Source organism: Schistocerca piceifrons, chromosome 4, assembly GCF_021461385.2.
Source record: "Schistocerca piceifrons isolate TAMUIC-IGC-003096 chromosome 4, iqSchPice1.1, whole genome shotgun sequence".
NCBI lineage: Eukaryota > Metazoa > Arthropoda > Insecta > Orthoptera > Acrididae > Schistocerca > Schistocerca piceifrons.
In genome coordinates this window covers 693,801,639-694,378,354 of record NC_060141.1, presented here as the reverse complement: position 1 = coordinate 694,378,354, position 576,716 = coordinate 693,801,639, and the positions used below count along the sequence as shown (strand labels likewise).

Sequence of the window (576,716 nt, the reverse complement as noted above, 5' to 3'; positions counted from 1 at the left end):
ACCCATGAACTGGACTACGCCTTAGTGCTGTACATTATAAAATTTCAATTCTATACAATATAAGGAGAAATTTGCCAACAGTCTGCCTGTAAGTATAACAATTCTTAAGAAATGCGGCATCAGTCTGTCTCTGAGCATATCAATATTAGCATACATGCTAAATAGGTAAGACATAAAGATTTAAGCAAACAATGCAAGACAATATTATTGGTAATGTATAATCCTTCATAGTGACCTACAGTGACCTATATACCTATCACAATGCATATAGCAGTGGTTAGACGTGTTATAAAAATAGCGAGATGGTTACAAGCTCATTTTACATAGTAATCATTCTGACAAAATATTTAAGAAGGTAATAAGAAATACTCATGTTAAGGCTGCATGTGGCCATTATATAAAGTATACATATTAATGGAAGGTCATAGGTTGGGTACAAGTGGCCATTATAGAGTATATGTGAGTACATAGCTACCTAAAATTCTAGCGTAAATTTAAAGTTCCTGGCTCTCAATGGCCATTCGACATAAATGGTTACACAAACTCCTCATGAAATGTCATGAAAATTAGTATTCTGCCACTCAGTGACCTTGTTAATGCAATACTGTGACATAATGACTTAAGAAAACCTAACAGTAAAATTGAAAATTGAATGGCCCCCGGTGGCCTTTCTGTTTGGAATACATGCACATCTCAATAACTAAAACAACTTTAGATAAAATATCAATCAGAGGCTCCACGTAGCCTTCCTGCACTCATAAATGTTGGTCTTAATAGTTATAAAATGTTACAGACATCATATTTGTGGTTCAAAGTGGCCAAGTTTTACAAACAAATAATTGCTGACATTAATAACTAAAAAGTGAGAAAAATGTTCATTCAGGCTCAGAGTAGCCCTGTTCTTACATGAAATAATGCTGATCTTAATTACTAATGTGACAGAGTACACCTTTCTGGCTTAACGTGGCCTAGTTTTACATAGCACGAACATCAAAGCTGAGAAAGTATCGTAAAATATCATTTACCTATATCTTTATATGTCATTCTGAGGCCTGTGCATGATTCATAATGAAAATACATAACTGAATATACCTTTTACAAGAACAAAGTGCATAAATAGCAGTATTATAACTGTATTATGCTGCATCCATAGGCCAACACCTAAATTCTCACAGCTAGCCACTAGCTTAAAGTCTTACATCCTACCTTTAACAGAGTGCAACGGCATCTGCTACTGCGCTTTGCGGGCCCCTACTTACAATCGATTCTGCCACTCAGGCAACATCTTTGGTTCAGTGCTGTCAAAGATACAATCTCTTCTACATGTGATAACTATTTCATGTCATTTTTCTTGAAATATGTTATAAAATCGGGCTCCCCATACAAGTGGATCCCTCACAGTAATAAAACGCAAGAATGATCCTGTACTTGCTACTGTGATGTTAATCTTTGTGGCTGCTGGGTTTTCTTCCACTGCTGCTGATTTACTCAAGACTGTGTTCCTTCATATCTTTTTAGATCCACATTTGCTGTAAGATCATCATATCACATGTCATCAGCGTTGGTACTGGAAAATTCGCCTTTACAGCGTACTGAAAATATTTATACATATTCTCTTCACTTTTTATTTGTGGAGGAGTAATAATTCCCTGCCTGAACCATCATTACAAAGATACAAATTTACTTCTTTTACTATGAGGCAATGACTGTTTCACAATACATAATGGTTCTTGTTGTGGACTGGCAAGACAGCCAATCCACAGTGACGGGTAGCCGAAAGGCACGCGTTTAAGCTCACGCAGGCTGGCGTGAGGCCTGGAACTGGACAAGGTAATTAATATAGCCAATAACGTACGTAGCTGCTGGAATACTTAACTTTAATCCACAATTGGTGAACATCGGTCTGACGGTACATGCATCACAAGATAAATAGCAATTGATAATGGCGCCTTGCTAGGTCGTAGCAAATGACGTAGTTGAAGGCTATGCTAACTATCGTCTCGGCAAATGAGAGCGTAATTTGTCAGTGAACCATCGCTAGCAAAGTCGGCTGTACAACTGGGGCGAGTGCTAGGAAGTCTCTCTAGACCTGCCGTGTGGAGGCGCTCGGTCTGCAATCACTGACAGTGGCGACACGCGGGTCCGACGTATACTGACGAACCGCGGCCGATTTAAAGGCTACCACCTAGCAAGTGTGGTGTCTGGCGGTGACACCACAGTTCTCAAATTGTGAACAGTACACTTCCACACAATAAATAAGCACTTATCTAATATTGAATATCATATTTCATGTAGCTGTAATATAAGCATGGTCGTTTTGGGGTGAGCTTTAGTGAAAATGAAACTAAGTCAGTAACTAATGGCATTACAGCATCAGCATTACGATTAATCCACGTCACATGGCATAAAAAATGAAAAAAAAATTCAGCTGTCCTTTGAGATCCACAGAAGCGAAAAAAGAGCTATACTCAGTGTCGCTACATAGTTTATATTCTAAACAAATTCAAAGTATTTTAGGTTTTCTATGGTTTCCCCGAACCTTTTAAGGCAAATACGAGTATAATACTCTTGCTGAGGTTGGAAGCTCCTGATACTGTTCCCAAATTTCGTTCACTAGGAGTTCCCAACACTTTTACAACCGTGCACGTTTTCTTTCTCTTCTCTCAAGATCTCGCTGTTGGCGTAACTTTGATTCTGTAATCTAGGGATCTCTCTTCTTCTAGAGGAAAACTAAATGTGTAGTACACATTTCGTTTCTAGACTGTATTCAAAGCGTGATGATGATGTTCGGTTTGTGGGGCGCTCAACTGCGCGGTCTTCAGTACCCGTACAAAGTCTTAGTTTTTACACAGTCCAATTTGTACATAATCTGACCTAGCCACTGTCGCGAATGACGATGATGATGAAATGATGAGGACAGCACAAACATCCAGTCCCCGGGCAGAGAGTATTCAAATCTTGATAACACTGGTTAATTTTCTTCCTCTACATCGACATCCTTACTCAGCAAACTACTATGCAGTGCATGGCAGGTGGTACTTCTAATTGTGTCAGTTTTTAGGATTCCTTCCTATTCTATTCACGCATGGAAGAGTATTTACTTACACGCCTTAGTGCGCGCTGTGATTAATGTCATCTTGTACTCGCAATAGCTATGGAAGCGACAGATAAGAGATTGTAGCATATCCCTTGATTCATCACTTACAGCCGGTTCCTGAAACTTTTTTCGGAACAGTTTACTTCTGTTTTCAGGCATCTATCAGTTAGTTAACTTCGGCATATGCTTGACTCTCTCCTATAAGCCAAACGTCCTAACACACTTGTAAGTCAGCTGTTTGTGGCCTAAACGTCCACTTAACGGCAAGCACCGCGTTAAAGTACAAATATGAAGCTACAGGTACAGCTGTTTACCATTGTGTCATTGGAGAAGCGTAAGCTTGTAACAGTAGTCAAAATATGCCACGCTGAAAACTATTCAGTAATATGCCTGTCAGTACAAACACTACATCTTCTTTCCTTCTTTTACTGAACTGTCTTCAGGTATTATGCTTAAGACTATTCTTAAGGAACTGTATATTTCTGTAGTTATAATAAGGTAAAATATCAGAAGTGTGTGGAGGCGCCTACAAGCCGATGAAGGTAAGTGGAGGTTCTGTGTGAATGGAGTTGACAGCAGCATTGAGTGGGTATGAATTTCATCTGTTGAGAGAGCAAAGGTGGTAAGTTGTAAGTCTAGCTACTGCTTGGATTTAGTGGGAGAAATAAGAACATGTACTGACCTCAGCTGTATTACTTGATGGCCAAGGGCGATAACTGCATAGCCAATCGTTCTCCTTTCGTCGTTACCCTCAGGCAGTGTGCTGTAATTCAGAAGTGACTTACAGGGTGTAAAAAACCACGTATACTAAATTTTACAGTGTTAAGAGCAAGTAAAAAGAGACACTTTGTAAGTAGGCTGTTTAGGTTTTTATATTGGTAACGCCACGTAGCGCTCTGTATGAAAATCACTGGCTGTGCTGTGTTTGTCCCATTTGTTGTATTAATTGGTATTAATTGTAATAACAATGCACTGGCGTCTGAAACATGTTCCTCAGTGCTTTTCGGCAGTGAATTTGCACCGGCAACATTCACATTTTGACAAGCAGAAAATGTGTCTTGACTTACTTGAGAAAACGGTGAGGACCCAAAACCTGAATCTACAGTATTTGCAAGATTGTGTACTGTCATTTCGGATTCCTGAGGCGAGCTGTTGCCGACCGATCGATCGATAATGTTTCCCTGTTCACTAATTGTTTCACTGCCTACACCATTATTTGCAGCCCGCTCCATTTCCCTATGCACAATTACCAAATTACTACTTTGAACATTAGTTAATTCATTACTCGGCGGCGCTAACACACAGCTTTCGTCTTCACTGTAATTTCTCAGTTTACTTTGGAGCCTAGTATTACGTTTTTCACACACCATTATTGTCACAATATTTCACACGACAACACAGAAAAGCACAATTTGAAGAGCAAAATAAGAAAACACATTAACATAGCACTGAAAATAATATCTAGTTAATTGCAAGCGCAGCTGCGAAATACTTGGTGCAAATCTACATGCATGCCACAACAACAATGAAAGACTGCAACTACAAAGGAGATTCTCTCTACAATTACGCGCTAGCAATAAACAATAGCTACACTAATTACACAAACTACAAGAAAAAAATCAGAAGATTCCAGTGAGGTATACTCGGCTAAGGGTCGACATATGAAACGTCCCCTTAGAAAAATTATACACGACTGTGCTTAAACTGACACACAATATTTTTTTAGCGCAACGCAATCTGACTTTCAGTAATCCCTACAAGAGAATGGCCCTGACTAAATTAACCTATACGTTTCACAAATCACTTACCTCACAAAAATCTTCGTTACTCGAACTACTGCAGTACAGCGAGCGCCACTACTGCCACCTAAATAAAAGATTCAAACTACCGAAGGCACTAACTACTGATAGGCATAGTTAGCAAATGAAAGATTTTAATAGAGAACAAACAATGTGTTTACCTTAATAGTCATAATATATACAGCAGTTCATGACATCCAGTCTTACAAATTTCAAAACTCCGCCATTTCTCTCCCCACATCCACCACTGCTGGCGGCTCACCTCCAACTGCGCAACGCTACGCGCTGTTAACAGCCAGCTACCCAACACTACAATAGCCAACAACAATGCAAACCAGCCACAGACTGCACACAGCACAGTCAGTGATTTTCATACAGAGCGCTACGTGGCGTTACCAATATAAAAACCTAAACAGCCTACTTACAACTTCTATTATTGTAGTCGTCAGTCCAAAGACTGGTTTGATGGAGCTCTCCATGCTACTCTATCCTGTACTAACATCTTCGTCTCCGAGTAACCACTGCAACCTACATCGCTCTAAATCTGCTTAATGTATTCGTTTCTTGGTTTCGCTCTACGATTTTTAACCCCCCCCCTTCCCCCCAAGTACTAGATTGGTGATCCCTTGATGCCTCAGAATGTGTTATACCAAGCGATCCCTTCTTTTAGTCAGGTATGTAACTTTCTTTAAAGAATTTTTGTAAGTACATTGAATGAATGCCTAAACTGGGAATGCATACTAAACAAGAATTATCATTTAGCGTGTTGTAACTGCGGGTAGTGTGCTTACTCTGTTATTGTTAGAAAAAACTTTATACGAACTGATTGGGTAATGCAACTTCCAATACCAGTAAAGAAATACAGTCACTGCAAAATACATGCAGCGCTCCTTAGGTACTGCCTCATCTGGCCCTGTTCAAAGCAGATAACATTGGTTCCTGTGCACATAACAAATAAATAAAACTGTCTTACGTCTAACCGGCCGAAGTGGCTGAGCGGTTCTAGGCGCTACAGTCTGGAACGGCGCGATCGCTACGGTCGCAGGTTCGAATCCTGCCTCGGGCATGGATGTGTGTGATGTCCTTAGGTTAGTTAGGTTTAAGTAGTTCTAAGTTCTAGGGGACTGATGACCTCAATAGTTAAGTCCCATAGTGCTCAGAGCCATTTGAACCATTTTTTTGTCTTACGTCTAAAGCAGCAACGGTGGATCGCTTATGAAGAAGAATAAAATATACTAGCTACAGGCTCAGCGGTGTGCAATGCTGGTTGTAATACTTTGAAATATACGTGAAATTCTTTTGGCTGATAAATGAAAATTCCATGTCTTTGAAAAACTTACGACCTGGGCACGGAGGCGGTAGTGATTTGGGTGAATTACTAACACTGCCTTTTTCAATAGGGAAATTGTATTCGAAGTTAAGATTGGCTTTTCAAAACGTGTCACAATTGAAATTACATCACTCAGAAAAATTATGTCCTTTTTACTAATTGCGTGACAAACAATTAGAGTTATACAGCAAGTATTATCTAACCTCACAAAAAACATAAAAACAAATAATCAAATTACGTATACCTGTGTTAACAACTCTTACAAACAGTACAAAATGGAAATATCTTACTAGCCTATACATCAAATCTGTTTACGTACCGTACATTCTTGGGTTACTCAACATAGAACTCACTGTTATCAGTTATCAGCCAACTCATTTACATTAACCCGCTGGCAAACGAAAGTCACAAAAATTTAACTTCTTTACCTTGCTTGCGAGAAGACGTCTGTTTCCACATTTATAGTTCCAACAATACATTTACTCGAAATTCCTAGATTATGATCTAACACTTGGTGGCTTCACAAAGCACACCACAAAAACTGCCTGTTCCATCCTCTTTCGCTCAGAGACAGCTATCCACTGCAGTGCGCCAAGGGCTCTCTTACTCCAACACTACAATCTCATACCAGAAGCAGAATCTTTGACTCTGCGGTCGTGCATGGCGAGCGATCGCGTCTTATTGAGCCCATCAGACATACATCGTTTATAATATGATAGTTTCATTACAGTTTACACTAGTATCATTACAATATTCGGTTTCTACATATAAGTGTACCCCAGTAGACTCCTCTCGGGTTGTACCACAAATCCCTCTACTCCCCAATTCTATTCAGTACCCGTCATTAGTTATGTATGTATCGTTTAATCTTCAGTGTTCCTCTGTAGCACTTCATTTCAAAAGCTTCTATTTTCTTCTTGTCACTTCCATACATGGCTACACTCCCAGGGGCGCCGACTTATAAAAAATATTGGGGGGGGGGGCCAGGGTGGTGAGGGGGGCACACTGGGGGTATTGTCCCGGGAAATTTTCTACATGTTAGATGAAAATAGTGAGTTTTAAAGGTTTTTTGAGCATTTTAGAGTCATATGATGAACATTAGAACCCCGAAAACTGGACTCTCGACAACTCGACACTCTGGGAAACTCGACCAGCCCGACAAATTTTTGGCTTTGGAAAAAGAAACAAAACATAAACACGCACGGTATTTTCGTAAAAAACTAATTTAACGATAATAATCATGCTTATAGACTATTACAGAGCAGTGAATATATAGCTCTGAAAAGACTGAAATTATATTTAAATAAATCCTAAACTATCATTAAAAGAATAAAACATAAAATATTGTTGTCACACAGTAATAACGCTTTGATTAATAAGTGAAATAGCTAATTTAAGCTCAATAAGGCTCAGGATTCATTAAATAAAAACAATATCTCAAAATTAATGCTTTTATACACTTAATAAAGTTAATACAATATGCCTAATAATTTCAGTCAAAAAGTATGTAAATAACGGGTTTTAATTGGGTCTTACATCCTAAAAATATTTAAGTTCTTGAAAATAACTAATACAGTATTATAGTAACATGGTAATACAGTACTAAACTAGTACTAATATATTTTCGAAACTGAAAATTTAACATTATGTTTGTATTTAAGTCTCTATTTTATAAAGATTTTTAATATTGCTCTAAATGCCATTATTAGGGCTAGAGTGCCTTTAGAAAGGCGCAAATGTCAACCGCCTGACTGGATTACTGAATATGAAGTCAGTGATGACTGGTTAGATATTCAATTCATTCAAAACATCTCGGTGGGCATGAAGAACAGCCAAGTTGTACAACCGCTTCTGTGCTATTGTTGATCGGAGATGTAACTTCAGACGTCTAAGGGCGCTAAATGACCATTCTGCTGTTGCTGTCGTGCTTGGAACTACTTAGAGAAATTTAATGCACTTCACTACTTCACATAACATTTCTCCAACTGCAGGCTCTTGTGTAATGTACTTTCTTACACCACGTATGCTTTTTAACACCAGTTGTTTTTTATTATGAATATCGGCTAACATATTCAAGTGTAAGCGCAGTCTCTCAATGTCTATGTCATTTTTGAAAAACTCAGCTGATTTTTCCAAATTTGTTTCCAAATTTGTTCTGTTTACTAAAAGCAAGCACTCTTGTCCAACTGAAATGATCTGTGTGAGTCCAATTGAAGCAATCCGATCAGTAATGCAAGATTGCACCGTTTCACAAACTTCAATGTAAATAGCTTTGTAGTATTCCTTTGGGGTTTTGAAAGTGTGCGGTGAGCTGGCTTCGTTGTTTTCACACTTCTTTTGTGTACTTCGATTCCGAGGAAGCGAAGGATCATCAACTTGTGAAGGTTTTTCTTTCAAACACAATTCCCAAAAGTGTTCAAAACTATCACGCCTTCCATTCAATACACAAATCAAGCCCTCATATATTTTTCCAGATCAGCAACACTTAGATGAGGGCATTGAATTTTTTCATTGAGACCCTCTACTTGGTTCAGTAAATGCAATAAAGACGTAAAAAGAAATAAATCTTGAATATTAACATTGATCAAGGTATCCTGCACATTTGTAACCTGCCTCTGTTGTGGCCTCTGCAGAAAATGTTTCAAAAAATCTCTAGAATTCTTCAATATTCTCAAGATACTAGAAGCTCGCATAGTCCATCGAGTCGGGCAAAGGGGTTGTAGACCAGCTTGGTCACTGGCGCTCTCACAGCATATGTTTCTGAAAAGTCCCATCCTTCTGCCGTATTTCCTTACGGTTTTTATTAAGTCCTTGGCTAAAGGAATAATATTCCTCATAGACGTAACATGGTCGAGACTGTCTACAACTGCCAAGTCTAAACAGTGAGCAGTGCAGTGCACATAACGTGCTTTTGGTTGTATATCCAAACTAACTTTTTTAGTCCTTTGAACTTACCTCTCACATTCGAGGCACCATCATAGCCCTGTCCTCTTAAGTTATCCATTGACAAATCAAGACGAGCGAAAATGTCTTTTAAAATACCAAACAGAGTTTGTGATTCAGTGTTGGGAGTCTCGTATAAGCCAATAAAGTCTTCGTTGATGATTAAGGAATCATCGAGAGTACGAATACACAATGACACTTGTTCGTGAATCGAAGAATCACTTGTTTCGTCAACCATATTAGAAAAATCTTCAGTCTCAGCACAGACTTCCCTAGTAGATCAATGATCTCGTTTTGAATATCGTGGGACGTCCCCTTATACCCTGAACGCAGTAACCAATCTTTACGCTCAGGTATGTCATTTTTCGGAGTTCCAACAATTGAAAAAAATTTTAGTTTATATCTTCGCGCCCTCTAGTTGCTAGTCCTTGACGGCATAGAAATTGCACGGTAGTAAAAATTGTCTCAAGAGATAAACGGCCTTTCTTCATATCACTATCTAACTGTTCATTCAATGGGGAGGCCACACTTCGGTTAGTGATAGAATTTAGTTTCAGAAAACCTTCTTTGTGCGTAAACGTATTTTCATGAAGACGGAATTTTTCCAAAGACTTTTCCAGTTAGAATATCCAACAGAAGTAAATGCATCTTCTTTTTTTTCTTTTTTTTTTCTTTGTTTTTTTTTTTGGAGAAAATTGTAATAGATTTTTAGCATCTACCTTTTCGCAGGTTTTGCAAAAAACTTTTTCGGTAGATGCTTCATATTCAAGCCATGTATATTCGATCAACCAAGACTTCTGAAATGATCTTCCCTTTGTCCAGGTTTCGGCTGTAAACGGTTCTCGCCTGATGACGACGAAGCAATTGGCGACACAATAATTGTTGGAGGTTGACTTGCAGTATCATCAACTTCCAAGCGCGCCTTTTTGCTGACAAATTTATCCATTTCAAACGTAATTCACAGTGCAATAAGAGACTAAAGTAAACAAATAAAATATAGTCATATAAAATAGTCCACTAGACACTAAAGTCGGAGCACTAAACACGTCTGCAGCATGCACTGAACGAAACTATCCACACTGAATGAGTGCGACAGCAGGGTGGGCTTTATATAACCGCGGCGTCGTAATGTCTCGAAGCGTCAAGGCGATGCGAGGCGGAGGGTTCCAGACGCTTCTGCTCCAGTCCTTTTGACGTCGCCACGCCCCAGCGCTGGCTCGCCGGCGTCAGACTTTACCCGAAGGTCCGCGCACCGCGACAAATTCTGAGTGTGCCCACAGCACTGTAACACTGTCATGATTCGCACCACTCGTTTTCAGTTACCTGCTTACTACCATAATAATTATTTGTTTTAACTCATTACTGTATGTATTTTAAAAGACAACTATCGTCAAACACGGAAAATAAAAAATTCCAACATAATTTTGTGATTTTACAAAGCATATTATAACTAATAATTTTCTGAAATTATTTTTGAGGGGGCTCGGGCCCCCTCAGGCCCCATGGAGTCGGCGTCTGTGTACACTCCATACAAACAGTTTCAGAAAGGACTTCCTGTCACTTAAATCTATATTCCATGTTAATAAATTTCACTTCTTCAGAAACGCTTTTCTTGCCATTGCCAGTCCACACTTTATATCCTCCCTACTTCGACCATCATCAGTTATTTTGCTTCCCAAATAGCAAAACTCATCTAATACTTTCTTACAGCTGCTTCTCCTTTTTCCAAAGGACTCTTTAATTTTCCTGTAGGCAGTATCGATCTTACCCCCAGTGATATATGCTTCTAAATCCTCACATTTGTCCTCTAGCCATTACTGCTTAGCCGTTTAGCACTTCCCGTCAATCTCGTTTTTTAGACGTTTGTATTCCCTCTCGCCTGCTTCATTTATTGCATATTTGAATTTTCTCTTCTCCTCTTTTAAATTCAATATCTCTTGTGTTACCCAAGGATTTCTACTAGCCCTCGTCCTTTTACCTAATTGATCCTCTGCTGCCTCCACTATTTCATCTCTCAAAGCTACCCATTATTCTTCTATTCTATTCCTTTCCCCTGTTCTTGTTAATCGTTCCCTAATGCTCCCTCTGAAACCCTCTACAACCTCTGATTCTTTCAATTTATCCAGGTCCCATCTCCTTAAATTCCTGCCTTGTTTCAGTTTCTTCAGTTTTAATCTGCAGTTCATAACCAATAAATTGTGGTCAGAGTCCACATCTGTCCCTGGAAATGTCTTAAAATTTAAAATCTGGTTCTTAACTCTCTGTCTAGCCATTATAAAATCAATCTGAAACCTTCCGGTGTCTCCAGGTCTCTTCACCGTATACAACCTTCTCTCATGGTTCTCAAACCAAGTGTTAGCTACGTTTAAATTATGCTCTGTGCAAAATTCTACCAGGCGGCTTCCTATTGCATTCCTTTCCCCCAGTCCGTATTCCCCTACTACTTTTCCTTCTCTTCCTTGTCCTACTATTGAATTCCAGTCCCCCATAACAATTAAATTTTCGTCTCCCTTAACTATCTAAATAATTTCTTTTATCTCATCATACATTTCCTCAGTCTCCTCCTCATCTGCGGAACTAGTTAGCATATACACTTGTACTAATGTGATGGATGTGGGCTTTCTACATCTACATCTACATGATTACTCTGCAATTCACATTGAAGTGCTTGGCAGAGGGTTCATCGAACCACAATCATACTATCTCTCTACCATTTCACTCCCGAACAGCGCGCGGGAAAAACGAACACCTAAACCTTTCTGTTCGAGCTCTGATTTCTCTTATTTTATTTAGATGATCATTCCTACCTATGTAGGTTGGGCTCAACAAAATATTTTTGCATTCGGAAGAGAAAGTTGGTGACTGAAATTTCGTAAATAGATCTCGCCGCGACGAAAAACGTCTTTGCTTTAATTACTTTTATCCCAACTCGCGTATCATATCTGCCACACTCTCTCCCCTGTTTCGTGATAATACAAAAGGAGTTCCCTTTTTTGCACCCTTTCGATGTCCTCCGTCAATCCCACCTGGTAAGGATCCCACACCGCGCAGCAATATTCTAACAGAGGACGAACGAGTGTAGTGTAAGCTGTCTCTTTAGTGAACTTATTGCATCTTCTAAGTGTCCTGCCAATGAAACGCAACCTTTGGCTCGCCTTCCCCACATTATTATCTATGTGGTCTTTCCAACTGAAGTTGTTCGTAATTTTAACACCCATGTACTTAGTTGAATTGACAGCCTTGAGAATTTTACTATTTATCGAGTAATCGAATTCCAACGGATTTCTTTTGGAACTCATGTGGATCATCTCACACTTTTCGTTATTTAGCGTCAACTGCCACCTGTCACACCATACAGCAATCTTTTCTAAATCGCTTTGTAACTGATACTGGTCTTCGGATGACCTTACTATACGGTAAATTACAGCATCATCTGCGAACAACCTAAGAGAACTGCTCAGATTGTCACCCAGGTCATTTATATAGATCAGGAACAGCAGAGGTCCCAGGACGCTTCCCTGGGGAACACCTGATATCACTTCAGTTTTACTCGATGATTTGCCGTCTATTACAACGAACTGCGACCTTCCTGACAGGAAATCACGAATCCAGTCGCACAACTGAGACGATACCCCATAGGCCCCGCAGCTTGATTAGAAGTCGCTTGTGAGGAACGGTGTCAAAAGCTTTCCGGAAATCTAGAAATACGGAATCAACTTGAGATCCCCTGTCGATAGCGGCCATTACTTCGTGCGAATAGAGAGCTAGCTGCGTTGCACAAGAACGATGTTTTCTGAAACCATGCTGATTACGTATCAATAGATCGTTCCCTTCGAGGTGATTCACAATGTTTGAATACAGTATATGCTCCAAAACGCTACAGCAAACCGGCGTCAATGATATAGGTCTGTAGTTCGATGGATTACCCCTACTACCCTTCTTAAACACCGGTGCGACCTGCGCAGTTTTCCAATCTGTAGGTACAGATCGATCTGTGAGCGAGCGGTTGTATATGATTGCTAAGTAGGGAGCTATTGTATCAGCGTAATTTGAAAGGAACCTAATCCGTATACAATCTGGACCTGAAGACTTGCCCGTATCAAGCGATTTGAGTTGCTTCGTAACCCCTAAGTTATCTACTTCTAAGAAACTCATGCTAGCAGCTGTTCGTGTGGGAGCTTCAACGTTAGACGGGTGATGGAGCCCTTTAGGGAAATAGTGGAAAGGTCGGGGAAGAAGGCCAGTGTTCACTCTGTCTGCTTGCCGGGGGGTCTCATCCGAGATGTGGAGGAGGCCCTGCCGGCGGCGATAGAGAGCACTGGGTGCACCCGACCGCAAATTGTTGCTCATGTCGGCACCAATGACTCCTGCCGTCTGGGTTCAGAGGTCATCCTCAGTTCGTACAGGCGGTTGGCGGAATTGGTGAAGGCGGAAAGCCTCGCTCGCGGGGTGGAATCTGAGCTAACTATTTGTAGTATCGTTCCCAGAACCGATTGCGGTCCTCTGGTTTGGAGCCGAGTAGAAGGTTTAAACCAGAGGCTCAGACGATTCTGCGGAGATCTGGGGTGCAAATTTCGCGACCTCCGCTATCGGGGGGAGAAATGTAGGGTCCTCCTGAATAGGTCAGGGGTGCACTACACGCCGGAAGTGGCTACAAGGGTAGCGGAGTACGTGTGGAGTGCACATGTGGGTTTTTTAGGTTAGAGAATTCCCTCCCTGGGCCCGACAAGACGCCTCCTGAGACGCGGCAAGGTAAGAGTAGGCAAAATGCAACAGCGAATAACAATATTAATGTGCTAATGGTAAACTGCAGGAGCGTCTATAGAAAGGTCCCAGAACGGTCACAATGCCCATATAGTACTAGGGACAGAAAGTTGGCTGAAACCAGACGTAAACAGTAATGAAATCCTGAAGTCAGATTGGAATGTATACCGCAGAGACAGGCTGGACAGTGAAGGGGGAGGCGTGTTTATAGCGATAAGAAGTGCAATAGTATCGAAGGAAATTGACGGAGATCCGAAATGTGAAATAATTTGGGTGAAGGCCACGGTTAAAGCAGGCACAGACATGGTAATTGGATGTCTCTATAGGCCCCCTGGCTCAGCAGCTGCTGTGGCTCAGCACCTGAAGGATAATTTGGAAAATATATCGAGTAGATTTCTCCACCATGTTATAGTTCTGGGTGGAGATTTTAATTTGCCGGATATAGACAGGGAGACTCAAAAGTTCATAACGGGTGACAGGGACAAAGAATCCAGTGAAATTTTTTAAGTGCTTTATCTGAAAACTACCTTGAGCAGTTAAACAGAGAACAGACTCGTGGCCATAACATATTAGACCTCCTGGTGACAAACAGATCCGAACTATTTGAAACAGTTAACGCAGAACAGGGAATCAGCGATCATAAAGCGGTTACTGCATCGATGATTTCAGCCGTAAATAGAAATACTAAAAAAGGTAGGAAGATATTTCTGTTTAGCAAAAGTGACAAAAAGCAGATTTCAGAGTACCTGACGGCTCAACACAAAAGTTTTGTCTCAAGTACAAATAGTGTTGAGGATCAGTGGACAAAGTTCAAAACCATCGTACAATATGCATTAGATGAGTATGTGCCAAGCAAGATCGTAAGAGACGGAAAAGAGCCACCGTGGTACAACAAGCGAGTTAGAAAACTGCTGCGGAAGCAAAGGGAACTTCACAGCAAACATAAACATAGCCAAAGCCTTGCAGATAAACAAAAATTACGCGAAGCAAATTTAGTGTGATGAGGGCTATGCGAGAGGCGTTCAATGAATTCGAAAGTAAAGTTCTATGTACTGACTTGGCAGAAAATCCTAAGAAATTTTGGTCCTATGTCAAAGCGGTAGGTGGATCAAAACAAAATTTCCAGACACTCTGTGACCAAAATGGTACTAAAACAGAGGATGACAGACTAAAGGCCGAAATACTAAATGTATTTTTCCAAAGCTGTTTCACAGAGGAAGACTGCACTGTAGTTCCTTCTCTAGATTGTCGTACAGATGACAAAATGGTAGATATCGAAATAGACGACAGAGGGATAGAGAAACAATTAAAATTACTCAAAAGAGGAAAGGCCGCTGGACCTGATGGGATACCAGTTCGATTGTACACGGAGTACGCGAAGGAACTTGCCCCCCTTCTTGCAGCGGTGTTTCGTAGGTCTCTAGAAGAGCGTAGCGTTCCAAGGGATTGGAAAAGGGCACAGGTCATCCCCGTTTTCAAGAAGGGACGTTGAACAGATGTGCAGAACTATAGACCTATATCTCTAACGTCGATCAGTTGTAGAATTTTGGAACACGTATTATGTTCGAGTATAATGACTTTTCTGGAGACTAGAAGTCTACCCTGTAGCAATGAGCATGGGTTTCGAAAAAGACGGTCGTGTGAAACCCAGCTCGCGCTATTCGTCCACGAGACTCAGAGGGCCATAGACACGGGTTCACAGGTAGATGCCGTGTTTCTTGGCTTGCGCAAGGCGTTCGATACAGTTCCCCACAGTCGTTTAATGAACAAAGTAAGAGCATATAGACTATCAGACCAATTGTGTGATTGGATTGAAGAGTTCCTAGATAACAGAACGCAGCATGTCATTCTCAATGGAGAGAAGTCTTCCGAAGTAAGAGTGATTTCAGGTGTGCCGCAGGGGAGTGTCATAGGATCGTTGCTATTCACAATATACATAAATGACCTTGTGGATGACATTGGAAGTTCACTGAGGCTTTTTGCAGATGACGCTGTGGTGTATCGAGAGGTTGTAACAATGGAAAATTGTACTCAAATGCAGGAGGATCTGCAGCGAATTGACGCATGGTGCAGGGAATGGCAATTGAATCTCAATGTAGACAAGTGTAATGTGCTGCGAATACAAAGAAAGATAGACCCCTTATCATTTAGCTACAAAATAGCAGGTCAGCAACTGGAAGCAGTTAATTCCATAAATTATCTGGGAGTACGCATTAGGAGTGATTTAAAATGGAATGATCATATAAAGTTGATCGTTGGTAAAGCGGATGCCAGACTGAGATTCATTGGAAGAATCCTAAGGAAATACAATCCGAAAACATATGAAGTATGTTACAGTACGCTTGTTCGCCCACTGCTTGAATACTGCTCAGCAGTGTGGGATCCGTACCAGATAGGGTTGATAGAAGAGATAGAGAAGATCCAACGGAGAGCAGAGCGCTTCGTTACAGGATCATTTAGTAATCGCGAAAGCGTTACGGAGATGATAGATAAACTCCAGTGGAAGACTCTGCAGGAGAGACGCTCAGTAGCTCGGTACGGGCTTTTTTTGAAGTTTCGAGAACATACCTTCACCGAAGAGTCAAGCAGTATATTGCTCCCTCCTACGAATATCTCGAGAAGAGACCATGAGAATAAAATCAGAGAGATAAGAGCCCACACAGAAGCATACCGACAATCCTTCTTTCCACGAACAATACGAGACTGGAATAGAAGAGAGAACCGATAGAGGTACTCAAGGTACCCTCCGCCACACACCGTCAGGTGGCTTGCGGAGTATGGATGTAGATGTAGATGTAGATGCAGATGTAAATTCTGGAATATTCCATTCTGTTATATACTAGCCAGTAATGCCACCCGAGCCCGCTGCCAAAAGGTTGGCAGCATCAAAGTCCGGACGCCGTCCGCATAAGCAGCGCCAGCGAGACAGCAAATCGCCGCAAGTCTGCGCGCGCCACCGCTGGCTTCTGGTTCTTAAGCGCTGGAGTCGCGAGCGCTAGGACAGTTCTGTATTCGCCGCTCAGTTGTATACTCGCCACCGAATTGTGTACTTGCTAGTCAGTTGTGTGTTCATCGCGGCAGAGTTGTTGTTTGTCGTCAGCCGACGCTGACCTAGCCGCTCCGACTCGAACTAGACAGATCTCTGTAGACACGGAGTTCACTACTGTGTTTCTGTATCTTCATTAATAAAGATAAGTACCGACTTTTATTTAATCAGAGTGTTTGGGTTTTCATCTTTCTGTTCACTGTTCCAGCGGACCGGTCGGCCCGCTATTAAAAGTGTGGCGGTGACTTCGTAAGCTGTTTCTACAGCGAATTGTTTGTCGCTACGAACACCGCCACAAAACATTCGTCTTCCCTGGTGAAGGAATTTCGGAAAACTGCGTTCAATAACCCCGCTTTAGCGGCCAGTCGTCGGTAACAATATCATCGGCACTGCGCAGCGAAGGTATTGACCGCGTCTTGCCGCTTGTGTACTTTACATACGACCAGAATTTCTTCGGATTTTCTACCAAATTTCGAGACTATGTTTCGTTGTGGAACCTATTAAAGGCATCTCGCTTTGAAGTCCGTGCCAAATTTCGCGCGTCTGTAAATTTTAGCCAATCTTCGGGATTTCGCGTTCTTCTGAACTTCGCGTGCTTTTTCCGTTGCCTCTGCAACAGCGTTCGGACGTGTTTTGTGTACCGTGGGGGATCAGTTCCATCTCTTACCGATTTATGAGGTATGAATCTCTCAATTGCTATTGCTACTATATCTTTGAATTTGAGCCATGTCTCGTCTACATTTGCTAGTCAGTTCGGAAGGAATAGAGATTGTCTCTTAGGAAGGCTTCTAGTGACACTTTATCCGCTTTTTTAAATAAAATTGTTTTGAGTTTGTTTCTGGTGGATTTGGAAGAAACGGTATTGAGCCTAGCTACAACGACCTTGTGATCACTAATCCCTGTATCAGTCATGATGCTCTCTATTAGCTCTGGATTGTTTGTGGCTAAGAGGTCAAGTGTGTTTTCGCAACCATTTACAATTCGCGTGGGTTCGTTGACTAACTGCTCGAAATAATTTTCGGAGAAAGCATTTAGGACAATCTCGGAAGATGTTTTCTGCCTACCACCGGTTTTGAACAAGTATTTTTGCCAACATATCGAGGGAAGGTTGAAGTCCCCACCAACTATAACCGTTGTTGTTGTTGTGGTCTTCAGTCCTGAGACTGGTTTGATGCAGCTCTCCTTGCTAATCTATCCTGTGCAAGCTTCTTCATCTCCCAGTACCTACAGCAACCTACATCCTTTTGAATCTGCTTGGTGTATTCATATCTTGGTAACCCTCTACGATTTTTACCCTCCACGCTGTCCTCCAATGCTAAATTGGTGATCCCTTGATGCCTCAGAACATGTCTTACCAATCGATCCCTTCTTCTAGTCAAGTTATGCCACAAACTTCTCTTCTCGCCAATCCTATTTAATACCTCCTCATTAGTTATGTGATCTACCCATCTAATCTTCAGCAATCTTCTGTAGCACCACATTTCGAAAGCTTCTATTCTCGTTTTGTCCAAACTATTTAACGTCCTTGTTTCACTTCCATACATGGCTACACTACATTAAAATATCTTCAGGAATGACTTCCTGACACTTAAATCTATACTCGATGTTAACAAATTTCTCTTCTTCAGAAACGCTTTCCTTGCCATTGCCAGTCTACATTTTATATCCTCTCTACTTCGACCATCATCAGTTATTTTGCTCCCCAGATAGCAAAACTCCTTTACTACTTTAAGTGTCTCATTTCCTAATCTAATACCCTCAGCGTCTCCCTACTTAATTCTACTACATTCCATTATCCTCGTTTTGCTTTTGTTGATGTTCATCTTATATTCTCCCTTCAAGACGCTATCCATTCAGTTCAACTGCTCTTCCAAGTCCTTTGCTGTCTCTGACAGAATTACAATGTCATCGGCGAACCTCAAGGTTTTTATTTCTTCTCCATGGATTTTGATACCTACTCCGAATTTTTCTTTTGTTTCCTTTACTGCTTGCTCAATATACAGATTGAATGACATCGGGGAAAGGCTACAACGCTGTCTCACTTCTTTCCCAACCACTGCTTCCCTTTCATGCCCCTCAACTCTTATAACTGCTACCTGGTTTCTGTACAAATTGTAGATAGCCTTTCGTTCCGTGTATTTTACCCCTGCCACCTTCAGAATCTGAAAGAGAGTATTCCAGTCAACATTGTCAAAAGCTTTCTCTAAGTCTACAAATGCTAGAAACGTAGGTTTTCCTTTCCTTAATCTAGCTTCCAAGATAAGTCGTAGGGTCAGTATTGCCTCACGTGTTCCAACATTTCTACGGAATCCAAACTGATCTTCCCCGAGGTCGGCTTCTACTAGTTTTTCCATTCGTCTGTAAAGAATTCGCGTTAGTATTTTCAGCCGTGACTTATTAAACTGATAGTTCGGTAATTTTCACATCTGTCAACACCTGCTTTCTTTGGGATTGGAATTATTATATTCTTCTTGAAGTCTGAGGGTATTTCGCCTGTCTCATACATCTTGCTCACCAGATGGTAGAGTTTTGTCAGGACTGGCTCTCCCAATGCTGTAAGTAGTTCTGATGGAATGTTATCTACTCCCGGGGCCTTGTTTCGACTCAGGTCTTTCAGTGCTCTGTCAAACTGTTCACGCAGTGTAATATCTCTCATTTCATCTTCATCTACATCCTCTTCCATTTCCATAACATTGTCCTCAAATACATCGCCCTTGTATAGACCCTCTATATACTCCTTCCACCTTTCTGCTTTCCCTTAGAACTGAGTTTCCATCTGAGCTCTTGATATTCATGCAAGTGGTTCTCTTCTCTCCAAAGGTCTCTTTAATTTTCCTGTAGGCAGTATCTATCTTACCCCTAGTGAGATAAGCCTCTACATCCTTACCTTTTGTCCTTTAGCCATCCTTGCTTAGCCATTTTGCACTTCCTGTCGATCTCATTTTTGAGACAATTGTACTCCTTTTTGCTTTCTTCATTTACTACATCTTTATATTTTCTCCTTTCATCAATTAAATTCAATATTTCTTCTGTTTCCCAAGGATTTCTACTAGCCCTCGTCTTTTTATCTACTTGATCCCGGTCGCGGTGGTCTCGCGGTTCTAGGCGCGCAGTCCGGAACCGTGCGACTGCTACGGTCGCAGTTCGAATCCTGCCTCGGGCATGGATGTGTGTGATGTCCTTAGGTTAGTTAGGTTTAAGTAGTTCTAAGTTCTAGGGGACTGATAACCACAGCAGTTGAGTCCCATAGTGCTCAGAGCCATTTGAACCATTTTCTACTTGATCCTCTGCTGCCTTCACTACTTCATCTCTCAAAGCTACCCATTCTTCGTCTACTGTATTTCTTTCCCCCATTCCTGTCAATTGTTCCTTTATGCTCTCCCTGAAACTCTGTACAACCTCTGGTTTAGCCAGTTTATCCAGGTCCCATCTCCTTAAATTCCCACCTTTTTGCAGTTTCTTCAGCTTTAATCTATAGTTCATAACCAATAGATTGTGGTCAGAGTCCACATCTGCCCCTGGAAATGTCTTACAATTTAAAACCTGGTTCCTAAATCTCTGTCTTACCAATATATAATCTATCTGAAACCTGTCAGTATCTCCAGGCTTCTTCCATGTATACAACCTTCTTTTATGATTCTTGAACCAAGTGTTAGCTATGATTAAGTTGTGTTCTACGCAAAATTCTACCAGACGGCTTCCTCTTTCATTTCTTAGCCCCAACCCATATTCACCTACAACGTTTCCTTCTCTCCCTTTTCCTACTACCGAATTCCAATCACCCATGACTATTAAATTTTCGTCTCCCTTCACTATCTCAATAATTTCTTTTATTTCATCATGCATTTCTTCAATTTCTTCATCATCTGCAGAGCTAGTTGGCATATAAACTTGTATTACTGTAGTAGGCGTGAGCTTCGTGTCTATCTTGGCCACAATAATGCGTTCACTATGCTGTTTGTAGTAGCTTACCAGCATTCCTATTTTTTATTCATTATTAAACCTACTCCTGCGTTACCCCTATTTGACTTTGTATTTATAACCCTTTATTCACCTGACCTAGAGTCTTGTTCCTCCTGTCACCGAACTTCACTAATTCCCACTATATCTAACTTTAACCTATCAATTTCCCTTTTTAAATTTTCTAACCTACCTGCCTGATTAAGGGATCTGACATTCCACACTCCGATCCGTAGAATGCCAGTTTTCTTTCTCCTGATAACGACGTCCTCCTGAGTAGTCCCCGCCCGGAGAGCCGAATGGGGGACTCTTTTACCTCCGGAATATTTTACCCTAGAGGATGCCATCATCATTAAACCATACAGTAAAGATGCATGCCCTCGAGAAAAATTACAGCTGTAGTTTCCCCTTGCTTTCAGCCGTTCGCAGAACCAGCACAGCAAGGCCGTTTTGGTTAGTGTTACAAGGCCAAATCAGTCAATCATCCAGACTGTTGCCCCTGCAACTACTGAAAAGGCTGCTGCCCCTCTTCAGGAACCACACGTTTGTCTGGCCTCTCAACTGATACCCCTCCGTTGTGGTTGCACCTACGGTACAGCTATCTGTATCGCTGAGGCACGCAAGCCTCCCCACCAACGGCATCGTCCATAACCGGATGAGTGCGGTATTTATTTGTTACGAGACTCAAATTTTCTCTGAACTGTTCAGTAACTATATCATCGGACTCTGGGGGTCGGTAGAAGGAGCCAATTATTAACTTAGTTCGGGTGTTAAGTATAACCTCCACCCAAACCAATTCGCACGGAGTATCTACTTCAACTTCACTACAAGATAAACCACTACTGACAGACACAAACACTCCACCACCACTTCTGCCTAATCTATCTTTTCTGAACACCGTCTGAGACTTCGTAAAAAATTTCTGCAGAACTTATTTCAGGCTTTAGCCAGCTTTCTGTACCTATAACAATTCAGCTTCTGTGCTTTCTATTAGCGCTTGAAGCTCAGGACTTTCCCAGCACAACTACAACAATTTACAACTACAATTCCGACTGTTCCTTGATCCAAGCACGTCCTGTATTTGCCATGCACCCTTTGAGATTGCAGCCCATCCCGTACTTTCCCGAGGCCTTCTAACCTAAAAAACCGCCCAGTCCACGCCACACAGCCTCCGCTACCCGTGTAGCCGCCGGCTGAGTGTAGTGAACTCCTGACCTATTCAGCGGAACCCGAAACCCCACCACCCTATGGCGCAAGTCAAGGAATCTGCAGCCAACACGGTCGCAAAACCGTCTGAGCCTCTGATTCAGACCTTCCACCCTGCTTGTGTCTGTCTTGGCTACAATTATGTGTTCACTATGCTGTTCATAGTAGCTTATCCGCTTTCCTATTTTTTTACTCATTATTAAACTTACCCCTGTATTACCCCTATTTGATTTTGCATTTATAGCCCTATATTCACCTTGCCAGAAGTCCTGTTCTTCATGCCACCGAACTTCACTAATTCCCACTATATCTAACTTTAACCTATCCATTTCCCTTTTTAAATTTTCTATTTCACCTGCGCGATTAAGTGATCCGACATTCCACTCTCCGATCCATAGAAAGCTAGTTTTGTTTCTCCTGATAACGACGTCCTACTTGACGTGTCAAAAATGTCACAGGTACTCCCCGCTAGGAGTCTATGAACGTTTCGACGCTAGCAGTATTCTGAGACGATGTTCAAACTGCCGTCAGAGGAATGTTGTTTTGGAACTGTTGCTGGAAATATCGCCTGGTTATACAATATTAATACGGAACTGGCATCTAAGTGCTAATGATTATTTAACATGTTCAAAACAGCCAGGTGTTTTACGAATAATGACTGTAGCTCCAGGCGAGCGGGCGACCACCGCTCTTGGAGTTTCTGTCGGTGTGTCGAGCAACAACGCTTTATCTCCTCCCACAAAGAGAAATTCATAGTCCGCCATTCGGATCTCCGGGAGAGGACTGCCAAGGGGGAGGTTACCATGAGAAAAAGATTGAATAATCAACGAAAGGATAACGTTCTACGAGTCGGGGCGTGGAATGTCAGAAGCTTGAACGTGGTAGGGAAACTAGAAAATCTGAAAAGGGAAATGCAAAGGCTCAATCTAGATATAATAGGGGTCAGTGAAGTGAAGTGGAAGGAAGACAAGGATTTCTGGTCAGATGAGTATCGGGCAATATCAACAGCAGCAGAAAATGGTATAACAGGTGTAGGATTCGTTATGTATAGGAAGGTAGGGCAGAGGGTGTGTTACTGTGACAGTTCAGTGACCGGGTTGTTCTAATCAGAATCGACGGCAAACCAACACCGACAACAATAGTTCAGGTATACATGCCGACGTCGCAAGCTGAAGATGAACAGATAGAGAAAGTGTATGAGGATATTGAAAGGGTAATGCACTATGTAAAGGGGGACGAAAATCTAATAGTAATGGGCGACTGGAATGCAGTTGTAGGGGAAGGAGTAGAAGAAAAGGTTACAGGAGAATATGGGCTTGGGACAAGGAATGAAAGAGGAGAAAGACTAATTGAGTTCTGTAACAAGTTTCAGCTAGTAATAGCGAATACCCTGTTCAAGAATCACAAGAGGAGGAACTATACTTGGAAAAGGCCGGGAGATACGGGAAGATTTCAATTAGATTACATCATGGTCAGACAGAGATTCCGAAATCAGATACTGGACTGTAAGGCGTACCCAGGAGCAGATATAGACTCAGATCACAATATAGTAGTGATGAAGAGTAGGCTGAAGTTCAAGACATTAGTCAGGAAGAATCAATACGCAAAGAAGTGGGATACGAAAGTACTAAGGAATGACGAGATACGTTTGAAGTTCTCTAACGCTGTAGATACAGCAATAAGGAATAGCGCAGTAGGCAGTACAGTTGAAGAGGAATGGACATCTCTGAAAAGGGCCATCACAGAAGTTGGGAAGGAAAACATAGGTACAAAGAAGGTGGCTGCGAGGAAACCATGGGTAACAGAAGAAATACTTCAGTTGATTGATGAAAGGAGGAAGTACAAACATGTTCCGGGAAAATCAGGAATACAGAAATACAAGTCGCTGAGGAATGAAATAAATAGGAAGTACAGGGAAGCTAAGACGAAATGGCTGCATCAAAAATGTGAAGACATCGAAAAAGATATGATTGTCGGAAGGACAGACCCAGCATACAGGAAAGTCAAAACAACCTTTGGTGACATTAAAAGCAACGGTGGTAACATTAAGAGTACAACGGTATTTCCACTGTTAAATGCAGAGGAGAGAGCAGATAGGTGGAAAGAATACATTGAAAGCCTCTATGAGGGTGAAGATTTGTCTGATGTGATAGAAGAAGAAACAGGAGTCGATTTAGAAGAGATAGAGGATCCAGTATTAGAATCGGAATTTAAAAGAGCTTTGGAGGACTTACGGTCAAATAAGGCAGAAGGGATAGATAACATTCCATCAGAATTTCTAAAATCATTGGGGGAAGTGGCAACAAAACGACTATTCACGTTGGTGTGTAGAATATATGAGTCTGGCGACATACCATCTGACTTTCGGAAAAGCATCGTCCACACAATTCCGAAGACGGCAAGAGCTGACAAGTGCGAGAATTATCGCACAATCAGCTTAACAGCTCATGCAACGAAGCTGCTTATAAGAATAATATACAGAAGAATGGAAAAGAAAATTGAGAATGCGCTAGGTGACGATCAGTTTGGCTTTAGGGAAAGTAAAGGGACGAGAGAGGCAGTTCTGACGTTACGGCTAATAATGGAAGCAAGGCTAAAGAAAAATCAAGACCCTTTTATAGGATTTGTCGACCTGGAAAAAGCGTTCGACAATATAAAATGGTGCAAGCTGTTCGAGATTCTGAAAAAAGTGGGGGTAAGCTATAGGGAGTCACGGGTCATATACAATATGTACAATAACCAAGAGGGAATAATAAGAGTGGACGATCAAGAACGAAGTGCTCGTATTAAGAAGGGTGTAAGACAAGGCTGTAGCCTTTCGCCCCTACTCTTCAATCTGTACATCGAGGAAGCCGTGATGGAAATAAAAGAAAGGTTCAGGAGTGGAATTAAAATACAAGGTGAATGGATATCAATGATACGATTCGCTGATGACATTGCTATCCTGAGTGAAAGTGAAGAAGAATTAAATGATCTGCTGAACGGAATGAACAGTCTAATGAGTACACAGTATGGTTTAAGAGTAAATCGGAGAAAGACGAAGGTAATGAGAAGTAGTAGAAATGAGAACAGCGAGAAACTTAACATCAGGATTTATGGTCACGAAGTCAATGAAGTTAAGGAATTCTGCCACCTAGGCAGTAAAATAACCAATGACGGACGGAGCAAGGAGGACATCAAAAGCAGACTCGCTATGGCAAAAAGGCATTTCTGGCCAAGAGAAGTCTACTAATATCAAACACCGGCCTTAATTTGAGGAAGAAATTTCTGAGGATGTACGTCTGGAGTACAGCATTGTATGGTAGTGAAACATGGACTGTGGGAAAACCGGAACAGAAGAGAATCGAAGCATTTGAGATGTGGTGCTATAGACGAATGTTGAAAATTAGGTGGACTGATAAGGTAAGGAATGAGGAGGTTCTACGCAGAATCTGAGAGGAAAGGAATATGTGGAAAACACTGATAAGGAGAAGGGACAGGATGATAGGACATCTGCTAAGACATGAGGGAATGACTTCCATGGTACTAGAGGGAGCTGTACAGGGCAAAAACTGTAGAGGAAGACAGAGACTGGAATATGTCAAGCAAATAATTGAGGACGTAGGTTGCAAGTGCTACTCTGAAATGAAGAGGTTAGCACAGGAAAGGAATTCGTGGCGGGCTGCATCAAACCAGTCAGTAGACTGATGACCAAAAAAAAAAAAAAGGATTAAAGTCAAGAGAAATTGATGGTCGTGGTACTAGCCGACCTCTTCCAATCCAACAATTGGGGAGAACATTGCCAAATATTCTCTGACTTCAGCGACAAAGCGTTGTGGGATCCTGTCATGCTGGAACCATAATCACTGGCTGACTGCTGGCAGGGCATTCTCAACATATTCAGTAGTACTCCATGGAGAAAGATGTGGTAATTTCCTCCAGTGAGTTTGGCAGACAGAAGATACAGCCCAGTCAGATGGTCGTGAAACATACCAGCCCACACATTTGTGGTAAATCTCTGTTGCTGGCGGAGCAAAAGAGTTGCTTTAGGCTTTTCCAACTCTCAGACATGACTGCTGTGGCTGTGTGTGTGTGTGTGTGTGTGTGTGTGTGTCTGCCTAAGGGAAGTCCAATGTAAAACCCTTCAAGGATCTCTTGCGAGGAAACGGTGCACCTCTGACATTTGTGTCACAGAACAAAAGTCTTTATTTTTATCTATTCTAATAACTCTACACTTTGCATACTAGTCTTTTTGCATCCTGTATATAGATGCTGAAACGGACTCTGAATTTGAAAAAAATTTAGGAGGTAAGATTCTCAAGCATAATTTTGGTGAACACTACAAATAAACCGTATTAGGTATTATGAACTAAGTGCATGATGGGCTTCATTGACTCTCCGTCCGAACGGGCCTCGGAAGGTCCAAAGGTACCTACCGACCACCACGTCATCCTCAGCCGATAGGCGTCACTGTATACGGATATTTAGGGGCATGTGGTCAGCACACCACTCTTTCGGTTGTCGTTACTTTTCAGAACCGGAGCCGCTACTTCTCAATCAAATAATTGCTCAGTTGGCTTCACAAGGGCTGAGTGCATCCTGCTTGTCAACAGCACCCGGTAGACCTGGACCGCCACCCATCCAGCTGCTAGCCAAGCCCGACAACGCTTTACGCCGATGATCTGACAGGAACCGGTGTTACCACTGCGGCCACGAAAAGATAAAGTGTTGTTTACTGAAGTTCCTGCACACACTAATTCCACGTGTGGAGCAAAGATAAATCTATTGCGACTCCTGTGGCGAGTCTTCTTGTTCTGGCTTGGGTCATGAACAGTGCAGGAATTGAAATTATGAATCATAAAGACTCGATGAGTGAACACAAGTGCGTTCAACAAGTCAGAGACATTAAAAACAGTAAATGTCAGAGCAAGCGAGAAATAGTTGTCCCAGCACAGTAGTAGTTGGTAGTTATTAAGGCTACCAAAATGATTACTGACGTAGACTTGAAAACGGTTCTATAAGAATAAGTGAGAGGCATACACAGCATGTTCAGTGCAAACAGTTTTCAATCACAGAGAACAATCAAAGTGTTTTATATGTTGTCAATGAATAGAAAACTAGATTTTGAAGATTTATATCAGAGGTCCCTAGAAAAATACAGGGATAGGGCAATAACACCGCGGGAAATGCATGCTTGAACATAAATGCAGATGCTAGGCAAGCTTGCAGGTTGCGCTGTTGAATTCGACCACGAGCGGCACCTGTGCAATGCGCCGTAAGTACGTTGTCCTCAGTACGTAGTCAAAACCGTGCTCTGTGTAGTTGTGACTGCATCATGTCGGAGTTAAGTAAATTCGAGCGTGAGGAAATTGTTGGTGATCCTACGGTGGGTACTTGGTAATAAAGGGAGGCGAGATGTTTGGATTTTATACCGCATACAAGAAAAACGGGAAATCATAATCCATTAAGTCACAACGTGGACGCAAGTAAGTGTTGAGTGACCGTGACAGACGAAAAGTAAGAGGCCGACAGCTGCAAAAGTTAGATACTGCAGAACTGAATGTCGCATTCGCGAACGCCGAAACAACTAAAATGGAGCTCCATAAGCAGGAAATTGCAAGCCGAGCTGGAATTCCAAAACCACTCATCAGTGATGTAAATGCTCGTAAAAGAGAAACGTAATACCGAGGCCATACAACCTGCTCTTTGGAGCAATGGAAGAAAGTTATTTTGTCGGATCAGTCTGATTCACATTGTTTACAACTTCTGGCCGAGTCTACGTCCGCCGAGTGGAACATGGCGGGGGTTCGGTGATGATTTTGGCAGCAATATCGTGGTATTCAATTGGCCCCATGGTTACTCTTCAGGACTACGTTACTGCCAAAGATAATGCGGCCATTTTGGCTGATCATTTCTGTCCCATGGTACAGTATTTGTTCCCAGATGGTGGCGTTGGGCTCCAAGGAGACAAGATTGCTGTTCACTCAGCTCGCATTGGCCAGGACTGGTTATGCAAGCACGAAGATGAATCATCGCATTTACCTGGCGAAACAGTCACCAGGTCTCAATATTATTGAGCCTTCTTGATCTGCTTTGGAGAGAATGGTACGCATTCGCTGCCGACCTCCATCAATGTTATCTGAACTTGCCACTTTTTTGCAGGAAAAATAGTATTAAATTCCCATTGAAACCAAACAGGACTTGTATTTAACCATTTTGTGACGACTGGAATCTCTTTTGGTGCAACGGTTTTCCTATACCGAATTAGGCATGGTAATCTGATGTATTTTTGGTGCCGGCCGTAGTGACTCAGCGGTTCTAGGCGCTACAGTCTGGAACCGCGCGACCGCTACGGTCGAAGGTTCGAATCCTGCCTCGGGCATGGATGTGTGTGACGTCCTTAGGTTAGTTAGGTTTAAGTAGTTCTAAGTTCTAGGGGACTAATGACCTCAGAAGTTAAGTCCCATAGTGCTCAGAGCCATTTGAATTTTTGGTGTTTCCGTGTTTTTGTCCAATCTCTGTATGTATACAAAAGCTGAAGTATTCCGGGGTGAAGTTGATGCGTCTGGTGGTATCCCTGGTTCCACTTTGTGCACTGTAGAGGTTTCGCGAAGGTAGCTGTTGTGGCTCTTGTGATTGTGGAGATTGTTTGAAGTGGTCGTCATCAGACGGTGGTGGTTAACAAGACATCTTCTGCAAATACGCTTCTCGGGTTTGCCGCCGAATCGTATTGTGTAACTCGCACAATATTTCATCGATGCAATTGCTAGACATCATCAGGTGGTGGCAGCTACTGCTGTCACTGCTGCAGGGCGCGACTGATGACAATCGCAAGGCGGCGTCGAAATTTATCATGCCGGGAGCAGGCATACGCGTGCGCGGGAAGACGTTCGTAGTTGGAGGAAAGCGGCGCTCCTGGTGGCCCCTGCTGGGAGGCCCTTGCAACAGATCCGAAGGGAAAGCATCAACAGTCACAAGACATCTTCTGTCGCTTCCGCATCAGAGTAGCGTATTTTTCGGAGGAATTAAGTAAGACTGTTCTATGATGCTCTAGAGCTTTCACGAATATTCTCAATTTTTTTTAAAGTTCTAGCATATTCTAGGGTGTTCTTGAGTACAACTTAAAAACAGCACACATCGCATTAATTCACAGGCAAAATCGTCTTAAAACGGATCGAAAAAGTGTATGAACAAATAAAAAGAGACTACACAAACCAAGAATGGTTGTGGGAGCCAGCGTGTTTTAGCAACAGGCAACGCCACAGTTTAACAAATATATCAGCGAATTTAGAATACGATATAAAGCGAAGAGAAAAATTTAAATCCATTGACATGTTGATGACCAAGATGAAAGCATAATCTTTCGAAACCAATTCCTGAATTCGCTCAATGTTCCCGGTACGTCCTCGCAAAAAATAATCTAAACAACGTCATAGAAGTGGAAATGTTAACCAGAAAAGAACAAGTGAAGTCAGTATTATCATTGTGAATTCCATCATTTCAGCAAACTTACCACTCAGTTTTATAAAGGATCCAATTTCGGGTAAGATTAGCCCAATATTTCTATCAATAAAGTAGAGGAAACATTCCAGTATTGTGGAGTGAACGTAAATGATTCATGTTTCTCTACCTTGAGTGTTCGAGTGCTGGACAACCACAAAACTTGTCTTTGCAAGCGAAAGCAAAACAGCAACTGTTTTTTTAATAAGAATATACTTCCATTAACTATACAAATGAGGTAACATATTACACACTTTTCACCGTTCAAAAAACAAACACAAAAAGACCAAAGAAGTAAGTCCTTTCCATCTCGTTCGCTTATGAAATAAAGGACACTGTCATAAACTTCCAGCAGCTCAATTAATCAACTGAAATACAAGCAACTGTATAGGAGACTTTCACGGTCACACTCGTTTCGTAATACAGCGAACTCGTTTCTTTGCGTGAACTATGGTATCAACAAAATCCACGTTAACACTGTGCGCTTCATAAAAACAATTTGTCATTCTACAGCAGATACAAATACAAACAGCAAAAACCAATCAGTAACTTTTTCTCTGTCCAGCAACCCACTGTTAGCGAACTTTTATAAATCACAAGAGACCACTACGAAAAACATTTTCCCCTGTACGAACTAATTTGCAGTCGTTTCTATGTCAGTTCCTATGGCTACTATCAAGGAATTTGGCAACAGATATTTCCATAGTAGCTTCCAATTCAGTTTCAGACGCTCCTAATAAGTGCGAACTCTCATATGACGAGATATGGGAACATGTAATACATAAAGAAATACTCCTGAACAAATTCGTTTTAGTAGTCCAGGTGTTCTGGTGTGGAGGGGCATAATTTTGCACGGACGTCCTGACCTCTAGATCTTCGAACACGATACACTCACTGGCCATTGTAACTGTGACACTGTACTCCTTTACCACGAGCGTGTTTTCAGAAGTACATGCTGTCCTGACTTCATTTTTATTGATGACAGTGGCTGACCGCATCGAACTGCGCAGGTGGAGGAGCTATAGGAACGAGAGGATATTCGGCGAATTGACTGGCCTGCCCAGTTCCTCGACTAAAATCCCATCGATCACGTGAGGGATGCATGGGGGCCACGTATTACAGCACGTCCACATGTGCCAAAGACAATCCAGAAGTTGTGAGCCGCGCTGGTAAAGGAATGGAACGCACTGCCACTAGCACTCCTTATCATGCTTGTGACCAGCAAGGGAGCACATTGCAGAGCCTGCATCGCCATCCGTGGTGATTACACACATCTACATCTATATCTAAATGGTTACTCTGCAATTCACACTTAAGTGCCTGGCAGAGGGTTCATCGAACCATTTTCATACTATTTCTCTACCATTCCACTCTCGAATGGCGCGTGGGAAAAAGGAACACATGAGTCTTTCCGTTCGAGCTCCGATTTCACTGATTTTATTATGATGATCGTTTCTCCCTACGTAGGTGGGTGTCAACAAAATACACTCCTGGAAATGGAAAAAAGAACACATTGACAACGTTGGGCATAAGGTCTCCACAGTACATCGATGTTGTCGCCAGTGGTCGGCGGAAGGTGCACGTGCCCGTCGACCTGGGACCTGACCGCAGCGACGCACGGATGCACGCCAAGACCGTAGGATCCTACGCAGTGCCGTAGGGGACCGCACCGCCACTTCCCAGCAAATTAGGGACACTGTTGCTCCTGGGGTATCAGAGAGGACCATTCGCAACCGTCTGGGCTACGGTCCCGCACACCGTTAGGCCGTCTTCCGCTCACGCCCCAACATCGTCCAGCCCGCCTCCAGTGGTGACGCGACAGGCGTGAATGGATGGACGAATGGAGACGTGTCGTCTTCAGCGATGAGAGTCGCTTCTGCCTTGGTGCCAATGATGGTCGTATGCGTGTTTGGCGCCGTGCAGGTGAGCGCCACAATCAGGACTGCATACGACCGAGGCACACAGGGCCAACACCCGGCATCATGGTGTGGGGAGCGATCTCCTACACTGGCCGTACACCACTGGTGATCGTCGAGGGGACACTGAATAGTGCACGGTACATCCAAACCGTCATCGAACCCATCGTTCTACCATTCCTAGACCGGCAAGGGAACTTGCTGTTCCAACAGGACAATGCACGTCCGCATGTATCCCGTGCCACCCAACGTGCTCTAGAAGGTGTAAGTCAACTACCCTGGCCAGCAAGATCTCCGGATCTGTCCCCCATTGAGCATGTTTGGGACTGGATGAAGCGTCGTCTCACGCGGTCTGCACGTCCAGCACGAACGCTGGTCCAACTGAGGCGCCAGGTGGAAATGGCATGGCAAGCCGTTCCACAGGACTACATCCAGCATCTCTACGATCGTCTCCATGGGAGAATAGCAGCCTGCATTGCTGCGAAAGGTGGATATACACTGTACTAGTGCCGACATTGCGCATGCTCTGTTGCCTGTGTCTATGTGCCTGTGGTTCTGTCAGTGTGATCATGTGATGTATCTGACCCCAGGAATGTGTCAATAAAGTTTCCCCTTCCTGGGACAATGAATTCACGGTGTTCTTATTTCAATTTCCAGGAGTGTATTTTCGCATTCGGAAGAGAAAGTTTGTGATTGAAATTTCGTAAATAGATCTCGCCGCATAAAAAACCGCCTTTGTTTTAGTGACTGCCACCCCAACTCACGTATCATATCAGTGACACTCTCACCCCTATTGCGCGATAACACGAAACGAGCTGCCCTTCTTTGCACTTTTTCTATGTCCTCCGTCAATCCTACCTGGTAAAGATCCCACTGCACAGCAATATTCCAGCAGAGGACGGACAAGTGTAATGTAGGCTGTCTCTCTAGTGGGTTTGTCGCATCTTCTAAGTGTTCTGCCAACAAAGCACAGTCTTTGTTTCGCCTTCCCCACAATATTATCTATGTGGTCTTTCCAATTTAAGTTTCTCGTAACTGTAATTCCTAGGTATTTAGTCGAATTGATAGCCCTTAGATTTGTGCGATTTATCATATACCCAAAATTTATCGGATTTCTTTAAGTACCCATGAGAATGACTTCGCACTTTTCTTTGTTTAGTGCCAATTGCCACTTTTCGCACCATACAAAAATTCTCTCTAGATCATTTTGTAATTGGAATTGATCGTCTGATGATTTTACGAGACGGTAAATTACAGCGACATCTGCAAACAATCTAAGGCAGCTACTCAGATTATCACCTAGGTCATTTAAGTAAATCAGGAACAGCAGAGGGCCTATGACACTACCTTGCAGAACGCCAGATATCACTTCTGTTCTACTCGATGATTTACCGTCCGTCACTACGAACTGTGACCTCTTTGAGACTAAATCACAAATCTAGTCACATAACTGAGACGATACTCCATATGCACGCAATTAGATTAATAGTCGTTTGTGAGGAACGGTATCAAAAGCCTTCTGGAAATCTAGGAATATGGAATCGATCTGAGATCCCTTATCGACAGCACTCATTACTTCAAGGGAATAAAGAGCTAGCTGCGTTGTACAAGAACGATATTTTCTGAATCCGTGTTGGTTATGTATCAATAAGTCATTTTCTTCAAGGTGATTCATAATCTTCGAGTACAGTATATGCTCCAGACTCCTGCTGCAAATTGAGGCCAGTGATATGGGTCTGTAATTCAACGGGTTACTCCTATTTCCTTTCTTGAATGTTGGTGTGAGCTGTGCTACTTTCCAGTCCTTGGGAACGCTGTTAAGAACGATGTGCCGCCTTTTGCGATGCCCTAGGAATAAAAAAAAAAATCTTGCAGACTCCAGAAAAATCACTGTCTTTGAACAAAAGTGTCATTTCTCTTCCTCTCATTGAGTGTTTCTTTGAGTTACCTTCCACACCATACTGTAGCAGTTATTTCCATGAAAGAAGCATGATTCATTGAGTTATATTACTTGGTAGTGGCACAGCATACGAAAGTTACTTCCGTTTTTAAGTTTGCACACCAGTATATACACTGAAGTGCCAAAGAAACTGGTATAGGCACGCGTACTCAAATGCAGAGATAAGTAAAAAGGCAGAATACGGCACTGCGGTTAGCAACGCCTATATAACACAAGAAGTGTCTGGCGCAGTTGTGAGATCGGTTACTGCTGCTACAACGGCAGGTTATCAAGATTTAAGTGAATCTGAACGTGGTGTTACAGTCGGCGCACGAGCAATGAGACACAGCATCTCCGAGATATCGATGAAGCGGGGATTTTCCATTACGACCATTTCACGAATGTATCGTGAATATAAGAAATTCGGTAAAACATCAAATCTCCGACAACGCTACGGCTAGAAAAAGATCCTGCGAGAATGGAACCAATGACAACTCAAGAGAATCGTCCAACGTTGCAGAGGTGCAACCCTTGCGCAAATTGCTGCAGATTTCAGTGCTGGGCCATCAATAATTGTCAGTGTTCGAACCTTTCAACGAAACATCATTGGTGGGCTTTTGGAGCCGAAGGCCCACTCGTATACCCTTGATGACTGCACGACACAAGGCTTTACGCCTCGCTTGGGCCGGTCAACTCCGACTTTGGACTGTTGATGACTGGAAATATGTTGCCTGATCGGACGAGCCTCGTTTCAAATTGTATCGAGGGAATGGACGTGTACAAGTATGGAGACAACCTCATGAATCCATGGAGCCTGCTTGTCAGCAGGGGACTGTTCAAGCTGGTGGAGGCTCTCTATTGGTGTGGGGCGTGTGCTGTTAGAGTGATGTGGAACCCCTGATACGACTCTTAACAGGTGACAGGTACGTAAGCATCCTGTCTGATCCCCTGCACATTCTGGTGTCCATTGTGCATTCCGACGGACTTGGGCAATTCCAGCAGGACAACGCGACATCCCACACGTCCTGAACTGCTACAGAGTGGCTCCAAGAACACTCTTCCGAGGTTAAACACTTCCGCTGGCCACCAAACCCTCCAGACCTGAACATTATTGAGCACATATCTATATCTAGGATGCCTTTCGACGTGCTGTTCAGAAGAGATCTCCACCCCCACCACCGTACTCTTACGGATTTGTGGACAGCCGTGCAGGACCCATGGTGTGAGTTCCCTCCAGCACTATTTCAGACATTAGTATAGTTCGTGCCACACCGAGTTGCGGCAGTTCTGCGTGCTCACGGGGGCACTACACGATATGAGGTAGGTGCACCAGTTTCTTTGGCTCTTCAGTGTATTTTCATAACATGTGCGCTCAGAGAAATAAAGTGAGGCAAGATGTCGCATGATATTTTGCTTTGTGTTCCTTACTTAAGGCAATATCGTGGGGTTTCTGTAAGCATTCACGTTATTCTGGAAAATAAAGAAATGTAGCTACACAGAATAAATGAAGCCGTCAAGCACATTAACTAAGCCAATGAAACTGAATTGTTCAACGCTGTATTAATCATTCTTTTCCTACTCATGTTTTCTTTGACACTCGTTTAATCACAGAACTGCTCTATAATGAAACGATAATGTGTAGCTGAACTCATATCTTATACTCGAAATCCATTTTTCTGTGTCCGTAAGTCCTTTAAAGACTTCTGCTTTCCTGTTATTTATATGGCAATGGTTATAACCTCAAAACTCTTTCGTTACAGTGGTCATTATTTCTTGTACATTATTTGCTTGTACTTTATTTGCTCTGCAAATTCTTTTATCGTCCACTGCACAGCATTTCTTTTTCTCAAACCACTACAAAATTAACACGAAAGAGGTTATCATTGCCGCAACGCCACAGTTTATACACACACTGTAATTTTCTACTTTGCTGTATCAATTCCACAACTATCGTGCTATATACTTCTTCACGTCAAATAACAACGCTAACAGTCTTAGTAGTCAAAACTAACGTAAAGTTAACAGATGAACTTCGTTTACGTCTTTCTCGCAATTTCGTTACACCGTGTTGGGGCAGCTGGATGCGGACTACCCAGGAGATATTTTGAGGACAAATAAAACTATCGTTCCCAGTATCAATCGAGGTAGTGATATAAGCTCTAAGGATCTAACAGAGACGTGTACCGATCCTAGTCAGTTTAAGTTACCAGTAATGAATTTGGAAACTGGCCCTGCAGTAAGCAATCTGAGAGTTCTGGCCAAGGAGAATAAGTCTAGTACCGCAAAGATACTATCATGTCCCCCTCCCTCTTTCCCCCTCGATGTTCCAATCGCGTATGATAGGTGAGAAAAACAAGTGAAAGTCAGTCCTCCCAATGAAATCTAATTTTTACCATTTTCTCGTCGTGGTTGCCTCGCTCTTCATGGAACGTCAACGCTCCAGTAAACCTCTCCTGATGCACAACGCTTCTCTTGTAGCGTCTGTCGCTGGATTTTATTGAGCATCGCCGTTACGCTCTCTGCTTATCAACCGAACCCGTGACGAAACGCCTAGCATGTAGATGAACCTTCTCTATTTCTTCTATTGCTTAGGGATCCTCAAGAATCGGTCGAAACAGCGTTTTGTAAGTCACTTCTTTCGTGAATAATTACATTTCCTTAAGAATCTTCCAATGAATCTCAATCCGTCTTCTGCTTTTCCTGCATCTAGTTTCATGTGGTCGTTCCACTTTAAATCACTTTAAACTGTTACTCCTCGGTATTTTACGGTTGTTACTATTTCCAATTATCCATCCCCAAAACCGTAATCAAACAGTACTGTACCTCCTCGCTAATTTATGAGCGATACGTCACTTTTATTCACATCGGGACTCAGTAACCAGTGCCTGCGCCAAAAGGAATACGTCATCAACCTGGACGCTATCGTTTATGGGGATCTGGATTCATGGTTGAATAGAGCAAGCTGAGTTTCACAAGATTTCTGTTTGCGGAATCCATGTTGATTTTTGCGGAGGAGATTTTTGTTCTCTAAAATAGGTCATAATGGCTATGCCTAAAAAGTGTTCCATAATTCGACCACAGATACTCGTTCCGTGATGTAGGCACGTAATTAAGAGCGAATATTCGACGACTATTGTTAAAAAGTGGAATGACACTCTCGTTTTCCAATCACTTGGAACCCTTCGTTGCTCTAGCGACCTCTTACTATAAACTGCTGCTAGAAAGGGAGCAAATTCTTTCGCATACTCTGTATATAATCTTTCAGGTATCTCATCAGGTATGATGGTCTTACACTTTGGAGCAGTTTTAAGTGACTTTTTGCTCACTTTGGGTTCCTTTCACTTTCCATGCAGTTCCCGAATTGCCAAAAGCGCCTTACGTCTGATCTTCTATTCCGCTGCCACCATCTCCCGCGGGGCATGTCGCTAAATAATTGCACCAGCTTATCCTGTCGTCTGTCTACTATCTCCACATAAATATTGAATTAGTAATTGCTTATGTGCATCTGTCTGTCTCCCTCGTCAAAATTTATGCTAGAAAGTTGACTCGGTTTGCCCTTGTTCCAGCTGCGTACTTTATGCAATGCAAGGTGTATATTTAAATCGTAGATCAGTTACTTCGAAACAGGCTGATTGCTACAATCATCTGATTGTGTCCGTAGCTACGCTAGCCGGTACCTTTCCAGCTCCTCATAGCTGTCGTATGCAGCAACAGGTCTCCTTACCAAAACTCTAGCAACATGAGTGCGCCATTTCCCGAAGATCGATAGCAACAGCTTTGTTGGAGTTTCTTTCGGCGGAACAGCTTCTGGAATTAGTTGTTTTTATAACCTATTGTCTTTTGTTTTCTGCATTACAGTAATTGCCTATTATGCAGCCTTAATTTAAAAACCAACTTCACCAACCGTGACTTATTTTCTTTTGTCACATCTCATGCCAACTTTTGCAACGTCTGATACAATGCACCATACAGCAAACCACTTATAGCAAAAGCCGTAGTAACGTAACTGAACAAACATACAGCCACCTTTCGAAAAAAGAATAAAATCTGGAAATTCGGTCAAGTGCAGGTTCAAAATTGTGCTGTTCAAACGGAACAAGTGGCTACCTACTTACTACCCCTCAAACGGTACGGTAGTTTGAGACGAAATAGATGGAACGGTCGGGTCGTATCCTGAACACCCCGTTTTCGACAAGGTTTGCGCAGACATAAGCGTACCATAAGTATTGAATAATTATTATTGAATAATAAAGTTTATTGATTATATGCTACATGATAAAAATCCTTTTTGTGAAATGATATGTAACAATTAGCCCTTAGTGGTTATCAAAATCAGTCGTGAAGGAAGTGTCTGGTCAGCAGCACAAGGTCGACGATATAAAGTCAGATCGTAGTAAAAATGTTTCTGTACTACACAAATTGAAATAAGATTCCAGTCTTTTTTGACAAAACCCAAACTAATATAAGGGAAAAAATGAAATTATTCCATAAATAGAAGGGAGTATCATACATCTGTTTCTTCAATAGAATCATCATTCAAATAACGCACAATTCTGTTTTGTGCTCACCACATACGCATGAACTACATTTGGCACAAAATTTGTTTGCCTTTCTGTCTTTCGAAGGATCACACGAGCTACATTTTCTTCGCTTCATTCGGCAGTTTCTCATTCGCTGCGACAGTGAATCGTTCTCTCACCTCTTCTAGTTTTCATAAGACTTTGGCAACATTGTCAAACGAAGATACCTCGCAGTACGTGAGCTGTGCATTCTTTTTTCCATCGAGGGTTAGGCCAAACTTAAAGCGAGATTGTTTAAGAAAGTGGCCCAAGCACGTGCGGGGAAGGCATCTGGTTCGAACTGTGTTTGAATAAAACGAAACAGTTCAGAGTTGCGATGTCTAACATTTCGAAGTATGTCGGTAGCTACCTTTTGATTTTTCGTCTGGTAGTCCTTGTCTTTCCAAAGACTGTTCAACACGTTCACTCCAACTTTTGTTAGGTTATAAAATTCAATATATGTGGCTTTCTTGATCAATTGTTTATTGTTCTTTGTGATCCACTGATGACGTTTGGATAACCTTTTTATTCTTTTCAGGGATGAATGAAACTAACATTTTGTAGTCTCGATAGAAGAAATTTACAGTTCACGCAAGGCTACTAACAACATGGATAATGGTATTTCACTCTTATTTTTACTTAGTGTACCGACTAACGTAAGTTTTCTCTCACATATTTTCTGTGTCAGCTCTATGAAGTGATCCAGCTATTAGTTGTCACTTTTTGAAAGCTCCCTGTCACTGGTTCAGTAAGTTTGAAAACTTGCTGAGTCGATATGGATAAATCACCCTTCTTTTTTGTTTATTTTTTCCCAGTTTCGGACATGACCGAAAGAACAGATACCATCTTCATATATAGTTAAGGCTAACCGGCCATTGACCTTCTTCTTTTGTACGGATGCACACGTACTGCCCGAACTCTTACGGGACTCGGCAAGATTGTCTGCCGCGAGTAATGAGTGTAATGGCAGGGGCACTACGAATGTAGTGTGTGAGGGTAAGAACCACCTACCTATCAAACAATGATGGGGGAGGGATGGATGAAAAAGGAACGTAGTCTGCGACGCGTGAATTCGCTGACTTCGTTCATCCAGTATTTGAGAATAAGGGCACTTAGCGGCTTGCAACAGATTTAACACATAATTTCAAATCTTTACGAAATTTTTTCTCATTGATGACCCCAACAAAATGATGAAAACAATAATGTTTATCATTTACTATTTTTCCGCTGTCCATGTAGTAAAAGTACCGCATCAGACATGGCGTTTTAATTTATTGCTTCATCGTATTCGCGATATATTTTACAGGCAATATGCACGTACATCACTAAATGTAAGAGCAAAAGTCTCGTTTTACGACTCATGTGTCCGCGAATACGATGTCATAAACGAAGAGATGCGTGAAAAACAACAGCGTCGTGCATGACATTTAAATTTATTGCTTCTTTGCTACTAGTTCAGGTGCCATTAAAATTCGCAGACAGTGTCCACTTATGCCGCTGAATGCGCCAACAATATTACATCATCGTATGACACATAATTCAGAAAATATGATGTAGTAAACATTAAGCACAAGGTCAGACGTTGGGTGGCGAGGGCATGGATACACAAGTGTAAACAAATACCTGGGCGACGCCGGGTTTCCCCGCTAGTGACATACACTGAGGTGACAAACGTCTTGGGATGCCTCCTAATACCGTGTTGGGCCTCCTTTTGCCCAGCGCAGTGCAACATCTCGACGTGGCATGTACTGAACAAGGCTTTGGAATTGCCCTGAAGTTGCTGCTTCCATAGCCGTCCATAACTGCGCCAAAGTTCCCGATACAGGATTTTGTGCACTTACAGACCTCTCCATTACGTCCCCTAAATGTTCGATGGGATTCATATCGGACGATCTGAGTGGCCAGATAATGCGCTCGAAGTGTCCAGTTTGTGCTGCAAACCATTCGCAAACAGCTGTGGCCTGGTGACATGGCGCATCGTTGTTTGGGAACGTGAAGTCCACGAATGGCTGCAAACGGTCTTCAAGTAGCCGAACATAACCATTTCCTGTCAGTGATCGCTTCAGTTTGACCAGAGGATCCAGTGCATTCCTTGTAAACAAGGCCAACACCATTATGGAGCCACCACCAGCTTGCGCTGTGCCTTGTACACAATTTGGGTAGATTCGCTTAGTGGGATCTGCGCCACACCTGAGTCTTTCCATCAACTCTTACAAACTGAAATCTGGACTCATCTGACTAGTCTACGGTTTTCCTATCGTCTAGAGTCCAATCTATGTGGTCACGACAACAGAAGAGGCACTGCAAGCGATGTCGTGCTGTTACTAAAGGCACTCGCGTCGGTTTTCTGCTGCCATAGCTCATTAAAGCCAAATTTCGCTGCGCTGTTGTAAAGGAAAAACGTTCGTCGTTGGTCCCACATTGAGTTCTGTGGTTATTTCATGCGATGTTGCTTGTATGTTAGCAATGACGACTCTACGCAAACGCCGCTGCTCTCGGTCGTTAAGTGAGGACGGTCAAACACTGTCTGTGGTGTGAGGCAATGCCTAAAATTTGGTATTCTCGGTGAGACGCCCTGCTAACCCACAGGACAGGACAGGTAGTTTAAGTTGTGGAAAGGGGCAAAATAAGCGCCTGTCAGTTACACTCGAACATCCAAACTTTTATTTGATCAAACATTACAAGAGCCAAGAAAGATTAAAAAAACACAGCCTTAGTTTTGGAACTTAATTAGCGACTAAATGCGCCGTACAATCTCATGACTTAAGGGAAAGACCACTTTAATTTAAAGACGGCTGAAAGCCAATAACTTAAAGCCAACCAAAATCAGAAATTTAAAAGGCAAAGCCTTATCTTAAAACAGTTCCTTAATTAGGCTGAAGGCCCAAATACTCTGACACAATAAAGAGAAAACAACTTAAATTCAAAATCGGCTCAAGGCCCAACACTTAAGACTCAATAACATTAATTTTAAAAATGCCAAAGGCATTATGTGAAACAGTTCTTAAATTAGGATGAAAGCCCTAACCATCTGACACCTTAAGGGCAAAACGACATTAATCTAAAAATCTGCTAGAAGCCATACAAGTACAAGCAACAAGAACAAACAAGGAAAGGCAGTACACCCAAGGGAGCTCAGAAGCTCCGAGGGTCGGCCTGGAATTCAAACACTAATGCTCGCTTAGGTGGGACAGGCAGTCGGCCCAACCATTGTCGCTAAAATGACAACCCAACCAACAGACAGCCAACGGACCCACCGACAAGATGACCTCCGCTTCACCCGACCAGCACACAACTGTGAGTTCAATGGAACAACGTAGAAGGTATTGGCACCCACAACCAATTATACATTGAGCTGTCAAACTACACACTGTGCTGGACAGTGACAACATGATGAGGAAAATCACTACCTGAATTTACGTCAACGGCCAGGGCAGGTAACCGGAACATTAACGGCCACAAGGCAGAAGATGCGCTGGTGCACTGCAATTCAAGTAGCCAAGTACAGTTAAACTCCACCAGAGGGTGACTAAAATTTGCCAGCTGGAAAACACGCGTTGTTGTTCGTGGGAATATCCCAACAGCCGACAACGAACTCCAAAGGACACAGTGTGAACAGTCGTGACTTGCTGGTAGATTAAGTCAAACTCAAGTTTCATGTCCAGGATCGGTGAGCCACGAACCTCGTAGCAATGGGAACACCATCACACACTCCGACACCGCATATAGGCCGCCAGCTGACCCGGCCAAACTACGCACCGCGCTGATTTCCTCGCTGCTCCACACCAACCAACCAACTGCCCAGGCCCGGAAGTGGTGAGAGGTCCAAATACACGTCGCCGATGAGACGACCAACCGAACGACCAACCAACGGTCGTCCCGCTTGAATCTCCCTCCGTCTGACAGTTCATGTGTGTCGGCAGTGATCAGCGAGCAATGGCTGTCGGCGTCTCATCGACGCTACGTCCAGAACTTCACTGCAGCTGCGTGCCGACTGCACTGCTGGTCCGTCTCCAACTGACTGCCAGACACACGACGACCCAGAAAAACTATCAGTCGCTCCAGACATGGTACGACAGTGCACTTATCGATACGCGCTGCTGCTGCCGCTCACGGACAAGTAAGGCAGGAAGTTAGTGACGCCAGCAAATGGAATAAGAGAACGAGGTGGCAGTACGGTAATAGAAGACGACAAACAATAAATGGGATAAACGCGAGATGCGCACGGCACACTCAGCACACTCTTGACACTGCGGATCTCGGAATTTTAAATTCGCTAACGATTTCAGAAACGGAGTGTCTGTCGAGTCTAGCTCCAACTACCATTCCGCACTGAAAGTCTGTTAATTCCCGTCGTGCGGCCACAACCACTTTGGAAACCTTTTCAAGTGAATCACCTGAGTACAATCCGACAACTCGCCGCCCTTTTATTCCTTATGTACGTGATACTACAGTCGTCTGTATACGTATATGACTTTTGTTACCTTAGTGCATAAGGAAGGATCAAGAAGTTTCTGTTAGAAGGCCTTTCACTCCAGAATCGGTATGCCAATCACGCATAGTCGCCATAAGCTTTGAGGCAATCGTCCCACTGAGGCACCAGGTTGAAGATACCCGTTTCGTAAACACTGTCTCCCGCTGCGTGAAGAAGTCCGTGACTGCCTTCTAAACGTCCTCGTCCGACAGGCGTTGTCGACCCTTCCAGCCCTTTATTAAGTGACTGAAGGCCTGATAATCGCATGCGGATGGATCAGGACTATAGAGGGGGTACTCGAGTGTCTCCCATTGGCGTAACTTCTGCGTTTCCTCATTTGCGATATGAGGACTTGTTGTAACATCCCCTTTGAAAAATTATGAATGACTATGCTGGTAAACCTCTACGTTAGTTGATTTTCAAACAGCTGAGCAGAACTCAACGTACTCAAGACAGTTTTCTCTTTACTTATTCTGATCATCACTAATCAGACACACAATATTTTTATCGCCACGTAGTCTGACTTCCAAGAATCCCTACAAAAGAATGGCCCTGACTAACAATAACCTATACCTTTCATGAATCACTTACCTTACAAAAATCTTCATTACTCGAACTACTGCAATACAGCGAGCGCCAATACTGCCAGCTAAATAGATTCTATCTACTGAAGGCACTAACTACTGATAGGCATAGTTAGCAAATGAAAGATTTTGTTAGAGAACAAACAATGTATTTACCTTAATAATGTTCAGAGGTCATTATATATCTATCACTTCATGACAACAATCTTCATAAATTTCCTTTTCCTGGCGGACACACGTCCAGAACATCCCCAACACTACACAAGCGAATATTCCAACAATGAGTCCAACCAGCCACAGACTGCACACAGCACAGTCAGTGATTTTCATACAGAGCGCTACGTGGCGTTACCAACATAAAAACCTAAACGGCCTGCTTACAGTGTGTTATCATGAAGAAGTGGCACCCAGCACAGAACTTGGCGCACCATTCCACAGCGGTAATTTTCGATGGACATGGTGCCTCATACACATTCTTCATTCTTCGATGGTTGTCTACCGGTGTTTATCCTTCGGCAGTCAGAAAAGAATAACAGAACATTGGTCCTGTTTGCACGCATTTGGTAATTAGGTCGCCAGAGTGCATGTTTCCGCGATTACCGCAAGCACATCGGAAAGGCAAGAATGCTGTACTAAACTCTTGCCTACGTGACGATGCTTATATACCCACATCGGAGTCGCGCTGTGTTGCAAACATGCTGCAGCAACGCCCTCAAACGGAAAGTTTTTGCTCGCCCCATATACACTCCTGGAAATTGAAATAAGAACACCGTGAATTCATTGTCCCAGGAAGGGGAAACTTTATTGACACATTCCTGGGGTCAGATACATCACATGATCACGCTGACAGAACCTCAGGCACATAGACACAGGCAACAGAGCATGCACAATGTCGGCACTAGTACAGTGTATATCCACGTTTCGCAGCAATGCAGGCTGCTATTCTCCCATGCAGACGATCGTAGAGATGCTGGATGTAGTCCTGTGGAACGGCTTGCCATGCCATTTCCACCTGGCGCCTCTGTTGGACCAGCGTTCGCGCTGGACGTGCAGACCGCGTGAGACGACGCTTCATCCAGTCCCAAACATGCTCAATGGGGGACAGATCCGGAGATCTTGCTGGCCAGGGTAGTTGACTTACACCTTCTAGAGCACGTTGGGTGGCACGGGATACATGCGGACGTGCATTGTCCTGTTGGAACAGCAAGTTCCCTTGCCAGTCTAGGAATGGTAGAACGATGGGTTCGATGACGGTTTGGATGTACCGTGCACTATTCAGTGTCCCCTCGACGATCACCAGTGGTGTACGGCCAGTGTAGGAGATCGCTCCCCACACCATGATGCCGGGTGTTGACCCTGTGTGCCTCGGTCGTATGCATTCCTGATTGTGGCGCTCACCTGCACGGCGCCAAACACGCATACGACCATCATTGGCACCAAGGCAGAAGCGACTCTCATCGCTGAAGACGACACGTCTCCATTCGTCCCTCCATTCACGCCTGTCGCGACACCACTGGAGGCGGGCTGCACGATGTTGGGGCGTGAGCGGAAGACGGCCTAACGGTGTGCGGGACCGTAGCCCAGCTTCATGGAGACGGTTGCGAATGGTCCTCGCCGATACCCCAGGAGCAACAGTGTCCCTAATTTGCTGGGAAGTGGCGGTGCGGTCCCCTACGGCACTGCGTAGGATCCTACGGTCTTGGCGTGCATCCGTGCGTCGCTGCGGTCCGGTCCCAGGTCGACGGGCACGTGCACCTTCCGCCGACCACTGGCGACAACATCGATGTACTGTGGAGACCTCACGCCCCACGTGTTGAGCAATTCGGCGGTACGTCCACCCGGCCTCCCGCATGCCCACTATACGCCCTCGCTCAAAGTCCGTCAACTGCACATACGGTTCACGTCCACGCTGTCGCGGCATGCTACCAGTGTTAAAGACTGCGATGGAGCTCCGTATGCCACGGCAAACTGGCCGACACTGACGGCGGCGGTGCACAAATGCTGCGCAGCTAGCGCCATTCGACGGCCAACACCGCGGTTCCTGGTGTGTCCGCTGTGCCGTGCGTGTGATCATTGCTTGTACAGCCCTCTTGCAGTGTCCGGAGCAAGTATGGTGGGTCTGACACACCGGTGTCAATGTGTTCTTTTTTCCATTTCCAGGAGTGTAGAATGTTCTGACATCACTCAGCAGTACTATTTTTAGACCAAACGTATCCGATTTTGACGGTATAAACATTTTGAGGGTGCTCCTACAAGGAAACTGAGTAATGTTTCATTGAACGTTAAATGCTCCGACGGGCTACTATACTGCAAACAATGACTTACAATAGTAAGCCATATTTCCCAGAAAATAGCCAATTTGTCTTTAGCGTTTCTCGACTTCTTAGTACTTTTATCGTTCAGTTTCAAATTTTGTAGAAGCAAAGAAAATGTTTTCTGAGGCACAGCGCAACGAAAGATAGGTGGTCAGTAAAGCATGGAAGGCATATCATCTTGGCTAAGCCAGAATCTATCAATACGCCGCTCATGAACAAAAGACCAATGAAAGTTTTTTCCTCCGTCACCTCTGTCGAATGTAAAAATGAAGCTTTGAGCGCACTATTTCGTTAGTAGTATGTCGAATGATGTTTCCTATTACTTAATCAGCTATAAAAAATGAAAATAATTCTTGTTCGTCAGTAATCCCTCGTGTCTTTTCTTTAGGTCGAGGCAGGTGAAAGTCATATTTAAAGAAGAGGTTCGTGAATATGTAGAGCCTAAACTCCAGATTGTTTGCTAATTCATCCCTAATTCAAGATTTCTATCATGTGTCCCTTCTAAATCGCTGTTGCAGTCCTCACAATCATCACCACAGTCGAAAACATCTCCTATAGCACTATTCGTGAGACTCCCACTTCAAATTCGAAGACAGACTTTTACAGGTCAAGGTCGCCGTCCTCCGGTGAGAGTCATTCTCCTGTTGACGAAACTCTGCTAGAACTGCCTCAGATGTGCGTAACAGTTGTTTCCAAGCTATTTACGGATCAAAAGTGCGAAAAATATCCATAGTAAAATTAGAAACACTACTGGTGTAGTCGGGTCGGAGACGACCCGGAGTTTACTATCTCGCGAGAAAACTGAAGGCAGAAAGTCAACGTCACTTACGGGATAACCACAAGTCACCCTAAAGGCCGTCGCACGGCTGGTTGGTAAGGTACCTGGCCAACTCTAATCCCTGCTGTGAGAGGGAAGAGTAGGGTAGATGGAAAATGAACCAGTGGGTCGGATCAGAAACATAATGTACGGTTTAACTTGATGGTAGTATCAGCGCTATAATGCAGTCTATAAAAGATACGTGGAAGTCAGAGGTTGTGTGGTGACTACTTTCTTTATCTACGCGTTTCGATTTATACATCATAAGAGAATCTGAAAAAAAACGTAAAAAACCAAAACTAATACATAGTGCATAATAATAGTTACTGACCACTAAACATAAACAGGATGTATATCAAGGTACAATATTAAGACTTACAGGAGGTTTGGGTGATCACGTCAAACATATTATATAGTGTCTATGTTATCCATAATACAATATATTGAATCATTACGGCAGTTGTGGCGTTCAGAAAGACAACTAAGCCACTGGGCGGCAGTAGTGGTCAGCATTACTACTTAAGACCTGAACACAATTATTATAATCCGATGAAACTGAGAAAGATACGACTTAGAGGTCGTGTATAATCACAAAACAAATGCAGATCGTATAAAAAACCCTTAAGTAACAAGTCTATTAGACACAAATCAAAACTCATGTTGAAGGGGAGGGGACCCAATAGGGAAGCACCAAATAAAGACGGAGGGGACCAATGCATTGGGCGACATGACAAATAAATGTCTTATTACAAATAGCTATGATTCAAATAGTTACATTAAAACACATATAGATTAAATGAATTTTATCCATAGTGGATGCTGTCGAAATCCGTGACTGTTACTTTATGGGGTTGTAGAAAAATATCTGCTACCAGTCACAATAAAAGGTTGTTTATTCGTCACACGACCGGTTTCGGGCTTGCGCCTATCTTCAGGTGTTTATACATTCATGTACATGTTTGTACTGTTGGAGATCACTGTATAAATACAAAAAAAATTATTTGCTAATGACTACACAGATACAAGTGGGACAATTGTAAGTGGTAAGGCAGCATTTGACGAACATATATCTGCACTTACAAAAAGATGAAGCACCATTATTACAGTTATGCTACGGTGATAGTTTTGCCACTTAGTTACACACATATGGTCATTTTCACATCCATATATCAGTTTTACCAAGTATAGCTCCATATTATACTATCATGATATGCACTCGTGAAATACACTATGTTTACATACAAACATGTGAGCTGTGGTCAAAGAACTTAGATGTAGCATATGTACAGATGTTGCTCTCACAGAAACTTGTAGGTTCTGGCCAAAGAACTTAGCCACAGGAAGTGCAAAGGCGTTGCATATATAGAAATTTAAAAAGCTATTATAGACTGCGACATTCCTTGAAACACATTATGATTTTTTTTATTCACATTTTTGACAGAAAACTTAGATCTAGGAAGTACAATGTTGTTATATATATAAAATTACTCAAAGCTATTACAAATTTAAAAAATCACAGCTAGAACTGTTTTGAGCCACACTGTTGTCAGATAACTTAAATCTAGGAGGTACAATAATGTTACACATATGAAATTTTTGAAAGCTATTACACATTATAGAATGCCAGTTACAGCTTGTGTTTACAATATGACTATCACAAATTATGATAATGACCCTTGGATTGTTGTATGACTGCTACATCGAATTTCCATAGAATGTTACTTTGTTATTATATCAGAGGATAATTATTTTCTGTTTTTGAATATTTCATGAAATATGTGAAAATAGGGTTTGTTTGCAAGTTCCACTTGTTCGTTCAGAACAAGGTCTGGTGAGTTAGAGCTGTGGATATAAATTTCTAGCTCTTCAAGCAGATTCATTTTCTTTCCTTTGTTCACAGTGTGTATTATTTGTAGGTTTTCTGTAATGGCTGTGGCTGATGGACCATGGTCTTTTAGGTGCATTGCAAAGGTGGATTTATCAAAATTATTTAGCCAGAAGGCATCCATATGCTCACGGTATCTTATAATGAAACTCCTTCCAGCTTGGCCTATGTAGAACTGTGGGCCATTCTCACATAAAAGTTTGTAAATACCTGATCTGTGGTGGCACTGGTTGTTTGTCTTACTGTTGTGGATGATGTGCTGTTGTAGCTTGTTGTTAGTGCTGAAAGAAATTTGAATACCAGTTTTTAGGAATAGGTTGGCAATTTGGTATGGAATTTTACCTATAAATGGTATGCAGGCGAATGTGTTTTTTTCTTCTTATGAATCTGATTTAGTATGTTTGCATTGTTTCTTTTTGATTTTGTTGTTAAGTTTATCAATTACATCTGGGTTGCATCCGTTTCTCCGTGCAATTTCTTTTATAATGTTAATTTCTTTTTGTTCATCATGGAAGCTGAGTGAGATTTTATGTATACGATTAAGTGTGGATCTGCAGAATGCCATTTTATGTTGTGCTGGATGACATGAGGAGTTGTTAGTGACAACGTCACTAGTGGTAGGTTTTCTGTAAATCTGGAAGGCATGTTTGTTGTTTACATTAGATATTGTAAGGTCAAGAAAATTGATGCCTTTATCTACTTGATGTTCTACAGTGAATTTGATGTTGTTGTGCTTGCTGCTGAGGCCTTTAGCAAGTTGCTCAATCTCCTCAGTTGTACCAATGTACAAGATAATAGTATCATCCACATACCTTTTGTAGTATTTTATTTTTAAGTGAACTATCTGATCTGAAAAATTTATTTTCTATGTGGTTAATGTAAATATCTGCAAGTATTCGTGCCAAACTACTATCCATTGCAAGACCATCTGCCTGTTTATAAATTTTGTTATTAAAAGTAAAATAATTGTGTGATAGGACTAGTTCTAGCAAGTCAATGAGTTCACGTATCTCAGCCTTGGATAGCTTTTTGTGTTTTAATAGGCTGTTTCTAATTATCTGAATAGTCTCACGCACAGGAATGTTGGTGTAAAGGTTTACTATGTCCATTGAAGCAAATTTGGCTCCCTCTGGTATTGGTAAGTCTTTGATGTGCTCAATAAGTTCATGGCTATTCTTAACTGAAAAATTGTTTTTATAGGTATAAAAGTTACTAAGAATGTCTTTAAGTTTGTTGCTGATAAAATATGCTGGACTGTTTCTTGAGTTGACTATAGGTGGTATAGGGCAACTTTGCTTACGAATCTTTGGTTGCGAACGTAGTTTTGGTGCAGATGGGTTCATGGCAAGGCATTTTAGAACATCAGAGTCAGATAAAAGGAAGTCAGAAGGTTTCAGTAGTTTCTTAAGCTGGGCCTGAAATTTGGGTGTGGGGTGATTGTGTAGCGGATGTTTTTCTACAACCACATATAGATTAATCGCCTTTATACAACATCAGACACAAGAAATGTTTTTTATAGTTTTTTATTTTATTTTTTGTATGAGGTTAGGTATGTAACCTAAACTTACAAGCATCTAAGGAAATGGAAAACGTCAGAAATGAAATAAAACCTAAAGATAATAACGTATGTAGAGAAAATTCCAGAAACATGACAATAATTTCATGTTCAGAAAGTCGTGGCATGGAAACCATTAGGTTAAATAATTACATAAATATAGTAGAATGTAGGCTTAATGAGAACATTGATAATTAGTGTCAAATAACAACATTAAAATGAAAGGAATTATAGCTTACAATGGCAGTGGTATAAAATGAACATACAATCGTCCATTGGTCAAGGACCGTCCAGGTGAGGGAAGCTGAGACTGGCTGGTAAGGGGAGGTGTACAGCGGGACATATTGTAGACGTCTGTGGAATAAAACCCCAAATGTGATAACGCAGCTCATTCTGCGTGAAGCCACCGCAGTCTTAATCGAAAACTGAGCCACACGGATACTCCTTGACCCCCACATAGTTCACCAAAACTTTCTTAAAAAGCATATACCAAGAATTTTTTTGTGGTATAAATACACAGCTAAACTGTCTATAGATATAACGTAAACACAACAGTTTTAAAATGTAGGAGGAGGGATCAAAGGCTTACACTACATACCAAATATCCATTCAAAACCACAACAAAAAATGTGTACCATTTCGAAAGACATCTAACTGAAACACACCCTTAGTTACGTATTCATCACTTGATCGAACTGCCGTCTCTCCTTTTCAGTGGATATCTTACAACAATGACCTACATGTTTTGAGCACTTTCAAGGAAGCAGTGCTACCATCTGGTAGTTACGGGCAATTGCGACTTGGTTGCAGTTTGCTACAGTGGCAAGACATAGCCCTTTGTGGTTTGTTAAAAACTGCGCAGAAACGTGGATTACTCTAACTCGTTTATGAGGGAGACTGTGGTCGTGTCTTTCCAAAGTGATTTGTTTAAAGAACTCTGTAAAAGGAATGAAATCTGAAACCCGTATTTCCATAGTGACTGTCTTGTCATGTGAAGAGTAACGGTCCAACCAATGGAAGGATGAACCAAGGATGTAAATATCCTTAAGTTTGCTCTTCTTAACCAAAGCTAATAAGGTTGTTCAGCCTGAATAGAACGTTCACGAGGGCGTCCTGAAAAATATCTCCAAATTTTTTTCTGTTCTCAATATCAGTTGAGGTATTACATGCGACGCTTCGCTGACTTGGCGTGTAGCCTGGCGCTGTGTAACGTAACTGTGTCGATGCGTGAGAAGCGGGTTGCTGTAACTGACTTTCTACACTACTGGCCATTAAAATTGCTGCACTACGAAGATGACGTGCTACAGACGCGAAATTTAACCGACAGGAAGAAGATACTATGATATGCAAACAATTAGCTTTTCAGGACATTCACACAAGGTTGGCGCCGGTGGCGACGCCTACAACGTGCTGACATCAGGAAAGTTTCCAACCGATTTCTCATACACAAACAGCAGTTGACCGGCGTTGCCTGGTGAAACGTTGTTGTGATGCCTCGTGTAAGGAGGAGAAATGCGTACCATCACGTTTCCGACTTTGATAAAGGTCGGATTGTAGCCTATCACGATTGTGGTTTATCTTATCGCGTTGGTCGAGATCCAATGACTGTTAGTAGAATATCGAATCGGTGGGTTCAGGAGGGTAATACGGAACGCTGTGCTGGATCCCAACGGCCTCGTATCACTACAGTCGAGATGACAGACATCTTATCCGCATGGCTGTAACGGATCGTGCAGCCACGTGTCGATCCCTGAGTCAATAGATGGGGACGTTTGAAAGACAACAACCATCTGCACTAACAGTTCGACGACGTTTGCAGCAGCGTGGACTATCAGCTCGGAGACCGTGGCTGCGGTTACCCTTAACGCTGCATCATAGACAGGAGCGCCTGCGATTGCGTACTCAACGACGAACCTGGGTGCACGAATGGCAAAACGTCATTTTTTCGGATGAATCCAGGTTCTGTTTACAGCATCATGATGGTCGCATCCGTGTCTGGCGACATCGCGGTGAACGCACATTGGAAGTGTGTATTCGTCATCGCCATACTGGCTATCACCCGGCGTGATGGTATGGGGTGCCATTGGTTACACGTCTCGGTCACCTCTGGTTCGCATTGACGGCATTTTGAACAGTGGACGTTACATTACAGATGTGTTACTACCCGTGGCTCTACCCCTCATTCGATCCCTGCGAAACCCTACATTTCAGCAGGATAATGCACGACCGCATTATGCAGGTGTTGTACGGGCCTTTCTGGATACAGAAAATGTTCGACTGCTGCCATGGCGAGCACATTCTCCAGATCTCTCACCAATTGAACACGTCTGGACAATGGTGACCGAGCAGCTGGCTCGTCACAATACTCCAGTCACTACTCTTGATGAACTGGGGTATCGTGTTGAAGCTGCATGGGCAGCTGTACCTGTACACTCTATCCAAGCTCTGTTTGACTCAATGCCGAGGCGTATCAACACCGTTATTGCAGCCAGAGGTGGTTGTTCTGGGTACTGATTTCTCAGGATCTGTGCACCCAAATTGCGTGAAAATGTAATCACATGTCAGTTCTAGTATAATATATTTGACCAGTGAATACCTGTTTATTATCTGCATTTCTTCTTGGTGTAGCAATTTTAATGGCCAGTAGTGTAAGTGCAGAAAACTTGCTTCAAATTGAAATCCATGGGAGAATGAAAGCTACATACGGAGGTGATGGTACCGGTATCAGTAGTGTGCGCCGTTGGCTTGTTCGTGTTTGTAATGAAGGAAGCGGTGTTGTTAACATCAAACGTGTGTGACAGAGCTCGCAGTGGGCGAACGCGTACGGCAAGCGACGCGACTAATCCGAATCGCTCTGATGAACTCATCAGAGAAAATCGTCGGATAACACTGGCGCAGCTCTCAGCTCAGTGTGGTATATAAAGATAATGTGTACAGGTCACCATCGCAGAACTGCAGTACAGAAGAACTGTGTGCTTCGAATGCTCACCCCTCAAGCGAAACAGAGGAGATTGGACTTGTGTCGACAATTTCTTGTGCGTTTTGGGTGTGAGGGTTATGAATACCTTAACAACATTGTGACAACTGACGAAAGATGGCTTCACCATTTTGACCCCGAAAAAAAGACAGCATCCATAGAGTTCCGCCACAAAAGATCACTGACGCCAAAGAAGTTCAGCAACGTGGCATCAGTAGATGAAGTCAAACTCACAATGTTCTGGGATGTTAAAGATGGGGTACATTTGGAAATCATGCCTAAAGGCACCATGATAAACAGGTACTGGAGACGCTCGGAAAAGTGAAAGTACGAATTCGAAGAGTTCGTCGACACATGGAGCACCGTCTCCTTCAGCACATCAATGCCAGACGACACACGAAAGCTGCGACATCTGCAACAACCTGTCGCCCGGGTTCACTGTCGTCGATCATCCTCCATACAGTCCCGACTTGGATCCATATAATTTTTATCTGTTTCCAAAACTCAAAGAACACCTTCGAAGACTTCACTTTGGTAGTGGTGAAGCAGTACAAGCAGAGGTGAGGTTGTGGTTCCGTCAACAAAGCGAAACATTCTACGGTTTTGTTTTGTTGGAAAAGCTTTAAGAGTTTCACAAAGAAAATTCGGAGGCATTACTGTTTAGCATGTCTTTATCTAGATCCACATGGATACTTTGCAAATCACATTTAAGTGCCTGTATAGCGAGGGGGAAGAATGAACACCTGTATCTTTCCGTGCGAGCTCTGATTTCCCTTATTTTATCATGGTGATCGTTTCTTCTTATGTAGGTTGGCGTCAACAAAATATTTTCGCCTTCGGGGGAAAAAGTTGGTAATTGGAATTTCGTGAGAAGATTCCGTCGCAACGAAAAATGCCTTTGTTTTAATTATGTCCATCCCAAATCCTGTATCACTTCAGTGACACTCTCTCCCTCGTTTCGCGATAATACAAAGCGTGCTGCCCTTCTTCGAACTTTTTCTATGTACTCCGTCAATTCTATCTAGTAAGGATCCCACACCGCGCAGCAGTGTTCTAAAAGAGGACGGACAAGCGTAGTGTAGGCTGTCTCTTTAGTAGGTTTGTTACATTTTCTAAGTGTCCTTCCAATAAAATTCAGTCTTTGCTTAGCCTTTCCCACAACATTTTGCATGTGTTCCTTCCAATTTAAGATGTTCTTAATTGTAATTCCTAGGTATATAGCTGAATTTACGGTGTTTAGATTTGACTGATTTATCGTGTAACCGAAGTTTAACGGATTCCTTTTAGCACCCACGTGGATGACCTCACACTTCCTATTATTTAGGGTCAGTTGCCAACTTTCACACCATACAGGTATCTTTTCTAAATCATTTTGCAATTTGTTTTGATCTTCTGATGACTTTACCATTCGATAAACGACAGCGTCATCTGCAAACAACCTAAGACAGCTGCTCAGATCGTCTCCCAAATCGTTTATATAGGTAAGGTGGGTAAAAATCAATATGTAACATGTTTCTATGTACTTATCTGTATTTAGCCTGCCGCGGTGGTCTAGGCGCTACAGTCTGGAACCGCGCGACTGCTACGGTCGCAGGTTCGAATCCTGCCTCGGGAATGGGTATGTGTGTGATGTCCTTAGATTAGTTAGGTTAAAGTAGTTCTAAGTTCAAAGGGACTGATGACCACACAGTTAAGTCCCATAGTACCCAGAGCCATTTGAACCATTTTTTTTTTTGTAATAAAATCTAAACGCGTCTATATATTTTTCTTAAAAAAGGGAATACCTTGATATTATTAGAGACCCTTCAAGTTCTTGTTCTTCTTCTGATACTACTTCCTTCAAGTGTTAACTATTTAACTGTCACGTCCACTTGTCCAGTGTTTCTATAGTCTGCGGTTAGTTTCTCTGTGATCTCTCCACCTCTTTCTGGACCTACCTATTGGTCTCTTCCCTGCTGGTCGATAATTCGTTGGTATTTTATGCATTCTTTTTTATTTACTACATCTCTTCTCGTTCTTCTGCTCATTTGCGCTTCGTTGATTTCCAGCTGTTATTATCTAAGTTTCACAGCCATAAATCATAGTGGTATTGTCATGGTCTTGTAGAACTTTGTTAGGGTCTCTCTCCTCCCCTTGTTATTCAGCGTTCCTTATATGCTCCGTTTAATATAACTGAAGCATTCAATTTTTTCGTCATGTCTTTTTCGCTTGTGAAGGAAATGGCATTTCCCAGTAAGTTGAGTTCATTCACTCTCTCTGTTTTCTAGTCGTTTATTGCAATTTTATTTGGGGCAAGCTCTTCACCTTTGAAACCCGGGAATTGTTTTTTGGGTTGATATTGTTACGTTATTGCTCTTGACAGTGATCACCAAAAAGCGCAGTTTTTAGGCAATTTTGTTGGTTAAACAGTGATTATAGTGTACGTGAACTTCGAATTTCTTATTAATGCATCTTCTTTTCAACACTTATTTTTCCTCTTATGAGAGTCAAACTGAAACGTAATGAAATTAAAACTATTTATGAACCATAATATTAATATCACGGAAAAAAGTTGCTTCGACGATTACGAAATACGTAAGTCTACGGGAGTTTAATTGCTAATGAAAGCTGAATCCTTCGACATAAAGTGTAAGGAAAGTAATGTACCTCCGTGTAACAGGATCAGCTGAGGTGAGACTGGCCAACAGGGCCCAGCGCGATGAAATAAATTAAATAATGGTCTCCAGTACGGCAATATTGTGTACCATTTGAGAGGATTTAATAGCATTTATTATACTAATGACTTGCGGTGTAATATATTATTGTAAACTAACGATAAGCAATAATACTACCGATTTAACACTGTCTCTACAAAAGTCTGAATTTACAGATACCTCAGTTTTTACTGTTGGGAAGTTAAAACAACCGGCGAAGGTAGCGACGTATGTTTTCGTAAGCGGATGGAGGAAAAGCTATATTTGTTTATGATGTGTTCACATCCATATGTCTACTACGACAAGTGCCCGCAGTCATGCGTGAGCATGGATCTTCCGGTCCGAATGGAAATGACAAGCGATTTTCCAGACAATTGCTGGCGGAACTGATTGTCCTGGATGGCTGAGTGACGTCAAAGGGTAGCTCTGACTCAAGATAAAAGGCCGGCTGAAAAATCGATGAGGGAGGACAACTGAGGGTTTCCAATGGAGAAACCCAGTGGGAACCGGCAGAAGTTGCCATCCAAGGCGTGATTCGACGGCGTCAGAAGACGTCGAAGAACATGGCTGTCGCAGTATTTCTGGTTAGGCACAATGAGCAGTGCTCTTTTTCCCCCTCGAAGTATAGTTTTGCATTTGCAGAACCTAACTGCACCAGTAGCGATGAATATTAACGTCCGGTAGTAGCACTGAACGACACTCCTAACATTTACTACCTTACGCCCTCCAGGAAAAGTCGCAGTTCTTGCATGCACGTCAGTTGGCCCCGACGTTACAGCTCAAGTTACCTATTTGTATAGTTGCCCACTTACCTTGCGTGGGGTTCGCTGCCAGGGCTTCGCTACTCGTTTTGCGCATGAGCTGTGCTCACTTTCCTCCTGCCGTGCCTCTTTCTTTCCGACAGTGAAACCTCGTGGCGCGATCATAGTATTCCTTTATAATGAATACCTCATTTATAATGGTTCTCTCGTCCAGCACAAAGTCCCAAGCGACTCGAAAAAAGAGTAGGTGACTCCAATATATAAGAAAGGTAAAAGAGCGGACCGCAAAATTCAATACCCCTAACTTCTGTTTGCTGCAGAATCCTTGAACATATTTGCAGTTCTAATGTAATAAACTTTCTTGAGACTGAGAAGCATATGTCCACGAATCAGCTTCGCTCGTGCGAAACTCAGCTTGCCCTTTTCTCACATATGCTGACAAGGGATCCTCCCCATCGCACCCCCCTCAGATTTAGTTATAAGCTGGCACAGTGGATAGGCCTTGAAAAACTGGACACAGTTCAATCGGGAAAACAGGAAGAAGTTGTGTGGAACTATGAAAAAAATAAGCAAAATATACAAACTGAGTAGTCCATGCGTAAGATAGGCAACATTAAGGATAGTTTGCACTCAGGAGCGCCGTGGTCCAGTGGATGCCGGCACGGTAGCTCAGCGTGTTCGGTCAGAGGGTTTAGCTACTCTCTGTAATAAAAAACTGAGTGAACTGTTCAACGAACAACCTGAACGGGTGTCATGAGATGTCCGCCCCGATCATTTACAACGAACAAAATAGAACAAAATGAGATAAAAAAACAACAAAAAAGTGGTTAGCGTGAGCAGCGGCGGAACGAGACGTCCTTGGTTCAAGCCTTCTTTCGAGTGAAGAGTTTAATTTTTTTATTTACAGACAATTATTATCTGTCCGTCCGTCCGTCCGATGCGAAGCAACTGCGCCGTAGTATGGGGACGCTACACCTAAACAAACATCGAAACACACGGAAAAATTTGAAAACGTTAAAAACATATGTTTTGACAGAGCACAGGGAAAAGTGTGCGACAGTGAAACTGTTGCATTCATTTGTTGCAGTTTATGTGACAAACTCTTATGTTTTCATCACTTTTTTGGGAGTGATTATCACATCCACAAGAAAACCTAATTTGGGCAAGGTAGAAGAATCTTTTTACCCATTCGCCAAGTGTACAAGTTAGGTGGGCCGACAACATATTCCTGTCATGTGACGCACATGCCGTCACCAGTGTCGTATAAATGTATCAGACGTGTTTTCCTGTGAATGAATCGGTTGACCTATGGCCTTGACCTTGCGATCAAATGTTTTCGGTTCCCATTGGAGAGGCACGGCCTTTCGTCCACTAATGGCACGGTTTTGCGGTGCGCTCGCAAAACACAGGCACTAAACTTATTACAGTGAACAGAGACGTCAATGAACGAACAGACAGATAATAATTGTCTGAAAATAAAAGAGTTATACTTTTCACTCGAAAGAAGACTTGATCTAAGGACCTCTCGTTCCACCGCTGCTCACGCTAACCACGGGACCACGGCGCTCCTGAACTTAAACTCTCCTTAATGTTGCCTATGTTGCGCATGGACTACTCAGTTTGTATATTTTGCTTATTTTTTTCATAGTTCCACACAACTTCTTCCTGTTTTCTCCATTGATCTGTGTTCAGTTTTTCAAGGCCTATCCACTGTGCCAACTTATAACTAAATCTGAGGGGGGTGCGATGGGGAGGTTCCCTTGTGAGAACTATGGATGAAGGGCAGCAGGCACATTCCATATTTCTAGGTTTCCGGAATGCATTTGACGCGGTGCCCCACTGCAAGCTGTTAACGAAGGTAAGAGCATATGGAATAAGCTCACAGATACGTGAGTGGCTCATAGATTTCTTAAATAATAGCACCCAGTACTTTGTCCTCGACGGCGAGTATTCATCAGAGACAAGGGTATCGTCAGGAGTGCCCTAGGGAAGTATGATAGCACCGCTGTTGTTCTCTATACACACAAAGGATTTGGCTGACAGGGTGGGCAGCAATCTGCGTTTGTTGGCTGATGATGCCGTGGTGTACGGTAAGGTGTCGAAGTTGAGTAATTGTAGGAAGATACAGGACGACCTAGACGAAATTTCCAGTTGGTGTGATGAATGGCAGCTAGCCATAAATGTGGAAAAATGCAAGGTAAGCGGGTGAATGGGAAGATCAAACCTATAAAGTTCGGATGCAGTATTACTAGTGTCCTGCTTGACACAGTCAAGTCGTTTATTTCTGGGCACAACTCTGCGAAGCGGTGTGAGGTGGAACTAGCATGTGATGGCTGTGGTAGGGAAGGCGAATGGTCGACTTCGATTTAGTGGGAGAATTTTAGGAAAGAGTGGTTCACCTGTAAAGGACACCGCAACAGGACGCTGGTGTGACCTGTTCTTGAGTACTGCTCGAGTGTTTGGTTCAAAAAAATGGTTCAAATGGCTCAGAGCACTATGGGACTCAACATCTGAGGTCATCAGTCCCCTAGAACTTAGAACTACTTAAACCTAACTAACCTAAGGACAGCACACACATCCACGCCCGAGGCAGGATTCGAACCTGTGACCGTAGCGGTCGCACGGTTCCGGACTGAAGCGCCTAGAACCGCTCAGCCACAACGGCCGGCCCGAGTGTTTGGGATCCGATCCAGTTCGGATTGGAGGAAGACATCGAAGCAATTCAAAGGCGGACTGCTAGACTTGTTACCAGTAGCTTCGAACAACACGTAAGTGTAACGGAGGTGCTTGGGAGCGCAAATGAGAATCCCCAGAGGTAAGGCGACGTTCTTTTCGAGGAACACTGTTGAGTAAATTTACAGAACCGGCATCTGGAGCTGACTGCCGAAGACTCTACTGCCGCCAACATAAGGACAACGAAGACAAGATACGAGAAATAAGGGCTCATACGGAGGCATACAGGCAGTCGTTTCTCCCTCGCTCTATTTGCTAGTGGAACAGAAAAGGAAATGACATGTAGTGGTACAATATACGCTCCACCTCGCGCCGTACGGTGGCTTGAGGAGTATCGATGTAGATGTAGATAATGAGACCAGTGTATCATTAAAGCCGACAGTCGCTCTGACTCCAAGAATTTCTATACAGGGAAAGACTATGGCTGCAAGAATAACCTACACTAAGTCGTCACGGCCTAACTACTCAACCTGACTCGGACACGGCGCGCCAATTTCTTGATTGGGAAGGAAGTCGGCCGTGTCCTTTTCAAATTAACCATCTCGACAGTTACCTTAAGAGATTTCTTCCCGATACTAGTGTAATTTGCTGACCACTTCGCTTCGCCACCTCGCTCGATGATTATTGCATACAGATAGGTCTGTTTTATTTTGCATGTAACTGCATTACGGTAAGGCTAAGGTAGATTAACTGGGCGCACAATTCGCATTTATTTCAATTTAAAGGTTTATAACACACAGCGTGTCTAGAAACGTATGTCAGAAATTTTAGGGTTTATTTTTGACATCAAAATGTTACCAAATGAAAGAGGCTTTCCTAAGCACTTAATTGGGGCTGTTAGAAATCCTTGTAGAAACATTAGCCAATCCGGCAACACTTCGCAATTGCCAAATGTGTATGGGAATTGGATATTCATCTGACTCCTCCCCCTCCGCTCACATCTCCTTGTCCATCTACTCCCCCCCCCCCCCCTCGTCTCTCTTCGTCCATCTCTCTCTGCGCATCACCTCCACCCCTCTCTCTCTGTCCACCTTTCTCCTCCTCCCCCCTCTCACTCCATCGCCTCCACCCCCTGCTCTGTCGCCATCACCTCCGCCCCTCTCTCCCTGTATCATTTACTATCCCCCCTGCCTGCCATCTGGTCTTCCCCACTCTCTCCCTGGCACTGAGTCTTGTTTATTGTTACTGCAGACGAAACATTTTTGGAACTGAATGAATGGGTAAATCGGTTTGAATCATCGGTATCATCTCCACCTGTTGGATTTGTAAGGATGGTACCTTCAATGACACTATTTTACATAGTTTTAATCTGCGAATAGATAGGATTACAAAGTTTCGGACGGCTCAGAGTCCTTAGTAGTATTCCAATAATAAGCTGATAAGCCATAAATACAATTTTGCTGTTTTCTCTAAAACAAAACATGTTGTTGTGTATACAATGTTTGTTTAAAATTAGATACTGCATAAGGAGAAAGAATACATAGACGACAAAGCAGTACAGTGTGGACTCCATTACCCGGACCTCAGTTATAAGGATTCACGATTATTCGGATTGCCAGCCGCGAGCAGATGCCCTTGTACGTATAGTCCGTGGGTGTATGGACACGTCGCGCTGCCACTACAACCCGGTGCCCCGCGCCATCTCTGCCATGTGCCTTCCGTTATTTTTTGAGTTAAACAGTTGCTTGCCTCTGTGCCGTGTCGCTTGATTATTTAAAAATAAGTGTGTGCATTTGATTTATTTGTTATTGTAATTATGAAAATTTTTTTCAAATCTGTATTGGCCACTGCCCAAAACAATTTGTAAAATTTTTTGTGGGGAGCATGGGGGCTATGTAAGTAGGCTGTTTAGGTTTTTATATTGGTAACGCCACGTAGCGCTCTGTATGAAAATCGCTGCTGTGCTGTGTGCAGTCTGTGGTTGGTTTGCATTGCTGTTGGCCATTGTAGTGTTGGGCAGTTGGCTGTTAACAGCGCGTAGCGTTGCACAGTTGGAGGTGAGCCGCCAGCAGTGGTGGATGTGGGGAGTGAGATGGCGGAGTTTTGAAATTTGTAAGACTGGATGTCATGAACTGCTATGTATATTATGATTTTTCAACACTATTAAGGTAAATACATTGTTTGTTTTCTTTTAAAATCTTTCATTTGCTAACTATGCCTATCAGTAGTTAGTGGCTTCCGTAGTTTGAATCTTTTATTTAGCTGGCAGTAGTGGCGCTCGCTGTATTGCAGTAGTTCGAGTAACGAAGATTTTTGTGAGGTAAGTGATTTGTGAATGGTATAGGTTAATGTTAGTCAGGGCCATTCTTTTGTAGGGATTTTTGAAAGTCAGATTGCGTTGCGCTAAAAATGTTGTGTGTCAGTTTAAGCACAGTCATGTTTAATTTTTCTAAGGGGAAGTTTCAACGTGATTATTCTGCTATTCACAATAAAGTGCCTGGCAGAGAATTCAATGACCACCTTCAAGGTGTCTCTCTACCGTTCCACTCTCGAACGACGAGCGGGAAAAATGAGCACTTAAATTTTTCTGTGCAAGTCCTGATTTCTCTTATTTTATCGTGATGATCATTTCTCCCGATGTAGGTGGGTGCCAACAATTTCGCAATCGGAGGAGAAAACTTGTGATCGAATTTCATGAGAAGATCCCGTCACAACGAAAAACGCCTTTCTTTTAATTATTGCCACTCCAATTCACGTATCATGTCTGTGGTACTGTCTCACCTATTTCGCGATAATACAAAAGGAGCCGCCCTTCTTTGTACTTTTTCGATGTCATCCGTCAGTGCAACTTGATACGGATCCTACATCGCACAGCAATACTCCAGAACAGGGGGACAAGCGTGGTGTAAGCAGTTTCCTTAGTAGACCTGTTGCGCCTTCTAAGGGTTCTGCCAATGAATTGCACGTAGTCTGTGGTTTACTCTACCCACAACATTGTCTATGTGATCGTTCCAATTTAGGTTATTTGTAATAGTAATCCCTAAGTATTAAGGATAAAATAAACGTTACTGGACCATTAAATAAATGAGAAACTGCTCATAAATTAGTCGATAAGTGTGGCCTAAGTACTTCTGCGCTAAGCGATATTCAGAAGAATACCGATTCAGTTTTGATGTATACCTGCAAACTTGATAGTAGAGACGGGAATAAGCTTCGAAAAGCTATGAATAAACCATAAAATTCAGCAACCGAGACAGGTGCCTCTGTTTCGGAGGATATAAATCAGCTACTGACAAAGAGACAAACATGCCAGGAATGTGATGTTCGCTTGTGATATTGATGATCAAGGTTTTCAGATCATGTTGACTGACGAAACAGCGGCAAATGCAAGAAGATGGACAGAAGAAAATTTGGATGATGAAAATGATGCAGGACTGTCTCATGCGGAAGCATTTCGAGCCGTGGAAAGGGCTTTCAAATGGTTCGAAAAACGAAGTATAATGTATTTAAAATGAATTCGCGATGTAGCAGAAATGAAAAAAAATTGTTTACGTCAAATGACAATTATCAAATATTTTAAACAAAATTAAACTACAGTGACTGTCCTGTGACTTTCATTCGGCATTTCATGATGAAAACTGCAGTATTTTAGTATTTCAAAAAAAAAAAATCTACATACGTACGAAAATTTTCTTTTGGTTGATTTTAATAAGTTTAGTTTGTATTAACCCTAGAAAGATAACCGTATGACGATATACCTAAAAGATAGCCGTGCACGGGCGGCGTTATCTTTCTAGAGTTAATAACACAAAAATCGACTCTATTCATACACTCAGTTATCCGGATTTTCGATCATCCGAATGACTTACGACAGTAATTAGTGAGATCAATAACACAAAAATCGATTTTCTTCATGCATTCAATTATCTGGATTTTCCATCATCCAAATGACTTACGATAGTAATTAGTCTGGCTAATAGAATCTCCACTGTATGTCTAACGGTTTATACGCCCTACTTTCACACTTAAAACTGACTGCGAGAAAGAAAACGAAACGACACGTTTTCACAGCACAGCATTTTCTTTTTCGCGAGACAGTTCTAACAGGAAACCTGTAAATTGTTGTTTAAAAAAATATATATAGCCCCCTGTTTGGACGTTTATTAGTGCGTCGTGTAAGAACTTGAAGTATATCGGTCAAGGACTTTTTGAGATTTTTGTATATATATATATATATATATATATATATATATATATATATATATATATATATATATATATATATGCCTCTTCCCACTGCTTCGCATATGTATGTGTTTGACACATGCTCACATATTGAACACACCGCCTTGTCCTCCCCCTCTCTGTGTCCACTTCTTCCTCCCTCTGACCACCAATTCCTCCCACCTATAGCTGTTTATCTCCTCCCCCTCCTCTCTGTCCACTCCCTCCTCCCTCTCTGTCTGCCTCATCTTCCCAGCTATATGTTTATCTCCTCCTCCACACTTTCTCTATCTCTTCATCTTCTCCTCCCCTCTCTTTGTCACTTCCTCCACCTCCTCTCTCTGAGCATATTCTCCTCCCCCTCCCTATGACCACATCCTCGTCCCTCGTCCTTTACCACCTGAACACTAACCATCTACGCCTTCTACATCTACGTGACATCTACACCTTCCACCTGCCTCATGCATCACCCTGTACTCCTCTCTCTGTCCAGCTCCTCATCCCTCTCACACTGTCCATCTCCTCTTCTGTCCATCTCTACTTGTTCCCAGCCATGTTCTTCAGCATATGTAGGCCTGTAGTACAGTTCAATAAACCAGCCTGATACTCCTCCCTCAAAACACTTGTCATACAGGGCTGGCTACACATCAGAGGCTTGAAAATCGTTTATTTGTCCCTGATGTGCAGGCTGCCATACAAAGCACTTTGATAAAAACAGACCAATGTTACTCCAGCCCAGTACACCTGCCATCCAGGGCACACCCTGCGTGTTGGGGCCCAGAAAACCGTTTCTTGACTCTGACATGTAGGCTGCCCTGCAAATCAGGATCATTTCGCAGGCCGATACTGTTCCCACACAACATGCCTGTCATGCAGGGCAGCCTATACGCCACAAGCTGCAAAAAGAAACATGTTTTTGCCTTACCTTTGCTCCTATTGGAGCTAGGAAGTTATAAGCCCCCCACCCCTCACGTTGATACCTGTGAGGATTGTTGCTTCTGTGCCAAATTTAGTTGAAATCGATCCATGGGTTTGAGTGCAGATCCCTGATATACACACAAACACACTCTCTGCTTTATACTAGCTGACAAAGCTTGGCATTGACCGACTATTCATTTTGCCGTTTCTCTATTACAAATGAAAACAAGAACTGAATTGTGTTTGTAGTGATGTACCAAAATAATTCATTTCCATGTATTTGTGAAAAAGACCTTTGAAATTATGAAACACTCATACAAAGAAAACTGCATTGTGCACAAATGTATAAGTACAGCTGCATATCTAGCAAAGCATGATGAGTTTCATGGGCAGTGTGTGGGTGAGCATTATCCTCATGAAACAGTACGCCATTTTCCTGCTTCCCGTTGCAAGAACGGCAAAAGAATGGATCTAACAACATTCTGCTGGTACCAAGTGCTGATTAGCGTGACCTCCGGAAACACTGAAGGTGAACGATGGTTGTAGCTTGTCACATCCTGGGTCATAAGAGCTGGGGTGGGACAAGCATGTCTTGGAGAAATACACTTTATGAGACTGCGCTCATCAGGTCTACATTGTAAGCACAAACAATCATCACTTGCATGCAGGTAAAAATCTGCTTTCATCGATGAAGACCTTGGCACGCCATTCCAACTTCCAGGTGAACATCTGACAGCACCAGTCGAGCCGTGCATGTCAATGCTGTGGTTTAAATGGAGGGTGGACTACAGGTGTGCATGGTCACAGTCTTACTCCCACTGCTGTCCATACGGTACGACTATCCTGGTGAGAATGTTGTAGTTTTTAATGGAGCATTTGATAAAGTCAGTAGGGAGTACCACACAAAGCATTGCTCGTCTTAACATTTGTTAATGGCAGGAGACAGCACTACAGACAGCACAGCAATACTAGTGGGAGAAAAGCATATTTCTCAGTCCATGATGTTTGTCTTCACAATACTGTAAAATATGCATTCAAGGTTTGTTTGTCAAGGAGACCATTCCAGTTAAACTGTACGCAAAATTTCCAAGTCACATTATAAAGTAAGATCACTGTCAGATAACTATGTATCATGATGTTTCATACATAGAAGTAAAGGATGTAGGTGGTGCTTGTGGCGTAAGGGTTTGTCATTTACGAATGAAGCAGTGCCAAACCGTCCAAGTATGGATCATAGCCAGAAGCAAAGTGCCTGTTATACATCTTGTAAATGAAACTATAGCTAATATTTAGGTTTATCGACAACCACTTTTTTGTCTTTTGAAACTGAAACACGTACGTATTCAGTAGCAGCGATGGCGAGGCATGACAGAATCTCTGACCAGAGAGTTATTTATCGTTGCTAGTCTGCGCTTGACCGCGCGAGAGTTCAGTGCAGTTGCATGTAGGGAGTCGGCAGTTGCATGTAGGGAGTCGGCAGGAGCAGTTGCGGTCGAGTTGCGACAGAGTTCAGTTGTACGTAGCGAGTCGCGAGAGCATGTAGTAGCGCGCGAGAGACAGTCGGAGTTGTGTGTGAGGAGTCGGCGGGCGTCGACATGGCCCTCTGGTCAAGATTCAGGACGAGGTATATTTTTTAAATAAGGTAATGAAGCAGCATTGCGCTCATCTGATAATGTAATGCATCTTAAGTGTAATTAATTTGTTCAAGAATCGCCCCAATAATATTTTGTTTTCAAACCAAGCATTTTAACAAAACAAACACTGTATTGAAAGAAAGTTTCCCATGCATTTCCTTAAAGAAAAAATTTACTTAAGTTCAAAGAATTTTTGCGGTGCATTTCCTCCAAGCTATGGCGAAAAATAAGAGCAGATGCAATTTTACTGAGGTAAGAACAGGGCCTAAGATCGACATTTCGGTCTATTTGCGTTTTCATTGTCACTGAGATTTCATTATCATTGAATTGTCTTTCATTTTGTGGGGAGCTTACACATGGCTCTGGTTGCTATTTTTCATTTATTGTCATTGTCATTAAATTCCATTGCTGGAAGGTTACACTTAGCTCTATGTCCATTAGCATTTGAATAAGAATCTCTTTACAAATTTTGTGGGGAGGTTACACTTGGCGACATTCGGCCAGGATCGTATTTCTTTGGGAATCTTCTAAGAAACAGTCAGATATCTGCTCTTATTTGCTTAAATATAATTAGCATTTGGCGCAACGCTTTTACTAATTTTATGACTTTCTTTCCTCAGATCATAGGCAATTCGTTGCTCTGTTGTATTTGTGTGTTGTTTTTGCATTGTGCTTATTTCTTTTGTGAATAATTGTGACTATAGCAAAAATGCCGCGAAAGACTGTGAATAGTGTATCGCGAAGTATTATGGACGAAATTACCGACTTAAACAACGTGACCCATAGTAATTGTGAGACGCAGAGTAATGATGACAATCCTGCGTTCACTGACAATCAGTGCGTTCCAACCACTAATGATGATTTTTGTCTTAATAATGAACAAACGAACTCGATTATGTCCTCCGTTGATTTGACGACAATCGTTGGTGGACGATGCATTCTCAGATTTCCTGTATGTGACCAAACTGTCCTCTAAGGCATTGACTGCAAGTGTTCACGTATTGTTGGCCATTTTTTTCTATTGAGGGCTCTCCCCAGACCCTCGTCTTCGATAACGATTGGCAATTCGTGTCAAATGAATTTTCAGATTTTTACATTTGCAGTGGTATCCAGCATGTGACTTCCGCCCGGTTTCACCTTCTAACTGAGATGTGCAGTAATCTGTGCAAATGTTTAAAACCCAGATGAAGAAGTCCATGTCTGCATCATCTCACGACAGTGTGATATTAAGTTTTCTTGCCATATACCAAGCTATGCCCGTTAATGATGCAGTGTGGCAGAACATTTACGTGGGCATCAGCTGTGTGGTCTTTTGGATCCGTTGCACCTCATGTCACATGATTAGAATTATCATGATCCACCGTGCTTCTCTCACGGAGCTCCTGTCTGGGCCCGGTCTTTTGGCCAGCAGCAGGGGAGGCTACTGGGTGTTATGATGAGCTATAAAGGTCGGCATTTGTTTGTGGTAGATTTCGGTCAGAACCAGCTCTCCTGTCATTCCAGTCAGTAGCATCTGCAACTTGTTGGCCCTTAGGTATCACTGTCTCCAAGCCAGCTGGGCGATGGGATCAGTCACAGCTCTGTTTTGGTGGGAGGCACCCAATTGTATCAGTGTGCTCACCCTCTGCCACCTCCACCATGCTCTCTGCCATCTTGCCTTTGAACGCAAAATAGGACACAGCCAGGCATAGGTCCTGCGATTAGCAATGTGGAACCCATGGAATTTGAATTGGTGCCCTCCTTCCACCACTCGCCAGTGAATGAGACCTCTACCCCAGTGATGATGGCAGAGCACCAGTTACCCCAGCTTCCACAACTTTCCGCCACTCCAGCAGAGCCAGCTGTGTCAGCATTGTCTCCTTTGGTGGTTGATCTACTGGCAGGATATCTCCTGCCCTATCTGGTTTTGCGCCAGAGGTTGTGACACAAACCTGACCATATGTGGCCTTTTCAATGGATGTAGAGATGAATGCAGATGAGGTGGCATCGGTATCACAACGGAATAGTGCAGAAAACTGCCACCAAGAGCGTGGGCAGACCTACTGACCCAAGTGTTTACCTGCAAGTGGCAGTAATTCTGACCTGGCGGTTCTCATGAACAGGCAGCACCTGCCTTAGACCTGGCCTCTGCCTCATGCCATGCTCTGCTTTCTGTTTGCTTAGTTACTCAGTCGCCTAACTGGTTCCATTACGGTTTGCTCTGTGGTCGTGTCTATGCAGTAATATTTAATCGCAATAATGCAGATACAAAAGTTCTCCTCAGAGCCACCACACATGATACATTCGCCATAAATTGGGGTAGGGGGGGGGAGGGGGATGAGTCAAATACGATCACGTTCTGGTTAACTCCTAGCGAACTGACGAACTGGACGACCAATGTCTCTGCAGCAAGTATTGTCATCTTCTGAAGGAAGGGGTATGACTGTTCTGTTTGGAACTCAGAACAAAAGAAAAAGCTGTGTATGTACAGGTGTGAGTTTCCTGTGATGTTGCTGGCATGCAACCAGCCATGTTTGTTGTGATAAAATTGGCATTTACTAAGCAGTGTTTTAATTTCATTTGTACTTGAGTGTGGCATTTGCATAATAAATAAAGAGAATGCAAGTAGATGATAATAACATTTATGTTGACAAACAAAAGCTGTTTGTATCACTGATCAAACGTATTCAAGCACGTACTGGTTGACATTAATATGGAGTGTGTCCACCTTTCACTTTTTTAACAGCTTGAACTCTGCTGCTGGCCTTTCAATGACGCGTCTGAATGTCCGTGAAGGAGTGGCAGCACACTCTTTTAAGAGCCAAAATCACAGAAGGGAGTGACGTTGGACGCTGAGGTCTGGAGCGAAGGTGATGTTCTAACTTATCCCAAAGGCGTTCTGTTAGGTTCACGTCGGGACTCACTTCGCACTGTTATTGTCCGAAAACCATTACGTCACAGATGCTGCTTTATAAATGGTACATTTCCATGTTGATTCAAACAGCCGTCGTCTTCGCACTGTTCATCTACTGTACCCAGTACACAGCGCTATATATTACGTCTCCACCCCTGTCGTCAAATATGGGGTGCCTAGGAATCTTTTGTACTCGGTTCGCTAGACAATCAAACAAACAAGTCATGTTAATGAGTTTTATTACAAAAGGAAAAGAGACAATACTTAACTGTGAGAATTACACAGACGTGTCGCCAGCAAAGGGCGACATACGAAATAAGCAATATTCTTCAGTGCAAACAATCACAAGTCTGTGCCACATAAACAGTGCAAGCGAAGTAACGAGCATTGACGCTTCTATCCAAGTCGCTGGTCTCGAAGCAGCTATTCAACTGGGGCGTCGCGGCGCTTATGTCCTCTTCTCATAGGGGGCGCTCCTGTTCCTTTCAGAGTATGCAGACACAATAGCGCCTTTCTTAGCAATCATATACAACCCCTCACTTGACGAAAGGTCTGTTCCTAAAGACTGGAAAGTAGCACAGGTCACACCAATATTCAAAAAAGGAGATAGGAATAACCAATTGAATTACAGACCCATATCACTGACCTCAATTTGCAGTAGGATTTTGGAACATATACTCTACTCGAAGATTATGAATCACCTTGAAGAAAACGACTTATCGATACATACATAACCAACACGGATTCAGAAAATATCGTTCTTGTGCAACGCAGCTAGCTCTTTATTCCCTTGAAGTAATGAATACTGTCGACATGGGATATCAGATCGATTCCATACTTCTAGATTTCCAGAAGGCTTTTGATACCGTTTCTCACAAGCGACTATTAATCAAATTTCGTGCATATGGAGTATCATCTCAGTTGTGTGACTGGATTCGTGATTTCCTCTCAGAGAGGTCACAGTTCGTAGTGATAGACGGTAAATCATCGAGTAGAACAGAAGTGATATCTGGCGTTCCGCAAGGTAGCGTCGTAGGCCCTCTGCTGTTCCTGATTTACATAAATGCTCTAGGTGATAATCTGAGCAGCCCCCTTAGATTGTTTGCAGATGACGCTGTAATTTACCGTCTAGTAAAATCATCAGAAGATCAATTCCAATTACAAAATGAACTAGAGAGAATTTCTGTAAATCATTTTCTGCGAAAAGTGGCAATTGGCACTAAACAAAGAAAAGTGCGAGGTCATCCATTTGGATACTAAAAGAAATCCGATAAATTTTGGGTATACGATAAATCGCACAAACCTAAGGGCTGTCAATTCGACTAATTAACTTGGAATTACAATTACGAGCAACTTAAGTTGGAAAGACCACATAGATAATATTGTGGTCGAAGGCGAAACAAAGACTGCGCTTTGTTGGCAGAACACTTAGAAGATGCGACAAACCCACTAATCAGACAACCTACATTACACTTGTCCGTCCTCTGCTGGACTATTGCTGCGCGGTGTGGGATCCTTACCAGGTAGGATTGACGGAGGACATCGAAAAAGTGCAAAGAAGGGCAGCTCGTTTCGTGTTAAAGCGCAAAAGGGATGAGTGTGTCACTGATATCATACGCGAGTTGGGGTGGCAGTCACTGAAACAAAGGCGGTTTTCTTTGCGGCGAGATCTGTTTACGAAATTTCATTCACCAACTTTCTCTTCCGAATGCGAAAGTATTTTGTTGACACCCACCTACGTAGGGAGAAACGATCATCATAATAAAATCAGTGAAATCGGAGCTCGAACGGAAAGACTCATGTGTTCCTTTTTCCCACGCGCCATTCGAGAGTGGAATGGTAGGGAAGTAGTATGAAAATGATTTGATGAACACTCTGCCACGAACTTAAGTGTGAATTGCTGAGTAGCCATGTAGATGTAGATGTAGTTATCGTGTTGTTATCCTGGAAGGATGTCCGGTCAGCGCGCGATTGACTGACGTCTTCTCACAGCCACCTCGTCTCTATCGTTCCCGACTGGCTTGCCGGCGCTTGACTTTAGCCGTAACACTGTAAAATGTGTTCGTATCTTTCTTCACTTCGCATTTTCACAAAAGCGATAAGGGGACCTGACTTTAACCACGTAAAACACCCCCATACCATAACATCACCTCATCCATACTTGACTATTCGGACTACACGTGGTAACACGTAATGTTCTCCTGGCATTTGACAAACCCAAACCCTTGCATCGGATTTCCTCAGCGTACAGCATGATTCACCACTGTAAATCACTCGTTTTCAGTCATCCACTGCCCAGCGGCGTCGCTTAGGCCGGTATTACACTATCAAATTTCTTTGTCAAAGATGTGATCAAATATTCCGTCAAATATATTTGACAAAGATCTTTGACGTAGCGCTAGAAGGGGTATTACACTGTCATCATATTTTTCGTCAAAGTTCAAGATGGCTGACAACAACAACTTGTTATTAACCACAGCAGTTGCATGTACCACAATTGCACTGTATGCACATGCGGAAGAGAAGCGGGGGGAAAGAAGGAAACACACCTGGGTGAAGCCGTGGCTTTTACGACGACACGATAAAAGCATTCAACAAAACTTGTTACGTGAGCTTATAGTGGAGGACGTCAAGTCGTACATCAATTACTTACGAATGGATGAGCATACATTTCTGTATGTGCTCAATGGAGTGTATCCTCATATCACAAATAACAATATTCACTTAAGAACTGTTACATCTGCAGAAAACAGGCTCACTGTAACACTCTGATTCCTTGCTACAGGAGGGGGTTGGGTTGGGTTAGGTTAGGTCAGGTCTCCAATCTTCGTAATCTATTTTTGCATTCAGCGTGCCTCACGTTGTAAAGCGCCTCATCAGCTTCATACATCTCTATTAATTTTGTAGTTGTCGGCACACACCAATTGTATTTACCGGCAACGTTTATAAAAACACTACAGACGACAGAACGCAGCGATGCTAGCGCTCCATGTGGTAACAAGTCACATTGCAGTGAACAGAAGACAAGCGACTTCTTTGATCAAATCTACAGCGAGGCCCTAGATTTGATCAAATATTGGACGACATTTGACAAAGTTCCCTATTACACCATCAAATATCTTTGACAAAGATATTGGACAAAAATATTTGACAAAGAAATTTGATAGTGTAATACCGGCCTTAGACTGCCTCCACCGTCGCTTAGCACTGAGTACAGAAATGTGTGACTTATCAGGAGCTACTCGACCATTCTATCCCACTGATTTTAACTCCCTGCACACGGTCCTTGTGCTGGTTGAACTTTAGAACTCACAACTGATTCCTTGCACTGATTTCACGCAATATTTCACTACCACCCTTCACAATGATCAATGGTGCCTGTCTGCCAGCACATGAGGTACCAATTGTCTTGCTTTAGCTGTGGTTCTTCCTTCGAGTTTCCACTTCGCAATCACTTCACCAACAGTCCTTTCTGTCACCTTAAGAATGGTTGAAAAGTCCCTGATTGATTTCTTACTCAGGTGACATCTAGTGACGAGTGTGCGTTCGAACTTCCTGTTGTCTCCTTACTGATTCATTCTGGTACAACTGCTTTGTGGTATCGACAGCTACGATGCCACAACGTTAAGTGCGCTCTGCTAGGTTGGCACTACGACAGACACCGACGACAGCGCTCTCTAGCCGGAGCGGGAGAGCTCTGCGGGCTCCGCTCCAGATTCTGTCCATTTGATCAAGAACAGACGGTGGGGACACTTCGCTTGCTGTTGAGACCATTTACTACTCACCACGGGTGTATGGCTTCGCACCTCAGTGCAAAGTTATGTATTCAGTTAATATTCTGATACAGTAAAACCATTTCTAAGAGCAGTACCGAGAGATTTTCACCTTTTCCTGCTCCTACTCACTTCCTACATTCGGCCCACCCTTCAGTTTACAGGAGCAGACCCACGCGCCGCCTTCCAGGCGGGGTACAAAATGCTTCTCTACTAACGACGCAGTACTCTCCGCTTCCTTTCATACTAACGAGTCCACCTTTCGTGAAATCTAGTCGTCAGTTCTACGGCACATCGTTGCGTCCGAATACTATGGATCAGATAGTGCGCATACAATACTTAGAAACCACTACGCCAGCCTGCTCGCCGGCCTACTGCTAGAACTGTTTCCGTACATTGTGCAAAACTGCGCGTCGTACTATGCCACCAAGCAGAAGCAATTGCAGTCAAGAGGGCAGAGCAGGAGAGGCACCGGGGAGATTTTAATCTCCGCTGTCTGTAATTTTAAAAATAAATTCACAATACTTCGTCAGTATGAGCAGGAACAATTCAGGATTCACACTCATAGCAGTGGAAGTTCAAAAACAACAAATAATTTTTTTTACACGCGAAATTTCATCATTTTTTCACTTACTGTTGGCTGCATTTGTTGCTATAGATACACTTTCCTATAGAAGTAAGAGAGATTCTTAGATGAATTTTGCACAGCATGCAAACCATACCTACAGGTGTATGAAACTCTAGAATTTATTTAATTTATGAAAAAATGAATGATCTGTTACATTTTATACTTCATGTTTAGAAAAAATTCAAATTTTATAGTTAATTATCTCTATTTCTACCTCAGTTTTTAATACATTTGCAAAATTCTGGAGTTTTGGATTAAGGAGTTTGTGTTTAATAAGCATACTAAGTTTGAAAGTAATAGAATATTTATTTTGGATGTTGCATATACCTAAGTACAAAAAATTGTGTTTTGCGAAAAATGGCCGTTTGAAGTTTCTGCTTGTATTTGACATTCTTTTAAAACTGTCCAGCACCATAAGCAGTTTCTTTTTCATTATTTAAATCAGTTTTCTTCCTTTTCACATTCCTATGATGCACTCTTCTTGACTTTATCACCTCCAAAAATGATTTATCTCCTTTCACTATACGCTCTCTGTCTATCGCATACAAGGCTTAGATGGAGTTCACTTCGGAATTAATTCGCTTTTTCTCTAAAACATATTTCCTGCTTTACACACCATCATCAAAACATGAAACTCTATCATAAACACCAACAGGAAGTGTACTTCTTCATACAAAAATGGTTTTTGGCAATCTTTCCCATACACATTGGTTAAAACTATCATTTGGGTTTTGGGTACCGCCATGAAGACATTTCTTCATTAAGTTTCCATTTGCAAGGTTCCTGAATATAGGTTTTATGGCTTCCATTACAGCAGTTGGTATAGAATTCCTGTGAAAAACGTGACATGAAGAATACGTTGTGCGACGTAAACGAAACTTTGCGCTAGTCGTATAAGAGGGGCGCTAGTAGCGTCACTATGAATATTCAAATCAGTTTTGATTTAAATATACGCTACAGCATGAGCGTTAGTTACGTTTGAGATTGGACGTGGCCAGTTGATGTTAGTCAAGTATGCGTTTCAGGCGACAAAGACGCCTTTATCACACCACACTGAGTTTGAATGTGGTCGTGTAATAGGGATACGAAAAGCTAGATGTTCCTTCCGTGATACTGCAGAAAGACTTGGCAGGAGTGCAGTCACCTTCATGGTTACTGGCAGCGGTGGTCTCGAGAAGATACGCTCTCAAGAAGACCAGACTCCGGATGGCCTCATGGCACTACCAAGAGGGAAGACCATCGTGTTCGGCGTATGACTATGGCGCATCGTACTGCATCTGCAGCAGCAATTTGAGCAACAGTGGTGTCAAGAGAAAGCACACTGGAGGGCAGGGTGGAGGTCTGTTGTGTTTTCTGATGACAGCTGGTTCTGCCTCGGCACCAGTGATCGTCGTGTCACACTGGAGCTACACACGGTGTTATGGTCTGACGTCGAGTTTTTTTCTTACTCTTCTTTGCTATACCGTCTCTTTACTACACTACTGGCCATTAAAATTGCTACACCAAGAAGAAATGCAGATCATAAACGTGTATTCATTGGACAAATATGTTATGCTAGAAATGGCATGTGATTACATTTTCACGCAATTTGGGTGCATAGATCCTGAGAAATCAGTACCCAGAACAACCACCTCTGGCCCTAATAACGGTCTTGATACGCCTGGGCATTGAGTCAAACAGAGCTTGGATGGCGTGTACAGGTACAGCTGCCCATGCAGCTTCAACACGATACCACGGTTCATTAAGAGTAGTGACTGGCATATTGTGACAAGCCAGTCGCTCGGCCACCGTTGACCAGACGTTTTCAGTTGGTGAGAGATCTAGAGAATGTGCTGGCTAGGGCAGCAGTCGAACATTTTCTGCATCCAGAAAGGCCCGTACAGGACCTGCAACATGCGGTCGTGCATTATCCTGCTCAAATGTAGGGTTTTGCAGGGATCTAATGAAGGGTAGAGCCACGGGTCGTAACACATCTGAAATGTAACGCCCACTGTCAGTGCGAACAAGAGGTGACCGAGACGTGTAACCAATGGCACCCCATACCATCACGTCGGGTGATACGCCAGTATGGCGATGACGAATACACGCTTCCAACGTGCGTTCACCGCGATGTCGCCAAACACGGATGCGACCATCATGATGCTGTACACAGAACCTCGATTCATCCGAAAAAATGACGTTTTGCCATTCGTGCACCCAGGTTCGTCGTTGAGTACACCATCACAGGCGCTCCTGTCTGTGATGCAGCGTCAAGGGTAACCGCAGCCATGGTCTCCGAGCTGATAGTCCATGCTGCTGCAAACGTCGTCGAACTGTTCGTGCGGATGGTTGTTGTCTTGCAAACGTCCCCATCTATTGACTCAGGGATCGTCGCGTGGCTGCACGATCCATTACAGCCGTGTGGATAAGATGCCTGTCATCTCGACTGCTAGTGATACGAGGCCGTTGGGATCCAGTACGGCGTTCCGTATTACCCTCCTGAACCCACCGATTCGTTATTCTGCTAACAGTCATTGGATCTGTTGTGTCTAGACAAGACAGCCTAGACACAATGAGAGGAAGCCGAAAGGCACGCGCTAAGTTAAAGCTGGATGGCGTGAGGTCTGAAACAGGATACGTAATGAATGCTATAAAGAAAAGTACGTAGCTTCTGGAATACGTAACTTTAATCCATCCTTGGTACATCGCTATTGACGATATAAGTGAGACTCTTTAGATACATGCAATGTTACTAATGGCGCCTTGCTAGGTCGTAGCCATTGACTTAGTTGAAGGCTATTCTAACTATTGGCTCGGCTAATGAGCAATGCTTCGTCAGTATAGTCGCTAGCTACGTCGTCCGTACAACTGGGCGAGTGCTAGTCCGCATCTCAAGACCTGCCTTGTGGTGGCGCTCGGTCTGCGATCACACAGTGGCGACACGCGGGTCCGACATGTACTAATGGACCGCGGCCGATTTAAAGCTACCACCTTTATCAGAGTCGGAAACGTGATGGTACGCATTCTCCTCCTTACACGAGGCATCACAACTACGTTTCACCAGGCAACGCCAGTCAACTGCTGTTTGTGTATGAGAAATCGGTTGGAAACGTCCCTCATGTCAGCACGTTGTAGGTGTCGCCACCGGCGCCAACCTTGTGTGAATGCCCTGAAAAGCTAATCATTTGCATATCTCAGTATCTTCTTCCTGTCGGTTAAATTTCGCGTCTGTAGCACGTCATCTTCGTGGTGTAGCAGTTTTAATGGCCAGTAGCGTAAAATAAATCACTGGATGAAGTTTTAATTGTTTTACACACTTGCTGAGAATGTTTAACGCAAGCACTGCACAACATCACTAGTCAGTCTTCTTCATTAGAGACAATAAACATTAACCATGTTCGGTTTTTCTGCCAGAATGTTGAAAAGTTATTTCCTATCATACTGTCACTCTTTGATGATATGGGGTCGCCTTCGTCATGGCTTGAAACTTTATCTCTGTCTTCATTATAAGATAAATACTCCGCCTTCGAGACTGCTTAATCACTTCTAGGTACTTTACTTACGTTTTGCCGCGCCTTGTCACTTCACCGAAACTGATGATGGTGGATTAGTATAAACATTATCATTTTTAAAAAGTGCGAAATTGATCAACATTTTGTTGGGTTCACTATGTCCCTTTTCAGTGTTCGCTCCTCTGCTAAAGTACATAGATTGATAACAATCATTTACAATTACTAGTGCAAAGTTGCCGAAAAAATAAAACTCGACCGTCGTTCTGACTAACATTACCAGAGCAAATGGGATATTGCCAATCGATTGTCGCTGATATTTTAAAAATTATAATGACATTCCTCAAGTTCAATGCATTTTTATTTGTTGACTAATGAAAACATTAGTTTTCAAATGAAAACATGTTTATCTCGTTATAACTAAAGACTTTCCTGGAACATTTTAGAGTGTTTGTGTGGGGGGAGGAGGAATTCTTGGGATAAAATCATCGGTGCACGGGAAATCCCGCCAATCCTCCCCAGGATTTCGCACGCTGGATGGCATCAATACCCACAGAGCAGGGGTTCCCAACACTTTGAGAAGTCTCGCAGTTTGATGGAACACTTACGTTCATTTTCAAGTTTTAAAAAAGTTAAAAAAACTTTAAAAATGAAAAAACTTGTTTTATTCTGTGATTAGTTCAATTTCAAATCATAACTACTCACACAAAAACCGTAATAATTTTTTTTTTTTTAAATGGGACAATACTTCGAAAGAAACCGCCATGTTAGTAATAGTCTTTCGTGGAGCACTTATTCGCTTCCAGCCGAACGCCAGTGTTCCGCGGAACACAGGTTGGGAAACCCTGGTTTAGAGGACCGGCTCATTAGCCCTACCTGCAACAGGAAGCACACTGTTTGGGAACTGATTTAAAAGTGCGCCCTATAGTTAGTTCACATTGATGCACCAAAAGAAATGAACTATTTATGACATTTCAGCACTGTATTATTTAAAAACAAAATCTATTAATTACAAAAAAAGCACAAATCAAGACAAATACATGACAAAAAGTTGCTAGATGCCCAAAACAAAGTATAATTACAGCCTGCGGAGCGGCAAAAGCTCGTATAAGAAACGTCAGCGTGAACCAACTACAACGATAACGATATTGTCTTTTAATGAAGTGACATCGACAAGTAACAGGCGTGCGTTTGGATATAAGTGTACACACGTCTACAATGAACAAGAATCAAAACTAGATAGAATAAATAGGCTTGTTCAGATGTTTGTCTCAGAGCTACATTCATCGACAATTTGGTTGAGAGTGATCACTTTGTTTACTGGCGCTCTTCAGGAACACCCGGTGGAACTTTGCATCTCTCACAAGTCCAACAACTCGTTTGGGTGTGTGTTAACTTTAATTTGGAAGACCATTTCTTAGTCTTCGTCGGTACAAGTTGGAGGGAGCTGGCCGACAGTCATTCGTTTTTGGCCGCGTCAACGTTTTAACTTGCTGACAGTACTATGTTAGGTTGGCATTGTGGTCTACTGTGTTACTTCGTTGCAGTCTACTATATTTAGTACTGTTCCTTTCCTTGCGATAAACGGACGTAATTGCTGCAGTTAGAACGCGTACGACAATTTCAGTTTCGTTTGCGAATAGCATTTAAACGCTTTTTTTTACTTCGGTGCGTGACCTGCTTTCACGGGAACATGGAGCGCAGTTGTGGCAAAGCATGATGACTAGTTGACCCCCCCCCCCCCCCCTTTCTGCCCATGGACCGGGCTTGATTTCTCCGCTCCTCGCTGAGATCTGCCATCTTAACGGGTAATGCCCTTGTACACCATATTTTTCATATCAATGCCATGTACCGTATCGTATATTCCATGGCAAAAGCAAATGCCTTACATTTAAAGTTTGGAAATTATTGACTAATTAAGTTCATTATCAATGACAGTTGGACGACACAGCCCAAGATGTTCTCTTTTTCGAACCCTTTGTTAACATATACCGTCATAAGGAAATGTTCATATACCCGCTTTTGGCAACGCTTGCTGAATCCTAAGCGAATGTAATTCAACAATACTGTTCCATAATTGCCGATATTGTTTGAATTGTTGTCTTACTACTTCTGCTCAGTGGTGTTGCTTACCTGAGTTATTGATTATGAATTTACAAACAATAGTTCATGTTGCCCACATCTGATTTATGACTTCTCTTAGACCTCCGTTGTGTGAGACACTGCTGCAGCAATTTCAGGGGTTCCGAATATATTATGTGTTGTAAGAGTAGTAATAACTATTTTTCTCCTTCCCACAAGGACTTTATATGTTTCGCCTCACTGCTAAGTGATTATCGATCACGTGGCTGCATTTACCGGTGTTGCTGGCTACACAAGACAGAAGGTGTACAGTCAGTGAGAAAAAAAAACAAAAAAAACAATGAATTATATTACAGCTCCATGTTTAGTTGTCACACCTCAGGTGTCAGCGAGCGCAGAAGCTGAGAATGTCATAATTCTCAACGGTGTAACAACTAATTAATCGACCATAACATTCAGGTATCTATTAAATGCTAAATAAATTTAGTTCAAGCATAGAAAATTACAGAATTGTGAACGTGAAATGTCATCAGCCAATAATTGTTATTACTTGGTGAACTATGTACCGGGAGGGGACCCTTGACATGTGAAAATCTCTGACTCGGATGTAGTATTAGGACCAGCCTTCGCTAATGTGTATGAAGGTACCTGTTTTGACAGTACGGTTATATTAAACATATTTCTTTAGAGGTCCGTGTTAGTGGTGAAGTTGAAGCATTGGCTGTTTTCAGAGTAGTCGGTTTCCTCGTAATATGCGTATAGAAACTAAACTGGAAGTAATTTCTATGAATTATCATAGTTTGTTGGCAGTGTACTTCACAGACGTTGCCGGCACTAGCTGCGTATGCCTGTTCACCCTGAACTGTGGCGTTTATTAGACATAGTTGGCAAACGGAGTGAAGATTGCAATAATGTTACCGCATGAAAAGGTTGACTTGGTTTAAAATCACAAAAATAAAGAAATCTTGTTGCTCTCGTGTGACAGGAGTTCGTGAATAATTACTGTAACAAAGTACGCAATAAAAGAAGGTTAAAATATTTATTCCTGGACGAAGCTGTGGTTAGGGCGTAATTTTAAAATTCGGTTCATTTTCACAAATTGCCTTCGGTAGCAAAGGTGGTTTAAAAAATTGTAACAGCTATAAGTTTTTATTTATTAGTCGGTGTCATTGGAACGATAAAAGGAACTAGCGTGATACAAAATTATAAAATTGCGGGAAATATAAATACAAATATTTACAAATTTGTAATGAAGGTCGTTTCTCAAATTTTTTTCCAATTTTTGATAATTCTTCAACAAAATGTCTAGGTTTCACTATTAATAGTTTCGTATTCACCGTAAACTGGGCCAACTTTGATCCACATTTCCTGGTATGTCATGATTAAAGTTTATTACGTCCATCATTTTTGTCTTTTCCCCTAAGTGAACTAATGTTGCCCTATTTTAGGACAACGTTAACCCATTTGCAGTTTTATATTTTGCAAAATATTTTTTGATCAGTTGGTCAGTATTGTACATAATGTTTGAACTGGGCGCATGTATTCTCATTTTTATACTTGAAAAATCATAGGTCATTACATCTTCTTTCCCTTCTGCTGGCCGCTACCAGAACTTCGTAGTTTTTTGCGTGCACTTCATTCGTTGTTGGCTCCGTATTCTGTGACAAAACCAACAATTTTGCCTGGGCAGAGCTGTCTGTTATAACTGGCTGCAATATAGTTATTTTCTTTCACGTCTTCATTTTATGATTATTTATTCATAGGCCTCCCGTTAGTGTCACAGTCCTCCTGCCCACGCTCCAAGTCATCACTTGTAGAATTATCAACATGAAGTCAGACTCCTCACTAGAGGAGCTGATACACAAGTGATTTTTTCCTTGGTGTACCTACCTTCCTCTTCCTATTCACAGGTGAGTCAAGGATTTGCACTTCCAAGTCTGCAGAGATGATTCCTTTTCCAGGCTGCATATTAACTAGTTTCCTTTTTCTTCTCACAATGGATTTAGCCTTTGCTCTCTTACAGATTAAGCTTTGCTCACTTACTAGTTACTGTTTCAAGGAATGCTTCACTGACATGTTCAATATTCACAGACTTTTCAGCACTAGGCAGCCTTTTCAGAACAGCATGTGCCTCAAAATGTCAGATGCCACAATCTGAAAAACCTGAAACCATGTTTTCTTCTTTGCCATGAAGAGATTGTGTCACTCGCTTCACTGCATTCTTGGAAACACATACTTAAGGAGAGTCTTGAAGTTTTCTCCATTTGTAGTATTATGCGTGTATTTAATTGAAACTAGGGCAACTTTGCCCCAGGACAAAGTTGTCCTAGATAACCTATTATACAACACGAAGTGTGATTTCAAAATGTTGTAAGAAAGTGCGCAGAAATTAAGCTTTATGAAAGAGGTAATGTTATTTTATACTAAACAACATAAAGAAACTGGCACTTACTTGAATTTTAAGGGTGAAATTAAGATCCACAGACAAGAAAGCTGTTATCCCATTCTACCACATGAGCAAAGAGGGGAATCCCTTGAAACAATACTTCCAATATTAAAATAAAGTTGGAAACCAATGCGACCAACTCAGACTGAGACTTCATGTGCTAACATAGAGTATAGAATACCTGGATGTGCCCAGTTTATGGTACTTCTATTATCATACTGTTCAACATAAAAAAGAATCAGAAGGATCTTTGTTCCAATTAGTGATTTAAAACTATATTTTTGAATTTTATTACCTCCTAAAGTGTGATTGCCATATGGGTATTGTAAACTTCCTCTTTTGCCTACATTTTGTAATAGTACCAACAGTTCCATTACATAAGTCTTTGCCATGATTAGTGGCAAAAAAATTCCAGTCTGCTGTTATTCCTTGATCTTGCCTGTGATGGCACAAATTTACAAAGTTGTGCAGAACTGCCATCACTGAAGTATATGACGTGTTGAATGTGTGGTATATATTTCAGGACACAGGTAAGAAAAGTTTTCTGGAAAATGTAGAATGTGTTTGTATCATGCTGGAAACAATCACTTGTACAACTTAACAATATTGGCTTAATGCAGCACTCTGTTTTATAATACACAACAAAAGGATGAACTATAACTTTGATGTTCTACCTGTAGGCCTAAAGTCCTTCTGCAGTATGCTCAAGCAAATGTGTATAGTTTTCTATCAGGGAGTGTTTCCTTGTGTGATTGAACTCTTGAGATTTTGATATATAATAGTGTTGTGCTAAGTTTTGAAGTTTTTGGACAATATAACCAGTAAATTCAGCGACTGTATTCATTAACGTGTTGGTTGTTGGTCGATCAGTTTGGAGCCATTCCCTGAAAGTAACATTTTCAGGATCCTGTAAGGATTCCACTTCCATTAAAAATTTACAGGTCATTTCCATCAGTACATTGAAACACAGTGATGCAGCATTCACTCTTAATTTCCCAGATTGCAAACCATTTTCTGTAAAAGTTCAGCATTTGGTTCTTTTACATATGTAGCATGCCCTCCGCCACACACCATTGGGTGGCTTGCGGAGTATAAATGTAGATGTAGAATCAGTTTCACATTTTGGTGATAAATGCATACACATATAGTATTCATTTTACAACTTAATCTTGTGGGTGTTCACAGAACTTCGTAAAATTGGTAGGATATAATACTTTGAAAGGTGTCCTTACATATTGTATTTCCTACCTAATAGCTTCCTTTTGACAAAATGCTATTTTCTTTTTATAATACCCTTGATTGCTTTACCATGTATTCAGTAGTGTTAAAAAAATGTTCGATTTTTTCTGTACTCCATGACGTTCATACTAATATCGGAAAGTTCAGTTTTTATTTAACACGGCTTGTGTTAAATTTCTCTTGAATCTCCTAAATTTTTCTTGAAGTTTTTGCATTAAACTATTACAGTTTGTGCATTCAGCACTGCCATGTTCTTCTGACACATTTCCCACTGGAACATAGTGGCACTTCTGATGCAGTTTGCTGGAATTTTAATGCCAAGCATCAAGACTTGAATCGATGGCAGTCTTGTGTAGACAGAGAATTGACTTATGGCTTGTTATATACAAAACTTAACACTAGTATAAGCCCAGTACTTTCATATTTTCTGCTATGGTTAAAGATATGACTATGAAATATTGCTTAATAGACTTTTTACCATGATTCTTAAAAGGGTCACAGCTAATACTTTGTCTGTCTTCAGATGTTCCCAAATAGAGCCTTTAATGAGATGAACAAATACTGTCAATGTTCTCACAATATTAGCTTCAGTAATTCAATTTCAACTTGATTCATACTTGCCACATCTATTAAATCTATCTCCTTGTTTCCATTATTTTTCTTCTGGCACACCTCCAATACAGTCTATATAACGTTTATTTTCCATGATGGTTTCTAAATTGAATTGGTATGTTACCAGAAAGGACTGGATGATTTAAGACTTTTCTGACACAAAGGTGTATTACAAAGATTCTGTGAGGGGAAATAAGAAAGTGTTAATGACTGAATTTTTCACTGTTGTTTCATGTAGTGTTGTTAAGGCATTTGAAGAAGGAAAAACATCCTTCTGATTTTTCCATGTTGAAAGGTATTGTAATAATAGGCTTTTTGTAAAACAAAAATTATGATGGTGGAACTTGTAATTTTGGTGAAAAAAATTCCTGAAATTTGGGAAAACAAACCTTTAGAAGCAACTTTCATTACAGATTTGTAAGCATAATTCTAGAACTCTAATAATTTGCTATTGTGGTTGATTCTTTTGTCTTTCCAGTAACAGCAAATTTAATAAAATTAATTCATCATCATCATCATCATCATTTAAGACTGATTATGCCTTTCAGCGTTCAGTCTGGAGCATAGCCCCCCTTATAAAATTCCTCCATGATCCCCTATTCAGTGCTAACATTGGTGCCTCTTCTGATGTTAAACCTATTACTTCAAAATCATTCTTAACCGAATCCAGGTACCTTCTCCTTGGTCTGCCCCGACTCCTCCTACCCTCTACTGCTGAACCCATGAGTCTCTTGGGTAACCTTGCTTCTCCCATGCGTGTAACATGACCCCACCATCTAAGCCTGTTCGCCCTGACTGCTACATCTATAGAGTTCATTCCCAGTTTTTCTTTGATTTCCTCATTGTGGACACCCTCCTGCCATTGTTCCCATCTACTAGTACCTGCAATCATCCTAGCTACTTTCATATCCGTAACCTCAACCTTATTGATAAGGTAACCTGAATCCACCCAGCTTTCGCTCCCATACAACAAAGTTGGTCGAAAGATCGAATGGTGCACAGATAACTTAGTCTTGGTACTGACTTCCTTCTTGCAGAAAAGAGTAGATCGTAGCTGATTGCTCACTGCATTAGCCTTGCTACACCTCGCTTCCAGTTCTTTCACTATGTTGCCATCCTGTGAGAATATGCATCCTAAGTACTTGAAACCGTCCACCTGTTCTAACCTTGTTCCTCCTATTTGGCACTCAATCCGTTTATATTTTTTTCCCACTGACATTACTTTCGTTTTGGAGATGCTAATCTTCATACCATAGTCCTTACATTTCTGATCTAGCTCTGAAATATTACTCTGCAAACTTTCAATCGAATCTGCCATCACAACTAAGTCATCCGCATATGCAAGACTGCTTATTTTGTGTTCACATATCTTAATCTCACCCAGCCAGTCTATTGTTTTCAACATATGATCCATAAATAATATGAACAACAGTGGAGACAGGTTGCAGCCTTGTCTTACCCCTGAAACTACTCTGAACCATGAACTCAGTTTACCGTCAACTCTAACTGCTGCCTGACTATCCATGTAAAGACCTTTAATTGCTTGCAAAAGTTTGCCTCCTATTCCATAATCTCGTAGAACAGACAATAACTTCCTCCTAGGAACCCGGTCATATGCCTTTTCTAGATCTATAAAGCATAGATACAATTCCCTGTTCCACTCATAACACTTCTCCATTATTTGTCGTAAGCTAAAGATTTGCTCCTCAACTAATACTCGCACTTTCCTTTCAACAATACCTGAGAAGATTTTACCCACAACGCTGATTAAAGAGATACCTCTGTAGTTGTTACAATCTTTTCTGTTTCCATGTTTAAAGATTGGTGTGATTACTGCTTTTGTCCGGTCTGATGGGACCTGTCCCGACTCCCAGGCCATTTCAATTATCCTGTGTAGCCATTTAAGACCTGACATTCCACTGTACTTGATGAGTTCAGACTTAATTTCATCCACCCCAGCTGCTTTATTGCACTGCAATGTATTGACCATTTTCTCCACTTCCTCAAACGTGATCCTATTTCCATCACCATTCCTATCCCATTCTACCTCGAAATCTGAAACATTACTGATCGTATTTTCACCTACATTGAGCAACTCTTCAAAATATTCCCTCCATCTGCCCAAGGCATCCACAGGATTCACCAGCAGTTTTCCTGACCTGTCCAAAATACTTGTCATTTCCTTCTTACCTCCCTTTCGAAGACTGCTAATTACACTCCAGAATGGTTTTCCAGCAGCTTGACCCAATGTCTCCAACCTGTTTCCAAAGTCTTCCCAAGATTTCTTCTTGGATGCTGCAATTATTAATTTATAAATAAAAAAGTTATAGCAGTTACAAACTTACAGGCCATCTCATCCCTCAATGCCAGTTTGTGTCCCCCTGCGGGTCCAGGGATTAGAATAGGCCCGAGGTATTCCTGCCTGTCGTAAGAGGCGACTAAAAGGAGTCCCACCCCCTCAAGGGGGTCGTTAGCGCCTGCGTCCGGAGACGGACGGTTCCACGACCTCTATTTGCAGTCATTTTGCTTTTTCACTTCTCGTTTCTTCCTTCCTTTGGCTGGTTCCTTTCTTTGCTCTTCTCCACCTCACTGTCTTCCTTACTCTTTCCCTTGTCTTCTTCTCCTTGCCTTCTCATTGCCTTCTTCTCCTTGCCTTCTCATTGCCTTCTTCTCCTTGCCTTCTCTGGTCTCCGCCTCGGCGTTTGAGACAGTCTGTCCTCTCTCTCCCTCTCTCTCTTCTTTTTCCTCTTCTTCCTTCCTCCCTGTGCGTGCCTGAAGGCCGACCCAAGCATTCGCACGCGTAGCCGGTGACGGGGTAATGCGTAATTCCCCGCCCTGGGTAGACATGTAAGGCATGCACGTACCCCCTGGTAAAGGCCAGGCCCAGGGAGGGGTGATTGCCTGAGCTGATACCTTCTGACCATGCCGATTGGTCCCTCCGTCTGTTTCTCGGGAGGTGTGACCTGAGGTGTAAACATTCACCTAAGGCGGTAGTGCCCTCTGAGAGGGTCCCCACAAGGAAGGAGAGCGCCATCGGAGATGCTGGCAATCATGGGGGATTCCTCCGCAGTGGATTTCTCTCGACTTCTGCCAAAAAACGGAAACATGACCAGCCACCAGTGACAAAAGTACTACCGCCTGCCCCACAGTTCCTCGTAGTTTCTCGATCTGAGGACGGAAAGGATTTTTCCTCTGTCAACCCTTTCGTTATCCGGAAGGGCGTAGATGCCATAGCCGGATCTGTCAAATCTTGTACCAGGTTGCGTAACGGTACCTTATTACTAGAAACTGAGAGCGCCTTTCAGGCACAAAAACTGCTTCGGGCCACACTCCTGTACACGTTCCCTGTCCGGGTGGAGGCTCACCGAACTTTGAATTCGTCTCGTGGTGTAGTCTATACTAGCTCCCTCGACGGATTGACTGACGAGGAGATTCAATCTTTCCTCGCTGAGCAGGGCGTGACGGCTGTCCATAGGGTCATGAAAAAGGTCAACAATGACCTTGTACCGACCCGGACACTTTTCTTGACCTTCGATAGTGTTAAGCTGCCATCGCGCATCAAGGCGGGCTATGAGGTTATTTCTGTTCGCCCCTATGTCCCGACACCTACGAGCTGCTACCAGTGTCAGCGTTTCAATCACACTCGACAGTCTTGTTCCAGTGCGGCTAAATGTGTCACTTGTGGCAGGGATGCCCATGAGGGTGACTGTCCACCTCCGTCTCCTCATTGTGTGAACTGTCAGGGTAACCATGCCGCATCCTCCCGCGACTGTCCTGTCTGTAAGGAAGAACGCTGTATCCAAGAAATTTGGGTCAAAGAGAAAGTGTCCACCTCGGCTGCTCGCAAGCTATTGGCTAGTAGGAAGCCCACGCTGCTCCCAGCGGGGAAATACAGTACTGTCCTCGCCTCTCCTCAGACTACCAGGGAGGTGGCAACCCAGACATGCGATCTGACCTTCAGCACCACGGTCGTCCGTTCGGCCAGTGCTAAGATCGCGCGGTCAACGTCTCCTCTTCGTCCCATCACCCCACAGACACCAGCCCCTTCATCAGCTTCTACTAAGACGAAGACCCAGAAGTCTGATGCACGGGCCTTCAAGAAGGAACCGTCCCGTGCAGACTTCCTAAGTACCTCGACCTCCCAGCCTTCGACCGGTACTTCCACCAAACGACCTTCCAAGAAGGCCCATAGGAAGCACAGTTCTCCTTCTCCGCCATGGCGCATTTCTTCTCCTGCGCCACCCAGCGGTTGCCACCCCAGGCTGTCATCCATTTCGCCTGGCCGCACCGCTGGTAGCCGAACATCTGGCCGTTCACCGGCGGAGGAAGCTCCCCCTCCCGGCCATCTTCCCAAGATGGCTGATGAACCTATAGACCCAATGGACGATGACTGTCCGCCTACTGATAGCGGCGGCAGTGCTCGCTCGAAGCCAGGCCCTCAGCGGCCTTCGAGGTGACCCCTTCTTTCATCTTCCTTTTCTTCTTACGATGGCACTTATTCACTGGAATATTCGCAGCATTCGCTCCAACCGAGAGGACTTGAAGTTGCTGCTCCACTTGCACCGTCCGCTCGTCATAGCCCTCCAGGAAACGAAGCTACACCCATGCGATCAAATTGCCTTGGCACACTACACCTCTGTGCGTTTTGACCTACCCCCTGTGGTAGGTATCCCGGCTCATGGAGGGGTTATGTTGCTGGTCCGGGATGATATTTACTATGATCCCATCACGTTGCACACCGGCCTGCAGGCAGTTGCCATCCGCATTACTCTCCCCACTTTTACATTTTCCATTTGTACCGTTTACACTCCATCGTCATCTGCCGTTACCAGGGCAGACATGATGCAACTTATTGCTCAGCTACCCGCACCATTTTTGTTAACTGGCGACTTCAATGCCCACCATCCCCTTTGGGGCTCTCCAGCATCCTGCCCGAGGGGCTCCCTGTTAGCAGACCTTTTCAACCAGCTCAATCTTGTCTGCCTCAATACTGGCGCCCCTACTTTTCTTTCGGACACATCTCACACCTCTTCCCATTTATACCTCTCTATATGTACTCCCCAACTTGCACGCCGGTTTGAATGGTATGCACTTTCTGATACATATTCGAGCGACCACTTCCCGTGTGTTATCCATCTCCTGCAGCATACCCCCTCTCCGTGCTCATCTAGTTGGACCATCTCCAAAGCAGACTGGGGGCTCTTATCTTCCAGGGCAACCTTCCAGGATCAAACCTTCACAAGCTGCGATCGTCAGGTCGCACACCTCACGGAAGTCATTCTCGCTGCTGCTGAATATTCCATCCCTCACCCTACTTCTTCTCCACGTCGCGTACCAGTCCCCTGGTGGACCGCAGCATGTAGAGACGCTTTACGTGCTCGTCGACGTGCTTTACGCACCTTTAAACGCCACCCTACAGTGGCGAATTGTATCAATTATAAACGATTACGTGCACAGTGTCGTCGTATTATTAAAGAAAGCAAGAAAGCCAGCTGGGCTGCTTCCACAAGCACCTTCAACAGTCTTACTCCTTCTGTTGTCTGGGGTAGCCTGCGCCGGCTATCTGGCACTAAGGTCCACTCACCTGTTTCTGGCTTGACGGTCGCGAATGACGTCCTTGTGGCCCCTGAGGATGTCTCCAATGCCTTCGGCCACTTTTTCGCCGAGGTTTCGAGCTCCGCTCATTACCACCCTGCCTTCCTCCCCCGCAAACAGGCAGAGGAGGTTAGGCCACCTAACTTCCGCTCCTCGAATCGTGGAAGTTATAATGCCCCATTCACCATGCGGGAACTCGAAAACGCACTTGGCCGATCACGGTCCTCTGCTCCAGGGCCTGATTCTATTCATATTCAGATGCTGAAGAACCTTTCTCCTGCGGGTAAAGGTTTTCTTCTTCGTACTTACAATCGCATCTGGATTGAGGGACATGTTCCCGCATGCTGGCGCGAGTCTATTGTTGTCCCGATTCCTAAGCTGGGGAAGGACAAGCACTTGCCTTCCAGTTATCGACCCATCTCGCTTACCAGCTGTGTCTGTAAAGTGATGGAGCGAATGGTTAACTCTCGATTGGTTTGGCTGCTCGAGTCTCGACGCCTACTTACCAATGTACAATGTGGATTTCGTAGGCGCCACTCTGCTGTTGACCATCTGGTTACCTTGTCGACCTTCATTATGAATAACTTCTTGCGGAAGCGCCCGACCGCGGCTGTGTTCTTTGATTTGGAGAAGGCTTACGACACCTGTTGGAGGGCGGGCATTCTCCGCACCATGCATACATGGGGCCTTCGCGGTCGCCTCCCTCTTTTTATTCGTTCCTTTTTAATGGATCGACAGTTCAGGGTACGTGTGGGTTCTGTCCTGTCAGACACCTTTCGCCAGGAGAATGGGGTGCCACAGGGCTCAGTTTTGAGCGTCGCTCTCTTCGCCATCGCGATCAATCCAATAATGGATTGCCTCCCAGCTGATGTATCAGGCTCCCTTTTCGTGGACGATTTTACCATCTATTGCAGCGGGCAGTGTACACGTGTCCTGGAGCGCTGTCTTCAGTGTTCTCTTGACCGTCTTTACTCCTGGAGTGTCGCCAATGGCTTCCGTTTTTCTGCCGAGAAGACGGTCTGTATTAACTTCTGGCGCTACAAAGAGTTTCTCCCACTGTCCTTACGACTCGGTCCCGTTGCTCTCCCAATCGTGGAGACAACAAAATTTTTAGGTCTTACATCTGACAGGAAACTTAGCTGGTCTCCACATGTGTCATATTTGGCTGCCCGTTGTACCCGTTCTTTAAATGTCCTCCGTGTTCTCAGTGGTATGTCGTGGGGAGCGGATCGAACCGTCCTGCTTCGTCTATATTGGTCGATCGTCCGCTCCAAGCTGGATTATGGGAGCTTCGTATACTCCACTGCACGGCCATCCATCTTACGCTGCCTCAACTCCATACAACATCGGGGTTTACGACTTGCGATCGGAGCGTTTTATACTAGTACCGTAGAGAGTCTTCATGCTGACGCTGGCGAATTGCCACTCACCTACCGGCGCGATATACTGCTTTGTCGGTATGCCTGTCAGCTACTGTCAATGCCCGACCACCCGTCTTATCGTTCCTTTTTTGACGACTCTCTCGACCGTCAATAAGGGTTGTATGTCTCTGCCCTGCTACCCCCTGGAGTTCGCTTTCGTCGCCTCCTTCAACACCTTAATTTTTCACTCCCTGCAACCTTTCGAGTGGGCGAGAGCCACACGCCACCTTGGCTCCAGGCTCAGGTCTGCGTTCACCTTGACCTCCGCTCGCTCCCAAAAGAGGTTACCCCCAGTTCGCTCTACCACTCCCGTTTTGTTGAACTTCGTTCGAAGTTCATCAATATGGCCTTCATTTATACAGATGGCTCAAAGACCAATGACGGGGTCGGGTGTTCTTTTATTGTTGGGGCACAAAGTTTCAAATACCGGCTCCATGGCCATTGTTCGGTCTTCACAGCTGAGCTCTTTGCCCTCTACCAGGCTGTTCTTTACATCTGCCGCCACCGACATTCTGCTTATGTCATCTGCTCCGATTCCCTGAGCGCCATCCAGAGCCTCAGTGATCCATATCCAGTTCACCCTTTCGTGCACCGGATCCAACGCTCTCTTCAGCAGCTGGTGGACGTCGGTTCTCCGGTTAGCTTTATGTGGGTCCCTGGCCATGTCGGTATCCCTGGGAACGAAGCTGCAGATGCCGCGGCCAAGGCTGCGGTCCTCCAGCCTCGGACAGCTTCTTGTTGTGTCCCTTCGTCGGATTGTAGCAGGGTAATTTGTCGGCGCATTTTATCGCTGTGGCATGCCGATTGGGCTGCACTTACAGACAACAAGCTTCGGGCCTTGAAACCTCTTCCCGCGGCTTGGACGTCCTCCTCCCGCCCTTCTCGGTGGGAGGAGGTCGTTTTGGCCTGGTTACGCATTGGACACTGCCGGTTCAGCCATCGCCATCTGCTGACGGCTGCACCGGCGCCGTTCTGCCCATGTGGGCAATTGCTGACGGTCCGCCACATTTTAATGTCCTGTCCGGATTTTAACACACTGCGTCTAGATCTTAACCTGCCATGTACTCTAGATGCCATTTTAGCGGATGACCCACGAGCAGCTGCTCGCGTTCTACGTTTTATCAATTTGACAACCCTCTCTAAGGACATTTGATGATGCTGTTTTTTAATCCTATGCCTGTCAGTCTGTCTTTTATCATGTTTTCCCTTTTAGTTGTTGTTTTAAACTTGTGCCTCGCGGTGCATTCTTAACGTAGTCAGGGCGCTGTGCGCCCTAAAACCACAAAAAAAAAAAAAAAAAAAAAAAGAAAGCCAGTTTGTGAAAGTTGCCCATATTTCACATTGGCCTCGTAACTGTAGTTTTTTTTCAAAATATTTTGGAAAAATTATTTTAATATTCTTTCATTATATACTTCCTTATGCCAAATTTTCACAAACATCTGTGTTATGAGGGCAACGGCAACTGGGTGATATCGTGAGAAACACGCCAAAATGAATACAATATTGCAGTTTCAACAGTGATAGTAAAATGGATACTATAAAACATATTAGAATTAGAATTAAATTTCAGTGTAGGTGCTTTACAGTTACAACACACTTACAAAATCAGTACTAAAATATGGTGTAGATAAATAGCAAGATTTGCCCTTATTGTCATAGCATTGAGTTGCAACTCAGATAGGGATTGTTCTCTTATCAGAAAAGAATTGATAATTGTTATACAAATGTTGCTCTTTTACTGTACTTAAAATTTTGCCTCCAAATTACTCCAGTGATAATGACTGATTATCCTTAGGTAGTGTATTAGGCGTAATTAATTTTGTTACCACCATTGGGAAGGTATCACTTTTCAGCACACCGTCGTATGTAAGCTACCATACAACTGCATCTTATATTTGAACTGTACTTTGACTGCAGCAACGAACTGGCGAAAACTGCATGCACCACTTGATGCTGTGTTAGCCCCACAAACTTTTCTTCCTTCTTCAGGGTCAGGCCTTGGTATATCTGTAAAAAGATGGAGGGGCAAACAAAACAGTAGCAGGAAACATCCTGATGCAAAGACCTATGTTGCTGTACTCTGCTGTTATGTTTCGGAATTAGTGATACACTTGGACTATATGGAAAAGCCAAAATCAGGGAAGTCTACTGCTTTAATTTATTTTTGAATTCTTTATGTTGCATAGGAGCTGCTTGTAGACAATACTGCTTACAGATACTACTAATTTTGGGCATCTACTGTCTGTGTGGTAATAGTTCTTGTTCCTCAGGTTATTATCAAGTTTGCGAGATATTCTGGGAGATATTTTTGTAATGAATGGAATAGCTTCCTTTTGAAGCTTGGACAACCTAAGTCCACACACATTTGTTTCATCTATTTTTACATGTGATTAGAAGCCAGTCATTTTCATACTTGGAAACATAACACTTACATGGATGTCAAATGTGGGAAGTTAATTTAAAACACTATTTCAATCACCCATATGTAAATTAAACTCCTGCTACCATGAATTGTGAGAGGATTGTGCATTGTTGTTCCAGTCTGCCATGTAAAAATCATAACAAGACTTTAGCTACTTGATCTTATAGCACACGTACATAATAAATAAAATGAATAAATCTCTGAAATGAAAAGTGTCTGTACTTGGCCACTAAATAACATTGAATGTAGGACTTATGTTAACAATTGAAATGAAGAAGGCTGTCTCTAACTCCTTTAGTGCATGACAGGCAGTGCTTGTAAGGGGGATAAAATGTAAGGGAAAGAAAAAGACAGGCTGTGTCAGCATAATAATGATGCGAATACCATCTTAGTATACAGAAAACGTGCCATACAGTGAGTGAGACTGAAGGGCTGACTTTAGAAATTCTGTAAAAAAAGCAAATAGTTAACAATTAAAAAATTAAACTTCCTGGCAGATTAAAACTGCGTGCCGGACCGAGACTCGAACTCGGGACCTTTGCCTTTCACGGGCAAGTGCTCTACCAACTGATCTACCGAAGCACGACTCACGCACAGCCCTCACAGCTTTACTTCTGCCAATATCTCGTCTCCTACCTTTCAAACTTTACAGAAGCTCTCCTGTGAACCCTGCAGAACTAGCAATCCTGAAAGAAAGGATATTGTGGAGACATGGCTTAGCCACAGCCTGGGGGATCTTTCCAGAATAAGATTTTCACTCTGCAATGGAGTGTGCACTGATATGAAACTTCCTGGCAGATTAAAACTGTGTGCCGGACCGAGACTCGAACTTGGGACCTTCTTGGGAGCTTCTATAAAGCTGCTTACATGGCAGACACTCTATCCATCTGAGCGACCGAGGACACGGATGATAGTGCGACTGCAGGGATTTATCCCTTGCACGCTCCCCGTGAGACCCACATTCCCAACTTAATGTCCACATACTACATTCGTAGTGCCCCTGTCCATTACCCTCATTACTCGCGGGGAGCGTGCAAGGGATAAATCCCTGCAGTAGCACTATCCTCTGTGCCCTTGCTGGCTCAGATGGATAGAGCGTCTGCCATGTAAGCAGCTTTACAGAAGCTCTCCTGCGAACCTTTCAGAACTAGCACTCCTGAAAGAAAGGATACTGCGGAGACATGGCTTAGCCACAGCCTGGGGAATGTTTCCAGAATGAGATTTTCACTCTGCAGTTTGGAAGGTAGGAGATGAGATACTGGCAGAAGTAAAGCTGTGAGGGCTGGACGTGAGTCATGCTTGGGTAGCTCAGTTGGTAGAGCACTTGCCCATGAAAGGCAAAGGTCCCGAGTTCAAGTCTCGGTCCGGCACACAGTTTGAATCTGCCAGGAAGTTTCAAATCAGCACACACTCTGCTGCAGAGTGAAAATCTCATTCAATTAAAAAATTAACTTGTATGGCTGGATATACGGACATTCTTAAGACGATAAACAGCCATCTGAAATTACATAAAAATAAATTCACGGAATGTGAATAACTTGGCTTCAGTTGTGTAATGTACTATCTATTGGTGACACGTAAAAATTTGTGCCAGATAGGGGCTCAAAACTGGGTTTCCCACTTGTTGCGAGCAGTCGTCTTAACTAGTAGGCTATCTGTGCATGCCCCCCGGACCAACCCAAAGTAATTTCAGATGGCTGTTTACTGTCAAATACGTCTGTTAATCCAGACATGCAAGTAAATATTACACGCTGAGGCAGGCAAAAGACAGTAACATCATAGGTCTCAATTGTTCATAGTCACAATCTCACTGGTGCAGGAATACAGAGTATAGCTGCAAGCATTTAATGATGAATGTAGGAGCCTGTGGTATAGGGATAGTGTCATATAATGAAGTTTGGGACAGCATGGGAGGCATGCACAGATATCGTAATTGTTAAGGCAGCTGCTTGCGATAAGTAGGAAATCTTGTTTTGAGTCCCAGTCCGGCACAAATTTCCATACCAATTGATAATATATCTGTACCTAACACAGCTGAAGCCTAGTTATTCACATTCAGCGAATTTATTTTGAATGAATAAATTGATAATTTTTTTTTAATATTCTCTGTGTAGACTACTTAATTGCGTTGTTTTCTATATTGATGCTTGTGTTTTCATGCAGATGTTGGTTTCTGACTCTCTATTAATAAAACACGAGCTGAAAAGCTCAGTGAAATTTTTTGTTTAACAAAAACCTAAATGATCACCTGTTTGCACTAAAATGTCAGTCATTCATTTCATTATAGAAACTTAGTAGTGGATTATGGTGCGATAGTTCTTATGTATGATTTTTAAATTAGAAACACTACGCTTTCACGTATATCTGTATGTTGTCATCTTCAGCTGCAGCATTTGACACTGACTGCTGTGTAAAGTCTCCTGCAGATGTCTCCATGCTGTAAGGTTTTCTGTTGTATATGTCCATGTTCCCCCCATGAACCATGGACCTTGCCGTTGGTGGGGAGGCTTGCGTGCCTCAGCGATACAGATGGCCGTACCGTAGGTGCAACCACAACGGAGGGGTATCTGTTGAGAGGCCAGACAAATGTGTGGTTCCTGAAAAGGGGCAGAAGCCTTTTCAGTAGTTGCAGGGGCAACAGTCTGGATGATTGACTGAATCGGCCTTGTAAAATTAACCAAAACGGCCTTGCTGTGCTGGTACTGCGAATGGCTGAAAGCAAGGGGAAACTACAGCCGTAATTTTTCCCGAGGACATGCAGCTTTACTGTATGATTAAATGATGATGGCATCCTCTTGGGTAAAATATTCCGGAGGTAAAATAGTCCCCCATTCGGATCTCCAGGCGGGGACTACTCAAGAGGACATTGTTATCAGGAGAAAGAAAACTGGCGTTCTACGGATCGGAGCGTGGAATGTCAGATCCCTTAATCGGGCAGGTAGGTTAGAAAATTTAAAAAGGGAAATGGATAAGTTAAAGTTAGATATAGTGGGAATTAGTGAAGTTCGGTGGCAGGAGGACCAAGACTTTTGGTCAGGTGATTACAGGGTTATAAATACAAAATCAAATAGGGGTAATGCAGGAGTAGGTTTAATAATGAATAAAAAAATAGGAGTGCAGGTTAGCTACTACAAACGGCATAGTGAACGCATTATTGTGCACAAGATAGACACAAAGCCCATGCGTACTACAGTAATACAAGTTTATATGCCAACTAGCTCTGCAGATGATGAAGAAATAGATGAAATGATTGACGAGATAAAAGAAATTATTCAGGTAGTGAAGGGAGACGAAAATTTAATAGTCATGGGTGACTGGAATTCGTCAGTAGGAAAAGGGAGAGAAGGAAACATAGTAGGTGAATATGGATTGGGGGGAAGAAATGAAAGAGGAAGCTGCCTTGTAGAATTTTGCACAGAGCATAACTTAATCATAGCTAACACTTGGTTCAAGAATCATAAAAGAAGGTTGTATACCTGGAAGAATCCTGGAGATACTAAAAGGTATCAGGTAGATTATATAATGGTAAGACAGAGATTTAGGAACCAGGTTTTAAATTGTAAGACATTTCCAGGGGCAGATGTGGATTCTGACCACAATCTATTGGTTATGAACTGCAGATTGAAACTGAAGAAACTGCAAAAATGTGGGAATTTAAGGAGATGGGACCTGGATAAACTGACTAAACCAGAGGTTGTACAGAGTTTCATGGAGAGCATAAGGGAACAATTGACAGGAATGGGGGAAAGAAATACAGTAGAAGAAGAATTGGTAGCTCTGAGGGATGAAGTAGTGAAGGCAGCAGACGATCAAGTATGTAAAAAGACGAGGGCTAATAGAAATCCTTGGGTAACAGAAGAAATATTGAATTTAATTGATGAAAGGAGAAAATATAAAAATGCAGTAAATGAAGCAGGCAAAAAGGAATACAAACGTCTCAAAAATGAGATCGACAGGAAGTGCAAAATGGCTAAGCAGGGATGGCTAGAGGACAAATGTAAGGAGGTAGAGGCTTGTCTCACTTGGGGTAAGATAGATACTGCCTACAGGAAAATTAAAGAGACCTTTGGAGAGAAGAGAACCACTTGTATGAATATCAAGAGCTCAGATGTCAACCCAGTTCTAAGCAAAGAAGGGAAGGCAGAAATGTGGAAGGAGTATATAGAGGGTTTATACAAGGGCGATGTAGTTGAGGACAATATTATGGAAATGGAAGAGGATGTAGATGAAGACGAAATGGGAGATAAGATAATGCGTGAAGAGTTTGACAGAGCACTGAAAGACCTGAGTCGAAACAAGGCCCCGGGAGTAGACAACATTCCATTAGAACTACTGATGGCCTTGGGAGAGCCAGTCCTGACAAAACTCTACCATCTGGTGAGCAAGATGTATGAGACAGGCAAAATACCCTCAGACTTCAAGAAGAATATAATAATTCCAATCCCAAAGAAAGCAGGTGTTGACAAATGTGAAAATTACCGAACTATCAGTTTAATAAGTCACAGCTGCAAAATACTAACGCAAATTCTTTACAGACGAATGGAAAAACTGGTAGAAGCGGACCTCGGGGAAGATAAGTTTGGATTCCGTAGAAATGTTGAAACACGTGAGGCAATACTAACCTTACGACTTATCTTAGAAAAGAGATTAAGAAAAGGCAAACCTACGTTTCTAGCATTTGTAGACTTAGAGAAAGCTTTTGACAATGTTAACTGGAATACTCTCTTTCAAATTCTGAAGGTGGCAGGGGTAAGATACAGGGAGGGAAAGGCTATTTACAATTTGTACACAAACCAGATGGCAGTTATAAGAGTCGAGGGGCATGAAAGGGAAGCAGTGGTTGGGAAAGGAGTGAGACAGGGTTGTAGCCTCTCCCCGATGTTATTCAATCTGTATATTGAGCAAGCAGTAAAGGAAACAAAAGAAAAATTCGGAGTAGGTATTAAAATTGATGGAGAAGAAGTAAAAACTTTGAGGTTTGCCGATGACATTGTAATTCTGTCAGAGACAGCAAAGGACTTGGAAGAGCAGTTGAACGGAATGGACAGTGTCTTGAAAGGAGGATACAAGATGAACATCAACAAAAGCAAAACGAGGATAATGGAATGTAGTCAAATTAAATCGGGTGATGCTGAGGGAATTAGATTAGGAAATGAGACACTTAAAGTAGTAAAGGAGTTTTGCTATTTAGGGAGTAAAATAACTGATGATGGTCAAAGTAGAGAGGATATAAAATGTAGACTGGCAATGGCAAGAAAATCGTTTCTGAAGAAGAGAAATTTGTTAACATCGAGTATAGATTTAAGTGTCAGGAAGTCGTTTCTGAAAGTATTTGTGTGGAGTGAAACATGGACGATAAATAGTTTGGACAAGAAGAGAATAGAAGCTTTCGAAATGTGGTGCTACAGAAGAATGCTGAAGATTAGATGGGTAGATCACATAACTAATGAGGAGGTATTGAATAGGATTGGGGAGAAGAGAAGTTTGTGGCACAACTTGACTAGAAGAAGGGATCGGTTGGTAGGACATGTTTTGAGGCATCAAGGGATCACAAATTTAGCATTGGAGGGCAGCGTGGAGGGTAAAAATCGTAGAGGGAGACCAAGAGATGAATACACTAAGCAGATTCAGAAGGATGTAGGTTGCAGTAGGTACTGGGAGATGAAGAAGCTTGCACAGGATAGAGTAGCATGGAGAGCTGCATCAAACCAGTCTCAGGACTGAAGACCACAACAACAACAACATGTCCATGTTTATTCTGCATTTTTTCTAACATCATATACACATTATTTATCTAATTATCTCCTCAGTCATTTCAAATATTTTGATATCCAGTGAAATATTTCCTTGGTTCAGCTATCATCTGGTCATCTAACTGTATGTCCTGCCTTCCTCCATGTCATTTTTGTTAGTAATTTTGAAATCTTCGGTTCAAAATTGTTTACAGATCAGTTTATTTACTTCCCTCTCTATATTCTATTAAAACAGATTCCTTCCTTTGTTTTCCTCATTTAAGGACCTATAAACTTTCATTGGTGTTGCTGAGCACAGTTTTGCTGATAAGGAAGCCTGACTTCTCTTTCAATTCTGGATTTCCAAGTTCCTTCTGAAACGTAATAGAATCTGTGTACAGCCTTCACTATACTCGAACCAGTGCTTGGTTTCTCAAGTGTTGTTGGTATGAATTTTATTCAAATGAAGTTATAAGCTTTCACAAAATCTATAAATTCTAAGCTAAGTCCTAAATTAAAGTCATTGCATCGTACTATAATGTCATTTACAACTTGCAAATGGACCATTAACATTTTAGTTTACAATCTTAAGCAATATGTTATAATTTCATTTATATGACAGGCGTAATGCTGCGATACACAAAAGTTGTATGTGTGTGTTCTCATTTATGAAGTGTGTCAATTGAAATTTACATTTCATTTTACATTTACAGGTTCTCGCTGTCTTCTGCTGGCAAGATGTGTGACATATTCACAAGACAAGATGCAATGTCATTGTTGCAGGGAAATTACATACTCATGCTAGGGGACTCGAGTAAGTTTTGAAAATAGTTCTTTCCAGGAATCAGTACAGTGGAGCTGCAGTTTACTTAGATCTGTATGCCTACAGGAATTTTATCATGTGCATGGCTGTCACAGTCGTCTTCACTGCTGCCATGTGCAAAATTAGTTTATTCAAAAGAGTTGTCTTTATTGAATTACCTATAATTACTTCATTATTTTAGGTTCTCAGAACAGAAATTATTTTCATACTCCACTAGATCAGGCTTTACTGTTCTTCAGAAACTGGAGAATTCATTGTTCAAAACTCTGTGTATTTGATAGTTCTATTCAGACAGGAGAAGAGTTGTCTGTCAGATATATGTCATTTCTCCTTAGCAACTCCTGTAGCATAGAGAAATGCTTGAACAGAAGTAAGTTGTCAGCTAAAAAACTATCAGTAGTTAACATGCAATATTCTTTCTCATTTGGCATGTCCACATCATGACATCTATCATCATTGTGATCTACAGAACATGGAACTAACTTAAGCCTAACAACTCATTTAAGTGTTGTAGCAAACATAATTTACAGTGTCATTGTTACAGTTCTCCACTCACCTGCATTAAGCAGAAATAAGTGTAGACCATTCAGCTGACAGCCAGTCCTCAATAATTTGTGGGTTGTTTTAGCTAGTTATAGCTGGATGCTGCCATGGTTGCAAGATGTCTTATACCTCCAGGTTCATTAAATTTATACATTAAATTTATATCCAATAACAATTTATTTCTATTAGTGAACTAAAATGTAGGTCACACATGTAGTCTGTTGATGTCTCTGTCATCACCAGGAACTCTCTTGGATCACCAGGGAAAGCACTGAGGGCATTTTTTAATTACATGGCAAACAACCTGATTTTCAGTGCTGCAGTCACATCTTCGAGAAGTTATTTTCTTACACTCAATGCAGAGAATGGGCACACCTGCCAGGGTTCGTTCTTATTCAGTTAAGAACCAACCAGATCTTACGTGGCTATTCAAAACCAGGTAGCTTAGTCGATATTCATGGCATCTTAAGTTGCTCCATCACAGCATTAATCTGCCATGTGTTCCTCCAGCAGCCATTAGTATCAAAGCCATTCAGCAACTAGCTTCCTTGTGGTTTCCAGGGGTGCATGATGAGAGTGAAGTCTTCCTTTACTGATAGCTGAAGTATCGGTGTGGACGGGGAGATGAGGATTTTTCTGTAATTTTTTCCTTCTGTACAAGTGCACTTTCCTACCACAGAGATGGATGTTGTATGTGGCACAGTATGGGTTGCTAAAAAGTATGTGTCGGTCTCATTGTACCACTTAAATATGCATAGTGTGACTGAGCTGTGTGTCAACAAGCCATAATGCAACACAAAGTTTATGAAGACTGTTATTTCAAGCTTTGATTTTGGCAGATATTCTTAATAGATGTTGTCGCTAACTGAGGGTTGTGTCAAGTGTGACTCCTAGATACTTCAGGTTTCTGATATGTCAGAGTAGTCTTTCTTGGAAATGGACCATGAACTCTGTTGGGGCCAACTTCTGGCTTGGGCGAAACATCAAGATTTCTGTCTTAGTAACACTTTATTGCAACCAGGCAATCCTCAAGACATCCTCATAATTATTACATCGCACATCAGAATGTGAATGAGTTACTGGGAAGTGAAGGAGAATAATTAATTATGTAAAGTATACCAAATTTGAACCTTCACATTCTTACAAATAACATATTGTAGAGGCAAATTACACAACTAAAGAACAACCAGTAATAAAATGAAACATTTTTCTGAGGCTAGTGTTCGTGACTAAAGCAGGTGAGAGAAGTAGGATTCAAACCCTTGTGCATCTTTCCAGTTTACGTTTTGTGTCAGAAGGAAGATTACTCTCAGGAAGCTTTAAAATTATGATATTCAGTTGCTGGCACGTACTTTCTTTCAGGAGAAATAATATTAAGTACTGCTGACAGAAAAATATTTAAATGCACTAGTTTTTGGAACTATTTGTTCTGCATTGGGAAGGAGAAAGAGACAGGTTGTGAAAGCTTCAAAAGGAAGGGCAGGTCATTCAGACCCTAGGATAAAGGAACCCACCAGCTGTGAGGACAAGGGGAGACCAAGTTAGGTTTTATGCAAATTCTGTGAACAATACAGGTGAGTACTTCTCTAATAAAGAATATGACAGATTTCCTTCCTTATCCTTGCCCAGTCTGAGCTTATGAGGTATCTTAATACCCTTTGATGTTAACAGGATATTAAAAAAAACCTAATTTTTTTTCCTGTCCTAGGTTAGTTTCCTTCTCTTTGAACTTTATGATTGCTGCAAACCTCTTCATTCCTAAAACATGGGTTTTTCGTAACATACCAGTCTGCAAGTATTCACTAGGAAGAAAAAAATGCAATGCTTATACACCGATAAAATTTCTTTGTGACTGACATTTCAAGAAGTTGAGTGGTAGGAGCCATATTGTTGATACATGCAGTAACTCAGGAATTGTGGCTGAGTACGCACAGGCATCAGCACCCCCACCACTGCAATCTGTCAATCACAAAGTAATTTTAATTGTAATATGAATATGAATGTAAAAGTACTCATTACTTCATTAATTACTTTCTCTTGAAAACAGTTTCTAAAATTTTTGTTCATAAACATTAATAAAACAGCACTCCAACATAAAATTGTTGCCGGCCGTGGTGGCCACGCGGTTAAAGGCGCTACAGTCTGAAACCGCCCGACCGCTATGACCGCAGGTTCGAATCCTGCCTCGGACGTGGATGTGTGTGATGTCCTTAGGTTAGTTAGGTTTAAGTAGTTCTAAGTTCTAGGGGACTGATGACCATAGAAGTTAAGTCCCATAGTGTTCAGAGCCATTTGAACCATAAAATTGTTTCAGGAAATTGTTACAAACAAATATAATTTATGTTCTGTATAAGCCATCCAAATACCTTAGGAAAAACATAGTTTGTAGGGTGTAGTTAGACGAAATTTGGAGATGGTTTGAGTGACAATGGGACTGTTACTAAGCTGTATACCAACTGAGTTATAAGATACAGTAGTCTTTTCGTAGATATTGTATAGTGTGAACTCATCTGAAATGTAATTTATATTTGACTTCTGATCACTATGCCTCCCCTCTCATTGAGTCATCTGTCTTTAGACTAATTTAATGCCATTTTCCATTCTCTCCCTCTTGCAAATCTTTTCATGTCATCGTATCTCTTATAATGTACATCTTCCATAATCTCTTTTGCATATTTCAGTTTTTGTCTGCTCCTAAGTTTTTCCCTTTTACTGCTCCTTCCAGTGCAGGGCCAAGTCTTCCTATATGCCACAACAGGGGTGTTCCATTAATTATTTTGTTATTGCAGTAGGAGTTTCTATGAACATTTTTCTTTGATTATTTTTCTAGTATTTCTTCATTTTGTACATGATCTGTGCCCTGAATATTCTCCTGTAATACCACATTTCAAGTGATTTCATTTCCTTCTCTAGATTTCCTATTGCCTTTGTTTCAGTCCAGTACAATTCAGTGTTCACAGTACCCACTTTCAGCAACTTCTTCCTCAATTTCATATCATGGTGTGATATCACTAGATCTCATTTTTCCGAAGAAAGCTTTCTTTCTCGGCACCAATCTACTTTTAGCAGTTACCCCATTTTAGCTATTTTGACTAGTCAGGTTTTCGGTAGATGATCATTTGCTCACTTTTACTACTGCCTCTTCCAGGTTTTTTGTGTTTAGTCACCTCAGGGGCTCACAACTCTTTCGTGAGTATGTATGTGGTGAACATGAGGCCCTAAGCCATTGCAGCTCTTACTTCCTTTCCTGTGCTGCACTTTCTCATCTCTGACTATACTTCCTTCTCTGCTCTTTTTTTCATGGCAGCAGCCTGTGATGCTAACTTGGTTATTCCCTAGGTTCCGCCTTCATTGCTTGGAATATTCTTTCATTTACCACCTTTTGGCTAAAGTAATTTGTGGCCCTCGTCCGGGTTTAACATCCATTTTCCAAATTTTGCTGTTGTATGGACCAACTGGGTAGGAACACCTTAAATAGTGCATACTGTAATTTACATCTACATTTATACACATACTCCGCAAGCCACCGTATGGTGCATGGCAGAGGGTACTCTGTACCACTACTCTTCGTTGCCTTTCATGTTCCACCCACAGATACTGTGAAGGAAAAACAACTTTCTATTTGCTTCTATATGAGCCCTAAATCTCATAAATAATTACTATTAAAAACAGTCTTGATCACGATTTATTTAACAAGGTGAACGGTTTCGACCACTACTGTGGTCATCTTCAGACCATTGAGTAGGAACCTCTTTCTGTTGAAGAATCACTACTGATTGAGTAGTGATTCTTCAACAGAAAGAGGTTCCTACTCAATGGTCTGAAGATAACCACAGTAGTGGTCGAAACCGGTCACCTTGTTAAATAAATCGTGATCAAGACTGTTTTTAATAGTAATTGTTTATAAGACATTGATCACTGCTGTTCCCATAATGCATTCAAAAGTAATTCTAAATCTCATACTTCAACTTCATAGTCCTTATGCAAAATATATGCTGGAAACAGTAGGATCCTTCTGCAGTCACTTTCAAATGCTGGTTCTGTGAATTTTCTCAATAGTGTTCCTTGAAAAGAATGTCACCTTCTCTCCAGGGATTCCAATTTGAGTTCCTGAAGCATCCTCATAATACTTACATGTTGTTCGAATCTACTGGTAACAAATCTAGCAGCCTGCCTCTGAACTGCTTTGATGTCTTCCTTTAATCCAACCTGGAGCAGCATGCAGTGTTAAAAGATCATCTGCGGAGGCTCCTATTTGCACTTCAAAGCAAACACAGTATCTGATCTCACATGGTGGGATTGTTATGTACCCTTTCCATTGAGCCCCCTCACAACACAGGGATCACACTGCTGATGCCTGAGCTGCCAACTCCCCACCCAGGCCAAGGAATAGATGCCAGGGGCACCAGGACTCCTTGCATTAGCTACCTAATGGCATTTGCTATGGCTGGTTTACACCTCTGGGGAGAACCCTTGATTTACTTGAAAAAAGAGACAGCATTGGTCGTATATTTTTTACTATTGCAAAATCGATTTTCTGTCACTGAGTGACCATCTTCAGTGCTATATTGTATAACTTAAATTGGGATGCACTGTTGTCACTAAGCTTACGGTAATCACATAGATTGTGATATGTGATTGCCGTAAGCTTAGTGACAACAGTGCATCCCAATTTAAGTTATACAATATAGCACTGAAGATGGTCACTCAGTGACAGAAAATCGATTTTGCAATAGTAAAAAATATACGACCAATGCTGTCTCTTTTTTCAAGTATACCTGTTATCTGGTCGTAGTGCACAAGACAACATGGTGTCGCCAATCAATAGAACCCTTGATTGTTATAGGCAGCATCAGGGCAGATGTTTCACACATGAAATATATTAAGCCAGTCTGACTTAGCCATCTCTTCAGACAGGAATTGAAAATTCCCTGCAGACAGTACTGCTTTCCCTGCCCTGGCTATCCGAAGGGAAGAGGGACAAGACAGATGTCTAGGAGCAAGGCAATGTATCCAACACTTAGTATGTACTTGAACTGATGGGGTTGCTTTTACTACAACAAAGCCTTTTTTTGTGGAGCATATTAAGTGTAAATTTGGAGAAATTGAATCCTTGGGTAAAATGCACAATGGATCGCCATTGATTAAAGTGTCCTCTGTTGTCCAATCTATGGCTGTTGAGGCATGTTAATATACGAGTGACAAACCAGTGACTATTGCCCCACATAAAATTTTAAATTTGCTCTAAAGGATTGTGGTGTGCGTACTGTAAGACCTTTGGTACACACACCATCAGATTATTTGACTTGTCACTCTAACGAAGTAGGCAAGTGTCAGCAATATGTCTCGTGGTCTTATCGTGGCGTGTTTATCTTCTGCCGTTAGGTCAGATGATAGAAATGCCACTTGCACTCCTAGAGTAGCAGATTGACGGTGACCAACTTTAAACAGAACTTGATTAATTTTCACACACATTTATTAAAATAATAACAAGCATAAAAATAACTTAACTTGGTTCTGGATGCTATTTACAATTGACAATCTGAAGTTCCTTTGGTCTTGGATCGTTAATCTTATTCTCACATATCTCTGATACTTGACAAAGTGTCTATACATTTCTCTTCATGGCTATGTACTGGAATATGATAATCTTATTAGCCGCAGACTGAAACTTGCCTATTGACTGGTACAGGCTAATGTAGACTAATGCAGACTGATGCAGACTAATGCAGACTGACTGATCGGGGGTCTGTACACTCATTATAATACCTCGCGCGTTCAGGTATCACTGCGCGAGTGTGATCCGCAAGGAGAAAAGGTTCTACGTTAGCAGCAATCTCATTGGCTGCATTACATATTAATATGCGGATCGGCAGAAGCAGAATTTGATCTGTCTTTATGGCAGCGCCATCTCGTAGAGCAGAGACGGACGAGTGCTGCGCCTGCACTGTTGTGCTTAGCGGGGCGCGCTCTAGTGGGAAAGTTGTGTACGCACTGACTACACGGAACTATGTACACAACAGGGATCATCTTTCAAGAAGACCTCAAACTCCAAATATGTTAGGAAGTACAGGCTATCTTGAGCAGTGAGGCACACATTTTGCCTGATGCATCCAAGAAGGTCCAAAGGATAATAGGATAGACACAGGTGCTTTTATGTTAGCCTTTGAAGAGAATATCCTCCCGGAAAAATTTAGTCATGATTTACAGGTGTGATGTGGAACTGTATGTCCCACCACCCATCAGGTGCTTCCATTTCTTGTGCTTTTGTCACTTTTGAGGCCACTGATTGGGGGACTGAAAATATGATAGCTGTGGACGATCACTCCATGAAGGCAGTCCTTGTGAACAACCACTTTTTTGTGTCAGTTCCACAGTACACCATTCTCCATTTTCACTATTCTGCCCAATCATCAAGAAAGAAAAGAAAATACAGAAATATAAATCTATTGGCCATCTGTCACATACTGAAGCAAAAAATATGAATGCCCACATCCTTTTCATATTATGTCCAATTATGCCAAAATCACAGCCATTCCTCCCACTACCACAATTTTTTTGAAACCAGTTCTCCCAGTGCTGTTGTCTCTTGTGTTTCACATGGTACTATCTTCGGGAACCACTTGGCACACCTAGCCAGAGGTGCAGCATCCTTCTCCAGCATCTACCAGTGACAGGACTCCCTTTGGGGATCCCTTTCCTGGTAACCCACAGCCAGCAGCTGATGAAACTGTGACCTGTCGGTCACATGGCTACCCACTCTTCGCCTGTCCCCACATTTGTCCTGAATAGGCCCTTGCATGAGTCTTGGCCATCAGAGACCATGGAGGAGGAGGAGAAGAAGAACTAAAATCAGGACAAGGCTACTCTACTAATCCCAGACATGGCAGATCCATCCTCCCCCCTCCCCCCCTCCCGCCCATGCCATTGGATTCTGAAACAGTGCTCATTGATATAGTGACAGCAGTGTTACTGGGGCATGACCAGTCCTCGTGGCCACTTCACACCTAACCTGGACATCTGTAACATGATAATTCAGTGGAACTGTAATGGATATTACCATGACGTGTCAGAACTTCAACACCTTATTTCCTCTTCTTCTGCAATTTGTGTTACTCTACAGAAACGCAGGTCAGTGATGACCATTCCCCAACACTGGTTATTGTGCTTCCCATCGGAACCATGCTGACCCTAGTGCCGTATGTCACTTGCTGTAGGCCTATCTCACCTTTCAGCTGGGTCAACTAGAGGTTTAGTCTGAAAGATTCACTTGTTTGATCAGTCATGTGCAAGGTAAGCAGACAATGACCTCTGGTGTAAGGCATGGGATATATGGAGCTCTGGTGGCGGCATGGAGGTGGAAGGTTGTTGGGAGTATGCTTTGGTGGGTTGTGCTGTAGGCCACCTTAATTTTGCTGTCCTGGGTTTTCTGTTCCTTGAAGGGACTTCTTTGATGGTCATCTTGAGTGGCTTTGGACTTATGTTCAAATGTTAATGCTGTTTTAATTGTGGCAAGGATCAGCTGGGCAGTTACAGAATTCTCTTGGGTTGTTGCAGCTGTGATTAAATTTTCATGTAGTTTTAAGTGCTGCACAGTGCAGCTGGGCAGCCATTGTATTCTTCAGCTTTGTAGCTTAAATTTACTATAAGTTTTAGATGCAGCTCAGATCAGCTGGGTGCCTGTTGAATTTTGAGTAGTTGTAGTTGTTAACTAAATTTTCATGAGTTTTTAAGTGCTGCACAGATTAACCAGGTACTGTTGGCATGGGTGATGCTGCTGTAGGTTTTGCTTGTTATATATTAATTAAATTACTACACAGCTCAGTCTAGGAGCTATTGAGTTGATTAAAGAGGCTGCAGGTTGACATCGGTACTCCTCATGGCAGTCGGGAATTGAGAGGAACTACTGCCGGTATTTATCATTTCTGTTAAGGCCACAGTAGTAGGCGTTGGACTCCAAGGAGATCATACTTCAGCAATTATGAAATTGTCTGTTGTTAGTGGATTTAAATCTGTTTTATGTCAGAAGATGTGGATTTAGAATGCTGTGAAACAAGTATATCCTTCAGCCTTACATATCTCCAATTAGTGTGTACCCTGGTGGCCACAATGGGTTGTCAGTTCTGGCCACTCCTTGTATTGCTGAAAGGAGTGGTTGTTCAGGTACTGTAATTGAGATAATTCACCAGCCCTCCTCTCAAGAATTGCTCATAGCATCAAGCTCCAGTTACAAGTGTAGTGCAGCAGGGCATGGTTACTGAGTTACAGCATTATGCCTATTTGCTACAGTAAAGGTCAGCAGCGTTACTGGTGTAGCCAATTTGGTTGAAGTTTTGTGAAGCTATTTAAACTCACAAGGTGGAACCAAGGTTCATTCGAGACCCTACTTATCCGCGTATGGAGGAAATGATGTATGAAATTACAATTAGTGGGGTAAACCTCAGGGTACTGTCTCAGAGATGTTGGAGCAGGTGTAGAAGGTCAAGTCGAAACCACTGATAGCATTGCCCAAGGAGGATCAAGAGATAAAATCTGCATTTTTGGTAATTGAGAAGACACTGGAAGAAGTTGGTATTTGTCATGATCTGCTGGTGAATAGTGTTGCATCTGTAGGTCAGGTTCCGAAGCTGGGTGCGAAGCTGGATCAATAAAGAAACAAAATTAAAGATTTGTTGTTGGTGACCAAAATCACTTGTAAAAGATGACAGTTAATGGAACTGCAAGACAAGGGTTGCTTGTTGTATCTGTGGTAGGCTAGTTTAAGACTGGGGCCAAAATAAGAGGAGGGTTCAGTAGATAAAACAGTAGGGACTACTGGATTTAGTCACTTCAGCAGTCATAGAATCCGCTTCAAGGCTTTTGCAGAAGTTTTGAGTAAGTTCTATTCTACATCTACACTGTGAGGTGCGTAGCAGAGGGTTCGTGCTATTTTACCTGTTATTAGGCTTTCTTCCTGTTCCATTCACTTAGGGAATGCTGGAAGAATGTGTGCTTGAAATTTAAAGCCGATTCTTGAAACTTTGTCAATAGTCTTTCTCAGGATAGTTTATGTCTTTCTTCAAGAGTATGCAAGTTCAGTTCCTTCAGTATCTCTGTGAGACTCTCCCGTGAATTAAAGAAACCTGTGACTATTCGTGCTGCCCTTCTTTGTATATGTTCAGTATCCCCCATTAGTCCTATCTGGTTTGGGTGACACATGCTTGAGCAATGTTCTAGAACCAGTCGCACAGTTGATTTGTAAGCAATCTCTTTCATAGATTGATTGCACTCCCTCAGCATCTGCCAAGAAACTGAAGTCTACCACCTGCATTACCCATGACTGAACCTATGTGATCATTCTGTTCCATATCCCTACAAATTGTTACACCTAGGTATTTGTATGAGTTGGCCAATTCCACTATTGACTCATTGACATTATAGCCATAGGCTACTATGTTTTTTTTTTTCAATTTGTGAAGTGCAAAATTTTACATTTCTGAACATTTAGAGCAAGTTGCCAATCTCTGCAACATGTTGTAATCTTATCAGTTCTCGCTGAATATTTACACAGCTTCTATCAGATATTACTTCATTAGTAGATAACTGCATTGTCCGCAAGAAGTCTTATATTACTATTAATAACATGTGCAAGGTCATTAATATACAAAATGAACAGCAAGAATCCCAACACACTTCTTTGGGGCACACCCGAAGTTACTTGTACATATGATGATGACTCTCCATCCAAGATAATATGCTGTGTTCTCCCTACCAAAAAGTTCTCAATACAGTCACAAATTTCACTTGATACCCCAAGTGATCATACTTTTGACAATAACCACAGGAAGTTAAGTTTTTTGTATTTTTTTGAAGAGAATTGAAAGAGCAGGGTGGAAACTAAAATGTTAAACTGGAGGAATTGTTATGAACAGTAGCCTCGAAGGTTGAGGGGGACTTGTTGGTAATGGTGCAGAATGCCATAATCCAGTGTGAAACCTTGCATGACTTTCATGAGGGGACATGCAGGGGCAATGCAAGAGATCATTCATTTGCATTGTGGATGCAAGCAAGTTCTTCAGGAGCAGTTTACCTGCAATATAGGTGGAGTTAAGCAGAGTGCTAGAGTTTTGCACCTAGGATTTAGCCAGTCAAAAGCTGTATGACATATTCTTAAGAGTATGTGGCAGGAAGATCAACAGAGAGTGATGTTTTGTGAAAAGCCCTACAATTATGTTACCTTGAGTGATGTGGTTAGCCACATGCAAAGATTGCTTATGTCAATGAGCGAAGGAAAGAGAAAGTAACTACAGAAACCAAACTACAAGATAATACCAGATCTACAGCCGAAGGCAACTTAAGGTATTTTGCTTTTGGTGGTCCCAGCCACCTAGCCTGGCACTGTCTTCTAGGTTGAAGCAGGGGAACAGAACAATGACGGTTTTACCTCTCATCTTGTGTGACGACTATGGGAGAAGGGTAGGTTGGAGCATTTACAGCCATGAAGTTGAGATGGTCAAAACAGCTGCCATAAATATGTTATTATGTTAATAATGAGCCAGTCTATGGCTTAGTGGATTCAGGCAGTGTCGAGATGATGTTGAGCCTGGTGTGAGTCAGTATAAAAAGCAGTTGTAGAAAAATGGGGGAAACTGAACAGGAATGCATGCAAGTAGTGGCAGCTAACAATATACAGAGGGACATCTGTGTTTATCAGATTTAGAATACAAAGTTATACTTAAAAGGTTAAGGCTAGGATAATTGACAATTCGTCAACTTCATTGATTGTTGGCTCAGATGTGATAAGGAAGATCGAGGTGGTTGTCAACTGAGCAGGCAGTAGTTGTTATATCAGGTTTGCTCAAAATCTCAAGTTTCAGTTGTGTAAGCATGGTGGTAGGCAAACCGAGCTGATACAAGGATTGCTTGTGGGACTGAGCTCGGATTACATCCTGAGAGGGCATATGGAGGGGTCTGTACAATGGTTCTCACAGGTATGGTCTGTGAGTGAATCACCCTTCCAGCACTTTGGAAACGACAGTGATGCGAGTGCAAATGACCTTAGCAGTTACTATTTGCAATGTTATATACCTCCAGACAGGCCACTTACCTTGGAATGACCACCTCAGTCTGTGTCCTCAACAGTGGTACTCCTACCCACTTAAGTGCCACCCAGGGGCACCTTTCAAGTTCCTCATCGAATGATCTTTTCACCCCATCTTGTGGCTTCACAGCGTTGGTCACTACATGATGACCTTCACAAAAGTGACTAGTGATTCAGTCGCTTCCTTGCCATTGCCAGAGGGACCACATTGGATGCATTGTAGACCAAACTGTCAGTTGTATGCCTCTGCTGTTACCTTTGCTCTCTCTCTCTTGTCAGACTGCATCAGCAAGGTTGTGCGAGACATCTCTAGCACAATCACCCGCACCAGCAGAGTACCTATTCCCCATTCTACAAGTATCCTCCAACACCACAGACATTGTAATAGGTGTTTGGGATCACCTAAGAGCTCTGCACCATTCCAAGCGGCAACCTTCTCAGACCAATTTTATCACTTTTAAGTGACTTGGTGCTAAGGTTTGTGATCTAATTAAGCACAGCAAGAAGGAATTCTGGGAGTGCTACATTTCCTCCCTAGGCATGTATGCCTCTTCATTCTAGGTGTGGGCCAATGTCTATAGTCTTCAACAATCAACAGCTGTTCTGGGCCTTGTCCTTCAGTGTGGTTTTTGTACGGATGCATCGGTTCACACTGAACACCTTGCATCCCACTTAGTGACTGCATTGGCACCCTTTTCTTATCCAGTTACTTTTCTACTGCATAAACGACAAGATGAAGACATCTCCTGTGCTTCACCCTCCGCCCTTCGCCCCCTTCCCCTCCCCAACACCAAGCCAAATCGTATGTCGCACCTTTCATTGACTGGGAACTGTTTCAGGCTCTTGCCTCATGTCACAATGCAGCCATAATCAGATGATCCAATGTCTGAATGCTACTCAGAGGCTACATCTACTCAGGGTCTTCAGCCATATTTGACACAACGGTTCTTTCCTTCGCAGTGGCAATGTGGTTTCATCATCCCAACCCGTAAGCCAAGCAAACCTACGTCTCTCAACTGCTGACCAGTTAGCCTCATCAACTTGCTCTGATTGAAAGGATGATTGCCCACAGATTATACAGGGCTGTCGGGGCTTGAGGTCTTCTGTCCCCCTATCAGTGTGGTTTCCAGATGGGACAATCAATAACTGATTATGTGGTTCGGTTGGAAACAGCAATCCATCACATTTTTCCGTATGCTAACTCCTCACTACAGTCATTTTTTATCTGTATGAGGCATGTGACATTGCTTGGAAATGTGCTTCCCACATATTCTCGCATCCCTTCCTTTGTTGATGTTCAAGCTACCCTTCTTTGTTGGTGCCTAAGGCACGCATTAGGACCAATCTACTAGGTGCTACTATCTTTTACACTGATGTCTCTAAATCCATGAATCAGATGAGATATGATTTTACATCTCCTGCCAGTGAAGTTAACAGCCATTAACAGAGCCCTCCACTTTATTAAACGGGTCTTCCTTGACCATGTAGAGACTCCATGAGCAACCTTCAGGCCGTTACTCTTGGCACCCCGTGGTGTGAAAAGATTAAATAGCGGGGGCTCTTTAACGCCTTGAGTACACTGAAGCAGGTTTGAGATGGCTGTGGGTGGCGATTCCTGTTGCATGCAGAGCCTTGGGGTCACCCAACTGCTGCCTTCTCTATTTCTCACTTCTTGTTTATTAATATGATTATATTATTGTTATTGTTCTTTTTGTTGATGGTGCAATTGATGTCCATTACAGTTTTAACCTTCTCAGTTTTACTGTTCTGAATCTGGTGATTTGAAGACATTCTTTGCTCTGTAATTGTCTTGTCCCTTGATCAGTCTCGTAGAGGTTGGATGCAGTCTGGAGCTTTTCTCAAAAAATGGTTCAAATGGCTCTGAGCACTATGGGACTTAATTTCTGAGGTCATCAGTCCCCTAGAACTTGGAACTACTGAAACCTAACTAACCTAAGGACATCACATACATCCATGCCCGAGGCAGGATTTGAACCTGCGACCGTAGCGGTCACACGGTTCCAGATTGTAGCGCCTAGAACCACTCGGCCACCCTGGCCGGCGGCTTTTCTCACCATTGGATGGACCATCTGCTCTGACCTCCATACTAGCCCAATCCATACTTTTCTCAGTCAATTCTTTTACACCTCTGGCCACAATATTGCCCTCAGTGCCTCAATCTGACTGGTCCTGTGTTCTTTCATCACCTTGTCGATGTCACTCATTACAGATGAACTACACATGGATTGAGGGATTGATGATCATACTGTTTAGCCCCTTAACTGCCAGTCAAGCAACCAACCTTTTGTGTTTAGTGAGCTGATGTCCTCCTCAACTGATATTCAGTTGTTATTTATTTTATACAGTTTTTAAGTGTTGCCTATTTATGCTCATCAGTGCAGTATTTATACAACCCATGATTTCCGTAACTGTTTCTTTGCATTTTTATTCTTTTCCTCAAATTTTCCTTCATCAATTGTTCAAGACAGAAGTTGCAAAACAGTTTTGTTAAGCTCTAACCATGCTATACATCAGTCTTAAGACAAACGCGTCTTTTTGTGCTTTCACTTGTAAGACATTCTTATGTAGATTAATAATTGATCGTTATGCTTAATCCCTAGTTATCTCATAACTTTGTGTGTTTTAATTTAATTTAGTATTTTACCTATTTTGTGGATCATGTTAGCAAGACTTCTTATGGTGATGTGGAATGTTTCAGCTGGTTTTTTGTGAATTGCGGCTGCATGCCAGCCAGTTACATAATTGCATTTTTTTTTAAATCTTAATGTAGAAATTTATCAAACTCCTTATTTATCCTACATTGTCAACTGCTTCCCCTGTGCCAACAAGAATTGTTAAGCTTCCTTCATTTTACATTAGTCTTACTGGCAAAATGGGAATGGTTAGCTAAGGAATGCAAGGCTACAGAAGCATTCATGATTAGGGTGAAGATAGATGTCACCTATAAGAAAATTAAAGATACCATTGGTGAAAACAGAAGTAATTGTATGAATATCAAGAGCTCAGATGGCAATCCAGTACAGGGTTGCCACAGGTTCTGGAAATCAGGGAATTTCAAAGACGTAAGGGAACTCAGGGAAATATCTGGGAAATTTGAAGAAAAAAAAAAAAAACTGGAAAAACCTCATTTTTGTCTCGTAGATGATATGGTTTGTTTACTAAGGTGTCATGCATCGTCGCTGGCTGGGTGCAGCTGAGCACATGCGCCACTTCCCTACTCCCTCATTCCTACTGCTTCTCCCCTTGCTACCACTCCCCTCAGCTTAAAGCCATTGCTATCACCACTTCTTGCGACTAGCCTAGCAGCTGCCGACGAGAGGCGGAGAGACATGAGGAGTGGTTTGTTTGGATGTGATTCTGAGAGACTGTAAATGCAGCGGCAGGGGACGATAGTCATGCATGCATGAGTTGTATCAGAGAGAGTGTGTGAATGAGTGTGTGTTCTCATTTTCTGACAAAAGCTATGAGTGAAAATTTAGTTGTGAGACTGTGATTGTGGTTTCTGTGCGCCTGTCTGCGGCCCTGTAATCATACTTATGGTAAGTTGCTAGCTGTCCTCATTATTATTGATTCTCAGAGTATTTGAACAAGTTATATATTGCATTATTGATCACCATGGTCTCATTTCATCAACATGCTGTCTGGGGCTCATGAATAGTTAGCCATACCAGTGGATTTCTGTGATGGGCCAAAACCAGAGGCTGTCTTTGTGGGTATCTGTAATGGCTTGGGCCTGCCAATCTGAATCCATTCGGTTCCCGCTAATGTGCAGGCCCTGCATGTCAGATCTAGTCTCAGGCCAGGTCTGTTTGGGTGTGGCGTAATGCAGTGGATTTTCATGGTTTATCCATGAACCCAGGACTGTGGTGCTCCTCAGCAGGTCAGAGGCCACAAATGATGGATTTCAGGAATTGCAACTGTCTCACCGAAAATGTGTTGTACAGTGTGGTGTTTTATAGACATTTTATTTGTTCTAGTACGTTTTGGCACTTCAAAAGTAGTTTATATATTAGAAAGTATTGACGATGAGAACAAGAAAACTGTATCAGTCACTGGGATGTTTGTACACTATGTACGCATATATTTCTCCAAAAAAAAAAAAAAAAAAAAAAAAAAAAAAAAAAAAAAAAAAAAAAAAAAAAAACATACTATACCTGTAAAATAATAGATATAACAGGTGGCTAATAACCGACAATAACGAACATAGTAGAACCAACATTTTATTGGCGGTCACCTACAGTATTCGTTTACTCAATTCTTCCCCACCTTACACACTTCTTTCAAGAGGCCTACTTTTTTCTGAGTTTATTTGTGAAATCAATGAAGGTATTTTAAATCCATCGTGCAACTTCCAAGGAAATGAATATTTTTGTTACCACATGTGTTTTGTTGTATTGAAATAACATCAGTGGTCTTAATGAAACATATACAGGATGTACATGAAGTCTGGGAACACTTTCAATTATTTATTGCATAAGAACCTACCACTGTACAGTCATACATATGTCATTTTGAAGAGAAACCCTGAAGTTTTTTTTTTTTTCCATGTGTACCACCGCAGCATAGTTTGGTAATTTGATGATCGTTGCAAAAATGGCGAGTTCAGATGCGGAGTAAGCTTTCTGTGTGTTGGAGTTTGACAAAAACAAGTGTTCTTCAGCTGTTCAATGGATGCCTCAAATGCAATCGGACTCTCCGGTCATCTTTCAGCAGGATTGGTCTCCACCCCATTTTCATTGTGAAGTTTGTGGGTACCCTTGGTATCTCAAAATGTGTCAGGGAAAAATGCTAAAACTTGTCTGGAAATCAGAGAATTTCACTTGGGGAAACTTATGGCAACCATCAAGTACTAATCAAAGAGAGGAAAGCTGAAAGGTGGAAGGAATTTATAGCAGGACTATACAAGGGAATTCGATGGATCAGCCGTGCTACAGAAGGGGCTGCTGTTTCATGAAATGGCCTCCCTGATTACCAGAACTCACTCCGTGTGATTTTTTTCTGTGCAGGACACATTAAAGATCTGGTGTATATACGCCTCTACCACGTGATGTAGCAGAGTTCTGGAGAGAATACGGGAAGTGACTGCCACAGTCAGCAATGCCATGCTGGGACGGGTATGGCAAGAATTCAGTTACCATATTGACGTCTGCCAGGTCATTCATGGTTTGCATATAGAATGTTTGTAAAAGAACTTTCAGAGTTTCTCTTCAAAATGACATATGTACAATGTTTAGTTCTTATGCAATAAAAAATTGAAAGTGTTCCTGGACTTTATGTACACCTAGTATATCATTTGGCTTGCTTTCTCCATCTAAAAAAGTTGATTAGAAAAGATGTTGATGTTAGTACTTAAGATTTTTACTCACATTAGGGGATGCCATCTGCTTGCAAGATTTTTTTAGATTAACTGCAAAGACAAATTTTCAACTTATGTCGTAACTTACCCCTGGGATCTCAAAATTTGTCAGGGAAAAATGCTAAAACTCGTCTGGAAGTCAGGGAATTTCACTTGGGGAAACTTGTGGCAACCGTCCAGCATTAATCAAAGAGAGGAAAGCTGAAAGCTTGAAGGAATGTATAGAAGGACTATAGAAGGGAAAATAACTTCAGGGAAATATAGAGAGAGTGAAGAGGAGGTGGCTGAAAATAGAATGAGAAAGAAGAAGTTCATAGTTCAGCAAAAGACCAAAGTGGAAATGAGTCTCCTGGCACAGACAACATTCCCACTAAATTGTTAAGACCCTTGGGGAACAAAGCCATGATAAAATTATTCCACCTTGTGTGCAAAGTGTATGAGATGGCAAATTGTTCTCATATTTGTACATCAGGAATTCAGGAAGAAAGTAACAATTCCAATTCCAAAGAAGGCAGGTGCTGACAGGTGTCACAAATTATTTACAGAAGAATGCAAAATCTGTTAGAAGCTGACCTTGTGGAAAATCTGTTTGGTTCAAGAGAAATGTAGAAACACTCGAGGTAATACCAACCCTTCGACTTATCTTGAATGATAGGTTAAAGAAAGGCAAGCCAATATTTTTAGCATTGTAGATTTAGAGAAAACTTTACTTGTATTGACTGTAATACACTCTTTGAAATTCTGAAAGTAGCAGGGATAAAACAAAAGCAGTAAAAAGTTATTTAAAACTTGTACAGAACCCAGATGACAGTTATAAGAATCAAAAGACATGAAATGGAAGAAGCGATAGTTGAGGACAGAATGAGACGAGGTTGCACTCTATCCCTGATGAAGTTCAATCTCTACATTGAGAAAGCACTGAAGGAAACCGAGGAGACATTTCGAAAGGGCATCAGAGTTCAAGCAGCAGAAATAAAAATTTAGAATTTGCCAATTACATTGTAATTCTGTCAGAGATGGCAAATGGTTTAGAACATCAGTTGATTGGAATGGATTGGATTGAATGGAATGGATTGGAAAGAGATTATAATGTGAACACCTGTGAAGTAAAACATGGGTGACAGTGGGTAATCGAATTAAATCAAACAATGCTGAGGGAAGTGGATGAGGAAACGAGGCAAGGAAATAGTGAGTTTTTCGATTTGGGCAGCAAAATAAGTGGTGAGATGAGAAAAGATGATAAAAGTTGCTGACTGTCTCTAGCATTTCTGAAAAACAGGAATTTGTTAACATCTAATATAAATTTTAATGTTGGGCATTCTTTCCTGAAGGTGTTTGTCTGGAGTTCAGCTTTGTGTGGAAGTGAAATGTGGACAATATATAATTCAGATAAGAAGAGAATAGAAGCTTTTGAAATGTGGTGCTACAGAAGTGTTTAAAATTTAATAAGTAGATCAAGCAACTAATGAGGAGGTACTTAATCAAGTTGGAGGGGGGAGAAAAAAAGAAATTTATGGCACAACTGTACTAAAAGAAGAGATTGGTTAATAGCACACCTACTGAGACATCAAGGAATCATCAGTTTGGTAAAGGAGGGGAGAGCATGGGTGGTGGGTGCAAAAGCTGTAGGTCAAGGCTTTAATACAGTAAGAAGGTTCAAATGGATGTAGAGATCTGCACAGGATAGGCTGCTATGGAAGGCTGCATCAAATCAGTCTTTGAACTGAAGACTACAACAACATCAGCAACAACTTGCTTTTGCAAGCAAATGTAATGTCAGAATTGTGTCCTGTACTGCTTCAGAAGCCAGAATAAACTTTTTGCAGTTCAGTTTTTCTTCTTATTGTTTTGAATGTTGTTCTAGTTAGCAGTTTACAATCATGAGAAGCAAGGCTAATTAGTTTTCACATTTCTATGATCTTGTCTTCTTCAGTGTTGGTGGTGCAGTTCTTTTGTAATTAAATTGTGTGTCCTCTGTTTCATATGCTTCTGTTACCAGATCAAATAACCTGTTTTCCATGACTCCAAAGGTATATCACAGATTTGTGTTGATTCACTTGAGCCCTATCAATCTCGATTACTAAAGCACCTGTTTGTTCCAAATCAACTTCCTTTACTTAAATGAAAGATTTGCCTGCTGGTCCTTCTTCATTTTCAGAGATTCCATATTTTCATTTTATAAATTAAGGCATCTGTTTTCTATTTCTCTGTAATTCATTTAACTTTCACAAATGCTCTGTCAGTATGCTCTACGAACATCTGTTTCCCAGTTGTTTCACACATCTCAGCTCTGCTTGCTGCTCTGCTCTGCTTGATTTTTTCCTCTTTACAGTATTCTTAATTTATTTTGTAAGAAACCTGTACTTCTGATGTTTTGTGCCGCCTTCAGTATACTTTGATATGAAACTTGTATTTTCAGAGCTAACATTGGACTTTTCATATCCACTTCAATTGTAGCCTTATCTATGTCACGCTTGTCTACCTTACTTATTTCCTTTATGACATTCCCCTCCTCTTCTACTGGAACACACACAACACGTGCATTTAGAACGTAGGGAGATTTTCTGATTTGTTTTTAATATTTCTTAAATTTTTGTAATTCCACTCAGCTGTATATACCTTTATCTGAATTATTATTAATTTAAGCCTGCTGTTCAAAACTATTGGCTTCTTGTGTCCCTGGATGTGCTTTTCCGTCTAATATTTTACTTTTAACATTTGTTTAACAGAAATGTAGTCCAGCTGAAATCTTCATATGTCTTGTGGTTGTGTTGTGGGGTCTATACTGCATTAGACTGATCAACTTTCATCTGATTTGCTAGTGATGGGGAGTGGGAACCATGTGATGAGGAATGGCAGTGTGTGTTATATCTATTTTGGACATTAATTATTTTTTTTTTCAATTACAAACTAAATGTATTATCTGATTGTAACACTTATTTTTACATACATGGTGTTGTTAACAATATATTGCAAATATTTTACAGTATGCTACAATTACAGTGCAGAATTGTTTTTTACATTGTTTTTCATGTTAAATCCAAGTCAAATGAGTGATTTTTGGTAAGCCACTGCCTGAGTAGCTAAGCCACTGCCTGAGTAGCTTTTCAAAAGTATCCCCATCAATATCTTAATTTCATTTGGTGCAAATTATGATAAACAGCTCCTTCGATATAGGGACTTTTCACTGTCAGTGTTACTCTTCTGTTAACCGTGTGAAAGTCTTTTTTTGTTCTTTATGTCATGGTTGTGGATTTCCATGCACTTTTTAGTATCATATTTGAAAAGCATAATCAATGTTTTCCAGCATATTCATGGTATAAACTGTGAGAATACTGAATCTAATAAATAGGCTTTTTCAAGCTGTTCCTTGCTTCACTTTTGCTGTGATCCTCGTGGTAAACATCTGCATTATGAAAACCCTTCTCTTATGAGTGTAGCAAGTCCCACCCCACAGTACTATTACGTAAGACAAGAAAGCGCATACTAATCCAAAAGATACAGTCCTTACCATTTCAGAATTAAGGTGTAGTGATAATCTTCTTCATACATATAGACTGATTCTTTTTCTTTTTTCAGACATGGTCAACATGCTACTGCGGTGAAAGTTAGTCATCCATGTATGAACCCAAAAACTACATTTGAAAGAGGTTTTTGATAGAATTTCATCAGTCAAAATATTTTGCTTATTTGGACCACTTGGTTTAAAATGAATTATGTTTCCAGAATAAAATTTTCACTCTGCATTGGAGTGTGCACTGGTATGAAACTTCCTGCAGATTAAAACTGTATGCCGGACTAAGACTCGAACTCAGGACCTTTGCCTTTCGCAGGCAATTCCTCTACCAACTGAGCTACCCAAGTACGACTCACAACCCATACTAACAGCTTTACTTCCACCAGTACCTCACCTCCTACCTTCCAAACTAATCTGCCAGGAAGTTTCATACCAGCGCACACTCTGCTGCAGAGTGAAAATTTCATTCTGGAAACATCCCATAGGTTGTGGCCAAGGCCTGTCTCCGCAGTATCCTTTCTTCCAGGATTGCTAGTTCTGCAGGTTTCGCAGAAGAGTTTCTGTGAAGTTAGGAAGGTAGGAGACGAGGTGCTGGCGGAAGTATAGCTGTGAGGACAGGTTGTGAGACGTGCTTGAGTAGCTCATTTGGCAAAGCACTTGCCCACAAAAGGCAAAGATCGCGAGCTCAAGTCTCGGTCCGGCACACAGCTTTAATCTGCTAGGAAGTTTCATGAATAATATTTGTTTTTTTCTACGTTTACTTTTAAGTTGTCTTTTACAAAGTGAACTCTAGCCTTTTTAATAAAGTTTTTACTCTCTTCAGTTAGGCTAGGCTCACTGTCTGCACAACAGACACCAGTTGTGTCATTGGAATACATAGTGATAAAGTGCTTGTTTTTTGGAAAACTTGAGTAATCGTCTCACAATGTATAAATAGGAATGGACCTAAAATGGAGCCTTAGGAATACCAAATTGTATATTTCTTATTCTTGACTGTCTCCTCTATTATCTTGTATAATTTTTGTATACTGTTGTCTACCTTTTAAATATGTTTCCAGCAGTTGCAGGAATTTCTCCTCTCCAGTATTTCTCTATTATCATGTGTAATTTCTGTATACTGTTTCTACCTTTTAAATATGTTTCCAGCAACAACATGCAGGGCAATTTTTGGTAAGAGTGTGTCATGATGTATTCTGTTAAGAGCTTTTGAGAGGTGCAGGAATATTCCTGCTGCTTGGAACTTTTCATTTATTTTTTCGAGTTTATAATGGACAAATTGTACTGCTGCTGACATGGTATTTTGCCCTCTTCTGAAACCATGTCAACATTGTTATTATGTTTCAATATTCCTTTTAACATTATTTTCTTAATCAGTTTGCTAAATGTTGAGATTAGGGAAATTGGTCTGTAGTTCTGAACATGCTTTCTTGCCCCATTTTTGTTTGTTTGACTAAAGCCAGTTTCAACTTGCCAGGGAATACACCATCTTTGAGAAGACAGCTTATTAGATGAACTAATGATTTCACTAGTTAAAATTTGCATTCCTTCAATAGATATGGAAAAAAATTCATTGAATCCAGCAGATTTTTTTTCTGGGCCTGTCAATAAGCTGCAGAATGCCATCTGTGCTTACTGTAGTTAATGTACTGCAGTTCCACTAGGTAGTGGACTCAAGTGTGTGCTGTAAATCTGTTGTCCTGTAGACATTATTTTCAACAGTATCTACAAAGTAATTATTAAAAATATTGGTCACCGGATGGGGTCAGAAATGATATATTTATTGACAGTTAATTCTATATTATTAATTTTGGTTTCTGTTGTGTTGTTTTTTATTTTATTTAAAAATGACCAGCAGGTCTTTGAGACATTATCTGAGCTTCATATCTGTTGGTTATTCTTTCTGCTTTGAAACTCCTGACTTCTTTGTGGTGCTGATATTTGTACTGCTTGCAGAGTTCTTTATGTAACTTGGAGTTAGTCATATTACAGTAGTATTGTGTGTGTTTTCATTCATAATCTGAACATGTTTCCATTTTTTTTTCAGATCTTTTAGATCTTTTGTTTTAATATCTAAGGGCACATGTTTTGATTTTAAATGTGGATGTTTTTGAATGCTCATTTTTTTAAATTGGTTGGAACTATTTATGTGCCAGTCAGAAGCTCTAAGAGCATGTCCCATTTATTGTTGTCATCAGCAGTAGTAATAACTGATTCCCAATATTCCTGCCTTAAACCATGTTCTAGTTGAGCAGTGTTGTTTGCAGATAGGATTTCCTTGTGCTCATACAGTTGTCTTTGTTTGAGATTGATATTACATTTTAGCGCCAGTGTCTGGCCTAAATGATCGATGATATGACCATTTACAATGCCTGCTGAGGTGATGTGTTCAAAATATATTACATCTGCAGAAGAAAGCAATCAAAGTCATTACATGTTCCCAGCATAAAGTACATTGTAAGCCCTTGTTTGCTGAACTCAAAATAATGACTTTTACAAAACTGTACATATGCCAAGTTTTAATCTGTACAAAAAATAACCTACGTGAAGTAAAACGTAGAAATAATATCCATGGTCACAACACATGGAAAAACAAGTCCATATATACATTATACTGTAGACTAGCAAAGACAATCAATAGCTATGAGCTAGTGGGCCATAAACTATTTAATAAGCTTCCACAGACAGTACAAGATCTTCCAGAGTGTGAATTTAGGAAAACATTAAATAAGTGGCTTGTTGCCAACCCCTTTGTGAATTAAAAGAATTCTCTGACTGGGACACTGAATTGTAAGTCAATAATGTTTTATTATTCTGTTTATTAATGTAACAATTGTGCTGTACAAAAATTTGTCCATTGTGCAAAAATTTGTCTATTGCTGTAATGGCCTAACAATAATAAAATTATCTTATCTTATTTTATAATTTTTTACAGTATGATCTTTTGAACTGCTGTGTGTATGATCTATTTTAGTTGCCACTAGCCCAAGTTTATCTTTAGCCCCATAACACGGAATACAATTTTTAAAATGTTTGCTTTCTTGGCAGTCATTTAAAGTGTTGATGTTCAGATCTCAAAGCACCAATATGATGAAATTTAAACTTCTGTGACCTAATGTTACTTTATTCAAAACTTCCATCAACTGATTTCAGGAAAGCATCAAAATATCAGCAGATCTACGTATACCTTTCAAAAATAAAGTTACAGCGTGAAACGCAAATTTGGGAATTATGATTTCAAAATCTTTGTCAACACAGAACTTATTCACCCAAAGCACTTTTTCTTTGGAGTATATAAACTTACATTTTGTCAAGTAAATGGCAATACCACCACCTTTATTATGTGTTCTATAGTGTAATGTTGATAGTTTACAGTTTTCTAATTTGATATAATGTATGTTACATACTAATCTCTGGTGTTCTGTAAGAACAACAACATGTGGAACCAAACCTGTGATAAGTGATTCAGAAACAACTCGTTTGGTTCCTAAATCCTATACATTCTAATGCAAAAATGATAGCTTACTCACATGTGAATTTAAGTATGTGTGAGGCAAATACCAACGTGAATCACATACACTGGTGTTAATTTCCACCTGCGTACTCAATATTTGTTAATGTTAGCATGTAGGGTGACAGATTGTTTTCATAGTTGCTTTCACACATTATTTTGTTAACAGCTTTGTTTATTTCTGATGAGAGTCTCTTCTTACAAGATTGATTTAGATGTTGTCAATGTGTTATGAAACTGTTGATGTGAAGAATTCTCACATTGCTAAAACTTCAAATAGAAATTTGGCTTAAATTCCTGTCCTAACTGCATATACTGTATACGTCTTAAAGCCTCAGATTGGTGTGTGGTTAACAGGCAGCTCAATATGAAACAGGTGCTAAAATGAATGGAAATGCTCCTCATGCTGAACTGTAGCTAATAGTCAGCCCCATATTTATGTGTGGGCCACATGGGCCTGGGCCAAGGGCAGAAAATTCTTAGGGGTGGCAAAATCTTATGGTCGGCAAAGTTTTGAACATACAAATTTACATGTGCAGAAAAAAAAATGAAGCAATGGTTGCAGGAACTATTATTAGGTTCTTTCAAGTTAGGTCATTACTGTTTTGACCGCACTAATGTGTTTGAGTGTACCTTTTCCTCAGTTGCTGTGGTTTCTGACTGGCCATTTGCTGTTCGATTTGTGGCCAATGGATGGCCGAAACTGTCTCCCACTGATGAGAGGATTTTGTTGTGATGCTTGTGAAGCATTCAAAACCGTGCCCCAAAGAGATCATTGCACATGCGCATAGCATAGTTTTCTGAAGTGAGCAAAGGTGTCAGCTACCGCTATGGGTTAAAACTGTTATTAAATCAGAAGCAACAGAGGTATTGCAACAGCTGAACTCCAAAAATATTGAATTCATGACTATAATATGGGGGAGTATTTTGGAACATCAGTCAGAAGAAGTTGACATATCTGCAGTAGTGAAACTTTATAGTTCACTTAGATGAGATGACTAAGTCTTTTGAAGTGTACAAAAAGTTGGCAGAGAGAAGACTGGAGACCACGCAACAACTGCGAGTCAGTGAAACTCAAGAAAAAAGTGTGAAGAAATGAAAGAAGTTCTTTGATGATTCAGGCTCTGAGTCAAAAAATGAAACGGTGGTTTGCAAATCTGAAGGCAACATACTGAAAACCAATCATTTAATTATAATGAATAGACTCTCCGCAGAGCTCAATAAACATCTTAGTGTCTACAAAGAGTTTCTGAAAAGTACTCTTTCTTATCCAGTTTGATGGAAATTGACCCTGATGTCTATAATGCTGCAAAACAGCTGCAGCATATTTACTCAGGGAATATAGAAGATTCTTTTGGAACAGATTGTGTCCATTGAAAAAGCTTCCTTTTGAGTTCTGGATGTGAGAATGGTCCTTCTTTACCAGTCTTAAATAAAATGCTAAGAGATATATCTCTTTGATATTTATCCTAACACCAGAATCGTTCTGCAAATTTATTTGACCGCACCAGCAGCGAACTGCTCCGCTGAACGATCCTTCTGACTTCTTGAAAAGGTTAAGAACTACTTGCGTGCTTCGCTGACTCAAGATCATTTGTATCACTTGGCTGTAAAGCAATACAAAATGATTTGACTGTGAAACTGGACTTTGAAATTGTTATAAATGTGACTGCTGATTACAAGGCAAGAAGAAAGCCATTGAACTGATGAGATTCTTTGTTGATATGATATAATAATCAGTTACCACAATTCCATATGACATTATCCTTTTTGTAGACTTTTTAATTGGCTAAGTTTGTTGTTGTTGGAGGGAGGGGGGGGCAAAAAAACTTTTTGGGCCCATTAGCATAACATTATCTAAACACAGGCCTGCTTATAGTCATCACTTTTTGCAGTATAAACTGTAATGGCTCTTATAGCGCATTTAATCCAACTTAGACATTATTGATTTAACTAAGCAATAATTTCACTGACCTCACAGTTACTCTACATGTGAGAGTGAGAAGAGATCACACATTCCTCACACTTTCCAAGTTTGTAATCACCTGCGTGAAATTCATTTGTGTCAATAATTTATTTCTTATTAACCACTCACAGATCACAGTGTCATTATTCTGGGAGTATTTTATTTATTTAATTAGGGTGGAATGTACAATACTGTTTGTTCTCTGAGTTAAATTTTATTTATTTTTTTTGTTTTATTTATTTATTTATCCATTCATTCATCAAGTGATTGCCTGATTATCAAACAATGGAAAATCCAGGATGGAATAATGACAATATTATTAAAAGAATAGATTGTTACTCACCATATAGTGGTAAGGTTGAGTCGTAGACAGGAACAACAGAAAGACTGCTAAACAAGTAAGCTTTCTGCCACAGGCTTTTTTCTGAATTAGACAAAACAAATGCACACACACACACACACACACACACACACACACACACACACACACACACAATTCATACACACATTATCACTGTCTCTGGCTGCCGAGGCCAGACTTCAAGCAACAGAGTATGATTGGAGAAGCAACTTGGGTGATGGTGGTAAGGAGGAGGCTGAGGTGGGGAAGTGGATTGATAGCAGAACAAAGTTGCAGAACAGTAAAGTGCTGCTTGTGGGAGTATACAGGGATGCGGTGGGAAGAGGGTAGGGCAACTAAATGCAATTGGGAGGTTGATGGAGGGTGGGGAGGATGGGGAAAGGAGAGAAGTAAATAGACTATTGGTGTGTTGGTGGAATAGAAGGATGTGTGCCGCTGGAGTTGAAACAGGGATGGGGACAGGTGAATGAAGGACAATAACTAACAAAGGTTGAGGCCAGGAGGTTACACAAACATGGGACATATCGTAGGGAGAATTCCCACCTGTGCAGTTCAGAAAGGCTGGTGTTGGTAGGAAGGATCCAAATGCACAGACTGTGAAACAGTCACTGCAATGAATAATATTGTTTTGGGGAGCGTGCTCAGTAACTGAGTGGTCTAGCTGTGTCTTGGCCATAGTTTGTTGGGGCCGTTCATGCAGATAGACAGCTTGTTGATTGCCATGCCCACGTAGAATGTAGCACAGTGTTTGCAGCTTAGCTTGTAGATCACGTGACTGGTTTCACAGGTAGCCCTGCCTTTGATGGGATAGATTATGCTTGTTACTAGAATGGAGTAGGTGTGGTGGGAGGATGTATGAGACAGGGATATGAGACATGAGGTAAGAGTTGGGAGCAGCGGTAGAGCAGGGATAGACAAGGATATGGTATAGGTTCGGTGAGTGGCAGAATACCACTGCGGGAGGGGTGGGAAAGATGGTGGGTGGGACATTCCTCATTTGAGGGCATGATGAGAGGTAGTTGAAACCCTGGCAGAGAATGTGATTCAGTTTCTCCAGTCCTGGGTGGTAATGAGTCATGAGGAGAATGCTCCTCTGTGGGTGGACAGTGGGACTTTGGAAGATGGGGGACTGGAAAGATGAGGCACAGATCTGTTTCTGTATGAGATTGGGAGGATAATTATGGTCTATGAAAGTCTGAAGGAGACGCTTGGTTTATTTTGAGAGGGACCGCTTGTCACTACAAATGCAACAGCCATGGGTGGCTAGGCTGTATGAAAGGGATTTCTCGGCATGGTCTGGATGGCAGCTGTTAAAGTGGAGGTATTGCTGGTGGTTGGTAGGTCTGATACGGACAGAGGTAGCTGTCTTTGAGGTGTAGGTCAATATCAAGGAAGGTGGCTTTTTGGGTTGAGGAGGGCCAGGCGAAGGAAATGGGGAGAAGGTGCTGAGGTTCAAGAGGAATGTGGATAGGGTGTCCTCACCCTCAATCCATATCACAAAGATGTCGTCAGTGAATCTGAACCAGATGAGGGTCTCAACTGGATGGGGGATTTGGGATTCTGAGTGGTTAGGAAAGATTCCTGTATATGGCCCATGAATAGCTTGGCATAGGATGATACCATGCTGGTGCTCATTGTTGTACCCCAGATTTGTTTGTAGGTGATGCCTTCAAAGGAGAAGTAATTGTGGGTGAGAATAAATAGTTGGGCATGGTGACCAGGAAGGAGATTGTAGGTTTTGAGTCTGTTGGGCATTGGGAAAGGTAGTGTTCAGTGGTGACAAGGCGATAGGCATTAGGGATGTTAATGTAAAGGGAGGTGGCATCAGTAATGACAAGCAGGACACTGTGTGGTAAAGGGACAGGAATGGTGGATAGGCAGTGGAGTAAATGGTTCATGTCTTTTATATAGGAGGGTAGGTTGTGGGTAGTGGCCAAAGATGTTGGCTATGAGAGCAGAGATTCTTTTTTTTTGGGGGGGGGGGGGGGGGGTGAGCACTGTAACCAGCCACAATGGGGCATCCTAGATGGTTGAGTTCATGGGCTTTAGGAAGTATTTAGAAGGTAGGAGTGTGGGGAGTGATAGGGATGAGCAGAGAGATAGACTCCGAGAAAAGGTTCTGGGGTAGGCTTAGGGATTTGAGGAAAGACTGGAGACCCTGCTAGATTTCTGGAATAGGCTCACAGTGCCAGGGTTTGTAAGTGGACAAATCTGACAGCTGGCAGAGTCCTTCCATTAGGTAATCCTTGCATTTCAATACAACAGTGGTAGAGCCTTTGTCAGCAGGTAGGATTACTAGTTCAGGATCAGTTTCTAATGGTGGATTGTGGTTCTTTCTGCGGATATTAGGTTAGATTGCAAGTTGAGTGATTTGGGAAATGATGGTGAGTCAAGGTTTGAGTCTTTTGATTGCTCCTGCTTCCAACTCAACATTCCCACTATACGGTGAGTAGCAATCTCTGCTTTTCACAATATTGTGATTACCTGATCATGATATACAAGGGCTATTCAGTAAAGAATATTATAGTCATAATTTCTCATGCTTGAATTTGATCTTTTGATATTCTATTAGCTTAATATGTAACAAGCATGCCAGACTAATTTCATTGTTGGAACTCCTAATTCCTACCTACAAGAGTAAGGCAAACTCAAACATTTTCAGTAGCTGCTACCGCCACTATGGATATGACACCCAAGGAACAATATGCTGCTTTGAAATTCTGCTTTCATCCCAACATATCTTCAGATGTGAACTATGCAGTATTACAGAAAACCTATGGAGAGTGTATTCTTCCCGAGAGCATGGCTCAAAGATGGTTTAATTACTTAAAGAAGGGAGACAATCAATTTCAAAGAAAAATAGAATTGGCACTCCAGTTACTGTTCTTCTGAAAGAAAATGTCAACATCACTGCTGTCATTGTGAGACGATCAATGAATAATCTTACAAACACTTTTTGAAAAATTGAAAATTTCATTGGGAGCTATCCACGAGATGATGACAGAGAAGTTACACATTATACATGTTTGTGTGCATTAGGCTCCAAGACTGGTGGTTCTTGAACAAAAGAACATGCGCATGCAGTTCTGCATGTTATTGAAACTGCTTTTAGGAGAAGGTCGGGAGTTTCTTTCAAAGGTAATCACTGCTGATGAACCTTGGCTACATTACTTTGATCCTGAAAGAAACAGCAAAGTTCAATATTGAAGGAGTACTCAAGTGTTATACCGATTCCCCTAACCAATGAGTTCAAAGTGCTGTCTTTCACTGAAGCTGAAACTGAGCCAGTGGGACTCACTTCACCTGTTTTGTCTGATGTCAAGAGGACACAAACACAAAATGGTAGGTGCCTAGTAGTCGATGGCAGTTCAGACATACGGCAAATGATGGTACTTTTTATGGAAATGGCAGCAATGGTCAGGAAAGAACACCAGGTGCCCTCACTGTGTATGCCTGGGGGCTCATTGAACATGTTGAAGAGGAAGCTATCCTGGCAGCAATTGGGGGAACGGGGTGCAGCCAACTGAAGATTGTGGCACACATTGGAACAAATGATGCCTGTCATCTGGGCTCCGAAGTCACAGTTGGGTCATTTCAGTGAGTGGCAGAGAAGGTTGAGAAGGCAAGCCTTGTGTGCATGAGTTTCAGTGAAGCTCACAGTTTGCGGTGTTGTCCCCAGAACTGATCAGGGTTCCTTGGTTCTGAGCCAGGTGAAAGGACTGAGCCAGAGACTTGGAAGGTTCTGTGACAAGCTTGGTTGTGACTTCCTGGAGTTGTGCCTTAGGGTTAAGAGCTGTAAAGGCCCCCTAAATGGGTCAGGTATGAACTACACCTCAGAGGCTGCTACCCAGATAACGATAGATATAGGAAATCCAGAAGTATCAGTGTGAGATTGAAAGAAATGTTTCCCACAGGTGAGAGTATTAAAGTCTATTGGTTAACTGCTGAAGCATTCGAAATAAATTGCCAGAATTAGAAATGCTCATGCAAAGCAGCGAAACTCGCATGATAGGTACAGAAAGCTGGTTGAAATGTGAAATTGATAGCAGTGGGATTCTTTGGGGAAAATTTAAGTGTGTATCAAAAGGATAAACTAATGGGAAATGGAGGTGGTGTATTTGTTGCAGTAGATAAGAGACTCTCATCCACTGAGATAGACACTGAAGTTGCATGTGAGATTTTTTGGGAAAGACTCAGTATCAGTCATGGGCATAAAATGGTAAATGGGTCCTATTATCACCCACCCGACTCATCTTCCAGTGTAACTGAAAACTTTAGATGAAACTTCAGTTTGCTTGTACAAAAGTTCCCTAGTCACACTGTAATCATCAGTGGAGACTTTTATCATCCAACGGTCAATGGGGAAAATTACAGTTTTGTCAGTGGTGGTCACGATAAAACATCATGTGAAACATCAACAAATACCTTCTCTGAAAATTACCTTGAACGGATAGTTTAGAACCTCTCTCATAATGTATAAATATTCACTCCAATGGCAAGAAAAACACAGTTGTGGCAACAATGATTACCAAAGTACAAAGGATAACTAAAACAAGTGGAAAAATATGTATGTTCAGTGAACTAGATAAAAAAATCAGTAGTGTCATATCTCAATGAGGAAATGGAAATTTTCAGCACAGGAGAGGAACATTTAGAGAAACTATGGCTTAAGTTTAAAAGAATTGTTGACCATGCACTGGATAGATATGAACACAGTAGAACAATTCGTAATTTGGGGGGGGGGGGGGGGGGGCGTCCATCGTAGTATATTGCCACTGTAAAGGAACTCCTAAAGAAACAGAGACTTCTGCATATTAGGTGTAAAACAAACCATGGGATAGTAGGTAGAAAGATGCTGGATTAATACATTTGGCTACCAAGAGAGCAATGCATGAAACCTTCAGTGATTACTGTAGCAGAATATTGCCGTAATGATCTTTCACAAAATCCAAATAAATTCTGTTCGTATGTAAAGGCTTTTAGTGGCACCAAAGCTAGTGTCCAGTCTGTAATGAATGATACAGGAACTGAAATTGAGGGTAGTAAGCAAAAGCTGAAATGCTTAACTCTGTTTCCAAATGTTCCTTTACAAAGGAAAATTTAGGAGAAAGGCCCCAATTTAATCATTGTACCACTGAAAAGATGGTTGAAATAAGTTTTTGTGTCAGTGGTGTTGAGAAACAGCTGAAGTCATTAAAATTAAACAAATCTACAGGGCCTGATGGAATCACTGTCAGATTCTATACTGAAAATGTGGTTGATTTAACCCCTCTTATCTCTCTCTTCCATCTTCATGTTTATCTATTCTACTTCAGAGGTAGCAAACTTTGAAGAATGGAAATCTCGTTGCAGAGCACAACAAAATATGTGTGTGTGTTTGTGTGTGTGTGTGTGGGGGGGGGGGGGGGGGGGGGGGGGGCATGTCCTGAAAACTAATGCCTCTGAATTTTTTTCTGTGAAAACTCTTAGAGCTTTTTTAATAAAACAAACCTTATCAACCTTTGGCATCTTTAGTCTTCATACCTGCATATTTATTTCTCAACATAGTCCCTTTCATTAGGGAGACATTTATCTCATTGAGAGACTAATTTGTTGATACTGTCACTGTAGAATGTTCGACTTTGTTGACGGAGCCACAACCTCACTTCTACTTGTGCCATTTCATCACTATCAAAGTGAAGTCCTCAAAGGTGTTCTTTAAGTTTTGTAAACAGAAGGAAATTAGATGGGGCCAAGTCGGGACTGTATGGAGGACGATTGATGACAGTGAAAACATGGTGTTGGATTGTCGCAGATGTTGCAGCGCTCGTATGGTCTGGCATTGTCCTGCTGAAGGATAGGATGCTCCATGTGTGGACAAACTCTTTGAATTTCAAACTCGACTACAGCATGCTGTTTCTCATGGCCTGACGTAGTTATGTTACACACTGCCATGTTACATGCTACAATTCAGAGCCCTCTTGTGGCAGAAGGCTGTTACTTGTGTTAGTGAAGTGGGGAAGTTGACCAAGTAAAATGTATGAGGTGTGATACCTTAATCAATAGTGAGAAAAGAATGAAAAATTTGGAGGCCTTCCCCTTTCAATATGCCCTCATACGTTGCATTTTCCTCATTGGCAGTATTGCTTTACAGACACCGCTCTCTGCTGGTCTATGATGTTTATTGGAGCTTCCTTCCTCTTATCTGCTACAACAGGAAGCCATACATTATGTGAATCAGTTTGAGCAGGAGCAACAGTAACTACCACAGCTTGCTCATCACTGACACAAATGAATGAAAGCTGCGGTTTTAGCAAGTTACGTAACAACTCAGCTTATTGTAACATTTGTAATTTTAAATGAATTTTCATGCCTTCAGAAGCTATAATCCTAGATCTGATAACTACAATGAATAATATGTAAGTATAAGAATGGTAAAGCATGTAGAAGCTAGATGTGAAGTATGTTCTGGGTTGACAACAAGATGTGGGTTATAGTATGATTGATTCTTTTGTTGCTATGAAATGATTAAAAATGTTTTGGAGATTAATCTTTTGGAGTGCTACAATAAAAGTTTCATTTCAGATATGAGATCTTTGTACAAAGACTTAATTTGGCTGTTGGAAACCAACACACTGATTGAATCTCATCAACTTCGAACAAAGGTAATGCACAAAACTTCTCTAAATTGAATTATGAAGTAGACAACCTATTAAGATATCAGTTATATTTTCGTATGTAGTTGATCATGTAGACTCAATTAAATTATTTTTTTAAGTTAAAAGCTTTTAGCATTCCAATTTTGCTGACAGTATGTGAAAACTTATTTACAGTGGCAGCATGAGCTTAGTTTTATGATAAATGAAACTCGAAGTGTTACTGAATGTATGTGATAGTTATACAGAGTACATGCACGACTGCAATGTAACTCAAGCAAGACTTTTTTCGTCTATGATTCCCTGCCCATCCTGAGTAATTTAGCATGGTGTACAATTGTGTTGAAGTTGTAGAGGTCAGATTGGCAGGTTAAGCTGGCTCTGATGTCAGGATGCAGCGCAGTTCATCTCCCAGGACATGGCTGCAGTAGTGTGGTACAGATATTGGCTGGTGACGTGTGTTGGAAACATGGCTATTAGAATAAATCTGTTATCCGTTAGAAATCACAGTGGTGGGGTTGGATCTGTGGCAGCTATAGGCCACCAGGAATATGGTATGTGTACACAATAGCGGCTGTTGGCATGGCTGATGATGATGGCATGCCTGCACTGGATGATGGACAGCAACAGCATATACGTGCCCAGGGTGATAAGCAGAGACAGTGTGGCTATTTGGACAGTGGTGTCTGCATACCTAGATCGCCCAGACTTGAACTGTAAGGCTGTCAGCAGATAGTAGTCAGGTAGCAGGTGTTCCAACAGTGCGAAAGTGCCAAGTCAGTAGCACACAGACTTAGTTTAGGCAGTGGCCTGCAGCTGATGACGGCAGCTTGTTGGTTCACCTCAGACTGTGAGTGGACATGGACCTCTTCTCATGACTAGCAGCAGTAGTCCAGTCAACAAAAGAAAATTAGCAGAAAAAATTCAGGTAGTCACAAATTCTTACACAGTGATAGGGGAGAATGTCATTAACAACATAGTGAAAATCCACTCCTCTGAGGTGTGAGGGTTGTGGTGGGGGCTGTTTAAAGGTCACTTTTTACATTTTTCTTGAATAATTAAAAAACCACAGCTTTTATCAAAAATGTTTTCCAGTACAAAATTAAACTACATTAAATTTCCTACAAAAAAGTTCTATTCATGTTTTCTCTAGAATTAATAGTTTCTGCATTGCAGTGATGGAGAAACTGTAAATTATTAAAAACATTGTTTCAATGGTATAAAATTAATGTTAAACCTATCAAACTCAGAAATAACAGAAAATCTACTTTAGCTATTATAAAATAACATCATATCTTGAATGGGAACCGTTCAAAAATCGATAGTTGTATCATCATCATCATCAACATCATCATCTTGCAGATCAAGTAGCAGTGCACCATTTATACACATACAACTGCATGGATTGGAGCCACTTACCATATATCCATAGCATATTTGGTGATAATATGTCAGATGGAATGGGACTAATTATTTTCAAGCTAAGGGTAGTAATATGTTGTAATGCATTGTTTCTCTGATGTTCAAATAAATAAAGTTCCATAACACCCAGGCAGCTTATTTCTGTGACAGAAGGAACTGATTTAAGCTCCTGGATCTCTTCAGGTGTTGGCAGAGCTGAGGCTGGAGTTATGCATTTGATGGTTCCCCCCACCCTCCGCCCTCCCCACCACCACTACTACCACCACCACCACCACCACCACCACAAGTTGTGGGAAGTATTCCAGATGTCATTAGTACATACACTGAAATATCAACATTGTCAAATGCATATTGGCAAAATGTTCCACTTGAGGCAACCACTTTGGTGTTGTAGACAGCTGATAGCGCCAGCTGTCACACTTTGTAATATGTATCACTGAATTCCAGATCAGCAATTTGTCTGATGAAATTATTTGATCCAAACTTTGTGTGAATGAAGAGAGCAACATAACATTCTCATGACCTCACAACATGGTTTCAGAAAGGGTAAATCTACAGAATCAGCAATTGTCAGTCTAACAGAATACATTTTACAGTCCTTAGATGAGAAAAAGGTTGTCTCTGCAATGTTTCTGGATCTTTCAAAGGCATTTGACACCATTGACCATGAAATGCTGATACAAAAATTAAGCAACTATGGCATTCGGGGGCAACCAGGTGAATGGATAAAATCATACTTGTGCAACCGCAAGCAGTATGTATCATTAGGAAACTCATACCAATCAGAAACCCAATCCATCAAATATGGAGTGCCGCAGGGTTCGGTAATGGGGCCATTGTTATTTAATGTATTTGTTAATGATATAGGTGTTGAGGAGGAAGAAAAGAAAATATTGTATGCTGATGACATGACAATACTAAATAGTGACCAAAATATGGAACAGCTTGAGAGAAGAGCATACATATCTGCAAATGTCACAGCTCAATGGCTGTTGGAAAATGAACTGGTTATAAATCTAAAAAAGACTATGTATGCAGTGTTTAAAAACAAGGAAAAGGCTGTAGACATGGATTTAGAGGTTGACGGAACAAGGCTGGAAGAAGTAGAATCTGCTAGATTCTTAGGTATTCTTGTGGATAATGAACTGAAATGGAAAAAACATATTAATAATGTCTGTAAGAAACTGAGCTCTGTCATATTCTTAATGATGCAGCTATCACAGTATTCAGACAAGAACCTTCTGTGTACAGTGTATCATGGACTTTTCGAACCATACTTACAGTATGGAGTGACGGTGTGGGGAAACTCAAACAAACAAGAGACAAAACGAGTGTTCACATTACAAAAAAAAGCAATTAGGACCATTTTAAGAAGAAAGACCTCTGAAACATGCAGAAACTGTTTCAAGAATTTAGGTATCTTAACTTTTTCATCATTATATATATACAAAACAATAATGTACATCACAAAAGGTAGTGAGGACTGGATTACAAATGCTAGTGTACACACCCACAATACAAGAAAGAAGAATGAAGTACGGAGCATACCCCACCGACTGGCAATGCTAGAAAAAGGACCCCAGTACTCTGGTATCAGACTACTAAGAAGTCTGCCCAAAACCTTGCAAGATAGTGTACTTCACAATGAATTTACAAAGAAACTTAAAGACTATCTCATTGAAAAAGAGTTTTACAGTGTTGCAGAATACTTATGCCATTAAATTTGTATAGATTGTTACTCATTATCAGTGATGTAAAAATGTAAGCTAAAGGTGTAGAAAAATAATTGATAAAGAATTTTAATACTTTGACATGTCCTATATTACACGTACATTTACTGTACATGATGTAATCTTACAGGATCAAATAAAATTCAATTCAATTCAATTCAATATAAATGATCAAGGGTGAATGTCAGCAATGAGGGCATTTGATACAGATGTTAGCTTCTTTTCAGTTTTCTGTTTTGCCTTTTCTTCGCTGAAATGCAGTCCATGAAGACACGGAGTGTCATTTCCTCACTCTCATTATGGAATTTGTTACAGTGTGGGAAAATAAAACTATCATTTGTCATTTACCCAATATCTTCTAAGATTATAGTGGCAGTGCTTTTACAATTCTTTTCCATTCTGCTTGTTCATCTTTGCAGTTCTAAGAATACCATGCATCATTCACATCATTTTCACCTGAACTGTGAAAGTACACCGCAGATTTTCTGGTATGGAGAGTGTTGAAAACAATGCTGTCTGCATTCTTTTTTCTCAGTCTGTCCGTCACTGTCTTTATATGAGCTAATGTTTCCGAAACTTGCTCCAACAACTCGTCTAAGGTGAACTGGCAGTCATCATTCCCCTCTATGCAGTTGAATATTTCTTCCATTGATACAATAGTTCGTTCATTCTCAGAGGATCCAATTTTTCTATATTTAGGTCCAAGAGCCTGTAAAGATCTTTTCATAACAGTCCTTGTGATTTACAGCATCTGTAGATTGTAGATCCCAAACAGAGCATATATGTCTTCAGATAGTGCCTCCCCATTCATCCATCCTCTCCTCTGCTTGAACTATAATTGTATTATTGTAACTGAAGGATCGAATACTGTCAATCTTTTGCTGCCATTTTTGGGGTCTTTCTCCTGTTTATCAAAAAATTCATCATCAATAGATTCTGCACAAAACAGACAGCTAGTTTTAAAATCAAATTCCACTGCAGCTGAATGCAAACGTTTGACTTCAGCTGACTTCGAAAGCTGTTCATCTACAACAGCCTCCCTTAGAAATCTTTCAGTTGACTCACTTCAGGTGTACCATTTTCTGCAAGATGCATGACCACTGCCCTGTTTTTTTATTCCTGTAACTATCAGCTTTCCCACCCTTTCTCAATTAACTAGCATTTGCCAATCCATGTATTCTTTCTCACCAGCATTGCACGGGTTGCTGACAACATCACTCACACAGATTAAACACTTCTTAGCCATTTTTTATTGGAACATATTTTATTTAAAAACTCTCTTAATTATTGAAAATAAGTACTCACTTAATAAACTTAAAATCACTCCATTATTTAAACATTAGCATAGAGAAGTTGTTTTGTCTACTCACACAACTGGACAGGAAATGCTGGTGAGGGTATATTTGATTATTCTGTTTGCAAACTGAAGAGCGAGCAGTTCTCGTGATGGGGGAACTGACCTTTCCCAGAAGAAAGCCACAACAGTCCTACTGGATGACTGACAATAAATTTCCCTGCCGGCAGTGCAAGGTGGAGTATCGAGATTTATGTAGAATCTCCTCGTATGTATAGTTTTGTTAGTAACTAATATCTGTATTCCATTTATAGTTAATGCCTTTTGTGGAAAGTTAACATTTTCCAGACATGTCTGCACAAAACACAGTTTGTGGACTACAAACACTCTCCAGGTGTGTCTGCACACTGCATCACCAGTGATTTACAAGGGATGCTGTGGAAGGTTCACTATGATTATGAAACAACATGTAGATGTTTCATGTGACGTATTGGTGCAGAGAGACTCACTTGCTTCCTCTTCATTTTACAATCACAGAAAAATGAGGGAAATAAGTGACCTCATTCTGGTGACATGCTTTCTCTCACAATTCTACCTTCTGCCAACGCCACACCCCACTACCACCCCCTCCCACCCTCCTCCTTCCCACTGCCACCAGTCGTATCCCCAGAACACGGTGTATCCCTCAATATGGTCTCCAGCAGTGGGATCTACTTTTTGAAATAATAACTATATGATGATGTAAGTTAAGGTGCATCCTTTCGACACGAAGGTCCCTCGTTTGCGAATAACTGATGAAGAAATTTTCGGAATTTTGTGTGATGCTGTATACCTTTAAAAATAGTAACAATTCGTGGACTGGTTGTATTGTGTAATAGTTAAAGTATTGACCCCCAGCGTTGAAAAGGTTTCCAATTCGAATCTCGTGAAGTTTTCTACAAGAAGTGTCTAGTAACCTCAGTTTAGTCAACTGTCAGCCGCCTTTAGTGAATTAGCAGTCTAGTTAAAAGTTGATTAACTCTGTACAGTAAATTGATTTCTTAGGATGGATAGGATGTGTGACTGCTGTGTACAGATGCAGGAGGAGCTGGCCACTGTTCGCGAACAGCTGAACGTGTTGATGGCCATGGTCAGCCGTCTTCAGGCTGCTGCCTCGGAGTGGAAGGAAAATATATTTCCTTAACAAGAGTGATAGGGCACAAATCGCAGAATATCTGAGTGACCACCATCAAACGTTCATTTCTGAGGAAGAGGATGTGGAACAAAAATGGAAAAAATTCAGAAACATCGTCCAGTACGCCTTAGATAAGTTCGTACTGACTAAGGTCCAAAGCGAGGGGAAAGATCCACCGTGGTATAACAATCATGTATGAAAGGTACTACGGAAACAAAGAAAGCTTCATCATAGGTTTAAGAGTAGTCGAATCATAGCTGATAAGGAAAAGCTGAACGAAGCGAAAAAGAACGTAAAGAGAGCAATGAGAGAAGCATTCAACGAATTCGAACATAAAACATTGGCAAACAATCTAAACAAGAACCCTAAAAAGTTTTGGTCATATGTAAAATCGGTAAGCGGATCTAAATCCCCTATTCAGTCACTCGTTGACCACGATGGCACCGAAACAGAGGACGACCGAAGAAAGGCAGAAATACTGAATTCAGTGTTCCGAAACTGTTTCACTGCGGAAAATCGTAACACGGTCCCTGACTTCAGCCGTCGCACGGACGCCAAAATGGAAAATATTGAAATAAACGATATCGGAATTGAAAAACAACTGCTATCACTTAGTAGCGGAAAAGCATCCGGACCAGACGAGATACCCTTAAGATTCTACAGTGATTATGCTAAAGAACTTGCCCCCTTTCTATCAGCAATTTATCGTAGATCGCTGGAAGAACGTAAAGTACCTAGCGACTGGAAGAAAGCGCAGGTCGTTCCCATTTTCAAGAAGGGTCATAAATCAGATGCGAATAATTATAGGCCTATTTCGCTTACGTCAATCTGTTGTAGAATAATGGAACATGTTTTGTGTTCTCGTATTATGACGTTCTTAGATAATACAAATCTCCTTCATCATAACCAACATGGATTCCGCAAACAGAGATCATGTGAAATCAGCTCGCCCTATTTGCCCAAGAAATTCACAGTGCCGTAGACACTGGCGAGCAGATTGATGCCGTATTCCTGGACTTCAGGAAGGCATTTGATACAGTTCCGCACTTACGTTTAGTGAAAAAAATACGAGCTTACGGAATATCGGACCAGGTGTGTGATTGGATTCAGGATTTCCTAGAAGAAAGAACACAACATGTCATTCTTAACGGTTCAAAATCTGCAGATGTAGAGGTAATTTCGGGAGTACCGCAGGGAAGCGTGATAGGACCTTTATTGTTTACAATATACATAAATGACTTAGTTGACAACATCGGTAGCTCCGTGAGGCTATTTGCAGATGACACGGTTGTCTACAAGAAAGTAGCAACATCAGAAGACTCGTACGTACTCCAGGAGGACCTGCAGAGGATTAATGCATGGTGCGACAGCTGACAGCTTTCCCTAAACGTAGATAAATGTAATATAATGCGCATACATAGGGGCAGAAATCCATTCCAGTACGATTATGCCATATGTGGTAAATCATTGGAAGCGGTAACGACCGTAAAATACTTAGGAGTTACTATCCGGAGCGATCTGAAGTGGAATGATCACATAAAACAAATAGTGGGAAAAGCAAGCGCCAGGTTGAGATTCATAGGAAGAATTCTAAGAAAATGTGACTCATCGACGAAAGAAGTAGCTTACAAAACGCTTGTTCGTCCGATTCTTGAGTATTGCTCATCAGTATGGGACCCTTACCAGGTTGGATTAATAGAAGAGATAGACATGATCCAGCGAAAAGCAGCGCGATTCGTCATGGGGACATTTAGTCAGCGCGAGAGCGTTACGGAGATGCTGAACAAGCTCCAGTGGCGGACACTTCAAGAAAGGCGTTACGCAATACGGAGAGGTTTATTATCGAAATTACGAGAGAGCACATTCCGGGAAGAGATGGGCAACATATTACTACCGCCCACATATATCTCGCGTAATGATCATAACGAAAAGATCCGAGAAATTAGAGCAAATACGGAGACTTACAAGCAGTCGTTCTTCCCACGCACTATTTGTGAATGGAACAGGGAAGGGGGGATCAGATAGTGGTACAATAAGTACCCTCCGTCACACACCGTAAGGTGGCTCGCGGAGTATAGATGTAGATGTAGATGTAGATGTAGCAGCAGTGGGGAGTCTGGTGCGTCGCATGGTACACCCCAAGTGTTACATGCTTCACCCACTGTCCCTGCTGTCGAGACAGCTTCGCGGGTACCAGGTGGGGTTGGGCCACCCTCTCCCCAAGGGGAGTGGCGGGTTCAGCGGCGTTAGCGGCGCATGAGGCGGAGGGTCAATGTGGAGGCTGGCTGTGTGGCATCGCCCGCTCTGCCTGTGAGTGGACATGTGGCCGCTCCTTCAGCAATGTCCGAGCAGGCATACGGGGGGAGGGGTTTATTAGTGATTGGGAGCTCCAACGTTACGCGGGTGATGGAGCCCCTTAGGGAAATAGCGGACAGGTTGGGGAAGAAGGACAGTGTTCACTCTGTCTGCTTGCCAGGGGGTCTCATCCGAGATGTGGAGGCGGCCCTGCCGGCAGCGATAGAGAGCACTGGGTATACCCGACTGCAAATTTTTGCTCATGTCGGCACCAATGACTCCTGCCGTCTGGGTTCAGAAGTCATCCTCAGTTGATACAGGCGGTTGGCGGAGTTGGTGAAGGCGGAAAGCCTCGCTCGTGGGGTGGAATCTGAGCTAACTATTTGTAGTATTGTTCCCAGAACCGATCGCGGTCCTCTAGTTTGGAGCCGAGTGCAAGGCTTAAACCAGAGGCTCAGACGATTCTGCGGAGATCGGGGGTGCAAATTTCTCGACCTCCACTATCAGGTGGAGAAATGTAGGGTCCCCCTGAATAGTCAGGTGTGCTGTACATGCAGGAAGCGGCTACGAGGGTAGCGGAGTACGTGTGGAGTGCACATGTGGGTTTTTTAGGTTAGAGAATTCCCTCCCTAGGCCCGACAAGATGCCTTCTGATACGCGGCAAGGTAGGAGTAGTCAAAATGCAACAGCGAATAACAATATTAATCTGCTTATAGTAAACTGCAGGAGCGTCTATTGAAAGGTCCCAGAACTGCTCTCATTAATAAACTGTCACAATGCCCACATAGTACTAGGGACAGAAAGTTGGCTGAAACCAGATGTAAACAGTAATGAAATTCTAAACTCAGATTGGAATGTATATCACAGAGAAAGGCTGGACAGTGAAGAGGGAGGCGTGTTAATAGTGTTAAGAAGTGCAATAGTATTGAAGGAAATTGACTGAGATCCGAAATGTGAAATAATTTGCGTGAAGGTCACGGTTAAAGCGGGCTCAGACATGGTAATTGGATGTCTCTATAGGCCCCCTGGCTCAGCAGCTGTTGTGGCTGAGCACCTGAAGGATAATTTGGAAAATATTTCGAGTAGATTTCCCCACCATGTTATAGTTCTGGGTGGAGATTTTAATTTGCCGGATGTAGACTGGGAGACTCAAACGTTCATAACGGGTGGCAGGGACAAAGAATCCAGTGAAATTTTTTTAAGTGCTTTATCTGAAAACTACCTTGAGCAGTTAAACAGAGAACCGATTCGTAGCGATAACATATTAGACCTTCTGGTGACAAACAGACACAAACTATTTGAAACACTTAACGCAGAACAGGGAATCAGCGATCATAAAGCGGTTACTGCATCGATGATTTCAGCCGTAAATAAAAATATTAAAAAAGGTAGGAAGACTTTCCTGTTTAGCAAAAGTGACAAAAAGCAGATTTCAGAGTACCAGATGGCTCAACACAAAAGTTTTGTCTCAAGTACAGATAGTGTTGAGGATCAGTGGACAAAGTTCAAAACCATCGTACAATATGTGTTAGATGAGTATGTGCCAAGCAAGATCATAAGAGATGGAAAAGAGCCACCGTGGTACAACAACTGAGTCAGAAAACTGCTGCGGAAGCAAAGGGAACTTCACAGCAAACATAAACATAGCCAAAGCCTTGCAGACAAACAAAAATTACATGAAGCGAAATGTAGTGTGAGGAGGGCTATGTGAGAGGCGTTCAATGAATTCGAAAGTAAAGTTCTATGTACTGACTTGGCAGAAAATCCTAGGAAATTTTGGTCTTATGTCAAAGCGGTAGGTGGATCAAAACAAAATGTCCAGACACTCCTAGACCAAAACGGTACTGAAACAGAGGATGACAGACTAAAGGCCGAAATACTAAATGTCTTTTTCCAAAGCTGTTTCACAGAGGAAGACTGCACTGTAGTTCCTTCTAGAGATTGTCGCACAGATGACAAAATGGTAGATATCGAAATAGACGACAGAGGGATAGAGAAATATTTAAAATCACTCAAAAGAGGAAAGGCCACTGGGCCTGATGGGATACCAGTTCAGTTTTACACAGAGTATGCAAAGGAACTTGCCCCCCTTCTTGCAGCGGTGTACTGTAGGTCTCTAGAAGAGCGTAGCGTTCCAAATGATTGGAAAAGGGCACAGGTCATCCCCGTTTTCAAGAAGGGATGTCGAACAGACTTGCAGAACTATAGACCTATATCTCTAACGTCTATCAGTTATAGAATTTTGGAACACGTATTATGTTCAATTATAATGACTTTTCTGGAGACTAGAAATCTACTCTGTAGGAATCAGCGTGGGTTTCGAAAAAGACGATCGTGTGAAACCCAGCTCGCGCTATTCGTCCATGAAACTCAGAGGGCCATAGACATGGGTTCCCAGGTAGATGCGACCTTTCTTGACTTCCACAAGGTGTTTGATACAGTTCCCCACAGTCATTTAGTAAACAAAGTAAGAGCATATGGACTATCAGACCAATTGTGTGATTGGATTGAAGAGTTCCTAGATAACAGAACGCAGCATGTCATTCTCAATGGAGAGAGGTCTTCCGAAGTAAGAGTGATTTCAGGTGTGCCGCAGCGGAGTGTCGTAGGACCGTTGCTATTCACAATATACATAAATGACCTTGTGAATGACATCGGACGTTCACTGAGGCTTTTTTGCTGATGATGCTGTGGTACATCGAGAGGTTGTAACCAAGGAAAATTGTACTGAAATGCAGGAGGATCTGCAACGAATTGATGTATGGTGCAGGGAATGGCAATTGAATCTCAATGTAGACAAGTGTAATGTGCTGCGAATACATAGAAAGAAAGATCCCTTACCATTTAGCTACAAAATAGCAGGTCAGCAACTGGAAGCAGTTAATTCCATAAATTATCTGGGAGTACGCATTAGGAGTGATTTAAAAAGTAATGATCATATAAAGTTGATCCTCGGTAAAGCAGATGCCAGACTGAGATTCATTGGAAAAATTGTAAGGAAATGCAATCCAAAAACAAAGGAAGTAGGTTACAGTATGCTTGTTTGCCCACTGCTTGAATACTGCTCAGCAGTGTGGGATCCATACCAGATAGGGTTGATAGAAGAGATAGAGAAGATCCAATGGAGAGCAGCACGCTTCGTTACAGGATCATTTAGTAATTGTGAAAGCATTGTGGAGATGATAGATAAACTCCAGTGGAAGACTCTGCAGGAGAGACGCTCAGTAGCTCGGTGTGGGCTTTTGTTGAAGTTTCGAGAACATACCTTCACTGAGGAGTCAAGCAGTATATTGCTCCCTCCTACGTATATCTCGCGAAGAGACCATGAGGATAAAATCAGAGAGATTGGAGCCCACACAGAGACATACCGACAATCCTTCTTTCCACGAACAATACGAGACTGGAATAGAAGGGAGACCCGATAGAGGTACTCAAGGTACCCTCCGCCACACACTGGCGGGTGGCTTGCGGAGTATGGATGTAGATGTAGAAGTACATAGTTTTCAGAATGAGATTTTCACTCTGCAGCGGAGTGTGCTCTGATATGAAACTTCCTGGCAGATTAAAACTGTGTGCCCGTACATTGTTTTGTTTAATTTTTAAATCTTTATTGAAATGACTTTGATCATTGTTTTGTTTGGTATACTCGCGATTTCTTTTATTTATATTCCTTTGTCAAATCATTTTAATCAATGTTTTAACTTCTTCAGTTTCTCTTATTCTTTGTTCCTGTCATTCTTTGTCCACTTCGAATCTTTTTGAATATGAATTTAATTATTTTTATGTATCTATCATAATGCTTAAACAGTTTTCATTACAAGAAATTCATCTTTTTGTGTGACAGTCATTATAAAACATTTAAAACATATATTTGTATTGCACTATGGATGATTGATGATGATGATGATTTAAATGAAAACAAGGATTATAAGTGAAACAAAATTCAAACAAAGTGAGAAATAGAAATAATGAATGCAGTAACATAGACTAAAATATCATATGACAAAATGGAAGCAATTAAATTGAAGTTAATGCATAACAGTAATCAAAATCACATGAACAATGGTTCCGAGTAGAAAAAAAAATGAGAGCAAATGATGTTTTTCATATGATGACTACTGTGGCATGACAAGTGAATGGAAAACATTACATTTAAACCAATTAACTGAATAAAAATAATGGTCAAAGTCATTTCAATAAAGGTTTAAAAATGAAAATAAAAAATTTGATCTACTGGTAAGATTTGAATCAACAACCTTCTGGATATGAGATTAGTATCTTAACTATTACACTATACAACCAGTACATAAACTGTTACTATTTTTAAAGCATTACACTATTTTTAAAGCATTACACAAAATTCTGTATTTTTTTTCTGTTGATAACTCGCAAATAAGGGCCCACTGGGGTGAATGGCTGCAGTGTGTGAATCCTTGGTCCTTAACCTACATCAGTGTATACACTGTTTCAAAAAGTTGATCCCTCAGCTAGGGACCTCCCCTTGTTAGATATAGTGAAGTCATTTCAATTTAGTCTTAACCCACTCCCTTTAACAGTAAACATTAATTTTATACCATTAAAACGCTATTGTTAATAAATTATGGTTTTTCCATCGCCTGTAACACATAAACTGTTAGTTCTAGAGAAAAAATAAGTAAGACAATTTTTGGAAGATATTTATTGTAGTTTAGTTTTGTAACTGGGAAACATTTTCGATAGAGGCCACAGTTTTCGAGTTACACACACACCATTGCTCACACCCTACAGGTGGGGATTTTCTTGTATGTTGTTCTTGTTCATGACACTCCCCTTACCACTGTACAAAAATGTGCAACTACGTGAATTCTTCCATATTCGCCCATTTTTGGTTGTTGTTGGCCAGGCTAACAACGTTGACTGCTTAACTGAGCACACCTGAGACTGAGAGTCTAAATTAGGTGGTATTCACATGAGCCAGGCTGGCTAGTGTTTTTCAAATGGCAGCAGTCCTAGACTCCAAACCGTAACTGGCTAGAGCTGCCAGGCTTCACCAAGACGAAGTATGACACAACAAAGTAAATAAAAACATACTGGAGCTCTCTCATAAGAGGTGCCCAGTAAATTTTCTATGGCATCTTATCAGATATTTGCAATTTCATTTACACAATGTGTAAATTTATTCACACCAAAAACATAACTGCTCATCACATGTATATGTGATGCTCTTTGCCAATAGAGCAAATCTGTTTGTTTCTCTTTGCAAACAATGTATTTTTCAACAGGATCCTATGTACACATTTGATCAAGCATTCTCAAATTAGTCTACTGATATGTCCTTTAACACTTGTATCAGTTAACATTTACTATCCACATCTTCCTTGCTAACTTACCACATCCTGTGAGTCACCCTGTGCTGGTGTCTGCCACTGACATGCAACAGCACTACTGTCACAGCTGAAGTTCTAGTTATTCTTCATGTTTTGTTTGTAATATTACCCACCCACACATCACTATTAAAATTCTCTGTCTCTGCACAAGTTTTGAAAGCTTCATGAGGTGTAAGATATACAAAAGAAAAACTTTTTACTTATCTTCATTTTCTCTTGTTGTTGGCTCCAGGTCTTGTGTGTAGGGGTACATTCTTGTGACTGAAATTTTGATTGAACATTGTGGCTTCCTTATGACTGATGAAGAACTGTCTGTTGCTATGATTTTCTTTTATTTTATCCCATTCTTCTATATCACACTAACTTCACAGTCTCCATTTTCATACAACCATCAATTACATTGTTGTAGACAAAATTAAAAATACATGTGTTTCCATCAGAGGCATGCTCACTACTCCTTACATTCTGCAGTACTAACTGTATTCCAAAAAGTTTACAAAACAAAGAGTTTATGTACTTCCTTGACAAAAGCAGAATCATCACCAACAAATAACATTATTTTATAAATGAATCCATAAATAAATTTAATAATTAGTGCTAGATTGTGCAATTAATAATATGAATTTTAAGTATACCAGATATTTTGTAATTTCAAATATTTCTAAAAGAAGAGTAATTTTAACTGGGTGTACAGAGAACTAACAGATTAATTTCTTTTTATACATCTTAGCCTGAAATATAATACATCGTATACAAAATCATATGAAACTCATTTAGTTAAACAGTTATACAGCTATACAAGAATAGATAGTATACATGGTATTGGTTATTTCTATAAAAAAAAGGTAATGTTAGAGGAGGGTGTCCTATTGCAATATTCCCCTCACAGAATTTGGAAACATGGTGTTAACAATATTTTATGACAGACTACAAGGTTTGCCAAACGGTGTACAAATTGATACCTAGGATAGCAGATAGATGTATTGAAGTACCTGATACATAACATATTACAGAAAACCTAAGAAAAATATCTACTATACAAGTCAGGATATACTATATCAGGATATGATATTTAGATTTTCAGATCTATGGAACATACTGTCACAAGACGAATAATACAAGGTCAAAACTACAACATTACACCAGTAAACTGTAGAAATAAGTACAGAGACAATGTAAATTACTAGTATTACAATTTGTAAGTTAACATCTGTAAAATCACTCATTCAAAATCTTCAAACGAGAAGAGAAAAATTTCAGAGTCTAAGCTTATGACAAGTAAGCCGACTCGAAAAACTCATGACGGATACAGACCAGAAGAATATACTTAATCATGAGTAAGAATATAGTACAGAATCAATCAGCCACATAAACCAGAGTATTTAAGGATATATTGACTTATGAAAGAACAAAATAATGGAAAAATATTAGGGCCTGAGTTGACGATGTGGCGATCGACCCAAGAATCCAAACCACACCAGGTACAAACCAGCAAAAAATGTTTTGATACAACAAAATGAATAAAGTTCATAATCAAATCGGTCAGTTCAATTATATGCAGTGAGTAACTGTAAGAAGCATCTAGCCTCAATCAGTAGTTGCACACTCTCCATGAGTACACATACTCAGTCACAATGACCAGGGGTACCCAAAACAGAGTTAAGCATGAGTCTGCCCACAACTCAAGTTCCATTCAGATACAGGATTGCAATACTCAGGATAAATTCAGGTTAATGTAGTCGTAAATAGCTTAGAATGATGACACAATCCAGTAGCTTGAGGACTAAAATATTATATTGCCTACACTAGTAAATGTCTTCCACACTATTTGATAATTGTCCATACAACTAACCTACATACGTAAAGACCTAGAAGATTCATTTACAAATGATTAAAAAAATACATACTAATTTAAATTTACATAATGTATTGGAAAGTCAATCACCCTACTTGAAAAAAAAATGCATTTATGCTGAATAACACTGTCTTAACAGTCTTGGCTAACAATTCACAAATATCTGTCACAACACAGATGCAGTTGACAGATGCTTGAGTGTGTTATCCAGCACCCACAATCTCTTGCAAGTTGACTGGCCCAGCATGGTACAGCCATACAGCAGTGTGGGGAGTGGATCTGCCAACATCTTTCAGCTTCCTCCCTAGTGTTCTCATCACGTGCTCCAACAGATAGGTAACTTCCTGTCTAGCAATCACATCAAATCCTGAAACATTGTTTTTTGTACTAAATATGCTGTTCAGTACCTTCTTCACATCACACAAGATATACTCTCCTTAGTCATTTTTCAAAGTCAGTTATATGGGACTTATGTCAGGTGCACATATGAAACATTAATAAAAAGAGCTAAATGCAGTTTTAAAAATGGACTATTAAAGCATTACACCCAGGTATGATCAGATACTATTCCTCATTTTCAAAGTACAAATTATGACTATTGTTCCATTTCAGAACCGTAAAATGATCTACTCATCTAGTCTTATGGTATATACGTATCAAATTCTAAAGCACAAATATGTTACAGAACACAACTATACAGTGTATCATAGATTTTTAACTCAGTCAACAACTTTAAAAATCACATCATCTTACATACTACATTAATGTCAAACAAAACAGAATTATACTGTCTTATGAATGTACAGGTAAATTTAAACTCAGCCAATGGATATGATAGAACTCTAGAAACTACAGGGTCTTACATACTACATTCATGGCAAGCAAAACACAATTACATGGTCGTATAAATCTACAAACATAGTGAATATTTTCTTCTAGACTAAAGATCATTATGCATCTGTGTTCATAGATGTTGTCCTCTATACTAAATGTTAACCATACTTGGCATTTTACATACTTGCTTTGCTTACCAGTAGCTCCTCTTATCTTTATAAGTGCAATGGACATCTCCACAAAATTCTTACTATGCTGGATTTTGTCTCTGAATTGTTCAGATGTGTCACAAATTGGACTATGTGTAACAATGAAAAAGTTCCCTTCCCTCTGATCAATCTTAATCTCAATCTGAATCATCATCTCTGTTCTTAGACACTTCATGTAAAAGATCACTTTAAATTTCATCAAATGCTGCAACTACGCTGTTATTGCAGGGTTTTATCAACTTCACTGGTTTCTCAGCTTTACTTTGGTTACACATGTTGTCAGGTAAAGATTGAACACACTATATGGGTTCCATAGCACATTACAGAAGGAACACAAAATATTTTACTGTCAGAATTACATTTCCTACTTAGATCTTCTTTCAGTTCACTCTACCAGTTTGAATACAAATTTTGACTAGCCACATCTAACTTATTCCAGAATGCACATTTATCTTTGTTATCATCAATCTGGCCCCAAACAAATTTCAAAAAGTTTTCATCTTTATTCTCTAGGCTTACAGATAACTCACCTTTACTGTTTGGATCATTAATCTGCATGACATTAATGAAAAACTGCTTTGACTGGACTGTGGTATTCCATGACAGTCACATACAGCGCTTACCTTACCTGTATTCACAAACACCTCTAAAACTTTATTATTCTTAAACTCCACAAACACATGATACTCCTCCTCCTCCTCCTCCTCATCATCATCATCATCATCATCATCATCATCATATTCTTCCAAAATTACTTCATTAACAACACAAGTCTCATCTACATCAAAGTCACACACCTCACCTACATTCATTTGCAATAAACTACGAGTCCCAGACTTACCAACCTCGGTCATTTCACAGTTCTCATTCACATCTACATCAAAAGTATCACCTAATTCAGATCCGATACAGTCGTCACCTGTTTTATATACATCAATAACATTGTTTTCTAACCTAGAGAAGAAACCATTAGTACACACTACATCAAAATTCTCATTACTCTCAAATTATGGTTTGTGATTAGTACCTACATCATCATAATTAAACATAGTATTCCAAAACTTTTGATAAGAACGTAAATGAGAAATGTGATGTTCCTTCTGTTGAACTTCAGATATCTGTGGCACATTATTAATACTGTTATTATTGTCTAATTGTAAGTGTAACTTGGGGGTACTGTACTTGTTATGTTTACTCACTCCAAAATTGTGGACCTTCATTGAGGCATACCGCTGTTTCCCGAATAGTTATCGCTATGACTGTTTTTCCTATTAATTGCCCATGGTTATCACTATTATTCCTATTCCGCTGATGTTCAAAATTTCTGTCTCTATTACCATTTTGACCCTGATAGAAATTACAATTATCTCTGTTTCTGTAATTATTACTATTGTGATCTCTATCATTTCGATTGTTAGGTACATGCTTCTTTCTACTGCCGTATCCAGCCTGTCAAAATATCATACAAATTGTTCAAGGCATGTCCACATTTCGAAAGCCTGTAACATCTTATTGTTTTTCCTTCTGATGGGTGAAGTTCTCTCTGGAATATCTTACTACTCAGTGCCAAAACACTTCATCAAGCTTTTCCTTACTCTCATTTCTCCTAAAGAATGCTGATTCCTTCATTGCTATTCACAATTTGTTACGTGCACTGTGCCTCCAATTCCTTTCTGTTTTACTTCCTAGGTACTTAAATCTTGCATATATTCAGATTTACTTCCATTTATCATTGTTTTACATTCAGTAATCTTTTCCAGTGGTTTAGATCTCGTTTACCATATTTCCATGCAGCCCTTTTGCAATCCAGACTGGAAGAATCATATCATTTGCTAACATCCAACATTAAATTCTTCGTATGTAACAATAGTAAACTATTTATACAGTATCTGATAACTGCTTCACTTTGTTAATATAATATCTTGACTCATTTGACATACTTGAAGGTTCTCTTTAATGAGTGATTTATGGAGCATAATGAATCAGTGAACAATCTTGTTTAAAACACCATTCTTCCATCAGTGCTAATAACACTTACTACATCTATAAAGCAGATGGAAAAATGAGTATTATGGCAATTGGTATGAAGTTTAACTAGTAAATAAATTAGTGAATTCATGTCCATTTTAATTGAATTGAATTTTCAGATGGAAAAAAGCTTTCTTGGTGACAAACGGACAGCTGGTGATAAGTTACATAAAGCAAGAAATTTCACAGAAACAAGAGTGTATGAGGCAAGTATGAGAGTAAGTGATTCTTGTGTCATATAGTTTTAATGTATGAAATGTAAATTGTTTCCATTTAACTAAAAGAAAAAGCTTGTTGCAAAAATAATCCTAAATATTTTCTGCCAAGACATCTCATCTCCCTACTATCCTCATTCTTGATTTGTAAAAAATTTGTTCATCATCATCATCAGCTATTTGAAGTCCATTGTGGTGTAAAGAGTTCCTTCATACTTCAGCTATTCATTTTGCTCCTGCTGGTTTCTAATGTCATGTAACAATATTTCACTATGAAGTACTCAGTCTTTTCGTATCACTTTGGAACCAGTAAAGAACTTCTTGATCTGTATATCATCCATTCACTTAGCTATGAGTACAACCCAACTCCACTTTATTTTCATTACATTCATAGTTACATATTTCATTCCAAGTTTCACTGATCTATTTGTTGATTCTCCGGTCTCTCGTCGTTATTCCCAACATGCATCTCTCCATTTGCTGATGAGTAGCCCTCAGTTTTTTAATGGTTTTCACATTAAAAATCCATGTAATTTTCTGGGAAATGGAAGGGGTCAGTCACATAAGGGCAAGGTGGAGGTAGCATGAGGTTCATTACAAAATTTTCACTTGAGGAGGGGGTAAAAAGGTTACGTGGAGTGCAGTGAAGGATAACAGGAGAGGAGATGTGAGGATAAAGGTATTGGTATGGGACACTGACTAATAAAGGTTTAGGCTAGAGGGTTGCAATAATGAAAGATATGCTGAAGGGACCATTCCCATCTACATACAGGGTGGACAAAATAAAACTGGCCCAGAGAATATTTGCAATAAGACTGATAAGGGACTAACCCTCGTTCAGCACATAAGAGTTGTGAACTCACAGGATATCATTATTTATCAGAAAATCCCATGAGAACTTTGTAGACCCAGTGTGTAATTTTACGAAACTGTTCACTTGCAGATCTCTGGCTCCTGATAAAACATAAAACAAGATATTTGACAAGTTATTCTAACGAAGGGCAAGATAAAATACACACATCAAAAAAAGTTTTGCATCACCTCAGTTCCGAGAGTTGTGGAACCTGTACAGAAAATTGGAATAGAGATCAACATAAATATCATTTCCGCCCTTTTTATTGCTCATCAAAACCACACATTGCATGTTGTACCACCATACAGTGAGACCTTCAGAGATGGTGGTCCAGATTGCTGTACAGATCGGTACCTCTAATGTCCAGTAGCATGTCTTCTTACATTGATGCATGCCTGATTCGTCATGGCATACTATACACAAGTTCATCAAAGCACTGTTGGACCAGGTTGTCCCACTCCTCAACGGCAATCTGGTGTAGATCCCTCAGAGTGGTTGGTGGGTCACATCGTACATAAACAGCCCTTTTCAATCTATACCAGGCATGTTTGATAGGGTTCATGTCTGGAGAACATGCTGCCCACTCTATGGAAGTCATTCACAAGATGTGCACAATGGGGGCACGAATTGTCATTAATTGAAGATGAATGCCTCGCCAGTATGCTGCCGATATGGTTGCACTATCAGTCGGTGGATGGCATTCATGTATCGTACAGCCATTACGGCACCTTCCATGACCACGAGCGGCGTATGAAGGCCCCACATAATGGCACCCCAAAACGTCAGGGAACCTCCACCTTGCTGCAATTGCAGAACAGTGTGTCTAAGGCACTCAGCCTGATCGGGTTACCTCCAAACACATCTTTGACAATTGTCTGGTTGAAGGCATATGCGACACTCATCAGTGAAGAGAATGTGATGCCAATCCTGACGAATCCATTTGGCATGTTGTTGGGCCCATCTGTACCATGCTGCATGGTGCCATGGTTGCAAAGATGGACCTCACCATGGACGTCAGGAGAGAATTTGTGCATCATGCAGCCTATTGCACACAGTTTGAGTCATAACATGACGTCCTGTGGCTGCACACAAAGCATTATTCAACATGGTGGCGTTACTGTCAGGGTTCCTCCGTGCCATAATCCATTTGTAACAGTCATCCATTGCAGTAGTAGCCCTTGGGTGGCCTGAGCAAGGCATGTCATCAACAGTTCCTGTCTCTCTGTATCTCCTCCATGTCCGTACAACATCGCTTTGGTTTACTCCAAGACACCTGGACACTATCCGGGTTGAGAGCCCTTCCTGGCACAAAGTAACAAAGCATATGCGATTGAACCACGGTATTGACCATCTAGGCATGATTGAACTACAGAGAACACGAGCCGTGTACCTCCTTCCTGGTGGAATGACTGGAACTGATCAGCTGTAGGACCCCCTCTGTTTAATAGGCACTGCTCATGTGTGGTTGTTAACATCTTTGGGCGGGTTTAGTGGCATCTCTGAACAAAGGAACTGTGTCTGTGATAAAATATCCACAGTCAACATCTATCTTCAGGAGTTCTGGTAACAAGGGTGATCCAAAACTTTTTTTTGATCTGTGTACTTTCTGCTTACTGTGGCATTGTTTAACTGAGACATACGTCTACTCACTGTGATGTCTCAGCAACTACCTGTCTGCCCTGAACAAAGGGTCGGATGACACGTACACACAGAAGCAGTTAAAAAGCTCCCAACCAGGAGCAGGCTATAGTGCACATGTTGACCTGACCAGTTGCTGAAATGTAGCACTAGATGCCACTAGCAGTGCCAAAAGTGAGTGGCAGAACTCGATATTCTCCCACTCTGTAATAAGGCTTGTCATTTTACTAATTTATCATAAATTTAATGAAACAGCAAAAATGAGAATGTGAATACCAAATCATGGAAAAAATAAAGATAAATATTATTACACTATACCGAGGTATATGAAATGAAAGTATTTGACATACAAACTAATTAAGAAATGCATACTGACAGTAGACTGCAGCAGCCTTTTCAGTAATTGCAGTGGCAACAGTCTGGATGATTGACTGATCTGGCCTTGTAACACTAACCAAAACGGCCTTGCTGTGCTGGTACTGCGAATGGCTGAAAGCAAGGGGAAACTACAGCCGTAATTTTTCCCGAGGGCATGCAGCTTTACTGTATGGTTAAATGATGATGGCGTCCTCTTGGGTAAAATATTCCAGAGGTAAAATAGTCCCCCATTCGGATCTCCGGGCGGGGACAACTCAGGAGCACATCGTTATCAGGAGAAAGAAAACTGGCGTTCTACAGATTGGAGCGTGGAATGTCAGATCCCTTAATCGGGCAGATAGGTTAGAAAATTTAAAAAGGGAAATGGATAGGTTAAAGTTAGATATAGTGGGAATTAGTGAAGTTCGGTGGCAGGAGGAACAAGACTTTTGGTCAGGCGAATACAGGGTTATAAATACAAAATCAAAACGGGGGAATGAAGGAGTAGGTTTAATAATGAATAAAAAAATAGGAGTGCGGGTAAGCTACTACAAACAGCATAGTGAACGCATTATTGTGGCCAAGATAGACACGAAGCCCACGCCTACCACAGTAGTACAAGTTTATATGCCAACTAGCTCTGCAGATGACGAAGAAATTGAAGAAATGTATGATGAAATAAAAGAAATTATTCAGATAGTGGAGGGAGACGAAAATTTAATAGTCATGGGTCACTGGAATTTGGTCGTAGGAAAAGGAAGAGAAGGAAATGTAGTAGGTGAATATGGATTGGGGGGAAGAAATGAAAGAGGAAGCTGTCTGGTAGAATTTTGCACAGAGCACAACTTAATGATAGCTAACACTTGGTTCAAGAATCATAAAAGAAGGTTGTATACATGGAAGAACCCTGGAGATACTGACAGGTTTCAGATAGATTATATAATGGTAAGACAAAGATTTAGGAACCAGGTTTCAAATTGTAAGACGTTTCCAGGGGCAGATGTGGACTCTGACCACAATCTATTGGTTATGAACTGTAGATTAAAACTGAAGAAACTGCAAATAGGTGGGAATTTAAGGAGATGGGACCTGGATAAACTGAAAGAACCAGAGGTTGTACAGAGTTTCAAGGAGAGCATAAGGGAACAATTGACAGGAATGGGGGAAAGAAATACAGTAGAAGAAGAATGGGTAGCTTTGAGGGATGAAGTAGTGAAGGCAGCAGAGGATAAAGTAGGTAAAAAGTTGAGGGCTAGTAGAAATCCTTGCGTAACAGAAGAAATATTGAATTTAATTGATGAAAGGAGAAAATATAAAAATGCAGTAAATGAAGCAGGCAACAAGGTATACAAACGTCTCAAAAATGAGATCGACAGGAAGAGCAAAATGGCTAAGCAGGGATGGCTAGAGGACAAATGTAAGGATGTAGAGGCTTGTCTCACCAGGTGTAAGATAGACACTGCCTACAGGAAAATTAAAGAGAACTTTGGAGAAAAGAGAATCACTTGTATGAATATCAAGGGCTCAGATGGAAACCCAGTTCTAAGCAAAGAAGGGAAAGCAGAAAGGTGGAAGGAGTATATAGAGGCTCTATACAAGGGCGATGTACTTGAGGACAATATTATGGAAATGGAAGAGGATGTAGATGAAGATGAAATGGGAGATATGTTACTGCGTGAAGAGTTTGACAGAGCACTGAGAGAGCTGAGTCGAAACAAGGTCCCGGGAGTAGACAACATTCCATTAGAACTACTGACGGTCTTGGGAGAGCCAGTCCTGACAAAACTTTACCATCTGGTGAGCAAGATATATGAGACAGGCGAAATACCCTCAGACTTCAAGAAGAATATAATGATTCCAATCCCAAAGAAAGCAGGTGTTGACAGATGTGAAAATTACCGAACTATCAGTTTAATAAGTCACAGCTGCAAAGTACTAACACGAATTCTTTACAGACGAATGGAAAAACTAGTAGAAGCCGACCTCGGGGAAGATAAGTTTGGATTCCGTAGAAATATAGGAACACTTGAGGCAATATTGCCCCTACGACTTATTTTAGAAGCTAGATTAAGGAAAGGCAAACCTACGTTTCTAGCATTTGTAGACTTAGAGAAAGCTTTTGACAATGTTGACTGGAATACTCTCTTTCAAATTCTGAAGGTGGCAGGGGTAAAATACAGGGAGCGAAAGGCTATTTACAACTTGTACAGAAACCAGATGGCAGTTATAAGAGTCGAGGGACATGAAAGGGAAGCAGTGATTGGGAAGGGAGTGAGACAGGGTTGTAGCCTCTCCCCGATGTTATTCAATCTGTATATTGAGCAAGCAGTGAAGGAAACAAAAGAAAAATTCGGAGTAGGTATTAAAATCCATGGAGAAGAAATAAAAACTTTGAGGTTTGCCGATGACATTGTAATTCTGTCAGAGACAGCTAGGATCTTGGAAGAGCAGTTGAATGGAATGGACAGTGTCTTGAAAGGAGGATATAAGATGAACATCAACAAAAGTAAAACGAGGATAATGGAATGTAGTCTAATTAAGTCGTGTGATGCTGAGGGAATTAGATTAGGAAATGAGACACTTAAAGTAGTAAAGGAGTTTTGCTATTTGGGGAGCAAAATAACTGATGATGGTCGAAGTAGAGAGGATATAAGATGTAGACTGACAATGGGAAGGAAAGCGTTTCTGAAGAGGAGAAATTTGTTAACATCGAGTATAGATTTAAATGTCAGGAAGTCGTTTCTGAAAGTATTTGTATGGAGTGTAGCCATCTATGGAAGTGAAACATGGATGATAAATAGTTTGGACAAGAAGAGAATAGAGGCTTTTGAAATGTGGTGCTACAGAAGAATGCTGAAGATTAGATGGGTAGATCACATAACTAATGAGGAGGTATTGAATAGGATTGGGGAGAAGAGAAATTTGTGGCACAACTTGACTAGAAGAAGGGATCGGTTGGTAGGACATGTTCTGAGGCATCAAGGGATCACCAATTTAGTATTGGAGGGCAGCGTGGAGGGTAAAAATCGTAGAGGGAGACCAAGAGATGAATACACAAAGCAGATTCAGAAGGATTTAGGTTGAAGTTGTTACTGGGAGATGAAGCAGCTTGCACAGGATAGAATAGCATGGAGAGCTGCATCAAACCAGTCTCAGGACTGAAGACCACAACAACAACAACTGACGGTAATCAGTATACAAGAAAATATGTACAGATTCTTCAGCTAAAATCAGGACATGGAATTGTTTTCCTGTAAATGATAATTTTGGCTGTGGCTTTCGTCGAGAACCAACACAAAAAATGGGAAGGAACATACCATTGCTTCACTGCTTAGGGAGAGCATGCGGCTTCACTGTAGGCCTCTTAACCTGATCATTGGCAGCTTGCACCATCACTACATGAACTTTATCATCACGCCCAGGCTGTTCGATGACACCCAGCCTCCACACCAAGGGAATAAAGGTATCCTCCTTGACCAGCACATCATCCGTGACCTGGGACAGTCGATGTCCATTTACTACGTTGCTGCAGCTGACACTGGTACTCAGTGAGACCAAGGACTGATTCAGCTATTGTAGAAGTTGCCACCTGTGTATGCAACCTGTTAGTGGGAATCTCAAGTTTGAAAGATTTAGGATAGGCGTAAAGAGGGTTCCCCATTAAGTCTCCAATGTCCTAGTCGCCGAGAGTCTTGTATTTCACCAAACCGGCCAACAAATCTCCAATTTCTATTATAAGCTCTGTGTTGCTGAAGGTGTGCCTCACATGATTTAGCTTGCTTGCATGTAGTCTTAGATGAAGTTGGAGAAATTCTACCCAACAAACTTCCAAACAAATTTTGTGTCAGTCATTGTGGGTTGAATGGACAGTGTCTTGAAAGGAGGATATAAGATGAACATCAACAAAAGTAAAACGAGGATAATGGTTTCTCCAGTATTTACTTGCCTAAGATATCAAAGAAAACATCCAACCCAGAACCATATCTATTCTGGTAGGCTTATGAAAGTCAGGATCAGCAAATGTCTAACCAAACATTATGTTCCAATCTCATACATCAGTAAACATACAAGGTAGCTCATTAATCAGAATATCCACCATAGCACAAGTGGTCTTAATGTGAGGATCTTCAAACCTGGAGACACATCAATGTTACAAATGTCTGATACAGAAATAGCAAAGCTTTTGTTTATGCTGTTCACTGGAAATGAATGTTTGCTGGGCTTCAGTTTCTTTACCATGACATTAGTTATAAAAGGTAGTTGCTTGCACTGTCTAGTAATACTCTACAAGATCTGCCTTTGCTGTCTTTAATGTTGACAACAGCTGTTGCAGATAAATGTAATTATCATCCAACCTCCCTACAGCAGTTTGATGGGGCAAGGAGCAGCTTCTAGAGTCATCAGTCTGATTAGACCTTGTGTCACCTGATTTGCGGAGCAAAGTAGTATGCATTGCATTGAATGTCTTGCACGTAGGAGCCTTGCACTTGCTAGTAAAATGACAGGAGCACTTGCACAAAGACACAGATTATTTATTGTAACAAATGCCCATTGATTGTCAACAGCTAGTGCTTGAAACTTCTTGCATGTAGTAGTAGCATGAGATTCATTACAAAATTTTTAGTTTCCTTTTCGATCAGCATATTCTATATGAACACTCTTCATATTCCCTGTTTGATTTAAGTTACTGGAATTTATTTGTGGATTTTTAGGTTCTGTTCCTGAATCTGATCTACTCAAGGTCTGGATATTTTGTCTCCAAAATATCTGTCTGTTGATCTAATGTAGTGACTGTAGACTCAATCACTTTTATCTCCCACTCATGATGACCCGTGGGTTACAAAATAGCCAGAATTGCTTCCAAAAGAGCCACTTCTTGAAGTTTGATGTCAGGTTTAAGAGCTGCTAAGGCCTTAATGTGACTACATACATGATTAACTAATTGTCTCTAATTGCTCACTGTGCCCGGCTGATTGTAGATAAGACCAGCAAAGCCTTTGCCTGCCTGTCTGCATAATTTCGCGTTAATGGTGTGTTTGATAGAAACGCGGTTGGTACCTCTGTGCATGCCTGTGTTTAATGTGTAGCTGTTGAAAGTTTCGTTGTTGTATGTCTGTTAGCTATTGTTCAGTGCTGTATTGAGTAGAATGTTGTGTCGCACAGTCTAAGAATTTCGAGATGGCAGAGTTAAAGGGGCAAGGCATCTGCATTAAATTTTGCCCGAAACTCAAGAAAACCATTGCAGAGACACACCAAATGGTGGGGGAAGCCTACAGTTATGAGCGATTGAGCCATACTCAGTGTTACAAATGGTTCACATTGTTTAAAAATGGCCAGACAGAAGTTAAAGATGATCCTCATTTAGGAAGCCCTTCGACGTCCTAACAACACGTTCATGTCAGCATCTTCAACAAAATTGCACGTATCAATCAAAGACTGCCTGCAGGAGAATGTAACATTTCAGTTGGATTATGTCATATCCTGACACAGCATCTTGGAATGCATCTTGTTGCCACCAAGTTCATCCAACGGCTCATGGGTCAAGATGAGAAAGACTTTCGCCTCACAGTCTGTGAAGAGATTCTGTATCATGCACAGGAGAACAACATGGAACTATGTTTATGATCTTGAGACCAGGGTTCAGTCTTCACAATGTGTTGGTGTTGTGTACATAGTTCCACGTAGTCAGTGCGTACACAACTTTCCCAATAGAGCGTGCCCCACTAAGCACAACAGCACAGATGCAGTGCTCATCCATCTCCGCACTACGAGATGGCACTGTCTTAGAGACAGACCAAATTCTGCTTCCGCCGATCCGCGTATTAATATGTAACGCAGTCAATGAGATTGCTGCTAACGTAGAACCTTTTCTCCTCGCGGATCACACTCGCGCAGTGATACCTGAACGCTTGAGGTATTATAATGAGTGTACAGACCTCCGATTAGCCAGTCTGCATTAGTCTGTACCAGTCTATAGTCAAGTTTCAGTCTGCACCTAATAAGATTATCATATTCCGGTACATAGCCATGAATAGAAATGTTTAGACACTTTGTCAAGTATCAGAGATATGTGAGAATAAGATTAACGTACCAAGACCAAAGGAACTTCAGATTGTCAATTGTAAACAGCATCCAGAATCAAGTTAAGTAATTTCTATGCTTTTTATTATTTTAATAAATGTGTGTGAAAATTAATCAAGTTCTGTTTAAAGTTGGTCACCGTCAATCTGCTACTCTAAGCGTGCAAGTGGCATTTCTATCGTCTGACCTAACGGCAGAAGATAAACACGCCACAGTAAGACCACGAGACATATTGCTGACAGTCGCCTACTTCGTTAGAGCGACAAGTCAAATAATCTGATGGTGTGTGTACCGAAGGTCTTACAGTACGCATACCACAGTTGGGAAAAGTTCGACAAAAAAAAAAGAAGAAGAAGAAAACAGCCTGAAATGTGACGAGAAATTCATGGGTCTTGCATCACTACAATGCACCCACACCTTCATCCCTGTTGGTGGATGACTATTGCGGAAAAAACGAAATCAGTGTGTTGCCTCATCCTCTGTACTCTCCAGATGCTACCTTATCCTTCATACTCTCCAGACCTGGCCCTGAGGACTTGTTTTTTATTTCCAAAGCTGAAAACCCAGTAGATAGGACAGAGATTTGCAATGATAGACGTGATAAAATAAAATTTGCAAATGACACCTCACGTAGTGCAGCAAGAGGGATATCAAGACTGCTTCCAGAAGTAGAAAAGTGTTGGGAGTGGTGTATCAATTGTGGAGGAGAATATTTCAAAGGAGACCACACACAATAAGTAAAAGGTGAGCATAGAAAAATTTTGTGGGCAAAGCTCCGGAATTTTTTGAATAGACCTCATTTGTCTCAAAGGGTCCTTTGCTTCACCTCACAAAGTAGAACTCAGGTTGTGAAATTTCTGCACATCATCAATTTAATTGTGTATTGTTGTTCCTGACTAGACTCAAAAAGGCATCTTCATATGGTGACCACTTAAGATAGTTCTGTGCAAAGTTAGATAAGTTAATAGAGATTAACTTTAATGAACTGACATTATCTGATGGATTCGATGAGTCCATAGGCAGTAGAGGTGAGCATTCATCTTCAATTGCTAGCCATGTGTGAGACAGTCAAAATCAATCTGAATCACATCAGTATATGTAATTTTGTCTCCAGCATTTTAATGGCAGGACTGTCTGCAGCCTGCACAAAAATATGTATGTACACGAGAGAAGCCTTTGCAATACTTCTCCCTTTAGCCAATCTTAGCAGCTACACCCATTAAAAAAAGTTTTGCATCACCTTGGTTCTGAGAGTTACGGAACCTGTGCAGAAAATTGGAATAGAAATCAACATAAACATCATTTCCACCATTTTTATTGCACATGAAAATCACACATTGCATGTTGTACCACCATATAGCAAGACCTTCAGAGGCGGTAGTCCAGATTGCTGTACGCACTGGTACCTCTAATACCCAGTAGCATGTCCTCTTGCATTGATGAATGCCTGTATTCATCATGGCATACTATCCACAAGTTCATCAAGGCACTGTTGGTCCAGATTGTCCCACTCCTCAACTGTGGTTCGGTGTAGGTCCCTCAATGGCATTCACGTATCATACAGCCGTTACAGCACCTTCCATGACCACCAACGACGTTCATCGGCCCCACATAATGGCACCCCAAAACATCAGGTAACCTCCACCTTGCTGCACTCGCTAGACAGTGTGTCTAAGGCATTCAGCCTGACCGGGTTGCCTCCAAACATGTCTCTGATGATTGTCTGGTTGAAGGCATATGCGACACTCATCAGTGAAGAGAACATGATGCCAATCCTGAGCCAGCCACTGTGGCCGAGTGGTTCTAGGCACTTGAGTACAGAACTGTGCTGCTTCTAAGGTTGCAGGTTCAAATCCTGTCTTGGGCATGAATGTGTGTGATGTCCTTAGGTTAGTTAGGTTTAAGTAGTACTAAGTCTAGGGGCTGATGACCTCAGATGTTAAGCCCCATAATGCTCAGAGCCTTTTGAACCATTTTGAGCTGCATGGTGTTGTGGTTGCAAAGATGGATCTCACCACTTACGTCGGGAGTGAAGTTGTGCATCATGCAGCGTATTGTGCACAGTCTGAGTCATAATATGATGTCCTGTGACTGCATGAAAAGCATTATTCAACATGGTGGCATTGCATTCAGGGTTCCTCCGAGCTATAATCTGTAGGTAGCGGTCATCCATTGCAGTAGTAGCCCTTGGGCGGCTTGAGCAAGGCATGTCATCAACAGTTCCTGTCTCTCTGTATCTCCTCCATGTCTGAACAACATTGAAAATCCGAAACGCCTGGACACTTCCCTTGTTGAGAGCCCTTCCTGGCACAAAGTAACAATGTGTATGTGATCGAACTGCGGTATTGACTGTCTAGGCATGGTTGAACTACAGAGAACACGAGCCGTGTACCTCCTTCCTGGTGGAATGACTGGAACTGATCGGCTGTAGGACCTCCTCTGTTTAATAGGCACTGCTCATGTGTGGTTGTTAACATCTTTGGGCAGGTTTAGTGACATCTCTGAACAAAGGAACTGTGTCTGTGATAAAATATCCACAGTCAACGTCTATCTTCAGGAGTTATGGGAACAGGGGTGATGCAATTTTTTTTATGTGTGTTGTATGGGGTGTGCTGCATATTAACCATCAGCAAACAAATATCTCTGAACTGTTGTTTCTGAAGTCTTGAATAGGCCTTGAAATGTTCGACAGAACTTACTGATGGACCAGGAACATGTGCAATGCTTTGGTTCTCACAGTTACATGTTAACGTATACTGGAACAAACATACATATGCACAAACATACAGTATTGTCTGCATGAAATGTCTTTTTTTTGGGAGTTAGCATGTTTGTTATTAGCAAAGCACAGATACAGTACAATTCAGAAATGCCATTTAGCGACACTGGATCATCCTCATTCTGATCCATCTCTAGATATAGTACCAGCTGAACAGGTCTCATGAGTTGTCTTCCATCAGCAGTTGGGTTGTGCGTTGAACTCCATCTCTGCCTTCTTCCACATGTGCTGTGGGGAAACTTCTTCTTGCAGAAGGGTGGTGTCACTGATTCAAATCCTCACTGATCTTCCATTTAGACATTTGACTAGGTGGAAGTTGCGCAGTAACACGAGATACTCATTGCTCCTGCACTTCCAGAAATTTTCTGCTGTTTTCTGATGTATTCTGAACTCTCTCATCAAGTCTCATGTGATCAGTGGTTCGTGTCCTGTTAGCATGTTGTAAGTCTCTCCTCCACAGGAAGATTTCTGGAGTGATCATTTCGTCTCCTAAACAAACCAGTCCCACAGTCCACTAAAACAGTGATGTTAGTTAACAGACTAAAATTATTTCTTTGATGTTTCTGTCTAAAGCCATAGGCATAGCAATGATTTGTTCACTTTGTGGGATATAGGTTGCAGATCAACATCATCCAAAGTTGTTTTTTGATTAAATCAATAGTAAAAAAGTTAAAAAACAAAAATCATGCTCTTCTTAATTTCCTTGATGTCACTGTAATTGCTATTGCTTGTTGTCCTGTAGTGAGACAGGGTGTGAACTCTGTGGAAGAGTCCTGGATTTGTTAAGTTTCTGAACAAAATTCACGTCCTCATAATCAACGTCCCATAATAGTGCTTTCTTCAAATAACTGAGGTAATAATCAACTTTGTTCACATCAGCAAAAATGTATCTGACTGGATTTTAAATTAAACACATTTTCAATACCACCTCCCTATATTTCACATGGTCAAATTCAGAACAAATTCTCAGTACATTCACTTTTTATACATCTTCAAATTTCAGAAAATGCATTACATAGTTGCAGTCAGAACAAGTCCCAGACCTCCCTCCCCACTTCTCTCCACCAGCAATGCTTGAAATATACTTCCTTATGACTCCATTACCACATTACAACTCGTTCTGTACAAACGACCTTCTGAGACTAACAGAAAGTAAAGACAAAGATGTTACATTTCAAGGGAATACGGACTTTCATTATCATCGATATAGTTCATCTGGAATGATATTTACAGAGAAATTATTATTTAAGTCATAGACATATTTTGTAAAGTATAATTTACTAGGTAATTTTGAAATATAGTTTTTATAACAGATTTTTTAATCATTTGTTTTTTCTTAGAATAAGCTCAGCTGATGATACCCTTATAGTAAGCAAAACAGATCACATGAGACACTTCACATTGTCAGATAAAAAGCAAAAATATGTAGGAAATTACTTTCAAAATATAGAGAAAGTAATACAAAATAATAAATGAAATTTCAAATATAGGCTCCCAAACATCAAAACTGATCTGCGAACTCACATAGAGAAAATACGTTTCGTAAATGCTACTAAATATCCCGAGGATATGTATTCAGTCAAGACGTTCATGAGACATAGCTGTATCATTATCTACTATTACAAAGGTGTTTCCAAAGTGTAGGTTCACTCCAGTCCTCAGTCTGAGAGATGGGCCTTAAGTTCAGGGTAGCTTCAGTATTCATGAGCACATTCTGTAGCTCTTCTTTGTCCACACTGGAATGACTATGTACTTTTCAGAGACATCTTTTGGTTGAGCCAACCATTCTCTTCCAGAATCCTCCCCACCAAGACACACATTGAGCTATAAACTTCCAATTCTACTTCGGCATACAACAGCTGTACAAAATCAACACCAGTCACTTGGGTGGATCTGTGTGGTGGTGTCTGCTCAGCTGCTAGTGAAGCTTCTATTTCTTGACTGGTGACAATAAGTGCTGTTTTACACTATGTAATATCTAGTAGGAGGAACAAAGCTCCGAAAGCACAATTCGAATGCCAACGTGATGTAAGTGGAAGTGAGTGTGTCAGATTAAAAGCATTTTGAAGTGGTGGTTTCTGTCCAGTGTAAGTGAATGTCAGTCTTCTTTGGTTAATTTGGTACAATGAAAATGACCACATATACACAACTAATCCTCATCCAAAATGTGCTTGAGACAATTTTTGATCCATTGTATAATGGAATGTTTCCCTTTGGAGCCTTGACTTCTTGAAAAAAACATAGTTGTTGTACAGCCTTGATCCAATAATTTCAAGCTACAGTCATTTCTTCAGCCATAAATTAACTGTGCAAATTTACCTTGTCAGTAAGCTTTCTTTGTCAGTAGGTTTCCTTTTCAACTGGAGAATGTGGGCTGTGACTCACAGTAATTTCCAATAGGAACTAAATCTTGCAATATTTATCAATGGTTGGAGTATCTCCACAAGAAGGACCTGTGTAACCAAGTGCAAGCTTTCTGTTTCCAACAAAGAAGCAGGAGTGAGATATTCATTTGACCAGCAACAGGGCTGTTGTGAAAGCCAAGGCTATGTCACCATATGTCCACTGTGTGTAAAATTTGAGGCAGCCTTCCTCTTGACAGATGATCCACAGGATTGTCCCTGTTTGGATAATGCCTCCACTGGAATAGCAAGTTGTACCTTTGAATTTCCATGACCCTGTTGCATATAAAAGTTTTCCAAGTGTTGGGATACCCTTTAGCTAAGCTTGTTCAACCACAGAGTCAGTCCAAAGAGTTGCTTTACTTATGTCTGAGTTAATAGCCTTGCAGTAGTAATGTAGAAGTCTCATCACCATTACTGCTGCCAGCAGCCCCAGTCATGACAGCATAAACCTCTTCGCAGGTGTTAGTATGCTTTTGCTACACATCAGTTGGACATGGGGCTCACTATTTACAGTGCACCAACATCCAAGATTGCACCATATGCTCACTGTGAAACATCACAAAAACCTGGGTGCAAATAGTTCCGTCTTGAAAGCTTTTGATCGATCTTAGTACATAAATATGAGATAAGCTTGAATGAGCTGACATTCAAGTCTGCCACCAAGTGGCAAGATGCTGAGGCGGAAGTTGACCCCACCCTAGTCCAAGTATCTTGAAACAAAAATTGTTCTGTTGTGGATACTGGAGTTATTAAGACCAGGGGGTTATAAAAACTAGCAGTTGTTTGTAATAAGCTTCTTTTCATTGCAATTACCTGTGGTATTTTATTGACAACTTCATGCTGTCCCACATGAAACATATCATTTACTGTGTTCCACTGAACACCCAACACATGTGTGGTTCTCATGAGCTCTTGTCCTCCTGATTTTCATATTCTGACTAATTGCTGAGACTTCTTTGCCCATTTTGTCATTGATTTGATTCATGAGTGAAGTCATTTGAATTGGAAAGTAGCTCCTTATGCAGTTCACAACCTGAAAGTTCCTTCCAACATGTGTATAACATAAGAAGGCACGCAGATCGAAGAGTTTGACAGTGTTAAATTCCTGGGCTTAGAACTCAATAATAAAGAGCATACCACAGAATTGCTGAAGCGCCTAAAAAATCTGTATTTGGAGTGAGGGTGATGTCAGGTATGGGGGATCTAAATATTAAAAAAAAAACTTGCATACTTTGCTTAAGCCTAGTTTGCATGACAACATTGGATTGCGCTACTCGTTGCGCGGAATGAGTTGCACGCAAATGGTTTCATATATGACTGTAGACATGGTGAAACCAGTATACACTTCAGTTTCGTCGTTTTCTGGGTTCCTGAGTCGTGTCTGAAATGAAAGTTTTGGCAGCTGCACAAACTACTCTCTTGAAGATAGATCTGTACAGTGGCAATATTTCAAAATCAAAACATGTGTAAATGGGGAGCACTGCTGAAACGTTTTAAATAGGTGAGTGTTGAATAAAGAATGCAGCGTCTTGATTTGTGTAGCCTTCCCTCCTGTCAACAATATGCCTTAATAAAAAAAGAGTCGGCCAGCTCGAACGATGGGATTTTAGCTTTGTAGACAAGAGCATTTCCACAGCTAGAATTACATTTGCTTGTATTTTTCTTAATTCAGTTGTATATGTACTCCAAATTCAATAAATTTTGCCCTGCAGCTCAGATATTGTCAAACCATCTGTGTTCTGATCACATATGACAATCTCAGGAGCAGCAATATGGTGCTTATTTTTGTAATCAGCATCACTGAAATCCCACAAACACCTATGCAAAGCATAGATATCCAAAAAGTGAACATTATTCTCTGTTCCCCATGTCATATTTCAGTTTGTCTGCACTCTACAAACACACATAACCTCAAAACTCATGCACCTAGTGTTGCCAAAGTTGGAACATTCCAAAAGTGTTTAGTTTCACCAATGAGCTGCGCAAGCGCATGACGCGCATGCGCAGTGGCCGGTAGCGCAGTTGCCTGAAACCTAGTGTTGTTGTGTAAACTAGGCATTACTGTCATTGTATTATGTCATATGGGATCATATTCTGGGTAACTTGTCAAACTCAGCAAAAGCTTTTAGCTTGCAAAAGTGTGTAATAAGAGTCATTTGTGGTGTAAATTTGAGAACATCATGTAGAAATCTGTTCAAGGAACTTTGTATACTAACCATTGGTTCTCAGTGTATTTATTCCTTAATTAAATTTGTTGCAAGTAGTATGCCTCTATTTCCAATCAAAACCTCAGTACATAGTATCAAGACTAGGAATAAGAACAGTCTACACAAAGACCTAAAATCACTTTTTGATCCAAAAAGGTGTCCAGTATTCAGGAACAAACATTTTCAATAAATTTCCAGCAACCAACTCGGTTTCAGATAAAGCACAGTTAAAACAGAGTTCGAAAGACTTTTTGATAGGCAACTCCTTCTAATCTATAGATGAAGATCTTTCAACAGGTACTGTTCAACCACCTTAAATAAAAATGTCTATTAGATTACAGTTTTGACAGACTTGGTTGCAACAGTCAGGATTAGGTATTTTGTATATGATAAATTTATTGAAAGTGCATAACTGTACTTCATTCTGATAATGTATTAGTTCTGTAAATATTAGCAGTTCCACTTCACTTTTCTGTATTCACATGTTTTTGACCATCTCCAGACATATGGCCAAGGTAGTGAGTATTATACTCAAATTTTTTATGTTTTTTATTTTAGGTTTTATGACTTGTTCCACACCCATGAGAATCATCTCATTTTTGGGTGTGGTGTCGTCAAACGAATTTATTTGATTAATGAAGCATAAAACAGTGGAACCATTTGTTTTGCCTTTATGTTTTAACTTGGAAAGACTGTTACTTGTTTCAATATTTGTACTCAAGTTTAGTTGTAATTTTAGCACCTGTAAAAAAATGGCAGCAATTGACACTATTAACTAGAAATCAGCTATGTGCTTGTTATATAACTAAATTATTCTGCTATGCTTTACTCAGATTTTATTCCATCAGCTAGTATACAGGCATTAAGCTGATATATTTCAGTAATGAATGCAAATAAGCTGAAGTAAACAATCTGTAGATGACATAGCGAGGAGTATGTGTTGTACATTATGCATGAAGGAATTCTGTAGTCACTCAGAGTTGATGTGTAAGCTCTGTCAGAGTACCATAGGCTTCCCAGAGGTCTAAAAAGTTCCAATCTATGTCCCTTTTTTGATATGTAAGTCCTCTCAAAGTATCTTAGGCATCCCAAAGATTCCAAAGTTCCTGTCCACATCACTATTTCCAAGGTTTCGGCACCAGAAAATTGGTGGGAGTAATTAGAAAGCATTTCAACATCAAGTAACATACAATATTAGCAAAGGACGTTTATAGTGTGGAAGTTACATAGCACCTGTCGTCAGCAAAACAGGGGTACCGTACAATTCAGAAACACCATTTACAGTTCTCCACAGGGCAGATGGTCCAGGTAGGCACACACAGAAGCAGTTACAAAGCTCCTGATGGGGAACAGGCTTTAATGGACAGGTTTACCTGCCTAGTTGCCAAAATGTAGTTCTAAATGCATCTCAATGATAGACCTCAATAGTAACCACAAAGTTGCTGTTTGGTGCTCAATGTCTGGTTTCTGCATCATAAGACATTTCTTTCACTAAATTGTTTATGCTAACCATTATGTACATAAACTGTTTAATCCATTTGTGGATCAACTCACAGAAAATGCACAAGTATATGGATATTTTCAGCAGAGAGAAGCAATGCCACACACTGCCTTCACAAGCTTGTCATGAGTGCGTGAGGTGTTAAGTGAAGAGCATCAGCAGAAGCAATGAAGTATGGTGGCCACCTTAATTGCCTGATCTCTTTCCCTGTTATTTTTACCTGAGGCGCAAATTGAACAGTCAGGAGTACTTAGATAGTCCTCGCACACCGTAATATTTTCCAGGCTAGTTTATTTTGCCCAACTTATAGTTCAGAGAAGCTGGTACTAAAGGAGAAGATCCAAATAGTACAGTTAATGTGTAGCAGCTATTGACATCATTTATATTGTGGTAAGCATAATGCTCAGTTACTGGTTGGTGAAGTTTGAGGTTAGCCAAAGTTTTATGATGGCCATTGATGTGAGCAGTCAGCTGCTTACTTGTCATATCCACATAGTGATTATAGCACAGCTGATGTATACTGTGACAGCTTTCACACAAGACTGTACTTTCTATAGAACAGGAAAAGCCTGTGACCTGAGCACAGAAGGAGGTGGTAGTTGCGTGCACCAGGCTGAGTGACTGTACTATGAAGGACTGGGACCTGCGGTGTGTCATCTTACTGACTCAGATAACATCTGAGTATCAGAGGTTGTTTAATGCATTAAGTCCTAAATTATTTGACACTTAGTTTTATGCTGTAAATTAGCCAACCATTTTAACACTATTTCATCACATTTATTTGATTTCCTTCTTAGATTCAAAATAAATAACAAAAAAATTCTGATAAATACAAGTAGGACCCACGTACCAAGGGTTCCATAAAATTTAATTATGTTTGTAGAGACTACATCCATCCTGGGAATCAAGAATCTCAATGATTTTTATCTGTTATTGATATGACACTGGCAAGATAATGGTTCCGGGCTTCAAAGATCTTCGAGATTGACAAAAAATATATATTTTTTTCATGTCATATAATTACAAATTAAAAATATACACATTTTTTCCTTTACTTATAGTATGAATCCTTGCTTCTTACCAAATTTCCTGAGAAATTTCAAAAGATCTAACACAAAGAGGTGTATCTTTTTATTATGATGACTCAGAAGCTGAAATGGTTAACACCTTCAAGAGACCATAGACCTTAGTGTGTGACATAAATTTGAACTTCCTGCCCGTTCCTGAGAAAAAGTAATCTCAACAGATGGACAGACAGATACTCAGATAACAAGTGACAAAAATATTTTTTGCAGGTGATATAATTACAAATTAACAATTTATGGTCTTTTCGATTTGCTTGTACTATGAAACATAGCTTTTTCCTAAATTTCATGGTTCTAGGTCAGTGCGAAGTACCTTATGGGTTTTAATGAGTGACTTTGCAAGCACCAAAATGTGTGACATAAACAGCTGTACCTTTGATTCCATTGACTTAGAAGATTAAAGTTTTTACACCACTAAGGGTCTTTAGACATTGTGTGTGACATAAATTTGAACTTGGTAGGTTTACTCGTTCCTGATAAAATGAGTTCATAAGAGTTGGACTGACAGAGATATGGACAACAAAGCAATCCTATAAGGGTTCCATTTTTTTTCAATTGAGGTATGGAACCCTAAAAAAGGAGTCCTCATTTGAGGATGCAGGAATTCAGTGTGAAGAATTTTAGGACACAGATAAAATTAATTTTTCATTGCAGCCAATATTTTATTCAAATTTTTTTCCAATGTTGTTGGAAGTAAAGCCATTATTAATATTCCAAAACAGACATTCCAAATAAATATGCAATCAGAATAATATCACTCTCAGAAATGTTTCATTTAAAGGCATAATTAGTCTATAGTTTGGTTTTGAATAAGCCAAAACATTCAACACATGTAGTGGCATTGCACTTAGTTCTATATGTGCGTGGTTTGGCTGTGAAATGTTTTGTTTGGCATCTTTTTTGTTTATGTCGTTTACGTATAAAACGTCCCTCTCTGTCATATCTTACACTTGGCAGTACATTCATTTAAGTTGGAGTGATGGATGTTGTAGGTCTCCTTCATGCAATTCCGCCAGAAAATACTTCTTCAAATATGTGACAGCAATCTCTTTTCTATTGTCTTTCATGGTTACATATGGTTTTTTGCTGATATTTCTGTTAACACACTGACTGCCACAATACTGCTAGCAGACAGCCATTTGTGATGGTCAATGGCTCCCATATATTTATTGTAATTATGAAGGCATAGCTGGTTGCTCAGTTTCAAGTACTTCCTTCTTTTTCTTGCAGAATCTTTACTGAATGCTGAATGTCCTTCCTCTTGCCAATAGCTGCTTCATTCTTCTTGTAAAAAGTATCTTCTGGATGGTCCCTTTCATTCTGTTTTACTTCTTTCTTTGGCTTCCCAGGATTCGTTACTGGTTATGTTCATCCTTACTGTTTCACTGGCTCCGAAACCTCTCTCTTTCAATACTTCCAGTGAGTAAGGAAGTTTGCTTTACACTGTCATGTACATAATACACTACTGGCCATTAAAATTGCTACACCACGAAGATAACGTGCTACAGATGTGAAATTTAACCGACAGGAAGAAGATGTTGTGATATGCAAATGATTAGCTTTTCAGAGCATTCACACAAGGTTGGTGCCGGTGGCAACATCTTCAACGTGCTGACATGAAAGTTTCCAACCGATTTATCATACACAAACAGCAGTTGACTGGCGTTGCCTGGTGAAACGTTGTGATGCCTCGTGTAAGGAGGAGAAATGTGTACCATCGCGTTTCCAACTTACGTTTCCGACTTTGATAAAGGTCAGATTGTAGCCTATCGTGATTGCGGTTTATCGTATCACAACATTGCTGCTCACGTTGGTCGAGATCCAATGACTGTTAGCAGAATATGGAATCAGTGGGTTCAGGAGAGTAATATGGAACACTGTGCTGGATCCCAACAGCTTCGTATCACTAGCAGTCGAGATGACAGGCATCTTATCCACATGGCTGTAACGGATTGTGCAGCCACGTCCCGATCCCTGAGTCAGTAGATGGGGACGTTTGCAAGACAACAATCATCTGCATGAACAGTTCGATGACGTTTGCAGCAGCATGGACTATCAGCTCGGAGACCATGGCTGCAGTTATTCTTGATGCTGCATCACAGACATGGTGTACTCAACGATGAACCTGAGTGCATGAATGGCAAAACGTCATTTTTTCGGATGAATCCAGGTTCGGTTTAGAGCATCATGATGGTCGCATCCGTGTTTGGCGACATCGCGGTGAACGCGCATTGGAAGCGTGTATTCGTCATCGCCATACTGGCGTATCATCCGGCATGATGCTATGGGGTGCCATTGGTTACACATCTCGGTCACCTCTTGTTCGAATTGATGGCACTTTGAACAGTGGACGTTACATTTCAGATGTGTTACGACCCTTCATTCGATCCCTGCGAAACCCTACATTTCACCAGGATAGTGCACGACCGCATGTTGCAGGTCCTGTACGTGCCTTTCTGGATACAGAAAATGTTCAACTGCTGCCCTGCCCAGCCAGCACATTCTCCAGATCTCTCACCAATTGAAAACATCTGGTCAATTGGGGCCGAGCAACTGGCTTGTCACAATACGCCAGTCACTATTCTTGATGAACTGTGGTATCGTGCTGAAGCTGCATGGGCAGCTGTACCTGTACACGCCATCCAAGCTCTGTTTGACTCAATGCCCAGGCGTATCAAGGCCGTTATTATGGCCAGAGGTGGTTGTTCTGGGTACTGATTTCTCAGGATCTATGCACCTAAATTGCGTAAAAATGTAATCACATGTCAGTTCTAGTATAATATATTTGCCCAATGAATACCCATTTATCATCTGCATTTCTTCTTGGTGTAGCAATTTTAATGGCCAGTAGTGTGTTTTACTATCATTTTGACTATATATAGTTATATATAAAAACAAAGATGAGGTGACTTACCGAACGAAAGCGCTGGCAGGTCGATAGACACACAAACAAACACAAACATACACACAAAATTCAAGCTTTCGCAACAAACTGTTGTTTCATCAGGAAAGAGGGAAGGGGAGGGGAAGACGAAAGGAAGTGGGTTTTAAGGGAGAGGGTAAGGAGTCATTCCAATCCCGGGAGCGGAAAGACTTACCTTAGGGGGAAAAAAGGACAGGTATACACTCGCACACACGCACATATCCATCCCATATATAGTCATGGACTGTGCACCTGCTCCCGGCGGAGGTTTGGGTCCTCCTTTGGGGATGGGTGTGTGTGTTTGTCCTTAGGATAATTTAGGTTAAGTAGTGTGTAAGCTTAGGGACTGATGACCTTAGCAGTTAGGTCCCATAAGATTTCACACACATTTGATTTTTTTGACTACATATAAGTTGGGTGAAATGTGTACTGTTTTTGGAAATTTTTGTTTATCTTATCAAATGAGAGCCTGCTTTCAAAAGGTTTATCATGTGTGTTGTCGTTTGCTTTTTTGGTGTCTTGAAAATGGATTACCTATCTCAATTGAAAATACCTGTCTTTACTCAGAGCAGTTTTAACCAGTGATATTGGCACGAGGTGTAGTGCATACAGTGTGGTGTAAGGTTTAGCATCACTGGCTCGCATGCTGTGGGTTGCCAGTTCCAAACCTGACCACCAGCAGTTATTTAGTATTTAGTATCTATCATTTCTGGAGAAGGTTGTTGAAATATATTTATGTATTCTGGAATGTTTGGTGCCTGTATAAATAACAACACTCTCCATCCAGGAATTCAGTTCTGATCTGTGTATATGTTAATATTTGGAATAAATGTGTTTTCTGTGCTAAGAGTTTTACTTCACTGATGATCGTGCTTTTGGATCTGGACCTGATTGTGGTTATGATGTGTTGTTTGGAAAACACAAAGCGTCTCATAACTGTGGCTCCAGTTAGACAACATAAAAGCTGTCTACTACACGTACAGGAACCAGTATACAAGCAGTACATTGTTCCTAAGACCTGTATATTCAGGACACAGATGGATTCCGAAACAGCAGTAAATCAGTTGTGTATCAGACATCCACTAGTGTTTTCTGGAGACACTGGTTAGTGCCCAGCAGAATGGGATTCAACCCAGTTGCTAAATGCAACAAATGTATTACACGATATGTTTAAACAAATATGCACCACCTCTACTTTGATGGCCTAGCTGAAGAAAATGTTTGGCGACAATCAGCAGCAAGTCCACTTAGTAGAAGAACAATTGAAGAACAGGGCCCAACTTTAAGGGGAAATGGCACACTTTATCTCCACATTCGTTTGTAAGGTGCTGATTACCTTGATGTTGAGTGCCCATAAGATCCAAACACACACACACACACACACACACACCTGTTATCATTACAAACAAACTGCATTTAATCATAAACTGTTAAATTTATGTGTAATATGGGTTCAAACATTCAACTAAAGTATGACAAGAAGTTAAAAGATGACCATGCAAAAAATAATTTAAGTACACTCAGTGGAAATAAGCTTTGCATGGGAAGTAACTTCAAATTCATGCACAAAGTAGAAAATTTGACCAATATTAGGTTCATCCCTACAGAAATGAATAAATGAAAGGCCACAAATTAACATAGAGCATTGCTTAGGAACAACATGATTAAAAATCTAATTGCACTCACTAAAGTGGCACTCGAAATGGCCCAGTTGCCATTTCAGGAGCAAAACAATATTACTTGCAAAATTGCAAAAAAATACAAATGCAACTGAAACAAGATAGACGGACCAGTATGAGACGAAGGATAGTGATGTCATGCATCACATTAATAGCAAGCTTGAAAACGTAAATCTGTTTTTTGATGGTCTTTGTTGTGAAGACTGGTTTAATGCAGTTCTCCATGCTACTCTATCCTGGGCAGACCTCTTCATCTCTGAATAACTTTTACATCCTTCGGAATCTGCTTACTTATTCATCTCTTGGTCTCCCTCTACAACGCCCCCCCCCCCCCCCCCGCTCCGACCCCCCCCCCCACCACACACACACACACACACACACACACGCACACACACACACACACACTTCCCGCCAGTACTAAATTGGTGATCCCTTGATAATTTCTGAATGTGTCCTATCAACTAATCACTTCTTCTAGTCAGCTTGTACCACAAATTTCTTTATTCTCAAATCTATTCAGTACCTGCTCATTAGTTATATGATCTACTCATCTAATCTTTTATCATTCTTCTGTAGCACCATATACCAAAAGCTTCTGTTCCCCTCTTATCATAACTGTTTGTTGTCCACATTACACTTCCATATATGGCTACACTCCATACAAATACATTCGAAAAAGACTTCCTTACATTTAAATCTATTCTGTGTTAACAGATTTCACTTCTTCAGAATTGCTTTTCTTGCCATTGCCAGTCAACATTTTATATCCTCTGTATCTGAGCTATGAGCAGTCATTTTGCTGCCTTCAATAGCAAAAGTCATGTACTACTTTAAGTGGCCCATTTTCTAATCATTTCCCTGAGCATCAACTACTTTAATTTAGCTACTTTCTATTATGCGTGTTTTGTGTTTTTTGGTTTTCATATTATATCCTCCTCTCAAGACAGTGTTCATTCTGCCCATTGCTCTTCCAAGTCCTTTTCTGTCTTTGACAGAATTACAATTTCATTGGTAAACATAAAAAGCTTTTATTTCTTCTCTCTGAACTTTTTCTTTATGTCTTGCTCAGTGTACAGATTGAATAACATCAGTGATATGCTACAACCCTGTCTCACTCCCTTCTAAACCACTCTCATGACTGTGGTCTGGTTTTGGTACAAGTTGTAAATAGCCTTTCACTCCCTATATTTTACTCTTGCTACCTTCAGAATTTCAAAGAGAGTATTCCAGTTGGTCAAAAAGATTTCGGGTTTGCAGCCGGTCGTCGTAAACTTCATTGCACGATATTTCGGCTGGACAACTGCCACCCATCTTCAGGTGAGCCGAACAAGGACTGACGAAGACGTTCTCCGCTCCAGCTTATATAGTGCGCTGATAGTACTGCCGCGCATGCATTGCAATTGTGGAGACAGAAGGGCCACACCGACCAGTGGCAGCGCCCTTGCTGGGGGAACTGCAGTAATCAGCTGCCGCCGGTATTGTCGCTGGCCGCAGCTATCGAAGTCTTCTGGCATCTTCGTCTCGAGCAAATTTCCCGAGATGACGGGATTCCATTCATTATTCAATTGGTAACCACTGTCACGGTTCATTAGATTTCCCGCAATACGTATTTCAACTGATTCTGTAATAATGGAGTCCCAAAAAGTTTTTGCAGTGGCCAAAATTGAAGTTTTGTCGTACTCCATTGAATGTCCATTAGAAATACAATGTTCCGCAACTGCAGACTTACTGGGTTGCAGTAGGCGAGTGCAACGTTGATGTTCTGTGCAACGCTCTTCCACTGTACGCGTTGTCTGTCCTATTTATAAAATACCGTGTCAGTGTGGTATGGCACGCAAGCCTCCCCACCAATGGCAAGGTCCATGGTTCATAGGGGGGGGGGGGGGGGGGGGGGCGGGGATAATGTGCATACTATGTGCTTAATTTAAGAACTTTAACATGGGGATTTTGAAAAGAAAGTTAACGAAAATTTTATACGAGCCTTAATACATGAAATATGAGGGCACACAAAGTTGGACAGTGTGGGTCAGCCTGCTCTGTCACAAATAGTGTTCTCATCTGTTGACATTATGCTGTGTGCTTTGTTGCATTAAAATTGAGAGAATGAACATGCTCCCCATAGCAGTGAAAGAGGCCTGAAGAAGCTACAAAGTTGACCAATGTGCTACTCACCTGCAGGCTACCATCTTGTAGTTGAGTTAATAGATCAAATGGCAGTGCAAGTAAGAGTGGCCTAAAGTGAGTGTCCGCAAGATGTACGTTTAAATGTGGCCATGGCAGCCATTCTACCTGGCATCAAGATGGTGTGTCATACTTTTCATTGTCCATATGTGGTGATATCTTCAGATGGAATATTTTTTATACTCCAGCCAAAGCATCCACCTTTTTATATTGTTTCTCCCACATTTCAGTGCCCCGATTATATTAAAATGCTTCACAGTCTGTAACAGGAGATGAGCCATCCTACATTTGCACTTTAAAAACCATTGCATATTCTTTAACGGAAGCATTTTTAAACATATTTTAACAGGTTTTAATGGTTTCCATCCATTATTATTATTATTTACATGTATTTGGTGTATGAAGGGCACCAGGAACTTGAATTTTGCAAGTAGTTATTCAACTGGGAAATTTCATATATGATTTAACATTGTACCATCAGCTTCTGCCATTCATTGCCCTATTTTTCATTTATTTTTTACTTGTTATTTTTGTGGTTATTAGTTTCATACTTTTTATATATTGATCAAATTAATCATCAGAAACTTTCTCCACCCTCCATGAAACACACTGCTCCTGAACACTCATCCCGCAAACCATTTTCAACCTTTATACCAAAAGTCTGATCCCTGTAGAAGTCTCAGTATTTTCTAAAGGCCTCACCCTTAACCTAAAACCTGAATTCAGCCATGCTGCACTTGTAAAGGGCCTTCTTCATTTGTTCTTTACAATGGAAACATTCCTCACGACACAACAGCCAAACAAAACTCCACATACAATATTGTTTCAAACAGTTCCATCCTCCCTCCAATCATGATCCTCCTTTGCTTCCACCCATTGTGATAGTGAAGTGGAAACGTGGAGGGACACATACAGCACAAAAGCATACAGGCTGACCTCATCTGTTGACTGATAATATTTCCAGAATTCCCCATTTCTTACTTGGCATTACCTTCCTATCCTAAATCCCTCACTAGTGAGTCCAACATTACTCTCGTGGAGCACACAGCTATCTGTAACCTTATCAGTCTTCCTGCAGACAAAGGCACGGTGGTCGTGAATCGTAGTGACTGTGTGGCTGAGGGTCTCTGCCAACTTTCTGACACCTCTGCTTTCAAATCTTATAACCATGATGCCATCCTAGATGTCCAACAATACAGTAGCATCTCCTCAAGAGCTTAGGTCCATCCCAAAACTAGACATCTGAAACCATCTCCCTCCTCACACCACCAAATCACCACATTCTTACTTTGTGAGTACTCCGCAAACTCAACCCCATAGGTGTCCCTGCTCGTTGTCCTGTTGTGGCTGGGTACAGTTCCTTCATGGAACGAAACTCTGCCTTTATTGACCAACACCTCTCAAACTGTTGTCCTTAACCTCCCATCCTACATCCAAGGACTGCTCACTTCCTTCACTACCTTTTCACAGTTCCTGTCTCATTATCACCAGTCTCCTTGTTGGTCACCGTGGATGAAACATCCCTGTACGACATACATCCTGCATACTCATGGCCGTGCGGCTATGGAACACAGCCTTTCCCAACATCCTCCTGATACCAAACCTACACTATGTGATCAAAAGTATCCAGACACCCCCAAAAACATACGTTTTTCATATTAGGTGCATTGTGCTGCCACCTACTGCCAGGTACTCCATATGAGCGATCTCAGTAGTCATTAGACATCATGGGCAGAGCGGGGGCGCTTTGCGGAAATCACGGACATTGAACATGGTCAGGCGATTGAGTGTCACTTGTGTCATACGTCTGTATGTGAGATTTCCACACTCCTACACATCCCTAGGTCCACCATTTCCATTGTGATAGTGAAGTGGAAACGTGAAGGGACACATACAGCACAAAATCATTCAGGCTGACCTCGTCTGTTGACTGACAGAGACCGCCGACACGTTCGTAATGTATAATAGGCAGACATCTATCCAGACCATCACACAGGAATTCCAAACTGCATCAGGCTCCACTGCAAGTACTATGACAGTTAGTTGGGAGGTGAGAAAACTTGGATTTCATGGTCGAGCGGCTGCTCATAAGCCACAAGTCATGCCAGTAAATGCCAAATGACGCCTTGCTTGGTGTAAGGAGCATAAACATTGGACGATTGAACAGTGGAAATACGTTTGTGTGGAGTGACGAATCACGGTACACAATGTGGCGGTCTGATGGCAGGGTGTGGGTATGGCAAATGCCCGGTGAACGTCATCTGCCAGCGTGTGTAGTGCCAACAGTAAAATTTGGAGGCAGTGGTGTTGTCATGTTTTTCAAGGAGAGGACTTGCACCCCTTGTTGTTTTGCATGGCACTACCACAGCACAGGCCTACATTGATGTTTTAAGCACCTTCTTGCTTCACACTGTTGAAGAGCAATCCAGAGATGGCGATTGCATCTTTCAACATGATCGAGCACCTGTTCATAATGCACGGCCTGTAATGGACTGGCCTGCACAGAGTCCTGGCCTGAATCCAATAGAACAACTTTGGGATGTTTTGGAATGCTGTCTTAGTGCCAGGCCTCACCGACCAACATCGATACCTCTCTTCAGTGCAGCATTCCATAAAGAATGGACTGCCATTCCCCAAGAAACCTTCCAGCACGTGATTGAATGTATGCTTGTGAGAGTGGAAGCTGTCATCAAGGCTAAGGGTGGGCCAACACCATATTGGATTTCGGCATTACCGATGGAGGGTGCCATGAACTTGTAAGTCATTTTCAGCCAGATGTTCAGATACTTTTGATCACATAGTTTTTCACATCTTTCCTAAACCTGATCAACCACATACTGACCCATAGTTATTTCACTTTTGAAGGCCAAATGTATAAAAAAATCTGTGGTATCCACATGGCACGATCCTATTTATGGGCCATCTGGAAGAGTTCTTTTTCATGATATGTGGTCATGGTAAAGACAACCTTTTGCTCTTTCGTCCATAACCTCAACACTTCCTCCAAAATTCACTTCAGTTGGCCTTTCTCAAGTCAATAAGCCACCTTCCTAGATGTCTATCTCCACCTCTTAGATGGATCCGTAGATATGTGTGTTCTTATCAAGCACACCAACGACCAACAATACTTCCATTTCGGCAGCTGTCACCCATTCACTGTCAAAAATCAAAAAGTTGCTTCCTTACAGCTTCACCACCCATGGACACTGCATGTGCAATGGAAAGTAGGAGTTGTTGAAATATAGTGATAACCTTGTTGTGTGCTATCTCCTCCTCTGACACTCTTTATCACCCAGTTGGTGTTGAAAAGGTTGAACAGCTCAATCATATCATCCAACAAGGTTTTCACTACCTCTTGTAATGCCCTGATATGAGTGATATCCTACCCAATATCATATCCACATCATTGAAAATAGTGTTCGTCCACCCATCCAACTTGCAGAATATTCTTGTCCATCCCTATTCCAGGCACACTGCCATTGCTGCACCCAGAAGTCATTCATTTCCTTGTAGATGAACGAGGTGTAAGACCTGTCCCATGCCCCCACTCTCCACTTCCTACTGCAGTTCCACTCACAGGCTTTTCCTACTCTGTAAATGGCGGAGCCATGTGTCAAATCAGCCATGTTACATATCAACTGTGCTGTAATTACTATGTCGCATTCTATGTGGGCATGACAGGCAACCAACTCTCTACTCACATGAACTGCCACCACCAAACAGGCCAATTGTGAACTTAATCATCCATTGCTGAAATGCTGCACAGAACAACACAAATGACTACTTACAGCTGCTTCACTGTGTGGGCCATTTGGAAATTCAATTCCAGCACAAGTTTCACTATGTAGGCCATGTGGAAATTCCTTCAAGAACAAGTTTCTCTAAACTACACAGGTGGGAACTGTCACTCCATCATACATAGTACTCTGCAGTCCCCCAGCCTAAACCTCTACTAACTTGTTTCCCACTGTCTTACCTTCCCTTTTCCCTTCTGTCATTGTCCACTCTACAACTTCTCTGTCCAGATCAGGCACTGTCTTCTCCAACCATTCTTCTTGCCCCCCCCCCCCCCCCCTCCCTTCTCTCTCCTTCCTCCCTTTCTTTCTCCCCTACCCTTATTTCTCCCCTCCCTGTCTCCTCTTCTCCTCCTGCTCCATCTTTCTGTCTTTTTATATTTATAATATACCCTACACTCTCAGTACCCCTTTTGTCTTGTTGTGCACTCACTGAGCCATCTGTCTTTCCCATTTCTATCTCTTACTACCCCATTAAACCCCCCTTGCCTCAATCATCCTACCCTACCCTGTCTCCACATCCATCAGCCCAGACAACTGCTCTCAACAATCAATGATTGTGTCACTGTGACCACGATTTTGTGCCTTTGGCACCTGAGTGGTTGTGTGTGTGAATGACTGACCTTTCTGCTAGAAAATGAGCCAGAGCTCAAAAGCTTGTGAACTCTTGTTTTCTGTTACCTGTGTCTGTGCATCACCCATCTGCCTGCTATAGATGAGTTGCTGCCTTTCCCATTTTTTATGTGTTGTTCCATCCAGGTATTTTCACTAGTGCCATCAGATTAATTAAATTAGACATATGATAGAAAAGTCAGTGGCATGTACTGGCAGATTAACTGAATTTGTATGGTAAATGCTGACTAGTTATTGTATTGTGCCATTGTTTTACACTGTAAGCTGATACTGCAGTAGTTGTTGACAAAAGACAGTGCATTTTTTTACAGACACATTACATTTATTTCAGAACCACAATGTACGTGTGAAATACAGTTTTTTAACAAAGTGCTACTCAGAAGAAGTCAAAAATATGCTTGGAGCCATCAAATCTGGAGCATCATATTGTCCTGATGTAGTAGTTGTGAATTCTTGCTTGTGGGACATATCACGGTATGTGTTCCTATTTGGCATAGAGTGCAAAACAGAATAAATACCAGAAATTGAGATAAATTGTTACTAGCAGACATTGTATACATTTTACTCAGATTTATTGATTTGTTAATCTTAAAATGCACCTCTGGAACTGAATGTCATTGTAATAATAAATGGCTAGTATTTTAATATCCAGATGTACTTTTCAAGCATTTGATCATAATTTAGTTAGTTAATTATTAGTTACATGTTCAATGTATCATTTGAATAATTCTTTTATCGAAATGTTGTGAGACGAGTCAGTTCACAGGATATGAATACATGTTCAGTGTTAACATGAATTAACACATTATTTTTTTTAGTTTTACTTATGCATTTACATCGAAAAACAATTTTTTTCCATGCATTTTTTAAAACAGGAATTCATTTATGGAATAGAAGGTATTGTCCAGGAGATTTAAAATCTGCTTTGGTACCTGTCAGACATTTTAAGGCATTGGGCGAATGATTAAAAGTTTTTGTTGCAACATATTATATCTAAGAAATGTTAATTCATGTTACAGTAATACATTTGAAGTACTGTTTTATATACTGCAGTTTGCGGCATGGAGAAGATAGTAGTTGACCACTCAGAGTATGCTGCCCACAAGTTGGTAGAGACTTTCCTGCTCAAGCCTGTCCCATTCTTAGATGGTGACTATACTTAGGTTATGTAGTTTGTGAGATGGCCTCTGTAATGGCATACTGCCAGTTCCACGTGATCCCCAGCAGGCTCATTTTTGTTAATGCCAGCAAATACAGTAGGCCATTCCATTTAATCAATTCTTGCTTCTTGGAGGAGTGTGTTGCTAAGATGGGTGTTATGCGCTTGTCACCTCAAAAGACAAATCCTTCACTGAAATGTTGACTGTAGGCCTAGGCAAGAACTGAGAGGCTCCTCCTCAATAATACACACTTTAATATAACGGGTGAAATTGTGCACCTAAAGTGGAGCCATCTCCAAATACATAAAGCTATTAGCATTTGTGTGGGTAATTTGTACTGATATTTCATTTTCTATGTTCATTTAATAATAATTTTATGTATTAATACTTGTAGAAGGATTTGAATAACATGATGCAAAACAGGCAAGGAAGAATTAAGTAGTTGTTTTGGCGAGCAATTGCTGTTCCAGTTCGTGCCATATACTAAAAATAAAAAAATTGTAATGAGAAAATATAATAGTATGTGGTAGAATAAGTGTACAGAACTGTGTAATGTAATTGGTTTAATATTTGTATATTGTGAAAAGTATTTTTCTGTAAATGAGTGATGGTCAAGTATATGGATCTTAATTTGACTAGAGCAGTGTGTCAAGTGACAGAAAATGCAGATCAGAGGTGCTAGGTAAAGATCATGGTCTTCGATGTGAGGGGAGCTGTGCGTGTTAGGTGGGCTAAAATGGCGTGGGGCCACACATGTTTTGATTCTGAGGCAGGATCAGGCCTATAGGACTGTTCAGAAGCTAGTCTTCAGTTTATAAGTTTGTGAGCTGTGAACATAGTGGAATTATGGTCACTGTGATGTAATGAACTGTTTATTGCCTGCCACTGCTGTGCTAAAAGTATTTACAGATTTGATCAGACCTTTGTGTGTAGGACTATCATTCATAGCTAAGCAAATAAATAATCATTTATGTAAGGGCTTAAAGGAACGGTGTGCCTGTGCAGACAAGCCGCTTAACAGGCTGTGCACTCGCCCTCTGCTGTATTGCAAAGAGTGATAGTGTCCTCATGGATGAAGAGAACCTGATAGTAATGATCCAGAACCTATTCCAGGTGTCCCCTTGCCCACCTTCTTTGCACTGTGTCGTCCTGGGAGAATTATATTGTTGTTCGTAATTGGTGCTTAGAGGCCAAATTGATTTCATGGAGGCAGTTGTGTACTGTCTGTCTTGACCCTGTATTCCCAATTGCTTAAAAAAGAAAGGCAGGACATACATGTACAGAATTTTATTTGAGGTGCCCATGAGCCATAATTGGTAAATGGCACTCCTCAGGTGGTGCTGTTGAGCATAAGCAAATGCTCCAAGGCATCTCCAGTGTTGTGTACCTCACAACAGCTGTTAATGTTAAAAAGTCATCAGTGTGATGGGCCCTAATTTTGTAGACAATTTCACTCACTGATAACCCTTCTTGTCATAAAGTGATTATGAGCACACAGTCTAAGCCTGAAATAACCCTTCAAGGCATGTTATTGAAGACCAGCATTCTCTATCTAACTGCACTGAGAATGCACTTTCAATTCCATTACACAAATAGCTGTGTGAAGTTATTTTCTGTGGTCAGTGGAGTGTTGAAAGATAGGTTTCTGATAAAAACTGAGACAAATTAAAGAAACAAAAAGCTTACATGTCATGGTGGTTTTTGAAAGCTTTTTTAAGCATTTAACATGATATATTACTTTAAATTTGGGTAATATACTGAAGCTCATCCTGACAAAGTTAAGCACGATGAGTGATGGAATAAACAAAGTGCAGAGCTACTTCAGTCTGTTTATATAAGGTGATATACGACTGCTACCCCAGACACCTGTGAAATAAAACATAGCTGGAAGCCCATGGTTGTAAGAAAACCATCACATTTTGTATGTATTATCAGTTCTGGTGGAACAAGTGAAATCTGTGTTATGACACAAATTGTTACAAGGTTTGCAAATCTGACAGATTACATAGGCAAACAATGAAACATATTAATTAAATGAAAGTGGTTTATACTTGTCGTTATTAGTGTGCTGAATCCTAGTAAGAAAGTAAAAGAAAACATATCATACACTTTCTTTTACAATTACACTCAGTATTTTTTTAATGCATTTTTTAGCTATTTTGATCACATATATTTCTCCTACTATTTCAGTTAATCATATGGTTAATATATGAAATACTATTATCACAATTAAAACTATTCAGAATCTATGTAAAAACTGTACATCTAGAACAAAAACTGCAAAACTTCCTCTCACAGGGATTTAAAGCTACAAAGGGATCCAGCTTATCACCAACACTTTATAAAATATATTCAGAGAAAGCATTGGAACATTGGAAGAAAAATGTAATAACATAGAAACCCCAATAAAAGATAGTACTATACACTCACTGACAACCAGCCAATTTCACCACAAGATGAAGAAGACATTGAATATATCACTAGGAAATTGATAAGAGGAGTGTAAAAAATGAGGTGTTCAGGCCAGCATAAATAAAACAAAATACTTGGTAATAGGAGGAACAAATCAGGATTTTACACTGGATGAAGGTTGAGAACAATTACACATACTGAAGGGTACAAAAATATCTGTAGATGCTAAACATGGAAATTAATTCAAATATAAGTGCTGGAAAGTTTACTATTGGAATATTAAATGGTATTTAATGGGCATATTAAATGGTATTTAATGGGCTCAACCAATTAGAAGTCAAACAAAAGAAAAATCTTAAAAACAATTATTAGAAGTGTTGTAATAATAAGGATCAGAAGTGTGGATCATTTGATCCTAATTAATGAAAAGATTGCGGGCAGCTGATATGGACTTTTGGAGGTGGTCTGAAAGGATATAACTGAAGTCACTAGTTTGAGTACATGTGAAAAGATGTCAGAGAAGACACTGGCACAACAGATTATGGAATGGGAACCACCTGGAAGGAAGGAAAAAGGGAGACCATCAGCCACATGGACCTAAGCAATTCAGGCATTAGCTAGAAGAAGAAATACTGAAGAAAATTTATGGGCAGATATGCACAAATGGAGAATACAAATTGAATTTGATGGATAACTTTGGGTTACTGGAAAATGTAAATACATTGTAAAACTGAGAATAGTAATAGACAGTAGGACAAAGGATCAACATTGGCCCAGAATAAAATGGCCGGCAAGAAAATCTTTGAGACTGGAGAGAAGAACACTTTATGCAAGAACCTTGTGGATCTAGATAGCCATTTGTCATTTGCAGTTGAAAGTTGTCAGAAGTGCTACCAGGTCTCAAGGATTTCCTTAAGTTGACTTACCTGTAGGAGTGTCATAGTGGTAAAGAATACATGTATTAAAACTGCATGCATGATGCGACATTTTATCATGCATCTCAGTGTTTATGCCTTCATCAGATCTCTTGAAATATGTTTCACACAGTGATATATTTTGCTTAGGTGCATTCAATGGCATACATGGATACTACCAGCAAAACATGTTATGAAGAGAGTTAGTAGCAAAGAAGTAATAAATTTAAATGTCAAATTTAAATGTCTTAGCCTCACAGCAATTATTGCTTTCAGTAAGGAATGTGTGTACCAAGTGCAGCTGGAAGGAGGTGTGGAACATACACACATGCATAACGTCCATAATATGTAAGGATAATGAAGACAGATAATAGGCTGGCTGGTGTGGCCGAGCGGTTCTAGGTGCTTCAGTCTGGAACTGCGCGACCGCTACAGTCGCAGGTTCGAATCCTGCCTTGGGCATGGATGTGTGTGATGTCCTTAGGTTAGTTAGGTTTAAGTAGTTTTAAGTTCTAGGGGAATGATGACCTCAGATGCTAAGTCCCATAGTGCTCAGAGCCATTTGAACCATTTTGAACAGATAATGATTTCATTTGATGTCCCATATTGATAGTGCTTTCATTAATAATCATTGGTATAGTACTGAGTCAAAAACTTTCCAGAAGTCAAGAAATACTTCATCTGCCAGAATGTGTCATAGTGACTTCAGCCACTTGTAGTGATTTTACAAGTAGCATTGATGCTTTGTTATGATTTGTAATAGTTTAAAAATTTTTCATCAGCTGTGTACAGCTAGATGTACACCAACACCTTTATGGGCCATTCCATGTCAGATGGCCTAAGGGTCTCTACTTGACCATCTCCAATTTCAATGAAATTGTTACAGGATGTACTTATACGCCTTACATGAAGCACTGCCAAATTACAGCTTTATATGTAGTATGATGGGGCCACTAGCCACCTTTTCATAAAGGCTCGTTTTTGACATTGCGACTGAAGTGAATAAATGATCAACTTTGGTTACCATTGTTCAGGATCTAAGAGACCTGTTGTGCTGAAGCTTTGTGATCCTCTTCACATTTTTGGGTGCAATAGCTTAGTTGTAGTACAAAAGGTCAAATTATGGTAAATTCATCATAATGTGCTATCAAAGTGGCTCATAAATCTTGTCATACCAAATTTTAGCTACACTTTATTGCCTTGTATCTACTGAAAGAACAACTTTCTGAAGCTATTACTTTGGTTATCTGCAGCCTACCAAAATGTCATTAAGTCCTGCAAGTGGCATCCAGATTGCTCAAATAATAACTGAGTTACCTGAGCTCACTTTGTCTGATCAGAAAAAGTTGTTTTTATTTTGGAGACAGACCAGGTTAGTGTTAATGATGAAGTTTGGTAACATGCTTCAACGATTAGTCTGAAGCACACTGTTGCGCAAGGAAGAGTGTTCAGATGTTGTGTGTGCCTTTTTAAATGATGTAAAGTGTGTTGTAATTACTGGATAAACATCTTTTTTTGGTAAGTAAAAATTATTTCAAGGTACGGGGTGACTCTTTAGAAATGTTTATCAGGTTATTTAATTTTTTCTGTTGTGTTCTCAAGGAAGTTCTCATTATCTATGATTGTTTAATATTTTTTCAGGTGGAAATGTACACCACTTTTACTTTATCTAATATTGAAACAAACGGCAATTGGAAGCATAAATTTAATTGTAGTGTAATGGATATCAGTACCATGTGTCATTGGCTTTGCAGATAATTCTGCATGTCATCTGAAAACATAAACACGTCAAAAAGGCTTCATTCCAATCAAAGAATTTTCGGTAGAGCAACAGGAATTAATAAACCAAAGAGGTGAGATACGTCTTACTGAAAATGCACAAATATGGTTTCGTCACAAAGCAATACTTGTGGACAAATATGACTTTCTACAGAGATCTTGTTGTAATCCTTTTGGTGCAAAGAACCATTCTGTTAAAAAGGGTTTATGGATTGTCAATGTGGAAACAGCAAAACAATTGCAAGCCATGACTAAGAGCCATGTGAAACCTGGTCATAAGATCTGTCCAACTTCCAGAAAACAGTTTTTAGCAAAGAAAGCAGAAAAGTCACAGTCAACTTCAAATCAGTCAGAAGATGAAGCATATCCAGAAGTATCAATCGATTCAAGTCTAATTGCTTTTGGGGTCTCCCCTCTAAAATTTCAGAGAGTATGAAAAAGGGATGTGAAAGGTTACGCAAAACAAAAAATAAGTGGAGCTAAAGAGGCAATTGCGAATAACATTGCTGCTGGTGGAGGATTCGCCCCAAAAGATCTTCAAACACGCAGTACAAGCAAGACATGTCCTGATTGTGAAGATTATAAGCAGCTGATTAAAGAACTGAAAGAGAAGTTGCAGTTGTCAAGGCAACCTGAAAAATTGCAAATACTGACATTAGTGCTACAAAGCTGGACTATAAAAAAGACAGTGCAAGAATTTGGTGTTTCAGAGAGGATGGTAAAAGCAGCTAGGAACTTACAGGCAGAAAATGGTGTATAAGCTCTGCCAAAGAACAAGTGCGGCAAGAAGATTCCAGATGTCATAAAAGAAAGAGTGGTAACATTTCTTCAGAATGAAGAATTTAGCCACATTTGTCCAGGTAAAAAGGCTGTGTATCATTTAGAATAGAAGGAAAGAAAGTTTTGAAGCAAAAATACCTTCTTCTGAATAATTTGAAAGAACTGTTTACTGCATATTGACTTCAGCATGGGCCTGAAATTGGATTTTCCAAATTTTGCGAATTGAGGCCAAAACGGTGCATCACTGTGGGTGATGCAGGAACCCACTCAGTCTGTGTTTGCACTTTACACCAAAATGTGACATTGATGCTTGCAAGCACTCCAATTAAAGGAGATTATAAGAGTCTGATTGCTAAAACAGTGTGTGATTTGGAATCGAAAGACTACATGCTTCATTGCTGTGAAATCTGTCTGGGAAAAGAACTACGGGAACAGTTTTTAGAAAGTAGTTTTGAAGATAGTGACCCAGGTGATACCACTGAGTTCAAACAGTGGGTGCACACTGATGGAGATACATTAGAAAGAAACCAGTCAGATGACCACCGAGGATTTTATTGAAGATCTGATTTCAAAAATTGACAAACTTTCCACTCATCATTATGTATCAAAGCACCAGAGCAAGCACTAAAATGCATAAAAGAAAGCTGTAAGTCAACTGAACTAATCATATTAATGGACTTTGCTGAAAATTATTCCTTGATTGTCCAGGATGCAACTCAAGGTTTTCACTGGAATAACAGCCAAGCAACTTTATACCCATTTGTTGTGTATTTCACAAATAACTTGGACATCAGCAGCATGAGCTACTGTATAATAAGCGACAACCTGAAACATGATGCAATCGCTGTACATGCTTTTATAGTGAAATTAATAGAAGATCTAAAGTGTCTCTTTGGAAAAATCACACACGTTCACTACTTCAGTAATGGGTCAGCAGTGCAGTACAAAAACTTCAAAAATTTTCTGAATTTCTACCGCCATCAAAATGACTTTGGGATGGAACTTTTTTGCTGCAAGCCATGGAAAATCTCCAGGTGATGGAATTGGAGGAACTGTAAAGTGCCTGGCAGCAAGAGCAAGCATTCAAAGACCAAATGAGGACCAGATTTTGACACCAACTGATTTGTTTAAATACTTACAAATAATATCAGAGGAATCCAATTCATTTTAGTTTCAAAAGAAGAAATTGAAACATTAAAAACTGAGTAGGAAGCAAGGTTTAAAAATGGCTGCACAGTATCAGGAACAAGAAAGAATCACCATTTTGTGCAATTAAATGAAAAGCAAGTTTGTATTAGAAGAGTATCCAATGATACAATTTTTTCGTGGCAAATGTTGACCAAAGTCAAGCAACAGTTTCATTCAGAAATATTACAGCCTTACAACCAGGCCAATACATTGCCTGTATATATGATGGAAAATGGTGGATTGGTAATGTGTCTGAAGTTTCAGAAGACGAAAATGTTGTTTCAGTCAGTTTCATGCACCTCAATGGACCTGCACATTCTCTCTATTGGCCAGCTAGGCAGGATGCTTGTTGGATTTCAAACCAACACATTATTTCTGTCATTCCAGCTTCATCAGCAACAAGAATGGGCTGACATCTGTTAGAATCAACTGTAATTGCTTTTAGTAACAAGTTTCAGCAAATGAATTAATAACAACTGAAATATTTGGCTTGGGAATCATAAAGAGTACTACTGGTACATGTATTTTTTAATGTAATATAAATGTAAATTTATTTGGTTCAACAAGATTTACGGGCCACTTTGATAGCATACTGTGATGAATTGTCCATAGTTTGACCTTTTGTTTTACAACTAAGATATTGTACCCAAAAAGTTAAGAACAGGGTCACAAAGTTTCACCATGGCAGGTCTCTTAGATCCTGAGTAATGGTAAATCAAAGTTGATCCTTTATTCATTTAAGTTGCAATGTTGAGAAATGTAATGTGATGAAAATATAAGTTTATTTGTTCTTAAATGCAAAGTCTCCAAAATAAAAACAACTTTTCCTGATCAAACAAGGTGAGCTATTTTCAATCATGCAGAGAAAAATCAAATTTGAGTGATCCCTTTTGAGATATGACCTTTTAAAAGTGAGCCAAAATTGACTGATTAAATTTTTTTAGCACATTTTGAACTTTGATAACTCAGTTATTATTTGAGCAATCTGGATGCCACTTGCGGAGCTTTGTGACATGCTGGCAGGCTGCAGATAACTAAAGTATTAGCTTCAGAAATTTACTCTTTCAGTAGACACAAGGCAATAAAGTATAGCCAAAATTTGGTATGACAAGATTTATGAGCCTTTTTGATAGCACACTATGATGAATTTACCATAGTTTGACCTTTTGTACTACAACTAAGCTACTGTACCCAAAAAGTTGAAGAGGATCACAAATTTTCAGTATGACAGGTCTCTTAGATCCTGAACAATGGGAAAACAAAGTTGATCATTTATCCATTTCAGTTAAAAAACAAGCCTTTACAAAAAAGTGGCTCCACCATACTACTTATGAAGCTCTAATTTGGCAGTGCTTCATGTAAGGTCTATATGCACATCCAGTAAAAATTTCATCAAAATTGGAGATGATCAACTGGGGAGCTTGTCTAAATTTAGGCCGCTTGACATGGAATGACCCCTATGTATGTTTATGGGTCATCTATTAGTTTTCAGGTTTGTCTTCTTCAGATACAATAGGGGCGATAACGTATAATGACTTTTTATTTGAATCTCCAATGAAGTCATCATTTTCAGCTGTTGATTACAGCAGTGTTTTGGCAGCCAATTACCATGTTTTAATAGAGAACTCATCTATGTATACTGGATCTCTGGATTTTGTGTCATCAGTCCAACATAACTTTTAATGTTTTCCACTTTAATATACTCTGTAAATTTTTCAGTTAAGTACAGTAAATAGGTTTCACTCACTTTCCAATACAATTTATACTGTTCTTTAAAAACATTTATTATTAAGTTAAAACCATGTTTCATCGGTCTACTTCAAGAACCAAAGATATTATACACTTTCAGAAATAGTCTCAACTCCAGGAATATTCTCACAAATACTTCAAGCTGTTTTATTATCACTACAGAGTGCAAGATAATGCCATGTAAGGTATTTAAAAATTTTATGTAAGAACTATATGTGAACTGTATTATGGCTAGAAACACCTGATTACAACACTAACAATAACATTACTAATTTTACAATCTGCACTTATTAATAATCATTAGAAGAGAGTTTGCATAGCCTTGGGCTGCTCCTTGCAGTAGATGGCTGTCAACTCAGTGAAGATTTAATCCAGTGACGTGAGATTCCACTGCCACACAAAGAACAGCTATCAGCTTTTGCTTGATCTCTGCATTGCTTGTGGAACACAGAAAACACAAATAGATACCACAAAGATCATTAACATCATATATGTATCACTATACACTTTTGATTTACCTCCACTCACTGTGTGTGCGATTTCAGAGATCGCGTGTCCATGCAGTTCACAGGCCCACTTTTAGGGGCCACCTCGGTCACACCCCTGGTGCACCTTAGTGAACTGCCAAAGAAACAGTATTATTTAAGTGATCAGAAACGAGTGCTCAGCCTGTTGTAGAACCTGTATTACTATTGTCCAGTGAGTGTGTTCAGTGCTGTGCACAACCTGTTCTTCATTCTATCCTGTGTGTTGCTCTATAAAGTACTCTGTTCTACAAATTGTGTTTGTTCTGGCTGTGGCAGACAAGGTGACGAGGATGGGATTAAGTTTTCTGTGCACGTTAGTGTCGGTGCTAAGTTACACGATGAACATCCTTGATGGAAGAAATGCTCCAATGTATCATTACCCAGCAGCAAGCTTTCACAGAACAACAGCAGGCTCTCACCACCACTCTCAGTCAAGGGGTATCTGCGTGTTCATACAAGTTACTCTCCCATCAGTGCACCTGTCACCTTTTCTGGCCTATGACGAATCAGCTGAAAATTGAGAATCCTATGAGACATGGTTACACCAATATTTCCAGGTTTTTTGCGAGGGCGATGCAGACCTGTGTAGGGCTTTCTTTCTTTTCTGGCTCTCGCCACACATTTATCATTTTTTGTGCCAACTTGCACCTTTGCAAAAACCAGCCATCTTATTTGATGAATTGTACAAGCTTCTCTCAATATAGTACTGTGACGGAATGGATGTCTTTGTGGCATGTGTAGAATTTTACCATTGCCAGAAATGCCCAGATCAATCTTACAAAGCCTGGGCTGCAGAATTTTTGAAGTGCCATGAGCCACAGGCGATCAGATTGCTGCATTGGGGGAGGTGTTAGAAGTTACTCAGTCAACCCCTGGTGGCACACTGCAAGTGTTCAGGATGACGGGGAAGCCATTACAGCAGTACAACCTTCGACTCACCGTCACATGTGGCAGCATTGGTTACGGTCACAGCAGAAACTGGATGTGTCACAACAGTGGCCACGTGCCCCCTTCCATCTTGGTCGTACTGCTTCATCCAGCATGAGCGTGCTGATTTCCCTAAGCATTGGGGCTGTTTGCAACGAGTGTTCAAAGAAAAGCCACATTGCATCAGTGTATAACTCTTCTTCAGATGTGGAAGACACATTAATACCAGTGGACATAAATTATATCTTTACAATGACTGACTCCCCAAATATATTGTTTATTGTCTTGCGTACTTCTTATAAACTGCTAAAAATGCAATTGGACACAGGAGCTGCTTTGTCTTTAGTAAATGCGCAGATATACATGGACTTGCGCTCCACTCTCCTCACACAGGGTTCATGAAAGAGGATTAGGTACAATGAACAGCAAATTCCGATTCTAGATCAGTTTTTCACTCCTGTGTCTTACAAATCTGGTGTTCACCCTCTCATCATCCTTGTTGTGGATCCTTCCCATTTGGCAGACCAGTTCGGGTTAGGTGCGTTTAACACTTTCGGTCACTACTTTGCTAATGAGTTAAATCTAGTGTTACATCAAGCTCCACATCAGCAACTGGAGTCCCTGTGCCCTGAATTTTCATCTCTATTTTCCCCTGGACTCAGTTCTGTTACTGGTTTTTAGGCTCACATTGTCATGAAAAAGGCCACCCGCCCTCCTTTTCTTTGAGTGCGGCAAGTGCCTGTCACATTGCACAACACTGCCAAGGCCAAATTCAACAGTTTGATGTCGCTCATTGTCATTCAGCCTATTTCTTCCAGTGAATGGGCTACACGAGAAGCCGATGGGTATGCTTTGCCTCTGCAGCATCTTCAGTGACACGATTTGTACACAGTCCATGATAGATGCATAACCTTTGCCCTGCCCTCACATCTTGCTTGCAAAATTATCAGGTGGTCACTACTTTTCCAAGACTGATTTGTCCGAAGAGTATCTCGAGCTCCCCTTGTATGAGACCACAAGGTTCCTTCTTGTTGTCAGTACACCTTTCAGCCTATTCCAATATCAATGCTTGCCTTTTGGAATCACTAGCATGCCCCTTTTCCACATTTTTTTAAAACAGTTGACATTCTCTGTGCCTGGCGGCATAAATTACCTTTATGATATAATTGTTTTGTGTTCTTCCACCTAAGACTACCTTAGAAATCTCCAATCATTGTTTTCTGTTTTGCAATATGTGGGTCTCAAGTGCAATCTTTCCAAATCTCAATGTTTTCAGCCATCAATTGAGTACCTAGGTTTTGGCATTTCTCACACAGGGGTCAAGTCATTGTGTCACCATGTTGATGCAATCTTGGGTTTGTCGCGGCCATCCTCCATTAAGGAACTGCAGGTGTTTCTAGGTAAAGTTGCTTACCACCATACATTTTTACCAGATGCATCCACTGTTACTCAGCCCCTGCACGTGTATTTATCTGGTCCTCAGCTTGTGCTTGAGCATTTGCCTTGAGTAAATCTGACCTTCAGTCGGCCCTGCATCTGGCTGCTTTTCAGCTGGATCAGAATCTCGTGTTGGCCACAGATACCTCTCAGCACAGGCCTGGTGTGGTGTTGGTGCACAAGTAAGCAGATTGAAAAGGAGGCCTTAGGGATGGTATTCATCCTCAGTAAATGTCACATCTTCTCACTTTGTTCTAAGTTCCATTTAATCACAGATCACAAGCCATTGATTGCTCTTTTTAGCACTTCACCTTCCATGCCAGACAAGGCAGCACATTGTTTGCAGAGGTGGGCTCTCTTCCTCCTCCATTATCATTATCAGATCCATTACCGGCTGATGGTATAACACACCAACACTGATGCCTTATCTCACCTTTAAATTGGGCTAGAATTGGCATTCCATCAGGACAAGTTGCTTTCTTTCTATTCAGATATTGAAAACCAGAATGCAGTCGATGAATTTCCCATCACTAGTGCCATGATAGCATCAGTTGTCGCTGCGAATCCTGTACTTAATCGGGTCCTCTCATTAGTACAGCATGATTGGCTGGAAAAACCCTGGGCTATGCCTCAGATCCCTTGCATAACTGCTTTTCCCTCCAGCACCATCTCTCTGTATTTGACAGGGTTCTTCTGTTAGCTGTGGAACACACTGCTCACCAGGTCGTGATTCCCACTTCCTTACATCTTAATGTTCTGTGGCTTCTGCATGTCACTCATCGAGGGATCTCTTGCAGCAAAGCTTTGGCCCGCCAACAAGTGTAACGGCTGGGATAGATGGAGACATTACATGGATTATCGTCACTTGCACTCACTGGGTTCAGCAGCACACAGACCTGCAGGCATCTTTTTACCATTGGCTGACACCGCAGTGCCTGTGGGAGCATCTGAATGTCGATTTTGCTGGGCACTTCTTAAATCAGTATTGCCTCATTGCGGTGGATGCCTATTCCAAGTTTCCCTATAAGGCATGTTGTCCGTCCACATCCACATCAGTCACTATTTTGGCCCTGTCTATGATTTTTGCAATTGAAGGGTGCTTTAGACTACTTTATGAGTTCATACTATTTCACTCTGATCCCGGTGGAGTTGCTACTTGGACACCAACCACGGACCCTCCTTCACCTGCTGCCACGTCCAGTGGCATCACTGCCCGCCTGCGCCCATGGTTTTGGCTGCCGGCTGCACTGGGTTCCTGCCATCATCGAGTGTCGCCAGGGCCAGCACTTGTGCATTGTCCACACTCCTGAATGGTGGAGTCCTGTCACTTCGACCAGCTGCGGCCATGCATGGCAGGATCTGTTCCACCTCCCCAGCCCCCACCCCGCAGTAGGGGTCGCTATCTGGCAGATTGCTGCATGGGGTTCCTTCCTCCACTCCCACTCCTCAGTTACCACTGCCACCTTCTTTGCTGGGTTTTGTGTGGGCATCTTCACTGATGCCCCTGCTGACGCTTCTGGTGCCAACAGCTGACCTCGACTAGGACATCGCTATGGAGCCACTGTCCCCGGTCCTGGCCTATGGCATCTCATAAGAGTAGGAATGGTGCACCACCCCACCCCCTCATCACTTCTGCCCCTACTCATCGGTGGCTGCCTGCCACTTGCTGCATCGGCCGCTGCCATTGGGCAATGGAATAGATGTCAGTGCTGTCATTGGTGTTTTCCGTGACTCATAATCCCAGTGTCTTGTAAGATCAGTGCTTGTTTTTCATGATACCAGTGCTTTTTCAGTACCAATGCCTTTTTTGTACCGATGCTTTTTCACTACAAGTGCTTTTTATTTCTATACCATGCATTTTTCTGTGCCTAATGTTTTTAGATATGTATGTGGTTTTCCCACCCCTAAAATGGAGGAGTGATTTACTTTCACTCATGAAGTGCGCGATTTCAGAGATGGCGCATTCATACAGTTCACAAGCCTGCTTATAGAGGCCACCTAGGCTGACCCCCTGGTGCACTGTGGTGAGTCGCCAAAGAAACAGTTTTATTAAAGCGATCACAGATGAGTGCTTAGCCTGTTCTATAATCTGTATTACTGTTGTCCAGTTAGTGTGTTCAGTGCTACATATAACCTGTACTTTACTGTATCTTACCTGTTGCTCTATAAAGTACTATGTTCCACAAATTGTGTTTGTTCTTGCTATAGCAACGTTCAGTGTGAATGTCTTAAAGAGGCCAAGTCTTTGTTGCCATTAGATCTATTACTGTCATGAGTGAGCTTCCAAACAATAACTTTTTGGTATTTTTCAGAGAAGAAATGTAGCATTATTTTGCCGGATGTCTGGTCACACCCACCAGTAACAAATATCTTAATTATCCCAAATGATTGTTGGATTATTTAAATCTCTTCCAATTATGACAGTATGATTACAGAATGTGTTTGAGCTAGCTGAAGATTTTTCTGAAGTTTTCAGCTACATCTAGGGATGAGTCTGATGGTCTATAGAAAGTTTCTATTTTGTCCACAATCTTGCATGCAAGTTCAATTTCTATATCAGTGGATTTGAGTTTCTTGTCTGCTGTGACAAATACACCACCTCCATTTCCCATTAGTTCATGTTTTTGATATACACTAAGACTTACCCCAAATATTTTGCTGTTGTCATAAGATTAGTCACTGCTTTAAAAGAACACACTGGTCATTTCGGTGTGCTCCAGATGATTTAGAACTAGTACCAAGCAGTCATAAGACCCTCCACCACAGACATAAGTCTTGGCAATGAAGTGGTGTGTATGTGGTAGTTGTCTGGATTCAGTGGAATGAGTTGATTAAACTTGGAAGTGTGACAGAACAATAGTAAGGAGCTGTTTTGTTTGGATGTGCCCATGACCTCAATGCTTCTGCATGAGATGGTCTTGCATTATTTTCAGCATCTGCGTGTTCTTCTGTTTCATCTTCTTTCATTCCCTACTGTTCATTTGCCTGCAATATGTTTTCAACCATTTCGTCATCCATGATAATTACTGCCACAACTCTTTCATACCACTGGCATCACATTCATGGCATATTTGTATATGTGTCATTAGCTCATTTATATCCTCCAAAACAGAATATTCCACTGTTGTTGAATTTTTGTACTTGTGTCTTGGCACTCTGTTCTGAACATTGTTCATTCCTTTCAGTCAAATCCCATGCATCTACAACCATGTAATAACACTCCTTTTAATTCAGTTGCTTGAAAACAACTTCTGTGTCATCTGCATCAACAGATCACTATGTACATAAAGGCTGTTTTCTGTAAAGTCATTTTAATGTTTCAGTTCTATGATCCATTAGCTGTAGCAGGGATGTCACATTAGGCTGCAAAAATTTTACTGTAAACATTCAATTTTCTGTCTCTAACGGTTGAGCCTAATGATGGGTTGGTGCGTTATCCAGTAAACTAGGACTTTCCTATATTTACCAATTTTGTTTTAAACTTTTTTCACTCCAGTGATAAAAGTGTTGTCATACTAGTCAGTGAATATTTCAGTACTCATAAATGCACTTTTTTTGGTTTTTGTAAACTAAGGGAACCCTGATATTTTTCAAGGGTCTGGAATTTTTGGTATTTCTGATGAGGTGCAAAGGCATTTTATGGATCTTGATTGCGTTTGCTCAAGCTGATTGCTACTCACCCTTTTCTAGTTTTACATCCTGGAGCTGAACTCTTTCCCCGAGATGCTAAAGATTTTGATGGTAATGACTTCCAATTTGTTCTGGCATAACCACAAGTGCCAGAACTAAGATGAACAGAAAACCAGAGAAGGTGATGAGCAGACGTAGGCCGATGGTGCACGGAATTGGACCTTGCCGCACCAGGAGCACTACCTTCAAGAAGTGAATACAAGTGCTGCTCATTCCAGCCTTGGGGCTCAGATTGCCCCAGACTGCAATGGACATTAGTGCTACACTATCAGATTGTCGTGATTCGTATCAAGTGCTTACAAGGACTTTGTGTATAGCAAGAACTTTACTGTTTTCTTGTCTCCTCTTGCTAGTGACATTTGCTGTAATCAAAGTTAAGAAATAAAACTACTAATGTTATTTGTTTGAATTGTTGTATAGCATTCCGAGAACACTGCATTCCTTAGGCACCCTATAAGCAATGAGTGGGCAATACCGCACACAATTTAATCCAGTTTCATCAGTGTTGTGAACAAAGTCCAAGTCATAGACATTTTCATCCAATTCTTTTTTTGATACCATGTCCAATAGGATTTGTTGCATCTACATCAGCTGACATTTTTTTCACCTTGTATGTCCAACCCATAACTTCCACAATGAGATTTAAGTCTGTATTGTCGTCCATTAGCTGTCATGAATGATTCATTACCTCCTGTTTTTTTATTTATTTGTTTATTTATTTATTTAACTGTAATACCTTTTCTCAGAGCAAAGGATCAGGTATCGGTTGCCCATTTGACAGTTTTTGTAAAAACCGGCAATACAGAGCTTCATTTTTCAGTTTCTTCATCACTTTTTTTTCACTATCAAGTTTGCAGGTTGACTTCAAAATCAGATCAGAATTCTTTTGATATCACATATCGTAGAAGTACCTACACTATAGTTATTAGCTAACTGATGACCAGTTTTTCCTTTTTTATGAATCAGTAATGTTAATTTTATCTTTAAGTGATAACACCACCCTCTTGCACTTAGACATTTATAAGCACACACATGGTATGGCACAGCAGTGCCAAACTTGGATGAGGCAGAGGCCGCATAGGGTCAGAGTAGCTAGTGCCAGCACAATATGTCCGTGCACACACGGACTAGACTACAGAAGTATTTGCTCATGACAGACAATCCAGGTAGTCGCGAATCCACATTAGAGATGTTCAGATAATCAAGTCTTCACTGAAATTGTTCTTAGAAATTGTTGTATGTGCCATTGCTCCATCAGTTGCATGTCATTGACCGCAATATATTTAAAAGTTTCACTGTTTAGGATTTTACATAATGAACTTTCAATTGGCTGTTATATGTTATCTTAAATGTAATTTTATCTTTTCTCAGATGGGGACCCAATGGTGTTCCTGAGTACAAAGACAACATGGTGAAGCTAATGAGACTCTTCAAGTCATGCCTTCCAAAACAAACTTGTGTTATATGGATGACAACACTGCCAATATCGGCATCGTGTAGGGGTGGATTCCTCATAAAACAGGTGGGGCCATTTCTTATACATGTATTGTAAGAGTTAACAAAAATTGATATCTCTCAGTCTTTATCTTTTGTCTTTGTTCCTACTTATTCAGGAATGCAGGCATGTGTGTGTGTGTGTGTGTGTGTGTGTGTGTGTGTGTGTGTGTGTGTGTGTGTGTGTGTATGGGAGGGTGGGTGGGTGGGTGGGTTTGCGCGCATGCGTGCTTGCGTTTGAGTATCTCGAGGGAGGTGAAAATTTAATTCTGATGGGGACTGCAACTCTACTGAAGAAAAAGAAAGAAAATGAAAAGTAGTAGTAGAATATGGGCAGGAGGAAAGGAATGAAAGGGAAAGCCATGTGGTAGACCTTGGTACAGAGCACAATTAAATCATTACAGACACTTGGTGTAAGAATAATGAAAGATAGTTGTGTATGTGGAAGAGAACCGATAAGACTGGAATTTTTCAGATATATTACACAAAGGTCTTAGACTGTTAGACCTTTCCTAGAGCTGACTGTGGAAGTGATCATAATCAGTTGTCCATGAAAATGAGTATTAAGTTAAAATCCACCAAGGAGAGCAGAGAAGGACAATTAAGACTCACAAACAAGGAACTCTGTGGGAGTTTGATCAGCTTGTAAGACCAAACCTCCATAAAATCAGTGTTGGTAAGGAAGTACCAATATCAAAACAGGCACCAAATGAAGGAGACCAGTTCCTCATTACTTCTGACATCAGAATGGCCGCAAAGTGCTAATCATCCTTGGATATCATAGTCTTTAGTACAGTTAATTGAAGAAAACTGGTATCCACACTATCCAGGATCAAGACAGATCCTGTATAATATGATGGCCACTCAACTTGGAAATCAGGGAATATCAGGTATTGTAAAGTACTGGGAAAAGTCACAAAAAAGTCAAGATTTTTTTGCATATTTCTGTAATTTCAGTGCGTGATGTGAAAACTGTGCACTGTTGTAATGGCATACATCTTTCACGTAAAAGACACTAAAATGTTTGAACTGTGCTACTGTAGCTGAGTGAGCTATTCATATCTTGGCAAATTTATCAGTATTTGTTACAAGTGGTTTTGAGAATGACAATGTACCAGGTACCAGACACAGTTTCAAAGTAGTTCGGAGCACATCCAATATAAATTACTTGGCGCAAAATTGGCATTTTTATATCCGTTGCTTCACACTTTGAAACATTTTTAAGAAAGTTCAAAGTGAAGTGCTGTAAACTCCATATCTTTATGGTGTGTTGGCAAACATTGTGAAGATTTTTATGGAATGTTTCATAAAAGAAAGTGTTTCGAACAGTGTATCTCCTTTTCCCTCAGTTGACTTGACAAGGAAAGATAAGTTTGTCCCCTCAAAAAGTATTCATCTCGGTTTTGCAGCAAAAAATGAGAAAGCAAGGGTAAAGGCATCACTGATTTACATATGCTACAGTTCAAAAATGACTGGTCAACCTGTGTGGAGATACTCTTACAGAAGTTAATGGAGAAGTCGCCATTATAATTTCCTTTGATGAAGGCAATTTCATCCAAATTTTGTGGCACTCAAATCAGCAGTAGCAACTGCTCATTTACACTTATTCCTTCAGTGTCTGGTTGACAAAGAATGGTTTTCTTGAAAACAGGCTGATAATGCTAAGCATCAATTTAAGGAGTTTATTTCACTACCAATAATCAAAGAAGAAATGTCCATGTACAAACAAAAGAAAAATAAATTGGATCACCACTGCATCAAACTTTTAAGCTCATTTGGGGAGGAGGAATTTCTCGGTCTAAGATCTTTGGTAAAATTTATTTCCATACTTTCTCATGGGAATGCATCATTGGGACAGAGGTTTTCTGTGAATTCGGAAGGCACCATAGAACATAAAAAAGAAAGAACGCTGATTGCTCAGTGGCAGGTTTTTGAAGAAATGATTGATAAATGCAGTGAACAATGCTCATTTTTGTTATGCGGAATTGCTGAATAAGGAGAAAAAAGAGAATCAAAGGAAAAGGCAGAGTGCCAGAAGAAATCTGCTGAAGAAGTTAGACATCTTGCAATGAAAAAGTTAAAATTATTAGCAGATACTGAAAGGGAAGTAGCACTTAAGAAAAAATGCAAGATCTTAAAAGATAGTGCCACATAAAACTTTCTTATGTATAGTTTGGTATGTTTGAGACTTATATAGCATTTTTTGTAATTTTAAAATAGTGCCCAAGTCTTGCTTTAAATTAGCATACGCGGAAGATTATTTAATATGTATCTTTCCCTCTCCTTCCCTCTTTCCTGATGAGCCAACAGTTTGTTGCGAAAGCTTGAATTTCTTGTGTATGTTTGTGTTTGTTTGTGTGTCTATCGACCTGCCAGCACTTTTGTTCGGTAAGTCATATCATCTGTGTTTTAGATACATTTTTCCCATGTGGAAGTTTCCCTAGATTATTTAATATAATAGAGTTACAGGTGTGTCAATGTGACTAGTATATTGTTCCATTGAATCATCATTTGCATAACAGTAAAATATAAGGAACTACACTTTCTGTGTAGCAGAGATGCTACATGGCGAGTAGCAACTATCCTTTCATAATATTGTTACATTCCTCTCTGGATTTTCCATTGTTTGATCTACACTTTCCGCATCATCACATGTGAGATCAAGTTATTAAACACCATTTCACAAAAAGTCTTCCAAAAGAGTGAATTTTGGATTTGCATTAAATTGTAAGTATTTTGCCACTATTTTTTATTTAAGTTGTAGGTCATTAGTTAAAATTTATTTGTATTTCATTCCCTTTCTGTTTGCACACAACAAATAAATGTACTATTTTCAATTTTTATCACAATTTTTGATGGCCAAATCATTTAATTTAATCTTATTTTAGGGAACGATTTAAAATGTATGTGCTTCATATCTGGAATATTGTTGTGCTTTATCCAATGTATTGCAGTTTGCATTGCCATTTGGTGGTACATTGAAATGTCAGTTTGGCTGAGTATATTCGATACTTTCAGTTGTCCATTAACATATAAAACCAGCATTTTTTAAACAAAGGACAATAAAAATACTGAATATTTAAAGCATCCTCAACATTCAGTGTCCACCCCCAAAAGACTATTTGGGAACTGCATACTAAAGTCCTGGAAAAATCAGGGAAATTGAATCAGCCAGTAAGTGACCACCTAGTAGGAACCTGTCCAGAGAAATAAACAGTAGAAAGGGTTGGTCACACGTCATTAATTGTATCTGTGATGAGATAGAACAGTATTATAACCACTATCAAGTACATGATCTCTTCAAGTAATTGAACAGCATTAGCAGTGAATTTAATTGTTGTATGTGGCTGGTGAGAACGGCAGTCGTAGCAGAGACAATGAAGACATTGTTTGTGATGTGGCAACAGTATTGTGAAATGTTGTATTCTGGAATTTGCTACAGTACAGACAGTAAAGCAGTTGAGTAACTTACATCAGAACCTACAATCTTACGCAGTGAAATAGCAAATGCAATTCAGCATCTGAAAAACTGTAAATCGTCAGGTCTACACAGTACCTCAGTGGATATGCTCAAAGAAATGGGGGCAGGAAGGTGGTGACGTGTTGCTTTCATTGAGTACAATAGAAAAATTTTCACTCAATGAAGAATCTTGTGTATATGTCTCCAGGAGACATGCTTACAATTTCTGAAGCCTCTGTGCTATGAGGTTCAAATCTCCACAAAAAGACAAATTTTGTAAGAGAGATAAAGAAGTGCCTATTTTTGTAATAAATGAATATAACTCTGACAGTACTGTGGGCAGTGCCTTTTGCTTGTGATTATAGGCTATAAACCTGAATGGGAATTGAGAATAAAAGTATGAATATTGTCCCCTAATTTACAAAACTGCCCTGACATGTGTGATTGTGCATCCCAGTTACAAGAACTTTACCAGTGTCAGCTTTATCAACTTACTTAGCATTTCAGCACATGCAATAATTTTTATTGCCTTAATCATTGCCCAAACAAAAAAAATGTGAAGAGGAAGTTCCATCTGCAAATTATATATACTTTCCACAGGCAATGTTTCTGTATTTATCAGAAAGCTACCCTGCACATTTGGGACATTAAGGCTGCCCGAAAATCAAGCCCAGTCCTAATTTATAGAAGCTCTTTGTCCACTGGTAACATTTCCTTAACTCATTGTAGTTGACGTTCTCCATAATAGAAAGGTGATGACTAATGACAATCAGCTCTGTCTGATCCACCAAAGTAGCAGGGTGCAAGAGTCTCTTGGTTCATTTTATACAATAGTTTATTAATCTATAAGAAGCAATTGTGAAAGCTCACGAATATCCTGGTTTGAAGCATAGCAGATTCAGACTTGTGTGTACATAAAATACACAAATTAGCTTATCGAAAAATATTGTTTTCGTGCTTACCTTCAGCTGCTACAATGATTATTGATTATTCAAACACTCAGTACTCAACACTAAGATTGTACAATGTCAATACCACAGATTACACTGCACAGAAAACTGACATTATGAAAATTGGCAATATTGAAAGCAAAAATTGAAAGTGGTGATTCAGCAATGTACCACTGCTGTGAGGATAGAGCCTTAAATATAATGCCGGTGGAAACTGAGTGACAATGCGTATATGCATCACCATGCATTGTAGGGTTAAAACATTCTAAAGCAACATAGTGTTCCATTATGGTCTTCTAGATTTTATAATCTTAAGGGCATTTCTGAAGTTTTGTTCTATTTATATTGTCACAGAAGAATCTGAGTAGCACAGTCACTGTAATGTAGTCGTTATGATACTAGACTGTTGCATGGAGGGTCATGAGTTCAAAACTCACCTGAACTGTGAAATTTTAATATCTGTATTTGGTTCGAATACATTCTAGAAGTATCCACAAATGTCAAGAATCATTGTACTGGAATGTTCTGTAACCATATATATACTGTATGCGTTCTGGCCGAAGGCAGTTCGCTCCATGCTTTTATATGTGCAAGTGCCGAATGAACCTTCATCAAGTAAAGTTAGTGTTCGTCATTCATCTAATTACACCTTCTTCTACGTGACGTTATTCTGGTGGAGGCATTGGGTATTGGAACTTGTGATAGGGCATATTATCGAGGACACAGTGGCTCCCATCAGGCCATGACAGAGCTGCCATTTACGTGGTGAGAAACCCGAGTTCGAGCCATATTCAACAGATCACAATCCATCACAGACAGCAGAAGAAGAGGACATTACAATGACAGCAACTGTGTTCCACTACATGAGACATCCTTCCGGGTTCTCTGGTGACGATGGCCAAGATCCAAACAAGTGGCTGAAGGTATATGATCGTGTAGCCAAATTTAACAAGTGGGATGACACCGTGTGTTCGGTGAACGTATTTTTCTACTTGGAGGGCACTGCCAATCAATGGTATGAGAACAACGAGAAGTTCACAAGCTGAGAAGTATTCCAGTCAAATTGCCCAAGTATTTCGGTGACACACAATGACAGAAGTACAAGGCTGAAGATAAAGTGCAAGGCACAGCGTCCAGGAAAAACTACAGCATCCTACATTCAAGATGTCTTGGAGCTGTGTAAAATAGTGGATCATAGAGTGAAGGAGGAAGATAAGGTTGCACATCTCAAGAAGGGTGTTGCTGAAGACATGTATCAAGCCCTACTCCTGAAGGAGGTTTCGACAGCAGACGACTTCATAAAATGATGCCAGTATATCGAGACAATGCATCATAAAAGAATTACACACAAGAAGTTTGAACAGCTTCCAAACGTCATATCGATGTCTGTGATGGAGGAAGAAACTAATTTCACAAGTGTTCTATGTCAGCTAGTGAGAGAGGAAGTTCAGAAGGCACTTGGATTGCATGGCAAGAAAAAAACCGAGACGCTTCAAGAGGTCATAAAGGAGTAAGCGGAATAGACATTGAACCCAGTCTCTTGTCCTTCATTTTGCTTTAAAACGGTAATAAAAGTTGAGACCCAGGCGAAGTTACATTCTTACAATGCTGCCTGAGGAACCTGTCTGGGCACCAAGGTAGACTGACGTCTGGAGGACTGAGGATAACCAACCATTATGTTTCCACTGCAGACGACCCGGACATGTGCTGTGCTATTGGTGACAATGGCGGCGGATATTTGATGATGCCCGCACCAGAAGACAGCAGACCGATCTTAGCCGACGCCAACTCTGGGATGATGAAGATGAACAAGATGATGTGGGTGCAGGACGACGTAGGTCACCATCGCCACAAGCTAGCCGCTGCAGAGGACGCTCCCCAACATGCCGATCAAGGTCTCCTTCGCCGTTTAGAAGCTCAAGCCAATCACCCAGCCACTGCAACTTGGAAAACTAAAGGATGTGACCTTCCTTGAAGGTGAGGCCACCAAAGAGAAAAATCCTCCAAGTTGATCACTACAAAAATGATAGGAAACTACGTCGATATCCTCATGGATGGCCGACCAGCCCAAGCTCTTCTGGACTCTGGAGCATCATATTCAGTCATTTCGAAGAAGTACCGTTGCCAGTTGCAGAAAACCGTATTCGTCGACAATAAAATATCTCTGTTGACGGTGGCTGATGGGAAATTTGTAAAACATACAGGAAGATGTGTCATTCGTGTGGCTATAAGTGACCATACACGGCCCTTAGAATTCATCGTCTTACAAGAGTGTACTCATGGCGTCATTCTTGGATGGGACTTTTTGAAAGCTTCTCAGGCAATTATAGATTGTGGTTGCTCAAAGATTATCAGGGTGTATACGAACCGGAAACAGGGAGATCTGGGAAAAACCCGGGAATTTTTTCATCCGGGAGAAAACCGGGAAAAACCCCGGAATTGTTTAGAATTCCATGAATTTATCATTGTTTTAGTTTTCAGTTAAATATTTGTGATTTTGACTGGTAAGAACCAATACGCTAACAAAGGATATTATTATATTATTGTATCCCGCTACTGCAGAATAATACTGCAGCAACAAAGCATGAACGAGGGGCGGGGCGGGGGGGGATGAAAATAAAACTTAAGTTGCAAGGGAAATGCGCCATATACAACAACAAAACATTGCTCATACAAGCGTCTGCCAACAGAAAAGTGTGTCAAAGGCTTTAGGAAGATTGCAATGCTTCATAACAACAAATTGCCTCCGATGAGCGTGATGTGACAACTGTTTTAATTAGATTCATTTGAGCAGTTGCGGGCGGGTTCTTGCACATGCACAGTTGAGTCGCGTATGAGTAGTGTGGTGTCACCGCCAGACACCACACTTGCTAGGTGGTAGCATTTAAATCAGCTGCGGTCCATTACTATACGCCGGACCCACGTGTCGCCACTGTCAGTAATTGCAGACCGAGCGCCACCACACGGCAGGTCTAGAGAGACGTACTGGCACTCGCCCCAGTTGTACAGCCGACGTTCATAGCAATGGTTCACGGGCAAATACGCTCTCATTTGCCGAGACGATAGTTAGCATAGCCTTCAGCTACTTTTGCTACGACCTAGCAAGGCGCCGTATTCAATTGATATGTATCATCAATTGATATGTATCATCAAGAGCGATGTTCTACAAATGTGGATTAAAGTTAAGTATTCCAGAAGCTACATACTTTTCTTTATAGCATTCATTACGTATCCTGTTTCAGACCTCACGCCAGCCTGCGTGAGTTTAAGCGCGTGCCTTTCGGCTTCCTGTCATTGTGCCTAGGCTGTCTTGCCTAGACACAACAAGTAGTACCTTCTCCCGCTTCTGGTTACAGAAGTGTGGCTGGGCGCCACTACTTAATATTGCCCCCATTGGGAAATAATAGTATATCTGGGGCAGATGCACAGAGCAGGCTGAGTTGTGGTGGGGAGGTGGGTCGTCTCCACGTGACCTGTGTTTACATTCAGTGATTTTGTTGTTTCCTCTTCGTTTATTGCTCTCACGTTAAATGATAACAAAACGGATTTTTGTGGCCGGGGGCTATCGAATGAATTAAAATACGTTCGCATAATTACGGAAGGCCAAAATATGTTATTAGTTTCAGATATTACTTCCACCTTTCTGACAGTCAGGCTTAATCGCCTTGCAGAACAATGAAGTTATTTTTGCCGGTTTGCTAAAGAGATTTGGCTTTCATTAATCTTTTCTTCTGAGTAAGTCCATTTATTTGAAACAAAGTATTTAATTTCGCATTATTGGCTAGTTTCAACTGTTCGCTGCATTTCAAGTGCACTAATGGAATTATATCGTAATAAAGCCCCCATGAACCATGGACCTTGCCGTTGGTGGGGAGGCTTGCGTGCCTCAGCGATACAGATAGCCGTACCGTAGGTGCAACCACAACGGAGGGGTATCTGTTGAGAGGCCAGACAAACGTGTGGTTCCTGAAGAGGGGCAGCAGCCTTTTCAGTAGTTGCAAGGGCAACAGTCTGGATGATTGACTGATCTGGCCTTGTAACAATAACCAAAACGGCCTTGCTGTGCTGGTACTGCGAACGGCTGAAAGCAAGGGGAAACTACAGCCGTAATTTTTCCCGAGGGCATGCAGCTTTACTGTATGATTGCATGATGATAGCGTCCTCTTGGGTAAAATATTCCGGAGGTAAAATAGTCCCCCATTCGGATCTCCGGGCGGGGACTACTCAAGAGGATGTCGTTATCAGGAGAAAGAAAACTGGCGTTCTACGGATCGGAGCGTGGAATGTCAGATCCCTTAATCGGGCAGGTAGGTTAGAAAATTTAAAAAGGGAAATGGATAGGTTGAAGTTAGATATAGTGGGAATTAGTGAAGTTCGGTGGCAGGAGGAACAAGACTTCTGGTCAGGTGACTACAGGGTTATAAACACAAAATCAAATAGGGGTAATGCAGGAGTAGGTTTAATAATGAATAGGAAAATAGGAATGCGGGTAAGCTACTACAAACAGCATAGTGAACGCATTATTGTGGCCAAGATAGATACGGAGCCCACGCCTACTACAGTAGTACAAGTTTATATGCCAACTAGCTCTGCAGATGACGAAGAAATTGAAGAAATGTATGATGAAATAAAAGAAATTATTCAGATTGTGAAGGGAGACGAAAATTTAATAGTCATGGGTGACTGGAATTCAAGTGTAGGAAAAGGGAGAGAAGGAAACATAGTAGGTGAATATGGATTGGGGGACAGAAATGAAAGAGGAAGCCGCCTGGTCGAATTTTGCACAGAGCACAACATAATCATAAGTAACACTTGGTTTAAGAATCATGAAAGAAGGTTGTGTACATGGAAGAACCCTGGAGATACTAAAAGGTATCAGATAGATTATATAATGGTAAGACAGAGATTTAGGAACCAGGTTTTAAATTGTAAGACATTTCCAGGGGCAGATGTGGACTGTGACCACAATCTATTGGTTATGACCTGTAGATTAAAACTGAAGAAACTGCAAAAAGGTGGGAATTTAAGGAGATGGGACCTGGATAAACTAAAAGAACCAGAGGTTGTACAGAGATTCAGGGAGAGCATAAGGGAGCAATTGACAGGAATGGGGGAAATAAATACAGTAGAAGAAGAATGGGTAGCTTTGAGGGATGAAGTAGTGAAGGCAGCAGAGGATCAAGTAGGTAAAAAGACGAGGGCTAGTAGAAATCCTTGGGTAACAGAAGAAATATTGAATTTAATTGATGAAAGGAGAAAATATAAAAATGTAGTAAGTGAAACAGGCAAAAAGGAATACAAATGTCTCAAAAATGAGATCGTCAGGAAGTGCAAAATGGCTAAGCAGGGATGGCTAGAGGACAAATGTAAGAATGTAGAGGCCTATCTCACTAGGGGTAAGATAGATACCGCCTACAGGAAAATTAAAGAGACCTTTGGAGATAAGAGAACGACTTGTATGAATATCAAGAGCTCAGATGGAAACCCAGTTCTAAGCAAAGAAGGGAAAGCAGAAAGGTGGAAGGAGTATATAGAGGGTCTATACAAGGGCGATGTACTTGAGGACAATATTATGGAAATGGAAGAGGATGTAGATGAAGATGAAATGGGAGATATGATACTGCGTGAAGAGTTTGACAGAGCACTGAAAGACCTGAGTCGAAACAAGACCCCCGGAGTAGACAATATTCCATTGGAACTACTGACGGCCGTGGGAGAGCCAGTCCTGACAAAACTCTACCATCTGGTGAGCAAGATGTATGAAACAGGCGAAATACCCTCAGACTTCAAGAAGAATATAATAATTCCAATCCCAAAGAAAGCAGGTGTTGACAGATGTGAAAATTACCGAACTATCAGCTTAATAAGTCACAGCTGCAAAATACTAACACGAATTCTTTACAGACGAATGGAAAAACTAGTAGAAGCCAACCTCGGGGAAGATCAGTTTGGATTCCGTAGAAACACTGGAACACGTGAGGCAATACTGACCTTACGACTTATCTTAGAAGAAAGATTAAGGAAAGGCAAACCTACGTTTCTAGCATTTGTAGACTTAGAGAAAGCTTTTGACAATGTTGACTGGAATACTCTCTTTCAAATTCTAAAGGTGGCAGGGGTAAAATACAGGGAGCGAAAAGCTATTTACAATTTGTACAGAAAGCAGATGGCAGTTATAAGAGTCGAGGGACATGAAAGGGAAGCAGTGGTTGGGAAGGGAGTAAGACAGGATTGTAGCCTCTCCCCGATGTTGTTCAATCTGTATATTGAGCAAGCAGTAAAGGAAACAAAAGAAAAATTCATGGAGAAGAAATAAAAACTTTGAGGTTCGCCGATGACATTGTAATTCTGTCAGAGACAGCAAAGGACTTGGAAGAGCAGTTGAACGGAATGGACAGTGTCTTGAAAGGAGGATATAAGATGAACATCAACAAAAGCAAAACAAGGATAATGGAATGTAGTCTAATTAAGTCGGGTGATGCTGATGGAATTAGATTAGGAAATGAGGCACTTAAAGTAGTAAAGGAGTTTTGCTATTTGGGGAGCAAAATAACTGATGATGGTCGAAGTAGAGAGGATATAAAATGTAGGCTGGCAATGGCAAGGAAAGCGTTTCTGAAGAAGAGAAATTTGTTAACATCCAGTATTGATTTAAGTGTCAGGAAGTCATTTCTGAAAGTATTCGTATGGAGTGTAGCCATGTATGGAAGTGAAACATGGACGATAAATAGTTTGGACAAGAAGAGAATAGAAGCTTTCGAAATGTGGTGCTACAGAAGAATGCTGAAGATTAGATGGGTAGATCACATAACTAATGAGGAAGTATTGAATAGGATTGGGGAGAAGAGAAGTTTGTGGCACAACTTGACCAGAAGAAGGGATCGGTTGGTAGGACATGTTCTGAGGCATCAAGGGATCACCAATTTAGTATTGGAGGGCAGCGTGGAGGGTAAAAATCGTAGAGGGAGACCAAGAGATGAATACACTAAGCAGATTCAGAAGGATGTAGGTTGCAGTAGGTACTGGGAGATGAAAAAGCTTGCACAGGATAGAGTAGCATGGAGAGCTGCATCAAACCAGTCTCAGGACTGAAGACCACAACAACAACAACAACCGTAATAAAGAACCAAATATGAGATAATAATGTACTGGTACTCCAAGAAAATTCGCATACGAGTGTGCATTTTTAGCAGAATTATGCATTTTAGTATGGTTCATGAAATTCCGACATTCTTGAAGTATCCTCTGATGTCTTGTTTCTTTTATAACATAATCTAAGATCTTTTAATGTTTTACACGTACGAACACATACATGGGCTTTCTGCGTCATCATGGCTGTGCAAGCGCGCTGTCGCCTGTTATCTGGCACTCTCTTGCAACTGCTGAAACGAACCTATTTCTAACAGGTCGCGGGAAAATATTGTGAATGGCGGTTTCAAAAGCGTTACATTCAAAGCAAATTTCCTTTTACGCAATACGAACTATGTGCGAGAATGAACGATGAATTTCTCAAATCACAAAGTGTTTGACTCTGATTTAAAAATCAACTCTTTGAAGACGACCATTTATAAGAATTTTGAGCCCAGAAGATCAGACATTTACGTCGTAATCATAAATTTTACTGGCACATTTGTGTGATGTATCTTAAAGTGTATCACGCGCAAAAAAGATCAACATTATATGTGGAAGCTTAACTTCTCTTCCAGCTTATTAATCTTCAAGACCAATATTATATGTGAATGCTATGTATATTAATTTAAACCATTAACTTTTCTTATTTGTGTGTTCGCGCTACTTAAGAGTGATCTTGCTATTGGCTGACTATATCATGTGTCCTATGCTGTCATCAGCTGGCGAGATCATGTGACGTGAGCTATGACCGGTCTACAAAAGCGCATCATAATCTTGATTTCAATGCTTCAGAAAGTTACATGCGTTGTTTGGCGGAATTCAAATTTATACCTTTGTAATGTGAAAATATGTAGCGTACATGTTGCTGCACATCAAAGGTCTTAAAAAACGTATTTCCCAAGGTCGTTAATTACGGATTGAGGGAAAGTTTTTCAATCAAGTCTTGTGACAGAGATAAACTGTTGGTGCAACATTACTCATCACATGACGACTGCCTACCATCCACAAACTAACGGGCTTACTGAACGCCTTAATAAGACCTTGCCAACATGCTATCAGTGTTCGTCAATGTTGAGCAGAGCAACTGGGATGAGGTGCTACCTTTCTTGACATTTGCCTACAATACCGCCAAACAAGACACCACAGGGTTTATGCCATTTTTCCTGGTGCTTGAGCGTGAGGCGACTATGACGACGGACACTGTGTTTCTGTTACATCCTGATGCTGTGGACGATGACTACATTGGCCAGATGTTAACCAGAGCTGAGGAAGCTCGGCAGTTGGCTCAACTCCGCATGCTGCAGGCTCAAGAAAGCGATCGCTGAAGATATGAGGCATGCCACCGCTCTGTTGTCTACCAGCCTGGTGACCTCGTCTGGATCTTCACTCCTGTTCGGAAGGTTAGTCTCTCTGAGAAGCTCCTCAGGCACTACTTTGGACCTTATAAGATTGTAAGACAGTTGTCTGATGTTACTTATGAAGTTGAAGATTTCGACCCTGACATAAAGACAACAAAAGATCAGAGATGCGGTCCACGTCCTTCAAATGAAGCCCTGTAAGGATCCTACAGCCCAGGGTAAATTCAAAGCTCCAGTGACAGGCAACAAGTGGAAAGGTGAGGAAGTGTGTAGCGGCAAGGGAAGTTCTAAGAAGATCACCACGAGGGTGAACGTCAGTCGTCGGGAGTCGGAGTATGCAGGACCGATGACTCGTTCCCGAACTAGGAGGATGTAACACTGAGATACTGTTCTCTTAAGGAGGGAGCAATGTCAGGAGAAGCTCAGTAGCACAGTCAGTGTAGTGTAGAGGTTATGATACTAGACTGTTGCATGGAGGGGTTGTGAATTCAAAACTCACCTGAACTGTAAATTTTTTATTTCTATATTCAATTCGAGTACATTCTAGAAGTGTCCACAAATATCAAGAATCATTGTACTGGAATGTTCTGTAACTGTATATATACCATACTGTAGTGCCTCAAGAATTTCGGGGTAAATTCTAGAACATCCGATATTTCAGGTACGAGTGCGGAAGAGTGAGAACGTTTCTACCGATCCATCTGTTTCTATGTACAGGTCAGAAGTTTGTTATTAGAAGTCTGTAAGAGGGGCAAGTCACTGATGACGACAAGTGTTTGCCGCCAGAGCCACAGAAGATGTGAGGAGAACTCAACAAATAATTATGTCGTATTCTTTGATGTGTTAGTGTCTGTGGTGATTGTAAAAAAGACTATTGAACAGTTGAATATAGAGTGTTATGCATGTTCATATATTGGATTCACTTAAGACTAGAGACTTTTAAATTATTTCATGTCTTGGACTCGGAGAAGTTAAGATGCATGTTCATATTTTCATATGGTTTTTAAACCAACTCTTATGTCTCCATGTACTTAATTATTTCTAAGGCTCGAGAGAAGAGTGAGATGACGAAGATATTTATACATCTAAGAGGAGAATTTTGTTCTGCATAGCAGTTCTAGTACATCATTAATCAGTGAGTACATTGACACTAAAGTTCATATATGTGATCAATAGATGACAGAAATAAGAAGATATTATTTTCTGTCCCTGGAAAACGTTAGGACGTGGCGAACTAAGTGACAAATTCCAAAGAAAATGGGGATTTAAAAACAGAAACGGAAAGAAGTTATTAGGCATTGTCATATCAACCAGGCCTAACAAGATACGAGAACTGTTTCCAGAAATCCTATTGGGTCCAATAAACAAATGGAAGAAAGTTGCGAGTGCAGCACTGTAAAAGACGTGGGAAAGAAATAGCAAAGAAAACTGGAGAGAAGACCTCAACTTTTCAACTAAGAAGATCGGGTGTGGAGAGTAAGCAGTCTTCACACACGTACATCGTGCCGACACAGTAACCAGTCACGAACGCCAACTGCACCAGCTGCTGCTCACCGGTGCTGACTCTGCATCCGCTTGCTGATGACAATGCTGAAACCAATGTCCAATGCTGCTGGCGCTAGTGCTGTCCTCCGGCACTGATTACACATTTTCTCACCAACGCAGCTAGAACTCTATGCTGGGTGAGCTAAAAACAATAATTTTTTTATAACAGTTGAGGGGATGAGTGAATAATAAACTTTTGATGTAGTTATTGTTCTCAGTAGTTAATTTTCTTGTAGATGATTAATAGATCTAAGATCAATAAAACTGTGGATCAAGAACAGCAACAAACTTCAGGACCAGCCAAGACCATGACAGTGAATAGGGGCACACCAGACTGGACTGAAATAGCAAATTTAATCAAAGGACTAAGTCTAAAGTTAGACTCAGTAAATACTCAACTAAATACTAGATTAGATGATCAAAGTCCTAAGCTAAAATTTTGTACATGGCTGCACATTCAGAGACTATAAATAGTTACAATTGAAATAAAAAAGCCCTCGGTCACTATTTTTAAAGAATTAACTGGGTGTCAGCATTGCTAGGAGTGTCTTCCTCAGAATTTAAATCAAAGAATGGTGTATAACATGGTCACAGAATTATGACTAAAAACGTATGATACAGAGTATAAGTACAAAATCATCATGAAAGACTTGCAGTACTTATATGTCATTTAAAAATAATAAATGCAGCCAGGTGAACATGGCACTGCAACAAGCGCGCCATCTAGAAGCCATAGATGCAATTAGGCTACTTCACTATAGCACTAGCATTTGTTAATGCGGGCCCCTCAGTCTGTTTAAAACCTGTAACCACGTAAGTAACGAGCAATACTTAGTGGCTCGCCATCACAATTTTTATCTTAAATATCTTTGTGACTAATGCCCTTTTGGCATATTTATTATTTTATAAATGACATATAAGTACTGCCAGTCTTTCATGATGATTCTGTACTTATACTCTGTATCATACGTTTTTAGTCATAATTCTGTGACCATGTTATAGACCATTCTTTGATTTAAATTCTGAGGAAGACACTCCTAGCAGTTTTGAAACCCGGTTAATTCATTAAAAATAGTGACTGAGGGCGTTTTTCTTTCAATTGTTTGTACATTCTGGTTTAAATGCTCAGAGTGAAACCCTGAACAGTCAAGCAGCAAATATGTTTTTATTAAAGACTGAATTTGACTCTTTAAATAATAAGGTAGAAAATCTGAAGTTGGATTTAAAGAGTGAACTCAATAGTTCTTTGAATACTCAGGCTAATCAACTATTTACTGAATTTAACAAGAGGCTGGATGAGCAACTTCAAGATTTAACTAAAAAATTAGAATTTGACATTGAAGGTAAATGTAATAATGTAGAAATGGAACTGAGCGAAAAATTAGGATCCTGTGAAAATGTATGTAATGTTAAATTTAATTCCGTCTGACAGGACATGAATACTTTGAAGAAGAGCACAGATCGACCTAAGGAAGTATTATCGATTATTCAGTCGAAAATTCCAGGTGTTAGTATATCAGCTATTACTACACGAGCTGTCAGTTCACGAATAAATAATATGGAACAAAATTTCAAAGAAAAAATAGTCACCTTTGATATTATAAATGTATATAGTTTGGAGGAACCATTTGAACAAATTATAGATCGAAAAGTTACAGAGAGTATAACCTCCGGAAATGTTTTGACTATTGCTTCTTCCAAACTTAATGATACTAACAAGGCTATGGACAACTTGTGTGAGGAATTCAAACTTGTTTGTCACAAAGTAGAAAATAGAATAACTTTGCCTAATGTTGTGTTTCCTAGTAAAGTGGTGATTGTCTTGTCGTGGGGAGACTCTCACACAAAATTTAACGAGAAGTACTGGTTTGCACTTGCTGAAGTGAGGTTAAGGTCAGATCCATGGGATCCAGGCAAAGTCACACCTGTCTCCCAGGGACGTTAAGATTCTGTGTTAATGGGCGGGGTGACAACCATCGGATCCCTGGATGTTTTTGGTGTTTCTTCTGTACTATTTTTCCTGCACCAAATGCCCTTCAAATCTTAAACTATTCTGTAATCTATTCTTGAATTCTTATACTATCCTATTATCCACCTTTAAAGAGACATATAAGTTGATCAGTTTTCTCTTGCTGCTGCATCCTTGTCTTTACTTGCCTGACAAGCAATTTGATATCAAGGCCATACTGCTTCTTGTAGTAATAGCAATAAGTGATTGGAATACTATTCGTGGTCTCAAATGGGTTACGTAGGCTTCTGTTCCACGCTATGTCATCAGCTTGATAAATTTTGTTGTTATATCGAGTCAGGACTGAAGCACCTATTGCTGTTTTCATAATATTCTCCTTAGGAGCAGTTGGATTCTGACTTGATATATCTGTAATTTCATCCAGAACAGTCTGTGTTCTCAGCACTCGGTTGTTAGTGCCTGATAAGTATTTAAGTCGCCTTCATGCTCCGCTCTACTCAGCAGTGGTCTCGAATCCCAGCATCAGTGTAGAGTTTGGAAGAAGTCGTCCTAAGTATTTAAGTCGCCTTCACACTCTGCTCTAGTCAGTGGTGGTCTTGAATCCCAGCATCAGAGTATACCTACATCTTAATTTTGCCTAAGTTATTCTTTGAGAGTAATCAAGGAATATTAGATTAATAGAAAATGGAAGTTTATATGAACCATTACATAATTGTGATAACATGATACATAATTTTTACCCTTTGCGAGATATAATGTAAATGGGAGGGTTTGTAGCACTTTTGGAAGGGCTGGGTAGTGTAAGTAAAAGCATGACCAACACTTATCACACATCCCAAATTTCAGACAACCCTCACAGACAAGTGTAACTGATTCTTCACCATTTGCCGTTCCATAGATGTTGCTAAGATTTTTCTTCGGGGGCTTCAAAGGTGAGGGTGAGAATGTCCATTCTGTAGGAGATGTTGAACATCATACCTCCTCTGGCTTCTCTCTCAAATACCGGCGAAGTAGTGATCCTGGGGAGGGGGAGGGGGGGGGGGGGGGGAGGGGAAGGGTTTTCCTGTCTTTGTGGCTATTTTCTTTCTCATCTTCGATCTCAGCAACCAGTTCTACTTTTTCTTTTCTTACTTCTCATTTGAGTGCCGGTCTATCTTTCCCTCTTTCCGTATGCATATACTTCTATCGCTGAAGTCCTTCTTATTTTCAGTGGTTTCCAATAACCTTCAACATATTTCCTGTAAGTAGGCCAAAGAATCAGGATACACAAACACACATCTACACAAAGATACACTTAAACACAAACAGGAGAAAGAATTATGAATTAGAAACCTGAAGTGATGTCAGAACTGCCAGGGGATTTGGGGAATAAAGATATATGTACATCTGAGCCAATGCACGTATTACATTGTTGATATGTGACAGCTCTGCATCTTTTTCTTCCCCCCCCCCCCCCCCCTCCCGCCCCTATTCTCAAAAATATAAAGGCATATCTACTGGAAGTTGGTAAATACAGGTAGACATAACATCTACTATGTGTGGACATGATATCTGTTTATATGGTAAAAGTGAGGATTGATAGAGGACTCTAAGGTATTAGATGAAGTATTAGAAAGTGGAATAGAAATGTAAAGTAGATTTGTAATTTTACCAGAGAATATATAAGAATAGTATTCATAAAGATGTATGCTAGCGAAATGAACCAGGAAGCCTATTCAAGAAGGGTACGGAGGGTGCACTCGACGTTTATTAGATGAGAGAAAGGGCGGATAGGCAGACCTATGAAAGGCTGACCTATACTGCATGGACAGGGGCACCAAGAAGGGGATTGACCTGTACCATAGGAGGATAGGACTAAGAAAGGGACATACCTACCAAAACGGAAGGAGAAAGGGTACTCCTAGGATCAACTCATGTAACATTAAGATGTAGGTACTGTTCCTAAAGGGAAAAAAGGCAGTATCATGACAGAAGTCACACATTTAAAGGGATGAGTCTGGTAATTTTGAATTCTACGAAGCACTAGCATTTTTACGTTTTAGATTTACAGGTGTCAGAAGAAGGGAAGACTTTATTCTACCCAGAGTTCCTCCAGATTAAAATAAGTAATGAATAAGTACATACTTAGGAAAAATAGTATGGGAATTAAGAACAAAGCAGTAGAGTATTCATGAATTATGTGCACCTGTAATTTACGATTGGAAGAGGAATAGAAAACAAAAGTTTGGTACTCACAAATTTTTGGAGAGTGAAAAGAGGTAACTGCAACATAGATTGAAAGGTTCACATTTTGTAATTGTGGTAAACTGTGTATGGTTATTAGTAAAAAAGAGAGATACTGTTAAAAGATAAAGAATTATCATTTTGTACAATATTATTGTACATATTGAATATGTATAAAATATCATGGGTTCAAGCTAAGGGGAGGGATATGTAGTGCCTCAGGAATTTCGGGGAAAATTCTAGAAACACTCGGCCTTCCTCCATCTCGAACACCCGATATTTTAGGTACAAGTGCGGGAGAGTGAGAACGTTTCTATGGATCCACCTGTTTCTATGTGCCAGTAGAAAGTCTGTTATTAGAAGACTGTAAGATGGGCGAGTCACTGACAATGACAAGTGTTTTCCCGCCAGCGCCACAGAAGACGTGAGGAGAACTCAACGAATAATTATGCCATATTCTTTGATGTGTTAGTGACTGCAGTGATTGTAAAAAAGGCTATTGAATAGTTGAATATAGAGTGCTTGCACATTCATGTATTGGACTCGCTTGAGACTAGAGACTTTTAAATTATTTCGTGTCTTGGCTATGAATGTAACAAGACAAATGTATGCTATTTGAATATGTTTAAATGAGTGTAACGTGTAAGGAATTAATTAGCTTGCAGAAGTTATTATCTGCGAAAGTTGAAAATATAAAGTGATCGGACTGAAAAGTATTATATGAGTACCAAAATTATGTCACGGCTAGAGAAGTATTTTAATAAATTCCCTTAACCAGCTATAGTCTTCAGAGAAGAAGCTCGTGGGAGATTGACATAGCTGATTACCCAGAGAAGAGGATCAGCTATACACAACATGCAAGTTAACTGAATTGAGAGACATGTGTGCCTTGCAACCCAATACCACACTGTCTCTTGTCGTTCGAAAATGTTGGAGTATGTGTTCTGGCTGGAGGCAGCTTGCTCTGTGTTCTTGTATGTGCAAGTGCTGAATAAACCTTCATTAAAATGAAGTTAGTGTTCGTCATTCATCTAATTACACCTTCTCCTATGTGACATTATTCTATAATGTAAAATAATGTAAAAAAACTTCTTATTAGCATAGTTACATTCCCTAAACCAAAGGCAAATCTTATACTATTAAAAGACACTACAGTTACACATTTTTTGACTTACAACTTCAAATTGTATTAATTTTTTGTATTTATCGATAATCCGTTTTCCCTACTTTTGAGAGGTATTCTACCCATCAATATGCAAGATCCAGAAATTAAACAATATAGCTTTTAAAGCTTAAAGCATGCTCTTTCCACCTGTGGCAAGAGAAAAAGGATTGAACAAGGCACAGTTGAGATATTGCCCCCAAAAATACCCTAAAATTTTCCCATAGAAAATTTTGACCAACTTAACAGATGCATATCTTTTCATCTAGGCATTCAATGTTAATTAAATTTGATCCACATACAGACAACATAGGTAGAAATAACCTCCTGAAGTTTTGATGTGATTGGTTCATATGAAAAGTAGCAGTGGTCAGTGAGACCTTGGCTCTCAGAATAGTGCGACAAACTTTTTAGCCATTTTAGAGTATTTAATCTATATTTAGGTGTTGCTAAATCTCTAATTTTTGCCATAGTATGACTGAAACTTGGTATATGACCATCAAAGACCACATAGAACCTTCACACCAAATTTTATTAGGTTTGGAGTGGGTGGAGTGGGGACATGTTTTAATATTGGTCCCTTTGACGTAGAATGACCCAATAAGTAACAGCCTGTCAGTTAAAATACAGCAACTGAAATACTACAAAGATTCATAGTTTTTGTGGATCACTGTTATGGGATTTAGGTAATGTGAGGATATTCTTGCTGATGTAAGAGCTCCACTTCCATACACTACTTTCAGCTGATGAACAATTTCTTGCTTGGTAAAAAGTGTATGTCATGAAATGCTGTCCATAACCTGAAGCTGTTACACAAGAACTGCTTTTGGACATAGAGAGATACATAATAAGCAATGACAATGTTCTGTAGTTGTGTGCCTTGTTATGTTTATTTGGTATTGTTCCAATCATGCAGTATTTCATACTTTTGAATTATTTTGCATTTTTATAGTTATGTAGAACTTAAACATTTTTCTTCTTATGGTTGACTTATGTGGTGTTGTTTCAGCTTAATTGTCTTTGTAAAACAATAAAAATTTGTCATTCCCATGGTAATAGCATTTGAGTGGAGAGCCAAGAATGTCAACTGACTGAAAAGTTGAGAACTGACAAAAAGTCAGTTATGGAGTGTTGTTTAATCAATAACAGTATATACTCCCAGGTTGGTGTTAATGAGCAAGCAACTCAGCATGGACTGACAGGTTCAAGTTTGCTGAATCTGATTTTCCTGAGGTGGGCCATGTTCAGTTCTAACAGTTGTCCCTCTGGGCTTGCTTCATGGACCCTTGTCAAGGTGAGAAGATGAAATGTTGACTGTTTAAAAGAATAGGCGTTTTGCTGTAGACATCTTCATGATGATGAAGATACAGAACTTTTTATTAAGAACTTCAAATGGAAAGAGAGTTGCACATACGTGAGTTGAATGTTTGATGAGGTACATTACACATGTGCAGTTCATTTCAGCCCAGGTGAATAGGGCTTCTCTGGTTGACATGTCTTTCTTGCTTTGGGTGGGTTGGGGTGAAGACTTTGAACCCAACTTCTAAAACTCTTTGTGGAATGGGCAGGGTGTTAACCTTAATTATGAGATTCCATTAGAAAAGAGTTTAACGAGCAAAGGTCCTGTGGAGCCAGAGAAAGAATGAGAAAATGAAAATATTTCCCTAATATTACATGTTCATGTTAAGTATGGTTTTGGGTAAGAGAGTGCTTGGTGTAGCATTTATTTTTGTCAGTACATGTTCGGCTGCATCCTCCAGTTTGCCATTTGTGATGTCATCCTATCATAATTTTTGCTTATTATATTTCATCTCTTCCAAGTCAGTTGAACACCACATAACAATTCTGCTGTCTACCAAAATTCTCTGTTGTCTGATAATATTAGTTTCCATTTGTAGATTGCAAGTTTAGGAAAACATGATATGTACAGCAACAATGATGACTGTGATTAACTTCTAATATATCTGTTGACAACAGCATACATGAAATTGTCACTGTGCGGTACAGAACTTCTAATGGTTCAAAAATATTAATCATATTCCTCTCTAGAACGAGATTTTCACTCTGCAGCGGAGTGTGTGCTGATATGAAACTTCCTGGTAGATTAAAACTGAGTGCCGGACTGGGACTCGAACTCAAGACCTTAGCCTTTCGCAGGCAAGTGATATACCAACTGAGCTACCCAAGCACAACTCACATCCCGTCCTCACAGCTTTACTTCTGCCTCGTTTCCTACCTTCCAAACTTTGCAGAAGCTCTCCTGTGAACCTTGCAGAACTAGCACTCCTGAAAGAAAGGATATTGCGGAGACATGGCTTAGCCACAGCCTTGGGGATGTTTCCAGAATGACATTTTCACTCTGCAGCGGAGTGTGCACTGATATGAAACTTCCTGGCAGATTAAAACTGTGTGTCAAACTGAGACTCGAACCCAGGACCTTTGCCTTTTGCGGGCAAGTGCTCTACCAACTGAGGTACCCAAGCACGACTCACACCCTGTCCTCACAGCCTTACTTCTGCCAGTACCTCGTCTCCTACCTTACAGACTTTGCAGAAGCTCTCCTGCGAACCTTGCAGAACTAGCACTCCTGAAAGAAAGGATATTGTGGAGACGTGGCTTAGCCACAGCCTTGGGGATGCTTCCAGAATGAGATTTTACTCTGCAGCAGAATGTGCACTGATATGAAACTTCCTGGCAGATTAAAACTGTGTGCCGGACCGAGACTCGAACTCGAGACCTTTGCCTTTCGCGGCCAAGTGCTAGTTCTGCAAGATTCGCAGGAGAGCTTCTGCAAAGTTTGGAAGGTAGGAGACAAGGTACTGGCAGAAGTAAAGCTGTGAGGACGGGGTGTGAGTCGTGCTTGGATAACTCAGTTGGTAGAGCACTTGCCCGCGAAAGGTAAAGGTCCCGAGTTCGAGTCTCGGTCCGGCACACAGTTTTAATCTGCTAGGAAGTTTAAAATTCCTCTCCCTTAAAATAGTATTCATATCCGTAAATAATTCACAAATCTTGTGTAGTACACCCCATAAACTCCATGCACCAGAAAATAATAAAAATTAAAATGTATCCTTCTGATACAGTTAATTTTCATCTCCTTCATAAAATATAATATGTTCAAACCCAGAGCAACTATTTCTTTAGCTTTCAATCTTCAGTCAACAATTATTAATGTTACAAGCAAGGTTTCTGGAGTTATGTGCTACCAGATGTCTATGCACAGGTCATGCAATTCTCTGAAATTATGGGCAATGGTTTATGAGCATAGATTTGTTCCATAAAACGTAGATGCTTTCCATAGGGTTCATCTCGGGTGAGTTTGGTGGCCAGTCCATCAACAAGAATTCACATTAAACTCCTCAAACAATTGTAGCACAATTCTGGCCTTCTGACAAGAACAGTTCTACATCTATACTCTGCAAACCAATGTGAAGTGATTGGCACAGGGTACGACCCATTATACTAGTGTCTATGGTTTCTTCCTGTTGCATTAGTGTGTGAAGCACAGGAGAAAAATTGTTTAAATGTCTCTGTGTGTGCTATAAGTAATCTAATTTTCTCCCATGACTGGTATGGGAGTGATACGTAGAGCATTGTAGTATATTCCTAGAGTCATCACTTAAAGCCAGTTCTTGAAACTTAAAGGCAGTTCTTGAAACTTTGTAAGTAGTCTTTCTCAGGATAGTATACATCTATCTTCAAGAGTCTGCCAGTTCAGTTTCTACAGCATCTCTGTGACACTCTCCCATGGGTCACACAAACCTGTGGCCATTTGTGCTGCCCATCTCTGCATATGTTCAATCTGTTAGTCTTGTTTGGTATGGATCCCAAAAACTTGAGCAATATTCTAGAATGGGCTGCATGGGTGATTTGTAAGCAATCTCCTTTGTAGACTTATTGCATTTCCCCAATATTCTACCAAGAAATGGAAGCCTATTACCTGCTTTGCCCACCACTGAAGCTCAAATGTGATCATTCCATTCCATATCCCTCCAGAGTGTTACACCCAAGTATTTGTATGAGTTGGCAGATTCCAGCTGTAGTGGATTCAGCACATTGAAAAGAACAGCCTGAATATTTAATTTAATTGAGGCAAAGTCTCATTAACGTTCTGATAGATTCAAGTACATTTACACGTGTACTTTGTAGGTACTTGAATGAGCAGTTAAAGAAGAATAAAAAAATTACTTATTAATGGGAGTGAAATAAGAGCATATAGTAGATTCCAGTTTGCTCCGTTTCATACTCCCTGTAAGTTCTGTCAGAGTGCTTGCTGCGTAGCATTGCAGAACAAGCAACCTCAACCTGTATGTTTTTTGATGAAATGTGGCCATCCAATGCCTTGTCACTTACTTATGGTTTCACTGTCCTTCAACTACTTTCCATAGATGCCCACTTTAGTAGCAAGCAAACAGTTAACCAGCTTCACCATTGCCAATATGCCTCTCCAGGCACCGAACCATATAACAATCTGCCCTTTGCCAAAGTTGCTTATGTCAGTTGTTTTCCCCATTTGCAGCCCATATTGTCTCTAGGGTGATTCCCCATTCACCTCTGCTCCAGTAATGTATTTTCCTTAGTATGTCATGTGCCTGCGATGCCACCAGATGGTGTTCAAGTTAAATTGAGCAGTGATCAAATAATGCTTTGGCTCATCAGTGTTTGTGCATGTATGTGTCTGAGTGTGTGTGTGTGTGTGTGTGTGTGTGTGTGTGTGTGTGGGCGGGTGGGTGCGTGGGTGTGGGTGGGTTTGTGTACGAGAGAGAGAGAGAGAGAGAGAGAGAGAGAGAGAAGGGGGTTGGGGGCAGTTAATCATACTGCAACAAATAAATTATCGGGATTCCTGTAGTAGAGAGAGAGAAGGGGGTTGGGGGCAGTTAATCATACTGCAACAAATAAATTATCTGGATTCCTGTAGTCATTTTTTTAGGCAAACAATACTGCAAATAATGAATGGGTAATGTATTATGTCTTGCTGATCTGTACACTTTGAACCCATAATCTGACTGGGACCACATACAATTCTTATATGTCTGGATCCGTTCTGCCTGCTCTCCAGGTCCTGTGGCAAAGGCACTGAAAGTTATTATAAGAAACAGAATGTGGTCTTTCCTTTGTAAAACAGGTGGATCGAAAATGTGGCACTTTTGCTTTAAAATGGTCGTACACATACATATCTCTGGTGAGAACAGTAAGTCAGTGTGCTTTGTCCACAGCTCCACCATCTCACTCATCATTCATGCCAGACACACAGCTTTTACTTGTTACAAAAATACAGCTAAACAGTGTATAATAAACACTGCTCTGGCTTCTTAACAGTATATGTTATTCTGTTGATCATCATCAATACCTCGTCTTCAATAGTTGAATGTTGCTGACCATCACATGAGCCTCTTAGCAGCCTGCCTCCATTTTTCCCAGTCTTCTGCATCTTGGAGTATCTGACCCCAAGTCTGGTTGGTCTCCTTCTTCAAGTGGTCCATCCACCATCTCAGTTATCTTCTCTGCAGACTTTTCCCTTCAACTTTGCCTTGGGTGATAATATTTTCCAAGTTATCCTCTTGTCATCGGTGTGACAAAAGAACTGCAGGATTCTTTGGAAACAAATGTTGGACAACCTCTTCTCCACACTGAGTCTTGAAGGATTGATTTGTTGGTTTGTTTATTCACCTACGATATTCTCAGTAACTACCTGCAGCAATTTTTTTGCGATCTACTTTGGTTATTGTCCACATTTCAGCCCCAAAAGGAAACCTGGAAACACCAGAGATTGTAGCAATTTAATAAGTCTGGTTAGGAATTGGTCCTTCCAAATCACATACAGCTTTGATTGAACATCCTTTCCAAGAGCAATTCTACACCATATTTCTTGTGAAGAGCCACTCTCTTTCCGAACCACTGAAGCCAGGTCGACAAAGTGATCAGCTTCTTCATATTCTGACAGTACATCAGTAGATGGCAGTGATTCACCTCTGCCAATTATCATGATCTTGGTCTTTTTCTTATTCACTGACAACACAAATTTCTCAGTTTCCCTCTAAACTCTGTTCAGTAGTTCATTCATTACTACCTGTGATTCTGTTAACTGTGTGGTGTCAACAGAAAATTCTGCTGATGCCAACAAGAAAGTGATAACACACATAATTCTGGTCAAACTAATCAGCAATACTTCCCCCAACATGATACCAAAGTATCAGCGCAAGAGAATGGATAGGAGACATCCTCAGAAACACCACTGATGCAGCTTTCAGATGATGTTATTTCCACCTCACCTCCCTCCACCAGGTGGTATTATAGGCTTTCTTAAGATGAAAAAAAGACACCAGTGAGCTGTTGCTTGCATAGGAAACCTAGTGGCCATCCAGCTCCAGCAGCATCAAATTGTCAGTTGTAGAATATTATCTCCTGAACCCAAACTGAAAAGTGACATAGTAGCTATTTGGACTCTAGAACTCAGACAAAGCAGCATTTCCCTACCAAGTGAAAATTGTTCATGCAGAGGTAGTGAGGGCAAGATCACAATGTTCACTTTGGCAAGTCATGTTCTTTCTTAGCTTCAGAAGGGGAGCTAGGATGGATTCACTATGTAAGTCAGGAAGTGTCTAGTTTCACAGATTGAATGTGTAAAGATGATTTTTTTTTACATCCCTATGAGGTACCACAACATGACCAGCCAGACATCACTGTTACTGAGGGGTGTACTGTGTTATTTTAAACAGTTAAGAACTAAGCACCTGAATTTAAATATACTATGGTTCACGCTGATCACAGATGGCACTCACAAAGCATTGCACCAATTTTTGTGTGCATGTAATGACATTCATGAATCAGAAGCAATAATGCTTCACTTCACTTTCCAGTAAATAATTTTGCTGCCAAATAATCTCATGCAACGGCTGATGTTTTCATTTTTTATTGTCAAGTTACTGAAATGGAAAATCTTTTAGGTTGAATTTCTACGTCACACCATGCGATTTGAAGTAATGGAAGCAAATATGTATGCTCGTGATGTTGTTGCCTCATTTGGGTTTGATGTACTAGACGTACATTATTACATGCGAATGCAAATACACAGGTATGACCTTTATTTCATCCAGTGCAGTATTATATTTATCTACATTACATTAGTGATCAACAGTCTTTTGGCAAATTTTCAGGAGATCAAGTGATGGTGTCCACTGGCTTCCCTCAGCAATGAGGCATATAACTAATCTATTATTAACACATATTGGTGAGTTTATTTATTTTATTTTATTCATATGTTTATCATGTAGACCATTTTTCCAATGATTTGTGACAAATCTGATTCTGTAATGTAGTATTTGCATATTTCATCATTTCTGGGAGGTACATCTGCCCAGAAAATTATGTGAAATATAGTTTGAGCACAGGAGAGACATCTTAAATTTATATTATATTTAAAATAATTTTTACTCTAATACATAATAATATGACACTAAAATGAACAGCTTAGCTGTTGGTAGGATATGTAGCAAGTGATATCCAGCTCAGATTACCAGTTCATCCTGTATGAATTTGTCCACTAGTTAATAGTATTTCATGTGCACTATTTCATGTAGGTTTCTCTCCAATGCGCCTAACTAAAATGCATTAACTTGTTCCTTTTTAATTTATTGTAAGTTTTCATTCTCATATACTGAGGATAAAAAAATCAAAATGAGCTAATGTAGTCCAATTAAATCAGGTGATATTGAGGGAATTGATTAGAAAATGAGACATTTAGGGTAGGAGATGAGTTTTGCTTTTTGGGCAGTAAAATAACAGATGATGACCAAAGTAGAAAGGATATAAAATGTGGACTGGCAGTGGCAAGAAAAGTATTTCTGAAGAAGAGAAATTTGTTAACATTGAATATAGATTTAAGTGTTAGGAAATCTTTTCTGAATGTATTTGTATTGAATGTGGCCATGTATTAGAGGATATTAGACAACAAGAGATTGAACCTTTTGAAATGTGGTGTTAAAGAAGAATGCTGAAGATGAGATGGGTAGATCATGTAACTATAGAGGAGGCACGTAATAGAATTGTGGAGGAAGGAAAGTTGTGGCACAACCTGACTAGAAGAGGGGATCAGTTGATAGGACACATTCCAAGACATCAAGGGACCTCCAGTTTAGTATTGGAGAGAAGTGCGTGGAGTAAAAATTATAGAGGGAGACCAAGAGATGAATACAGTAAACAGATTCAGAAGGATGTACAGGGGATAGGTAAAATAATGTGAACTAACTTCTGTAGCGACAAGGGATGTGGAGATCTGCTCTGGAGTCTATGCTCCAATACCACTCACAGGAGTTCGATAATGTTCATGTCCGGGTGCTGTGCTGGCCAGGGAAGATGCTGCAGTTCAATTGCATGCTACTGATACCACGATTGTACTGTCCTGGCTGTGTGAATGGCTGCATTATTGTCCAGAAATATGGCATCATTGTAGGGGCATAACATTTGAATCATGGGGCGCACCTGATCACCTAAAATGTTCACACAATCGTTGGCTGTAACATGGCCTTGAGAGTAATCATTGGACCAGCAGAATACCATGATACGGCTGCCCACACCATCACACTTCCACCTTCATGCTTAACCATTGGAATCAAGCAATCAGGATTGTAGGATTCTTTTGGCATTCTCCAGATGTAAACCCGGCCTGATGTTGGAAATTACAAAAATATTGATTCGTCAGACCATATGACATGTTTCAACTGATCAGCCATCCAGGATTTATGCTCCTGATACCATGTTTTCTGCTTCTTTGCGTTGCTTGTGGTCACTAATGATTTTGGTATAGCAGCTTGTCTGTGAATATTCGCTCTATGGAGTTCTCGGCAGACATGTCAATAGATTCGGGATCTTGAAGATGGCTGTTGAGCTCTGCAGTCACTTTAGCCACTGTAGTTTTGTGTTGTTTTGACATAATTCATGTTAGCATACGACGATCTCTCTCATTTCATTTTGATCTGCGCCCACTATTACGTTTACAAGATGATATCTTCCCATATTTTGTGTAGGCTGCCGTGATTGTTGAGACAGTTGCTCTTGAAACATTCAATAAGTTGGCTGTCTTGGTTACTGATGCTCCAGCTAATCGGGCCTCCACAATCTGCCCTTTTTGAAACACTGATAGGCACATCAACCTTGTCCTCTGCAAATACAAAGTGTGCACTACTCATAAACAGCCTGCAGTGATACCTAGTCTATACTGAACATGCACAGTCCAGTGCGACATGTGCCTTATCTGCGTTGTTGACCGTCAGACACAACCATCTCATTGCTACCACTGTTCACATTATTTTGCCTATCCCCTGTATGTTGCAGTAGTTATTTAGAGATGAAGAGGCTCACACAGGATAGAATTGCATGGGGATCTGATCAGACCAATCTTCAGACTGAAGACCACAACAAAAAAAACAACAACACATTCAGGAGCTTGGACATGCAATCTGAGGCAGTAATTGGACAGTGTAAAGTTGTCCATGTTTCTTGTTTCATGTGCATGAACAAAATGGTTTCCCTCAAACAATTCTTGGTTGGTATACAAAAAGATAACAATCTCATCAATATTTGAGGGTGGGATAGTTAATATTTGTTGGTGTCTACAAATTGGGTGACATGATTTTTTCTGATGTACATTGCACATATTCCATAAGGTTTTTTCCTCTGTCCTTAATATGGAATATTCAGGCTCTGGAAAAAAACTTCAAGAACAATATTTGCATGCTATAGGGGGCATGAAAATTTATTGCAGAAATGGTGGTTTTGTTAAGCTGCTTTGAGTCATGCATTATATTAAGTCTTGTTTCAGCACTTTTTTCATAGTGTTTTCATTTATGTAACTTTTTAAAATAGGTAAGTTGTGTTTATGTGTGTTTTTTCCCAAAATGGATAAATTGGAATAACTTGTCATGTTAAATGTCTTTGTTTTGGTTAGTTTATCACCATGAAAAATGGATCTGATGTTAGCAAGGATTTATGAGGGGTGTACTGTGTTATTTTAAACAGTTAAGAACTAAGCACCTGAATTTAAATATACTATGGTTCACGCTGATCACAGATGGCACTCACAAAGCATTGCAATTTCGATGACTTTAGCAAAGATTGGAATTATTGATATTGGTCTGAAGCTTGCCACTATCTAGTTCATGCTTTTTCTAACTGGTACTGTTCATGCAAGTTTCAAAAATTTCGGGAATATACCAGCAGAGAGACACTTATTAACTAACATAGTTAAAGGTTCAGTAATATCATAGATAATTTTCTTGAGGACATTAGTGGACATCCCATAATCCTGACTGTCAGAAGGCTTATGTTATTTCATTTTTTTTAAAATTTCCTCCATTTGATCATGGTGCACCTTTTGTCATTTCTTACAGCAGCTGCAGGGTCTATATTCAAGTCAAGCATGGCACTTACTCCCAATATCAATAAAATAATTGTTGAAGTCATCTGGGCTACAGAAGCATAATGGAGAGGTGTTTTTTTTCTTTTCAGTGATCAGAGCCCAGGCTGCTTTGCACAGGTTATGAGCTCCTACAGTGAACCTATCACTGCTTTTCTTTTTGGCCTGTTCAACACCATTTCTATGAAGACTTTTTACCTGTAAATATTTCCTGTAAAACATTTCCTTTGCATCCAGAGCTGTTGATGTTTTGAAGTGATCATGTAATAGCTGTACAAATATTTTTTTAGTTTGCTAGTATGTTTTTCTTTTCCCCACATTTTGCCTGTGTTTCATTCACAGGACAGTTTTTGGTGTTCTGTAGATAGATATACATAGTCAAATTTGATTTTGATGGTCTGGAAGTACTCTGTAAATGCATCAATTACCATCATTTCCTGCAAACCAGGCTGTCACTCTATTGCAGGTAGTGCTGTCTGAAAAGCACTTAATGTTATTTTGGCTTGCTCAACATCTTTTCCACAAAGACTTTTTGCCTGTAAAACATTTCCTTTTCTTCTGGACCTGTTGATGTTTTGAAGTGATCATGTAATAGCTGTACAATGCATTTAATTTTTATTAGTTCGCTAATCCTTTCACCACATTTTGCCTGCATTTCATTCACAGGACGGTTTTTGGTGTTCTGTAGATATATGTACATAGTCAAATTTGATTTTGATGGTCTGGAAGAACTCATCAATTACTGCCATTTCCTGCAGACCGGGCCACCACTCTATTGCAGGTAGTGCTGTCTGAGAAGCACTTAATGTTTCTGCATTTATGACCCTTTTTGTGAATACATAATTAGAATGCCAGTAACCAGTTGGTTGATTGTCAGCTCTTTTTGTATATATTTCCATGAATGGAGATTATTGGGTCAACTACAGTCATCATGTTGACCCAAGTATTTAGATTTGTGATCACAGTGTCAAGGCAGGCATGACCTCTGGTTGGTAAATTATTTGTTACAAATAGTCCATAACTGGCTACTAGGTTCATAAAGTCTCTTTCCTTAGAACTCTCTCTATGAAAGTGTACATTTAAATCAAAATCACCACACAGCACAATTTTTGATTCCAAGCACATTAAGCAGCACAGGCAATATTCCGTTTCAATGAGGAAATTTTTAAAGCTACTGTTTGGAGAATACCACTGAGACAACAATTATATAAGATCTAAAGCAGCCAACTCTAAAACTTAATCAACATAGAAGCTTTTTAAGGCAGTTACTCCAACACTAAATTTTCTGTTAGTGTGTATTAATTGATTCACTTTTTTTTTGTCCAGTTTTATCATACAGCACAAATTGAACAATTTATATTTGACAGATCAAAGAAAAGTTACAATAATTCATAGCATTAGCAATATACAGGGTGAATATTAATAAAACCGGTGAACTGCAGAGATGGATTCCTGACAGGAAATGGAGAAAAAGGGGTCCTGTGAACATGTGTCCAGGTCATGCCTTGTTGCCACTGTAGATGAGGCTAATGAATGACAATTCCTCTGGCCATGTGTTGTGTGTTCCTTGTGCACTGCATGCTGTGTGATTGATGCATTGTACTGTAAGCAGCAGAAAGGTCCAATATTCATGGCCAAGATGGTATTTGTGTATGGTCAAACAGATGGAAATGGTCGAGAGGCAGAACAGCTGTACCAAACAAGTACCCTCAGAGGCACCAACCACATTACACAACATTTTGAGCCCTTTTTGGGCTTTTCTGTGATAAAGGGTCCTTTCAGACAGACAAACGTGCAGAGAGGTGCCGGACTGCGCATACATCAGATTTGGAGGAACGAGTTCTATGGGTATTGAGAAGAACCTTAGTACAAACTCCAGGCAAGTGGCCTGCCAACGTGGTGTAAGCCAAAGATTATGTGTATCCTTAATGACAATTGCTACTATACTGCCTATCACCTGCAAACCCAATGAGGCTATTTTGAACATCTGTTATGACTTGGATGCAATGCAGATCTGTACTGTGTTCCATGATAGTTTGTTGTCATTGCAGGCACACTATCCATTTTCAAACACATATTTGTAAGATTGCTTCCTCTATTTCCAGTTGGGAATCCATACTTGCAGTTTGTTGGTTTTATTAATTTTCACCTTGTATAGATACACACCAAAGGAAACAGTTCTTCTTTGTCATGCACAAATTTACGTGTTCAATGCAGTCGTCATACTTGGCTTGTTTTGCTGATAACCAATGTTCATACACAATGTATATCTGGCTTCACTTCTTCTATAAAGAATGATAATACATCAAGTTTAATTCTAAGACATTGTGCATGGACACTGCTTCTAACTATGGGAGTGACATCCTGAGCAGTATGTGATCCCTTTAAACTTAGTTGCTCTTCGTGCTTTGTCTATCACAGAAGAGCTTATTTCACAGGAAAACTGGCCATCCTTTGGAATTGAAGCCACTTTTGTTGCTGTATTTTTGAGCCATGTTCATTACTTTATCTCTAAGCTCAAAGTCAACACTAACTTTGAAACTGCCATTAAGCCCCTTTCTTTCAAGCTTTTCAGCTGTAACTTTGATATGGTTAGGAAAAGTGCCTAATGACATTTTCAAGAGTTGTGTCTCTTTTGACTCTGCTCAGATACTGCTGTGCCCTTTTTCCATCATACCTATTCCTTGTCCATTTCCTGTACCACCTATTGTCTTGATCTTGTTTTAGATTTGGCATTTCCAGGTGCAACAGAATTTGGGGGCAATGAGCCTACATTTGGTCTCATACTTAGTAGTGCACTTTTGTATGAATGTTTGTGATCTTCAGCCGCAGTCTCAACGTGCTTTCTCCCTTCAGTACTCACAAAAGTTTTTACTTCATTGCCAAAATGTAGATTTCTTCTCCTTTTCCTGTGTACTTCTTCAAAAGGTGCTTCTGCATTCTTTGCAGACGTTTCACCTGTGGTGTTTGCAAGATTGTTGGGACTATTTAGATCATTACATATAATGGCATGTTTTTGTTTACCAATATTTGAGAAGTTATTTGTATGTATTAAGTCACTGCACACATTTGTTTTAATGTTGTTGGTGTCCTGAGAGCTCCAGTGCACAACACTTCATTTGTGTGCTGTTAACACTTTTGTCTTGCTCACGAGCTTGTGTATGTCATTTCATAGAATCAGTGACCACACACTCCATGTTGTTTTCAGGGGATTCCTCACTTTGCTGTACAAAGCACTTAGCCAAATGAAATAAATATTTTTTCTAATCCTGCATTTGAATGGAAAAATGTCTTTACCTGTGTATTTACTGCTGAGTTATCATTTGATAGTTCCGTTATTAACTAAATAAGATTTTGTATGAACTAAGTTGATGAAATTGTTAAAGCAATTTCCTGATTTTTTTGGTTCATGAGTTCCTTTTCCTCCAGCAACTTTGATGCCTAGTCTCTTCTCCCAGGCTACACAATGAAACTTAAATCTCTCTTTTGAACACATCACAGCATGAATTTCACAGTTACTGAGGCCTACACAGTCATTGTGCAAAGATTTTTTCCACCATAATCCACACACCAAAACTATTTTTTTGCTTTTAACTGGTTTTTTGACCTCAAGACATGATTTACTATTGTCACTCATCACCATCTTGTGATGTAAAGTAAATGAAAAGGTGAATTTATCAGTATTCATGCCATTTTAAAAAGAATCCACCTGATTTCTAATCAGTTTGTTAATGCAAAAGGGATTCTTCTTACTGGTTATCTTTGAAAGGCTAAAACATTAAATGAAAAATGCTATGCTGAAATTCTGAACCAGCTAGATAAAAGAATTTGTTGAAAATACCTGGTTTGCAGTAGAAAAAAAGTTTTTAAAAAACCTTCCCCACCCCAACCCCATCCCCCAATTTATACATCCTCTCACTATGGTGTTTTAGCAGTGGAAAAACTTCAGGTTGGAGTACAACTTGTTGAAATATACCAGCCACATTCTCCTAGATTCCTTATCTGAACGCCTTTATGGCTGCAAAATTGAGGCAGTCCAATGAAAAGTTTAAGTGGCTGCAATAGGGTATTTCAGGACCCATCTATAATCATGCTTCAGAAACGGTATCAATTCAGTGGATAAATGTACTTCTTTTTAACTTAAAAGGAGACCACAGTGGACAATAAGGGAACTGTGAACTAAAACATAATTATTCACCAGTAGACAGGGAACTGACTTCCACAAGTATGTTACAGCTACATTACAACATTCTGCATCTACATCTATGCTCTGCAAGTCACTTTGCAAACCACCTTGTGGGGCATGGTAGAGGGTACTTTGTGTACCACTGTCACTTTCTCCATTCCCTGTTCCAGTTGTGAATAGTTTGCAGGAAGAACGATTGCTGGTAAGCCTCTGTGTGAGTTTGAATCTCTCTTATTTTATCTTCATGATCTTTTTTTACTCTTCTAGGAGTGTATGCTCTCAGAAAATTAACAATAAACCACAATGTGAAGCAGAACGCCTCTCTAGCAGCCTCTGCCATTGGAATTGGTTGATCATCTGTGTGGCACTTTTGTGCTTACTAATGAACGTATAACGAAATCTTTTGCTCTCCTTCAGATCTTTATTTCCTCTATCAGTCCTATCTGATATGGATCACATACTGACGAGCAATTTTCAAGTAGTTATTGAATGCATGTTCTGTAAGCTACTTCCTTTGTTGATGGACTACATATCCTGAGGATTTGTTCAATGACTCTCATTCTGGAATCTGCTGTACTTGCAATGAATTTTATGTGGTTGTTCCATTTCAAATTACTCCATGTTAAAACTCTTAGGTATTTTATGGACGTAACAGCTTACACTGATCATTCTGCAATTCTATAATCATACAGTAAAAAGTTTTTCTGCCTATGTATTCACAATATGTTACATTTACTTATGTTTAGGGTCAATTGCCACTCCTGCACCAAGCATTAGTCCTCTACAGGTATTCTTACATTTCGCTAAAGCTTTCCTGAGTCACGACTTCTCTGTATACAAAAGCATCATCCACAAAAAGCCTCATCGGTAAATAACTTCCACCGGGGGCACACCCAAAGCTACTTTTAAGTCTGTAGCCTTCTGTCCATTCAGAATTATGTGGTATGTTCTGTTTGCTACAAACTCTCCAATCCACTCACATTGTTGGTCTGATATTGTGTATGCTTGTATTTTGTTCATCAGGGGACAGCATGCAACTGTATCGTGCCTTTCAGAAGTCAATGCACATGGCATGTGCCTCGGTGCCTGAATCCACTGCTTTCTAGGTCTTGTGGACAAACAGAGTGAGTTGAGTTTCGTATGATCATTGTGTTTGGAACCCGTGGTGGCTCCTACAGAGGAGATCTTCAGCCTCTAGAAATATCATAATATGCAAGCATAAATCATGTTCCAAAATCCTACAACTGACCGATATCAGAGAAATAGGCCTTTAGTTTAGTGAGTCCGTTTGATGACCCTTCTCAAAAATGAGAATTACTTTACTTTTGTGTGTGTGTGTGTGTGTGTGTGTGTGTGTGTGTGTGTGTGTGTTTTTTCAATCATCAGGAACATTTTGCTCCTCCACTGCTGCTAGAAGAGGGGCAAGTTCTTTCACATACCCTATATAGAATTGTATTGGTATCCCATTAGGGCCAGTGGCCTTTCCCTGTTGAGCAGTTTCAGTTGCTTTTCTGTCCCATGGTCACTTTTTCAATATCACCCATTTTGTTATTTGTACAACAATTTAAAAGAGGTACTACAGTGTGACCTTCCTCTATGAAACAAATTGGAAAAAAAAGCTTTTCTGTATCGTCCTCCATTTCCTTGCCATGATGATCACAGAGTATCTGGACAGATGCTTCAATCCATTAACTGATTTAACATTAATAGGCAGAATTTTACTTTCAAGTTCATTGAACCCTTCACACATGGCTCTCCTTATGTTAATTTTTGTGTCATTTAACTTTTGTTCATTTGTGATGCTTTGGCTATGTTTAAATTTGCTGTAAAGCTCTTTTTGCTTTCATAGTGGGTTTATAACATGAACGTTCTTTTCCATCCGTCGCAACTTTTCTTGGTACATATCAGTGTAAAGTATATTGTGCAATGCTGTTTAATTTTTTCCATTGGTATTCAATGTTGTTAGTGCTGGAGATGAAATTTTCATGCTGGCCACTCAGGTAGTCTGAAATCTGTTTCCTGTCGCTCTTGCAAAGCAGAAAGATCTTCTGCCTCTCTTCGTATTCCTATTTATGAGTGTATTTAGTGATGCTGTAATGGTCTTATGATCACTGACTGCCTGCTCTGTGCTAACTAGTTGAAGAGTTTGGGTCTATTTGTCACTAGCAGGTCTAAGATGTTACATTCACAAGTAAGTATTCTGATTAACTGCTCAAGGTAATTTTTTGATAAAGCACTTAAAACAATTTTACATGATTCTCAGACCCTACTACCCATACCAATCACTGGAGTCTCCCTGCTTGTAGTTGGTAGGCTAAAATCTCCACCTAAAACTATAACATGGTCATAAAATGTACGTGAAATATTCTTTAACTTTCCCCTTAACTTTTCTGCCACTCCTTCTGTTAAGGCAGGGGATGTATAAAAGCACATAACGCCCATCTTCATCCTAATTATTTTGCATTTAGAATCTGTACTGATCTCACTAGCATTCAACCTATCTCTATGATATATATTCCAATTGAAATTCACAATTTCATTGCTATTGACTTCTGGTTTCAGGCAGCTTTCTGTTCCTACTACCATGCAGGCATTGTTACCATTTATAATCAGGATTAGTTCCTATACAGTTAACTAATAATATATTAACATTGTCTTTCTCTGGTCTACTATGACGGCATATTATTAATCCTGTGGAGGGATTTCTCTATCCTATAATAATAAATAAATAAATAAAAACATTTACACACCACGTGTACTCCAACACACTAGGTGCCACTTATTGCATGTAGCGAACACCTGATCTGTTAAGGGGAACCTTACAATTTGCCACCAGATCCAATACTGTTGCAGAATCATCTGAGCCTGTGGATTTGATCTTTGACTCTTCTCCAAGCCACAGGACCACTCAGCTTTGGGAACAACATTGCAAAACAATAACTCTGCTTCCACCCTGTTGATGATGCTAACTGTCTTCACCAAATCGGCCAGCCACCTGTAGGAACCTAGGATGACCTCTGAAACCAGGCAACAGGTGTGATCCGTACCTGCATGGCCCATGATTTGCAGCGCTGAATTGCTGTTTGCATAGCCTTCTCCACATCTTAGAGAACCCACACACCTCCATCCTCACCCCCGCTGAGAGGCAAACCGAGTGCACATGCTCCTTTTTTTCTGGCCTGCCCACTATTTACATGAGTACTGCATAATCTGCTTAACATAGGAGCTCCCAGTGACAAGGAATCCCACCCACTGCCCTTGTCTAGACCTCTCAGAAAGATGGGCCACAGTCCCAATAGGTTAGGCATCCCATGTGGCTCAGGCATACTTGCAGCTGCAGGCAATAGCTCAGACTTGTTTATACACACACAGAGATGGAGTGGGGGATGGGGGATAAGCATATTTATAAATGTTTTTTAATTCTGTTGTAAATTTGTTTTTCCCTTTCAGCCTCATCTAGTCAGCTGGCAGCTATTCAGAAACTTCTTTTGATGTAGCTCAGATGTGTCTGTTGCAATTATATTTGTATGTTCTAAATGAGATCCCCCACAGTGTCCCTATCTAGCTATAAAAGGTGATTTTTGTTTGCAGTGTAATATAGAGCATGTCTAGAATAGAAAGCATTCATTGTTGCATATTTCTTAAACAGCAACAGTTTTGGTTAGACTTCCTAACACTGATGATTACAAAGAAAAATAATTACAAATTTGATATATTAAGTTATCTTTAATGTTGTAATATTCCTTTTCCACTAACTAGACTTTGAGCTTCTTTAGAAAATTAACTGTCACATACACCATCCCATAGTTTTTTGGACAGAAAGTAGGCAGGTGGACTCACCTCAGAAGATGTTGCCCGCAGCTGGCAGCGAAATCTCAGGAGGAAGAATTTCTACTGTTTGACCATGGCCTCTTAGCCTGGAAGTTTTAATTAATGAGGATGCCGGCCATGAAAGCCTACACATTATGAGGAGGATATGTTGTAAGGAGAGTCCCCACCTGTGCAGTTCAGAAAACCAGGTGTTGGTGGGAAGAGTCCAGATGGCACAAGCAGTCATTAATGTAAGGCCCACAGTGTCGGGCAACATATTCAGCAAGTGAGTGGACAAGCTGTCTCTTGGCCACAGTTCACCGTTTGGCAGTGACCATTTGTATAGACAGACAGCTTGTTAGTAGCCATGCCTGCGTAGAATGTAGCACATTGGTTGCAGCTGAGTTTTTAGATCACATGGCTGCTTTCACAGTTGGCATTGCCTTTGACGGTATAGGAGATGCCAATGACAGAGCTGGAGTAGGTGTAGTGGAGGATGTATGGGACAGATCTTGCATCTAGGTCTGTTGTAAGCCATGATGCAAGGGGTTGAGAGCAGGTTTGGAGTAAGAGCAGATGAGGATGTGGCATAGGTAAGGTGGGTGACAGGATACCTCTATTAGAGAGATGGGGAGGATATTTCTCATTTCAGGGCAGGATGAGAGATACTCGAAACCCTTCTGGAGAATGTGATTCAGTTGCTTCAGTCTCTAAGTGGTACTGAGTCATGAGAGGAGTGCTCCTTTGTGATTGGAGTGAGAGATTGTAGTGAACGGTATGTGACTGGTGAGACAAGGCATGGGAAATCTATTTCTGAACAAGGGTAATTTTGGTCTGTGAAGGTGTCAGTGAGACCCTTGAAATAATTAGGGAGGGTCTGCTTGTCACTACAAATGCAATGGCGACAGGTGGCTATTCTGTATGGAATGGGTCACAGATGTCGAAGTGGAGGTATGGTTGGTGTTTGGTAGGCTGTATGTGGACAAAGCTACTAATTTAACTGTGTTTCAGGTGGAGTTTAACATCAAGGAGGGTGCCTTGTTGGCCTGAGGAAGACCAGGTGAAGCAAAGGGGGCAGAATAGTTTGAAGTTCTGGAGGAATATAGATGGAGTGACCTCACCCTCAGTTTATGTCAAGAACATGTCTTCAGTGAAGCTGAACCAAGTGAGGGGTGTGAGATTCTCTAAATGGCCTATGAATAGGATAGCATAGGATGGTGCCATGCTGATGCCCATTACTGTACAACAGATTGCTTGTTGATAAAACTTTCATAGGAGAAGTAGTTGTGGGTGTGGGTATAGCTTATCATGGTGACCAGGGAAGAGGTTGTAGGCTTAGTCAGTCGGGCATAGGGAATGGTAGCATTCAATAGCAGCAAGTCCATTGGCATTAGGGATGTTAATGTAGAGGGATGTAGTGTGACAGTGGCAAGCAAGGAACTGGGTGGTAAAGGAACAGGATGTGCAGAGAATTGGTGGTGAAGATGGTTAGTGCCTTTTGTTTAAGAGGGCACATTACCGGTAATAGGCTGAAAGTATTGGTCCACAAGAGTAGAGATTCTCTCCATGGAGCACAGTAACCAGCCACAAGGGGCATCCTGGGTTGTTGGGTTTGTGAACTTTAGGAAGCATGTAGAAGGTAGGAGTGCTGGGAATGGTAGGAGTGAGAAGTGGGTTACTCAGGAGAGAGATTCTCAGGTAGGCCTAAGGATTTGAGGAGGTACTGGAAGTCCTGATGGATTTCTGAAATGGGGTCACTGTGGCAGTGTTCATAGGTGGATGAATCTGACAGCTGGTGGAGTCCCTGCAGCCAGTAATCTCTGCAGTGGTAGAGACTTTGTCAGGAGACAGAATTTTAAGGTCTGGATCAGATTTTTGATGGTGGATTGTGGTTCTTTCTGTGGGTGAGAGGCTAGTTTCCATCTTGGAGGTTTTAGGGATCAATGTTGAGTAAGGTTCAAGGTTAGGAAATTCTGTAAAGTTAACAGGAAGTAAATTTGAGGGCAATGGGAGTGGATCATGCTTGGATAGACGAGTAAACTGAGCCAGGCAGAGTTCAGTAGTCATTTCTTTTCATTGTGCTAATTTGAAACCCAACACCCTTCTGTGCAGACATGCCAAGTATTACAATCTGCCTGTAATTATCACAATTTCTAGGTTAAAGTTATGGTCTTACAGGAGCCCCTGCTAAAATTATGGAATTCACTATTTGATTTATTTTAGTAGTTTGACAACAGAGTACTGTAACAAAAAAGGATGTTTGCTCTTTGTTTTACCTTGTTATTAATATGATTTTGTTTGCAGTTTCACTGTATTCTTTCATTTGGTTTGCCTGTTACACCTTTTTTTAATGCAGTTTGGAATTTTTTTATGTCATTAGCAGTTCTGAAGATATGTTTTATTAATGCAAGAGTCATGATGAACATTCAGTTTTTACTTCTTTGAAAGTTCCTTTCTCTGTGCTTACCGATTATGAAATGTTTTTAACTGTTTTGTCCTTTGAAAATTGATTTTATTTCACACTCCACTAACATTTCACTTTGATATAAAATTTGAATTTTATTTTTTGAACTCTGAAGATGTAATTTTTAAATTTACAGCATTATTTATTGTCTTTCTTACTAGGGGTTAAAGACCTAAATTTTGACTTTCCAAGCATTTCAATTGGGCTTCAGATTGAGATTTTTATTGTCAATTTAAAAAAAAATTCTGGGGGAGAGCTTTACACACACACACACACACACACACACACACACACACACACACACACAATTCTCTTGTCCCCAACTGCTGACAGCTTCTCTCCGAAGTTGGCATCTCTTTCTATGCGGTGGGGAACAAACTGTCCCTCCAAACTGTAATTACAAAACAGCTACCACAGTATACAGATCTAAGTTTGTTACTGTTAATATTAATATCCTGTTTCCATTCCAATTTCTGTTTTATTATTCACAAGAATGGCTAAGAATGTAATGGATTCTGCTTATACACTTTTATATCCATATGCTTAGACTTCTCTTTGTTTCTGAAGATGATGTACAATGTCTTTCTGAGGTTCACAAACAGTGTATCATGATCAATTGTGCTGCAGCATTTGCATCGCTTTGTAACTGTCCCACATTTTTGTCTTCGTTAAATATTCTGCATACAACATTTTCCTGTTTTTTTCTCTTCCACACCTATGTCATTTATAAACAGACTGAGCAGCAATGTACCGAGCGAGGTGGCGCAGTGGTTAGCACACTGGACTCGCATTCGGGAGGACGACGGTTCAATCCCGCGTCCGGCCATCCTGATTTAGGTTTTTCGTGATTTCCCTAAATCGCTCCAGGCAAATGCCGGGATGATTCCTTTAAAAGGGCAGGGCCGACTTCCTTCCCCGTCATTCCCTGAACCGATGAGACCGATGACCTCGCAGTTTGGTCTCTTCCCTCAAAACAGCCCAGCCCAGCAGCAATGCCCCAATTGCCAAACTCTGTGAACTTCATATTTAATGGCATTGATTCTGATTGGTACGTGTTCCTTATTGATAGATACTGTGTCTTATTACTTACATATGCTTGTATTCACTCTCCTACTTGCCCATGACTAAAATAGGTCTTGGATCAGTATTGTAGGCACACTGATGTCAAGTGCTTGATTCAGCCCTTCTAAAACCACACTGTGATGGTGAAAGAATTGTTTGTCCAGATAAACAGTTAAATGTAAGCATTTGCAATTTTTTTTTTTTTTTTGAGAAATTTGATACCAGTGAAACTGGTCTGCAGTTGTTGGTGTCATCCTTGTCTCCTTTCTTATACACTGACACTTGACACTACACTTCTTCTGTTTTTCTAGGGAAAAAAATCATTTCTGAAAAAACTGTATGCTTTGGGTGGAATATTGGCTTACACAATAGTTATATTAAATGTTTTAATAAGTCATCACCAGTAGCTGATTTCCTGGCCTCTAGTTTCTGTATAGATTTCCTCAGTTCTTGTTTTGTGACTTACTTCAAGAACATAGTACTTTATGATTCTGTTGATATTTAGTAATCTTCATTTTCTGATGTTTTACTCTTGTTTATTAATTTATATAATTATCATTGAGTAATTGTAACCACTGTGCTATGCATTTTCGTTGGTCTGATCTCTATTTGATCTACAATTTTTGTTTCTTTCAGTACTGATTATATTTTAAGCTGCTTTCGCCTTAATGTTTTAGTTCCTTATAGTGGTGGTAATTGCTCTTACCTTTGCCGTTCCCACTATTTCTTCTGTAACATTTTAGCATTTTAGGCCTTGCATGCCTGTCATACTTCCTGTAGCTTCTGACAATGTTTTAGTATTTCAGTGGCAATCCATTATGTTTGTGCCTGCAATGTTCATTGATTCTTTACTCTGAGGTGCTACATTAAACTGTTACGAAACTGTAGCACTGAATGTAACACACTGTTACTATGATCTCATGGATTGTCATCCGTGGAGAGCGAAATAAGACTAAAACTTCTTTATTGTGGCCCTCGGCTGTAGTACATCATAAACAGCTTGATGGAGATACCCATTTGCCTCTCATGCAAAACAATAGATGTGTGGATTTGCTGACAGCACAAAGAGCGGGGCCGAGTGGGGCATCACTCAGATGCTGCTGTCAGCAACATCTCCAGCTGTGACTGCGATGGCAGCACAGCTGCACTCCTGGCGATACAGCGGAGGTGGCTGTGACCTCCCTCCAGCTAGGAGGCGGCTCTCTGTTCAGGGGCAGCTGGTCTCATGACTCAGAGCAGGTTGCCCCATCCCGTGGTTGAACAGCATTCTGTGACGTCGGTTCATATTTCACAGGCTCTTGGTGTAGGCTGTGATACTGAGGCTTGCCTGCTTGCAGCTGGCTCTGTTCACCCCACTTCCACTCTGGCGTATTTGATTGAATACAGTCGACATATAACATTGCCATCCTTCTTACCAAGACCAGGTCCCTCGGATTGACCAAATTAAATAATCGTTTACACTAGAGTTCCTACCCTTAGACCCTTCTGGCCCTGTTTCGCTACTTAAGAACTATTCTAACAGTTGGTTTTCTTAACACCATACTTAATCTTACACATTTCTACAGGACCCCTTGCCCTACTCCTTAACTCAAACACCATGGAACTTATTCAATTATTAGGCTCCTTGCACAATAACTTCTAACTCTCTGTTCCAAACAAACAAGTTAAAATGAATCAATTATTCTTAGTACTACCCCTTTGTGTGTTCATCTTCCTTCTGCTACTTTTATGCTTGGTGTATCCAGTCCACTGGAATCTGAATGATGGCTGAATCTGAACTCAGTCTTGTGCTATGTCTTCTATGTACCAAAACGAGGACTATGCTCAGCAAAACAAGTGCCACTGCAGTGATTGATACGACAATAGTCAGTATTGTCTCTTTCCGATACTGATTTTTTGGATATAAATTTACATGGTGCAATGAAGTTTCCAGGGAGACTTATCCATCCTGCTGCTCAGAAACTATTTTATAGAGTGCATTAATCTGAGCCCTAGAGTTTGGTTTAAGCTGGTCAGATTTGTGACATGTGGCACTTCCATTGGCTTCTCTGGCCAATACAAATGAGTTTGTGAAATATTCAGGTGTGTTATTCCTGAAACTGCAGTGGGCAGACGGAAAATAGTCCCCATTGTCTCGTGCTCTATTCCATTTAATAACAAACCACTCCCATTTAATTGTAGCCTATTTGATGATATAAGCTTCCCTGCTTGAAACAACTAGCCACTACTACCATCTTGTCAAAGGTAGAGTACAACCAAAGCACCTCAACCTGCTGAAAGTACAATTCCGGCTCAATCACCTCTTTATTGCATTCTCTTACCTCCTTTTCTCCCATTAGAAATTTCAATGTACAGGAATCCAGCCCCTCTGTTATTACCATATTTTGACAGACTGCGATTACCCTTCAGTAACATTTTTGTAAATTTGCTTCCCCCGTTTCTTTCTCTTCCCTTGTCATTTGCAATAAATCATAGTCACTGCAATTTTACTCTTTCAGATCGCTTCAATATCCCCCACCTGACAGGATATGCATGAACTATGTAGCACTGTTAACTTGCTTGTTCCCCTGCTACTATTATAGAAATGAAAATGTCATAATTTGCTCCATACTGTGGCTACTTTGAAATAAAAAGGTAAGTTTTTGTGCTCAGGTTCTAAAACCAATCCCAACTCCAGTGGCAGTTCCTTCTGTGCTTTTCCTTAGACCCTCTAAATACTGCTCTGGCAACAAGTTTACCCATAGCTGACCTCTTACAGCCTGCTGCATAACCTCCTGTTCCTCAATAACCTCTGTTACTTTCCCTCGTGCTTTCCAAACACTGTCTTCCATGGACTGCAACCGTTTTCTCATTACTACTTCCCTCTCTAAGACTTCTACTTCAGTTTATAGTTCTCTGATATTTTGCACCTCTGGCATACTGCATTATTTCTCCAGTCAGTTGTCATAGTAGTCATGTGTTATTCAATACATCCTCTAAATTTGCAGTGTGTGTAGTGTGCCAATCATTCATAACTTTTTTCCCCTTTTCTCACTGCTTAATGTCTTCTATGGTTTTATTCACCCTTCAAATGTCTTCCTCATCAGCAGTGCCAATTATTGTTTTCATAAGATGACCCCTCTTCCTTCGCTTTTGTGGAATGACCCCAGTAACTGGGTCATCTCACTGCTTAATTTCTTGTATACTCCATATACTCTCTCACACACCCCAGCACTCCCTTTGAGTATCCCATGCCTTTCCGTTCCCTGACGGAATTTGTCAAATGCTTCTTTCTATCTTCCCACCTTCTTAACGCATCGCCCATGTGTTGAATACCACCTGCATCACTCAGCGATGACTGGTGATCACTACATCTTCCTGCTGGGGCAAACACCACTGCCCCTTCCAGGTGGCAGTTCCATAGTGCTTCAACCCCGACAAAGATCAGTAGTCCCTCTATGAAATGCATCATCTCGCCTTCTCTGCTCCTCTCCCTAAAGTCATTGCTGCTCCGCAGCTGCTTATACTAATCACACTAAATCTATACCTAACATAAAAAAAACATTAAATCGTTGAACTCCTAGGCCTTAATCCATATGAGTTCCTCTTTACCGTTTCATCCACAATCTCTTGTTCATCTTCCAATATCTATCTCCTCACTCTCCCTTTCTGGTCCACATCTCCTAATCGTGGAATAACTTCTGGACTCCCTTGAAAGGTTTCAGCTGCCCTACAAGCACAATTGTCATTCTCGTCGGCAATTGAATGTTGACATTTACTGCCAGTGTAATCTCTACCACATGATGTCACCCAAGGTACTTTGGAAAAAACTTATTGTCTTTCCCATCAGTATATATGAAGTTAGATTAGATTAGTACTTGTTACATAGATCATGAATATGACACTTCGTAATGATGTGGAACATGTCAGGTTAGACAAGATATTACATTACAAAAAATATTACATGATACTTTTTTTTGGGGGGGGGGGAGGAGTTTGGGCAAATTACCCACTTACTACATCCAAAAATTCATCTAATGAGTAGAAGGAATTGCCATTAAGAAATTCTTTTAATTTCCTTTTAAATGCTATATGGCTATCTGTCAGACTTGTGATGCTATTAGGTAAGTGACCAAAGACCTTTGTGGCAGCATAATTTACCCTCTTCTGAGCCAAAGTTAGATTTAACCTTGAGTAGTGAAGATCATCCTTTCTCCTAGTGTTGTAGCCATGTACACTGCTATTACTTTTGAATTCGTTCAGATTGTTAATAACAAATTTCATAAGTGAATATATATATTGTAAGGCTACAGTGAAAATCTCTAGCTCTTTAAATAAGTGTCTGCAGGATGATCTTGGATGAGCTCCAGCAATTATTCTGATTACATGCTTTTGTGCAATGAATACTCTTTTACTCAATGATGAGTTACCCCAGAATATGATGCCATATGAAAGCAGAGAATGAAAATAGGCGTGGTAAGCTAATTTACTCAGATGTATATCTTCAAAATTTACAGTGACCCTAATAGCATAAGTGGCTGAACTCAAACGTTTCAGCAGATCCTCAGTGTGTTTTTTCCAGTTCAACCCCTCATCAATGCATTCACTTAGAAATTTTGAATATTCTACCTTAGCTACCGATTTCTGATCAAAGTCTATATTTATTAATGGTGTCATTCCATTTACTGTGTGGAACTGTATATACTGTTATATACTGTGTTTTGTCAAAGTTTAATGAGAGCCCATTTGCAGAGAATCACTTAATGATTTTCTGAAAAAACATCGTTTACAATTTCACCAGTTAATTCTTGTATGTTGGGTGTAATAGCTATACTTGTAACACCGGCAGAAAGTACCAGCTTTGCAGCTTCGTGAATATAGAATGGCAAGTCATTAATATATATTAAGAACAGCAGAGGACCCAAGACCAAACCTTGCTGCATCCCATTCTTGATTGTTCCCCAGTTTGAGAAATCACCAGTTTTTTTGCATATTATGTGAACTGTTTATTTCAACTTTCTGCACTCTTCCAGTTAGGTATGATTTAACCATTTGAGCACTGTCCCATTCATACCACAGTACTTGAGCTTATCTAGAAGTATTCCATGATTTACACAATCAAAAGCCTTTGAGAGATCACAAAAAATCCCATTGGGTGACTTCCGGTTACTCAGAGCATTTAATATTTCACTAGTGAAAGTATATACAGCATATTCCATTGAAAACCCTTTCTGGAAACCAAACTGACATTTTGATAAAACTTTATTTTTGCAAAAGTGTGAAGCTTCTCTACAATACATTACTTTTTCAAGAATTTTGGATAAGGCAGTCAGAAGAGAGATTGGGTGGTAGTTGTTGACATCAGATGTATCCCCATTTTTATGCAGTGATTTAACAATGGCATACTTCAGTCTATCTGGGAAAATACCCTGCTTCAGAGAGCTATTACATATGTGGCTAAGAATCCCACTTATTTCTTGGGAACAAGCTTTTATTATACTGCTGGAAATGCCATCAATTCCATGTGAGCTTTTATTCTTGAGAGAGTTTATTATCTTCCTAATTTCAGAAGGAGAGGTGGGTGGAATTTCAGTTGTATCAAATGGTGTGGGTAGGACCTCTTTCCATTAACTGCCTTGCTTCTTCTAATGAACATTTAGATCCTATTTTCTCTACAACATTTAAAAAATGATTATTCAAAATGTTTTCGACTTCCGGCTTGTTGTTTATCAAGTTTCCATTCGCTTTGATGGTGATGCCGTCATCCTGTACTCTTGGTTGCCCTGTCTCCATTGTAATAATATTCCAAATTGTTTTGATTTTGTTATCAGAGGTATTAATGTAAGACATGATGCACATGCTTCTGGACTTTTTAATAACCTTTCTTAATGCAGCACAGTAGTTTTTATAATATTTGGCTGTTTCTGGGTCATTACTCTTTCTTGTTGTTAGATACAGTTCCCTTTTGTGGTTACAAGATATTTTTATTCCTTTAGTAAGCCAAGGTTTTTTGCATGGTTTCTTATAATTAGATGTAACTACTTTCTTGGGGAAACAGTTTTCAAATCCTCTTACAAGTGTATCATGAAATAAGTTATATTTTAAATTAGCGTCGGGTTCCTTGTACACCTCATCCCAGTCTAACTGCTGAAGATTTTCTCTGAAATTTGACACCATCACCCACTGACCAACCTTACATTGTGGCATTCTTGCCACAAGGCCTAGTGCTTCTTCCTGTTTCTCCAGTGCTCAAGCATTTGTCCTCCATACTCTGTTCCAAATTTCCCTAATCACTCGGGCAAATTCTTTTAACAGACTCCCCAGTCTTCCCTTTCTTCGTTTTCAATATGTCAAATAATGATGGAGTTTTTATGACCATATACCACTTAATATGGGGATAATCCTTTACTAGTATCCTGTTTTGAGCTGTAGTTAGAGACAACGTACTTCAAATAAACATCCCAGTTGGTATGATGTGAGTCAACATAGTATCCAAACACCCTCCCGATTCTGCTATGCACTGTCTCAGTTCTTCCATTGGCTTGTGGATAGAGAGGACTCATCCTCAACTTCTTCACATTAAGTAACTTACACAATTCCTTAGTAGATTGGACATGAAGTTCATTCCCTGGTCTGCTACTATTGTTTTAGGCACTCCAAACTTCAGTATACAATTATTCAAAAGTTCTTGTGCCTCTGTTGCTGCCTGCTGGTTTGGCATCGTGGCCATTTCTACATATATTGAGAAATGATCTATGATTGTGAGTACATACTTATTTCCTGCAGGTGTTTTATTGAATGGACCTAAAACATCAATCCACAGACATTATAATGGTGCTAATGCTTCAGGTAACCTCTGCAATGGTATTCTCTCTCAGAACAAATCTGCTCTGTGTGCACAACGTATGAAATTTTGCATATACTGGTTTACATCCATCTGCCTGTTCCTCCACCAACACCTTTCCGCTACCTTTCCTGTTGGTAGGTCTACAACCTTCTGGTGGTTTCTGGTGAGTAAGGGTGGCAGTGTGATACAGGAGTGCAAGACTCACACTCCCCCTTGACTTTCGAACTTACTTGGAGTTGCTTTGCCGATCTTTGGCGATATTCGGCCCTGCTTCTTCACCGAAGAATAGATGCTACTCTGGAGGAATTTTCTATACTTTTAAATAATTCGATACACTTGAGAATACTTTGAACTCAGTCTCACTGTATTTTCATAACATATAACAGTTTTCATACACTGAAACATTTCCCGTAAGCTTGACACCTTCTGGTCCAACAGAAGCTATTACAATCAGCTTTCTATAAATACAGTCTATAAATCTCTCCAAGTTTAACAAGACAACCGTCCATACTTTACGACAGTAAGCGAGAGAAATGAATGAATCAAAGTCCCTTCTTTTCTTTCAACAACCTTCAAATATTCACACAATAATGTTTTACGTTGCACAGAGTACGATGCATTGAATCCATGAGTGGGATGTGTAACTTCTTAGGCGGGCTCGGCACTACCTGCGCGCGCCGATCATATGTCCAATACACATCTGTCCTGCACACACATTATCGTGATACAGTAGACATAGTTCTACTTTACCACACTTATCTCTAAAATAATGTGTGTTCGAGACAGTGTAAATACGAGTGTCCCTAGAATTTACCCCGAAATTCTTGAGGCACTACATATCCCCCTCCTTATCTTGAACACACAATATTTTATACATGTTCGTTATGTACATCAATATCGTATTTATATAACGTTACTTTATGGTTCCAACAGTTTTCCTTTTAACGATTGTGTACTTAATACATAATTCTCTTTCTTTAAGGGCAAGGGTCTTTCTGTTCCCTTTCCAATCATAAATTCTGAGTGTATATTACTCGAGCATATACTGTTATTTGCTCTTACTTCGCGTACTACTTTCTCTAAGTATGGATTTATTCACTATTTTTTACAATCTAGAGGAACTCTGGGTTAATGAAGGTGTTCTTTTCGACATATGTAACTTCACACAAATATAACGAAGCTAGTGGGAACAAAAATTTAAATGTACCAGAATAATTTCTACAAATTTATGACTTTTGTCATGATAGTGCCCTTTTCCTTTAGGCACAGTACCTATACCTTACCCATTGGTGGACACTATGAATGCACTACATCCTTCCGTTTTGGTAGGTACACCCCTTTAAACAAATTCCTAATATACTATGGTACATGTCAATCCCCTTCTTGGTGCCCCTGCCCACACAGTATTGTCAGCCTTCCTTGGGTCTGCCTACCTGCCTTTTTCCATCCAAACAATTCTGAGTGCGCCCTCCTTATCCTTCCTAAGTAGGCATCATAGTCCATTGCCCTAGTATACATATTTATGTACTCTATGATTCATAACTACTTGGAAAAATTAATATATATTCCATCTTATGCTCTGCTTGTCCCATTCTCATATAGTCGTTAGACTAACCTCAAATCCAAACATATTTCCATTATCCTACAATTCGTCAGAATAGTTGTTAGACTGTCACCAATTCCGTCTATTTAAATATGCGCTGTAACATGTTCTCCTTCTCCAACGTACACCTAGTATGATGTAATACTGTCATCATAACCATGAATACTCTCAGTTCTTACCTATATAAATATCCCTATATAATATAACATGACCATGAATACTCTTCTGTACATACCTTTATGTGATGTGGAATTGTCAACTCACATAACCATGTGTGCATACCTATCACTATGTGCACAGTTTTCCGCCTCCAACACCTGACAATTCTCACATTACCTTAAACTCTACTCTTTCTGTTTGTGTCTTTGTGTTTCACTGTGTGTATGCGTATGGGTAGTCGTGTAGCCTGATTCTTCGGCCAGCTTATGTAAAATAAGTTGAAGGTTATGGAAAACCACGGAAATTGAAAAGGACTTCAGCGATAGTGTGTGCATTTGAACAGAGGGAACCGTAGACTGGTACTCAAAAGAGAAGTAAGAGAGGAAAAAGTAGAAATGGTTGCTAAGATCAAAGAAGATAGCCCCAAAGACAGGAAACCCTTCCCACTTCCCTTCCCCAGGATCCCCACTTCGCCGGTACTTGAGCGAGAAGCCGGAGGAGGTATGATGTTAAATGTCTCCTGCAGAACGGACATTCTCACCTTCACCTTTGAAGTCTCCGTAGAAAGGCGTTAGCAACTCCTATGGAACGGCAAATGGTGAAGAATCAGTCACACTTGTCTGCCAGGGTCGTTTGAAAAGTGTGGTGTGTGTGTGTGTGTGTGTGTGTGTGTGTGTGTGTGTGTGTGTGTAGTGTTAACCTTGTGTACCTCCACTACCCACCCCTTTCAAAATTGATACAAACCCTCCCCATTCATGTGTTATCTCACCAAAAGGTATAAAATAACCTACAAAAATAGAAAATTATACACTATAATCAAATACTATCATCTAGTCACTTCAGCTAATCACTTGACACTGTATCGTTCTCAAACATACTACTCTTATTCATTTTATGTCATCTACGTATCATTCTTCTTAAACAGTACCATCATATTATATCTTCTCCTCTAATGCTATTCTGTTGGTTTTACCTCATGCTTAGAGGTCACTGTTTACCATGACTCCTTAAATTAGTCATAACCGTGCAGTCATAATATTTAAATACTAATATGATAGGATAGTTTAAGAGGATATAAATAGAAATATTGGAACACATGAGGCAATACTGACCCTACGACTTATCTTGGAAGCTAGATTAAGGAAAGGCAAACCTACGTTTCTAGCATTTGTAGACTTAGAGAAAGCTTTTGACAATGTTGACTGGAATACTCTCTTTCAGATTCTGAAGGTGTCAGGGGTAAAATACAGGGAGCGAAAGGCTATTTACAATTTGTACAGAAACCAAATGGCAGTTATAAGAGTTGAGGTGCATGAAAGGGAAGCAGTGGTTGGGAAGGGAGTGAGACAGGGTTGTAGCCTCTCCCCGACGTTATTCAATCTGTATATTGAACAAGCAGTAAAGGAAACAAAAGAAAAATTTGGAGTAGGTATTAAAATCCATGGAGAAGAAATAAAAACCTTGAGGTTCACCGATGACATTGTAATTCTGTCAGAGACAGTAAAGGACTTGGAAGAGCAGTTGAACGGAATGGATAGCGTCTTGAAAGGAGGATATAAGATGAACATCAACAAAAGCAAAACAAGGATAATGGAATGTAGTCGAATGAAGTCGGGAGATGCTGAGGGTGTTAGATTAGGAAATGAGACACTTAAAGTAGTAAAGGAGTTTTGCTATTTGGGGAGCAAAATAACTGATGATGGTCGAAGTAGAGAGGATATAAAATCTAGATTGGCAATGGCAAGGAAAGCGTTTCTGAAGAAGAGAAATTTGTTAACATTGAGTATAGATTTAAGTATCAGGAAGTCATTTCTGAAAGTATTTGTATGGAGTGTAACCATGTATGGAAGTGAAACATGGACGATAAATAGTCTGGACAAGAAGAGAATAGAAGCTTTCGAAATGCGGTGCTACAGAAGAATGCTGAAGATTAGATGGGTAGATCACATAACTAATGAGGAGGTATTGAATAGGATTGGGGAGAAGAGAAATTTGTGACACAACTTGACTAGAAGAAGGGATCGATTGGTAGGACATGTTCTGAGGCATCAAGGGATCACCAATTTAGCATTGGAGGGCAGCGTGGAGGGTAAAAATCGTAGAGGGAGACCAGGAGATGAATACACCAAGCAGATTCAGAAGGATGTAGGTTGCAGTAGGTACTGGGAGATGAAGAAGCTTGCACAGGATAGAGTAGCATGGAGAGCTGCATCAAACCAGTCTCAGGACTGAAGACCACAACAACAACAACAAAAAGATTACAGAATAGTCGAAGATTTGAAGGGAATTTGGTGTAGGAAAACTAATATGGGAGTAACACTGAACCCAACTCAGGAACCGATGGTCGTCACTCTGCCCGTTAACACAGAATCTTAACATCCATGGGGTGTGTACTGCTTGATGTCTTTAGCATTATATTTTCCTTTTTCTTCTCCAGTTGTAGAATCCACTAAAAATAAGGTTTTTTGGTGGATTACCGATTGTACTCGGTAAGGCCCCACATACTTTTGAAAAAATTTGTGTGTTTCTTACTTCAGGGCAGAGCTCTGAAGATGTTGTTTTACTAAGACTAGATCATCTACCTTATATTGAGGTTCTATAGCCTTCTTGTTATGTTTGCTTACTCATTGTTGTGCTCTCTTAACTAAGTTCTTAGCAACTATCGTTCGATTCAGTTGGTTATCAATAGTAGGTTGTTCTGGCCATGTAAAACATGTAATGAGTGATTCAGCAATTACTTCCAAAGGTGTTGGTCCAGTTGATAAATGAGGCAATTCATTTATAATAAGCTCAAAACCTTAATTTCTGTCGCCCATGATGTATGGTTTTCATGGCAGTATGTGCGGCATAATTTCCCAATTTCCTTCCTAACTCTTTCACACGGGTTAGAAAAAGGATTATAGTTGGATATTAGTATTTGATGAATCCTTCCCCATGCTAAAAATTCTCTAAACTCTTTATTAGTAAACTGAGGTTCATTGTCAGAAAGAAATTGTTTTGGTTTGCCTGCTTCTAGAAAGTATTGTTGTAGACAATGCATTACTGTTGGTGTGTTTCCTTTTTTAATTGGATAGAATTTAACATACTTCGACCACCACTCTATGAGGACAAAAATGCAGGCCGCTCCTCCTCTTCCTTTTGGAATTGGTCCAAAGAAATCTGCAGTGGTTAGATTGTGTAAAGCTTTAGGAAGAATTGGATACATCTCATATTTAACATGAGAGTTATGCTCTTTTACTTTCTGACAAATCTCACAAGTCTTAATGACTAATGCCACTTTATGTCCTAGCTTTTTAAAGTAATAGATCTTATTCATATGTGCAGTGCATACCTTTATATTGAAATGTCCATAACCCTTGTGAATGTACAACACTAACTCGTCTTCCACTAGACTTGGTACACATAAACACCAACATTGCGTTGTCTTACTGTCTCTCTAGAACAGATTATATCGCACAATCTTCCTCCTTCCCTCTTGACTAGGCAGCAGCGATTTCCTAATGCACATAGCAAAGATATCCCTAAAATAAGGATCATGTTGGATGTTCTCTGTAATTTTATGAGCTGTCTCTTGCACTTTGTTGCGTGAATATTCTAATATTAAAAAATTACTTGCAAAGATTACGCCAGGTCCTTCTGAATGCTTTAGTTCTTTTATGCCTATTGCTAGCGGAGACAAAGTGTCAGGTACAATGTTCTCCGAACGCTTTGCATAATGGATCTTAATGTTATACTCTTGAAGAAGCAACATCCACCGCATCAATCTACTATGTAGTAATTGGCTATTCATTAGAAATGACAGAGCTTGGTGATCTTTATAGACATATATTTTGGACGCCCATAGTGTTTGGAATTTTTGCATACTCCATACTGTGGCTACTAATTCCTTTTCTGTTGACATATAATTTAATTCATGTTTGTTGAGACTCCAGCTAGCAAAAGATATTGACCTATGGTCTATACTGTTTAACCCCCATTCACCTTGGAATTGCTCTGCAGCTATACCATAGTCTGATGCTTTGGTCGAAGTCTTAAATGGTTCACCCATTACCGGATTCAGTATCCAGTTTATTTACCACTGACCACTTACAGTGGAATAGGTCTGAACATTAAATATACAATTAATGGTGCAGTATCAATGATTCTGATAGAGCTAGCTTTGCCTTTTCAAATGCTTCCTGTGCCTCTTGGTCCCAACACCATGGTACTCCCTTTTGTAATAAACGCAAAAGTCGAGGGTCATTCAACTTTTGACTTCATACATAATGTCTATAATACCCTGCCATTCCAAGAAATCCCTTCAATTGTCTTATATTTCTAGGTGGTGGGCACTTCTTTATAGCCTTTGTATGTTCTGGATCAGGCTTAATTCCTTGTACACCTACGATATGTCCCAAAAATTTTAGTTCTTGCCTTGCAAAATGTGACCTAGACAATTTTATTGTAATACCTTTTCCTTTAAATTTTTTCAGTGTTTTCTTCAAGATTAGGCAATGCTCTTTCCAGGTGGGTGATATCGTCAATATATCATCCACATAAATAATCAAATCCTTTAATAACTCTCTACCTATCGCTTCGTCCAGTGCGCATATAAACACTGGTACCGAGATATTTAACCCAAATGATGACACATTAAAATGATATAATTTTCCATCAAAAAGGAATGCTGTATATTTCCTTGAATCTGGATGCAACTGGATCTGCCAGTACCCAGCAGTCTGGTCCATCAAGCTAAAGTACTTGCTTTCTCGAATTTGGATAATAACTCATCGATGTTAATAGGTCTATCTCTTTCGGTTTCTATATGTTTATTCAGGGTGCATGTGTCCAGTACGCCTGTAGCCTGTAGCCTTTTTCACAACTACCAAGTGATTATTTATAATACTTGTACTGCATTCTATTATTTTATTATCTACCACTTTATTTGTTTCCTCCTTAACTGCTTCTTTTAAACTCACCAGTATCAAGTAGGATTTACAGAAAAATGTTGTATCATCTTGGGTGTTAAACTTGCATATGTAGTCACTAATACTACCTGGGCTATCTGAAAATACAATCTCGTATTCTAATAGAATTTCGGCTAAATCTGCTTTCTGGTCATTGGTTAATATTGGGGATTCATTTACTTTATTTGGAATGTCAACTTGTTATGATGCATGATGTTTTCCTTCTCTGGTGACTATTTAACTGTCACGGGTAATCATAAACTCTGGTGTTCAGTTGTTTGTTTATCAACATAACTGTCTGCTAGAAACTTCATACGATATTTATCTTCGTCGAGTCCAAAATAAAGACAGCTCTCTTCAAAATTCAATATAATGTTAAACTCTGACAGCCAATCTAAGCCAAATAATACCTCTATTAATATTTTCTACTACCAGCAGTGTTTGCCGGAATGTAATCCCACAGATGTTTCAGTTTACTTGGGTTTCTTATTTAACAACCTTACTTTCAGTTCCAGTTATACCGATTATATATACTCCAGTTACTGGTAATACAGGTAAGTTATTGCTAGTTCTTAATGTATCAAAGAACCCACTAGAAATAAGTGATACTTCACTACCAGAATCAATAAATATGTGCACTTCAGAATCTTCTATTTTTCCAACTATAATAGGTTGTGGATTAATTGTAGCTATGCTAGGTTCTTCTAGTAGCAACCATTCTTTTGTTGGTATTTTATGCATAAAGGAAACATACTCATTATGAGGTAGGCCTCTTAATGTATTTCTACAACCTGGGCCCTGGCCCTGGGTCCAGATCACCCTATGTTTTCCTCAGTATTTGTAATTACTGGCTGGTTACCAAACCTTGATATGACATTACCATTTTGAGCCCTATTATTCCCAGGTACAAATTCTTGTGTAGTTACTGGGCCTATATTCGAAGGAGGATGTCCTTTTTGATAATTTCCATTACCCCTATTCCACTTATATCGGTGTACTCTAGCCAAATTTGTCTCTCATGTCTGTTGAAATTATTAGAGCTATTATTGTTACTCCTCCTGTAATTTTGATTCTCATTCTGATGTACATTCTCATTTTGGTCTTTATTTATTGCATCAAGTGCATCAGGTCTCATACCCCGAGGAGCAAAGGGAAAGATGCAGGAGACCTGCACTGCTATACTAGGTAAGGTCCTAGCAGAGGTGGTTTGCCATTGCCTTCCTCCGACTGTAATGGGGATGAATGATGATGATGAAGATGACACAACAACACCCAATCATCTCGAGGCAGGAAAAATCCCTGACCCTGTCAGGAATCAAACCTGAGACCCCGTGCGCAGGAAGTGAGAATGCTATCGCAAGACCATGAGCTGCGGACTCTTTTTAAATGCCAGTCAAAATATTTTCTCATTGTACCCCACATACTATTGTAATACTTTTGGTCCTATAAATCCAGTATTAATTTCTCCTGGGCACTAGATGGCCAATATTTCTCCTTAAACCTTCTCTGAAAGTCCACCTAAGACGAGAAATTTTCTATATTCACTGTGCTCCATTCAGAAGCGTCTCCTAAAAGCTAACCTACAGCAAACTCTATCTTTTTTGCATCTTCCCAGTTTTTTGGTAAGGCCTGATTAAATCGCTTTAAGAAATGGTTTGGGTGCACATCTCCATCTGGTTTAAATTTGGGCAATTGTCTGGCGAGTCCAGAATTTGCTCCCCATTATAAATCTGTTACTACTTCACTAGTCAACACTACATTCTGTGAAGCTACATTCTATGAAGCTACCCCTTTCTGGATAAGTCTAAATTCCTTCTACAAATTGTCTATGCCTTTCTTAGTATCAGCAAGTTCCGATGCCAAACGTGATGGAACATTATCTGTGTTCACCCTCTCGGCCACTTTCCGGTCAATTAATTCCTCCACTTGTTCCTCCAGACTGCTTATATTTATGGTGTCTGAGGCTGCTAACTTTTCCTCAAAATTTCTCTCTACCGCATCTACGTGAGTGTTGACCCCTGCAATTTGCGATTGGGCAATAGGGATCAGTTTGTCTTGTATTTCAATGGAATCATTTAAAGTATGTAACCTTCACTGCATTGAATGTAACGTTACATACATTTTAAAATGATCCTAATCTTTCATTAAACCGACTCTACACTACTATACTTGTCTTCAATGTCAAAATCTAGTGTCTTGATCAAATTCTGTAATTGCTCCTACTGTCTTTGGTTAAACTTCGTAAACATTTGATTCATTTGTACTGTTAAAGAATTACTTAATTCATTCTTTAAATCTACTCATAAATTTTCCACTTTATCATTTAACACCCCAAATTTAGAATTTAAAGCTTCACCCTGTGCTTCTAGTTTTTCAAAAGATTCACCCTGTGCTTTGAGTTTTACGTTTAACGAAGCATTCTGAGCATCTAATTTGGTGTTCAATTGTGTATTAATGAATCTAACTTAAGACCTTGAGCATGTAAGGTTTCATCCAATCTTGTACATCTAATCTAGTATTTATAACATTTAATTGAATACTCTGAGGTTTGATTAAGTTTGTTACTTCAGACAAATCTGGCATGTCTTTGTTCAGCACCATGTCCACTGCTGGTCCTGCAGTTTCTGTAGGTTGTTGTACCATCTCCATGGTCCTAACGTTTTGTGGTCTTGTGATCATTAAAAAAAAAAATCTCGTTTGTAAATAATGACCACCCTAGTTCACATTCAAATAGTTATTGTCTTGATCTCATCTGGCATAGGATTGTAGGCTGCATCAGTGAGGTGTAGGAATGGCACCGGTGAACTGCATGGGCATCGGCAGCGCCAAATGTTGGTCGCGTCGCCGGTGGTGGGCACAAAGTCAGCAACTCAAACAGCAACCATCATCGATGGCGTGTTACTGTGACTGTGTCGGTGTCGGTTGGTTACTGCATTGGCGTCGGCTGTTTACTGTGTGTGTGAGGATTGTTTCCTCCCCACAACCAGACCTTCGTGATCAAATCTTGCAGACCAATTTCTTCTTTTCGTTATTATGTGTTGCTATAGCAACTCACAAATTTTTCTTATCTCAATCTTCTTCTAAAAAATTCCTCATTTTCGTGTCCTGTCACGGTCGCCACGTTCTGGCAGTTTCCGGTGTTTAAGGGTGGCAATGTGGTACTGGTGTGCAAGACTCACTCTCCCCGTTGGCTGTCAAACTTACTTGGAGTTGCTTCGCCGGTCTTCTTTCAGGATAGCCAGCTGCGATATTTGGCCCAGCTTCTTCTCCGAAGAGTAGATGCTACTCTGGAGGAATTTTCTATACTTTTAAATAACTCGGTACACTTGAGAATACTTTGAACTCAATGTCACTGTATTTTCATAACACATAACAGTTTTCATACACTGAAACATTTCCTTTAAGTTCGACACCTTCTGGTCTGACAGAAGCTATTGCAGTCGTCTTTCTATAAATACAGCCTATAAATCTTTCCAAGTTTAACAAGACAACTGTCCAGACTTTATGACAGTAAGTGAGAGAAATGAATAAATCAAAGTCCCTTGTTTACTTTCAACAACCTTCAAATGTTCACACAATAATATTTTATGTCACACAGAGTATGATGTGTTTATTCCATGAGCAGGACGTGTAAGTTCTTAGGCGGGCTCGGCGATTACTTGCTTGTGCCGATCAGCCGTCCCACACACATCCGTCCTGCACACCCATATTTGTGGGCAGTGGACATAGTTCTACTTTACCACACTTATCTCTAAAATAACATGTGTTCGAGATGGTGGAAATACGAGTGTCTCCAGAATTTACCCCAAAATTTGTGAGGCACAACAACCTCCCTGACCCACTAATATGTGATTATGAGCTGCTTTTAGCACTCTATTCCTTCGCTTCGCTGGTACCACTACCCATGGTCTCAACTTGGTTTCTCTGCATAGCAACCCATTCTTCATAGAAAACTGTGACTGCTTAAAATACTGTTTACGTTTGTTATCCACTCACTGTGTAGTTTGTCATTCCTTGTGCTTATCACCCCCAATGTGTAATATACTGCTACTTTTCTACTGAAGCCATTCGCATTTGTGCACTTCTCCCCAGGTTTATGCATGTCTTCGAAATCAGATTCACTTAGTCTTACTACTTGTCATGTCAGCCGACTACAGTCAAAGGATTCTTTAAGCCCAACAACCATTTTACTGCCTCATGATCCGTTATTACTCTAAACTTCTTACCAGACTGATAACACTGGAAATATGTGATTCGATAAAAGAGGCTTAACATCTCTTTCTGCATTGTGGAATACTTTCTTTCTGGAGAATTTAGTTGTCTTGATGCATGAGCTACTGGATGTCCTACGTCTTCTACCTATTGCGAAGACATGCAGCCAAGTGCATAGTTTGATGCCTCACTTGATAAATCAAATTCTCTATTAAAATCCATAAATACCAATATCGGACTCAATGTCAAAGCTTATTGTATATTCTCATCTGACCACACAAATCTAGTACTATTTTTTTAACAATTGTGTTAGTCATCTGGTGATAATGCCAAATCCTTTTACAAACTGGTGGTAATAGTTCGCGACTCCTAAGAATGATAAAAGCTCCTTTACAGATTCTGGTATAGGAAATTCATGTACCCCTCAAATTAATCTTGGGCCTCCAGAATGAGATTTTCACTCTGCAGCGGAGTGTGCGCTGATATGAAACTTCCTGGCAGATTAAAACTGTGTGCCCGACCGAGACTCGAACTCGGGACCTTTGCCTTTCGCGGGCAAGTGCTCTACCATCTGAGCTACCGAAGCACGACTCACGTCCGGTACTCACAACTTTACTTCTGCCAGTATCTCGTCTCCTACCTTCCAAACTTTCCAGAAGCTCTCCTGCGAAACTTGCAGAACTAGCACTCCTGAAAGAAAGGATATTGTGGAGACATGGCTTAGCCACAGCCTGGGGGATGTTTCCAGAATGAGATTTTCACTCTGCAGCGGAGTGTGCGCTGATATGAAACTTCCTGGCAGATTAAAACTGTGTGCCCAACCGAGACTCGAACTCGGGACCTTTGCCTTTCGCGGGCAAGTGCTCTACCATCTGAGCTACCGAAGCACGACTCACATCCGGTACTCACAGCTTTACTTCTGCCAGTATCTCGTCTCCTACCTTCTTTCAGGAGTGCTAGTTCTGCAAGTTTCGCAGGAGAGCTTCTGTAAAGTTTGGAAGGTAGGAGACGAGATACTGGCAGAAGTAAAGCTGTGAGTACCGGACGTGAGTCGTGCTTCGGTAGCTCAGATGGTAGAGCACTTGCCCGCGAAAGGCAAAGGTCCCGAGTTCGAGTCTCGGTCGGGCACACAGTTTTAATCTGCCAGGAAGTTTCAATCTTGGGCCTACTTAATCCCATCTTTACTTATGATATGACGTTGGTATGCTACCTCTTCCATCAGTTTCACGGTACCTGGGACATTGTGAGCTAGCAGATGGGCATCGAACTGATGCAGCCACTTGAGCCATTCCTCGTTCTTCTCACTAAACTGTCGAAAAGGTGGTATAGTGGCTGTAGTAGGCGGTGCTTGATCCGTTGGGCATGCAGCATTGGCAGGAACTGCTGCATCATGTTGAGTAGTTGCAGAGATCTGCTGTGTCTGGAACTGAAACACTGTGTTGCATCTAATGCTTGCAGCGGCAACAGCTGAGCAGGGGGCGGGACAGGAGAGGTGGGCATTTTGGAAGAGACAAATGCAACAGATAGAAAAGGCAAGAAATCCAAATAACGACAAAATCAAAGAAAATTTCTGCAACACCCACCTGAAAACACTGATTAGCAAAAATGACAAGAAACCGTTAAAGCAATAAGCACCCTTTCAACATAATGACAAGAGAGAATTAAGGCGCCTGCACAATACACATGAAATCCTGTGGCCTTCAGGCATGGAGTTCGGTGGATTCTTGTCACCAATTGTGGGGTCTTGTCTGCTCACCTCATATAGGGTGCCTAAAGGAAGCAGCGTACTCAGAATGCTATACAACAATTCAGGCAAATAACATTAGTAGTTTTTTTTTTCATTAAAGCAAGTTGACAATATTTAACATGAATGTACAAAGGTGTCGCAAGCGATGGGTGGCATACAATATAAATCCAGCAGCCTATTGGCTGATGTCACCTCACCGCCTTCTCTGGTCTTGCGTTCTTCCTCTTCATTCCAGCACTTGTGGTTATGCCAGAACATTTCTCCTCCCCAAAGTGACAGACCATCATCGTGTACAGAGTGTGACCACAGAGGGGGATGCAGGAGAATAGGTGCAACATCTGGTGGGAAGCTGTGACTGCAGCGGACGTCAAGCTTCCGGCCTTACCCCGCCATCTGGCCTGCGCTCTGGCAGAAACATCCCCCAAAAAATGACCAGAAGGATACGCGTCCACCTCCTGCTGCCATGGACCAGATGAAGAAGGCGGCAACTGCTACAGTGTAGGCGGGTCCAGCTCCATCAGTAGGACAAGAGGAGGCGAAGGCTCCAACTTCATGGGGTCATCCTGCAGTGTCATGATGACACCCTCTGGCGGCTGCTGTGGGTGCACTGTCCTCTGGACCTATGATTCTGGGAGAAGAGAGACTGAAACATCATCGTGTACATGACAGAGGCTGCAAGCCATCTGGACCTGAAAGAAGATACATGCAAGTGCCAAGTCGATGGACTATCTTGCCTTGCGCCCACTGTCTGCTGTCACTAAAAAACCATGAAAAGACAATATCATGTGGTGCGAATTGATACTTGTGGCCTTCCTTCAGTGCCAGATGCCGAGGAGGGTGGAGCAGTGTTCGATGGTGGCAACCATGAAGAAATTCCACCAGCGATGGTCCATTTCGTGAGTGTGAACGATATGTGGCGAGGAACAGTTGTGATGCTTGATCCCTGGTGTATGGGGAGCCAAGTTTGGCTTGAATGTTCTGACAAAAAATTCCCCTTCACCATTTGACTGTGGGTGGAATGGTGCACTAGTTAGATGTTGTATGCCATTGTGTTCACAGAATGTTTCACATTCATTTGACGTGAACTGAGGACCATTGTCTGACACTATTACTTCAGTTAAACCTTCAAGGCAAAAAATCAATGACAACACCTGAATTGTGCTACGTGATGTTGTCGAATTCATGGGCACAGCAAAAGGGAACTTGCTATATGAGTCAACCAACAAGTGTTCCAAAAAGGTCCCTCAAAGTCTATGTGCCATGGCAATTGCGACTTAGGCCAAGCAGAGAATTTTTGTGACTTTCCACACATGCATGACACTGTGACATTATCTGTTCTATTTGGGGATCCATACCCTGCCAAGCACAGTGTCGACGCGCAAACTGTTTCATATAAACATTCCCCCAGTGTCCTAGTTGAAGTAACTGCAACACCTCTTTTTGCAAAACTTAAGGGATCAACACACGTGACTGTCCTCTGTCTTTCTGAACAAGAATTACACCTTTCTGTACAGCGGGGCTGTGCTGACGTGCAAAGTATCGGCACATGGCAGAGTTCTTTATGCTACTCAATGAGTGAGGCCAAAACATGCGAATATAATTGAGCAGAATGTTCAGATCTGAATCAGATTCCATGGCCTGTGCAATTTTCTTATAGTTCATCAGAAAAGATTGACGCAATTCAGAATCCTGAGCATCGGTGCGACAAAAAGATGCAGCAGAAGTGTCAAAGTCTGTATCAGGGCCAATCCGAAGATGTGAAAGTGCATCTGCATTACCTTGTTGAGCTGTCGACGATACACAATCTCGTACTGGAATGGAGACAACAACAAAGCCCATCTTTTCAATTTTTGGGCAGTTCGTAAGGAACCGGATAGCTATCACTTACATCTGTCATCTTAACACTTTCTCTTCTTCAGTGTTTTATATTTACATAAATAAATATTTTCGTCACCAACTGTGCTAGTTTCATCTTCCTCCTATTATCTTGTTCCGTTTATAGACCTCTTCTCTTTTTTATTTATTGATTTATTCAACATTCCATAGTTTTAACGTTTGTTCCGCTGTTTTCCAGCCAACAATCTGTTCCACACCTACCAGTATCATCCATTTCCGTCGATTTCTTGTTGCTGCGGATATTTTTGTGCCATTGGCTATCTTCCTCTGCCACAAGAAAATTTTTTGGGACATTTCTGCGCCACCCGCGAACTTTTTTTGCGGCACGCGCGATCTTTTTTGCGGCACTCGCTATCTCTGTTTTTAAGCAACGTGTGTTTTTTTCCCCTGATCTGGACATACTTGCTTGGTCTGGTCAACTTTTTCCGTATTTTTCTTATTTAGTGGTCTTCCTTTGGTATTGAACGTTACCAACACAATTTCTTTCTTTCTCGTCCTTCCCTCCGTGTTTTATTCCTTCTTATGATTACTATTTCAACTTTAGTTATTTAATTTCCCTACCCACCAGTTACCCACTATGTACCCTAATCCTATACCACATTATTTACATTCATTCCGGAAACATGCATTCACCGTAGCCAAACTGCAATCCCACATACTTTTCCTCCGGTCCTGCTTAACCTTTGGAATTACCCCTAAAGGGCTTACCTTAAAAGCTCCCATCTCCGGGTGCAGTTCCTCCTTCCACCAGTCTCTCCTGGACTTCCAGAACCTTCAATCCTTAGCCCTTACCCAACTTGTCCTGAATCTCTACACTACTCCATGTAACCACCACTCCCAACAGCTCCTATCTCTCTTCAAAGTCCTCCACCTCTCAAACCCTTGCTTGGAGAACACACTCAGGAACATCATCCTAGAAACCAGCTGCAAACTTGAGTTCCATGCCACACACCACCTGAAAAATCTATCCACAGTGCTAGTGCAACACTTAAGAAGTGGGGTCCCTCTCCCTATCTCTCACAAAAACCAACCACAACAGAACCTTCAACAAACCCCCCTCATAGCCAACAAACCTAGCCTAGCCACCCTACTCAATCTCCCCATCCCAGCACATACCCCACACAGACCAAATCTCAACTATAACCACAATCAAATGCCACATATCACCAGTCCCAATTCAGTCCTAAACCTCTCATCCAGATCCCTCTCTCCTCCAGAGACATCTGTTCTATCAAAAGGCTTAACCTTTAGCCCCACACCTAAATTCAACCACACTGCCCTGGTTAAAGATCTCCTCTCATTCACCTGGAACCTCAACTGGAAATATAACTTCACTACCCAAACACAGCCCCCAAATACTAGACCCAGTGTTGAACCCTGTCTAGAACAGTTCCGACTGCCTTCTCAAAGGGATCCTCCTCCCCTCCCCCAAAACCATCCCTTGCAGACATTTCAGGAATTCCTCACATCCAGTGTTGCCTCCCAGTCCTTCTTGAAGAACATCCCGACAACCCCCAACATCACCCCAGCTGAATCCCGTGCCATTAAGGAGCTGAAAATAGACCACTCTATTGTCATCCTCCCGGCGGATAAAGGCTCCACAACTGTCGTACTTGACCGTGTGGAGTATGTGGCAGAAGGACTGCATCAACTCTCCGACACCTCAACCTACAAAGCTGTTACCCAGGATCCCATTCCCTCCATCCAGACTGAGCTGCAAAAAATGCTAAAAATCCAAGGTCCCTCACAAGGCCTCACAATGGCTTCCATAGACTTACTCACTCCACCTGAGACACGTACCCCTACCTTCTACCTATTACCCAAAATCCACAAAGAGAACCATCCTGGCCGCCCCATTGTAGCAGGCTTCAAAGCCCCAACCGAACGTATCTCAGCTCTGGTAGACCAGCACCTCCAACCTATCATCCGCAGACTCCCATCCTAGATCAAAGACACAAACCACTTCCTAGAACGCCTCAAATCCATTCCCACTCCTCTCCCACCTGAAACCTTTCTTGTCACCATAGATGCTACATCCCTTTACACACACATCCCATATACCCATGGTCTCTCTGCCCTTGAGCACTACCTCTCCCAACGCCCACCCGAAGATCTTCCAAAAACCTCGTTCCTTATCACACTTACCAACTTCATCCTCACCCATAATTACTTCACTTTTGAAGGCCAGACCTACAAACAAATCAGGGGAACGGCCATGGGAACCAGGATGGCTCCGTCCTATGCCAACCTCTTCATGGGCCGCATGGAGGAGGCTTTCCTGAAGACCCAACAGCTGCTTCCCCTGGCCTGGTATAGGTTTATAGATGACATCTTTGTGGTCTGGACTCATGGTGAAGAAACACTCCTTAATTTCCTCCATAACCTCAACTCCTTTTCGAATCTGAATTTCACCTGGTCCTTCTCCAAAACCCAAGCCACCTTCCTGGATGTTGACCTTCATCTTGTTGAAGCTCACATCCACACCTCTGTCCATATCAAACCCACAAACAAACAACAGTACCTTCACTTCGATAGCTGCCATCCTTTCCACATCAAACGCTCCCTTCCCTACAGCCTAGGTATTCGTGGCAAACGTATCTGCTCCAGTGACGAATCCCTCAACAATTACACCAATAACCTGACCAATGCTTTCCTCTCCCGCAACTATCCTGCAGACCTTGTCCACAAACAGATTTCCCGAGCAATACATTCCTCCCCGTCCAACAACAATGTTCCTACCCCCAGACCACACAGAAGCATCCCCCTTGTCACCCAATATTATCCTGGCCTCAAAAACATCAACAAATTACTCTGCTAGGGATATGACTTTCTCAAGTCAACCCCTGAAATGAGATCATCCCTTGACAAAATTCTCCCCACACCACCCAGAGTTGCCTTTCGTCGCCCCCTTAACCTCCGTAACATCCTTGTTAAACCCTACAATATTCCCACACTACCTTCTCTACCCAGCGGTTCCTAACCCCTGTAACCGACCCTGCTGCAAAACCTGCCCCATGCATCCCCCCACAACCACCTACTCCAGCCCCGCTACTGGTAAAACATACACAATTCAAGGCAGGGCCACGTGTGAAACTACACATGTCATTTATCAACTGACATGCCTGCACTGCACAGCCTTTTACATCGGCATGACAACAACTAAACTGGCTGAGCGCATGAACGGACACAGACGAACTGTCCGCCTAGGAGATGCCCAATACCCAGTAGTGGAGCATGCCCTCCAGCATAATTCTAGGGACCTAGGAACCTGCTACACCGTATATGCCATTTGGCTTCTCCTACCCAACACCAGTCCCTCTGAACTGTGGAGATGGGAACTTGCACTCCAACACATCCTTTTATCCCGCCATCCCCCTGGACTGAACCTACGTTAAACAACCTCAATCCCATTTACTCTTCAGTCTTCTCCTCTTTCCCTTTCCTCTTTAGCCATTCACGCATCTTTTCATCCTAAATAGTTGTGTTTATCTATATGCTATATACCTCTTTGGTTTGAAGATGGCACAGTACTTACAGTAGAATATCTTTGGCTTCCCTCTGACAACCATGCCTCCATCCTTGCTACCCTCCCTATTTTCCTTTCCCTGTTGCTTCATAACCTGGGTTGTGAGTAATTGAATCTCCTTTCCCTTCTTCCCTTCCTTTCCCCTCTCTCCTCCCCGATGGAGGAACATTTGTTCCGAAAGCTAGGAACGTAAATTTTCGGTTCTGTTTTGTGTGTTTTATGTGTATCTATCGGCTGTACTGAGCTGAGGTAAGTACTGGCCAGCCCCTCTATCTCTTTGTTAGTATTTGAATATACTGCATTAAGACATGCACCTTGTGACTAGAGTTTTGTAAGTGTGCTGAATTCTTAAGTTTATTCTGCTACAAACAGACGGATTGTACATTTTCTTTCCTACAACAAGCATAACTCTGAGCCTGTTGGGAGTGGCAGTCTTGGCATTTGTGCCGTGAATAACACCTAGGACAAGACTTAATTCTGATCGCCTATGTAGCCACTTGTTTAGTGAACTGCATGCATAGTGTGGAAGGTTGTTTACTTGGCTTCGCTAGCACCAGCTGCTGGTGTGGAATGGGGCAATTGCAAGCAAGGGACTCAACCCGACAAATAGCTGGCTGCTCAAATATATGAGCCGACAGGACACCGGAATCGTACTTATCTAATATTTGCACAACATGCTGAAATGATGAATTGGACTGTTTCAGAATCTGTTCTCTGAGTTTGACACCAGGTACATAGTACACAATCGCATCATGGAACATAACATCTGAATATGAAGCACCATAAGCATATTTGAATTTGTATTTCCTTGTCATACCCTGCTAATCTGTTAACCAGTCACGATAAGTTTGTTCTGACCATTTTTTGCAATTAAAAAATTGATACCTATCTTCTACCACATTCACTTGTTGATCATAATAGTTTGTTAGTGATGTTACTACTTGGTCATAATCAAGTTCACTTGGAGTGGTGCTAATAAAGAGTTTTTTAATTAATCTGATCACTGCACTTCCTACTGTGGGTAATATAACTGGGACGTTGTAAGCTATCACATGGGCATCGAACTGGTGCAGCCACTCAAGCCATTCCTCATCTTTCTCAGTAAACTGTCGAAAAGGTGGTATAGCAGCTGTAGTAGGCGATGCTTGTTCCATCGGGCGCACAGCATTGGCGAATAGCTGCTGCGCCATGTTGGGCAGTGCTGAGATCTGCTGTGTCTGGAACTGAAACATCTGCATTAGCTGTGTTGTATCTAATGCTTGCAGCTGTGGTGCCTGAACAGAGGGTTGGACAGGAGAGGTGGGCATTTTGGAAGAGACAAAAGTAACAGATAGACAAGGCAAGAAATCCAAAGAATGACATAATCAAAGAAATTTTCTGCAACGTCCGCCTGAAAACACTGATTAGCAGAAACGACAAGAAACTGTTAAAGCAATAAGCGCCCCTGCAAAGTAAAGACAAGAGAGAATTAAGGGCCCCGACTCCCAGCATTGCCTAGCTATATGCTCCCAATGATTTCATGTATAACATTTTACTGGAACTGGCACAGAATGGCCCTCAAGGCTACACTGTGCACATCTAACAGGCACTAATGAATTGTGACTTCTATTACCTCTAAAAGTAGACAAATACAAGGGTTCTCTACTTGCAATAAACTCTACTTTACAAGATGCACGACTGTCAAGCCTTTTCTCCATGACCAAAATACAATCAAAATTTTTTGGACTTGACACACCATAGGCTATATGTTTAGACGTTGCTCTAAGAAGGCAACGTCAGTGGTCTGACACCAGTGTTAGTAGTGTCTCATGGCTTGTCATCCGTGGAGAGTGAAATAAGACATCAGGGCAGCAGAAGATTTGTTTAATTAACTTCTTTATTCTGGCCCTTGTCCATAGTACATCAGGAACAGGTTGGTGGAGGCATCAAGTCGCGTCTCATGCAAAACAATAGGCATCCAGGATTACTGACAGCACAAAACGCGGGGCCGAGCGTAGCATCACTCGAATGTTGCTGCCAGTGACATCTCAACCTGCAACCGTGATGACCACACAGCAGCTCCGCTGGCATTACCACAAAGGCAGCTGTGACCTCCCTCCAGCAAGCAGCCAGCTCCCTGCTCTAGTGGCAGCTGGTCTCATGGCAGACTACCTATCCCGTGATCAAAACAGCGGACCCTGTTTTGCATTCCGGGATGTAGCTCTAAGTGTCGCAGGCTCGTGGTGTAGGATGTGATACTAAAATGAGAATAATTTATTACATGAATGGCTGAGTACTTACACACTCCAGACTATGTTTGTTTAGGGCTTAAGGCACATACTCTATAAACTTCTGTGGTGGCAAGTGAGGAAAGGCTTCTGTCTTTCCACTATTGTACCGCACCCATCTGTCTCTGCTTCACAACGCCTGTTGGCTGCATTTTGCTTCGCAATGCATAACCCTCTTTCCTGCCTATGGCTGGCTCTGTTGTAACCTGCTTCTCTGGCATACTTTTTGACTGAATATGGTTGATATGCTACAATATTTTTCATTTACATTCTATGTCTCCAGAGTTTGTCACAGTGCCCTACTTAGTATTGTTTCGTTTTTGTTTTGTTTTCTTGCTTACTGGTTATCCTAACTTCCTTGGTTGTTTGCTTCATTTTGGATGCATCTCTTGTCCAACATGATCAGACATTTCTGTTGCTGCAAATAGCATCAGGTCACTCAGGCACTGGCTGGAATAGGGGGAGGTGTCAAGAATATAGGATCTCTTACTATCAGTGATGCCTCCCTCTTCACATTTGTTTCCACTTGTCCTCACAGCGGGCGGGTCCCTCTCATTTCTGGGATCTGTGTGATCTGCAGCTTCTTCCCAATATTCCCCAACCTGTTCCTGTGTCCTCCTCAAGGAAGGAGCTAATTGTCCTGAAAGCTGAAATCTGAGTTTTCTCTTGTTTGTTGGCATGCTGGAATATTGCCTCATGAAGGTAAATACCTGCCAGCCATTCTGTCTTTTTGTAATTATATAGTTTTCCATTTTATACAGATATTTCTCCTTGAAGTACATGTGACTCGTGCCCAGATAGTGTTTTCTGTAACTGCCTGACTTTAAGAAATTACTCAACATTTATTCAAAGTCATATCTGATTTTTATTCTTCTTCGATGTTGATATTGAAGTCTCCACATAGAACTGTGTTGATCTTCATATTATTCCATAGCACATTTCCAGTATTTTCAGAAAAATGCTTAACTTGTTTTCTTTTGATCTGCATACACAAAACATTCTTTACATCGTCTGTCACTGCATTAGTAATTTCGAAGTGTTTTTCTTTAGTTATGGTATAGACTTACAGCATGAATGAGCTTTCCTATTGTTTTAATGTGTCAAGAAGCTCGACAGTCTTTGTATTTGGATCAGCTGAAGTAACTGCATAAGATATAGTCCTTTATATGCAGTTGCAGGCTTTCTCGGTGTATTTCAGCTATGAAATCTTCACGGGTCATCAGCCAAGTGGCGTTGTCTTCTAGTTGCAATGTTTCAATGGATTGTGTATCCATCACTTCGCCTGAAGATGATAGATATGCAATCCATTGAAACATTGCAACTAGAAGATGACACCACTCAGCTGATAACCTGTGAAGATTTCATAGCAGATATAGTCCTTCATTGCCAGTTTACCAAGCTGACTTTCATACAGAAATTGTCCATCTAGATTGCACTTTATTTCCTCAAATGGATAACACATTTCTGTAGATAGTCATCATCGGACCTGTCATAAGGTATGATCATCATCATCATCATCATCATCATTTAAGACTGATTATGCCTTTCAGCGTTCAGTCTGGAGCATAGCCCCCCTTATACAGTTCCTCCATGATCCCCTATTCAGTGCTAACATTGGTGCCTCTTCTGATGTTAAACCTATTACTTCAAAATCATTCTTAACCGAATCCAGGTACCTTCTCCTCGGTCTGCCCCGACTCCTCTTACCCTCTACTGCTGAATCCATGAGTCTCTTGGGTAACCTTGCTTCTCCCATGCGTGTAACATGACCCCACCATCTAAGCCTGTTCGCCCTGACTGCTACATCTATAGAGTTCATTCCCAGTTTTTCTTTGATTTCCTCATTGTGGACACCCTCCTGCCATTGTTCCCATCTACTAGTACCTGCAATCATCCTAGCTACTTTCATATCCGTAACCTCAACCTTGTTGATAAGGTAACCTGAATCCACCCAGTTTTCGCTCCCATACAACAAGGTTGGTCGAAAGATTGAACGGTGCACAGATAACTTAGTCTTGGTACTGACTTCCTTCTTGCAGAAGAGAGTAGATCGTAGCTGAGCGCTCACTGCATTAGCTTTGCTACACCTCACTTCCAGTTCCTTCACTATGTTGCCATCCTGTGAGAATATGCATCCTAAGTACTTGAAACCGTCCACCTGTTCTAACTTTGTTCCTCCTATTTGGCACTCAATCTTTTTCTTTCCCACTGACATTACTTTCGTTTTGGAGATGCTAATCTTCATACCATAGTCCTTACATTTCTGATCTAGCTCTGAAATATTACTTTACAAACTTTCAGTCGAATCTGCCATCACAACTAAGTCATCCGCATATGCAAGACTGCTTATTTTGTGTTCACATATCTTAATCTCACCCAGCCAGTCTATTGTTTTCAACATATGATCCATAAATAATATGAACAACAGTGGAGACAGGTTGCAGCCTTGTCTTACCCCTGAAACTACTCTGAACCATGAACTCAATTTACCGTCAACTCTAACTGCTGCCTGACTATCCATGTAAAGACCTTTAATTGCTTGCAAAAGTTTGCCTCCTATTCCATAATCTTGTAGAACAGACAATAATTTCCTCCTAGGAACCCGGTCATATGCCTTTTCTAGATCTATAAAGCATAGATACAATTCCCTGTTCCACTCATAACACTTCTCCATTATTTGCCGTAAGCTAAAGATCTGGTCCTGACAGCCTCTAAGAGGCCTAAACCCACACTGATTTTCATCCAATTGGTCCTCAACTAATACTCGCACTTTTCTTTCAACAATACCTGAGAAGATTTTACCCACAACGCTGATTAAAGAGATACCTCTGTAGTTGTTACAATCTTTTCTGTTTCCATGTTTAAAGATTGGTGTGATTACTGCTTTTGTCCAGTCTGATGGAACCTGTCCCGACTCCCAGGCCATTTCAATTATCCTGTGTAGCCATTTAAGACCTGACATTCCACTGTATTTAATGAGTTCCGACTTAATTTCATCCACCCCAGCCGCTTTATTGCACTGCAATCTATTGACCATTTTTTCCACTTCCTCAAATGTGATCCTATTTCCATCATCATTCCTATCCCATTCTGCCTCGAAATCTGAAACATTACTGATCGCATTTTCACCTACATTGAGCAACTCTTCAAAATATTCCCTCCATCTGCCCAAGGCATCCACAGGATTCACCAGCAGTTTTCTGACCTGTCCAAAATACTTGTCATTTCCTTCTTACCTCCCTTTCGAAGACTGCTAATTACACTCCAGAATGGTTTTCCAGCAGCTTGACCCATAGTCTCCAACCTGTTTCCAAAGTCTTCCCACGATTTCTTCTTGGATGCTGCAATTATCTGTTTGGCTTTGTTTCTTTCTTCAACGTAACTTTCTCTGTCTACCTGGGTTCTGGTATGTAGCCATTTTTGATACGCCTTCTTTTTCCTTTTACAGGCTGCCTTGACTGTATCATTCCACCAAGCTGTTTGCTTCATCCTACTTTTACACACTACTGTTCCAAGACATTCTTTAGCCACTTCTAGTACTGTATCCCTGTACCTTGTCCATTCCTTTTCCAATGACTGTAATTGACTACACTCAACTAACTGGTACCTTTCTGAGATCGCTGTTATGTACTTGTGCCTGATTTCCTTATCCTGAAGTTTCTCCACTCTTATCCTCCTACATATGGACCTGACCTCCTGCACTTTCGGCCTCACAATCCCAATTTCACTGCAGATTAAATAATGATCAGTGTCATCAAAGAATCCCCTGAATACACGTGTGTCCCTCACAGCCTTCCTGCATTCCTGATCTGTTATTATATAGTCAATGACAGATCTGGTTCCCCTGCCTTCCCAAGTATACCGGTGAATGTTCTTATGTTTAAAAAGGGAGTTTGTGATTACTAAGCCCATACTGGCACAGAAATCCAAGAGTTGTTTCCCGTTCCTGTTGGCCTCCATATCCTCTCCAAATTTACCCATAACCTTTTCATACCCTTCTGTTCGATTTCCAATCCTGGCGTTAAAATCACCCATGAGCAGAACACTGTCCTTGTCCTTTACTCTAACAACTACATCACTGAGTGCCTCATAAAAACTATCCATCTTATCTTGATCTGTCCCTTCACAATGCGAATATACTGACACAATCCTAATTTTCTTGCTAGACACTGTCAAATCTATCCACATCAGTCGTTCGTTTACATACCTTATTGCAACTACGCTGGGTTCCATTTCTTTCCTGATGTAAAGCCCTACACCCCATTGTGCTATTCCTGCTTTGACTCCTGACAGGTAGACCTTGTATTCATAAGGTCATAAGGTAACTAAGGAATAATCATAGGCTACATGTTATTTCATATATTGGTAGAAAGAAGATGTGCTCACAAATTTATGAAAGAAAAATGCAGCAAATTGATATGAAAAATACACACCAATAAGTTAAATAGTTGATACATCATATTACATCAAATAGTCTGTGATCTTACCATGTATAAGCGCATAATGGTGGAAAAAAGTCTCAAGTGAAAAAATAAATTATACACACTCCAACAGTTGGCGATCATAACACAAGAAAAGTGCAGTTTACTTTAATGCAGATGTAACAGGGTCAGATATTTAAGTGAAATATCAGTCGCAATGAAAATATGTTTTACTTTTGTTCTTCAATGTCTCAATCAACAGTTAATATGGTTTACTCCATATACATGTATAAAGATCTCATAAAACTTTAACAAACACAGAATTACATAATGATTAGACAATATGAGACAGTTTTACAATAAAACAACATAAAACATAAGCCACACAAAACTAAAGAAAACGAGAAACATCAAAACAAAACAAGAGATGGACAAAGGGGTTGCAAAGTACATTTTAACAGGAAAACACAAATTCAGTAAACAATGTCAAAATAAAATTAGGGGCGAAGGATGGGTACTAACCATTGTCTAAACTTACTGCAGACACTGAGTGGGTGGAAGGGGGGAACGCTTGTTAGGGCAGCCAGAACTCAAATAATGGCAGACAGCATAAGATATTTTATTTTTTCAGCTATTATTCTCACAAAATAAAAGTAAGAAGAAGGAAAGCACATCAGACACAATACAAAAATAAAATCTCACGTAAAATATTAAAAATAGTATAATGTGGAAGAAAGTTGCATATTAAGAGGAGAGAAATCACAAACCATGGAAAAATTAGTAAGAAGCATATAGCTAATAGTTCTAAGCACTACATCGCAATCTTCACATTGCTGAATTTATAGTCTATGATTTCCACTGTTACAGACTTCTCCAAATGCCAAAAAATGGCATAAGAAGGCTTACCACATGGGCAGACCACTGACATCACAAGGGTAATGTAACCCACCATCCATAGAGCACAGTCGCTTCATATGATGCTGACCTTCATGTACAAATCTCACTAACACCTTGCTCCATTCTACTAGGCCATTAAATAATACTCTCTAATGGTTATTTCTTTGGATTGTTTCACTTGACACATGTGACAGGACGCTCTAACTTTAGTGGCAGATCTTTAGGCTGACTACATGTCATGTTTACAGTGTCAAGGTATGGACTATTTTTCTGAACTATCAAATGGTTCAAATGGCTCTGAGCACTATGGGACTTAACATCTGAGGTCATCAGTCCTGTAGAACTTAGAACTACTTAAACCTAACTAACCTTAGGACATCACACACATCCATGCCCGAGGCAGGATTCAAACCTGCGACCGTAGTGGTCGCGCAGTTCCAGACTGAAGCTCCTAGAACCGCTCGGTCACTCCGGCCGGCTCTGAACTATCAATTCCTTTTCTGTTGTGTAAAGGGTAGTGAAATAAATCACTTCTGTTACACCAGTAGTGGGTGTTTTGATAGGACTGTTTCATCTAATCTGTCATTTTTCCTCTTTGGATCTGATATTTTGGTTTTCAACAACCGATCGTCATTTTGTAACTCAACAGTATGAAATGTTGCTATTCACCACATTGCCCCTGCTGCACTCTGTTCCATATGCTATATTTCAGCAGGTCAACACCCGGCTGCATGTGGTGAGGAATATGGAAGCCATTTTCAAAGGGCGAAGGGTACCACTGCTTTCCTAGCCTGCCTGTTTGCCTGATATGTCACCCATCCAACATTTCTGGGATATGGTCAGTCAACAACTTGTTTGTTCAGGTGATCTCACAGCCATAGTTGAGGTGTTATGGATGCGTCTATAAACCATGTGGCAGAATATTCCCCAGCAGCTTATTCAGGTACTCTTTGATTCCTAGCAACAACGTCTAGCGGCTCTGATTGCAGCATGTGGTGGCACTACTCCTTATTGAATTTCCACTGCAGGTACAGCTGTGAATCTAATCATTTGTGTCGTGTCATTGTCCCTGATTGGTGCAGTAAAATTCATTGTGATCATATCTCTCGGTCTTGGTGTTCCACTTTCTTTAAACAGTAGTGTACAAAGCAACTATATGAAACTTTTACTAAGGGAAAGCTAAAACAATTGTTAATTAAAAGATGTTACAGTAACTCAAAGATTTCTGAACACCATTACTGACAGTCATACTTCTGTATATTGCAGTATATTAGCAGTGGTAAATGATTTACAATAGTAGCTAATGTGCTACTGTAGTACATATTTATGGCATTGTATAATTGTTGTAAACATACAAAAAATGCTGATTTTCAAGACTGTAAAGTTATTATGGACAAATAAAGATTACTGTTATTATTATTCCAGTTATGCCACTGGTGATAAAAGATTCTGCAGTTTTTCAGACCGCCATACAGTAATATTAAGCTGTCATCTGCAGTGTTTACTATGTGTGAATTTGGGGGGTGGGGGGTTGTTTTGTTGTTAATACATATGAGGAAGGAGTAACACAAAGAACTGAGTCCTTAAGTACACCATTTAATATTGTTTAATGGCTGGATTGAAAAGTTGTAATCGATTTTATGTGTCAGTTTCGTGCTTTTCTTCCTATTTGTCAAGTTTGTAGTTAGAAGATGCACCAATTTATTCCTAAAATATGGTTCACTGAGTCAAACGTTTCTGCCAGATCTGAAAATATACCTGCAGTCTTCATCTCCTGGTCTAGCCACTTGATGGAAGAAATTCATGTCTGCTGAGATAGTGTTCAGTTATTGATTTAAGACAGATTAGCAATCTCAAACATCGTAGAAAAAATGTGGGTTTATTATATTGATCATACTGATTTTAGGGCAGTTGGATACATGCTTCATTAAAGAAGGTAGATGAGAAATTTTAGAGATTTATTTTAAGCTCCTTTTGGTAACCACACTGTATGTGCCAAACTGTTCAGAAGGATACCTATTCTTTGACAAGTACATTTCCTTGCTTACAACTAACTAATTCACTTCCATGAGTTCAAAATCATTTGCTTGTGTGGTGTGATCTGGTTTCTTGACATATGTGCCTACAACATGAGTTGGTTGGTCAGTGAAATGTTACTAAAATATTAAATATAGTATTTATCAATGAAAATAATCAATTTTTTAAATGTAATATAACTAGATAGATAAAAATTTACTCAGCAAGCAGTGGTAGGAGAAGATGCATATAAAAGTTAAGGAAATGTGAAAGCTGTCAGAGCCAGAGGCTCCTCCTTCTGGCCAAAGGGGAAGGAAGGGGGATGAAGGAAAAATTCTGATGAGATTTAGGAATTGGGAAGAGGTACAGAAAAGTTGCTCACAGCCCCAGGTCAAGAGAGATTCACCAGACAGGATGTGAACGAAAGACTTTACTTCTCATCCTGTCCAATAAGACTCTGATGATCTGGGGTTGTGGGTGACTTGCCCACAACTCTCCCAATTTTGTAAACCTCACCAGTCCTTTTCCTTCATGTCTAATGCAGTTTTACAATTTTTACTAATATATTTTACTTTTACTGTCCATCTAGTCTAATGCTTAGCAATATCTTGTACTTTTATTGTATTTCTTCTTAAAAATTATGTAGATTGTTGTTTTATGAATGAAGTTCAGATTATGTAAACTCTGTCCAATGTTAATTAAGACTGAGTGGAAGTTTCAGTCTATGGTTGTTTTCAGTTTGGCAGTGTTGTCATCATAAAGTAGGAGTGTATTTTGTGTCTCTTATCATTAAAATGTTTTTCTTTTAAACTACAACAGAATTTTTGTCTTGTAATTTTTTTCGGTTGTATTGACGAGTTTAATGCTAGAAATTTATGTCTTTCATTCTGATGTAATGCAGTAATGCATCCACATTTGTCATAGGATTATAAAGTGATGTGGTAGTGTTAGAAGAAAAAAAAGACTGCTTTTGTAACAAATTTTGTAGAAACTAAATGATCACATCAATTGCTGTGGCAAGGAAAAAAAATCTGCCCTTCCCCCACCTCTACTCCATTTGCACGCCTGTCAGCTTTTCTCAGTTTGCACCCTTCTCACTCATTACTAATTATGCTGTCGTATCCTCTCTCTTATTGTTTCAGGCTGCACTCACTTTCAAACCTGGAATTTATATGTGCTAGTAAATAGAAATATGCACATATTTAATAATATTCACATAATGCATTAAAAACAAATTAAATTGGTCCTTTCATCTTCTTGATCAGTCAAAAATCCTCAGCTCTGCAACCTTTGCTTTGCAAATAATTGCATTAACCAGTGGTCATGATTCTAAAAACATAGCGTACATGGGGTCCTTTCATTCACTGCTGAATTTTGTGTATCACCACAGATGGTTTCCCATCCATTGTACTAGCCAAGTCCTACAGCACTTCAATTATCGTAATGGGAACTGCTGTTACCACTGGCTAAATTGTTACCTTTACTCCTATCATTATTTACACTTCCTCAAAGGCTTACAGAAACTGTCAAGTTCACAAAATTGTGTACTGTATGCTCTTCTTCACTACATTCTCTACAAGTTCTTGTGAGCATCATAACATATATTTTTAAATCATAGACTCCATATTCCAGCAATTTGTTTACTGTTTGAGTCAATGGAAGTTGACTATAAATGAATATAATTTTGTTAAGTTTACATTCTCCAGCAAAAACTTCATAATTAACATAAAGTCTCAATGCTGTGTATATTTACAATACAAGTGCTTTTCTGTTGTTGGAATTACGCATTTATATAGCAAGAAGACAAGGTTGGCATAGCATGATAAAGTCACATAAATACAGTGTTATTCTAAATGGTGAACCCATTTTCAAAACTTCGTATTTATTCAAGTACAAATCCAAAATGAACAAGCTTTATACCAATGAAAAGAGGAAGTTTCAAAGTTTTTTTTAATAATGTTTGATATCAATTTAATAATTTTTAATTAATTAGTTTTTAATAATTATTTAATAATTAGAAATGTGATAAATGTTATAAATGTTCAATGTGGCCACCCTTGGTTGCACAGCAAACATTGACGCAGTAGCCAAACTCGTCCCACACACGCGAAATAGTATCTGTTGTTACTGAGTCTATGGCAGCAGTGATCCAGTCCTGCAGATCGTTCAGAGTGGTTGATAGAGACGGGACACAAACAGTTTCCTTCACATAACCCCTTAAGAAATAGTGGCAGGGTGTGAGATCAGGAGATCTCAGTGGGCAGAAGTGCAGAACCAGGTCCTCAAGTCCCCTGCGACCATTCCAGCACTGAGGAAGGGAGTCATTCAAAAGGCCTCGTGCATCACAGTGCCAATGGAGCTTAGCTCCATACCGTTGAAAAATGAAGTCCTGGGAATCTTCCATAACTTGAGGCTACAACCATTGTTCCATCATGTCCAGGTACGTGATTCCCATTACAGTTATTTCCACAAAGAAAAATGGTCCATAAACCTTTGTGAGAGATACAGCACAGAACATGTTGATCTTTGGTGAGTCTCTTGCTTCTTGCAATGATGAATGCAGATTTTCCAAACCCCATATGCAAACATTGTGTCTGTTGACTTTTTTTCCATTAAGGTGGAACATTGCTTCATTGCTAAAAACTACACACTGTAAAAATGCATCATCCTCCATCTTTGCTAGCACATAACCACAAAATGCGAAACGCTTCTCTTTGTCATTGGGGATGAGAGCCTGCACAAGTTGTAATTGATAGGCCTTGTACAGCAAACGCCATCTCAGAACAGTTTGTTGGGGTGTTCCAAGTTCTCAGCTGGCTCCATTGGTAGACTTACTGGGACTGCGCACAAAACTTTCTTCAATCCATCAGACATCATCCTCTGACACACACAGCCGGCCTGTGCTTTTTCCTTTGCACACACTCCCAGTTTGTTTAAATTGCTTAAACCAACAGCTAATGCTTTTGCGAGTTGGTGGTTGAATACCGAATTCGATACGAAATGCCTGCTGCACTGCAATTTTGCGACTCACTTTTTGCAAACTCAAGAACACAGAAAACCTTGTGCTCCATAGTCGCCCTCTTACTCACAACAGACAGTGAAGCTGAATGATGGCCCTGTTGCTGTGTAAACTCTACCAGCCACTTCTGAAACCATCACCACCCGCCTGCTGCTGCCCACCAAAAGGTTTGAAACTTCCTCTTTTCATTGGTATAAAGATTGTTGATGTTGGATTTGTACCTGAATACGTACAAACTTTTTGAAAATGCCCCATAATTTAGAATAAGCCTGTATATAATTCCAGTTTTTCCTTCCCATATAGTAACAGAAGAAGGTGGAACCATTACATTTGTTCTTGTACCACTCTTGACATTAATATACTTTTTCTTTATTTAATCTAGTTAAATGAATAGCACATATATGATAGTTACACAAATTATCTACTTTGTTATTTGACTATGAATTCATAAAGTTTTATTCCAATGTAATTTCCTGATTACTAATGATGACAGCGTAATGAACTTGTCAGGAAAAATTTTTGATAAACAGATATGCATAATTTAAGATTCAGAAGGAGCTTTTGGAGCTGAAATTCATGGTGTTCTCTGTAAACATCTTAATTTGTCCAGAAATGTTTTATTTCAAAAATTATTTGTAATAAAAGTTATTATATTCTAGAATACTCAAATCTTCACTAATGGTGACTTCTGGCATTCAGTACTATAGTCCTCGTTTTTCTGATTTCAAAAATGCCCATTTTCCTTAGGAGAATTTATTAGTTTTCCAAGCATCATATCAAGAAAACTTCATTTTTTGTCAGGCTAGGGAAGTTCCCACAGTAGTAATAAGTGTTTCCGCAACATAATTCCTATAATTTTGTAAATTTTTCCGTTACCCAGTCCGTAGTTACACAAACTTGCTCCTTTGCTAATTATAATTTCATGTACACTGATTTTGTTCTCTTTTAGGTTAATATTAAAAAACAACTAATTTTGAGTTTTATCCCTGCATTCATTTAGAAGTAGTTGTGCAGGACAATGCTTCAAGGCTGTCTACAGTAGTCATTCACAGTGTTTATATTTACATGTCACTATCAATCAGTTGCTAGTTTGCATTCACCAAGTCAACACCATGCAGTATGTTCCCAGTTAAGCTAGCATTAATTAAACAAACAATGTGTAATTGAGATCTGTTGCTCAATCTGACAGTTCCTTTCAATTTAAAACAAGCAATAACAACCCAGTCAGGAATTACAAAGACTTCTGCCACTGCTGTGGACTAAATATTTGTCAACACAACCTATACTGTAAATTGTGTAAATACAAATTTTAATGACTATGAAACCCAAGGGGTAACCCTCACAGGCTATTTACTACCCAGCCAAAACCATAAAAGAACTCTGACGGCAAGAAGGTTCAGCATACAGAGTGCAGAAACATTCAGTTGCTTATTATCAAGAGAAAGGTGGGAAACAGTTTCTCAAATGCATGGCATGAACAAAAAAATTTGAAAAGTTCTCTAACATCTTCAAATATTGCTTTGTAATGACATTTCCTCTCAAAACATGGGAAGTGAGGAACACAAGTCTAAAAGCAAAGATGCGTATAGCAAGAGGCCTAAAAGTCTCAAGTAACACACAAAGAGAATTGCTTGGTTACAGAAAAAGTCACAACATATCCCCTCTCCTTTGCAGTTCTATTACAGAAATATTCAGATAGATAGAAAAATCCTACATCAGGCAAAAATAATGGCTAGTTTGGGGGTTTAGAGTCATAATGACGTATCTATAAAATGTGTGTTTCGAGATCATGTAAAAAGAAGTTTTGCAACTGTGGAAACACTATCATCATGACCACTGAAAGTTCATGATGCTGATAATCATGATACCTCATGGTTGTTAGTGTGTGTTTACACTAATTCAACAATTTTTCAACTTTAGCATTAAGTCCTACATAACAAAAAGACTGGCACTGTTGTAGATAAGTTGTTTTGACATGAAACATCTTGGTGCTCTGGGCAGTTATATCTGATTTAGTACAAATAACAATAACATGAAATGCATTCATAAAGAAATTACGTTTTGCTTAATTCTGTTAAAAATTCTTAACAATTTTTAGAGGTTTATAAGTGTTTTACAGTGCTTCTCAAATGCCATGGCTCATAACAATATTGTGATTTGTTGATAAACAAGGAATAATCACCATGAGGACATGACAAAATGTATGAGGAACACAACATAATTACTGTATTTATGTGTAAAGAAATCAATTAAACAGTAAAAAATACTTACTGACAGTTGGAAAATACTTTAAACATCATTATCATCAACATTAATTTCTATTTCACAAGCTACGACTCGGTCACAAATCAATCAGTGATCTAGAAAATGTAGAATAAATTTCTTTATTTCCATCTATGATCTCAGACAGAATTAGAGAAATTTTATAATTTCTGTAGTAATTAAAACTTCCGGGCTAAGAGGCCGTGGTCCAATAGTAGAAATACTTCTCTCTGATGTTTCATTGCCAGCTGCGGGCAACATCATCTGAGGTGAGTCTACGACTGGCTGCTAGGCCGTGGAGGTCCTGTTTATATAGAGCGCATAGAGGGCACCACCACTTGTCACGTGTTGTCAACAGTAAAACTATCTCTGGCTGGTGTCATTACTCTCGATCGAAGGTAATCGATTGTCACATCTTTGGTATAGAGTCGATCGCCATATCTTATCTAGCTTCAAGCCTTCTTCTTTCCTGTTAAAATTATTGTGGTGTTTAAAAATCTCTACAGCCTCTCTATACATACGTGCATAATAATGCGATGTCTTAGCTAGAACGCTCGTCTCACTAAATTTTATTTCATGGTCACCCGTTTCAAAAACATGTTCCGCTACAGCCAATTTGTCCGTGTTGCCCAGTCGACAGTTCCTTTTATGTTCAGTTAGGCGAGTATTGATACTTCTTTTTGTGGTTCCAATGTAAACCTTCCCACAACTACACGGAATCTTATAGACACCAGGAGTAGCTAGAGGGTGTCGTGCATCTTACGCCGATCTTAAGCATTCACTAATCTTCTTGGTGGCTCTGAAGATTGTTTCAACTCTGAACTTGGCCAGCACTTTCCCGATACGGTCTGTAATATTGTGGATGAATGGAAGAAAAACTTTCCCCACCGATGGTTATTGTTGTTGCACGTTTTCAGACATTTTTCTTCTGGGATGGAGTGCTCTATCTATCTCCTTGCCAGCGTACCCATTTTTCTGGAAAGCGGTTCGCAAGTGGTTTAGTTCCTCTTGCAAATATGCTGGCTCACAGATTTTATTAGCCCTGTCCACCAATTTCTTGATAATACCTCTCTTCTGCCTGGGATGATGGTTTGAATCCTTATGAAGGTAGCGATCTGTATGCGTATCTTTTCTGTAGACTTTGTGACCCAGAGTTCCATCTACTCGTTTAATTACTGAGACGTCCAAAAAATTTATCTGTCCATTACTTTCTGTCTCCATAGTGAATTGTATTTTTGAATTGATGCTATTCAAATGCTTCAAAAAACGGTTCAGTTCTTCTTCACCGTGATTCTGTATGACAAAAGTGTCGTCCACATACCGATACCACTTCAAAGGCCTTTTTCTGGCTGACTGTAGTGCTTGCTGTTCAAAAAATTCCATAGAAATATTAGCAACGGCTGGACTTAGAGGGCTACCCATTGCCACTCCATTAATTTGTTCATAGAACTCATTATTATACTGAAAATAAGTCATGGAAAGGCAATGTCGAAACAAAGCTACTATATCAGTAGGAAATATGTCAGATATGCAAGCAAGAGCTTTGTTGACAGGACCTCCACGGCCTAGCAGCCAGTCGTAGGCTCACCTCAGATGATGTTGCCCGCAGCTGGCAACGAAACGTCAGGGAGAAGTATTTCTACTATTGGACCACGGCCTCTTAGCCCGGAACTTTTAATTACTGAAGACGCCGGCCGTGGAAGCCTACACGCTATGTTTATAATTTCCGTTTCTTCACCAGCTATTAGATCTGCCATTAATGCCTTGTAGAAGTGATGACACTGCTATAGTATGATCCCCATGTTGCAAAGGAGAATAATACAAAGGCTGAAGTGTGAAAGATTCATGCAGTCTCATTTTAGCCCTGTGGGAGACCTCCATTCTTTAAAATTCTTCAGAAGTATTGTTGCTATATCTAAAATAATTGTAATCTGAGTTTTCTTTTCGATATTGAAACTGGAATATTTTGAGCCAGTTGACATTATTTCCATCAATCAAATTTTCTGCTCTTTGTTTTGTAGCATCTCAGTTCTGCAAAATCCAGTACATCCTTCTACTGAACTGCAGTAATGTGGTGTTTCTTTTATTTTTCATTCTGACGGCAGAGAACCATTCCGATAGATCAAACGTATCAAGCAGTTTTGTCTCTTTCTCTATTGAGGCATGAACTGAGTCACATTCCATTTGTGAGTGAGTTGGCTCAAAGAATGTAGGGTTTATTACAATGATATCAAGATGCTCAGCAGCATACACAAACATAGCAGACATGTTTGCATTTCTGTTTTGTCCTCAGTGTGTATCAGAAAAAAAAAACATTCTTTACCATCTGCATTTGTTTCCAGAAATCAAACAGTGGAAAATCTAGGATGGAATGTAACAATATTGTGAAAAGGAAAGCTGCTACTCACCATATAGCGGAGATGCTGAGTCACAGATAGGCACAACAAAAAGACTGTCACAAATTAGCTTTCGGCCAGTAAGGCCTTTGTCAGAATTACATGGCAAACACTCACATATACACCCACGCAAACACAACTCACACACACATGACTGCTGTCTCAGGCAACTAAGGCCAAACTGCGAGCAGCAGCACCAATGCATGATGGGAGTGGCCACTGGGTGGGGGTAAGGAGGAGGTTGGGGTGGGGAAGGATAGTAGCGTAGGCTTGGCGGACAGTGACGTGCTGTTGGGGAGCATCTAGGGACGAGGTGGGAAGAGGGTAGGGCAGCTGTGTGCAGTTCGGAGGTTAGCTGGAGGGAGTGGAGGATGAGGGGGGGATAGCGGAATAGGAGGGAAGTATAAAGACTGGATGCGATAGAGGAATGTGGGCTATGTAGTGCTGGAATGGGAACAGAGAAGAGGCTGGATGGGAGAGGACAATGACTGAGGCCAAGAGGTTTACGGGAATGTAGGATATATTGCAGGGAAAGTTCCCACCTGCGCATTTCAGGAAAGCTGGTGTTGGTGGGAAGGATCCATATGGCACATGCTGTGAAGCAGTCATTGAAATGAAGCATGTCATGTTTGGCAGCGTGCTCAGCAACAGGATGGTCCACTTGTTTCTTGGCCACAGTTTGCCGGTGGCCATTCATGCGGACAGACAGCTTGTTGGTTGTCATGCCCACATTTCTAGAATATTAAACAAACATGAGCCAATTTTTGCAGTACCTCATTTGGCTGTCCTTTCACTTCACATGCAGCACATAGCTTCTCTTGAAGCTGTATTGTATACAGTTAGGTTGTACATAGCAAGTTTTTGTTGATTAAATGATGCTTTAGCATTTGCCTCTGGACAACAGCAGACAGCCTCCAGATCAAATTCGGCTTAATTGATTTTTCCCTGGTGTACTTTCCAACTTTACTGCTATCTTTCCTAACCCTAGCTAAACACTGTCAATCAATACTAGCATCCTGCTCTGAACAGTGAATTTCTTTCTCTGTGGCGTTCATATGAGAGAATCTGTAGCATGTTTCACACACTTCAGGGGTAATGTGATCATTTTCACAAGTTTTGACATACTTTTGGTAAATTTTTTGAAGATTTAATTCTTGACACAAGTACTCTTTTTTCCAAATCTTGCTTAGCATAGTGTGAAGGGAGTTTTGGAAAGCTATTGATGTGAGATCTAATTCTTCCTTTCACAGTATCTGATTCAGATACATCTGGTTTGTGCCGTCCTGCTAGATGTCTAGGAACTATGTTATGCTCATTCCTTTTTAACAGAACATGGCGAATGAATGATTCAGTCAAATCCAACTACACAAGAAAGGGGCACTGAACAAACATGTACCTTTTTACCATTTTTGTTTAAAACATATTTATTTGTGACATTCCGCCTGGATGAATCTGTAATTTCTCAGGTTGGGCAGTTCATCTGCATTTTACCTTTGTGTCATTATGTTTGTCACATTTTTCATTTACTAACAGTTTTGTAGTATTATTGAAAGTTTAAAACATCTCAATCTAAAATTTCATTCAGATTGTTCCCTTCTTCCAAGATCACATTTGGATTGCCAGAAGCAATGGTTTGTCCCTCAGTATTTGACAGAGGTGGAGTGTTTGATGATTTATGAAGAGAAGTCGTAAGGTACTCTTTAAAAAAAAAAAAATTAAAACCACTATTTACTAAGGGAACGTAATATAGGGCACAAAATTTAGAAAATAAATATTCTTAAATTTATAAGATAAGTAAAAGTTACTCATGTATCACTAGTTTTTTTTTTTTTTAAAAAAAAAAAAAAAAAAAAAAAAAGAAGGAAAATTCCTAATTACAAATTCCTTGCAGTCCACATTTGTCCTATGTATACTGTTGTACACAATCGCAAAATACAACATTAATAACCCAACAGAAATTGTTTGGGTTATTATTCTTGTATAAATAATTTTATGGCATTCTTTTCGCTGTAATCAATTCTGTTGCATTAACAATGCTGAGCTGTACACGCCATCACGGTCAGCTTCCTGATGATTAGGATTCATTAAGGAGTCATCAGATGATAAATCATAAGCAAATGGCTTTAACATGCAGTTGTGTACGCCATACTTAAATAGCTACTTTTAATTAATACAATAATGGGTTGTTTACTGAGAGTAATGAAAAATAACTTCCACAACCTGCAAAAACATTGCTGCCTGATGGTGAAAGCACATTGTGGAAGGTAAATCTACATCTATATCTCTATATGTATTTCGCAAGCCACAATAAGATGTGTGGCAAATGGTACCCTGTGCCACAAGTAGTCGTTTCCTCTTCTGCTCCACTTGCAAATAGAGTGAAGGAAAAATGACTGTCTGTATGCCTCTGTATGAGCCGTGATCTCTCATCTTATCTTCATGCTTGTTTTTTGAAATGTACTTGAATATTTCTTTTTTTTTAGTACACTTTTGATTCTTTGAAATATTATGGGTTTTTCTTCCTCTGGAAAACATGCTGAATACCCAACAGGGAAGGCTCGAATATGTAATTAAAATGGTTTGATCTGTTTCATGCAGCACAATAATGGATAAGTACTGTTGTTAACTATATTGCAAGTGTTACTTCAACAATGCGTGTCTAAGGCTACAGACTGCTCCACACTTTGAACACATATCTAAAAATACACAGCCTTTGTTTGGTGACAAAAGGACATATTTTCACTTGTACTGCTTCTTTTAATGCCATAATGCAGCAAAGGGACCTAAACTGACGTGAAAGGCAATATGCTACTGTGACAATAAGTGTTAAAATGAATTGTGGATACGCTATGCGCTACCTGTGTTACAGTTACAGAAAGGTGTTCTGTCAGTTTTGCATTCATTAAATTGGTGAAGTAAATATATCGGAAAGACCAATTTTGCAGATATGTCATTATGACTCTAAACCTCCAAATGGTAACTTCATCAGGGTCAGAAAATAAAAGCACAGCAATGTGGAAAGTAAAAAAGCAGGAAGGAAATAGTAAATAGGAAAGTATCTCCCTGAACTGTGACAACAAGACAGTTATTGACCCCCAACAGATTGCAAATCTCTTCAGGCAGTAATACAAAACAAAATAAATTTGTGCCTCCACACAGTCTGTGTCTATGAAACAACTACAAATGAAATAGTTCACATAGCGAAAACTTTAAAAAATGTCCTTGGAAATTAATGGTATTCCAAATTTCAACATAAAGAAATTTATTATGTACATTGCAAGACTCCTTACAGAAATAATCAACTATTCCTTCTCAACAGGAACCTTTCCTGACTGTCTTAAAATTACCAAAGTGATCCCTATTAATAAAGCAGATGACAAAGCAAATTTAGGAAACTGTAGACCAGTCTCCTTATTTTCAGGCTTTCCAAAAATCAATGAAAGAATAATACATAACAGATTATGGATGGACAAAAAATAAAGTGCTGCTGGTATTTTCTTAGATCTAAGGAAAGCTTTTGACATTTTGGACCACAAAATCCTATTGCAGAAGCTCCAAAAGTATGGTATTAGAGGCATTGCATTAAAATGGTCATCTTCATAACTAACAAATCGGAAATGTGAAGTAGCAACAACACATGAACTAACTGATAGCACAAGAACACATTTTTCAGGCAAAGGAATATAGAAAGTGGAGCCTCTCAAGCATACATTCTTTAATCCTTTTCATTCTCTACATAAATGGCCTAGATCTAAGCATTGACTCTCAACTACAAGCAGACATAAATAATGCTAGAGACCTGGTAAATGTCCAATTGAAGGAAATAAACTAATAATAAATTCATGCAAAAAAACTTTTCTAAACTTCTGTTTAAAAAGGGAAGCCTCCAACAACTAAGTGACAATAAACTCCAGTGAAATTACATGCTCACTGGAAACAAACTTTTAGGCATATGGCTTCAACATGTTTTTAAGTGGCAGACACACATAACGGAAACAAATGCAACACTGAATGGGGTATGCCACAGCCAACATTTACTTGCACACGAGGCTAGCTTTCACACTGTTCGAATTGCTTACTTTGCTCAGTTTCACAGGATTCTACAGAATGGTATTATATTCTGGGGTAGCACAACTGCTAGCCCAGTCATCTCCTTGACCCAAAAAAGAGCTATAAAAGCAATACACCATGTACAACAAACAGATTTCTGCGGGTCCCTAGATAGACATAAACTATCCTGAGAAAAACTATTAACAAAGTTTCAAGAACTAGCTTTAAAAGATGACTTAAGGAATATACTACAGTCTCCTGCATATCGCTCACATAGGGATAGTGAAGATAAGATTAGAATAATTACTGCAAGACCAGAGGCATTTAAACAGACATTCTTCCTGCACTCCATACTGTCTGATAGTTTATTGTAGACAGTCCATTAGATTATCTCAGTGAATTTTTACTTGGATCTAAGAATTTGCAGTAAATTTTGCTTAAAAAATGGAATCAAGTGCAGCACCACATTTAAAATGTTGATATGTGGCTTTTGGAGAATCTACTATGAGTAAGAAAAGATACGATAGGTAAACATTTCAAAGAGGGTCAAGAATATGTTGAAGATAATGACCGTCCTAGACACCCTAGCTCATCAGTTACTGATAACAGTGTGGAAAAAGTAAAGAAAATGGTTCTGTGGACTCACCGAATAACCATCTGAGAGGTTACTAATGATGTTGGCATATCCTTTGGCTCATACTAACCTATTATTTATTTTTTACATTTTGGACATAAAATATGTAGCAGCAAAGTTTGTTCAGAAATTGTTGAGTTTTGACCAAAAACAACATTGTTTAGGAATTGCTGAATGAAGTCGACAATTATCCAGAATTTCTAAAGAAGGTTATAACAGGTGATATGGGGATGATGTTCGAAGCCAAGGCCCAGCTGTCCCAGTGGAAACTGTCTGAACAGTGAAGACAGAAAAAACTTTGACAAGTTCAGTCACAAGTAAAGGTTCTTCTCACTGTTTTCTTCAATTACAATGGGATAGTGCATCATGAATTCCTGCCTTATCATTGTACAGTCGGTAAGGAATATACTACCTGGAAGTTTTGCACCATTTGCATGAATGAATCCAAAGAAGATGACCAGAATTGTGGCAAAACCAGTTGTGGAAATTGCACCTCAAAGCTTGTTCATGATATTTTAGCAAGAAACGAAACCATTATCACAGCCACCCTATTTGCCGGACATGGCCCCCTGTATCTTCTTTCTATTCCTGAGGCTGAAGAGAACCATGAAAGGATGTCGTTTTGCCGCCATTGATGGGATAAAAACAGAATCAATGAAGGAGCTGAACACAATAACAAAAAGCTTGTTCCAGAAGTGCTTCCAAGATAGGAAAAAGTTCTGGCATCAGCGTATCATATCTAAGGGGGATTACTTTGAACAGGACAAAGTTCATGTTGAAGAAAACATAGTTTCTTTAAGAAAACCAAAAATTCCCATTACTTTTTAATCACATCTCGTATAATTAGCATGCGAGTATCGACTGTCACATGAAAGTATCTATATGCATCACTCCATTTAATCTATCACCAATGAAATTTGAGGTGGTTTGTTGATGAGTGTAGATTTCTGATCTGATTTCAATATTGAAACTTCTGACTGTTAAAAAGCTGATCATCAGTTTTTCAGGCTGTCCTATTGCACAATATTTTGTGAAAGCAGTAAATAATCTATTTCTTCAGAATTTTTGTGGTGTTGCCGTTAAATCACTGTGGATTCTTATCTTGTATGGTCAAGCATGCTAAATGTAATAGCATGTCTTTGTTTTCAGTGTGATTCTTGTGTGTGCAGCACTTAGTAGTAAATGCCTTTCATATTTATGTATGTACAGGATACTAATGATAGTTTGACTCATTTTTTCCTTTGTGGAGACTTACTTTACATTCTCAGTCCTTTTTAGAAATTTACCCTGCTAATGTATTGTTTTATTGGTGTGGATGTGTGTTATTGTTGTAATATTTACTTTACAGAAATTGGACTGTAAATTATTTTCTTATTCACTCTAGTTTACAGACTTGGAGAAATTTTTGTTTAATGTTATTTTCTATGAATGGTTTGGAATTGGAAATTTGTGGTAAGGTCTTATGGGACCAAACTGCTGAGGTCATCATTCTCTAAGCCTACACACTATTTAATCTAACTTAAACTAGCTTACGCTATGGACAACACACACACCCATGCCTGAGGGAGGATTCGAACCTCCGACGGGGGGAGCCGCACGGACTGTGACCAGGTGCCTCAAACCTTGTGGCTACTTCGCGCAGCCTGAATGGTTAGAGTGACTACAGTTTCCTTTCCATCTTCCTGAGTTTTACATTGGTTTTCAGTTAAACCAATTAAAGATATTCGAGGTGGAATAAGGAGAAGCACTCAAGTGCTAAATGCAGATATTCAGGACATTTATTTGAACTTGGATCCCATTTGAAGTAACAAAATTCCCTCATTTCAGCTCCATGGGTGATAGTGATTGAATACTATGCAGAGCATTGTGGAAGTTCTCCTGAGACTGCTCAATAAGATTTGGCTTGGAATGAATGATAAAGATGCAGCTGCTGTGATAGCTGGTCTACTTTATTGCAAGCAGAAGAAAAGGGTGGATAAAAAATTGGAGCAAGGAGTGTGAAAGATCACTCAGGGAAACTTGTTGAGAGAACTGATGTTAAAGGGAAAAAATTACCATAACTTTTTGCATGTCAATGATCCAACATTTGATATATTACTGGCAATGGTTGTCTTCATATATAGTCACTTGTCATCCTCCCAATCTGAAATACTTTACTCATTACAGAATTCTCATTCACTTCTAGAAGTGAATTCCACTAAATATTCTTTTAAATCCACTAAACCTCTCATTTAGTCAAATATGGCTGACTACAGTGAGACAGTACCATGGCTTCAACAATTGTTATTATGAAAATGCAAGCTTTAGCCCTCGTCCACAATAAATATTGCTCAGTTGTTCAGTAATAAGTTTATTTTGCTCTCATAGCATAACACTAATGATAAACAACTGTAAATAACAACAGTCACTGTGTTGACTGCAGCAAAAATGCTTTTTATAGTCTGCAATGGTTTTGATCACTTATTGCTGTGAAGTGTATTGCTGGTGTCACCACACTGTACAACTTTTGTTTATTAATTGGTTTTGAGTATCAAAATAATCTACCTATAACAGATATTGAGTGGATAACCATTATTTCTCTGGGATATAGTCAGATTTTTTTGTCACCTATAAAATTAGTTGTTTTGGCATGACACGTCTTGAAAATGAACCACTCATTTTAGAGTCTTATTGTCCCTCCCCATGAATAAATTTCTGCAGATGCGAATATTCCCATAACAAAACACAAAATACTGCACTGAGATGCCCAGTTCCACTATGTCAGCCCTTATGTATTATGCTAAACACTTAGCTACTGGCAATTCTTTCAAAGTCTTGAAAGTTGCAAGTGCAATTCCATTTGAAAGTATTCGAGTCAGAGTTATGGAAGTGTGTTCCCCTCGGGAGGCACAGCTTTAATGAAACCTGTGTGTTCCAATGAAGTGAAGAGCTGTAGCAGCGGTAGTGTAACTGTCAGCATGATCTCCCGAGCTTGGCAGGTCTCCACAAAGGATGCAGACAAAGTGTGTCTTGTACCCTATCATTTCCTTTTCCTCACTGTGATTGTGTGACAGCAGGTAGAGACTCCAAATGTGGGCTGTGGAAGATCCTTGATAACCAGGACAATGGTAATGCACATAGGCCTTACTGCAGAGGGATGAATAGCATTCTGAAGTCTAGGTGAAGACAAACTATCTAAGGGGTAAGGCCTTGAAATAAAACCTTGGCAGGTGTTCAGGCCATGACGTGACCAGCCCCACCTGGACACATTTAAATAGTAGGCTGATAACCCACTCCACTGAAATGAATTTCAAATCACAAAAACTCGAAGGGGAAATAACTGGATTGATTTTAAGGAGATGACGTTTGTTTTGATAAGGAAACCCCATATTGGATTTTGGAATGTAGGAGAACATTGAGAAAGGCAGGAAAGTTAAGACAAGTCAAAAAAGAGCTTGAGAATTATCAATTGGATACATTGGGACTAAGTGAAATGAGGTAGCAAGAATCTGGAGAAGTTCAAAAAAATGGTGCAGTGTTGCTTTTATGTAGGGCAGACAGATGAAGATGCAATGCACAGGAAAGTTGTAGGGCTCTTTCTATCTAAAGACTGTAAAAGGAGCTTACCAAAGTGGTTGTCAATTTCAGAAATACTAATAACTGTATGCCTTGAAACAAATGTGCAAAATATCACTGTATTTCAATATAAAAAAATGCACCTACTGTGGTGGCTGAAAGAGAGTTAAAAGATGCATTATGTACAGAGCTGAATGCTGTCCTTTGACAAACAAATCATAGAAACAAAAGGATTTTAATGGGAGACATGGATGCAAAAGTTGGTTTAGAAAATGAAGGGCTTGAACACATCATGGGTGTTCACAGCATTGGGAATACAAATGTAAGTGGTGAATTACTAGACATGACCGCTGAATATGACCTAGTTATTGGAGGCAGGCCAGGATCGTGAAAAGCGGAGGGGGGGGGGGGGGGGGGGGGGTGGACCAGCAATTTCAGGAGGCGCCAAATTCATATTCTTGAAGAAAAAAACCTTGTTTCACAAGGCGCCTGGCATCTGGTACACGTTGGTATATCAATTATTCATATGATCTCCAAATGCATCCCTGTTGCTTTTTGAACATATTCTAAGTTGATTTCTCAACTATTGTGCAGCTGTTGTGACAGGTGGTTTCATTGGGGAAATTGTAGCGGCGTGGGAATTGGGGAAGCAAACGAGACTCGTCCATTTTTTGCAGGGTTTGCTCTAGAGATAGGATTATAGCGGAACAGGAGGGGAAAATTAGAGGCCTTCAGGCTGATTTGGACAGAGTGAGGGAGGAACTGAAGAGGTTAAGGGGGGAGGAGGGCAATCAGCAGTAGGAGGTGGTAGCTGGAAACAGGGGCCACAGAAAGAGGACAGTGTCTGACAGTTTCCTAATTGGCACAACCAATAGATTTGCCTTGCTGCCACAGTTAAGTAAGGAAGAGGCTCCAGTAGAAGTAGATGTAGTTAATATGCAACAGAATCTCACTAGGAAACCAACTGTTTCAAAAAAAAAGTAGAAAGTAAGAGGAAAGTTCTGTTGTGTGGTAGCAGCCATGGAAGAGGTGTGGGCCAGATTTTGCAGGAAAAATTAGGTGACAGGTACCAGGTCACAAACTTTTTCAAGCCAAGTGCAAGTCTTAGCCAGGTGGTAGAGGATATAGGTTCCTTGTGCAAGGGATTCACAAAGCAGGATCATGTGATGGTAGTGGGTGGAGTGGGAAACAGTATTGGTAGGGATCAAGGCTACAGTATTGAGTGTGACCTGGTGAAAATAGCCACGGCAACGACCCATACCAATGTTGGGCTGGTGCCTGCTTTCATGCAACATGATCAGACCCAGTTGAACCACTCTGTCAGGAGGGTTAATATGGTGTTGGATCAGTTGTGAAGGGCGGCCACTCTGTCAGACATTGGATTGGTTCCTGTCGAGGCTATTGATAGGGGGGATTTCACATGGTATGGCCTACATCTCAATAGGAAAGGGAAGGGTAAACTGGCAGGGTTGTTAGCGAAATCCATAAGGGGGGGACCCTAGTACTCATGGATGTATCTCTTTTTTAGACTACTATCAGTGTCCAATGAGAAGTTCAGGTAGGCAGGTGCTAAAGAGGCCCAAAACTCACAAAATTCTCACAACAGGAAAGTAAATAATAATGTTACCATATTTAACCAAAATATTGGTGGATTAAAGAAAAAAGTAGATCCTCACAAAAGTAAAGTGAAAAATGTTACTATTTTTCACAAAATATTCCGGGATTGAAGAATAAAGTAGATGAGCTCCTGGTTTGTTTAGATGACATTGAATCTGATAATGTAATAGATATACTATGCCTGCCTGAGCATCACATTGTGTCTGATATGGAAAAGGTAAATATCAGTGGTTATAAACTAGCTGCACATATGAGTAGAGAGAATAAGGTGGGAGGAGGAATTGCCATATATGTCAAAAGTTATCACTGTGTAGAAAGCTTAGATACAAAAAATTTTTGTCTAGAGCAGCATATAGAAACATGTGCCTGTCAACTTAAACTGAAGGAGGGCTCTTTTGTAATTGTAACAGTATATAGGTCTCCTTCAGGAAACTTTCATTTATTCCTTGTTGTGCTATCTGTCAGAGAGGGGAAAGCAAATTATTATTTGTGGGGACTTCAATGTTGATTCACTGAAAGAGTGTAATAGGAAGAATTACCTGGAAGTCTTGCTCGGTTCTTTCAATTTGTCATCTGTCATTAATTTTCCTACTCGGGTAGTAAAGAACAGCAGCACATGGATAGATAACACTTTTATAGACCAAGATAGGTTTAAAAACATAAACTCTTGTCCTATTGAGAATGGGCTTTCTGATTGTGATGCTCAGCTAGTTACAGTATATGACATAGCTCCATTCAGTAATTCAAAACTAGCCTCCAAAGTTGTGCGTTCAATTAATGACTCAACAAAATCTTCAGCAGTTAGACTGGGACGAGGTGTACAAGGAACCTGATGCTAATTTAAAATATAACTTATTTCATGATACACTTGTAAGAGAATTTGAAAACTGTTTCCCCAAGAAAGTAGTTACATCTAATTATAAGAAACCATGCAAAAAACCTTGGCTTACTAAAGGAATAAAAATATCTTGTAACCACAAAAGGGAACTGTATCTAACAACAAGAAAGAGTAATGACCCAGAAACAGCCAAATATTATAAAAACTACTGTGCTGCATTAAGAAAGGTTATTAAAAAGTCCAGAAGCATGTGCATCATGTCTTACATTAATACCTCTGATAACAAAATCAAAACAATTTGGAATATTATTACAATGGAGACAAGGCAACCAAGAGTACAGGATGACGGCATCACCATCAAAGCGAATGGAAACTTGATAAACAACAAGCCGGAAGTTGAAAACATTTTGAATAATCATTTTTTAAATGTTGTAGAGAAAATAGGATCTAAATGTTCATTAGAAGAAGCAAGGCAGCTAAAGGAAAAGGCCTTACCCACACCATTTGATACAACTGAAATTCCACCCACCTCTCCTTCTGAAATTAGGAAGATAATAAACTCTCTCAAGAATAAAAGCTCACATGGAATTGATGGCATTTCCAGCAATATAATAAAAGCTTGTTCCCAAGAAATAAGTGGGATTCTTAGCCACATATGTAATAGCTCTCTGAAGCAGGGTATTTTCCCAGATAGACTGAAGTATGCCATTGTTAAATCACTGCATAAAAATGGGGATACGTCTGATGTCAACAACTACCACCCAATCTCTCTTCTGACTGCTTTATCCAAAATTCTTGAAAAAGTAATGTATTGTAGAGAAGCTTCACACTTTTGTAAAAATAAAGTTTTATCAAAATGTCAGTTTGGTTTCCAGAAAGGTTTTTCAATGGAAAATGCTATATATACTTTCACTAATGAAATATTAAATGCTCTGAGTAACCGGAAGTCACCCAATGGGATTTTTTGTGATCTCTCAAAGGCTTTTGATTGTGTAAATCATGGAATACTTCTAGATAAGCTCAAGTACTGTGGTATGAATGGGACAGTGCTCAAATGGTTAAATCATACCTAACTGGAAGAGTGCAGAAAGTTGAAATAAACAGTTCACATAATATGCAAAAAACTGGTGATTTCTCAAACTGGGGAACAATCAAAAATGGGGTGCTGCAAGGTTCGGTCTTGGGTCCTCTGCTGTCCTTAATATATATTAATGATTTGCCATTCTATATTCACGAAGATGCAAAGCTGGTACTTTTTGCCAATGATACAAGTATGGCTACTCTCCCAACAGACAAGAATTTATTGGTGAAATTGTAAACGATGTTTTTCAGAAAATCATTAAGTGGTTCTCTGCAAATGGGCTCTCATTAAACTTTGACAAAACACAGTATATAACAGTATATACAGTTCCACACAGTAAATGGAATGACACCATTAATAAATATAGACTTTGATCAGAAATTGGTAGCTAAGGTAGAATATTCAAAATTTCTAAGTGAATGCATTGATGAGGGGTTGAACTGGAAAAAACACACTGAGGATCTGCTGAAACGTTTGAGTTCAGCCACTTATGCTATTAGGGTCACTGCAAATTTTGGAGATATACATCTGAGTAAATTAGCTTACCACGTCTATTTTCATTCTCTGCTTTCATATGGCATCATATTCTGGGGTAACTCATCATTGAGTAAAAGAGTATTCATTGCACAAAAGCATGTAATCAGAATAATTGCTGGAGCTCATCTAAGATCATCCTGCAGACACTTATTTAAAGAGCTAGAGATTTTCACTGTAGCCTTACAATATATATATTCACTTATGAAATTTGTTATTAACAATCCGAACGAATTCAAAAGTAATAGCAGTGTACATGGCTACAACACTAGGAGAAAGGATGATCTTCACTACTCAAGGTTAAATCTAACTTTGGCTCAGAAGAGGGTAAATTATGCTGCCACAAAGGTCTTTGGCTACTTACCTAATAGCATCACAAGTCTGACAGATAGCCATATAGCATTTAAAAGGAAATTGAAAGAATTTCTTAATGGCAACTCCTTCTACTCATTAGATGAATTTTTGGATGTAGTAAGTGTGCGATTTCCCCAACACCCACAAAAAAGTGTCATGTAATATTTTGTGTAATGTAATATCTTGTATAGACACCTTTTATTAACCTGACACGTTCCACATCATTACAAAGTGTTGTATTCATGATCTATGGATCTAGCACTAATCTAATCTAATCTAATCTTCAGAAGTTGATATACATTCATAGTGTACCTGATGTCTCTGCCGGGGAAGTCCCTGTGGTTGATTGAGTGTGCGAATGATTAGCATTGTTATGATTATTAGTGTAATCCATAGATTCAGACTAACAGAGTGGAAATAAATGACTAGCAAGAATAACAGGTAAGAAAGATTGCATATTATCTTCTTAGTGTATCCAAAAAAATATAATCATGACAGAAATTTTTTGCCAGATTGCTGCACTCCTAAGGGCCAGTTGTACAGTCCCCAGTTAGAAGCCGCATATGTTCTGTTCTCGCAATAGTGCAGAAAACATGTTGTACAAACACATAATAATGCCTACTTGGAGAATAAACACAAGATTACTAAACCATCGATACTGTCAGGGTTAGTGAAGTTAATTGGAGAATAAGTTTTGACAATGGCAGGAATAGTTACATAATTAGTGATGACAATATTGTTTTTTAGAACGAGGAAGGAGAAGAAATGGGGACATCACACAAATTATATGGAAAAATATGATGATTCCAAATTTATATCTTTTTGATCTCATGCTTGAGAAACTGGAGCATATGAATGAAATGTGAAACTATTTACTAACAGAAAACTTTTTGCTTGTAGTAGGCCCAATAGGCATTTGATATTGTTACTTCATGATATATATTCAGTTGTGTTATTTATGTAAATGAGGTAGATAAAAATGGCCTCATTTTATCTAGCAGACAGTGACAAAATAGATGTAATCAAGTCAAGAAGCCCCACCAGTCTTGGGTACTATTCGATTACAGTTTTTCAGTATTAGACAACAATATTTTGATTTTTTATGTAACAAAATGTTTGACAAACTGTGATGAGGTAATAGATTCTTTCACAGAAAGGAAAGCACGCCGTGTAAAGCTGTAGCAAGATTAGAGAGAAAGAAATGCTGAGACCTATGGATTAAAGAAACGTATATTGTCTTGCTTGTCCCTTGTCATTACCGGTTTTATATTTCCTATATTTAATTTTATGTCACGCTAAGGGGAAAGTTATTAGCTAATAGGCAATGAAGAGGGCAAATTGTCTGAAGAGTTCTTATTCTCCCAGTCACAAATAATCCCACCCAATATTAAATTTTTTTAAAGTGTGGGTTGTCAAACTTGCCAAATGGGAGCAGGAGAGGCACCACAGGATATTTTAACTTCCACTTACCTGAATATAGATTTGATGGCTTCCATTACAAAATATACACGTTTGAATTCCACAGAGTGAAATACAGTGACATGTGATAGAAGAATGCTGTGTGAAGATGTGTGGCACTGCACTTTTGCACACTTAAAACCAAATAACATGCCTTATATTTTCTTGAACATGTATGTTTTATGTCTCAAACTCTTCAGAAAGATGTGCACTACAAAATGAACATACTTTTGAAGAAAAAAAAGGACCCTCCTTTTTTATCTCAACCGCTGAAAAGTGGGTGGGGCAGGGTGGGGGGGGGGGGGGGGGGGGCACTATCAAATTTTTGCTCCTGTTCAGAAATATCATAGATCCAGGGCTGATTGAAGGTACACTGTTTTCACATCATAAATGCCATAAGATAATCTAAGTCTCACCAGATCATGTTCCAGTAAATCAAATAGATCACTCTCTTTTAAATGTGATGCCCTAAGCCCCCATAGGACCAAAGGAATTAAGTATGGCAATGTGTCATATAATAATACAAACACAGAAGGATTATATTCAGGTAAGTAATTTATGTACAAACATAAATATCTACATACATTTTCATTCATAATTTTGCACTGATTATATTTTTTAAAAACGTCTTCCTTTGTGGTTGTAGGGTATCATTCCATGTATTTTCTGAGCAGCAAATCCAATTCGTTCTTAACATTTTTCTTTTTGTACTGATCTGTTTTAACATCGTACAGTGCCAAACATGATTTATATATTTTGATGCACTCAAATAAGAATGCTCTTTCCTTTTATTTTGAGCCCATTTTCAACACGGTGACAAATAGCAAACACAAAGATACCCAGAGACTGCAGCAGTGAGTGACTGGTAAGGACATTTTCAGTACTGTCCACAGACAGCACAATATTTCCAGGCAGCACAGCATATTTCAATAGTTTTTGATATGCTCAGCATTACTGCACAACCTATTAATCTCAACACTACACACTCAATGATATTGCATACCCAGAAATATTTTGCAGTAATATTGACCATCTAGAGGCCAGTGAGGTGTAGTACCATCTTCCATCTTGTTTGACACTGATAGCCTTTAGAAACTGATGACAGAAAGTAAATTCTGTGAGGAAAATCTGTGAAGTACTTCTTAGATTGTTGTTGTTGTGGTCTTCAGTCCTGAGACTGGTTTGATGCAGCTCTCCATGCTACTCTATCCTGTGCAAGCTTTTTCATCTCCCAGTACCTACTGCAACCTACATCCTTCTGAATCTGCTTAGTGTATTCATCTCTTGGTCTCCCTCTACGATTTTTACCCTCCACTTCTTAGATATGTAAAATTTATTTATTTATTTCAGCTCTTGTCTGGAACAGGACACTGCCCGGGAATTTCAGTAGTTTGGCCTTGGAAAAAGCAAAAGTGCTCACTGTGAAAGAGAAAAAACATGAATTTAAGTTACCTGAAGTTCCAAACATATTCATCAAGGAAAAGCAGTCAGGTGAGTGAAACGACATAATTAATGTACAGAAACTGGAAATTGACACAAATTACTCTCACTTGGTATGTGTGGCAGCACAGCTGTAGTAATCTGTTTCAGCTAATGAAACTGCACCAACTGCCAGAAAGTAATTTATTACTCGCTCTATCACAACAAGTTTCATGACCATAAAATCACATCTTCAGGTGAACATGGAACAAATACAAATACAAAATTTACAGTTAGAATTAACCATAGTGTGTGTCTATCAAAATGTTCCAGTATCAATTAAGAGCTGAAAATGATGACCTTAAATTGTGATTGGATCTCCATGAGGGTAAATAATTGAGATCCCCTATCTTCTTGCTAGAAACTGGCGTGTAAAAAGCCGCCATCATCTATAAAATGACAGACAGTATTAGACAAGAAGAAATGATTAAAAAACCGAATGTAAAGAAATGAAACAGCATTGTCCAGTAGATCCAGCAAGTGGACAAAGCAGATCACAGGCGAAGTGGCCCGGACACCAGCACAACACATACTAAGTGCAAAGCTCATGTCCATGGAGGATCACTCAGGCACACATGCATGGAATTGGAGGATCAACATAGGAACCCAGTGGCCCCAAACACACACAACCGAATCAAGAAGTTAACCACATGACAACACAAGAAGATAGGGAAATATGTATAGAAAACCAGAATCCGGAACCACCAGTATGAAAAGTAGTATAATTGACAAATAGTGTAAAGTATCTTGACACATTGATGCTATCATATGCCGTTGTGTTTAGGTGTGAATAATACACTACATTTGTGCAAAGAAGCAAAAAGTAAAATACAAGAGACAACAGATTACAAAATGGCTGTAAAAAGATTATAAAACATGGAAAAAACCCATACATGTTCAATATGGAACCACATATTTTTTTAAAAAAAAGAAAAAAGAAAAACTTAAAAAACAGAAACTGAAAGACAGCCACTTCTAATAAGCAGATAGAACCAATATAATAAAATAAAGTACAGTTGTACAAAATCAAAAACTGGGCTAGCCAGTCATTAGAGCAATATACTTAACAAAAATTTGAACTGCTGTATACAGGATATGTGTAAACACTTTTTTTATGCTTGAAGCATGAGGTAGTGCAAGTCGGTTATGCAAATAGATGAAAGTTAACTTAAAAGCAGTTTACTGTATAGGAAATGAAAACTGAGCTGCCACTTTTACAGAATGTGTAATACAATATTTTGTAAATGTAATTACATCGTAAAATATTATAAAATATATAAAATGCAAACATCCCAAAGGGAACGTAAAAGGAATTCTACTTTAGCAATTCTGTATCGTAACCTGCTTATGAATGCTCACAAGCAGGGAACAGCAAAATGCCATGAACTGCAGAGAGAATGGGCAATCTACCTATTATGCATCAAACCCCCACCATTCTTTTGTGTTCTATGCATATTATCCAAAATGGCGTGGTGCTGTAGGTCTATCTGCTCATTAAGAGTGAATACGAAATAGCTTTAATGCATTCATTATCTCCACCTTATCGAAAATATTCTGCGGATGGCCTTCAGGTTCCGTAAGTAAATTTTCTAGGAATATTTATAATAAAGAGTGTCCAACAGTACAAAGTGAGCACTGAGTGCTGTTTTTGAATTTATGTCTTATTACCATGTTCTTTAAATTGAACACTTTAAGTTTCTCCGTGTATCACTGACATATTTTACTGGACAAAAATTATGACCAAGTTGTTCACCCTTAATGGGCAGATTGAACTACACCGCCATGCCCAATTGGCTAACTTTAATTGTCTGCACAGAATACACATGACCAATAAAGGGTTGACTCATAAGAGGTAGGTAATCCATTCCATCTGCGGTTTGCGGTGTTTTATTATTGTCCAATTGTGATTGTTAATGTGCAGGTTGCAATACAGAATTGATATGGTAGTATTCATTTTAGGTTGTAATTGAGTGATTAATAAAGCAATTTCTCACAACTGTTATTAGTCAAAATAATATGAAATTCTCCAGGTAGAGAGAGTCAGCCAGTGTTAAAAGGGGGTTTGCAAAGGTGTTATAGCACAATATCTGTGTTCACTGCTTGTTACAAGGGGATGAAAACCAAGCTTATGAAGCAGCAGAAAGAGAGAGAGTGATGATTGTCTTTACATGTACTTGCAGTCATCCATTGTAGTAAAATGGCAATCAAGATAATCAGTACCACCAATATGCGTCATCACTCACGACTAAAAATCCCTTCCCTGTGAGGTAGAAATTGCAACAAGATGTCATAGTAGCTTTTCATTATCTATTTCTGAACAAATACCATGAAAAGTGATGTATTTGTATTTGATTCAAATTAGCATGCAAGAGACCCTTTCTCTGTGCTACCCACAGAATGACACAGTAACAGTGAGCAATGGGGCACCAACTGTGAACCTTGGGAAACCAAACAAATCACATTTCTAACTATATGAGACTAATTTGTGGTCTGCATGCAAGTAGAGCCTTGAGTTGGAGGAGTTTGTGTAATGTTACATAAATATTTTATTAATATAGGAATTTTGGTTGAAATTGTGTGTACGGTTTAGAATGGCTGCATTGAGATACTGTGCAATTAGATTTTGTCATTTACCTATCATTTTAAGAAAGACCATGACATTAGCAGTCATGCCTTTGACGATGACAATATTCACTTTGAAACTTCATGGCAGATTAAAACTGTGTGCCGGACCGAGACTCGAACTCGGGACCTTTGTCTTCTACCAACTGAGCTACCCAAGCGCAACTCACGCCCCATCCTCACAGCTTTACTTTTGCCAGTACCTCGTCTCCTACCTTCCAAACTTTACAGAAGCTCTCCTGCAAAAATGCTTGCAAATACAAACAATATGAGTGGGCTTACGATAAATGGAATGCCCCAGAGAGTCATCATTCTTTCATCTAACCAAGACATCCAAGAAAGGCAGACAACCATATTTCTGTATTTCCATAGTGAACCAAATGTTGTTATGAACAGACTGGGGATGGTGAAGAAACTTCATCACTTTATCTTCTCCATGAGGCCACACTACGAAAGTATCATCCACATACCTCTGAAACACAGTTAGTTTAAGGACAGCTGATTCATGTGCTCTTTCCTCAAAATCCTCTTTAAAAAGGGTGGTCGTTAAGTGAGACAGTGGGCTGCCCATTACAATGCCGTCAGTATGCTCAAAATATTCTTGGCTGAACATAAAACAGGTTGAGGATAGAGCATGTTAAAACAAAGCAGTGATAACCGCATGAAATTTTTTCCAACTAGTGCTAAAGAATCTGTGAGAGGGACCTTGGTAAAAGTGACAGCACATCAAAGCTAAAGAAATGGTCAGAACTGCTTAGACACAGAGCACCCAGTTTATTGTTAAAGAGAGCTGAGTTATGGATGTGATGTAGGCATTTTCCCATCAACGATCTTAGCAAAGAAGAGAGATGTTTTGCTAAATCATATGTAGGCGCTCCAGTGTTGCTCACTATTGGATGTAGTAGGACACTTTCATTATGAAGTTTGGAAAGCCATACAGGCCTGGTGGTACACAGCCATGTGGTCTTAACCTCTTGAGGTAAGGAGGATGAATTCAGTAGTGCAGAAGTTTTTCATTGCACATGTCCTGAAGGGTTGTAATCAATCTTCCTATAGGCAGAGCCACTTAGCAGACCACACATTTCATCATATACACTCTGAGGTAACGAAACAGTGCATTACTTTTGTCAGCCTGCAGTACCACTTCATCAGTGTGATCTTGTATATTTCACAGTGCAGTTCTTTCTGCAGAGAGTAAGTTATTATGTTGAGGAGAAGCTTTCAAAAGAGTATGGCAAGTTTCCCTTCCTATTTCTTCTGCTAATTAAAGATGGCGCCCTAGATGTAGGTGCAAAATTGAGTCCCTTGCTTAATACAGATGTCACATGGTCTAAATTTTTCTCTGTGAAATTGACGATGGATTGTTATGCAGTTACCTCTTGTGGTGATCACTACTGTAGCAATAGATGATCAAATTTTGACATCTGCTCAAAACTTTCATTATTTGGGATTCGATTGAACCATGCCAAAGTCACTCCATCGACCCAATCCCATGATACAGGTGAGAGATGTTCTGCAACCTTCTGATGTAACTTTTACAGTTCTTCTGAAACAGTATCCAGTCTTCGTCTTGTATAGCAAATCCTCGCTTTGACTATAGCATGACTGGCCTTCTCAGTACTGTGCAGCAGCAGACTTAATAAAATACGTCACTCTGACATATTTTGGTATTATGTCAGGTTGCCAACACCTCAATAAAAAGCTTAAAGAACTTAACAGTTTTGCTCTCGTACCACAAGTTTGTCAAAACTTTGAACTTGTGAGGCTGTCTCCTCCCCCTAAAGATGTCTGATGTTAAGTTTAACCAGCAAGCGCATTGCCTCCAGGAAGCATGGTCTGTCTGCCAAGTTGAATTGTGATGCATGCGCAGAATACTCGCAGCACCTTATATAGGGCCAAATTGAATAAGTCTTCATAGGCTTGCATGAAGTTGACTGGCAAGTGCCCAGTCAAAATATTATGCAATGAAATAAATGACAACTGGCTGCAAGCCCAAAATTTGTTTGAATTTTTAAATAGCTAGGAAAATTTTAAAATTCACATCAGATGTCTTTATGCGGAGGGGATGGCCTCACATGTTTGAAGTTTCGACAAGCTGTCTGGTAAGAGAGCAAAACTATTAAGTTCTATAACCTGGATGCCATTCTAGAAGAATTGTAACAGTTACATCTAAAGGTTGTAGCACATCCCTCTCCTGTATCATGGGTTGGGTTGAAAAGGAGAGATTTCGACAGATGTTAAAATCTGATAGTCTGTTGCCACAGTAGTCATCACCACAAAAGGTAACCGCATGACATTTCACTGTCAATTTCACAGAGAAAAATTTGGACCATGTGACACTCCGTATTAAGCAAGGGATTCAATTTTGCACCTACTCCTAGAGCAACATCTTTAATTAGCTTTGTGAAGAGTGTTGAAGAAGCTGTATGCCATCTTCCTTTGGATGCTGCAGAAGAAATAAGAAGGGAAACTTGGAATATTCTTTTGAAGTCTTCTCTTGAATGTAATAACTTAACATCTGTAGAAGGGCTGCACTATGAAATCTACGAGAGGACACTGATGTTGTGGCACTAAAGGCTGACAACAGTAATGCATCGTTTTGTTACTTTGGGGTGTGTGTGATGGTAAGATGTATGGTCTGCTAAGTGACTGTACCTACAGGAGGACTGATTACAACCCCTCAGGATGTGTGCAACAGAAAACTTCTGGACTATTGAATTCCTCCTCCTAACCTCAAGAGGTTAGACCACATAGTTGTGTACCATCAGGACTGCATGGCCTTCCGAAAATTCTTAAAGAAAGTGTTCCATTACATCCAGTAATGAGCAGTATTGGAGCCCCTACATATTGTACAGGATGGCAGCCAGTCAAGGAATATTTTTGGGAATTGGTTTAAGAAATTTATTTCAGAGGCCCAGTGGAATCTTTACAAGTTTTCTTCCAAAGTAATTCACGCCGTGTCTACATGACACAAGTCGCTTGTCTTTCAAAACAGAGGCAGTTTTGTCCAGTTAAAGCTGCTGTCAGGAGATGTCCTGAGTCCTCTGCTGAAACTGCTAGTGAATTCACGCCATTGATTTTAGCCAATAGTGTGCGCGGGATACCGATCACATGTGTGAACACTGGAGTGTCCTGCAGTGCAGAACACACTTATTACTCTCTCTTGTAATCCATACCTTCAGCAGAACAGACAACTTTTTGTAAGGCAAAGCCTCTGGCTCAGCTTTTCACAACTGGCCACCAATGTAAGGTAACATGAACCGCTTCCCCTTCCATTGCTCATTTCAATTAATTGTTTGACCTCCTAGACTGGCCTAAACCTGGTAACTTCTGACCCTAGGTGCGCACCTTGTACACCGTACATTGAAATACATCCTCTTTATTGTGCCTAAGTTCCTGATTTGTTATTTAATGGCAGCCCTCAATGCCCACTCTCAACTCCTGACCACTCAACCTCCTGCACCCTGTCGTCCCGAGGCCTATGTAACAACCGCCTCCCCCCCCTTTCCCAAACCCTGTATACATTTACAATTGGTGACCAGAATTGGTATCATATACATTTACAACATGATGCAGCCCAACATCTCTCTTCTTTGCTAAGACCGTTGGTGGGAAAATGCCTATATCACATCCGTAACTCAGCTGCCTTTATCAATAGACTGGGGGCTCTCCATCTAAGAACTTCTGACCATTTGGTTTGCGTTGATGTGGTATCACTTTTTACAGAGGTCCATCTCACAGATTCTTTGACACTACCTGGAAAAATTTTCATGTAGACATCACTACTTTGTTTTGGCACACCCTATTCTCAACTTATGTTATATTCAACCAAGAATATTTTTAACAGACTGACAGTGACGCCATGGGAAGACCACTGTCTCCCTTGGTGGGCAACCTTTTTATAGAGGATTTCGAGGAAAGAAGACTTGAATCAGCTGCCCTTAAACCAACTGTATTTTGGAGGTGTGTGGACAATACTTTCAGTGCGTGGCCTTGTGGAGAAGATTAACTATATTCATAACAATGATCAACATGAAAATAGAGAAAGATCATTTTTTGCCTTTCTTGGATGTCTTGGTTAGACGAAAGAATGATGCCTCTCTGGGGCATATCATTTATTGTAAGCCCACTCATATTGTTTGTATTTGCAAGCAGCAAGTTGTCATCACCCGTTGGAAACTATGAGAATGCTTAAAACATTTGCACACAGAACTCGCACTGTCTCAGATCTAGGTAGTATGCCTAAAGAGCTCAACCACACAACGAAAGTGTTTAGAAAAAATAGATATTCTACCCAACAGATTAACAGGGCACTGTCAGTTAAAACCAAGAATCAGGAAGTGGATAAGTAGAGAACACGCTGGCAAAATCTTTAGTTTTTCTTCCTTTTGTGGGCAACATTTCATTTAAAATAACAAGAATTCTCTGTAAATTTCAAATGAATGTCATTTTCTGTCCCACTATCTAAAATTGCAAACCTTTTGGGACCAGAGCATGATGACTTGTTACTGTAGAAGGCCGGAATTTACAAAACGGCTTGTCAGCATGCTATGGCTTATGCAGAACAGGCCGCAGGCACTGTGGAAGAATGCTGCACTGAGAGTCAATGTTGCACTCGCCTTTTGCAGCCAAGCAAGTCCACTATTGCCGAACACTGTATTTCCACTGGACATTCAGTGGATTGTGATATAACTGTGATTTTGAGCACAACAACATCTTTTTGGGACTCCATTATTAAAGAATCCATGAATATACATCTGGTGGAATATCTGATGAACCAGGATAGTGGCTACCAATTGGACTGTGGGTTGAGCCCTATTGTGTCCATGATTTGCTTTAATTGTAGATGACAGAGTGTGCCAACAGCTGCGGCAAGCACTAATACAGAGAACAACTGAGTTCCACGCTTCCACTAGTAAGACACTGCTGCCGGGAAGTGTGGTCTGTCTGTCAACTTGAATTCTGATGCAAGTGCAAAATACTTCCAGTACACTACATATGGCGGAACAGAACAAGTGTTCATAAGTCTTCAGTGGCTCACCTGAAAGTGACTGGCAAGTGCCCAGTCAAAATAACATGCAATGAATTATACAGCAACTGGCTAGAAGCCCAAAATTTGTTTGAACATTCAATTCCCCAAGAAAATTTTAAAATTCACATTAAAATCCTCTGACACGTACACGTCATTGTGGTATCTGAGCCTTTTAACTGTAAAAATAAAGCAACATCAAATAAGTAGAAGATTGTATACATCTTGAAAATTATATTAATTACATATAATAATAAAAATGTTGATATCCTTAACATCAATCTCAATGAATATAATGTCTTTTATAAAGGTCTAGCTGCCCGTTGTGGTTGAGCAGTTCTAGGCGCTTCCATCCGGAACCATGTGGCTGCAGGTTTGAATCCTGCCTCAGGCATGGATGTGTGTGCTGTCCTTTGGTTAGTTAGGTTTAAGTAGTTCTAAGTCTAGGGGACTGATGACCTCAGATGTTAAGTCCCATAGTGCTTAGAACCATTTAAACAGGTCTACATGACTGTGAAGTCCAGCTGTGGGAATTTAAGCAGTTGATGTTCATACACTGTTCCTCTTTCCTCTAAATATTTCTTTAATTTCCCTTTATATAGCATATACCTTTCCTAAAGTCATGCATCTTTTCCAACTCTGATTTTCTCCTCTAACCATTCTTGCTTAGCCACTTTGCACCTTCTGTCAGTCACATTTTTAGATATCTATAACTATATTATGTATGGTTCATTTGCTGCATTTTTATATCTTCTTCTTTCATCTGTTAAATGTAAAATCTAATAAGTCATCCAAGTATTCCCATTGGGCCTTGACTTTCTGCATAGTTATTCCTGTGCTGCCCTCACTATTTCATCTCTCAAAGCTACCCATTTATCTTCATTTGCATTTCTTTCACGTATTTCTGTCTGTCATTGCCTAATGCTCCTGTATTAACTCACAACAACTTTTGCTTGTTCCAACTTACAAAGTCCTATCTACATAATTTCCTACCTTTCTTCAATTTCTTCAGCTTTCATCTGCATTTCATAAGTAACAAATAAATATCAGAGTCCATATCTGATCTTACAATTGTCTTGTAGTTTGATATCTGGCTTCTAAACCTTGGCATTATCCTTATATTATGTTGTTGTTGTTGTTGTTGTTGTTGTGATTTTCAGTCTGAAGACTGCTTTGGTACATGTCTCCATGCTAGTCTAACCTGTACAAGCTTCTTCATCTGTACACAACTACCACAATCTACATCCATTTGAATCTGCTTACTATATTCAGGCCCAGGCCTTCCGTTACAATTTTTACCTTCCACACTTCATTTCATTATCAAATGTAAAATTTGTTAATGCCTCAGGATGTGTCCCGTCAACTGTTGTGCCATAAATTTCTTTTTTCCTCAGTTTGGTTCAGTAACTCTTCATTTGTTGCTTGAGTTACACATTTAATCTTCTGCATTTTTCTATAGCACCATGTTTCAAAAGCATCTATTCCCTTTTTGTCCGAATTTCTTAGCATCCAAATTTCGTTTCCATACGGGGTTACACTCCGGACAAATACCTTCAGAAAAACTTTCTAACTCTCGTATTGGCATTAAATGTTAAAAAATACCTCTTTTTCAGAAGTGGTTTTCTTGCTGTTGCCAGTATGCATTTTATTTTTCTTACTTTGGCCTTAATCCTTTTTTTGCTGCCCAAATAGGAAAACTCATCTATTACTTGTAGCATCTCATTTCTTAACCTAACTGCCTCCACATCGCCTGATATAATTCACTCCATTACCATTGTTGTACTTTTTTGATGTTCATCTCATAATCTCTTTTCTCTTATCCATTCTGCACAGGTGCTCATCCAAGTCCTCAGCAGTCTCTGAGAAAATTACTATGTCTTCAACAAATCCCAGAGTGTTTATTTTCCCCATCTTATCTTCAGCTCTCTATGATTTCCTTCAAAGCTTGCTCAGTGTGCAGATTGAATAACATGGGGTAGGCAACAAATTTGTCTCAGCCCTTTCTCAACTATGGCTACATCTTTCATGTTCTTTGACAGTAATAACTGCAGTGTGGTTTCTGTACAAGTTATAAATAACCTTTTGCTCCCTATATTTTATCCCTGCTACCTTCAACATTTCAAAGAGTGTAAATCAGTCCACATAGTCAAAAGTTTTCTCTAAATCTACATATGCTATAAGCGTATGTTTGCCTTTCTTAACCTATCTTCTAGGATAAGTCAAAGCATCAGTATTGCCGTGCATGTTCCTACATTTCTCTGAAACCCAAAATGATCTTCCATGATGTCGGCTTCTACCAGTTTTTACATTCTTCTGTAAATAATTTGCATGAATATTTTGCAGCCATGGAACTGATGGCTCAGTAGTTTTCACACCTGCCAGCACCTGCCTTCTTTGTGATTGTAATTATTACATTCTTCCTGAAGTCAGAGGGCATTTTGCCTGTCCCATACACAGTGTGGTCAGAAACAATCTGAAAAGCTTGTCAGGGTGTTGTGAAGTGTGTTGTGCTGAGAAATAATTGTTAAGAAAATATTCTATACATTTTGCTGTTTCTGAGTTAATTAGCATTGAAGTTAGCCAGTTCAGGCTTGTGCATGTGCATATTCAAGTTGCCTGCCAGATACAATTAGTGTCGGTTGTTCTCTTAGCTTAGATGAGTTCTTACCCTTTGGCTTGGGTTCAATCCCATTTTTGTATTGCTCTCTTTTTCGGTTTAGGAAACCAAATTAAGAACTTAGTTAGTGACACAATATCTGGTGGGCCACTTGAATTTGTGCCCTGATTGACTAACTTTAATGCTAATGGAAATTGCACAACATACCTTTTATTTTTTTTTTTATTTATTTTTTTTTATTTATTTTTTTTTTTTTTTATTTATTTATTTTTTTTATTTTTTTTAGCAGTTATTTCTCAGCACAACATACCCTACAACACCGTTACAAGCTTTCCAGACTGTTTCTGACTGCCCATTACATTGCACATCAGTTGGAATAATTTTGCCATGGCTACGTCTTCCACAGATTCTGATAATTCTGAGGGAAAGTTGTGTGCACCAGGAGCCTTGTTTCCACTTAAGTCTTTCAATTCTATGTCAAATTCTTCTTGCAGTATTATGTTTCCAATCTCATCTTCAGTGACTTCCTCTTCAATTTGTATAATATTGTCCTCAAATTTGTTCCTCTGATAATTACCCTCACTATATTCATTCCATCTTTCCAGTTACCCTTATTTGGATAATGCTCGCTTGTCATCTGAGCTCGTTATATTCATACAGTCATTTCTCTTCTCTCCAAATGTCTCTTTAATTTTTCTATAGGTGGCACCTATTTTTTCGTTTCTCCTGTTTCATTCACTGCATTTTTATATTTTTTCGTTATGTCAGTTTTCTACAATGTCTTATCTTTTTGCCTATTTGATCCCTATTACCTTTACTGTGTCAGCTCTCAAAGCTACAGTGATCCCTCTGAAACTGTCAACAACCAGTGATTCTCCTTGATTTCCTACCTTTCTGCAATTGCTTTGGTTTAGTATGTGCTTCATAAACACTAATTTATGGTCAGAGTCTACATTTGTTCCTGGAAAAGTAACATAGTTTAAGATCTGATTTGGAAACCTCTATCATTATATAATCAATATGAAACATTCCAGTGTTCCCAGGTCTCTTCCATGTGTACAACCTTCTTTCATGAATCTTGCACCAAGTGTCGGCAATGATTTAATTATGCTCTGTGCGGAATTCTACCACGCGGCTTTCCATTTCATTCCTTTCCTCTGTCCATCTTCTCATTTTATTTTTCCTTCTCCATTTCCTACTGCCAAATTCCAGTCACTAACCACAATCAAATTTTCGTCTCCCTTAATTACATGAGTAATTTCCTTTATCTCATCAGAAATTCTTTCAATAATCTTCATCATCTACAGAGGTAATTGGCACATAAACTTATACTACTGTGACTGGAGCTGGCTTCATGTCTGTTTAGAAAATGGTAATATGTTCGCAATGCTGTTCACAGTAGCTTTCACACATTGATATTTTCTGATTCATTGTTTGTTCTAGTTCTGTGTTATCCCTATTTGAACTTGCATTGATAACCGTCTATTGAAATGACCGTAAGTCGTGTTCTTCCTGCCACCACACATCATTAACTTCCACTGTATCTAACTTTAACCTATCCATTTCCCTTTTAAAATTCTCTAACCTCCTTACCCAATTAAGGGTATCTAACGTTCCTTGTTCCAACTCATAGAATACCAGTCTTGTTTTTCCTGATAACAACATCCTTCAGAGAAGTCCCCACCCAGTAATCTGAAGGGGGGACTATTTTACCTCAAGAATATTTTATACAGGTGATGCTGCATCGTTAAGACACACTGTAGAGTTGCACGCCCTCGAGGAAAAAACAATAATTACTGTAGTTACCCCTGCTTTCATCTGTTCATGGTACCAGCGCTGCAAGGTTGTGTTTTCAAATGTTACATGGCCAAATCAGTCAATCATCTAGACTGTTGCCCTTGCAGTTACTGAATAGGCTGCTGCACCACTTCACAGGAACCACAGTTAGACTGGCCTCTCCAAAGACACTCCACCACTGTGGTAGCACCTAAGGTATGGCTATCTGTATTGCTGAGGCACACAAACCACTCCAACTTGGCAAGATCCATGGTTCATGGGGAACTGTTATACAGTCTATGTGGAACGTTCTGATATGTCAAGGTCTTTTCCACATATTCAACCTTCTTTCTTGATTTTCAAACAAAGTGATAGCAGTGATAAAATTGTGCTCTGCACAAAATTCCATGTTGTGTCTTCCCCTTTCATTCTTTTCCCCAGCCCATGTTCTAATATTTTGCATACATTTTGTTTCTTTTCCTACTATAAAAATCATGCTCCCCTTCACAATTAAATTTTTATCTCCATTTATGTATTGAATAATTATTTTTGGCTCTTGTATTATTTCTTCTATATTTTCATCATCTGCAGAGCTAGTAGATATATATTGTGGTAGGCCATGTCTTTATGTCTGTCTTGTCTATGACAATGTATTCACCATGCTGTTCGCGGTAGTTTAACCCAATTCCTATTTTTGTGTTCATTATTAGACCTGCCCCTTCATTACCAGTATTTAATTTTATGTTGATAACACTGTATTCACTTAAGCAGAAATCTTTTCTTTCTGCAACCACATTTAACTGATTGCACTGTATCTAACTTCAATCTTTTCAATTCTCCTTTCATGTTGTCTACTCCACCTATCCAATAAAGGGATCTAATATGCCACATTCTGACCCATAGAATGCTGGATTTGTTTTTTTTACTGAAGATAACATCCTTCTGAGTTGTCCCATCAGTATATTCCAATGAGGGACTAATTTATTCCAGGAGGATGCCATCATAATGAGGGACTAATTTATTCCAGGAGGATGCCATCATCATTAACCATACAGTAGTACTGCATGCCCTCAGGAAATATATCTATAATGTCCCTTTGGTTTCTGCTACCTGTAGTCCAACACTGCAATATCGTATTGGCTCATGTTACAAGGTCAAAGCATTGAATCATCCAGACTGTTGCCTCTGGAACCACTGAAAAGGCTGTTGCCTCTATTAAGGAACCATGAGTTTGTCTTGCTTTTCCACTGATGCCCCTCCAACATTGCTACACCTACATTATGGCTGTCTGTATTGGTGTGTATACTCAAAATCCACCACTTTAAAGCATAGTTGCTGTATCTAATGATTAAAAATATTGTGTAAGGACAAACAGAGCAGCCAGCAGATCATAACAACCTTCCGTGGTAACTAGTAACAAACCTGCCATGGTAGCTAGTAACAAACACAGTTGTTTTAACAAGTTTCTTGTGGTGACCATTTTCACAGCTGCTGTATATAAATTGCAGGAGTTCAAAAGAAAAAATCCTTTTGCTTGCTGCACATTAATTATTTTTTTGTTTAACTTGTGCTTCCAGATGCATTTTGCCATAGTTACATGACATCTTCAGTGAGTGGTTTTTCTCTCATGTGGCAAACTGGTTGAAAGTATATAGTTTCCTTTTATTCACTGTTGTTGGAATACGACGTGTACCCAAAAGGAACCAAACTAATATTTTGGTGGGCAGAGCTTTTGTAGTGCTACATTTTGCCACTAGGAGTGCATAGAGTGAACAGTCCAGGGTCAGTAAGCCAAGTACTGTTGCTGAAGGAGGTCAGGACTAGTTTTGGCAGAGTTTATAATAATAATTTAGTGTGATTGTTGTTTCTGCAAGGGCTGATTTTTGTGAACAGCATGCAGCAGTGAAATTTTCCTTATTGCTCAGAAAAAGAGGAACAGAAATACCTAAAATATTAAACATGGCATACAAGGATGATGCTACAGGGTAAAGTCAAGTGTTTGAGTGGTTTTCCCATTTCAAAAATGGTGAAATCTCAATTGATGACAAACCTTGTTCTGATCATCCCTCCATGGTCTGAACACATGAAATCGTTGAAAACATTTGTGCAGTCATCAACAAAGATCAATGATGTACAATTGAAGAAATTGTGGAGATGTTGTGAGTGACTTGGAGTTCAGTTCAGTGAATTGTGAGAGAGAATTTGTGTCACAACTGCTGATTGCTAAACAAAAAACAAGGTCACATGGAAACACGTTGTGCTCTGAAAGAAGAATCCCAAAATGATCCAAAGTTTTTTTCAAAAGTTATCACAGGTGATGAAACTTGGTGCTATACTTACGATCCTGAATCAAAGCAACAATCAAGCCAGTGGAAGAGTTCAAGTTTGTCGCACCTCAAGAAAGCTCGCCAGGTGAAATCAGACATTAAAACAATACTGATTTTTTTCTTTTTTTTTTTTTTTATGTTATAGGAGTCCTCTATTCAGAGTTTTTAACCACACTTTCTACTTAAAAGTTTCAAAAATATTGTGCAACAGTGTGCAGTGGAAGGAGTCTGATTTGTGGCAATTGTATGACTCCTTTTTCAATCATGACAATGCCCCTGTTCATAAAAGCGTGTCTGTGTGACAATTCTTGACCAGAAATGGTGTGACTCCTGTTCCTCACACCCCATACTCACCCGCCCTTGCCCCCTGTAACTTTTGGTTTTCTACATCTACATCTACATGACTACTCTGCAATTCACATTTAAGTGCTTGGCAGAGAGTTCATCGAACCACAATCATACTGTCTCTCTACCATTCCACTCCCGAACAGTGCGTGGGAAAAACAAACACCTAAACCTTTCTGTTCGAGCTCTGATTTCTCTTATTTTATTTTGATGATCATTCCTACCTATGTAGGTAGGGCTCAACAAAATATTTTCACATTCGGAAGAGAAAGTTGGTGACTGAAATTTCGTAAATAGATCTCGCCGCGACGAAAAACGTCTTTGCTTTAATGACTTCCATCTCAATTCGCGTATCATATCTGCCACACTCTCTCCCATATTATGTGATAATACAAAATGAGCTGCCCTTTTTTGCACCCTTTCGATGTCCTCCGTCAATCCCACCTGATAAGGATCCCACACCGCGCAGCAATATTCTAACAGAGGACGAACGAGTGTAGTGTAAGCTGTCTCTTTAGTGGACTTGTTGCATCTTCTAAGTGTGCTGCCAATGAAATGCAACCTTTGGCTCACCTTCCCCACAATATCATCTATGTGGTCTTTACAACTGAAGTTGTTCGTAATTTTAACACCCAGGTACTTAGTTGAATTGACAGCCTTGAGAATTGTACTATTTATCGAGTAATCAAATTCCAATGGATTTCTTTTGGAACTCATGTGGATCACCTCACACTTTTCGTTATTTAGTGTCAACTGCCACCTGCCACACCATACAGCAATCTTTTCTAAATCGCTTTGGAACTGATAATGGTCTTCAGATGACCTTACTAGACGGTAAATTACAGCATCATCTGCGAACAACCTAAGAGAACTGCTCAGATTGTCACCCAGGTCATTTTTATAGATCAGGAATAGCAGAGGTCCCAGGACGCTTCCCTGGGGAACACCTGATATCACTTCAGTTTTACTCGATGATTTGCCGTCTATTACTACGAACTGCGACCTTCCTGACAGGAAATCACGAATCCAGTCGCACAACTGAGACGATACCCCATAGGTCCGCAGCTTGATTAGAAGACGCTTGTGAGGAACGGTGTTAAAAGCTTTCCGGAAATCTAGAAATGCGGAATCAACTTGAGATCCCCTGTCGATAGCGGCCATTACTTTGTGCGAATAAAGAGCTAGCTGCGTTGCACAAGAACGATGTTTTCTGAAACCATGCTGATTACGTATCAATAGATCATTCAATTCGAGGTGATTCATAATGTTTGAATACAGTATATGTTCCAAAACCCTACTGCAAACCAATGTCAATGATATAGGCCTGTAGTTCGATGGATTACTCCTACTACCCTTCTTAAACACTGGTGCGACCTGCGCAATTTTCCAATCTGTAGGTACAGATCTATCAGTGAGCGAGCGGTTGTATATGATTGCTAAGTAGGGAGCTATTGTATCAGCGTAATCTGAAAGAAACCTAATCGGTATACAATCTGGACCTGAAGACTTGCCCGTATCAAGCGATTTGAGTTGCTTCGCAACCCCTAAGGTATCTACTTCTAAGAAACTCATGCTACCAGCTGTTCATGTTTCAAATTCTGGAATATTCCATTCATCTTCCCTGGTGAAGGAATTTCGGAAAACTGCGTTCAATAACTCCGCTTTAGCGGCACAGTCGTCGGTAACAGTACCATCGGCACTGCGCAGTGAAGGTATTGACTGCGTCTTGCCGCTTGTGTACTTTACATACGACCAGAATTTCTTCGGATTTTCTACCAAATTTTGAGACAATGTTTCGTTGTGGAACCTATTAAAGGCATCTCGCATTGAAGTCGGTGCCAAATTTCACGCGTCTGCAAATTTTAGCCAATCTTCGGGATTCGCGTTCTTCTGAACTTCGCATGCTTTTTCCATTGCCTCTGCAACAGCGTTCGGACCTGTTTTGTGTACCACAGGGGATCAGTTCCATCTCTTACCAACTTATGAAGTATGAATCTCTCAATTGCTGTTGCTACTATATCTTTGAATTTGAGCCACATCTCATCTACATTTGCATAGTCAGTTTGGAAGGTATGGAGATTGTCTCTTAGGAAGGCTTCTAGTGACACTTTATCCGCCTTTTTAAATAAAATTATTTTGCTTTTGTTTCTGGTGGATTTGGAAGAAACAGTATTGAGCCTAGCTACAACGACCTTGTGATCACTAATCCTTGTATCAGTCATGATGCTCTCTATCAGCTCTGGATTGTTTGTGGCTAAGAGGTCAAGTGTGTTTCCGCAACCATTTACAATTTGCGTGGGTTCGTGGACTAACTGCTGGAAATAATTTTCGGAGGAAGCATTTAGGACAATCTAGAAAATATTTTTTGCCTACCACCGGTTTTGAACAAGTATTTTTGCCAACATATCAAGGGAAGGCTGCATCAAACCAGTCTCAGGACTGAAGACCACAACAACAACAACAACATCAAGGTAAGGTTGAAGTCCCCACCAACTATAAGCATATGAGTGGGGTATTTATTTGTTATGAGGCTCAAATTTTCTCTGAACTGTTCAGCAACTATATCACTGGAGTCTGGGGGTCAGTAGAAGGAGCCAATTATTAACTTAGTTCGGCTGTTAAGTATAACCTCCACCCGTACCAATTCACACGGAGTATCTACTTCAACTTCACTACAAGATAAACCACTACTGACAGACACAAACACTCCACCACCAATTCTGCATAATCTATCTTTCCTGAACACCGTCTGAGACTTTGTAAAAATTTCTGCAGAACTTATTTCAGGCTTTAGCCAGCTTTCTGTACCTATAACGATTTCAGCTTCTGTGCTTTCTATTAGCACTTAGAAGCTCAGGGACTTTCCCAGCACAACTACAACAATTTACAAGTACAATTCTGACTGTTCCTTGATCCAAGCACGTCCTAGAATGAAAAGAGACATGATAGGAAAATTTTTAGCTGATGTTACTGAGGTGAAGAAGAAAATGATAGAGGCACTGTCAAGCATCATAAAGGAAGAATTTAAACAATTTTTTCTAAAGTAGAGTAAAAGTTTAGAGAAGTGTTTTAATGCAAGTGGGAGTACTCTGAAGAGGACTGAAGGTTTTTGCTTAAAAGTGAATAAATTAGTTTAAAAAAAATAATTTCATCTTCTACCCTCTCATGTAGCTCTGTAATTGCCATTTTATTTGTCTTAGAGTTTCTGTAAGCATAGCCAAGTTTTTAAGGTTTTCCTTTCAGTTGTTTCTTTTTTACTGTATGTGTGTGTGCTGGTATGAGTCCCCTCTTGGTTTATGGTCTTACCATATGATCAGTCAGTGTAATCAGTGAGTGGTTAGTCATATTAACTTGGTTGTTTACTAGTAGCTTCTTATCAGCCTTTGTTTTGTATATGTGGTAATTTTCTTGTAAGGTTAGGAGATGTATTTCATTATTTATTCTGACTGTTTTATTGTCCTTTCCATTGGTGGTAGGTTGTGGCTATTTTCTCTTAAATGTTCTGCAAAAGTTTAGTGGCTTGTTTTGTATTTCCATCCTCTGAATGTTCTTTGTACCAGCTGTTGAATGTTCTGCTGGTTTCTCCTATAATCTTCCATCACATATATTGTATTGTATTTAGTATATTCCTGCTTTCTGGTAGATGTCTGTGTCTCTTGTTATTTTTGGAATTACTTTTGGATTCAACTGTCCATTTCAAATACTCTGTTTATGTCTTGTCTTTTAAAAATGCTTGTTATTTTATGTATGAGTTTGTGATTGTAGGTCATTGTGCACCATCTTGAGTCTTCTTTCTTATTTTCATGTATTCTTTGCAGCATTGTTGTTCTGTTGCTCTGGGTGCTTGTTTGTGTAGTGTTTTATTCTGGCGTTGTTTTTTGCAGCATACGTGTTATTTTCATTGACTGTATTTTTTCTTTAATCGTTTTGTTTAATTTTGCAACTAGATTGCTATTGTACCCATCGTTTGTTGCTATTTGTGTGATGATGTGTGGTTCTTCCTGGTAGTTTTCTGTGGCAAATGGTACTATGTTGAGCCTATGAAGCACGCATGTACCTGAGTGCTGATTGCTTCTATAAGTGTGTGTGATTTGAAGTCTGATATTTGATTGTGTCAGTTGTTGTAGATTTATGCTATGCTGACTGTTTTCTTTTTTAATGGTTATGTTTATTTGGTTGTCATGTTCTTTTTCCATTGTGAATCTTATCTTATTGTGTTTGTGTCTACATGCAAGTGGTCTTTCTGGCTGGAGGTTCATCAGTTAAACAAAGGATATCATCCATGTATCTGATCCAATAAAGTATGTTTTAATTCTTTGTGATAATGTCATTAAAAATTGATTTTGCACATGCTTTATGAAAATGTTGGCTAGGGTGCCTGACACTGCAGATCCCATTGGTAGCCCATCTTCTTGTTAGTTGGCATGACAACTAATAGTCTGCGTAAATGGTCATCGACAAACTGTGGCCAAGGAACAGCTGGATCAACCCATTGCTGAGCATGCCACCCAACACAATGTTCTTCATTTCAATGACTATTTCACAGCCTGTGCGATCTTGATCATTCCCAACAACACTGGCTTTTCTGAACTGTGCAGGTGGGAGCTCTACCTACAATACATCCTACGTTTCCATAACCCTCCTGGCCTCAACCTTTGTTTTTCTTTTTCCTTACCCTCTAGATCCTTCCTTATTCCCATTCCAGCATTACACAGTCCCCTGTTCCACCAATGCACCCACAGTCTTTTTACCTCTTTTCTTTTCCACTAACCACCCTCTCGCATCCCCAGCCCCTGTCCCCATCCTCCGTCTAACCTCCGGACTGCACCTAGCTGCCTTTCCCTCTCTCCACCTTGTCTCTGTATGCTCCCACAAGCAGTGCTTTACCGTCCGCCAACCAAAACCCATTCACAGCTGCTCGCCTTGTGGCATCAGCAGCCAGAGAGTGCAATCTTGTTTGTGTGAGTTGCATTAGCGTAAGTGTGTATGTTCTATTTCCAACAAAGGCCTTGTTGGCCGAAAGCTCATTTTCTGACACTCTTTTTGTTATGCCTATAGCATCCTTGTATATGGTGAGTAGCAACTATCCTTTTCATAAATACAAACTATTTGTAGATAATGGCATTATCACATAGTAAAATATCTGTGGAATGATACGTGCATTTTCCTTGGGAATACACACTCAACTGTATATGTAGGTTAGAGTACATAAATTATATTTTTTCATGACATTATCACATGGTATTTTGGCCAGGAGACCCTGTCCAGTGTTTTTGGTTGCTGCTGCAACTTTTTTTTTTTTATTTGATGCCTCTTTGGTGGCTTGTGCATCAATGATGAGGACTTGTTTTAACTTAGGCCTTTCAGTGCTCTGTCACATTCTTCTCACAGTATCATATCTCCCATATCCTTCCAAATTCATCTCCCTTTTATAGACCCTCCATATACTCCTTCCACCTTTTCAACTTTCCCTTCTGTGATTAAAACTGATTTTCCATCTGAGCTCTTGATATTCATAGAGCTGCTTATCTTTTCTCCAGGAGGTTCTTTAATTTTCCTGTAGGTGGTATCTATGTTTCCCCTGGCGAAATATGCTTCTAAGTCTTAACATTCATCCTCTAACCATTCCTGCTTAGCCAGTTTGCACATCCTGTCCATCTAATGTTTTAGACTTTTTTGTTCCCTATCACCTGCTTCATTCGCTGCATTTTTAAATTTTCTCCTTTCATCGTTTAAATTCAGTACATCCTGTATAATCCAAGGATTTAACTAGGCCTGATCTTTTTACATATTTGGTCATCTGCTGCTGTCACTGTTTCATTTCTTAAAGCCACCCATTTGTCTTCCACTGTGTTCCTTTCCCATGTTTTAGGCACCCATTGCCTAATGTTCCTTCTGAAACTTTCAACAACCTCTCATTCTTTCAACTTATCCAGGTCACATCTCCTTCACTTCCTACCTTTTTGCAATTTCTTCAGCTTTAATCTACTGTTCATAATCAACACATTGTGATCAGAGTCCACATCTGCCTCTGGAAATGTCTAATAATTTAAAAGGTCCCATCTCCTTCACTTCTTACCTTTTTGCAATTTCTTCAGCTTTAATCTACTGTTCATAATCAACACATTGTGATCAGAGTCCACATCTGCCCCTGGAAATGTCTTATAATTTAAAATCTGTCACTGAAATCTCTGTCTTACCATCATATAATCCATTTGAAACCTTCCAGTGTCTCCAGGTTTCTTCCACACGTAGAACCTTCTTTCATGATTCTTAAATCAAGTGTCTGTGATTATTAAATTATGTTCTGCACAAAATTTTGCTAGGCAGCTTCCTCTTTCTTTCCTTTCCCCGATCCATATTCATGCATTATTTTCCCTTCTCTCACTTGTCCTACTATTGTGTTCCAGTCCCCCAACACAATTAAATTTATGTCTCTATTAACTATCCAAATAATTTCTTTTATCTCCTCATATATTTCTTCCTATTCATCTGCAGAGTTAGTTGGCATATAAACTTGGACTACTGTAGTGGGGTTGGTTTTGTGACTAGCTTGGCTACAATGATGTGTTCCTGCTGTTCATAGTAGCTTACCCACATTCCTATTTTCTTATTTGTTATTAAATCTACTCCTGCATTGCCCTTATTTGATTTTGTATTTATAACCCTGTATCCACCTGACCAAAAGTCCCATTCCTCCTACCACCGAACTTCATTAATTCCCACTATATCTAACGTCAACTTATGCAATTAAGGTATCTAACATTCCACGCTCTGATCTGTAGAACATCAATTTTGTTGCTCCGATGATGACATCCTCCGGAGTAGCCCCTGCCTGGAAATCCGAATGGGAGTCTATTGTACCTATAGAATGTTTTACCCAAGAATATGCCATCAGCATTTAACCATACAGTAAAGCTGCATGCTCTCGGCTGGTTCCCCCTTGCTCTCAGCCACTCACAGTATTAGCACAGCAAGGCTGTTTTGGTTGACATTACAAGACCAGATCAGTCAGTCCATAGCCATTGTTGTTGAACGTTACAGCTATCTGTATCATTGAGGCACACAAGCCACCACACTGACAGCAACATCCAAGATTCATGGAGAGGGCGGCTTTCTATGAGACAAAAATAAATGTATATAGGAGGCAACAGTCAGCAGTAAAAGTAGATCTGGAAGGAAGATCGTCTACTGCAGATTCCCCAGTCACGTTCATTGGCAGTGTGACTGATGTGGAGGCTAAAGACGGTTTCTTTGTTGAAAGTGGTAATTTGAATTGATTTTAATATGAAAATAAAAATAAATATATGATCAATTAAATATATACTTTGGATTTATGGATGGAAAATATCTGAAATGGGGATCCCTTTCCTTATTTGTGATGTGATTACTGACAACCTTCTCTCAAGATTGGCAGCTATGCAATAGCACACTTAACAAGTTAAACATTTCGTGATATTGTTCAATCCTTACAGCTAATGAACAAAAGGAATGCCTGAGGCATGACATTATAAATTATTGTTTATTTACTACTAATTGTATTCATGACACATTTTGCAGGCAGTATGCACAAAAGAGATCTGTTCAAAGAATTCCGGAACTTGATCCACAAAATTTTTCTATGCTTATCTTATTGTGCATGATCTCCTCAAAAATACTCTCCTTCACAGTTGATACACCACTCCCAGTGCTGTTTCTACTTCCTGAAGCAATCTTGGTATGGACCGCGCAAAGTGCTGTCTGCAAATTTTCATTCATGTTGTATATCATTGCAGATGTTTGTCCTTTCAAAGGGGTTTTAAACTTAGAAAATAAAAAAAAGTCCACAGGGGCCAGATCTGGGGAGTACGGAGCATGAGGCAGCACAGTGATTTCACTTTTTGTACAGTAATCACACACCAACAGGGATGACTGTGCGGGTGCATTATCGTGATGCAAGAGCCATGAACTGTCTCGCCACATTGCAGGCCATTTCCTTCTCACATTTTCTCACAGGCGTTGAAACACATCCTGATAGTCCCAGTGATTAACGGTTTTTCCCTCTGACAAGAATTCAAGAGAAGCAAATCCTTCAAAGTCAAAGAAAAGTGGCAGCATGGCTTTGACATTTGACCTGGCCTGACAAGCTTCTTTTGGTCATGGAGAACCTTTCCTGACCCATTGTGAAGATTGAACCTTGGTCTCAACATCATAACCATAGAGCCCTATCTCATCACCTCCCCCCCCCCCCCCTCATGATTTTCTCGTTCTCATTTGCGTGATCGAAAAGATCCTCACAGATTGCGAGGCAGAGGTGTTTCTGGTCTTGACTCATGAGCTGTGGGAAGAACTTGGTGGCAACACGATGCATTCCAAGATGCTTTGTGAGGATTTCATGACATGATCCAACTGAAATGTTACATTCTTCTGCAATCTCTTGGACAGTCAGTCTTTGATTGGCATTCACAATTTTGTTGAAGTTCCTGACATCATCAATAGAATGAGGGTCATCTTTAACTTCTGTCCAGCCATTTTTAAACCTTGTGAACCATTCATAACACCAAGTATGGCTTAAGCACTCATCGCCATAGGCTTCCTGCATCATTTGGTGCGTCCTTGTATAGGTTTTCTGGAGTTTCACACAAAATTTAATGCAGACATGTTGCTCCTCTAACTCTACCTTCTCAGAATTCACAAACAGTGTGACACAAAGTTCTACTCAATACAGTACTGAAAAGTAACTTACAGACTGAAACTTCCAGCGCTTACACATTAAACACAGGCATGTGCAGGGATGTCAATCGCATTTCGCTCCTACACACCATCGGCACAAAATTATGCATGTTCCAGAATTTTTTGAACAGACATCTTTTTAGTGCTGGCAGGAAGTAGTTTTGTTATATCACCACTCCTGTTGCATTTGAACAGTGTATACTGACAGTTTTACTGATACAGGAGCTAAGGGAAATTGACTTAAAAGACCTGGCATGAACATGATCTTTTCCTTGCTTCCATATGGCACAGTGATGAATATAACTCACATCATTAGGAGAGATTCTATTGGCCGTATTTCATTGGGGATGTATTACAAGATATTATAATGCTGCTTATGGCAAACTGCAAGCATCAGGTAATACAAAGTGAACCCGAACTCAATGAACAAAATGTTGTAGGTTTTTAACAGAGATTTTGTGAATATTTTGATATAAGGAGCCCATTGTCTGCAGCTCATTACAGAGTAGTAATGTAATTGTGATCCATTTGGTTTGTTACCTTTGCATTTGTGAAAATACTTTCAGAACACTGAAAAAGCTTGTAATATTCAAACATTAAAATATGCAACATAAAAAACAGAGTGATGCAACAACCTTCAAATGAAAAATTGCTGTGATATGTGATTGCCGTAGTTGCGGAACAGCTCAGCATATTGGTGTTTTTCCGTTGCTTTCAGTAACTCCTTATATGAAGTGCATATCATCCAACTCTCCACATGTAAACCTATCCATACTCATATGTATCACTATTAATGTAGAACAAATATTGCCATAAAAACAGAACTGAGCAGTACAAAAGGCTTTCTTGAGGGTGAAAAGTAAAAAGTCATTACTGTTGTCAACAGCAGTCACCATAAGTGAATGGAGCATGTCCATTTCCAAGCAAGATAAACAGCTCATACTACCAACATTTACACTGTTGTCTTTAAGTGTGATACAGGTGCAAAGAAGAATGTAGTTAAGAAATCAAACAAATTGCAATTACTGTGTAAATTAACACTTGTACCAAAATATTCAGCAAACTAAACAACCATCAAAATTTTGCCTGTGAAGTTAGGGTTCATGCTGTAAATGTAAATCTCAAGGGTGAATGTTGGAGGTTGAGTTTCCTTCACAGTAGTGAGTCTGCACAAAAATTATCCTACAGCATGCAATCCAATGATATTAAGTGAATATGTTGTGGCTGATAAAAATTTTTTTTTTTCAGACCAAGACCCAAATGCGCATATCCTGCTTTTCACAGGCATTTGCCTTAACCGTTAGCTTCCAGACCTGATTCAAACTTCCTTAATTACTGATGTTTCCGCCTTTGATTCCCAAACACAGTCACCAGAAGTTTTCCCATAGGGTACATGAAATAGCACCATTGAAGGAACAGTGTCAAAAGATGACCATGGCTTACCTTGCAATTACAGAATTACATTCAATGAAATTAAGTGTTTGGATGAGGAAGAGTTGAAAGTACCATGAAATGTAACTAGAGAGAACCAGTCGGGAGTGCTGAGCCTGCAGTGTAATGAATATGTAATTACTAATAATCAGGAAACTTCCAGTTTGATTTATAAGCTTCATTTTGTTGTCATTACTTGATCTGACAAGTAGAACAACAAAATCATCTGAGGACAAGTTAATGATTTTCATGGACTGTACATCTTCACAAATTTTGATAAATATTTACTGAGTTTCACAAAGTCACTTGTTGTACAGGGGACCAGTCAATGATCATCAGTGATAGCCATTACAGTTACTTGCTTTACATTTGAGCTTCCTCGTGCATTGATGTTGTGCTGTAGCATTACGATTAATAGCACAGATATCAATTGAGAGATTTTTTTCATTTTTCTACTCCTGATTGTATCTAATACTAGCAAACCTGACATTGCTTTGTAATTGCTAAATATTTATGGGAACTGGTTATACATCCTAATCTCCTCTTCCCTTCCCCTTCTTTATCCATCTCCTGCTCCCCCTCTCCTTGGCCATCTCCTGCTTCTCCCTCTCTCTGTGCATCACCTCCTCCCCCACTGTCTGTCCCTTACCTCGTCCCCTCTCTGTCTGTCCATCTCCTCCTCCTCCTCTTCCTGTATGTTCATTTTCTCCTTCTCCTCTCTGTCCATCTCTTCTTCCCCTCTCTCTCTGACTTTGAGCCTTGTTTATTGTTACTGCAAAAGCAGACTCCATAGTAGCAGTCTAATCATATGCTGATAAGCCATAAATAAAATTTTCTTGTTTTATGTGTAGGTAGACTGAGAGGAGTAAAACCAAACAGCACATTATTGTGTATACAGTTTTTGTGTAAAATATTTATAATGAGAGAGAATATGTATGAGTGAAACAATTTTCTATTGGTTTAAATGCCACACTGTTGTAGTTGTAACTGACTGTGAGAAAGAAAACAGTACTACACATTTTCCCATCAAAGCACACCACAGCATTTTCTTATTCATAGTTGATTTCAATGGAAACCCTGTACATTGTTGTTAATATATATAGCTTATCAGTCTGAATTCTTATTAGAGTTTCATGTAAAAATTTGAAGTAAATCAGGCAGTAACTTTTCAGGATTTTTGCTAACAACATTCCCCTATTTTTATATATTGTGTATAGGGTGGCAGGTAAAAATTTGATGTAACTTGGTCAAGAACTGATAGAGATTTTTGGTAATGATATTTCCCCTTCATATATAACATGTTTATCTACTGTATGTATTAAAATTTGTTGCCTTTTTGAATGTTCATTGAAGTATCGTGTAAAAGTTTGAAGTAAATCGGCCAAGTTCTTGAGATTTTTGGTAGAAATGTGTCCCCTTTATATATTAAATGTATTTTTATATATTACATACATTTAAAAAGTATATCTTGTTTCTGTCCAAATGTTCAAAAGTACCTAGCCCATTTGTGTCCAAATATTCACTGGAGTATGGTGTAAAAGTTTGAAGGAAATCAGTCAAGAACATTTCAAGGTTTTTGTAGCAATGTTTAGCTTTATATATTACATGTATATTAAAAATGTAAAGCCTATGTCTGTATGAAGGTTAATTAGACTTTCATATAAAAATTTGAATTAAATCAGTAAAGATCTTCAGTAGAAATTTTGGTAACAACATTTCCTCTTTACATATTACATACATATTTACTATCACAGAAACATGGCGTTGCTCAGTTATTTATTTACAGCTGTGTCTTCAAGTCCATCCCATGCAGCATCTGGCCTCGTGCTTACTGTTTATGACATCTTAGCTCCTCAACTACATGTTGTAAAATGATATATCTGGGCAGGTACATTTAGTAACGTGTGGATACGGTCTGAAAAATGTGTTGCAGACAGAGTTAATAGCAATGAAGTATTAAATTTAAATGTTATTCATGATGCAGCAGTTTTTTATGCATCTCACTTTTATGATGTCACATCTCCTAAACCATACAATGATACTACTGTACAATGATACAATATTGTCAGTACACTCAGTGACATATGTGGATATTGTCTGTGAAAGTTTTTGCAAAGAGTTAATACCTACAAAGCAATAAACTTAAACATCATGCATGATGCGGCAGTCTTTCACGTATCTCAGTGTTTATGACATCATATCCCCTGAACTATGTGTCATACAGTGATATTATGTTGCACTTACATTCAGTGCTATATGAGGTCAGCTCAACAAATTCTGGACCATTCGTAATTTCACGCCAGTGGCATGTTGGAGCGACATATGGTTGATATCCCTGCACACGCCTGTGTTTAATGCATCTTGGAATACATCATGTTGCTACCAAGTTTGCACCACAGCTTATGAATTAAGACCAGAAAGACCTTTGCTTTGCTCTCTGTGAAGAACTTTTGGACTGTGCAAATGAGAATGAGATGTTCCTTAAGGGAATCATAACTGGTGATGAGACATGGGTCTACGGTTATGATATTGAGCTCAAGGATCAGTCTTCACAATGGGTCGGGAAAGGTTCTCCAAGACCAGAGAAAGCTCATCAGGTCAGATCAAATGTCAAAGCTATGCTGCTATTTTTCTTTGACTTTGAAGGATTAGTTCATCTTAAACTCATACCATAGGAACAAACTGTTAATCGGGACATGTTGCGATGCCTGTGAGAAGGAAACGTTCTGACATGCAGTGAGACAGTTCATGGCTCATGCATCACAATAATGCGCCCACATATTCATTGCTATTGGTGCACGACTGTTGCACAAAAAACAAAATCACTGTGCTGCCTCATCCTCTGTACCCTCCAGACCTGGCCTCTGTGGACCTTTTTTTTATTTCCAAAGCTGAAAATCCCTTTGAAAGGATGCACATATGCAACATTAGATTAGATGAAAGAAAATTCGCAGATGGCACTTCGTGTGGTCTGTACCAAGACTGTTTCCAGAACTGGAAACGGCATTGGGAGTGGTGTTTCAGTTGTGGAGGAAATTATTTCAAAGGAGACCACGCACAATAAGTAAAAGGTAAACATGGAAAAATTTTGTGGATGTAGTTCCAGAATTTTTTGAACAGACCACGTATGTGGATACTGTCTGCAAAATGTGTCATGAATTGAATTAGTGCTAAAAAAAGTAATAGTGTATAACATCATGCCTCATGCATTACTTTTTCTGCACAAAGAGTGGAAAAGTAGTAAGCAATAAACTTGTTTCCTTTAATCATTTTGTAGAGAAAATTTTTTCGAAATGTTTGAAATTATGTGTAATATTTGTTACAAATTGCTAAGTACTGTCATTCTCAAATACCAGGTGAATAAAATCTGGGAATTCGTGCATCATGGGCTAGATTTCTTTTCATCCCATACCCACCCATTTGACAGGTAGGTTGTTCTTATCCTACAGCGATTGTTACGTGACAGGAAGCTATACGTTTACCTAGTTTGTTTGAAATCGGTGCAGTCATTTAGAAGGAAATACGGAACATACATAGACACACGCATACACACTTCCATCTTTATAGCAAATGGTTCAAATGGCTCTGAGCACTACGGGACTTAACTTCAGAGGTCATCAGTTCCCTAGAACTTAGAACTACTTAAACCTAACTAACCTATGGACATCACACACATCCGTGCCTGAGGCAGGATTCGAATCTGTGACCGTAGCAGTCGCGTGGTTCCAGACTGCAGTAGCGGTCGCGCGGTTCCAGACTGTTGTAGCGGTCGCACAGTTCCAGACTGTAGCGCCTAGAACCGCTCGGCCATCCCAGCCGGCTTTATAGCATGTATGGATATATTTTACATATTGAAAATATGTGTCAATAAAAATAATCAATTTTTGAAAATATAATGTAATTGCCCCCCCCCCTCCCCCCCGCCCCATGAACCATGGACCTTGCCGTTGGTGGGGAGGCTTGCGTGCCTCAACGATACAGATAGCCGTACCGTAGGTGCAACCACAATGGAGGGGTGTCTGTTGAGAGGCCAGACAAACGTGTGCTTTCTGAAGAGGGGCGGCAGCCTTTTCAGTAGTTGCAGGGGCAACAGTCTGGATGATTGACTAATCTGGCCCTGTAACACTAACCAAAATGGCCTTGCTGTTTTGGTACTGAGAACGGCTGAAAGCAAGGGGTAACTACAGCCATAATTTTCCACGAGGGTATGCAGCTTTACTGTATGGTTAAATGATGATGGCGTCCTCTTGGGTAAAATATTCCGGAGGTAAAATAGTCCCCCATTTGGATCTCCGGGCGGGGACTACTCAAGAGGACATCGTTATCAGGAGAAAGAAAACTGGCATTCTACGGATCGGAGCATGGAATGTCAGATCCCTTAATCGGGCAGGTAGGTTAGAAAATTTAAAAAGGGAAATGGATAGGTTAAAGTTAGACATAGTAGGAATTGGTGAAGTTCGGTGGCAGGAGGAACAAGACATTTGGTCAGGTGAATACAGGGATATAAATACAAAATCAAATAGGGGTTACGCAGGAGTAGGTGTAATAATGAATAAAAAAATACGAGTGCGTGTAACCTACTACAAACAGCATAGTGAACGCATTATTGTGGCCAAGGTAGACACGAAGCCCACGCCTACTACAGTAGTACAAGTTTATATGCCAACTAGCTCTGCAGATGATGAAGAAGTTGATGAAATGTATGATGAGATAAAAGAAATTATTCAGGTAGTGAAGGGAGATGAAAATTTAATAGTCACGGGTGACTGGAATTCAACAGTAGGAAATGGAAGAGAAGGAAACGTAGTAGGTGATTGGGGCTAAGAAATGAAAGAGGAAGCTGCCTTGTAGAATTTTGCACAGAGCTTAACTTAATCATAGCTAACACTTGGTTCAAGAATCATGAAAGAAGGTTGCATACATGGAAGAATCCTGGAGATACTGACAGGTTTCAGATAGATTATATAATGGTAAGACAGAGATTTAGGAACCAGGTTTTAAATTGTAAGACATTTCCAGGGGCAGATGTGGACTCTGACCACAATCTATTGGTTACGAACTGTAGATTAAAACTGAAGAAACTGCAAAAGGTAGGAATTAAAGGAGATGGGACCTGGATAAACTGACTAAACCAGAGGTTGTACAGAGTTTCAGGGAGAGTATAAGGGAAAAATTGACAGGAATGGGGGAAAGAAATACAGTAGAAGAAGAATGGGTAGCTTTGAGTAATGAAATAGTGAAGACAGCAGAGGATCAAGTAGGTAAAAAGACGAGGAGTAGTAGAAATCCTTGGGTAACAGAAGAGATACTGAATTTAATTGATGAAAGGAGAAAATACAAAAATGCAGCAAGTGAAGCAGGCAAAAAGAAATACAAACATCTCAAAAATGAGATTGACAGTAAGTGCAAAATGGCTAAGCAGGGATGGCAAGAGGACAAATGTAACGATGTAGAGGCTTATCTCATGAGGGGTAAGATAGATACTGCCTACAGGAAAATTAAAGAGGCCTTTGGAGAAAAGAGAACCACTTGCATGGATATCAAGAGCTCAGATGGAAACCCAGTTCTAAGCAAAGAAGGGAAAGCAGAAAGGTGGAAGGAGTATATAGGGGGTCTATACAGGGGTGATGATGTTCTTAAGAACAATATTATGGAAATGGAAGAGGGGGTAGATGAAGATGAAATGGGAGATATGATACTGCGCGAAGAGTTTGACAGAGCACTGAAAGACCGAAGTCAAAATAAAGCCCCGGGAGTAGACTACATTCCATTAGAACTACTAACAGCCTTGGGAGAGCCAGTCCTGACAAAACTCTACCATCTGGTGAGCAAGATGTATGAGACAGGCGAAATTCTCTGACTTCAAGAAGAATATAATAATTCCAATCCCAAAGAAAGCAGGTGTTGACAGGTGTGAAAATTACTGAACTATCAGTTTAATACGTCACAGCTGCAAAATACTAACGCAAATTCTTTACAGATGAATGGAAAAACTGGTAGAAGCCGACCTCATGGAAGATCAGTTTGGATTCCGTAGAAATGTTGGAAAACGTGAGGCAATACTGACCCTACGACTTATCTTAGAAGAAAGATTAAGGAAAGGCAAACCTACGTTTCTAGCATTTGTGGACTTAGAGAAAGCTTTTGATAATGTTGACTGGAATACTCTCTTTCAAATTCTGAATTTGGCAGGGGTAAAATACAGGGAGCAAAAGGCTATTTACAATTTGTACAGAAAGCAGATGGCAGTTATAAGAGTCGAGGGGCATGAAAGGGAAGCAGTGGTTGGGAAGGGAGTGAGACAGGTGTGTAGCCTCTACACGATGCTATTCAATCTGTATATTGAGCAAGCAGTAAAGGAAACGAAAGATAAGTTCGGAGTAGGTATTAAAATCCATGGAGAAGAAATAAAAACTTTGAGGTTTGCCAATGCCATTGTAATTCTGTCAGAAACAGCAAAGGAATTGGAAGAGCAGTTGAACGGAATGGACAGTGTCTTGAAAGGATGATATAAGATGAACATCAACAAAAGCAAAACGAGGATAATGGAATGTAGTCAAATTAAGTCAGGTTATGCTGCGGGAATTAGATTAAGAAATGAGACATTTCAAGTAGTAAAGGAGTTTTGCTATTTGGGGAGCAAAATAACTGATGATGGTCGAAGTAGAGAGGATATAAAATGTAGACTGGCAATGGCAAGGAAAGCGTTTCTGAAGAAGAGAAATTTGTTAACATTGAGTATAGATTTAAGTGTCAGGAAGTCATTTATGAAAGTATTTGTATGGAGTGTAGCCATGTATGGAAGTGAAACATGGACAATAAATAGTTTAGACAAGAAGAGAATAGAAGCTTTCAAAATGTGGTGCTACAGAAGTTTGCTGAAGATTAGATGGGTAGGTCAAATGACTAATGAGGAGGTGTTGAATAGAATTGGGGAGAAGAGGAGTTTGTGGCACAACTTGACTAGAAGAAGGGATCGGTTGGTAGGACATGTTCTGAGACATCAAGGGGTCACCAATTTAGTACTGGAGGGCAGCGTGGAGGGTAAAAATCGTAGAGGGAGACCAAGAGATGAATACACTAAGCAGATTCAGAAGGATGTAGGCTGCAGTAGGTACTGGGAGATGAAGAGGCTTGCACAGGATAGAGTAGCGTGGAGAGCTGCATCAAACCAGTCTCAGGACTGAAGACCACAACAACAACAATGTAATTGGAAAGAGAAAAAAATGTACTCACCAAGTGGCATCAGGAGAACACATGTGTAAACGTTAAGGAAATGTGCAAGCTTTTGGAACAAGTGGAGTAAACAGCGAAGGAAGGGGAATGAAGGAAAAGGACAGCTGAGGCTTAGGAGATGGGGAGAGTTAGTCACTTGGTGTGTCAGTCAGGGGAGACTTACCAGATGGGACGAGAATGAAAAATTGGTTGTTGGAGACTGCACAAGATTTGACAACCTGAGAGCTTAGAGTTGGATAATTAGGGACTGCACTGGACAAGATTTGAAAATCTGGGAGCCTAGAGTTAGAAGAGAGGTTAATAAGCCAGACAGAGATTACTGGCAAAACATCATGCAAGAAAGAGTGGAAAGCTAAGTGCATTGCGGGAGGAGGAGGGGGGGTTTTACAGGTCAAAAAATAATATATGTAGAAAATTAAAAGGGAATGAAGAGAGGAGTAGTTAGTGAGAAGAAATGCCTAGTTCAAAGAAATTAGCATAAATTCAAGCTAGGTGGATGGCAAGAGCCAAGGACAGATTGTAATGCCAATTATCACCTATGGAGTCCTGAGATGGTAGTGTCCAGGGGAAGAAACCAGATACCATTTATGGAGAAATGGGTACTGAAGTCATAGCTGCCACGTTGTAGAGCATGCTCTGCAACAGTATATTGTGTGTGGCCAGTGTACACCCTCTGTCTATGTCCATTCAGCCCACCACCTGTACCACATGTACTGCCCTCGGCTTTCTGCTCTTATTAACTCTTGCACAGTGTTTTGTCATTAATCTCTTTCTTGCACATTACCCTATATCATTCAATGTTATTTTGGAGCATATCAACTCATTTTCAAGGAAAGAAACAGTAACAAGGAGTATTTGAGCCAAGATTTGAATGTCAGCAGGCTTTACCATGCCTTTAAGGATAGATATTCAGACTCCAAAATTATGGATATCTTTTATTATCAAACCTTAAAAAATCTTTTCCTGCAAATTTCATTCCATCAACCATGCATTGATACTTGCTCTAAATGCGGCTTTCTATCAGTGAAGCTGTCAGCAAACCCTGGCAACAGAAAAGCTAAAACTGCTTTAGAAATACACCACAAAAAGGTGGAAAGCAAGAGAAGCAATGAAAGAAGATACTATATCTTGTCAGCTTCCTAATAGTGGCATGACCGTTTGTTTGATAGATCTAGAACAAGTGTTATCTCTGCCTTCTATAACTCACAGTCAGATGTATCATTTGTGTCAGCTTTCATGCTACAATCTGTGTGTTCATGTTGGCGACATCAATAAGGGGCTAATGTTTTTGTGGCATGAGGATACGAGTGGCCAAGGCAGCGATGAATTTGCTTCATGCCTCCTTAAAGCACTTAGTAGACCTGACTATTGTAGGAAACAGAAGCTTACTATCTGGTCTTATAACTGCATTGGCCAGAATAAGAATATAATGATGCTTTTTCTTTGGATTTATCTGACGGTTTTAGGGAAGTAAGATGAGATAAATCATAAATTTTTATTCTTTGGCCATTCATTTACATCGTGTGACAAGAGATTTTTCCGACTTTGAAAAACATGTAAGAGACTGGAAGGCTGTCATGTACCTAAGGACCTTGTGAAACTTACTGAGAATGCAACACCTAACAATCCATTTGTGATTACTATGCTCCAGCCTGAAGAGTTTTTTGATTTTTAAAAAGCAGCCAATATACATATTAACACAACTAAAATAAATATTTCCAAATGTAGCTAGATTCAAGTGAAATAAAGTGCTCCTGGCACTGTGAAGATGAGAACAATGTTCATCGAACTTGAAGAATGGAGCACCTACAATATTTTCAAGAAGGGGTTACCACAGATATAATAAATTATTTTACTGTCACAACAATGTAAAAATAAACTGTTAGCTGAAAAGAAATAGGACCTGCAACACATGCTACCATATCTGAAAGTAGCTAATAGAACATTTTTCGAACAGTTGATCAATTGAAATTGCTTTTGTACTCTGTAAAATTAAGTATATTATCAAAAAGAGTTTAATCATAGGCTAGTGTATCTGTAAAATGTCTATTATTGAAAAAACCGATAAATGCTTGAAATTTCTTTTATTGGCACATACTTGGTTTTTGCTAATAACTGTACAGCATTCTGAATTCTTCGGAATAATATAATTATTTTCATTGATAAAATCAAGGGAACTTCAAACATTTTTGCAATATTTGTATCACTCTTACTGTACACAACAAATAAAAAATATTGTTCAGATTTTTTTATTAAAATATTTTTGTCAAAAAAATTGGATAACTCAGAATCAGTTTTTTTGCACTTATCCCATTATTGATTTCCAATCTACATCTAAATCAGAGATGATAGTATTCCTACATATATCACACAGTGTCAGACATTTCACTAATAAAATTGTTCATATTAAATTGTGACATCACAGCAGTCATTGTTTTTGACATTACAGCAGTCATTGTTTTTAGAGACAAGAAAATCAAACAACTGGAGATTTGTATAAAATCTGTTGGTAGAAATGATATACCCTCTGCCCAAATATCTTGCAAGCAAAGACAGAATGACTGAGATGCAAAAGGATATTCACTATATTGTGGTGCCAATGTAGTGTCTTTTCCTGTCTGTATTGTAAAGCACCCTAAATAGCTACTGTTTACTTTGCACAAGCAGAATTATTTGATCCCAAGATGAGAATGTTTTGTTGTTATGTACTGTTCTACAGAAAGCCACCATTTCCACAACAAAAGGGACTTGTTGTTGTTCTTGTGGTCTTCAGTCCAGAGACTGGTTTAATGCAGCTCTCCATGCTACTCTGTTCTGTGCAAGCCTCTACATCTTCAAATAACTACTGCAACCTACATCCTTCTGAATCTGCTTAGTTTATTCATTTCTTGGTCTCCCTCTACAATTTCTACCCTCCACATTTCCCTCCAGTATTAAATTGTTGATCTGTTGGTACCTCAGAATGTGTCCTACCAACTGATCCCTTCTTCTAGTCAAGTTGTGCCACAAATTCCTCTTCTCCCCAATTCTGTTCAGTACCTCCTCATTAGTTACGTGATCTACCCATCTAATCTTCAGCATTCTTCTGCAGCACCACATTTTGAAAGCTTCTATTCTCTTCTTGTCTAAACTAATTACCGTATTTACTCGAATCTAAGCCGCAGTCGAATCTAAGCCACACCTGAAAAATGAGACTCGAAATAAAGGAAAAAAAAATTTCCCGAATCTAAGCCGCACCTGAAATTTGAGACTTGAAATTCAAGGGGAGAGAAAAGTTTTCGGCCGCACCTCCAAATCGAAACAAAGTTGGTCCATTGTAATATGAGACACAATTTAGGTCGAATGAAAGACGATACAGCTACAGTAGTTTGGTTCGAGTCGTAAGCTTAGCAATTAAGCTTTTCCAGGTAGCCATTGCTATGCGTCAGGCGCTCCGTCCGTATTTATATGGGTACCCTTCCTTTTCCACGTGCTTCGTCTGGTTTGAAGTGATTGCTTATTTTTCTTTGATCTGATAAGTGCCATTTTCTTTGTTATAGGTGTTTACGTCACTCTAAGCTGAAAATGCATTACTGTACTGTGTAATGCATTATTTGTCGCATTTTGATAGTGCGTGTTTACGGCCTGTCGCCGCTCGCGGCATGACTTGCTTTTGTGCGCGCTACCGCCGCTTAAAAAAAAAAGGAATCGTCTCATTAGCGAAACAATGGCAAGAGACTGCTATTTGTTGTTACTTACACTGCTGCTTTCTTTGATAATGATCAACAAGAACCAAATGCGTATGATAAGAACATGCGTATGATAGAACATGTTCTGAACGAGAGTTTTGCGAAAATTTTCCTCCGTTTGAAAATCTTTGCGGCCGCTTCTTTAGTACATCAAATTCTGCACAGAAATTAGTCATCTTACATTTAAAATCTAGTCATTTGCCGTGCTTCGTTTCTGACTGTATCACTATTAGGCATAAGAATAATACGAATATAAACATGACACGATACGTATATTCTTCCGCGTTTGCTGTTGTCTCACTCTAGTTTCGTAGTTTATTACGCAGACAGGATTTAAATGAGATAGCAGCAAACACGAAAGAATACATGGCAAAATGTTTATATTCGTATTATTCTTATGGTGAAGAGAATACTGCATGTGATTCACATTTCATCAGGTTCCTATTAGCAACCATCTCTTCTCACAGGCAGGAAAAAACTCGGAACGTAGAGTTCCCTAACAGTCTTGCCAGTTGGATTTTCGTAGTACATTGAAATTCTGCTACATTCGAAGATGAACAATACGGAATTTGTATTTACTTCGTTGGATAATGTATGAAAATGCAGTGGTCGAAACTCGGGGCGGAGAAAAAAAAAAGCTCATCTTCTACCTTTTTTTTTAAATTTATTTACTGATGCAGAGGTTTTGGCACCAGTATTTATCTTTGTGCCCACAAAGCATGCTTGTGTAGCGCTACATATATTCGACGGCAGAAGTTAGTTGTGGCGGCACCTATCAACATTTTTTCAGAACTTCCACTTGCTTTGCACTCGATTCTAAGCCGCAGGCGGTTTTTTAGGTTAAAAAATCCGGAAAAAAAGTGTGGCTTAGATTCGAGTAAATACGGTATTGTCTATGTTTCACTCCCACACATGGCTACACTCCATAAAATACTTTCAGAAAAGACTTCTTGACACTCAAATCTATACTTGATGTTAACAAATTTCTCTCCTTCAGAAACACTTTCTTTGCCATAACCAGTCTAAATTTTATATCCTCACTGCTTTGACAGTCATCAGTTGTTTTGCTTCCCAAGTAGCAAAAGTCATTTAATTTGACTACATTCGATTATCCTCATTTTGCTTTTGTTGATGTTCATCTTTTATCTTCCTTTCAAGACACTGTCCATTCCGTTCAACTGCTCTTCCAGGTCCTTGCTGTCTCTGACAGAATTACAATGACATTGGCAAACCTCAAAGTTTTTATTTCTTCTCCATGGGTTTTAATTCCTACTCCAAATTTTTCTTTTGTTTCCTTCACTGCTTGCTCAATACACAGATTGAATAACATCGGGGACAGGCTACAACCCTGTCTCACTCCCTTCCCAACCGCTGCTTCCCTTTCATGCCCCTCAACTCTTATAACTGCCATCTGGTTTCTGTATAAATTGTAAATAGCCTTTCGCTCCCTGTATTTTACCCCTGCCACCTTCAGAATTTGAAAGAGAGTATTCCAATCAACATTGTCAAAAGCTTTCTCTGAGTCTACAAATGCTAGAAATGTAGGTTTGCCTTTCCTTAACCTATCTTATAAGATAAGTTGTAGGGCCAGTATTGCCTTGTGTGTTCCAACATTTCTACAAAATCCAAACTGATCTTCCCTGAAGTTGGCTTCTACCAGTTTTTCCATTCATTTCTAAATAATTCATGCTAGTATTTTGCAACCGCGACTTAATAGCTTGGTAATTTTCACACCTGTCAGCTCCTGCTTTCTTTGGGATTGGAATTATTATATTCATCTTAAAGTCTGAAGGTATTTCACCTGTCTCATACATCTTGCTCAACAAATGGAAGAGTTTTGTCATGGCTGGCTCTCCCAAGGCTATCAGTAGTTCTAACGGAATGTTGTCCACTCCCGAGGCCTTGTTTTGACTTAGGTCTTTCAGTGCTTTGTCAAATTCTTCATGCAGTATCATATCTCCCATTTCATCTTCATTTACGTTCTCTTCTATTTCCATAATATTGTCCTCAAGTACAGTGCCATTGTATAGACCCTCTATATACTCCTTCCACTTTTCTGCTTTCTCTACTTTGCTTAGGACTGGTTTTCCATCTGATTTCTTGATATTTATACAGGTGGTCCTCTTTCCTCCAAAGGTTGTGGCGTTTGCCTGCTTTATTTCTTCGTTGATAGTCCTCAGTGTTGTTGTACTGCATTGTTATACTGGCTGAAAAATGGAAGGTAGTAGTTCAACTCTGGCTACTGTAAATGATGTAGCCGACAGTTGTACAACTATGATACACAGGTCTTTACTTTCACTGTTCAAAACCCCCCAATATTACACAATGATATGGCCAGTTTACTATTGGTAAATGATGAAAAGCCTCATTAATAGGTTGCAGGCAACATCAGCATACTGCTACGATAGTTTGCTGTTGAATAACTATGAGCAGTAAAAATCTAACCACACACTTCACAGTTGTTGCAGAATAATACGGTATGTCTGACCTTATTTTGCAAATAAATTAAACATTACCATTAATTATTCTAACACATGGCCTATTTGTGTTAAACTTATTCCATTGTTAAGTTGATGCAGTGTTGTTATTCTAACAAACACATGTTTCATGTCAAAATCGGGCATAGACTGACTGTCTTGGGATCAAAAATCGGTCCTTTATGTATTCTTACAATAATGGGCTCTGAAACTATATATTGTTCGATGTTTAAGTTCAGAAATTACAATTAAAACATAAGTCATTCAATTAACTGAATACACTGAAAAATTCCTTCTTTTTAACTGTTCCTTCTACCACAAAACTTAGGCCAAATTGTTTGCTTAAGTAATGAAATTAACAGATATAGTTATACAAACAATACTTTTGACAAACCTGATAATTATTTTGGGAATAATTAAGGGCTGGCTTTGCTAATATGTTTTTGAATAGAGTCAAATAGATACTTTAAGACTCCCACTAGTTCTTCTTCCAAATGTTTATAATTAGTGCAGAATTTATATTTGTTTATGTCAGCAATAAACTCTAAGTCACGAAACAATTACTGATTTCACCCTATAACAAAAGTATTAACTAGGAATGGTCAAAATAAATTAGTAAATTAATTACATACTAAGCACAAAATTATACCTGGTGCTATATTCCTTAAGACTGAGGGGCAACCTTTTTCTTTTAAGGATTATAGTCATACATGTTAATAACAATTAGACAAAAATGAAAATAAAATGAATTTAAGGAGGCAGATGGCAAAACGAGAGGAAGTAAAGAGATCTCAGCTTGCTTCATCACAAGGTCTCTTTAATTTTCCTGTGGGTAGTATCTGTCTCACCCCTAGTGATACATACTTCTACATCCATACATTTGCCCTCTAGCCATCCCTGCTTAGTCATTTTGCACTTCCTGTCAATTTCCATTTTTTAGACGTTTGTATTCCTTTTCGCCTGCTTCATTTACTGCATTTTTATATTTTCTGCTTTCATCAATTAAATTTAATATCTCTTCTGTTGCCCATGGATTTCTACTAGCCCTCATCTTTTTACCTACTTGATCCTCTACTGCCTTCATTCTTTTATCTCTGAAAGCTACCCATTGTTCTTCTACTGTATCTCTTTCCCCTGTTCTTGTCAATCGTTTACTAATGCTCTCTCTGAAACTCTGTACAACCTCTGGTTCTTTCAATTTATCCAGGTCCCATCTCCTTAATTTCCTACCTTTTTTGCAGTTTCTTCAGTTTTTATCAACCATTCATAACGAATAAATTGTGGCCAAAGTCCACATATGGCGCTGGAAATGTCTTACAATTTAAAACCTGGTTCCTAAATATCTGTCTTAACATTATATAATCTATCTAAAACCTTCCAGTGTCTCCAGGCCTCTTCCACATACACAATCTTCTTCCATGATTCTTAAACCAAGTCTTAGCTATGATTAAGTTATGCTCTGCGCAAAATTCTACCAGGTGTCTTTCATTCCTTACCCCCAGTCCATATTCACGTACCACTTTTCCTTCTCTTCCTTTTCGTACTATTGAATTCCAGTCCCCCACGACTATTAAATTTTTGCCTCCCTTAACTATCTGAACATCAACAAAAGCAAAACGAGGATAATGGAATGTAGTCAAATTAAGTCGGGTGATGCTGAGAAAATTAGATTAGGAAATGAGACTAGACACTTAAACTAATAAAGGAGTTTTGCTATTTGAGGAGCAAAATAACTGATGATGGTCGAAGTAGAGAGGATATAAAATGTAGACTGGCAATGGCAAGGAAAGCGTTTCTGAAGAAGAGGAATTTGTTAACATTGAGTATAGATTTAAGTGTCAGGAAGTCGTTTCTGAAAGTATTTGTATGGAGTGTAGCCATGTATCGAAATGAAACATGGACGATAAATAGTTTGGACAAGAAGAGAGTGGAAGCTTTCGAGATGTGGTGATACAGAAGAATGCTGAAGATTAGATGAGTAGATCACGTAACTAATGAGGAGGTATTGAATAGAATAGGGGAGAAGAGGAGTTTGTGGCACAACTTGACAAGAAGAAGGGACCGGTTCGTAGGACGCGTTCTGAGGCATCAAGGGATCACAAATTTAGCATTGGAGGGCAGCATGGAGGGTAAAAATCGTAGAGAGAGACCAAGAGATGAATACACTAAGCAGATTAAGAAGGATGTAGATTGCTGTAAGTACTGGGAGATGAAGAAGCTTGCACAGGATAGAGTAGCATGGAGAGCTGCATCAAACCAGTCTCAGGGCTGAAGACCACAACAACAACAACTATCTGAATAATTTCTTTTATCACATCATACATTTCTCCAATCTCTTCATCATCTGCGGAGCTAGTTGGCTTATAATCTTCTATTACTGTGGTAGGTGTGGACTTAGTGTCCATCTTGGCTACAATAATGCGTTCACTAAGCTCTTCGTAGTAGCTTATCTGTGTTCCTATTTTTTTTTATTCGTTATTAAACCTACGCCTGCATTACCCTTATTTGATTTTGTATTTATAACCCTGTATTCACCTGACCCAGAAGTCGTGTTCCTCCTGCCACTGAACTTCACTAATTCCCACCATATGTAACTTCAAGCTATCCATTTCCCTTTTTAAGTTTTCTAACCTACTTGCCCGATTAAGGGATCTGACAGTACGAGCTCCTATCCATAGAATGCCAGTGTGTGTGTGTGTGTGTGGGGGGGGGGGGGGGTTGTTGTTGTCCCCCCCCCCCTCCCCCGCCTCCACCCCCCCTCCCCCCTGCTAATAACGAGGTCCTCCTGAGAAGTACCTGCCCAGAGATCCAAATAGGGGACTATTTTACCTCCAGAATATTTTACCCAAGAGGACACCATCATCATTTAACTATGCAGTAAAGCTACTGCATGCCCTCGGGATAAATTACAGCTGTAGTTTCCCTTTGTTTCAGCCGTTCACAGTACCCGCAGAGCAAGGCCATTTTGCTTGACATTACAAGGCCAGATCAGTCAATCATCCAGACTGTTGCCCCTGAAACTACTGAAAAGGTTGCTGCCCCTCTTCAGGAATCACACATTTGTCTGGCCTCTCAATAGGTACCCTTCCGCTGAGGTTGCACCTATGGTAAGGCTATCTGTATCGCCAGACATCGGTTTCAATTTGTTTAATTTAACAGAAATACCAGAGTATTTCATATAATAACTATTGTTGTTAATCTGATGAAACTTCGATAGAAGGCTAAATCTACTTTCCGAAATCATATTCAAAGAATTTCTTTCCATGATTAATATGTTTGAAAATGGGTTTCTGAACTTTTCCATTTAAGGATAGCATTGTGAACAAAAAAATGCAACTCTCCATTGTTCATTGGTATTCATTTGTGCCCATACAATTGTTGGTTCAGTGTGTCCACATGTGACCTTACAAACTGCTTAGCATATTTTTTCATCTCATTACTTGTCATTGTTATCAACCTGTCATTTTAAAAAATCAAGCAGAGTCAGAGAAACTGCAAATTTACTCCTATCTGCACTACAATTCTCAAACCACATTCTTGTAGGACTGCTAGGAGCAGTCAGCATTTCTTCAATTTCACCTTTGTCACCAGACACAGTCATTAAAGTCCTCATCATCTCTGTCTTCTCAACTGCCTGAAAAGTTTATCACTGAACCACTCAGTACCATTTTCATTTAATAAGCTTTCACTTTCTTCATCACACAAAGATGGGGATGTTGTACACTTTGACATGTTTACTCCTCTCTGAACAAAGTTTGCTACCTGATGAAATAATTGTTTCATGCAGAAGCATCAGTGACATTGATTAGATAATGCTTACACTAGGTAGTGCAACCCTTGCAGCTGATACACAACTCTAAATGCATTTCTAGGACCTACTGAATGTTGCCGACTGCGGGCCCGAGCACCGTTAAAAGATTGTGCAGCACGACGGCGCTGGGCAGCAAGAACTCAGTTCGAGGAGCACGCACAGCGAAGCAATTGCCCTGCACAACTCCAGTTCATACAGCACAGTGATAGTGCTGCTGTGGATCCTGAGCTGAACTCGTGGAACATGGTCAATGGGTTAAAATACCATGTGTGAAGAATGTGAGTTGAGTAACCATGCAAGTTTTGTTCCCAATAGATCAGCATGCTTGTGCTGCAATATGTTATAAAATTCTGTGGATTTTCATTATTCTGTAGATTTGTGTGATGTATGCTTTCTTCCTATCACCAGGAACAGTTTTCTACTTAACTTGCTATTGCAGTGTCATGAGTGTATCTAATTCACTTGCAAATTCTATGCAATATGTTACAAGGACCTCACCAGGCAATGATGCACTGTAAGTTTTCTTGTGTTCAGCTTCATGTCATACCACTAGTACAGGTATTTCAACCACTAAACCTTGTAATACGACAGCAATTGATTAATGGAAACATGTCCTGATTCTTCTGAGAAGTCTCATTTTAGCCCATTTATGACAAACTTTTTTTCTTTAAGATTTTTTTTTTTTTTTAAAGATTCCCATGTCTTTGTCATCCAAAAACATTTTACATACAGAAACTTCTGCATTTTAAAAAAACAGTCTGTTTTTTAGTGTGTTCCACTTTTGAAACAACCTTCTCAGATGGGTATGTGTCTACATTTTCTTGGTTGTTCCGCTTTTGGAACAGCTGTCCTGATGGAGTGTTGTAAAAATAATCACAACATTTCACATACACAATGTTATCAAATTTACAAATAACTCCACAATATGAGCCCATCTATCAGTGTAATGTAGCACCTCCTCTGGTCTGGAAGCATGCACTGATTTGGTTGGGAAGGGCTTCATAAAGCCACTGCATCCTCTCCTGTGGCAAGCTGGCCCACAACTGCTGTAACTGGTCCATTATATCCTGAATACTGGCACTAGAATGGAGTTGACATCCAAGCAGGCCACAAACATGTTATAGCTGGGACAGAACTAGGAATCTTTATGGTCATAGAAGGGGATCTTGATGGTCATAGAAGTACCTCAACATCATTTGGACACTTTGTAGAGACACAGTCCATGTGTAGACAAACATTCTCCTGTTGAGACATGGCACCGCAATACTATGAGGTAAGATGAGGGCAGAGGATGTCTGTGATGTATCACTGTATCATCAGAGTTCCCTTATTAACCTCCAGCCATAACCAGAAGATGTACCTAATAACTACCCACAGCATGGCACCAGGAGTAAACTGCTGTGCTTCTCCCAGATCTTGCAGGAAAATGGGCCTCTCCTCCTGCCACCACCATTCTTGCTGATGTTGGTCATCTGGGTAGTGCTGAGCTGTGATCCATCATTGAACACAATGCAACACCATTCATCTACAGTCCATGCTTCCTAGTCATGGCACCATTCCAAATGCAGCTGTTCATGTTATTGTGTTAATGGCAGCCTATACATGGGACAGTAATTCACTAGTATGGCTGGTGCTAATCCCTGACCAATGGTGCGGGATGATGCAAAATGTTGAAGGAAACCCATTACTTGTTCTTGGAAGGCAGATGCAGATGTGAAGGTCTTATGATGTGCTTAGTGCACAATATGGCAATCCTCCCTTTGGTGGTCTGACATGGTCAATCAGAACCTTTACACCGAATATGCCTGTCCTCACTTTCCCATGCAGCCCAACATCAGGCTACTGTTACATCCAAAGGCCCAAAAACCCAGATATTGCACAATTCCACCAGCCTGCCTAATTGAGACCCACTGTGAGGCCCCTTTCACAAATGCTGGCTCACTCCAGTTTGCAGCATCTCTGTCCCCTTCACAGTGGTCATTTAACATCTGGCACTGTTAACACCCCTTATATATCCTACCAGGTAACAACACTACATGCAAACTATATTAATGCACTCCGGTGGTCATAACATTACTGTACAAATTAACAAACCTAAGACACATTTGTTGCTGGCAGTCTGGTAATCAGTCCAAAGACTGGTTCATTGCAGCTCTCCATTCTATCTACCCTGTGCAGGTCTCTTCATCTTTTCACAACATCGTGACCTTCATCCACTAGAACCTGTTCACTGCATTCCAGCCTTGGTCTCCCTCTTCAATTTTACCCTCCCCACCCCCACCCTCCCATTTGCTTCCATTACCAAATTGACAGTTTCTGGATGCCTTGGGATATGTCTTGTCAACAGATCCCTTCATTTAGTCAAGTTGTGCCATAAATTTCTTTTTCCCCAGTTCTGTTCAGTAGCTCCTCATTTGTTATTCGATCTACCCATCGAGAATTCAGCATTCTTCTATAGCAGTCCATTTCAAAAGCTTCTGTTCTCTTCTTGTCTGAACCGCTTACCATCAACCTGTCACTTCCCTACAAGAATACACTCTGGAAATCTTCAGAACAACTTTTGAATGCTTATACTGGTATTAGGTGTTAGCAAATTCCTCTTTTTCAGAAACTCATTTCTTGCTATAACCAGCCTACATTTTACATCCTCTCTACTTTATCAGTCACTTTGCTGCCCAAATAGCGTAATTCATTTACTTGTCTGAGTTTATCATTTCCTAATCAAATCTCCACAGCATCACCTGATTTAATTTGACTATATTCCTTGACCCTTATTTTACTTTTGTTGATATTTACCTTAAAGTCTGTCCATTCCATTCAACTGTTCTTCCGAGTGCCTTGCCACATCCAACAGAATTAAAGTGTAATTGGCAAACCTCAAAATTTTCATTTCTTCTCCTTGAAATTTAATTCCCTTTCCAAATTATTCTTAGTTTTCTTTTCTGCTTGCTCAAAGTACAGATTGAATAACATTGAGGGTAAGCTACAACCCTGTCTCAGTCCTTTCTGAGCTATGAGTTGTATAGTCAGTATTGCCTTCCATGTATCTACATTTCTGTGGAATCCAAACTGATCTTCCCCAAGGTCACCTTTTTCACTCTTTTTCCATCAAACATTTTTGATAATACTTTAGTGCATATTTATAAGTTATTTGCCCTGTGAATGCTAGATGATCCGAAGTTTCTTCCGTGCACTTTGGATTCCTTCTTTCACTTTTTATTCCATCTGAGGAGTTGCCAAGCATTCAGTACTGATGCATTTAAAGGAAATGTTGTTGCCAGTACCTCTTTTAACCTCTAATTTGTATTCTGTATTTGGTGATAATTTCATCTAGGTGATCCACACCACAAATGTATTATTTGTAAGGAGTGACACAATGTTGTTGTTGTGGTCTTCAGTCCTGAGACTGGTTTGATGCAGCTCTCCATGCTACTCTATCCTGTGCAAGCTTTTTCATCTCCCAGTACCTACTGCAACCTACATCCTTCTGAATCTGCTTAGTGTATTCATCTCTTGGTCTCCCTCTACGATTTTTACCCTCCACGCTGCCCTCCAATACTAAATTGGTGATCCCTTGATGCCTCAGAACATGTCCTACCAACCGATCCCTTCTTCTGGTCAAGTTGTGCCACAAACTTCTCTTCTCCCCAATCCTATTCAATACTTCCTCATTAGTTATGTGATCTACCCATCTAATCTTCAGCATTCTTCTGTAGCACCACATTTCGAAAGCTTCTATTCTCTTCTTGTCCAAACTATTTATCGTCCATGTTTCACTTCCATACATGGCTACACTCCATACGAATACTTTCAGAAATGACTTCCTGACACTTAAATCTATACTGGATGTTAACAAATTTCTCTTCTTCAGAAACGCTTTCCTTGCCATTGCCAGCCTACATTTTATATCCTCTCTACTTCGACCATCATCAGTTATTTTGCTCCCCAAATAGCAAAACTCCTTTACTACTTTAAGTGCCTCATTTCCTAATCTAATTCCCTCAGCATCACCCGAATTAATTAGACTACATTCCATTATCCTTGTTTTGCTTTTGTTGATGTTCATCTTATATCCTCCTTTCAAGACACTGTCCATTCCATTCAACTGCTCTTCCAAGTCCTTTGCTGTCTCTGACAGAATTACAATGTCATCGGCGAACCTCAAAGTTTTTATTTCTTCTCCATGAATTTTAATACCTACTCCGAATTTTTCTTTTGTTTCCTTTACTGCTTGCTCAATATACAGATTGAACAACATCGGGGAGAGGCTACAACCCTGTCTTACTCCCTTCCCAACCACTGCTTCCCTTTCATGTCCCTCGACTCTTATAACTGCCATCTGGTTTCTGTACAAATTGTAAATAGCCTTTCGCTCCCTGTATTTTACCCCTGCCACCTTTAGAATTTGAAAGAGAGTATTCCAGTCAACATTGTCAAAAGCTTTCTCTAAGTCTACAAATGCTAGAAACGTAGGTTTGCCTTTCCTTAATCTTTCTTCTAAGATAAGTCGTAAGGTCAGTATTGCCTCACGTGTTCCAGTGTTTCTACGGAATCCAAACTGATCTTCCCCGAGGTTGGCTTCTACTAGTTTTTCCATTCGTCTGTAAAGAATTCGTGTTAGTATTTTGCAGCTGTGACTTATTAAGCTGATAGTTCGGTAATTTTCACATCTGTCAACACCTGCTTTCTTTGGGATTGGAATTATTATATTCTTCTTGAAGTCTGAGGGTATTTCGCCTGTTTCATACATCTTGCTCACCAGATGGTAGAGTTTTGTCAGGACTGGCTCTCCCACGGCCGTCAGTAGTTCCAATGGAATATTGTCTACTCCGGGAGCCTTGTTTCGACTCAGATCTTTCAGTGCTCTGTCAAACTCTTCACGCAGTATCATATCTCCCATTTCATCTTCATCTACATCCTCTTCCATTTCCATAATATTGTCCTCAAGTACATCGCCCTTGTATAGACCCTCTATATACTCCTTCCACCTTTCTGCTTTCCCTTCTTTGCTTAGAACTGGGTTTCCATCTGAGCTCTTGATATTCATACAAGTCGTTCTCTTATCTCCAAAGGTCTCTTTAATTTTCCTGTAGGCGGTATCTATCTTACCCCTAGTGAGATAGGCCTCTACATCCTTACATTTGTCCTCTAGCCATCCCTGCTTAGCCATTTTGCACTTCCTGTCGATCTCATTTTTGAGACGTTTGTATTCCTTTTTGCCTGTTTCACTTACTGCATTTTTATATTTTCTCCTTTCATCAATTAAATTCAATATTTCTTCTGTTACCCAAGGATTTCTACTAGCCCTCGTCTTTTTACCTACTTGATCCTCTGCTGCCTTCACTACTTCATCCCTCAAAGCTACCCATTCTTCTTCTACTGTATTTATTTCCCCCATTCCTGTCAATTGCTCCCTTATGCTCTCCCTGAATCTCTGTACAACCTCTGGTTCTTTTAGTTTATCCAGGTCCCATCTTCTTAAATTCCCACCTTTTTGCAGTTTCTTCAGTTTTAATCTACAGGTCATAACCAATAGATTGTGGTCAGAGTCCACATCTGCCCCTGGAAATGTCTTACAATTTAAAACCTGGTTCCTAAATCTCTGTCTTACCATTATATAATCTATCTGATACCTTTTAGTATCTCCAGGGTTCTTCCATGTATACAACCTTCTTTCATGATTCTTAAACCAAGTGTTAGTTATGATTATGTTGTGCTCTGTGCAAAATTCGACCAGGCGGCTTCCTCTTTCATTTCTGTCCCCCAATCCATATTCACCTACTATGTTTCCTTCTCTCCCTTTTCCTACACTCGAATTCCAGTCACCCATGACTATTAAATTTTCGCCTCCCTTCACAATCTGAATAATTTCTTTTATTTCATCATACATTTCTTCAATTTCTTCGTCATCTGCAGAGCTAGTTGGCATATAAACTTGTACTACTGTAGTAGGCGTGGGCTTCGTATCTATCTTGGCCACAATAATGCGTTCACTATGCTGTTTGTAGTAGCTTACCCGCATTCCTATTTTCCTATTCATTATTAAACCTACTCCTGCATTACCCCTATTTGATTTTGTGTTTATAACCCTGTAGTCACCTGACCAGAAGTCTTGTTCCTCCTGCCACCGAACTTCACTAATTCCCACTATATCTAACTTCAACCTATCCATTTCCCTTTTTAAATTTTCTAACCTACCTGCCCGATTAAGGGATCTGACATTCCACGCTCCGATCCGTAGAACGCCAGTTTTCTTTCTCCTGATAACGACATCCTCTTGAGTAGTCCCCGCCCGGAGATCCGAATGGGGGACTATTTTACCTCCGGAATATTTTACCCAAGAGGACGCCATCATCATGTAATCATACAGTAAAGCTGCATGCCCTCGGGAAAAATTACGGCTGTAGTTTCCCCTTGCTTTCAGCCGTTCGCAGTACCAGCACAGCAAGGCCGTTTTGGTTATTGTTACAAGGCCAGATCAGTCAATCATCCAGACTGTTGCCCTTGCAGCTACTGAAAAGGCTGCTGCCCCTCTTCAGGAACCACACGTTTGTCTGGCCTCTCAACAGATACCCCTCCGTTGTGGTTGCACCCACGGTACGGCTATCTGTATCGCTGAGGCACGCAAGCCTCCCCACCAACGGCAAGGTCCATGGTTCATGGGGGGGAGGCACAATATGGGTGACACAATATGGGTGATTAATTTTTATTTTTCTCCTTAGCCATCTGCCCTATCTGAATTTATCTGCAGCTGCTACACCTCTCGGTGTGATGCAACAGTTACATCATTATTGCTATATACTGATCAGCCAGAACATCATAGCCACCTACTTATTATCAATATAAACCTGTCCAAGTGTATAGCAGCATCACCTGGCAAGGAATAACCACTAGTCAGAAACAAGGACAGAGCATGCAGTGTCGGTGAGTGTGCTGTCCATGTGTAGAATGAGGAAGGTGCATGATCCATCTGAGTGTAACCAAGGGCAGATTGTGATGGCCTGGAGGCTCAGCACAAGCATTTCAGAAACTGCATGACTTGTCATGTGTTTGAAGACTGCTGTGGTGTGTGTCTTCAACACATGGTGAAACCATATCCAGACATCGTGGGGTTGGGCGGTCGCCCCTCATTGCAAATGTCGAACATCGTAGGCTGAGCAGACTTGTAAAATAGGACAGGCAGAACTAACATCAGACTTCAATGCTGGGCAGTGTACAAGTGTGTCTGAACACACAGTGTACCGAACACTCCTAACAATCCGCAGCCAATGACCCATGACTGTGCCAATGTTAATACCACGACATCAAGAACTATGACTGAAATGCTCACTTGACTGTGGGCACTGGGTGTTGCATGGTCTGATGAATGCCGATGCCTTCTTCATCATGCCAATGGGAGGGTGCAAATCCATCATCTTCCAGGAGGACAGCTCCTTGACACCTGTACTGTGTAACAGAGACAAGGTGGCAGCAGCTCCATTATACTCTGCGGAACATTCACATGGGTATCCATAGGTCCAGTTGAGCTTGTGTAAGCCACCACAGTGGCCAAGGAGTATCATACACATGGTTGTAGACCATGTACACTCCTTCATGGCGATCATGTTTCCCGACGGCAATGGCATTGACCAAATAAATCTCAGGTGAACAGCCTGGTATGAGTGTGCGTAGGACACAATATTTCCGCAATCGACCATGTTGCCATCATCAGGTGTGCTGATGTTCCCCAGAGTATAATGGAGCTGCTGCCACCTTGTCTCTCCTACACAGCACATCAGCACACCTGATGATGGCAACGTGGTCGATTGCCGAAATATTGTGTCCTATGCACACTCATACCCGGCTGTTCACCCAAGATTTATTTCATCATAAAATACGCCTGGAGAAATTGAAGAATCACACGGCAATGGCATTTTTCAATGAGGTAATGCACCATGTCACAAGGCCTGGAGTGTGATGGGGTGGTTTGAGGAACACAGTGGCGAGTTCCAATTGATGTGCTGCCCCCCCCCCCCCCTCCCAACTCACCAGATCTGAAATCTGAACCCAACTGAGCACATCAGGGATGTCACTTGATGTGGTGTCAGAGTTCATAACCCCACCCCTTGGAATTTACGGGAATTAGGTGACTTGTGCATGCAGATATAGTGCCAACTCCTTCCAGTGAACTACCAAGGCTTCATTGCTTCCATGCCACAATGCATCACCACTAGTGGACATACCAGCTACTAGGTAAGGGGTCATAATGTACTGGCTGATCAGTGTATGTCACCAAAGTAATTCATTGGTTAGGATCAGTCAGTAATTCCTTGGATAGGATCAGTCAGTGATTCCTTGGTTAGGATCAGTCAGTAATTCCTTGGCTAGGATCAGTCACATGGCAGTAATAATGTCTCTCCTACACATTTGTTTGCTATCTTCCACTCATGGTACTGGTAGCATTATACCGTGAACTCTTTAGCTCTCCCAAAAAAGTAAAATATGTAAATAAGTAAAAAAAAAAAGGGATTACAAATGACTTTTTTCTTCCGGGCTGCTGTCAAGATATGTGACAACAGATCCTCCAACACCAAGTTATGACATATCATTACCAGCTCTCACACCTTGATGTGGAACAGACTGCACTAACTTTATAACCAGATCTATCTGGCTTACCATACCTTTGTTGTTTTGCTCCTTGTCTTCCCTAATATGCTACAATTTCCTCATCCACTGACAAATTTACATTCCTCTAACAAAATGTCATCCATTTTTCATTTAGTAATTGCTAGAAGGGCCATACTTAGAGAATTTATTGGTTGGATTCATGTTATTCTTGTCTGAAGTCTTAATGTTGCTCATAATTTGTATAAATATGTTTTGGGCCACAGATTAAAAATAGCCTTGTTCTCATAATCACCGTTCTTTTCTCAGTACGTCTCCAATCTAGGAATTTCTTCTGTTAACAGCACTCTTATTATTTGTTTTCTTCGTTCTGTGCTTCACGACAGAGAGTCTTGTGGAAGTATTATCAGTTTCCTCCAAATCATTATTTTGTACAAAGGGCTCACTATTAGCTTCAACCACCTTCTGTTACATCAAGGAAATTTCCTGCAGCAATTATTTTCACTTTGTTTCCAACTACACAATTGTGATTTTACCCTCTGATTCTGCTGAGAATTGTTTCCCAAAGATATGATCAATATTTTTCTCATCTGCATTGCTACTACCCTCACCTGAAACATCTCAATTTTATAGAGAGTTATAAAACTGTCTGTAATCAATAGGCAAGGATTCCTCTCTGTTATTGTGTTTTGTAGTTCATCCAAAGAATACCCAAAATCTACAAAAATTCTAAGAAACGCTATTGAGGCCACTGGTTTTGAGAGGAAAACAGATTTTATTGTGTTTGAATACAAAGATTTCTTCATCATTTTTTTCTAAGCCACACATACATTCAAATTAGTCACAAAATTGATGATGTTTACTCACATGTTTAAAGATACCTTATTTGCAGTGAAAAAATGTTCAGAAACAATGTGCTCTGGTACTTATATTGAATGTAAGAAAGGAGTAACTGCAGCTCTGTGTGACAGTGGCGCCAATACAAAACCATCATGCAAGAAGTTTTCCTTTCTTCACAATACATTTGTTAACGTGTTGTGAAAACTTCTTAAGTTTCTTAAAAATATGCAGCTATTTGATTTCAAGTTGTAGTTATTACAAGTTACCCAGCATTTCCCTACTATTAACCAAGCAAGTAGCAGTTAATGTGTGACTGTCCTTATTATCGTATTGGCTCAAATAATATCGTATTGGCCCTAAAACTTTGGCCAGAAAAAAGTGGGGTTGCCAATTATGTATGTGACTCTGGAAGTATAGGTAAATTTTGACATCATCAAAACTTCAGCAGTTATGCTCATTTCATAGTTCAAAATATCAGTAGTGTTTGAAAATTAATCATTGTGTATGAGGTAACATTGTAACTGTCTTCAGTAGTTGACATTTAATTTGGGTAGTGACAACTATTGTGCTAACAGTTCCATTATTTCACATGACAGGAGAGGCACAATTTTTGTCTAACTAAAGAGAAAAATTTAATCTTCACCAATGAGTTCTTCCATTGAGAGAAAATCATCAACAAACTATGGTGTTTGGCAAAGTTGTGATGCAAATTCAAAACTAACAGTTATTCATTCCACAAAAAGTACATTGAATAGAGAAGCTGCCAAAGACTGTGGTTTGGACAAATCTTACATGAAGCATTGGAAAATATGCTACTAACTGCCATTTCATCAATAAAATCCTACAGAGGCCCAAAAGTTTTCATTTGTATTGGAGAAAAGGAAAGATGGGATATCTGTCCTTCAAGTAATAATCCAGTTACAGGCCTTGAAAATTCCAAAGAACCTAAACATACAACAGACAGAGTTCCATGAGAGTATCAGTTGGAGCTGCAGATTAATGCCTAGAAGTGGCCTCTGTCTGGAGAAGTACTTCTCCAGCACAGAGACTGCAAGAAGATTTTACCAAGAAATTCACCAGCTTCCAGAACCATGTCACCCAAATGTGGCTGTTGCAGTCTTATCCTCTACACCAGATTTGCCAACAGACAAAACGTCGGTCTTTTGTGACATTATGAGCACTACAAAAGTGGACTATAAAAGTGTGAAAATTATCTCATCTCTCAGGTTTTCTCGTCATGGTGGGTTAATGGTATGCTGTTCCTGACAACAGAATTAAATGTAGACTGGCTAGCTACTGTTTATTCAAAAGTTTGGCATGCTGCCCAGTAAGAGAACTATAGTCTTATGTTTGAGCTGATTTCCTTTTTGTGCCACACAAGACCACTGGGAGGACAACATATTTTAAAAGAAGTGTGACCAAAATGCTGAGAGTGAGAGTGCTGGAAGAAATACTTGTAATGAAGTTAACAGTGGCATCAGTGAAGACTATAATTAGAGGCATGGTACCTCTTTGTAATTTATTTGCATTACAACATTAATCTATGGACCCTGTTATGAACTTCTTCTTTTTCTTTACTGTTTGTCCCCTGGTGGCAGGATCTGCTGAGTGGATTCACTTTGTCATTTCGTTTGATCATGAGCCATGTCTGAATGAAGAGTACAGCCTTCAGGTTAATGTGCAGAGTTTCGGCCTATCGCCATCTTCATTGTCTCTTGGCGCTCTTTTCCATGACTTCTGCTGTATACGCTGTCTTTGCAGTAGTATTATCCTCTGTGCACAGCACATGTCCAAATCATCGCAGACAGCTTCCTCACATCTTCTTCTGGCTTGGTGTAACCTCAAAAGATTTCCTGATAATGTCATACTAAATGTGATTCAGTTGAGTGATGCCACCTGTCCAGTTAAGCATCTTTGTCCTCATGCCCTCCAGTTATCATTCTGCCTCTTTTGTAGCTGACCAACAACAGTACCATATAGAGCAATGGGACAGATGACAGTCCAGTAGGTCTTTGACTTCAGGTGGTCCTTCATCTGGTGATTGCAGGTGATTCCTGTTGTCTTTTGTCACTTCATCCAGGCTGCCTGCATACTCATGTTGACCTTGTCTGTAAGTTGCCCATCACTAGAGATTGTAGAACCAAGATTTGTTGAGCTGCAGACCATATCATGCAAGTTGGTTGTTCCACTCTTGTTTTAGGCACTGGAAATCAGATTTGTTTCCCGCAGTCAACATGACATCATCAGCATGAAGAAGTGTCGATGGCAGTCTGTATGTGCAGGTCTGATGTGACAGTGTCCGTCACACGAATGAACAGCAGTGGTGATAAGGCGAAGCCTTAGAGGGCTCCTACTGTGGTGCAAAGGTCACTGCATGCTAGTGCAGCTGCTTGGACATAACTCCTTGGTTCAACATACAGAGGTCATTCCCAGTTAACAAGGTACTTTGGAATGCCATGTTCTTGAAGCACTAATCAGGTTAGAAAGCTTTTTGGAGGTCTAGAAAAGCGAGGTGCAGTGGCTTGTTTATTTCATGGTATTTTTCAACCAGCAGCCATGCAGCATAGATTGCATGAGTGACCAGTTTTTGTAAATAGGGTAAATAGATAGTATGGCAAATTTCTCCTCAGAATTGAGAGTGTGGCTTATGTTCAGAAGCAGTTTACATTAGGGCCATTATGGTATTTTCTTTGCTTTATACCTACTGTCATCAGGTGCTGTTTGTTCAGAAGGTTCCTGACATTACTTTAACCTCTACTACCGCAACCTATTCTACTATGTAATTGTTTTTGTAGAGCTGGATGGGCTAATGAAAGCTGGTCGGTGTCCCCAGTTAACTGACAAGCAAATTGAGGTTTCTGATTAGTTTACTCTCTTTGGATGTCTCTTCAGCTTGCTTGTTGCTTTTTCTTAAATAGATTCCTGGCATTACTTTTATCTCTGATACCATAACCAATTATGCTACATACTTTTTTTTTTACATGAGCTAATTAAAACTGGCCAGTCCCCCCAGTTAACTAACTGACAAGTAAGTTGGAGTTTCTGACTAGTGTACTCTGTTTGGCTGTCCCAAGGACTTGCTTGTTGCAACTGGTTGCAGAGTTGCCAACTTATGCTGTCCAAATGAGTAATTTGAGCTCTGTTGGATGATGCTATGAAAAAATGGAGAGCTCACTTGCAAAACATGCCACATAGAGAATCATTTTCTCTGTAACACTATTGCATTTGTAATATGGAAATAAATTATATTCAGTTACATCTAGCTGGTTGCCTTGGTGGCTTATTTAGTAAATCACAGACTATGAATCTGAAGGTCTGGATCCTAAGATTTTTTTCAATTCCTTATCACTTTTTTCACCTCAAGCAATAGTTTTAGGGTGGATGATGACAATACCTTCTTATGACAAAATGAAGAGCAGATGTTTAACAGATGTTTCACAAGGCTAAGAACTATTCTGTTTTCATTTATATTTATAACTCCACTCCCCTTTTCCCCCTTTCTGTGTGGACATGCCAATTAATTATAATTCACTGCAATTTTAGTGACAGTAAAATGTTCTCTTTTAATATGCTTTGCCAGGGTTAGCAGTTGTTTTTCTTATTACACAGAAAACCATGTATTGAATTCTCCTCAATTTATCTTTCTGCTTTCCACATGAGAACTACCATACCCTTTTAATATTCTCATCTCCTGAAGAGTATGCAGCATATTTTCTAGTGGTTAGCATCACTGCCTCTAGATTGGGGGGAGGGGGGGGGGCTGGTCAGAGATTTTCTTCACTCGAGGATGTTTGCGTTGTTGTAATAATTTCATCTTGTCTCCATCACAAGGACCTGTAAATTGTTAAGTGGTGTCAAATAGAAAGACTTGCACCAGTCAACTGAAAAACCCTAGAGGGGTCATCTGTGCAGTAATACCATATCATCATTCCATTTCCATATGATTATTTCATTTCATGCCTTTAGAAAACAAAGTACACTTACATCCTAAAAACCAAGAGAGTTTAATATATAATTTTCTTCTGAAGAATTTGGCTATTTTTGGTCCCATGCAATTGAAATGTAGCAGCATATTTGAGACAATTTTTCCCCTGCATGTCTAATCCCTCTGGAGCACATTTAAACACAATAATTTCTGAAGATTTTTGTATCCAAATGTTTAAAAACTTCGAACGGAAACAGAAGATTCTTAGCTCAGTCCACCTAGTTCAGCTTCCCATGCTTCCTATCCATGGGTTCAAATGCCATGAGTGAAACTATGGGAAACCTCCACATTTATAAAATATGCCTCATGACTTACTGTAGAATGTCAGTTAACCTTTAATCACATTGCCTGTATGTGTCCTTTACTTGCCTTAAATGATTTTAGCTTCTGGCTGTGAAATGAGGCAACCTTCTCTCAATCCCGTTTAGGATATATAGATTTTTCCGCATGTTTTTGTAACTTCTTGTCCTTGGTGAACATTATTGGCACATTAATCACTGCTCCCAACTACTACATCTAGATCCACATAGAAGTTAGCTACATTCTTTTCCAACAAATCTGACATATCTCGTCTTTGAGTGGGTTTCTGAACTATCTATTATTAGTAGTTTTCTGAGAAAGCTTTTAGAGGTTTTTCTCAGACATTTTTGCAGAAGTTGTCACTTAAGATATTGTAATTTGTGGGGATGGTTGAAATTTCCTCATATTATCATGGTATGACATAAGAATGCATACAACATGGGACTGGGGGTTTCTCCTGAAGGTGTACTGGCACTAGGTAGAAGGACCACTTGTAGTCTACCATTGGTAGTTAATCTTTCTCAAACCACTTTGCATGGAGACTTAATTTTGAAGCTATATGATCAAAGTATTATTCACTGCTACCAGTTATGTTCTACACCATCAAGTCTTTTCTTTTGGTCAACACATAGGTTTCTTCTGTCTGTGAGTCTGCTAACTTTTGATGTAAAGTATTTAGATTATTATTAGGGCCTTGCTGCTTTTCAGCTGATTGTATCCCAAATAGTTTTACAGTTAATTGCTAAAGACAACCTTAATGTGGAGTAATGAATATCATTTTTCCTTCTGGTATTTTAATTATATACATCTAAATCTACATCTATACTCTGGAAACCACAGTGAAGGGCATGGCAAAGAGAACGTCCCATTGTACCAGTTATTTGGGTTTCTTCCCATTCCATTCACATGTTGAGTGCAGGAAGAATGATTTGTTTAAATATCTAATCTTAACTTCATGATCCCTACCTACCTGAGTAATATGAAGGGAGTTGTAGTATATTGCTAGACTCATAATTTAAAGCCGATCCTTGAAGCTTTGTAAGTAGATGTTCTCAGAATAGTTTACATCTATCTTCAAGAGTCTGCCAGTTTAGTTTATACAGCATCTGTTTGACACCCATGGGCAAAACAAACTTGTGATCATTCATGCTGTTATTCTCTGTATACATTCAATATCCCCTACAAGTCCTATTTGGTACATGTCCCGCACACTTGATCAGTATTCCAGAATGGTCACATGAGCGATTTCTTAGCTATCTCCTTTGTAGACTGATTGCATTTTCCCATCATTCTACCAATAAACTGAAGGTTATCACATGTCTTACCCAAGACCGAACGTATGTAATCCTTTCCTGTCATATCCTGACAAACTGTTACACCCAGGTATATGTAGGAGTTGGCCAGTTCCAACTTTGATCCATTGATATTATAGTCATAGAATACTATGTTTGTTCAGTTTGTGAAGTGCACAGTTTTACTTTTCTGAACAATTTAATCATATTGCCAATCTTTGTGCCACTTTGAAATCTTATCAAGATCTGATTGAATATTTATGCAGCTTCTTTCAGTCAGTATTTCACTATAGATAACCATATTATCTGCAAAAATTCTGGGGTTACTATTGATAGTTTCTGCAAATTCATTAATGTACAACATGAACAGCAATAGTCCCAATAGCCTTTCGTGAGGCACACCCGAAGTTACTTCAGCATCTGATGATGACTCTCCATCCAACATAACGCATTATGTCCTTCCTATCAAAAAATCATCAATCCAATCACAAATTTAATTGATACCCCACATGACCATGCTTTTGACAATGAGCGCAGATGTGGTACTGAGTCAAACGCTTTTTGGAAATCAAGAAATACTGCATCGAGCTGACTGCCTTGATCCAAGGTTTTCAGTATGTAGTGATAAAAGTGTGAGTTGGGTTTCACATGACTGATGTTTTCAGAGTCCATGCTGGTTGGCATGGAGGTAATCATTCTGTTCGAGGTACCTGATTGGGATTGAGCACAGAATATGTTCTAAGATTCTACAACAGATTGATGCCAGGGATATTGGATGGTAGTTTTGTGGGCCACTTCTACCACCCTTGTGGTAAATGGATTTGACAAGTGATTTTTACCAACTCCTGGACGAGGGTATTTGTTTGTGGAATCTATGAAATAAATTCATTGTTGAATCGAAGTTTCCCTTTTTAAAGGAATGTTTGAAAACGAGAGTTAAGCATTTCAACTTTTGCTGTGGGACCCACAATTTCAAATCCTGTCTCATTTGTGAGTGAGTGTGTAATGTAACAGCTCGTTTTTCAGAAGATTTTGACGTTAATTTGGATAGCTTGATGAATTATCAAGTCGTTGGGTATGACCCATATACCTAATTTCACCTTTTGAACTATGCAATGTGATTTTCAACAACTTCTTGCCAAAGTACTGGCTAATGTTGCTACATCCATCCTTTGGAAGGAACATGTATCATTAATTAATTTTGTTGCAGTTAGGATTTTTAATTTACAAAATGTTTGATAACAAAAGGGGCATCAAATATACTGTATTTTATAATGTTAGAAACATATAACAACTGTCTGTCATACTGTCAACTTGCTGTTCTGTTGTTTAACATAACAGCATCTAATTACTTCCTAATTACTGTAATTCACTATACAAAACTAGTGGACAGTGTAAACAAAGCATTTATTTGTTGTTGTTGTTGTTGTTGTGGTCTTCAGTCCTGAGACTGGTTTGATGCAGCTCTCCATGCTAATCTATCCTGTGCAAGCTCCTTCATCTCCCAGTACCTACTGCAACCTACATCCTACTGAATCTGCTTAGTGTATTCATCTCTTGGTCTCCCTCTACGATTTTTACCCTCCACGCTGCCCTCCAATGCTAAATTTGTGATCCCTTGATGCCTCAGGACATGTCCAACCAACCGATCCCTTCTTCTAGTCAAGTTGTGCCACAAACTTCTCTTCTCCCCAATCCTATTCTATACCTCCTCATTAGTTACGTGGTCTACCCACCTAATCTTCAACATTTTTCTGTAGCACCACATTTCGAAAGCTTCTATTCTCTTCTTGTCCAAACTATTTATTGTCCATGTTTCACTTCCATACATGGCTACACTCCATACAAATACTTTCAGAAACGACTTCCTGACACTTAAATCTATACTCAATGTTAACAAATTTCTCTTCTTCAGAAACGCTTTCCTTGCCATTGCCAGTCTACATTTTACATACTCACTACTTCGACCATCATCAGTTATTTTGCTCCCCAAATAGCAAAACTCCTTTGCTACTTTAAGTGTCTCATTTCCTAATCTAATTCCCTCAGCATCACCCGACTTAATTCGACTACATTCCATTATCCTCGTTTTCTTTTGTTGATGTTCGTCTTATATCCTCCTTTCAAGACACTGTCCATTCCGTTCAACTGCTCTTCCAAGTCCTTTGCTGTCTCTGACAGAATTACAATGTCATCGGCAAACCTCAAAAGTTTTTATTTCTTCTCCCTGGATTTTAATACCTACTCCAAATTTTTCTTTTGTTTCCTTTACTGCTTGCTCAATATACAGATTGAATAACATTGGGGGGAGGCTACAACCCTGTCTCACTCCCTTCCCAACCATTGCTTCCCTTTCATGCCCCTCGACTCTTATAACTGCCATCTGGTTTCTGTACAAATTGTAAATAGCCTTTCGCTCCCTGTATTTTACCCCTGCCACCTTTAGAATTTGAAAGAGAGTATTCCAGTCAACATTGTCAAAAGCTTTCTCTAAGTCCACAAATGCTAGAAACGTAGGTTTGCCTTTCCTTAATCTTTCTTCTAAGATGAGTCGTAAGGTCAGTATTGCCTCACGTATTCCAACATTTCTATGGAATCCAAACTAATCTTCCCCGAGGTCGGCCTCTACCAGTTTTTCCATTCGTCTGTAAATAATTTGCATTAGTATTTTGCAGCTGTGGCTTATTAAACTGATAGTTCAGTAATTTTCACACCTGTCAACACCTGCTTTCTTTGGGATTGGAATTATTATATTCTTCTTGAAGTCTGAGGGTATTTCGCCTGTCTCATACATCTTGCTCACCAGATGGTAGAGTTTTGTCAGGACTGGCTCTCCCAAGGCTTTCAGTAGTTCTAATGGAATGTTGTCTACTCCCGGGGCCATATTTCGACTCAGGTCTTTCAGTGCTCTGTCAAACTCTTCACGCAGTATCATATCTCCCATTTCATCTTCATCTACATCCTCTTCCATTTCCATAATATTCTCTTCAAGTACATTGCCCTTATATAGGCCCTCTATATACTCCTTCCACCTTTCTGCTTGCCCTTCTTTGCTTAGAACTGTGTTTCCATCTGAGCTCTTGATATTCAAACAAGTGGTTCTCCTTTCTCCAAAGGTCTCTTTAATTTTCCTATAGGCAATGTCTATCTTACCCCTAGTGAGATAAGCCTCTACATCCTTACATTTGTCCTCTAGCCATCCCTACTTAGCCATTTTGCACTTCCTGTTGATCTCATTTTTGAGACGTTTCTATTCCTTTTTGCCTGCTTCATTTACAGCATTTTTATATTTTCTCCTTTCATCAATTAAATTCAATATTTCTTCTGTTACCCAAGGATTTCTACTAGCCCTCATCTTTTTACCTACTTGATCCTCTGCTGCCTTCACTACTTCATTCCTCAGAGCTGCCCATTCGTCTTCTACTGTATTTCTTTCCCCCATTCCTGTCAATTGTTCCCTTATGCTGTCCCTGAAACTCTGTACAACCTCTGGTTTAGTCAGTTTATCCAGGTCCCATCTCCTTAAATTCCCACCTTTTTGCAATTTCTTCAGTTTTAATCTACAGTTCATAACCAATAGATTGTGGTCAGAGTCCACATCTGCCCCGGAAATGTCCTACAATTTAAAACCTGGTTCCTAAATCTCTGTCTTACAATTATATAATCTATCTGATACCTTTTAGTATCTCCAGGGTTCTTCCATGTATACAACCTTCTTTTATGATTCTTGAACCAAGTGTTAGCTATGATTAAGTTATGCTCTGTGCAAAATTCTACCAGACGGCTTCCTCTTTCATTTCTTAGCCGCAATCCATATTCACCTACTATGTTTCCTTCTCTCCCTTTTCCTACTGTCGAATTCCAGTCACCCATGACTATTAAATTTTCATCTCCCTTCACTACCTGAATAATTTCTTTTATCTTGTCATAAATTTCCTCAATTTCTTTGTCATCTGCAGAGCTAGTTGGCATATAAACCCGTACTACTGTAGTAGGCGTGGGCTTCTTGTCTATCTTGGCCACAATAATGCGTTCACTATGCTGTTTGTAGTAGCTTACCCGCACTCCTATTTTTTTGTTCATTATTAAACATACTCCTGCATTACCCCTATTTGATTATGTATTTATAACCCTGTATTCACCTGACCAGAAGTCTTGTTCCTCCTGTCACCGGACTTCACTAATTCCCACCATATCTAACTTTAACCTATCCATTTCCCTTTTTAAATTTTCTAACCTATCTGTTTGATTAAGGGATCTGACATTCCACGCTCTGATCCGTAAAATGCCAGTTTTCTTTCTCCTGATAACGACGTCCTCTTGAGTAGTCCCTGTCTGGAGATCTGAATGGGGGACTATTTTACCTCCGGAATATTTTACCCAAGAGGACACCATCATCATTTAACCATACAGTAAAGCTGCATGCCCTCGGGAAAAATTATGGCTGTAGTTTCCCCTTGCTTTCAGCCGTTCGCAGTACCACAACAGCAAGGCTGTTTTGGTTAGTGTTACAAGGCCAGATAAATCAATCATCCAGACTGTTGCCCTTGCAACTACTGAAAAGGCTGCTGCCCCTCTTCAGGAACCACACGTTTGTCTGGCCTCTCAACAGATGCCCCTCCGTTGTGGTTACACCTACGGTATCATTGAGGCACGCAAGCCTCCCCACCAATGGCAAGGTCCATGGTTCATGGGGGGAGGAGCATTTATTTAGGCTACTGAATTGAATTGAATTCAATTCAATTCAGCATTTATTTAGGCTACTGAGTTGAATTGATTTGAATTGAATTTTATTTGATCTTGTAGGATTATATGGTGTACAGTGAATGTACATGTAAAACAGGACATGTCAAAAATAAAAAAAAACCTTCGATATCATATACTTCCTAACTGTTCCAACATCATTGATTATAATTAACAATATTTAAAGATTTAATATGAGCAGTACTCATTAACACAGTAAAATTCCTTTTCTGCCAGATAGTATTTTAGGTTCTTTGATACTTAGTGTCATGTATGTTGCCAAGCAGGTTCTTAGGCAGACTTCTTAGTAATTTTATACCTGAGTACTGGGGTCCTTTTTCAAGCATTGTCAGTCATTGGGGTATGTTTCTTATGTCATTCCTCCTCCTTGTGTTGTGGGTGTGTTCACTAGTACTTGTGGTCCACTCTACACTGTCTTTTGTGATATATAGTATAGTTTTATATACGTACAAGGAGAAAGAAGTTAAGATGCCTAGTCTTTTGAAGCAGTTTTTGCATGTTTCAGAAGTCTTTCTTCTTAATATGATTCTGACTGCCCCCCTCTTCCTTTTTTTAAATTTATTTATTTATTTTTTATTTATTTTTTTTATGTGAACACCCTTCTTATTTCTTGAATGTTTGAGTTTTCCCACACTAGGCCTCAGTACTGCAGGTAGGGTTCAAATAGTCCATGGTATACTGTGCACAGAAGCTGTTTGTCTGCATATTGTGCTAGCTGTCTCATTATAAATATGACTGGATTATATATTAAAATTCCATCTACACTAAACAATAACATACTCATATCTGAAGCAGAAAACATTGTAAAAATGCTTGAAATAAATTATTTAGTTTCAGTGCAATTAACAAAAATGTAATCAGCAATGTCTATTTGAATCATTTCACTTATGTTTCCATAAAAACAACAAATATGTATTTGAATTTGTATCCTGTTTTACACTTCAGTTGTAACCTCCAAATGATAACATTTTGTATAATTTTGAACAACTTCTGCGATTGTAATTAATGAAATTACTATGTGCAACAATGTTCAAATTGTTTGCGAGAGTATGTAATCCCACAAGAAATCATGAGGAAGAGCCAATACAATGTGAGATTTTGAGCTAAACTGTGGGACATAACGTCAAATAATTTTGTGTACATGCTTGAGTTACACCCATCCAGTTTCGAGAACTTTTTTTATTTCATCTACTATTTTCTTGATAAACATTTGTAAAGACTTTTCCTTTCATTTACTTTTATTTGACAATTACCATCCCCAGCAAGGCAGTTACACCACAACTGGATACTAATTTTGGTGCCACTAACAGTCTTTACATATGACCAGAATTTCTTCGGGTTTTGTGGAAGATTGTTCGACATTATTCTGCTACAGTAGTCATTGAAGGCTTGATGCATTTCTCTCTTGACAGACAAACACATTTCATTCAGTATCTCTCTGTCTATAGCCCTATGTTGTGTTTTACACCTATTACTGCTACTATCTCATTCATTCCTTCCCATTGGTGCCTTCTCTTCCCACTGTCTCTCTCTCTCTCTCTCTCTCTCTCTCTCTCTCTCTTGTTGATATTGTTATGAACTATCACTCATTATCACTGACCCTCACCCACTTCCACTTTTTCCCTCCTTCTATTCCTTTCCCACTGGCAGTGTCTCTCCTTCACTCTTTTCCTAGTAGTTTTCTGTCCCTGTCATCTATGTTCCACTGACATTATGTCCATTTGTTTTTCTCACACTACCATTGTCTCCTTAACTGCTCTGCACCACACTCACTGTCTGCTATTTTCCAGTATTTATTACTTTCTCATCTCTTTGCCATTGCCACTGTCTCCTCCTCACTCAGTATAAAAAACTGTGAATATGTTCACATGCTAAAATTTTGGGGAAAATTTTTAAAGTTTCTGAGGAAGATAGAATGATGCAGCTGGTACTAAACTTCTCAGTCAGAATATTTTAAACAGAAGCATATTCACCTTTTTTGTGCTCCGATTTGGGCATTTTTCTGCTGGTTCTCTTCTTTTCCCTGCCACAGCAGGGCACATCACTGGTATGAAAAGAACTTTGTGGGTCACTAAAATTTTGATTATTTACTTGTGTGAAATTAAAATAATACAAAACTATATCATTTTCCACCTTGGACCAGATTTTACATGCACAAAAATTTTTCAAGTGCTTCAGTACTACAACATGGAGTTCCCAGAACCCTTTGATGATAAGGGAGATACTTTACAGCATATTTCTCCATACTTCGTCACTTAATAAGCTACGTATGCTACCATCTCCCACTGGATTTTACGTGCCTATTTTATGCGTACAAGTAGGGTAACTTTGAACCTCTGTAGCTCATAAACAGATAAAGATATCAAGAAAATTTTCAAGGTTGTTCAAGATCAGAATCTTGGGAATATATCATAAAAATTTAGCCATTTGCTAAGCATTGTCATCTTAGAATTTGTGGCTTGGTTTTGGTTCTGAGGAATTGTTCTGAGCAAATGGTGCCTCCAGAAGCACCTTAAGGACCACCGTGGACCACATCAAAAGCATAAAGAACCAGTTGATGTGCTCTATTTGCCTAAGCATGAGGAGGTGTGTAATATTCATACTTTGACCCCATCCTATTAGATAGTGACAGTAAGACGATCCGTCTGCTAGGTACAAGAATGGTCCCTAGCCCAAGGGCTATCCAAAACTTTTGAGCCTACCTTCCTATCACGAAAAGAAGCTGAGGTATGAGCCTTGGAAGTATCCCATTTTTATGCACAGTGTTTTGCAACACATTAGGTAACACATACATACCGATTTGGTATATAGTGTTACAAGATGGATCATGTTTTTGTACACAGACAAATAGCGTAGTAGAAATTTGATGCAAACCACATGAAAACTTAAATACAACCACTACATCGATTATTTTTTTAAATGTCTTAGTTGGGTTTAAGAAAATAATATCAGGTAAATGCTATTTGTGTTCCAGTAATTTTCATTATTAAATGCATTCTTGTGCTTATCATGTAAGTGAAATGTTCATGCAGACATAATTTATCCATTGATTTCAGATGAGTTGTTAGTTTCATTTATGATTACAGCAATCTAATAGCACTGAAAAGTAAAATCAGAAATTATCTACTATTTGGATTATTTTTTTCAGCAACTGTTAGAAATAATGAGTGAGTCATCTGGAGGAATTAGGAGACTGGGTCTGGATTAGATCATACAAGAGTGCCTGATTAATGGATGATTAAGTCCTTATTAACTGATACACAGAAAGTGTTCAACTTATCCAACTTAGGTACAAGGGCATGATGTTTGGTATAATGGAAATAGTCATTAACAGCTGCAAACTGAATGAAACACTGTAGGTGAAAGTTAGTCCTAAATTGATAAATAATGCCTACAATAGACTTGAAAAATTGAATATTGATGCCATTTCATCTAAAACTGACATTCTGAGCCCGTGGCTGTGTACAGAAAAGACAACAACAACCAGCCATATTTTTACAATGCTATTTATTTATTTAAATAGCTTCGTTACCAGTTTAAAACTGAAAGGTTCATCTTCAGACGGCTATTTCACATTAAAATACATTTTATCTTAACGTGGACTAGCTGTCTGAAAACGAACCTTTTGATTTGAAACCGGTAATAGCGCTATTTAAATAAATGAGAAACATTGTAAAAAGTGGCTGGTTGCTATTGTTTTCTGTATAAGAGTCAACCTGTATGTTGAATATTGATTAGCTGAATACCAAATCCCTTTCATTGTACTTTGCATTTTCCAATACCTACTAGATTATTGCACATTCTGTCCGCCTGCTTAGCTGGCTGGTAATGTGCTTACCTCTCCATGCAAGCGGGCCCTGGTTCGATTCCCGACCAGGTTGGAGATTTTCTCCACTCTTGGACTGGATGTTGTGTTGTCCTCATCATCTGCGCACAAATTGCCCAATGAAATAAGACTTGCACTTGGTGGCCGAACTTCCCCAAATGGGGCCTCCTGACCGACAATGCCATACGCTCATTCCATTTTTCATTGTACATTCTTTTACTCACCATTTGCCATTAGAGTTATCTGCTCTTGTAATGCAATTGACAGAGATTTGTTATGCTAATATGAGTAACAAGGATTGTACTAATCCTTGCATAAGCGTTTCAGGTTTTCAGTATGGGTTCTGTTAGTGACAGAACAAACTTGACTATGTGTGGACCAGTAATTGAAGTTGCTGATGTGAATTGCTCCAGAAACCACAACAGTGGATTGTTAGCTGGGTTGTGCCTCAGCTAATTTGTAGGTAGACTCAGAGTCTAAGCTGAAATGGTAAAGGAATTATAATATAATCACCTGATATCCCTTTTTGATTCACTGTATTTGTGTACTGTGCTGATTCTTGTCATCGAGTCCATCTCTGTAGACTGAAATCTGAAGCTGAAAGTGAAAGTTCAAACTATCTCCCAAATACACAAGTAAGAGATATTGCTTCTTCATGCAATGTTATGTATTAATATTACAGTAGGAAACATTTATTGTAATACATCACTCTCCTCAAACATTAACATTCTTTGCATTTGTTGAGCAAGTCTGTCCACATCATGAGATACAGACAGAATCAGTCTTCTTCTGTCCTGGTGGCATCATCCTTTTACTGTCTTGGGTCTTCAGCATTCTCTGGAGCACTGCGTGTCTCCAAGAAGAGGAGTACCTCCATGGAGCAACTGCCAACACAGCAAGTGATTGAATGGCAGTAACCAACTGTCAGAGCTAAAAACATAGCATCCAGCCTCCCAGTTTCAGGCACATACAAATGAATTTTCGCACAGTATGTGTATTTGTATTTATTGATCACTGATGAAATTTTTATGTGCAGATGACAAGATAGCAATTTATCAGTTTCATGAAGTTATAAGTTATACTTCAACAGCAGCCCACTTTGAAAATGTGTTCATTGGGTTGCCCATCTGCAGGCACAAACAATATGGAGCAGATGATCCATCTGCAGGCACAAACAATATGGAGCAGATGATTTATACATCTTCCCCCTAGTACAACTGTGCTGTGATGCATTTATGAATTGATCTCTCTCTCTCTCTCTCTCTCTCTCTCTCTCTCTCTCTCTCTCTCTCTCTCTCTCTGTGTGTGTGTGTGTGTGTGTGTGTGTGTGTGTGTGTGTTTGTGTGTGTGTTTCTATACTTTTATTTCAGGCAATCATTAATGCGTATAATTTTTGTTGCAGATTTGTACTTGTCTGACAGGGTGAGCACCGCAACACCTATTCTACAGAAGACAGATAATTCTTGTCTGTTCAATTCCAAAGAGCTGCGACTATTTTGTTACTGACAGTGTACTGTGAAACAATAACTTTCCCAGCTTAAGTTAGCAATTGATGGCACATCACAATACATTTGGACAAAATTATACTCATGCTAATGAACCACTGGATGCACTTTCAGAAATCATCAAAACACATGCACAAGAAGTGGAAACATAAAAAGGTATATTGACATGTTCAAGAAGCTGCTTGTGGAAAAAAAAAATTCTGTTGTTATGAGCTGTGATAAACTCAATATTGTACATAAATGTACAGTTTCAAGTTAAATTTTTTTTTATTTAGCCTGATGTCTGTATCAGAGTATTTCTACATTTTGTATAGCTATTATATATTTTTAGTAAAAATTTTTGTACTGTATTTTTGTATGCAGACATTTAAGGCTTTTGCACCTGTGTCAGTAAACTAAAACTAGAAAATTACCTGTAATGATTGTAAATATTGTCAAAAAAGTAAAAGTTTTTTGTGACTTATTTAACTAGTGTCATACAGAGACAAGAAGATCTGAATAAAACTTTGACCTGTGTGCCTTTAAATATGGCTAAAGTGAATTGTGTTTTTTAGGGTGTCATAGCAAACCTAGATTTACTTCTGGAAGGTGTCGAGCGGATACAACGTCTGACACAAAATATTAAAATAACTTTATTCAAATTTAAACAATCTAAAATACTTAACTTGGAAAAAATCCCTGTTCACAGTCATGTCCTATATACTTGATACTGCCGCTGAACACTGTAACTGCTATCACTTGATACACTGCAGAATGATAGTCTCATCTCAATATAAAATTGACTATAAATTTTGATACACGGTTCTTACTAATAGTTCTGTTAGGTCTCAGCCAGATCTGAGGTACGATGATGCTGTCATCGTAAATGGTGGTTAAGAGGGTGCCGAGCGGCATGGCACTTTCTTCTGAAGTGACATTTGGAAACTCGTGAGGGTTTATTTATGCTGACATCTCTCATTTGTTGCTGCATCTAGTTCAAAAATGGTTCAAATGGCTCTGAGCACTATGGGACTCAACTGCTGTGGTTATCAGTCCCCTAGAACTTAGAACTACTTAAACCTAACTAACCTAAGGACATCACACACATCCATGCCCCAGGCAGGATTCGAACCTGCGACCGTAGCAGTCGCGCGGTTCCGGACTGGAGCGCCTAGAACCGCACAGCCACCGCGGCCGGCCTGCATCTAGTTGTAACTGTCTTTAGCTTGTGGTGTTATTGTGAGGTACTAACTGTAACTTGCAACCTCACTGTTTGGACGACATCACATGACAATATGACAATGGCAAAGTGATTGGGGGGGGGGGGGGGGGGGGGACCATATGAGGAGACAGGGACAGTAATAATGGCTGATGGCAGCTCCCTGTCCGCACCACAGCATCGATCTTGTGAGTGACCAGAGGCAACAGTCAAAATATCGGCCACAGGGTACATGCCTGCATCCAGGGACACAGCTGCTGTGGTTGGAAGGATGCCAGGTGGAATCCCGGTGGTTTTGTGACAGCTGTCTAGGAGAAGTGGTGCGTCTCTGGACATTGCCTCAGGCTACAAGACCAGCAACAATGTCAACAGTGGCACAGAGTTGACCTCCACAGGCAGAACCACCAACACAAAAGTGGCACAGATGGTTTTGATGATGCCAACACGGCCCAGAGGAACCTTTAAAGACATAAGATGAATGACTCCATACTTGTATGATGACACTATGTTCCAAATGCCGTTTCTTGCCAAAACTTTTAGAGAAAACTGTACTGCAGCTGAAACTGAGTCTGACCGGAGCCACAGAAGACAGGATATGGTGACGACGTCCATGTAGTAATTCTGCTGGCAGCTTCCTGTCACATCACAAGAAGTAGAAAGAGGAAAGAAAAATCCTTAGGCTTGCTCCTTCATGAGGGAGGAATGAAGTTTCTCCATATGATGTTTGAACGTTCGAATGAACCCTACAGCTTCACCGTTAGACTGAGAATGAAAAGGAGCAGTAGTTACACAGTGTATAATGTCGTCGGCACATAACTGTTTAATATTCAGACGTGAATTTTGATTTCTTGTCTGAGACAAGGACCTCCGGAAGACCATCGAGACAGAAAATGAAAGACAAAGCCAGTACATTACTAGTAGTTGGGGTGGATGTCATAGGGACTACAAGAGGAAATATACTGTGTGCATCTACCACCAACGACAGTTGCATGTTCCAGAATGGACCTGTGAAATCAATGTATATACATATGGTCTGGGTGGATGTGGCTCTTGAAAAAAGTATTGCAGTGGAGCGGATTGATGCTCTGCACGAATATTGGAATGAGAGGCAATTTGCTGAATTTGGGCATCCACGGCCTGGTGAGTGCTTTGTGTGGACTATGCCTCAGTGACCTCGGTGCAACAAACTTCCCACTTGAGCAATTGTGGAGTCACAACCCATGCATTTTCATTCTCTGTATACAGTAGCAGGACATCTGAACATCCAGATAACATGTGACAATGTGAAAAGTAGTGACAACCCGTATATCGTTGTTCTTTGTATACAGCAGCAGAACATCTGAATACCCAGATAATGTGACAATGTGAAAAGTAGTGACATTTCACTAGGTGGGGAATTCCTTTCAAACTACTTGGCCACCCATGGTGCATGTACTAGCTGGATCAGAAGCAATTGCTACAGCAATACGCTAAAAATTGAGAGGAAAATTTTGAAGAACTTCAAAATCCTTAGTATCAATTTGTAACATGATTCCTCAGACAAATCAAACACTATGTTAGAACTGACCAGTAACAGACACAAATCAGTATGTTGTGCATTGGGCCTGTACTACACTTGCATTGATAATTAGACAACAACAGAGCCCAACACTGCAATTTCTGTGCTGCCTACGGTGAGACAGGCTTGGAAGGATTGAACAAAGCTGTTAAAGACTGGTAATCTGTAGTCAAATACTGGTAGAACTCTGTAACACCGCAGACAATGGTGATTGCCTCTTTTTTCAAGTTGTCTATAATTGCAGCACGCTTTGTTAAGAGTTTTCAAGGCAAAATCAGTAAGCCTCTGAGATGAACCAGTTCTATGTGGCAGCACAGTTCCAGACCTGTATGAAGATGCATCCACAGCTAAGACAACAGGCTTAGCTTGATCAAAATGAATCAGGATGGCAATGACTTAACAATGTGTCCTTTAACTGCTGAAATGCATTCTGGCATTTTTGGGACCACACAAACGGAACATCTTTCTGGCACAGCTGTTTCATCAAAGCAGCCATTTATACAGCATTTGCACTAAACTTAATGTAATATGTAGAGCTCCTTGATGTTATGTGAGACCGGCAAATCTCTAATCACAGAAAAATGCAAATGAGCAGGATGAGTACCTTGTGCATTCAAACATGTCCTAAATATCAAAGTTCTTGGTGGAAGAAGGAGCAGTTTTCCTTGTTACTCTTTAAACCAGCCTCAGCAAGCACAATAAACAAATATTCTAAATTTGCCAAATTTTCAGTAGGTGTACAACCCAACAGCAATATCATCCAGGTAGTTTGTACATGAAGGGACTTTGGCTGCTAATTGTTCCCAGGAATATTGTAAGTATGCCTCACATAAATAAATCTTGGAAAAAATCTGCCCTGTCCCAATCTATTAATTTGTCTGATTGTGGGATAGGGAATGAATCCATGACAGTTTGTGGATTTACCATGGCTCTGAATCTGGCACACAGACATATACCTTCTCATGCCTTCTTAAGTATAACCAAGGGGGATTCTGACTGACTTGCAGAAATGGGTTGTATTACCCCATTGTCTTTCCATTATTGCAGTTCCTTTGCAGCCTACTGACATATAACATGGGGGACAGGCCTAGCATGATAAAATCGTGGCTGCGCAATGTGTTTCAACAGTAATGTGCACTGCAACATCTTTAGCCCTTCCTAAAACTGGTTTAAAAATTTCACTGTAGTTATTACCTAGCATGAGACACTGAAACACTGATTTGTAACACATAGTATTTTATGCACAGGTTGAGCAAATCAAACAAGCCTAAACCAAAAGTATTTGCACTGTTTCTAGAACATAGTACATGAAACCAAACACTCTTCCTCATGTCATGAAAAGTTGCTGGCAGACTGCACACAGCTTCTGTAGCAGTGGGCTATTTTATTGATCAGGGAAACAGATGTACCTGTGTTTAACAGAAATTTAATTGTCTTTTGAGCCACTCTTAATTGGACAAAAAGTTTGTTTTTGTGTTTGTGGACTACAGCAGAAGGTGTCTGCAAAGCGAAAAAGTGACCCTTTGTTGGCACCAGCTGTGATGGCTGTGCCAGCATAACCTTCACTTGCTGAAAGCCTCACTGGAGTCATGCCATACCCCAGTGCCTGCCTTGGCTGTGTTATAAACAGACTGTCTGGATACAACCTTGTTTGACACACTTTACATCATAAAGGAAAAGCTGTTCTATCTTGATTTGAAAAACACTGAGGGCAAGATTTCTTCACATTATTTTGTAGCAAACCTTGTCTGCCAGATGATTGAAATGTTTTTTGTTTACATTTACTGTTAATCTGAGGTCTGCTTCTATTTGCTTTAACATTAACCTTAGATGGAGCCTCAAAATCCTCTTCAATTATGTCCACAATACTTTGAGACTCTGCAACAAACAAAACTTTTCTCAGATCCAGATATGGTAATTTTAGGATCGCAGTGCTTGTGCATGCAACAATGCATTTTACACGATTGCATCACTAACATAACCTCATTGTGACTTAATCCACAAGAACACTTTAACCTACAATGCCTTGTTAACCCTTTAAGTTCAAGCAGTCCACTGTTTTAGTTACTGTTTGGGGTGTTTCCTAAGACAAAAAAATTTAAATCTTGCTACAGGCTCATAAATCTGTGCCTTGTAATACTCACTGAGTTTTTAAACAAGTTTCTCATAATCAGTGTCTTCCAGACAACAACTTTATATGTGGTCTGTACACAACAGCTCAAAACATTAACAACAAAAATGCAATGTGCACTATACCTTTAATCTTATGTGCTGTGAAGTGAGCTTCCAGTTGTGCACTATATTCAGACCAGTCGTCTTCATTATTGTTAATCTGGTGAAATTTGGTAGCAGCAACTGGTTGTAGGGCTTTTTATTGTGACAGTAGGATTGTCATCTATTGTACACTAAACAGCAGTCATTCTGTCTGCTGCACCTGATACTGAACAACTTCATTTAGAGACAGTTCTTGTGGAGACTCATACATGGTTAAACACTCCTTAAGATATACAAATATTATTACCACAACTTCTAGTGGTACACTAAGCACTTGTGACACGTGTGGGAACCTCACTGTCACCATGTGAGATGTACGACAGATGGGACAATACACTGAGTACAAAAGCAACCATGATCATCACCATGGTATTGTGTTATATCAAGCCTAGATTTACTTCTGGAGGAGGATACTACAACACACTCAAAATATTAAATCTCTTTATTAAAATTTGAACAATTTAAAATTCTTAACTTGGACACAATCGTGTCACTATGTATTTGTTACTACTGCTGACCGATGTAACTGTTATCACGTGATACAGTACAGAATGATAGCCTCATCTCACTGTGGAATTGATCGCAAACTTTGATACACACTTCTGACTAATAGTTCTGTTAGAATGCATTCAGATCTGAGGTAAAATGATGCTGTCACATAAGTGATGAGTATAGAGTGAGTGGCACTGCGGTCTGATGCGAGTAACCTTCCAGGAGTGGTGATATAAGGAAACTGTTAAGGACATGTCTATGTCAATGTCTCTCATTCATTGCTGCATCTAGAAGTGACTGTCTTTGGCTTTTAAGGTACCAACTGTAACTTGGGACCTCACTTTTTAGACAACACTATGTTTATTCTTTGTTGGTTATAGTTGCACTGTTTGCAGCTGTTATCATGTGCAGAACAAGAATTCAAATATTTGTAATGATAAGACTATTGACATTGCTAGAAGCTTTCCATTGTAGTGTACACATGTGAAGCAGCAGAGTCCAATGCTTCATTTTAATACGACATTATGTACAATTTCAGTTTCAATGGAAGACATGAAATGCACTGTGTTAGCAGCAGTGGATTATTTCATTTTTTACATGTATTTTCTTGTTTTCCTTACATTGCACACTGTCTTCGTAGAAGAGAGTTTTTGTTGAATAGAAAGGTTCCTCTAATTCAGTAATTTTCTTAGGACATGAGGCAAGTGCCATACAGTTTTGTGAACAAGAGCATAAAGCATGAGCAACAAACATAATAAAAAGAAAATAGAAACCAATGCTTTGCTTCAGTACGTACATTTAACCTCTCAAATGTCATTTGTGTTCCCTTCCTTCAGAAATCAGACTAACTTGGTGGATGCAAGATATTGTGACACTGAAAAAAGGGATTTGAAAATATCAGCAGAAAACATCCAAAATCTAAGATTAGAATTATTTACTCCCATTATTAAACACTGGTCTACAAGGAACAGAAAACAGCAGTGTGAAATGCAAATTAAAACTGAAGAAACTGCAGGTAGGTAGGAAACAGGGGATGGGACCTGGATAAACTGATAGAAGCAGAGGTTCTTTGAGACTTTTGAAAGGAGCATTAGGCAATAATTGGCTGAAATGGGATAAAGGAATACCATAGAAGAAAGAATGAGTAGCTGTCAGAGATGTACTAGTTAAGGCAGCAGAGGATCAAAGAGGTAGAAAGACAAGGCCTAGTAGAAACCATTGTATAACATATGAAATATTGAATCTACTGCCACGAGGTGAAGTGTGTAGTTCTGCTGATAAACGCATAAAAAGTAAAAGGGACTAACTACCTAGCTTTTGGAATTAATAGTTCCTATGTTAGGAAGTAGAGAGAGCTATGCAGGGGAAGCTTAGAAAGGAAGAGGAGGCCTCTCAGAACCCAGGATAAGATGGAGTCTACCTTCCTCTTCAGCGCAGGTGGGTGTGTGCCATCCTGGGATCTGAGTGACCTGCACTTCCTTTTTAAGCTTCTCCAGCGTATCTCTCTCTCCTCCCCAACAAAGGAACTAGCTGTTGTAAATGCTAGGTAGTGTGCTTCTTTTACTTTATGTACCCATCAGTACTATACATTTTGCCTCCTGAAGGGACGTATTGCCCAGAACTTTTGTCTTATAATTTATTAGTTTTCTTGACTGAAATTTCCTTAATTGAATTGATAAAAGGAGAAAGTATAAAAATGCACAAATGAAGCAGGCAATAGGGAATACAGACATCTAAAAAATGAGATTGACCGAAAGAACAAGAGAGCTAAGCAGGAATGACTGGATATGAAATGCATGCATTATGGTGGACAGATAGATGCCACCAGCAAAAAAAGTTAGTGTGTCATTTCAAGAAAAATGAAGCACTTTTATGAACACTGGGAGTATAGGTGCCAAGGCAAAGAAGGGAAGGCTGATAGGCAGAAAGAGTATACAAAGACTCTGTGTAAGGGAACAAACTTTTTGTGTGGAAAGTGAAGAAGAAGTGGACGAGGCAGTATGACTGTTGGTTAGTTTCATGTTCCATTAATCATTTTCACAATAAATCATAATGATGTGGAATGAGTCTTTTACATTAATGTCACAAACTACTTTGTAAATATGGCTACATTACCAACCACCTTTTACAGATTACAGTAAAAGAATTTTTTCATTGGCTGGAAGGAGCTGTCAAGGGGAAATATTTTTAGTTTGTTTTCAAATTTTACTTTGTTGCCCATCAGACATTTTATATCACTGGCTAAGTTATCAAAACTTTTGGTTGCAGCCATTATGCACCCTTTTTGTGTGAAAGACAACCTTAATGTGGAGTAATGAATGTCATTTTTCCTTCTGGTATTATAAATATGTATTTCATCGTACCTTTTTGACTGTAGAGGATTTATTTACGGCAAACGTCTTGAGAGAATAATGTACTGTGGAGCAGTAGTAATGCTTTTAACAGATGTTTACAAGATGACTGTGGGTGGGCACCACATATGATTCGTATAGCACGATTCTGAGCAGTGAAGACTTTCTTTCTTAAAATTTACTGAACATGTCAACTTATTGATTTGTCTCTCCTCAAGATCTGCAATGATTCTAAGTGTAAATGTTCGTGAATTAAGTTGTTTCAGGAGTTCCAAAATGTGTTTTTTTTTTCAGTTTAAATTCTCAGCAATAAGAACACTTAAAATTTCTGAAGTTTCTATCATTATTTCCACACCACGTGTTACACGTATCATTGGTATAGTACCTCTAGATGTGTAGAACCAAAGACATAGCCAAGATTTTGTTAAAGTGGGGGTGGGGGGGTCCGATTTGTTAAAGATGATCTTAAAATTTCCATAAAGAACGATAAACCATTTGACAATGATCTTGGAGGTTTCATCAAGTAGAGATATATTCTCCTTGCTTAGGAGTGCTGTATTTTGGCAAACCACTAGAAGCAGTCATGCTTCAATCTCCCTTAACCCTACACTACTTCTCTCAGTCTGTATTTGAGCTGAGGAAGTGATAAGGAATGGACAAGAGCTAATTTTTGGGACACCAGCAGGGCTGTTGAAATAAACAGACCTGATATGTTCTGTTTGGCAGAGAAACTAGAACAATTTTTTGTGGTGAAAATGCAGAGGATCCAGAATTATTCAATCTCACACTTTCCCTAATTGCCTCATTTAAGTATGCATCTCTCAGTTCTTGCAATGTAAAGAATGTTGCGGCAGACATGTGCATGAACTTAAATGGGGAGAATTTGGATATTATTTATGTATCATATAGCTTTTAGTGATGGGAGTCTCCAAAGAGATGCTCGTCTCACCTTCAACACAGCTTTTTTAATTTAAGCAGACGGACTGCATCTTAAAGAGAATTGGAATCTTTCAAGGGGCATTTGCTGTGGCCTATTGTAAGGGATGAACCCTGGCATTTGCTGAAATTGAAAATGGGAAACTACAGAAAACCATTTTCGTGGTTGCTGGTGGTAGATTAAAATAACCTTGCCTCCCAAATCCAGGGATTGCTAGCTCAGCAGCCCAACACTCAGAACTATGCCAAATCGGTGGAGAATTCGGAAAAAACCAGCTGTTGCTCATTGTTTTAAAGTAAAATCAAATGCATCCCAATAAAAGATTGAATTCTTACATTGCATGTTTTTCCTTTAATTTTGCATGTTTGGTCATTTGAGAGTGCATGAATGCATCCATATTTTAAGATTTGTTTGTGCATGGAATTGTTGATCTTAGTTATTACAGTATTACAAAAGCGTAAATAGACTGTAGATGAAAGGCGATGCACAGCGCACTTGGCTCTGACGAGTTCAAACAGCCCACTGAAAAAAATCTTTTAGAAATGAACGAACTATGGAATGAGCTATAATCCTGTAGTCCTGCACTCCACAAACCATTCCCCATCACTCCATATTGGAAATGGTTTTCATAATTGAGTACCATCCAGATGGGCAGGTATTTTGTCATTTGGTTTATTAATGACAGTGTATTGAGCAGATTTTTTAATGAAATGTAGCTGTCACCATTTGGGCAATGTTTTTTTATGATCAACACGATTTTTGGGACAAATCCAAGTGTCTTTTTATGTATTGATTTCAAATTAATGTCATTTGTAATGATATTTACCAGTCCATTGCCTTGTGAAAATACTGAAATATTAAAACCCCAAAGTTCTACCAGCCTCCAAATAATGAACCCAGTGCTTATTTACATAGGTAATTAGGCTATTACAGTACTGCGTACATAGTTTTAACTGATCATTACACTTTTGAATGAATCAAAACAGATTTTCCTCTTCTTTCTTGTTACAAACTTATCCTTAATTAAAAACTATCACCACAGCACAAAAAGAATAAATGTTAGCACTTACATTAAATTCAACTACAAGTAAGAACTAAACTGATTAGCAAAACAACACGGGACTGAAACAAAATCATCAATTGGTCTTGGTCTATTGAAACTCAAAATATCTTTCAATTTCCCTGCAATGCGTCTACGTCATGTGTAATTTCATTTAGTTGGTTGGGGGGAGGGGGGGGGGGGGGGGTGACACACTGGGCCTTCCCGCCTTATGTTATGCCAAACAATGGAAAGTCCAGGTAGGAGTATCAACAATGTAGGAAAAGACAGATTGCTACTTACCGTAGAGAAGACATGTTAAGTTGCAGAAAGTCACAATTGAAAGATATTTACATAAAGCTTTTGGCCACAGCCTCCATCCATCAAACACACACCATTCATACACATAAGCAAGCACACCTCAAGCATGCATGACTGTATACTTTTGCTTGGATATGGCATTGTTAACTGGCTGGCTGTACCATAAATCCCATATAACCTCAGTTTACTTGCATAAATATTCTGATCCACAGAGTCAGATGCCTTTGACAGGTTGCAGAAAATACCAGCCGGTGCTGTTTTGTTATTTGTTGCTTGTAATATTGGTGAGTGAACATGTTTATGGCATTCTCAGTAGAGCAACATGTCTGAAAATCAAACTGAGCCTTACTGATGATATTATTTTTCAGGTGAGATACTGTGCTAAAATACATCACTTTCTCAAAAACGTTTGACAATGATGTCACTATGAAAAACATTGGGAGTTATTGACCTCTCTTGTATCACCCTTCTTATTGAGGGGTTTAACAATGGCATATTTCAATATCTCTGGAAAAATGCTTTGATTTAGTGACACATTACATGTTTTAGGTGAGACAGGGCTTATTACAAGGGAACAGAGCTTTAGTATTCCATTGGAGACGCTGTCAAATCCAGATTGGCTTTTATTTTTGAGAGAATAAATAATTTTCTTAATTTCAGTTTTCTCAGTATATGTAACAACTCCTCTTTTCCCCATATTATTTCTACACGAATAAGATGCATGAATTTATGTTTAACTTCTTCAACCATGTAGTTATGTGGTGCTTAGATAGTCAATGGATGTCATTTCTTATCAGATCTCTCTAAATTTTCCAAACAGGTAAGAAGCTCTTCTGCCTTATTACTCAGTCATCCGATATTCTCATAAAATAAGCTAACCTTACTTTTCTGCGAAATCTTAAGCATTTTTTGAGGCTCTTCTGTTATTTTAACTTCTTCTGTAACAGGATGGCTGAATCCTGATTCTAACCTGAAGGGACCTCTCTGTCACCAGTAATCACAGGGACCTCACTTTGTATGGTGGTGGCCCCTCTACATTTTCTGCAAGAAGCCCAACCAACCTCAGTTTCCCACTTATATTCAGATGTAGACTGTATTTAGTATATCCACATCTTCCAATTGTAGCAACAAGCAATGCAATTACATGAGATTTCATTTCTGTCAGCAGCGGCTTGCCCAAGTCAGTGTACACATGGCTTATACCAGTGTTATCCCACAGAACTGATCCTTGCGTGTAGTTGCTAATCCTATTTCATCCACGTCACCTCTAATGCCAAAATTTCTGTCTTTGTCCAGGCTGTTCCCTGCTCCACCTAGTGTGATAGTCAGACCCTCTTTGTCAAAACCATTACCCAAATTCTTTGTGTCCTTTTCCACCTGGCCAAAGCAAGCACTTGGCTTCTCGATACTTGTGGTGGTGGTGGTGGTGGTGGTGGTGATAGCCTCCATTCTAAAGACTGGTTTGATGCAGCTCTCCATGCTAGTCTGTCCTATGCAAGCCTCTTCATTGCTACATAATAGCCTCAACTTATATCCATTTGAACAGGCCTCTTGTGTTTATGCTTTGGTGTCTATCTACATTTTTTAACCTCCATACTTCCCTACATTTCCAAACTGACGATCCCTTGATGACTCAGGATGTGTACTGCTATAGTACTACATTTCAAAAGCTTCTATTCTCTTCTTCTCTGAACTGCATATTCTCCATATTTTATTCTCCACATTCCACTTCTATACAACCAATTACACTCCATTACCATTATTTTACTTTTGTTGATGCTGATCTTATAATCTCTTTTCAAGACACAATCCATCCTGTTCAACTGCTCTTTCAAATCCTTTGTCATCTCTGACTGAATTACAGTGTCACTGGCGAACCTGAATAGACACTATATATTCCTTCCAACTTTCAGCCTTCACTTCTTTGCTTAGTACTGCTTATCTTTCCTCCAAAGGACTTTTTGATGTTGCAATAGATGGCATTTAAATTTCCCCAGACAACCGTATATTTGTCCTCTAGATATTCCTGCTTAGCTGTTTAGTGCTTTCTGTCAAACTCATTTTTTTGCCTGCTTCATTTTTATATTTTCATCTTTTATCGATTGAATTCAGCATCTCCTGCATTATCCAGGGATTCCTACATATGTCATCCTCTGCTGCCTTCCCTATTTCATCTCTCATAGCTAACCATTCACCTTCTATTGTATTTCTTTGCCCTGTTTCAGGCGATTGTTGCCTAATGCTCCCTCTGAAACATTCAAGAATCTCTGATTCCTTCAACTTATCCAGCTCCCAACTCTTTCATTTCCTATCTTTTTGCAGTTTCTTCAGTTTTAAACCACAGTTCATAACCAGTAAATTCTGATCAAAGTCTACATCTACCCTAGGAAATCCTTGCAGTTTAAAATTTGGTTTTGAAGTCTCTGCCTCACCATTGTGTAATCAATGTGAAACCTTCCAGCTTTCTCTTTCCCTTCCACATATACAGTCTTCTTTAATGATTTTTATACCAAGTGTTAGTGCTGACTAAATTATGTTCTGTGCAGCATACTGTCGAGTGGCCTTCTGTTTCAATACTTTCCCCCAGTCCATGTCCTCCTATTATCTCTCCTTCCCATCCTTTTCCTACCACCAAATTCCAGTCACCAATCATAGTTAGATTTATGTCTCCCTTAATTATAAGAATAATTTCTTTTATGTCATGATACATTCTTCCAATCTCTTTGTCATATGACCAGTTAGTTGCCATAGAAAGTTGTATTATTGTGGTGGGTGTTGGCTTTGTGTCTATCTGGGTTGCTATAATGTGCTCACTTACCCGCATCCTTAATTTAGAGTTAGAGAGAGAGATCTGATTGTATTTTGCCTCTGGAATATTTTACCCAAGAGGATGCCTCATTATGAAACTGCAACTCTCAAGCAGAAAAATGTCTGCAATTTCGTCTTGCTTTTTGCCATTCTGAGAAACACCACAGAAAGGTCATGTATACTATTGTTACAAGCCAGTAAATGATCCGAACTGTGTCCATGCAATCACTGAAAAAGCTGCTCCAGTCACAGTTACAAAATAGTGACACAAATTGTTTACAGAGTGATAGAAAAATGTAAGAATAAAATTGCAGGGGCCAAATGAAGGGACACACAAGGCAACACTGAACATATGACTTATTCTAGATGATAGTTTATAGAAGCTACATTTAAAGCATTTGTAGATTCAGAGAAGGTTTTTCAAATGTTGAGTGGAACACAATCTTTGAAATTCTGAATATAGCAAGGATAAAATACAGAAAGCAAAAGGTTATTTGCAAGTTGTACAGAATGACGACTGCAGCTATAAGAGCTAAAGGACCTGAAAGGGAAGCAGTAGTCAAGAAGGGAATGAGATGTTATTAAGTCTATACACTGAGCAGAAAGATGAGGAAAATGAATTAAATTTCATGGAGAATAAAAAATGTTTGAGGTTTGCCAATGACATTGTAATTCTGTGAGATATCTGAAGGCACTTGGAAGGGCAATTGAAAAGAACTGATAGTGTCATGAATAGGGGTTACAAGATTAACATCCACCAAAGGTTAATGGAAAGTATTTAAATTCAGTCAGGTGATGCTAAACAGGATTAGGAAATGAGACAATATAAGTAGTATAAGAGTTTTGTCATTTGGGAAACAAAATAACTGACAGTGGCAGATGATGAGAGGGTATAAAATATGACTGACAGTAATAAGAAAAGCATTTCTGAAAGGAAACTATTAACACTGAGTATAAATTTAAATGTTAGTCTTTTCTGAAGGTACTGGGCTGAGGGTAGGTGGTAGCATAAAGTCCCAAAACATGAAATATAAATAGTTCACACCAGAAGAGAATAGAAGATTTTGAAATAAAGTGCTAGTTTCACTTATAAACAATAATATTTCTCTTGTAACATTATACAGACATAATATCAGAAGTAACACCAAGTTTTATTCTGCTTTCACATGAAGCAATCCACAGTAACACTGAATGAAGTATAAAACAGTACAAAATCTCATAACTATAGAACATATCAATATACAGTCTCATAGGTGAGCATACAATAAGCAAGTAAATATAAGAGAGGCCAAGGGCCTGGCATGCTGAGCTTGTATCAGGCTGCTGTGCACACAGCACAGCACTTGCTGTGCATTCTGTCTGTGTTGTGAAATGACCTCTTTAGGCCACCATAGAGGCACTTGCATCACGTGCTGTTCGATTATCTGCACTTACACTATAAAGTTACAGCAATCCTTCCCCTTAGAGAAAAATGTTCACTGTAGGGATTCCCATGCCTTCATTAGTAGGTGACTGCTAGAGCAAACACTGTGATGTCAGAGGAGAATATGGTCTGCAATGATGCAGCACCCACACCCTGACTCAATCTTCCCCCAAAGGAAGCCCTCAGTAGGTTCTTGGGTTCATACAGGTTCATTCCAGTTGGCGAGTGTAGCTCAGTACAGCTGCTTCATGGCCACCAACCCGTACACTCTTTCATCTACTCTGGCCATCCACCGGTGCCCTCCTTGCAGCAACCCCATCCGGGCTCCACCGCCTGGGGCCACAGGTTTGGCCAGTGCCCTTTGTGGGTACCAGCAGTCATCTATCAGTGCCAAGGCCCCAACCTCTGTGTCATGCATACCATAAGGGAGCACTGGTGGTGATAGTGCTGCATCCATGCCCACATCTAGGCATGCACTCAGCGATGGAGGCAGCAGGCAAGACAGCGTTGGTGACAGGAGCTGCAGAGATAGAGGTGATCCAGCATTGACTGCTCCGCCCGGTGGCAGTTGCACCCAGAGTGGAGCCAGTGGAGGTGTGGACCATACCATTGAGTCTGGCACAGATGGTGGTGGTGGCTGCAGGGGACAGAGGGCTCTCTGGTGCATGGGTGGCCATTTGTGGATGGAGCTGGTCATAACATCATGACACCAAGCAACTGGAGGTGTGCACAACACAGAGGTTGGAGCCTTGGCAGTGAAAGATGACTGCTGGTGTCCACATCGGGTGCAGCCTGGATGGAATTGCTGAAAGATGGGCACCAGCAGATGGCCGGGCAATAGCCAGAGCAGATGAAAGAGTGTACGTGGTTGTTGGCCATGAAGCAGCTCCACTGGGCTACATTTGCCAACTGGAATGAACCTGTATAAACCCGAGAACATGTTGAGGGCTTCCTCAGTAGGAGATTGAGTGATATACTTTTGGGTTTTGACTGTGCCAATCAGCTGCTCTGCCCCTCCATTGGACTGGGGATGAAAGGGAGGGGCCATAACATGCTGGATGCCATCTATTTGTACAAAAGTCTTCAAAATATTGAGACAAAAGCTGTGAGCTGTTGTCTGTTACAGGTGTATATGGCAAACCTCCTAATGAGAAAGTCTTTGAGAGGGCCAATGACTGTAGCTGCTGTGGAAACAAAGGTGTAAGGAACCACATAAGGAAATTTTGAGAAATCACTGACTACTACAAGCCAAAAGGAATTAAAGAATAGATCGGCAAAATCAGGGCCCTTGGGGGGTGGGCCTCAGGGGAAAAGAGTCCCTTCATGCCAGTTGATGCAACCTCATCGTTAATAACTAACAAAATGTGGCAGCAGACCAGCAATTTTGTACGAGAAACTCCCCAACGGCCAAGGTGGAGAAGGTGCATGATGTCACATTGCAATGTGGACGGGGCACCATCTCTTCAATGTTATTGTTGTTGTGGTCCTCAGTCCTGAGACTGGTTTGATGCAGCTCTCCATGCTACTCTACCCTGTGCAAGCTTCTTCATCTCCCATTACCTAATGCAACCTACATCCTTCTGAATCTGTTTAGTGTAATCATCTCTTGGTCTCCCTCTATGATTTTTACCCTCCACGCTGCCCTCCAATACTAAATTGGTGGTCCCTTGATGCCTCAGAACATGTCCTACCAACTAATCCCTTCTCCTAGTCTAGTTGCGCCACAAACTTCTCTTCTCCCCAATCCTATTCTATACCTCCTCATTAGTTATATGATCTACCCATCTAATCTTCAGCATTTTTCTGTAGCACCACATTTTGAAAGCTTCTATTCGCTCCTTGTCCAAACTATTTATTGTCCATGTTACACTTCCATACATCGCTACACTCCATACAAATACTTTCAGAAACGACTTCCTGCCACTTAAATCTATACTCGATGTTAACAAATTTCTCTTCTTCGGAAACGCTTTCCTTGCCATTGACAGTCTACATTTTATATCCTCTCTACTTTGACCATCATCAGCTATTTTTCTTCCCAAATAGCAAAACTCCTTTACTACTTTAAGTGTCTCATTTCCTAATCTAATTCCCTCAGCATCACCCGATTTAATTTGACTACATTCCATTATCCTCGTTTTGCTTTTGTTGATGTTCATCTTATATTCTCCTTTCAAGACACTATCCATTCCGTTCAACTGCTCGTCTAAGTCCTTTGCTGTCTCTGACAGAATTTCAATGTCATCAGTGAACCTCAAAGTTTTTATTTCTTCTCCCTGGATTTTAATACCTACTCCGAATTTTTCTTTTGTTTCCTTCACTGCTTGCTCAATATACAGATTGAATAACATCGGGGACAGGCTACAACCCTGTCTCACGCCCTTCCCAACCGCTGCTTCCCTTTCATGCCCCTCAACTCTTATAACTGCCATCTGGTTTCTCTACAAATTGTAAATAGCCTTTCGCTCCCTGTATTTTACCCCTGCCACCTTCAGAATTTGAAAGAGGGTATTCCAGTCAACATTTTCAAAAGCTTTCTCTAAGTCTACAAATGCTAGAAATGTAGGTTTGCCTTTCCTTAATCTAGCTTCTAAGATAAGTCGTAGGGTCAGTATTGCCTCACGTTTTCCAACATTTCTACGGAATCCAAACTGATCTTCCCCGAGGTCGGCTTCTACCAGTTTTTCCATTCGTCTGTAAAGAATTCGCGTTAGTATTTTGCATCCATGACTTATTAAACTGATTGTTCAGTAATTTTCACATCTGTAAGCACCTGCTTTCTTTGGGATTGGAATTATTATATTCTTCTTGAAGTCTGAGGGTAATTTGCCTGTCTCATACATCTTGCTCACCAGACGGTAGAGTTTTGTCAGGACTGGCTCTCCCAAGGCCATCAGTAGTTCTAATGGAATGCTGTCTACTTCCGGGGCCTTGTTTCGACTTAGGTCTTTCAGTGCTCTGTCAAACTCTTCACGCAGTATCATATCTCCCATTTCATCTTCACCTACATCCTCTTCCATTTCCATAATATTGTCTTCAAGAACATCGCACTTGTATAGACCCTCTATATACTCCTTCCACCTTTCTGCTTGCCCTTCTTTGCTTAGAACTGTGTTTCCATCTGAGCTCTTGATATTCATACAAGTGATTCTCTTTTCTCCGAAGGTCTCTTTAATTTTCCTGTAGGCAGTATGCATCTTACCCCTAGTGAGATAAGCCTCTACATCCTTACATTTGTCCTCTAGCCATCCCTGCTTAGCCATTTTGCACTTCCTGTCGATCTAATTTTTGAGACGTTTGTATTCCTTTTTGCCTACTTCATTTACTGCATTTTTATATTTTCTCCTTTTGTCAATTGAATTTCAACATTTCTTCTGTTAGCCAAGGATTTCTACTAGCCCTTGTCTTTTTACCTACTTAATCCTCTGCTGCCTTAATTACTTCATCTCTCAAAGCTACCCATTCTTCTTCTACTGTATTTCTTTCCCCCATTCCTGTCAATTGTTCCCTTATGCTCTCCCTGAAACTCTGTACAACCTCTGGTTTAGTCAGTTTATCCAGGTCCCATCTCCTTAAATTCCCACCTTTTTGCAGTTTCTTCAATAGCCAACAGTAATACACCATGAAGAACTGAGAGGCAGTGGCAGAGAGCTTAATAATTACACAAAAGATTCTATGCTCGGTGCAGTGGTTTATCCAGCCAGCCATGGTGGACAGATTGAACAACCTGATGTAAGACAGGATCGGTTCCGACAGTCCCCAAAATCTGAGAACTTTTAATGGGAAAACCACCCACACTTTTATGGGCTTCAACACATAAGTGGAAATACAACAGTTCATCTTGTTCCATTGCTGGATCAGGGCCAATCGGTAATTGCGAAAGAGCGTGTTGTCCTAAGGGTTAAAAATGAGACTCATAGCATGGCAGAAACAGAGCTCAGGATTGCAGGAAATTTATCACTTTGTTCAGTAAAGATACTGAAGGACTCAAAAGAGAAACCAGTGGTTTATGATCAGTAATCAAATAAAACTTAGAATCATACAGGAAAACACAAAATTTTTGGAACACATGTACAATATCAAGGGCTTCTTTTTCTTACGGTGATTAGTGCTATGCACCTGATACAGAATTTTGGAAGTATACACGACAGGGCATTTAGAACTGCCTGCCTATTTGTGCACAAGGCCATACTGGGAGATGTCTGTTATCAAACAAGATGGTGGCCTGGTTGGAAGGTAACCAAGCAAGGTTCTGAGTGTAATTTTGACCTTAATAGGGGAAAGACGTGCTCGCAGATGGGCAAACAGTGAAAAGGAACATTTTTTGTAAAAGAGCATGTAGTGGTTGGGCCAGTGTGGCTGCATCAGGAAGAAATTTATGGTAGAACAAAATCTTTCTGAGAAAGGCTTGCAACTCTTTGACATTGGCAGGACACAGCAAAGCTGTAATGTCATCGATATTCTGGCATGAAGGCTTGACACCAGCACAAAAATCTTCAAAACCAAGATAGATGATTGATGGCTGAAAAAAATTGTGATTTGTCCATGCTACATTTCAAGCCAGTAGCCTGTAGCACTCTGAACAAGACAAAAATGTTTCACAAATGTTCATCTGTTGAGGAATCTGAGACCAGAGAATTATCCAGGTACTTAATGCACTCAGCCACAGAGGCTGTGAGTTATGCCAGAATTTTTTGGAAAATTACAGAGGCACTAGCCACACTGAATAGCAGGCAATGGAACTGATATAACCTGAAGGGCATATTCACTATGAGAATACATTTGGAATCACCCAGAGGCAGTTATAAGTAGGTTTCTGACAAGTCTACTTTGGAAAAATAATGGTTCCCAGAAAGCCATGCTAAGAGTTCATCCGGTTGGGGTAAGGGATAGGCATCAATAACAGACTGTGAAATGACACACAGAGCCGAAGGTTGCCATTAGGTTTTTGTCAGTTACATTGGAGTACATCATTCAGTAGAGGAGACAGGCATGATAACATCAGAAGACATAAGTTGATCTAGTTCCAATTTGACTTGTTCCCATAAAGCTACTGGGACTGGATGGGCATGAAAAAAACAGGGGCATACTGTTGGTTTCATTGTGATGTGAGCCTTGAAATTGGTAGCACACACTAAACTTTCTGAAAACTGGGAGGAATGTTCTGAGCAGAGTGCATCCAGTTGTTGGCACATAACTTGATCTGATACCAGAGGCACTTCATCAAAAATGCCGAACCCAAAACTTCTGAAGGCTTCTAACCCAAGTAAGTTTTCAGTATTGGTATCATCCACAACTAGAAAGGTCAGAGGCTGAACAATTGCTTTATACCCTTCGGAAGAAGAAATTGTCCCAATAAGTAACAAAAGGGGTGATCCCTGTGGTTAATGGGACCAGGCAAACAGGTTTTTTAGGTTAAAGCCAAAGTCCAGACAGACAACAATCAAGAAAAATAGAATAAAAGAAGCTTCATGCACAGTAAATTGGGATAAAGCTAAGGGTAGTATCAGGTTACTTCATCAACCTATCAGGGGAATAAAAAATGAAGTAGATGAGCTGTTAGTGCGTTTAGATGATCTCAAAAATAAGAATGAGAGTGATACATTTTGTTTGTCTGAACACCCTGTAACTGTGGGTGTGGAAAGTTTAAGTATAAACGGATATAATTTAGCATCTTGCACTTGGAGATCTAGCATGGATAAAGGAGGAGTTGCCATTTACACAAAACGAGGGTATAAGTACAAAACTATAGAAGTAAGAAAATTTGGGTTGATCAGCACTTTGAAATTTGTGCATGTGAACTACAGCTAAATGATGATATGTTGATTTAGCAATAGTGTACAGGCCCTCATTAGGAGATTGGGAGCTATTCATAAAAAAGTTTGACTCCCTATTATGCTGTCTGTCAGACAAAAAGAAGAAGTTATTAATGTGTGGTGATTTCAACATAAACTTTCTAAGCAATTCTGACATCAAAAGTGCACTAGAAGCATTCTTAATGACACATAACTTAGAATCAGTGATCAGTTTCCCTACACATTCGGCTCAAGACTGTAGCACTCTAATAGATAATGTATTTGTACAGTAAGAAGATGTAAAACTAACACGTGCTTTCCCTCTGATAAATGGATTATCAGACCATGATGCGCATCAGATTAACTTACAAAACCTAACAGGGTGAACAGTTCAGAAAACATTAAGTAAAAGTGTAAGGCTGTCAATCTGGTATCTATAGAGCACTTCAGTAAAAGTTTAAGGAATGTTGATTGGGAAGATGTATATAATGAGCCAGCCCCAATGATAAATGCAATATATTTCTTGATAAATTTATATCCCTTTTTGAACACTGTTGCCCCAAAAAAATTACTAAATGTAACACCAAACAGTTTTCAAAGAAGCCTTGGATTACTACAGGTATTAAAGTGTCTTCAGAAAGTAAAAGAAAATTGTATGAAGCAGCAAGTATTAGTAAAGACCCAGAAGTAATTTTACCTATAAAAATTATTGTAACATACTGAGAAAAGTTGTCAGGAAAAAAACATGTGTATCAGAGATGACATTAACAACTCAGGCAATAAAATCAAATCAGTACAGAATGATGTTAGAAGAGAGACAGGAAAAGTAACCACTGAGGTAGATAGTATTACTATTAAAGAGAATGGGACCATTTTAACCAACAGTACACAAGTGGCTAATGTATTTAACAACCATTTTTTAAGAGCAAAAGATTGGTGAGAATAGTTCAAAAGAAAAGGCCAAACAGTACATGGAAGAGTCAGTTTTGAAAAATCCTAGTCAGATTAAATTTTATCTAACAGCCTCTTTGAAATAAGGAAAATTGTATTTGTATTTGTATATTTATTGGCCCTGTAAACCGTGTTTAGGTACATATTTTGCACAAACGATGTAGGACAAGTCAGGTTGGTACAGTATATACATCATCATACACATTGTTATTTTGAAAGGATAAACAATTAAAAATTATTCAATAAATGTTGAATATTGATGACAAATTTAATATAATAAAATAAAATGATAGACTTATTAAGAATATTTGGGTAATTACACTAAACTTTTCTGGTACTCTAAAAACTCGGAAACAGAAAAGAAGCAAAATATCCACGGGTGTGCTGCCGGTCTATAGTGTCCAACGGGCACAATATTTTGGCGATCGTACATGTCGCCATCATCAGGCGACATGTATGATCGCCGAAATATTGTGCCCGTTGGACACTATAGACCGGCAGCACACCCGTGGATATTTTGACTATCAAATACGCCGGGAGAAACTCAAGAATCAGAAAAGAAGCAGTTGTCAAGCAAGTATTCTTTCAGTTTCATTTTAAACTTTTGTAAATTTTGCATATGTTTCAAATAGGATGGCATGTGATTGTACAGCATTATGCCAGTATGATACACTCCTCTCCTACAAATGTTTGTACTTACTGTATTGACATACAAGTAATGCTTCTGCCTTGTATCATGAGGGTGGTAACCACAGTTATACTTGAAGATATTTCCATCTTTTAAAATACTTCCTTTTGTGAAATTTAATATTTCATATATATATAAGCAAGGAAGAGGCAGTATACTGAGATTTTTAAATATTGGTCTACAGGAGTCTCTGTACTTAGCATGGTTTATTATTCTAACAATCTTTTTCTGTGGCCTAAATGTTTTGTTTGTACCTACGGAGTTCCCCCAAAAGATAATGCCGTACATCAGCAGTGACTGAATACTGCCATGGTACATAATGATCATAGACGCATGGCTTGTATTTTGTGCGAGGATTCTTATTGCATACATAAGTGTGTTTAGCTTTTTATTTACATGGTTGAGATGTGTCTCTCATTTTAGGTTTTGCTGTATATGTATACCTAAAAATTTTGTGTCGCTCACAGATGAGACAGTTTTTCCATCAATTTTAAAAATTGGTCTCGCAGGATGTAGTTTCTGTGAGTTGTGGAAATTGACTGTCACTGTTTTTTCATTATTTATTATTAGCTTGTTTGTTCTGAACCATTGTGTCAAATTTTGTATTATACCTGTAGCTGTTTTTTGTAGGCTTTCCTCATCACGTGATTTGATTAGGATATTTGTGTCATCTGCAAAAAGTACTGTTGTCCCTTTAGTTATTTTTTCTGACAAATCATTAACATAAAGAATGAAAAGAATTGGCCCAAGGACTGACCCTTGAGGAACTCCATGTGTAATGTTTTGTGCATTACTGTAAAAATTACATTTTTTTGTGTTTTTATGTCTTTGTATTTTATTTGAGTGATCTGTTGACAGTCATGAAGGTAGGAATGTATCCACTTGTTTGGCAGGCCTCGTATTCCATAATTACCTAGCTTCTGCAACAGAGTATTATGATCAATTACATCAAAGGCTTTACTAAGGTCAAGAAATATGCCAGACACATGTTGCTTATTATCTACTGCAGTTAGAATTTCATTTAAGAAGTTATAAATAGCTGACTGTGTTGATCTGCCAGTTCTTAATCCGTTGCACATCACTTATGTTTTCTTTATTTAGAAAGGCTGTCAGCCTTCTAAGAAATAGTTTTTCAAGAATTTTAACAAAGCCTGACAATACTGATACAGGTCTATAGTTTGCAGCTTCATGTTTGTCCCCTTTCTTGTACAGTGGTGTCACTTTTGCCATTTTCAGATTTTTCAGGAATATACCACTCACGAATGATGAATTGAAAATATCTGTTAGTGGTTCTATGATAGATGTTACACTTGCTTTGATGATAATATCTGGTATTTCATCAGTACCTGCTGAATACTTATTGGGTAACCTTTTTATAATGACAGATAATTCCTCAGGTGTTGTTGGAGCCATGAATAGGGTTCTTGTAAGAATTTTTGTATCTGACTGGAGTGTATTGCTGTCTGGTTGTGAGTTGTAATGTTTGGTAATCAGGTGGTGAGCAACATTAGAAAAGTAGTTGTTAAATTTATTAGCCACTACTGTGGGGTTGATTATTTTATTGTTGTTTTCATGAAGTTCTATATTTTTGTGGGCTAATGATGTAGTACCTGTTTCTCTTTTTATAATACTCCAGGTTGCTTTAGTCTTATTCCTGGAATTTTTTATTTCTTTGTCATTTTCCATTTTCTTTGCTTTTGTTATAACTTGTCTAAGTATTTGTTTATATTGTTTAAAGTAGTTGATAAATACAGGATTTGTGGTTTGCTTTGAGTATTCATATAAGTTCCCTATATTCTGGCACGATATTTTTATTCCTGTTGTGATCCATTTATTTGATTTGTGCACAGAATTTATAAGTGATGTTTGTTTAGGAAAGGCTATTTCAAAAAAATGTTTGTATGTGGCCATAAATTTATCAAACTTGTCATCTGTGCTGTTTGAACTGTAAACATCAGTCCAGATTTCTCTTCTCAAGAGAGAACAAAAGTAATCTATGTTTTCATTATTAAACTTCCTCACAATAGTTCTAGTTTTCTGGGCTTTCATGTTTCCTGGAATAGTGATTGTTAGTATTTGGCATTGTGATCACTAAAACCAGTGTTTGCAGTCTGTGTGTTGCAGATATATTTATCTGTGTTTACAAACACCTGATCTATGGTTGTTGCAGAAGTAGTGGTTATACGAGCTGGGTTGGTTATAGTTGGTTTTAGGTTAAAGAACTTCAGTAAGTCTTTTATTTCATCTTTAAATTTACTGGGTTTGGAGAAATCAACATTGAAATCTCCACATATGATAATATTTTTTTAAGGGTGTTGAAGTCCTCTAACAGCTCTTCCATATGATTATAAAAAACTTTTTTATCGCCATCTGGTGACCTATATACACAGATGATTACAGAATTGCTAGTTGGCAGTTCTACTATTGAGAGTTCTATGTCTCTTTCTTTAGATAAGCTGTCAAATTTGGTTATGTTTGTGAAGACTATATCTTCTCGAACATGTATGCAGCTACCACCATGCCTGAGTACTTCTCTACAAAATGTGGCAGCTAATTTAAACTGAGGTAGGTATGCTAGTTCTATCATGTCTTTATTTAGCCAGTGCTCAGTAAAGCATAAAACAGAAATATCACTCATATCATTTAACAATATTTGTATTTCATTCAGTTTATTGGAAAGAGACTGAACATTCTGATGGAACAATTTAAAGTGTGAAGCAGGGACTATATTGTTTCTTGCTTGACCACTTACCTCTTTTTTACATCTAGTATTGTTAGCTGTAAAAAATCCTCCTTGATTTGAGGTGTGGGTGGTGTCTTCTTGCTAGCTGGTTCCCTGGATTCTGGGCTCTGCTTTTCGTGTGCTGTGGTGCTTCTAAAGGTAATCCACTTGTCAAGTAGCATTTGTTTCATTTTAGGCACTTGTTTTGTACTGGTTTCCACATTGTATTTATTTTGGCGAAACACTGATTTCTTCAGGTAGACTGGTTGATTCTGAGATACATGCATCTGGTTTATACAATTGTTAATTTTAATTAATGAAAACTGTCTGTTGCATACTTGCTCCTTCCCCTGTCTGTTCAAGTGGAATCCGTGACGTGTGAATTTATCACGAGACAGTCTTTCCATTTCAAAGTTTATGGATATTCTACTTTTGTTGCAAGATTTTGAACAGTTCACTGTTTGCACTAAATGATGCTTAACCATGTCAATTTTTTCATTTATATATTCTTTGTCGAATCTTTGGGGAATTGGATGCAAAATAATATTTGTCTTGTTGCTGAGTTGGAGAACACTTGGTAACACGTTATCAATGCTTTCCACAATGTTGTTGTACGAGTCTTCAGTATCGTCCGACCCAGCCATTAAGATAAGAATATCCTTCGTGTTCAAGTCTTCTGCTAATTTGTCAATTTGATTAAAAACTTCAAGGAGAGGAGCATTTGGTTTAATAAAACTTTGAATGTCGTATTTTTTGTCTAGTTTTGTCTCCAGAATGTTTCTGCAGTACCGGCCTTGGCTGTCACTCACTATTAAAACTTTCGGATTCCGTACTGCATTCCTTAACTCGTAACCTTGTTTCATATGTTCAGGTGCTTTATTTTCTGGAACACTATTGGAATCGTTCATTACCGTTTCGTTTTCGCTGATTGACGTGTAAACACTGCCTTTAGTTACACTTACACATTGCATTGGCTTTTTACCAGCTGACATCAGAACAGTTTCTTTATCTGAAGGAGCACTTACTTGTTTAGACGCACTGTTTCTGGATGTCATTGGCATTGCAGATACATTATAACACGAGTGCCATTAAAGCTTTGAAAAATAAATGTTCTGCTGGAGTAGATGACATTTCTAACAAGATATTAAAACAATGTGGAGCTGTTACAGCTGATATTCTGAGTCACTACTACTACTACATCTGTAATGCATCACTAACTCAAGGTATTATCCCAGGCAGGTTAAAATATGTCATTGTCAGGCCTCTCTAAAAAAAATGGGGACAGCATAGATGTCAATTACTACTGGCCAGTATCCTTGCTTAGAGCATTTTCAAAAATCATCAAGAAAGTAATGCACTCAAGACTGGTTAGCCATCTCAACAGTAATGGGATACTTAGTAAATCACAGTTTGGATTTCAAAAATGCTGTTCCACTGAGACAGCAAAAAACAATTTCACTGCCAACATAATAGAGTCTTTAAATAGTAAAATGTCACCAACAGGAATTTTCTGTGACTTACCCAAAGCATTTGATTGTGTGAACCATGACATTATGCTACAGAAATTACAATTATATGGTATAAATGGAACAGTATATGACTGGTTTATGTCATATCTACAGAACAGGAAGCAAAGAGTCTCTTTATATGATTTAAGAAAGTTTCCCACTTCATCTAACTGGGGTGAAATTACATTAGTTGTTCCACAGGGTTCAATTATGAGTCCCCTTCGGTTCGTGACATATGTGAATGACTTCCCTTTTTATCTAAAAGAAGAAGCTAAACTGACACTGCCTGCTGATGATACAAGCACCATTATTATCCAGTAAGAGAACCTCCAATAGAAAATGGTACAAATAATGTCTCTGGAAAAGGTATTGATTGGTTTTCTGCAAATGGGCTTGCTCTTAACTTTGAAAAAATGCAGTTCATCCAATTTTCTACTGCAAGGAGTACAGTTCCTTCAATAAATATAACACATCAACAGAAGTCAGTAGTCAGGGTAGAGCATACTAAGTTTTTGGGTCTGCATATAGATGAGAATCTTAATTGGAAAATTCATATTTTGGATCTCCTAAAGCGACTAGCTTCAGCAACTTTTGCAATCAGAATTATTGCTAATTTTGAGGATACAGAAATTAGCAAGCAAACATACTTTGCATACTTTCACTCTCTGATGTCATATGGAATAGTACTTTGAGGTAACTCAACACTGAGGCAAAAAGTATTCACTGCTCAAAAGAAAGTGGATAGAATAATGTGTGGGGCTCATAGTCACACATCTTGCAGGCATCTGTTTAAAAGGTTAGGAATTCTTACAACAGCGTCACAGTATATTTACTCAGTAATAAAATTTGTTCTCAACAACATGGACCAGTTTAAACATTCATGATTATAATACTAGAAGAAAGAAAGACTTACTCTATCCTCTACTTAACCTGTCTTTGGTGCAGAAGGGGGTGAAATATGCTGCTGTAAAACTATTCAATATATTACCAGATGAAATAAACCAGCTGACAGACAGCAGTAACAGTTTTAAAAATAAATTGAAATCATAGCTCCTTGACAACTCCTTCTGTACCATAGATTTTGTACCATTTAAGGGAATGGAGTAGGTAATAAAAATTTTAAGCTTAAAAAAAACCCTCGACATGTGTGCAGTTCTTACGCACTTGACATGTTCCACATCATAACGGTTATGGTGAGATTGATCAATGGAACTAACTATGGGTATTTGTTGTTTGTTGTACCTTGCGAACTGACAAGAGACAAGGAATAATGCCAGTGATCCAATATCAACATAGATTTGAGAATTTAACAAAGTCACTGCTGCACCTGTGTCCACTTGCACCTTTAACATCTTGTCCACCACACTTACTTCAATGTAGAGTTTGTTTGGGGCTACTGTCACTTGGGCAACTCTGTTCACATCCAAGTTTGTGTCTGGTGAAGGAGGTTGAGAGTTATACACAGACACAAAATGTCCCTTTTTTTTTTTACAATGGCTGGTCATTGCCCAGCGCTCTGGACACACGGCCTGTGCGTATTGAACAAAACAATAAGGGCACAATGGAAGAGGAGCATGTAGCCGCTGTTGTGATGCTGACTGCTGCTGCTGCTGCTGCTTAGCATGGTGCTGCCCAGTGCAGTGTGGAGGCCACAGTAACATGGCTGCGACATTGTCTCTCCCCCTGCTCCCCGGTTCCATGAGCTAAACAATGACACCAGGGGAGAAGAGACAGCTACTTCACACTATGCTTCTATCTGATTTCCTACTGCCCTAGATACTTCAGAAGACTGAGAAATGTCCAGATGGATTTTCACATTGTAAAGCACATTCAAGTACTTCCTTATCAGGGACCAGGCATTTTGTCACGTAGAAGAAGGTGTAATTTGATGAATGATGAACACTAAACTTCACTTGAATATACAAGAGCATGGAGTGAACTGCCTCCAGCCAGAACAGATACGGTATATATACAGTTACAGAACATTCCAGTGCAATGATTCTTGACATATGTGGATACTTCTAGAATGTACTCGAACCACATATAGAAATTGAAATTTTACAGTTCAGGTGAGTTTTGAACTCCCAACCCTCCATGCAACAGTCTAGTATCATAACCACTATACCACAATGACTGTGCTACTCAGTTTCTTCTGTGACATCATTCCCTCCTTAAGAGAACAGCGTCTAGGTGTTACGTCCTCCTAGTCTGGGAACAAGTCATAAGTCCTGCATACTCTGACTCCCAATGACTGATGTTCACCATGGTGGTGATCCTCTTAGAACTTCCTTTGCTGCTACACTCTTCATCACCTTTTTGCTTGTTGCCTGTCGCTGGAGCTTTGAATTTACTCAGGGTTGCAGGATGCTTATAGGGCTTCATTCGAAGGACATGGACCATATCTCTGATGTTTCATCCTCTTGTGTTGAGGTCGAAATCTTCAACTTCATAAGCAACATCAGACAACTGTCTTACAACCTTATAAGGTCCCACGTAGTGCCTGAGGAGCTTCTCAGAGAGACCAACCTTCTGAACAGGATTGAAGATCCAGACGAAGTCGCCGGGCTGGTAGACAACAGGGCAGTGGCTTGTGTCATACCTTTGGCGATTGTTTTCTTGAGCCTGCAACAAGCGGAGTGAGCTAACTGCTGAGCTTCCTCAGCTCTGGTTAACACCTGGCCGACGTAGTCATTGTCCACAGTGGAACATACTGGTTGGTTATCCTGGGTCCTCCAGACATCAGTCTTCGTTGGTGCCCAAACAGGTTCCTCATGCGGCGTTGTAGGAATGTAACTTCACCTGGGTCTCGACTTTTTCACGATTTTAAAGGGAAATGAAGGACAAGAGATTGGGTTCAATGTCTGTTCCACTTCCTCCATTATGACCTCTTGAAGTGACTCAGTTTTTTGCTTGCCGTCCAATCCACGTACCTTCTGAACTTCCTCTCTCACTATGTGACAAAGAACACTTGTGAAATCAGTTTCTTCCTTCATCACAGACATTGATACGACATTTGGAAGCCATTCAAACTTCTTGCGTGTAATTCTTTTCGTATGCATTGTCTCAATATACTGGCACCATTTTATTAAGTCATCTGCTGTCAAAACCAGGAGTAGGGCTTGATACATGTCCTCAGCAACACCCTTCATAAGATGTGCAACCTTATCTTGCTCCTTCATTCCAGGATCCACTATTTTACACAGCTCCAAGATGTCTTGAATGTAGGATGCTGTAGTTTCTGCTGGACGCTGTGCCCTGCACTTTAATTTATCTTCAGCCTTGCACTTCTGTCGTTGGGCACAGTTCTGCCTGGAATACTTTCCAGCTTGTGAACTTCTCCTCGTTGTTCTCATACCATTGCTTGGTAGTGCCCTCCAAGTGGAAAAATGTATTAGCCAAACACAGGGTTCATCCCATTTGTTAAATTTGGCTATACGCTCATATATCTTCAGCCACTTGTTTGGATCTTGGCCATCGTCACCAGAGGACCCGGAAGGATGTCTCATGTGGTGGTACACAATTGGTGTCATCATAATGTCCTCTTCTTCTTCTGTATCCGATAGATTGCGATTTGTTGAATATGGCTCAAACTCAGGTTTCTCGCCATGTAAACGGCGGCTCTGTCGTGGCCTGATGGGAGCCACGGTGTCATCGGTAATGTGCGCTATCACAAGTCCCAGAACCCAGCGCCTCCACCAGAATAATGTCACATACATGAAGGTGCAATTAGATGCAGTAAAAACACTAACTTCACTTAACGAAAGTTTATTTAGCACTTGCACCTACAAGAGCGCAGAGTGAACTGCCTCCAGCCAGAACACATTCAGTATATACACAGTTTCAGAACATTCTAGTGCAATGATTCTTGAAATTTGTGTATACTTCTAAAATGTACTCAAACCACATATATAAATTAAAATTTTACAGTTCAGGTGAGTTTGGAAGTCACGACCCTCCATGCAACAGCCTAGTACCATAAACACTACAACCCTCCATGCAACAGCCTAGTACCGTAAACACTACACCACGGTGACTGTGCTACTCAGCTTCTTCTGTGACAATATTATAGTGTCATGAACCATTGAATCAGCATTTATGAGTCCCACTGGGTCTCAGTAACAAATTGGCAATGATGGCTAAGCCCATGTAGTTCCACTGTCCAAGCTCTGTATAGCCGTTGTAGCTGCTTTCGGCAATGGTAGAACTCAATGTGAGCAGTATAACATTATAATCAGAGAACAATTGACCTGAAGTTCTAACAATTGGCGACGAGGTAGTGGATTTTTCCTTTTCACCGTTGACTTACAGGGTTCCATGGCTACTGTCTAGCAACTCTTGCAAAATCTCCTTGAACAGCAAACGCTTCTAACAGCGGCGATTCGCAATTTCGTCGCGGCGTCAAATGCGGGGCATTTCTCGTCGTTGGCTGTACCTCCTTTTCCTCCTTACGACGAGACGGCGCAAGACTGGACTGATTAACGTCTTCGACAGCACTTCTTGGCATTTCATGTCACGGACGAACAACCATGTAAGTCTCTGTTCCTTTCCTGGATTTCACCTCAAATGTATCGGTTGCTGTCGCAATTGGCTCCTTTGAAGGATCCTGCGTCTTTGTCCTTTGCTGAAATGTGCTCACTTCTGTCTGTCTATTTTCAAAAGCAAACGCATGTGGTAGCCTCTCGTGTTGCCTTTTATCGTTGTCAAAAACAACCAAATCAATCCTATCGCGCTTGAGCTGCTGAACTTCACGGCCTCAGTCGAAAGTGTCAATTTGTTACTGACGTTCACAAAGAATCCTATGCCGATTCCATGGTACGGGATGCTATTATCCGGTCAGCGCTCGACAAAGAAGTTCGGCAACGTGCCCTTCAGTTGGCGAATCCGACTCTAGATGAAGTTCTCTCCATTGCGCAGTCTTTTGAAATTTCTCGCACCGCTGGGGCGCAAATAGAGGCGTGGGGTGATGTCGGGGAAATACAACCTCTGTGCGATGTTGACGACGCGTGCGGCGCATCCCCGCCGGCCGATGTGGCCGCAATGCGCTCCCACGCGCAGCCTCGGCCTAGCCGTAAACAACCCACTAAGAAACTGCAGCAAAATCCCCGGCAACTTCCTTCATGTCCGCGGTGTTTTACGAAACATTCACGCGAGGATTGTCCCCAACGTTGGGCTGTGTGTCACAATTGCAAAAAGAAAGGTCATGTGTCTTCCATTTGTAAATCCGACCGCATACATGATGTTCATGAACATGACGCTGATTCTGATTCTGTGTTGTCTGTCAATTGCACTTCTTCCCTTTCAGGGAAGTTATTCCTCACTGTCCAAATCCTTGGTCGAGATGTTCGCATGCAAGTGGATACCGGTTCTGCTGCCACTATAATTAATTCTCAGACGTATCTTCAGCTGGGTTCTCCACTCCTGTCCCCTGTCACTCGGCAATTACGGACGTACAATAAACAGAACATTTCTCTCTTGGGACAGTTTAATGCTGAGGTATCTTACAAATCCGTCGTTCGCACTGTTCCCATATTTGTGGTCGACCAGAGCAACGCAGAAAATCTCTTTGGTTTCGATGCCTTTCGCGTTTTTGGGTTCTCCATAGATGACTCTGTCAATATTGTCTCTGACGCTATTCCTTATGCTCAACTGGATTCCTTGTCGACGACATTTTCGTCCCTTTTTTCTCCTGAGTTAGGCCATGCAAACGACTTTGAAGCTCATATCACGCTCAAACCCACTGCTCGGCCTAAGTTTTTTCGGGCTCTGCCCATTCCTGTGGCCCTTAGTGATCGGGTAAAACGGGAGTTGGATCGTCTCACTACTTCAGGGATCTTGCTTCCTGTCACTTCCAGTGAGTGGTCCTCTCCTGTCATTGTAGTTGCTAAGCACAATGGTGATATTCGTCTCTGTGGCGATTTCAAAGCCACTGTAAATGCTCAATGCAAGTGTCGATGGACACTTACCCTATGCCCCGTCCTGAAGAACTGTTCACTAAACTCGCTGGAGGATAGTATTTTTCTAAAATTGACCTGTCAGAAACTTATCATCAACTTCCTCTCGACGCTGCTTCCCGGCAGTTTCTGGTCCTTAACACGCCTTTCGGCCTCTATCAATACCAACGCTTGCCATTCGGGGTTGCTAGCGCCCCTGCTCTCTTTCAGCGGTTCTTGGAACAATTATTGCTCCCTGTCCCTGGGTGTACCAATTACATGGACGACATTGTTGTCACTGGCTCCACCACTGAAGAACATCTTCAAAATCTCCGCACACTTTTTAATGTCTTACAGACTGCCAGTCTTAAGTGTAATCTTCAGAAATCACAATTTTTTCAGGCCTCTATCATGTATTTGGGGTTTCAACTCTCTCGGGATGGTATTCGTCCGCTTCAACAAACTGTCGCTGTGATCGATGCCCTTCCTCGCCCTACATCTGTTAAGGAACTGCAGGCCTTCTTGGGGAAAATAGCATACTATCACAAGTTTTTACCGTCTGCGGCGTCGGTGGCTCAACCGTTGCATCGCCTGTTGCATAAAAACGTGCCTTTTCACTGGTCCGCGTCATGTGACGCGGCTTTCCAGAAATTAAAGACTATGCTGAAACAGGCCCCGTGCCTGGCTACTTATCGATCTGGCCAACATCTTGTTCTTGCCACAGACGCCTCTCAATACGGGGTTGGGGCAGTCCTTGCACACTGTTTTTCTGACAGTTCGGAACAACCCATTGCTTATGCCTCCAAAATGCACAAGGATGCCCAACAAAAGTATTCTCAGATTGAGAAAGAAGCTTTGGCCATCATTTATGCTCTTCATAAGTTTGGTGTTTTTCTCTATGGCTCAAAATTTCATCTTGTTACGGATCACAAACCACTTGTTTCCTTGTTTCATCCATCAACGTCACTTCCCGACAAGGCTGCACACCGCCTCCAGCGTTGGGCTCTTTACTTGTCCCGTTTCAATTATGAGATTCATTTCTGGCCAACGGCTCAACATGCGAATGCTGATGCTTTGTCTCGCCTTCCCATGGGTCCTGATCAGGCATTCGATAGGGACGAACTTTTGTTTTTCCACCTGTATGTTGCCGAGCAGCGGGTTGTGGACGGGTTCCCCATCACTGGGGACAGGCTGGCGGCTGCTACGGGTTCTGACCCTACCCTCTCCCAGGTTTTACGCTGTATTCAGAAGGGTTGGCCAGATCGCCCGTCCGCTAAGACTTCTGATCCGTTGCGGAACTACTACACTTTGCGCTACCACCTCACGGCTAGGGATGGTGTTATCCTCCTCTCCAATGACAATGCTTCGCCGCGTGTTGTGGTCCCTGCGTCTTTGCGTGCTTCGGTCTTGCGCTTCCTTCACCAGGGGCACTGGGGTGTGTCTCGCACAAAATCTCTGGTGCGTCGTCATGTGTACTGGCCTGGCATCGACTCTGAAATAGCACACATGGTCGCTGCCTGCGGCCCTTGTGCGTCACAGGCCGCTGCCTCGAAGTCATCTTTGTCACCGTGGCCTTCGCCTGAGAAGCCCTGGGAGCGCATTCATGCTGATTTTGCGGGACCTTTTTTAGGTACTTATTGGCTCCTCGTAATTGACGCCTACTATAACTTTCCTTTCATTGTCCGTTGCACGTCACCTACCACCGCGGAAACCACCAGTGCTCTCGCCTGCATTTTTTCTTTGGAAGGCCTCCCCTCTACTCTTGTTACTGATAATGGTCCACAATTTGCCTCTTCCGACTTTGCAGATTTTTGTGCTCGTAACGGAGTTACGCATGTCACGGCCCTGCCGTTCCATCCACAATCCAACAGTGAGGCTGAACGACTGGTCCGCACATTTAAGGCTCAGATGCGGAAACTTCTGACTTCTTCTGCTGCTGATGATGCGCTTCTCCAGTTCCTGGCATCTTACCGTTTCACCCCCATGGGCGATCACAGCCCGGCTGAGCTCTTACATAGCCGACAGCCCCGCACGCTACTTCATCTTCTGCGGCCTCCCACCTCACGGCCGCGGGTGCCTTCACTTGGCCGGTTCACCGCCGACGACCTCGTCTGGGTATAGGGATATGGCAGGCGGCCAAAATGGAGCCCGGGCCGCATCTTAAGACACCGTGGCAGACACCTGTATGAAATCCAGATGGACACGGGTGTTGCAGTGCATCATTCGGACCAGCTTCGGCCTCGGGAGCCAGCAACGCCTGTTCCGAATGCCGCCACACCACCTTTGGCTCTACCTGATGCTCAGGATCTTGGCATCTCTCAATACTCACAACGCAGCCCTCTCACTGTCATCGCGATGCCAGCACCAGAACGGACACCACCAGGAGACGTGCCCATGCAGGAACCGGAGGACCATCCTCTGTCAGAGTACATCTACTCGCCTCCTCCTCCAACGGACGCTGACACATTGCCCATGTCTCCTGTCATATCAACTGGACTTGCCGCAACGGGCAGATTGGTGCATGGGGCCCCAGCAGATTTGACCCCTACGGCTCCTGTCATCTCGACCCGTTATCATCGGGGACACTTCCGTCCATTCGGGAAGCCTCCTCCTCGAGACTTTACGGCGAGTCAAACAACGCCTATGGACATTAGCCATCTCCAGGACACCTCCATCAAGACCAGTGCAACAATTTCAAAGGGGGGAAAAGTGTTGTGACTCGCCGATCATTCAAAGTGCCGCCGCGCAATTACGCACGTCCTCTACGTGCGGCGCTGTCTGCCAGCCATGCAGCAGCTGCGACACCTAAGCGGCCAGCCAAGAGCGGCCGCTAGACTGAGATTCAGTGCTTATTCGAACGCTAACGTGTACACATGTCAACTTACTCTGTGACTTATATGTGTTGTTGTGTTGTTCCTAAATATATGTGTTAAACTTGAAGTTCTAACAGAGAGATTGGCAGGTTCTTGAAGAGAAGCTAGCTGACACAAAAGGTGATAAACATGAGGAGAAATCCATGACAAAAATAAAGCATTACAGAAGTTGGGATTGGTGCTCAAAAGCTTGAAAATGTTGCCAAAGGCAGTTCTCATATGTGTCCCAATCTTCTGCAGCATCATCATACAGAGGAAATGATCGGCTTGTGTCAATGGCAGTGGAACCTTGTGCATACATGAGGCAGTGGCAGGGCAAGAGCCTGCTGCTGGTTGGTGAGAGCTCAACCAAGTTTTATACTGCTTCCGCATGAAGAGCTTCACAGTAACACTGAATGAAATATAGAAGAGTACAAAGTCTCATAACTGTGGGACACAATAATATAATGTCTTGTAGGTGAGCATACAATAAGCAAGTAAACATAAGTGAGGCCAAGTGCCCGGCACACCAGTCTTATATCGGACTGTTGTGCACACAGCACAGTGCTTGTCATGCCATCTGTCCCGGTTCTGAGGTGACCTCCCTAAGCCTGTCATGGAGGCACTTGTATTGCATGTTGTTTGATTATGCACTCTCACAATATAGGGTTACAACAAATACAATTTTAAATTCTGATTAGCATGTACAAGGTGTGTTCAAAAAGGAACAGAACCTTTGAAGTAATATGTCAACCAGCAGAAGAGCATGCTGGAGCTACTGAGAGCACCTAGCAGCAAAAAAATGGCTCAAATGGCTCTGAGCACTATGAGACTTAACATCTGTGGTCATCAGTCCCCTAGAACTTAGAACTACTTAAACCTAACTAACCTAAGGACATCACACACATCCATGCCCAAGGCAGGATTCGAACCTGCGACCGTAGCAGTCACACGGTTCCAGACTGCGCCTAGAACCGCACGGCCACACCGGCCATCCACCTAGCAGCAGGTTTAGACAACAAACTGCCATTTTCTTCATATCACTCTGACAATTAGCCACTGAAGTAAGCACATATACAGCTTGTTCACCAGATTAGTGCAGCGAAGGAGTTTGAAGAACAATGTGTGTGTGCAAAAGTCTACTAAAAACTTTCACAGACACATTTCAAATTCTTAGCCAAGCATACGGGGAGGACTATATGAGCCACACACAGTGCTTTGAGTGGTTGAAATGTTTTCAACAGTGCAGAACATTGGCCTGTGACAGTTCCAAGTCTGAACGTCCTTCCACATCAGCAGATGATGCCCATATGGATAGTGTTCATGCTGTGATTTGTGGAAATCATCTAACTGTTTGGGAAGTTGCTGAGTAAATGGGCATCTGTGCAGGATCATGCCATCAAATTTTGAATGAAAAACTTGAAATGTGTTGTGTCGGTGCAAAATTCGTACTGCGTTTGTTGACTGAAGATCAGAAATAGACCCTTGTTGAAATGTGTGAGGAACTGCTTTTCGCTGTTAATTACAATGAAAATTTTCATAAGAACATCATAACAGACAATGAGATGTGGATGTATGGCTACGATGCTGAAACAAAGATGGAGTCATCGCAGTGGGTGGGGAAAGGGTCATCTCTTCCAAAAAAAGCACGCATGAGCCAGTCGAAGGTCAAGGTGGTGTTGGTGGTGTTTTTTGACTACAGAGGCATTATCCACCATGAATTTGTCCCACGTGGTCAGATGGTAAACAAGGAAGTCTACCAGGGAATCCTAGTGCTCGTGATGGTTGCTGTGCACAGGAAGAGGCCTGAATTGTGGGAAAACCAGAGTTGGATGTTGCATTATGACAATTCGCCAGCTCACACATCACTACTTGTCTGCAGCTATCTAGTATAACACTACATTCCTGTTGTGCTCCACCCAGCATATTCTCTGGACCTAGCCCCAGCACACTTTTTCCTGTTTCCAAACTGAAATACATGTTGAAAGGATGTTGTTTCCATACCATGGAGGAGATGAAACTTCCTGGCACATTGAAACTGTGTGCTGGACCGAGACTTGAACTCGGGACCTTTGCCTTTCGCGGGCAAGCACTCTGCACTCTACCAACTGAGCCACCCAAGCACGACTCACACCCTGTCCTCACAGCTTTACTTCTGCCAGTACCTCGCCTCCTACCTTCCAAACTTTACAGAAGCTCTCCTGCGAACCTTGCAGAACTAGCACTCCTGAAAGAAAGGATATTGCAGAGACATGGCTTAGCCACAGGAGGAGATATTGGACAATGCGAGGAGAAACCTGCATGCCATTCCACAAAGTGAGTTCCAGGAGGCATTCCCGAACTGGAAGAAATGGTGGGAGCAGTGTATTGCAAATAGAGGGTACTATTTTTAATGGAACAGTGCTTAAAATATTCTACAATAAAGCTGATACAGAAAAAGTTCAGTTTCTTTTTGAACACACCTCACATATCACAAAGATAGGCCATAGACTGGTGGTGTAGATGTGAAATAATTTGTATGAAACTTGCCTCCATAGCTGAGACCGCTTACAGATATCTGTGTGGTGGCATTCCACTCACACATAAGCTGGTTCAAATCGTGATGCGGATCAAGTTTTCACTGGCAGTATTTGGCTGGAAAGTGAGGAGAGGTGGTGGCACAAAGTTCCTTATCAGCAGTCTTTGCTCCAATGTCCTGAATTAAATTCAAAACTTCTCTGCAGTGACATGTGCAAAGACATGTGATACCATCAATGGTGATCCATCTGTCAGATGGGGACACTAAGCTCTCTTGGTGCTATTTGAGAGTAGTAGTCTGTGTGGCAGCACCTGGTTTCACCTTCTGCTTTCTTTCATCATCATCATCATCATCATCATCATCATCATCTAAGACTGATTATGCCTTTCAGCATTCAGTCTGGAGCATAGTCCCCATTATAAAATTCCTCCATGATCCCCTATTCAGTGCTAACATTGGTGCCTCTTCTGATGTTAAGCCTATTACTTCAAAATAATTTTTAACCGAATCCAGGTACCTTATCCTTGGTATACCCCGACTCCTCCTACCCTGTACTGCTGAACCCATGAGTCTCTTGGGTAACCTTGCTTCTCCCATGCGTGAACATGACCCCACCATCTAAGCCTGTTCGCCCTGACTGCTACATCTATAGAGTTCATTCCCAGTTTTTCTTTGATTTCCTCATTGTGGACACCCTCCTGCCATTGTTCCCATCTACTAATACCTGCAATCATCCTAGCTACTTTCATATCTGTAACCTCAACCTTATTGATAAGGTAACCTGAATCCCCCAGCTTTCGCTCCCATACAACAAAGTTGGTCGAAAGATTGAACAGTGCACAGATACCTGTTGCAACTTTTGCACAGATACCTGTTGTAACTTTGTTCCTCCTATTTGGCACTCAATCCATTTATATCTCTTTCCCACTGACATTACTTTCGTTTTGTAGATGCTAATCTTCATACTATAGTCCTTACATTTCTGATCTAGCTCTGAAATATTACTTTGCAAACTTTCAATCAAATCTGCCATCACAAATAAGTCATACGCATATGCGAGACTGCTTATTTTGTGTTCACATATCTTAATCTCATCCAGCCAGTCTATTGCTTTCAACATATGATCCATAAATAATATGAACAACAGTGGAGACAGGTTGCAGCCTTCTCTTACCCCTGAAACTACTCTGAACCATGAACTCAATTTACCGTCAACTGTAACTGCTGCCTGATTATCTATGTAAAGACCTTTAATTGCTTGCAAAAGTTTGCCTCCTATTCCATAATCTCATAGAACAGACAATAACTTCCTCCTAGGAACCCGGTCATATGCCTTTTCTAGATCTATAAACCATAGATACAATACCCTGTTCCACTCGTAACACTTCTCCATTATTTGCCGTAAGCTAAAGATCTGGTCCTGACAACCCCTAAGAGGCCTAAAGCCACACTGATTTTCATCCAGTTTGTCCTCAACTAATACTCGCACTTTCCTTTCAACAATACCTGAGAAGATTTTACCCACAATGCTGATTAAAGAGATACCTCTGTAGTTGTTACAATCTTTTCTGTTTCCATTTTTAAAGATTGGTGTGATTACTGCTTTCGTCCAGTCTGATGGAACCTGTCCTGATTCCCACACCATTTCAATTATCCTGTGTAGCCATTTAAGACCAGACATTCCACAGTATTTGATGAGTTCTGACTTAATTTCATCCACCCCCAGCTGCTTTATTGCACTGCAATCTATTGTCCATTTTCTCCACTTCCTCAAATGTGATCCTATTTCCATCATCATTCCTATCCCATTGTACATCGAAATCTGAAACATTACTGAACTTTTTTTCACCTACATTGAGCAACTCTTCAAGATATTCCCTCCATCTGCCCAAGGCATCCACAGGATTCACCAGCAGTTATCCTGACCTGTCCAAAATACTTATCATTTCCTTCTTACCTCCCTTTCGAAGACTGCTAATTACACTCCAGAATGGTTTTCCAGCAACTTGACCCAAAGTCTCCAACCTGTTTCCAAAGTCTTCCCAAGATTTTTTCTTGGATGCTACAGTTATCTGTTAGGCTCTGTTTCTTTCTTCAACATAACTGTCTCTGTCTACCTGAGTTCTAGTATGTAGCCATTTTTGATATGCCTTCTTTTTCCTTTTACAGGCTGCCTTGACTGTGTCATTCCACCAAGCTGTTTGCTTCATGCTACCTTTACACACTACTGTTCCAAGACATTCTTTAGCCACTTCTAGAACTGTGTCTCTGTACCTTGTCCATTCCTTTTCTAATGATTGTAATTGACTACATTCAACTAACTGGTACCTTTCTGAGACCCCTGTTATGTACTTGTGCCTGATTTCCTTATCCTGAAGTTTCTCCACTCTTATCCTCCTACATATGGACCTGACCTCCTGCACTTTCGGCCTCACAATACCAATTTCACTGCAGATTAAATAGTGATCAGTGTCATCAAAGAATCCCCTGAATACACAAGTGTCCCTCACAGCCTTCCTGAATTCCTGATCTGTTATTATATAGTCAATGACAGATCTGGTTCCCCTGCCTTCCCAATCATACAACACAAACATAACACTACACTATACCTGCAGCCGTTACAGTCACCTGCACTCTACAAATACACATACAGCATAATTCTCATGCATCCAAAAGTAAGGGGCCACTGTGTGCAAAGGAAGAAGACTCTTTCCAACAGTTAACTGAACCCACTCCATGGGATATCTCAACAAAAAATGCTGTACAACATTTAATTTACATTTGTGTGAAGATAAGTATTAAAAGTGGATCAGACATGATAACTGGCTGATTTTGTAGGTCACCCTGCCTCAGGATCTGTTGTGGTAGATCATTTCATGGATAAACAGGACACTATCACAAATAAATTTTCTGATCATGTCATAGTATTAGGTGGAGATTTCAACCTACCGTCAGTAAACACAGTAACTCAAGCGAGCAGATTAGGACAGGCATTTGTGTGATATTGTTCTAAATTTCTTATTTAAAAATAGCTTGAGCAGCTTATCCAGTTAACTACTTACAAGGTAATGCCTTAAACCTCCTGGTTACAAAGAGGCCCAAATTTTTCGACTCAGCTATCATAAAGTGGGGAAACTGTATTCATAAGGCCACTAAAGTACCACTAATTACAGGTGTCAAATAGAATATTAAGAAAACTAGAATGATATTTAAGCTTAGTAAGTGCAACAAGAAACAAATATCAGAGTATCTGAGTGGTTAACATCAAACATCCATCTCTGAGACTTCAAATGTTGAGTATAAATTTAAGAATTAATGAGAGTAGACAATTATGCCCTAAGCGTTGTGAGGTATGGGAAACAGCCGTTAGAAAGCTGCTCAGAAACTGAGGAAGAGTTCATCACTGATTTAATCATAACGCACTTCTTAATGACAAACAAAAATTGAACAGAATCAAAATGAGTATAAGAGGAGCCATGTGTGAAGTGTTCAACAAATTTGGAAAAAAAAAAGAAAAAAACATTGAGTCAGCTATCTGACCAATCACTCAGTGGCCATACTGGCACCAAAACGGAGGATGACAGAGAGAAAGCTAAAGTACTAAGATCACACTACAGTTCCTTCTTTTAATTGTACAAAACCAAAATGGCAGATACTGAAATAAATAATGGTGAGATAGAAAATCAGTTGAAATCATTTAACACAGGGAAGGCAGGAAACCTACATGAATCGACACAAAGAATGTGAAAGAACTTGCTCCTCTTTTTGCAGTAGTGTTTCATAGGTCATTGGGAGAACAATGTCTTCCAAATGACTGGAAAATTAACAAGTCATGTGTACAGGCCTGTGTCTGATGTCAATCCCTTGTAGACTTTTGGAACGTAATTTTGGCTTTCGTGAGAACAGAAATCTCCTTTGTCAGAATCAACACAGATTCCATATCCTGCAAAATACAGCTTGCTCTGTTCATCCACAGGACCCAGAAGGAAGTAGATACCACCACTGAAATGGATGCAGTGTTCTTTCTTTTTGGAAGATGTTCAAGAAAAGCCTGCACATTTGCATAATGAACCAAATAGAAACATACAGAATTGCAGACCAGCTTTGTCATTTGAGCAGTTAGTCTGTAATAAATAGAACACTGTGTGTTATTTATAGAGATAAATCTTGAAACGTGAAATTATCTTCAGGTATATTCCAAGAGAATTTTATAGAGACATTGCAGTTCAAACACATATATATATAACAGCCAATGTCAGAGGCTCACTGAGGTTATTAACAGATGATCCTGTTGTATATACAGAAATTGCAACACTAGACAGTTATAATAAAATGCAGAAAGACCCTGTCTGGTGCAAAAATTGGCAGTTGGCCTTAAAATAAACAAATGTATTGTATTTTGCACAAATAGGTGAAAGATAGATTATACAAATTAACCATAAATTTCTCTAAAACTAATTATATCCATTACAGGAAAGCAAAGTCACACTCTGATCTAGATCTTAGAATACAAAATAAAGAAATTGTGAGAGTTGCTACCACAAAATTCTTAGGTGTACATATAGATGAAAATTTAGACTGGAGATCCCGTATCCTGTATCTCTCACATAAGTTAAGTTCTGCTTGCTTTGCTTTACGTGTTATTAGCTTTGTATGTAGTAGGGAATGTAGCAGAGCTGTTTACTTTGCTTATATACATTCTGCTATTACCTATGGCCTCATCTTCTGGGGTCATAGTAAGAAAAATCTCAAAACCATCTTCACTCTACAAAAACGAGCTGTTGGAATAATTACCAACAGTTCAAGGCTAACTCCTTCAAAGTAATTATTTAAACAGCTGAATATTCTACCCCTACCGTGCCTCTATATACAGAAAAGCGTAATTAATGTAAAACGAAATATTAACAATTTCCAATCCAACTCGGATCTACATACTTAAAACACAAGAAAGTGCAATGACATTCATATAAAAAGAGTTAACAAGGCTTTGGCGCAGAAACAAACGAACATACAAGGAAGTAGATTGTATAACAAACTACCGGTAAAGATAAAAGAAATAAAAAAATTGTCTTCATTTAAAGAAGCAGTATTCAAATTTTTAATGACCAACTGCTATTATAGTGTAAAAGAATACCTGGAATAGCTCCATACTAAACAATTATATTTATGTACTCTGTGCCAATAGTAATTTTTATCTGACTGTTGCTATGATGTAAATAAATAATATGTACAAAATATCAACTGTGTATTCCATGTAAAAAGTCTTTCTCATACATCAATGTAAATAATCAAAGTTGTACATGCTATTTCAATGTGGTCTGATGTTACGTAGTCTACTATGCACATTTGTATTTTGTATAGTATTGTTCACCCTGTGTGTGTGTGTGTGTGTGTGTGTGTGTGTGTGTGTGTGTGTGTGTGTGTCGTTCTTCTTTTTTGATTTCTTCAATTTTGATTTTTCTGTTGAGTGCTAGTGTTTTGCTGGCATACAGTACGGCGGGTTTGATCACTGTGTTATAGTGTCTGATCTTGGTGTTTCTGGAAATGCAACGTTTGTATATATATATATATATACACACTATGTATTTTTTGAAGAAATCCATACAATGTAAATTGTCTCTGGATGAATAAACTACTACTACTACTACTACTACTACAATTGGCAAACAGTCACTGAAGACCATCACACCCATTAAATATCAAGGAGTACATATGTGTATGGAGTGATTTAAAGTGGAATGACCCCATAGGGGTGCCCACAAGATTGTGAGGGGTTGGAGTGGGGAAGGGGGGGGGGGTTGCTGTAGGGACATTTGTTCTTAGTGAGAATTCATGTGACTATGAATATGAAAAAGGACCAGTAAACTCAGGGTCTAAAATTTTATGGCCTAAAATGCCTGGAAAAATTATCATTAAAATGACATGAAAATAAGCATTAAAATTATATAAAATGTTTGCAAAGTGAGTCATAAAATGAACTAGAAAGAACTGAAATGTTGAAGCTTGTGGTAATGGTTCAATGTGGGGAATGTTATTCCATTTGAAATTTTTAATTGCAGGAAAATAATGAATTGTGAGGATCTGTCTCAGAGTGAGACTGACAGTAATTAACATAAATATGGTGAAGTAAAATCTGAGAATTTAAAAACAGATATTACTACAATTAGCTTGTTTGTAACTCTGACCAGGTACTAAAAGTTCACTGTAGGAACTGATAGGCAGATAATAATGTCCTCAAAGTTTCTAAACCACTTATAAGAAGTAAAATGTTTTGCCCCTGCTGACACAAAACATGCAAGCAGCTCTGTGATCACATACAATAAATCATAGAGAAGAACTGAAATTTATTAGAAAAATTCTTATAAAACTTAGTCCCTCTGAGAAGAAGATAGTTTACAAAATCCTTCAGTCAATTGATACTTGAATGTTGCTCCTCTGTTTGGGCCAATTACCACATAGAATTGACAGAATAAGTAGAGAAGATGCAAAGACAGCAATGCATTCCATCACAGGATGTATAATGGAGATGTTCTTATTCAGGTGCAGTGATGATGCTACAAGAAAGGAGTTGTGCACCATAATGTGACCTGCTGTTAAAATTACCAGAGTGTACAGTCCAGGAGGACTCATTCAATGTATTTGTCTTGCTATATACGTCTTGCAAAATAAAATTAGAGAGATTCAGTTTCATGCGGAGACTTACACTATGTCATCAAAAGTATCTGGAAATGCCCAAAAACATAAGTTTTTCATATTAGGTGCATTGTGCTGCCACATACTGCCAGGTCCTCCGAATCAGCAACCTCAGCAGTCATTAGACATCGTGAGAGAGCAGAATGGGGTGCTCCGCGGAACTCATGGACTTCGAACACGGTCAGGAGATCAGGTGTCGCTTGTGTCATACATCTGTATGCGAGATTTCCACACTCCTAAACACCCCTAGGTCCACTGTTTCTGATGGGATAGTGAAGTAGAAGTGTGAATGGACACATACAGCACAAAAGCGTACAGGCTGACCTCATCTGTTGACTGACAGAGACCACTGACAGTTGAAGAGTGTCGTAATGTGTAATAGGCAGACATCTATCCAGACCATCACACAGGAGTTCCAAACTGCCTCAGGATCCACTGCAAGTACTATTACAGTTAGGCGGGAGGTGAGGAAACCTGGATTTCATAGTCAAGTGGCTGCTCATAAGCTGCACATCATGCCAGTAAATGCCAAACAACGCCTTGCTTGGTGTAAGGAGTATAAACATTGCACAATTAACAGTCAAAAAACGTTGAGTGGAGTGACAAATCATGGTACACAATGTGGCGATCTAATGGCAGGGTGTGGGTATGCGAATGCCCAGTGAATGTCCTCTGCCAGTGTCTGTAGTGCCAACAGTAAAATTCAGGGGTGGTGGTGTTATGGTGTGTTCGTGTTTTTCGTGGAGGGGGCTCGCAGCCCTTGTTGTTTTGCATGGCATCATCACAGCACAGGCCTACATTGGTTTTTTTAAGCACCTTCTTGCTTTCCACTGTTGAAGAGCAATTCGGGGGTGGCGACTACATCTTTAAACATGATCAAGCACCTCTTCATAATGTAAAGCCTGTGGCAGAGTGGTTACACAACAATAACATCTTGGTAATGCACTGGCCTGTGCAGAGGCCTGACCTGAATCTATAGAACACCTTTGGGATGTTTTGGAACGCCGACTTCGTGCCACGCCTCACTGACCGACATCGATATCTCTCCTCAGTGCAGCACTCCCTGAAGAATGGGCTGCCATTCTCCAAGAAACCTTCCAGCACCTGATTGAATATATGCCTGTCAGAGTGGAATCTTTCATCAAGGCTAAGGGTGGGCCAACACCATATTGAATTCCAGCATTACCGATGGAGGGCACCATGAACTTGTAAGTCATTTTCAGGTAGGTGTCCAGATACTTCGATCGCATAGTGTACTAACAGATGTTGTTCTCATGCACCAATTACAACTGGAATAGAAAAGGGGTTAAATAACATTAGTACATGAAGTACTCTCTGCCACACACAATAGGTGGCTTTTGGAGTACAAACGCAGATGTAGCATTTTAGAGAGGCAGATGATTGGAAGGCAAAAACAGTAATAGTGCTGACAGAAACACTTAGAGTAGGTAGATACTAATATCTTTCGGAAATAGATGTAAATGTTTCTTCTCCAAGGAGAAGTTGGAAAGGGGATGTCACAGATTGGGAGGTGGGATGCTCAACCAAGCATCTGTGAGACCTGCCCCCCCCCCCCCCCCCTATGAATAGAAAATTGGGGCAGAGAGAGAGCTACAGTCTACAGTGAACATTTCAGTGATAGGGTTGTTATCATCAGATTTGACAGCAAACCAACACCCACAATGACAGTTCAGGTATACATGCCAATGTCACAAGCATAAGATGAAGAGACAGAAAAAGTATGTAAGATTATTAAAGGGGTGATTCAGTATGTAGAGGGAGATCTAAATTTAATAATCATGGGGGATTGGAACACTGTTGTAGGAGAAGGAATAGAAGTAAGGGTTATGTAAGAATTGAGTTCTGCAATAAATTATAGATGGTAATAACAGACTCTCTGTTCAAGAATCACAACTGGGGTGGTATACTTGAAAAGACCTAGAGACATGGGAGGATTCCAGGTGGATTACATCACCTTCAAGTAGAGATTCCGAAATCACATATTAGACTGAAGGTATACTCAGGAGCAGAAATAGACTCAGATCATAATTTAGTAATGATGAAGAGTAGACTGAAGTTTAAGAAACTGTACAGAAGCGGGATACTGAAGTGCTGAGGAATGATGAGATGCCCTTGAAGTTTGCTAAGAATGTGGATACTGTAATAACCAATATCACAGTAGGCAGTTCAGATGAAGAGGCATGGACATATCTAACAAGGGCAATTACAGATTTTGGACAGTCAGACATATGTACAAGAAAGGTAACACCAAAGAAACCTTGAACAACAAAAGAAATACTTCAATTGATCAACGAAAGGAGGCGTACAAAAATATTGAGAGAAAGAAATAAGGCAATATAATTCACTGAGGGCTGAGGTAAATATGAAGTACAGGGAAGCCTAGGTAAATGGCTGCCAGAAAAATGTGAAGACATTAAAAAATAAATGATTTTCGGAGGGACTGATTCAGCATGTATAAAAATCAAAACAACCTTTCGTGAAATGAAAATGAAGGACGGTAACAATTAGACTGCAATGGTTCAAATGGCTCTGAGCACTATGGGACTCAACATCTGAGGTCATCAGTCCCCTAGAACTTAGAACTACTTCAACCTAACTAACCTAAGGACATCACACACATCCATGCCCGAGGCAGGATTCAAACCTGCGACCGTAGCGGTCACGCGGTTCCAAATTGAAGCGCTTAGAACCGCACAGCCACGCCAGCCGGCTAACTGCAATGGTAATTCCACTGTTAAATGCAGAGGAAAGAGTGAGTATTTGGAAGGAGTACATTAAATGCTTGTATGAGGGGTAGGACTTGTCTGATGATTTGATAGAAAAAGGAAACTGGTGTTGATGAGGAAGACATAGAGAGTCCAGCTTTAGTGTCAGAATTTAAAACAGCTCTGGAAGACTTGAGATGAAATAAAGTAGAAGGGATAGATAATATTCCACATGACATTTTAAATTCATCAGGAGAAATGACAACCAAACAACTATTTAAGTTTTTATGTAGAATCTATGGGACTGGTGATGTACCATCGGAATTTCAGAAAAATATCATCCACACTACTCTGAAGATAGCAAGGCCACATAAGTGTGAAAACTATCACACAATTAGCTTAACATCTCATGCATCCAAGCTGGTAACAAGAATAATATGCAGAAGAATGGAAAAGATAACTGAGGATCTGTTACATGACAATCAGTTTAGCTTTAGGAAGGGTAAAAGTACCAGAAAGGCAGTATTGACTTTGTGTCTCATAATGGCAGTAAGAGTGAAGAAAAACAGAGATACACTCATAGGATTTGTTTATCTAGAAAAAGCATTCAACAGTGTGAAATGCTGCAAGATATTCAAAATCCTAAGAAAAACAGAAGTAAACTACAAGGAAAGATGGGTGATATGCAAGATGTACAAGTCCCAGGAGGAAACAATAAGGTTGAAAGAATGAAATGCTCAGATTGTAAAGGGTGCAAGACGGGAAAGCTGTATTTTGCCTCTGTTGTTCAATCTATACATCAAAGAAACAATGATGGAAATAAAAGAAAGGTTCAAGAGTGGGATTAAAATTCAGGGTGAAAGAGCTTTGATAGTAATATTTGCTGATGACATTGCCATCCTCATTGAAAGTGAGGAAGAACTACAGAACCTGTTAAATGGAATGAGCAGTCTAATGAGTACCACATATGGATTGAGGGTAAACCGGAAAACGACAAAAGCAATGGGAAGTAGCAAAAATGATAGTAGTGAGAAACATAATATTAAAATCGGTGATCACGAAGTAGATAAAGTTAAAGAATTCTTCTACCTTGGAAGCAAAATAACCCATGACAAAGAGGGCAAGGATGGCATAAAAAGTGGACTGGGACAGGCAAAGAGGGCATTTCTAGTCAAAAGTAGTTTACTGGTATCAAACATAGATCTTAATTTGAGGAAGCAATTCCTGAGAATGTATGTTTTAAGCACAGTATTGGATTGTATTGAATCACAGACAGTGGGAAAACAGGTACAGAAGAGAATGATGCTACAGAAGAATTTTGAAAATCAGATGGATTGATAAGGTAAGGAATGAAGAGTTTCTCTGCAGAATTGGCAAAGAAAGGAACATGTGGGAAATGCTGTCAAGAAGAATTGACAGAATGATAGGATATGCGTTAAACCATATGGGAATAACCTCTATGGTACTAGAGGGAACCTAACACTTGTGATGATGACAGTGAAGGTATGTAAATGATTTGGCATGTACTGTTACAAGATGGATAATTTACTATATACAAAGAAATAGCATAGCGGAAATATGATGAAAACTGCTGGAAGAGTTAAATGCAACTCTAAAACCAATTATTTTTTAAAATACTTTAGTTTTTTAAGGAAATGATATCATACTATTCTTGTTATTTGTGTTCCAGTGTAACTTAAACTGTCACATGCTTTTTTGTTTCTTTATACCACATTGGCACAGGGTTGGCATTGTTATTAACAGATTTGGCATTGTTACTTTAAGGGGTGGCTGGATGCCCTTCCTGTCTTGTCATCCTGTTATGCATGTAGTGTTTTTCATGTGAAAGTGGGTGAAAGATCTATAAACGTTTGTGAATCACGTAACTGAGACAGCAAATGGATACCAGCCCCATGTTCACACAGTAGGATGAAGGAAACAGCCAAAAACCACATCCATGCTGGCTGGCAGACCAACGCATGTTGATAGTGTGTCAGGTGGATTCTAGCTGGGGTCAGCACATCTCCACATCCTGGACAAGGAATTTTGATATGCACAGTTATATGGGTCTAACAAAATTATGAAAAGGAAAGCTGCTACTCACAGGTCCTTACTCACCGATGCACAGAAAGTGTTGAATTTATAATATTATTGTTCAATTTTAAGCACAAGGGAATGATGTTTAATGGAATGGAAATAGACATTAATAGCTGCAAAGTGAATGAAACCCTGTATGTGAAAGTTATTCATAATTTGATAAATGATGGTTACAGTAGACTCAAAAAATTGAATATTGATTAGCTGAAGACCAAATTCCATTCATTGTATTATGCATCTGCCAGTACCTACTAGATTATTGTACACTCTCTTACCCACCATTTTCCATTACAGTTATCAACTCTTGTAACACACTTGACAAAGATTTGTTATACAAATTTGGGTAACATAAATATTGTATTAAGCCTTGCATAAGACTCCATAAAAAATTGGATTTATTGCATTATCAGAAAAACATTCCTTGTGAGCTGAAAATTAATGTGTGCTTTGTATATCTGAAATAACTGGACTATTTTTCAAATTTCCCTTCCTGTAAATGTGAGAGTGAACCAGTTTTCTGGAAGGAAGAGAGTCAATTCCTAAGATAGGACCATTTTGTTCAAACCAACTTTTGAGTTACAAGCTAGTTTTATTAAATAAACCAAATTATACACAAATACAATAGAAGACATAATAATAATTGATGTCTTGTGTAAGATCAGAAAGGGATCCCATATGTTATCCAAAGTTCTTTAGCACAGGGCTAAACTCTGGGGATCACTACAGGTTTAAAAGTATTTTAAATTGAAAAATACTACTTGACTACTTCCAACTAATAGTGTGAATGTAGTTGGGTTACATTTATAAAATTTTGTTAGATTTTAGGACTAAACCAACAAGTCCAGTTATGTAAATGGCCACATATGGCCACGTTTTCACAGAGGAAATGTATTTTATATTTAAAGCTATTGACACATTCCACATTTTGGCAAACTGTCATGCATGTGATCCATGGAACATGTAAAAAACTAACTAAAGTTTAAATTGAGCTCTGTGGACATGTGTTCATTTTAACTTGCACCACTTTTGTCTATCACATTCCTTGTGTTTGCAGCCCAGTAGTACAGGGTATGGTCAGACTGATTCAAAAGATGGCATGCCTCCCAAGACTTGGGATACTGCATCAAAATATTGTCTGCAGTGTGCATGCTGATCTTCTTCAAATCCAAAATTCCACATTGAGAAAGTTATCACCTACACATCCAAATACAGAGACCATTACCATTGCTGTCTAATGCCATCTCTTTAAGCACATTCATTTGTTTCTTGTCTTCAAATTTTAAGCAAGTATGTAACTTATGAGTTGCAGTCTATCAGGAAGTGAGACAGTCCTGACGGGTTCAAATATTGGAAAACAAGACTTTGTTTAATGTTGGGCACATAGTTACAGCTTGATTTTGACATTGAGTGCTGCTCATCTTGAGACATCTACACTCCTGGAAATGGAAAAAAGAACACATTGACACCGGTGTGTCAGACCCACCATACTTGCTCTGGACACTGTGAGAGGGCTGTACAAGCAATGATCACACGCACGGCACAGCGGACACACCAGGAACCGCGGTGTTGGCCGTCGAATGGCGCTAGCTGCGCAGCATTTGTGCACCGCCACCGTCAGTGTCAGCCAGTTTGCCGTGGCATATGGAGCTCCATCGCAGTCTTTAACACTGGTAGCATGCCGCGACAGCGTGGACGTGAACCGTATGTGCAGTTGACGGACTTTGAGCGAGGGCTTATAGTGGGCATGCGGGAGGCCGGGTGGACGTACCGCCGAATTGCTCAACACGTGGGGCGTGAGGTCTCCACAGTACATCGATGTTGTCGCCAGTGGTCGGCGGAAGGTGCACGTGCCCGTCAACCTGGGACCGGACCGCAGCGACGCACGGATGCACGCCAAGACCGTAGGATCCTACGCAGTGCCGTAGGGGACCGCACCGCCACTTCCCAGCAAATTAGGGACACTGTTGCTCCTGGGGTATCGGCGAGGACCATTCGCAACCGTCTCCATGAAGCTGGGCTACGGTCCCGCACACCGTTAGGCCGTCTTCCGCTCACGCCCCAACATCGTGCAGCCCGCCTCCAGTGGTGTCGCGACAGGCGTGAATGGAGGGACGAATGGAGACGTGTCGTCTTCAGCGATGAGAGTCGCTTCTGCCTTGGTGCCAATGATGGTCGTATGCGTGTTTGGCGCCGTGCAGGTGAGCGCCACAATCAGGACTGCATACGACCGAGGCACACAGGGCCAACACCCGGCATCATGGAGTGGGGAGCGATCTCCTACACTGGCCGTACACCACTGGTGATCGTCGAGGGGACACTGAATAGTGCACGGTACATCCAAACCGTCATCGAACCCATCGTTCTACCATTCCTAGACTGACAAGGGAACTTGCTGTTCCAACAGGACAATGCACGTCTGCATGTATCCCATGCCACCCAACGTGCTCTAGAAGGTGTAAGTCAACTACCCTGGCCAGCAAGATCTCCGGATCTGTCCCCCATTGAGCATGTTTGGGACTGGATGAAGCGTCGTCTCACACGGTCTGCACGTCCAGCACGAACGCTGGTCCAACTGAGGCGCCAGGTGGAAATGGCATGGCAAGCCGTTCCACAGGACTACATCCAGCATCTCTACGATCGTCTCCATGGGAAAATAGCAGCCTGCATTGCTGCGAAAGGTGGACATACACTGTACTAGTGCCGACATTGTGCATGCTCTGTTGCCTGTGTCTATGTGCCTGTGGTTCTGTCAGTGTGATCATGTGATGTATCTGACCCCAGGAATGTGTCAATAAAGTTTCCCCTTCCGGGGACAATGAATTCACGGTGTTCTTATTTCAATTTCCAGGAGTGTATGTTAGGCTTTCTCACCTCTTCTCCATATCACTGACAGCTGCCGTGAGGCTTCCCCATTTTTCATACTACCCTGAATTTAACAGGCCTTAAGACACTGAACCTCCTGCTGTGTCAGAGGTCGATAACACACACCTGTCTGTGGGTGCTCATCTTGGAGATAAGCTGATTCAAATCCTGGTGTTGAAAGAAATTTTCACTGCCCGTATTCGGCTAGCAAAGGGAGGAGGGTAGGTGGTGTAAATTTTCTGATCACCAGTCTTTGTGCCAATGTCCTGGATTAAATTCTAACCCCTTGCAGTGTCTTCTGAAGTGGGGGTATGTGACACTATTGATGGTGATCCATTTGTCAGATGGGGACGTTGAGTTCCGTGGGCCCCCTGGTGATTTTTGAGAGGAGTAGGCTGTGTCCCAGCACTTGATTTTATCCTCTCAATTTCCTTCATTCATAAGAACACAGACCAAACACTACACTGTACCTATGTCATCACATGACATAGGTACAAACTTGACATGACATAACTCGTTGGAGGAAGGCAATGGCAAATGACCTCCAGTAGGACCTTGCCATGAGTGATGGTGCAGGATTCCTGCATCTGCTCCCCCTACACTCATTCCCTTTGTAAGGAAACTAATTGTTATTGTAATAAGACATTGAAAAGAGGCGTAATCAAACTCTTGTTATGTGTTTGTTGCTGTACCACACCTAGAATTGTTTGTGCCTAGCTTTTGATTATTCCCTGCAGTAAAATTCCTAATGAGGATTGAAGGACAAAGAGAAACATCCATTGATAGTTTGTTTTCATATCCCACTGCTTTCATTGAATTATATGTAAAAGTGATATGCAGTGGTTAATCTATAGTAGGCAAATATTAGCAATACAATATGCAGATCAGATAAGTTCAGACAAAATGTATTGAATCACAGAATCATAAACAATGACTCAATGATAATTGCAAGAGAGATATGATGGAAAGAACATAAGAAAGAGATTTATTGTGCTGACATTATACCCAGAATGTTTAATTTTTTCTCAAACACATTCAAACATCACTGAGTGGTGTTGCCTTCTAAAGTTAACATGTGTAAAAATGAGTGGAACTAAGAGCAAGGGAAGGACAGCCAGTGGTATAAAAGTATTTTGCATGAGAAAATGAGAGCTTTACAAAAAAAATGTGTATGAAATCTTATGGGACTTAACTGCTAAGGTCACCAGTCCCTAAGCTTACACACTACTTAACCTAAATTATCCTAAGGACAAACACACACACCCATGCCCGAGGGAGGACTCGAACCTCCGCCGGAACCAGCTGCACAGTCCATGACTGCAGCTCCTTAGACTGCTCAGCTAATCCTGCACAGCAGAGCTTTACAAAATGTAATGAAAAACTTCAGTCAAGAGTAGAAATTCGGATTCCTCTAGTACCATAAAACCCATCTATCTGTTACCAAACAAGCAAAACACATCACAGTGGCAGCAAATATTGCACTTACTAATAAGAAAAGAAAATGGATGCATTAGATTTATTTTGGCAGGCACTCTGAGCACTACTAAAATTGTGTATTGTGTATTGAACCGGGGACTTAGAAACGACGGAGAGGCTTCATCCCACCATAGCCCTCAGTGGTTCACAACCCCACAACAGGCCACAGCAGTCCACCCACCTCACCACCACCCCACACCGAACCCAGGGTATTATGCAGTTTGACTCCAGTAGACCCCTTGGGAACATCTCATACCGGACAAGAGTTACTCCAATGTTTGCGTGGTGGAGTAATGATGGTGTACACGTACGTGGAGACAGTGTTTGTGCAGCAATCGCCGACATAGTTTAACTGAGGCGGAATAAGGGGAACTAGCCCACGTTCACTGAGGCAGATGGAAAGCCACCTTAAAAACCATCCACCAGACCTCAACACTAATCCACTGGGCAGATTCATGCTGGGGACCAGCACACCTTCCCGCTGGGGAAGCAGCGTGTTAGACTGCACCATTTCTAAAATAGAACACTTACTAAGGTAACAAAATTCATCAGGTCACTAAAAACTGGTAATTATTCCGCCTGTTATGAGTTTAGAGTACTAGAAACTTGTGCTGAACTGACAGAACTACCATTAAGCTGTCTTTGTAAGAAACAAATGACAGGGTGCATTTTCTGATGGACTGAAATATGCAGCAGTAACACACACAAATAAAACTGGAGATAGCAAAGCCACCTCTAATTATGGACTCATTTCACTCTTTCCAGACTTTCCAAAAAACTGAGAAACTGGTATGTGATGAAGACTCATTTATTTGCATGTAAATTTCTTAATTGTCTCTCAGTTTGGTTTTTGTAGGGGAATCTCCTCAGCTTGCCAGTTAGCCCTTCACATGTTTCACACACAAGAGAATAAATTGCATTTTCTTTTGATACTCATTTTTATGCTCATTATGTGCAATCAAATTAGAGTTCTGATGATAAATTATGCACACTATGATGTGTTACTACTCTCTTATTTACTTTCTTCACCAAACTGCTGGTAAGCAGAAAACTGGCCTGTAGTTGCCTACACAATCTCTTTCTCCCTATTTATAAAGTCATTTTACTGACATCTGTATTAATCTGTTTGGAAATGACATTCTTGAAATATATATTGCACAGATGAATTAGCACAGAACCAACATATGATGCACAATCTTCATAAGTCTATTTCATATTTCACTCTGCTAATGTGAGTCCTTACTCTTTAGTTATTCAATATTCATTCATTAATCATGTTCCTTAGATTGCATCAGAAGGAGAATCTTCAGCATTTAGAATGAGTAAAGATATACAATAACAAAAGACAAGAAAACCATAGAAACTTTATCTGTATACTGTATTAACAGCAAACTATGGCAGTACTGCTTCATGCCTATCATACTTATTACATTTAAATTAGGAAGAAAACTGCTACACTGGAGAAATAAAAAAGCTACTGCCTTGTCAGTTATGCCATATACCTGCTATTTATCTGCTCCTGGTTATTTCATATTTTCTTGAATGCAATGGTATTTTTTGAGATATCATTTACCACATCTCTAAAAATTCAGATAATTTACAGAAAAGGTGGCTAATGATGTATGTTGTAATTTTCTTTTGGTTGGTTGTGATTGCCAATTTCTTGCTTTGTGTTAGATGGGATTCTGTGGAATATTTTTCCACTGGAGTACAGAACTCAATTCTGAACCGTAAATAAAGAGGTAAAGCGTACATGAAAATTATTTTTGCGCCTTGTATTGTAACTGTGTGAATAACAGCTCAGCTTAAACTGAGTTTTACCATTACCAACAAAAACTATTGAGGATTACATGTGTTGGGAAGTGAATGTAAAAATTCTGTGTTGATTTCATTTTAACTTGTTATTCAGACTGGACCCCTAAGGAATTTTGCGCTGGGTGTTTCATTTTGTGTTGACCATTAATGTCTACTTTGAGTGCTAACAGGTTTGAAATTTCACACTATGAACCACTGTGAGATTAAAGCTTGAACTGTTAGCTGTGAATCACTTGTAGGCTTATTCAGCTATCATCTGATCTAAGGTTGACTTTGGCCCCATGATTAACGTGTCAGAATGGAGACAGCATAGACAGAAAAAGGTCCAGAATGAGAGCTGAAAAATTTTATGTGCCACAGGGCTTGATATTGAGACCATATCTTTTTATAACATATGTAGACAACTTTCTCAGGACTCAAAATAATAACCTTTCATCACCATGTATGCTGATGATAGACTTAGTCTTTGCTGAGCAAAAGATCCAGGTAATCTTCATAATGAAGTTCAAAAGTTTATAGAGAAAGCACAAGATCATTTTGAAAGTGAAAGTTGAATGGTTAACCTCTCGAAAGTCAAAATAATGCACGTTCAGCCTGGTGGATAAATGAACAAAATGCATAGAAGGGAAATCTGCTGGACAAAACAAGCCCTCTTTCAAGTTTTTGGGCATATTTCTAGAAAATAAACTGATCTGGAAAACTCCAAGTTGACTGTGTACCGATATGTAATAAGCTAACATATAGTCGATATACGTTAAGGAGGGTATCACCATACCTAAATTCAGAAAAATTAAGGATAATATATTTTGGACTGATGCAGCCTTTTCTGATGCATGATATTGTATTTTGGTGAGGAACATATCATACACACATAAACAAGTCTTAGTGTTACAGAAGATGGGTAGTAGCTAAAATCAAAGGAAGAATTTCATGTAAATATGTATATATAAATTTTAGTATTATGGCTATAATTGCGATGCATTAAAGTGATTTTAATCTTTGATAATTATGTACGTATATCAACGTTGTTTTAGATGTTGTATTTTAGAGGCTATTTTTGAATACATAAGTCAGTTTACTGATACATGCATGTAGTTATAAATTTTTGAAGCTTGTAATTTTTTGTACTTCATGTAAACTTTTCCAATACCATTGTACAGAATGATCCATGTACATAAATTAATAAATAAATAAAAAAAACATAAATTTAGACACTCGAAGACTCAGACTAATGGAAAGCAGTCTATAATGTACCATGCCCCTTTACTCAGTGAGCTGAGAAACCTCAAGAAATTGCATAAGAGAAAGTCAGACCTCAGCCACAATTGGATACTGAAATAAATCCAGTGGCAAAAAGAAAAAAATTCGTGCTGAATGGGAACTCACACCCAGATTTCCCACTTTATGGAAGCAGTCATCTCAACCACTTTGGCTATCTGAGCACACTTTTGTACAGTCCAAATTCTCAATGTGTCACACACAACACATGTAGTGCCCATTGTCCATTATTCTCACACAGATACTCGAGAAATGGTGTATAGAAAAAGCTGACATGGGACTCTGAACTGAATTAAAGAAGTTGGTAAATATAAAATTTAAAATGTTGTGTAAAATACGTGGAAGGCAATGACTTACCTATAGAGAAATGCTGTATGGCACACAGAAACACATAATAGAAAACAATTAATACTAGCTTTCGAGCTCTGGTACATTTTCTACTAAGAGTACACATGACCACACAGACATCCAAATGCACATGCTCAAGGCAAAAGAAAACTATGAGGATAGTAACTAAAGTCAAAGAGAGAATTTTATGTAAATGTCTATTTATATATTTTAATATTATGGCTGTATACACAAAGTATATGTTCCAAAAGCTTAAAATAGTATGTTATTTTCATTATTTCAACAAGCATACCTGTTTATATATTATGCTATGAGACCATACTGCTGCTGTGTCTGATTACATTTTTTATTACTGTTGAGCCACCAGTGTTATATCAACTACCAATACAGCTGTCAGATAACATCATTATGGAATAAACTTTCATGACTCAAGGACTTCAGAGACCACCTGATATAACCTGAGATGGCAGTTATGCCAAAATAGGCCAATTATAATAAAAAATGTAATTGAACATAGCAGCGTCTTGGCCTCAGAACATAATATATAATGTCCTTACATGACATATATGATGCAGCAGTCCCAGATGAGTACAAATCCACCTGTGTAACTCAACTGCATTTTAAACTCACACTGTTCTGCTATTAATTTGTGCATTAAAGATTTAAGAGTATAAAGGTATGGTTTGAAGCTCATGCATGTCTTGTCACATGTTGGGAACAAATAAATGAATAAATTAATATTCCAGTATCATCAGCAAATACTACATTTTCTGAACTACCCTTAAAAGTCATTAGAAGATTATTTATATAGGTTAAGGGCAAGAACTGGCCCAGTGTTGGGTCTTGTGGCGCCCTATCTACTTACATATTCTGCAAGCAACCATAAGGTGCATGGTGGAGTGTACCTTATACAACTACTAGTCATTCCCTCTCCCGCTCCACCTACAAATGTAGCAAGGAAAAAAATGACTGTTTGTATGCCTCTGTAAAAGCCTTAATTTCTCTTATCTTGTCTTCACAGCCCCAACATGAAATGTTTCTTGGCAGCATTAGAATCATTCTGCAGTCAGCCACAAATGCTGGTTCCCCAATTTTGTCAATAAAGTTTCACTAAAATAATGTATTCCCTGCAGGTATATCCATTTGAGTTCACAGAGTATTTCTGTAATACTAGCATGTAACTTAAACCTACCAATTACATATCTAGCAGCACTTATCTGAATTACTTTGATGGCTTTCTTTATCATGACTTGATGGGGATCAAAAACATCCAAGCAGTACTCAACAATGGGTCACACCAGTGTTATGTATGTGGTCTCCTTTATAGATGAGCTACTCACTCCTAAAATTCTCCCAATTAAGCAAAATTGACCATTTGCCTTTCCTACTACTGTCCTTACGCGCTCATTCCATTTCATATTGATTTTCAACATGTTGTTGTTGCTGTGGTCTCCAGTCCAGAGACTGGTTTGATGCAGCTCTCCATGCTACTCTAACCTGTGCAAGCTTCTTCTTCTCCGAGTAACTACTGCAACCTTCTGAATCTGCTTAGTGTATTCATCCCTTGTTCTCCCTCTATGATTTTTACCCTCTGCACTTCCTTCCAATGCTAAATTGATGATCCCTTGATGTCTAAGAATGTTACCTACCAACTGATCCCTTCTTCTAGTCAACTTGTGCCACAAATTCCTCTTCTTCCCAATTCTTTTCAGTACCTCCTCATTAGTTACATGATCGGCCCATTGAATCTTCAGCATTCTTCTGTAGTGCCACATTTCGATAGCTTCTACTCTCTTCTTGTCTAAACTATTTGTCGTCCATGTTTCACTTCCATACATGGTTACATTCCATACAAATACTTTCAGAAAATACTTTCTGATACTTAAATCTACAGTCGATGTTAACAAATTTCTCTTCTTCAGAAATGCTTTCCTTGCAATTACAAGTCTACATTTAATATCTGCACTGCTTCAACCATCATCAGTTATTTTGCTCCCCAAATAGCAAAACTCATCTACTCCTTTAAGGTCTCACTGCCTAATCTAAGTCCCTCAACATCACTTGATTTAATTTGACTACATTCCACTATTCTTGTTTTGCTTTTGTTGACGTTCATCTTACATCCTCCTTTCAAGACACTGTCCAATACGTTCAACAGATCTTCCAGGTCCTTTGCTGTCTCTGACAGAATTATAATGTCATCGGCAAACTGCAAAGTTTTTATTTCTTCTCCATGGATTTTTAATTCCTACTCCAAATCTTTCTTTTGTTTCCTTTCTGCTTGCTCAATATACAGATTGAATAACATCAGGGATAAGCTACAAACCTGTATAAGCTCTTTTCAACCACTACTTCCCATTCTTGCTCCTCAACTCATAACTGCCAGCTGGTTTCTGTACAAATTGTGAATAGCCTTTTGCTCCCTGTATTTTATCCCTGCCACCTTCAGAACTTGAAAGAGAGTATTCCAGTCAATAATGTCAAAAGCTTTCCATAAGTCTACAAATGCTAGAAATGTAGGTTTGCCTTTCCTTAACCTATCTTCTAAGATAAGTCATAGGGTCAGTATCACCTCATGTGTACCAACATTTCTATGGAATCGAAACTGATCTTCCCTGGAGTCAGCTTCTACCAGTTTTTCCATTCATCTGTAAAGAATTCATGTTAGTGTTTTGCAGCTGTGATATATTAAACTGATTGGAATTGGAATTATTTTATTCTTCTTGCTCACTAGATGGCAGAGTTTTGTCATGGCTGGCTCTCTCAAGGCTATCAGTAGTTCTAATGGAATGTTGTCTACTCCCGACCCTTGTTTTGACTTAGGTCTTTCAGTGCTCTGTCAAATTCTTCATGCAGTATCATATCTCCCATTTCATCTTCATCTACATCCTCTTCCATTTCTATAATATCGCCCCCAAGTACATCACCCTTGTATAGACCCTCGATGCACTCCTTCCAACTTTCTGCTTTCCCTTCTTTGCTTAGAGCTGGTTTTCCATCTGAGCTCTCGATATTCATACAGGTGGTTCTCTTTTCTCCAAAGGTCTCTTTAATTTTCCTGTAGGCAGTATCTATCTTATCCCTAGTGATATATGCCTCTACATCCTTACATTTGTCCTCTAGCCATTCCTGCTTAGTCATTTTGCACTTCCTGTTGATCTCATTTTTGAGATGTTTGTATTCCTTTTCGCCTGCTTCATTTACTGCATTTTTATATTTTCACCTTTCATCAGTTAAAGTCAGTATCTCTTCTGTTACCCAAGGATTTCTACTAGCCCTCGCCTTTTTACCTTCTTGATCCTCTGCTGTCTTCAGAATTTCATCTCTCAAAGCTACCCAGTCTTCTTCTGCTGTATTTCTTTCCCTCGTTCTTGTCAATCTCTTCTTCTCTCTCTGAAACTATCTACATTCTCTAGTACTTTCAGTTTATCCAGGTCCCATCTCCTTGAATGCCCACCTTTTTGCAGTTTCTTCAGTTTTAATCTACAGTTCATAACCAATAAATTGTGGTCAGAGTCCACATCTGCCCAGGAAATGTCTTACAATTTAAAACCTGGTTCCTAAACCTCTGTCTTACTATTATATAATCTACCTGAAACCTTCCAGTGCCTCCAGGCCTCTTCCACATGTACAACCTTCTTTCATGATTCTTAAATCAATTTAGTAAGATGAGTAAGGAGGATGTGATCAACCCACTGCAGGTGCTAAATCCCAGTAATGTTAGTAATTCGTTCTTCCTAAGGTGTGTTACAGAACAGGAAATCCTGAGAACCATTTCCAAATTAAAAGCAAGTACATCCAGTGGCTGGGATGACATCTCAGCCAAATTTCTGAAAGAATGCAGTAATGAGTTAATAAAGCCACTGCAACATTTAATAAACAGCTCTTTCAGACAGGGGTTATTTCCTGGCTTGTTAAAAGTCACTGAAATAAGACCAGTGCATAAAAAGGGAAAAACTACAGATGTACAAAATTATGGGCCTATTTCATTGATATCAGAACCTAGTAAGTTGTTGGAAAGGCTATTTCTTGATCAAACGGAATCATTTTTCTCTAAGTACAATATATTAAAAAGTTCTCAACACAGTTTCAGGAAGGGCAAGTCTACAATAACAGCCATAGCCACATTTATTCAAGCAGTATTGAATAATCTTGATGGAAACAAAGTTATTGGCACCTTTCTAGACGTATCTAAGGCTTTTGATACTGTAAATCACTCTATTCTTCTAAATAAGTTAGAAACTTATGGGGTCAGAGGAGTGGCATTAGATTGTTAAGATCGTACCTTGCTGACAGGAGACAATGTGTTAAGTTGTATCATACAACCAGGGGACTTATGCAAACACTAAAATCATCTTATAAAATTCTTAACTGTGGAGTCCCTCGGGGAAGTATTATTGGGCCTTTTCTGTTCGTTGTGTACATCAATGATATAATAATTCCAAAAAATGCAGACCTTGTGAATTATGCCAACGACACCTCCTTCATAAGCTGGGGCCCTACAAAACAGCTAGCAGTGCAAAATATGAAGAACACTAGCGTCATCACAGAATATATGACTAAAAATAAATTGGCATTAAATAAGAAAAAGACAATTCTAATGGAGTTTATGCTAAATTACAAATCAAGACAAGAGGATACTGAGCCAGAGTTATCAATTGATAAACATAAATTCCTGGGTATTATAGTCAATGAACATCTTACATGTAAGGAGTACATCAGCTACATGTGTAAAAAAATCTTGTGCAATACCTACCTGCTAAAACGCCTTTCTAGCATAATAGCGCCACCAGTCTTAAGACAAATCTATTTTGGTATTATACGTTCCCACCTACAGTACGGTATTGAGATTTGGGGCGGGGCACCAACGGTATACATGGGTAGGGCTTTTAGAGCCCAGAAGAGAGCTATTAGGATAATAGCAAATATTAGTAAGTGTCAATCCTGTAGAGAATACTTCATTAAGTGTAATATACCAACAGTGTATTCATTATATGTTCTAAGGACTATACTGTTTGTAAAAGGAAATATGGAGCACAGTATAATAAATAGTGACATCCATAGTTATAATACAAGGAAGAAAGAGGATTGCCACATAAAAGTCAGAAATAAAAAAGCAACCGATCATAATCCATTTTCTGCTGGAAGATTTTTTTACAACAGACTGCCAAATACCATAAAAATGTTAAAAGGAAACAAATTTAAAATAAAATTAAAGCAGCTGTTAATTGCTAAATGTTTGTACTCCATCAAGGATTTTTAATGTTCTGTGTACTTTATTTCTACTACTAAACTATTATTATTGTTCATGTATGTACTGACTGACTATGTCCATGACTGTAAAAGTTATTATGGACAAATAAACCATTATTATTATTATTTCTATTTTTCTCAGACCTTAGGTCTGGTTAAAAATGGAAAGTGACGCGGACCTTCATCAAGCGTGACTTCCTTTTAACTGTACGGTATATGTTACATTGTATTTAGGAACTTTCGGGTTATTGAACATGTATCAATAATTACAGATTTCTGTAGTTGTTTATATAAGTTTGGATGTAGCTGTAGTGTGTTGATGTACTGGTGGATATTGTGTGGTATGACTCCTGTAGTTGATAGTATAATTGGTATAATGTCAACTTTATCCTGATGCCACATGTCCTTTACTTCCTCAGCCAGTTGGATGTATTTTTCAATTTTTTCTCCTGATTTATTCTGCATATTTGTTGTATTGGGTATGGATATTTCGATTAGTTGTGTTAATTTCTTCTTTTTATTGGTGAGTATGATGTCAGGTTTGTTATGTGGTGTTGTTTTATCTGTTATAATGGTTCTGTTCCAGTATAATTTGTATTCATCATTCTCCAGTACATTTTGTGGTGCATACTTGTATGTGGGAACGTGTTGTTTTATTAGTTCATGTTTTATGGCAAGTTGTTGATGTATTATTTTTGCTACATTGTCATGTCTTCTGGGGTATTCTGTATTTGCTAGTATTGTACATCCACTTGTGATGTGATCTACTGTTTCTATTTGTTGTTTGCAAAGTCTGCATTTATCTGTTGTGGTATTGGGATCTTTAATAATATGCTTGCCGTAATATCTGGTGTTTATTGTTTGATCCTGTATTGCAATCATGAATCCTTCCGTCTCACTGTATATATTGCCTTTTCTTAGCCATGTGTTGGATGCGTCTTGATCGATGTGTGGCTGTGTTAGATGATATGGGTGCTTGCCATGTAGTGTTTTCTTTTTCCAGTCTACTTTCTTCGTATCTGTTGATGTTATGTTATTATTATTATTATTATTACTATTATTATTAAGATATGCTCTGTGCAAAATTCTACTAAGCACCTTCTTCCTTCATTCCTTACCCCCCTTCCATATTCACCTACTACTATTTTTCCTTCTCTTCCTTTTCCTACTATTGAATTCCAGTCCCCCAGTGATTATTAAATTTTCATCTCTCTTAATATCTGAATAATTTCTTTTATCACATCATACATTTCTTCAATCTGTTCATCATCTGCGGAGCTATTTGGCATATAAACTTGTACTACTGGGGTAGGTGTGGACTTTGTGTCTATCTTGGATACAATAATGCATTCACTACGCTGTTTGTAGTAACTTATCTGCTCTCCTATTTTTTTATTCATTATTAAACCTACTTCTGCATTACCACTATTTGATTTTATATTTATAACCCTGCATTAACCTGACCAGAAGCCTTGTTGTTCCTGCCACCAAACTTCACTAATTCCCACTATATCTAACTTTAACCCATCAATTTCCCTTTTTACATTTTCTAACCTACTTGCCCAACTAAGGGATCTGACATTCCATGCTCCAATCTGTAGAATGCCAGTTTTCTTTCTCCTGATAACGATGTCCTCTAAAGTAGTCCCCACCCGGAGATCTGAATGGTGGACTATTTTACCTTCAGAATGTTTTCCCAAGAGGATGCCATCATACAGTGAAGCCACATGCCCTTGGAGAAAATTACAGCTGCAGTTTCCCCTTGCTTTCAGCCGTTCGCAGTACCAGTACAGCAAGCCCGATTTGGTCAGTGTTACGAGGCCAGATCAGTCAATCATCCAGATAGTTGCCGCTGCAACTACTGAAAAGGCTGCTGCCCCTCTTCAGGAACCACGCATTTGTCTCATCTCTCAACAGATACCCCTCCGTTGTGGCTGCACTTATGGTATTGCTATCCATATCATTGAGACACTAAGCTTCCCCACCAATGGCAAGGTCCATGGTTCATGGGGAAGGTGATGCTTAAATATTTAACTGACATGACTGTCAAACAGCACACTACTAATGCTGTATTCTAAATTTACAGGATTTTTTTGCTACTTGTCTTCATTGACTTACATTTTTCTTTTTTTTCTGTTTAGAGTAATCTGCCATTCACAACAACAAAGAGAAAATCTGTCTAAGCCATCCTGTAACCCCTTGCAGTCACCCAATGATGACACTTTCTTGTACTCTACAGCATCATCAGCAAACTCTCACAGATTGCTGCTAAGCCAATGCATCAGATCATTTATGCATACGGAGAACAAGTGCAGTCCTACGACATTTTCCTAGATTGTTCCTGATGATCCTCTTGTAACTGGCATACACTTGCTGCTCAGGAGAGCATACTGAGTTTGATTTCTTAAGAAGTCTTTGAGCCACTCACACATCTGAGAACCTATTCCGCATGCTCATGGTTGTTAACAGTCTGTAAAGATGCACTATGAAAACACTGTCTGGAAATCTTGGAAAATGGAACCCACATGTTGCCAGAATGAAATTTTTGGTCTGCAGTGGAGTGTGCACTGATATGAAACTTTCTGGCAGATTAAAACTGTGTGCCGGACCGAGACTGAAACTCGGGACCTTTGCCTTTCGTGGGCAAGTGCTCTATCATCTGAGCTACCCGAGCATGACTCACACCCCTCCTCACAGCTTCACTTCCGCTAATACCTCATCTCCTACCTTCCAAACTCCACAGAAGCTCTCCTGTGAGGAGCTTTGGGTAGGTCACATAGGATTCCAGTTGGTGCCAATTTTCTGTTAAGGGATTCGAGAATTTGATCAATGAAAGAGAAAATAGTGTCATCAGTTGATAGGTCTTGCAGGAAACCAAACTGACATTGACTGAGAATGTTATGGTGATTAACAATTCTCCTGTATACCAATTTCTCAATGAACTTTGAAAAACTTGTTAGCAGGGATACTGAGTGGTCGTTTGGTACATCAGTTTTTTCACCTTTCTTGAAAAGTGGCTTCACACAGCCACATTTTAATCTAAGTGGAACAATACTTGCTTTAGGGATTCGTTAAAAATGTCACACAAGACTGCATGTATATAGCCATGACAGTGCTTAAGTATCTTAGTTGAAATATTATCAACCCACAAGAGTTTTCTGACTGTATCTGGCAAACTCTGGCATTGTCAGCTTTATGCAGGACTGCCGCATGACCCACTGAGCCTTCACAGCCAATTTTTTTCTGCAGCTGTTGAAAAATGTTTGCTGAAGATATTAGCAACTTCCTCAGTATTTTTTACAGTATTTCCATCCTGAATTAATTCTATGTCAGTCATGTACTCTACTTTTTTGCCACTCTCCCTTTTTATAACTTGCCAGATGGTTTTTGATTTGTTGTTTGAGTAACCAGTTTAAGATGTTCTGTACATAGTTTTAGATTTTTGTATTACCCTTTTTAAAATATTGCAGTACAATCTGTAGCCCTTTTTTAATGGGATCATTAGATAGCCTAAGGGAGTCATCTAAATTTATTTTTGTTGTACAGGAAATTCTGATCCCTTTAGTAATCCAGGGTTTCTGTTTTGCAGCCTGAGGATTGTTTCTCAAGATTTTTTTGGACATACAGCTTCAAACAACGACACAAACTCATTAGAGAAAAGATTGAATTTTTCATTAATATTCCTCTCTATAAATACGGGGTTGGAGATTTCTAAGTTATCATTATTTACTGGCCTGACAGTTTTAAAGGAGTGTTTCAGTTTATCACACATTTTGATATCATTTACTGTAAGCAGCTAACCACCATGATCTGACAGACCATTGAGAACTTGACTTACAATAATACTGCTGCTTCTGTATCTGCCCAGGAATATATTGTCAATTAGGATCTTACAAGTACTATTTACTCTAATGGGAAAGATATCCACTGAAATTAGGTTAAATGATACCATCAGGTGCTCTAGTTCTCTTCTGCTGTTATTTGTAGTTAAGAAGTTAATATTAAAATCGCCCTTGATAATTAAATCCTTGTGTTTTGAATATATTTGGTTCAAAATAAGAAAAACCAGCTGTGATTACAGACCCATCTTACTCTATTCTGTCTTTTCAAATTTTTTCTAATAAGGGGTGCATGAAAAATTATGGATTCATTTCCCTATGCAAAACTTATTTGCTGCTTCTAGTTTGATTTTCTTAGAGTATGCTCCACAGTGAAGGCATTCTAACACCACAAAATTAATTCCTTTCAGACCTAAACAAGAAAATATTCCATGACTTACAGGTAAATGGTACATAGCAATGTTCATTGCAAAGCTGCATGACAAGTAGTATTGTATTGTTAACAGATTTCTCTAGTTAATTATTTTATTTATTTATTGTCTGTGTAAATCTCTTTTTCATTATCTACTTTGTACACAAGATATTGGACACAATATCTTTTTACCTGTTGGTTTTACAACTAGCAAATACACATCGTTTAAATTTTTATAATAAATTGGATCCATGTTATAATTAGATATGAAGTTGAGTGTATACTGTGCATTTACAAGTTATTTCTACAATTATGGAGTACATATTTTCATGCTTGAAGTACTGAGAGATTAATTAATAGTAGTTTGACAGTTGGTAAGATGTCACAGAGTTTTTTAAGGTTTGTGGTTCAGAAGAGATTTAACACGTCTGAATAATCTGTTGTATGGTTTTGTTCCTGCATGATATAAAGAATGGGTTGCATGATTCGCTGCTGCAGTTTTTTTTCCCCATAAATGTCAATCTGTTCATGTAACTATTATGCTGCCTGTAGAATGTAGCAGTTATTTAATATAACAGATCAAGCACCAGTCTTGTTCAAGGTAGTGGCTTTGAACAGTAGTGTTTTTCAAGGTAGTGGCTCTTCTGCTAATTTACTAAGTTATATTTATCGGGTATAAACACAAATAGTATTGAGCACCATGATTTAATTTTGTGTGTAACACAGTGCATAGACTACATTTTTAAGAGTTGCTGTTTCTACAGTATACAGATTAAGGTTCTAAGAACTGCCTCTTTTTTTCTAATGTCTAAAATGTCTATGGTGATTTGTTCTACAAACCTGAAACTACTTCTTTTTCATGAGTTCTGTGAAAAATAATGAATGAATTAATGGATGATTGAATGAATGGGTCTATTCAGTAGTATGAGTCCCTTAGAAGTCTCAAAGAAACAGAATACCACGGAGATAATTTGTTTCAGATCTATTTTTATTACTTCCATCGAAATCTGTTTTCATGATATCATTAGAGAAAGTGTCACTTTCTGAGTTTGTTAATCTTGTACAAAATCCCCTACTAACAGTGTTGGTAACTATGTTTGACTCTTTCATTTTGCCTTTGCATTGTACTATTCACTATTTGTACTGTAAATATAACATGTTTGTGTTTGGGTGAAAATGGGAAACCTGTTGTTGGAACCTTTCAACTTAATTCTTGTAATGTGGATCCAGATTTGGGCGAATTAATGTGCATTCAGTTAGTATATGTAAGCAAAGACTGATGTTCTACAAGTGCTTTTATTTTATTTGTTAAATGCTGGAGAGTCTGTTTCATGATAAATTTTGTCTTTGTTGCCACAGAAAAGTTAACTGCATGACAACATTGGTAGTTTCTATAAGGAAAAAATAAAAATAAGGCTCCATGGCTCGCCCAAAATAACTTAGAATGTTTCAACAAACAGTGAAAAATCCAGAATGGAATGTAACAGTGAGTGGCAGCTGTACTCTTCATAATATCGTTAGAATGTTTCAACTTAAGTTTTGTAATGTAGATCCAAATTTGGGTGTATTTAGAGGAATCTGTTGCTCTAGAAGTTCGGTTCCTTGCCTCTATAACTAAAACAGAACCTTCCAGACTTTCTGACTATTAATTTTCAAATATTGTATTTTGTGGCCTTTATGAGGCTCAGTCATAAATTACTTCAACACCCAATTCTAAATACATTTATATATGTTTCCATTTTCACTTTTAACGCTATGAATTAGTGATAGTATGGTCATACTACAGCAATTTTTGCCACCTTTAAAAATAAACTGTATATCTTCTTTAACATATTGCTGTTTTTAATCGTGGTAACAGCCTCATCTGATCTTATTTTCCCTTTCAACTATCTGCATGGAGCCCTCATCTTTCCTTTAATTTCTTTTATTGGTGGTGTGAAGATTCAGCAGTATGATTCTAAATCCTTTATGCGTAATACAAAACCATTTCCAAAGCAGTTTAACTGCTTTACAGAACGAATCATAATATTATAGTTTTAATGTATATTAAATGTATAGTGTAGGACGGCTAATGTTAAATATAAAGAAATAAAGAGTTTCTAAGGACAGCTACTTCATACTGTCATAAAAATTCTAATCCAGTACGAATAACAGTAATATCTGAAGATATTCCCGTTATTCTAATATTTTCAGACATCTCAACCTCTTACTTATTTTAACAGTTGTTTACAGTTATGTAATGCAAAAATTTCAATTAATTTTGCATTAAAGGGGCTCAAATTGTGCCAGAATATTCGTAACGTAAATTATTTGTGTTGCATAGGAAATTATCAAACAGTTCACACTAAATTCCGTTATTATATTTCACCTGACAATCAACGTCAAATAACACTCAAACGTGACGCGTTTACTGCTACGTTTTTTAGTTATATCGTTTGCACGTTTAAATAAATTACGTACATTAAATGATCTATTGCCTGAATTTGTTACTGCCCGCTCATAGACATTTCGCTTCAGTAATGCTAAACGTATGAAACAGATTTTTTAAAGCGGTGGGGAGAAAAATTAGAACGGAGAAAAAAAAAGTTTGAAACCAGCGCCTGCGTCGTATCGATTTGCGCACTCGACGTGAGCAGTAGCAGCCAATGAGAAACCTTGAGAGTCGATCGATCAACCAATGAAATGTCTTATTTACCCCGACACTAGTAAACAGAGGCGCGATAAACCTGCCATCTGGCGAGGGAACGGCAAAACAGTCAGAGAAACAAAAGTTTCGCCGGCAGCGTACTTCATAGGTGGATCGGTGTAGCAGATGAAGGACGTGTGCGTGTGAGAGTACAAGACGGTTCCCCCTCCCCCGGCTATCAAGACTACACGCAGCTTCAAGAACTAATGGGGGATTACAAGTTTAGTGTCAATTCTAACGTTGGGTCTGTTTCATCTGTGGAATTTCCCGCAAGTTCGACTAGTAGTTCATCGCTGTTTTTTACGACACCAACGTCTGTGCCGGATACTATTTCGTCACATCAGCATTCAACTATGCAAGATGAACTTCTGATAGAAAAAACTGCTGTAAAAACGACGCAGCAACTTTCACCGAATTCAGATGTCAACGGAGAGCAGGCAGTGAAAACCAAAGAAGATGAAACTTCATCTGGAAACATTGTGCAGACTGAAAACAAGCAGAACGAACAGTCACAGATCGGGCCTGCCGTTACTGCTCCGCTCCAGCTCGGAACTGGATTTAATGTATCTGAACCTAGTCTTAACGTGATTAATTCTAGTAATACTTCCACGGCTAGCTTGTGGTCTTCAGGACCGATGGAGGAGGGTCTTTTGCACAGTTTAAATGTACCTGCTGTAAATGGGACCTTAGCATTTCAGAATTTTCCTCCTACTAATCCAAATCCTTTATATAATACTAGTTTAGGACCTCAGATCGCAGGCTTACCACAGTCGCAAGGACAGCCTCCACAAAGGCGAGCCATCACAGCAACTCACAACTTTCCACATAATTTATCTCGCCAGATCCAGCACCAAAATCATCCGCAGAATATGTTTATGGCTAATAAGGGTTATACTTCTTGGTCCAGTCCTCAGCAAAATACATGGTCACCGGGCCCGCAGAACCAAGCTAACATGCAAGGTTTGTCACCGTGGAATAGAGGAAGATCTGTACCAAATTTGAATCCACTTCAAACCATGGGTAATATGGGCAATCTAGGCAACAGGAAACCTAGTCCAACATTTAATCATCAACACTCCGGAATGGTTATTTCACCGATAAAATTTCGACGCAGTACTTCATACCCAGGCAAAGGACTTTTTCCTCAACCACCAACGTTTGAAATTACCAACATGGATGAAAACAGAGAAGTGCTGCTTCCTTATCCGGTGAGTTTTATTACCATGTTTTGCATGATTGTTGTTGTTATTTTGTGTATGTGCTATGTTTACGCAGTGTGTTTTTGTTGTCATAGGTGAGCTTCCATGCGTGTATGTGTATTAAGTATTTTATACGTGTTGCAGTGTGAATCGACAGCTTGGTATCTGTCTTAGTATTTCATTCGCGTTTTATTAACGTCAGCCGCAAGGGGAATACTGCATTTACCTTTTTGTTCTCTTATACTTAGTATTTGCGGAAGTGTTATGATAGCATTCATTGAGAGATGTTTCGCAAGAAGTACAGTAAATGCAAATCTTGACAAATGTGTGTAAAGCTGTCAGTATTTAACATAACCTCAGCTGCCCATACTTATTGATCCGCTGTAATATAACACAGCCATTCAACATGGCCTCTTTACTAGCTTGAAAATGCATTAAAGCAAAGGAGCAAATCGTGCCCATGCTATTATTTTAAGTGTGTAATATACAGTATTATCAACCAGCAATCAAGACAAAATTGTGGCCTAGAAGAGCAATAGGATCTCATTGTGTTAAAGAAGTAATAAATCACTCCTGTGTCACCATTTCACGTTTTCTGGGGTTTTTTAAATAGGATTATTTTTTTAGGCCGACAAACTCTGTTATTCAAAGTGTCTTACATCAAACAGAAAATTCCTTTTGCTTGAAATTTTGTATATAATTTCATAGGGATGTGTGTGTCTCTTTCTCAACTGCAGAACCATTCATGTATCTACTAATTTTTCTTATTATTTCTATGTGCTGTGGAATGAAGCACAGAAATAGTCAATTTCATGTAGGATTCAGTGGATATTCTTTCTTCAATACAGTCCGAAATTTATAAAAGTTGGGGTGAAGTGATAGTTTTCACACAAGTCTCTCACATGACTACAGATTTGTAAAGTAAAGAAAATGCACATTCCAATTTGATTATTTACTTAGTTGGTTTACTGTGAGTAAAGCTATACCAGAATTTTTCTTGTGCAGTTATTGCTGGCACATGAAATAGGTACTATATTGTTTTCCTTTTTGGGTTGTGAAGAATGTTATGAATTCTTGTTTTTGTTCATGTGAACATTTATGTCACATTTTGCTTGAAATATTAAGGGTTTGCATTATTTTACCTCGTATCAGTAGTTGTGCATGAAAGAGAATCTTCTCAGGCATTATGATATGCATGTTGCTCCTATAGTAGCTCTGAGTCTCACTTTTGTTCTTTAGTTTTGTAAACTGATTACATACCCATTAAACCTATGTACTCCATAGGTAGATGCCTTAATTTTTGTTGGTGAAGGATTTTTTTTTTTATCCTGTAGTTAAGACTTTGTGTGTACAGTGTGTATTTCAAACTATAATCTATTGATGCATATTGCATTTTGTTATGATGAAAGCAAGGAATTCTCTTTGTATGTGGGAAAGGAAGGGAATACTGATAGTTACAATATTTTGTTTCTTTTAGCCAGTAATAAGCAAGATACCACACCAATAAATCAGTTATTACAGATATGAGAAGGTGAGGGTTGTATTATCTGTTGGATGTTCTGGTAATTATTGCACAAAGAAGTGGTTCATGCTGTGAGTAACCCTTATAGGACTTCTTGTCAGAATTGCAGGTTCATTCATTATGGCAACTGACCGCATATAATTGTAGTAAGTACAAATTGTTTATGTGCAATGAAAGGTGGAATCTTTTTGCCTGACATCAGAATTCTTTTGAGTAGGTGGGGCCTCTGTGTAGAATTATGCTATCAACTGCACAAGTGTAGTTTAGAGTGTCTTGGAGACAAAACAAAAAGAAATTAATGGTTGGTGAGCAAGCTCCTCCTATTAATCTGGTGCTATGGTAGAGAAATGTAAATGACATTCATGGATTTCAGAAGGTTAACCATTGGCGCCAGATGGCTTATTTTACAGAGAACTACACTCAAGCCTCACAAAATAGTGTAAACGTTAAATAATGTTGAAATCTATAGTATCTCCCCCCCCCCCCCCTCCAGACCAACATTTGCCCCTTATGTGCAACTACATAAAGACGACCAAAGCATATACCTCCACCGTATATTACTAGTTTTACTATCAAGATTTACGCAAATGATTCGTATCACTGTATATTTCGAAATGAAGTAAAAATAATAATTATTATATTGAATAAAAAAAGTGTATCTGAGTGAAGCTGTGAGAGTAGGCTAATACCAGATAAACAGTCACGAATTGCTTCCATTCGGAACGTGGACTACTTTCTTGATAAGATTGACATCTCATTTCCAACAACTTTGATCAGTTTACAATCAGATGAATTTACTATACTGCATATTTTGCTGTAGATCTAGAGTCTAGAGAAGTTTGCCTTTGTGGGGAAGTTCAATTTCAAAAGAAACTGAAGTACCAGCCGGCTTTAATCCGGCATAACAATATAATTCCAAGACTTTACGATTTTTTTTCTTATTTTTTTGCGTTTCCTCAGGCACTCCGTAATAACACAAAATTTCCCTGTTTAAATTGCTAACCTTTCTTGTTGATAGTACATAAAAGTTAAATCCGCTGGTTAGCGATACGTATTATTCGTACAAATTGAAGGGTTTATTGTGATAGTTTGGATTTGTTTCGTTCTGTTATGTATTGTGAAAGACATGGTGTACACCTGTGTGATAATGCTGTCGATAGACATAGTCCAAAATTTTATGTGGTGCAATGTATAAGGTAGGATGCAGTAATGCATTTTCGTACAGTGTGCATGAACTTAAGCCTCTTCTGCCCTCTGCGAATATTGTTAACACGAGGATATAATGGAAACATTTGAAGATATATATGGTCAGGCAGGAAATTGTTCCACTGTGACAGAATATTGGTTTGTGATTTTCTTCAATGGGTGACTAAACAATTTGACTTTTGAATGAATTAATAATGTTAGGCTTTGTATGTTGCGTCACTCAAGTGCGGCCCATTTTAAAGTAGATGAAAATCTTATAACTGTGTCCCGAATTATTATTTCGCTGCAGTATAAGCATAATTATTGAACTGATTCACTGTCTTATCGAGCATTATGTGGTCCGAGCCTGTAGCTTCATGCACTGCATCCTGTAGTCAGGGCATCTGCTCTAAGACATCAACTAAATGGTGATCTGCTGTGGCAGCGATTAACTCAATCTCTTTCTTATAAGTATAACGGAAATCTTAATATCAAGTTCTTCATCCTGTCTCCCACTATTTCACTTTCAGTCAGTGTTATCAAAAAAGCACAGTGAAAACCAATTCACTCGGGCCATTTGTATAACTTCTGTACCGGAATATAAATACTCTAGAGACTGCAGAACACATGGTTTGTCATCGAAGACATCGATTCAGAATTCCAACAGTTTTCACCGTGAATGTGGCTGAAGATGGAAGTCTGAAAACGTGCAGATGGTTCACCAAAAAGTACTGCCTTAGTTTCGTAAACCACATAATTATATAAGCGTAGTTGGTAACCCAATTAGTCGCTTCTTTGTACGTTTTTTCCGCATATTGCAGCCAGATAAGCTGGCTGGTGCACTGAGCTTCCTTGCATTATTGGAATGCAGTATGAGACAATATAATAGTTTTCCGTCTACTTTAAACTTCGTTTCATGATTTACCTAAAGGAGAAAAACCTCTTTCTTCCAAAGACTAACAATTGTAAGCTCTCTGATCGTCATCGCTACTCATTGGTGTGGATTTAACCGCCAATCAGAACGCTAACAGTACCTCTCATGCAATTTTATTCCGAAGACCGACTGGATGAAGGGACAATTAATTTCGTCTCTTATCATTAGAAAATTTGGATATCTATGTTCATTAATCCATTTGATTGGTGATTTTTCTTTCATTTTCTCTTCAGCCCTTTGGTATCAATGGATTGATTCCATACTTCCAAATCATCGTTTGACGAGTTCGCGGAAATACTGATAGTTGATAAAGGGTTGTAATGCATAAGATGATTTATTAGTGTTTGTTCTGCTTTACATGCATACTAAACTGCGTCGAGAAAATCACTAGGTTTCAGTGGACACCAGACGTTTTATTGTTCTTTAATATTATTTCTTTCATTCGCGAGATATACGACTTATATCTTATTTTCCTCATTGTTTCTCAATATCTGCGTCTATATACTGCTACGTTTTGTGTAAATGTTAATAGACGCCATTTCGTATTGCGAGCTGGTAGTAGCGTAACAGGATTTCCTTGTTCTGTCAGAATGTGTAAAACGTTAATGTACAATTGACTAAAAATGGAAATTTCTCATAAAGCGCCTTAAATAAGCATATGAATCTTCAAATTCTGGCGCCATTCTTCCAGAAAAACGTTCCATATGTCGTCAGTCTTAGCGACGTACAGTACGTGTGTTATTGGAGATACTGAGCTTATGAAGATAAGATGATGATAAGGAATGCTGTCTCGAGATATGAGTCGGAATTACCTGGTGCGTGAGAGAGAGAAATTTATGTGTCGGTTCTGCCCACCAATTAAGCAGAACAGTTTCGAGTTAATTCGGTAGTGCGCTGCGTAACGTATGCTTAACTAGGAACGCTGAATAAGGTCCGATTAGAGCTCTCTATTTTCTTTCATCGCTCGTCGCTTTTTAGCGTCTTGTGCATCTGCAAACTCTTGTTTATCATAAACTGAAATTGTATGATTTTCTACAATCACCATCTCTCTACAGCTTCACAATACTGGAAGTGTTTTCGGTAACCATTGTAAACGTTAAGGGAAGGTTGTACTATTCAGATTAAGCATGTTGAATTATCTCATCCAGCAGTGCTAAGCTATTTTGTGAAAATGGCAAGATAGTCTTACTGCATCGTATTTCAGTAATAACTAAATCGGATCTAACCACTTTTGTTATAGATGATGTTAGTGAAGATGAAGATGTTATGATTCTGTGGGAAGATGTAAATAACCCTGTGAGTACATAAAGTTCGTATGCACATAATTATTGTCTTTGCTGACTGGTTCCAGGGATGAATTCATCAATATAGAGGTATTTCAGATCTGAAATTTGAAAACGTTAAAAACGTTAAAAATTGCACCGTCAACATCTGCACATTTTTGGGTTCTTTCGAAAGTGTAGAATAAAAAGGAACTTAAAAATGAAAATACTATTTCATGAAGATACGATCATTTGGATCTACCTGTCCATTTGTTTTCGTTTGTACACTTTTGTCTTGATCCAACCCCCATAAATATAAGTGGGTATTGTGCCTGAATGTCATCGTGGCAACTCATTGTCAGCACGTAAAGTCCAGCGACATCGGATAGTCGCCTAATACATTTGGAAGAATTTGGAAGGATTTAGCCACACAGGAAATGCATTTGGATTCTCTGTGCCCATGGAAATGCCACGCAGCTGTCAAAGTAATAGATTTGCTTAAAAAGTATGATTGCTGTCTGTCGTTTGTTTTGTCGAACATAACGGAGCCTACTAACATGACGAGACGGAGAAATTAATTTGGAAATTGTGCTGCAACAATCTGGATAGTATCTGAAGTCATGATAAATGAAGGTGGGTGGGCGAAAATGACTGATGTCCTTCTACCACAGAAAATGATTCAAAATTAGCCATTTATATCGAAACATAGTAGGGAATACCCCATATAAGCAAATAAGCATTTTTGCAACAAATATATGTTTTTTTCCTGTAACGGAGCATTGAGAGGATGAAGTATTTTTAAAATTACATAAGCTTGCCGTGGGAGAAGACTATTTAGTGAATGAATTCTTCTGTATGAGATACACTTCACTTATCAGAAAAAGGGTATCCATTTATATATGGACCCAGCAGTTAGCTATTTCAAATCTGTAAATGACAAATAACAAAATCTTCGACGTTAAAATGTCACATTGTACAGACAAGATCGATTAATGAGCGCCATTAGTTATTGAACATAGCTGCCGTTTTTACTTTTGTTGGTTCACAGAAAATGTTACGAACCGACATTGTGCCTTTAAAAATGTAACCGTTCGTTTACTCACCAAATTTCTTTAATCTTAGATTACTACACCCTCTTAAAATTTATGTTTGCTGCTGGTACCAATTCGCGGTTCCCGCCAATCTGATGTTCTCAGTATAGAGCGTAAAACGGGACATTTTGTACTTATTTTGTATTCGACATAGATTTGGAGAGCTTATAATTGTAATTAACTAATGCTTAAACCATAAATTATAACTTCCTTTGAATAAGGGGTTAGTAATAATGTAACAGGCCTCCCCCTGCCCCCTTAGTGTTCCATGGCTATGAGATGTCGTCGAAGAGCCTTGCAGAAACTTGTTATGTCCTTGGTTACATAATTATTTCCCCAGGTGGATTACTAGGATGGGGTACAGCATAGTTTGTGATGACAAGGATGCGCGAAAAGGCTTCCGGCGTTATTTGGCTGGGATGAGAATACGCCTTTGAAACTGAACGTGATTTACGCGAGTCGTATTATCGCTAAATAATGCAGATCCCTCGGTATCCAAATTGTAATCTTCTGAAGTATGTTCGTAGCTGATATCCGATTTCGTAGATGCAAGAGACTCTCTCTCTCTCTCTCTCTCTCTCTCTCTCTCTCTCTCTCTCTCTCTCTCTCGTGGACTAAACTATGTCTCGTGTACCCTTTGTGACGCATACCTAGCAACAGAAATGATACAAAATTTTCACGGTGTACCTGTCAAGCGCTTGGGTATGAAGTTTTGCTATTTCCTCCGCATCGTGTATGTCTTTTTTTTTTTTTTTTTCAGTGTAACCCCTTATTTCGAAAACCGCGAATTGGTACCAACGGCACTCTTAATTTTACGAGGGTGTAGTAATCTAGAGTCAATGCTACATCAGATTCGACTACACCATTATGCAGAGGTTTCAACGTTGTTACTTGGCAACATCAAACTGTATTCGCTGACACGTGGAGTGGGATTGGCGTGCGTTTGACCGTGGTCTAAAGCCATTCGTGAAAACAGACTAATGGCGCGCTGTTTATTATGGTGCCTGTTACACTGCTCAGTAAATCTGACGTACCAAGGGAAATCTACTAACTTTACAAATTAAAATATTGTGCACTCCGTCGTTATCACAACCAAGACACTTCTCGGTTGTTACATGCCTTGCATTTCGAGAACCAGCTGAATACTATTGGGAATAATGTTTATGTTAGATGATGCTGTACAACTCTAAAGCGTCAGTAGTCGTGATTTGTAGATGGAGTCCGTGTAAATAGAAGCAAAAAATCATCGGTCGTAGTGCCTCATGGAGAAGACTGTCAGTCACCGAAATGTCCGGAATTATGAGAGTGAGCGTTGTTTGTGATTGTGCAAGTCACTACCAGCACCTAGATTTTTTGCGTAGAATTCTGCTCCTCACTTTCGTGTGCAGTTTGCCACTAAAATCTGAGGGACTTTGTTTAGACATGTACATCAACGTGTTCGCCTCGCAAGCCGCGGTGCATGCTTGATTTAGGTCTTCGCACTGATACTAAGGTGTCGTTGTCTTGTCATATTCTTTTCGCTTCTGGAGGAGGAGGAAGTGGAAGTTAATGACTGAATGACAAATTGTGTACCCCCGTGGTTCAAATGGCTCTGAGCACTATGGGACTCAACTGCTGAGGTCATTAGTCCCCTAGAACTTAGAACTAGTTAAACCTAACTAACCTAAGGACAGCACACACATCCATGCCCGAGGCAGGATTCGAACCTGCGACCGTAGCGGTCTCGCGGTTCCAGACTGCAGCGCCAGAACCGCGCGGCCACTTCGGCCGGCTCTACCCCCGTGCTTTGTGTATTCTTTCTAGTGTTATTCGCATTACCGGTAAGGTAGTTATACGATGGAGTCAGTTGAATTCCTGCACCGTCAACGTGGAATACCATCTCCCTAAGTTTATGTGTCGTAGTTTCGAGAGAAAGGCGTTCTCTTTCTTCCAAAGATTCCCATTTAATTTCTCTATTGCATTTTCATATGGCTGTGGCGTCCTTTCTTCGGGATGCACTCAGCCTCGTGATGCCAACTGAGGCGCTACTCGACCGAACAGTAGCGGCTCCGGTCAAATAAAACCATCATAACGACCGGGAGAGCGGTGTGCCGACCACACGCCCCTCCTATCCGCATCCTCAGGTGAGGACCACGCGGCGGTCGGATGGTCCCGATGGGCTACTTGTGGCCTGAAGACGGAGTGCTGTAGCGCCCTTTCGCGATCGTAATGGCGTGTATTTGAATATCCCCCTTCTAACAGCCGTGTACCGGAAGTCTCTAGAGGAACGGAGGGTTCCAAATGATTGGAAAAGAGCACAGATAGTCCCAGTCTTCAAGAAGGGTCGTCGAGCAGATGCGCAAAACTATAGACCTATATCTCTTACGTCGATCTCTTGTAGAATTTTAGAACATGTTTTTTGCTCGCGTATCATGTCATTTCTGGAAACCCAGAATCTACTATGTAGGAATCAACATGGATTCCGGAAACAGCGATCGTGTGAGACCCAACTCGCCTTATTTGTTCATGAGACCCAGAAAATATTAGATACAGGCTCCCAGGTAGATGCTATTTTTCTTGACTTCCGGAAGGCGTTCGATACAGTTCCGCACTGTCGCCTGATAAATAAAGTAAGAGCCTACGGAATATCAGACCAGCTGTGTGGCTGGATTGAAGAGTTTTTAGCAAACAGAACACAGCATGTTGTTATCAATGGAGAGACGTCTACAGACGTTAAAGTAACCTCTGGCGTGCCACAGGGGAGTGTTATGGGACCATTGCTTTTCACAATATATATAAATGACTTAGTAGATAGTGTCGGAAGTTCCATGCGGCTTTTCGCGGATGATGCTGTAGTATACAGAGAAGTTGCTGCATTAGAAAATTGTAGCGAAATACAGGAAGATCTGCAGCGGATAGGCACTTGGTGCAGGGAGTGGCAACTGACCCTTAACATAGACAAATGTAATGTATTGCGAATACATAGAAAGAAGGATCCTTTATTGTATGATTATATGATAGCGGAACAAACACTGGTAGCAGTTACTTCTGTAAAATATCTGGGAGTATGCGTACGGAACGATTTGAAGTGGAATGATCATATAAAATTAATTGTTGGTAAGGCGGGTACCAGGTTGAGATTCATTGGGAGAGTGCTTAGAAAATGTAGTCCATCAACAAAGGAGGTGGCTTACAAAACACTCGTTCGACCTATACTTGAGTATTGCTCATCAGTGTGGGATCCGTACCAGGTCGGGTTGACGGAGGAGATAGAAAAGATCCAAGGAAGAGCGGCGCGTTTCGTCACCGGGTTATTTGGTAACCGTGATAGCGTTACGGAGATGTTTAATAAAATCAAGTGGCAGACTCTGCAAGAGAGGCGCTCTGCATCGCGGTGTAGCTTGCTGTCCAGGTTTCGAGAGGGTGCGTTTCTGGATGAGGTATCGAATATATTGCTTCCCCCTACTTATACCTCCCGAGGAGATCACGAATGTAAAATTAGAGAGATTAGAGCGCGCACGGAGGCTTTCAGACAGTCGTTCTTCCCGCGAACCATACGCGACTGGAACAGGAAAGGGAGGTAATGACAGTGGCACGTAAAGTGCCCTCCGCCACACACCGTTGGGTGGCTTGCGGAGTATCAATGTAGATGTAGATGTAGATGGGGAAAAAATCGGAACACCTAGGAGGAGTTGTGCGACACGAACGAAAGTTGGTAGGCGTGCTTCTACATGTGACAGACGATATCCTTTCAAATTTCGGTCAATCTTATAAGAGGGGTGCTAGTAGTGCCATTATGAGAACGCAAATCAGGTTTGCTTTAAATACACGCTATAACGTTCGTGAGCGTTAGTTACATTTGAGATTGGAAGTGGTGAGCTGATATTATTATGAATCTCTTTAAGGCGACAAAGATGCCGTTATCAGCGCCTCACCAAGTTTGAAAGAGGTCGTTTAATACGACTACGAGGAGCTGGCTGTGCCCTCTGCGATATTGCAGAAAGACTTGGCAGGAAAGTAGCCACTGAACGTGACTGCTGGCATCGGTGCTCACGAGAATGTAGAAGACCAGGCTCCGACGGCCACGTGGCACTACCGAGAGAGAAGACCACCGTGTTCGGCGTATGGCTCTTTCGCAGCGTACTGCATCTGCAGTAGCAAAGCACCGCCATTTTCGACTTCAGTGGTGTCAAGCGAGAGGTCATTGGGGGGTCAGGGTGGAGGTCTGCTATGTTTTGTGATGAAAGCTGGTTCTGCCTCGGCACCAGTGATCGTCGTGTGTTGGTTAGGAGGAGGCCAGTTGAGGATGTACGACCAACCTGTCTGTGTGCTAGGCACACTGGACCTACACTGGAGTTGTGGGCTGGGTTACGATTTCGTAGGACAGCAGGAGCACTGTCGTCATCCTACGCACCCTGACAGCAAATTTGTACATAAATATGGTCATTCAATCTGTTGTGCTGCCATTCAAGAACAGGAAGTGTTTTACAACAAGATAACGATCGTCCAGGTACCGCTGTTGTAACCCAACATACTCTACGGAGTGTCGACATGTTGCACTGCTCTGCTCGATTACCGGGATTGTCTCCAATCGAGCACGTTTGGGACATTATCGGACGACAACACCATCGTCACCTGTAGACAGCATTAACCATCCCCGTGTTGACCGACCAAGTGCAACAAGCATGGAATTCCGTCCCACAATCTGACATCCGGCACCTATACAACACAATGCAGACACGTTTGCATGCTTGCATTCAACATTCTGGCGATTATACGGTTATTAATGTACCAGCATTTCACATTTTGCAATGGCTTATCTCACGCTTACGTTGACCTGTGATCTTACGGTGTTAATCACATATGTTACGTAGACGTATTCCCGAAATTTCATTACTGTACATTAATTATTCTTTGGTCCTGAATTTTGTTTCCGTCAGTGTATTTGCGTTGGAACAGTCCACTAATTGGCACTAGGCTTCTACATCTCCGACTGGCATATTGTTCAGACAGGATCCTCGCTGTGAATAAATAAGGTGCTCAGGAAACGAGTCGTCCTAACTGCAAATTCGTCCCTTGTTCGTTAGTAGTTTCAGCAGATTATTCCGTAAAAGTTTTCCCTCTCCGTGCAGTTCGTCGTCTTGACGCGGGCAGCGTCAGAACCGCAGCAGATGTAGCAGCCATCGCGAGTCTAGTCTGAAAGCGAAACCGGGTCGCGGTTACTTTCATTTGTTGCTAAGCTCTCAGTTCCGTCGGAGCAGTAACCTCCTGCCGCCTGTTCGCGAGGCCGACTAACCGGAATGCTGTCCGGCAAGTAGGAGTACCTGTGTTGCATGAGCGCACTTAGAGCCAACGCAGCGCGCAGCTGTCACCGAAGTTGTAGTCTCCTTCCCTGCGCGACCGTCTGGGTTCCTTCACAAACTCGAGGAAAACTGAAATCTGTTCGAATCAGTGCTCGGAGATACCGTGCTGTTTATTGTACAAGTTGCGGATCCTATGGATATTTGATCTGACAATTTTTCGGACCTAGCTATATTCGTAATTTTCAAAGGTATCGGTACACGTGGCATCGTTCATTTCAAAACCATAACTAGAATCGTACTTGCCAGCGATAATAGCATTGCGACCTTTTTCACACTTACATATTAAGTAAAAGCAAGAATGGGCACCAAGATTTCCACTATTTTATTTTGTCCTGGGTTATACGACACACGAAAGAAACCGTTTAAAGAAACTGGAAGTTAACTACACCTTTCAGTTAGAAAAATATGTCCGATGAACTTCTTTCCAAAAACATCTGGTGCAGCTGAAAATATTGTGTGGTGTCACCGCCCGACACCACACTTGCTAGGTGGTAGTTTTAAATCGGCCGCCGTCCATTGGTACATGTCGGACCCGCGTGTCGCCACTGTGTGATCGCAGACCGAGCGCCACCACAAGGCAGGTCTCGAGATACGGAATAGCACTCGCCCCAGTTGTACGGACGACGTAGCTAGCGATGCACACGGACGAAGCCTCGCTCATTTGCAGAGCAGATAGTTAGAATAGCCTTCAGCCAAGTCAATGGCTACGACCTAGCAAGGCGCCATTTGTAACATTGCATGTATCTAAAGAGTCTCACTTGTATCGCCACAATCTCCAGATGTACCAAAAGGATGGATTAAAGTTAAGTATTCCAGAAGCTACGTACTTTTCTTTATAGCATTCATTACGTATCCTGTTTCAGGCCTCACGCCATCCTCCTTTTGGCTTAGCGCGTGCCTTTCGGCTTCCTCTCATTGTGTCTAGGCTGTCTTGTCTAGACACAACATATTGTATTACATCTACATATACTTTAAATGTTTGCAATTATATGCCAGGTCAAACTGCAGTCATATTACACTGAGGTGACAAAAGTCATGGGATAGCTATATGCAGATATGGAGATGGCGTACACCAAGGTATAAAGGGCAGTGCATTGGCGGAGTTGTCATATTGTACTCAGGTGATTCACGTGAGCCGCGCGGTTTGAGGCGTCATGTCACGGACTTCGCGGCCCCTCCCGCCGGAGGTTCGAATCCTCCCTCGGGCATGGGCGTGTGTGTTGTTCTTAGCAAAATTAGTTTAAGTAGTGTGTAAGTCTAGGGACCGATGACCTAAGCAGTTTGGTCCCTTAGGAATTCACACACATTTGAACATTTTTTTGATTCATGTGAAAAGGTTTCCGGCATGATTATGGCCGTATGTCGGGAATTAACAGTCTTTGAACGCAGAGTGGGTGTTGGAGGTAGACGCAAGGGATATTCCATTTCGGAAATCGTTAGGGAATTCAATATTTCGCGATCCACAGTGTTAAGAGTGTACTGAGAAAACCAAATTTCAGGCATTATCTCTCACAACGGACAACACAGTGGCCGACCGAGAGCAGGGGCGTGTGCGTAGGGTTGTCAGTGCTAACAGACAAGCAACACTGCGTGAAAGAACCGCATAAATCAATGTGGTACGTGCGGCGAATGTATCCGTTAGGACTTTAGCGGTGAAATTTGGCGGTAATGAGCTATGGCAGTAGTAGACGACCGACGCGATTGTCTTTCGTAATACGAACGCCTGCAGCGCCTCTCCTGTGCTCGTGACCATATCGGTTGGACCCTAGGCGACTGGAAAACTGTGGCCTGGTCTGGTGAGGCCCGATTTCAGTTGGTAAGAGCTGATAGTAGGGTTCGAGCATGGCACAGAACCCACGAAACAGTGTACCCAAGGTTTCAACAAGGCACTGTGCAAGCTGGTGGTTGCTCAATAATGGTGTGGGCTGTCTTTACACGGAATGGACGGGTCCTCTGGTCGAACTGAACCGATTATTGACTGGAAATGGTTATTTTCGACTACTTGGAGACTATTTGCCGCCATTCGTGGACTTTATGTTGCCAAATAACGACGGAATTTTTATGGATGGCCATGCGCCATGTTACCGGCCCACAGTTGTTCGCGATTTGATTCAAGAACATTCTGGACAGTTGGAGTGAATGATTTGGCCACCCTAATCACCCGACACCAGTCCCACGGAACATTTTTGGGACATAATCAAGAGTTTAGTTCGTGCACAAAAGACTACATCGGCAACACTTTCACAATTACAGATAACTACAGCAGTATTTACGCAGGGGATTTTTAACGACTTTTTGAGTACATGGCACGTAGAGCTACTGCACTACGCCGGGTGAAAGGAGTTCCGATACGATATTAGGAGGTATCCCCATGACTTTGGTCGCCTCAGAATATACCCTTCATTGCCGCCTTAGTGAATTGTGTATTGGAATGCGGTTTCCGTCAAGCATAGGTTTTCGAAAGACGAAATATCCAGAGAATTGTTTGTGAGGACGGATACTTGGTAATGTTACTGTCCAAACCCATCCAACACTTTCCAATATTCTGCTATGAATAACAAGATGTTGCGCAAGCGGTACGGTTTGTATGTGCATAGTGGCAGCTAGTAAACAGGCAGACACCAAACAACAACTCGTTACAGAATTAGTTTAAGCCGTACCACAGAGATACTAAATAAACAAACGTGGAAGAGTCTCTCGGAATTTACGGGGCTATTACACACTTAGTACATGTGGCGCACTGCAGCTCGTAAATATTTCAAGACAATCACATAAATGTTCCACTAGGAACTGCGTGCATACGCAGATTGCATTCCACATAGTAATAGGAAACACAGAACTGGACAGTTTATTATGATTACTCAGTTGTAGTAATCCATTTTACCCTTGGCGACAGTGGCGCATGATGAATTTATATAAGTTTATATTTATTTACCCAACTGCATCAGTGGTGTTGTACAAGCTGACATAACGTTTTTTTCTTGCTGATAATGACCGTTTCCACCGAATCTGGTACCATATATAGATTTATTTTACAAGCGGCTACTGGCGGTAAATAATAAGATCTCCTTTAATTATGAATAATATTTTCTTGGTCCTTTTTCTTATAATCATACGATTTGGTAATAAGATTCCTATTTCAGCTGAGAGTATGTTTTACAAAGACCGCAGTATATTCCATGCTTCTCAATTAAAATTCCAGTAATAAATATGTAACGATTACTGTACATTGTCTATGATACCGTCTGGTATATTACACAATCACTGTTACGCAGATCGTTAGGCGGTAGCGAAAAATCAAAATCGGCCAGCCCGCGCGTATTGCACGGTCACAGCCCCATTTCAGCTTTAGCGTGCACTGTGTGGTTTCTCCGGCTAAGTAATGGCCGGTGGTTCGCACCGCTGTCCTCGGGTGGAAACCCTACGACTCCACCGCGTTACGACGTGCTTTCTGTACGTCGCCTCAACCGAGAAACCACAGTCTTTCTGCCTAACATCGCGGCTGCGGAAGAGTTGGGCGAATGCAGGTCAGATGTATGCACAGAAACAGACCTCGCCGCAGCCGCTTGAGCACATGCCAGCTGCCGCCTACAGAGTGCCAGGCAGGGGCCGTGAGCTCGACAGAGGGACAGCTTCACGAGTTATGCTCCATTTTACAATGCATGTCTAAGGGAAGCACTCGAAACGTCTCGACTGCGTTTGAGTCGATATCGTGGTTGGTAAATTTGCGTGTTTCGATTGTTCTTCCTAAGTTTGTTATATGCTCACGGGAGACTATACTCGTGTTTTTAGAGAAGAACAAATAAAACAGTTTACAGCGTCAGCCACTTACTTATTTTTCCACTAGACGTTCCCATGTTTCACACCATCTGCAGGTGGAGATTTGTCATCGTTACGTTGCTGGCGTTAGTGAGGAGCAAGGTGCCTTTTCATAGTAGCAGCAGAACAAGTGCAAGGCAGATTATGCTGCGTCTTTTGCTTTCTCTGGACAACAGCTTTATTACCAGCAAAAGACACAACATAATCTGTCTTGCACTTCGCCCGCTACTGTGGAAAGTCGTCTCCACCGGAAAATGATGGTGGGAGTCATCGAAGCGCGCAGTGGAAAAATGAGCGACTGACGCAGTAAACTGTTTTATTTACATTATCAACAGTCGTAGCCCCCAAGACACCGCCCATTATGGACGAAACATCCAATCGTAGACAAGTAATACGGATGTTTAAAATCCTTCTTTGCAACTCCTACAAATTGTGTATTTATATGAACGTACACTTTTTCTTTTATTAATTTTAAAATATCTTCAGCGGAAGTCTTTTTTGTCTGATTTCCGCTTATATCTTGAAGTGTCGTCTGCGTAACACACCCAAATATCCGTGCGTTTGGCACTGTTATTTCAGGACCAGTTGAGTATATTGCGTCGTATACTATAATGAAAATGTGTATTGCTGCAAACCAGCTTGAAATTAGACCAAAATCATCAGTGCCAAACGCATGATTACCTGGAAAATGTGCATGCAGACGATACTGGATGTAAGCGGAAACTGGACAAAAATGCTAACACTGACGATGTTTTTTATGTCAAAAAGCCGAAACGCGTATGGTAATATAAATACTATAAATTTTTTGTAGTTACAAAGACTGATTTTAACCCTTGATAACTGTACCCTCGTAAAATATGCGATTGCAGTAGGGTATGAAGCAGAACTTTCCTACTTAATTTGGTATGTAACATAGCATTGGAGATCTAATAATGGTAATTAGCTAATGCATTACCTATAAATTATGACTGCCTTTGAATAAAATGTGGAGTATTAACTTTACCATGATTTACTTGCAATGTAATATTTTCCCCTTGAGACCTCAGGGGTTAGTACCTTTACTAATTGTAAAGCAACTACGAACACTGGCCACACAGATGAAGAATTCATAGAAAATTTATCACCCCAAATTGTCTGAATTCCAGTTTCTTAAACGAACATACGCCCAAACGAGTTGATGCCGTGGTGAGACTCTGGGCTAACAGTCAGAAGGATGGGTGTTCAAATCTCCGTCTAACCATCGAGATTTAGGTTTTTTAATGTCTGCTTAATACAAGTGCTGGGATGGCTACTTAAAAAATGACGCGGCATGTCTCCCTTCCGTCCTTCTCTCTAGCTTCTGCTGCGTTTCTCATGACCTCACCGTCGATGGAACGTTACACGTAATTATTCCTCCTTTCAAATTTGTGCATACCAACAGCACCGACGTTTGAAAGTTGCGTGTTTCGGGAAGAATGTTGACGAATGATTCCGTAAGACTGTTGGGAAAGTAGCAGGGATATGGAAGGAATCATTATCTAGTGTAGGAAATGCGGATATACGTACATATTTACTAAGACTGCGGCAGTGACGAGCAGCTGCTGAAAGTAGGCCTGAAGTACTCGTAAACAGGTGGTCGTGCTACCGGTGGCCGCTTCAGTGTACAGCGCCTGTGTCACGAACCGCTCACTGAAGGTTGGAGTTTCACTTCCAGTTTCCCTGCTTTTTTGTTTGTCGCACCGCGGGGCGCATAGTTGGAGAGATGTATTCAGATTTCCCTGTAACATACTTTACAGTTTTGATATTGCACACTGAATATTTTAGTGAGCATAAATCTGCAGAGCGCGGTCTCAACAAAAAATTGAACATTCTTATACAGGAGGCTGGCGACGTTACACCATTTCAGGAAGTAAGTGTATAAAGGGACTATTGTTATCTGCTGTCCAAGCTCTAGACCTAGTACTTCCGTTTCCGTCAAATTAAATAGTTACACACTAATCCTCCATCGCTGCTATCTGCCTTATCGCTTTTATCACATCCGAACATAGTGGACGAAGATGCATACAACAAAAGAATTCTCTCATACACATGGAACACTGAAAGACAATGTGGGAATGACCACCACGTGCGTTTCCTCTTCTTCTTCCAGTTAACAATTGGCTCTTCACAGCTGCAGTTATTATTCGTCGTCTGCTGAGGACTGTTATCGCACTGTACTGCGAAAGAGATGCGGCGAGGTACCAGCGAAGTGATTGCTCGCTGGACGAGTTTCCGTCCACAGCTCACTGAAGAAAACGTCCAAAATATTTTTCTCGTCGCAGTAAATCCGAGTTCGTAAAGGATGAGCTTCAACGCTTTTGATTTATGGAATTTTAGCGTATTTTCCCTATAACAATCTCTGTATCCTCGTAAAACCACGGTAAAGAAAAAACGTCGTTAATTTCCTTGGTGTTCTGCACGCTTTCCTCTTTCTTTTTTCATATCAAATGTACATTGCACTGCGGATTTCTGCTTGCTTGTAAAGTGATACATAAAATCTTATGAGTTTAGTTCACATACTTCCATTTACAGAAAGTGGTTAATTTCTTCTCCCCTTAAACACCGGTGTGTTATAGCAGCAGATATTTCTTCCCATCAGCAAAACTGCATAAGTGTACGACATCACTTGTTACGGGCATATAATGCTTTGGTATTCTAGCTAGGTGGTTCAATATATGATTCGGAATAATGGCTTTGCAACTGATATAAGTTATACGTAGTTTGCAATTACTGTTTCAATATAATCCCAAGATAACCCTTCAGTACAGCAACAAATGTTAGTTTTCTACTTTTTTTTTCATTGAGCACGTGTACAGTGTAAATGCATCAGGTCGACAGGGCAGTACAGATACAACTTTCATTTTTCTAATAATTCACTTGTCGAACGGCACTATGCGAACTTATATATGTTCCTGCAAGATCACTTAGTAACTAAAATGTTCACATTACCGGTTGTGACAATTTACTGCCAGTTTCAGACGTGATAATCCACAGCTTCGTCGTGATGCATAAAAGTTCAAGTTATGCACTCCGAACATCAGGAGGTGGTATAAATATGTCAATTAACTCTACGCCATGTCGTCACACAATAAGAGAGACCGAAATTAAATTGAAATGTTATGTCTCGTGACGAAACTGTTAGTAAATTAGTCACACCCGAAGATGGCAGTAAATTGCCGAAACAGCTAAAGTGAACATTTTAGTTATTGAGCGATTTTGATGTAATAAATTCATATATCAATATAACCTTCATGTTCTCTTCTTTAATCATATAATCGTCCACGATATAACTACCCGTAAATGTTATGAGGAGCGTAAGTTTATAAATCCGCAGACCTATCATAGTCGATGTCCTTCTGTTTCGGGTGTTATTCACTGTAGTTTTAAGTGAATTGTAACTGTTGTCCTGTTTTAGCCGGTAGCTACTACGGGATCATATATGTACTGTGAATAGATTATGCGAAGCTTGTTCAGTAATTGGAAAAAGGGATAATTATTATTCTCCCCGTGTTAGTGCAATCGCCGAAAAAACAATTCCTTCGTCATACTTGAGAAATATATTGTGAGATATGGTGTCATGAAATGAAATGAGTGGAATGGAAAAGATTGCCTTCCATGCATTTTCCCGCTCTATTAAATTATTTGATTGCAGTTGTTGCCGTCAGTTTTGTCTTCGGCTGGAGCTATGTATGGGAGTGTCAGACGGCATAAACATGCACAGTAACAGTTCTTGTTATCCTAAAAAAAGCAGTTAATTTTTATTTGTTTGTCGTATGAAATGGTCGCGTTGTCTGTGAGCATCTATGCATTACCAACGAACCCAACGCACAGCATCTGTCAAGGGAAAAGACATTTGGGATGTAAACTATGTTGCCTACCAGTCTGTGATTAGCACGCTTCAGGCGCGGACCTGGCTACATTCTCAGGGCATCTGCTTCGAAGTTATTCCGTATCGTATTTAACACAGGATAGTTCGTCTTCTAGCATACCCTGGTGCCTTGTTACAGTCACATCTTTCTACCTGTACTGCACCATTTTATTGAGTGATGGATTCGTACCGGTTACGAGACTACAGCACGCAACGGTCATCCGAAGTTAGGATTGCCGAACTATGAATCTGTTAGGCACTGCCACAAGCGTAAATGCCCTTGCCCATTTAGGTCTGAAAATCTACTGTCCATCCAGTGGCACATGAGAGAACGGCGACAAAATGCGATACCGAGAGAAAAGTGCAGTTCCAAGGTGTAAGTCGACGCAGAGACGGTAATAGAAAACAAATCAGTGTTCACGGAGCAGTGACAGATAGTATACTGCAGGAGCAGTACCGCAGGCCTTTATTTGTTGTTCAAAATAGCATTTTTATTGACAAAAGCTGGTTTTACTTCCGCGTGCTGATAGAACACGACGAGGATACCGCCAATCCGCTTTAGCTAGCGCATCCTGCAGTGTCATGCATGCAGCAGCACGCTGTCTTAAACGTGTGGCCACTACACTAAACTCACAGTCGTTTCTAGATATTTGCTCACACGTGAAATTTGAGCATCCATTATTTGTGCGCGTTTCCTCTATTGTGCAAACTGTCAGTCTGTGTACGTTTTCTTCGCTGTAGTTATGCAACAGAACTCAGTTTCAAACATACGTATGGTTCGCAGTAACGCACCTATTATACTGGTTACATCCAGTTTAAAGCGCGCATTTCGAACATTAATTACTTCATTAAGTTCCAAAACGTCGGAGCGCTTAATACAAGTCAAATATACGAAGGGACTTCAAAAAGGAAGTTACACATTATTATGGCAGGCCAAGTAACTTTTGTTGATTTCTGCACTACACTTCAAAATGACACAGATACTTGACACTGTTTTTCAGCATCGTCACAAAGTCTCTGTAAGAACGTTCTACAAATCGTTGTATTCCTAGACGATAGAAATCCGCCCCTTAGACACGGAACAATCGAGAACCGCTGTGAGATCGTCCTCATTGTTCAAAAATCTCTCTCCCGCAGACCTTCGTCGTCGTTTGTAGTTGATGTCTGTAAGCATCACCCACAAATCTGTGGCCTTGTTCAAATTGTTGGCATCATTTCACTACAGCTTGGCGCGACGTTGCATTTGGTCCACATAAAGCAAGACTTTCATGGTGAATCTGTGTGCAACTTAAATGTCTTGCCCACAAGAACCCTACTACCCCCTGTATTTCGGTTTTGGAATGCGTCTCCAGTTGCCGTACTATCTCATTCCCACACTTCTACACCTGTTATCCGTACCGCAGCAGAACTGTCTGCAGGAAACCTTGAACACGTACTCTTTTTCTGACGGTTTGCCACTGTTGTTGCACAGTTGTCTTAGCACGTAACGATATACGTAACTTCCTTTTTGAACTTCATGCGTAGCAAACTCTTAAAATTAAGTTGTTGGTAGAGGTATGCACTATGTACGCAGTATGAAATTTTCTTAAAATGTTTGAGAACAACATAATTCAAACTATGATAACGACCGAAGGCAGTAAATTATTTAAGTATGAGGTGTAGTGAAAATTTTTAGAAATTGGTCAAAAAATGCGTATGAATTCCTAAGGGACCAAACTGCTTAGGTCATCGGTCCCAAGACTTACACACTACTTAAAGTAGCTTAAACTAACTTATGCTAAGAACAACACACACACCCATGCCCGAGGAAGGACTAGAAACTCCGGCGGTAGAGAAATTGGCCATTTTTCGCCTGTGTTAGTCTTGTCTTTGATGGCGACGACATGCCGTCCGTTGAAACAGAGACACTGGCCGCTTTTTATTTTTCTGAACGTTCATTCAGTACGCGTTTCACTTCACCCAAGTTTCGGCATTTCATTCGATGTAACTTCGCTGCCGGATGGCCTTCCTCTCGCCGATGGAGCCTGACGCTCTTACAGAAGAAACCAGTGCCTGAAGTGTCACGCCTTGAAAACAGGTACAAACATCTTCATAATTAGAAAATATAATTCGCTCATCTTTTGTCGTATCTACTCGTAAGTACCACTCGAGATAGCCATAGTATGTGACACACAGTGGTTGATTTGCTTTTAGTTACGCAATGCAGGGACGAGTGCGGCCAACTTTTCTCCTCCTGAACAGAAACAATTTTATGAAGCAAAGGTAATAGAAAATTTAATAATTGATTTTAAAGTACTACCGGAGGTAACCAATTTTATCTCACACTGTATGGTCATGTAGAATAATCAGAGCACAACGCTAGGCTCTTGGCCACACGCAGTGATAAAAGAAAGTGTAGATAGTCGTTTGAGAAGGGGCCTGAAATACGACAGGATCTTACTAAACGTTTTGCCATAAATAAATTATTTATTTATTCCACAAAGGGGGGGGCAATTGAGTTCCTTACATGTATAAGATTGATACAGCTACCATCAAATTTGACTGAGAGCTTCAAATATGTTCTATGTTACGGCGACGGAGCGTATAGAGCTACGTTCTTAGGGCGAGAGGCTTCCAATTCGTGCTCACGGTTTGTCGCACCATATTTGCTTCGTCCCACGGTCACCTCTGCAGGTCAGCAGCGTTTCGTCTTAGGCTCTGAGCTGTCTGCGCAAAACATCGCTGGATCCCTGGTTCCGTGGAGTTATAAATAAGTCGCCACGTGCCCGCGTTTCTGGTCCAAGTCTCCTCTCGCCAACACATTATTAGGTAGCCGGTAGAAAACCTTGGACGCGGTTTCAATGAACATTCCGAGGTTATTCAAGTGGTTGAGAGTAAAAGAAAATAAATTACACGTACCCCACTCAGTATTTATTTTGTTCCCTCTGCTTTGAATTGGTGAACTGTGTTTCTAGTAACCATGCCACCATAGTTCTCAGCTTTTACCTTATGTCCTGATGGCCTATGGGATAGTTAAAAACATCTGAATTCTGCCTGGGGCATTGCACCTGAAATCTAGTGAGAGAGGCGGATTGTTCTCCTGGTCAGATATTTCGAGCGGTGACGTAGGCGGACGGATCGATGTCGTACTGCGTAGTCGCCGCTTCTCTGATAAGAGACGCCATGCTGTCGCCACGAGTTGAATTTCTATGAAAATTAAGCACTGACATTGGTGGTGAGAGCTACTCGTATTGTCTTCGCGAGAGTGTGTTTCCAGTTTTCGGTCAGCGAATTTCCATATTCTTTTGGTGTTTTTGTATTGCGTTTTAAGGGACAATCTTCTTCAAAAACCATGCAGTTTTCCATTTTTTTAAAAATTAAGATCGTCGAAAAACAGTGTTTCTTAGCAGACAAATGGGTTTCAACCCTCCTCCTTGGATTTGGTTCCCCTAAACCTACAAATCCTGAGATTTTACTGCAACAAGCGCTCTGCATGATTGTCAGACTCGTACTAGACTTCTGAAATGATTTTTTTCCACCTTTGGTTAAACAATAGACACAGATTTTTCTGCCTTACATGCTTAAAATAAATGGAGATCGAGAACAGTACTTTTTGAGTACATTGTGACTTTGTTGTTAGCATCTTCTGTGAACCTCTCGTCTTCTCACCAGTGGTAGTGCGATAATTAACTCGCCGTCGGCGTTCTTATAGTGATTTTGGAAGGGGATCGGGGGAAGTTGCTCTTTGCGCTGCGTGGATGATGCTCGCGCCCTTAGGGCATAATTTTCACCTCGCGTCTCTTCGTCACTGGAGGTGCAAGTTCACTGATAGGATGGAATCAAAACGTCACTGGAAGTGCCACCCGTGCTGCTGCGTATCTTACGTCGTAGCTGCCTACTGCCAGCACGCCTGAACAGTGTTACAGAGCGAACTGGCGAGGTCGCTCTTGTTTGGTATGAACGGGTCACAAATAATCTTCTTCCAGCCCTCCTAACTTAGCTTTTTTCACCTTCTTTCAAATCACCTCATTTAATTGCGTGAATGGTTCGAGGCCACGGACGATCCGCTGCATCACACTTGTCCAATCCGAGCTTGCCCTCCGTCTGTAATGACCTCAGCATCATCGGATCGTTAAACCGTGCTGTTCCTTCCCTCCGAAGGCTGTGAATAAAGAGTGAATTCTCATTTGAATCTTATAAGACGCGTATATCCTGTAACACTCTATTGTAAGCTAATTTAGTTGACTGGTCGTGGAACTGTTGCCGCGGGCTTGGAATACCTAACATTAACGAACGGTATGGTGCAGAGGTAGTGTCTTCGAGTCGTACTTATTTTCCTTAAATTCTGGCAGAAGAGGGCCTGGGAGGGCGTCTTGCTTGTGACAAACTTATCACTTATTTCCACAAACATGTATGTTGTGGTGTGGGAAATAAGAGTCCTATTTTTTGATTTCGCGCAATAGTGTTGAATGTATCTTGTTAAAGACGACCTTGCTACTGAAATATCTAAACAGAACTAGGAATCGAAGGCGATGTCTCCGCGTTAGTAAGGAGCAACATTAACCACGACATCTGCAGTAATTTTTGTTAGTTATTTGAACCGCTATGTTACAAACAGATTTTGGTTAGTAAGGGATTCATAGCAGAAAATTCTGACTTAAGCTGTCCGCATGCGAAGGTGTCTGGCAAGGTGTCAGGCTTATCATCTACAGAAAATCGTTGACAGCTAATGGTTTGGAGGAAACATAGTAGGATCTTTGTGTTTCAGCTGGCAAATAAAGGAACATGTAAATGAAACTTTGAAAGATGAAATGACTTTACATTTGTGATAACGGAGATTTCTTTCAATAATTACAGAACAAAGGATTACAGCTAGACTTGTAAACTATTTTATGACATTTTAGTCAATACCTACATTTCATAAAAATGATAGCGCGATAGCTACAGTCGCGAAATAAGACCATCATAACCGTCTTCCAAGATGTGAAATTATGTGAGCAATAAATTATGTCAGCTATAAAATATATCATTTCTACGATATGAGTTCACTCCTCAGCAACCAGTGAGAATAACCGAATAACAACTAATTACGATAACTTAGAATACAGTCCTTTTGAGAATGGTAGTGTACCTGGTTAATCGCAACTCATACATTTTCTTCTCCTAGAAACATTTTATTCTTGTCTCTTTTAAGTACACTGATATGTAGGCCATTAAAAAGCAAGGACTGCCTCAGCGACTGTGCATTTTCACCGAGAAATTTTTTTCTCCAATTGAACTCCATATTATTATGTTTGGAAAATTATAATCGGCTCTCGCCTCGATAAACAATGACAAGCTGTAATTCTAAGTGACCCATTAGTAGCATAATAAAATAAATTATATTTGTTTTTTAATTTTTTGTCTAGTAAATGCTACTTGAGAAGTAGTTTTAAATTGTGTAGTACTCAGTTCTGTTTTTATTTAGAATGTATGTTTGTGTTTATGTAGAATACTGTGAAGCAAGTCGATTAGAAGTCCTTTAATTTGGATTGGTTCTTGGTGCTGGTTTATACATATCGAACAAAGGTAGTATTTTAGTGTGTAATATCTGCCATTTTCCTGCCCTTAGTTCCATCCAATGCTGGAATTCCCGAAGCGTTTCCCATGCCTACCGAAAAAAATCATTCCTCCCTCAAGCCTTTCTTTGTTCCACCAAGACCTCCTGAACTGCTGTCTGTCGAAGTAAAGTATCCAACTGGAATCCCTGGCATTCGCCGTCTCACTTCTCCTTGGCCATCCAGAAAATTTATAACAGCTCCATCAGTAATGGGATAGGCAGGTGATTGGTAGCCTCTTGTGGTTCTTTCCCTTCCCATGCGGTGTCTCTGGTGGTCATGCCATTGGCTAATAGCACGATAATGTACCTTTTTGTGTGTGAACATTGTCCTACAGCGCAATGTGAACCTTGTTTACAGACCGCCAGAAGCACTGACAGCCAAGATGCTTTCCTGCCGGGGTTCAGCTGTAAGAAAGGCCGACGCCCGTATGTTGGGACAGTGACCTGAGGGCAAGGCAACCGTGCTCCTCACTTGTTTTGACACCGGCTTGAGCACACCTTGATGAGGACCGCCAACCACCGCCATTCTGTAGAGGCTTTGCCAGAACATCGCCGAAAGTGCGGCGGGATGCCCGTAGATATGGAATGTTTGGAGAAAAGACGTCGAATGAATTGCAGTGTGTAAAGTATGCAATGATTATAATTATAGAGGAATTTATGGAACTCGTTTGATTATTCCCTTCAAGTATTGACAGATTGTCTCAGACGTGTCCAAATGCAGCTGTTGTTTGCTATGTAAACACAGCATATTGATGAGACCTTCTCCTATCTCTCTCTCTCTTGTGTTGTCTGTGATGGTTGAAACTTAAGTCCACAATCGTATCAAGCATAATTTCAGACCACGTGTTTGTGTACTTCGCTTTTGATTAGTTTCTTTACCGAAATAAAAATGTCTGATTGTGCCATGTAATTTTTTGAATCCAGACTCATACAATACAGAATAAAGAAAATAGAATTACCATTGTTGGTTACGCCTTATTGTTTTTATTTGTATGGATCACAACACCTGCCCTGTTCCCTGATCCTTTGTTAACAGAACTCAGATTGCAGCAAGGCAACCTAATAATACTATTGTCCCTGTATTTTTGGAAATAAATGATGGAAATCACATTTTCCTCATTATTATTCCAAGATCTTTTTGTGAACGATCGCCTACAAGTGCACAAGATCTCTTCAGTGAACGTAGCCCCTCTTCTCATGTAGTTTCGAGTTACCACTTGCTTTCAGCTTGCTATGTGTCCTTCGCTAACTTCTTCAGCAGCTGGATCCCAATTCAGTTTGTAGAGATATTATACCTAATAACGAGAATTAGCACTGATGCTCTATTAGAGCAACAGAAGAAATCGTCTTCACCCTACAGTATTGTTTTACGTAGTAATCGTTATTTGTAAATCTTGTTCCCCTATATAAATCATTTTTAAGTCTTTTACCTGTACTGAAAGTAGGTCGTTGAAAAGCAAGGCTATAACCTCCCTCCCCCCATAACGTATACTACAAGGAAAATATTTTTTTCTTTTAATGTAAGCTGCTACTGACGTATCTCTGCCTCGGCACAAGCATTTTTACTGTCTCAGCAATTGTGCGTTTTCGCCGAGAAATTTTTCTCTTCAATTGGACTGCATATTAGAATTTTTGAAAACTTATAATTGCATCTTGACCTGACGAACAGTGGCAAGTTGGAATGAAAAGTGATACACAAGCAGTACGAATAGTACTAATTACATTTGAGGATCTCACGGTACAATAGTTCTTTCATCCTTTCCTAATTTTGCACAGTTAGTGCCGCCTTTTATGAACGTATGGAACACAACTCCGCACTTACTGCGTGTTCTGTTTTCTGCGTCCCTCCCATTTCTTGTCCTTTTGACCTGCATCAGCGCAGGGTCGGCACAGTTAGTGACGCATTTGGCATGGTTAATTTAATGGGTGTAGAATGGCACTCGGTGTCTCAGTTGATTCTGGCTATACATCATGCAAATCTGTGTGATATGACGTTAGTGGTAAACGAAGCATGGCATGTTTAAATCTCAAGCCATCTTCTAGTGGTCTGTTCCTCACAGTTCATGCTGACATTCTGCATGCCATCTCTGCCCGGATTTCACCTGTTGTCATCTGTCTGCTTGTCATTGTGACCTAAACAATCCTTCGATCTTCTCAAGGTGTAGTCCCCCCTGTAAGCTCCTGTTCCTAGTGTCCCTTGCACACAGTTTTCTTAAGCCCACTTGTGACCTCTCCTTCCGCAGTCATTACACGACCATTTGTACGGTCTTTTGATACGATACCAATGATTCGAGCTTTCTCAAGAATTGACAGATGGTGACACATTGCACGTAACAGTGTGATTCAGCAGTCCGTACTGATGCGTTTTATGCAATCCGCAACGCCTTCAGAAACTACACGCGAAATTTTCATATTCTCTTTCTCGCTAATAGTGTGCAAACTCTTAGTCCAAGAGGAAAAATGAACAGGACGTTTATGCAGGAATTGTAATGTAGTTAAATTTTGTACTGAGATACGATTTTGTCGGTGGTCATGGTATTCGAGTTACTCAAGAGAAACACTTGAATATCACTACGATTGCGGACTCATATTAGGTATTTTTATGGTTGGTGCGTAATTCGTAGCGTTTTGCCGTAAGTTTAATAAATGCAATAGATACATACAACAGAGACCGGTCATCAACAGTATGTTCTCCTACACTACTTATAATTGTCTCCCAACGTTAGGCAACTTTTCGATTCTGCGACTGTAGAAGTCACGTGGTTTTGAGGCAAAGAACTCGTCGAGCCATGGTCGGAGCGCATGGAAAGGAAGTTTCTTGAAGGCTGTTCGGTAGAGAGCGGAGCAGCAGAAAATTTGAGGGTGCAACATCAGGTGATGAAGGTGGGTGTAGAATGACTTCCCAACCCAACTCCTGTGTGGTGCTCTTTGTCAGTCTAGCAGAATTGCGCGGGGGCGGGGGGGGGGGGGGTAGCATCACTTCACGCAGTCTTGCTTTTCATTGTGCTTGGATTCCAATTGCATGAGTCTCAGTTGTTGGCAATAAACGTTAGCAGTAATAGTTACACCTCGAGGAAGCAATTCGTAGTACACCACAGAGTCGTTATTCTAGGAGATGCATAACGTTATCTGTTGTCGATTCGTGCATGTCTTCATACGGGGAGTTGCTGCTGTGTTTGGGCTCAACGTTTCCTTTCTTCTCCCTATGTTAGCATATGGACACCATTTTTCGTCACCAGCAATGAAATTGTAGGTATTGTTCACGAACAAGTTGATGATTTACAGGCAGAGATGGTCACCCACAGATTTTTGTGATTTCGGATTAGAGCATGCGGTATCCATACACCCGATTTTTGAAGCTTCCCCATCGCATGCAAATGTCTCACGATGGTGGAATGATCACAGTTCATCACATCTGACACTCCTCGAGTACACTGGCGTTTGTCATTGCAGCCAATGCGTTCAAACGATCTTCATCAACCCCCAAGGGCCGGCCCGAGTGGCCGTGCGGTTCTAGGCGCTACAGTCTGGAGCCGAGCGACCGCTACGGTCACAGGTTCGAATCCTGCCTCGGGCATGGATGTGTGTGATGTCCTTAGGTGAGTTAGGTTTAATTAGTTCTAAGTTCTAAGCGACTGATGACCTCAGAAGTTAAGTCGCGTAACGCTCAGAGCCATTTGAACCATTTGAACCAAACCCCGAAAGCCTTCCTGAACGTGGAGAGCCACTGATGTCAAAATGATCCTCCCTAAAACGAGCAAACGATTTTCTTGCCGTGCAGTGTCCAATGGCATTATCCCCATACACGGTGCAAATATTCCTCCTGGCCGCCTCCGCTGTTGCCATCCCTCTGTTGATCTTGAATAGAAGAACACGTCTGAAATGTTCCGATATCTCCAAATAACAATATGTAAACTCAAATAGCAACAGTGAACCACAAATAAAAAAGTAACAACAGATAAGTAAACCCATAGCAACCGGAATACCAACATGTAAAACAAACACGCTGCGAACTTGTGCACCAACTTAAAATATTTTCTTTACTAATAAACAGTCAGGATAAATTTATGCGCAGCACTACTGTAATAATGAAAAAGACCGTTATTTCTCGCATTATATAAAATAGTTAAACCAAGGTAATTAACATCAGTTAATAATAATAATAATAATAATAATAATAAACGTGCTGTTTGTAACTTGAAAAATACTAATTAATTCTTTGGACAGTTTTGAAATGGTATACCGATCATCACACACGAAGAGATCGAATAGTTTCGATAGTACGCTGAAGGAGTGAATCCAACGGAGCCACAAAGTCATCAGCAAAAATATCATGCATAAAATTTGCATTTCTGCCTATTTACCTGAGCTGATAACATTTAAATCCTTTAGAGCCCACAGTAAAATTCTCGGATTTATAACCATCCTTTAACGTCTGTGGAAGTACAAAGGATGTAATAACGCCAGTGGAAATCGTGGTATCCACACTTAAAAAGACAAGCAAGAAATCTGCACTGAATGGTAAGTACACTGAGCATGCACTGTATACATTTTCACCTGAGTCGACTGATGGGCTAGCTAAAAATTTTCTGTTTGGCAGCCTGCTGTTTTCGTATACTACATCTTAGGAAATGCTCATTCAAATCAAAAGCAAGGAAATGTGGTGCACGTGATGTGGCACAAGGAAGTAAACGCCCTTCAGGAGAAAAATGGCTCTGAGCACTATGGGACTCAACTGCTGAGGTCATTAGTCCCCTAGAACGTAGAACTAGTTAAACCTAACTAACCTAAGGACATCACAAACATCCATGCCCGAGGCAGGATTCGAACCTGCGACCGTAGCGGTCTTGCGGTTTCAGACTGCAGCGCCTTTAACCGCACGGCCACTTCGGCCGGCGCCCTTCAGGAGAAAGCTGGGAACGATACTTTTTGTGCAGCTATGTAAAACGCACCACGAAGAAAGAAGAACGTAAATCCTACTCAATCCATTCATTACCTTATCATTTCCCGCCGCGTCAAAAGTCTCGGCAAGCAAATCTCACGGCCGTCTTCATCTATGGCAATGGGAGAGTTCGGTTTATGATTTTGAGGCGTGATTCTGTGCCGGCTGATACACACCTAACCCATGTGCAGTGCGAGCTCATTATGCGTTCACTCTTCAACATTAATTTTCGCGTTAAAAATTATGGAGATGGGTACGTGAATGAATCGGAAATGTGTACTGACTAATCAAGCGGCACTAGCTGAAATTCTCAACCACTAGCGTATTCACAAAGCACTTGAAAGGAAAGTTAATAGCATAATACTGTTTCCTCATAGCATTGCGATTTATTTTAACTTACGAATACATTTCCAACGGTAGCTTGTGCTTCCTGGAGTACCACTTTAATTCCTCCAATTACTGCATTTTTTAAATATCAGATTAAATTTAGTTATGTGCGCTTGGTAACAGAGAGATATTATATACTTACGACTGTTAACGTTCGCGGAAATGTGTATTTCATATCACCAGAGCCGCCACTTGGGGCACCAAACTGAGTGGCGCGCCGAAATGCAAGATTTGTATACATCAGGTGTCACAAATAATAGAGAAAATTTGCAAGAGTGAAGTCGTACGAGGGAAAAAGTGGGGGGAGGGGGGGGGGCGCCAAATGATAAGTCGCTTGCGAGGAAAAATGTTATCGAACAAGCCATGCATAGCACTGTACAGTTCCATGTCACTGAAGAAGGTGCCCGGTGATGTAACAATAACGATGTAACGACCTTAATCAGGCAATCGTAGGGTTGTTTGATGGAATATCAGTCACGTCGAAACCTCTTACTTACGACTTCAACTCCGGGGAAACTTACTGTGGGACTGCAACTCTGCCAGGGACGTGAAAGAGACGTGACTGGATTGTAGGTGTTGATGTGAGACTCAACGAAAATATGAAATATTTTGGTTTTTGTGTTTTAATAAATATGGATCAGCGATTATTTGACTGCACGGAACGTTTAGTCAGTGATGTATTTCTCATCTACATAAAATTTACATATGCTAAAATAGGTGAAGAAGAAAAGGGAATAGAAGTAGCTACCACGTAACAAAGAGTGTTTACATGTTGTTGAGCTACTCTTAAAAAAGAAAAAGCCGGCAGAATTCGTACTCGCAAGGCACTTATCCTAAAAGTTTTGGGTGTGTTTATTCTTAAACATTTTATCTTTTCTTTCTTTGAGACGTTACACAGCACCCATCCTCCCTTTCTCTGATAACTGTTCTCTCTAGTAGAAGCTTTCCTTCTATACTGTTCCGCGTATTACATCTCTTATTAAATTTCATGAACTTCTTGTCTTTATTCTTCATACGGAAGAATATAACATACAGTCAAGTGTCTAATATGAAATGAAATTAGGAAGATCCATCGGAAAGGATTTTGCAAATATTATTCCTTATCCTATCTAGCCAACTTGTGACATCTTCATTTTTCATGGTTTATGGGACCTTGATCGTCTCTAAACTGTTAACGGTAATGAATATGACCTACTGCTTCTGGGACTTCTTCGTAGTGTGGAAGAAAATATGCTAGTTGATTAGACCGTAAGTCTACAAATGACGAAAGCCCACGTAGATACGCCAGCTTAAGAAGTATTGCGATGAAGCTTTCCTAGTTGATATGGTGCTCTCAGTGACAATTCTACTTATTGCTTTTCAGGGATATATTCACGCAGACTCTTTTCTCCGGAATATTTTTTAATATATGCTATAACTTTATTGGAAAGTAAACACTGAAAACTTGTGGGGGCCGAGTATCCAATTTTCGATTTCTTCTGATTTTTTAACTAATTAAAAGAATATAACTTTATTTACCAACAGCAGTTATAAGCGTACTCTGTTGTTCGATTTTCTTATCAAATTGCAATTGCAGGAAGTCGAACCAGGGTTATGAGTTCATAAATTCCTTAAGTAATACGGGAATGTGGCACTAAGAAAACATGTAGTTCAAAACAATAGCTGATGTTCCACAGCTTCCACTAATAACCAGTAAATAAATGCCGGTTTATTCGAGCTTTTAACTTGTTGTTCCGTTGTCACTAAACGAGGTGGCACAGTTACTAAGGAACTGGACTCCCGTTCAAACCTCCTACTCGAGTTACTTTTTCCGTGGCTTCTCTAAATCTAATAAGGTGGATGTCAGGCTTCCTTAAAAAGGCGCGGCCAATTTTCTTTCTCGTGTTCTTAATGTCCGAGCTTGTGCTCCCTCAACAGTGACCCCGCAGGCGATGGTTTGCAAGCATTAATTTTCTTTCGTTCCTGAGGCAAGTGACATATGACACAGCAAAGTCGTCATTTTCGTATCTTTTTTCTTGTATTCCTTTTTAGCAAAAATTCTAAAACAGATAGTCAGTCATAAAATAATGTTTGGTAAAATACTATTACAATGTAAAGATAAAATATTTGCTAAAAGTCTTAATAATTGAAAAAAAAATTTTTTTATAAAAAAACCTTTTTAAACAAAGGACAGAAGAGTAAACATTCTAAAGCAGATCATCGAAAAGCTCAAAGAAATGTTTGTCTTTGAACTGAAGTTGTTCGTTTAAAACAGATAATGGATTACTTTTGTGAAGTGAAAAGATTTCAATTTCTTCTAAGGTATTTAGCATTGGTCCTTTTGGCACAGTATGTAATATTTTCAAATTGCTAGAAATGCAACTCTCAGAATGATTGTATCCATCAAGATGTTGACCAAATATTGATTTGGTAGTAGTTCTAAGTTCTAGGGGACTGATGATCTCAGAAGTTAAGTCCCATAGTGCTCAGAGCCATTTGAACCATTTTGCATGACCATTTGTTGACTTTCTAATGTTATTTTGCTGTTCAATAATTTTTATTACTACAGCAAAAATTTTATTTATTACTGTCGACAAGTAAACGACCTAAGGCACAAACTTTTTCGGAAAAGGTATGTCTGTCGTGATTTGCGAAACACCCCTATACCTGCAGTCGGATGAGGTACCCAGAACTGCTTTACACGTAGTCGCTTCGATCTGCAGAGACAGATTTCAAGGACGAGGTACAGACTTGGCAAGCCAAGTTGAACACCGATAAATAAGGGTGTAAATAATTTAATTCAGTAATGCAATGAGTTACAATATGCCGGAATACGAGTAATGTACGATTAATCGTCGGATGTGCTTTCGACATTAAAAGTTATGGGATGATACTTTTCATACAGACACAGAAAAACAAATAAAAACGACATCTACTGCGTCGAATGAATACAGTTCTGCCGCATGCATAAGGATCTTCGGAGTTTCTAAGGAAAAACAAACTTAGCTGGTTGCCGGTAAAAGGTATTTCGCAAATCAAGAGAGTCATACATTTTCAGGGGAAGTTTATGCATTTGGTCGTTCACTTGTCAATCATTATAAATACAGTATTTTTTCTAATAATAATGATAATAATAATAATAATAATAATAATTAGTAAACGGCCAAATAACATTGGAAATTCAATAAAAGTTCACACAAATACTCCTGTTTTTTCATTATATTACCTTTCAAATGTAATATGTATGAAATAATATCACCAGTGTTGAAACAAATGTAATAAAAAAATTAAGGGTGGACTCGATCGAGCGACTCACCCATTACGCTGCGTGATCGCTAACCACATGATCGCCGGCATATCATGAGACGCAATCGCATCGGTATATCATCGACGTGTAAAACTTCTCTTGCGATTTTCTCGATATCGCCTAAGAAGTACACCTTACTACCTGCACATATTTTGTCCTAATGGGCTACTAAAAGTGCACAAAGTCTGAAGAAAACACATGGTCCGAGCCTCGTGGCCTTTCCTTGTTAGATAAAATTCGTTGATTCAACATAATCTTAATGATTAAAGCGTAATCAAGCATATTTATGCAATTTATTTCCTCTGTTAATATTTTTAACACAATGTGAGATGATTTGTGCAGTTTTCAACATCAGTGGTCAGAGAATAGAAACATATTGTGTTAGGTTCTTGCTTAAGGATCGATTTTATTTTGCTTAATGCCTAAGCCCGGCGAAACGTAGGAGCAGATGTAGAGTCGATGACATCAAGGTCTGTATTTTCACTGTTAAGTGTTTAGCCAATATTTCTGTTGCTGGCGCTTCTGTTTTCAAGGAATTTTATTTATTAATTTCAGTATCAACTGTAAATTTTAACATGTGAGAATCAACTGGCGACAGATACATTTTTACGTATGGCCTCATTCGCCCATGCCAGCGTCAAAAGTTTTGAAACTAAGAAAAAATATTCTCCAAGAAAGTTAAAGGAAAGTCACAAAACATTTACGTGCGTCAATTTTGTAAATACTATCAAGTGAAAATGATCTTACCACTGAGATGCATTTGAAAAAGTGATCTTTCTTTTGGCTAGTGCCAACTGTTTCAAAGTCTTTGCAGCAAACGTCTAGAGGTGACAGATCATGTCATCGGGTACAACTTTTGTTAGAGACAAACTGTACGCTGGTGCTTCCCGGCAATGCTGGCGTTGGTTTTCAACAAGAAAACCTTAAGAATGAATGCCTCTAACAAGCGAAAAAGATATTTTAGAAGCTCGGCATACCCCATTTCGTGCGGAGCAGATAACTGGAATAGAGGAAACGTAATCATAAATTCCATACACATCCCGCACAGTGACTGTGCCCTGCCGTCTCTGAGGGCGTACGAATTACAAAAGACGCCTAGCATCCTCGGGAAATGTTACCAAACATAGTGTCTGTAACAAGTGTTGTTCTCACTGCACCTATACGTTTGATGCAAATACTTCGAAACACCTTGTATGCACATAATCCTCATCATATCCCGTGATCACAGGCCCTGCAGACCAAACACTACTTCCACAAACTGCCTACATTCCTTTCTGTTTTGTGCTCTGTTCCTACAAGTGTTTTCACGCCTCAGGGTTGCCAGGTCGTCCATCCAGCGCTACCTTAGTCGTCCTATGGGATGTCTGGTGTCCAGTTTCTCCTCAAGTGCTTCCTTCACCTATCTTTCTCGTGGCCATACGGGCCACATGGTCCGCCCATTGGTTTCATTTGCTTTTCGGCTTATGTAGAAATTAGTTCTTGCATCAAGATGTAGATTTCCTCCGTATTCCACCTCTTCCATTCTCTTTCATCTAAGCCCGGTCCCCATATCTTTCTCGTTACTCTTCTTTCAAATACTGATAGTTTTTCCTTTTCTCGTTTAGTCACGCTCCCGGTTTTCGAACCGTACGTTACCGCTGGGCTTCTCACTGTGTTATAGGTTCTCATATTAGTGGACGCTGATACTTATTTTGAGCTGAGTCTTTCCCTGAGGGATTACGTGCATTTCATTCCCACACAATGAGGAAAATTTTTGACTTTCATTTATTTGTGAATGGCGTTACTTCCGTGCATATGACAATGCATTGTGGCTTCCTCTTCCTGTTATTTCACTTCTATATGTTAGAAATGTACTTTTTATACAGTGTTGCCGAAGATAACACTATGAATTTGGAGAACAGTGCAGTATGCTTGGACATCTGTTTTGTTCGATGATCTCGTAGCAACTTGTGTATAAGACGTCACACATGCAAGAAGGTAGCATATCACCCTCATATCGATCATAAGTTAAAACATTTCACCCAATTCTTCAAAGTTCATTTCGCATATTTCTCAGTTTAACTTCGCTCTGACCTCTCATAGATAAGCGTTTTTGTCTCATTGAGACTGCTGTGTAAGTTCCGCAATACTTACCTAAAGTCTGAAGCTGTTCTTAAAAAATGTTCAAATGTGTGTCAATTCCGAAGGGACCAACCTGCTGAGGTCTCGGTCCCTAGACTTACATACTACTTAAACTAACTTAAGCTAAGAACAACACACACACCCATGCCCGAGGGAGGTCTCTAATCTCTGGCGGGAGGGGCGGCGCAATCCCTGTTATGGCGCCTCAAACCGCGCGGCCACACCGCGCGGTGAAGGTATTCTTAGAAATATACACTAGCAAATAATGTAAACTAAAATCACTATTGCCACCATAAATTCAGGAGATTCCGTGTCAGTATTATACTTTCATCCTTATCTGTTACTGATTAATTACTACTGACATTTTTCGAAAAGAAATTTCATATACATTATGACAGAGATTCCCAGACGCAAGAACATTTCAGGTGGTGTATGTACAAATATGAGGAACACTTTCTGATATTAGTAAAACATTCTCTCACATTACTTTATTTTTAAAGCGGAATGATAGTGAGCAAGGCCGGCCGCTTTGGCCGAGCGCTACTAGGCGCTTCAGCCCGGAACCGCGCTGCTGCTACGGTCGCAGGTTCGAATCCTGCCTCGGGCATGGATGTGTGTGATGTCCTTCGGTTAGTTAGGTTTAAGTAGTTCTTAGTTCTAGGGGACTGATGACCTCAGATGTTAAGTCCCATGGTGCTCAGAGCCATTTGATAGTTAGAAAACTGATTGATAAAATGTTAAGAAAATTGATATACCGCGGAACGTTTGTATTGGACTGTATGCAGGTCACGGGAAGGTGGGATTGAACCCTCCCTAATTCACCATTCATTAGTCTTCGTTGCTTGGGCCGGAATGATTTATCTTGTTTTGACGTTGGCGATATTTTGATCGTGTCTTGTCGGCGTCTATTCTAAAGTTTTCGTGCCGCCCTGCTACTGCTGCCAAAGTACGCGTTGTACCGATGAGTAGCGCTGTAGCAATATTTTTGCAGCGGACTCGTTTATTCTTGGTATTTTCGCTTTGCTGGGCGTTATCCTAAATGACACCATGATACGAAGAAAGCTTATGCCTGGAAAGCCTGCGTATTACAAAGAGGTGATTCTTGACTTCACCATTTGTGATGTAAAGTTTAATTTGATTGTGTGACTTATGCGTGATTGTGTTTTAATTTATCCATGAAGCGACTTTTAAGCCAGGAAGCTCCTTCTACCTCAAAGGATGGAGTTAAAAGCCGGAACCAACACGTAACCGCAAGTATGACAAAAGCAGTTACAGTTTGCCTTTTCAGTAAACGCCGATACAGCAAGAAGTGACAACCCAGTTCACTAATACGTTGTATGCTTAGATATTCTTTCAAATTAAAGCATGGAGCCGTCCTTATTAGCACGTCATCAAAGTTCAGAGCACTCTGAGTTAGTTGGCAGGCCTATTGATCATTTTCAAAGAAAATGCAAGCAGTTTGGGGGGGGGGGGGGGGGACGGCGAAAAAAGTTACGTTATCCAACAATACGACAAAAAGGAGAAATGAAGACATGTCTTCAAATATAGAAGAAACGTTATTGCAACTACTGCAAGAATACACTTACTTCGCCCTCCAAATAAGTACCACATGTGAACATGAAACACTCTGTGAAAAAAGTGCTTCTACGAAACTACATTACTTGTGTGTGTGTGTGTGTGTGTGTGTGTGTGTGTGTGTGTGTGTGTGTGTGTGTGTGTCATTTTTACCCCCCACCCCCCTAGCGCTCCTAACCCAACGGCAGAAATCGTTCAATTTTGTGCAACGGCCTCCTCCCTCCCCCCCCCCTCCCCCCCAATACAAAGCATTCGTTAAAAAGTGAACAAGCTATAGTTTTACTCCCTATTATTTAAAAATTACACGTGGTACGCAGTGACTAAAAGTCGGGGAACCCCTGCATTATGCCATGAGTCATGGAAGTGGGTGTAAGAATTTTCCTGGGGCTACGACCGATAAATATCTAAATAAGGTTCTGGTTGGAGGGCAGTCTGCTGTGTTGTGTTTGATCGCACCTGCCTTAAAGGCCGAAAGCATTGTCAGAAGCGTTACTTCGCAACTCGGCAGATCCCAGGTGCCCGTTCCGTAGGACCGAGCGGCGACGCGTCCGCAAATAGCGACAGGGTCGCCTCATTCCCGCAGCTAAAAGTGAATCGCGCTACAGCAGCAAGCAGCCGTGTGCGTCCGTGCTAGCCTGTGCAACGTGCCATGTGCTGTGCGAAGGTGTTTCCAAGATGGTTGCCGGTATCGTCGAGTCCTCAGAGCAGCCATCATTGTTATTTAAGAAGAGCTCCCGCCAACAACACCTAACTGCACTTCAGTAACATGTGTTACCGATTTTATTTTCACGAACTCATCCACATTGTGCCACGATTTAAGTAAAATTCTCGAGGGTGAAGCTCTCTTGAAGTGTAGCCCTGTAAGTTGCCTATATAGGCGCCGACCTCAGTATGTCGGATTGCCCACTGGCGAACTGCACAAATTGTCACCGTCGGTTATAGTTCAACAATGTTCGGAACGTAGTCTTTCATTTATTAGTTTAGGGAACACTGGTATGAATGGCAGTAAGAAATTAAAACTGGGCGCCAGAGACCTTAACTTTGACAGGCAGCGCTCTTCTAGATAGATCTTACTAACCGACTTAATGCTCCAATTAGCTCTCCGACAAAGCTGCAGGGCTAGATAAACGGGAAGAAATTGTAAAGCCGAGAACGATTTTACGCAGTTTCTTTCCCTGCGAAAGGCAAGGATGTGTGCCCTCTTTTTATCTGACACTAGTATTTGCATTATTTCACTGCGAGATGTCGTTATCCCACGAAACACTTCGTGACCAAATTGATTGTATGATGTAATCCGTAGAACTTCGACTTTGACTGGAAAGTTGTCCTTCTAAAAATGACTTTTTCTTATGCACGGAAGTATTTTGAAGCCTAAAAGTGCGTAAAGGAAACTCGTTTTTGGTTTTCCAAAGAGTTACAAGAATTGACAGCACAGCTGGTCCTAACAGCAAAATCTAATTTCGCTGCCAGTATATCGTCCTTAATTTTGGACTATATAATGTGATCCAGAACGAGGGATTCATAGTCCAAATAGGTAGAGAACAGGAAAATTGACGTGCATGAAAAGTCCGTGAAGATTCAACAGATGTTCGGGATACATTTTATTCATTAAAGTCGTCGATATGGGAACGGTGAAACAGTGAACCAGCAACGATAGTGGAACGCGTGCTTCTGGAACGCGTGCTTCTCGTGATTTTGGGATTGCTTCTCTGTCTCGTTGGTTAGTCTGCTGTTCGGATCATTGTAACAAAGTGCTGCAACAGCGACTGTTTGATGCAAAACAAATACGACGAAACAATTCAGATGCGAGCCGTTAGATTTGTTATCGGCAGGTTCGATCGACAAGCAAGTATTATTACGGAGGTGATTCGTATCGTGAACGCAAATGGGAATCCCTGGAGGGAAGACAACGGTCTTTCCGCGGAACACTATAGAGAAAATTTAGAGAACGGCATTTGAGCCTGACTGCAGAACGATTTCACTGCCGCCAACGTACATTTCGCATATGGACCACGAAGATAATAGAAATTACGGCTACTGCGGAGGCATGTAGACAGTTGTTTCTCCCTCGCTTTGTTTGCAAGTGGAACAGGAAAGGAAAGTCCTAGTAGTGCCACAAGGTACCCTCCGCCATGCACCATACGGTGGCTTGCAGAGCGGAATGTACACTCCTGGAAATGGAAAAAAGAACACATTGACACCGGTGTGTCAGACCCACCATACTTGCTCCGGACACTGCGAGAGGGTTGTACAAGCAATGATCACACGCACGGCACAGCGGACACACCAGGAACCGCGGTGTTGGCCGTCGAATGGCGCTAGCTGCGCAGCATTTGTGCACCGCCGCCGTCAGTGTCAGCCAGTTTGCCGTGGCATACGGAGCTCCATCGCAGTCCTTAACACTGGTAGCATGCCGCGACAGCGTGGACGTGAACCGTATGTGCAGTTGACGGACTTTGAGCGAGGGCGTATAGTGGGCATGCGGGAGGCCGGGTGGACGTACCGCCGAATTGCTCAACACGTGGGGCGTGAGGTCTCCACAGTACATCGATGTTGTCGCCAGTGGTCGGCGGAAGGTGCACGTGCCCGTCGACCTGGGACCGGACCGCAGCGACGCACGTATGTACGCCAAGACCGTAGGATCCTACGCAGTGCCGTAGGGGACCGCACCGCCACTTTCCAGCAAATTAGGGACACTGTTGCTCCTGGGGTATCGGCGAGGACCATTCGCAACCGTCTCCATGAAGCTGGGCTACGGTCCCGCACACCGTTAGGCCGTCTTCCGCTCACGCCCCAACATCGTGCAGCCCGCCTCCAGTGGTGTCGCGACAGGCGTGAATGGAGGGACGAATGGAGACGTGTCGTCTTCAGCGATGAGAGTCGCTTCTGCCTTGGTGCCAATGATGGTCGTATGCGTGTTTGGCGCCGTGCAGGTGAGCGCCACAATCAGGACTGCATACGACCGAGGCACACAGGGCCAACACCCGGCATCATGGTGTGGGGAGCGATCTCTTACACTGGCCGTACACCACTGGTGATCGTCGAGGGGACACTGAATAGTGTACGGTACATCCAAACCGTCATCGAACCCATCGTTCTACCATTCCTAGACCGGCAAGGGAACTTGCTGTTCCAACAGGACAATGCACGTCCGCATGTATCCCGTGCCACCCAACGTGCTCTAGAAGGTGTAAGTCAACTACCCTGGCCAGCAAGATCTCCGGATCTGTCCCCCATTGAGCATGTTTGGGACTGGATGAAGCGTCGTCTCACGCGGTCTGCACGTCCAGCACGAACGCTGGTCCAACTGAGGCGCCAGGTGGAAATGGCATGGCAAGCCGTTCCACAGGACTACATCCAGCATCTCTACGATCGTCTCCATGGGAGAATAGCAGCCTGCATTGCTACGAAAGGTGGATATACACTGTACTAGTGCCGACATTGTGCATGCTCTGTTGCCTGTGTCTATGTGCCTGTGGTTCTGTCAGTGTGATCATGTGATGTATCTGACCCCAGGAATGTGTCAATAAAGTTTCCCCTTCCTGGGACAATGAATTCACGGTGTTCTTATTTCAATTTCCAGGAGTGTAGATGCAGATGTATTGGACGTACAAACCTAAATCTGATTGGACTAGGTGTGCTTCGCTCAAAGCCTCCGATTTTGCTCATGAGGTGAACGTACACAGGATATTTCTGAAAGCCTCGATCGTTGACCTCGATGAAGCCGTGAGATAAGTACGTATTAATCGAACATTTGGAAAATCCACAGAACCACATAAACTTTCTTCAATTAGATAATTTCACTCGTCAGCATGAAAAATAAGTTCGAAAGGGAACAAATTACTGCTTACTGTCCCGCCAACATCGAATTAATTAGAAACAGAGTAAGTTGAAATCGTCCCATTTTCAGGGTAATTGTCGAAGCATGGCCGAAAGGCAGTTTCCATCCAAACATAATGTAGGCCTACTTATTATGTAGCATGACTGTTGATTAATCAATATGAACATTAGGCACACCTACGACTGATCAGCTGCAGGCAGCTGCTGGCGTTAATGTTATATTCCATGTTGATCGGCTACTGTTTCTATCCGTTAACGCTAGAAATATCGAACGCACCTAATGGTTGTGGGGATAAGACCACAGGATCGGTTTACAACACACGTCGCAAATGATACATAGCTAAGGCTGTATTTCGATTTCCATTGTTTCTTTTCTTATTTTGCCTCAAAGTCTGTTTACTGGAAACAATATTCACCCCCATGTACACGATGCTGTCATGTTTAATATACTGATGCAGACTTATTCGCTGTATTTTGCTATCGTTTATGGTTCTTCCTGGTTTGTATCACGAATCCGGAGGTAGTTGTGTGATTCTGGGGGACTAGTATTAGTTTTTTAGTAGTTGATAATCGCGCTGTGACTTGAATGTGTCAGTTGTATGGCTCATAAACGATGTAAATATTTAGATTACTTTTGACGCGATCTGAGACGAGTACAGTCAGAAATTTAGTTGCCCCACTATATTCACAATCAAATAAAACATTGTTTATATTTCACTGAAGCCTTTTGCTTCCAGGTATAAACGGAACAAAGCACTGCGTTTTATTTATGGGTCACCGGACAGGAGTTTAAATGCCAAGGACGAAAAGTGGAAGAACAAAAATGGCATATTAACAAGCAAATCAATAAACTCGAGTCAGCCAATAGACTTACCCAATACAGCAAGGCTTGAGGCAGTACCAAACCTTCTAGTCAGACTACCGCACGTTTTGATTTTCAAATCGAAAAGTACCACTTACAGGGATAAAGCACGGCTTAAAGACAAAAGACTGTAAAGTACACGTGCTGATCTCGCATCGCTGTCGTGACCTATTGTTTTCCGGCAGCGCGACGTTCGTGACACAATGGGAAGATACGAGGGGCAAACATAATACGTCGACGCGTTTCACATGTGCATGTGAGGGGTCCACTGGCATATTACTCACCAGCCAAACCATCGCGGAGCTGAGTCCTGTACGCCACGTATAGTTGATTCCTCCTTTCGATTCTGACAGTCCTTATTGAAAGTAAGAAACAGTTTCTATTTCGGCTTCTCTAGTCCTAGACGGTATATAAATCGGTTGGCTGCGAAACAAGTTTTCAGGACTGGTATAGCACGGTCCAATGGGTTCGAGAACGGCAACAAACACATACCAAAAGTGTGACGATGCGTCGACAAAAGTCATGCATTAGGCTGCAATAACGCTTCAACTGACGGCAATGTCGTGCCACACGGGTTCTTATTTAAAATGGAACATCATAGAAAGTTTCAGAACTAGCCCTATCGGAACCAGGAAGTACGGCAACCGAATTTGCGGTAAGACAGAAAAGTTCTGGAAAGTAATCAGTAGCGTGTTTATTGTTATATGTACGAGGGCGGTTCAGAAAGTAACCTCCGATTGGTCACAGTGCGGGTTGTGGGGGGAGTAGCGACGCCATCTGTGCGTTCACGCACTCAACAGGTCAGTCGGCATCAAGCCGTGGTCGAGTGAACGTCGTACCTGCGCTAGTTTAGTTTTTGTGGCAGTTTGAAATGTGTGCTGCAATAGAAAACCCCGCTAAATGTGAAGTGCGTGCTGTCATAAGGTTTTTTACAGCCAAAGGATATTCTGCAGCAGCTATTCATCGTGAGCTTTGTGCCGTGTACGGACCAAGAGTTATGAGTGAAGGAGTTGTCCGTGACTGGGTACGTTTATTTAAAAGTGGACGAGAAAACGTTCATGATGAAGAGAGGAGTGGTAGACCATCATTGGTGACTGACGAACTCGTTCAGACAGTTGATGCAAAAGTTCGTGAAAATCGACGTTTCTCAATGTCGGAGTTGTCTACTGGTTTTCCACAGATTTCTAAGACTCTCTTGTACGAGATAGTGACAGCAAGATTGGGTTACCGTAAGTTCTGTGCACGATGGGTGCCCAAAATTCTTACCGACCACCACAAAACTCAAAGAATGGCCTCTGCATTAGACTTTCTGTCACGTTATGAGGACGAAGGAGAACCATTGTTAAACAGAATCGTGACCGGTGACGAAACCTGGGTTAAGTACGTGAACCCTGAGACAAAAGAACAATCAAAGATGTGGGCACATTCAAATTCGCCTACCAAACCAAGAAAAGCCTCGCAAGATTTTTCTGCCAGAAAACTGATGGCAACGGTGTTTTGGGATGCCAAAGGGGTGTTGTTGGTTGAATTCATGGAACGTGGTACGACCATTAATCAAGACGTGTACTGTGAAACGATAAAAAAGTTACGACGGGCTATACAGAACAAACGCCGTGGTATGCTGACTTCCGGTATCGTTTTTTTTGCACGATAACGCCCGTCCTCACTCTGCTCGCAGAACAACGGCCCTTCTTGAGTCCTTCAAGTGGGACGTTATCAACCATCCACCTTACAGCCCAGACCTGGTGCCAAGTGATTATCACCTCTTCATGCATTTGAAGAAATGGCTCGGGTCACAGCGGTTTGATGACGACGAAGAGCTCAAAGATGCGGTCACAGGCTGGCTCAGGCACAAGCGGATGATTTTTATGCAGAAGGAATTTCAAAGCTTGTGAAGAGATACGATAAGTGCCTCAATCGCTATGGAGACTATGTAGAAAAATAGTGCAAAGATGTAGTTGTAAGATGTATATATTAAAATATTTTTATTTAACTTGGTGTATTTTTTTAAATCAACCGGAGGTTACTTTCTGAACGGCCCTCGTACATTCGGATACGTTGTAAACAAATTATTTTCTTAGTCGATCACGTTTGCTTTGTTACAGATCCATCCGTATGAAACAATTGTCTACACGTCAATCTGTAACACTGGGGGTTTAAGCTCGTTGATGACGACGCATTATCGCTAACTCTTCTTTCGTGGTTCTTCAGTCTCTCGTATTCTTCGTGATGACGTTCCATTCGAAACCCACCCCTACAATGGCTAAGGGCAACAACAGAATTATAAATCAAAAGCGCTGTATTGTGAATGGCCTGCAGTATTAATTTATTTCGTTAACATGTTCTCGACTAACTTATTTCAGGTCTGACGAAGGGCTTGTAAACCGAAAACAGGTTAACGAAATAAACCGATAGTGAAGAACATCCACAATATTGCGCTTTTCATTTATAATTGTTTTATTAACAAGCGATGGAACAATCAGTTAGCACCAATAAAAGTTAATTTCTTTACGATCGCAGCTGAGAGAGCTTTCAAAAATTTGAAATAAATCATCAAGACGTAAAAGTCGGAGCCAAGCTAACTTACTGATTGTGAAATAATTTCCGCAGGGGCTTATCCTGAACATAATTCTCAGAAGATACGTATCTTTTGTCGAGATATAAAAATTTATATGTTGTAGTGAGTAATAATTAGAACAGCTTGATGACTAGGAAAGAGCTCCACAAGCGACTTAAGGTGACAGTAGGATGTACACATAGTGGTCAGGAACACCTGCGTGAAAGAATGCTTAGGTAATGTAAGGTCGCCTATAGAACACTCATCCTACCCCTTGCTGAATGGTGTTTTTCTGTCTTGATTTCTTACCAAATAAGAAGCATTAACAAGAGAGGCTAGAATGTTCGACGAAGATTAGCGTGACTTACGGCACCCATTCTATCACAGATGTATCAACAATCCCCAGGAAAGGGAGAAGTGTAAAAATTTTAAGAGAAAACGTCACTAAAGAAATTAAGCATTAATTTAGTGTTTCCCAAACTACGACGAAGTAATTAGACACATTCTGGATCCTGGACGAGTGATATATGAGCCCGCACACATCTGTTGCAAAATTCATTGCTAATCACATAAAGAAATATGACGCACACACGAGCGCCCAGATTTTTACGTCATGAGTATTATCGAATTAAGTCAGGTGATTCTGAGGAAACTGATTTGCTAAACGAGTTGCTAAAAGTAGTACATGAGTTTTGCTGTTTGGTCATTAAAATAGCTGCCGATGGCAGAAAAAAAAGATGATATATAAATTAAAGCACACTCGCATTAGCAAAACAAGCAGTGCTGAAAATGAGAAATATGTTTACATCGAATATAAATTTAAGTGTTAGATAAGTCCCTTTTGATGTGCGCTATTAGAAGAATGCTAACTATTGAAATAGTAGATCAGGTAAACAATGAAGAGGTACTAAATCGAAACGAGAGGAAAGAGCTTTATGGGAGACCTTGACTATAAGAAAACATAGATTCGTAGGACATGGAGGAGGAGATTAGCGTTTAACGTCCCGTCGACAACGAGGTCATTAGAGACGGAGCACAAGCTCGGATTAGGGAAGGATAGGGAAGGGAATTGTCTGTGCCCTTTCAAAGGAACCATCCCGGCATTTTCCTGAAGCGATCAAGGGAAATCACCGAAAACTTAAATCTGGATGGCCGGACGTGGGTTTGAACCGTCGTAGGACGTGCTGAAAGCATCAGGGGAACAGTTGATTTGCTAATGGGCGGAAATTTGAGGGACTAAAAATTGTAGAAAGAGACCAAGACTCGACAGCAGTAAGCAGGTTAAAATGAATTTAGGTTACAGTCCTTATGTAGAGCTGAAGATACTGGTGCAGGGTGAATTAGCGAGGCAAGCTGCATCAAACCAGTCTTCGAATAAGGACCACAACAACAACAACAACAACAATAGAGTTGGCTGATCTAGAAGCACTACATCGATCTCTGAACACTCAGTTTCGGTGTTCAGATTGTCTTCGATATTTATGAGTCGAGATCGTGTAGTTCACCCAAAGACGGAAACATCACACTTGGAATTCATGACCTCTTCCTCTCAGTTCTGATAGCCAAATTGTAGTCTCAGTCACAACGTCTAGAAGTACCTATTATCACAGTAAGGCATGCTGAAGTGGGTTCGCCGCAAAACATGTTCTACCATTCGGCGCGCAAGCGTCTACGTTCGTGCGCCTCTGCAGTCCGAGGCGTTTTGTGGTTTCCGGAGGACGGAAGTCGACTCACCGACAAGAGTGGCACCTATCAAACTCGCAGGTTTGTTCCTGCTTCGGGTCAACATTGTAGACGAAGCTGAAAGGCCTTTCGCGGTCATGCAGATAGAATGGTGGTGATACCGTGCTGCAGCCAGATATCGCTCTTCGTTGAAACGCGTGGTTCTGCTCAAGAATCACTGTCGAAGTAGGATTGTTTACGTCAGTTGAAAACAAATGGTTCAAATGGCTCTGAGCACTATGGGACTTAACTTCTGAGGTCATCAGTCCCATAGAACTTAGAACTACTTAAACCTAACTAACCTAAGGACATCACACACATCCATGCCCGAAGCAGGATTCGAAGCTGCGACCATAGCGGTCGCGCGGTTCCAGACTGAAGCGCCTAGAACCGCTCGGCCACACCGGCCGGCCGTCAGTTGAAATGTCACAATATGACAAACCAGTTTTCCGGAGACCAAGCATGGCCTCTTTCGAACTCAAATCCTGATATTGTGTCACTGAGCGTCGACGTGGAATACTGGTAATGTGCTTGACGTTTCCACTTTATTTTACAGCTATTACCTAATCGAGCTGCGCGTAACGTTGACTGTTGTGGTCGTATAACGTAATGCACTGGGGTCTACAGGTACGTGAGTTATCTGCAATATTAATAGCTTATTGCGTGTACACAGCTATAAACATGCTCAGAGTTTCGATTCATTCGGTCCATTCTACACTCCTGGAAATTGAAATAAGAACACCGTGAATTCATTGTCCCAGGAAGGGGAAACTTTATTGACACATTCCTGGGGTCAGATACATCACATGATCACACTGACAGAACCACAGGCACATAGACACAGGCAACAGAGCATGCACAATGTCGGCACTAGTACAGTGTATATCCACCTTTCGCAGCAATGCAGGCTGCTATTCTCCCATGGAGACGATCGTAGAGATGCTGGATGTAGTCCTGTGGAACGGCTTGCCATGCCAGTTCCACCTGGCGCCTCAGTTGGACCAGCGTTCGTGCTGGACGTGCAGACCGCGTGAGACGACGCTTCATCCAGTCCCAAACATGCTCAATGGGGGACAGATCCGGAGATCTTGCTGGCCAGGGTAGTTGACTTACACCTTCTAGAGCACGTTGGGTGGCACGGGATACATGCGGACGTGCATTGTCCTGTTGGAACAGCAAGTTCCCTTGCCGGTCTAGGAATGGTAGAACGATGGGTTCGATGACGGTTTGGATGTACCGTGCACTATTCAGTGTCCCCTCGACGATCACCATTGGTGTACGGCCAGTGTAGGAGATCGCTCCCCACACCATGATGCCGGGTGTTGGCCCTGTGTGCCTCGGTCGTATGCAGTCCTGATTGTGGCGCTCACCTGCACGGCGCCAAACACGCATACGACCATCATTGGCACCAAGACAGAAGCGACTGTCATCGCTAAAGACGACACGTCTCCATTCGTCCCTCCATTCACGCCTGTCGCGACACCACTGGAGGCGGGCTGCACGATGTTGGGGCGTGAGCGGAAGGCGGCCTAACAGTGTGCGGGACCGTAGCCCAGCTTCATGGAGACGGTTGCGAATGGTCCTCGCCGATACCCCAGGAGCAACAGTGTCCCTAATTTGCTGGAAAGTGGCGGTGCGGTCCCCTACGGCACTGCGTAGGATCCTACGGTCTTGGCGTGCATCCGTGCGTCGCTGCGGTCCGGTCCCAGGTCGACGGGCACGTGCACCTTCCGCCGACCACTGGCGACAACATCGATGTACTGTGGAGACCTCACGCCCCACGTGTTGAGCAATTCGGCGGTACGTCCACCCGGCCTCCCTCATGCCCACTATACGCCCTCGCTCAAAGTCCGTCAACTGCACATACGGTTCACGTCCACGCTGTCGCGGCATGCTACCAGTGTTAAAGACTGCGATGGAGCTCCGTATGCCACGGCAAACTGGCTGACACTGACGGCGGCGGTGCACAAATGCTGCGCAGCTAGCGCCATTCGACGGCCAACACCGCGGTTCCTGGTGTGTCCGCTGTGCCGTGCGTGTGATCATTGCTTGTACAGCCCTCTCGCAGTGTCCGGAGCAAGTATGGTGGGTCTGACACACCGGTGTCAATGTGTTCTTTTTTCCATTTCCAGGAGTGTATGTTGATATTCCAATTTGCACAAACGTTAATACCTTTCAAGCGCACCCACGAAATTCGGCTGTTCGTTAGGTGGAAAATTCGTCGCGTGGCAAACTGTATGGAAAGGTTTTTTTCGCGCTGAAATACAGGAGGAGAAGTGTGGGCCGTAACGGTTCGCTTATCCATAATGCGGCGCATCGCGGAGGACGGGTTTTGCGAGGCGCCATCTTTGTTCCGATATTGGCCGCCGGCAGGTAGCGGCGCGTGGCGTAATGACGCCGGCGGATGCGAAAACTGACGTTTATTCCGGCGGCGATAACGCTGCGCGGCAGAATGGCGGCACTAAAAAGGCGCTGTTGCTAAATCAGCCGCCTCTGCCGGCGTCGCTTCGGGAACGCGCCCAGCGGCGGCACGACCTAATCCCGCAGTGGCTGGCGATCGCACACTGTTTGGCGAATCCTCGCAGCGCCGAACGGTAATTATATGTGATAATACGACCCTGAGACGGCGTGCGGCCTCCGGCAGGCTCGCAGCCCGAGCGGGCACTCGGCGCACACAATGGGCCCGTAACGAACTGTTCGCCGGCGCGTCGATAGCACCTCCAGATGACGTTAGCCGGGGGCCGCAGTAATCCACCCAGCCACCAGAGGGGCTGGTCGCAGCCACATCGCGCGCGGAGTCTCCAGGCACCAATAAATGTCCGAACACCCGAAAACCCACTTCCTAGCTGTCAACAGGCGTGGATCACAGGGTGATTCAAAATGAATGGGACAAAAAGAAACTATTCCTGTGGCTACAGGAATGACTTTGTTTCAGAAGTGTAGACTGGCAGGTTCACTCTTACAATTCACTTTTATGATGTAGGCTGGAGCAATGAAGTTTAATTTGCACCAGTGCCAGGATTCGAACCCACTACTGATACAAATTTTAATTCATTTCCTGCCTGCATCATTATCGTAGATAAAGGCAGACTCAGTATGTCTCAGGAACATCAGTTGTGTGTGATTAATACAGGGTGTACATTAATAAAACCGATAAACTGGAGAGACCTATTCCTGACTGGAAATGGAGGAAAAAAGGTTCTACATGTATGAACATGTGTCCCGAAATGCGTCGTTGCAACGTTAGATAGCGCTGACGACAGTTCACACGTCGTTTATTTCTTGTAGGTTGCAGGCTCTGTGATTGACGCACCATACTGCATGCAGAAGAATGGACCGGTATTCGTGTTAAAAAAAGCCAAGATTACGTTTGTGTATACCCAAGCAGATGGAAACGGTCGAGAGGCAGCATGGCTGTACCAAAACAACTACCCTCACAGATACCAACCACGTCATACATTTCAAACCCTTTTTGGGTATTTGTTTGATCAAGGGTCCTTTCAGACAGACAAACGTGGACGAAGGCGGCGGACTCTGTGTGCATCAGATTTGGCGGACCGAGTTCTACAGGATATTGAGATGAACCCTTGTACAAGTTTGGCGGAAGTGGTCCACCAACATGGTGTAAGCCAAAGTACGGTTTTGTGTATCCTACATGACAACCACTACTGTCCCTATCACCTGCAATCCCACGGAGGTCACTTTAAACATCTGTCGTGGGTGCGATGTAGCTCTGTATCGTGTCCTGGGATGATCAGTTGTTGTTGCATGCATACTGTCCATTTCTAGACACATGTTCATAGGACCCTTTTTCCCTCCATTTTCAGTCAGGAATTCGTCGCTGCAGTTTGTCGGTTTTGTTAAAGTTCACCTTGCATATTGTATGCACGTGAAGTACCGGCAGGATTAATCCCATTTTGCTCATTGCTAAGGATGCTATTCCAATATTGGAGTGTCACTACAATACGGATGCGAGTTTAGAACAGAAATAGCAACGGGCTGAGGCGTGAGTTGGAATTTGTATCGAGGAGACATACTAGAGTAATCCGTGTACCGGTGGTAGCCAAAGTGCCAGTGTGGCGTAACAGCTAGCGCATCTGCCTAGTAAGCAAGAGACGTGGTTCGAATCCTGCTGGTCGTGCAAATTTTAATTCATTGCTTCAACCTACATCATTATTGTAGATAAAGCAGAGACTCAGTATGTCTCAGGAATATATACTGTATATAATTAATATCTCACAGTTTAGGTTGGCAACACCTAGACACGGAATACAAAGCCGCTGTTCTTGTTCAACCTTGGCAGTAGTATACAGAACGGCGACATCCGTGATAGAAAAGGCGTATTGTGTCACAGAATATGCAAAAACATCACCAGTAATCGTTTCTCAAACACATTTTCCGACCAAGTTTGGTAAAGTGGTAACGTATCGTCACCCCACTTCCGCTGAACCTACACCAGCTGAGACAAAGGATAATTGGCGCGGTTAACTCCAGTCGTGCTACTGGTTGTGGCAGGAAATGCAGTACCAGATAGACATCTTCCGTGTCACACACAACATCTGTGACGCTCCATAGCTGCTATGCTAACTAATCCTTCAGTATATATGTGTATTTCTGAAATGATGTTATTAGTGTAGCCACAGGAATACTTTCTTTTTGTCCCATTCATTTTGAATCACCCTGTACTTACTCTTGGTCGCCAGCCGATTCCGACTACACGCTTCTCTCCTCCAGTTTATGGTGAATACTGCTGTGTAGTGTTTTGCGGAACTAGTCCCATGCATGAAATACTCGTGGACAAATTATAAAATGCATCTTTAAGGTAGGGTAAATGATTGGCTTTTATGGAGTTTCCATCTTTATCGACGTTCCACCTCCTTTATTCCAAGGTATAGTTAGAACAGATCTTGGCCCAGTGAGTTGGTTAAGCGACTACTGTCAGAACGTGCGAGTTATTTTGTGCTTCAAGATCTCTTTCGATGTACATTAGGACAGTGACCAACACGGATTCCGCAGGCATCGCTCATCTGCAACTAAACTTCCTCTTTGGTGATTTTTGTTGTATGGGCATCAGATCGTGGTCCAAACTATGTTTCTCTTCGTAAACTTTTCGTCTCCCACCGCTGTGGACGTCGCCAGAGAATATATAAAGATTAGTTGATATTTTCAAACTTGAACAAGCTCAGCAAGCCGAACTGCATATGTTTAATCGTGCAATGGTCGGATCGTGACGTCATTAAAAAAAAGAAACACTGCTTAAGGTCACGGAGCCACACCAATGTGTGGTCGTGTAGCCAGTACTGCGGAAGAGTTGACGCTGTTTCATGTAACACTAAGACCTAAAGCTTGTCTCATTTCAGCCCTCCTATTTTTCTGTTAAAGCTGTTATTAGTGCTCTTGTATTTCTATGACCTCTCTGTACGTCCCAGAGCAGTAATAACTTGACCTCGTTAAAAAAAGAAAAAAAGTCGGAGGAATGGATTCAGTAGTTCCCTGGTCCCAGTCCGCGATCTGCAACTGTCGATTTATCCGTGTTGCGAAATTTGCCCTTATGGTCCTTAAGCCTAGCCTTAATACGTCATTTCATAGTTCGTAAGTACACTTGACCGCAGTTGCAAGAGATTTTGTACACTCTTGCTGTGGCAAGCGGTGGGCGTAAGTGCTTTGCTGTGTTCAGATGTTCACTTTTTTGTCGGTTTAAACACTGAGTAAATAACCTTTGACGATGTCTCTAGCATTAGGAGACGAAACATACTTCATAACACGACCTAATGTCCATACAACCAAATTCATCGTGGATGTAAATAAGAGACCGTGAAAGGGAAGCCTACATTGTATGATTGTCTTTTTCTCTTTGTTCGTCCTTTGATATGGTCGTTAAAGACGGAGCTCAAAACGGGTAGGACAGTGATAGGAACGAGAATCAGCCGTATCCATTGAAAGAAACCATCCTGGTATTTGCCTTAATCGACTTAGGAAAACCGCGGAGAAACTAAATCGGTATAGCCCGACGGGTACTTGAACAAACCGTCCAAATGAGGATCCAGTGCCCTTACCCATAGGGCCCGCTTGTTCGGCTTGTTCAGATATTTCTTTTCTTTCGTGAAGCTTTCTACATACAGTTCCCACTAAGCAGAAGATGCGCTAACGGAAATAAGAGCAGGTATGCGCTTGGGATGAAGGCTTTCTAGCGGATGTTGCTTTCGATGGGGAAACATCGTCGGAAGTGAAACGGAAGTATCGCCCAGGGGACCTCAAAGAAGTTCCGCGCGAGCTTTATTGTTATGTATAACTTGATGTATGGCTGACGATGATACATTACTCGATACCATATCTAATCTTATGTTCGTCCCTTTTGCTGTTCGTTATCTCCAACTGCCCTCGGTACAGAAGTTAAAAACAGGTTATATGACTTGTGTTGTTAACTTGTATAGTTTGCTTTTCAGCGTGTCCATTAGCCATTATTTTAATCTTAGCAGCCCTACTGCAGTTGATTTTCAGACCTACTTTCAAAGTGTCTCTATTAAATTTTTTAGTTCTTTGTTGAAGTTTATCTGTACTTGAAGCAAACAGCAGAGTGTCATTAGCAAAACGATGGTAATTAAGGTATACTCTGATGAGGCGCAACATTATGACCACCTGCCTACTATCGATATAAAGCCGTCCAGGAGATAGCAGCGTCACCTGGCGAGAAATGACTGCTAGTCAGAGATACGCACGGTGCATGTGGTATCAGTGAGCGTGCTGTCCGTGTGCAGAATGGCGAAAGGGCGCGATCTATCTGAATTTGACCGAGGCAGATTGTGATGGCCATGAGGCCCGACACGTGCATTTCGGAAACAGCACGACTTGTTGGGTTTTCGAGGAGTGCTGTGGCGAGTCCCTTCAACACATGGCGAAACCAAGTGCCATTGTTAACACCGCAACATCGCCAACTACGACTGAAGTGAGCACGCGAGCATCGGCAGTGGACTTTGGTGCAGTGGCAGTGCATTGCATCGTCTGATGAATCCCGATGCCCTCAACATGCCGATGGTAGGGCGCGAATTCTTCTTCTTCCAGTGCAACAGCTTCTTGACATATAAATTGCTGGACGGAGACAAGCTGGTGGCGGTTCCATTACGCTCTGGGCAACATTCACGTGGGCATCCATGGGTCCAGTGGAGGTGGTCCAAGACATCAAAACGGCAAATGAGTATCGTACACTGGTTGCTGACGATCAAGTTTCCCGACGGCAGTGGCATTTTTCAAGAAGATAATGCGCAATGTCACAAGACCAAGATTGTGATGGAGTGGTCCGAGCAACACAATGGCGAGTTATTTGTTGATGTGCTGGCCCCCCAACTCTACAGATCTGAATCCGATCGAGCACCTCTGGGATGTGATTGCACGTGGCGTCAGAAGTCATCGCTTCTGTCCTCGAAATTTACGGAAATTAGGTGACTTGAGTGTGCTGATGTGGTGACACCTCCCTCCAGCGACCTATGAAGGCCTCGCTGCTTCCATGCCACTACACGTCGCCGCTGTTATACTTGCCAAAGGTGGACATGTCGGCATTAGGTCGGTAGTCGTAGTATTCTGGTTGATCAGTGTATATTATAAACATATACTGCTTCTAAGTTATCCCAGTTTGAGTATCCGAAAATATACATGTGTTACATATGATGTGACAAGTAAAGCTTGAGTGTGGAACAACTGGTAGCGCGCTTCCGTGTCGTTCTTATGACTGTGGAATATAATAGCTATGCCACGAAGATAACAGGAAGCTTGGTTTCTTCTTCAGAGCATCTGCTCTGAAGTTGGTTATTTGTAACTGATTATTACTCTTCGTGAATACTTTGGCGTGTCTGGCCAACAACGTGTATGCTCAACGCTAAAAAGCATGATATACTGAAACATTAATGTGTGTCTCCTCTCTGTCTGAGAAGGCCTCGGAAGGGCCAACAGTACTGACCGATCGCCGTGTCATGCTCAGCCACAGGCGTCACTGGATGCGGATGAGGAAGGGCATGTGGTCAGCACGCCCTCTCCCGGCCGTTGTCTGTTTTTGTGACCGGAGCCGCTACTTCTCAGTCAAGTAGCTTCTCAGTTGGCCTCACAAGGGCTGAGTGCATCCCGCTTGCCAACAGCGCTCGGCAGGCCAGATGGTTACCCATCCAAGTGACAGTCAAGCCCGACAGCGCTTAACTTTGGTGATCTGACGGGAGCCGGTGTTACGCTGCGGCAAGGCCGTTGGCCCACAACATTAATGGGGAGATGAAAATCAGAAAATAAAAAATTATTACTCCAAGATCCGGAATGCTACTCTAAGCGAGTAATCCAACTCAAAACTCTAACCAGTGCAGTAACTGGGCAGCACAGCTCATTAATAATGAATGAATACAGTTCTCGTTCGTTTGGTGACAGTGTTGCCAAATCGCAAGTCTTTGACGTCATTTTCTACCGAAGATATGGACAGTCTGAAATTTTGTTACAGACGTTTTTGTATTGTTAGTATGCAAGGAGTCGCGCTGCGGCGTTCTAGTGCTTTGAATTCTGATTCATCCCTTATAACAATGCAACTAAGCTATTTTCTAAAATAGTATTGCAAATCTAATTTCCAACATAGCACAAATAACAGATTTATAATTATGGCTCAAATGCGAATTGTGTGTCATAGCTTTCACTTATTACGCGTATTAACACTAAATTAAGACAAGTTGTCACTCTTTTTGTATAAAAATAGCTGTAAGCCGAATTCTGATGAACGTCCACAACATCTTATCATTTCACAGAAATTTTTCGAGCAGAATAATAAAAAGAGCCTCAGAAGAAAGCGCAAAAAATGCTGCGTCATGTGTGGATGAAAATGAATAAAACTGTAAAAATTTTCCCAATCCATTGTAGTAGGGTGCTAAAGCAATCAGTTTTGAATTATTTCAAAATAAAAACAGGCTTTATGACGGATGGGCCACATATCAGCCTACTTTTACACAGTTTGATGATGCCCCAAAGGGTGAACCACGTCACTGATATTAAATAACTTCGCAACCAGTATTACTTTTTTTCCTGAAACGAATTGAACTGTGTCTTGCACAAGGCGGAATTTCTCTCTAAGTTTTCTAACAACACGTGAAGTTGGGAGACAGATAAATTCGTATTGATACAGCTGGCCATCGCTGTCCATGGCGAGCGACAGTGTATACAAAATAAAAAAAGGATGGACGTGGATCGAGTATGTTTAATGGGATGGGATGTCCCTTCTGTCTGTTTCTGTGTTTCGTATTTTTGGCAGAGACATTTGCAGTTCATTTACTGTACGGACAATTGTTAGAATTTTTTGTAGATTTTTTACGTATTATTGATGTCAGATAGTACTTCATAGCTTACAGAAAAAACACTATCCAACGTTCAACATGCTTGTGTTCAAGGGTAGCTTGAATCTTTAAGTTACGAACCAGACATAAGCGTTGCTCCCGTCATTCCCGACAGAGACTGACTCCTTGTGTGGGTGTTTGCCTCCTAAACACAGCCGTTGCGAAATCACTTCTTTGCCAAGTAGTCGTCAGGTCACTTGCATTGCATCTTTCAGTGACTGCTGAGCCCAACATGTTGTCTGTGCCGCCGCTAACGACCTCCCCTCCCCCTCCTTTTTTTTCCAAAGTCGACTGTCGTCAACCTGAACTACTGCTGGGTGTTATACACTACTGACGAAAGTGAATTTTTCTGAAGCAAGTTAGACTCTATTGTAAAGTTCATTTATCTGAAGTAATCTGAATCTGGAAGCTAACTGCAACTGCGAGATCAGCGGTTTGTCCCTTTTCAGTTCACGTGAGGCAAATAGTGAGCTGACCATACGATAATGCTCTTACCGTATGGGTACCCAACTTTATAGGAATGGTGTTCAGACTGCGTTGCAGGAGGTGCATTGTTAATAGTTTAGTATCGTGACTTGCTGTTAGGCGAGTTGAAACACATGCTTCAGTGTACATTGCAGCTGTAGACAGCCAAACACGATCTAGACAGGCTCGGAGGGTTTTACTTGTGAAGCTGTTTTATCAAAACGACAGCAAAAGCGCTGCTGCTCTTTGCGGGTATTGACACATTAAAGGAATACAGAGAGGTCCTCTTTCCGCACTGTGGTTGAAGAACGTGTTTCGAAAGTTTGAAGTAACTGGCGATCTGGGAATTGACCCCGGGAGACGCCAACGGCCATTTGCGCCATAAATTGCTGGAATAGTTGCTGTTGCCATGTCTGAGAATGCTGGTTTCAATGTGCAATCTTCAAGCAGTACACGAGCTGTGTCGCGACAGCTGAACATTCCATAGTCCACCCCACCTTAAATGTTTCGTGCAGCAGTAGAGCAACATTACGTTGAGCAAAGTTAGTAACCTGGGACGTAAGTATGGTACGCAATTGAAGATAATGTTACTCCCTCACGTGGAAATTAAAATGTATTTCTTTCAATGGTTTATTCGTTATTTCTCTTCTACATCTCTTTACAAGTATTTCCATAAAGTTTCATTGTCCTGCGATCACTCGTATTTCAGGGGGCTCCTCGCAGGTAGCGCAAGTTTTAGAGTTATAAGCACCCTGTATATGCGACGCCAGAAGCCTAACCCAAATTGCTGATGTTAGGGCCAGTTATTTACGATGCAGAAATTGCGGTTTATGAGCAGTCCTAAGCAAGAGTGCAAAGAGTGGAAGGTGGTGAAATAAGAGATCGGATTTCCACTCTTTAGTCCACTTTTTCTTACAACAGTGTTTCTTACTGAACTGTTCTACTATTCTCGTGGCGGTCCACTCTTGAACTGAAGAGTATCAAATGTAAATAGTCCGTGTTCCGAAATGACGCTTGCATTACAAAAATGCTTTATACTGACATTCTAGTTGAATTTTACTGTTTCGCCGCGTAGATACTTTGTTCTGGAAAGCACTGGGTGCCAATCTTTTTCCGTGCGAAGAAAACTATCCTGTGCAACCGAAGGACAATCTAAAGATCACAGGAAGCACACATGAAAAATGATTTATCCGCTCACGACCTTTCTCGCTGCCTATCTGCTTCAACAATATCGTCTTTCACAAAATTAATTTTCCGTTTTACTGTTATCGCTTTCTAGTGTGAATTTTCAATATTTATTTCAATTGTCTGAAGTACTTGCTGAAACTGAACGGGGTCGCGACATAAAATATATCTGATTAATGCGACAGTTGCTCGTGAATAATAAATACTGCGTTAACTAGTGTGATTAAAAATGCGCAAACTCGTTAAAGCCATTCAAAAATATCGTTGTGATTGATTAAAGACGCCTCTTTTGTATTCCTTTTAAATTTGAAAGCAACATCCGTTGTACTGTAGTAATTATTATAGTAACATGATTGTAAAATTTCATTGCTCCTATCTCTCATCATATTTAATCTGGCATCATATTTAATCTGGAATCTAGTCTCTGTGAGCCCAACAAAATTAATTTTCCACTTTATACTTTCCCTGTGTCGTGCGTTGTCATACGACAGAAAAATTCTTGTAATAATTACGTGTATGTATGTATCGAATACATGATTGTATGTATCTTAGCAATACACAGCGGTAGGTCTAAGATACAAACATTTTTTTACGTCTTTAGGTATGTGGTTCTCATACTGCCACTATCTGTGAGTTACTAAACTTCGGAAGTAGTTTGCTCGTGATGACAATGCTGATCAGTAAGTTCCTGCAGTAACACCTATGTTGATACGATAGCTGTTGCGTAAAAGTTGTGAAAAACTGGATATGAGAACAGGAAGGAACCAAGTGTTCTGCAGTTACGGTGTCCAAAGGTTGGTTTTCTGTTCCGAATTTTCACTTTCTTTGTCTTTCGTTGTTTGTTCAGTTTGCAGTGCGGCATAAAATTATATGCATTAAATAGTGTAACTTTCATTGGTTAACTGCCTGCAGTCTGTTTGCTGTAATATGTAGAGTTACTTCTCGGTACCACTATTTCCTGCTTTCCATGGCAGAAGTCGTCTTTCAAAGGAGATTTATTCTTGACTATCGCCTGGATGAATTGGCCTGTAGAATCAAACGAATCTTTCCAGCACTTGGCATTAGGTCCATCTAGTGTGAGAGCTATAGGCTATTTATTCTACTCTGTGTCACTGAATTGTCCGTTGAATTTTTTGAGAACTGCTCATTCTATCTGAGTGTGAGCAGAGATTTCGAATTTAATTAAGGGAACTGAAACTAGTGGCGTGATTAGAAACAATGTATTGCCATTTGCCACTTACCTTTAAGTCTCTTGCTTGCCGTATTCCGCCTACGAAAATTCTTTCTGTTGCGTGCACCACGCTTGAAAAAACAAGGAAACTGACATTCGTGAAGATCAGTGGTGGTCAACCTGCTCACTACCACCCACTACTTAGCGTTCCAGATTTCATGGTGAGTGTTGGGCGGTAGGGATTTTAGAAATACTTTAATTTGGTTTTCATAAATATTTGACAAAGTTTTTGGTAAGTAAATATTATTATCTGCTTTAACTTACTGCAGCTCTGCTTTATAATTTTTCACAAAGTTACTTCCCTGCCTGTTAGTGGTTAGACAGTTTTATCACTCAAAAATGGTTCAAATGGCTCCGAGCACTATGGGACTTAACATCTGAGGTCATCAGTCCCCTAGAACTTAGAACTATTTAAACCTAACTAACCTAAGGACATCAGACACATCCATGCCCGAGGCAGGATTCGAACCTGCGACCGTAGCGGTCGCGCGGTTCCAGACTGAAGCGCCTATAACCGCTCGGCCACACCGGCCGGCTTTTATCACTAACAGAGATAAAAAATTGGGCGATGGGTAGAAAAGGTTGACTACCCCTGGTGTAAATGGCATTGAAAAGTAACTAAAGCGCACACTCAGACTTTTTTGTCTACCCCTGGTGTAGATGGTATTGAAACTAAAGCGTACATGCAGACTTTCTTATGCGCCTTCAAACGATAATCGGACTAAGGAGTTATAGTGGAACTTAAGTCGCTCCAGTGTTTCAGAAGTCACAGTTTCTCGAGTCATTCGTCAATCAGAGCGAGCCAGCTTTGTGAATTGCTGCTTTACCAGAACTAGTCATCTCTTAGAAAAAGCATTGCAGCTGTAACTTGCTCAGTGGCGGCGTAAATTCTTGCTCTAAGTCCATATAGAGAAGCCGGCACAGGAGGTACAAACACGATATCCGTGATGAATCCCCATAAAAAATCGAGTGGTGTCAGGGCTGGGGAACGTGAGTTCCATGCAATTGACGCATCACGGCCAATCCATTGACCTGGAAAGTACTCACTGAAAAAATCCCGGACGTCACCCAGGTAGTGGTGTGGCGCACCATCTTGCATGAAGTAAACATTTCGTTCTTGGTAATCCTCATTGATCTGTGGCATCAAAAATTACAATATATCCAGATACACTATCCCGTTGATGATTCTCACACGAAAAAAAAGGAGCCGTTCGCTATGTTCTTGCTCAATGCACAAAAAACATTCAGTTTAGGGCTATCACGAACATGTTGCAATGTTTGATGTGGATTTTCACTGCCCTAAATCCTACAGTTATGTGTGTTAACCTTGCCACTTAAGTGAAAAGTCGACACGTCAGAAAAGATGATATTGTCCAAGGAATGTTAATCATCATGTAATCGATTTAATATACCCGCATAGAAGTTCTTGCGAGCAATTTTATCAGTGCATTTTATTGCTTGTACAATCGTCAATCTGTACGGTTTCAAATACAAACGGTTTCTCAACACACGCCAAACAGTCGTATGTGGGATTTGCAGTTCGCGAGATGCACGGCGGGTCGATTTCGTAGGGCTGTTGACAAAACGTCTCTCTCGCTCAGCGACGTCGTCAGATGTGCTTGGACGACCAGATGATTTCCCATGTCTTACCGAGCACACTGTTTCCGCAAAACATTTATGCCACTCATAAATTGTAGGCCTACTAGGAGGATTTTTAGCGTACGTGGTACGGAAATTACGCTGAACTGTCGTAGCCGACTTCGGTTCTTCAAACCAAAACACACAACTAGCACTCTCGGGTCCAGTGAAGGCAGCCATCTTTAACGTAACTGTGCTACCGCGTCTTATGGTGCGATTCTGCACTAGCGTACTACGCGAGACAAAACTTGATGTCTGAAAGAACAGACATCATATTCGTATAAGTATATAGTTCTGGCAATACCGGCCATGACCTCCTTCTTCTGTGCAGATGCACACATATTCCCCGAACTCGGGACTTGGTAAGAATGTCTTCCTCAAGTAATGAGTGTGTTGGGATGGGACTCTACGAATGTAGTGTGTGGACATACAAGGTGAGAACGTGGGTCTCGCGGGAGACGTGTGCGAGATAGTCCCTGCAGTCGCACTATCATCTGTGCCCTCGGTGGCTCAGATGGACTGCCGGCACGGTAGCTCAGCGTGTTCGGTCAGAGAGCTGCTTGGCCTCTGTAACAACAAACTGAGTGAAAGGTTCAACAAAACGAACTTGAATGGATGTCATGTGACGTCCTCAGCGACCAAACACAACGATCAACAACGAACAAAATGGAAAAAGAAAAAAAAAATGGATAGAGCGTCTGCCATTTAAGCAGGAGATCCCGGGTTCGAGGCCCTTGTCGAGGCACACATTTTTACCTCTCCCCATTGATATATATCAACGCCCGTCAGCAGCTGAAGGTATTAATATAATTCTAAAACTTGATGTATTTCCCTACAAATTGACACTACGACCACCTCTGTACTATGAATTAATTTACATGAATTTTCAAAGTCCTTTTTGAAACACCCTGTATATCGCATTCTGTTGTAGGTGGTTGTGGTAGACTGAATAATTGGTATTTTCTCTGTAGGGTCACTTGCCGGTTCTGTGTACAATGAGATCTTTGTATTTCGGGGAGAGCACCCGGAGCAGAAAGGCGAGAGTACCTGGTGAGCGGAGTGCAGCGTTGCGCGCCGTGGTGTCTGTTACTGTGCGGTGGCACGGGGGCGTGGGAAGCGGCGCCGGCGCGCACGTGACCCCCGGCCGGCAGCCCACGCGCGCGCCACGGCCGCGGGGCTCGTTTCGCGACTGCAGCGTCGCCACTCGCACGCCAATGCACGCGCTCTTCCACTGTGATGTACGACAACCACTTTGGTTTTCGTACACCAAATACAATAAGAGGAAATAACAACTGGGAGGCTGATTGATTGATTGATGGATTTTAACAGGGAAGATAAAACAGCTTAGGTCTGACCCGTCACTGCCCGCACCGAAACTAGGTTTATTGTGCGGAATCGCTCTCTGCATGTGCATGGAGAGCTGCATCAAACCAGTCTCAGGACTGAAGACCACAACAACAACATCGCTCTCTGTATATCTCGTAAAGCCAACTAGTGCCCCTAAACAGTCCAAAGAGTCCCTCTACCAGTTTTTTATTAGACACAATTTATTCAGGTCTAGTTGTCCCGAAGATTCTGTATCTTTTACTCTCCAGTGCCATGCATTCGAAGATTAGGTGTGATGCAGTTTCTTCACCATCATCACAGATCCTACATTTAGCGTCCTCTTCCGTTATACCCATTGTGTGCAGGTGTTCTTTGAAATTCCCATGGCCGGTCATCAGTCCAGTCATGAGCCGCGCGGGATTAGCAGAGCGGTCTGAAGCGCTGCAGTCATAGACTGTGCGGCTGGTCGCGGCGGAGGTTCAAGTCCTCCCTCGGGCATGGATGTGTGTGTTTGTCCTTAGGATAATTTAGCGTAAGTAGTGTGTAATCTTAGGGACTGATGACCTTAGCAGTTCAATCCCATAAGATTTCACACACACATCCAGTCATGAGTTTGATCTCTTTCCTGTTCAATCCCAGGATTACAGAGCTTCTTTTAAAACATGGCTTGGGCATCATTACCTTACCATGACTGGGGGGTTACTCGTTGTCTGTGCCAAAATGTTGTCTTCGTAACCGGAGGTTCATTTGAGGAGAGACTGAACGCAGAGGGAGCCAACTGCGGGGTGTATGGTGGGTGATTAAACACTTCCCATCAAAGACGCTGCAGGAGCGTCTTTGTTGCCCCTGCAGTGTGCCACCGGGAATTGTCTCGAGCCGGCCGAGGTGGCCGAGCGGTTCTAGGCGCTTCAATCTGGAACCGCGCACCCGCTACGGTCGCAGGTTCGAATCCTGGCTCGGGCATGGATGTGTGTGATGTCCTTAGGTTAGTTAGGTTTAAGTAGTTCTAAGTCTAGGGGACTGATGACATCAGATGTTAAGTCCCATAGTGCTCAGAGCCATTTGAACCATTTTTGAATTGTCTCGAAGAAGGAAATGCATGACAGTTACGTTATGTGCGCTGCAGCCACCTACACTTCGCGGGTGACATTGTCCTAGGTGTTTTTTTCAGAACTGAAAAGGGGCGATGTGACGCTATCGACTGGCATATTGGAGACACTGTGCAACACGTCTGTGCAGAGCTTCATCGGATTTTTACAGTGGTTTCCACTTTGCGAGCTATCGGGCCTTAATAAACGAGTAACCTCATATGTGGCACCAGATGTCTTCTTTCAGGTCATATAAGTTACAGGCCGGTAGTCTTTTGGTGCTCGAAACCATCTCAGATGTTTAAGATCAGGTGAATTTGGTGGACAAAACATCACGGGTGGTTCACTGTCATGCTCTTAACCATTGCAGCACAATTAATCATGCCTGGCCGTGGAGGAAACCCTCAAGCATGAAGAAATGCGTGTGGTCCACAGCAATGTTCGCGAGGTTCGCAGTTGTCGTGGTGCCTTCGATTACTACCTCATGTCCCAGGGAAACTCAGGTGAATGTCTCCTCCCACAGCATACTGCCTGCACCGGTCTGTATCCGTGACATGGAGCGTGTTTTGAGCGCCGTTTGCCTGGATGATGTTGTATACTGACACGACTGTCGACTTGGTGCACTGAGAAACGTAATTCATCCCACCAGGGAACGCGTTTGCATTGATCCATGGTCCACTCTTGATGATCCAGAGCACACTTCAATCGTAATTCATGCTGCAGTTGAGTTAACATGGGAACACATAGGGGTTATCCAAAGCGGAGCTCCATGTTCAACAGTGTGCGTTGGAGACTGTGCTCTGAAAGACTTGTGCCTGCACCAGCATTGTACTCTTTAGCAGATCTGCCACAGATCGCCTTCCATCCTGCTTTACAGAGCGGGAAAGTCTCGTACCTCCACTTTCTGTGACGATAGACATCCACCACATTGTCGGCTACTTTTGGTCTCACCGTCTTTCAACCAGTGTCCACAGATGCTCACGACAGTAGCGCGCGAGCAGCCGGTCAGCTTCGCCGTTCCCGAGACGAGCATTCCTAGCCGCCGGGCCATAACAACCTGCTCTTTGTCAGAGTCGCTTATGTCAATGGATTTCCGCATTTGCCATCCGTATCGTCGCTAGAATGGTTCCCCATTCGTCTCTGCTTCCTTCCATGCCGCGTCACGTGCCCTCAACGCCAACATGCGGCATTCAGTCTCGTCGTGGGCGGTGGTTATAATGTTTTGGCTCATCAGTATATGTTCCAACTCGGAACTTCTTCGAAATCCACAGAGCAGAAGAATCAGTTTGTTGAAGCAGGAGTGACGTTAAGCCGAAGTTGTACCACCAATACAGCACATGGAGTGGCGTTTGACGATATTGTCAGTTATGCTTGCGATCTCGACAGAAAGCGAATGATACCCTTGGTGCGCAAGGGTGCTCTTTGTTCGCGTGTGTCCGTGGAAGACTCAGCAAAACATTCCTCGCTGCGACCATCTCAGACATGGCCTGTGGGATCGACGTCGGGCGACTAAGCATACTGGAGAACGACATTCAGATTTGGCTAACGGCCTTGCCGCAGTGGTAACACCGGTTCGCGTCAGATCACCGAAATAAAGCGCTGTCGGGCTTGGCTAGCACTTGGATGGGTGAACATCCGATGTGCTCAGCGCTGTTGGCGAAGTAGGGTGCACTCAGCCCTTGTGAGGTCAATGGAGGAGCTATGACTGGAAAGAAGCAGCTCCGGTCACGAAAACTCACAACGGCCGGGAAAGCGGGGTGCTGACAACATGCCCTTCCATGTCCGCCTCCAGTGACGCATGTGGGCCGAGGATGACACGCGGTCGGTCTGTACCATCTGACATTCAAGACTTGTTCCGATGGAGTTTTACATCCAGGTTTAGGTTTTCTGTGATTTCCCTAAATCGCTCGACACAAATGCTAGGATGTTACCTGTGGTAAGGGCACAACCGATTTCCTTCTCCTAATCCGAACTTGTGCTCCGTCTCTAACGATGTCTTCCTCGACAGGGCGTTGAAGTCTAATCTTCGTTCCTTCTTTCCTTCAAGTGAACGAGCTGAGTCACTCAGTGCACTGACTCTTATTTGCAGTATATGTTTACGTGCACCAGTCGTGTGTATGGTCGAGCAAAATTGTACTGTTGGATGAAGTCACCACCTAGTTCACAATTATAATTATGATTGTTTTGTAATATTTTTTCGCCTTCCTCTTTTACTGGTTAAATGCTTATCTGTATCTCGTCTGAATGTCTCCTTAACAATTATCAATCTTTTTCAACTTTAATATAACGTTTCTATTCATTAGCAGCTGTTTGAGTCCACGGGTGTTCCTGTAGAAGAAATCTGATTCATTCGACCCTTATCGATAATTAATAGACAATGCACCGAATATATATGACAGTACGTGATAAGTCATATTCAGGCTGTAAAAAAGTCCGGTTATAAAATACACTTAAATATTACAAAGGCATCGACACAAATGATAGTCTTCTTATTTTTGTTTTGCGTGTAGGAAGTGGTTCTTCTGTTATCGCAGTAATGCAAATCAAAATACATGTTGGATGTACCCCACAGGCTGCCGATAGTTCTTCGCGGTTTGTGAGCATGGCTAAACTGTTGGTCTGTCATGTTGTCTTTTTGGTTTTCTGAGACGTCTCTGCAGTCGCAATTTTACCGGAAATATGCGAGTTATGCCGACTTTTGTGACGATATGAAGCCTGATTTTGACCCAACGTGTTTCATTTTATTTTCAGTAGGTTCAGTTGTCAGTTTTTTGGCTCCTACCGGTTATTTCCATGTCTGCTTCTGTGCAAAACCATTCGATTTTTAACTTATTGCACTGCACTAACACACGATGTTTTTCTGTTTGCACGTTTGCGTATTTTGTGTCAGCGTGTTGAAAACCGAACGTCCGTATGTAGAAGAATACATGGGAATAAAGTAGGGCCCAAAGAAACTGATCACAATAATTTTTTAAATAAATCGAACGTGGTTGTTCCAAGTGAGAGATCAAACAGTCGCAAAACACCGCATAGATTTCATGTTTATGGTGCCATATCCACGTAGTTTTTAGGATGTCTTCTATCAACGCAACTTGTGTAATGCAATAATATATTCACAGAAGTTTACACTATTTCAAATCGTGCGACGCTTTGCTGGTCGAAATTAAAACCAGACGCAGTGTTTCGTTAAGGCGAAGTCGTCGAATGCAGCGATGTCTGCAGATTTTAATGAGCAATGCACACGGGAACTACCCTGATGCGATATATAGGGTGTTCATTTTAACCGAAGATATTGAAATATCTCAAAAACTACGCATCAGATCAAAAAAGTTATCAATTCCAATTTGTTTGTCTCGGAGGGAGCCATCCAACAGTACCATACTCGACCCGTCGTCCCACCCCGTGCGTGGGTAACGGGGGACAGCTTTGACATCTTCAATGGGAACCCTAGTTCTTTATTACAGATTACTATTCTGCGCCAAAATCTACATACGTTTTGCCTGAAGCATTTTCTTCGTTTCGCCGCAGATTTCGCTGTAATCGAAGTAATAGCAATGGGTACACAAGCGTAATTACGACATGCTTCTCAATGGCCCATGAATATCCAGTGGCACGTGGGACCGGAGCTCACTTACCGTGAAGACGAGACGCTACGTCTGCAAAAGGAAACAAAGCAAATGTGTTAAACTGTAAGCTAATAAAATAGCTGTACTAGCTGCAGAGCACCACAACCCATAGATCAGCACCCAGCGATTACACCGCGATTCCGGTATGTCCGTAGGTAGTGTTGTCACAGTGCTGCGTCGTCATGAGTATTATCCAGCATCAAGAACTTCATGGACCTATTTTCGTAACTGGGTAATGTTTTATGAATGGGCACTTCAACAAATTGCAAACGACCCGCACGTTCTTTGTTGAGGTACTATTTTCCGATGAGTTCAAATGGTTCAAATGGCTCTGAGCACTATGGGACTTAACATCTATGGTCATCAGTCCCCTAGAACTTTTTCCGATGAGTCTACAGTCACAAACTGTGGTAGCGTTAACCGGCATAATATGCATTATTGGAGTGTAGACAATCCCACTGATTACGGCAAGTTGACCATCAACGTCCTTGGTCGGTTAACGTATGGTGTGGCATCATAGGGAACAAATTCATTGGTCCGTATTTTATCGACGGCACGTTGAATCTACGCAAATATGGGACGTTTTTGGAACAGGAACTACCGGTACTACTGTAGAATGTTGGCCTGGACGTCAGACAGCTTGTGTGGTTTCAGCTTGACGATAGCCTAGTGCATTACGCAATTGAAGCACGACAGGTATAATACCGTGTTTACACTGGTCGGTGGAAAGGCAGACGTGACCCTATTAATTGGGCCGCTAGGTCACCGTATTTGACGTCGCCGGATTTCTGTCTGTGGCGATACTTAAAAGGTAAGGTGTACCAGTAAGTGCCAACAGACATAGTCGACCGCATGAGAAATGCCTGTGCTGACATTTTCGCAGATATGCTTCTGTCCTGTGCGCGGTCATTTGAAACGAAGATCACTAAGTTTATTGAGGTTGGCGGTACTACGTTTGAACACTTACGCTAATTTGAAAAATATAGTAGCTTTCGCCTCGAGCCACGACCACAGCCGGCCGGAGTGGCCGAGCGGTTCTAGGCGCTACAGTCTGGAACCGCGCGACCGCTACGTCGCAGGTTCGAATCCTGCTTCGGGCATGGATGTGTGTGATGTCCTTAGGTTAGTTAGGTTTAAGTAGTTCTAAGTTCTAGGGGACTGATGACCTCATAAGTTAAGTCCCATAGTGCTCAGAGCCATTTGAACCATTTTTGAACCACGACCACAGTGGCGCGTAGAGTTATCACCTGTTCGATATGTCGTAGGAGTACAACGTTGCAAATGGGATTTCCAAGTAGAAGGTATGAAATGTTGGCCTGCCTTACCCTCGCAGCATGGAGATGGGGTCCCACGTGTCATTCGACATTCAAGGGCCACTGAGTAGCGTGTCGTAAATTACCATTATGTACTCGCATTTGTTCCTCCGATTACAGCGCCATCTGTGGCGATACGAAGAAAATGCTTCAGACAAAACGTATGGTGATTTTGCCGTAGAATCGTAATCTGCAGTGAAAAGCGAGGATTCCCATTGAGGATTTCAAAGTTGCCACTCGCTACACATGCACGGGGTGGGGTGGGGGGGGTCCAGTGTGGTGTCTTCGGATGTCCCCCTCCGAGAGAAAGAAATTAGTATTCTAACATTTTTGAATCCGATGTGTAGTTTTCGAGATATTTCAATGTCTTCAGTTAAAATGAGCATCCTGTGTAGGCCCCTAGTCCCTATGGTACAGAAAATCGAAAGCTCCGAGGTGACCAGTCTAGATGGTAGGAAAAAAAAATAAGGGGCCAGATCACCGCGGCGGAATATTTCATTCTGAATTCGTTTTAAATCCAACTGTGAAAATTGGATTTCGGTTCATTCTCGTTACGCGCGGACCTCCGTCCGGAAAGGCGTAGAGAGTGCGACGAGGAGGCAGCGACCGTCCGTCCGCTCCGCTGCGCCAAAGGCGTAAATTAGAATCTGCATTTTGTAGCTGGCAGTTTTAATTTGTTCCACAATATAATTCCAGCGCGCAGGCGAGAGGCCGAGTCAGAAATTCGTACTCTCCGCCACTTTGCCTCCTCCTATGACCAGTTATTAAAAAAGGGCGACTCCGGCGCCGCGTCGCGCCGCTGTCGCCGACGGCTTCAGTGGCAGGCACCGTTTTCCGCTCTCTGCCGAGTAGACTACGCTCTGCTAGATCTCGGCTGCAGGCTTCGTGAAAGGCATGTACTGGCGTCCTGTTGGCTGGATTTGCGTCGAGTCAGGTCGCTGTCTGTGGACTGCAGACTTCCTGTCGACTTCCCGCCGTGCTGCACGTGTCCAACATATTTCAGGACTGCAGAAGACGTTAAAATTGAAATGTCCCGTTTTTATCCCCTCCACTGTCAACTGCTTCGGATGCTTTACAAATGTATTAATCTTCTGATGTAATGTGGTTGGAGTCTCGTTTACTTCGAGCTGTTGATAATACGAGGGCATGCTGAAAAGTAATGCCTCCGAATTTTTTATGTGAAAACTCTTAAGGCTTCTTAAATAAATCAAACGTTATTAACATTCTACATCTTTATTCTTAAGTTCTCCATACCTGCTGCTCTCTACCAAAAGAGAGTTCCGAATTGTAGCGTGTAACATGGCGGTGTGTAACGTAACTGTGTCGGAACGAGAGGAACAGCGTGCTGCAAACGAGTTTCGTATTCGAAGAGTTCGTCCACACATGGAGCACCTTCTTCTTCAGTATGACAATGCCAGACCACACGCGGGCACTGTGATATCGGCAACAACCCGACGCCTTGGGTTCATTGTAATCGATCATCTTCCTTACGGTACCAACTTGGCCCCATCCGCTTTTCACATGTTTCCAAAACTTAAAGGACACCTTCGAGGACATCACTTGTATAGCGACGAAGCGGCACAAGCAGAGTTGGGGTTTGAAGCTCCGCCAACAAAGTTACACATTCTACTGTGTCCGTATCCGTTGGGAGAAATGTGTTCGTCATCAGGATGACTGTTGAGAAATAAATACGTAGACACGAGACTAAAGATGTATAAGGTAATAAAGTTTTACTTAAAAAGCTTTAAGAGTTTTCACATAAGTAATTCGGAGACATTACTTTTCATCACGGCCTCGCAAGATTTCAGCCTGGGAACTGTTTGTGACTAAATGAATCAACGTATAAATGTAATATAGTTGCAGAAGCGTTATCTCCTGGATTGATGGAATTTCGTTGGTGAACACTGTGCAGTAATTCAGGTAGGAAATACGTGTCAAGCATGAGCATAGCTAGCTGCATGTAGCTAGTCATTTTATTTCGTATTGCCCCTATTTCGTCCTTGTTGGATTGTAGTTTGGTAATGCGATTGTTTATACCATAAAAGATAAAATAGTTTTGTGTTGTCAGTCACTTTCATTTCTTTCCACGACGCATTTCGGGGACTTACACCCTCATCTTCAGGTCGAAATTGTTTAAAATTTATAACTTCAGTGCCTTATTACTAGAACAAGTTAAAAATACCTTTCTTGCGTCCCAGTCCAGCTTCGCACAGGAGTATCTGCGGCCGGATGTGTTGACTGGTGTAGCGCTAGTAATTTGTATGAACGTAACTTCCTCGTGAATCGGTCTGTCTAGCGTATCATAATCCCTACATTATTTTCTGAGATTAGTCCTCGCATACAGACAGAAAAACGCGGCGAGGGACTTTAATTTGTAATACGTAGTGATGTGTAGCGATTGAAGTTCAAAACAGTTGGTCCTATATTGTGATTATTGTCTTCGGGAAAGATTACAGAAAGAAGATTAGGGCTTAACATCATCAACAAATGTTCAGACAGCGGAAAGATGGGAAACGAAATATGCCATGTTGCCACGAGGGAAGTACAGGTTTTGATCCCACATTACAAAGAGTTTGTCATTTTAAAAACGCACTTGCAGACACCAGGACGCTTACAACGGAAGTAGGTATCACTGCCGTAGCATGAAACAGAGAGTGGCATACTTTTGGCTCACAGACTGTATATGTATTAGAGATGAAACCCCGAAAATATTGTTAAAATACGAGTCAGGCATGACTTTGAATAGATGGTCTCTCATTTCCTAATTCCGAAGTTTAGAGTCCAGGCAACTATATTCCCTGATCTAGGAAGATGATAAATGTACAACAAATAGATGGACAGACTTACAAGTAGCACGTACTTCACCTCGATAATATACTCTTCAGTGTTTTTCATCGCAGAACTTAGAGCAGAACTTGCTATCTGCTGTCGTTGCACCGTCTTCTCGTTTGAGTTTCATTGTCTTTGAACGACAGTTGGCCCTCATTACTAATCTGCTAGAATTACGTACTGACACGCGTCCAAAAAGAAGAAAGGGCAGTTGAAAATGTTTGCTCCTTCTGCAGTGGAGAGGATGGAGGTGGATGCGCATGTTATCTGGTGGGTGGTACGTGTTGTACCCATTCTTTATCATGTTCCTTCTGCAGTGAAGCTTTCCGGGAGCGATTAGGCGAAGAGATACAAGAGTGTAAGGGCGTCCCGCTTCTTCCTGGTTCCTTTCTATGTCCTTCTTACTCCTCTTTCCCTCTCCTTCCCCCCTCCCCCCCTTCTCTCTCTCTCTCCCTCCCTCTCTCTCTCTCTCTCTCTCTCTCTCTCTCTCTCTCTGTCTCTCTCCTCCATGGCAACTTCAGGAGGCCCCCGCAGGAGAAGGTCTCTGGTATTTATTAGGCTAATTTGTAGGAGATAGCCGCCTCCGAGTGCCAACCGAGAGCGGAAGTGCCTGCCTTAAAATTTGGAGCGTCGCTCTGTCCCACTGGGATGCGCCCGCCTTCGGCAAGCTCTCCCGCCGCCTGCCGGAATGTTTCCATTTGCATTTATCGTACGCCTAGCCTTATCTGCTTCACTGTTACCGACGCCGCTCTTCTCTGTCATCTCTGCCGGGGAAGTCTGGCAAACAGGGTGCGACAGTTTTCGTGAGAGCTCCGCTAAAATAAAAAAAAAATAATGTTCCTTTTTCTTTTCCGAAACCATCACTCTAGGTACCTGAAGCAAGTTTCATCGCTTTCGCTTTCTTCATTAAAAAAGTTCTGTGCTATTGAGAAGTCATTTTTTTCGCGGAACAGCGACGAAGCGAAGCTGTAACAGAACAAGATTCAACAGCGCTTAAGTTTTGTAGCTTGCTAGTACATCATGATGTATTGTTCCAATCAGTACCAACTAAATATGCTGAGCGACACGTTTACAGATTTGAAGCAGGGGACCACAGCACGGCAGCATTGTTTTAAATGAAATTCGTAACAAGTATGTCCGCCATTAACATCGAAAGCTTCCCGAAAGAAATATCACTTCCTTCACGAAAGATTTTTCATTTTTATTTGCAGCACGAGATGACTGAATCATACTATGAAAAAGCTGCAAAGCGTTGTTAATGAGGCAGTTATTCGAAATGTTTACAGCGGAGGACTATAATACTCGCTGCAGCGAACTGTCAGGAAAGTGGAGGTATGTGGCGTTCAGCCACATTACTAAGCGATCTTTCATTTTCCCTTGGCGTCATAGATTAATGGTGTGCCATCGGGTGTTCAGTAGAGGGTTCGGTTTCATGTTATGCACAATATTTTTACGACCGAGCCATTCGCCTTCTTCTTCTTCATCATCATCATCATTATCATCATCATCATCAGGATCTCCTTCATCGAGCAGGGTGGGAAATTTGTGAACGATATGGTTCCATTGATTTCTGTCCTGCTATAGCTTTTTTCTCTCCACTGCATCTGGTCTGTCCATATCTTCTTTGGCGGCCCAATAGGTCTTTCTGCTGCTACCTCCGTCTCCAAAAACCGACATGGAGTACGAGTCGGGTGTATCCGCTTCACATGACAATGTGCAGTCTTGTAGTGTTCATTGTTTCCTCTATGGTCAAGGTCAGCTGCAGGTCTCTCCTTACATATTCGTTCCTAACTCTATCTGTCCTCGGATTTTGTAGAGCTCACCTAAGGAACTTTATTTCACATGCCTGTATCTGACTCTCTTCTCTCTTATTTAAGACAGGTCTCCAGACTATACGTCATGACTGGCAGGATGTGCTACACTCCGTAAAAGGGGCTCCTTTATCCCACATTAGGTTTCGTACTTGGTGGAATAAACTGGATCCTTTTGCTGTTCTATTTAAAACTTCTAGTTTTGCACTATCGTCACTTGGTACGACACTATCAAGATAAATGAAACTTTTCACACATTCAACCTTGTCTCTTTCCAGTATGATCTTACGAGGTGTGAGTATCCTACTCATCATCATTGCTCCTACTCACAGTCAACTTAAATTCTTCAAATTCTTTATTCCAGTAATCCACTCTCCTCTGAACCCCCATTCCCGTCTCTCCCCAAATGGTAATGTCATCAGCAAAACCAAAAGCATCATTTCATTTTCTACCTCCTGATTTCTTTCTTGATTGTGTCCATAAGTGTAATGAAGAGTAACGGGGAAAGTGAAATGTGTTGCTGAACACCTCTCTTGTCTTAAACGATTCTAATATTCCACCACCAGCTTGTGCTCTACTTTCACAGCCTTCATACAGTGTCTGAACTTTTTAAACTAATGACTCAGGGACAATAAGTTTTCCCAAGCATTCCCATATTTCACTCTTTGCTACAGCGTCGTACGCTTTTTCCAAATCCAGGAACACCGTTATCATATCCTTTCATTTTTCCCAATACTTCTCCATTAACAGACAAATGGAAAAAATGAGGTCTATCGTTCCCCTGTTACTTCTGAATCCATGCTGTTGTTTCTCAAATTGATGTTCTAGGATTTTTCTGTCTCTGTTCTATTATCCTTCCCATTATCTAAAGGCAATGTGATAGCAGTGTGTTTCTTCAGTAGTTGGTGCACTTCTTTCTGCTGCCTTTCTTAAACAATGCTATTATACACTGAAGAGCCAAAGAAACTGGCACACCAACCTAATATCGTGTAGGACCGCCGTGAGCTCGCAGAAGTGCTGCCACACGAGGTGGCACAGACTCGATTAATGTCTGAAGTGGTGCTGGAGGGAATTGACACCATGAATCCTGCAGGGCTGTCCATAAATCCGTAAGAGTACGAGGGGATGGAGATCTCTTCTGAACAACACGTTGCAAGGCATCCCAGATATGCTCAATAACGTTCATGTCTGAGGAGTTTGGTAGCCAGCGGAAGTGTTTAAACGCAGAAGAGTGTTCCTGGAGTCACTCTGTAGCAATTCTGGACGTTTGATGTGTCGCACTGTCCTGCTGGTGTTGCACAAGTCCGTCGGAATGCGCAATGGACATGAATGGATGCAGGTGATCAGACAGGATGCTTAAGTACGTGTCACCTGTCAGAGCCGTATCTACACGTTTCAGGGGTCCCATATCACTCCAGCTGCACACGCCCCATACCATTACAGAGCCTCCACCAGCTTGAACAGTCCCTTGATTTATGAGGTTGTCTCCGTACCCGTACACGTCCATTCTTTCAATACAATTTGAAACGAGACACAGCCGACCAGGCAGCATGTTTCCAGTCATCAACAGTCCAATGCCGGTGTTGATGAACCCAAGCTAAGCGTAAAGTTTTGTGTCGTGAAGTCAAGAATGGTACACGAGTGGGCCTTCGGCTCCGAAAGCTCATATCGACGTTGTTTCGTTAAATGGTTCGCACGCTGGCACTTGCTGATGGCCCAGCATTGAAATCTGCTGCAATTTGCGGAAGGGTTGCACTTCTGTCACGTTGAACGATTCTCTTCAGTCGTCGTTGGTTCCGTTCTTGCAGGATCTTTTTTCCGGCAGCAGCGATGTCGGAGATTTGATGTTTTACCGAATTCCTGATATTCACGATACACTCGTGAACTGGTTGTACGGGAAAATCCCCACTTCATCGCTACCTTGGAGATGCTGTGTCCCATCGGTCGTGCGCCGCCTATTACACCACGTTCAAACTCACTTAAATGTTGATAATCTGCCATTCTAGCTGCAGTAACAGATCTAACAATTGCGCCCGACACTTTTCAAAATAATTCTTTATCAGTTCCCTGATGCCTTCCACGTCCCTGATAATGTTCCCATCATCTATTTCAGTCGCTTTTATCTCTTCTCTGTTCGATCTTTTACTTTTCAACAACCCATATAGCTGTTTTTGGTTTCCTTTGCTGTCTTCCTCTACTTTCTGGGTAAATATTTCCCAACACTTCTCCTTTTCTCCTTTCACTACTGTACTTGCAGTTTCTTCTGTCGCTATTCCAGCTCCAGTGTTATCACTTTGCGCTCGTCTTTTGACACTGGTCCTTTCTTCTGATCTCTTTTTTAATCACCATGTTTCTCTTTGCCATATTACATTCTTTAATTGTATTTTTACTCTATTGTCCCACCAACTGGTTTCTTACTGCTTAAATTTACCTTTTGTCTTGCCGCATATTTGCACGACACTACCGACTATTGAAATTCTAAACAGTTACTACATATGCAATATATTCTGATGAAACACGTGTTATAAAATTGTTGTAATTGCCCCTTCACCCCTGACTTTACAGTTAGTTGTACGGTTTGTACTTCATCGAAATGTACCCAACGGAAAGTGTTGTCACATCTCATCAGGGCTTGACTAGGATGCACTAGGGAGTAAACAGTGAGGTATTCATTGAAATAAGAAAGCCGCCATAATCATCACGTGCCGTTAACATGATACACTCAACTGTCCATCATGTCTCTTATTCTCAGTAGCTTTATTAATATTCTATCCACACTGACCACTGTTCTTTATTACATCTAATTCAAGACCATGTTCATTTCCGACATCGCATCGTTCCCAATAATTTATCTTTGTCGTTTTCTAAGATGAACCAGAGTGTTTTCATCCCTTTCTTTCGGGGAAAAAAATATGCTTATAAAACGAGACTGAAAGTCCATATAAGATTTCCTATTTTTACTCCATTCACAATATTGGAAAGCATAGCACATATACTGTGTCATTACAGTGGAACAAATTCCAGCACTAGTCGCACATCGCAAGCTGCGGAAGGATTTAGAGAGTGGGGTCAGTTACCTATAATCTGTTCGTGAGCGTTGCCCTTGATTAGTCTCCATAGTTAGACTCTAGTTCTCTTAAAAAGTTTTCATTCGCATTCGTTGACCAGTGAAGTCTTCGTAACATCCGTTACTTAGCTGTAAGGCTGGAATCGTTTTTCCCAAGAAACCAATCACTGTTATTTGTTTCCTCTTCACTTTGTATTTAGTGTCTGGAACTAAAAAACCGAAGAAAAACAAAACTACAGGATGGAAATTTGTGGGTGTACATGTCAGCGTTACTCCGTTAAAACTGGTTAACATTTTTGTTGCGTTCGCCAAGTAAACTTGTCCAACATAAAGATGGCAAGAAGAGGACTCCCCACCACACAAAGTACTTGCTGCATTTGAACTAGCTTGTTAAGCACGCAGCAACTAAGCCTTGTCAGAGGGCAAAATGGGACTATAACATAATAGCGTTGGCATCCCAGATAAATGACTATTAACGGTAATTTATTAAATTATTTGATTATGATGAAGAATCGTGGCAAATTTGTTCAAGTTCGATAACTATGAACAATGGTCTATTGCTCAGTCCAGTGAACGACGAGTATAAACCAGTAGTACGTCCAGTCTGGCTCTGGTGGAGGTGACAGCTGACGAGGCCTGACGCTGTCTGCAATTCTGTGAGACTCTGTGGAGCCACTGACTCAATTCTGGCAGAGTAGCTGCTGGTGCTATTTGACGATCATTCCTTGTTCGGCACGGATGCAGGGTAAAGACTACAGTGCTGTTCCTGCTGTTCTTATTGGTGTGGGATTTCGGCAGCCTGTGTTGGTGGTTTGTCTGCTGGTGTTGTGGCGATGTGGTATCCTCAGGCTGCTACGAAGAACGTCAGTCTCGCAGCAGGTCCAGCCAACGTTTGGTCGCCCTGTGGCGCAGGCCCTGGATGACCTTGCTGCTGGAGTGACACGCTTTTGCTTAGAGGACGCGCGCTGTCTGCCGGAATCTATCCGGACAGCAGCGGGATACTAGTCTCTTGGTGCAGCTGACGAATGGAGTACGATCTTGGGAGGAGCAGAGCGAGCTTCTGAGCCCGATTCTTCACCTCCTGGAGAGCTCCGATGTTTGAGTCGACGGCGCTTCCCCACTCCACGGCTGCACACTCTTAACACTGGCCTGAGCAGGGATATCTGCCAGAGAGGAGCCGTGCATCCGCTTAAATCCGTGGCTGGCGGATGAGTCTTCATTTGTGAGCTATTAACGTGACGTCAGGCACAAGCAGAGCACAGTCTGCACTATGAGCGCTATGTCGTCGGACCGTAACTGGGGCGGCTGAATAGGACTATCTGAATGATATTTGGCGGAAGCATAACATAGTCTGTTATGTGCGCGCTCTACAGTGTCTGACCATATCTGCATGGCGCAGCTCCGGGAAATGGCCTTGCCGTGTGGCGCTCTTTGTATGCTTGGTTGTGTACCGTCTCTGTTGGTGGACACAGCAACTTTTTGCCTGTTAAAGGATGTCACACTCTCAGGATGCCGATAATACTCAGTCAGTTTGGATATGAGTAAGCAGAATTGTTCTCCGTCTCAAACTGGTAGAGATAATGTTTCCATTACAACGTTCTGCTCTACAGATTTTGTAAGAGGCTGTATTGTACCGTAACTTCATGACAGACAAAAAAATTTTTCATTGCATTCAGAAGTTCCTGAATATCTCGTATAGTACAGATACAGTATGAAAGATTCACGTTGCGGGAAATATGCATCGAAATGAATATTATTGTGTCTACAACATAATACGTTTATTGTATGTAAAAAAGTAAAACAGGCAACTGATGATGCTTCCCAACCGGCCGGTGTGGCCGAGCGGTTCTAGGCGGTACAGTCTGGAACTGCACGACCGCTACGGTCGCCGGTTCGAATTCTGCCTCGGGCATGGGTGTGTGTGATGTCCTTAGGTTAGTTAGGTTTGAGTAGTTCTAAGTTCTAGGGGACTGATGACCTCAGATGTTAATTCCATAGTGCTCAGAACCATTTGAACCATTTGATGCTTCCCAAATAAATAAGTGAAACTCGTGTGGCAACAAACAAACTGCCTTCAGTGCGCTGCGTAGACGCTACATACCTCCAGGAAATGAATATTCCTGATACATTGAAACTACATGTTCAAAAAAAAAATGGTTCAAATGGCTCTGAGAACTATAGGACTTAACATCTGTGGTCATCAGTCCCCTAGAACTTAGAACTACTTAAACCTAACTAACGTAAGGACATCACACACATCCATGCCCGAGGCAGGATTCGAACCTGCGACCGTAGCGGTCACGCGGTTCCAGACTGAAGCGCCTAGAACCGCACGGCCACACCGGCCGGCAACTACATGTTCAGATCTCTTCAGAAACATTAACAGAGGGAAACATTGAGTTGCGCCGTGTTATAGATTCAAATGGCACAATTAGTTGTCTCTTGTTTGTGAAAGACGAGCATCGACGTTTGAATTTCGACGTGATACACATTTTTAATTCGTTGAGTAGGTTCAAATCATTTTTTTCCCACGCGTTGCAACAACAATGGAAGGAAGAAGCGTGTGAAATGGATATTCCTAATTAATGTGGTGACACATTTACTATCTGAGAGCAGCAGCTCTTGTTGCTCGTGCAAACTTACTCATACGTGTATATTGATCATCTTTTGTTTTCCTTTTCTTGTGCTGGCTAGTCGTTGATTAGATTACAGCTGCATTTTTTAGTATGAAGAACAATTTATAAAAGACAACTAGTTAATGTTTACCATGAAATATATAGACTAAGCGAAATTAAAGGTTTTGACGCTTCAGAAAATTTTTAGAAAAATTTGGTACGGCATCAGCTGTTGATTCTTTTGTTAAATATGTACGTTTATATTGCGTAATTCAGTACGCTATAAAATGTGGGTAATGGTAAGAAGCTCTGATTCACAATTTCATCATTACTACTGCGATTTGTTAACGCTGATTTCTGTTGAAGTTATTACCACAGCATTCTACTGTCTTTATTACGAGCGCTGAAAAGTAATGCTTCCGATTTTTTTATGTGGAAACTGTTAAGGTTTTTTAAATAACATGAAACTGATTAACATTCTACATGTTTATTCTTTATGTCTACATGTTTATTTCTCAATATAGTCACCCTGGCAATGAACACATTTCTGCCAACGAGAGACCAGTTGGTTGATACCATCAGTGTAGAATGTCTGACGTTGTTGACAGAGCTATAATCTCAGCTCTACTTGCAGAGCTTCATCACAATCAATGTAAAGTCCTCGAAGGTGTTCTGTAAATTTAAGAAACGGATGAAAATCAGGTAGGGCCAAGTCGGGAGTGTATGCAGGATGGTCCATAACGATGAATTCAATGCGTCGGATTGTTGCAGATGTACTGTTTAGCATCCCCATGTTGAAGGACTGGGTGCTTCATGGCATTGCCATGGCGAAGGAGTGGATGTTCCGTGGGTAGACGAACTCTTCGAATTCGAAACTCCATTATAGCAAGCTATTTCTCGCTCACCGTCATCGTTATGTTACGTACCGCCATGTTACACACTACAGTTCGGAGCCTTCTAACGGCAGAGGGCTGCAGATAAAGATTTAGAATGTTAATAACGTTTGTTTTATTTAAAAAGCTCTAAGAGTTTTCATGTAAAAAAATTGGAGCATTACTTTTCAGCACGCCCTCGTATGATTGTTCTTTCTTCGTCTTGTTTATTCACATGGCCCATTCAAACAAGTTAATTGCCTGATGCTTTATCATCTGAAATTCTCTCGATTAATAACGGTGTTGATTTTCCCTTGCGTCTCACCATGTCTTCGTATGTTTCTCTTTATGCTTTTTATGCAACTCCGTGAATAGTTATTGGTGTTGTAAAGGATACAGCATTTCCTACATCCTCTGCAATGTTCATTCGTTTGGTGATCGTGTTGTTGTGGCTGATTATTATTATTAACCGAACTGACCATTCTATTTAACGCGGATCGTGAGTCGAGTCGCCGACATGGGTCACCGTCGCGCGGTCTGAGACGCGTTGTCAGACTTCGCGCGGCTCCGCCCGTCGGAGGTTTGAGTCCATGCTCGGGCATGGGTGTGTGTGTTGTCCTTAGCGTAAGTTAGTTTAAATTAGATTAAGTAGTCTGTAACCTTAGGGACCCATGACCGCAGTAGTTTGGTCCCATAGAAATCAACACAAATTTCCAATTTTTCCATCGGTAACGGATCTGAATGTGTCCCTTCGCTATCTTGTTCTCTTTATGGTAGTAAAGTTCAGTATTCATACACTACTGGCCATTAAAATTGCTACACCAAGAAGAAATGCAGATGTTAAACGGGTATTCATTGGACAAATATATTATACTAGAACTGTCATGCGATTACATTTTCACGCAATTTGGGTGTATAGATCCTAAGAAATCAGTACCCAGAACAACCACCTCTGGCCGTAATAACGGCCTTGATACGACTGGGCATTGAGTCAAACAGAGCTTGAATGGCGTGTACAGGTACAGCTGCCGAAGCAGCTTCAACACGATACCACAGTTCATCAGGAGTACTGACGGGCGTATTGTGACGACCCAGTTACTCGGCCACCATTGACCAGACGTTTTCAATTGGTGAGAGATCTGGAGAATGTGCTTGCCAGGGCAGCAGTCGAACATTTTCTGGATCCAGAAATGCCCGTACAGGACCTGCAACATGCAGTCGTGCATTATCCCGCTGAAACGTAGGGTTTCGCAGGGATCGAATGAAGGGCAGAGCCACGGGTCGTAACACATCTGACATGTAACGTCCACTGTTCAAAGTACCGTCAATGCGAACAAGAGGTGACCGAGACGTGTAACCAATGGCACCCCATACCATCACGCTGGGTGATACGCCAGTATGGCGATGTCGAATACACGCTTTCAATGTGCGTTCACTGCGATGTCGCCAAACACGGATGCGACCATCATGATGCTGTAAACAGAACCTGGATTCATCCGAAAAAAAATGACGTTTTGCCATTCGTGCACCCAGGTTCGTCGTTGAGTACACCATCGCAGGCGCTCATGTCAGTGTCAAGGGTAACCGCAGCCGTGGTCTCCGAGCTGATAGTCGATGCTGCTGCAAACGTCATCCAACTGTTCGTGCAGATGGTTGTTATCTTGCAGACGTCACCATCTGTTGATTCAGGGATCGAGACGTGGCTGCACGATCCGTTACAGCCATGCGGATAAGATGCCTGTCATCTCGACTGCTAGTGATACGAGGCCGTTGGGATCCAGCACGGTGATCCGTATTACCCTCCTGAACCCACAGATTCCATATTCTGCTAACAGTCATTGGAACTCGACCAACACGAGCAGCAATGTCGCGATACGATAAACCGCAATCGTGATAGGCTACAATCGGACCTTTATCAAAGTCGGAGACGTGATGGTACGCATTCCTCCTCCTTACACTAGGCATCACAACAACGTTTCACCAGGCAACGCCGGTCAACTGCTGTTTGTGTATGAGAAATCACTTGGAAACTTTCCTCATGTCAGCACGTTGTAGGTGTCGCCACCGACGCCAACCTTGTGTGAAAGCTCTGAAAAGCTAATCATTTGCATATCACAGCATCTTCTTCCTGTCGGTTAAACTTCGCGTCTGTAGCACGTCATCTTCGTGGTGTAGCAATTTTAATGGCCAGTTGTTTATTACGATGGATACTGAGCACTGGATTTTGTCTGTGTCGCAGAAGTCGCCGAAATAGAACAATTCCGCGTGTTCATGATTGTCCTTGGGTTGGTTTTGTGGTGAAGATTTTTGTTCGTTCCATAAAATCTTGAATGCATATGACAGATGCACTACGTGTATTACTGTCAGTTTGTGACTTTCACTTTCCTTCCTTTTTACCAACTTTGAAACGGGCAGCGATATTCTCCCCTTACTTCCTGCCGTGGTTGTAGCGATATTGCAATGTTCGGAGGGGGAGTGCGGTTTCGTGGGACGGTCTGCGATTCGTAGTGTGGAGTGGACCGTGAGGCAGGCGATGGGTGCCGCGGTGATAATGAGGCGGTATCTCGAGCAGGCCAGCTGGTCGCAGCGGCCACGTGGACGGCGGGCGAGAAGGAAGCGGCGGCTCCCATTTAGCGTGTGCCAACCGCTGCCCAACTCCAATTGGCAGTAATGAGCATGTGGCCGGCGCGGGCTGGCCGCCATCGCGACCTCAGGTCCCTCCCGTTGGCGGCGCTCACCCAGCCCGCGGAAAGGAACTCTCCTTCCCACTCGTCCTGTTATTTACTTGCACCGGTTGTGTTTCAGTAAGATTTCTCGGTTGCAGCATGTTTTTGGTAACTTAACTAACGTCTGTGAAAACCACAACGCTCGGAAGAATACAACTAGCCAATTTGGGTTTTTTTCCCTAGTCCTCCTGCACGATAATATACCAGATTATTGGATTTCAGAGTTGTTCACTATTTATGGCTGAGGACTGACAAGGAGTTAATCAGACCAGTTAACCCTTTCAGACGATGTGGTTCCGTTTGAAGCCACCTAGGATTTTCTCGTTTCGTAGATTGTGAACAGCAAATACATCTGTAGCCACTCTTTCCGTCTCCAGTAGATGCTGCCCTCTAGCGGCTGAAGCTTGAACAACTTCATAAGTTTCGAATCTTACCAGTTAGACGAGCAAAACGCAGTCTCCCCTTCCCACGAACCGAGCGAATGTTGTCAAAATGTTTGGAATTTTAGCTACGAACTGCAAATGGAATACACGTTTGACGAAAGTTTGCTGTAATGATTAATTTACTAATGAAAATAACAAAGGCGACAATGACTCCCTTCACAAGCTGCGACATTGTCGCGAATAAAACAGTGACCCGTGTATAGAATAAATTTCCTTTACTTTACGTCTATGGTCATAAACTTTTCGTCAACAGATTGCCGGTTTCGGTCTGTAATGATCATCTTCAGATCTGTTTTACAATAACAATGTCCTAATGACTATTTTTAACGAATTTCGCATGCTGCATAGTATTCGATAATATTCTGTACGATGAAATTGTAAAAAAAAAGTAAGTGCAAAAGCATGGTTTGAACCCGTACCATCAGCATGATAGCCGTGAACCTTAGCCACTGCGCTACTTCCGGGCGATCGAAGCGTGACTGACGTTACAGATATAGAAGGTACGCATAAAATTTCAACATTGATTTACTTGGAGACTAGGGGCGGTCGCTTGAAAAGCCGCTGTCCAGGTTCTCAGCGCAGGTCCCTCTACAACATACCTAAGACTCGTCAAAATCCATGATTGAGAGGTCTGATGGTAGCTTTGTGAGCATGGAATGAATCCAATACTCGCTGCTGTCAGAACCTATAAACCAGGCCATTCATGGTCCTCGTCTATAAGCCACGCTTGGCTTTCTTTTCGGCACTGGACGGCTTTCATTACCACTGGGTATCCTGGTACAAGACAGGCAGTGTCCAGTTGTGTACGTGAAAACCCAGAGAAATTTCTGCAGGAGTACGCCAGCCACCGGGCAGGTGAGTGACTGCAATCTCATTTAAATGATTGCGAGGGGAAAGATTTCTTTACTAGAAAATACGATATACGCCGCTGATAAGCTAAGTTAATATGCTAAGAATTGTTGAGATTGTTCTCTGTGCTATTCTGAAACAGAACGATAAGCCACGGAAAATCAAGGTTAGAGATTTCGATACGTCGGTTTTCAGTCAGTTGTATTTATTGTCGGTACTTAAGCAATGGATTCTATCTCCTCCGCGATGGAATTTCTGATTTTATTAACTATTTTCTTCTCGGACATGCTGAGGCATTTCTTAGAGCAGAAAAGGAAAATCTGCTTCTTACAGGTACGTAAAGACAAGCAACTAGAAGTGACGGGTATCTACGAAGACGATTCCCGGCCGATACGAATATGCGCAGAGGACGTCTCATTTTTGCAGTGTTCGCGCAGATGATATTCTGAAGTGTTTAGCGGAGTGCCTCCGAACGCAATAGTGAAGAATTGTTAACTCGCGAACGTGATTTCCGTGCCTCAGGCACTGGTCAGGTCGACACTATGCGTGGCACTCCTCTAAACGTCGTGAATTAAATTAGGCCTGAATATGTTCCAGGGAGTCTGCCTCAGTGCAATTTGTATGCGAGACGAGAAAGAATCAACAGATGACTGTGGAGGGTCTTGTCGAATAATGCTTTATTTTATTCCCTAAAATTTACTTTAACCATATCTTAATAATAGCAGCCAGTCGACTGTAGTTTCTTAATGTGGGTGTCTATATTTGTTCTGAGTGACTGTTATCAGTGTTTATGTCAAAATAACGTCAGGATAGTCACCGAACTACTCGTATAGCGTAAGCCAGTCAGGTCGTTGGGCTTGCAATTCAAGCACTTGCACGCGCTAAAATGTGGTAAAGAAGAGACACCTATGGGCCCGTGGGTTACTTCTTGTTGGAATGCTCATTAACCTGTTAAAATGTGCCTCTTTTGGAAGCTAGGTGAGCAAAAGCTACGTATGTTCTGTTTGAGGAAACCAAACGGATATCACGTTAGATGACATTGACTCTGGCAGGCTTCTTGAATTTACGCGCCTGACGACCTGATTGGCTAACTTCAGTGCTAATTAAATCAGAAACGGCGCAACGTGTCGAATTTTGTTCTTAAAAATTACTCCTAGTACACCCTAACATGCAGCACCCCTACAAACTTTTATACTGATTCTGACGACTCTGTATAAAGAACACAACGTTTTCCAGTTTTTTTTTTCTATTCCGTAAGCTATAGGACACTTAAGTTCCCTCATCCTTCGGATTATACTGCACTCATAAACAGACGCTTATAGTCAGTGCTGAAATATTTATTTCTCTCAGATTTCTGATCCCACACTGCGATAGTTATTCTTACAGAATGATTGCTTATTGAGGTGCAGTCGTTTATTATGCCGCAGTTTCTATGTGTGGATCGTGTACAACTTCCATTACTCTCAAAATGTAGATTACATCCAGAAGTAGCGTCTCTGTTCGATTCAGCAACGATAACGTGAAACGGAATTACCATCAGATAACGTGACCTCCTCTCGGATCAGATAATGACGAGAGTTCTGCGATACCGTTACCAGATTACAGTTTACCACATGGAAATGAAAAGAAACTGACCAGGCACGCAGTAATTAGGTGTGCTGTTTTCATGTTTAATATCTCCATCTATCTGTTATAAATTGCGTCCCCTGTATTCAGTCTTTTTATAAAATCTACACATTGTCTTTCATGAAAAACTTCTGTACCTTCTCGCAATATGCTTGTTTTCCATGTTTAGATACACTGTATCGGATGTAATAAAGAACGTGTGGAACATCACGCGTTGCCGAATATTGCCTTGCTTTACGTTTGTCGTCTTGTAAATGCTGTCTGAATTGTTACAAAGTATTGTGTTTTCTTCTCATCACTCTGAACATATTTCTATCCCTTCTTGATAGATTTAGTCGTTATTCAAGGAAAACATTCCTTTTGAATTTTATACCGTGGATAAATTCTGTTTTTACCTGATTCATCAAGGGTGGTACCTTCTTTACAGTGAATTCTATTTTCTGAAGTAAGCTTTCCTTCAGTATAATCTAAACTGTTATTTTGCATCTGAAGTCGCCTGCTCGTGTCCACTCTGTTTCTCGGTATTGCCGCTCCTGATGTGCCCGGATTATTAAATTGTTTGTTTGAAAGAAAACGTAGTAAGCTCTTGCGAAGCGCCAAGCTTCGCATCGGACAACATTTTTTTATCAGCGACTTGGAATCTTTTCAGACGACTGTGATATTTTATCAGCTTTGTGTCCATAATAAGCATTTATAATCTTTCATGTTAGTACGTTTGAGGAAAAGATGTTTACATTTTTTGCTGATTCGCAATTGTTTGGCTGCGTCTAGTAGTATCCTAATGAAATCTTCTCGGTATTCAAGTTGCGGCATTCCGAATAAACTTCTCGAGCTTTCGACAGGTTCAAATGGCTCTGAGCACTATGGGACTTAGCATCTGTGGTCATCAGTCCCCTAGAAAAAAAATGGTTCAAATTGCTCTGAGCACTATGGGACTTCACATCTATGACCATCAGTCCCCTAGAACTTAGAACTACTTAAACCTAACTAACCTAAGGACATCACACAACACCCAGCCATCACGAGGCAGAGAAAATCCCTGACCCCGCCGGGAATCGAACGTGGGAAGCGAGAACGCTACCGCACGACCACGAGATGCGGGCAGTCCCCTAGAACTTGGAACTACTTAAACCTAACTAACGTAAGGACATCACACACATCCATGCCCGAGGCAGGATTCGAACCTGCGATCGTAGCAGCCGCTCGGTTCCGGGCTGAGCGCTTTCGACGGGTATACACGCCATCGTCTTCATGAGGAATATTGCTGAATGGCGAAGTTCTCCTCGGCGCTCTTCTTACGTAGGGGAGGTGACAGTGTAAATAAAGTGTTTTAAAGTCAAAGTTATTTAATATTAAACCTTACTGCAGTTGAGATATCTTCAGTATCTCGTAGATCATAGTTACTGTCTTTTGTGCATGCGTAAGGTAATGGTATTTAGCGCCGTAGTGTATTCTGACGTTATAATAGTTATCCGCGATTCGTATGTGTCCTTTTTTCACATAGAGTAATAGAACAGAGTGTGGAAGAATTCTTAATTTCATATCTTTTAGCTACGTTTCACTTGTGTTGTCGTTACAGCTAGTAACAAGGACCATCAGTAGTAAGGTAGTAAGGACGGAAGCTATGTAATGTATCTTATGTTGATACAATTAAGGTAAATGAGTGGAATTATTAAGTAAATTTTTTTCAAACAAATTGTTATCGTTCAGTTGAGCTCGAAGGTTGTTGGTTAGCGTTTTCAGTGCTATCGCGTGAAGTGAATTACTATCGCAGTCGTTCCGTGTTTATTATTTTGACGGCCAAGACACGTTTGTGAACAGTATAAAAGGCAGTCGTAGCGTGCGCTGTGGCTCCCACAAAAGCAACAGCACACTGCGGCCGTCGAGGTCGCTGATAGCCGTGTCTGTGACGCGGACATTGCGTCATCGGCAGCAAATCGCGGGAATGAAGCGCATTCTCCGTGCTTCCAAACCTTGACCTATCTCTCCAGTGTCGCCGGAGCGTCTGCAACTGCATCCGGCAGCACCTCCTAATACCTGCCATTACTCGCGGACACGCACATTCTTGTGGCAGGTACGAGGTGCGTTCAGAAAACAAAGGGAGTTTCATTTCTTCGTCTACATCAATTTTATCCACTTCAAAATAGTCCCATTACATAATATAAACTTATACTGGCTCTTTTCCCAATCTCCGAAACATTTCTGAAAGTTGATCTTTCACATAGCTTTTAGCTTTCTCGATGACATGGTTTTAATCTCATAAATGCTTGTAAAACGACTGCTCTTTAAAGTTTTCTTTTTATTTGGGAACAAAAACAATCATATGATGCCATGTCTGGCGAATATCGGGTGTAGAAGTATGAAACCGGAATTTGGTTGCAATAATTACACGTCTGTTGTTTGAAACTGATAAACAATATTTTATTCAAAATAATCTAAATTCCTGTTTATATATTTTTCCCACCTCTCCGGCAGGCTATGAATGCCATGCCAAAAAAGGAAAAAAAACAGTTCTTCTTTTGAAGCGAACCAGTCAACGAGCCATTTTCGTACATTTTCCTGCGAATTGAAGCGTTGTTCAGTGAGAGCGTATCTCAGTGATACAAATAGATGATAATTGGACGGAGTCAAGTGAGAATAAGCCGCATGCCCTATTATTTCCCAACTGAACGCATCGATCGTTTCCCTTCCCCGTTTTGTTGTGTGTGATGGGGCGTTATCATGGAACAATAGAACATTGTGTCACCTTTTTCACATAATGCTCGATTTAAATCTCTCGGCTCAAAGGCTTGTAGTTCTTCACGGATTTTCCAAAAAGGTGATCTGGATTTAAGCCTGTTTGTCGGTGTCAGATCCTGGTGGATAGGGAGGTCCGGGTTGACTATAATTTACCTGTAGGTTTTTAGGGCTAGCTGTGATCGCCTGATTTCTGGAGGCTCTATGTTCGCTAGTACAGGAAGCCATGCACAGGGGGTGGCCCTGAGTGTTCCCGAGATTATTCGCATTGTCTCCCTCAGCTGGACATCCACTTTAGATACGTGTGCACTTCTCCTCCAGACTGGTGAACAGTATTCAGCTACACTGTAGACAAGGGCTAGTGCTGAAGTTCTCAAAGTGCTCGCTCCACATCCCCATGTTGTTCCAGCCAGTTTCGAAAGGATAGCATTGCGGGATTTTAGATTTTGCTTTGTGTCTTCGAGGTGTGAGCTGTACGCTAGGGTCCGGTCTAGTTTCACTCCCAAATATTTTGGCTTATCCTCATGTCTTATGCTTTGGCCATTCGAAGAGATCTGTAATTTTCTGTGTGTCTCTCTGTTGTTGAGGTGCATTATGGTGCTGGTTGTTTTGTTGGGGTTGGGAAGTAGGTGCCACTTGGAGTAATAGGTGTTCAGGACTTCAAGGTCTGCATTCAGTGTTTCGTCGAGATCGTTGTAGTTTTTACTCTGATATGCGATGGCCAGGTCATATGCATATGCAAATTTGCGTGATTTAGTTTCTGGCAAGTCAGCTATATATAGATTGAAGAGAGCGGGTGCTAGTGCCGAACCGTGTGGCAGACCATTATTCAGAACCATGCTCTTACTGTTCGTACCATGGAGTGAGACTTTGATTTCCCTGTTCGTTAGTATGTTCTTGAGTAGTTTGTAAGTCTGCTTGCAATTTATGATTCTAGTTAGCTTAAGCAGTAACCCTTCAATCCATACTGTGTCGTAAGCTGATGTGAGGTCTATGAGGACCAGGCCAGTTTTCATCTTGTTCTGGAAGCCTTTCTCAATATAGGTTGTGAGGGACAGCACTTGATCGCAGCAGTTTCTACCTGCTCGGACACCCGCTTGGTATGTTGGGAGGTTGGCTTCGATGTATGGAGTTAATCTAGTCAGCAATATTCTCTCGAATAATTTATAGGAGGTACATAGCAGGGATATTGGTCTGTAATTCCTAGGATTATCGCCAGTCTTTCCGGGTTTCAGCACTGCGATGACTTTTGCTTCTTTCCATTCCTTAGGCACAATCCCCGTGCTTATGCATTCCGTACAAAGTTTGGCCAGCCACCTTCTTCCTAAAGTTCCCAATTCATTTTAAGAATTCTGGTAGGAAGTTGTCAGGTCCGGCTGCTTTTCCTGTCTTCATTAGCTTCAAGGCCTGAGATATCTCTTCTGTCTCCACTTCTTTTACAATGCCCATGTTGGTTGGGTTATTAAGCAATAAACTGCTTAGCTCTTGGGAAATTTCTCTCTTTTCGGCTGTTTTTAGCTGGATTTTGGAGGTCTGTTTCAGGACAGCTGCAATCTCAGATGCGCTGGTTCCAAGAGTCGGCCTGTTAGGCGCTGTGGCACCGCCTAATTTCCTCAGCAGGCCCCAGCTCTTCCTGCTGGAGTGGGTAAAATCTAGATTTTCCATCGCCTCCTTCCATCTACTCCTACGTTCCCCATTCATGGCGTTGATCAGTTGGGCTGCAGTCTCCTCGTCCCCAGTCTTCTCATATTCCTCCAGTAGTGTTTCACACTCTTTCGTCCAGCAGGGGGTGTATTCCTTTCTCGATCCTCGTGGAATTGCATTTAGGGCCGCTTTCTGTTCTAAGTTTACGAATCTTTTGTAGTTCTCAGGTTTTGGTGGTATCCGATTTATCGTTTTCTCAACATAGGATCGATATTTATTCCAGTCAGCTTTCCTCAGGTTCCACCGGGGGATTGGGGGGCTTTTTATGACTGGGATTGATAGTCGGATCTCCACTATTACTGGATTGTGCTGGCTCCGGGGGAACGCCTCGAGGTCCCTACTTATAGCTCGCACGGGTGTACCTGTTGCTCCACGTGTGACGAAGGTCAGGTCAGGTGTTGACGTTGTGCCCCACGCCTTTGATTTGCAGGTCGCTGTGTCCTTGGGGTCGAAAAGGAGGTGTAGGTCCCGGTTGTCTGCCCAGTCACTTAGTCCAGTCCCTTCAGCTGTGGATCTCGGGTAGCCCCATCTGGTGTGCTGAGAGTTAAAATCGCCAGCGTAAACTGCTGGGTGGTTAGCCTCGGGTAGGATACCTGTGGGCCATTTCTGTGATGGAGGTTTGTAGACATTATACAGTGTCATCTCTCCCAGTTTTATGCCTATCGCATGCTCTGCTGGTATCACTTTGGTGTCCAAATTCCTTAAGAGTTCGTTCTTCACTAGGGTGGCTATGCCATGTTTGTCGTGTTCAGTGTAGCTCACAGCTGTAAATCCTGGTATTTTGAGTCGACTGATGGTTTCATCTGTGAGGTGGGTCTCTTGTAGGAGTACGACACTTACTCGTTCTCTCGTTAAGATCTTTTCGAGGATTTCTCCCTTGGTCCTCGTGTAGCCTTCTATGTTGAACTGGCATACGTTCAGCTTCTTCATGCTAAGACTCTGCTCTATTTGCCTCTGTGTGGGCCGGGAGGCGTTGTCGCGTCCGGCCGCCGTGGATGTGTAGACTTTTCGCCGCTGTACCATGTTACAGCGTTGCCCGGGGTACACCATCTAGGATGTTGTCTACACTTCGTACCCCGCTGTTGGTAGCAATCCGTGTTGACGATTGAACCATGTTTTAGCAGCTCATAATAGATGATACCTTTCTGAGCCCACCAAACAGTGAGCATTGTCTTCTTTCCAAAACGATTTGTCTTGCAGTGGATTCACCCATGATTTACGAAGCTTAAAATTCTAAAAATATATCCATTTTTCATCACCTGTCCCTATTCGATGGAGAAACGATTTTCTTTTGTATCTGGCGAGCAGGATTTAACAAATGGTCTTTCGTGTGCTTGCTATCTTTCATTCAGTTCATGCGGGACCCATTTTCCCAGTTTCAGCACCTTTCCCATAGCTTTCAACCGAAGAGAAACGGTTTTCTGCGTCGCATTCAATTGTCCCGCGTGTTCCTGTTGAGTTTGAGTATCATCTTCATCCAATAAGGGCTGCAATTCGTTGTCTTGGAGCTCTTTCGGTAGATTCCCGCCATCGTCGTTTCTCGCGTCAAAATCATCACTTTTGAATTTTTTGAACCACTCGAAACACTGTTTTCCCAAGAGCATGCTCGCCGAAAGCGAGGTAGTAGGCCCTTTCGGGTCAACCAAGGTGCTAGATGAAGAGCTCGGAATTCCATAGGACATTTTTTTTCAAGGATTAGACTTCTTGCTTCATGTTTTAGAAGGTTCAAAGCACCTTTTAAGCCAATAAAAATGATTTTTAGAAAATTCTACAGTGCTGTTACCTCGCAAGTAGTACACCTTATTCACAATTAAACCTTGTGGCAAGAGCTCATGGCGCGCTATGGCGTTAAAACCGAAGAACCCAGCGAGAATAATCTTCACATTTGATATCATTTACCTCGCTTTCTTCTGAATTGGCGATTTACAAGTCTATACTGGGAGGTGTGAACCTTAGTTTCGACGTCAAATGCTTAAACTCATCTTCCGGTACCTGTTATGACACGTTTCAGTATCTTTGCATCATTCTTACCTCATCTAGCGACTCATCAGCAACTAATATTCGCACCTGATTTTGTTCGAAATTCGGCGGTGTTGGAATTAGTTTTGCTGTGATACGTTTCATAACCAAAACATCCGAAAACGTTCATCGCCATGAGCCAACTGGTACGACAACAACGCCAGTGACTTCACTGATAGTGATTCGGTAATCGTTCTCTATCATTTCATTCACTTTCTCCACAATTTCATTGGTTATGGTTTGATGTGCTGGGGCGTCCAGAGCGCTCGTTATCTTCAACGTCTTCATGGCTTTATTCTGAACACCACTCGTAAATACTTGTTTTGCTCAGAGCAGATTCACCGAAAGCAGTATTTAACATTTGTAAAGCTTTATTGCACTTTATTCCGTTCTTATAGCAACATTTAATTCGTACTGAAGGGGTCGGCGAAAGAAAGAGCTAACCCTCAATTTACGTAGTAAGAAATAGTCTGATCACGTTGTATGCTGTATATTCAAATGAAACACAAGCTAGTAACAATTAATTCCACATATACCGCTAGAAATAACTGTCTCTTTTGTAAACTGTTTTATATTTACGTTCCTGTGTGAGTTTAATCAACAATATAACATGCAATAACTCAAAATATCCTATCTTCTCTCGCCCACCTTTTCAATTCTCTGATCCATTTTAATACAAACTAAATAATCGCCGATACTACCCAAATACATGTAAGCTTTTTGACAGCTGAAAAAGACTAAATATCCGATATGGCTAACATTGTACACATGCTTTGTAGACATGAATACCACCACAACAACGAAAAAACCGCTCGAGTCAGACTAATACGACACGTGAAATTACAAAGTTCTTTTTAATTTTTTTGAACAGCTCGTATATGCTACTGGCCTTTTTAGGTGCTGACTTGCTCGTTCCCTCTCTGATTAGCCTGTGCTGCCAGAAAACTGGTGCGCTTCAAATTCTTCATAAGAGACCAACAAATGACGTACATGATATCCACGGATTCGCCTCTTCAAAAAGGCTTTCAATACTGACCGGCTGAAAGCGTGGTCATCGAAACAAGAATATCGTAAAACATATTTCACAGTACTTACAACAGTAACCGTGAAGTCTAATATGAATTAATTTTATGCTCCAAAAATTAGCTTGAGGACACACTACTGACAGTATCATTTTGCAGTATATATGCTTTTGGGGCTTCTTTTTGCTGTGGAAAGAACTTAGGCGCAATGTGCTGAGCAGCAACAACCGACAGTGTTGCATTTAGAACTGAAGCACATCTGACTGCTTTATTGAATTTTTTTCGTTGTAATTTTTGTCTTTTGTTAGTTATGTATTTCACTGTTTAATTAACTTTCGGAAAAGCAAGTATCGTCTTTCCGAAGGGATAAGCAGTCGAAAGAATTCTATCAGCAACGCATTTATACCGATTTCGGTTAAATAATGTCATCTTAAGGTCTGCAAGAGTTCAGATTACAACGTAATTAGTCAAACGTTTGTGACATTTCAGCGCATTCTACAAAAATAGTATTTTTACTTAAGTTCTTTAAACTACATATTCCAACTTAAAAACCCGTTCACTATTTTTCATTATTTTTTTTTACGCTATCCTTGATAGCAGAACTCCTTAGATTCATTATCAATGTTCTATTCTTGTCATCGTGGTTGATGGCTGTAAAGACAACATAACTTGAAGCAGTTAATATGAGCCATACTCCTAGACGCACATAAATCCCATTCGTCAGTACATTAAGAAACTAAAATCTATCAGAATGTTTCCACGGCTTTTGTTACCGGAGAGAAACTGATCTGCTAATACCGAGCATTCTCTGACCGTTCCCGGCGCCTACTGCTTTTCCTTTTGTACTCCGGAACTGCTATTGAGCGGGCTGGCGCAGTGGTGAATACACTTGATTCGAATTCGAGAAGAACAGAGCTGGAACCCCCGTCTTCCGTCCAAATTTTATATTTTCTGTAGTTTCTATACAACGATTAACAAAGAAATTGTGGGATCGTTCCTTTGGAAAGGCCGTACTCGATTTGCTGCCCTATCCGTCTCCAGTACGAGCTTGGGCTCCGGCTCTAATGACCTTCCCTCCTCTCTTCCTTTCTTCCTGCTGTCATAGCCTGCACTTCAGTAGTTAAATGCTATTACTTGCACGTATCAAATAGACGTCATGTGGCGTGGGTAGTTTATGACTGCGTTTGGTGAGTTTCTGTTGTATCACGACACAAAAATGGTTCAAATGGCTCTGAGCACTATGGGACTTAACATCTGAGGTCATCAGTCCACTAGAACTTAGAACTACTTAAACCCAACTAACCTAAGGACATCACACAGACACCCATCCCCGAGGCAGGATTCGAACCTGCGACCGTAGCAGTCGCGCGGTTCCAGACTGAAGCGCCTAGAACCGCATGGCCACACCGGCCGGCGACTCAAAAATAACTGTTAAATTACTGTTGTTGCGGCTTGAGACGTTCGTGTAATAGCTGTTCCACTAACCTTCCACTGTCAGTGATAAAGAACAGTACCAACCGTAAAATACCTAGGAGTAAACTCCCGGGGCGACATAAAATGGAATGGCGTCGTAAAACTAGTTGTAGGAAAAGCAGCTATCAAATTCATATTCATTGGAAGGAAATGCAATTCATCCACGAGAGAAGTGGCCTGATAAACTGCCATTCTACTCTTTTTTTGCGTATTTCTCATCGGTCTGAGACTCTTATCAGTTTGGATTAATAGAAGATATACAGAAGATAGAACTAAATGCGGCGCGTTTGGTCAGAGGATCGTTTATTAAGCGCGATAGCGTTTCGGATTTATTTAACAAATTCCAGTGGCGTACGCTATAAGAGAGGCGTTGTGCAACACGGAGAGGTTTACTGTTGAGTTAACTAGAACATTTGTTTCGAGAAGATTCGTTCAGTATACTACCTTCTTTCTTATACAGGGGGTGGACCAAAAAATGGTGACACCGCAAACACAATACATTACCATCCCTAATACGATGTAAGAAAACCGTGGGCATTTAAAACTGCTTCCAGTCCTCTCGAACCGGATAAGTATAGGTCATTATTGTTTCCAAGGGAACCTTATACCATTCTTCCTCCAAAATAGCGGCAAGTTCAGCTAACGATAATGAAGGTGGATAGTGATCACACAACCTTCTCTCTAAAGCAGACTGCAAAAGCTCAATAATATTGGGATCTGGTGACTGAATTAGCCAGGGGAGATGCGACAATTCATCCTCGTGCTCGCAAAACGATTCTTAGACGATGGGAGCTGCGTGGACAGAGGCCCTTTCGTCTTGGAATACAGCATCACCATTGGGGAACAGACAGTGTATAAGCACTCCTTCTTAAGGCCACAAGTGGTCCATCCGGACCATCCGACCGCCGTATCATCCTCAGATGAGGATGCGGATAGGAGGGGCGTGTGGTCAGCACACCGCTCTCTCGGTCGTTATGATGGTTTTCTTTGACCGGAGCCGCTACTATTCGGTCGAGTAGCTCCTCAATTGGCATCACGAGGCTCAGTGCACCCCAAAAAATGGTAACGGCGCATGGCGGCTGGATGGTCACCCATCCAAGTGCCGGCGACGCCCGACAGCTCTTAACTTCGGTGATCTCACGGGAACCGGTGTATCCACTGTGGCAAGGCCGTTGCCTAAACAGTGTATACGGGGCGTTCAAAAAGAAGCGAGCCGGAGGCATAATTACAGAAACCAATACCTGTATGTCAGAAGTATTTACCCTGGCTGTTGAGACACATGTCCCACTATGACACAAGGCGGCGAATGGCTGTCTCATAAAACTCCCTGGGCTGTGAATTTTAACCAGTTCCGCACATACAGCTGGACGTCGTCGTCCGAGGTGAATCATTTGCCCCTCAGAGCGACTGTGTTGGCCGTATGAGGCTTTGCATTGTGTGGAGCAGAATGACTCCACGAGTGAGATCGCCTGGTCGTTTTGATTTGATCGCTTGGCTAATAGTGGTCAAGGTTTGTGAGTAACGCTGGGCGTTCACTGTTGTCCCGTGCTGCAGGAAGTGAATCTGAAGAGGGCCATCTTGGTCTATAGTCTGTGTTTTATGGCTTCGGCTTAAAGTTTCAGTGTTACGAGTTTTGTATCACTGATGAGTGGTTTTGGAATTACAGCTGTCTACTGAGTTCGCTTCGCGTTTGGGATATTCAGTTTTGCACTGACATTGGAGCTATCGTGCCCGTGTTTTTCGTCACAATCCTCTTCAACACACACTTTCGAAAGCATATGGTTTAGCGGATGATGTTTTCCTACTTTCTCTGTATGCAGTATAAATCTGTGACACGGTGCTTCTGAAACACCCAAACACCTCGGCTAGCTTGGTTGCGGAAGCATCCACCACACGAGCACCAACTAGCTGACCATGGTCGAATTCAGTTACCTTCGACGTGCACTCACAACCACACAGAACAGTTTCCTACCACGACTGACGCGTGCAACGTACTGAGGAAACCGCACATTCATGGTCGAATACCACCTGCGGGCTTGGCTAACATTTGGATTTATATTCAAGCACGCATTTGTCGCGTTGTTTCCACATTTTTGTCCAACCCCGATACGCCTTACGAATTAATCACAGCGAGAACTTCAGACGAATTGAAGCTCACACGCGGGCTTTACTTACACGCGTCCTGCCCACGAACCATTCGCTAATTGGAAAGAGAAGTGGGAAAATGGGTGTGGTACCAAAAGTATCCTCCGCAACACACCGTAAGGTGACTTGCAGAGTATATAAGTAGGTATAGATGTAAATATGTGGCAAAACCTTTGTGGATTTTGTAGGAATAGAAGAGAGATCCTAGTAGAAAAAAACATTTTAGTTGACCCTTGATAACTCTAATGACTCAGCAGGTAAGAGCACTACCCGCGAAAAGCAAGGATCCCGCTCACAGTTTGAATGTGCCGTGGAAAGTAATTACTTTTACAATATGCTTTCTTATATAATATTTTACACGGTGTTATTTTGGAAACGAAGGAAGAGGACGAGGACGAGGCCATTAGAGATGGAGTAAAGCATGGATAAGATAATGAGATAGAGAGAAATCAGCGGTGCTCTTTTCAAAGGAACTATCCTGGCATTTGTATTAATTGATTTAGAGAAACCACAGAAGATTTACATCTGGATGTCCGTAGCGGGATTTCATCCCGACTTTCCGGAATGCGAGTTCCATGCGTTAACCACTGCACCGCTTCGCTTAATAAACAATTCAAGTAATGCTATTATTATAAACAAGAGCATGAAAAGAAGTAAATAGCACATGCTAACCGACATATAAACACAGACAACATGAATTGCCTTAAACCTAAGGCCAACATCGGGCGTAAAGCTTTTCAGCCAAATGGCAAGCTGGTATCTGACACACTGGGCGCATTGTTGAAATTATCTAACGTTGCATGCAGCGGGTTATATCGTCTGTTCTTGCCTTTTTTGTATGAGTGTTACAAGACTGAAACAACTGTAAAATTTTTGTATAAAAATTGTAATTTGTCTAAACTTTGTCTGGTTTACCAGTAAATCCGTGGGCTGAACTTGTCAGAGTCACAGAGTAAAAGAAGTAATGGCGTTACTTTCTTGTGTATCTCCTTACATCACTGTATGTTGTTACAGCAGAAGTTGTTCGGGATGCCGCAGGCAACTTTGTAAAAGGCGGGATGAAAGGCGAAAAGAGAAATATGCGTGGAGATGAAAGAAGAGCAGTTTATTTGATTTTGTGTCTACCTAGTCGGGGAAGCTTTTTAGGAGAATTACTGCCCTTCTCAAGCCTCATTATTATTTCTTTCCCTTTGAAGGTGATTCGAAACGAGTACACAGCCGAACTGCCAACTCTGGATGTAGTGTGTGGAATAGCTATGCTTACTCACACTAGCTGCAATAGACATCACACAGTTTTCGCCCCTTTATAAAATGTATAAATATCCTTATAGATTAATGTCTAATGAGGCTGTTAGAAACATCCGATCTACAAACAGCATGATGTAGCCTGGTACCTTCTGTCACTGGGGCACATTATCGATTAACTATAAAACATTAATCTCCATGAGCGTATATGACAGCTTACAGCACAATCCATTTACAGTTCGCTACCTTGTCCGTTGTACCGTTCCAAACTAACCGGAGAAGCGTTTAATCTACTCGACTGGTAGTCGAGTGAATCGTTTGATTCCCATTGTGACTTAAGTTTTCTGTCGGTATCGTCCCTCTAACAATCCGCAGACAGTTCGTTTCCTCAAACTATTCCGTCTGAGGCTATGTTCCGTCGGGGTAATGGCTCTGAGCACTATGGGACTTAACATCTGTGGTCATCAATCACCTAGAACTTAGAACTACTTAAACCTAACTAACCTAAGGACATCACACACATCCATGCCCGAGGCAGGATTCGAACCTGCGACCGTAGCAGTTGCGCGGTTCCGGACTGAGCGCCTAGAACCTCTAGACCACCGCGGCCGGCCGTCGGGGTAATGATGAGATATTTTTCTCCATAACTTCTCTTTTAGGTGCTTGATTCCACCCCCACCCCTCCCCCCTCCTCACCTCCCCTACTCCTCTTCACCCAGCGAACACACAGTGGTTTCAGTCTCACTCATTTCCCATTTGAGAATATTTATCACATACTGTGCTGACTTGCTGTGAAATATTCCCTTATTTTTAGGTGTATTATCTGCAACAATAATATATTTTCGAAAGTGCGACTGATTTCTGTACAAGAGACACTTTATCGCCTTGTCGGTCTTACTGAGTCAGAATGTAGGCTGCCTGATATCCATACATGCATATCCATATCCATACGCATTATGAAAATGGATGTAAGTATGTATGTATGTATGCTCCACATCTCCACTTACACCAATGGACCGATATTAATCAGACTTGGTACATACGTCACTTACTGTCTGGAAAGGATAGGTGTGGAGGTAAGAACCATGTACCTATAAGAGGGGTGGGGAAGAAGCGTAGCTCAGGGCGCGCGATTTCTCAGACTTCATTTATCCATTATTTGAGAATGGGAGTACTTAATGACGTGCAACAAACTTTACACATAGTTTAAAACCTTTACGAAACTTCTTTTAGCTCACAACCCCAACAGAATCATGAAAAGATAAAGTTTATCCCTTACTAAATTTTCGCTGCTCGCGCAGTAAAACTTCCGCATCAGGCATGAATTTTAATTTATTACTTCGTTACTACTAACTGTATTCAAGACACATTTTGCAGACGGTATTCACTAAATGTACCTGCAAAATTATATCATTGTATTTAAGGAAATATGACGTAATGAACATTGAAAAGCGGGAAGAACTACTGCATCATGCATGCCGTTTAAATTTATTACTTCTCTGGCACTAATTCTATTCCTAACAAATTTCGCAGATAGGAATTCACGTATGCCGCCGAATGTGCCTACAAAATTATACCATTGTCCGACACCTAGTTGAGGAGACATGACGTCATCAACGTGAGATACTGGTTTAAGTTTATTAATTCTGTGCTAATTACTCTATTCGCAACACATTTTGCAGACAGTATCAGTATTTGCCTCTGAATATGTCCATGAAATTATATCTTTGGTTGGCACAAAATTCAAGAGATATGACATCATAAACATTGGCCTGCGTGAAAACGAAACTGCAGGGTGGAACTTCTCTAGAGATACAGGGAGACTGTGTGTACAAATATGTGTGTAATACGTTAAATATATGTGGCATGTGCGTATGCGGGGAAAGCAGCGGATGAAAAACTACTCTTAAAACCCTGGATCGATTTCTACGAAACTTGGTACACATATTACTTGTTACCTGGAAAGGAACACCCTGAGGGTGAAAACCAGCAACTTCCTATTGGGATGGGGGTGAGAACGTGGAGAGAGAACGAAGTGAGGGAGCGATGGACTGAAAGAGCAGAGGAATGAGGAGATGATCACAGATATGACGGACGATGGGATGGACGGAGGGAGGGCAGAGGGAAATGGACAGAGGTGGACAGAGAGGAGGGAGGGAGAAATGGACAGAGAGGGGTGGGGAGGAGTTGGACAGAGAGATGGGCAGGAGGAAGTAGACGGAGAACGAGAAGAGGAGATGGAGAGAAAATGGGGAGTAGGAGATGAACAGACGGGGAAGGAGCAGATGGACGGAGTGAGGAGAAGCAGATGGACAGAGAGAAGGGGGAGTAGAGGAGGGACAGAGAGATGGGCAGGAAGAGATGGACAGAGTAGGGAGTGGAAGAAGTGGACAGAGAAAGGAAAGAGAAGGAGATGGACAGAGAGGGGCAAAGGAGACGGACAGAAAGAGGGGAAGGAGAAGATAGATTGCTAGAATTGGAATAAATAAATACGTACCCTGGCAACGACAGGTACTCAGCCAATGTATGAATAGAGAAAAATTGGCCAGATGCGTGTAGGACTCACGCTCTGAGGGTTCGGTACAATCTTAATTATGTATATACAAAGCTCATCCATCCCAGGAACTGAGAATCTTGATTCTTGCTTGTTATCGACAATGATACTTGCAAGATATGGGTCCCGAGAATTCCAAATCTTTCGAGGATGTTTTAAGTTTGAAGTCGGATAACAAATGACAAAAGAAATATTTTTTCGTGTGATACAATTACAAATTGACAATTTTGTGAGGTTTCCCTTACTTGTGCAGCGAATTCTTGCTTCTCGTCAAATTTTATGATACTAGTTCAACAGGAAGTATCCTATAGGTTTGCGAGTATCAAAATATGTGGCATTCGAATGGTTCTAAGCACTATGGGACTTAACATCTGAGGTCATCAGTTTCCTATAACTTAGAACTACTTAAACTTAACTAACATAAGGACATCACACAAATCCATGCCCGAGGCAGGATTCGAACCGGACATACAGGACAGACGGACAACAAAGTGAGCCTGTGAGGGTTCCGGTTTTACCGACTGCGATACAGAACTCTAAAAACGAGCGTACCAGACGAGTAGGTGAGGAGCGTTGCGCTAGAATAGAAAAAGAGACTAAAACCACAGTCACGTTACCCGTTTGCCGGTAGCTCCGATATAAGTGTAATCACTTTCTTGTTATAGGATATTGTTCATGCTTTACGCATTCGGCTATTCGTATAGGTGACAGACACTGTAACCTGTTGAAATAGAATGGAGGGAGAGGAGCAGAGTAGTGTAAACTGATTTCCGGTCTCTCGTAGAAACCGCATGAAGACTGAAAATGGAAAACGTTCTAAATGCCAAATCTGACATTCATCAGAAGAATGAAAAAAAGAAAACGTTGTGTTTCTATTTGTTTATAACTGATTTGTATCGAAAAAAATTGAGTTGGTATTCTGATACAACAGAATTGTGCTACTCACCACAAAAAATAATGTGACAAATTAGTAAATAAACCTTATTAAGAACGTTCTAAGCGTCATACCAGGAAACTGGCTGCGTCTATGTGCCAATAAGAAAGTTTTTATGAGTTGACTCTTGGGAAAGCAGAAAACTCCAGCCAGCTACTGTTAATAATGCTATTTATTTACGCAAATAGCGCCGTTGCCGGCTTAGAACCGGCAAATTCGTATTTAGAGAGCGGCTCGCGTTTATATTAATTACGATGTTGTTAGCTGTTATTTCCGAGACCTAATATAAACAACAAGAAATGTAATATCAACGTGAACAGCCGTCTGACGATAAACTTTTCGGTCCGATGCCGGTAACGGCTCTTTTCGTGTAAAGAGCATTATTAACAGTGGCTGGTTTCTGTTTTCTTCTTTGTAAAGATCATCTTGTATTTTCTACACAGCGTTCTTCCTGCTATTTTGTCGAAAACTGACATTTTTGTCAGCAGGAAGGAAGTTTTAATTCCAAGTGCCATTAAGACTGAGGTACTACGTTTTGATTATTAATACAGGTGCAGCGCAGAAATACAGCATTACAGTTTTAACTGATAGAACTGTAATCAACCAAAACCACTTATCATTTTTTTTTAAAATTTGGAACTCCACAGATAAGCACAGCTTGGCACTAAGACCATGCGTCATCTATTAGAGTGTGTTTGAAAGACTTTGCCCATGGTTTGGCACCTGGATCAAGTCTGTGGACATACAACAGAGTTTCCACTCTTAATGTGGTTTGTTCTGACATTCTGTTGTCGCTTGCGTTTGCTTACATTTTCTTCCAGTAAGAGGAAGATTTTTTTGCGTAGGATGCCTTAGTGCAGTTGCATTTCCGTTTTACATGCAGTCATCTGTGATCTGGAAGACGTCAGAAAAGAAAACGTAATCACTGGAGTATTTGGCACATCACCCATTGGCGCTATTTAGCAAAGCAGCTATTTCACAGAATTCATCATGGGTGTAAAGGAAAAAGGAAATACATGACCGGTTTACAAAAGCATCTCCTGCGCTTTCGATTTTGGTCTTCCCTTGCGTGCTGTGCTTCCCTGCCTTCTTTCTCCACCTTCTTGGACCCACGCCGCTCGCGCATCCTCGTTACCTCCGCCACCTTGGACGCAAGACTACCACACACTGGCTGGAGCTGCTGCGCGAATAATTTACGACGTTGCTCGCAGCTCCGCACCTCCGGCCGGAGACACACTTTGCAAGAATGATGGGCTGGGATTTCATCCCGGCGAGTCGAAATAGCCTGGCCGGCTCTTGCTCGAGCTGAAGGGCGCCGAAGAAGCCTACTACCACCGCTTACGTTCTTCCCTCGCAGTGTCATACACTGACATCCGTTGTTCCCACCCATCTCTGATCTAATTGTTAGTTACACAGTTTCGTCAGAAAGTAAAATGCAGAGATTATTTCTATGCGAAGTCAGTACTGAGAGAGCATTTGTTTGGCAAAAAAAGTGAGAGTTTCGTTTTGCGTCCAACTATCAGCCGTTGTCCGTACTCCTAATGGGCCACCATTCGAACTTATGCAACAGGGTGGAGACCGGAAAAGGAGACATACTGACATCCACGCATGAAAAACTGATTGTATACGGAAGGTCGACCAATGATTGATTCTCACAGACTGAAATAGCTTTGTTCCATAACCTAAATTGAGGCCAATTTAAGTTAAATCTCGTTTGCAGACAACATATAGCTCTGTCAAAGCCCTTGTCATTTGCTACTATGTTTGATGCCAGACACACTAAGTACATTGAGTCGCGAGATTATCTGTGAGTGAACCATTTCTCTGTTTCGTGTACTCGCCAAATTATAATTATACTGACATTACCGAACACTGCAGTATTTCGCAGTTGGTAAATACGAGGGTCATTTCAAAAGTTCTACACACTGTAAGATATAACTGAAGAAAATAATTTATTTTACAAAATACCTCTATAGGCCTTTGACATAATCTATATTCTTGCTTACGACAGCTTTTCAAAGTTTTGGCAACTTGTGTATTTCGGACAGGGCACCTTCATTGTTGAAGTTTATGATTACTCGGGTCACCTCACTGGAAGCTTCATCAGTTGTATCAAAACGTTTCCCATGGAACTGTTACTTCAAGTTGGGGAAGAAATCAAAGTCTGATGGGACACATTTCAGGACTGTGTGGTGGATGGGAAAGTATTTCTCATCCATATTCGTCGAGCGTTTTTCTCATTGGTGGGTTGGTCATGCGGAGCCCATCTGGCAACAACTTTTCTCGTCTTTAACTTTTCTGTTATGATTCTATAAGCTGAAGTGACAGACATCCTGGTACCATATGCAGCTTCCTCACACGTTTTTCGCCGATCCTTTCTCAATATTTCATTGACAACAGCCTGAGAGGTGTAATCTGCTGCTGTTGTTGGCCTTCTACGTACCCGACCTTCACGGAAACGAACAGACCACCGTAATACTGTGTTTGCTGCAATCCACTACACTATTCCCACACATCTCTCTGAAAGCATTGTAAATTTCCGTTGGGTTCTTTCCGCGCATGGATTCAAATTTGATGTAGAAACGCTGGTCACTACGTGTAGTCCGACCTCACTCGGTTTCATGCCCCATCAGCCACGCGAACCAGCAAACACATATATGAACGTCACGCTTGACGTCTCGCTCACAACTGGCATGAATGTCAGCTTGAGCACACTACCGTAACGGTCGCGCATGCACAGTGTGCAGTTCTTTTGAAATGCACACTGGATGGGAATTCGATATACGTCCTAATCTGCGGTACCCTTGGATTTTCATGGAACTCGAAAGTAATATCGCACACTGGGTGGGAATTCGATATACGTCCTAATCTGCGGTACCCTTGGATTTTCATGGAATTCGAAAGTAATATCGCACAGAATAAAAACTGAATAAGACTTCTTTCTTTTACTTTTCGGCTGTAATTATTTTTGAGGTTTTAACTTTATAAACACAATTTGATTTTAAAATACAGAACATTTTTTCGATTTTTAGATACTGCGTGGTGAGAGTATGATCTGCTTTTGTGAACTATCAGTTCGTGAAACGGGCAACATACAACTGCCCATGCGAAAAATCAGTTGCAACGTATTTGAATGTCCAACCTCGAGTCCTGTTTATTGTTATTGTAAATGAAACCTTGCTTAAAACGAATGGGTAAATCGGTTGGGATCAAGGTGTATGGGATAAGAGTGTGTGAAAGAAAGCGAAATCGTACATTTTCACAACACAGAAAGGCACAGCATTGTCTTTCTCGCCCTCAGTTTTAACAGAACACCTGTACATTGTTGATTAAGAAATTATGTAGTCCATGCCCGTCCTGCCCGTCCGAATGTTTATTAGCGCTTCCCGTAATAATCTGAAGTAAATCTGTCAAGAACATTCAGAGATCTTTGCTAGTAACGTTTACCCTTTATATACATAGTATGGAACGATATACTGGAGGACAAGGCTGTACACAGATAGTAGTGCTGTGTGTGACGATGTGCAAAAGTTGTATTGCATCTTTCGATTACGTCTCGTATCAGTGTAATTATACTCTTGCAGACGACGGGTGATATCAAACTATCACTGTTCAGGCAAGGAATGCAAGTATAAAGCTGTGTTATAATTAACGTATATTAATAAAAATGCACATTAATTAATATTATCTTAATTAGTATAACAGCTATGAACATTAATTACACCACGAACACTCATTACAGGAACAGTTTAACACCAGAAGCAACGTTTGACACACAATCTGCTCTGCATTTCATAGACCATCAAAATAATTTTAACAATTTTAAATTGCAGTGGGAGAGTAGTTATTTCTTCATAAATGTCACCAATGATAGTTCTTCTTGCAAGTCAAGGTCGATCATATAAACAGTGAGTTTTTACCAAAGGAGCTCGCATTCCGTGATGACACCACTTAAAATTGCAGTCTTTTTATTTATCAAATGAACACATGAAATTTGTAAACAAGTCCACGACCATGTTTGCCACATTATTCATAAATGTTCGTCTAGATCGCATATAACTGTATAACTCACAATGACTGGTTTTGGCGTCCTGTCATCATCAGATTATTAAAAGTTTATTGATACAAATATCAAAGTCAAATAATTTGTATACACAAGTACATAAGAAGCGGTATTTATGTTTGAGTCTGGCCTTCAACCAACATTAATGGCGTTTAAACTACCTATTTATCCATAAATGATGACTTAAGTAGTTTTGTTTTTAAATAGAAGCACCTTGTTCACATTTTCGATCTGTCACAGGGATTCGTTTGTTCGAAAGCGTTCGGTCTGGTAAAGACCGAAACCTTTCGCCCTTGTCGGACGACGATTTACTTTGCATATTTTTTTAAGATTTGTTCTTTCTGCAGCTCGTGTAATATTTTGTAAAATTTTTGTAGTGACTTGTCAAATATTTTTTGGCAAAATGTAAAAGGACTCTCTCGTGATATGCCAAAAAATATCTCCAGTGATATACTATGCTTTCACTTGCTTTCTCAATTATTGGAGATACTTGAATATCGTAGTATAGTAGCTCTGCTAGTGACGTGGAACAAGTGTTGGCACCAAAAGTGTGATAACAAGTGTGAGACCTCAACACCATCAACAACTGGTAAAAAAATGTTTCAAAATAACTACTGAGCTTCTTACTTGGAGTAAGATATTGCGATGGGTAATCATCGGCGCGTTTCTTCGATAGAGTGCGAATGTATTCCCACGGCGAGGTCAGTATTGTCAACGAATGTGTCATTAATGAGAATTGCAGCTCCGCTGAAGTAGTACGCCATTATTCTTGTAAGAAACCAACTGAGTAATCGAGCGCAAAGACTGAAAATCCACTTCTCGTACGTATGCTACAAGGTATAGAATGATAACTATAAGTCGATTAAAGTTGCGTGCACAACTATAAGATGTGAACACAGTCAGAGTTGCTGTCTCTATTGGACACAGTGAGGAAACTGTCGGCATACCAAAAATTCGGACGAGACAGAAAGGAAAACTTAAGTAAACAAAACAGTTTTTTAGCGGGAAGAGAATGCACTGAAATAACCCGATGTTTCCTATAGATAGCAATTTCTCCAAACGGTATAAACGCTAACAGTGACAATGTCTTCCGACACGTTTGATAACCGGCTGAGGAAATTATACGTTTTTAATGCAGAGAGAAAACTTACTTTCCTTCAGCGACTCTCAGCCATTCACGCGTAAAAGCTTCAGGCCAGTAGGAAGTACCATATTTTAACTTGCCGCTGGCAGTTCTGTACATGAGAAAGCGCCGTTACGTCTTTTGTTTGCAGTCTGTCGGTATTTCTGTTGGAGGAATGTGAGTGATGTCGTAGTGGTTTGTACTTCACGTTTGAAAAACACATTAATGAGCGTGCCTGTGCAGGCATACGTACACCTTTCTCCTACGCACTCCCGTTTTTGCCTTTGCACGTAATGAAAAATAATCTCTCGGCAACTCATGTACATGCACACTACACCTACGTTTACAGTTTCATCTGCGGGTACGTTTATATTCCTCAGTCTGCCTGATAGTTCGCTTGAGTAAATGCTAGCAATGTACCGGATGTCATCTTCCTTGGGCTGTTCATGGTAACTGTGCAGGCTGAAAGGTTGCAAATGCTATTCTATGCGTTTCCCAGACTCGGTAACTGTATCACAGCTATGTTTTCACTTAAGGTAAATCCTGTTTTTGGCCTTCTGTTTTGTATAAGCACCACATCAATTAGGCCTACATGTACAGTGTTATTGGTGCGATGAAGAAAACTCTTTAGTCTCTGCAGCCATTCCGGTTTTGCCAGTAGCGTAGCTGGAAACAACACTGGAGTAACTCAGTAACGAGTGTCTCGTAAGCGACTCGCTTCGTAGATAAGCGACACGTGCTAAGTGCGCTACCAGTGAACCGTACTTTGCCGTTTCCCAGCAGCACTCCAATGTACACGTTTTCGTTCCTTCTAGTGTCGCTTCGGACCACTTGAAAATATGTGGCTTATTCTGTTGGTTTTCCTCTGAGATGAACCCAAATTATAACGGAACCCGTCTTTTCAAGTTGTGCGTTATGGTTCATTTCATCATTCTTGGGGTAGGCTGCCAATCTCTGCACTGATCCTTCATTCTCCCACAAGTCTTGTTTTGAGGCATTATCACCTTTCGGTAAATAACATCGTCTGCAAGCTAGCTATTGACGTCTTCTTCTAACTTGTGGTTCGCTGACGTGTCGCTAACGTTTCTGAAGATGATTCTGCGAGAAGAAAGACGAGCTGGAGTGTGCCTTTTAAGAAATCGCGATTGTAGTCATGTATTTAGTCAAATATTCCCTCAGGAGACACATTGTTCTTTAGCGACAGTACAGGCCTGTACTATGAAATTCTAGAAATTATGAAATCGCCTGAGCTGAACAGTGCTCTCTTTAGCCTTTCAGATCGCCGAAATGGAGGAAAGAAGCTGAATTCCTTACGATCATTTTGTCGACTCTACGTTCATTCGTAATGAATATTTGTTAATCTCGCGCGTGCATGCAAGTGTCCCACAATTTTACATGAACTGACGTCACTGATGTACCTCTGGTTTTGCGCATCAATATTTTGTAGTCCTCCCGAACGACAAAACTAGTGCTCTGGATCAATACTGGACGCATCGTGATATACTCTGGTAGTTGGAATGAATGAAACGGTGGGCGGCCCATTGATGAAGGACATGGCAAATCAGTCAAGAAACAACATGGAATCATAGGCCTTGTTAAGAAAGCGCGAGACAGGCCTGCAGCCTAGGGCAGTTTCACAAAATACACTTCTAGACAGGGATAATAATTCGGAAAAAGGCTAAATCGATAGACATTAAACGAGAGGGATAGTGTGAGGTAGTTGAAAATATTCGTTATTCCAGTCTAACAACACAGAAAGGGTTATGCAATCTACCTTGAGAAATAAACGAATGTAATTACGTTCAAGGCTAATACCGCAGGTACCATTAATTATAAATCGTCGCTTTAGATAAGAATTCTAACGAACTGTTCGTTCCCAATCGCAAGACACACACCACTGTATCTGCAATGGTTGCATTGATGAATTCGGAAGTTCCGCAGCAGCGAGAACAGTTCCTCACGAGGGTACGCTACTGCGGGCTATGTATGGCGTGTTTGATATCCATTATTGGTGCAGTTCCGTAATAGAAAGTATGTAGCCAGGCGTGCCTGGGTGGCGTACATAGAGAGAAAGTGGCCAACGGAGATATCGACCCTGACTGGCTGAGAACTCAGGACACAAGTTTTGTGTTTACTGCGGCTAAGGTAGTATGCGTCGTGCTGTTGTAGATCGATTTTAATGCTCCCAGTAACAATTCCACGGCATAATTGTTTGCAGGTAGAAATACCGTAATTCTTCTTGCGTTGGTATATGTCATTTGTCGGTTAATTTTATGTAATTTAATATCGATAAAACAATCACGGTGTAAGGCGAATCTACGGCGACAATTGTTGCATTCAATTTTCACGCCAATTTTTGTATACTAATGTGTGATTAATGGGGTATTTAATGAATGTAATTAATGTGATTTACATGGTTTTTTTTAGGGGATCTAAAGAACATTTTAAGGGTATTACGCTAATGGCCGCAAAATGTTGAGAAGATGGCTTCATGACGCTAATGTTTCCGACAGATGAAGAAAGACGCAAACACCGGGCAATTAAAATTAATCGGAAGCCGAGAATCCTAAAGGCGGTTTGTGGAAACCCGCAAGTTGTTCCGTCTTGTGTAAAGTAAATGTTTTGTGATGCGATATGCAATTAATAATGTCTAACCAAAAACTTTTCCTTGCGTCTACTATTTTTTCAAGACTATTCATTGTTTCAATGCACAATTTCTGCGTTCCCAGCACGAGAACAAAGAGAAAAGCCATATTTTTACTGCCAAACGGTTGTCATACTTGATTTTAATAGTTGGCCTACAAACAACATTAGAATTATTCATGTAATGCATAAAACATTGTGTCTCAGAAGTATTAAATACTTGGTCACTAAATGGTAAAGTGCCACACTACGCACTCAAAGACCTCGGGATCAACCCCCACTCGTTCGCATTGTATTCTCAGTTTTCTATTTCTTATCCCTGGTAGTGGTTTGTTAAGGAGGAAAATTTGATTTGCATTTTGTGAGGTATGTCTGTAGTAATATATACGATTGAAGCGGTCTTCGGAAGAAAGTACTAACCTACATGGGCGTATTTTGCATTTTTGCATGTTATATATTTAGTGAGCTCCTCCCGCACAGGTCATGAAGGCCCAACGGTACCTACCGGCCGCCGTATCACCCTCAGACCTTAGGCGTCAAAATCGCTCTGAGCACTATGGGACTCAACATCTGAGGTCATCAGTCCCCTAGAACTTAGAACTACTTAAACCTAACTAACCTAAGGACATCACATACATCCATGCCCGAGGCAGGATTCGAACCTGCGACCGTAGCAGTCACGCGGTTCCGGACTGAAGTGCCTAGAACCGTACGGCCACCGCGGCCGGCCTTAGGCGTCAATCGATGCGGATATGGAGGGGCATGTGGTCAGCACACCGCTCTCCCGGCCGTTATGTCAGATTTCGAGATCGTAGCCGCTACTTTTCAGTGAAGTAGTTCCTCAGTTTGCCTCACAGGGGCTGAGTGCACCCCGCTTGCCAACAGCGCTCGGCAGACCGGATGGTCACCCATCCAAGTGCTACCCCAGCCCGACAGCGCTTAACTTCGGTCATCTGGCAGGAACCACTGTTACCACTGGTGCAAGCCCATTGGCATGCTATATATTTGGTGAAATTCAAATACATCAACATAAATGCATTACGACAAAGCGATTTAGATTGTAGACTATTTGCTAACAGTACAAGTAGAACTACTCGTTAAGAGCAGGTGGTGGATTAAAAAACAGAACAGGTAAAGTGATTACACTACCACCTATTAAATTGGGGATTAGCACTTTCTTCCGCGACCCCTTCATTTTAAAGACTGCACATTATTTATTTACATATTGGCTTCTTTAATTAGTCTTTGTGGATATCCACAAGGCAAATTGTTGGTTATGGAAATTGAAGGGCAAGGATTATAAATCTCACAAGAGGTATTTTGATTGTGTGCATAGCATGAATAATCAGTAACCTGTTACGCAGCTCTACTATTGAGTCAGTGTAGAAAGTGCAGGGGGCAGATGTTTCGTTTCGAAAATCTTTTACCGTGATTTTTTTTTTCGATTCTTTATGTTCTACAAATATCATTGTAGAAATAAGTAATCTGGATTACCCAGTATAAGAGAAAGTTATTAGGTGCACAATGATTCACTGAAAATATAGAATGCGGGGACGAAAAATACATATTCAAAGCTTAGAGGCTAATAGCTTCAACGATGAATATCTTAGCATGAAAGCTGAAATGACTTCAGAACATTTTAAATTTCAACAAATGAAACTTTAATTGGTCGATTCCCATTATCCCAGAATGTCAAGACAACTGTAATAAATCGTTAATATTTCACTACTCTGGTCGTTGGTTCGGCGTATATACTCCTTCATGCCATATTCTTCAGTACACTCCACATTAAAAGTATACCCATATAGGAATGGTATTCACTTTACCCAAATACCAAAAACAAGCATCATTTGTCGTATCGAAGTCTTGCTACAGTCGTTAGGCGACTGCATTTTCCATTGCGGCGCTACTTAGTTGCAGTATGGAAAAAACATGGCGGCCGCCAGAAAACTGGGCACACTGCCTGTATAGGCTCTCTACGCCTCTTATTTTAACTACCGACTGCGGCTACATGAAGGGCATCAGGCCTCAAAACCAAATAAAAATAAATTTGCTAAATCATGAGAAACAGCGGGCCCTGTCCGACGCGAAATCTGAACTTTAGTTCTGTAGACTGCCGTTAAACATAACACTAATCGTTGTTTGATCACCGAGTGCGCATCTGTTTTTTGGAGATAGGAATTTATTTGAGTTGGAGGCGAACTTTTTGAAACTAATCGGTTTAAACCTGTTATCTAAACAAAAACTTGTAATTCAAAACTGCATTACATATAAATTACGATTACAGTGTCGCCCACACACTTTGATCTAGAATAACATTTGCTACCCTAATTTTCAATACGAATATTAACTACGTAAATTACTTTCGATGTATATAATGTCAATTATGGTAATCTGAATCTGTTAATGAAACTGAATACAAAGAATGGGACTAATTGTCGCATATTGAAACTGGGCCCTGTTAGAAAATGCGCCTACGGAATTATATGAAAATTTTACAAATGAATACAGTTCCTAACTCCATCTCAAAAAGGTCGTTTAGGCCCTACAGTTGTTTCTTACCTGCACAACGGAGAACACAGCTCTGCTCTGTCTTGTCCAATTGTAAGAATATGAAGCGCTGATGTGCATGATCATGAAATAAATCACGACACGGCTAATTGCCTTATCATTTACTTTAGGCTGCTTTGCCAAATGAGAATTTTGTCATCTTTCCAAAAATTCAGCTAGCTGTCCAAGCAAACAATGAACAATGATTCAGACAATCAGTACTTAAGTTACGAAATTTACTCTTTACTTTACTTGTAACGCACTTTTAACTGAAAAGGGAGAGGGTGAAGAATAATCAGAATTCTGAACACATGACGAATAATTTGCCTTGGATACCAAAACGTAGGTTCTGTGAACCAAAATGGGATCTTTACAGTACTCGACCAGCACTTGCAGCAAATAGAAACTTTATTCGTGTTACCTTTTTCCAAATGTCTCGTCCCTCATGAAATAATCTTAAAAATCGTTCTTTATCCTCAGTCACAGCAGGGCGCATCGCAAATAAAGTTCATTCTCTATTTAGCACTTCCGCAACGAAATCTCCTCACTCACCGACGACTCGACACAGTCTCTCTCGCAGCCGCCTTTCTCTGTCGTTTACAAATACACTGAGCTTACAAACACCATGGGCTAGCGATATGCACATTTACCGATGGCGGTAGTATCGTGTACACAAGATATCAAAGGGCAGTGCATTGGCGGAGCTGTTACTCGCATTAAGGTGATTCTTGTGAAAAGGCTTCCGACGTATTTATGATCATACTACGGGAATTAACAGACTTTGCACATTTACCGATGGCGGTAGTATCGTGTACACAAGGTATCAAAGGGCAGTGCATTGGCGGAGCTGTTACTCGCATTAAGGTGATTCTTGTGAAAAGGCTTCCGACGTATTTATGGTCATACTACGGGAATTAACAGACTTTGAACGCGAAATGGTAGTTTGAGCTAGACGCATGAGAGATTTCATTTCGGAAATCGTTAGGGAATTCACTATTCCGCGATCCTCAGTGTCAAGAGTGTGCCGAGAATAACAAATTTCAGGCCGACGGCCTTTACTTAACGACCGAGAGCAGAAATCGTATGGGGCATACGACGAACGTATCCGTTAGGATAGTGCGGCGAAAGCGACGCCAGTGACTTTGCTAAGAGCTCTAAATAGCCTGCAGCGCCTCTCCTAGACTCGTGACCATATTGGGTTGAACCCTAGACGACTGGAAAGGCGTGGCCTGGTCAAATGGGCCCCGATTTCAGTTGGTTGGAGCTGATGGTAGGGTTCGAGTGTGGGGCAGACCCGAGGAAGTCATTGACCCATGTTGTCAGCAAGGCACTGTGCAATCTGGTAGTGGCTCAACAATGATGTGGGCTTTGCTTACATGGAATGGAATGGGTCCTCTGGTCCAAATGAACCGATTATTGACTGGAAAAGGTTATTTTTGGCTACTTGGACATCATTTGCAGTCTTTCATGGATTTCTTGTTCTCAAACAACGATGGAACTTCTATGGATGACAATGCGCCATGTCATGGGTCCGCAATTGTTCTCTATTAGTGTGAAGAACATTCTGGACAATCCGGGCGAATGATTTGACCACACAGATCGCCCGCCATGAATCTTATCGAACACACATGGGACATAATGAGAGGTCAATTCGTGCACAAAATCCTGAACCTGCAACGCTTAAGCAATTATGGACGGCTATAGAGGCAGCATGTCTCAGTATTTCTGCAGGGGACTTCCAACGACTTTTTGAGTCCATGCCATGTCGAGTTGCTAACTACGCCGAGCAAAAGGAGGTCCGGCACTTTATCCGGAGACATTCCATGTCTTTTGCCACCTCAGTGTAATAAAGCATCTGGTAGCCAAAGAATAACATATTCACTGTTTTATTCAGGCATCCAGATAACGCTCATAATGGGAGAGACTGCGAACAGTACTGCAGTTTCTCGTGATACACTACTGGCACATTAAAAGTGCTACACCAAGAAGAAATGCAGATGATAAACGGGTATTCATTGGACAAATATATTATACTAGAACTGACATATGATTACATTTTCTAGCAATTTGGTGGCATATATTCTAAGAAATCAGTACCCAGAACAACCATCTCTGGCCGTAACAACGGCCTTGATACGCCTGGGCATTGAGTCAAGCAGAGCTTGGATGGCGTGTACAGGTACAGCTGCCCATGCAGCTTCAACACGATACCACAGTTCATCAAGAGTAGTGACTGGCGCATTGTGACGTGCCAGTTGCTCCGCCACCATTGACCAGGCGTTTTCGATTGGTGAGAGATCTGGAGAATGTGCTGGCCAGGGCAACAGTCGAACATTTTCTGTATCCAGAAAGGCCCGTACAGGACCTGCAACGTGCGGTCGTGCATTATCCTGCTGAAATGTAGGGTTTCGCAGGGATCGAATGAAGGGTAGAGACGCGGGACGTAACACATCTGAAATGTAACGTCCACTGTTCAAAGTGCCGTCAATGCGAACAAGATGTGACCGAGACGTGTAACCAGTGGTACCCCATACCATCACGCCAGGTGATACGCCAGTATGGCGATGACGAATACACGCTTCCAATGTGCGTTCACCGCGATGTCGCCAAACACAGATGCGACCATCATGATGCTATAAACAGAACCTGGATTCATCCGAAAAACTGACTTTTTGCCATTCGCAGGGGCTCCTGTCTGTGATGCAGCGTCAAGGGTAACCGCAGCCACGGTCTCCGAGCTGATAGTCCATGCTGCTGCAAAAGTCGTCGAACTGTTCGTGCAGATGGTTGTTGTCTTGCAGACGTCCCCATCTGTTGACTCAGGGATCGAGACGTGGCTGCACGATCCGTTACAGCCATGCGGATAAGATGCCTGTCATCTCGAGTGCTAGTGATACGAGGCCGTTGGGATCCAGCACGGCGTTTGGTATTACCCTCCTGAACGAACCGATTCCATATTCTGCTAACAGTCATTGGATCTCGACCAACGTGAGCAGCAATGTCGCGATACGATAAACCGCACCGCGATAGGCTACATCAGACCTTTATCAAAGTCGGAAACGTGATGGTACGCATTTCTCCTCCTTACACGAGGCATCACAATAACGTTTCACCAGGCAACGCCGGTCAACTGCTCTTTCTGTATGAGAAATCGGTTGGAAACTTTCCTCATGTCAGCACGTTGTAGGTGTCGCCGCCGGCGCCAACCTTGTGTGAATGCTCTGAAAAGCTAATCCTTTGCATATCACAGCATCTTCTTCCTGTCAGTTAAATTTCGCGTCTGTAGCACGTCATCTTCGTGGTGTAGCAATTTTCATGACCAGTAGTGTATAAGCCTTTTTGTTTCAACAGATGTAGTGAACGGACAAGGAAGAACGGAATCCACACAGATTAGACAGCGACATGTGAAATCTCACCATGTTTTCTGCATCAGCACAATTCAGTGGATATTGAAAGATGGTGAAAACGGTTCCATCACAGCCATGCCGCAGATGGTGTAAGGAACCAATGGGGCGTGAAACGCGCGAGGGAACAGGATGCGAAATTCTGCCTTTTGGCACATGCAGACTAGGAAAGGGACAGAAATCACGATAAATCGGAGGCATGCCAGCAGCGCACGGGGCTGAAGGAAGGGCGAGCCCAGAGCCCGTGAGTACCGGCCGAGCTCTGCGTGTAAGGAAGCGGCGCGAGGATAAATCTCGGCCAGAATTACCCCGCTCCCACCCTCAGCCCGCCACTGGATTATTCCGCGGGTTCGTCGCCGAATTTATGGCGATCCGGGCCGGCCTAGCGGCTCCTCGCAGCGTGAGAGATAGCCCGCTAATGCGCGCCATGTGTGCGGTTTCCCGGCCGGTCCGAGTCACCGGCTAGGCTGGCGTCCGGAAGCCGGCGACCGCCTCCTCCACGCGGTTCTTTTCATCTCGTTCTACGAGCTTTTCTGTCTTCCGTTTTTATCTTTTGTCCACTTACGGAGCACGTATAAGCTTGGAAGTTGGTTTCATTGTTTTTGCCTACTTATTGCCCCAGAATCTCCTCATGAATTCACTAAAATTTCTGCGTTCTTCTGACCATTCCTTGTCAGCATTCTTTTTAACTTTCTCCGTAAATGTGTATTCCGAAGGCTAGAGTCTAACCTTTAGGCCGTTTATTTTGATTTCTTCTGTAATGTTGATGACTTGTAAATCTTTCCTAATTTCTTCTAACCATCCCATTTTGACCTCCTTTGTAGTAATAATGTTGAATAATCTTTTGATGAGGCTATTGTTACCCATGCTAGAAATAGGTGCGTAGGATTTCTAAGGTTTCTTGCGCGTGGCGTTAACGAGCTTATCTATCAGCGTGTAAAGATGATATGTTCTCCTCTTCATCCAAATACCATTTTCTTGTCTCCCTTTTCTCCTTTCTTCAAGTGGTAGGCATTTGCCTATTGCATCCCCGTTTTTCAGTGCCTCTGTTGTCTGTGGTTAATTTCTAATTGATATCTCTGTGCCTACTGACCTTTTCCCTCTTGGTCGATATTCATTATTTTGTGGCCGTTCTGTTTTCATTCATTCTTGTGACATTATCTCTCTGCTTATATCTGTATTCCTTGATATGTTCTTTTATGCTTTTAAGTCCTAGGTCTTGTCTAAGTTACTTATTTCTTATCACATCAGACAGTGTGTAGCTGATTTATTGATTATCACATTAGATAATCTGTAGCCAGCTACTCTTCCAAGAAACTTCATTTCTGTAGCTTGTTTTCTTTGGTTGTTTCCAGCCACTTATGTCCAAGTATCACTGCACTGCCGGCCGATGTAGCCGTGCGGTTCTAGGCGCTTCAGTCTGGAACCGCGTGACCGCTACAGTCGCAGGTTCGAATCCTGCCTCGGGCATGGATGTGTGTGATGTCCTTAGGTTTGTTAGGTTTAAGTAGTTCTAAGTTCTAGGGGACTGATGACCACAGATGTTAAGTCCCATAGTGCTCAGAGCCATTTGAACCATTTTTTTATCGCTGCACTAAAGTTGTTGTCATGGTTTTGTAGAACTTTATCAAAGCTTTTTTCCCAACATTTTTATTTAGTTTTCTGTATATGATCCGAGGAATGTAATTAAATCTTTCAATAATGTTAACTCATTCTTCTATCGCTTCTTTGTTGAAGAACTTAATAATTATAAATACTGTACAACAAATCAGCCTTGTTCTCCAATGCATAGAGTGCGTCCTGTAAAAGAACTGTCACGTTGCGTTACAATTTTTTCTTGTGCGATGTTACTTTTATAAAGGTTCGATATGATCGTGAATGCCTTTTGAAGCTTGATGGCTGTCTCAGAGTTTGTGTTACCTGGTGACATTGTGATCTCTCCAAGGCATATGAAGGAGCATACTGGTAAAATCGTATCATATTACTTCTTCGTTGGGAATTTCCTACTGTTTTGATGCACATTTTGCATATAATTGGTGTTCTCGTAAGATATTTAGAGGTTTGCCTTTGCCACTATCGTGTACAGTTTTCCTATCGCATACTTAGTTTTTTCTTAAGTCTTAGTATAACTACTAAATCGTCAACTAAGGCTAAACCTTTAACACTGATTTTGCATCCAGAATTTCTCATGTTTATACCTTAGATGTCTTTTACGCTTTCTTGCAAATTTGCCCAGATTTGAACAGGGATGTTTCTTTCTGGTTTTCACTTTTGTGCAGAATGGGCACAATGTAAGAGTAGAGGAAAATATTTTTTACACCAAAAGTTAGGCAATCCGGCTTACAACTTGTGCACTCAGGTCAGGTGGCGTAAGATTGGTAGCCTCCCTTAAGGTGCATCATACATTTTTGGGCCAATTTTAATTTACCCATTCCGTAATTTCCAACTATTTTCCTCTGAAGGTTTAATACAACAGCATACGAGCGTCACATATTATTTTTATTTCCTACGTCTGTCCTTTTGTTAAAGTACCTGCACTTGACAATCCAGGAAATTTAACGTTGCCTCACAAATAGTTCTTTCTTCGGTCGTGAGGCGGTGGTGAGCAGATTCATTCGTGTACTCGCATTAGATGCAACTAAGTCCTATTTTGTAATAAGTCTAATCTGAAGGTGTTCATTTTCTGATTCATCAGTAGCTTATCAATTACTTAGTCTGTCACACATGTACGAAGTCAGCTTTGAAAACAATGTGACAACGCCCCAATGACGTCCTGGACAAGAACCCAGTCGAAGTGATAACGGTGCTGTCTTCCTCCTATTTGTTGTGAAAGGCTAAGTGTGTATCTGTGACTTGTAAATGATCGTGGTGAGTGCTTGCCCTATGCAGCGTAGGGTTGTGTTTATGTGGATAATTATGTAAGGAATGAAGGGGCAACATAAAACCTGGTGCCCCCATGCGGCCTATTCCCCTTGAGTAGCATCAAGAGAGTTACCAAGCTTAACACCTACATTTCAGGTGCAGCTGACCTCAACAACATGACATGCCTCTCATTCCATGGAACAAAGGAGAGAGGTCTGTTGCTTTACCCAGGACTTTGGTGCGTGGTCTGGTGGTAAGAAACTTGATTTTGCCATCGCTTCATCCGTTACTAGCTAAATACCGGTGACTGAATTTTCTTTGCCATAATAATATTTCGGACCGATTCCCTCCGTAATGAGCGCTGTCGAATTAACGAGCATTAGCAGAGGCGTGCTAGTGGCATCTATTCCACCAAGTATCGTTATGAGTGGCGTAGAAAGCACGTGTTTTCACGTATGTAGAATGTGGTACATAACAGAGTAATATTATTAATACCAGTTCACACGTTTGAGGTCGGTTATGCATGCATCATAGGACATGTCACGTGTTGTGACATGGGAATGCAAGATGATGATTTTGTGGTCATTGCACTGTTCAGAACTCTCGATATCAGGGAATATCACGCTTATTATGGACTCTGCATACGTGTCACTTGATGCTGTCCAGAATTATCAGCGGTATATTCGAATATCAAAAATAGATTTCCGTGGAATTTCGGAGCAGTCATGGCGATGTTTCTGAAAGAGTGCAGGTGTCGAGCTCTCTCGGTGTTCCGGCAATTAAAGTGTTTCGCTAATTTTGTTAACTATCACTGAAACTGTAGAGACCGAGCGAAGTGGCGCAGTGGTTAGCACAGTGGACTCGCATTCGGGAGGACGACGGTTCAACCCCGCGTCCGATCATCCTGATTTACTTTTTCTGTGATTTCCCTAAATCGCTCCAGTCAAATGCCGGGATGGTTCCTTTGAAGGGGCGCGTCCTTCCCTAATCGATGAGACCGATTATCTCGCTGTTTGGTCTCTTCCTCCAAGCAACCCAGCTCAAAATGTGGAGTGATAGATAACTACTGCCTGTGGGTAAGTGCAAGGACCAGCTGGCACGTTTCGTCGTGGTATTCTACAGTAATTAGGTGCCGAACTGTGAATAACGTGGTAAAATATAGTTAAGTGAGCGTTGATTTTATGGATGCACTAACAAAAAAAAAAAAAAAAAAAAAAAGGCTCTGTGCTTACGCTAACGAAAGTGCGTCGTGGGAAAGGCTTCATTTTGCGCGGAAGCATCAGAGTGATGCTTTCATTTGTTGGCGAGCGCACGGCTGTCAATACGAATCACGTTTGCAGGTTTATAAACGGGTGATATTTGACGTGACACGTAAGGAACTGCGGAGAACAAATTCCTGTCAGAGCTCGTTGCAGATACGCCAGTTGTGCACTCTGGCTGATTTTGTAACGAATCTGACCTTGCGTAGCATGAGGGATGAGATCCCCAGCGACACAGTGCCACGTGCGACACTTCAAGAAATGTCCAGAAGCGAGTAAAAGAATGCGATCTATATATTTCTGTATGCGGTTGGCTTCCACAGTCACTACGTGATCTGACTGTTGTGTTCATCCCAACTGTGAAGTTGAGCGAGTGTATAACGACCGAGTTTTCCACTCTCTTCATGTGCGTATCCATCAGTGAACTCTTTCATGAACACTAAGCGAACGTCTCGACAGTCAAGAGGAATTGCGTTTCGTACTGAAGTAGGTTAGGTTCAAGCGACATTTTTCTGGAACGAAAAAAACTTGAAATGCGTTCTTTACTAGATCTGGAGGGTAAACCGGGAAAAGTGATACTCCCCCGAACCAACAGTGTAGGCAGTTGATGCCTCGTGCGGGCTGTGTTTACGTCTAATTACTCAACACCTTTTCTGATTACCTAATGACATGCAACTGACTGTGCTTGCATGTAACTGACTGTTGTTGAAGTGCTTCCTTAGCTCCAGTGAGACGTCTGACTTTTCCCTCACTTTTCAGTCGTGAAACTGAAGGCGCTGATTCAGTCCTGTGTGATATGCTAATGCGGAAAACTAAAGACATTTATTCATCTAATGACCGGCTTCTTAATTTCACAACCACTTTATTTTTCATAAGAATGAAGTAAACTGTGTTGCAGGAACTACCCATGCGTATAATCTTGGAAACCAGATGAAAGTTAACATCGATTAGCCAGACCAGGGTTTGAAACAAGGTTCTTTGGGGTACGACTCCAGCAAAAAATGATAAATATTGACAAGGAGAAAGACTAGAACCACAGCGAGAAGCAGCGACTGTACGCTAAACGTCCCTTATGCTGAACGTTTTCGGCAGCCCGTACACCCTCAACGAGGCCCCATCTTCGCGGCACAGGAATGCGCAGCCGTGGTTTATGGTCTTCGATCGTCTTTCTCGGATAGCGATTTTCGATTTAAATCGTCAGCTGCCGCTGTACCATTTGTACAATGTATGTAAATCGCAGTTTGAATCGCTGTTTATCAAGGTAATAGAATAAATTTAGAGGTGCAAGGAGCTAAACGCGCTCCTGTACAGTCATGGCTCTGTCTGGGTTCCTGCTTGGTCTATATTTGAGAGTTTCTCTGACTAAATAAGAGAAATAAGTGCCAGTTCCTGCTACACGGTTTTCGAGGTAAATCATAGTTAGACTACACTCACCGTTCATTAAGATAATTTTCTTTCTACAAACAGCACGAATTTTATCCCTGGGATTGTAAACATTCATTGCCAAAAGTTGCATGTAAATGGCTTTTTAAATTTTCTTGTTTGGCTACTGGACTCTCCCGTTCAGGTGACCATTACTGTGATGAAAATGTGCAGCTTTCGCAGCTACTGAAACACAAACGGTAACATCCTTAGCCGAAACAGCCTTCCATCCCGTTCTTCTACTTATCTTTTGTCTTGTTAGCAATATTGTTCACCTCACAAAAAAAATTCACATTTAAAGCATCTCAAATGGCTCTGAGCACTATGGGATTTAACTGCTGTGGTCATTAGTCCCCCAGAACTTAGAACTACTTAAACATAACTAACCTAAGGACATCACACACATCCATGCCCGAGGCAGAATTCGAACCTGCGACCGTAGCGGTCGCGCGGTTCCAGATTGTAGCGCCTAGAACCGCTTGGCCACTCCGGCCGGCTAAAGCATCTCAAAATATAAAAACATGACGTGTTGTAAACTCATTTGTACGCATAATACTTTTTCAAAGATATGAAGATTGTCTGAGACGAAGCTATAAATTCATATTTTACTAACGAAGCCTCAAACATGGACAACGAACACAGTGTACTGTTGATTATTTCTCGCCGTAGCAGAAGTAGACATTCCAGATCATCCCCCAACGCGGAGGAAAGTAAACAGTGAATAGCATTGAAGGATGCGTGAATGTATTCGCTTTCTGTTGAAGCTTGGTAAAGTACTGCGTAACAATGATAGACTATACTGACATTCTGGTCACCGAAACTACTATCTGTTTAAAAGTTTTCGAACTAATCGAATACGTTAAATTGGAAGCAAATCTGTTCTCCTCTGTAAAACTGGGCATGATTCCTTACATACTTTCCCAATTTTCATGTTTGCAGTTTCTTTTCTCAAAAAACCTTTGTTGATATATACGCAAGATTCAGCCAACGGTTTGAGAACGCGTCTCTTGTTACACCTATACACAACAGGGGGCCGTAGTATAGCCAGAACGACAGCCACCGTCTCTTCATTTGTAAAATTGTTTTTTGTTTTTGTGCCAGGAATGTATGTGTCATATAGTTCCACTTCTACTACGGACTGTATTCTCAAACCTTTGTCTCATTTCTTTTAATAACTCTCACCGCCTCGCACCCCCCTTCCCTTTCCCTCTGCGGAAAAAAAGATTTCCTTCCATGTGTGAAAGATTTTTCAAAGCTACACACACACACACACACACACACACACACACACACACATACATATATATATATATATATATATATATATATATATATATATATACACACTCAGAGTCCCTTACTCACTGTTCAGTTAATTGTAAAGCATACAATACACAGACAGTTTCTAATGTGAGATAAATTTACTCTGGATCAGGCTGACACAAACGCAAAACTCAAACTGAGCATATATTTCAAATATCTCCTGCACCGTTGCATGCCAAATTAACAGTAAGACTGTAGAGCTGTAGTGCAACAATGATTGGGTGCTATTCTGTTCTTCTGATTCACGTATTAATCATTCTAATAGTGACCGCAAGTCTTATATTGCCGGAGTCTGTTCCTTAATGTCAGAAACTCAACATTTCACCCTGTACGTTAGCAGAGACTAGGAATAGTCAGCGACTGCTGTCTACAAAAACTTTGTTTTTTGAATAAAACTACTTTACACTTGATTCCCAGGCCAGTAACGATGGGCAGATCTGGAGAATAGCAGAGCCTAGATGTGAAACTTAGCGATAGCTGTATTTCGTTCTGTTTTTCTGTGCTGTGTCTCAGTCAACAGAGAAATGGAGTCCCAATGTTATTCTGGACCGCAGACGCTGGACTGCGACTCTCTTGCTCTTCCTCTGTTCGTGTGTGTGTGTGTGTGTGTGTGTGTAAGAGAGAGAGTGAGAGAAGAGGGGGAGAAAGAGTGAGAGACGGAGGCTGAGAAAGAGAGGTGTGCTGTGGCGCCCGGCTAGCAACAGGCATGATGCAACCGCGGCCCCTGCGACACTCTTCGTGAATTATGGAAGAGCGTATTTCCTTGTGCCACTTACGGCAGCGAGCTTCTAATTTACACCGGAGCGGGCGTCGCTTATTACGTTTCATAATGCTGTCCGGAGCCCGGTGGACACAGCCCCTGTTGAGGGCTGCTGCTCGGCTCTCGCTGTGGTTTCTTGGAGGGAAGCTCGACACTGGCTGACGTCAGATCGCGACTACAAGTCGATTACAAACTGCCAGAATTTTGCTGACGCACTTGTGTAAAAAGCAGGGCTGAATGTGTGGAATTCTTGTTTTTCTTTACGTGCAACTAGGCCTTTGTGTATATCCGAGTCGTTACATTCCTCGTCCAGTAACGTCCTGAGTTCCATGTGGCTTTGACTTTTCTATCTTGCTGCTGATAATTTCAACATGACACTGACTGCCATAATGTTTTCGTTGCAACAAAGATGTTATTGTTACCAAGTTTCCATTGCGTTATTTTTCATTCTAACGTAATACGTAGCAGCGATGCAAGAAAAAGTAATGATGTTAGGTATCTTTTGGAACAATGTCCCTGGGAACAGCAATCACAATTAAAGTAAAAGCTTTTTTTTAATAAAAACAGTGTAAGATCGCAAGTGAGATGTTAAAATTAAATATTTTTTATCGGGTGACCGGTTTCGATCGTGGTACGATCATCTTCAGACCAGTAACACTCCGTAATTGCAGCTGGAGAGAATGCGGAGAGGAGTAGACCGCATTGTAGCGCCGGTAAACAATGCTCGACAACTTTGACTCCGGAAATTATGGAAAAAATAAATATAGTTGCTACTACGGAGATTTAAAACCGTTCTTCCGAAAGAGAGTTTAGCGTCTTATTCACTGTGGAATCCTCCTTGTTCAGTGAAACATTGTTCGATTTCGGTAGGCCACCTTGTATATTACGTGTTTGTATCCGATAAGTGCAACGAAGCTTACGAAGTGTCGTTGTAGTCTGCAATTAAGACTGATGCTCTTCCCCGTCTAAGTGAGACCTGGTGATTTCCCACTCTCCAGTAGTACGCAATACGTGGATTGTTCTTCCTTTTTAAGCTCTCTGCATGTATCATAAAGCGGCATTTTTCACTTCTAGGATGTGGCACTGCCTCACACTTACAAACAGGACTAACTGTCGAGTGTATGTGGGGGTGGAAAAGCGGTCCTCTTCCAAACAGCTCTACACATACTTCGGCGGTCTACATTTCAGGAAGTACATCTTTAATCTACTTAAACAGCAACTGTTTCTTATTATGCATATTGCTTACGTACTCAACGGGTTTTTGTCACCTGGTTGTCGCCATTGGGTTACGGGAGCAGTTAACGCGGAGCCGAACGTAGGCTTGTTTGATCAGTTACCCCTTGTAGACAAGCTATTCACCAATAAATCTCGCCAGCACATATATAAAGATGTGTGGCATTGTTGTCTAGTGTATTACCATCAACTCGATGGCCTAAATGCAACGGTCCCCCTAATTCATGCACGCTTACATCTTTTCTTCACTATATACATTGTGTAACAGGTATAAGTGCAGATATTTGTATTGGTGACTGAGGACGGTATGCTGAACAACATTACATCAATATTTACGTAATTTGCAGACTAATAATTATAGCCATTATAAGTCAAATGATTTTAGATTGGTTAGTACCTCCAGATACATGTGGCAAGTGAACGATATTACGGGTAATGCTTACTTTTCCCTGAGGAGCGGGGCAGGTGTTGATGTGTGAACGCGTGAGCACAAAACGGGTAGTCTATCCTGACAGGCATGGTGCACTTAGTGGTGTAGTATGACCACGCAGAAAGCTCGTAACGTTTGTGACGTGTTTGTGGGACGACTGTTCGACCCAGAGGACCCAGAGGAAAAACAACCAACACATTGATGTGTGTACGGCTTAAGATATCACATACAAAAATTTCTGCACTTATACTCGTATGTGTTACTCCCTCTATATGTTTTTCGTTAGACCTGCGTGTGTTTTTGTAACTTACACTATTGCACTTTTTAGTCTCTAATTGTAGTGTAGGATGCTTACCATAATGTACGGAATGTAAAATATGTAACTATCTAGTTAGGTGTAAGACAGGACCTGACGGCCCTAACATGCCGGGTTAGATAAATAAATATAAAAATAAATTCACACATCCCTTCCCATTCTGAAATAACAGCAAGAAGGACGCCAATCTTCAACGAACGTCCACCGCTAAACAATGACGCGTGCCGTGACTCCACAAAGCGCTGTGGAAAGATCGGAATATAATGAAGGATTTTGGGACTGTACATCGCCACTTCCCCTGCCCTTGCAGGCCTAATGCTAATGATGAAAAGACGAGGATTCGAACAGGCCACTTTCAGATCGAGCGTGCGGTAGCTTCTTCGTCCAGAAGGTGTATTTTCCATCACCATTGTACACTGCAACAAGGTAGCTTTATGGGATCTCACTGTTGTGTGAATTGCGTAAAACGGAACTGTTTAAATATTACAGCCGAGAGAAAATTGGAAATGATCACTGTTTAATTTGCAAAGATGATTCCTGTTTGCTAACATACTTACATATATGCATTAACTGCCCATCTTATATCTGTCTACGACGCTAATACACATTTGTAACAAGCTACAGCTGACTTCGATATATTTTGTTTCTGTGGCGCAACGCAAATTCCAGTTATTTATTTCTAAAGCAGCTTTTAAATTCCTCTGAAAAATATAATGCAATACAAAATAAACATAGCGCACCCTTGGTTAATGTATGACATTATATACTTTCACTGTCGTTCTTTCGCGTTCCGAAAGAGTTGTTTCTCCTATGGGCGAGATATCAAAGACTCGTGGCAAAACTGAAAATTCTGCTTTGAAAGGAAAATCACCCGCGAGCGTGCATCGATTCTCCTTTCAGAGACCGTATCTGATTTTGACGTAAGCCTTTGATATCCCTATTTTCAGCAAGCGACATGGCCTGCACGTGACCTAACACGAGTGTTATAACTTGTGTGAAATAAATATTGAGCAACTAGTGAATTAATACCTTAAATACAAACGTACTCCATTAGTCACCGTACGCTGCAGGACGGAAGGTACCACTACAAGTCATTTCCTCTCCTCTTCCACTCGCAAATAGAGCGAGGGAAAACAACTATCTAAAAGCCTTCGTACTAGCCCTACATTCTCTCACCTCATCTTCGTAGTCCTCACGCGAAATGTACCTTGGCAGCAATAGAATCGTTGTGCAGTCGGCCTCGTATGCCGTTCTCTAAATTTCCGGTATAGCGTCTCGCGAAAAGAGGGTCGACTTCCCTCCAGGGATTCTCACTTGAGTTTACAAGGCATGCCCGTAGTATCTGCGTGTTGATCTTCCCTATCGGTATCATAGCTAGCAGCACGCCTCTGAACTGCTTCGATGTCTTCTTTTACCCCGACTTGGTGGGGATCCCAAACACTCGAGCAGTACTCAAGAATAGTCGTACTAGCGTTCTACTCGCCGTCTCCTTTATACATGAGCCACAGTTTCCGAAAATTCTCCCAACAAATCTAAACCGATCTTTCGCCTTCCCTGCTACCAACTGACGTGCTCATTCCGTATCAATTCTTCCTAAGAATTGTTTGCTCGATTTAAGGCTTGCTAAAAGTTGCTTTTTCGGCCAACGCATTGCTCATCATTGAACGGGCAACGTGGTGCGAGCCGGCAAGTTTGTCAAGCAACAATGTGCAAAACTTTCAGGACTCTAAGAGCGGTCTTCAGCGTCCGACGGAGAACTCTCCCCAGAAGACAGAAGACATCGGTATGATTGTAACTTCTAGCCAGATTTCCGCGCTCGCAGCAGCTGCACGAACTTTGTTCGCTTTAGCCATGTATCACGGTGTGAAATCACATTTCTACGGACTAACTTCCTACGGTTAATTATTAACGTCTTCGATGATGTCATTGTCGATGACATTTTCAGTTTTTTACATTAAGACGACTAATCTCTTAAGGTAAAGGTTTCTTTATGCTAAATCACCGCATGTTAGTTCTGTTGACATGATGAACTACTTGTTAGAATATTACTTGGTCGAGAATCCAGGTGGGGAGGGGGGGGGGGCGGGGGAGTGACCTACGAGGAACGTTCAATAGGTAATGTAACACATTCTTTTTTCTCTGCCAATTTCGGTTGAAAAAATGCGGATTTTGTTGTGGAACGCCGTGGAATATTCCCGCTTCAGCCAGTTCAGTTTTATAAAATCCCGACCGGTATCGGCGCTATACGTAGCCTTCAAAATGGTGTCTATAACGGAGATACGTTCCAAGCAGAAAGCTGTCATGAGTTGCTTTTGGCGGAAAACGGCAGCATCGCTGATATTCATAGGCGTTTGCAGAATATCTGCGGAGACCTGGCAGTGAACGAAAGCGCGGTGAGTCGTTGGGGCGATGCGTCTGTCATCATCGCAACAACTCGCGCAAACCTGTCAGATCTCCCGCGTGTCGGCCGGCTGCACACATAACGTGCGGACACTCTCATTCGATGTTATCGGCGGATCAAGGCCGTACCCTTAGCCGGTAAAGTGATTACGACGTTCTTCTGCGACTCTGAAGGGGTTACTCTGATGTCCTCCCTCATGGAGCAACGATCAACTTTGAAATGTATTGTGATAGACTCAAGAAATTGAGGAAACGACTTCATCGTGTTCGTCGCCACAAAAATGGAAATGAATTTGTCCTTCTCCATGACCGCCGGCCGGTGTGGCCGAGCGGTTCTAGGCGCTACAGTCTGGATCCGCGCGACCGCTACGGTCGCAGACTCGAATCCTGCCTCGGGCATGGATGTGTGTGATGTCCTTAGGTTAGTTAGGTTTAAGTAGTTCTAAGTTCTAGGCGACTGATGACCTCAGATGTTAAGTCCCATAGTGCTCAGAGCCATTTGAATCTTTTTTTTTTTCTCCATGACTACGCAAGGCCTCACACAAGTCTGCACGCACGAGAGGTGCTCACAGAACATCATTGTACTGTTATTCCTCGTCCACCCTACAGCCTGGATCTCGGGATCTCGCATCTTTCGACTTTCACCTGTTTGGACCAATGTAGGATGCGCTCTGTGGGAAGCAGAGTGTGGTTGGTATGGAGGTTACTGATGCAGCGAGACGTTGGCTCTGACGTCGACTGGTAATGTGGTATCACAGAATAGAGAGTAATTACGATCATCAAAACTTATAGTCAGTAGCTGTGTACTAGTGCATCATTGCAGTTTATTTGATGTCTCTCGGTCATTACGCAGCACACATAACGTCACGAGTCAAGTTAGTGGCGTCAAAGGCACGTTAATCTCTCATTATCATAATTCTGATGTATCGATAATAGTTTGAGAGTGTGGCAAAACAATGGAAACAATGTGGTGCAGCGCTACGGTTAGACAGAAATACGTAGACGCTTTCTCGGGTGACGCGAGGTCAGGCGAAAGGTTGCCGTTTGTTTTGGGCGAGACGGCATCGGAGCTGGCGGGCGGCGTCGTTAGCGAGATGGTAAGCGGCTGGCGGCGGTCCCCGCGAGGGGCCCTTATTCCGGCCGGTCGATGTCGCAACTTCCTCAACGACGCAGCTCAGCGCAGCGCAGCGCGGCTCTGCGCGCCCCCAAACAACGTTAGCCGGCCGTACGTCTGGCGCGTCTCGGGGGGCGGCCTCATGAGACGCCTCTAATTATGTCGCTGCGTTTTCCGGCCTCCGGGGGTCACCGGCGCACCCGCCCAATCTCCGACCCCGTCCCTCGCGGCGTGGCGCACTTTGCTCATTCGTGGCGCTGTCGCCGTGCCACATGTTCCGCCCGTATAACTTTACGTCAGCCGCTCGGACAAGTGGAAATTCTTTACCGGGCTAGCACAGACGACGATTTTCTCGTTTCCTTAACCCTTTATTTGACACACACGGAAATATTGTTAGCAAAAAGTATTAAATTTTTTAAGTTGGATGTGTATAGTCATGTTAACAATCACATTCTTTCCGAGTACTGTATGTAACCAGTAAGTATCATTGGCCACAAAAGGCGCATGGGTGCTTCGATAAAAGTACTACAATAATGTCGCTGAAAAATTGGTTGCTGTTTGTACTACTGCATGTGAAATGTCTTGAAGCAATTCATTTTTGCTACAAACCACAGCACGGTTCGATATTTTCACCATTTTACAGTCTACCATCCCCGAGGGCAAACTCTGCATCTTCGCTTTTGGCCCATGCTCTGTTGTTGTTGTTGTTGTTGTTGTTGTTGTCGTAGCACCTTAGGGCTCTCAGCATCGCGGTCATCAGCGCCTGTACGTTGACTGTGCAAGACAAATGGGGCTAGAGCACACAACATGACGATAGTCTAAAGTACAACATAAGGTCACATATGCTCTCTCGTACTCCTTCTTACATCAACACATACGACTTCTCTGACTGGTAGAATCGAGCAAGCCTGTCAAGGCAGTCCATTAAAAACATTGATATCAGATCTAGACAGCCACTGAGAGTCAAATCCAGAGAAGAAGATAATAACTGGATGAGCCATTCATCCTCTAAGGCCGTGTCCTACGTGACCGACAGAAGCGGGTGACAGTGTGCGACAGCTTCAGGCGACAAAACACAGCCGCAGCTGTAGTTACGGAAGTGTCCTACGTGAGCGACATCTGTGTCGCTGCCTGTCTCCCGCTGCAACTGGCGACATTTGAATTCAAACGTGTTTGAATCTTGTCGCTGCAGCACGCGCGACACAGAGCGACAGCCACGTGTCTTCTTGGCAAAGCAATGGAGCGGACGCGACGACAGCTTTGAATTACGTAACATCCGATTTTAAGAATACTATTCTGTGAAAACATGTGATTCTTCCGCAACCTACAGCTTGATATTCTTAAATGATAAAGGTCAGAATTTGTTTTCGTTATTCGTCATAGTTACTGTGCTGCACGAAATTGAGTACATGGCTGCACAAAATTTTTAAGAATTCGTAGAGGTAAAATCACATTGTGTAGACTTTCCGTATAGTTCATTTAAGGCCATACATTATTGCGTATGAAATGTAACCAATATATCTAAATTGTATTTAAAGTTGAGACCGGAATGATATCTTTTTCATTCTTGAGATATTGGTTGTTATATCTGCAGACGGGTCGCTCGCGGCGCGTCCGAACCTTTCCTGTGCTTCGGGAATCAAGTGGTCGTAAAAATCGTCGTATTTCACAAAAGGTTTAAGATATCGAAACGACAAATTAGGGATTGACAGCACGCAGAAAGGACTATTTTATCATGTGATTAACACTCGATACGTATTTGTAAACCCGTGAGCAGAGCAAAAACAAGACTCCCTATAACTTACACCATGAGGTTTTGCCCAAATTTTCATAGCCAAACAAAGGGAGACAAACAGGTAAACGGGGTATCAAAGTGACCTGCATGAGGTCTAGTTTGCCATGAAAATATTTAACTGCTTGAAAGTAATCAGGGTAATGAACGAAAACTTAACTAATAAGCTGAGGAAAAATTGAAATATTTCACGAAAAGCTGCTGTAAATGAAGTTTCAAAAATGTTATCTGTTCAAGACCTTGCTATTTTGCACATAAAAAGATACATTGGTGCGGTATTTAAATGTCAAAAAGGCTTCCTTCGAATCAAGTGCGTTAGGAAGGCAAACGAGGAGTCAGTAAGATCATGCTTTCTCAATAAAACTTGAAAATCAAAAACTGAAGAAATCAGTCAAATATTTTATGAAATGATTTGTTTAAAAGAAATAAGTAGATCAGAGAAACGTTCTACGTGCCTTTGAATGATTCTCTAAATCATGCACAGAAAATGAGGTGCACCAAACGTTTCCCTATTATTTTTTATTTCATACTTTTAGACAAATCATTACACAAAATGTTTGACTTTCTTTTCAAAAATTTTGTAAACTTTACTTTTACAGACTGTTCAGAGTAATTGAAACGCTTGCCCTTAACAATGACTGCTCATGAATTACGTTCGCAACATCAAATATCTGTAAAATTTCATGGTTCATTGTAATTTATTAGGAATTAAATGTGTGTGATATACCAGGATAGGTGTGAAGATCAAGTTTTTTGGCAAGACCTTAAAAATATACTTAGCTATGCAGTATAAACAGTATACATAAAACTTAGTATAGAGAATGGTAACTGAGTCAGTAAAAATATAAGAATGGCCGGGATTCAAAACCAGGACCTTTTCCTCACACGTAATTACGAACTGTATATGCTACCCCTTCTCCACAGTTACCTATTGTTCACTGGTATCAATCAGTATACATATGTAAGTATTTAGCGTAGTCATTCCTCCACATTTATTGGCTGTTAAAAGTTCTTGATCATGTAAATAATATTCGTATTTAATTTATTGATGAGATAATCGAATGCTCCTCCGCTCATTCACGTGTATTCGAAGAACTTGTCTAGTGATCTTCCTAGTTGACGATACTTATGAAATTCTCCAGGGAGATTCCTCCCCTTTGTAAATTTCAGGCACAGCATTCCTTTTCGATTTATTTTTTTAAGTAAACCTAATTCTGTAGTCTTACTCACCAGCTACAGTATTCTACAGGTTAAGGACGCCGTTTTATAGAAACAGTTAGTTGGCTCTAAGCAGCCGTCTTGTAGCGCTGCATGGTCGCTCGCACGCAGGACACCTAAGGTTTTCGCCCGATGTTGCTGCTTGTCGCTAGAGTGTCGCGTATCCAGAAGTCGCTCGCTTCTGTCGGTCACGTAGGACACGGCCTAACATACCAAAAGCTTCGACCTAAGAGCTTAGATAAAAGCCGCTCTTCCTCCCAAAGACGCATGACAGACCTTGGCAGCAATGACAGCGCGACTTGCAGAGGGATAGGGCAGCCAGTTTCGTGAGGAAGGATACATGCCTCCTTGACCGCAGTATCCGCCAACTCATTCCCACGGACACCCACGTGTCCTGACAAAATGAGACCTTCTTCCTTTGTCTTCGCAAGTGCAGGCTGGCGTCGTGACTGTTCTGGACACTTCTGTCTGCTGGGTGCATAGACTGGACCGCCTGCAGCGCACTAAGCGAGTCAGAGCAGATGAGTGATTTGGATTCACGATCACGTTTCATCTGGTTCACAGCTTTCAGAATCGCAAAGAGTTCGGTGTCAAAGACAGGCGGAACCTGATGCCAGAGGCAGTAAAAATGGCAGAACAACCGATAGCATCCCCCTATTTGGACCCATCTGTGTATACTACTTTAGAGTGCTGGTCTCCAAAACTATCATAACATTCACTGGCACAGGAGCTGCTGTTTTCTTCATCTTCTTCTTGGCTTCTTCTCCATTCAAAGCCAGGCTTCCTCTCCTCAGAAGAGATAAGTCATTTACAGTGTCTGAGGTAAGAGTTCGCTAACGCTCTCCTTCAAGACTTGCTCTTTATAGGCAGTTTTCGCTGTATTCGTGAGCTTAAGTGTTGCTTGCAAGCACCATTGCCCGTCCAAGGACGAAACTTGAAACATATTGTTTGAGAGCAACATTGCCAAATAAAGGGTTAAAGGGCGACGTTCATGAAACTAACTGAAAATGTAAATTTTCAGTTTGATTTTATTTATCAGTAGAACTCATGGACAGTAAGTTCCCAAAGTTTCAATGACGAAAACGCGTGCGAAATACCTGAAAAATAATTAAATGTGTGATGCGACCTTCCTGCCACACCCACTTTTTGAAGTAACACTGCAGTACTAGCTCTGTGAACAACGATTCCGTGGATTACTTTCAAGCACACTTATACATCTAGAAAGCCGTGACATATACACGATACATCTTGAAAGCTGTGACATATACTCTCTGGTTTTACTGGTCATCTGTGACCCTGATCAGTGTCTCAGAAACAATAACTGCTGTGTTTATGAAGAAGCAATTCTTGTTTTGTTTTGTGCTACTGACGGAGATTTACGCAAGTGTTCGATTCTTTCATCATTCAGTGACGATCAGACAGAACGTATCCAATGTAAGTGACATGAAAACTGCAGTGTGGGCTACATATTTCCACACCTACAATCACAAGGACAGTCCTCCAAATTGTATCCTGAATGATGTCAAGCCCACTTACAGGTTTCCGGCCGTCCCTGAACTTCCAAAAAAGTGTGATCATGGCAAAACTCAGAACCCAAATGAGTCTCTAAATTCACTAATATGGAAACTATACTCCAAAACCCCATTTTCATGTGCTACAGTTGTCATAATTGCAATTTATGATGCAGTTCTTATATTTAATGATAGGAACGTAGGGAGGATGAATGTATTAGAGAGAATATACTGTAAGATAGGAAATTTCACTCGAGACATCTCGAGTAAAATAGATTTACAGCGCCTTTCTGCAGCTGAACAGTCAGCTGAAGATCTGGTAAAGGAAAACAGGCAGAAAACAAGCAACCAGAAGAGAAGCCTTGAAGGGAAAGAGGACCCTGTGTACAAATCTGGGTCCTTCTGAAGAGGTGATATAAGAAAAACCGTTACATTGAACTTTAAATTTCATTTCCTGAAAATTATGTTTCTTAAAGTCTGTGTACCATTTTCTCAGAATCTGTGAAGGCTAGAATTATTAAATTTTGTATACTCATTTTTTATAAAGAGTAAATTTCAAAATTCTCTGTGTAAGATGAGATACGGGGCAAAGTGCTTGGAATTTTGTATGAATTTTATATTATACTTACAGAATTATAATTAAAAATTAGAAAAATTCTCCTATTCGATATTTTCAAAAAATGTCGTGAGAGAAGCGTATAGTATGCAAAGAGATTAAACAGATAAAATTTTGTAGAAATCTGTTGAATAGTTTCTAAAAAAAAAAAAAAGTACATATACATTTTTTTGAGAATAAAATTTCTGAATTCCATAAAAAAGTTGAACATATATAACGCAAGGAACGTAATAACAAATTTTTTAATTTCATATAAAGCATGGTACAGAATTTCTTTGCCGTATCTTCAAAATTGTGGATTTGGTGCATCTTTAAATAGGGTGTGTTTGTCAGGAACGTCCCCCGAAACCCCGTTTTACACGAGCGACTTTCTGGTCAAAATCGAATGCTCTTTGTGGCTGCGCCTCACGTGCTTGCGTGTAAAGTAGCCGCTAAATACGTCATCTACGGATCAGTGATGTCAACGATGAACTCACTGCGCCCAGCGTGGAGTTTTGAAATCTTGAGCATATTGCAGGCTGTGCAGGCGCAGAAGCAAATGACTGTGGCGTCGTTTGCTAACATCGGAAGTTAATCTTTTCTCGATCGAACATCAAATGTATTCGCAGTTGCGAATGAGGGCAACCAGCTGCTACAGAATCGAATGACGGCAATGAAAATTTGTGCCGGACTGGGGCTCGAACCCGGATTACCCATTTATCGCGAGCGGTCGCCTTATCATTTGGCTATCCGTGCACGACTCACCCCCAGACCCAAACTTCCATATGTGGTCAACTATGCGTCTACGACCTGTATTCATACATCCATTATGTATATTCACGTGCATGTCAGACGTTGTACTTGAAAGTCTCTTGCCGGGTGTCGGCAGATAAATACGATATTGCAGTGCCAGTGTTATCCTGATTACGACTGCACCATAATCAGAATAACATAGGCACTGCAGTATCGCAAAATCGTATCTTCTCGATCGAGCTCACTCCTGTTATAGTAATGCATTTGGTGACTTATTAATCGTTATTTTGCTTTGCGTTGTTTGCTTTGTTTACTTGACAAATTGCAAAGGTTGCACGAGGGCGTGATAAATTTCTTATTAATGGTCTCCCAAAGGAGCGACGAAATATTTGAAAATAGAAAAGGTACTGGGTGGTTATAATTAAAGTGCAGCTACTCATTGAGTCTATGGTAGTGAAACTTGGTAGACATTCTAATGCGTTAATGCGGAACCAGTTTACGCTGGAAAAAAATTAGTTTCAGTTTTGGACGGTAGGTGCAAATTGGCGCTGTGAAAGCAAGAAAAACGTATAGAAATGTTTCCACACCTAATGGATTAGCGACGGGACGAAGGCAGAAAAGGTCAAACAAGTGAGGAAGACATATTGTTGATTTTATTATTACATGCCACTTACACAATTTGTTCAGTAAGAGTACTGGAGACGTTGGCAAAATGCTATCCAGCGCCAGATTCGCGCGTGGTGGCCAAAATTGGAACTAATTTTTCCAGCATAAATTGGTTCTGCATTGTCGCTTTAATTTATCTATCAAGTTTCGTTGCCTTGCGATAATTGCAGCCCACACTGGACCTCCGTCAGTAACTGGACTTTAATTATAGCCACCCAGTATTTACTTTTTCGGTCAAGAAAACTGACAACGGCCGGGAGAGCGGTGTGCTGACCATATGCCCCTCCGTATCCGCATCCAGTGAGACCTAGGGGCTGAGGATGACACGGCGACCGGTCGGTCCGTTTGGGCCTTCAAGGCCTGTTCGGACGATGTTTGTTTGTTAGTATTTACTTTTTAAAATACTTGCACAAAGAAAAAGCCTACACTATGTATAAATTATAACATAAACAGGTGTAAGTTTATTAATGAAAATTGTTTCAACAGTGAAAAGTTAAATCTATTTAACTAGAAAAATAATTTTTTATGTTATTTGACACGAGGTGCAAAGGATAAAGTAGAAAGGTGCTATTTACTCCTTTCTACATAGTATTTGAGCTTTTTGTACGTAAATATTTTCTCGAGCAAATAAATGGAGACTCTTTCAAGTGTTTGGCTGATACTTTGCCTATTCTTTCAAATCTTAGGAGTTACCACATGGTCTTTGCCAACGACATCCACCATAAATCATACTTAAGTCTTAATAGACTCTTATTATCCTTGCTTGATCCTTCATTCTGTTACTGTATTCCGACCTTTTCGTAAGAAGAACGGTCTGTCATGCCTTCCCGTTCACCGTTCAGGTGCCAAATTGCACAGCAGACAGCTGTCGCAACGTATCCAATTTTGACGCGGACTTGTGAACGAAAACGACCATTTATGATAGGCGAGACTGTGTGCAGGAATATAACGCCAGGGGCATTCCAGTAGAGTCACTTACCACAAGTAGTCGATTGAGACAAAGAAAGTCATTCGTGTGGAACGGGCTTCAGTGCGCTTGGAGTTTAATGGTAATTATTGTATAAACCGTTCTCGATGCACTTGTCCCGTTGATTCGCTACGAAAATCAGAGCTTTCGACGGTAACCACCATTGCCTTCGTAGCGAAAGCAACAGACCATCCAGAGCATCGAAGCAGTACCTGGATCGCGCATTTGTAGTTGTGCGAACAGATAGTAAATTGGCACTGTTCCATCTACACTCCTGGAAATTGAAATAAGAACACCGTGAATTCATTGTCCCAGGAAGGGGAAACTTTATTGACACATTCCTGGGGTCAGATACATCACATGATCACACTGACAGAACCACAGGCACATAGACACAGGCAACAGAGCATGCACAATGTCGGCACTAGTACAGTGTATATCCACCTTTCGCAGCAATGCAGGCTGCTATTCTCCCATGGAGACGATCGTAGAGATGCTGGATGTAGTCCTGTGGAACGGCTTGCCATGCCATTTCCACCTGGCGCCTCAGTTGGACCAGCGTTAGTGCTGGACGTGCAGACCGCGTGAGACGACGCTTCATCCAGTCCCAAACATGCTCAATGGGGGACAGATCCGGAGATCTTGCTGGCCAGGGTAGTTGACTTACACCTTCTAGAGCACGTTGGGTGGCACGGGATACATGCGGACGTGCATTGTCCTGTTGGAACAGCAAGTTCCCTTGCCGGTCTAGGAATGGTAGAACGATGGGTTCGATGACGGTTTGGATGTACCGTGCACTATTCAGTGTCCCCTCGACGATCACCAGTGGTGTACGGCCAGTGTAGGAGATCGCTCCCCACACCATGATGCCGGGTGTTGGCCCTGTGTGCCTCGGTCGTATGCAGTCCTAATTGTGGCGCTCACCTGCACGGCGCCAAACACGCATACGACCATCATTGGCACCAAGGCAGAAGCGACTCTCATCGCTGAAGACGACACGTCTCCATTCGTCCCTCCATTCACGCCTGTCGCGACACCACTGGAGGCGGGCTGCACGATGTTGGGGCGTGAGCGGAAGACGGCCTAACGGTGTGCGGGACCGTAGCCCAGCTTCATGGAGACGGTTGCGAATGGTCCTCGCCGATACCCCAGGAGCAACAGTGTCCCTAATTTGCTGGGAAGTGGCGGTGCGGTCCCCTACGGCACTGCGTAGGATCCTACGGTCTTGGCGTGCATCCGTGCGTCGCTGCGGTCCGGTTCCAGGTCGACGGGCACGTGCACCTTCCGCCGACCACTGGCGACAACATCGATGTACTGTGGAGACCTCACGCCCCACGTGTTGAGCAATTCGGCGGTACGTCCACCCGGCCTCCCGCATGCCCACTATACGCCCTCGCTCAAAGTCCGTCAACTGCACATACGGTTCACGTCCACGCTGTCGCGGCATGCTACCAGTGTTAAAGACTGCGATGGAGCTCCGTATGCCACGGCAAACTGGCTGACACTGACGGCGGCGGTGCACAAATGCTGCGCAGCTAGCGCCATTCGACGGCCAACACCGCGGTTCCTGGTGTGTCCGCTGTGCCGTGCGTGTGATCATTGCTTGTACAGCCCTCTCGCAGTGTCCGGAGCAAGTATGGTGGGTCTGACACACCGGTGTCAATGTGTTCTTTTTTCCATTTCCAGGAGTGTATTACATCTATGTTATTCCATTAATTCGTCGGTATTCAGTTGCTTTCGTGACGAATATTATGATGGTTACTGTCGAAAGATCGGGTTTTCATTGAGAATTTATGCGACAAGTGCACTGATGACATACTACGGTCGCAGGTTCGGATCCTGCCTCGGGCATTGATGTGTGTGATGTCCTTAGGTTAGTTAGGTTTAAGTAGTTCTAAGTTCTAGGGGACTGATGACCACAGATGTTAAGTCCCATAGTGCTCAGAGCCATTTGAACCATTTTTTTGTACTGATGACAGTCTGAAAAACAAATCCATCGCAAAGAACTTTGTGGTTGTTGTATTACACTAATTATTCTTTGTTTGCGTCTCAGATGACCAGTTCACATTGTTAAATTATTTCATTTTTTAAGTGGTCACTCGAAAATAGTAACCACTTCAACGTCACTTAATGTTGTTACGAGTCGTTTAGGCTTACAAGGAAAGCCCAGACCCTGCGTCCCAGCGACTTCGGCGAGCTTCGCGATGCTACTTGGAGGACACTCGAAAGTAACATCTCTGAAGGGTGTAGGTCCCTACGCTAACATTTACTAAAAAAAAAAATCCAAGGTGACAGGATCCATTTCGGAATAGATCCAAACTTAGAACCTTCGAAAATAAGGCCTGCTGCATAGTAGTTTCCGGGACAGAAAACAATTTCTGATTTTGATTCATTGAAAATGTATGTGAAGGAATGTCCCACTAACCTAAAAAGTAGCCAGGTGTTAGAGACCTGCGTTCAGATCACGGTCAATTTCCATGCCACTGTGTCCTAACTGCACTTATTGCAATGTATTTCTCTGTTGGAAGAAAACGTAAATTGTCGTGAAGTGCATATATTGTTATTTTAAATAAGGTAAATGTATTGTGAACAAGGAAAAAAAGTTATTAGGCGTACGTGCCTTGGAACACGCAACTGATCCTTCGTACTAAGGGAATATCCTGATGGAAAAGTGTCAAAAGTGTTCCACATTTATTGCTTCGTTTCTTTCTATTTCTTGAAGACTCATTTGTTTTCCTACTTCTGTGGTAAGCCTCGGACGGAATTCTTCATAGAAGCAGGGAAAGCGGAGAAATCATCTGCACCAAGCACATTACGCGAAAGCCTCTTTCCTTTGCAACTGTATTGCCCTCCCAATCTGCGATTGAAAACCACCTTGATTTACGTTTGTAAACATACTTCCGTTGGCAGTTAATGTAGACACATTCTGTGCTTATTATAACATCGTATAAAATCTTAAGGCTGCAAACTGATTCTTTACAAAACTTTTTGCTTTACGCAAAACATTTTGCAAAAAGCGTGAACGGAACCAACGCGCTCGTAAGTTGACTGTGATCTGAAAGAACACATTCCCCCTTTTGCTGCGGTCTTCCTTTCTCTGCAACGAGTCGAAATCACCAATTCTTTGATTTATCGGAAAATATTAGGGTGTCGACCTCACGTGTGTAAATAAAATTTCATTTCTTCGAAGAGTCTAATATTCCACCTGATCCGAAAAGGATCCTGCGTCAATTTCATTGACTTTGATTTCTTCGAAAACGGAAGCTCGTCGACTAAACCCCTGTCACAGGAGTTACTCTCAAGTGGCACCCAATTAGTACGCAGAAGGTCGTCTAAGTCGATGGGATTCGGGGTCCGACTACTCCTTGTTAACCACATACGGTGTAGTTAATTTTGCAATCGATTCAAGGTGATACAGTTTTTATAAGAAGGACCAAACTTGCAGCTTTCTCTCGAGAGAAATAGCACTCTTCAGCGGCGTGGTTGATAAGTGTGGCTACCAGGCCGTTTGCGGCTACTTCCAGTCACTGAGATGAGACGAATGGTTTCCGGCCGTCTTTAGAAAGCACACTTCCAACGACACCAGTCCTTGCAGGGTACTCAGATCAGTGGACTGCGTTTTTGTGGAATGCACTTAATATCGTGAGAAGAAACCAGCCCACAATTTGGCGCTAAAGTTCGTCTCAGTAGCGATGACACTGATATATCAATCGTGTATTAAATTTTTGTTCGTATACCGGCATTTAGGAGACATAATGCAGCATTTTCCAACAGGTTGCTGTTAATACTCCGACGGTATAAATATTCACGTTTTGTAGTTCTGTAAATATTTTTGTATGTTCTATATCCTATTGTATTTTTACACATTGCAGTTTTTTATATTAATTTTATTGTATTTTCTTTTGAAATTTGTTTAATTAACACAAAGTTCCACTTTCTTTAACTGCAGACAGGCATATAGACTATCTGATAAAAAGCATTCGAACACCCCTATATAATGCGGAATTAACCGTTTGACTGCACCTGAGGCGCACCCGCCAGTAAAATGAGGCGGGGATGTTGTGTTATCAGTGGACAAGCAGTACACAGTAGGTGGGTCGGTTAGGAGAGCTCAGTTTCTTCGATCGTGGACATGTTATTGGATGTCACTTGAATAACAAATCCGTCTGGTACATTTCAGCACTTCCAAAGCTGCCTGAGTCGATTGTTGGCGATATGAATGTGAAGCGGAAACTCAAAAGGATTAACGGTAGCCAAACAAAGACCAGGGAGACCACATGTACAGACAGACAGGGACCGTTGAGTATTGCGGAAGATGGTCGTAAAAATCGCACGAAATCAGCGGAGGGAATAACTCGTGTTACCAGCAACCTGGTTTACTCAATGACTGTGCGTAGGGAGTTAAAAATAATAGCCTAGCAGCTCTACCTACTCCATACATTTCTGTAGTTAATGCTAAGCGACGTTTGAGGAGGTGTACCGAGCGACGCCACTGGAAACGAATGATTTGGAGTGATGAAACACGCTGTATCCTGTGAAGATTCGATCAGCTCTCCCTACTCCATACATTTCTGTAGTCAATGCTAAGCGACGTTTGAGGAGGTGTACCGAGCGACGCCACTGGAAACGAATTATTTGGAGTGATGAAACGCGCTGTATCCTATGAAGATTCGATGGAAGTGTTATGAGTTTTGCGAATTCTGGAGAACGGTACGTGCCATCATATATAGTGCCAACAGTGTAGTGTGGATGCGGTAGTGTAACGGTATGGGGGTGTTCTTCGTGGTTATGGTGTGATCCCCTTATTGGGCTTAAGAAAACGCTAAATGCGGAAAGATATGAACACAGTTTACACCGTTATGTTCTGTATAGATTAAGGAGCAGATCGGAGACGGTGATTGCTCGTATCAGCATGACAACGCACGCCGTCATAAAGCAGCATCAGTGAAACAGTGGCTGGTGGCAATAACATTCCTGAAAATAGACTGGCCTGCACAAGGTCTCCAACTGAACCCAATAGAACACCTTCCGGGTGAGTAAGAACGTTAATTCCGCTCCAGCCGGCCGGGGTGGTCGAGCGGTTCTAGGCGCTACAGTCTGGAACCGCGCGACCGCTACGGTCGCAGGTTCGAATCCTGCCTCGGGCATGGGTGTGTGTGATGTCCTTAGGTTAGTTAGGTTTAAGTGGTTCTAAGTCGAGGGGACTGATGACCTCAGAAGTTAAGTCCCATAGTGCTCAGAGCCATTTGAACCATTTGAACCAATTCCTCTCCAGACCCCAGCATTCACATCACTGTGTTCCCTGGTTTGGGCTCTCGAGGAATAATGAGCTGTCATTCCTCCACAAACATTTAGACTCCTCATTAAAAGTGTCCCCAGCAGAGTTCAAGCAGTCATAAAGGCCATGTTTGGACACAGCCCACATTAATGTACACTAGCAGGTATCCGCATGCTTTTGATCATATTGTCTATGATCGTTACAAAAAATTAACATAAAAAATTAACGATGTCATTTTCGAAGAAAATACGCTGTCATTATTGTGCAATAGATTTTATTGTCCATATAAATTTCAATCATTTTGTTGTGTAGCATGTAAATTTGCTGATGGACTGGACGGGTTACTCTTGTAACTGATATGTTCAGATATGAAGAAACTTCTTGTGAAAATGAAACCGGTTACAATTTTAAAAGTGAGTGCGATGTAGTCTAAAAGTAAAATATGTTGTATTTAAAATCGTCTTGTGAGTCTCACACCAAACAACAACCACCTTTAGTGCATCATTAACGTGAAAGCTTAGAAATCCCGATGATTATACGATGTGTTTCCTTTTTCTGTAACCATTGCTCACCCATGAATTGACGGACTATAATACGCTTCTGATTCATTGTTTATCAGTGTGTACGCCTACAATTGGCTAGAGCTGTCAGTGCCGAGGTCACACGGAGACAGTGGTATATACCACCTACAAAGTACCTGGTGCTTTGAAATCAAATTTCACGTTTATTAATTTATACATTGTGTCAGATAAATGAAGATATAACTTTCTGGTGGGTGGTTCGGGCACAAAAGGGAATGAAAAGTGTTTATTTACGAATCGCCCAAACCCTTCTGTTTCAAACTGGACGTCTTTGGATCTTTGTTATACGCAGCTGGGATATATGACGCAAATTCTGTCAAGACACATGCGTGCAGATGTCACGCTAAGAAGTAAGGGATATTTAGGGATAATTATCTACAGATCCCGAGTTGCGCGATGGAGGAAATGCCGTTTTCGTATATTCGTACAATAAGCAAAACCTGCGCTGATGCTCCATTACTCAAGGCGTAAAGTCGAGTGAGTAACACCTCCGTTAAGACCGCGAGAGCAATGGAACATTATTTAGAAACTTGATGGTTAGTCCTATGTATGTAGTTTGACCATCTTTGCAGTGACAGCCTGAGGCATAAAAAGCCACGAAGTAAATCATCACTGTGAACACGATTAGTATGACCAGCAGACGTGCATCAACCACTGCACTTTTCCTTTCGGAGACAGACCATGAATTTGGTTTATGCCATTTCAGCGAACAGTGATTACGATCTTCTAGATCTTGCTACTCGTGTGTTTAACAGTATGTATGATGCTGAAAATTATTGGAAGCGTAAGATATTGAGTACTGCACCATTCCCAAATAAATATTGAAATAGGTCAAATGCATTTCAAACAATTTCTTTGAATTGGCAAACATGACAGATGCACAAAGCAGCACGCTTTAAACATGACTGTTTAGAGTTATAATAGCTTGGGCCACATGTTTCTATAGAATTTTCTATACTACCAAGAACACGGTCGCAAAGTTTGTACATATTTAGCAGAATATCACCACCAGCTTTTATTTTTTGTTATACTTCACGTGGAAAGGCAATTGTTTTGGGTGAGAACACACGCCATTCACTTTTGGTGGTCAACTATGTACGGGTGATGACGTGTAAACGGAAAGAGCACCACGTTGTTTGACATTCGCAATCCAGTATACATGGTTTATCAGGCTGAGGAAGTTGGTACATCGACGACTCGAAAGTGGTTGCTAATGCTCAGAGGTGAGAAGAAGGCGACCGTGAAAATTAGTTGAAGAATTAGTTCGAAACGTTGCTGATAGAATTAGATTTTCCCCTGTGATGAGATCAGTACTTTCATGGTGACGACAAAGACAAAGACCTACTCACCACCCAGTTATTAACGCAGTTGATAATTATCTATTGCCGGCCGCTGTGGCGGAGCGGTTCTAGGCGCTTTAGTCTGGAACCGCGCGACTGCTATGGCCGCAGGTTCGAATCCCGCCTCAGGTATGGATGTGTGTGATGTCCTTAGGTTAGTTAGGTTTAAGTAGTTCTAAATTCTAGGGGACTGATGACCTCAGGTGTTAAGTCCCATAGT

At 40.9% G+C, this 576,716-nt stretch overlaps 3 protein-coding genes across 3 annotated transcripts; all 3 read left to right on the top strand.

Annotated features, from left to right (window-relative positions):
• Positions 1–98,597: 98,597 nt before the first annotated feature.
• Positions 98,598–272,524, top strand: LOC124796471 (PC-esterase domain-containing protein 1A-like). Its single transcript, XM_047260697.1, has 8 exons — positions 98,598–98,693; positions 131,619–131,698; positions 150,016–150,102; positions 180,559–180,701; positions 198,162–198,312; positions 225,027–225,154; positions 225,237–225,310; positions 272,486–272,524. The coding sequence occupies exons 1-8, from the start codon at positions 98,618–98,620 to the stop codon at positions 272,512–272,514; spliced, it is 768 nt and encodes a 255-aa protein (XP_047116653.1). The 5' UTR covers positions 98,598–98,617; the 3' UTR covers positions 272,515–272,524.
• An 18,170-nt stretch (positions 272,525–290,694) lies between these two features.
• LOC124796116 lies at positions 290,695–365,097 on the top strand. Its single transcript, XM_047260205.1, has 4 exons — positions 290,695–290,834; positions 297,696–297,820; positions 339,981–340,197; positions 364,933–365,097. The coding sequence occupies exons 1-3, from the start codon at positions 290,695–290,697 to the stop codon at positions 340,190–340,192; spliced, it is 477 nt and encodes a 158-aa protein (XP_047116161.1). The 3' UTR covers positions 340,193–340,197; positions 364,933–365,097.
• A 68,910-nt stretch (positions 365,098–434,007) lies between these two features.
• On the top strand, positions 434,008–460,664 carry LOC124795478 (cytoplasmic polyadenylation element-binding protein 3-like). The gene is made up of 2 exons (XM_047259516.1): positions 434,008–435,093; positions 460,062–460,664. Exons 1-2 carry the CDS (start codon positions 434,092–434,094, stop codon positions 460,149–460,151), a joined length of 1,092 nt encoding a protein of 363 aa, XP_047115472.1. The 5' UTR covers positions 434,008–434,091; the 3' UTR covers positions 460,152–460,664.
• The last annotated feature ends 116,052 nt before the right edge of the window (positions 460,665–576,716 follow it).

Bases quoted from the DNA above. Each gene is read 5' to 3' on its own strand.
- LOC124796471 (XM_047260697.1), top strand. From the start codon at position 98,618: ATGTGTGACATATTCACAAGACAAGATGCAATGTCATTGTTGCAGGGA. The intron at 225,155-225,236 runs GTATGACCTTTA...GCAAATTTTCAG, and splicing joins ATGCGAATGCAAATACACAG to GAGATCAAGTGATGGTGTCC. The intron at 225,311-272,485 runs GTGAGTTTATTT...CCACTGTTACAG, and splicing joins TCTATTATTAACACATATTG to ACTTCTCCAAATGCCAAAAA.
- LOC124796116 (XM_047260205.1), top strand. From the start codon at position 290,695: ATGGATGCAAAAGTTGGTTTAGAAAATGAAGGGCTTGAACACATCATG. The intron at 290,835-297,695 runs GTGAAAAGCGGA...TGTCTGGAACAG, and splicing joins ATTGGAGGCAGGCCAGGATC to GACACTGCCCGGGAATTTCA. The intron at 297,821-339,980 runs GTGAGTGAAACG...ATGCATTTCTAG, and splicing joins CATCAAGGAAAAGCAGTCAG to GACCTACTGAATGTTGCCGA.
- LOC124795478 (XM_047259516.1), top strand. From the start codon at position 434,092: ATGGGGGATTACAAGTTTAGTGTCAATTCTAACGTTGGGTCTGTTTCA. The intron at 435,094-460,061 runs GTGAGTTTTATT...CCTTGTTTACAG, and splicing joins AAGTGCTGCTTCCTTATCCG to ACCGCCAGAAGCACTGACAG.